General features: G+C 31.7%; 14 protein-coding genes across 22 annotated transcripts; 7 read left to right on the forward strand and 7 right to left on the reverse strand.

Moving 5' to 3' along the window:
- The first annotated feature begins 13,993 nt into the window (after positions 1–13,993).
- LOC131846116 (protein O-mannosyl-transferase Tmtc3) lies at positions 13,994–171,279 on the forward strand. The gene is made up of 12 exons (XM_059195342.1): positions 13,994–14,675; positions 144,600–144,736; positions 156,531–156,612; positions 162,390–162,489; positions 164,497–164,612; positions 166,125–166,342; positions 167,524–167,728; positions 167,957–168,220; positions 168,368–168,853; positions 169,170–169,356; positions 169,771–170,051; positions 170,668–171,279. The coding sequence occupies exons 1-12, from the start codon at positions 14,373–14,375 to the stop codon at positions 170,959–170,961; spliced, it is 2,673 nt and encodes an 890-aa protein (XP_059051325.1). The 5' UTR covers positions 13,994–14,372; the 3' UTR covers positions 170,962–171,279.
- Positions 171,280–180,106: 8,827 nt separating this feature from the next.
- Positions 180,107–187,986, reverse strand: LOC131846108 (high mobility group protein DSP1-like). Its single transcript, XM_059195332.1, has 6 exons — positions 187,303–187,986; positions 185,073–185,588; positions 183,991–184,197; positions 182,918–183,075; positions 181,545–181,719; positions 180,107–180,738 (listed from the first exon to the last, which is right to left on the reverse strand). Exons 1-6 carry the CDS (start codon positions 187,609–187,611, stop codon positions 180,619–180,621), a joined length of 1,485 nt encoding a protein of 494 aa, XP_059051315.1. The 5' UTR covers positions 187,612–187,986; the 3' UTR covers positions 180,107–180,618.
- A 4,939-nt stretch (positions 187,987–192,925) lies between these two features.
- On the forward strand, positions 192,926–194,108 carry LOC131846099 (histone deacetylase complex subunit SAP30 homolog). The gene is made up of 3 exons (XM_059195320.1): positions 192,926–193,580; positions 193,669–193,887; positions 193,980–194,108. The coding sequence occupies exons 1-3, from the start codon at positions 193,386–193,388 to the stop codon at positions 194,106–194,108; spliced, it is 543 nt and encodes a 180-aa protein (XP_059051303.1). The 5' UTR covers positions 192,926–193,385.
- Positions 194,109–194,126: 18 nt separating this feature from the next.
- On the reverse strand, positions 194,127–199,812 carry LOC131846098 (exosome complex component RRP45). The gene is made up of 7 exons (XM_059195319.1): positions 199,657–199,812; positions 199,486–199,580; positions 199,066–199,288; positions 198,256–198,476; positions 197,094–197,345; positions 195,473–195,672; positions 194,127–194,808 (listed from the first exon to the last, which is right to left on the reverse strand). Exons 1-7 carry the CDS (start codon positions 199,720–199,722, stop codon positions 194,714–194,716), a joined length of 1,152 nt encoding a protein of 383 aa, XP_059051302.1. The 5' UTR covers positions 199,723–199,812; the 3' UTR covers positions 194,127–194,713.
- Positions 199,813–202,929: 3,117 nt separating this feature from the next.
- Positions 202,930–214,493, forward strand: LOC131846143 (glutamate receptor ionotropic, delta-1). The gene is made up of 9 exons (XM_059195377.1): positions 202,930–203,094; positions 203,694–203,773; positions 204,105–204,293; positions 204,781–204,944; positions 205,033–205,202; positions 207,803–207,996; positions 209,208–209,500; positions 210,009–210,192; positions 210,627–214,493. Exons 1-9 carry the CDS (start codon positions 203,013–203,015, stop codon positions 210,912–210,914), a joined length of 1,644 nt encoding a protein of 547 aa, XP_059051360.1. The 5' UTR covers positions 202,930–203,012; the 3' UTR covers positions 210,915–214,493.
- Positions 214,494–216,199: 1,706 nt separating this feature from the next.
- Positions 216,200–243,720, reverse strand: LOC131846144 (proton-coupled zinc antiporter SLC30A1). 2 transcript variants are annotated; one of them, XM_059195378.1, is made up of 9 exons: positions 243,303–243,720; positions 241,775–241,956; positions 240,007–240,229; positions 238,362–238,616; positions 230,034–230,209; positions 228,992–229,104; positions 223,314–223,437; positions 222,649–222,744; positions 216,200–217,452 (listed from the first exon to the last, which is right to left on the reverse strand). In XM_059195378.1, the coding sequence occupies exons 2-9, from the start codon at positions 241,949–241,951 to the stop codon at positions 217,294–217,296; spliced, it is 1,323 nt and encodes a 440-aa protein (XP_059051361.1). In that variant the 5' UTR covers positions 241,952–241,956; positions 243,303–243,720; the 3' UTR covers positions 216,200–217,293. The 2 variants fall into 2 exon arrangements, with proteins under 2 accessions (XP_059051361.1, XP_059051362.1); XM_059195379.1 differs by lacking the exon at positions 216,200–217,452 and adding an exon at positions 220,026–220,439.
- Positions 243,721–245,243: 1,523 nt separating this feature from the next.
- On the forward strand, positions 245,244–247,210 carry LOC131846136 (mitochondrial inner membrane protease subunit 1). Its single transcript, XM_059195364.1, has 2 exons — positions 245,244–245,574; positions 246,813–247,210. The coding sequence occupies exons 1-2, from the start codon at positions 245,470–245,472 to the stop codon at positions 247,167–247,169; spliced, it is 462 nt and encodes a 153-aa protein (XP_059051347.1). The 5' UTR covers positions 245,244–245,469; the 3' UTR covers positions 247,170–247,210.
- A 47-nt stretch (positions 247,211–247,257) lies between these two features.
- LOC131846125 (lysosomal acid glucosylceramidase-like) lies at positions 247,258–259,403 on the reverse strand. Its single transcript, XM_059195352.1, has 12 exons — positions 259,328–259,403; positions 258,076–258,206; positions 257,600–257,792; positions 256,571–256,712; positions 255,873–256,029; positions 255,129–255,298; positions 254,385–254,508; positions 253,735–253,848; positions 252,392–252,536; positions 251,418–251,497; positions 248,235–248,515; positions 247,258–247,483 (listed from the first exon to the last, which is right to left on the reverse strand). The coding sequence occupies exons 1-12, from the start codon at positions 259,401–259,403 to the stop codon at positions 247,258–247,260; spliced, it is 1,839 nt and encodes a 612-aa protein (XP_059051335.1).
- A 4,144-nt stretch (positions 259,404–263,547) lies between these two features.
- LOC131846100 (protein scalloped) lies at positions 263,548–346,057 on the reverse strand. Of its 3 annotated transcripts, XM_059195321.1 has the most exons (12): positions 345,699–346,057; positions 329,123–329,199; positions 285,773–285,903; positions 283,634–283,763; positions 272,531–272,661; positions 272,190–272,288; positions 270,683–270,723; positions 269,794–269,974; positions 268,783–268,854; positions 267,682–267,848; positions 266,657–266,891; positions 263,548–265,373 (listed from the first exon to the last, which is right to left on the reverse strand). In XM_059195321.1, exons 2-12 carry the CDS (start codon positions 329,154–329,156, stop codon positions 265,260–265,262), a joined length of 1,335 nt encoding a protein of 444 aa, XP_059051304.1. In that variant the 5' UTR covers positions 329,157–329,199; positions 345,699–346,057; the 3' UTR covers positions 263,548–265,259. The 3 variants fall into 3 exon arrangements, with proteins under 3 accessions (XP_059051304.1, XP_059051305.1, XP_059051307.1); XM_059195322.1 differs by lacking the exon at positions 329,123–329,199; XM_059195324.1 differs by lacking the exon at positions 272,190–272,288 and having other exon boundaries at positions 345,699–346,051.
- A 7,834-nt stretch (positions 346,058–353,891) lies between these two features.
- LOC131846113 (post-GPI attachment to proteins factor 2-like) lies at positions 353,892–359,400 on the reverse strand. Its single transcript, XM_059195339.1, has 6 exons — positions 359,278–359,400; positions 358,490–358,621; positions 357,876–358,037; positions 356,741–356,846; positions 356,217–356,423; positions 353,892–354,047 (listed from the first exon to the last, which is right to left on the reverse strand). Exons 1-6 carry the CDS (start codon positions 359,389–359,391, stop codon positions 353,917–353,919), a joined length of 852 nt encoding a protein of 283 aa, XP_059051322.1. The 5' UTR covers positions 359,392–359,400; the 3' UTR covers positions 353,892–353,916.
- Positions 359,401–361,542: 2,142 nt separating this feature from the next.
- On the forward strand, positions 361,543–379,408 carry LOC131846114 (tetratricopeptide repeat protein 17). The gene is made up of 19 exons (XM_059195340.1): positions 361,543–361,650; positions 361,843–362,217; positions 363,108–363,334; positions 364,033–364,320; positions 366,760–366,869; positions 367,299–367,616; positions 368,151–368,235; positions 368,736–368,894; positions 369,381–369,506; positions 370,026–370,167; positions 370,811–371,035; positions 371,675–371,852; positions 372,669–372,785; positions 374,130–374,336; positions 374,845–374,962; positions 375,947–376,163; positions 376,671–376,828; positions 377,750–377,855; positions 378,159–379,408. Exons 1-19 carry the CDS (start codon positions 361,549–361,551, stop codon positions 378,309–378,311), a joined length of 3,411 nt encoding a protein of 1,136 aa, XP_059051323.1. The 5' UTR covers positions 361,543–361,548; the 3' UTR covers positions 378,312–379,408.
- A 37,829-nt stretch (positions 379,409–417,237) lies between these two features.
- Positions 417,238–431,997, forward strand: LOC131846141 (troponin I). Of its 4 annotated transcripts, none has more exons than XM_059195372.1 (8): positions 417,238–417,328; positions 419,436–419,474; positions 422,366–422,494; positions 422,748–422,871; positions 423,580–423,680; positions 426,917–426,960; positions 429,006–429,147; positions 431,662–431,997. In XM_059195372.1, the coding sequence occupies exons 2-8, from the start codon at positions 419,460–419,462 to the stop codon at positions 431,728–431,730; spliced, it is 624 nt and encodes a 207-aa protein (XP_059051355.1). In that variant the 5' UTR covers positions 417,238–417,328; positions 419,436–419,459; the 3' UTR covers positions 431,731–431,997. The 4 variants fall into 4 exon arrangements, with proteins under 4 accessions (XP_059051355.1, XP_059051354.1, XP_059051353.1 ...); XM_059195371.1 differs by lacking the exon at positions 423,580–423,680 and adding an exon at positions 424,153–424,253; XM_059195370.1 differs by lacking the exon at positions 423,580–423,680 and adding an exon at positions 423,081–423,181 and having other exon boundaries at positions 417,240–417,328.
- Positions 431,998–433,773: 1,776 nt separating this feature from the next.
- Positions 433,774–438,834, forward strand: LOC131846142 (uncharacterized protein DDB_G0285291-like). 3 transcript variants are annotated; one of them, XM_059195374.1, is made up of 7 exons: positions 433,774–434,847; positions 435,191–435,281; positions 436,193–436,490; positions 437,093–437,167; positions 437,310–437,357; positions 438,029–438,112; positions 438,646–438,834. In XM_059195374.1, the coding sequence occupies exons 3-7, from the start codon at positions 436,209–436,211 to the stop codon at positions 438,766–438,768; spliced, it is 612 nt and encodes a 203-aa protein (XP_059051357.1). In that variant the 5' UTR covers positions 433,774–434,847; positions 435,191–435,281; positions 436,193–436,208; the 3' UTR covers positions 438,769–438,834. The 3 variants fall into 3 exon arrangements, with proteins under 3 accessions (XP_059051357.1, XP_059051356.1, XP_059051358.1); XM_059195373.1 differs by lacking the exons at positions 433,774–434,847; positions 435,191–435,281 and having other exon boundaries at positions 435,988–436,490; XM_059195375.1 differs by lacking the exons at positions 433,774–434,847; positions 435,191–435,281 and having other exon boundaries at positions 435,988–436,490; positions 437,313–437,357.
- Positions 438,835–549,219: 110,385 nt separating this feature from the next.
- On the reverse strand, positions 549,220–550,329 carry LOC131846127 (craniofacial development protein 2-like). The gene has a single exon (XM_059195353.1). The coding sequence runs from the start codon at positions 550,327–550,329 to the stop codon at positions 549,220–549,222; it is 1,110 nt and encodes a 369-aa protein (XP_059051336.1).
- Between the last annotated feature and the right edge of the window lie 26,387 nt (positions 550,330–576,716).

The following is a 576,716-nucleotide window of genomic DNA, read 5'->3' on the forward strand; positions in this document are numbered from 1 at the left end:
CTAAATTTCCAGATACTGTATTTTTCACCATTAAAAGGTTTTATATTTCTTCTATTCTTCATGTTTTCCATTATAAAAAAATATTGAAAAAGAGGGTAAATTAATTTTTAACGGAACGGAACTATTTCTAGTAATAAATTAATTTAATCACGTTATCTGGGCCCATAACCTATAGGAAATAGGGCTTTTTAATTGAGACAACTGAACACTATAATCACTTCTATATTTATCTTTTATTTTAATACTAGGAAGCCAATATGCGTCCGCTCTTTACAGTGTACAAAACAAGAGTGAGGGACCGTCTTACAGTGGTTATAAAGAAAACTAGGTCAACCTCAATATAAATATATATGTAGGTAGATATAATTCTATTTAGTCACTCAATCAGTTGAGATGTTAATTTTTGCATTTTAATACAATTAAATCAACAATTATTGTATACATCTTTGTGTTTAAATAACACCACGGTAGAAGTACATTAATTAGGTAAATGCTTATAAAAATACAACATAAACAATAGAGAAACCGGAGTACGGACACAAAGAAATCATAAACAATGGAATCTTTGCATTTGACAGGTCAACATGGCTATCAATAAGCGTCGTACACATTAGCGGTCCCTTTGTCAATTAATAGTTGTGTCCAATACAGCGCCATCCTTCTCTGGCAGTCACGCCTCGTTGGCACACATTTACAACAAAATTATTACTTTACTCTACAGCACTCAACAGAATATAAATAAATGAAAATATTGACAAAAATATAATTTTAGATTCGAATGAAACTTTCATTATCACATTATTTTCATTTCAGAAAACCTCGCCTGAACCTGAAACTATATGCAGTGAATTATAATAATCAAAACAAATACTCGACATTGTTTTTTTTTTTGAAAATATGAAAATATTGCTGACTGGCCTATGTCCAGCAGTGGACATCTTTCGGGCTGCGATGATGATTACTGACAGTTTCCAAGTACTCCATTACCACAACGAAAAAATAGCAAAATAGTCACTTTATCTGCGACAGTAATGTGTAAACTTGTCTTTTTATAACAACAATATTTTGAAGTAACCTTCGCTTATAAAGATGAATGAACTACAGACGAATATCACGTTATCATGCTCCACCCGTAATACCAGTCATTCTAGAAGGCTAACATTATAGTAACTATAAACTTTTGACTTAGGCCAGGACAGAGTCATCTGACAAATAATTTTAAAAACTAAAATTTGCATAAATACATTCACATTTTTGTAACGCTCTTCCCGGCAGCACAAAATTCAAATCGAGTGGATTCAAACTTATCTGTATTCTTTTGGTTTAAACAATGTCTCACGTACGTATTTTCAGTTCTATGTAAAATATCGTTGTCTTGTCTAGAAAGTTGAAAATAGATCTTAGTACTCAACAGATATTCACTAAACTTTTGCTCGGATTCCCACCCTTATGTACTACGTGTTTATTGTACAATTCTCTTGCTTCTTATTATTTTGTTTCTCACATGTTTTAGTTATCTTTTGTTCTTTTTAGTTACATTAGAGTGTATTTGTTGAAAAAGAACTTCGTGTAAAATAATCATCACCTACGTAGCATATTCACTTAGATGACGATTGGTTTAAAAAAAAAGAAACATTATCACGTTTCTTTTTGTGTAATTCTATTGTATATAAAATAATCTAATAACATTGTAAATTTCAATGTGGTTTTAAATAAATATGAGTAATATTTAGAATCAGAATATTGATATGTTACTTACTAAATTACTTAAATACTCATTGAACATTAAGAAATTTAATAACAATTTCTATGTAATAGGTAGCTGTTATGAAATTCAATTTCCTAGTTAATAATTGTGTTGCTTTACATCTAGAAGCTTTGAAGTCCCTGGAGTCATAGCAATTTCCGCATAATTATCGTTTCTCACTGTTTCCTAATACGGCATCGCTTTAATATAAGAATTCTGGAGGATGCCAGGACTGACTGGTATCACATGTTGCTCGGCGATCTGTCTCCACGAGCAGGATATACACCGTCTGCCCGTGATTGATGAACGGTATATTAAATAAACCGCCCGATATTACATTTCAAACATATCGTTTTCTATTACATTGAAGATTGATTGATGCGCATATATGAAGCACGACGCCCGCGAAACTTTGATCCGTCGAGTACGTATCACTAGTGGATTTAAGGCATACAAATTGCGTTCCGTACACAGAATCCTCTTCCGTCATTAATCAACGCTTTTAAAAACACATTACGCGATTTGAATGATGTACCCACTAAAAGATATATTGCTACGCCGCGAGAAGGTCGAAATACGTGTAACAAACCCCCAACTAATGGAAACTTCTGATATGTAAGGTCATGTCCTCCCGCAGTGAAGCCAGAAAACAAAGAAATATTTCACTCGTGTAATGGATTGAAGTGAGCTTCAAACTTTTCACATTCAGCAAGTTTTCGAACAAATTTATCTCTAGAGGAGCGAGCGCAAATACATCAAACTTGAAGCAATTTCAGACACTTGTTTCATGTGAACGTTTACAAGTCGCAGAAATTAATCCCATTGTTGTAGTTGATGCGAAGTTGTGACACTTGTATATAAAATTGTCAAGTCACCCGAAACATTCGGGCGTATAAGAAGTAACTCCTATCAGTCTAATGTTTAAAGTACAAAGTTGCGATATTTTTGTGAGAGTACGATGGCTCTAAAGTTCTAATTTTTTTTTTGTAAGAACGTCAAATTGCAATGTTAATGTTAGAAATACAAAAGTGAGTTTGTTTAAATAATTGTTAAGGAAAATGACACAAACTGCTTTTTTCTACTGCTAAAAGGAGAGATTCTTATTTCGACGTTATTTTCTGTGAAATTCGACGAAATCTTAACGAAATTTATTTGTGAGTGAACGAGTTTTATTTGTGAGCATGTTTAGTTTCATAAAAAATTATTATTATTTATATTATTATATATAATATTATTATTATGATTGGCATATTGCCAACAAAATTACATATTCTTTAAATAGCATGAAATGTATTCATACAGAAGAGAAACTAAAGGGTTGTAATGAAAGCAACAATTCATCAAATTTACAGTACTACGCAAATTGCAATCATACATGAATGCCCATTCTTATCAAATTCTTTCTTATTACTGTATAATTATTTTTTTGTAAGGATTTTCTACAAAAGTACATTTGTTATTTTCTTTGCATATAAAGAAAATATAAATCTATAGAATAACGCATTTCAACAGCTGTAATAGGCTTCGTTCAACATTTGACATATATCTCTAAAAGAGAATTATTATATAAAGTACATTAATTTCAGTAGTAATATTGCTCATATCTATTTGTATCTGCCATTTGTTGCAGACAGTTTGACATATTTTTTTTGTATCTAAATAAATTAATAAATTTATGATGATGATGATACTCAAGACTTTATCTACTTTAACGAGATAAAAAAGAAAGAAAATACGTTTATTTGACACATCAAATATGTAACAAAAAGAATTTTAAATTACAATTTGGATCATATGTAATGCTCAGCATCTCTGATAATCTGCGTATACATATAATATATATATATATATATATATATATATATATATATATATATATATATATATATATAATATACATACATTCATATAGTAAATCTAGGCGCGTAACGGTGAGCAATTTAATATATACAGCTACGACATATTACTAACCATATATAATTATCAACCACTAGTACGCACACATCTTTATGACGTTAATTAAAATGCGTTTCGTCGTTTAACCGAAAAAATGTAACAAACGGATATTCAGATACACTTTTACATTTATTACATTGAGTATGATATTTTTGTATACCACAGTGGTGGCAATAAAGTACACAGACTATCTGATGGTAAATGACTACTGTTGTCTATGAACCCCTGAAACAGCAGGGGTGTCACGTCCGCATTGCCCACACCTATGAAACCTTAGCGTATACATAAACCATAGTGGTAACACTCAACACTCAACACTCAACACTCCTTTTAAACACTTAACACTATTATGCAATAATTCTATTTTCTCTTTTGTTTTTCATATTTATTTTATTATATGAATTGATAATAATTTCCTATATATTTTATGCCTATATGTTATACCTATTTCTTGTTTTATTATAGTTTTTTTTTTTAATATTATAATATTTATGATAATGTAATAGGGCTGATTACAAGCTGTGGTCTTGTTACATGCGTCCTCGCGTATGTCTCTGGACAGTGCCTGAATATCAGTGATTTGCTGCTTGTATGCTGCAAACAATACACTGAGGTGCTGCCTTTTTACGTATGGGCTATGCACACACACTACGTTACTCATACCGTTTTTTGTTATCTGTATTGCATTTTATTTTATCTGTATAATTGTTGTGTATTGTATTTTGTTTGACTTCACTAATATAATGTGTATAACTGATTTTATTTTTGTTCTTATTATTACAGTGCCTTTTGTGTGTGTGTGTGCCTTTAACGTGAATAAAATTTTTATCTATCTATCTATACCTGTTGACAATCGATCGCCGCGAACTCATTTCATATTTATAAATTTATATAATTTTAGAACACTTCTTTTTCTGTGTATAATTCATTATTTTACGGTGCATATTGCCTGCAACGGCGAATATTTGCAGGTAATATAAAATATTATTGAAATCTACATAGTTATTTTCACTATATAGAGATATTGTTATCTACCGATTCTTTACAATACCTTTTGAATACTTGGATATGAAGCCATTATTGACGACGACTTTGGTAGCTTAGCGGTTTAACACTTTACACTGCTTTACTTCCGATGGTCCCGGGTTCGTTTCCTCTCACGGTACATTTAATACACAAAAATTATAATTACTTATTCACCAATTAGAATCATATAGGATAATTAAGGTACAAAAAAAAATTAAATAAAATGGATATAGCTTTATGTGCCGCAAAGATAAATAACACAACCAAATAATATATAATAACGCAACCGACTTTAGCATTAAGCTACAATCAAACCTACAACGCTGATATTATGTTAGCCCTATACTTTATAAGACACGTTTGTATTGGTCTGAGTATTTTATTTCTATAATATATATATATATTTACAACGAAAAATTATCTAAGTATTTGTATCAGGTGTTTAGTATCATAAAACAAGCTCTGTTTAGTTTAGGACTAGATAAATTAGTGCTGTGTAAATTGTCCAGGATTATTATTATTACTATTGGTTTAAAAAAATAACACTAATAGAGGCATCGTTCTGTTTTACTGAGTAAACGGTCATGTATCAAAAGTTTCCATAATAAAGTTATTCGAGGAGCTAAACTAGTATAGTTGATCCGGACGTGTCGCGGTCCCACGTTCGCTAATGATAAAGTTTTGATTTATCGCCCCGTTACAGGATCACGCGGTCACAATTACTCTAATGCTTTTAATCTAATTAAATATTCGCCTAAACAACTTCTGTAAGATAATGGCTGGATAATATGATTTTACTTTCGTTTCAACTGCTAAATGAGTTTATTTTCTTAGCTGAGAGCAATTTATCTGAGTTGAGTATAGAGTAATACACCGCATAATTAATCATGGTTATATTTCACAACGAAGAATAAAATAAACAACGATATATTTTATATAAACTAAGTACGAGCGACAACGATATATTTTATATAAACTAAGTACGAGCGAAAAGAGTCATAATGTATGCTTTTCTTTATGATTATAATTAGTTTTGTAATTTATTTTAGAGAAGAAAATAAAAACTATAAAAAATACTATGCTACTGTTTGCGTATTCGTTACCATCGCTATTATCTTACTAATATTATAAACGCGAAAGTTTGTGAGTTTACATGGATGGAGGGATAATTGTTGTATTGGTCTTTCACACAAAAACTACTGAATAGATTTAATGAAACTTTTTATACCTAATATAACTTATAGAGTACAATAACTCATAGGCTATAAATTGACGCAAGTGAAACCGCGGGCACAGCTAGTATATCATAAGATATACAATATACCAGAAAAGAGTAGTCAATATTCTTCATTTCATATGTCGTACTAATATTTTACTATATTTTATACTAATACTAGCTACCCACCCTGGCTTTGCACGGGTGTAACGTGTATTCTACATATAAACCTTCCTCTTGAATCACTCTATTAAACTCTATTAAAAAAACCGCTTCAAAATCCGTTGCGTAGTTTTAAACATTTAAGTATACATAGGGACAGATAGACAGCGACAGCGACTTTGTTTTATACTATGTAATGATTATAAACGCGAAAGTTTAATTTGGTATACTGAAAAGTCACCTTGTTCACAAGTGAATTCACCATCATGGGCTGACTGACCTGACATAATCTTCGTGATATCATACTCCACTGGTACCCCGCCAGCGTATACCGTTACCGAAGGCGGGTGTACCATACCATTATCATCCATAAAAAAAATGTAGTACCTAATTTATTCATAACACTATAAAAATGCTGTAACACAAAATTATACAATTCTTTAAAAGAAATGCCAGTTAGCAGGATTCAGAACAAAAAAGCACTACCAAATCTCGAATAATTAAAAATATTTATAACCGCTAATTGCTACATGTATAACAATTAAAGATGCAATTTATACTTGAAGTTAAGTACATAAGACCCGCTAATTGTGCCTTGCAAATACATCACTAATAATACCTAGTTTTGCACCAACTGAGTCCCCGGTTGCACGCGCAAATTGCTCTAACACTAAAGTATTTGAACCAGTCTAAGTTGACTTCTGAATTCATATACTAAGCCACCCCATCACCTTTAGTACAGACATACACGGAGGGTGGGGAAGATCAAACTAAATTAGTCCGTTATTTGCTTATCGACCCAGGAAGTTCACAACGCTTTGGTAAATTTTCCACAATTTCATTTTAGTTGTGTGAAGTAGAAATAAAGATTAAAAGAAAATGTTCACATAAGTCTAATACCTTCATTCTGCTTGGTTATTTATGTGAGCCAACTCACCTGAATACTTACTGCAGGCGGTGGCGATATTAGACATTTAAATTACAAGTTAGAAATGAGCGAGATTTTATTTTTTGTTACTTAAAAATACTAATTATTTAATTTAATTAAAATTTAGAGTTCTTTTATAATTCAAAGACATTCGTAGTTGGGGCGGGTCACGAGTGAAAATTATATATAAGATACTATATGAAAACATTTACTATCTTTAGGTTTTTGGCTTATATTTGGTGAAAAGTATAATTTTTTTATGGTTTGCATATTGGATTCAAAGAAAATAATCGTTATAGGTTTAAATATATTTTTTTATTTAATTATTGAGATATTAGATAAGAGTATCTAATTTATATAACATAACATAACTTTACTTGAAAGCATTATTAAATAATACACTTAATAAAAAATAAAGAATGGACAATATTTTCAAATTAACAATATTGTTTCAAACAATGCCTCATATATAACATTCTACACAATAAACTAGTAACTACAAAACGTAAAATTTTCCTGTCAATACCACATGTAAGTAAGGCCGATCAAAACTAATTCCAAGTTTAGACAGCAAACTCAAAGTTTGCTCCGCGTAGCAACTTCAACTTCAACTATAACGTAACTTACTACAAAGCATCGCTCGTTCATTCAAAAATTACTATAGTTGTCCTGCTTATTTGTAGGAATACTTTTTCCATAATTATTTCCAGGAGACATGACTCCATAGCCGCAAAATGTATACGTCCTTGTACATATATTACATTGTTTGAATTGATCTGGTTGTGATATATGTACTTATATTATTCACGAGAAACGATATTTTTATATTTCTTATATATATCACATATACTTAAAATACTTACGAATATACAAGTATTTTTTGTTTACATAAAAAACCTTTTGACCAATCGTAATAAATTTTTTCTTTACACCCACGGGAGTAGATAAACCATATCGACACGACAAAGAAATATCAAAATCCGAAATAGAGGCGAATATATTGTCACTTTACAATAGTATAAAAGAAAATAGGTTCTCATAACCTACTAATATTACATTGTGAATAGTTCACACATAGGAAAAATATGGAACCAGGAAATATATACACCCTATCAGAGTATTTTTTTTTAAATCACAGTATTATACAGTCCCAATTTAAACAAAAAAGGACCACCTGAGAGCCATGCACAGAACGTGAGGGTTTGTTTATTTGGCCCGTCCACCCATCTCCCTATCAATCACTGAAGACCCCAGTTTTTCAGGGCTATCGCTCCCGTAGGATGTTCATAGGTGACGTCCCTTGATAGAGTGCTTCATGAATAATCGTGCTTCAACGTTGAAATTGCCTTATGAACGTATAACATATCGTCACGACTATTATCCCAGAAGGGGTAATTAGAGGCATTGTCAACTTTCAATGTTGTGGTAAATACAACACTTAACATGCCCACATTTCGCACCGTACATTTTGAATACATAACGACAGGAAGCCACTTCCGGATTCATTTGTGATTTGATACAATGTTTCCTTCAATGCAGAGTCAGTCAGAAATAAAAATTGACTTGATTGATTTGAACTCACGACCTTTTGGACGTAATTCAGAGTAGTAAATCACTACGCTACACAACTATATAACTTATATAAATAAGTATGTTTATGTGTATATAAGTTATATATATTACATATTATAGATACTGGTGACAAAGCAACGTTAACTTGTATTACTGATAAATAAAAAACCTGGCATAATGATATTTTAATATAACATGTTATATTAAAATATCGATCCACTTAAACCGCCGATAGTTTTGTAATTATATAATATCATAATAAACGTACCATTTTTACTACAAATGCCTAATTTATATAGGTTCTTTAATGTTATTTTAGGTATTCTGAATGTAATATATTTATACCTTCACCAGTTTCATCGCGAAAAATGTGCAACTTTCATTGGCAATCGTTGATGAAAGTGAATCACGAATGCATTTCTTCTAAAAAATAAAAAATATTTTGATGTTAAGTAGGCTTAAAATAATATATTCTAATAAAGCAACTCAATAAGTAATTTGAATATATTATATTATGCTTCAACGTTCACAATTTAGATTATAGACTGGAAAACATCTCTCAGCGGATTAAAGGCACTACTGTTATTAATAATAATGACCCAGGATAATTTACACAACGCTATTTAGTCCCAAACTAAGCAGATTTTGTATTATATTATATTTTTTGTATATAGGTATATAATATATTCTACATAAAGTTAACCCGACCAATGCAAAAAATCGTACTACTCTACTACTAATGAACAAAAATACCTGCCAGACATCGAACTGCCAACGGTCAATGCCTCAAATAATACATTAAACAACAAAGATTCTACAATACTACGTTGGTAAATGAGTACCTTTTACTATATATACTGTGATAATTTTCATACGTTTTGTTTCACCAGAATTTTGCTTAAAATGTACCTGCATAAGACTTGCTTCATTTCCACAAAAATTGTATATAGCCAATAATTATGTTTAATAATCTTTGTAAAATACAGACAGCTACCCTTAGCATAGGAATATACCGGATTACACATTTGTAAATACAGTATATAGCCAAATGAACTTATTTCAGTGCGACCCCGCCGGAAGCGTTGTGACATTAACAAAACATTACCCTTTTAGTACATACTACAAAAGTTCATCTCTTTTAAAAGGGACCGAAATTAATTGCCCACCTTTTGGGATGTCCAACCTTTAATTTACCTCAAATTATGTAATAGAATCGGAAGAGTTATGGTTTTTTGTTATATTATATGTTTGTCGTATAGGACTCTACTTGTTTTATACTTGTAATCATGAACAGAAAGGTCCAGATATAGAAAGTACAAATAGAATATTTTTATTCATTTATTTAGGTCAACAAACAGTTACATATTGTACATGTGGCTGAAGGCTATTTTGTAATAATTTTAGCGGATGTGACACCCACTACGTTAACCATTACTAATATAATTCTATTATGCTGCCTAAGGTTATAGAAATCCTGTACTACTTACTAACTACTACTACTATTAAAACTAATTTGGAATTTAATTACAGAGGATATAGGTATTCCACCTACGCCAGATCAGGCTAAACCTAGTACGCGATTTTTTTCTACCCAGTAGCACATATACCATAATATTACATACCAGTAGCACAGATAATATAATATTACATACCAGTAGTAAATAGAGGTCCATTGCAAAATGACTTGTAGACTAGACATAATAGGCATAAAATCGCCAACCGATAAAGTTTAAATCTTAAAATTGACATATATTCATACTTCAGATGTAGAATATAGTATAACTGCAACCAACCTCAAATGTATGAAAATGTACGAAATAGCAGTACTAGGTAAGTCTACCATTACCAACCCGTTAAAATTGTAAGAATGATACGTAATTTTTAGAAAAGGTTCAAACACATTTAACTTTTTTATCGCAGGTTGCTTACATTATAACATACATCGCTGTAATTTTTTTCTTTAATTTAGAATGTAAATTTAATTATAAATTATAAGTAAATTATCTAATTATCTGGTAATTATTGATGATTATTATAGATCTGATTATAATACTATGGATTTAAGTAATTATTGTATATTTGTTTATATTTGTATACTTGTTATAAGTTTAGCATACAAGTAATTTACTATGTAATATACAGCCCTATGTAATATAAAGCTGTCCTGTTTTTTAGCACACAGTAACATAATTTTAATATCAAATCTTTGTTCTTTGTTGTTTTAATAATAAAAAAAAGAATATATAGAAGTATAAAATCGCAACAAACTAGGTACTACAAAAGACTGCACCCAAGTGACGTTATATTTGCACTATTATACGCCCTTAATTCATCCCCCCGTCACAGTGTGCGACATATATAAACATTGTTCGACATTGTACTAATATTTACGACATCACTGTTTACATACGTAACATCGTACCTTGTGAGGGGCTCTTGTATTTCAACTATACATGCACTAACTTGCATACAACTTAGCTAACTGAAATAATTGAAGCCTACGGCGAAATAATAAAATTGACTTAAAATTTAATTAAATGTTAACATAAATTAAAAATGTAATTACATTTAAAATTCTGAATAATGTGAAATCCAAATAGTTTGTTTAGTTCATTTCATTAATTCGTAGTAACGTAATTTGATTATTTTACAATCTACTAAATTTGATATTGGAGAATGGAGAAAGATTTGATTGTTTATTGATTTGTTAGATTGTATTGACGGCCTCGGTAGTCTAGCGGTACAGTATTATTTCCGATGGTCGAGGGTTCGATTCCTTGCACGGTGCAAACAGTATTTATGAGTATGATTGTTTGTATCGGTGAGGGTGTTCCATTTATTTATTCTTTATTGAACAATAACACTTGTTCAAAAGGCGAGCTTAATGCCATTAATATAGTATGGCATTCCCGCCCAGCTAACCTTAAGGTATACAGATAGCGCAGACTTATAGGTAAACAGAAAGCGTTAGAGTAATAACGAGAACTGTCTTTTCTATGTATATTGTGTATGTATTTATAAAAAAATGTGTTTAATATTATATATTATAAATAAGTATTTATGCCAGTTGTCAAAAATACAACACAAGCTGCTTAGTTTGGGACTAGATGGCGCTCTATGAGTTGTCCAAGTTAATTATTATTATTACATGCATTGTCATGCTACGATTTGAATAGTACCATCAAACACTGATGGTACTACTCAAAACGTTTTCAGATACGGAGAAGTGCCTTAAGATATTGAAATAGAGAATCCAAAGATCAAAGACCGAGGTAATAGTCAAATATATTGAACTAGTATCCGCTTGAGTCAGCGAGGTCGTCGGCACAACTTGCCCGAATACCAAAATTCATAAATCCGAAATCAAAAACATGCAAATGATATGTCCTAAAATTTAAATATAGGTTTTTTAACTTTAATATGGCGTTTAATATTTTTTATTTTATACTTATACTCTATTATATACCTTGAACATGACGTGTAAAGACATACAATGATATGTTATTGTATGTATTGTAATTATATTTTATTATAAACTAAAATAGTACAACTGCAACAAAATTTTCAGAAATTTATAGACGCAAATGTATTTATTTAACAACTCCGTTACATATTTTAACCATATTTTCTATCATATAGGAATTACATCACTGATTTTCTATTTATTATTAGTTTAGTTATATATGTTTAATTTTTGCTTCTTATAATTAGAAATGCTATCCAGGTGACTATTCTATACTACTATATTACTTGATTCGTAAAGTTAGTTACAGATCACTACTTAATTTAAGCAACTTATAAGTTGTTTTAATTATTTAATTATAAGTTATATAGTTACATATATACCTTACAAGAATATACATGAAGTATTCAAAAAAACATTCCTACATATACCTTAGCCTCAATTGTTTTGGTACATTTAATAAAAACTTTTCTTGAACATTTAAAAACTTGGTTAAATTAAAAAAATATATAATTCAGGCCTTTGCCTTTCAAAAGAACTCCATATCCGTAAAAGACTTATCCTCAAGAATCTTTTTATCGAATAAAGGAAATAATTAACACGATTGAGCGAAACTCTTGAACTAACTGACCATAAAGGACCAGGAAGGACCGTTCAAATTGTTACAATGATTGAAAGAATCATCCAATTCCATGAAGATATGTATTTTCCGCAATTTGATTTAAGATTGCAGGTTGAATTGGGAACCTGTTTATAATTAAATATTAATGTTTCTCACTCGCTGATCTAGTAATTTAGTATAGCGTTTTTCTTCCGATGGTCGCGGGTTCGATTTCTTACAGCACGGTACAAACATTTTTATTCATGAGTTTGTATTGGTATATATATAAAAAAATAATTAAGTATATCTATCATTTATCTAGTACATCACACAAGCTTTACTTAGCTTGGGAATAATAGAGGCTGCTGTGCGAATTGTCCATAAAACTGTTACTGTATAATTTATTTATTATTTATAAATATTAAATTAAAAATATAAGTTAAAGAATAATGACCACAGATAATACAATGACAAAAACCGGTGAATCGTTATTAAATCAAAATTACTTAAATCATTGTTAAAAGACTGAATATGAAACAATATTTATACTACCAAACGTATTATTTATTATTTTTAAATAGAGAAGTCCCAATAATAGATTAATGTTGAAATTTACCAGTTCAGTGACGCGAAAATATTATATAAGAACCTTCTTATTCAAAAAGAGCGACTACATGACTGCGTATATCAAGTTCCAATGAACCAAAAAAAACTTATAACACTCGATATTTACGAAAAAAGTAAAGTGATAAGGGCGCCGTATTCGGTATCCCAGACGGTTTGACGACGCCGTCTCAGTCTTGCCTGAACCCGACCAAATATCGTCATCAACATGCTCCGACCTCTCCTACCCTTCATTCCCCTCTCATCCCGTAACCCCGGGCATGCGCCTTTACACACGGGGTAATCAAATTGCGATAATATGCCCCTGCACTCAGATCATCTGCTATTGAAATATTTATCGAGTGTCCGTTAACACTTTTTTATTTTAAAAATAGAACTTAGAATGTTCATTAAATTAAAGTGCGTATAACATAAATATAATTTAAAATTAATTACATACTTATTCTAACTCAAATTCATCACTACAAAATCTTTATACTACTTTGTTGTGTTTTACTATATTATACTTATAAAAACTTTTTTATTCAGAAATCTTTAATGAAAGTTAGTGGAGATAATAATTCATTTAATACACCCTCAGTGACAAAATATTTTGCCGCCAGCTAACCTCACAATACACGCATGCGCCATCTCAAAACGACCCGCAGTAAAACGACTGGTCACGTGACTTGACGCGGCATTCGCTCGTCGAACTTCGGCAGTCGTCGGCGAATCAGCCCAAACACCGGGTGTGTCCGCGCGTGTCGTATTATTATAATCACATAAATGTCAAATGATATGATTTCGAAAAAAAATAGTGACATGTGACCCGTTGTAACATGAACATTTGTGGCAAAGTTACATTTTTAGTGTGCCGTAGTGTTATTCCTCAATATTAACGGTTTTTGCTGACTGATTTTGTAAAGCAAATTTATAGTCCTGGTTCTCGTGGTCGTGTTTTTGCTAGCTGCTCATAAAACATTCCAGGTGACTTGGGACAGTATTCTGCGTCATTGACAACGCTGCTTATTAGAAGCAAAAAGATTAAACCAGTGTTGTGTTTCTAATAAATAAGTTAGAATGTTGTTGTGATTCACGATGGACCGCGTGAGTGGCGTGTGTAGGTTTGGAGGAGTAGTATCGGCGGTTAGAACGAGAACCGGCCGGAGCAGACGACGGTTAGGCACCCAAAGTCATATGGCAGAAGATATTCCAGAACCACCACGGCGAGGACTCGGAGCTGTACTGATCCTTGCCTGCATCATAGTATACCATAACTGCCTGTATTGTGGTTTCGTTTTTGACGACATCAGTGCTATAAAGGAGAATAGAGACTTACGTCCACAAACGCCTATATCTAATATCTTCCTCAACGACTTCTGGGGAACTCCTATTCATAAGGTGAGCTTGATGCATTTACATTATCGATATTATTATTCATATAAATCACAAGGTTTTTATCCCGATGTCGTAATTCGATGTAATTACAAAACTCTTTTTGAATTAGCTGTTCTTAGAATGCCTTACGTCTATTTAGCTGTCACAGATTATTAACACTTAATGGTAAAAATTGCAGAAATATTTTAAAGAGAATCTCTAAATACGTTTCGGAACTAATTTCATAATCCGCAACATTTAATTAAAAATTATGCAAATCTGCGCAAAATCCTCGAAGCAATTCGGGTTATGTACGAAGTGTATACATACGTAATTAATGAATAAAAGCATTGTCTATGAATTCTTGGTTTTATCAGTATTATTAATTTGTAAATATTATAAGGAATATGATTAATGTAAATATATATATCGTATGTGGTTAAAATTTTTAGTACACAGCGAAAATTACAATGTACTTTCTTACCTTAGCCTATTATTCCCTAAAGTAAAAAAGATCATAAAGATTGTCGATGATAATGTAATCAATGTGACATTGAATAATCAAACAAAATTGACCAGTATGTATTCATGACCAATTCGAATTAGTTTTGATTCAAATTATGTAATTAATTCTACATTAGAAAGACGCGACGCGACTGTATCTTTTTTTTACAGAAAATGTAATTACATGATGTATATTACCAAAGATCAAATTTTTGTTACATCAATTATGAAATTACGTACCTTATAATTTCAAATTCATATGAATGCATCTAAATAAAATGGTGTTCGTATTTTTTAAATCCGCAATAATAAGTAAAACTGTACACCATATAAGGTATACTTATTCTACAGATTTAATAAGAATAACATAATTACTTGGCAGTATATTATAATCCCACTTTGGTTTTTAATATAAAAGCTTGCCAATTATTCATGAATATAAACATAATATAATTTAAGTATATTTATTATATAAATAAATAATCTAGCCAACACAATAAATAATGCAGTTTTAACTTTTTTTTAACGTTCAATCCGGCTAAGATAAGAGGCCGAACAGAAAAAATTGGTTGAAAATGGTTTTAGTATATCTGTTTAACAACATAATTAAGTAGGTATGTAATTAAAATTAAAACGATACTTACTTAATATACAAACGAAAATGTATCAAATTAACTACTTATAATATAGTAATAATACTCTTACTGAAAAAAATTACCATTTCTCTGTAAGATTTATGGTAGGAAGTTGTTAGAACAGAGAATGAAATTATATATGTATCTTGGATAGGGTTTTATTAAAGAGAGGATAGCTAATAGAAAGAGGAGTGAATGGTAAAAACAACGAAGGCATTATCGGGAAACTATTCGGCAGTGAAGGTATAAGCTGAGCTCATAGCCATAGTTGTGGTACGTTGCTATGGAAGCTACTGGATAATAAACTATCAGAAGTATAATAAAGTTTCTACAGAATTGACCCCATTTACTTATAACAAAGTATTGAAGAGCAAGTTGGTTTAAAACATGTAATAACATATTATTTTTTTATGAATAAAAATAATTATTTGTGTATCGAAATTTATCGTTGAATGGATCATTAAAGATAATATTTTTAATATCTATTATTGGACATCCTAGTTTTTATAGAAAAATCTTTATAATACTGTAACAACCCTTAAAAAAATAAGCATCGCCCTAATCAGCTTCTTGATTTATGGTCACAGCTTACAATTAAAATGTAACATATAGTATCCGGCAGCTATGTTTTAATATTATAAACGCGAAAGTTTGTGAATATGGATGGATAGATGGATGTATGTCACTTTGTCACGCAAAAATTACTGAACGGATTTTGATGAAACTTTACAGTAATATAGCTTATACATCAGAATAACAGATAAGCTATAAATTTCGTGCGGGTGAAACCACTGGCACATCTATTATGAAATAGAGCAGATAAAACTACAGGACCGCATTAAGTAATACGAATTTAATATATTCTGCATATAATGAGATCAATTAAAATGAGGAAATCATTATCATCAGAATACTTTTACAACTCTGCTATAATCAGAAATAAAATTATCAGCATTCTTCCAATAAAATTGAAAAGTAAAGTGTCATGGGAATAAAATACATTATGTTTCGGGTAAAAAAATCTCATTTCCATTATCTGTCAAGCATGTTTTACAGTGGAGATTAAGTATTTTACAATGTTTCGTCGAGCTTTGTCAAACCAAATTATTTACAAAGTCAAGTTATTTTTTTCGTATAGAATAATGAGGATCGAAATATTGATAGATGTTTATTCAAAGATGAAGTATAGAAGATAATTGATCCTAATTTATGTTATAATATGTATGTCTATGAATAAAAAGTAAATGACTTAATAATATATTCAAAAACATTAAAAAAATAAAGTTCAAGTTCGTGCAGTAAAATATGGAATTCTTTTGCAAAATTTACAAAATTTTATGCTATTCAATTACTTATGATGAATATATATGTATATTGTCGTAATTAAGCAATTTAATTATAATTTTATATTCAAAAGGACAGGAAATTAATTTTATGTTTGACATCATCCTTAAATTGAACTTAATTTTCTTAATGTAATTAATCTCTCATTGAGTTTAATTAGATACTATATCTTAATAGAATTCTTTAAAAATAACCAATGTCTCGTATTCTGCTTTGTATGTACGTCATTTGAATATGGCCGATATGAAAAACTGTGTAATAAGACATTTTTGTTCCTACGTCAGAATGAAAACATCATTAATAAACCTAATTAATCTAAGAGACTGCGATAAGCTTTGGCAAACCAGGGTTTACTCAAATATGGCCTGAAAAATGTGGGCGTCGACTGCAGATTCAAGTTTTAGTTTAACCAGATATCACGGTTCCTTGATATATGTATTAGGGCGACAGAGGTTGGCTTATGTAGCTCGTATACTACCGGGACGTAGATCAGAGGATTATTTGTCTGGTGTTTGTTACCCATAGTAGTTAGATCCGATCTGTCAGACATTGGAAGTCTTTCTCAGTCACCTTTTCAGAACACGCAAGTGTAAAATTATTCATTCTCTTAGAAATATCTATAAGAGTAACCACTGGACGCGGTAACCGAGATGCTTTATAACGCCACCTAAAGAAGGAGCAACATCCGTGAAATTTTGGCCGATAAAAGTCCGTTACTGTACAAAGATTTCTTTACTCGTGATAGATTATAAGAGTGTTAATTTCTAGACGAGGATTACATTTGTAACCATATATTTATCTATAAACCATTCTGTTAAATATAAAATATAATATACATAAATTGCTTAATATATAGAAACCAATATTTTGCTTTCGAACACTGGCTATTGCCAGTGTTAAATAAATACTACACAATTCGATTATAAGCGCTTTAGTGGTAGAATGTGTAGGGTATGTAGTCGCAAAATACTGCGACACATTACCTCTGTGCGGGTGTCATAAATCAACCATTTACGTGTAGGTAGCTGGGAAATTTATGGATGTAATCATCATGAATGTTTCAACCGTGTGTGCATTACCTCGATTTACTACTTTATCCAATAATATTTTTGACTGTAAAATGGCGTTCTATGTATTTTCATTTTCATATGTGATATTCACACATTCACCACTGTCAATAGCAAAATTAACCAAATTATGCTGTATTACATGTTATATTGTATTGAATTGGCTAATTTAGCCTAAGCAACAAGAATATTTAAGTAATTTGTAAAATTAAAATTTTGTTTCAGAAGAAATATTCTAGAATTTCATTGATTCATTCATCAAATTTAATCTTTAAATCGATTATAATGGTTATCAATATCAGGAATCCCTAAATACTATGACTGTGACATTCATCTTAACTTGCCTTCCGTCAACCGTGCTAAAATTTAATAAAGAACTTTTTTAATTTAATTTAATATAATTGTTTTTCATAATTTATTAAGTCTCCAAGTCATACACTATACTGTAGATTCCTATAATAAAATTGAGCAAACTGTGCCCTAATATAAGCAAAGTTATAATTGTGGCTTGTAGGAATATTGTATCCCTACAACTTATTATCGGTTTATCTACATGATTTAATTAATCCTCTTGAAAAACTATATGAGGATTCTGCATATTTTAATTTAACAAATCTTTATTTAAATTTACAGAAAAATACAAAGACATGTACATTGAGACCGTCAATGTGATAAATATTTATGTCTTCATCCTTCTCAGCAGTACAATGAGGACGCATTCAGACATGGGTATTGTAACAGAAAGAATCATCAAAATAATCGCTTCTTCTTTCTTTATTCAAGTGTATTCCATCTAAGGCATTGAATTGAGTGCGAGACTCTTGGGTGGCTCACGAATTACAAATGACTGTTACTTAGGTCTAGTTACATATACATAACATAAATTTTCAGCCTTAAATTTTTCAGTCGACTATACCTTTGCTTGTATGTTTGATAATTTTTACCATGACAATAATGTCGTAATTCCTGTTTGTGAAAGACATAAATAAAATGCTGTTATAAAAAGTTTTTGTTACAACACAACAACACAGGTCGCTGATAATCGATATCTGATAGAATTTTAGAACCGTTAAAGTATTTTTGATGTTATCCATTAAAAACATAAAATAAAAAGAATCTTTCGTTCATAAAGCAAGTACCTATAGTAAGCATGTTTCGATACATTCGAAAAAGGTTGCCGAGTTCAAGTAAAATAAAATAAATCGATTAAAATTTTAATCCTCTTTCATTGATACAGAATCTTTACCAAATGAATTAATCAGTTACAGAGTACCTGACGGCGACGTGATCACATTCAATAGAGAGAGATTTAAGAATAGCTTTAGACAGATTCATTTTATATGTACCTACAAACGTATTATTCCTATTTATTATGCGCTACCACCACTCTCGCATAGTAGATAAACAATTTATTATTATTTAAAGTATTGCAATGACGACTGATCATGAATCTCGATCTAAAAAGTATAAAAGCTTCAGACATAGTCATCATAATACTTTTTGTTTTCGAAATTTAATTTATTGAAATAAAAATGAAGGAATAATTATTTTAAAAACATTTCTTACGAGAAAAGTTAATTTACATGTTCTTAAAAAAAGTGACAATGGATTGTGGACGTAAGTTATATACGACGGTTTAGAAATGTATTTTTAAGTCCATTATGCAATCGTGCTCTTTTACATTTCAGATAATATTACCACAGAATCTTAACAACTCAAGCATATTGTATTCTTCATTTGATGATATCCGTCGCGAATTTTCCTGGATGTAAACAAAAAGGTTGATCCTGTAGAAAAGAATTTATTGGATTAATATACAAAAGTTCATATAGAAAATGTGTTTTTATTCCAGTATAACTCAATATCGTAGAAGCTTTTCATATAAGATATCGTAGATATTCAAGTTAATCTTGTTTTTACTCTTTATACCTATTTATCTTCTCAATATCCTGAATAAAGTATCTTACTGAAGTATTTATTATACGACTTATACTCTAATCGCAACTTTTTTTTTATATATTCGTTCTATTTTCTGCCGATATTGGGATAGGTAATTTTTGTAATTGAACATTTATGAAAATAAAGAACTTATTTCTGCATGTGATGTGTGTCTGCGTAAGGTAAAAGCACTAATGCCCGACACTGAACTAAAAGATGACACTTTCGAAAAAAATCGTTTCTATTAAGAAAACTAATCTTTTAAGTAACACCACTACTGATATTAAAGATACCTAGGGTCATTTATGATACGTGGTCAAAAGCTTGCATACATTGTCAAGCAAATTTCAAAACGGCGATAGTTGACAACAAACAATATGATCAGGCTGATAATAAGTGCGTAATTCTTAGCGTTTTTCTTAAGGCGACTGACTTTTAATAGGTATGATTTTGTCTTATATATATATGATTATTGGCTATTGTTGGTTTCGATATTATAAATGTATGAAATTATTGATCTATTAGAACTATTTCCTTGTTATTTTGGCATGTTTTTGAATTTCAAGTGGTGTTTACTATTAGTACCACAAATCAAACAAAACCTAAAAGATGACATGTGTGTCTTCTACTAGGGTTACATCGAACTGATTTTGTTAGCTTATTTTAATGCAAATTTAGCCTTTACGTTTTAAAACTAATGTTTATATCCGAGTTTCGTTTATTTTACACTAGTCTAACTATAAGTAGACAGTGTCAACTATTAGAGTATACTAGGTGTCAACTATTAGGTTGCCATTAATTTCAAATTAAAGTTCGAGTATGATGCCTCCAGTAAAGGGTCTGATGTTTCGATACTCCGAAGATAATATGGAAGCAGCTATATAAGAATGCAGGCGGGACGTTCCGACAGCTACTGCGGAGAAGAAAATCGGAGTCCCCGAGTAACTTTGATAAACAAAGTCAAGGGAAAGACCTATTACACGTAAAATGGGAAGAAGGTGTTACGTGACCGAAGCCGTAAAAAAAATACTCGTAACATGGGCAAAAGCCATGGTCAAACAAGGGTTCCCAATACGAAAAGATAACTTACAAGATAGTGTTAAGAAAATAGTTCAAGACCTTAAGATAGTAAGATAGAATCCAAGAACGGTAGACCAAGGAAGAGATGGTACAATAGTTGTTTAAAGCGTCACCCTGACCTTATAACAAGGTAAATTTGAAAGCCTCCAGAGCGTCTGTAATGATATCACAAATAAAAAATTGGTTTCAAGAAATTGTCACTTACCTAAACAGTAATAATCATACAGATATTCTTAATGCACCTGAGTTTATAACATGGACGAGACTACTTTCTTCGTGAACCCCAAAGGAATAAGGTCCTAGTATCAATAGTTTAGGTTTCGAATAGTTTAAAGTACTTAATATCATCATCAGCATCATCCCAGCCTGGAAGACGTCCACTCTGGGAAAAGGCCTCCCCCAAAACGCCAAAAACTAATTACTTTTGACAAGCAATATGGCTAAATATTGATTTTCTGACAATTATATTTTTATGTTATTTGATTTGATTATATTTTGTTGCTAATTTAATAATTTTAAAGCACAGGCTGTGCTCGGTATTCATTTTAAAGTATTTTTATTGATTTGTTTTGATGAAACACATAATATTAGAGTGATCTTATATATGTCTACTATTAGTGCCAATTGATGTCTATTTTTGGTGGATTTGATTTTTGATGGTGTCATCTTTTAGTGTCTACGACAAACCTAAGAAGAATATTATTCTTAGTTAAAAATATGTCAGTTTTAAAATACTTGAAAAAGTTAATTTGTAAAAGATGCTCTAACAGTAAAAAAAATTGCAACTGTAGTTTTTTGATAAATACATCTACATTTTTGAGAATGAAGTTTGGTTTGTCCTTAATGTGTCTAGCATTAGTGCTTTTACCTTAATATATTATTTATTAAAATATGTAGATACAATCGTGTCAAGATTTTTCACAATGAATAAAATATTGTAATGCTGTGATGCCACGTTTGACTATATACTTACCATATTCTAGTAAATTTTAGAATTAGTACAGTTTATATTACTTCTTTAATTCCTGCATTTACTTGTAGTCTATATATATATTTATTTATGTGTATGGCACATAGTTCATGTACCTACTACTGCGATCACATTTTATACACCAATTCCTATTTTTGTGAGGGATAACCAAGACATGTTTCTTTACCTCAATTGTGTTTCCTAATTCCATTGGCAGCCGGGATATTTTTGAATCTTATCCAAATTGACATACTGATATAAATTCTAATTTATGTTCATGTTTCCTTAAATTCTTATACTTAACTAATACAACAACAAATGTCTGAAAGAAAATTGATTTAGGTACCTGTTCGTGTACTTGTATTATGTAGTAGATATAAGTAACATACTTATATATATATTATAAAAATCTGGTGACACGATGTTTATTATACTCTCTCAAAACAACTTGACTGATGAATGACATTATTGGTAAAAATTTGGTAGCTGTGAAAATATGTCTTAGCGTTTCTTTTATTATTAGGGTGTGCCTATCCAGTATTTTTTAATACGATTCATTTACGTGTCAAAACATATGCCGGGTCAGCTAGTAAGTAAAAACGGACAAGTAATCTTAGTTGAGTTAGTCGTTATTCAGTTTTCTTAAATCTTAAGTCAAGTAATAAATTTGCATTATAATTAATATTTGAGACGTGCTGCGTTAGAAATTCTGTTAAGACTCGAAAACAATTCTGTCATTAGAATGGTAAACAATCAAATCTTGAAAATTGGAAGTTCCACTCGCTGCGTAAACAGACTATTTCGGGCAAAGTTTGCCTGTAAGAGTTTACCGATTGTTTCCCCAATACTCAGTTGCCGTGTGATTATTCAAATAACATCCCTGTTGGAGCACAATCTTGCAGATTAAGAAAACAGACGAGGGTCACTCTGTATTTTGGGGTACGGTTATTAATATATTGTTTGTGTATTTATTAAGTCATGCAACTAGGCCCCTAAGATATTTTAAGTTGTAAACGGAATGAACGGACCCATGTCCGTGAACAAAAAAGTGTTATGAAAAGATATTTGTTACGTTAACTATTTAATATAAAAAAAACATATTTTATTTGCATATTTGGATTTCTTTAAATATTGAAAGTGACACTTAGTTTCATAGACAAGTTTTACTATCTACACTATTTCTCAAAAGTTTTTTTTTATATACCACATTGGTGGCAAACATTCATACCGTCCATCTGATGGTAAACAGTCAATGCCGCTTCTGCCCGATGATGCCATTAGATCGATCTCGATAGAGTTTATTACTCCCGTGTGGCTCTACTAATATTTTTTTGTGTATCTAAATCTTAATTATTCATAATTAATCCAAAACGTGAAACATTACCTAATTGCGAAAAACACAATGTTACTTTAATAAAATCCGACGAATTTAGAAAATTTAAATCCATCCCCGCGCCGCATACTCAGTGGATGGGGTCGACAGGGTTACTAAGTATTTAAGTAAGAGCTTAACGCCATTTCACACGTCAGCTTAACTGAATGCTATATTCAGAGTGCAAACAGGCAAACAGGATACAAGCGTTGCGTATTTACTGCCATCAACAAATTAAACAAACAGACTGCAACATTATTCATCTATATATAATATATTAAACCATATTTTTAATTCCAATGAAGATTTATTATATACTGCCGTAGGTACACGCGATTTCATCCGGTCATAGTATTTTTTTGGCTTTATAAAATAAACACCATGTTCGTTCTAGTTGTTTAATTATAAAAACGTAACAAGTATGGATGAACCGGTGATGTCGTTGATTTTAAAATACTTAGTTTAGTGCAAATTTTCTATTCATTAAGTATTCGGCTATAATACATTCGTGAAAAATGTTGTTCTTAATATTTTAATTTTAATTATGTTCTACGTGAAATCTTTATTTTTGTGTTATTGTATCAACATTTAAAGAGGATGATGGAAGATTGTATAATGTAGCAAATGTTCTACCGACGAGAGCGTGCTTTTGAGTTATGAATGAATGAATATTATAATGTTATAGTAAGAATCTTGATAAAATATCCTAATCCTGTAAAATTCTTCTATTTTGACTATCTGCCCGTAATTGTAAACACAGTTATTAAATTTAATTCATCAAAGAAGTATGATGAATATTCGAATATTTTTTATTACAAAATGTACTGTATTTATGAGTATTTGTGTACCACTTGCATCTTTTGTTATATCTTGTGTCTTTAAACAATCTATATAGAATGCTGATATTTGAAGTAGTAACTATTTTCTTTTATAAACAAAGACTAAAACTTTCTTCCTCATAATATTTTGTAATTTAATAAGAATTCATTAATTAATTCCATAAACTTAAAAGTTTAGGAACTAAACCGTTGTGTATTGAACTAGACAAGAAATTTTTAATAAATTCCACTTCGAACAAATTAAAAGCGTTTCCAACAGCACTAAAAGCACGAGATATTAATCATTCCATCCCAGCTTAAGCTAAAGCATAGGTAGGTAGTTAGCCCAGAGTTTGCCTCTGGTTTGCAAAATGCGCGTTGGCTAGCGCTCGCCCGTTTGCCTTTCGCATCGATCAATGTCAGAGGAACAAGTTTTTATTTGGGTTCCCTTGAAGCCTCTCCTGTTTTCGTTTACAAGTTTTCATCTAGTGTCATTTCAGTATTGACTGTCTTATAATTTGTATTAATATACATACATATTGGATGTCCTACTAATGTTATAAACGTGAAAATTTGTGACTGTGGGTGGATTGATGGTTGCTGCTATTTTACGCAAAATTCACTGAATGGATTTTAATGAAACTATATTAATATAATTTATACATCAGTACCGTACGCTTGATTGCCATAGTCGTGGTCCATCATGAGAGAAACATTTAGGTAGCCTATTACTACACTTTCCAAGCTTAAGCAATACAGGGTTAGAATAATCTAATTATTATTAGTAAGACATTATGCCATATTATGAAAACAAAACCGTCATACAAGCACAGTTACTTGGCGGTACGAACTCAATTGGAATGGATGTATCCATCCAGGCAACTTTGTACGAAGTCATCCTCATTGTTTTGTTACAAAAACGACGCTTGGCGCCTTCTCAATTACTCAATATGCATTAATTTACGCCCGCACGTTTTCGTCGTCTGAATATAGAGCTTAAACAATATTACCACTGAAAGAAGTTGCGTATAATTTAAAGGAAACTTATAATTATTTTTAATTACATTCAGCCAAAATTGCTGATATGTTGTATTAAAATGTAAACTGTGAATAACCTATACTTTTATTTAAGCGAAATGTATAAATTTATAAAGAGTAGTAGTAGGTGTGATAGCCAGTAGGTATTATTTTTAGTGGAAAGTAAAAACCTATTTACAATGCTATTACAGTTAAACTTTTATAAAAAGAATATTATTTATTTTGTAATGGATAAACTTAATATACAATATATTATTTTCCTTAACGTAGTAAAGACTGGAATATCATAAGTAACATTAAAAAACACAATAACTGCATCAGCCCGAAGCCAGGCTCAGTCACTTGTCTTATATAAGAAACTAAACATATTTCCAAGCTTTGATTGATAGGACAGTAAAGTGAGAGATACATGTAATCGTTACGTTCAACACCTGGCAACTGAATTTAGATCTCGAATGAAAAGAATAAATTATTCACTAGCGTAGAATAATACATTTCATATTGCTTATGCATGAAAAATCAGGGTTCGTCAGAGCGAATCGGTTGATGCGAGCATTTTGTCATTCGATTATTTTATTCGGTTGACGGCGATTTATGAGGGCACGCGTCGTGTTACTGTGATCTCCGGGTTTTTGTTATTTCGACGCGTCTGATTTTCATGTCCGTGTCAGTTGTTTATTAATTGCCGACTCTGCTGTATATTTTTGAGGTTTCCACTCGGTCGGGTATTTCAGTCAAAGTCATGGCAGTGCAATAATTTTTTACACGCGTCACTGACAGTTACAGCTGTCGGTGTCACGCCAATGAAATGTAACGAGTTGGAAACTGTTGACAAGTTTTTGATTGGAACTTCACTCGCAGTGCCATTGTTTAATTGTTTTTCGATAACAGAAGATTCATTCTCGAACTGTACTAATAATAGAAAAATGTATTCAATACCTAAGTGTCTAGTATTGAATTTGTATTACGACTTACACAGGCATGACTGTGTCTACCTAATAATTTTAATATGAAATATTACTAATGGATATAGTAACACTAGTACCTAATTGATAGATTAGACAGCGTGGAGGGGGAGGGGAAGGGAGGTTATGTTATGTGGAGTTTTATTTGTGGTACGGAAGCGGGTGCAGTTCCACACTTATTCATGAGATAAAATCTCAGTTTTATATAATATCCTTACCTTATTAACCTTACTATACCACCTGCTCTACCATCGGCGCGTAGATAATATTATAAAAATATTTGACACGTTAAAAAAAGGTCACCATAAGATGTTATGTAAAGAGCTTTTTAACAATCAATTCCCAAGCGATTTAAACGAAACAAATTTAATAATTCTAATTGAACTGTTCTAGAAACTATTATTATATAAATGGCTTACAAATATTATTTCGCTGGTAATGTACGTAACTGTACATGTCAACATTGAAACGAATACCGTCAAATAAATAATACAACGAGTAAATATACATAACAAAGAGTTTGGTCATTGCGTGACCGGACACTTATGTGAACTTCTAATTTCTGCGGCCTTTTGAATTTCATTTGTACACGGGTTATTTACGAGATCGTGGACTTAGTTACATGGTACGATGAAGCGGTTAAAAGTGTTTATGTAATAAAATAACGGTAATAATTTACTAAATGTATACTTTAATATTTTTAGGATTCCGTATACAATATACAAGATCCCCATAAGTTACGCTTGTTATTTAACAATTTATATGGTATCGTTGCACACGAAATTAACAGTATATGTATAGTATAGTCAATCTTACAGACTGTAGAGTTTTAAAAATGAATGAACAATGTAATTAAGCACAGCTAGTACTAAAATTGATATTTATATATAGATATAAGTATATCAGTATGTATAAAAATACTCTATATGGTATCTTTGTAGTAAGAGAAAAATAAAATTTATAATTTACTCACCGCGGCTTCTCATGGGTGTACATGTATTATACATACACCTTCCTCTTGAATCACTCTATCTATTGTAAAAAATTGCATTAAAATTCGCCACGTAGTTTAAAAAATTAAGCGGGCAGACAGCGGAAACAACTTCATTTTAGTTTAGTTTTTATTTTTATTGTTAAAGGCACACACACAAGGCACTGCCTTATGTGTGTGCCTTGTGTACGTACATTTTTTTTATCTATCTATCGTTTTATACTATGTAAAGATACGTACCGTATTGTAATATACTAATATTGAGTTTAGCATCATAATATTTTTGGCTATCTCTTGATGAACACCCATTAGTCTATATGTAATTTATACGATATGATCTATGTTGTACGGGAATGTGATGTACATATTACTCAATATCACGCGAACATTTGCTCTTTGTGTATGTTTATGTACCGTTAACTAACAGGCCGTATCATAAAATTTTATTTTGTTTTTCAAATCGAAACAAAACAGCCTGTGAAAGTATACGTATATTAATAAAGAATAACAGAATGTCATAAATTTCATAGAAAAATGTATTCAATACCTAAGTGTCTAGTATTGAATTTGTATTACGACTTACACAGGCATGACTGTGTCTACCTAATAATTTTAATATGAAATATTACTAATGGATATAGTAACACTAGTACCTAATTGATAGTAATTAGACAGCGTGGAGGGGGGAGGGGGAAGGGAGGTTATGTTATGTGGAGTTTTATTTGTGGTACGGAAGCGGGTGCAGTTCCACACTTATTCATGAGATAAAATCTCAGTTTTATATAATATCCTTACCTTATTAACCTTACTATACCACCTGCTCTACCATCGGCGCGTAGATAATATTATAAAGATATTTGACACGTTAAAAAAAAGTCATCATAAGATGTTATGTAAAGAGCTTTTTAACAATCAATTCCCAAGCGATTTAAACGAAACAAATTTAATAATTCTAATTGAACTGTTCTAGAAACTATTATTATATAAATGGCTTACAAATATTATTTCGCTGGTAATGTACGTAACTGTACATGTCAACATTGAAACGAATACCGTCAAATAAATAATACAACGAGTAAATATACATAACAAAGAGTTTGGTCATTGCGTGACCGGACACTTATGTGAACTTCTAATTTCTGCGGCCTTTTCAAGAATTTCATTTGTACACGGGTTATTTACGAGATCGCGTGGACTTAGTTACATGGTACGATGAAGCGGTTAAAAGTGTTTATGTAATAAAATAACGGTAATAATTTACTAAATGTATACTTTAATATTTTTAGGATTCCGTATACAATATACAAGATCCCCATAAGTTACGCTTGTTATTTAACAATTTATATGGTATCGTTGCACACGAAATTAACAGTATATGTATAGTATAGTCAATCTTACAGACTGTAGAGTTTTAAAAATGAATGAACAATGTAATTAAGCACAGCTAGTACTAAAATTGATATTTATATATAGATATAAGTATATCAGTATGTATAAAAATACTCTATATGGTATCTTTGTAGTAAGAGAAAAATAAAATTTATAATTTACTCACCGCGGCTTCTCATGGGTGTACATGTATTATACATACACCTTCCTCTTGAATCACTCTATCTATTGTTAAAAATTGCATTAAAATTCGTCACGTAGTTTAAAAAATTAAGCGGGCAGACAGCGGAAACAACTTCATTTTAGTTTAGTTTTTATTTTTATTGTTAAAGGCACACACACAAGGCACTGCCTTATGTGTGTGCCTTGTGTACGTACATTTTTTTTATCTATCTATCGTTTTATACTATGTAAAGATACGTACCGTATTGTAATATACTAATATTGAGTTTAGCATCATAATATTTACTCCGTGGCTATCTCTTGATGAACACCCATTAGTCTATATGTAATTTATACGATATGATCTATGTTGTACGGGAATGTGATGTACATATTACTCAATATCACGCGAACATTTGCTCTTTGTGTATGTTTATGTACCGTTAATTAACAGGCCGTATCATAAAATTTTATTTTGTTTTTCAAATCGAAACAAAACAGCCTGTGAAAGTATACGTATATTAATAAAGAATAACAGAATGTCATAAATTAATTAAATTTTGTTTGGTCATCAAAGTAACACTCGTTTTTAATTAAAATTTAAACATCTTTCGTTAGGTACGTAAGCAGATATTAATCAGGATTCAATCAAGATTTAAAGTAGATTTATATCTGTGTTCAGAAAAATATATATATTTTACTTTAACCCCGTTAATATAATACGGACATCTTGGAAGTCTAATTTTTAGAACGTTATTTATATTAATAGTAATAGGACTAAAAATATTTTCTGAAACAATTATTTACCTGAATAGTTATACATTTAAAGAATATTTAACGTACATAGGTAACCAAAAAATATTAAAGCGGCACTTCGAATACTATCTCTAGTTTTAGTAATCTATCTAAGAAGGCTTTATTCTCAGAATCTTTTATTCTAAGAAACACCATAAATGTCCATCAACCAACCAACAATTTCTATGTTTAAGGAGAATCGTCCTGACACACTTCTTTCAACACATCCCATAAAAGGACAGAGCTATAGACTTTTATTTTTGTAATATAGTAAGTATTAGATTAGATTTCCAGAAATTTCCACGAGAATACGTTCACGTGGACAAGGACGAGATAAATTTGATACATGTGAACAAGTTCTCAGTTGTCTTCTCATCGTCAAAGTCATCTATCTACTTTCTAGTAACATGTGCAGTTTACTACCCTAATGAAAATCTATGGCAAATTGTAGAAATGTATCTACACCGCCCCCAGTCATTTAGTGTTTCCTCCAGATGGGGTCCGTTTTTTAACAGTACTTACAAACTGGGGGAGGTCCCCTATTTTAGACCCCATGTATGCGTAAATAGCAATTTCGTCCAGTAATTTGTAGTGTGCATTAGGCGTTTTATCTGAGCCGGTATTCCGGTATGAAACGGGAGGAGTCGCTTGTCTCCTCTCGGTACAAACAAACGGAGACATAAATCAACGTCAACTAGCAAGTTATCGCGTCTGGGAGCCGGCTCCGGACATGGGCGCGAGATCCCCTAATGTGTTTGTTCCGCAGAAAAAGTACCTACAACTTCCATTTTTAAGTTATATACAGACAACACTAATCATACTATAATTATTTACTCCATTCTTATTCAATTAATTACAGTTACAAAGAGTACAAAATTTAAAGAATGATCAAGAATTTGGTTAAAGATAGAATACTTAAATAAAAGTCTTCATATTATAGTTTAAACTACTACTACCATTGTAATATCATAAATGTGAAAATATGTCTGTACGTCTACCTCTGTCTAAATTTACCTTTCCATGAATAATGGCGGAACAGACAGTTATACCTGAAGATTGTATCAGGAGGACGGTCATTTTTATCTAAAAAAACTACATTTTTTAAGATGCGGGTAATAGAAAGTGAACTATTCTTTATTATATTTTGTAAAGTATACCTATCAGATTTTCTTTTTTTCAATAAATTAAATAATGCCTATCTATATACCACAGTATTTGAAACACCTATTACGTCACAAATATTACTTTTACCTATTATTTTGCCATATACCGTATACCTTATACATCCTGCCCTTGACAGAGTGTACCGAAGCGGTAAACGTGACGTCACAAATTGACACCCATAACACTGCGTTTTTACACGAAATGGAAATTTCATGTTTAAAATATAAAATTATATTTTATTATACTATTAAACGTTACTTTTACACAAATGTATCATTGTTTACTTTAATATTCCTGTATGTGCATCATAACATATTTTTTCTAAATTATACATTGGTTAAGGTAAACTTATAATGTAATATCGTCTCCACTATTTCAAGTACTGGTTGATTATTCTTGATTTCGAATCGAGAATAATCCTTATTATAGAATATCGTTTTATGTAAAAAAAAATATAGTAAATTTATCCGAACTCATCAACAAAATATGTAACTTATTGAATATGTAACATATCGAATAATACTGATGATATTAAAAAAATGTTGATAATGATTGACTTGACTGCTGTATGCAATCCCGTGGCAATGCAAAATAAAATTTACTTACCAATGAATATTTGAATAAAATATTATAATCTATTTTCATGAGCTCTGGCTGTTAATTATGTCAAGAAATGTCATCCAAATCTCAAATATCGTGTTACTGAATTCCGTTGACAATGCTCAGTTTCAATGGAAACAGAAAATTTTACGCAAAAAGACATATTAACGTTCTGTCTTTTGCCTTTTTCATATTTTTTTAATGTAATTGTATTCCAAATTTTGATGGAATAATTACGATTAAGTAGTTTTCTAATCTAAAATAATAATTTTAAGACAAAAGGTTTAATTTTTGCTTTTAATATAGAACTTCTTTTAAATTTACTACAATACTATTTAGTACTTTGCCAATTTTAAAAGACCTTACAGGAAACTACATTTGTATCTAAAAACTTATTTTAAATCAATTACCTCTAGCCGGGCTAGATCAGTTAAATAACCGTCTTTCTATAACCAGTCTCCAAATTTATTTATTATTTTATTTATTTCCCTATCACTTAATAACATTTATAGTTTTATATTCTAACAATAATAATAATTACATAATTAAACTATGACGTCAATTTTTATAGCATTATTTTATATTTGTGTCTGTACTTTCATTTATATTCTAATCTCGCTGTAACCGTAATTTGTTTGCCTTCTTTTCTTACCACTGGGATATAAAATCAAAATGATAATTATGGTACAAGAACTAAAGAGTATATGCCTACAGACCGAAACTCGACCGATAAGGTCTATATTAGTCAGGTTACTAAATATACCCAATGTTATGTTCACAGTAGATAGTTAAATAAGTACTTTATACAACATGAATCTTAGCACACAGCTTAAATATAAGTAAACACATTTACTTATGTGTAAATGTTTTTATATAGAATAGGAGATAAACGAGCTTGCGGCTCACCTGCTGGTAAATGATTACCGCCGCCCATGAGCACCCGCAACACCAGGGGAATTGGAAGTGCGTTACCGGCCTTTTAAGTAGAAACAAGCTCTTTTTTTAAGGTTTCAATATCGTATCGGTTCGGAAATGCCTTTGCTGGAAAGTAATTCCACAATGTGCTTGTGAGTAGCACAAAGTTGCTAGAAAACCGCACGGTGGAGGATCGCTGTTCATCCAGATGATCAGGATGGTATTTTTGTTTCTGGCGGATGGTACGATGGTGAAATTCGGCAGCTGGTAATAATCTGAACATCGTTATTTATGTTTTCGTGGAACCTATGATGAAACGCCATTGAGAATGCCCAACTGAGAACTAAGATGGCCAAATATAGATATCGTAGTCAATCCGTATCATAGTTTTATTCAACGTTACCATCTGTAGTTATCGTAAGCTGAATCCTATAATGTATAATAACATTCTAGTTACCACTCATATTTCATGTTCTAACACCTTTGTTATTCCCAGTACAATAAAATATATATACAACTTGCTACTTTCCATCAATGCCACTGATTCATATACTGTATTTTCCAATATCATATTTGAACAATGTTCAATCAAATCGTATTGTTTGTGCCCTGCCATAGTGTTTATTGTTTTACTCACATCGATTCCACGAAATTTTGTTTATAGCAACCCGTTTTGTTTGCGATTTAATGTAGCTACCTTTGGCAAATAATATATTGAATTGAAAACAGACTATACTTACGATGATATCGTGTTTCTCTACTGTAAAAGTTGACAACAAATGAAACTTCTGTATTATAATACGATAGAACGATTCCTAATAATGTTTTATACATATGTATATAAAGAAATATAAAGAATAAATATATACCATTATATAGAAAATACTTACCTTGCATTCCTTTATACTTTGTTTTTAAACTCGCTTTTTAACATTAATTACTCCGTCTTAATGGTTAAAAAACATGGTGGATTGTGTAACATAAGACTGTGAGTGACAATTTTAGATAATAATTTAAGTTGTATAGTGAAAAAGGAACGACAAATAAACATTAAATGTCATTTCTTTGTTTTACAGGCAATGTTTGTTGAGTTACGATAATTTGTTTGTATCTAAATGTGAAAGTTTGAATAAAAATATATACTCAGTTTTACATAATAATACAGTGCGAGGCATGGTTTGATTTGTCGAGAACCATAATAATACATAAATTAATTGTATTATATACATATAATAAGCCGTATTACTATACAGACATAATATACAGAATCAATCGTAATATACAAACAACTTTTTTTATATATATTAAGACTGATTCTGTTATGTAATCGAAATCGCAAACAATTTGATAACCCGTCTGTATAATCTGATGATTATGAGCGGTAACCGATCTATAAATAGCTTTGCAGGCTTCGTGTTATAATGTGACACATCTATGATGTGAGAGTCATTAGAGGACTAAGATGTTATTCCTTCTACCCTGTAATTTCACAGCCTAATCGCGCCCTAAAACCGTAACCCAACTAACAAAGCAAGCTGAAATAGGCTCAGGTACTTACCTAGACCACTTTTTACAAAGTTAGTTTTTGGTTGATAGTCTCACGAATATATTAAACTTCATTCGAAACTGATCTAAATAGCAGACATAACTGAACTCAAGACTACGAAAAGAAACGCGTCTCCGTCAGCATATTGGCGCTTTGAAAGTACTAAAGTATTCAATTACAAGTTGTCTAAGAAAAGATATTCTCCAAGATATTATTTTATCTTTCGATATCGTTCTGTTTAACTTTAACATTAAGTATAGTAATAACTTCATAAAACTGCCGTAACTTAAAAGATAACTGGTGTGGACGATGTGAATTTTTTACCAATAAATCTTGGTTAAGTTACTTCTTTTTAAAGTCTTTTAAGTTTCACGTATGTGAGTAATGTTCTGTGCTTCGTTTTAGCCGCTGATGTAAAAAGAGCCGTAATATAAGTCTGACGTATTTATATTGAGTCTGTAGATGTATTTATACATGTATATTATAGTCTATTTTTAAACGATTCTTTTTGTTCAATAATTGTTAAACAAATTTTAACTTTAATACAGGAAAGTTCAACAGTCCTAAAACTATTGTATTTAATTTGGTTAACTAACACTTAAAGTTATACTAAATTAAAAGCATATAATACATGTGGTTACTTAAATTTTCCGAATTTAAGTAATCACATGCAATGAGGGATCGTAAATGCCATTAAGCCGATATAAATAATTATAATTGACTTTATTGTTGTTCTAATTTTAATCTAATGCACGATTTTGGGAATAATTTTAAAAGCAAATAACAGCCGAAGGACACAACTGACCTCTCTAAAAAAATCCAAATTTATCAGCATCACGATCCGGTCGTTAAGCACAAAAACATTGCCCGTCCAACGCTCTAGCTATTAATAAACAGGGTACGCCATTAAAGCACAGACGGGGTAAATCTCCTAGCTGTTGGCGCCGAATCACAATAATATAGGCTGAAACGGGGCGCATTGCCAAGCAAGTTTCACCCCACCACCACTCTCCCTAATATGCAAGAGGCTCCGCACTGATACTCTATTACTTTTTAGCTTTGATTAATTAAGGCGGTTCATAGTTTGCAAAATGATTTTTTTTAAGCATTTCAATAAGATCTATTTCATTATATTGCATCGCATTGTGAACGTATGAAAGATATACTTAACCAAAAGCTAAGGTTAGTTAGTATTCATGAAAGTGGGTCACTTGCAGCGGTCTCGAAATGTGGAAATATTGTTTGATATTTTAGTATACTAAATTAATCTAGTGACCGTGCACTTATTATAACCATTTACGGGTTTTAAATATGATAGGCGAAAGAACATTGGCAAAGTGCTTAAACACATAACCAGAACTGTGGTCTTCTATAGGTACCTATCATTAATACTCTTAATTGAAATGTTGAAAATAATGAATACTATGCCTTAACTTCCGTGCATTTGTTAGAACTTTGCTTTAAGATCTAGTAATCTGTATGAGTTTTCATATTGTTTATTTATACCATAGAAATACGTACAATGTGCAAAAATTAATATTCTTTTATTGTTACAGGTAATATTCGTTTGGCAAACACCTACTACAATTGTACGTGAGTGAGCAAACATTTTGTTCGAAATTATTACAAATATAATATTGTGTCCAAGAACAGTGCTACTTATCACGTACGGTCGTCGGTCCGTCTTCAAATATTATATTTGAAAAGTTTCTGCAAAAATATTCTTTAGTATGTAGAAGTTAAAGTGGGTCGAGCGTCGCATTGTGTCACTGTCTCAAAATTGAGTTACAATACCGTGAAAGGGGAAACTTTAGTCCTTTCTAGGGGCACGTTCGAAAATTGCACATTTGGCGTGGACTGAGCGGATCGACCTCTTGCGGCATCAGTCATTGTCAACAAACTTTGTCGCCTCGAGAGTACTGCGCGCGAAATCGGCCAAATGTGTTTGTTGCGGTTCCAGAACTCGTTGCTTCCCCCACACAAACGTAAATCACGTTTTGTACGTCTTATGCACTTCTTGTTACAACGTTACTTCTAAGTCGTCCAACAGTTTCTGACGATACCCAATAAATTTCCTTATTTCGAATTTTAAACACGTCTTTTAAAACTCGAAGCTGTGAAAAACGAGGTAAATTTACTCCCGCCTTTTCATTTAAATAGGTGTATTGTTCTTTGAAGCAAAAGAATCAACTTGGTCTGTGAATACAGTATATTTATTACAGCTTGAATACTTTAGTGGCGAACCCAAGGTTACAATCAAGGCAGTTGTTTTTATCAAAATACTTAATTTTACTCGAATTTGAAAAATTTAAACACAAATAAAAGAAATAAACAAATTTATATTCGTCTCTATTATAAAATGTTTTGAAGGAAGCATTGTATTACATATTTAATGGGGTAACACCGGTTTTCTATGAGAGTACGTACAGGCACTGGATTATTATATTATGAGAAACACGACAAGAAATTCAATTTATAGAACTACAAATCAATACATACAGAGTCAATTTAGAAAAGTTAGTCCCCTTAATTGACATGAAAGTGACAGGAACAGCATTATGAACTCTACAGATAATATTATAATGGTACCCGGATAAGTTTTCTCCCCGAGGACTGAGGTGTTATGCCTTTTGTATCGGTATCGTGAAATAACAAAGGGCGTGATTATCCCCAATGAAAGGGTAAGAAAGTCACATGAGATGTGACGTGGATGGCATAATCTACGACTGAACTTCCGATCAACCTTCGTTGAATACAAAGGCGTCTAATTACTTCTTGTCAATATGAGGACTTCTTACAATATCTTCGGAAAACTGTCCTTAGATATATAGGCGTTTTCCATCACTTCCCTCGTCAAGTTTATTTATGTTTACGAGTATCTTACCTATTAATGAGTATGTACTCATGACTTTGAGTTTACTAGAAATACTACAAGTATTTATAAATAGACCATAATATATCGACTTTACAATGTTGTGTTGTTATTGATAATGAACCTACTTAGTCCATGCGGTTTTAAATAGACTATAAGCTGAATTATATATGTGACAAAGTTCAATTAATGACAATTGCTGGAAATAGAACAAAAACATGGATTAATGCGTTGTCTAGTGAACGATTACGCTAAAGATCGCCATCTAAATCTGAACGCTGCCGCAAGAATCCGTGTCACGTTCTAATCCCTATGACAGAGTGGCGGCGAACTGGGTTACTAGCTACAGCCACCTTTATTGATAGCAGACGCAGGGGTGGATTGTAAGATTTTACGTTGCAGGCACGGATTTTACACCTATAAAATATAAACGACAAGTACACCTATACAATAATAGATGGTATCAAAATATTACTATACAAAGAACTACTTCACATTTACACCTTCAAAACTCTCAAGAACTCTGTCTTTAAATTATAATTTTTAGGTGACTGAAATAGCAAACAAATTGATAATGGAATCACAGCTTATATCCCGTGATATATTTTGTTTATTCGACCCAGTGATTGGATTGATAAAAAAAATTTGGATCGTAAAGTGTTTTTCATGTAACGTGATGATACAATGACTGTAGTGTGCAGAAATGAGTATCGAGCAAGTTTCAATAGGTTTCAACAAACAATGACTTGTGAGGGTATATGAATATGTCTACTCACAGCTGAATAAAATGAATAACGATTTCTTTGGTAATTCTGAACTATAGACATAGAAATTCTTTACGTGCGCTAGAAACCGCCCAAAATAGGATCTCAAATTTGTAGTCCTCGACAATTCTAGTCTCTCGACAGCGAGATATATATCTCTACAACATCGACTGTTATTATTTTCGTAATTTACATACATATCGAGTTTGTGTCGCCCGAAAATGCTTCAAAGAACCCTATTCTACCCTACATACGCTGCTGTGATACTCTTGAGACTTTCTTTAAAAGAAAAACGGAGACTAACGATTGCAATTATTCATATCTGATTCATGTATTCAGTGTCTTCTTTATAGGAAATGTAAATATTTTTATTTTAGCGTATAAATTAATTTTTAAACACACGAGAATAACAACGTTATAAATTAATAATTTGTCCATGTTATCTAAAGAAAGATATAAGTTTCGATTAAACTTTACAAAAGTTTACATAATATTATATGTTTTTTTTATATTTTTTGTGATAATACCGACAAAAGTAATAGACACTGCATACAAATATAACGTACATGAAGAAAGGTAAAGTACTTAATTATGGCATAGGATATTATAGAAAATGTATTATTGGCCTCTTTACCCATGGTGGTATCAACAAGCATATTATATCCGATTGATGTATAAGAGGAGGTGCTGCATATAAACATCATACCCAATATGCGAGAAAATAGATAAATATTATTATTATTTAGATATATACACACAGGTATATAATCTATATTTACAAGTGAGTTATGGTAAGGTATTAGAAATACATTACAATTGATTGGGACTGTGACGTCAATAGCTGTGTCGTCTCTAGATAAAGAATTAATGCTCTTTGTTAATGATATACTGGGGCAACATTTACAATATATAATGTATTATAACACAAATATGTCGTTTGATTAAATATAGTCAACTTGAAGACCGTATTGATTTATGCATTGTTTTGTACTACTATGGTGGCAAACAAGCATACGGCCTATCTGATGGTTAATGGTTACCGTAGCCTGGACGCCCGAAATACCAGGGGTGTCATGTGCGCGTTGCCGAACCTCAAGAAACCTTAATTTACCCTTTTTGAAAAAACCCATGCTGTAGTCTCATGATAAAACCTCAGCAGGTCGTTCATTCCACAATTTAAGTTTACGCGGGAAGAAGCTCCTCTGAACCGCACTGTCCGAGACGTTAAGTTAGGTTCAAGAGTAAAGGAAATAAACTAATAAATAATAGATTATAAATTTGACAAGAATAATATTACAATCATCCTTTTTTATGTATTAAATCTAATCGGCCATATACTTACTATACTGAAGAAATAGAATTGTTAGTAATGTGGACTGATAACATTGCTTGCAATGTACAATGTCAAGTTGACCTCCACGCTATCCTTCTGAAAACTCGTGATAAATTCCTGGCGAATTTGCCATAATGAACTAACTAAACTGACCTCATGCTCATCCTTACCTCTACTGCTGCCCAGTCAGCCTACATGCTCATAATATCATTGCCCCATAACACTCTTCAGAGGTACCCACGCAGAAGACTGTAGTCTATCTCAAAAAACTGTAGTGTGTGAAACGGTTTTAATTTGGGAATGGCAGTGCAGTTCCCCAATTAGATCTCCTATATTTACTTTATGTGATGAAGCTCATGCTTATTTCGCTATAATTACACAATACAATATTAATGACTAGTGAAATACAATGACAGTGTAATGAAGTTAAATTGGCTTAATTTTGTTGGAAACATCAATTAGTGAGAGGGTGGGTAAATGGTAATTTACGTCAAGCCCGAATCGGGGTTGCGTGCGAGCCGCTTAGATTAACGGTCAATACTATGAATTTTAAATGAATATGCAGATATATCGCAAAATAGTTAATATACTCATTTAATTTTAAAAGTTAAGGATAAAGAACTGTATGAAAATATAAGTAAATTCTGAAAATTTTAATAAAAAAAAATATTTACCAATGAATAACAGTTTAACAAACTGTTATTCATTGGTAAATATTTTTTTGTCAAGTACACTAAGTTAGGAAGAGGTCTAACAATTTGTAACCACTGTAATTGTTCTACTAGGTACATAAACTTTATTAACATTAGATCAGAAAAAAAATTACGTAAAAAGAAACAACGTAACTTTAGTAATAATTAACAAATAGATTTTGTTCACACTTCAATATCAATCATTCAGGCAAATTGCAACATTTGTAAACACAAGCTGTTGCTGAGTCTACATTTAGGTTTAGTTACGAATACATTCTTAAATAAATCACTTCTTTCTTTTTCAGATTCCGTTTAAAATATCAATAAATATTTGATTTTTATAGAAATTCAATGATTATCTTTTTATTTAACTGTTTCCTGCACCTTGTCTGATTTTTTTATTGAGATAAATATAATCTTTGGTGTTCGTCGTGTAATCTTAATTCCAAATTTCATTAAGAACCGTCCAGCTGTTTAATTGCGTAACAAGCGAATAAAGAGACAGATGTTTATATATTAGTATTGAACTAAGAATTATTGATATAATATTGTTATTTTAGATACCTTATTTAGACCTGTTTGATCCATCTCAAACAGGTGTAAATAAATAACTGATACTGATAAAAATAACTGATAGAATTTTTTTTTGCAAGTACATACCATACATATATAATATACCTTCATAGAAAACACCAATGTAAATGATCAAATTCATGAATACATATGTTTGACCGAAGAAAAAGCGAGGAATCGAACTTGCAACCATCGGAAGTAAGGCGGTGTGCTAAACTGCTAGACCACCGTCAGTCTGACCTAAGCTGTTCAATTACATATGTAATTATTGTAGATATTCATTTGAACGTAAATAATGTTGTTTTCTTAGCAGACATAAATATTTTAGTTCTTTCTATTGCGTACTTTCTGATTGTATTGTTTTTGTACTACGTACTCGAAATTACAAACAGCTGTCGGTTCACTATATGAAAAATGGAAAGGGCCTGGATTGGAAACTAACTTTCTTTATATCAATCTTTATTTTTCGGTTCGATAGCTCGCGTAACTTTTATAAAGTAATAATAATAGAGAGATCAGTCACTTTATATCGATTAGTATTTTCTATTTCTCGTTGGTTTTTTAATCGTCGTCGAGTGGCGGCCACGGACTGGAAGACGCAGCGTGGGAAGGCCTCCAGCAAGGTAGACCAACAATCTAGTCAAGATCGCTGGAAGGCGATGGATGCGAGCAGCGCAGGACCGATCGTCGTGGAAATCTTTAGGGGAGGCCTTTGTCCAGCAGTGGACGTCTTCCGGGCTGAGATGATCATATGTATATATAGACTCTATCAGAGATCTAGAATTGTAATTTTTTTAAAATACACCGTTACAAAAAATAAATAGGTTGAGTTCTAGAGTTTGTACCTGTATAATTTTTGTAAACCGATGGCTAAAAGATATACAAAATAGATAAAACAAATACAAAATTTTAAGTTAAAATTTACACAATATTAGTGTAAACCTCACCATATATAATCCGTTTTTGATATTAGGACGCACAAACTCACAGACTATAATTCTAAAAATAGATTGTTTTATGCTATTGCATTGATAAAGTCGCCCAATTATAGTTTTTTTCCATTTAACATACGTCATTAATAATATAATAATAAGTATAGATATAAATCTATATTCAAAATATCGTATAGATATAGTCGCATTTTATTGTATGAATATATTAGCTACCATTACTCTCATTATTAATTTCAATGTAATACATTAGGTATCCATACCTACCTATAGTATGTGTATTTTAAGAATATGGAATCTGTATTTTTTTTAGGTTTATTTATAGTCGAGTATATTTTTTTCACATAATTAAGACTCATATACGCTATAATTCGCCAATTTTGTCTAGCACTTTGTTCCGAATACTAGGACACTTTGGACGAAGCTAAAGACACTTCACTCTATTCTCGATAAACTTTCAATCAAAGTAGATACATATTGTCGTCAATACAGGACATCGGCATGACGTCACTAAACGTAGACTGTCATTAATAACCATGTACTTTCGACAAAGGCTGAAAACGAAGTATTCTCCTTCGAATTTCTTCGCAATTAGCCGTACAAGAATAGAACTTTATATTTTTGCTGCCTCGAAATATCATAAATCAAGCAAAAAAAAACTCGTCCTTATTAGACAAACATTGTGAATCAATCAGGTCATGTTCTTTTATTACATGAAAATATTGGAGAAAATACATTTATTAAGAAATAGATCAAATGTATGTAATACAGAAGGTATGTAGTCAAGATGTGAAACTAGAAACACCACAGAAAAGAAAAGAACGTGGCTCTTAAATTATGTATGAATAAATGTAGGTATAAAGATTAAAGTAAACATTCAAACATGTCGTTAGCAATAATTAATTTACATTGATATTAACAATTTTTGCATAAATCAATACTCAGATGACATGTGAATGTATTTGTTACATCGAAAGCCTACAAAATTCAATTACTTCGCTTAATAACGGAGCAGCTTAATGCTACCGCAACATGCAAATAACATTAAAATATAGGTGGGAAGCTAATTAAAGTCGTAAACTTTAATTGTTATTCATAAAGTCATAATGGAAAATGTAGCTAAATGCCTGAAAACTTCCACTGAGTGACGGAGTGTCCAATTTTATCTGAATCGAGCACATTAATTGGTTTGAAGGGCACTCTCCCTACCCTTACATCTGACGATTACTTAGTCATCGTTTGACATTCTCCTAACGAAGTAGTACAGCAATTGCTTCTTAATAAAGTCCCAGGTTCTGTTTAGGTCAGGATAATTTAACTTTGTAAATGGACTTGTGGAATTCATTTAGAAAAAAAAAAGATTTTATGTGTATCTGCTGTATATTGTATTTTTCTGAGTTTATTGTGAGTGAATTAAGTAAGTGCCGCTTTCCATAGACATTCAATTATTTTGAACAATTTAAATTTAACTTTTATAGTACTCAAATAGAATAATATATGTTGAAAAACAAATTGAAAAGGAAAATTTCCGAATAATTTCGAAGAATTCTAAATAATACTTAATATTATTTTCTTCTTAAACCTATTAACCTCATAAACAAAAATTACGTACTTATATAATAATTACCAATTAATTTACATTGTTTTTACCTTGGTAACAACATAAATCACCATTAACTTATAATTGCTTTTCAAAGGAACTTGAAACAAATAATGAAAACACTTGAACGATTGTACTACAAGAAAAAAATACAGTCTATCGTTTTTAATTGCCTGTATATTCCTCCTATAGGATAAATAGTTAAAATAATTTTATTCTCATATTTTCTCTCCAACTACATTTTGAAATGGAAGCTTTGTCGGATCTATTAAAAAAAATATGGCTCATGCTATTTTTTTTTACGATAGACTTGTGAATCTCTCTATGTCAAGAGTATACATCGCTGCTACTGCATTAGGAAAATAATAAGCTGAAGATGAAATCAGGTATATGTATATAGCCCATTGTCGCGTACCAAGCAGTAACAAAACGCAATACAAAGGGAGCGTTCTGATTGGATCTCTCAATTTAAATGTCGTAACGTACAGACTTAAAATATCAACCGACCGATCTAACGTACTTTTGTTCACTCCACCAAAATTGTAATTTATCACAGTATTTACCCATTAAATTGAAGACTATAAACAAATCTATCATTTTCTACAACCCGTAATCTGCTGCCAACATCACCTACCATCTGAGCATTGAGCCGCATCATCACGTATCATCGCGAATTCATGGAGACACATAGATTTTGACTGGACACTTATACTTATTATGTAAACGGTTTCAAACTTGTAATGAGCTCGATTCGTAACATATTTTACAAAATAACATCTACAATATCATTCACAGGTTCAAAGTTTTCATGATATGATAACAAAATGCATGATGTTACAAAATTATTATCATATAAATAACGAGATCCACTTTATTTCGATTTATGAAACTCAATCCAACTTCATGTAAATATGAAGTACGTATTCCTACAGCGACAGAGCAGATTTAAAATCTGAGTGTATTGTTCTACAATATAATCTATATTACTACTAAAGTCGTCTGCTATTACCTCAGTCTAATATATTTCAGCCGCAAAGCAACTTGATTAGTAAGCCGTGTTTCAGATGTAGGGTACGATTTGGCAGTGAAATTACTGGATAAGAGGCGTAGTCTCTGGAATGATAACGCGTGAGTGGTATCAGGGATGCACAATGCACATAATAAGGGATTGACCATAGTACTAATCTTGTATTATATACTCGTAGTCAATAGTTACAACGATCATGTAGGCCGTCAGCTTGTTTACCTATACAACTAGATAAAAAAAATCAAATTATTTCAGTAAACAATCTTAAACGAGTATAAATTAAGTAGCTCAACCAAATCAAGTATTAACGCCTGTAGACGTTCCGACAAATCGAAGGTCTCGATAGCATGGGCTCCAATTACTGTAACCTCACCCTTCAGTTGTTGACCTACATACAGTTTGTTTCCTCAGCCAGTACTCTTGAGATCAGGAAACTCATCTCGCTAATACTCCAATCGAAACCTAATCAATACCCAAATACGGTCGCTATTCCTTCAAATGTGAAATAAAAATCGACTAATAATTCAGGCACCTTTTATAACACGTGTACCAACCTATCAATTTGTTTAATAAATGAACAACTTTAGAAAATGAACACTTTGTCATGAGAAGTTTATGAATTTCTTATTATAAAATTTTATTGTATAGTATTAACAACAGTATCCGCAGTGAATCACGAATATAATAAAAATCATAATAAAAAAGTTTCTTTATTTCATTCCGCAAATATTTCCGTATCTTATTTTTCTATAAATAATAATTTTGTTAGTTAATTTGCCGAATTTGTATTTATATTCTTTTGAAAAAAAAATGCTTTCAATCTAATACAAGTTTTGAAATAAAAAAAGCTGTTAACAATCGGCATAAAACTGTTCAAAATTGACAAAAATATATATATATATTAGCACGGCGTGTCAATCTGTTAATGTCACATATCGGATGAATGGGTTCCTAGTTCTAGCCCGTTTAAACACTGTAAAGCCAGAAACGAATATTTAAAAAACTGCACTTTTATTGTATTAGTAAAATTGATATCAGTGTAGTCCGGCATTTTAATGTTCACTCAGCATAGTTAGTTTTTTTTACGTACAGAAGAATTTGGAAAATTTTTCAAATGTTACTATATTATTTTGTTTAAAAAACAATAGATTCATCCAAGGATACTGAGGGGCCAGTTACGGAACCAAGTTTCAACAAAATATTATTTCCCGATGAACAGTATTAAAATCTGACCCTGGAACTGTGTGCCAATATTTCCTTGAAAATAGATGGAGACCAAAATTACGTTAGTGTAATGATGCATAATTATGAAAATACAAATATTGTTTAGATAACCATGGTATAATAAAAATCATATAATAGTTTATATAACTAACTTGAAGGTCTGAAAAAGCTAATTACCTCATACCTGCTACATAACTTAATCAAGAACCCACCCCAGTTCAGTCATTTGATGGCAATAGCTGCAATATACCATTATAAAATATGAAATGCTTTTTTATTACACCCATTCTAATTCTGAAAGCACTTTTTACGATCTGACGTACTATTATTTCATTGATAAAGTAAGAATTACGTTGAAAAATAAAGGCGAATGGTCAACGCGTGTCGATAGCAAATAAAAACTCTTTTTACACATAAACGCTTTGTGGTAGTGTTGTTAAATTTTTTGAGCTTAAATCTGATGGTGATTTGTTTATATACAAAACCAATAGTATTAAATAATAACAAGTAGGTTACATATATATTTGCAAGGAAAATCCATTATAAATAAAATGTCTATTTTATACAAATTATAGCTTGACTAAGAACGTTAGTCAATTAGTACATGGAATGACTCTAAACTCAATTGAATTTATAAAGACTAAATTTTAAAATTTCCTTCTTTTAAAATTTCATTTAATATTCTGTATTAAAGCTAGTTTTGTAGTAAGTACAAAACATATATTTATGTTATATAATAATATTGGATGTGAATATAACACAATATATATATATATTAAATAGCAATAGTTAAAACCTTACCTAATCTTTTAACAATAAAAGAACATATAAAATCTTTACTTCAATATTTTAACATAATCTATATGATAATGGAATTCAATACAGTAAGACTTTCAACATCCATTACGCTTGCTGTCTTCAGTAAATCCTATTATTTGTATGCGAAAGTAATCCCTGTAAAATGGATAATAAGCGGGTACAAAAATGTTCCATTAAAGATATTAAAGTTGACAGACCACCTCAGCCCGCTCCTCAAAACTAATTTGAAAATATTTTTCGTCCTCTTCAGGGGGCAGGTGGGGCGAAATGGAATCACCATTAGAGGTCGGCTGAAGGCACTTCAGCGTTTTATCGGAAATAGACTTAACGGTGACTTTTCGGGCCTCAAATTGACATGAATATTTATGAGACGCCCCACTTTTTCCACCTCACAGACAATACTGACTTGCTATGACGAAGTTTCGATGGCGGCGTCTCTCATCAAGTTAATCGTTTTCACCCAATAATCAAGTAATTTAATTCGTTTTGTGTATTATTAAACAAGTCAAATTGCTGTAAAATCTGCTTTGCGACGAAATAAAAACGCCACTAGAAAAATCGTGTCTAGCAGGACTGACCAATGAAATAAATTATTCTTGCTTTTTAGATACACTTGCGGTGGTTGAAAATAGGAAAGGAATATTTCAATTCTCGTGTATATTGAGCGTATTTCTGGTTTAGATTATTGTTTTAACGGAAAAAATAGAAAAAAATATCTGAAATAGTGGTTCAATATAACTAATTAAGAATATTTGTATTAAAACTTTAGTGAAGGTTCATTAATATAAAATTTGAATTTATTAGATATAATCCTATTATTGTTTTCTTTGTTTTCGTAGAATGTTTTTACTTAAAATATTATTTTATTGAACTAAATAAACAGTAATTGTTTCATTATTTTAATAGAGTTCTAAATATCATGTGAAACATTTCCACTGCAATAATTATATAAGAAATTGGCATAATTTCCGCTTTTTAAATAATTTACTACAATAACAATACGAAAACGCAATAAAAAGGCAGGCAGAGGAGGGAGCAGCAGGGAGGAGTTTATGTAATAATTCTATATTCAAAATTTTGTAGAATATAAAACTTTTCATATACAAAATTTAATTTAATAAAACTTCAGGAGCCGCTAATGCACATTTTCTTATTTGGCCCAAGCGAGTGTTCGCTCGGGCATTATTTACCATTAAAAGTGTCAGGGCGTATGTGGGAAATACTCACTTCATATATTATGGCATACATTAATTTCTGTGAATAATTTAATGCTTCCCAAGTTGTTAACGCGCTTCGAGCACGAAACGTAAAATAACTAAATTTTTTCAAGCACGCGTATATTTTTATGAGCTTTTATAATATACATGTATGTATAGGTACTGTTTGAGTTTTAGCAGTGACATATCACAAACCAGTCGATGTTTGTTTTTTTATTTTAATTGCAGATATATGAAATTGCTTATAATTGTAAGATTAAGGAATAAGATCACATAGCTGAACTATTAAACTTTCCATATCCAATGAAGAATTTTTAATAACATTATAATAATGTTTATCACAAGTAACTTCTATAAATCTTTGTAAAACTTAAAGGTTGACTGTGTAATAAGCGGCAGATCAGTGATTATTACAATATTATAGAATTCATTCATCGGAATAAATATCAAGCATAATAGATGAGCGATCGACACATGCTTCTGAACTTTTTAACGTGCCAGTTACAGTTTATCCGCCTAATAATAAAAATATTATAGAAAAGACATGACTCATCATGGACTACCTCAGCCGACCTTACCTAAAGATATTGTAACAATATCACTCGACCTAAGATACGATAACACTAAAATTTAGACATTAAATGCTATCATCATCCTAATACAATATAGCTAAAACTGCAGTCGCGATACTGCGAATCAAATCGCAATGCTCATAGCTATAGTTAAAGGTTCATTCGTTATTATAATACGACTAAGGTTTTATATTGCTACTGTAATAAATAACTACAAAGCACTATTATTATTCTTTGATATTACAGCGAATAGTAAAGTTAGCCTTCGATATATCTACTAGAAAGGAATTCCGCGGCTTCTCCCACGCTGAAACCGTTATTAGGTTCTAAAACTCTTGTAATTAATGTTTAACAGAAATAACCGTTGTTCCACCTATTGCAAAATTTGCAAATTGTTATACAGATTTCAGATACTCATAAGAGTTTTATTCGTGTAGTTGTAGTACTTCTAGTATGTCATTTATGATTTATATTATTGACGTGTGTCACGAATTTTGAGGAAATCGGAGGAGAATGGAACGCGTTTTCCTATAAATATTATTCTTTACAAAAACATTCATTTTATAACATCTCTGCATATATCCGATTTCACATTCTATATCTATAACCATTTCAATAGACTTCAGCATGTTGAGCAATATGGCCATCTATTTATTTGGATGTGATTTCATTATTATTTTTTTTTTTGGGTATAACAACAGCATATATTTTAATAATTTACAATTACAATTTAACCAATCTTAGGCAATTATAGTAATCCACGATATAATTAGAGATACATTGCACTGAATATAAAAAAAAACTTTATTATATTACAAGTAAGTAGGTACATAAACAGAATGAACATGAACAGACCGAACATATACAACTAACACCGGCGCTCTGTGCCTCACTTCATGCGATAAGATGGGCAGCGTTCCGGTAAGTAGCAGTATAGCGGGATTGCTATATTTATATTATACGTAATTATTAATACACGTATTGAGTATGATAGAAAGAAATATGATATATATACCCATACATAAATATGCAAGTATATTATACAAATATATATATATATGACATATAAGTACATATATTAATTATTTTAAATACTATTGTTTTTACTATTGACCATTATTACTACTATTAAACTTTACTATTCTCGTATTTGTTATACTGATTGTCAGATTTTAATGAATAATTATTAATGGTGCTACCTCTAAACTTACGGTGTATGGTAAATGTGCATTCGTGGATCTTCGTGTTCGTGGAATATAGTAAACTATGATCTCACATGATGGTAAGTGGCAAGTGGCTTATAAAATAGAGTAACACCATGCTTTTCAAGGGACAAGGACACACATGGAGGTCCATCATACACACGGTTCATTGCTAGTTATACCAGAGGCTTATTGGTTACCTTAGATACTAATAATCCCTTGGTAGCCGATTTGTGTTTCTGTAGAACAAAATCATCACACCATTTCAACTTACCTGTGGATATTCAAGAAGTTAGATAAACATACACATTTTGACATTAATATTAGCATTTATATATCACGGTATCGTTCTCACTATGAATATATGAGCAAGATACAATTCCCTTTATTGTTTGCCCCACGCAGTTCCGTTCAGTTGTGTTGTCAGTGGTATGTAACCCTTGTTTATTATGTAAATGTTTTGTCACCGTCTTGCTGTCAGCTCGCATCATAGCAGCTGAACTGTTTGCTGAGGCTAATTTATTTCCATATCGAGTCAATGTCTTTATGTTTGTGTTAGTAAAATATTTACTGCAAAAATATACATAATAGTAATTCTATTCGCTCTCATATATTATGTTATCCCTGAAGAGCAAAGCCGGTAGTAAACCTGGGCTTTTGTTGACAATTCTATAAATCGTAAATTAAAAATACATATCGTGATTTATATTGATTTTCTTTTATGTACTTATTAACAAGTTGTTTTTTTGACTGAAAACCCCTGTAATTAGCAACTCCTGGTAATCTGTATTAATCTAACAAATCTCTATCTGTTTATTTTCTTCACTACTTAATTTCTGAACACATATTAATAAAATTTGACGTGACACATCACGAAGATGGAGATAGTTTTTTATCATTAATTAATAAAAAAACAGACCATGTCAGTGTAACAGCTAGTATGGAATAAGAAACGATCCCAATTCAAATCGTTCATTGACTCCATCTTAAGGATGTTGTTCTATGTAGTGGGATTACCATATTAATACATAACATTTACCAAAAGAGCAACAATATTTACCAGCCTTGCCTTTATAAGTAATTTGTTAACATGATACATATCATATATCCGAAATTAATAAAGATGATGAATAATACAGTTGCACCATGATTTCCGTTTGATATTAAAACAAAAATTATGTTTATTAAGTGATAGTAATTACAATAGTAAATTAACAAGGGTTGCTTACACGCGTAAACATTGAAGATCTTTGTAAACATGTACGCTCAGAGAGCAAACATCAACGTTGGCAAATATAAATATGTTTACAAAAACAAATTGCTTCACTTCAACGGAATCACTTTTTGTTGAGTCAATAATTATATTTTAACATTAATTTAAGACATTACTACGCATTTATTACAATTGTGTTGTTATTTGTTGTCTACTGGTACGTGTTAATCTTTTTGTGCTTCGTAAATGAAATTTTCACAATATAGCGCATTATCACGACAAAGCATTCTCGGAAAGTTATACTTTTCTCAATGAACAAACTGGAATCGAGATAATAAACTGAACAAAGGAACTTTGCTGCATTTCGCCCCGACCTCCTCGCAGTGAGGTTATTGACATTACGGTCTTATAAGCTTATGTAAATACACGCTGTAAGCAGCTGAATGAGAGCGCAAATAAAATCATATCATGAGAAGAGAGAAGGCGGACTGGGTAATCAGTTGAATTCATGAAATTAAAGTAGCGCTACGCAGAATTAGATGTAGGCAGCGTGGAGGCGAGATGTACAGAAAAAACGCGAGATGCAATTTGATAAATGACTTCATTCAGTATCTTACTAGAGTGCTTGTTAAAATAGATGGAGGGAGTAGTGAAAACAGTAATTTATTTAATGTTTGTTCCACATGCAGGTCGACTAAATAAATTAGGGGACTGACTTACGTGATGAAACTTTCGATTTCAATAAGAGTTATTACGTCCATGCAATGCCATAGATATCAGGTTATATATGTAAAATGTACTGTCGGGTTCCGACGACAGAAATAGATTAAAACTATTTTGCATTTATTGTCACAGATTTTCTAATGATTAATATATTATGTTTTGCTTGTATGATTTAAGAATCATAATGCATTCTATTTTATCAACATTGGTTACATAAATCCGATAACGAATTATTTACTTGCCTCTTGCGACTATTTTAGATAAAAAGAGCAAAAGCGAATTTTACATTTTGCGAAAAAGAAAACACTTGACACTTCCGTCTACTTCATTCAAAGGTATGACTAAAGCGAAATGTTTTTGTTTGAAAACTCTAACACGATAATGCAAGTCAGGCATCAAACAAGAGCATTGAATTATGTTTACCGAGACGAATAAATAACAGCTCTGTGTTCGTCTGTAAAGGATGTGGAAGGAAATCTATCACGAACACAGAACATTATTCAAACATTGTCAGTTTTCGTGGGCTGAGTGCAACTCAGTCGCTTTCAGTGCTGCTACCGACCGCAATACTTACTATAAATACGTTTTATTTCTTTTGTTAGATTTATTCACTCAGCATAATAGTGCTTTGTATGAACTTTAAGTTCATACAAAGTTTCAGTTGTATAGTACTTATACTAACTTAATTCTACGGCGCTGCTACCCACGTGGAGTTTAAACTCTCGTTACTCGCTAATAATGTAGTTATCTACAGATGAAATATTTTTTCGATCCGTCAAATATGATTTTTTTATTTAATCCATTATAAAGAAACATAATTTTTACCCCTTTTTTGTCGTATTAAGTATAAATAGATAAATAGACTTGTAAAATATAAATTTATTTTGCTAACAATGCTATTGCGAACACCTATACGATATTGAAACCTTCAAGAAAAGAGCTTATTCCTTTTTAAAAGGCCGACAACGTTCTTGCATTTACCCTGGTGTTGCTCATGGGCGGCGGTAATCACTTACCATCAGGTGAGCCGCATGCTCGTTTGTCCCGTCTTATAAAAAAAAAACCTTTAAAATCATGACTCGATAAGAGGGCCAATTACTTTCCTTCGTACAATAAAAAAAAATGGGCAAACCATTTTTGTTATTTATGAACGGTTACTTAAATAGAAGTATTGCCTCGTATTTAAACATTAATGCAATAGGATTCTTATTAAATTATCAACTAAATATTTTTTTTATATTGAAAAGTACTGAAAAATATTCTAAAACTTCATAATCTAACTGTGGATTACATGTAATAATTTAATGGTTTTCTTCTTAATCAAACAAGTGATTAGAAATAATTAAATTGTATTAAAAAATAACATCAATTGTGTATCATGTTTTGTTTATTTCTAGTGAGTTTTATAGGTATACATTATCATCTACGAATAACTCTTATTGCTTATATACCGTTCAGATTTTGAATTCTTACAAAATCTGAACGGTATTATTCTGAAATCAGTCAGTTTGTACATTATAATATGTATGTATTGCTTTTATTCACAAAATTACGGCGTAGCGACCCGATCTTTAGCCGCGTATGATGATGATTTGACATATGCCAACCCTAAACGTCAGAGATAAGATCGAATTTAACGCTAGTTATCCCGAAACAACGTTCCTTTGATTAGAAACATTGTTGTATAACATGCTTAAACATGTGTACATAAATTACATTATTGGATGGTATTTGCTTTGGATCATGGGTATTAATTTGGAAACTCCTTACAATATAGCTACTGCTATTATATCTTTTTTAATTATATGTTACTAAATTAAATTTTATATTCGCAATTCCGGATACTTGAAAGCATTTCTAATTCTATTTATAAACATAATTATATAAATAACCTTTAAGTCATACAACGCATTTAAGTATCAACTTAGGAAGAGCTTGTACTATTACAACTAATATCATATCTCAAAATATTTTTATAGACAATACTGTATCTATATAGAATATCTTCTTAGTAACAAAGACATATAGTAATGATAATATGTACATTTGTAACGTACTGGAAGAGAACATAAGAAAAATGCAATGTGCTGAATCGCATAGATATTTTTGGTTACAATAAAGGATTTGATATTTTTTTAAATCAATCATTATTATCAATACTAATATTATAAATGCGAAAGTGTCTGTCTGTTAATTTTCTAGATAGATTCAAACGCTTGCTGGCTTGCAGCTTGTCCACCATTCTTTTCAAAAATATTGTATGCATGACGCTACTCTTTATATATTATTTCTATTTTTTTACTACTATTTAATATAGAAAAATATATAGGTCATTGTCATTCTTGTTCTGTTAACTTTTGTACATAAAATTATATTATTTCTTCCTAAAACCGTTTTTCCATAATTATATTTACCAGCCTATTATACATATATTATACAGTCCTTCGCTTATTGTATTACATATTTTGATATCTGTTTTTATAAGTCACTTTTGACCACTTCTTTGCGAGCCCTCTTGAGGAACTACAATTGTTGAGATTTTTAATAATAGTTATTGTGTTCCCGGTCCAGTCACATTGCTCCTTTATAAACTATAAACTAAAAGATATAGTTTTAAACTAAACAACTATATAAAAAAAAGCTTTGACACCAACACATGTATATACGTAATATTGATTAACTGACGAAAATGCCTTGACCTACTTCCACAGGCCGCTCTCCATTCGGGAATCTCTGTAAAGGCTCACCCGAACAAAAGTTAAGCTTGCAACTTAAAAACCGCAACTTCTTTGACTTAAAGTTAGAAAGGGTCGCCATGCATTGAATATGTCCTAAGTTGAAGATGCGCGGATAATCTATTTTTTATACACAAAATAGTTGTATTTCGTGGAATACAGAATGTTACTCGGAAATAAATGTGATAAGTTAAATCTGGTGGCATATTGAGTAAATTAGATGATTTATGATTCGTCCTAGACAACTGATAAATCTTACTAATATTATAAATGCGAAAGTTTGTGAGTATGGATGGATAAATTGATGGATCGATGTTTGTTACTCTTTCACTCAAACATTAATTAATAGATTTTGATAAAACTTTATAGTAATATAGCTTATACACCAGAATGACACATAGGCTATAGATAAACGGCGGGAACAGCTATACTAGCTAATAGCAAATAATCTTAAAAAAATTTTTACATATTAAATCACTCACACCGATTGAATCTAAAACAAAACGTAAACGACCTTGAATTTCCAAATTATCCTTCTCCCATTTAAAAACGTGGAAACAATCTTGGCTAGGTACAAACATTTGTTAAGATGTAAATTTATTCGAGGAACAAAGAACGGAGAGCGCCAACAAAAACACAGGGTAACCGTAGAGATATGTGTCCCTGTCAGATTAATTTCAACCACCGGAATAATTTCGCAACATTTGTCTAACCTTTTTGTACGAAGATGAGACGGGAATATGACAGGCACAACCTCGTCTTACGTCGTAATAGAGCTCATATTTAACGTCAATGAAAAATTTATCTACGGGGCCTTAACATGTAGTTCATTATGCAAGTCATTACACCGTAAACAGAATTAACAAGAAAACCAATTTACTCCTAAGAATTGAATACAAGGTAGCAGCTTACCGAATCTAAAGTGACAGTAGTATTTCTAGTGTATATAGATTGTAAGCAAATGCATTTCACGAAAAAAAAACTATTTATTTTATATCACTTAGTACATTCTCCACAATGATAGACATACTGCTTCAATGCAATAACAATAGATAAAACTACATTATCCACGCAAAGGAAGCAAGCAGTAAATACCTTTTGATACCAATAATAGAAAAATTTGGATGCCAAAAAATGGTTCAGTCTACTTAATCAAGCATGCATTAGATTTCCAATTATTATAGATTAGTTTGACGTTTGTGTGTGTGTGACTAGGCCTTCGGGTGAGCTATAAAAAACTATCACCGCGTCAAAGTCATAAATATGTCCAAAATAAAATATATGGCTTTACCAACTTCCATTCCGAACTACGTGAGACAAACATCTAGAGGCATAAACCAAAACTTTTACAGGCAATCCTAATTTGAGAGTTAGGCAATCGATGTGAGCGTCTTGCACTATTTATTACTTACTTATTATGGTAGAGGCAATCTCACTTACTCCGGAGAGAAAAAGCATAAATCTGTACAAACTTGTTATATTACTGTCATATTAGATTTTACCCGTAACTTAATCTGCATTAGTATAGTATGCTTTGAATAGTCAGAAATGTAGGGTTGAATGAAACACCTCATCAACGTTAGTTATTATTATGGTGGATATGAAACTAGATTAACACCAACCGTTTTCGTACATGGCAATAATAAATAAAATATAATAATATCCATGGACAATTGACACAGTGCCATCAATGTAGACCCAAGATAAGCAGAGCTTTATGGGTATACTTTTTTTTGTAAAAACATACATAACATACATTGAGAACACCCAGATCGATACAAACAATCATAATCATGAATACAAAGGTGGGTACCCTGCGTGGAATTGAACCCACGACCATCAGAAATAAAGCGGTGTGGCTAACCCGCTAATCCACCGAGGCCGTCAAAGTAATAAAAAGTACCTTTAATATAAAATAAAAAAATCCTTTTACGAAATGTTTTTGGCCCTCGATTTTAGATCGATCTAGCGGTTTAGCACAACTAAACCGCTAGACTACCGAACCGTCGATGAAAAATGATTTTAACTATTGCCAGTGAACAATAATAGACATATATGAAACAATAATACCATTATTATCATATCAACAGAATTTGAAGACAGAGCTGAATCTTACTACATTTAAGAAATATATCAACAGTTTTGACACACCCGTACAAAACTTGTGTAGATTTTGTTCAAGGTTCCACAGTAACTTAAGAGCTACCTTCACCTTTGTTAGGAGTTTAACAAACTTCGAGAAGGTGTGGTCATTAAGCCGTAACATGTCACTTGGAGATGCTATGAGTAAAGCCCCGTTGGGAGTACATTCAAGCTAATAACTTTGTACTTATTCTGTTACGTCGTACACTTTTAAAGATTTATAATGTTTATGAATTTGAATTAGTAAATGAAATAGTGGTTTTAAGTATCTACATAGTTTTTTTAATTAACGTTTGAAAATAAAGCAATGCAGTATTTGAGAATGAGTTAATACTGAGATAAAATGAGAATATTATTATGTCTGTGTTTGTTTATTACTATTATTTGAAAAAGAATGTTTCATCCCCTAATTCATGTTAATAAATGAATTATACATTATCTACGTTTTACGCCAACCAATATGTACATATTATAAATATACTCGTATTTCAATTTACTTCACTTGTGTGATTAATAGTTTATATCCAACCTTTACTTTGTGTTTAATATTTGAAATGGTACTGCCTATCTCACTTTTGTAACTTAATGATAGTTAAGACTGAAACAGCAAGCAGCGGCAATTGTGTTTCGATACTTAGATAAAATATTATGTCCGATTCATTTAAACAAACAATATCGTATATAGACTTAAATATACATACAACTAAATAAGGTGACTTATCCTCGTATTTGGAGGGAGTTCGAAGTTCCATTTGCAATGTTTTGCCTTTTGTTTCGTATGTGAACACCCGCTTTGTCTAACCTCGGATCGTAGCATGCAAATGTTTACCTAGACGACACGCTTTGCTTTCACGTCTCTATATAATTTTCTGACTTTACAACTAAGACGTTTCGGAACGAGATTTCCAATTTTAATGATTTTCTTCTATTTTTACAGGTAATGTTTCGGTGAACTGAATTTTATATACACCACGTCACGTAAGTAGATCTGTCATTTCATGAAAATATTATATGTAGATATATGATACTTATATGTTAAAAATTGTGATAGCTTGTGGGTGTTTGATATTCACAAGGACCCCAATATATATTATTACATTATATTTACGTTTGATTCTGATACACTTGAACGGTGTTGCCATTACAAATCTCTTCTAACTCAATTATTGATTACTCTATATATGGCTTCCTATTATCGTTTCAGCTTGTTGTACTATTGATAACATATATATATATATATATATATATATATATAGATAAATCGTAAACTTACCACCATATGTCAGGTACTACAGTTTATAGTTTTGTTACAATTCATAACTAGCCAAACTTAAAACGCATTCAGCCAGAAATATAACACTACTCATTAATTGAATAAAAAACGCTAGTGTGGTGACTTTTAAATACTACTCAAATTTTCAGATGCTTATTATTAGAATAAAGGGAACGATAGTAACGATAACCTGTGATCAACTGTTGCTAATCGATCTAAGCCACGGCCTAAGTGGTCAATAAACAAACATTGAAATTCATGAGGGTCGTCTACGCCTTAAATAAAAGCGAGGCATAAACACGTCAACTTGATAAATGGTACGTAAGCAAATTTCACATAAATCTTGCTAATAAAGCATCTTCCACGTTATTAGCTAAATATATCGCTTAACTTCGTTGTACCAAAACAAAACTATGAACTGGTTTACTGGCAGAGCAGTATTGTGTATTGATTAATTTAGTGAAATACAATTATTAACGTTATGACTAAACTATTTCATGATGTCATTCGTGATTTTATTAACAATTTCTTCTGTTATAATATCACTAGCTACATGCCTTAGCTTTCCACGGGTGTACATGTATTATACATATAAACCATTCTCTTTAGATAGAGTGACTATCTACTGTGAAAAAAAAATTTACTCGAACTGACCATAACACTCCATTTTATATTGCTGAATGTAACAGTGGTATACTCCGATTTAATATTGATATAACATTAATAAATCCTTATTATTTATCAACCAATAAACAGAAGTATGGATCAGAGTGGCCAGTTTAAGTTAAATATCAATTAGTCAACTATAAAACCACTAACTTCGTTTTATACTATTAAAAGATAAAACACGATAACATTTATCAAATAGTTTCAAATTGAAACTGTGTTAAGTTACAATTAAATACAAACAAACAGATACGACATAGTCACTTTGCTTTATACGAATTAAAGATAATAAATTGCGATTCTCAACTTCTCGACGTGGATGGAATTCCATGACAAGCTCTTAACCATATGTACCTACCTACCATTATGATAATAACACCCAGAAACTTTTACTAAGTTTTTATACATATAAAAATTATTCTACCTTCTTACTGTTTGCTATCCGTCGTTTATTTCAATGTTATCTCAATTCCCTATTCGAGACAATTTCTCCAATACCCAGAGTCAATTTCTCAGCTATAAGAAATCGAACAAACTAAAATAAATGGCGCATAGTTGGAACCTCTCAGGGAGATGGAATTCCGGGTCGCCGTATACCCTTCGCTCTCCGATATGATCAAATATCCCAGTTCCTTATAGTGCATACCATGATTAGGGTTGTCAACAGTTTCTATTACTCTATCTAGAATTTTTCAATAAGTATCAGCATTATATTACATATGCTATATATTACGTATTGAGTCTAGCGGTTCAGCACACCGCTTTGTTTCCAATATTTGTGAGTTCGATTACTCGCACGGCGCTGGATAATTATTCGAATTAAATTGAAACAAAATCAAACTGTTTCGAATACTGGCTCACTCCCATTGTCTTCACGTCAAATTACATTAATATCCGCTTAGCCGTTTAGACGTGAAAAGGTGTCAAACAGAAACACTTTTGAATTTTTAATATGAATATTTGACTTTTTATGATATTACATACTGTATTTATGAGTAGCCGTTTATAACTTTTAGCTCATAAACTTGATGTCGATTCCCTTGCCTTTAGAGGTTAGTTTGTTAATTCTTAAAACTGCTACCACTAGTTAATATACCTATACATTATATGTACTACTACAAGTGTATAACTGTAACATATTGCAAAAAAATATTGTACAGTGTATAAAATTAGATACTAAAATAAATAATATTAATTAAGATCTCCCGATATTTCGACGCTATCACAAACGTGCTGGTCAGGGGTCGAGTCGAACCTAACAAATAACATTTAAATTATTTGTCAAGGATAATTCAGAAGTTTGTTTTACCAAAAACAAGGTGACAACCCTAGCCATGATGACAATTCACAAAGACTTTATCGAAAGATACCAACCTCTGAAAGCTTATTTTTGCGGATAAAATAACAATATAGTATAGATGACCTATTTTTGTGTATTCAGGTGACCGGGGCAGAACATCTAAACTCAAAGACGGGTTCCGTAATTTGTTTTCACATTTCAACAATTTCCTGTGTTTGTCGTGGAAGTAGAAAAGCGTTGAGGTTATGTAATTCTTATACGACGGGATATTTACCCGGCAGATCTCTCTCTGTATAAATTAGATAATATCTTGCTGCGAGGCATCGGTGTCAACTCCTTTTTTCTCTCTATTTCCAAGTCCTTTTAAAAGAACGAGAAATCTAACAGATATGTTTTTTCAATACATCTTCATTGTTACATCATATTTCATTTTTTATTTTAAGTCTAATGTTAATTAGTAATATTTAAGAATCAGTATTTGGATTAGAATCATAAGTTTCACTCTATTGCCCTTAAGTTCTATTCTATAAAAAAAATACTAAAATTATTATCAAACTACTCATTTTTGTCAAGAGGTATAGATCTCTTAACGAAAATGAGCAATTTCGTTAATTAAAACTAATATTTTTTTATATTTAGAAATTAGTATTTTGACTATAGAATCAAAAGTTTCACTCTAGTGTTTAAAAATCTATACTGTAAAAAAAATACAATTATATTATTAACAAATTACTCATTTTCGTCAAGAGGATATATATATATATATATATATATATATATATATATATATATATGGATATATATAGATCTCATAACGAAAATGAGAAGTTTCGTTAATCTAAACAAATTACCAGGAGGTAAAGATTGCTATATTTTTATTTTTTAATTCATATTACTATATATGTATATATTATTAGTTACCTACAGACCTGTACACTACTTATTCTATACAGGCGGACATTTGAGCTATAAAATAATTAAACATAAACCATTTTACAAACCTACATAGTAGCGTATATTTCTATATAAATAAATAGGTAATACAATATATAAATTGCATCAACGATACTATTTCAGAAATACCGATAAATGTTATTGAATCCTTTTTCCTAATAACAATGGTAGTGAGTATAAATTTCTAAGTAAATAAACATTTAATCTATTTTGTAATTTGATCAAAACAAGTTAGTTAGTCTTGCTTACTTGGTTTCTAGTAGAGTATTCTATTTCTAACACAATACCATCACAGTCGTGGAAAAACAAATCTGGAACCAAAATAACATATAGTTAGAAGTGTAACCGTACCCGATAAGTGAGTAGGCGACGTACCCACCATCATTGTAGATGGATTTTAATAAAGCCGGGTTTCCATACGCTGCTTGTAAGTTTGATGAAAAACATTTATTAAATTACTAGAAATTTAACTACACATATGATATTCCATGCAATTTTAATCTCATGGAGCGTTTAGGGGGATTTATACGAATCTTAACAGAATTTGCTTTTATACTTATACAAAGTAAATTTGAGTTATACAGTATAATCGTATTGAAAACGTACTAGACTGCTAATGCTACAGCGTACTATATACTAACGTGAGCCCTATTGAACTCAGTAGTTATAAATTTTATCGTGATTTGTGCGATTTTATTGGACCCGTAGTGTTGATTACAATGTACACCGTGACAATGTTCGCGTCTGTCCTCCGCATTATTTATATAACCGTGTGCAAGTGTAATGTAACTTGTATTAAGTGATACATATTTTGATATCAAGTTCATAACTGCTTACTCGTATTCATCAAAAATGTCAACATAAATATGTATAAGTCACTCTAGCATGTTTAAATTTTTTGTACTCTGTTTATATACAACTTGTATTTTATGTGTAAGACACTTGTTACGGGTACAAACCCATTTTATTTTCAGTGGATGATAATGGAATGGTGCACACGCCTGCGATAACGGTTTACGCTGGCGGGGCACCAGTGGAGGATGATAGGATGAGCATGAAGTCAGATCAATTAGCCCATCGTGACAAATTCACCGGGAATTTCTCACGATGGTTTCTAGGGGAAACCACGTGGAGGTCAAACTGACATGGTACATTGCTAGCAATGGGAGCATTAGTCCACATTACTAACAATCCCCTTTCCCCGGTACAAACCTGTTTTCATTTTTTGTATTCTGTTTATATTAAACTTGTATTTTACATGTAAGACTTGCATAGTGGAAACGCAGCTTAAAACACGTCACAACAACCATGACAAAGTGAGACGCGGTGAATGTCGTGCCCTATCGACACCAGCCTTCCTTTTTGTCTCCTTATGATTGATGCCCCCAGCTTCTGTTGTCGTTCTCAAATGACAGTATTCTATATTCCCCACTAAGGCGTTGTTTCATGAAATATTGCAGCAATACAAAAATACTCGCATCGCGACTTTATTGATTAACGATATCATATAATATATAGCATTGTAAGTATATTTTATATTTATTAATACTAATTTGCATAAGAACTTGGAAAAATGAGTTTCAATATATAGTACAATGGCAGACTTAGAAATCCTTTAAAATTGTTAACCTTTAAGAAGCTGAGATTACATAAGTATGTATATAAGTATATATAATTATATGTACATAATATATAATTATACAAACATATCTAGTGATATTTGATATATTGCTTCTTAATATCATCTTAGGTGGCATTTAAATATATGGTCAACTTAATAAGCGGTATAAATATAATTATTTATTGATAACTACAGTATTACTATATTTATATACGATACTTATAGTGTTTTTTTATTTAGTTGGGATGCCAAATAAGCTGATGGCCAATCTGTTTGTAAGTAATAACCGTTGCCTATACACATGGACATTAAGTGATGCCTGTACGTTGTTATTCCGAAGGACTGAAATCTTGTGGCCCCAAACTAATTCATATGACTTACGTCCACCTTCTTAGTTACGGCTTAAAAAACTGGCTAAAAAAAAATAAGATGGTGTAACTAAGAGTTTTTTACCCCACGCAGAAGACTTTTTACCAAGCCTACGATAATCAAATTATTAATAATAATAATTTAATTTTAGGATAATTTGTTAACATTGTAGAAAGAAAATGAAACAAAAAAGCTGACCGAATACTCAGAAAAAATTTAATCCAATTATTTCTTTCTAGATATTTAATGGAGTTTAACCAACGTACCTCGTCTACGGTTTTATGTGATCTGATTATATTGAGTCTAGTCGAGAATATTTATTAAAATAGAAATAGCTATAGTTATTTTTAAACTTTCGTGTCTAATATACATTATTTATATTATTAACCGGATTTTAACATGAATAATTTTATGGTACATAAAGGTTTTAACATGAAAAAATTACCTCTCTCTACGTTTCGACTAGGTCGCACCAGACGTGGTCAGGAACTGACTGGAGTATCAGCGATCTTAATACAGATAGGTGCCGACTGTGTTTTCTTCTACTGTCTAGCTACAATATAAGTAATATCAATCATTTATAAAAATGGATGTACCCCAGGGTTCTATACTTGGCCCATTTCTTTTTCTTGTTTACATAAACGACTTACCATACCAGTTTCAAAACATACTTGACATAGTATTGTTTGCTGATGACACATCACTTATTTTCAAAGTGAAAAGAAATACAAAGGATTTTAATAATATAAATATTGCTCTTGAGGATGTTCTAAACTGGTTTACATCAAATAATCTAGCACTTAATTCAATGAAAACAAAATGTGTTAAATTCTCTTTACCAAATGTAAAACAAGTAACGACAACTGTTAGTCTGAATCATCATGTTTTGGACTTTGTTGATGAGACTTCGTTTCTTGGTATTGTAATAGATAATAAATTGCAGTGGGGACCATATATATTCACACTAGCCAAAACACTAAGCTCGGCTGCTTTTGCTATCAGAAAAATTAGACAGTTGACTGATACTGCAACAGCGAAACTAGTGTATTTTAGTTACTTCCATAGTATAATGTCGTATGGTATTATATTGTGGGGAAGAGCGGCTGATGTAGAATCAATTTTTGTATTACAAAAAAGAGCAATTCGTTCAATATATAATTTACTGTGTCGCGAATCTCTTAGAGAACGCTTTAAAGAAACAGGTATCCTTACTGTTCCCTCTCAATATATATATATGAAAATATTATGTACGTACGCAAAAACTTAAATTTATTTCCAAAAAATAGTCTTACACACGGTTTTAATACAAGGAATAAAAATAAATTAAATATGCCTACTTATCGTCTCAAAAAAGTAAGTACATCTTTCATGGGACATTGTATACGTTTTTATAATAAATTGCCAGATAGTGTTTTAAATTTATTTGAAGGCAAATTTGAGATACATGTAAAAAAAACACTGCTCTAAAGCTTATTATAAAATAAACGACTACTTAAATGACTACAATGTGTGGACTTAATTACAATTTTAACTTTTGTTATGAGGTATATAATTTTTCCCATTGACATGGATAATGTAATAACATTAAAGAAACTTATTATAAATTTTGTAATGACATATTGTAAATCAAATAATGTCAATTTAATATTGTAATGGGTGAAAACTGTGATCGGTACAGCCTATGCTGTAAATAATATAATTGACGTAGTGGAGTAACCTGAAACAGTCATGCTCGCTATAAAGTTCAAACTTGTGGCGGCGTGGTGGGCTGATGGTGATTAAATTTTTTGTTCTTTGCGATAGCATATGCTGGTGGTCACTCTATTCTCCCAAATTTGAATTTTAATGACTGTGTATTATTATAAACATGTTCCACTATTATTTGAAAAAAATACGAGCTGAGGTTCTTGTCAGTTCTTCTCATCTCGATATCATTCCGAACTGACGGTAGATTTGACATATCATAGGAGTCTGTAATAGACCTACATGAATAAAGATATTTTAAATTTGAATATAAATAGCTACTAAAGATTGATACCAGAAACTATTAATAGATATAATAAATGAGACTAGATTATGTCACATTTGTGGACATGTATAGAAATGTTCGCTACATCGCGTGATATGAAAAGAATAATTATGAACACGTATCACGAAATACAATAACTGTCAAAATGTCATGTCTTGAAAGGGAAAGGCGATACCAGTACTTGGATAATGATGGCCGTAGCCTCTCAATACCAGCTTTTGTTTCAGTTTGATTGATGTCTGTTTAGCTTGGATTTTTACCCTCGTCGATAGAAGCTTGATGCGATGTTTATCCAGATGTGCTCACTTAGATAACTGAAAATATTGGATATATATTTACACGCGGTTTTACTTGTGCGATCCAAATTTATAATAATAATAAAATACTCTTTATTGTGCATAAAGATAAAGATATTTATATAAAAATATGGTAACAAAAGCCGGCCTTATCGCTCAAAGCGATCTCTTACGGACAACCTGTGAGATAGAAGTTTTGAGTAAGGGAAAGGTACGTAGCGCACTATAAAAATAGAGTGAGATAATATATGAATACTAAATACATATACATACAAATATTAATAATACATAAATAAAATACACATGCACATACATAAATAAATACACTTATAACAAAACTTTACAGAAAGATTTTTAGTTGGAGAGAAAATGAGATCTGACTACATTTTGAGAATAGAATGGGATTAAGCAGATTTATGTAGTTGGATCGAATCGAAAATTTTTACTCAATGTAAGTTATTTGCTTACAACTATACCGATCAAATAACCTACACTGTGTAATTAATATTTACACAATTTTGGACATTTTTTATTGTTTATGATTAACATTATGAAAATTTATATTATATATATTTCGAAAAGTAGTTGAATATACGTTTTATTAATTATTATGGTACAAATAACTGTTTTTTTATGATAGAGTCGTTAATGGTAAAGGCTATCTATGGTGATGACATTCCATCATTAATTGGAACATCCTCGAGTTGTTAATATACTTAATCGGGTCATAAATCATTTTATTCAATTCATAACCCGAATAATATTAAATTTAGATATTTACCTATCATAGCGTTTCTACTAGTATATAACTAATACATACTTTAAGCCAATTCTAACTAGCACTATAAATGCCTTAAACCAATTTGAGAATAGTAGTATTATTAAATTGGATTAAAGCACTTTGTAGTACGAGGTTTCATTTTGTTAAAACAAAGTTATGGTTAAATGGCACTGATACGCATATTCCCATAACACTGTATCTAGTTTTACTCGGAATCTTGGAGCACAGCATGCATTTTTATCCTCTCAACATTGTGACACTATCCTCTGAGAGTCACTATCTTTAAAGTGTCGTAAAAGGAAACCGCAAATAGGTACTTTAAAAGCAACCAATATTCAAAAATACCTTCGCATGACTTTCTCGCGGGATTTCGTAATGGGATATAGAGCCGTGAGTCTATAAATAAATAAAAACGGAAAGTCTTGGGGTAAAACCGACGTTTACCGCAAGAAATATTGATATAGAAAAAATATATAGTACGGTTCCTGTATTTATGGCGTTCAGATGTCTATAAATCTCTTGAAAATATACAGTTTTAGGGGCTCAAATAATTTTATTTATAATTCGGGAGTAAAGGAAAACCATTAATAATATTAAATATTTTCTATCTATTTATGGTGTACTTTTTTATCAGGTTCCATGTATTTTTTTATTTCTCATCTATACTTATAAAATAATTTGCTCCAAGTTTGTCTATCTAGTCACAGTCAAAACAGACCACATAGGTGAAATTTGAAACATTATTTTATAAGATAAGCTTTAGAGAAAGCATTTTGAAGTTCGTTTAGTTTAGCTGTTATTTTTATACCCACACATTATATATCCAGCTCCGATTATGTTAAGAAATGTATTATTCCGCATAGAAATTCTCAGAAACAAACTTCTGTAGTTTGCGTGATAAGCATTAACTTGTGCAGTAATATAAGTATTATGCACCGAGTTGTCGCAATAAAGGTCGTTAATAGGCAAACTTTTCCGCATTGGCGAACTGCGAAACTAGTTGGTAAATGGTAAACTCATTCTATTCCCAATTGATTACTTCTACCTACTACGTAATATTTTGGGAAAAAATCGATGCGACGCGCATACCATAAATTTCGCGTAGAACAGTTGATTATTATTTTTTCTTATTTACTTAAGGTTGGAAATTTCAAATACTTAAACAATTTCATTTCAATGTAGATACCTAGTTATTTTTTCACATTTATACTTAGAGCAGGACAATTTAGCAAAATGTTTTATATACCTAATTAATAAAAAACAACAACATTATTTTCAGTATTACAGTAATAGAGTTTTTCTCAAAGTAATTGTGAATTAAAATTATTAATTGACAATTATATTTCTCAAAATAATTGTCAGTTAATTGTTAAATTACCTTATTTATATAATAATAATAGTATCACAGCACAATCTCACAGTCCCGTCTAATTCCAAGCTTAACCGAGCGTGTGTAATGTGTACTAGATAACTGATATAATTACACTTTTTTTTATAAATACAATATACATAAAAAATAGGAAAATCGATACAAACAATCGTACTCATAAATAAAAATGTTGTTACATTGATATTCGCTGTCGGATATATTAAGTGATCTATTTATATTTGTTATGTACTTTAAATTAAAATTTTATCCGAAACTCATTATAAGTTTCAGGGTATAATGCATATTTGTGTAAAGATTATAATCACTTAAGTGACATACATATACACACATATGGAAACAATATATATATATACATATTCATAAAAGAAACGCAGTACGTACTATATTATATACATTAACTATATGTATTATTATGTTTTGTTCACTATATTTACTTGGGATATCAGCGTAGTCATAATTCTCTCTATAAAGTTTTGCTTTTTAAATGCCGACTAAATGGTTTCACCATTTTATTTCTAAAAGGGTTGCTTATTTTCAATTTGTCACATGATGGCTTTGAATTATAAAGGCTTGACATTTCACAGCAATTCCAGAACGGGATTATTATTAACAGATCCATTTTAAGTGCGATATTGTTTAGATGAATATTTTATGAATTTCATTAATATGATATAATATAACAATTATAAGATTAAAGATTTAATAGAAGTACTATTAAATATTTATTAAAAAAAAACTTAAAATAATCACTATACGGCCTCAGTGGTCCATGTTTCACACGACGCTTTAATTCGATGGTCGTGGGTTCCTCCTCGCACAGTACAAACAAAAAAATTGTATTCATGAGTATATTTGTCTGTATTGGTGGTTGTTTCCTTAGTACATATTTAGAAGAAATGTATCAGGATGTAGTAGGGTGAAAATTAAATGATTACATGAATGTAGGATTTTCTTTGATGAATTTTTAAGAAAAAATATTAAATATATCTATTGTCTAGTAAAATCTTTTGTTAGTTTGGCACGAGATATTACTATGCGATATGCCGGAGATATTTATTATAATTTCTGCACTTATGTTGAAAATCTGTAGACTCTAGTTCAATTGAATAGTCTTATGGATGATAAAGGAATGGTGCACCAGTCTGTGCTAATGGTTTACGCTAGAGGCACGCATCAGTGGAGGATGATAAGATGAGCAGGAGGTCAGGTCAGTTAGCACATCGTGGTAAATTTACTATGAATTTATCACTATGGTTTCCAGGGGTAACCACGTGGACGTCAACCTGACATGGTACATTGCTAGCTATGGCGTTATTAGTCCATATTACTAACAATCCCCTTCCCCCCATTGAATACAGTCAGACACATCTACATAGAACGAACATCCTTAACAAACTCGACAAAATATATTCAAATCCGATAGTGTCACGTGTCACATCATACTAAGGCAAATACTCTAAAACTGAATAACGTTTGCAACATATAATGTTTGCGAAACCGCTATTTTGCATACGCAAATCAGATAGGTATTTTGTTTTGAATTAGCCCGTTGTATTCTGCGGCGTCGGTTAGTTAACATAAGCAGGTCGACGACCCACGGAATATTCACTCATCACAAAGTGAATATTAGATGAATAGAACTTTAGGTAGTTACTGATAAGGTACAAAATACATTTGTGATTATGATGCACTTATTATGAAATCATGCAAAAAATATTCTAATCAACTTCGGAATTCAACTGTAACTATATGAAATACCTACATATAATATATAAATCTGCCAAGATGAACTAACTTTAATTCATACTCATGAGATTCTACTTGTACCCCGTCAGTGTATACTAGAAGCTCAGTCAACAATTATTTTCTTAAATCCTATTTCATTTAATAAAGTGTAATGTTACATTGCAGTAATTGACACTTCTTAAGACATGTAATGATTTGTTTAAGTCAATTAAAAACGAAATAAATCAATGCGTGGCCTCAAAATAAACTGCTCGTACTTTAAATTATCCCAAGGAAAACCATTATCAGCCTATCGTACTGTACCTAAAGTACTGTATGTCTGACGTGAAGAAGAAAACGCGGGTATTTTGAGCCCGAAAGATTTATATAACATATACATAAGAAAGAAAAGTTAGTAATGAAACACCTTTTTGTTCCGGAGTTAACGGTACGATTCATGAAAACTGTATCTATATATGTTTGATTCACGCCAAATAAACAATATATGTTGCGAAAGGTCATATGAGTATTTAAAAGTTCATTTCAAAAATATATAACTATAATATATTTTTTGGATGATAGCAGAATATAAAATATAAATCCATTAAGTAATTATACATTAGTATCAGACGGATGGTATTTATTTATATAAATTTATAAACCAAAACGTGCTTGACATTTTTTTTTATATAAATACCTTAATTTCTAACCATTGTATTCATTCTCATGGTATATGACCTCGGCACGAGATCCAACAAATTATTCCTTATTTCAGTACATACAAATGGGTTGAAAACATTTATGTAAATGTTTGGACATATCCTCTTCCCCCAACAGATTTCATGAAAGGCAATTTCACTCACAATAATTCAACTGTGGCGTTCATTGGATTCGTCTATTTTTGTTGCGGACTGTTTTCCATTTTGTTTTCTATTTTTTTCATTAGCCATAAACTGTAGGCACGGTATCGTATGATATAATCAACTATTTTCATACTCAACTTTTAAACCTTTCATGTAAAGTGATCACTTGACCATTCTACATCCGAAATCTTATAAATCTTATCGCGACTTTCTCAGATTATAATTTTTATAGATATATAAATATTAATAATCTGTATAGTAGTTTATATATATATATCTTAATAAGCGAGTATTAAATATTGTTAATTGTTTTGTACACTACTACATAACTTAGTTAAAAGAGCAATTTTTATTTTTTTATATTAAATTTCGACACCCATTGTGCTCTTATGGAGCTTGAACAAAGTATATCAATATATTTTATTTAAGCTTTGTAATAACTATTTGTGACAAAATAAGGAGACAACAATTAGGTTTCTCCATAGTCCATAGACTAAATTTTTAATGAAGACGTAGCTTGAAGAATTGTACACACTTAGTATTATATTATATGTATTATACAATGTATGTATGTAACAGAGATAAAAAATTATAAGCTGTGTTATGAAATATAGCACTCATAATATCTTGCTCGTTAAATACTAACAAGATCAAATGTTACTCATAGACGTTATTGTTTCAAAGTTTATTTTTCTATCTACAAGTTGCAACAAAGCGAGTGCAGCTGCAGCTTGCTTTCTAATTAGATTAGAGAAATTCTGTACTATGCACCCCAGACGACAATAAGGTACTGCCCCCATTAAACTTTGCTAACAGAAGCTGCCAACAAGAAAACACAGACTCTCGTAAGCTTTTTTAATTCAATTTTCTTTTCCCCGCCGACTGCTGTAAACTTTCGACGATGCCTTCTTTCGTTTCCGTGACATACTTACGTATGTAAAAGACGTATAATTAGAGAATACCCTGGAGGTATCGTCGGGAAATTACCTGAGTTTTTTCTCAGTATTGCGTCTGTTTACTTGATATATGTAGGTAATTATTAGACTTTTTCCTTATTGCATCTTTCACTTTTCCAGTTACGAAAATATTCTCATGGTTTATATTGTGATCGTTTGAAAATATAAAGGCACACATAAAATGTATTATTTTTCGATATGTATATTCTTACATTGTACAATATTTTAAACATAAATATGTAATTGTCGCTGGTTTTTATGTGTATAAGTATGTCTGTCTGTATGTTAGTTAACTTTACACGATTAACGAGTGAATGTATCTAAATTAAATTTGGCAATAAATTAGATTAGGTCGTAGAATGTCATATATTTCAAATGACATGACAATGACAAATTTTTTAAAGTATTGAAATAATAAAAAACACAATATACTGTACTTGAAGGTACTGTACTTAGTTTTCTCACCGTTAATTAAAAAAAAACAAAGTATATGACTAACTGATCCATCAACTCTTAGCTACGTCTAGTGCAGCTAGAAACTTGAAGATTTTTAATATAACTTCCTTTTATTATTCAGGCATCCACTAAGAAAGGATTTCCTCGGAAACAACAGATAACCCGGTTTCCCGCAAAGCAATACCGTCATATACATACCGTGATATATGTACAGTTACTCAATATTATTATAGGTATAGCCCATCTTAGGTTTGTATTATATGTTATCTGCATGTGTATAGTGTATTTTTTTATGATAATGGAATGGTGCACACGTCTGCGCTAACGATTTACGCTGGCGGGGTACCAGTGGAAGATGATAAGATGAGCATGATGTCAGGTCAGTTAGCCCATCGTGAAAAATTCATCAAGAATTAATAACGATTGTTTCCAGGGAGAATCGCGTGAAGGTCAACCTGACATGGTACATTGATCGTCAGTCCACATTATTAACAACCATTTCCCCTGTAAAATCTAATTTGAATTTCGTTTTTGAGGATCATGTTATCCAGGCGATGCAGTTTTTGCTAACGAACTGCTACTAATATGGATCTAGTTATGCTTTGAATCAACCTCATTACTTCTATCATGCTCTTAGTACATATCGTAACAAAGTCCTTGTTATTACTACTATATGTTTTTCCTTTGTGCACGTATATATTTATGGAACTGTATTTTGTATGTGAGGAACATTAAAAAAACATACATTCATTCATTTGTGCTACATGCTAGGAACTTCACATATACATTACCTTTTTTATAACGCTGACCGTATACTTGTTTTCCATAATAGATGTATTAACTTAATGTAACATTAAATCGTTGATGTATGTATAACTATATTTCAACACAGTATTCCTATTCCCCTCTTTCAACCAGATCATCTTAGGCTCCCAGTACATACGAGCCATATAATAGGGGGTATAGTAGTATTTATAAGAGCCATACGACTCTTAGAAATACTACTATACCCCCATGCCCCATACTATTTGTAAATGCGCCAATCGAACCCGATAATGACTCCAGGCTTATTGTTACTATAACATCTAACTTATATTTCTACAAAATTTTATAATAGTTTAATTCGATATTATCTACGCACAGCTACAGCGGTATGCAGGTGCAGCGCGCATCAGCTACCTCGGCGGCGGACAATGCCACTTTTCGTCCAAACGGCACCAATACTTACCGGCTTACTTGATTTCACTTTTTAAATTTAATTAATATCTATTGTCATTAACAGTTAAATAACTGTACATCATATATTACAGTCCAATAGTTTCGTTAGAGTTATTAGTTTTACTAGAGCGAGCAGGGACGAGAGCAAAGTATGTTATAGCAATGTATGATCGCAAATGTTTTACTTTGACTTTATATTATAATATTGTATTTATTAAACAAATGTGATATTATAACAAACTTAGACATTAACAAAATAGTTTCCCACAGATCACTTTACATGTATAGAAAGTTAATTTAGTGAAAGCATTCAAATAATAATAGTAACGTAACTACTGGCGATATAAATTGTTATTAATTATTTATTACTTAATGTGTTACCTGTAATATTACTTTATGAATGGAATGGCCATTAAATTTCAGCTGTATATGTCCATATTTTTATACTCAATGCGTGTCAGAGCTTTGAAATTTTGACGGCTCGTTAGTATCTATGGAAATCAGAAATGCGGTTGTTCGCTATTCGCTTAATATAATATTTTACTACATTATTTTGTTACACGTCACGTCAGGTTTTGTGCAGACATTTGAACATCCTTAACGTCTAGTGTATCGTGTATATTTAAGAAAAAAATTACACGAAAAATATTAAATTTGAAAAGGAGCCAAGTTTCGTATAAAATACGGTTCGTCGGTTCCGCTGACTTTCGCCGATAACAGAATTGAGTTCTAAATGAGGTCAAGTTCAATGGAACTTCCTTTAGTGAATATATGTTAATATTTGCAGCACCATCTAAAAGAGTTTTAGCTTATTGTCAACGTAGAACACAAAATGCCTGAAATTTTATATTGGAAACTGTATTACAGTTTGCTGCTTTTCTTCTTAATGTCTTTGTTAAAACCAAATGATAATATTATTTAGTCTTCACCAAGTAGATCTATTGTTTTTTAATGATATAGAATATAATTTTATTGACTTGTTTTGACACACCAATAATGGCAATATATACAACATATTACACATATTACAAAACAGAGTCAATGTGAATCACAACTCAGTAAAATGCTGGACACAGAGTTTCCAGCGCTGATTTTCATTTGGGCCCACAAATTAATTTGTGAACGTTCGTACCTACTGTGGGCCCAAATGAAAATCAGCGCTGGAATATATATAAAACAGATATTATACAAATATAAAATAATAATTATATGTAAGAAAAAATAGAACTACATGCATCAGATAATAATATAAGTAATTAATTAGAATATATAAATCAACGCATACAAAATTCCATGCACTTTAATGTGCATCATGTAATTTGCCACTTTTTACATTATAACTTTATCAAGATACCATTCACTTACTCCCGAAGTCACTTTGCCACGTAAGTAAAGTAACTTTTACATCGAAAGCAGTAAGCTTTATTGACCGCGTCATATTGATTAATTAACGTGCCCAGCAGGGGAGCCAACTGTACAGGAATCTTCGTATAAGTATAAAATATCTAGCATTCAGTATGAGGACATTTTCAACTCTGTACAAGTTGTAGATACATACGGAAATCGGTGAAAGTACGATAATGTACGAGGCTCTAAAAATAAATTGTACAAATATACTAGATTTTAACATATTTTTACGAGACTATATGTTTTAAGGTTGGCAACCCTAGCGCTGTGGGAAGTAAAGTCTTCTTGATGCTTTGGTCCATTTTGCCTCTAACTAGGGTACTCGTTAAAACTGCTTTAAAGGAGAGCTTAGTACATTCTAGTGTACTACTACTTATTTTTCAAGAATTAAAAAACATTTCTACAAAATAGTGATACATTAGTGTTTCAGTTAATTACATAATAAATAATAAAAACCGAACGTGTGTCGCTTCTAAATAATTCAATTTTATTTGGTCTATTTTACTATTGAAAGAATATTAGTCGGGAAATTTAAAGAATTATAAGATATATAGTTAATATGAGTACTAAAATGTAACAATAAAGAACTAATAATTACAGTCCTCGTAAACACAACAAAGAATGAAAGCGTATAGGAACTAAAAAAGTTTGGCAACTTCACTCGAGTTGACGGACGAAGTTAGTTGTTCCTTAACTAATGATTTAGTAATGTACAATATAATATATAGTTATATGATTACGTTTATATCTGAATATGATCTGTTAACACTATTGTTATGAATAATTAAGACAAGACAACTTAGCTAAACTTAGCGAATTGATTTTAGAAAATTGTAATTACAAAACATTTTTGCACCGAGGTAAAAATATTTTTATTACTATATGACATAACTGAAATATTACTACCCCTATTTCTCAGTAGAATTCACCATGAAATGATTTCCACCAACTAGCAATATGGTAGTTACCATCAAAATTAATCAAGAATGTTGATCATGCGAGTTACGTGCCTATAATATAATCATTACTTTACTAGTTTACTTACTATAATGAGTCCATAAAGTTTATGTCCACATATAAGGCCGTTATACAAATAAATTTATATGGAAAGTGTTATGGCGAATCCCCCTGACACGTGGTTATGAAATACGTAATTAATTCTCCTTGGGCTTTCATTGAAGTAAAAATAATTAATACTGTAATACTTTATATAATTATATCTCTATTTAAAACAAATATATTATATGATATGATTAGTCACTAAAATATTTGCGACTATACTTTTCTTTCCACTCGTCTTGTCATACTCGACTCCCATCTCCTTTCTTTACAGGTAGATATAATATACTTATATATACAACTAATTTCTAAATTGATTTATTTTATTAAATTTTTAACATATTGTTTTTATTAATTATTTGCATTTTTATCATCTAGCCTAATAAAGAATATATTCTGCATTTTGAATACATCTTGTGGCAAAGATTCAAATATATTAACATACACATACACCTGAATAACAAGACCTTTCCGCTGCAATCGAGTAAAAAGGTCATATCTATACAATTAATCATTTCTCTCACAAATCAAGATAAACCCGTGGCACATTGTTTTTATCGTCGGTGCTGAATTAAATCCCTACGAGGCAAATAGATTGCAAAGACGGTCGTCGGCCGGGAATCATAAAATTGGTGGACAAGTTTTATTACTTCTCTCTAACTTCAGCCCATTCTTTTTACACGATATTTTAGACAATTATAATTTATCTTTTACAATCCCACTGAGCTACAATATTCTGAATACACATTGTTTATTCATATGTAAATGTAAACTTTAGATATTATCTTCCTTCAATTAAACACTATAATAATAAAATACATATAATAGAAATCATTGAGTGTTCAATATTGTTATAACTTAAATAACATGCCCTATGGTAGGAAAACTAAGATATCATGTCTACCTGTCTAGGTAGATATGATATCTTAGTTTTCCTGATAGCCAACGAATGTGAGGCGCTACAGGCGTTATATGTGGTGCTGTTCATGTAAATAGACAGCAGTTGCCACTTGCCATCAGGTGGCTCACAATCTTGTTTGCCACTTCAGGTACATTAAAAAAATAACTTGTTGGTTTCTACAAGCCCGCCATCTTTTCTGCATGAAATGTACGACTGTTAAAGACCCCTATTAGATTTTATATCACCATCATCGTCGCCATTACGTAACTCCTTCGAAAGAGCGTACCTTCATTAAGTTTAGTGTTGTGCTCGTGCCCTTTATTCATTAAACGTCGGGACGCCACATTAGGTAGAAAAATGTTGCGTACTTAAGGTGGCCATTTGTTCGTAATAGACAAGAGAGTATATTAATAACATGGGATACAGTAATGTCAATGACTAAAGTACTTTAGACTTAAGAGAATATGGTATCACCGTAGTATAATATAACGTTCCCTAAATGAAGAGTACCAAATTCATTCTTCATAGAGTATGTAGATATTATTAATAACATTGAACCAGTAATAGTAGTTCCTATTACGTACGATATTTCTATTTGTTTACCTAGTTGTACTTTGACGTCAAAAATAATTATTTGACGACAAGATTTAAATGTAAAATATTCAGTACTTAAACACCTTAATATATTTAAGTCAAGTACAGGCAGTTCTCATACTTACGGTATGTTAAGTTCTCGAAATACGCGACGTAAATCGAAACGACGTAAGTCTGGACACATTTTTTCATATGTTTACATTTAAAACTCTATAGTTAGGATCCACACGGACTCAAAATCCCGTTTTTATAACAAAGGATATACTTTATTAACAAAAGTAAGTTCAACAACGTAAATAGAAACGATGTAAGTCAAGGCCTGTCTGCATATTTGCTGAAAGAGCTTTCGCCGATACACTAAACACAATAACAGAGATAATGTAACTACTTCCTCTAAAATTTAAGGTCTAAATTATTTAACAACATTGTCATTACACAATGTTCAATAAAACAGAAACTACCTACCGAAAAAGCGCAGCTTAAGAAATATAACATCAAATATCAGTCAGTAGTAAACAGTACTAAATATTTGTCAGGATATTATTTACGTCAAAAGCAATGTATTTATAAGTAAAAATATTTGTGTCTACGTTATTTACGTTTAACATGTTTTATATTTTTTCGTTGGCGGTAAAAAACGGCTATCAATTATTCAGTTTATATAGATAGGCTTAACGTCAAAAAACCTATTACTTTATAGTTCTCGTAGTTTCTAGCACTTTACTCCATATATTACTTTATTTCATTAAAAATATATACAGTAATAAACTTGGCTTGGTTCCTTCGTTATATATACGAATATGTATGATTTCCAAAATAGAACTGATTACCTCATACTGAGATTAAGTGATGCCATACCCATATTTTTGGGACGTCATTAAAGTGGTATAATTTATATTTTATATAGATTTCATTTACTTTTCTTGCTAAAGAAGGGCCTAGTTGTTAACAGATCAAGATAAAACTTGACACATAAATCTTTAAGACAAAATCTAGGTTGAGTTGATGGGTCAGACCAGATAGGTACTTGCGTTATAGTAGATATATGAAATAAATTCTGGATTAAGTGAATTTGTATTATGAAATTGTTATTTCATCAAGACGAAAAGAAGAATCTAAGTTTTGGGGGTATATAAATATATAAAGTAACACCCTTAAAATGATTTTATTCTGTAGTATTATGTATATAGATTAAAGTCCTCCACTAATTTGGTAGTAAAAGTCCAATTATATTTTTGTAATGGTAGTGAATGCGTGTGTTTTACAGTATTATAGTATGTTACAGCAGATGCGGCTTTGGTAACACATGTTCAATTTCCCGAAAGCAACACATCCCATTGTATGAAAATTTAATGTTAATCCACATACTACAATGTCTCCATTTAACGATAAAATGTACATAGCTTCAATATGCAAAAACAAAACGGGCTCATTCGACTGTTTGAATAGCGTGCTGCAATCAAACACTCAACACTGTGACATTTTCCAGTAGATTTTTATAGCAAGTTCGTAACAAAAACAACTTCGACGGAAGCGTGCAGAAGTGACACTTGAGCCTTGGGAGGAAATTACTTAAACCGAAGTACGGTGTCGACAAATAACTGCTTTTTGTGAGAGATACGCTGCTAGAGAATCTTGACAAAACGTCAATGTTAGTGTTTGTAGACAGTAACTCGCCCTTTAACGCTAGTCGCGTAGCTATTTAGAATTTCATGGTTCTTTAATCCTGTAAGTGGAAATTGTGTAAGACGATTGCGGTGTGAACTTTACACCCGTACAGCTTATGAGTAGCGTACAAGGGCCTATGAGTGCGGTACTGAATACTGCATAAGATTATCTGAAGACATACACACATATGAATATTTTACAACACAATCCTTAACCGTACCCGTTAGTAGTCCAAAATAATTAATATAAAACTTTTCCTTCCTTCAAATACAATATAATGAATTTAGTAAAATATAGTTACTATTAAACATAGAGGTATTAGATTTCCTTAAGTTTGCACATGTGTAGATTTAAAAAAAAAAGCGCGTTGGCTTTTTTATTTAAATCTACATTGCAATATTGTACCTACTTATAGTGTTTGTTCACTTAAATGCACCTAATTTTAGAGCAATTGCAAATTGCAATATGTAAGTTACAATATAATGCAAATTAAGGCGGAACCAGTTGCGCTAGCATCATTGTCGCTTGGAAAGATATAACAACAGACATAATTTCATTAAACACCAGAAACACTGCTAATTTCATTTCGAATAGTTTGGTTTCCTCCAACTTTTCATTATAAAGAGAACTAAGAAACGCGACTTTACAAATTGACCGTAACTTCCCCGCAGTAATAATATTAAACTGCTGGACTTTCAGCAGTATGCTCAACAGAAGTTTAACACTAAAATGTTTTAATTTGTGGCTGCTGTGGTTTGCTCTCCTCGCCAAACAATAAAGGATCGTTTAAGAATAAATTTATCTTTTACTTTTATGAATTTATGAGACTACTGCTGATCATCATATACGGAGGTAATATGATGTCTTCTAGTTCTCCTATTTTATTCTATGCAAAAGATGCTACCATTTATTATATCTTCAAATGTGTTGAAATCTGGTAAGAATTTTGAATACCTATGTAATTTTAGCTAATCTTCCTATTATCTACTGTTACTCATCAATGGTTTCAGGTCGAACCCACAATACAAATATTTGTATTTATAGAAATTGTACTGTTTGTATATATCTGAGTTGTGTATATCTGAATATAACTATACTTTTTTATAACTTCTCTTTATATATAAAAAGAGAATCTACAAATCTAGAAAGAATCAAATGCCATTCATACTGCTTCTGTCCTAAAACATAAGTCTTGCTTATTCCACATTCAGAACTCGTATATAACAGACACTCCGGTTTCGGCTAAAATGTATTTCTGTATACCTATCAATGTCAAGATCTTATTATTACAAGACTACATAGATATTAAATAATACTGGCTGTGCCTGCGGTTTAAAATGTAAACCCGAGTGAAATCCTATCCTATGTATTATTCCGATGTATAAGCTCTATTAGTGTAAAGTATCGTTAAAATTCATTCAGTAATTCCTTTCATAAATCCACATTTATAATAATAGTAAGATATCCATAGTTATTTATTTGTGGAATAAAATAATCTTAATAACAAAAGCTTCATTTCTCTATAATCGATTAAAGTTTCACTCGTGTGTATGTATTGTCTTCTATCATTTATAGCGATAGGTATAGATAGATATTTAGTAAGTTAACAGCGAAGGTAGGCAATTTTAATCTCGAGGTGCCAAAGAAACTTAAGCGCAATTCCTCTGTGGTATCAGTTAATTTAAAGTTGGATACTTCTCAGCTGTAATTGAATTTCCATTACTTTGTTGAAACACGCCCGGTATCCTTGGTCTCGATTTTCTTGAAAAAATACTGACTATAGTAAAACTTGTAAAACTTTAGACAAGTAATGACACTTGTTGATATATGTATACGTGTATTTTGTTCATTACATACTTGGTAAAAATATGATAACTTACAAAATTTAGGTTTGTTCTCAGTTCTTCTGATTTTTAGCATTCTGATCAATGTTTCACTCAGTGTATTTTTAATAATTGACATAATTACGAATACTTCCCATATTTAAAAGTATAATAAAATAAATGATTATTATCTATTTGGATTATATAATATCATATAGTCTTTACATAGTTACAAATATATAATTATTTTCCATATAGCTGTATAGCTTGAGTAAATCACAACCTCTAGACTTTAAACATATTCAGTAGTGTAACCCAAGACCCTTTGGGACTAAACTTGAGAACGGATAACGCTACTCCGAGCTATCCGGAGCGAATATGCGTTAATCGCAAACTACCCTCCCTACATAGAACCCTGTTCTCGCGAACGGAATAACAAATCTGTGGAATTGAATATTACCTACAGATGTTGAATATTTATTGCGAATTTCTGGACACTGTTTATGATACAATTACTTTTTAACGCCATTTTTATGCAGGTCACGTCAAATACACGATGTTGCTATTAAGTTACTCGAATTCTGAAGTTGAGAAGGATTAGGAGTACAATTTCCAAATGAATGTATCTTGTTTTTGAGTTATGTAGCTCATTGTTACAAATATATCACCTAATACGAGAGACAGCACGTAGCTTTATAACATTACAAAATAAAGGCATAAAAATTTTGCCCTCAGGTTTAGCAACACATTTAATTATACCACGGGAGTACAATGTATTTTATAACGCCCGTGATGCTGTAGTTACATATATATATATATATATATGCTACTTATATATATATATATATATATATATATATATATATATATATATATGCTATCTATACAAAACTTTGAACAATAACACAGAAAGATACTACATTTTATAGCTTTAAATTTAGCTTGATATAAAGTTGACTTTTGCATCGAAATTCAACAGCCAAAAATGCGAGGTGTCTACCTCTTACTCACGCTTCGTTTGTCGCTCTCGTGAGAGAGGTCCAAGTGGTATTTGCTTTTGCGCGACGCCTGCTCTTTACGGGCCACTATTCATTTGGCGCACATTACGTTCTCTTACAGTTACTAACTGAAATGGTTTCTCGCTAATCTTTCTAAATCCAACTTATATGGACACTCCTTCCGCTGCTATAAGATTATCAATTTTTCAGTTACTGTTATTATATTTTATTTTACTATTACCGATCACGAATACAAACATTAGCGATAACTGACTGAATAAACCGAGTTATCGATGTAGACTTTGAATAAAGAAATCTGCGTGGGCTCCTGTCTTTGTAAGCTGTGTTTAAGTTGAAGTGTGAAATATGACAGAAGGCGTCATTGTTGACATGATGTCCGTAGTGCTGTTCATGTATATAAGTGTCGGTTTCCACTTAACTTCACATGGGTCAAATCAATTCAATTCATAGAGTACTATACAATAATAATAATCTTTCTTTAAATAAACTCCATTGAAACAGCTATAATAGTTATTTCTTTAACTCAACCGCCACCTTAAAGACACAACTTTACATGTTTTAGATTAAATGTGAACTATACATCACAATAAAATGATTTCATCTGTACCAAGATAAACAAAATAATAAAAATAATTTACGATCCATCACTTTACTGGATCAAATATTACTACGGCGACTTCTGCTTCACTCTCAAATAAACCGCAGCTCGTTCAAAGCCCGCCGTGTCGGTTAATTGACCTGAGCAATGTTTGCATTGGCGCGGTGCCTGTTGTATGTTTGCGAACTACTGGCCGCCTGTCTCACATTACCTACCCATATGCTAAGGATATTACAGCTCGCTTAAACACTGATAACAGTCCAACAGTCCCAAATTGACCTAAGCACTAGAACACATTTCTCAAATGTCCTTACGTAAAACATGATGCAATATGGGGTATTTATGCTATTATTAGACTCATATGGTAATAAAACTAATAAATATGTAAATTCAATTTAACGAGTAGATAAATTATTTTATTTTATTTACTTAGTACTACTAGTTTATTACTATTTGATACTTGAAACCAATTAAATATGATTTTCATGCTATGGAAGAACCAGATAGATAAATTGTTTATTTGACTGTTCACATACAATTACAGTTCTATAAATGTGGAAACTAAAAAGGTCGTAAACTGAGTATGAAGGATAGTTCAGAGAACAAAACACAGATTTTTTGTTTCAACCCATATCAGTAAGCCAACTCATATAAACAGGCACCAATACCGATATCAATATTGTAGTTGCTTGTAATTTTGATTGCATTAAGTATATTAACTGTATATGTTATATATGTATACAATGTATTTGTGTTGGTGTAAACCTTATTAATGACCTATTAAATGCTCTATTTATATAAGCAGACAAGTTGAAATGACCATTTATTACCAAATGAAAACTACCAAAATACAAAACGCAATGTAAAATAATCACATACATAGCTAAAAAACCTGATATATACAAAACATAATCAAATTAGCTCCTCTCCCTCGTACACAATGAAACCCGCACGTTTCCATTAACAAATAACCCCTAAAGAAAATGTATGTAATAATTCAACCAACCTAAACAGGTAAAAAGCAAATTTCCACAAAGACGCTAATGCGAGTTACACCACGACGTGTTAGAAAATGTAGATAAAACATTAATATGTATGAGAACCCAAAGCTTCGCTTAGATTTCAGACGGCTCTCAATGAATAAAGAACGCTAGGTGCCCTAGTTAAGCATTGCGTGACTTATATTTGATGTTATCAGTTCTACGGGCAGCCCCTTCAGCTTGTTATCAGTAGCACGGCTTTAAGTCAGGAAATAAAACATTGGTGGTGGCTATAATTACTGATTGTGATTAAAGAAAGATGGACGAGGCGTTGAAATCGTAACGACAACACTGGATCGGATGACCTGCCGAATAGAACATACACACACACACACACGCGCACACACACACACACACACACACACACACACACACACACACACACACACACACACACACACAGAACACAGTACATAGTCTGTGCCATATCAACTTCTCTGTCATAATATATCAACGAAAAGAAAACAACCAATTCCAAATTCAAAACAGCATAATACAATCAAAAAACCTGTTCTAACACTAAAAAACCATACGAGTGCATATCTTACTCAATTCATGTTTTAAATTGGTGTGCAGAATGCATCGAAACGTACGTAACTGCTCGTAGGTATATTCAGAGTAAGTGACACGGAAGGACCAGAATGCAGTAAAACCTTGTTTTCATCTCATGAAAACAAGCAAACAGCTTAAGCATGTCCAGCGCGAGCATTCGTCGTACTGGGAATAGGGCTAAATGAGCCCTAACGTCCATTTTGACGGTAAATTGAATCCGAATAGCAGAGAATCTCGTTTAAAGCCCCGGTAAATAGCGACTTGTAAATAGGTAGGGACGTGGAAAACATTTACGGACTCAATCCACCCTTTTGCCTTTTCTGCAAATTAAATGAGAATGTACCTACTTAGCTTGCGACACGGGTTGCGCTCAGTTTGTGCGCACTCAGCTCTCCCGAAAGTATCTCGAAACTGCTAAATAATTACTGAAGCCGTCGATGAAATTAAAAATAGCATTTTGCTACCTCATCGCGACGAGACTGATTATATTAAAGAGGATATTTAGTTCCATTTATAGATATATTAAATCTGGTAGATCACGAACATTATTACGGTGTTCCAAATAATTCGTGGTGTTAACTACATCAAATGCTTATTATAAATCCAAGATAATCCAACAGTATACTTCATTCATCTAAATTGTAAATTTTCATAACGTAATAGCGAAATAAAGCAATTCACAGTTAATGCATGCGAGTTAACACACACGCAAAATGACAACCTAATATTATATAGCACCTAACATTATTCCTTTGGGAAAGTTTGGGACTCTGTCGTGATTTACATAGTCAGACATAACAAGCTTAATTTCAAATGCAAATAATTATTGCATAAATGGTTTACATCGACTATTCATTTCACTCTGGTCATTATTACTCGATATATTTTCGCATAGTATTTGCGAGTATTGTATAAAGTAAGTGAAAATTAGTAATTATTTCTTTAAATCTTAGAACAAAACTTGCTTGTATTTAATCTTGCTTGTATTAAAGAAAATAATTTTCATTCTGTATTATGATATAAACCTTGGATATACTCTAAAAACATTAATGTTATAATTTCTTGGAATACCTAAATATTAAGAAAAGAAATTGAGTTTAATGGGATATTAGAATTTTGTTCCCAATGCTTAAAAAGAATGTTGTGATAAAAAAATAATTTGATATTTTTTATACAAATTTCTTTGTTATACTTCTTCATATTATTGCTTTTATAGACTTGTTTAATTTATTACACACAAACGGCTAAGTAGTAAGTCAGTCATTCAATGAGTAAGATTATCATGCAGATGATTTCGTGCGTAAAAATTAATAAAATACAAGTATGAGACTTTGAGAAGATGTTATATGTTTGTTACTCAATCATTAAAGATGTGATTATAGAATCATTTGTTTCGTTATTTTACCTGGATAATGAAGTACAAGTAGAAGGTATATCATAAAGAAATTGATAACATAATGCAGGAACTTTAATAAAGTAAAGTATCGAATACATAAATATTAGAAGCATTTAAAGTCGACTTTCCATTATTCAAAGTTTAAATAGTTTTCGATTCCATTGTAAAACACTAAATTTCACCTCCTAGCTCTTTGTAACTGTTGCCACCGATGCAATAAATTTTATGCATCCAATCCCGTGTCAACTTAAACTCGATTCGGTGCATTTGGGAGTAGGACTTTAGACTTCGCTGCCTCTCAATGGATAAATAGAATTATTTCCAAAGGAAATAGCAAGGAGGGCTTATCTTTGATGCATGGTTGATATAGCAATGGGTTCAATTAAATTTTGCTCGAAATACGCTCTTTATAGTTCAGTGACTGAGACGAGATCCGTGTTTATTAACAATCCGTCCAAAATGGTAGTGACTATAAATATTTGTTTGTTTACTTGTAGACAATGAGTAGATAGTATATATATATAATGTAATAATCTAATAATCCCCATTACTGCTCCCCTCACCCTCCTATTTAACGGATATTGGACTCTAGTGTCTAATATTTATGATGCATTTTTGATAATATTGTTTTTGTTTCTATACTATTACAATTCAATTAAACTAAAATTTGTCAATGAGACATTTCAATTTACCATCATAGACTATTTAATTATTCAAGTGCTATTGTTGGTAAAAGCTTTTTGAGAATTTCGCCCACTGTAGATAAGCAGAAACCCAAATTTACTGTCGAGTGGGCATGTCAATGTCAACCATTCGTCCCTCGAATATCCATGGATTCCCTGTTGATTGCAAATTAGGTTAAAATGTGCTAATCAAACCCGGCCGCTTTGTAAAATGCTAATTAACCTAATGTTGATTAGTAGATACATGTGGACGTCAAAAATATTTGTTGCGGTCAAAATATTTATTTGGGGTTTTTTTTTTATTTGTCCAAACGTGTTAAAATATTTATTCAAATATTCTACTTTATAGTTTCCATTTTATATTAAGTTTACAGAATGTATTATTGAGAACGGATTCAATGAGACTAAAACAATTCTCTAACTTTTTAACAATTCTAACTCAAAAACTCAATTGCAAATCAAAGCGTTAATAACTGTTACAACTATATTAGAATACAAACAAAACTATTCGCGAAAACTCTTTGTTTGTGTTGATTTCAACTCAATGGATAAACGTTAATGGTACGTGAACTATTTGTATTAAATGCTAAGTAAATGTGCATTGATATGAATTGGAATACAATATTTATGAAATTGAATGCTGCATTGTAAAGTTTTGAACATATTCTCTTTATATTTCAGTAGAGCTGAAATAGTGCAGATGTGCAAGTCATTTCGTACAAATGCTGCACAATATCTCGACTCCATTGACAGGAATTCAACCTGAAGCACATAAAGGGCATCGGCGACAAAAGATTCTGTATTCGACGAAGAAACGAACTCAAAACCGGAGAAATTAAATTTTGTATCTGTGAAGTTTTGCACTGGCAAGCCAGGTGCGCTCATATTGTAGTGCCACACAATGCCTTCCGATAGGTACTCCCCGCTTATATTTTATCCGGATAACAATGACCAGCAGTTTACTTTATCCTTTCTCATACTAGCTGAAAACCTTATTGAATAAATTATTTATTAATCTCTTCTTAAAAAATGTCAGAGAATATTCGTCAGGTTCATAAATTCCCATGATATCTATAAGATTGTCTGATGGAAATTTCAGTAAATATATTGTTTTAAAAGTTTGTCATTGATATTCGTAATTGTACATCCATACAATAACAATAATAATATCCCTGAACAATTCACACAGCGCCATCTAGTTTCAAGCAGCAGAGCTTGTGTTATTGGTACTAGATAACTGATATAATACTGAGATTTTTTTTGTAAATACCTACATAATATACTAAGAAAACACGTAAACCACAAATACAAACAATTATACTGCTAAATACAAATCTTTGTACCGAGCGAGGAATCGAAGCCTATCTAAACCGCTAGAACATCGGGTCCGTATTAATAGGATGTTTACTATTATAATATTATTTATGAGCTCCCGATATTTCGACTATGTCACAAACGCCTTGGTCACGGGCCGTAATAGAACAGCTTCCATCTGATATTATCATATAAATACCGTTTATACAATGTAAATACTTATATTCCCTAAACATTATAAATCAAACTACATGCTTAACTTGATCAGTCATCACCCATATAAGTACAAACTTCTCAACAAGTGCTAAAAGTGCTAAAAGTGAAATATTGCAGACGATAGTAGATAATGGGAAAATAATATTATAACGGTAAATATCCTGTATACGTAATGTGCAAATTATTTGTACTAACAAATAATCTAAATTGCTATATTATTTTTAAAACTGATATTATTTTTTGCAATAATATTTTTATAACAATGTATAAGAATGACGAAACTGAAGGCAGGGCATAGGTATAGCTCGTATTAACTGATGGCCGTTGGAGCAGTAAAGTCCTGAAGTGGCGAAGGGGACCGGAAGACGCAACACCTCCAGCAAGGTGGATTTATTTATTAATTACAAATTTACGGAATGTAAGGAATAATTACTGTGATTTCTTAATTATTAGCTACAAACTTGATTTTAAAATACTATTTATTTATACACATTATTGTGTTATCTAATAGTGAAGTAGGTATTAAATGCACGTGACCCCAAGGACCAGAAAGGGACAGATCATTGTTACTCATCACACATTAAGCTGGAATACTCCGAGGGGGACTTTACGATGCCCGAGATACAATTCATAAATTTCTTAGAGGGGTCATGGTTCCGTGTTCTTAAGGAAAAATGTTGACCTGTGTATTAAAAGGGTCCCTACATTCACGACGAGTCCTCTTATAATTTAATGAAGTAATTGTGGTAAAGGGAATTATTATAGTATTGCGTTAAGGTTTTGTATACATTTGATAAAATGTACCATTGTGAAGACGGGGCGGGTCGTTAGTTTACAATATTTTAGTACAAACAAATATCACATACATCGAAATTATGGACTGTCACAATCCTCCAACAAATATTTATTATGACCCAAATTAAACGACACGAGAAACCTTTCTGTGCTCTCATTAATAACCTCTAATTTACGATGTTTAAACAAAGAAGCGACGCAGGCCCCAGAGTGAGGCCCAAACGTCGTTATCCGTTCGTCACTTGAAACAAAGGATCTCTCATCAGATTGCAAATTAAATTAGAACATCCTCCCAAACCTGTTTACACTGGCTCTTAAATGTGCAAGTTTTAAAGGGATGCTTAATTCATGAATCTTTGGCGAGTTTGACCATTCAATTTACATTTTACAAAGTGTAGCCGGACAGTGCACTCATTTGCATTTTGAGCTCGCATATGACATACACGCATAAAAACGAAGAAATTTTGCGCAGCTTTTAAAATTATACCATGTCCCTTGCTTAATATTTGGTTATTTTATTGTAAATATTAGGACCAACTTAACCAACTCTCTTCTATTAGATCAGTCCTGACTGTTGACTATATGTTTGGTTGTAAATAGGGTTCAAATATTTTTTTTTGGATAAGGTATACGTTTAACACATTAGTAACAATAAAGTTAATAGTTAATATTAGAAAAAATGGTTATACGCATATATTATTAAAATTTAAGTAAGTCAGTGCTTTTTATAATACATGTAAAACTTTATAAAATATTTAGTGAAAATTTTATAATAATAAAAAATATGGAAATTTTTGATGCGTGAATATTATTTATTGTCTTTAAAAGTACGACCTTCAATTAAACTCTACCTTAATTTAATTTATATTATTAATGAACCTTATCAGCATTACATTTAGTTAAAAAAGTCCTATTAATCTTATATATTATGGATTACTTAAAATAATTAAAATTTTATAGAATCATTTTAACAAAGGCTGTATATTAAAATAATAAAGCCGTTAGAGAGAAACCGATAAAAATTCCGTTATTTATGTATCCACGAGATCCATTGGTGTTTACCAAGCGCATCCTAGACCCCTCGTAAATCGTTTAAAGGTTGGCCATTCTCCATCCTGAAGATGAATGCCCTTGTCAGACTGATATATTTACTGTCCGCCACATCTCCCTGCCCACTCTTTAACATGTATCTGCAGTTGCTTTAACAAATAGGCTTCATGAATAATGAACTGTATGCGGCGAGGAATCCGCAAGCCCTATAAAACGTTAAGATTCTTAGCCAAGAATAAAAGTGTAGAGCATATGTAGATTGTAGGACATCTAAAAGAAAACAGAACGCACAAGATTACCACACCAAGTAAATGTGTTAATTCATTATTACATTTATATTCATATACTTGAATACATGAATCCTATAATTTGTTCATATTGTCAGTCATAAAATTTTATAATTGAAAACACATAATTTCGAAAAGACTTCGTCGTCAATCGTCTCTCATTTTGAAATTGAATACTATAGTTAGAATGTTAATAATATATCACTAATGTCGCTGAGAGAATTAACCACTTACAATCGATCATGTGCATACGAGTATATTCAACCACTATACTTGCTTTGTGAGATGTTTCGGTTGTAGGGTGAGAAATGGCATTGAAATTACAGGAAAAGAAACACATACACGACATTTTATTCCTCTGGATTAACAACACGTGAGTGGTATCACAGGCGTCATACGATAACGTGATCTCCGTAGCACTGTTCATGAATAGCTCACTTCCCATTGCAATTACTTAAAAAACTCACTCAATACATTTCTTCATGATGCTTCGATCACTACTGTCTTAGGGAGTCACCACTGTGACGCAACTACTTAGAGAAATTCTTAAAATTTCACATTGCGCCACTTGTATTATAATATTTTGTTGATTAAATTAAAGTTTTATTATTATTGATACTTTCAGTGAAATTTGTTTTCGATATATTCCAAGAAATTCTGGTTAACAAAATATCGTTAGCCAAATATATGAAAGGAAATATCCCCAGTGATTTATCCACGCCCGACCGTAGTCGCTGAACCTTGAAACCTGGAATTTTCGGGCGTGTTCTTATGATAGGAGAATGTAATAAGAAAATAATATGTGTTAGGGCTTCAATTTATAGGAAAACATATTTTTAGAAATAATTATTTAAGTAAACAGATGAAAATGTAAAGATTTATAATAATAATAACCCTGGACAATCCATGCTTTATGGCTACAAGGCAACTGATTTTTTTTGTAAATACAAATACAAAATACTCAAAACAAACAATCATACATATGAATACAATTGTTTGCACTGTGTGAGCAATCGAAACCGCGGCCATCAGAAGTGAAGAGGTGTGCCAAACCGCTAGACTACCGAAGCTGTCAAATAGTTCACATCACAATTTAAGTGTATATCCAGTTGCTCCTGCCCATTGATGAGAGTAGTACTCCTTATACGAACGAACTTATAGCTTATACATATATTAAGTGCCAAGTCTATTAAAACAGCGAATACAAAAATAAATAAGAATTCTAAGTGATACTGACTATGTATTGAAGATACCCGCGTACATGTAACATACGTAAAGAGCGGTAAGGCATATTACCCCATTTTTCATCTAAATTGTGTGACTTTTGCCCGTTCATGCGTGTAATGTAGCGCAGTTTATCGTCAGTAATCCCAGCATAACAGCCTCTCTTCGCCGTTTGGTAAGCGTTTCATAAGAATTGCCTCACTAGTACTGCTGCCAACCCTAGTTTACTGGAACATTCCTGTTATACGTGAGTGCTGAAAATGCAAGCCCCCACAGTTATCTTCGGCTATTGTACAACTTATTTTAATGGAATATTTTAAAAAAGGTTTTCATTGTTACTATATGACTTTTTTTTAATTATTCTTTGCACATTTTGACCGATTCAACTTCATATGCCACGCTGTATTGGCTTGATTGGAATTTAGGTCTTTTTTAGAGCTATATGTAAGTCCGCCTTTGTAAACATTATTTCTTATTAATATATGTATGTAAGTATTGTATTTCAAATTGCAGTAAAGTATATAAAATAGACATATTTTATTATTATGCTATATTTTCAATGTGAAAACATTGCTAGCTGCTTTAATTTCTCGCGTTTAGCAAACTATATATTTATTTATGTAAATATGTACAACACCATTAAAATTTTACTGCTAATGATAATTGTGGTCAAATTATGATTTATAAAAATAGAGTAATCCAATCAGAATAGACCATAGGTAATTTAACTCCAAACCTTATGTTATCCAATGTAGAACTCGTAACTATATGTAAGTAACAAAACTAGGGTAGTTTAGACGAGTTCGAAATTTAGAGTGGCTGATACAGTTGAAGCGTAGTTACGATCTCCAGGAATCACGTACGACATCTGGGAATTGACCCTGACACCTCTGAAGCCGCGCTATTCGTGACTGTTTTCGTTACGGCAGTGTGTGGTGTCATTCTAAAAAACAATGACAAATGGTATAAAAAGTTATTTAAATTAACAATAATAATTAAAATACTGGTCTTTGTGAGTTAGAAAAGAAATCAATCTTTGGAGCGAAAATCAGTACCCCCGATATGTAATCAAGTTACGTACATTTGATTTAAGTACTACTAACGATTCTAATTCATTTGTTATTCAACTAACATATTGTTCGAGTTCCATATTCTAAATTATAACATATTTAAATATTGTAGTATAAAAACAATAACAAATCCGGTCAATATACGTATATGATCAATACAGCAATAAATCCATTCGATAACAGAAGAATAATTTAAATACGTTCCGATTTAACGAAGATAACACACAAAATTTAATTAAAAATCCTTTTGGCAGTTGGATGATAAATTTAGGTCTTGTTTAAAATATTTGGTAAATAAGTCGGATAATCTTTTTTATTTCTCAGATGAATGGCGTACTTGATTGAAATGAATGGAGTCTCTTGTAATATTCTATTATTGGAGGGAGTATTTCTTTTAAGATCAGCTACATAACCACAGTAATTGCCAGAGTCTACTTCGAAACCAATCCACCTGGATAAATAAATATTACACTCCATAATAAAATGTCAAAATTCTTGGAGCTCTTATAAACTCAAAATGACTACGCTATTTATAAATTATGTCACACGTTGAGGCGGAGAAAGGGGCGATAAAATGTCACATTATGTGACTTGGAGGAGCCCTAAACTTTATAACGCCTTTCAAAATCTAGTAATTTAAAACTTCATCTGTATCACTATAAAGTTTAAATTAATTAAATACTATTCAGTGTAAAATTTGACAATATAGGACGTTCGCACTAGGGAGAAGAGTATCACAAATATGACTAGGATGGGGGTAGGGGTAAAAAATTATGAAATACATGTGACGTTAATATTAATGACCCCTAATGTACCTGGCGCTGGGTAATATGTAAATTTGTGCTAAGCAGTTCTCATTGCCTTTAATAGACTTAACAAGTTACTTAGTAATTACATTGTTTTCATGTAAAAATGCTATAAAACCAATTCGGCTGTAAACTAGGCTTTAAATTGGAACCACTTCATTTGCTCGTTGCAGCAGATTGTTATGGGCTGCTCGTAAAATCTAATAAGTAATGGTCCAGTCAGTCACTGGCATTGCAAAATGTTAACGTATATATCAAAATATATACGTTAACATTTTGAAGACTTTATTAAAGCATGTATTATAGTTTTAAAACTTGAATTGTAGTCATATTTTATCATCATCATCTGCTTCTTCATTATCCCGTTTGGGATAGACTTAATATGGTTTTCTTTTCTATTACCTCATATAAAAAATTGCATTTTATATGGATTTGTGACGTAAATATTTGACCTTTAATAGTTTACATACATACTACATGTGTCAATTTTAATCAACCACTCATAGTTGCCATTTCCTAGTACTAAAATATCATACCTCTGTTGCTGTGAAAATACACTCAGTAGTGGGAGGTATTATGCCAACATTGGAGGCTATTTAATTGACTAAACCTTGCTGTTTCAAAACTGAATGTAAATTGAACTTTTATTAGTTCCAAGCCTAATGGATTCCTTTGCCTTTTTATTATTCGATAAACACGACAAGCTCACGGTTCATTTGAGGAATCCCTTTGAAGTGGCAACTCGACACAGATCGACTTGATGCTTTTGCCACGAAGAAATAACAACAGTGGTCTGAAAGACCTGTTGACGGAATAAGCTCTTGTACTATTATTATTTTCTCTTACGTTTCCTTGTGAAACGTTACCCTACTTAAGTAATATTTCTTTTCCTTTGAATTAATATTACAGTAATTTTTTTTATTCGTTGGAACTCTTGCTTTTTAATTTTCATAAAAATTTCATCGTGAATCGTCATTATATTTCCTGCCAGTTTATAACTTCCATACCTCAGAAGAACACTTGAGAATTCAAAAAAAATCTGTAGCATTGATTAATCTGCAATGAAAGTTGCTTATGTAATTGAAAATGTTATTAATATCATAAATTGGGAAATTATTTTGTTTGATTGGTGCCAAATCATAATGACTTAACCATCACCAATTCTTATCCGGGCTATGATTATAGTTATTAAAGGTAGACTTTGTAAAATATCGTCTACGTGAATAGCGCAAACATCTATTTTAGTCCACATACAACTTACATTTACATTGTGTTTTGGTTGTAACATTTAATTAGGCAGTGAAATTGTAGTGTTGGGAAGCAAGACATCTTAGTCTTTTGGAATGGCAACGCGCAAGTGGTATTAGACCGTAGTGCTGTTCACGTACATAGGAGACGGTTCCATCTTACCATCAGGTGGGGCGTGCTTATTCGCTATTCCAATTACATAAAAAAAATCACGCGGATGAAGTATCCGACAGGTAATACGATAGATATTAATATGAAATCGTATTGACGCGGACAAAGTCGTTGGTAGTGATTAGTCTAATGAACACGCGAAAAATAGCATGGACAATTAAATCTCAGAAAGAAATTGTGCTTACTTGGCGTTCTTGTCTACTTTAATTAACATTATGTCACCGTCAAGGGCCGGTTTACACAATGTCCTTATTTAAAAAACCCTTTTCACTCAGATGATCTTTTCATATTTTATTTTGATGATTCATTGTTGATGATATTATAGCTTATGTCTCTATTTAAAATAATGAATACGCCTACAAAAACGAAAATGTTCTTTTGAAGCAATTATCAATTTGTATGTATTTAAAATTATGTACAACGCAACAAGTAATTTCAATTCGGTTGCTACTCTTTGATGTATAACAACGTTAACAAATACAAATGTGAGTAAATCGTGTAGTAGCACTAGCTACTACGAATTTGCATGGAATTTAATACATATGTGAACCATAATATCCTAAATCTTAATTCACGCAGTAAGTAAGAAACCTAGTTACAGCTACAATTTATTTTTATTTCAAACCTTTCTACCGTCGAATATGTAAATATAACATATCAGATAGAAATGTTTCGTTCATATTTACTTAGTCCAAACGTGCTCTCGTATCGAACGCAAAGGAAAATTATAATTCGAAAACTCTTTACCTTCATGAAAAAAATGGAAAAGAAACATCAAATAACGGCACAAGGCAGATAATATTTGTGTTTTTTAATCTTTGAACTTCGTACTTATGTAAAATAAGCTATCAGAAAAAACATCCGTTTTGATATCTATGACGTTCAAAGGAATTCTAAATTCTCAAGGAAGGAATACCACTTCGTTATTTTTATTTCAATATAAAAGCATTTTTACTTTGTTTATGTAAGAAAATATATACAACCAGCATTGGGTTCTTTTCTATGTCTTTGCGAATTTATTAAAACTCATAATACGTTATTGATAAAGAAGAGTACAGAACGGTTCTTGTGTCCTAACTCGACCCTTGTCACATATCCATCCAACTTAATTTCAACGCCGAAGCCAAAGCGTCCGAGGGCTGAAGGAAACTGACTTATTTTATTCGCAATGGAAAATCCCCTTACAATCCCTTTTCACAGTGCACTATCACGTTATATAACTGTCTGGACATGAATAGCGATTAAGGTACACGTAGAATTAATGCTCGTACCAATTTGTATTCTATGCGTATGTAACTTAGGTTAATTTTTCAATAAATTAAACTATTGTACAACATGAAGTCCGTAATAGTTCATTTATTTATAATTTTGTTACAATTTAATATATTAATATAAGGAATAAGTTTACATTATATGTATACATTGTACACATGTATTACATGTATACATTACATAACGTATCCACCAACCAGTAGAACTGTGGGTGTAGTCCAGAAAATAATTCAGATTTCATTCAATTCGATTTTTTCGATCATTTTGATTCGAAAGGAACGTATCAATTCCATATTTACTGATCAGTGCAGGAATTGACTGACATTGTTATCTACAATATCTGTTCTAATCTTGATTACATTTTATAAGAACAGTATTAAAATGAAATTGATATAGATCGTAAGCTCCAAAGTAGACCTACTAATGAGTCATGTCCCTTCTTTATGTGTAACTAGCGACTCGTCCCGGCTTCGATGAAGCACAGATAACACGCATGTATTATATAAGTAAATCTTCCTCTCAAATCATTCTATATATTGCTGAAAACTGCATTGAATTCCGTTGTGTAATTTAAAAGATATAAGCGAATAGACAGCGGCGACAATTCTGTTCTATACTATGTAAAGATGTATGTAAACAGATGAAGAGATAAATTGATAAAGTCTATTACTCAATTAGAGTAATTGACCCTACCGGACGTGTCATTTGTAGACATAAATTGTGTAAACTCGTCTTTATCACCCGGTTCTTTTAAATTTGAATACATTGATTTAATATGACACTGTCGATTTTGCTTAATAATCTCAAGAAATGGTAACATCAATTTTTATCGTGAAATCTAATAACGAGCGCCGTTTCCGAGTGTTCCCACCCCCAAGGTCGTATTACTGGCAATAGATTTAATAACTGTCATCTTTACGATCTTATAGGCACTCGATTTTTAGTGTTCCGTACCGAAATGGTAGAAACGATTTGTTAGAAATTGATGCAATAATATTAAATAACACCGTATTCAGGCCACATAACAACCAACTTTAATCACTATTATTAAGAACATTTTTAAAATTACTGGTCACTGGAAATGCACCAGCTTTTAAATTAAAGAAAAATATAATCAGTTCATTTAGAATAAAGTTCTAAGATAACACACGAAAATATATTAGCCGAATTAGGAATATACTTCCTTTTTTTTATAACAAATAGACAATGTGTCTAAATTCTATTTCTAGAATCTAAAGCCTTGTTTAGAAACGGGGTGTGGTTATTATTGTGCTATTTAATAGCAAACTTTTCATATTTTCACAAAGTATTACGGGCTATTTATGTGACTAGAATGTCTATGTGACTAGCCAACTGAAACTGATATAAACCACATATATTAATAAATTCCCTTCATTTACAGGAAAAACTTACGAAAACCTAATAGTGGATTTCCACTTTACTGAAACGTAATTGTTTCCATTGGCCCTTTGGTAATAATAATAAATTCTAATTAGTAGAGAAACTTGTATTACAGCTACGGGACCCTCACCTACGCGTCCTACTCCCACATACCCACTTTTTTATATCAAGTAACATCTGCCAACCCTCATTTCCTTTAGCCTGCAACATTGTGGGAGGAATTTAGTCGAATGACGGTGTAATAAATTCGCTCGTTCATATGATCCATAAAGCTAGCCTGACGCACAGGACCCTCGGGACGCCAAATATAACGTAATAAAAACATTATGATGAGAATTAACTGGCTATTTGCATAGTATATTAGATAATCTTTGCCCTAAATATCTTTGAACTACAACTCTCGTTTAAGGGAAGATGGTTACATATTCATAAGTGCGAACAGGTGTTACCTTATTATATACGATTCTTGTTTCTCAGTTTAATATACTTGGTAGATTGAACTCCTTAGAAGCCTCAGCATTAATTATTAATTCAAGTAACGGTTCTACTTTACGTTTTTGCCTTGTTTTTGTTATTTTAGGCTCGTTATAGAAGTGGCAGGCTTTTGTTTTAAGGGATATCATATTCAATGTTATTTTGTATGGATTCAAAGTTTGATCAAACTAGCAATAGGTTGAGTTAGTAACTGTATAATTAAATACCTAATTAAAATCTTAATGAAAGACGATGTAATAAAAATAACCTATATATAAATACACAGTATATACAGTATGTATACAGATATAGTATATATATAACTTTAGAAACAGTCTGATGTAATAAGTACACAGGCCAAATTGTCATTAATAAATATAAAAAAATAACATATATTAATGCAAAATAAAACAAATATTCAGTTAAAAATTATCGGTCGAGCTATGCTGTATGCAACATTATTATTAAGTAGTATTATTAAAAGGCAGTATTATTATTATCAAGTAGTAATATTAAAAGGCAGTTTATTCAATCAATCAAATGTATAATAGCGCTCACAAATAATTATAACATTTTAGCTTTCACTCATTTGAGTGAAAGCTAAAATATGACAATCAATATCAACAAATTTGTACAATAATAATTATAATGCAACATTTGAAACTAAAATAGCCATACTAACAAGAGAAAAGAAGCAAAATTATTAACAAACACAGGGTAAACCCTAGTGGCTAACGACATTTCGGCATTAAAAGACTAAAAAACTTACCCCGTTGGCAAGCGCACGTTATTGCGACTGTAATTGGTTTCCATCAGGTGAAATTTGTTTTTCCTCATATCACATAAGAGCAGAGAAAACATTTCCTCTACCTATTTGACTCAAGTACTCCATAAATTTTGTTTATCAAAGTCCAATCGATTGAAGTACATATTTCTGCTTCTATCAAGAATTCTTTTTATAATATTTTTTAATGTAATTTATATATTTTTATTTATATGATATTTGCGAAATCTAGGTCCGACATCAGTTATAAGTTTGAGCACTATATGATTAGTAATCGTTTCAAATATTATAAATGCGAAAGTGTCTTTGTGTCTGTTACTTTTCACAACTAAAACCTACGAGTATCTCGAAAAATCAACCGAATTAATAAAACCAACTGAAAAAAGATTTTCAGTTTAATACTTGTATTTTTTAAGTTTATATTGTGTGAACCGAGTCAATAAAATTATATTCTATTTAAAAATAACGAGGGATAGTGATAATAAATTGTGACGTGAATGAGACGCCTAAAGAATGTAAAAATTTTTTTTTTATTTGATTTCAAACAGCTGGTATAATTTCAAATTAATACATTCTTCTAACGAGTGTATGTAAAAGATATTGAATTTGAATAGCTGGTGTAAGTTCCGGTTAATATGTAGATTTTTCTACCAAGTGTATATGTTATAACAACTGATCGCTCCTGCGTGGTGGTCTGACAGATAACACCCCTAGGTATTAAGTTCGCCATAATGGACTTTATGTATAATATGCATTACCATAACAACGCATTAACTTCCCACTGTATGGCATGGGATTCTCCCCATAGTAGGATTGTCGTACTAATACAATGCTGGCAAAAATATGTATAGATATTTTTTATTTTTGTTTCTCTAATACTCTTATGATGTACAGAAAAGATGTGATACACACTTTGAAATTTTGCCTCACATTATAACATCTATTATCTATGAATGAGGTCGCTACTTCGACTCTATCTCATTCAAATGGGGATCGAAATCACGACGGCCTTAACCGAGGATTGAACCTCTAGCGGTGCCCTCAGACTAAAGTGTTTCAGCCGGGTTGATTAGGTCTTCCCGCTCCATGTGTTCTTCCACGGGTTTAAATTACTCAGCACTCTCGTTCATTTCGTTCGGTAAAGTTGTAAAGGCCAGATATAACTAACAACAGCAGCAAAATACTTCGAAAAATATATTACGATAAACCTGAGTACATCAGTGAAATCAGCTTATAATGTTCGGTTATACTATTTTTGATATTACCGTACACAAATGCACAGATAAATATTCTAAAAACATTTTTTAAGCGTACTATTATGTCTTATACAAGTTATTACTTAAAAATATATGATGTGCCTGTACATCATATATTTTTAAGTAATAACAGCTCGTTTACTATGTTATATGCAATCTGTACAAAAATCAAAAGCCAATATCGATTCCTAGTCCACGATGACAGATTAGTAACTAAAAGCTTTTACTAGTTACGAAATATCGGTTTTCTCAATAACAAATTGTTGGGGTTTGTTTCTGGTGGTTGCAGGGTGGGGGGTAGACGGCCGGCAATTTATTTTTCGGTCGCGATCCAATTATTTTTGGCCACGTTAGTGAGGCATAAATCTATAAAGGGGCGCTACACGCACCTGTAATAGTTTGAACTTGACTAATTCGATAGATGAGATTTATTGATACAACTAGCTATTTATTACCCGTGACTTCGTCTGTTTTAATTACAAATTATTTTTGGTGATATAAAATAACCTAATCATAGGTACTAAACAAAAAGATAAGACCGCTTTTTGTTTAGCACTTTTATATAAAGTTCTCTTTTTTGTATATGTTTTTCTATGCACAATAAAGAATTATTATTATTACAATCTGTTGCACATATTTTATTAAGATCCGTTCGGTCAAACACACATACATACACACTTTCGCATTTATTATACTGCTATGCACTAAACTGGTACTTTTAGTATATATTGATATATTTACCATTTTTTCCTTTGACTATATGCTTAACTTATATCTTCGTGGTTTTATGATAATACGGGTAGAATTAATTTTGCTTATTGTATTAAGACCAACTATTTAATATTTAAATAATTAATGTAATATCCAGCCATTAAATGTCTATTTAGCTTATCTGTTGTTTTTGAAAAATATTGTAATATCCGTCCTCATGATACAATCTCTCTTCTTAACAAATTAATATTAATTTAGACGTTAAAACGTAACAAATGGACTGACACATATTCACATTAACAAAATAAGTTTAGATACCAGATTTTAAAATCATACAAATTTTGCCAAGTTTTATCGCAAAATTTGGATAACCTTAACAAGAGTTCACTTCCCTTTTCTATAAAAAAAATATATAATTAAAATACAATCTAATTGAAAACTTCATCCTTTTTGATGTAGGTTGTAAATGACCACGCGCTACGTCATGAAACTCTGTGTGAAAATACTTTAAAAGTAATTAAATCTGTTATGAAGGTTTACTAAAAGAGATTACTCGTAAAATTACCCTCAAAATGAGCCATCTGATCTCGCTATTTTTAATATTTATGAGTATTAATATTTTTATGGCGCAATCATGTTACGGCGTGGTCTGTAGTTCATACTAAGTATATATAATGTTAAGGGTCCAATGAAGGAGCCTTCTCGTGTTCAATGACCTACTATTAAGGGTCCAATAAAGCGTCCTTCTCGTTTTCGTTGACTTATTTCACTCATAACTTACTATACTATTCTAACAATTAAGTTAAAGATTATATTAAAGGAAATCTGTTATTAATAAAAATCTTTTTTGTTACAGGTAACCTTCATTAACTCAACCCTGCAGCGTTATATCAAGATGTCCGAAAAAAACAATACAATCTTAACTTTCCTTAAGAAACTATTCTTATAATAAGGTACATATAATAATAGGTATAAATAAATACGTCATTTATTAATATTCTACAGAACCCTAGAAGGGTTCTGTAGAACAATATATTTTTCTCGCTTTTAACCTATTTGTTAATATAATTTTCTATGAAAATTTCATCATATTATCTCCACCCGTTCTTAACACACGGACCGACACCCAAACAGTTAATGCCTCTAGTTTTTACGATTTTATTATAATTGCATAAGGATAATGGTAATAATAATAATAACACAGGGCAATACCTACATACAGAGGCATGCTACGCAAAGCTTGTGTTATGGGTACTAGACAACTGACAGAAATACTTAAATACTTGTTTTTTAAATGCATACACAATAGATATACATAGAAAACATGCCTACAACAGACTTATAGAAGCAATAATACTTATAAATATTCGTTTGCAACCTGTCAGGAATCGAACTCGCGACTATCGGAAGTAAAGCGACGTGCCAAAACCGCTAGATCACAAATACCGTCGAAATACCGAAAATAAATGTAACGATAAAAAATATAATAAATAGGATCTGCGCAGAAATTAATTTCAAATTAAATTTGTTATTTAGATTTCATTTTTTAATTTACCTCTCCACGAATAAAGGGCTTCAGTCTCCTCCGTAATTATCTATCCTTTGCCTTGAGGAACCATTCTTAATTTCTTATACAGCCATTTTAAATTTACTAGAAACTCTTTAAATCGGTCTGTGTTATAGATATCTGTATTTCTCTTACCACATCAAGAAAAATTATCTGAACTAAATATAAGTAAGGTTAATTAACGAAATATTGTGGTTGAATAATTTTCTAGTATAAAAATTTGTGTTTTTTATCGAAATAGGTATAACATTAAAGTAGTAGAGGTTTTTGTTTAAGATGATACTTGCGTCCGAAGTCTCATACATGCATGCAGTCACTTATATTCAATTTTAATTTTTTTCAATAGCCTTTTCTATATGGTTATTATAGTTATTTTATGATATTTCATTAGATGCTAGATTTAGTAACGAACGACGCGTGTTAAAACAAAGGTCAAACGTCAACACTTTCATGATAAAAGGCACCGGTGCAAAAATTAATTATTTGCCCCAACGCTTAGGTAAATTTTATCCATTTAACTTAATTACGGAGTAGGTAATGGAGTTTATAGCTCCATTATTAATCTCGCGACGTGCCCGCTTCTTGGCTCTCCGGAATGGATGCTTTAAGCCTTCGATGGACCGATTATGAGCTTTCATTTTGTAACTATTGCGGAAAATTCGCACATTCGCGTCTGTAAGAGATTGCTTTAAGGCTTTCTTTTGTTTATTACATTTATGTAAAGTTATTTTTTACATATGGAGTTAAATTATTATTACTTAAATATACAGTCTCTTGGAGTTTTCAATATTATATTAGTAAATGTATAATCCTGATAACATAGTTATATTGTAAGGTCTCCTGTGAAAGTCTAAATATAGTAAGTTATTGTATTTTATTATATAGTAAATACGATCCAGCTCAGTATTACACCGATGGGTGTAATGCTGAGCTGGACGGTACGGATACAAATATTAATACAAAAAACTTAACGTTTATAAGCGACCAAAATATCCTGCATTAATAAATTATATTTGATAATGATTTTAATATTAGTATTAATTTAAGTATAAAACAGCAGACGAGAAAAGAAGTATTTATTTGCCAAAACAAAAATATGATGCATGAAGTTTCAATTCTAAATTCAAATTCTCTAATTTAAAAAATATGATTGCGAGTATATACCAACTAGCGTTTAACAATTTATAATTTGTCAAAATATAAAAAATTCATGTGTATAAATATTAGTACATATGTGTCAAAATAATTAACGAAAATATGATGCATGAAGAAGTTTTAATACCAAATTAAAAATCTATAATTAAAAAATATTATCGCGAGTTTATTCCAATTAGTGTTTAACATTTTTAACTTCATTTACATATCACAAATGTTAAGAATTTAGATGTATCATATACACAATAGGGCACATATGTAATAATAGGTACTAAGTAAAATAAACAACGATATATTTGTTTCTGAGCATTATTAGACATGCTCGAATTTAGAAACCTAATTACGAATGTAAGCCGTTTCACTTATTGATTAAACCTAATGAGCTATTAACGAAGATCCGTATATTCAGAATTAAATTCGTATAATATAGCTAATTACGTACAATATTAGAAGGCAATGTGGGGTTAATTGTGCATGAACGCCTAAGGGAGTTACCGATGACTCTCCGTTTGCCAATTCAACTCGCCACTCATTTATTACGCCGTGTTAGGTTTCATTGCATTTCTAATACAACATTTGGGTATTTTATTTATCGAAGTGTATTTTTTATATGATCGCACTTATCTATATATCAGATTGTCAATTATATAAGAAATGAAAGTATAGTGGTCATAACTAGACCGATTTATATACATACCAATATAAAATATATATAGATAGAGCGAATACTTTCAGATTGATGTTTGACTTCAGGCTGAAAGACCACGAGCAAGTATCAACTGTTATCTATAAATTATTTAAACGGTACATAATATGAGAATATTACCGAAGACAAAGGCTGTATGGGCTGAGCCTTTTTGCTTTTCTTAATTAAAAGACAGCTGCTTAACGATTGAAATAGGTAGAAAGAGGTGCACAAGCAGATAACTTGCTTTAAAGTCTATCCCACCGATGTTATTAACATTATATATACCCTATTATGTATAATAGCATAAACAATGAAGGAATATATCAAATTGTAATTTACTTTCCTCACAATATCCTCTCTCTCTCTCCCTCTTTTTCTTTATAATATAGATAAATAATATATATTCAGTTAAACAAGCAGAGTATCCAGATATAATAAAACCCCCAATAAATATAATTAGGGTGTAACGAGGTTTAACGTTGTAAATCTGAGGCGATAGAGGCCCGTCGATATAACTCGAGTCGAGACGCGGTCAATAAACACCGTTAATCCTACTTGCCGTCTTATAAAGCCAGTGATTACCTATTTATTACGAAAAATTTAAGGACATTATAAAAAAGAATAAATTCTTGATTTTATTTTATTACTACCTAGTAATTTTAGACTTTCTGACCATATAAATTTTTTGTTTGTAATTCGATGGGAATATAAAGAAAACTTTTTAAGTGTGGTATACCACATACATTAGAAGAAACATCAGTTAAACAATTCCTGAGCGATGAGCGCGGCGCAGACACACAAACAAAATCTGTAACAATAATTGTTTTTCTTATATATGTATCTTTCAGTTACATTTTGGAATATATATAGACTTCCCAATAACATATCTTTGCCACTGGAAATAGTGATGTATGCACTGACATGTCTGCATTTTACTGCATACTTTTAAAACTGAAATGTCAATGTGATTCTAGGATCAACTTTCTGATTAATATTATATTTAATTCTGATATTTTTAACTGTGTGTATAGAATGTGTATGTGGGTGTATACAAATATTTTTTTACTACAATCGGAATTCTAAGTATTCACAAAGCTATAAATATTTTGTATTTAATATTACATAAAAATGAGTTTTTTTTTTGTAATATTTAATTATAACATATAAAATGTTAACGGTACAATATTGGTCGAAACTGTTAAACAAGTTATACTCAGAGCATATTACTGAGTTACAGAAACCGACATCCACAAAGGAACTGCAGTAACTAATACAAATTGAAAGAATGTTACCATTATTTCAAACTGTATTTCAATGTACTTACTGCTTGCATAGTGTAACCTATAATGTATAATGGGCACCTCTGACACTAAAGTATGCGTTCTCTATGTGAACGTGTGTTCTCTATGTGTGTCAGATTTTTGTGACTTGCCACAAGGATCCTCGTGGCACACAAAATAATTCTTAATTGACGTTGTCACAGAATGCGAATGTCGTATTGCCGGCGATAACATTATCTGCGAGTCGACGCAACGTCACAAATTGAACCGTATAATATCGTCGACTTTGAAACGCAAACGTAGTGCGTTATGGTTATTGTTACTGTTACGACTTAGGTACATAAAATTTTACTATTAAAATCTACCAAAACCTACCAAATGTTTTATGTAACGGCTAGTATTAAAGCATTTAGGCAGCGAATGGTAATATTAGCGTGCTGTAACGTGCCAGGTAATGAAATGAGTATTTGAAAGCTTATATGTAATATAAATACGTATGCTACAATACTATATGATTATATTTATTATACGAGTAAGCATGTATTTTAATTTAACTCTTTTTTTTATTATTATTATAGGAATTAAATAGTTGGTACTTCTTACCTGCAAAATCATAACCAATGGTTGAATTTTAGTCACCATAGAATTCAATAAAAGAGATAGACGATAATAGCCAGATTTAGTCAATGTTACGGGTTTTTTTTGGAGTTTCCGCAAAAATCCTGTAAGTCAATTCATTCTTTTGGAAGTACACACATAAATACGTAATGTATGCATCCCTTATATTTGGTAATCTTAATAAAGTGATGAATATATGAGATTTATTGTCTCTCCAAGATCTGTAACGACCTCTGCGTTGTTTCTAAAAATAATCCTGAAGAAATGCGAATAAATAGGTAATTAGTTTCGTAATAGGATGGCGACCAGGATTAATGGCGCCCCTTGACCGCAGAAAAGTATGGGCGAGTCGGAACGAGGTCAAACTTTATGGGTCTCGCCCACTGAAATAGTTGTACGTAACACGAAATACCTACCAATGGGGGAATGAGAATAAATCGTCAGTATTTATTTGCTTAATAAGAAAGATTAATGAACGGTCTGTAATGCTTTTTCTAGAGAGACATGTTAGTCAGACAATAATTTGTTACATAGAAAGATCTATATTTATGCTATATAAATCCTCTGTGCTAGGCAGCAATAGCTAATAGCCTTCTTTTATATTTTCATTTACTCTACTTTGTATCGAGTATCATGCAGCCCTATTCGCAAAGCATTATCTTTTTGGCAAAGATGATATTTTTCTTGTGTTAGAGATTACACAAGCACTTCTTTTTTTATTATTAAATCTATATACAACAATACATGTACATACTACATATCACGTATTACATTCATATTACATATCACGGTAGAAATATCCTAATTTGGGCAAATTATAATAAATAATAATTTTTATGTTAACACATCTATATCTATCTAATCTAACGACGTTGGATTTTCATTCACGTTTTTTTTATATTAAAAAAAACTACAATGAAAATCCTACTTCTCTACCATTGGCATTCTTATAATATGCTTTACTCTCGTCGATTATAGAAGACAATTGTGGCTTAGAGGACCCAATGGCAGATATTTGGAGACATATTACAATTAATAGGACCCCCAGAGGATTCATGAAGACGTAAGGGTATTCTGTAATGTCTAATGGTTATAGTTCTGAAGTCTTATGTCGACGGCCTCGGTGTTCTAGCGGTTTAGCACATCGCCTTAATTTTCAATGGTCTGGGTTCGATTTTCTATTCATGTGATTGTATTGGTCTGGATACTTCCTACGTTTTAGTACTCATAACACAAGCTCTGCTTAGCTTGGGACTAGTCGGCCCAGTATGGATTATCTATTGTTATTATTATTATATGTATATATTTATTACATACAATGTTTAATATATGCCGGGTATAAGAATAAGTTTATACCTCTATACATTAAAATTATTTTATGAATTTACGAGTACTTATATAAATAACTAATTGTGCCCGCGGTTTCACCCGCGTTAAATTACATTGTAAGTAAATAAATTACTTTGTATATTTATTTAAATAAAAAACCTGTTTATAATATATTTCCGTATATATTGCTACTGTAACTGATGACTTCGTTTTGATACCGAAACCTTATCATTATAACCTGCCTGAATAAAAATACAAATTCATTAACAAAAACATTTATTAAATATTCACAGTATTTCATAAATATTCTGCCTGAAAGTCGAATAATTTCTCACGCTAAGTAAATGAATAAGAGCAGTACTAATAAATCAGAAGTAATGTCTTACTGAACATAAATATTAAGTTAAGAGATATAATAGAGAGAGAGATTTTGGCCGAGGTCGGAGCTTTTTCGGCATTTCCCGTGACAGTTGAGGCGGGGGATGCTGCAACATTTATGAGCCCGCCGTGCACCTTTCGGTCTTTTTTCAAGCCTACTTTTTCCTTTTACAAAACGTACCGCAGCAGGCGACGAAATCGCATTTCTGGCCAGCCGGCATTTTGCACGTTTCGATATGTCGACGAGATAAAAAAAATACAAAATTTCACGCGAATACCAACAAAAACTTTCGTTTTGTTGCCGGTCAGTATATTGCATTTGGTTTAATTTCGATTGTACGCATTTGGCAACTGATATGGCAATTCTTGGAATAGCGGTAGAGACTAGATATAATTTGCTAAACAAAAATGTTTTGTAATATTCGCAAAACTTCCTTCCTAGAGTGTATACTAATAAATATAAAATAGGGAAAGTATTTTACGGAATAATTAGATATTAACGGCGGCATTGCTTACGTTCAATGATAGCAAACGAAAGTACCTGATACCGTGATTTAATTTTTACATACATACATTTTAAATATTAGTAATGAACCGTAAAATGTAACATAATGTACTTATTATTACATACATAGTATTAGTATATTACTGTATTCGTTTACTACACGTGCAATTTAATTATTAGTTGTGTCTTTTATTTACTATATACCGGAAATAAACTATATTCTGTCTACACATCTATTTTATGTTTTATCGTGTCTGTGGTCAGTCTAGTGTATTTTTGCCCAAATCTTATTTGACATAGGCTCATCGTCACGGAACAACAAGTTACTTGGGTCTTTCTTACTCCGTGCAATGTAGCATGGTGCAGATGACAGGTCACTGAAACGTAATTTACGAAGGTCCAGTACATTCGTTACAACAATTAATTACGATAATATATCATTATTAGAAGACAACAAAGCTAAGTTAGTACAATGACAGAAAATGTTATTTTTACGTGACTGGAATGGCAAATAAGCAGATTGCCTATGTTATGCGATAACCGTTCTATGTATATGACCATAAACAACATAGTCAGAGTCTTATAAAAAATAAGTATATTTAAACTAAACTTTATTACTACGATAAAGTAACAAGAAAATAAATAGAAAAAATATATACACCATACAGCTATAAAATACATTTTTGCAGTTCAAAATATAAATACAAACTTAATTATGAAATATGATTTAGGTATATACCTGAAAAATCCCAAGTATAATAATTCTTTCTGTTTCCATTTACGAACAAAATTACACAGAAGAAAGTACGGAAATAGGATATCTGTTTAATTATTCAATCCGTTAACAGGCGGCCGACGTTCAAATTGAAAATTCTATTTAAAAAGGTTGTACAAATTGAAAAGCTTAGTTGAAAAGTTGGTGAATCAGCTATAAAAATTAGAGCTTCCTCATTTCTATTTCATGAAATAGGAGAAAGGTTGTGCTAACTTTTCCTTTTAAATGTAATAACTTTGTTCTTTACCATCCCCTGTTGATCGCTGTAGGTGGTGTTTTGTTAAAGTATTGCATTAACGCGATAATTTTATTAATTAAATAGAACCGAGTAAAGATTTATAAACAGATTCTCGAGCGTTTCGTGGGCGTATATAAAATCAATAGAGTACTATGGAGGAGTTACGAACGTATATTCTTCCTATTGAAGATGAAATTACGAAAGAAATCAAATAAAAAAAATATAAATGATATTCTTAAATAATTTAGAATAATTACAGTTTTCATTACAGAAAAGTAAATAAAATTGAATTTACTCGAAGATATAATTTTGATCACTGATCACTTCACACTAAATATACTTATATCTTTGATTACAAAAATTATATAAATAATGTAATATCTTAATCTGTTGTAGTATATAATTAAATTACTATTTTATATCAGTGAGAGGTGATGAGAGATGTTTATATCCCTATACGACAGATATTGTGCAATACATAAATAACTTACTAGAAATACAGTATGAGTCTTTTCCAGTTAGATATATTAATATTTCAAAAGTAACTCGATTCAGTAAGATAATACAATTCCGTGTGTAAGTATTTTAGACAGACTCGAGATGCTGAGTAAATTGGTAGTAAATTACTAAGAAACGTCGCATTCTGAATTGCAATTTATTTACTAAGATGCTACGTTGCTACGTGGGGATTTAGATTAGATTTTAAGAAAATCTGATAAACGTAGTCCAAAGTTGGATTTTGTTAATGTTACAAATAGTTTTTCATTCCCGTGCTACAGTTTTTCTATTTGTTTTCGTATTAGCATATAGCTGTTTTAAAGAATAAATGTATTATACATAGACTATGGACAGCAGCATTAGGCTGCATTTTAAATTAGTGACCAGGTTCTAAACTTAAACTAAAAACTTGACTAGATTTATTTTTGTTGAATAAGGACAGATAGAAAGAGTTATATATATGTATATATATATATATATACCTCTCCTTATTATTATGATTATTTAATTAATAGTAAGTAAAATGCTAATAAAGTACATAAAACTTTGAAGGTAAAGAATATCATCTAGGAATAAAATTATTGGTAATATAACATTAGGCTATTTGTTACATCGTATAGATGGAGGTAAAGTAAAATAATGGGTATCCGGGATAGTCCTTTTTCGGGCTCGAGGATCGAAAACTTGAAACTATCCGCTACTTTTATCTATTCTTCTTTCTGATTAATTTCGTTGTGAGATTTATAAGACAGGTTTCGCTCTCTCCTGGGATTGGTCTAGTCTCACGGCATTGTGTGTCAGTGATCTTCAAATGGTTATCTCAGGCATCCTGACTTTTGAATACCAGTAGAGTTACTGTATTATACTGATTGTTGTCTTGAACTAAACTTATTCATTACCTATGTAAATGATCGTAAAAATAATGAATTAGGCGATAATAATAAAAATAAGTTAAGTCTTTAACTGACCTTGAACCGACAACAAGTTCGAGTGTACTATTTTACTTTTGTATTTGACTTTTCAAATATTTGGTTTTATATTTGACTTAACAATCTAGATGTCTACAATTACCAAATTCGAAAAACCGACGATGTTTACTATTTAGCATCAGGTTAACCGTTGTATTTCAATGTATCATTATTGTGCGCAGAACCTGCGTCGTCAATTTCCACTGGTCCCTATCAGCCGTCATGTCAATGCTTACTCTCCTTTTATGCATAATATCTTTCAGAGAGTGCTAAATTCCACCCGGACGAAGTCGCAGGTACAGCTAGTTTATACATATATGTAGTCTAAATGTAGTGTCTGTATATAAAGTCTATATAAGAAAAACTATTCGAAACATAATGGTTTTTTAGGATTGGTTTTTTATTTGTTTGTTAGTCTATGAGTTTTTCACGCTAAGCTCAGAAATAGTTTAATCTACACAGTAATTACCCCTCCGATCGATCGCCCGACCAAATCTAACGGTAATCGAAATTAGGACGACCTGTGCCGAGTTTCGAACCTTTAGCGGTGCCCGCAGACTAAAGTCGTAGCAGTAGAGGCTGGCCTTCAGTGGTTCCATAAGTCCTTCCGCGGATTTAGAGTGCCATTTGCACTCGCCCCCTATCGTCCGGTGAAGCTGTAAAGACCAGCTGTGGTCAACAAACAGCATTTGAGTAGTCCGAAATAAAAAAAAGTAATGTATTGTGGTAAGCTTCACATAGCATAATTTGTTCAAAAAGTTCTATATGTATAATACGAGAAATAATAAAAATGTAGTTCACTACCATTGAGGTGTTATATTAATACCTTATATATTAAAGCAATGTCTAAATCAACACTGGTGTACACGTATTTTGTAACGAATATGTAAATTCCTCGTAACGGAACAACATCGGCAGATACTTGTTATGCATCCTGTGATTGCTTGTCTCCCCGGTGTTTACCCACTCCGCTTCTGTCACTCCTCCTTAGAATGTAGATCAAAATATTTACAGAGTGGGGATATTCGCATTATGATAAGATTCACGAGTGTATCACAGCGCCCGCCTCCCTTTTGGGAGGTTATATATATTTTTAAAGCGGCATAATTACTTAAATTACCGTCTAGTTATTCTAATAATATTAGCATTTTATTTCATAAACTTTGTAATTTAAATTGATGTCAGGGTGTTTCTTTGTGGACTTAACTGAAAATCCTTATTCGGAGCATCCTTTGTCATACCCAGAAACATTATAGGTAAGTAATTGTATACGGTGAACGACAAAAAACAAAATCTTTAAGCTACAAAAAGCTTATGAAATTTTAATATATACATTGTGACAAATAAGTAAAGCAGTCAAGTTAAAGCAGTAACAGACTAAAAATTGTGTCAAGACGGATATAACCTATCCTATTGCAATTGTAATGATAAATTATTACTTTACTTTTGGCACATCAAAAATCAAGCGAAGTGTAATTGTCATACTGAGCATTTAAGTAGACGTGAAATAAGTAATATAAATGTGTAATGTACATTGTCAAACCGACAATAAGTAGATGATAGATCTTATTGTTATTTGAATTTACCTGGTCTGGTACAAATTATAAAAGTATATAAAGTAGTTCTCTTATGATAGGTAATAACTGGTAATAACTATCACTTATGTCAGCACAGCACAACAAGATACCTTATATAACCACTAAGTAAATAACTTTTACCCAAATATCCGCCTTATTCAAATTTCGAGCTACCGAAATTATTACGCAGTTCATTGTAAACTCACTTTTGTTTAATTAGTATCAATTAAGTACGCCTTCAAGATTCTTAATCTCAATAAACGGTAACTTTACAAGTGGAAAACGAAAAAACGGCGACAATAAATTCAAATCTAAACAATAACAGACGGACCTTTTGTTAACTTCATTACGTATGCCTCCATTTCCACCTGTTCCAATTTAACGCACAATAAAAGTGTGGGAATCCGTTGTTTTCAAATATGAGAGATGCGACATCGCATTGTGCATTGGGCATTGTGAGTGCGGCGACGGCCATGCCATCCTTTCATCTGAACACAATGGATATCTTATCTCCACCAACTTTTATACCACTACCTTGATTTAATCGCAATTTAAACGAATTCGCATTATTTCTATTATTTTTTTTAACAATCGTGAACATAAGGCATTTTTTTAATATATATTTAACGTTATACCCGCAATCGCATTCACCTCACTGGGAAAAAATACTCTTTAATACATCTTTATATATTTCTGTTTATTTTTTGTTGTTTTTGGTGTAGTACAATAAAAAACGTACGTCATGTACCTATCGTGAGAATCTTCAATAGTAACATAAGTAGTAATTAGTATTTTACTAGTTTATGTTTCTGAGTCATGAGTGTTTAAATCTATTCTATCTGTATTTTTGTATAATGTGTGTACACGTAATATTATAAACGTGGAAGTATGTGAGTGTGAATGGATGGATGGTTGTTTGATACTCTTACACTCAAAAACTACTCCATGGATTTTAATGAAATTTTACAATAATATAGCTTATACATCAGAATACACAACATATTGAATAACACATAGCCTATACATTTCATGCTGATGAAACAACAGATAAACAAAACATCTCTAAAAATATTATATTATAAAAATCATAAAACTCAATCCACAACGTCTCATAAGATCTCAGAAATAAAGTATGGCCTAACATTAAAATTACGAGTAGTTAATTAAGAGCGAAACACGGATGGTTAAGCCAAGCCACGGGCGTTTTTTTGTCTTCCTACTTTTTACGCCGCAACTTGAGCCTTTCAAATTTCAGACATATTTTAGAAATTTATTTTTTCTTGTATAACACTACTTCATAAAAATCTTTTGATCTTTCTTATGATTTTTGCGCAGCAAACTCTGTTATATCAAACAATCTTATTTATTAAAATTAATTGTCGTCATGTTCTGTTGCTCGTAAAGATAATTATCTACGTTTATTTATATATAACATTTCCTCGGGTACTTATATTTCTTTTCATTTTTTAATACGATTTAAACATTTTATATTTTTCTCTAATTGCTTACTTATCAACGTTTATAGAAATCATACTGATTGTTCCATTTATTTATCTTTACTATGGCATAAATATATATTATGTACGCAGTCCCTTACCTTCAAATGGTTTCCTATAATACATAATGCATAACCTGTGAATATGCATCTGAAATAACCTATGTTTCAAACGGTTGTTGTATTTTAAATGGGTTTACTAAATGCAAATATTATGTATTAATTCTTTATATTATTAGTTTCGTAACTAATTGTATGAAATCTTACAATATATATTTGAACACTTATATATTTGTTCTTATTGCTTCATAGTTATATATATCTATATTAATAACTCATCAAAACTTTGCACTAATATTATGACTTCCGCAATTGTCAAACCCATAACTAATTAAGAAGGGCGGAGATGAGATGGCAGCTGCTTCTTATAACTCCCCCAAACTCCCACTCGCCATTCACTGTTCACAAATGACTTAAGACGACCTCAAGAAATCGACGTTACGATAGGGGTGTCTCCACTTTGCACCAACAATGAGGGCACCGAACTTTAGATCGGTGAAGTTCATTGCACTTTTATTTTTCCTGAACAATGGCTGAGTCGTCGTTTACAAGATTTACGTCGAATCCTTTAAGCCTTAACAAACTTGCTGAATATTTGTTAATCCGTAAAGACGACGAGGGAATAGGAATTGTGGGAATTTATTACAATTGAACTATTGAACCGTTATTTCTTCGTCAGAGTGTTTTGAAATTATTTGAGTTCGCGGTTAGGTGATATCTACGGCTCAAAAGCGTGTAAGCTATTTTTCGTAATATAACCTTATATTTCGCCCTGGCATCTTTCGATCATTAAACTGTACATAAAATAATAACGAACTATACACGTAAACCTTCCTTAAAATAAGTTTATTGATAAACGATACTGCACGAAAATCCGTTGTAGTATTTGAGTTTATCGCGAACATGCAGACAGTCGTGATAAAAGACTTTGTTTTGTAAATTGTGTAGATATATATAATAATCAAAATTCGAATTGTTGTCATTCTGTAAGCAAAAATGAACATGGAATTTAAACACATCAGTATTAGTGCAAACGGAAACTATATTAATTGATCGAACTATGAAGTTTGGTAACGAAAGTAAATAATACACCGGATTTCAAAAAGAATCATCAAAATCCTATACATAAAAAAAAAAAAATTATAGGAGAACATATTTTTTAGCAATTCGAAATGGCTTTCAATATTACTATTTGGAAATTTGTTGGATAGAGTAGTTGTTATTTTCAAGGTCTGGTACTCCTATTCAACGTAAAGATGAATCCACTGAAGGATCTTTTATTAAACATATTGCAATTCATCTTTTGAGTAGAAGCCAACCTCCCTTTTTTTCGACGGCGATATGAACCCCGATTAAATACTTCTTTCCAACATGCAAATGAAAATATTATCGAATACTTTTCATTTTTACTACCTTCTCGAAGCCTTAAGCGGGATTAAGAAACTCAACGCAAACGAAAAACGAAGCAATTACCGATTCGTGCTGAGAGCAAACTTTGTTTTACTTGAACGGAATTAATATTCATTAAAAAATCTTTCTCGGCATCATTCTGTTGAAAGTTCGTAATCAGCCCATGTCAGGGAGGCTGGCTGGGCCGGCACGTGGCGGACGAGACCCGCGGAAGTCGCTACCTAGGGTTGTCCAATTTACCATAATGTCCCTCAATTATTTTCCTATATTTCTATATCCAGACATACATGCATCAGTCTACAATTTCTATAATACATACAGTAATTTAGATACACATGTGCGTATCAACCCACATCAGTAAAAATGTGTAGCTTTTTCATACTTTTTGTAATAAATAGCTTCTATCTCTGTATCGATTTAATCGTTATTTCGGTGCTTTAAGAAAATGAAATTAAATATTAGATTATAAAGTATTTTAAAGACCCGATACTTTTTAGGCATATGTTACAGTCTTTTTTTGGTTGTGGTATGCGTTTTTATTTGTCATTATCTACATATACCAAGGTAGATTAGTTAAACATCGTCTGTATGTGTGCTACAGCCTAATCTATTTTAGCCAAGAAGTAGCTAGCTTTGTAAGATGTGTTTCGGTTGAAGGGTAAGGCAAATGACTGCGTAAAAAGCATAACATTTTAGTCCTCCTACGCAGGCACCGCATGATAATGTAATTTCCGTAGTTCATGTATAGGCGACGGTTACCACTTACCATCAAGTGTGCCGTCAGCTTGTTTTCCATTACAATTACATAAAAAAATATCTATGACAACCCTAGCTATAAGTAAGGGGGTCGTGTCAGCGAATTTGAGACTTTACTGACTGAAAATGGATTTTTCCTGCTGTTGTAATTCGAACAATCCGCTAGCAACTTACACATTTTCATCCCCTTACTCCTTTTGTGACCCTCAATTTCTGTTGCTATATTTTAGTATTATACGAGTTTAATCTGTGGAAGTTTGAGGCACTATATTCATTAGATAGACTGAACGTCAGCGTTGCGTATACTCATACCTAACAGTAAAGGTAACGACAAACCACTGGTGGTCATCAGCTATAGTTCTTAACGGGTTAAACACATGTATATTTTGCTAAGTAATATTCAACTCGCCCACATTTTGTGCACTTGAATCTTATTAATATTATAAAAGCGAAACTTTGTAAGTATGGATGGATAGATGGATAGATGGAAGTTTCTTACTTTTTTACCCAAAAACTACTGAACGGATTTTGATAAAACTTTACAATAATATAGTTTATATGTCAAAATAACACAAATTTCATGCGGATGAAACCGCGGGCACAGCTCGTACAATATAATATTGCGTGAGTTTACTGCCGTTTCACAGCTTAATTGGTTAGGTATAGAGTAGGTTCCAAACGGAGGTTCCCTATTAGAAATCTCTAATAGGAAGGGTAAAATATTTTTTTGCACATATTTGTACTTACACTCATTTTTGATTGTGACCATTCTTCTTGATAGGGAGCAATGTCTATTACCAGTTTTCTCCCTATATAATATTAAGTAATAAAATGTAACTACCATTTCTACATTACGTTTACATAATATATAACGTTTAATGTTCGTAGATATGTATGCAATGGCGAGGTCATATTTGCTACATACCATATTATCCCTAAAATTCCCTTCTGTCCTTATATCGCCAACAAAAATGTAGTTTAATTACAAGAGCAATTCGCAAAATAAATTTGGAGAATAATTTCATTTAATATTTCAACGAACTAAAGCCAAATGTTTAAGGGTTCGTAATTTGAAACTTTTGCTACGGGTACGGTCATTTGTCGGAAAATTCCGGAACATATCCCCGGACCCCATGTTCTGTCCGGATTATTTCTCTCCGTCGCCCAATCCCGACGTGGATTACGACCGTATAGCTACAGAGATTTTAAAAAACCCTTTTAAAATGTCGCGTATCTGATGTATAATGGGATTGAAATAAGATTGCATAATGAAGCCGGTCCGAGTATTTATGGAATATGCCGTGTTATTTTGGATTGACAGAATCCAGATTTATATAAATAAAATCAGGTAACCATAATGTTTACTCGTCTGGCAAATTTACGTGTGATGGCTTTTTTAAAGATCGAAACTGATTAAAAACAATAATATTAAGATTACAAAATGCACCAACAAGTTCTTCTCTATTGTGGCCGAGCTGGGCAATAGGGATAGTGACAAAATATTACGCCTTGCATAAGTGGCCGATGTACCTTATAATAATTATATGCAGACAAAATTCTTGGCTTGACTTCAACATTAGATAATAGAATATTGCACCAGGAATTGAGTAATACTTAATAGGCATATACAATCAATCAACAATACATACAATCTGGCAGTGGAATCACTAATTCCCTTTACAAGCTGTCCCAGTCTCTCGCAATATATGTGCGACAGATGCCATTTACCATCAGTTAATTTCATACCTTTCATCTTGTTAAATCTGTAATCTCTTGGTTATTCTTTTTCCAGAGGTTGTCTAGAAATATTGCATTGCTGATGAGACCACCAATTTGTTCTTAGTTTATTTTGTACTCTTTTAATTTTATTCATGTGTTTTCAATGTTATTGCAATAAAGTGTTATTAATAAATACAATAAAGATAATCACGAAATAAAATGGCAAACATACTAACAGAATATTTCCTTAAATGCCATTTCATTACATCTAAATTTACATTAAAACTAAACTCTTTGTAATGTAATTGTTAAGTTACCACCATCATTTTCATAAGCAACAATAACAAGAACATCACAGAATATGCCAAGAATCCTACAAAACTATGTCCATAGATGAATATTGATTAAATCTACAGACCATATTGTAATTTGTATAACTAGGAACAACCCTCTCATATTATTATTTCAATATCGTATTATACATTATTATGTAGAAAATATATGTGCTTTATATGATGCCATCTGTTATTAATGTGTACATACATACTAATATGGTTCTTCCGCGATTTTTTGCAGAGCATGAAAAATTGTCGGGTCGGAACCCCAAAATAACTTTTTATATTATAGGTACGGCAAGGGTTGAAACATCGACGGTCGGATTCGCAAACAGTACATAAAGATCCGGCAATCTCACGGTTTTTCTGAATTAAGCCGTGAAGGGACATTGGGACCCTTCCCTCGTGAATTTACCTACTTCCGTGACGGGACGGTCTACGGTCGCAACACCCGCCGCATTATTAAGTGATTCTGTTGAAACAAATCCACCCGAATTACTTTAAAAATTCTCTTGAAATATTTACGAATATTTGGCTGTTGGTTGTAAACGCTTTTTAAGTTAACGGTTTAAAGAACTGTCTATTTAGTATTATACTTGTTATACCACGTATAACATAGTCTATCATTTTTCAGATCTAAATAGTACCTATGTACAGCCTAAATAAATTGTACCAATTCTCTTACAAATGTAAAAAGTATTTGTTGACTATGCCACAGATTAAATAAACTTAGTAGAATAATCTGTTGTACTACGTTATATCTATAATTCTATACACAGTATGCAATATAGGTGAACAACACTACAGTCATCATGTTATCATGATGAGTGTAGTGTTGTTCACATTGTTCAGTTGTGACATCAGTTTGTTTGCCATTGTTTCCTATGTATAAAAAATAAATACGTATAAAAGGCAGATACCAATCGCTATGTTACAGAGTAAATAATTTTACTGAGTTGTATTTATTATAGAGATATAAATGCTAACATAAATAGCTTTTGTTCCTGTAAAACACTTTATCTGAAAACAGATTTTAGTTAAAATTCCTACAAAGGTCGTTGCAAGAAATTAATTAACGGCGGTGAATTCCGAAACCAGTATCAAACTGTCAATACCTAGAACGGGCTGAAAATTACTTCCGTTTATTCTCAGAAAATGTTCTAAATATAGTAACGGACCAGAATTCGAAAAAGAAACCTATCCTTTGTTATTTCACAACCTTGTTTACTGAAGCGGTCATGAATTTCTACGTTGTTAGTAATAGTATCATCTGTGTGCTACTAATTGTTCAAAGAAAACTAATTGAAAAACTATTCTATATAATATTCTACTACTATATTAAAAAACAATTTGTATATTTTGTATTTGAATAACCAAGCTCAAAACATACTTTTTAAATTTTAGGATAGCTATTTCTGCACTCAAATATTAGACTTTTTTTTCATTGATTTTAATATAGTTTTCTCCTATCATCCCGTAAAATCCAGTTTTATTTTCATTCCAATAAATACACCACCATAATGAGCTTATGGCTATCAGTAATACCATGTTTACGACGTGCTGTGCTGTGCAGCTGTGCAGCTGTACCATTATATTTTCTTCTAAATCATTGATGTATATATTTGAGTGCTAAAAGCACCGATATAATCTATGGCCAACATTTTAAAACGTGAAGCAGAAACAATTATGTAAACTTCTATATTGTATTAAACACAAACAAATCTAGATCTAGCTGTTCATAAAGCATGCATGCCAAGTTACGCAAAGTACGATTGGAAACTCTCCAAGTGTGCAGAGCCATTGTCTGACTAAGTCTTACTGCGAAAAAAACTTACTATGCAGTAAATTCGACTATTTACATATATAGAATATATTCCCTATACATAGAGAGACTGGGTGAATGGAATTGTTTGTAATGTGGACTTATTACTCCATTGTTAGCAATACACCATGTCATTTTTATATAATTCCATCGTACTTGGCCTATTTAACCTACTCTAAAGATTATTAAACAGTGCGTTTTTATATAGATTCTGTTACATTATTAACTTGGATAAGGTTTGTGAATTTCCTTGGAAATTTAGATCAGTTGCATTCTTATTATATATACAGATATTAATATATTTGTGACAAAATATTGGGAATTTATTTATCTATATATTTTAAATAACTTCAGGAAAATATCTAATTTCAGTAACATCCTATAAACATCGCACACGCAGCTGTAATATTTAAAGACGACTCGTGTCGGAAAACTGACAATGTCATTAAAAATATTTCGGTAGGACGTTATGATTAATGGAAAATAATATGGCGGCGTAAAAATCTGAAAAACCGTGGTCCTAAAAAAAGTCTGCATAGAAAGAGTTATAAAAATAGAGTCAGCAATTAATGTGAGAAGATGTAGGCATACATGTATAGAAAATCTGTACTTTATTGCTTTTCCTATATATGATAAGTTTTCTCAATTTTTTTTTTCAAAGTACAGGCAATAATAGTATAGTAATTATCTGTACTTTATCAGGAATTATTATGATATTTTGTTAATACTACATTAAACTCTTTATAATATAAAAGTATATTAATACTTATACTATAGTTTTATAAATGGCTGTCTGTCAGTATGTCTATTTTTTTCGGTTTCATGACTGAAAGGTTCTTAATAAAATTTGACGCGGGGATAGATTGTATTACGAGGAGGATTACATAATTATGGTGACTTTTTTTTAGAATAAAAAACAAACGAATTCGCATGAAACAACTAGTAATATATATATTGAAAAAGCACAGTTGCTAAATATCAAGCCATACCTATATAAGTACCAATAACAAACACCCTGCACATTGTACAATTGGAAGCAATCCAACGGGGCACAGGCTCAGGCATGTTAGATTAAGTCGAGCAATGGAAAAACATGGTAGCAAATCGGAAAATTCCACCAAGATTTATAACATCACTGTATTTATATTTTTACGGTAGAAAATTAATTTTATTATGTCAACGTGATATATTGTTCTTTTTAAAAAGAAGAATTAAATATATGATGTAATAAAATATAGAATCTTTCAAAAACTTAATAAACAGTAACAACTACTACCGTCATTTCGTACAATGTATTGCTATAAAACATTACAAATTATACATATGCGAATAAACGTCGGAAAAGTTGTGAGCTGGAAACGAAAGTGACTTAATTTATTGTCCAAAAAAGGGAGCAAAAGCTTGGGCCTTAAATCTACCAACAATCCCGGACACAGGAAAAACTTTTTGTTCAGGATAAACGGGCAATTCTGTCGTAACGCTATTTTAAAACACCACTGATAGTAGCTATGAAACGAGTATTAAAAGAACACAACTCTGAATTGCCAAGCCGTTGCCTGAAGGCACTTGTTCAAGAAACTTACTGGAAGGGCCTGTATCAGTCTCCTTGCCTTAAGGCGATTTGCCTCGTTTAAACAGCCATACAACTCATCTTCGAACAAGACAAGTGGATACTAAACAAGTGTGTTTCATGAAAATGTCTACTATACATTGATATTATTTCGCACGTATGATAAGATTTATCGATTGATCTGGAACAATTTTGGAATTATCAGATTAATGCCTTTGAAATTGACATTTTATCGATATTTTTATTTACATTTCAGTTCGAGTATTTTTGTGTCTTCTAAAAATATCTTTCTTTCCGTAATTTTTTACAATATTTTAATAGTTATTCTGCTATTCACGGTGAAGACCAATCCAACAAATTGTTGTTATCTGAATTGATTGACAATTAAAATTATTAGGTTCAGCGTTCTTTAGTTACAAATAATACATTATTTGTGACTAACTCGACTTTATTTTATAAATAAAAAAAATTTATAGATACTTTTTTTACTATTTGATCCGTAACTTCGTTGTCGTCACATAAGACAGAGGAAGCTCTCAAAAATAATATTTTTTTTCGGTTTCTACAACATTATTCACTGCTGTTTCCCTCCTATTGGTTGTGGTGTGATGTTTTATAGCCTCCTCGATAAATGAGCTATCCAAAACTAAAATGATACTGTTTGAGCTAGTAGTTCTTGAGATTAGCGTTCTGTCCTACTACTACTCTTTACTATAATGTTTAGAAAAATAATAACAGTAATTCACTATTACACATTGGATAAATACCTACATCCAATAATGGAACCGTTCTCCAGTTGTAACCTGATATTAGTTAATCGGTTTCATGTTACATTGGCGGATGTCCGAGAGACACGTCAATTATCAAGAAGGGTTTAAAAACTCATAACCTGCATTTTATTAGGTGCTAATTTCAAATAGTACAATTACGTCTTAGTTTTCTGGAAAGGCGTGGTATCACGCACTTTATTCACATGATAACGAGAAGTCCGTGGTGCTATTCATGTATATAGTCGACGGTTACCACTACTACCACCTTTTTAGTTACATAAAAAGAGCATCTGCTGTTAATTTTATTTTACATATTGCCTTTATTTAAGCAACGTATGTATATTATGAAATTAGAGCAACAACAATTACTTCCGCATTTTGAAGTATTCTGATGTTGTTTTTAATTAATATAATATAATTATAATAATAATATAGTATAAATTTATTGGTAGTTATCATCTCATTCATACATTCATTATCTGAAAGTAGTAGTAGTAAATATTTTGTGGCATATATCACACTCGCCTGTCTAATAGTCTAGCAATTTGACTCGCCCGGTAATATAGTTTGAACAAAACTCGAGCATCGTTTCTTGCTTTCAAATGCGTATCCCCGATAAAGTTGTCCACGGATGCTTGTGTCGCCTCGAGGGAGACATTACTCCAGTTAAGTACCCCGACACTCACAACATAGTTAGTCGTAGCGAATGTCAAATCGCGCATACTATTATGAGCTATACAACATTTGGTAAAGGGCGAATATTGCATGTAATCTTGACGACAAACTTATCTCCGCCGATGTTGTATGCACCCTTGTGGTATATTTGCTTCACAAATCTGTATAATGATTTCTGTAAGTTTGTTCCGTTTTTTTTATTAAATCTTAGAATATGTTCTCTGCTAATGATGGTAGAAATAAAAGTCATTGCATTATAGTATTTTACCATGGTAGAAAGCCACCTAGTAACTTGTTTTGTGAAATGCGTTTCAGTTGAAGTGTGGGATAATACGACAGAGAGTAATATTCCGGAATGTGGAAGCATGACATCCTAATCAGCCGGAATGGCAACGTATGTTAGTATCAATGGTGTCACATGACAACGGGATATCTGTGGTACTGTTTATGTATGCGACGCTCACCGTCAGATGAGGCGTCAGCTTGTTCGCCATTCACTTACAAAAAATTATAACAGAAGAGCACTTTGCACACTTCTTCAGCATGAAATCGGTGACAGGATAATGATCCTAATGGACATGAAATTATGGTCTATGTTCACGTTGCAATTCACTCAATTAAAAAACTTGTAACTAAATCTAATAGTACATTAATTATCTGGTATACTACTTACCTCTTTCTAATATTAAAATATTCCGTTGTTATACAAAAGATATATTTTCTCATTATTAGTATTCGCTTGTATTATGTTGTTTTCATATAATGATACTCATAATTTGGATACACATATATAACTAGCGACCTGTCCCGGCTTCACACAGATGCGTACAAATCTTTGAATTCAAAGATTTTATTCTCCAAAGGTTCTATACTATAACACGCATGTGCTATACATATAAACCTTCCATTTAAATCACTCTAGTTATTGTTGAAAATTGCATTAAAATCCGTTACGTAATTTAAAAGATATGCGAACAGACACCGGCGGCGACTTTGTTTTATATTATGTAAAAATTTAAATAATGAAAACACATATACAATTTATAATTACCATTACATATTATGTATGCTCTTCACATCGTTTATGAATATTACAAATATGACAATAAATTGCACCGAAAACATTATTTAACAACGTAGACTTTGATAAATGGGATTTTTCCAACCAAGCAACGCTTCGCATCTCTTAACCAAATGCTTAATGGCTTTGTCGTACACGGGGATATCGGAAATACGTAACACTCTTGCATCACAACAAATATATATATATATATGAATATAAATATATGGATCGTTCTCTCACTTCTTAATCCAAAGCCGACATGCAAATTATATATCTTTTGTGTCACGAAATCGAAGTTTGATTGCGAGAATCACAGTAAAAAACTATAAAATCCAACAATATAGGTACTTTCATAGGTGCACAAAGAATAAAGAATTGGTATACACATAGGGTTATGTACGCACATATGCTATATATAAGGAAAATTGGAATTTTTATATGTTAGTTTATTCAATCCATACTTAATGAGAGTTCGCATTAGTAATATTTTCATTCGATTATTGAAACTTAATTGCTCACCCTCTCAATATTCGCAATTCAGATTTTCGAGCTTCCATAATTCATACTTGAATATTCAACCCTAAGTAACGATCAGGTGTTTGTTCTTGACAGCTCCAGCTATTGGCTATTTTCTAGTGATAGGGCAGCTGCAACGTCGCCAAATTGAAAAAATAAGTCTAACGCTATAATTTTAAATTATTTTTATAAAATATATGTGAAAGTACTAATATTTTTTAAAAGTAATTACTGAATAGCGTCATTTTTATACTCCAGCGAATTAATATAATAATTCAACGATATTATATTAGTTACTTAAACTGTACCTACTAAGAAATATATCCGTTCCATTTTGTATTGTGTTCACGTATGCCATTAACTTTATTTATTCATTTCAGAAAATGCCAAGTTCTATCGATTCAGAATTCCATTAAACTTCGAATACTTTTGGGTCGTTACCTTTGAGAGTACTGACCGATAGAGACTTTTGACATAGCAATAAAGACTTTATTAGAATTACTTCAACTCTTAATGAAATTGACATTACATAAAATAAATTATCATTATATATATAACTCCTTACAGCAAAGGCAGAGAACGACGTAATTTATGCATACATTAATGTTATAATATAAGTTGAAAAAAAAAACATGTCCCAAATGCTCAATTGTTTATCATTGTATATTAATATATCTTTAGATACATTATAAGTATTAGTGAGTTTCGGTCGTAAATAATATTATAACCAATAATACCTTCTACAAGAGACATCACTTGCGTTATGAAATATTCGGTATCATCATCATTACTCCCTGGATGCTCTTCACAATTGTAAGTTCGCAGCTATACAGAGCAAGGCAGTAATCTGCTAGACTATATTTTCGATTTTGACCTTTAGACATTATCTTCTCTCACTCATTAATTTATTATACTTATAAGGTAGGCAACTTAAATTCTGAAACGATTTTTATTAATGTGTGGAAGATTATTTTTAGAAAGTCAACATAGGAAGTTAGCAGTCCCATTTTCAATAATAATAATCTTTTTTATAATTTAATCTGTCAATTTGTGTACATAGTTATTTCTGTTTATGGAAATATAAATTATTGTCTTGCACTTAGATTTCTTTCTTCAGTCTCTATATATTTGTTTTTTTTTATGACCTGTTTACATTGCATATTTTTGATTATTTTCTTATTTTGACATTTGAATATGTATGACAAATTGTATTGCGATGGTCAGTTGTCTACTACTCATAACACAAGTCTGCTCACTGTGGGACTACATAGATGACGCTGTGTAAATTATCCAGGGTTATTTATTTATTTATTGCCATTTATCTATTTTATGACCAGATATAACAACGCTCATATCAGTTCGCAAATTCAAAACTTATTCCAATAAAACGTGATTGCGCATTCGCTTAGAGCAATAAAACAATAATTTTGAGACAATGATCAGGGGCGACCGACTTGTTACCGTAACTCTATTGCGATAGATATAGAAACACCCCAAGCTTATACTCTAACTGTTAACAGCGACTTCGCCTGCACAAACTTTCATCCCTTTTTCACCCCTTATTGTTTCTTGTGAAAATAAGCAGAGCCTGTATACGTCTTCGTAATACAGTTTATCTAAGTCGTGATAAGATAACAAACAAACACACATCTAGCATTGATATAGCATCTCCATATTTTACATATCTATTAAACTAAGATGTACCTATTTACTTTTTTGCAATAGTAACAGCCAATACCCATGATTAATTCAAATTCCCCCATCCTATGTGGCTATGTCACTAAAAATTCTCATTTTAAACTGAATAAAATGTAATATTTTCAGTTACGTACAAACAGTTTAACAGTTGCAATTGCTAACCGTATTAACTTCTGCTAACTATTAGCGTCTGCAACACTCAAATGTTTCGAATAAAATCGCAATACCATAAATTTTATTATTTAAATCCATTGCAATTGAGAATTGATGATAATATAGTTTGGACGTCATTAACATAAACGCGACAGTGTTTATTGTAAGGGGATTGAACCTACTACCATTAATTAGTAAGGCAGCATGTGTAACCGATTTACCACTAAAGTCCTATACAATAGATACTTGCTTTATTCATTTCCGAGAGTACCAACAACGTAGCTACATAAAATTGTTCTTGCAACGTAACTGAAATCGGCCAAAGAAAGGAAAACAGGAAAAAATAATATAAGTCGGGATGTACCAGCATTATATGAAGGTTTAGAGGTTAGAAGATGAATGGCCCAATATTTCATCTATAGCTGTATATTCAGCAAAAGAAGGAAATCACGAGTGAATTGAGAATATTAATCTCATTCTTTCTCTAAACCGTAATCTTCACGGCCTAGTGATACTTTATTTTTTACGAACATAAAGTTCAAAGAGTAAATTTTGAATGATTATCCTATCTGTACAATGACTGCAATGTCTAAAAACCTATGGTTCGACCGTATCTGTTTGTTTATTCGCGGTAATTTCAAAAACTACTGCACGGATATTCATGCGATTTTTATTCTTCGATAGATTAATTCCAAAGGAAGGCTTAAGAGTACAATTCATTATGATTTGTGTGAATTCATAAATCAATATCGATGCATACCCGAGTCAAGTTACTAGTGTATTATAAGAAATTATTCTATAAATGATACCTACCGAAGCTGAAATGTCACGCATTTATCAAAACTCCGACAGTATGTAAGCTGTCATACCTCTTTTGTAGACAGATTTCCATCTGAAAACAAAGTTTGATACAAATGCTTGGAAATTAATTGAAAATTTTAATTAACTGGCGATGACTTATATATGTGAGTGAGTGTGAATTTAATAACGATACATTTTCTATGAATCTTTGTTGAAACTTAATAATGATTGATGAATGGGTCGAATTCAATTTCCTCCATTTCTTCCACGTTTATCACTCTAAACTTAGCTTTTAAATATTTACACAAAAAAACAATAAGTAGCATAATTTTTACACTAGCTTCAGAGTGAAGTTTATCATAATGTGTTAATGAATACCAAAATCAAACTGGTTAAGCCGATTCTGAGATTAAAGAAACAAACGCACAGACAGAAAACTATCAGCAGTATATATCGAATAGGTACTCGATGCCATTTTTCAGCGTTCCATGTATTAAACATCAAAATCGGTCTAGCATTTACCCAACAAACCATACAAACAGACAAAGTTGCCTTGACATTTACAGCATTCATAAGACGTATACATCGCGCTATCTTAGAACATTTATAAAGTTATTACCCTAATGGTATCTAAATGTCAGATTAAATGGAAAAGGTCGGTACTGAAGGGAATTCACGATATGATCGACTTCTCACACGTACGTATTTATCGATTGTAGTCATAATAACGTTTAGAGGGGCGATATCTCGATAGGACCAATAATCGGAAATTCAGCTCTCGTAGCCGCCGCACTATCGCCTTTGTTAATGGTTTTACGAGCCCATTCTTACTTTATCGCTAAAGACTTGGGCTTGAGTGAAAGCGAATCGCCTCATTTTGTATCTAAACAAATTATTTATTACTATAGCTTTAACCTACGACCTGAGTTGAATCAAGATTTTGGGATGTTCTTGATGGTAAATATATAATAATAGTTTGTAACATAACTCACCCGTGACATAAACGATCCTTTTTTTTTAATAGATGAACATAGACTGGCGAGTCAGCTTGCGTTAGTCATAACGCTGGTTGGGCACTAGTGGGATGAAGTCATATCGGTTAGCCCATCGTAGCAAATTCACATTGAATGAACCATGACAGTTTCCAGGGAAAATGCGTAAAGGTCATAATATAGCTAGCAAAGAGACCAATATTCCCCATTACTAATACAAACTAATAAATCAATTGACGTAGATAAAAGTACTATGTTCTTATAATACGTACATACACTTCTATTTTCTTAGCTGATTGTTACCTTTTTTTCACAGTTGTTTATAATATACAAAACAACCAGGATGAAATAATCAGAGTTCATAAATAATATTATCATAGTAAATATCTCATTTATATTAAATATCCTCGGTGATCTAGCACACCGCTTTACTTCCGATGGTCGCGGGTTCGATTCCTCGCATGGTTCCAACATTTGTATTCATAAGTATGATTGTTTGTTTCGGTCTGGGTGTTCTATGTACATTATGAATTTGCAAGAAAAGTATCACAAGCTCTGCTTAGCTTGGGACTAGATGGCGCTGTGTTTTTCCAAGGATATTATTATTATTATATTATGTGTACAATGTTATTATATCTTTCTAACTATAATCAAATATACTCGTAGCGAACAGATGGGCTAAGTAGTAGAATAATAAATTGTAGTGCTGTAATTTGTTGTTGTATCAAAAGAATGATGTGTCATATGTGGAACATGACGTTTAGTGTACCATACAACTTATGTAGCCGTATGAAATTAAATTGATGTTAGACTAAAAGGAAAGAAAACTTGTGATACGTTACTTACGGCACGTTCTAGTTCCCTATTAATTATTTATGTTCCAACATATAAATTATTACTACTGTAATATAACAAAATGCCTCATATTTCCACAATTATTTATTCATAACAGCATATAATATTCTTAATAGAAGAAGATATCCGTAATTCGAAATTAACGAACAACCCCGCGTTACTTGAGTTTTGTTTTGCATATTTTATAAAATAACCACGCATGGAGTTTATATTATGTAAATGTAGGAATATCTTTCCTCGTTTCTGTAATATGTATATTTTCGTAAATAATAATAATAAATACCTTCAAGGCTTTTATTTGGAATAGGGTAGTCAGAAGCATTACCTACTATCGACAACACAATTCGCTCGATGTAATTGAATTCAACGTAGCGAGTCTACTTCCATGGCAAAGAATTGTCAACTATCAATGTTGTGGTAAATGCAACACTTGACATGCCTACATTTCACTTAGAATATTTTAAATCCAACATCACAATGGACAAACCTACCGCTACCTCTCGGATTATTTTTGTTTGTTATCAGTGTTTCATTTACAGGAAAGTCAGTCAAAATACAAGTAGATATAAAAAGTTTTTTGGCGTTGACCACATATGAAGTCATGACCCATCGGTTTAAGTCGGCGTGGTAACAACTAGGTCACGATACCCGCACTATTTTCTCATATACACTCATTAATATTAGCTGAATATACTTATAAATATGTCCAAGAACTTAAAAGTTAATCGGTGTCGGGGTCTTGGCCGCTTGTCGTTAGCCACGGAAAATGGCCAAGCATTTAATTTATATGCTAATAATGTAAGAAAAAGACCGCTTAATAAAAGCACGCTAGTTTATTTATAAAGTAGTTGATTTATAAAAAAAAAAAAAGACTGCGAACAACAAGAATGAGTATATAAGGAAATTAAGAGCAGATTTAAAAAAAAAAGTAGATTTTTTATTTAACTCCGCCGGTCTTAGTCTGGTAATAACTTGTATTATCAATCCTAAATAAATGCCATTTCTCACTATTTTATGTAATTCAAATGGCAAACAAACTTATGATAAACGGTAACCAGCATAACGGATATCAGATTATCATGACTCCCATAATAGTGCTCATACTTAGCCATTCCAGAGGAATATGGTGTTGTGCATCTTATAGTGTAATTTCACTGGCTAAGCTGCACCTTATAACCGAAATAAAGCTAACAAAGCAAGCTGCTTGGTGGCTGAAATAGGTGACAAAAGTATCCATGCAAACTAACTTTTTGCAGTCTATCTCTGGCAAATACTTTTATACTCTTGAATTATTAAATAACAACATATTAAAGAGACAGAATCTTCCAGAGCCAATTGAAATTACTATATATTTATTCTGAATTATAAATAATTTATTGGATTGTAAACGACATTGAGATAAGACTCCAGGTTAGAGCCGCAGGTGTTTCTTTTTCAAATTTAACCTTTATTGCCTATCCAATTTCAACTAATTAAATCTAAATATTTTTGAATTATCTATATTCATCCTGATAGTTAAGATTAGTCTGAAGAGTATTTTTTGAGAGCAATTATTTCCAGTTTCATAACCGGATTATCTATTTTAATTGTATACAAAATAATGTATGAAAGAGTAGGTAAAGAATGAGCATTAGCTTTGGCCAATTTGACATTTAAAAATACACATTGTGTATTATAACCCATTCCTGTGCACGTTCGCTGATAGCTTATACATACACACACTTATATAAATACAACTATTTATATAAGTGTGTGTATGTATAACGATATTATTTTATTTAGATTCATTTTACTTTTCGTATTTATTTCCACTCATGCCACAGCCACCTACTCTGTTTTTTCTAAATTCTCTCTTTCTAAAGATTGGCTGGAAGAGATTGCATTAGCAATAAGATCGTTTTTTGTACTTAGTTTTTATTGTATGTTTCAATTTTGTGCATAGGCATTCTATGTTGGTGCAAAAACGTGTTATAAAAATAATCGTCTTACATCATTTAATAATCTCGTCATGTTCTGAATATTCATTGCTTTATCTTGTTAACTAGTTAATCATACAGATAGGTTTAGAATCGACCCCAACGTAACTCATCCTTCGTACCTATCCCTATATTGAGAAATTTCTCGAAATATCTACCGTATTTCCTGACTACACAACCTGAATTCCAGGCTCTCGGAATAGTTTATAACGATCTTCCTGGTTGTAGATAATTTTCTATACTGTTTGATTGTATTCCATATAATAATATATTTAATTTACTACAGAATTACTTTCGTTAGTACTTTTATTAAGATCTGTATCTATATACAAATATATTTAATTTAAATAGTCGGTTATTGAACTAACATACTTAAAAACTTGAAAATTAATTAAAGAATTCTTGATAATTAATTAGAAAACTCGTTTTATGACATCGCTTTGTTTTACCCAAAAAATCTTACTATTTCAATTTTATTATTTATGAGTATGATCTTACTATTACTACTACTCTCTGGGACAAGATTCATTAAAAGAGTCCGCAGCATATTGATCTAATAGACTTCCGTTTCTACACAAAATTTCGCATTCTCAATTTTCCCAATGCTACTGCACTTTGTGGCAAGCCATAAAAAAAAAGAAGTAATATTTGAGTAGAGTAACAGGTAAAAATCTCTGATTTTTTTACTCAAATATAACGTGCTAGTATATTCTGTCAAAAATATTGCATTTATGTAACGATCTGCAACCATCTGCAGTTGAAGTAGATTTTGTGTCTTACTATAGCTAATTGCATAACCTTATTAAATTTAGCGAGGGAGTGCCCTCACAAATTTTAAAATCTATGTATATTGTTGTACCTGCCATAATTCTCTATTCATCGCACTGAAAGTGGAAAGTTAAATTTAATGTTCCTTTGGGGCAGGTCTATTTTCTGTCTGACATCTAATTTGGTAATAAGTGTACTAAACCAGCAAATGCTTTAAAATATATTTAAAGTACTCCTACTAATACATATGTATTAGTAGGAGTATTTTTTTTATATTTCACATGGTATGCCTACTAATCTGACAAACCCATCAACTTATATTACATATTTCATTATTTGTGTATAACAGAAAAATACATTATATATATAATGCACATAAATGGTTAAATAAAACATTGGCATTTTGTCTAATGACATTGCAGGTATAAGAAATCATCATTTTTCACAACATTTGCAAATGACCAAAAACATTACACGGGTACATCGTAATAGAGTGTACTTAGGGGTAGAAAAACTTGGCTGATATATTCCTCGTGGAGTTCCTTTTGTGCTATATAATGTGTTGTCGTAATAGTGAGTACCTAAATAAACAATGTTGACTGAAACAAACAGACCTTTTCTAATAAATTTCGCCCTGTTATTAAGTAGGCCGTTACTTGAATGAATTAGCTAGAGTCCAAAGCAGCAGAGGTCAGCAAAAACTCAATGACAGTATAGATTGGACGAGTTTTTACTGAACGTAAATTAGTCTTTTAAACTAGATATATTAATTATAGCAGAGTTCTGTGAAGAAAATAAAATTAAAAGTATTGAATACTACCAGTTCAGTACCCATAATACAAAGTCTGCTTACTTTCGGATTAGATGGCACTGTGTGAATTGTCCTAGATTATTATTATTTACTTCATGTCACGCTTTTGAAGCTGGTGATTAGTACCGAGGACGGGCCATGCCAAGTCTCTCGTTACCTTATTTTGCGTGTGGTTATTTTTATTTTATTCGACACTTAGGAAGAGACAGACTATTGCTCATGTATCTAAGGCAACAGTCTTCTATAGTGAAATGTGCATGTATTTTTATATAATTTCTTCTACATCTTTATGCAGTGTTGTAGGGAGAGTTATTTATATTATTATTATAATTAAATGTAACCTATAAATTGTCCAGTCTTCAGTATAGTTTGTCACTTTCGTCAATTCAGTGCAACTTGATGGTAGTCTAAAATGTCATCCCTTGTCTAAAGCAACTGTGACTTTTGTCCACATGACACACTTTATCCGTCGTCATTCCTATAGGAATATTTATTTTACCACATGTCACGCACCTAAGGGGATGAACTTGACCCGTGAACTTGATAAGAGGGTTACATTGTCACATAAGATCGATAGTTAGACAAATTATTTATTTGCTTCACGAACACATCCAACAACTGTATATATACAATCGATTATGAATAAATAGATTTGATTACCAGGCTTACGTAACTAGGAAAAAAATATAATAATTTTGTGTAACAAATGTTTTTCAGCGAGGCATATTTTGTAAGTTATTGTTATATACAAATATATCTATGTAGATATACATCTGTAATAAATATAAAGTATAATACAGTATAATGATATTTCACGGTTTTTACTATCTATTTATAGTATTTAAGACAATTTCAATTAAAACAAAATATATGCTGTGTAAAAATAAACAATCTTTTCTTTTTTAAAAGTATCACAGCTTCGGAATGACACATATAGGATACGGTATTAGTTCAATTCTCATAATGGCGGTGCCAACTCTTATAAAACATAGTGTTAATTGCTCTGTGATAATGACCAATTAAATGTGACTTGTGTTGGTAAATATTTTGATACAGTGACAGTTTACTTTTTTATCTATTCAATTGGAAAATGTTGTCGTAGAGCCATTAATTAGGCTAATAAGTGCTAGTGGCTGACGAAACTGGCACATACGTAATAATACACTTTGCTAGTCCTGCTTCACTAATATTATTGTTCTTAGTGCCAATTCTATTTTACGGCAACCACAATAACAAAAGTCTCTTCTACTTCGATATAATTGCTTTTTACTTACAAATATACAGAAGGAAGTAATAAGTAAGTACAAATATAGACAAGGAAGCACAAATTAATTAATGACTGCGCAAGATACGAGGAAAACTCGCGATACAAAAATGAGAAAAAAATACTCTATAATTTTAATTACACTTTTTCAAAGGAACGCTGGTGTATCTGCGAAAATTTTACTGCAATATTTTGAATGTATCTCAGTATTTTTCTCTGCGCAGCTTCTTAGTAGCCATTGGTTAAGTACAAATAAGTCTTCACGTAGTATCATACAGTGAAGCAGTATATAATCGTTTTATAATTTCTCATGAAGCAATAGCCATCGTATTGCTTTTGATTTGAATCATTATTATCAATATCTTACATGATAATTATATAGGTAGACACATTACAATATCGATCAATGTTACAATTCATACCAGCTATAACCCACAACTTTACAAACATGAAACAAAGTAAATTATATTCTACGCATCGATTTGGAATAAGTCAGATGTACCATCTGTGTAATTTTATCAAAGTCCGCACAGATGCTTAGACATGAGTAAGTACAAATGACAATATAGAGATTACAACAGTGAGTAGATTAATACAATTGTAATAAATAGTACCTAATATAATTGTTTAAATAATAACTATGCGGAACTTTATAATAAGAACACCGTATCTAACAAAAACTACGAATAGAGTAACAATTTCTTGTTTTTACGGCTTTCCAAATACATTAAACGTTAACGGTTGAAAGTTTCTTGGATTCCATGAAATGAAATATCGTTAAAAAGTGTTCGGAATGGTTACTTTTCGCTGAAACCTTGAAATAGAAGGTATAAGGTTGTGAACTTGTTAAGTTAGAACTGTAAATAGACAGAAGCAATTTATGTAGCTAGAATGGCTAACAAGACAACTGGAAACGGTAACTGTCTCTTTATACGTAGTCGCTACCAACATACTCTCCAGATTCATGAAGGAAGTGTACTGGTCGAAGGGAGTGCCAGTGTAGTGACCACAAAAACAATATTATTATTTTATATATATGTTAGTCCGTAAAGTATAGTTAACATAAGCCAATGTTGTTATATAAATAATATTATATTGCTGAACCAAATACATAAATATAAAAACAATTAATATATATATACATTGAAAACCAGCACGTACCTCACTTTATAATGTAATGCGTTTTCTAAGGACTACAATACCAATCTCTATATCAAGTCATTTCATTGTTTTGCCTTTTAACCGAAACATCTCTTACAAAGCTTGCTTATCTGCTGAAATAGGGGAAACAGAGGTTCCCACGCAAACGACTTCGTACAAAGTTGTCTGCATGTGGTTGATGAAAAATATTGTCCCATTAAGATTATATTTGTTCAACGTGCTTTTCCAGCAATATTATCTTATTTAAATAAACAAACATCGAAAATCGTTAAACGTCGTAACATCGACTATGTCGTCATACTAAGAGTGAAACACAGAAAATAAGAAAGTTACAAGTTTATGTACCTAAAATACTCTGCCACCTTCAACCGTTCATACAGCTTTGTAGTTCAAACGAGCTAACCGACCCGAATCTTAACGTTTCAACCGTGGAGACACATTTGTTCCGGGTCCTCATTTTTAATTCAAGCCACGATTTCAAATGACATTGTGGACTGCTTCACTTTATTATTTTTTTATTCATAATTATATTTATATCGAAAAGAAATTATATAATACCGGCAGAGAAAAATGTCTTACTTTTTAGTAAACTAGCTGTTCCCGCGACTTCGTCTGCGTAGAATTTAACTTTATTTTTCTAAAATAAAAGTAGCCTAAGTTTTTGGCAGGTAGCTGATGAAATAAGGAGTTTATTACATCAGCTACCTGCCAAAAAAAGTCCCGTCAAATTCGGTCCAGCCATTTTAGAGATTAGCCGGAACAAACAGAAAGACAGACAAATAAAAATTATAAAAAATGTTATTTTAGTGTATGTCCCGTATTTATATTCATATGCATCTAGTAAAAAACTGTTATTTAAATATTACAAACAGATACTCCAATATGTATAGATTAGCTCCATTCAGCTTATGACTATTGTGACCTAGTCGAAATCTTTATTTATCATAAAATTATTCCTATTGAAACCCGTTAAACTATATTAATAATGTGCATTAAATGCAAAGGGTTAAAAATAAGTATTATGTATTCATTATATTTTTGTGTAATGTAAATGGCAAAATAATTTTGTTATCCACCTACTTTCAACAGCTAACCTGAAGTCAATGTTATAGATATACAACGGAAACAACACCATCGATGATCCCTCCCTCAAGTCATCCGTTTCTGAGGATTAAGATGTTTTATGCTTTCGTATCCTACACTATGATCTTCTATTCCACATAATACAGCTTGAAAAGCAAGCTGTTTAACCGTACGACGTAAAGGTAGGTGAGACAGTGAAACCCAGGACTTTATCAAAGTCTACCTCGATAATAGTATATTTAAATAACCCTTAATGGGTCGGCATTTCGATCTATTATACGCATGTTATCGTACTCCAATTATAATAATACCGTTTGGTTAACAATAAATGAACTGTATTACAAAGCAATAAACACCAAAGTTCGTGAAAACTATTCAGCAAGTTTAATTGCTGATTAAATAAAGCTAGAGCACACGGTAACGAAAACTCGATCCATTTGTGCAACAGAGCTGAATGGCCGAGATACGATATTGATTGTATGTTAAATACCGTTCTGCTAATAATAAATCTCGAATTAAATATTTGTTCATTCAAATCATTTTATGGAGCAATCGAAATACGATACATAGAATTGATCTACCAAATAATAATGTCGATGATATTATTGTGAGTTTCAATATTTTCTATTCTATTATATAATATTATGTTATGTATAGTTCTATTTAATCCTTTAGCTACATAATAATTAAGTATTATAGGCATATCATATATTTATGCCGGCATGGTAATCTAGCGGTTTAACACACCGCTTTACACCCAATGGTCACGGGTTCAATTCCTAGCATGGTGCATTCCAGAGTGTGATTGTTTTTATCATCTAGGTGCTTTCTATATGTATATCATGTATGTATTTACAAAAAAAAACTTAATATTTACATCATGTGTTGTGATCATCATGACGTCGAAAGCTGAGAATGAAATCAGTCACTTTTGGTCTAACAAAAATGACAAAAAAAGCATTCGATACGCCTAATAACAAATAGTTATTATAATGTACTGACAATACCAGGCATGTCCTTCATATGTTGTCAACTCTTGTGACATTAAGTTTCAGAGACAGAGTACCCAACAGTGTATGGTTCTTCAACTATGTAATAGCTGTCTACTTAGAGACAGAAATAAGTGAAACGGTAAGGTCAGTGGTAGGTTACGAGTGGTATTCGGAGACAAGACAACCCCGGCGTATATAAATATATTTATCCTTCATATCGAATTGACAAACACAAGTTCGTCATCATGTTTTCCCGTTTTTTACAACAATTTTCAGTGCAGCTCGGCTACTATTGGGCGCAGCATAATATAGTCTATTAGATTCCTGAATAAATTGGCTTTGAAACACTAAAAGAATTTTCAAAGTTGGTTTAGTAACGACCAGACTGTAATTCCAAATAGAAGAAATAAAAATAGGAAAGAAAATAGATAAATATCAATATAAATAGAGCAGTAGTATATATTGAAGAAACTGTGTTACAAATAACCTCCAATTCGATACCGGATTCCACAAACATCCTTTTACCAAACTTCTCCGTTTATTTGTTACTCAAACACATCTCCGACGCTTTGATTGCTAGTGAAATTTATCGTGAAACTAATTGCTGATCAATACAACCTGAAATGTGCACAACACTAATGAATCTTTTTTTAAGACACAATAAAAATGTAGGGTTTAAAAATGATAATAATATAAAAAGTCAATCAGTTTTGATTCATTTAATGTACTCGTATATTGTTCGTTCTAAATTCAAAAAAGTTAAAAGGTTTGAGAATTTCCAAACCGATGCTAAATATATCGTAGAGGCAATCATAATCCACGTCAACAACAGATATGTTCTCGATAGGTTTTCCATTTGCATACAAGTATTTCTATAGGTATCCATTCTATGTATATTTAGAAGCATACACGACCACAGACTGCTACGCGAATATAACAATGGAAACCTTCTACGCCGAATATAAAAGGAAACAGTCGCCGAAAAATATCACATCTGTCGCAAACTGTCAGCGCCTGTCTTCTCCACCCGCATTCATTGTCACTGTATTTCTGCTCTCTATAAGAATAGATCTACCTGTCTACTAAATATCACAACATAAAATACATAAAGAAAAAAAATATTTTTATATAATTTTTGTAATCGCGATAAAAGCTTGTACGTTCATAATAAACATAACAGGAACGTAAACCGTCTATGGAGTAAACATAAATTGAATTCATTTAGATCATCCATCAAAGTCTACTTATGAATGTAGATTATTTTTTCTTTAAAAAAAAGCACTCATCGCTTTACAACATATTATAATGTCTTTCCTAATTTCACCATCGCAGACTATGACAAATTGTTACCTACTTTAAAAAATTGCGTAGCTTTGCTATATGTACCTATAATACTCTACTCTTATATTGTAAAACATAGAATGAATAATCACGATCCGTGGGCGAGACGCCGTCGGCTACGAATTTTCCTTTTCTTTCTATTCATTATAGTCTTCATGTGAATGTATAATAAGCTACACAATAAGGTCTTATTGGTAAGTTTTATCTCAGAGTCTGCAGGATACCAAATAATATATATCTTTATTGTAACATAGCTGTTCTCGTAGGTTATTAGGGTAGGTACTGACTTTGTTTCATAGTCAATATTATAGTGTATTCACGTGTTGAATTTGCTTTGACATATAATGTATGTTCGATATGTGTATGTTTTATATATATTGCAGAGGTGTATACCTACTTATTGTAAGAAATCTAGATAGAAATATAATTTTACCAATAGATTAAGAGATTAATCTTTCTTAGAATGAAACTACATTTACAAAATAATAAAAAATATAGCGTGGCCTGCCTAAATTTATTTATTATTATTTTATGGGCCTCATATTCTATGGAGTACAAAATATACAAATATATAATCATTTAGATGGAATGTTTGTATAATACTTGTGTTATCTGCACAAAATGAAAAAAGTTTCCGTCGCGACCTATGTTGGGCGCCACATTTCATCAACTGCTCGACTTTGTAGGGTCACATTGAGTTTTATTTACTCTTAGTTCTTGTTTCTGTATGCTTCCACTATTTGTGGTGCTATTGAAGAATAAATGTGGGACAAAATACATAAATTTTATTTCATTATATTCTATTTATAACTGAGCGAAATATGATGTGATAATTTTTAAATTAAAATATATGCATAAAAAACTCTTTAAGATCCATGTTTTTACCACGTACGTGGTAATTAACTTGTTTATTTACCTATGAATTTTACTTATATATCATGCCTATATTGTACCACACACCGAGTAATAGTTTAGTTGTCAAAATACAAAATATATTACAAGACAATACAATTATTCTGTAATATCTCAATTCATGTCTATATTAGTCTATCTTAGACTTAGAACACTAATTTTATATTTATGTTACCATATACATATATTTTTGTCATTCTGTCAAATTGTTATATATATACATATATTATAAATATTATTATAATACTGTAAAAAACTAACACAACGCATGATATTATTCGCTTAAAAGATATACATGAAACCTAATTGTATATTGCAGTATGTGTTGCGCAATTTCAACAATTTTAAATAAAAATAACAATATTATCATTCTTCCAATGTATATGTGAATATTTAGAAAAGTGATTGCAGAATATCTTATATAAGATATTTTGCAATCACAGTATAACTATATAGACATACTATATAATATATTCTACAACTTTTCTAGCACAGGATTATATCATCAACAGTAATTGTAACATTGCTTTTATATGTCTTTGTCTAGTTTACGATACCAACAAAACCTTACACATACATATTTATTCGATATCACCCGTCCGTCACTCACAGCTATATAGACATACTATATAATATATTCTACAACTTTTCTGACCTCATTGCTTTTATATGTCTTTGTCTAGTTTAGTTACACATACATATTTCTTCTCTCTATATATTAACCTCCTTTTTCTGTCTCTCTATATATTAATCCACTTTATTATATTCGGTCAGAATTCTCTTGACAAAACATCGGCCTATTGGAAAGAGTCCAGTAGTTAAGTAATCGAAAAAATATCCACATACGGGGTAGGTATTTATGTACCTATATATTGGTAATTGGATGTGTGACAGAACATGGGTTGAGCCATAAACTTATTTCTTATTAACTTCTTTAGTAAGATTCGTCTGCGTGGTAACCTCAGTGTATTTGAGCCACCAAACAGCTTTGTAAACAATGTTTCAATTGTAGGCTGAATAAGAAAGTATATTAATACATTAGGAGCATAGAATCTCAGTCCTCTAGAATAACAATGCATGAGCAGTTAATAGTGCTGTTCATGTACGTTTCTATAAAGGTTACCACTTACTATCAGATGTGCCTTCAGCTTTTATGCCATTCCAATTACAGAAAAAAAACTTCCGAGAGAATTCCTTGTTGTCGCAAAGAGGAGTAAATATTTTAAGTTCTAGTCTTTATATCATGTTAAAACGTAAATTGCGCTTCATTTCCTAATAACTAGAATACAAAATTAGTTCAATGGTTAATTTGTATTTTTTTAATATTATATAATCAGAGAAATTATCTTTGTTTTATAATACCTAGAACACAAAGTTCTTCAGTAATTTACTGCTATAAAAGAACGATGTCATTTTGTTCTAGGTACTGTCTACCTAGAAAAAAATGACATCGTTCTATATGTGAACCTAACAGTTAACAGTAAATGATGTATACTATTTTTATTTCAATAAAACATTCAATTAGTGTTTCTAACATGTTTAGTATTTATAATACAAGCTTATTTCGAGACTAGGAATTCCTGTGTCATAAATTCAGGCTTGCGTTTAATAACTCCAATTTAAAACGTACGATTATTTCTAAACTGAGTCCTATATAGAAGACATTATGGTAGGTAATAATATTACATCCAGTAGCGAGTCTAATCTAATTTTCTAAATAGACAAACTTTATAGGTGAAGGAACGTTGTATAAGCCATTGGCGTTTCCTCGTGTTATCAATAAAGGAATCCAATTTTCGTGGAGTCAGTTTCGGAGACAGTGGAAGAAAACTGACACAACATTACGTGACCGAACCTTACCACTCTTCAGATTATAATGGTATTATGTTGGGATCGGTATTTTCGGATTGGACAGAGTAATAAACATAGAATACTGTACCTATGTAGTATTACAACATCCGCCTTTTATTATTTACCGAATGAGCAGTAGATTTTAAAATATGTGACTATTATGTACTACTACATATATATACTTAAAATTATTTTATATTAATTATTATATTTACATTTATTATTTATTATAAAGGAGCGTTAATAATAAGGCATACGATTCCTCATTATATTTTCCTCATAAGTAACTACTTACTAAACTCAAACAGATTGCTAATATTTTATTATTGCATAAACAATAGAATTTCAAAACGCTTTAAAAACAAATACATGTATCCCTAATTCCCTACACTATTAATGTTTTGCTGTATAATATGTATACTAGTTTTGTTGTACTCACTTGTCCTATATGAAATAGATTAAACTGTGTTATTCTATAATCTATAATAAATAGGTTTCTTTTGGAAGTTATTAATCTCTCTTCAACTATTTCATAGCTTGTACTATTCGAATATCATGTCTAATAAAAACACCCAACCTAACAAATCAGTAACTGATATTTGTATTGACCGGGGATCGAACCAGTATGCATAGGTACGGAACTAAACTGTTATGACCCTTTATATAATAACAATAATTTATTTTTCATCCAATATTTACATTTTGCATTGTTCCCTGGTACCTAAATTAAGTATTTTCGGTACCAATTCCGAGTTAATATAATGAAATAATATTCAAAATGTTTTCTATATCTTGTAACTATGACTCTTAATATAATAATAATTTCTTTTTCATCCAATATTTACATTTTCCATTGTTCACTGATACCTAAACTACGTAGAAATCTGTATTTTAGATACCAGTTACGAGTTAAAATAATGAAATATACACAAAATGTTTTCTATCTCTTAAAAACACACTATTATAAATTATTTAATATGCATTATTCATCATAATATTAGCTTGTAATCTCTTGACGTGAATTAGAAACGATTAACATAGCAAAAAGGTAAGAGAATTAAATTCTTCATTCTTGTGTGTACACTAAGTAATTGCTACAATATTACTCAAGCTTACCTTAATCTCGGCGTTATATCCACATCTAAATTGCTTTTCTCTCTTGTATAATGGCACAGCAACTTTGGCCCAGGGATTACTCAAAAGCGACCTTTCGCTCTAGCCATTTTTTCTCACGCCCTTGGGCACTGAGTTTGTAGTACACACTTTTTCCCTTCGCCGAGATAAAGGGAAATCAGTAAAGGGTACTTCGTTTACAATGTGCCGCTCTCATCAAAGCTGTTTCACGCGTTTTCCTGGATGAGGGAAAAATTATAAAAAAAAATTAATAGAAAATCAACCTCGGAACGTTAGATTTGTATTTCTTTGTTGCAAGTATTTCGGATGAAAGCGAATTTTATAGTAAAATTCATATTACTTGTATAATTTTATATTCGAACTGAATTAAACCTGCAATTGGTTGTAATTATTACTTAAAAATCCATGCTCTATCATCATTCATCATCATTTGAGCCATTATTGTCAACTGCGAAATATGGACGGATCAGATTTAATTAAAAATGATATCTGAATATCAATTATGAATTTGGAATACGTGAAAAATATTCTGGTATATAAACGAAAAACTCCATCACTTTAAAAAATGTCTGATATTGAATATAATTTTATATAATATTCTTTAAAAAGTCGACTAATTTAGTGGGTTTTATTGGTCATAAAACCCTTGAACGTACGAATTCTGTAATAATTGGTTCTATTTCTTGTTACGTTCTATGTCATGTTTTATATCCACAACTAGAATATAATAGAAAATACTTTATTCCAATAAATTTAAATTTAAGCACTTTTGTATACCATACACAAAAATCTTAGAACACAATTCCAATGTTTTTATTCCACAGAAACACATGTATTTAATCTATTGATACTCCACGCCGGTGCTAATACAGCATTTCTATAATTCGCCCGCTGCCGATCCTTTCCGTGTTATTACACGGCGACAGCTCTAGACATTAATCTCCTGAACAAATATAAGAAGCTGTTACCATCTGGCAGGCTGTCGTTGGAGCAAATTCGGTAAAATAATGTCTATCCGAGAATGTTTGCATTACATAGGAGTACACTTAAACCGCCGCCAGCTAATTGACGAAATTCTCTGAACATCAACGGCATTGCTTCATTTGAATACACGTACAATATCAACCGACATTGTTTTTAATACAATATATGAGGTACGAGTTCATAATCAAATGTTGGCGGCTTCTTATACTGAGTAATTGTGATTCACTTAGCGAGAATGTAACGACCATATTACATTATTAAACTGATGAGAGTATATCTACATAATACAAGATAAAATGATAAATTTATATTAATACTGTAGATCTTTATGAAATATAAGTTTTTAAATGAACCATCTGTATTTATATATATGTTATAATAACGGCATGTTAAATGGGTGTCGACAATATTACATTATATATAATTTTGTATGTTAATGTACAAACGAAATTTTTTCAGTAAATGATAATAACAACTAAAATCTGGAATGAGTGGTAAAGAAAAGATTTAAAAAATTTAGCTAACCATATCATGTATGAATATAAGATTTAATTAAGTAATACATAATATCGATCATGGACATAAAGTATAATGTATGAAAATCTTCTCATATTCGTATTTCGGTTACTTTCCCCAGGGAAAGTTATTTAGTTTATATTCATAAAACATAATACTATGACTATTTTCAGAGTCAAGTACCTATTTCCACGATCCTTACGTTGAACGTTATGTATACTAATATTTAGTCGTAAATAAAATACAACTCTAAAAAACTTTAAACTTTATTCTGTAGAATAAAATAATATCCATTTTCTTAACCTAATCTGTATTCTTTGTTAAAAACTATATTTCATAAAGTAACAAATTCGAACACGCAACGGTCATTTGTATTTATTACACTTATTAATTTCAAAATAGATTATTGTTACAATAGCATTCTATTTTCAAAATTAAAAGTTGTAACAATTTATACGAAAATGCCAAAATAGGAAAGCGTGGAGCATTTCAACTTGACGTATGACCACGACGGCGAGCCTGACACGATCCTGCTTCCGCGCCGTGCCGCCATGTCGCCCTCTATTATTTATCATAACCCATCAATTTGTTTCGGTGTGACTGATGAATGCGGCCCACAATGCAGAAGGGGGTTGCGTCATTTTGAATTGTACACCGTATTACATTTTAGTGTGTTACGCTCCCTTCCTTTCCAATGATTTATTTAATTATATAAACCATTACGCAATTTTGGAGAAACAATAATCACTGATAATTGCTCTGTGTATTATTCGTTCAAATTTAATTTTTCCTCAGCTTTAAGCAACTTCCTTTCCAGTTTTTTTTTCTTTTAAATAAAAATTTAAAAAAATTAACGAATAGGGTAGTCTTAGTGCTTTCTGAGTTTGTTAGGAGAACTTTTGTGAGTAATTTTATATTTTATGTAAAGATCTCTATTTTCCACTCGACAAAAATTATATAAAATATTTTCATACATAGAAAATATTATCTAAACTGTAGCAGACAAAAATGTAGATAATAAAATAAATATAATTCTGGTAATAGGATATCCGAGAATCGCGGTCCTCATTAAATTAGAACCACATGAAGTATTTCACTACTGGCACACAGACCTGCCTCAGTCAGCCGTTAAACTTGTACCCGATGGCCATGCCACCTGAATTCCATATTACACATTCCTCAGGTAAGTACGTAGACCGGCTGGATTAATTGCGTCTCGCTTCAGCAACGTAAAAGGGAAATGAAACAGTTTAGACGTATTAAAAGAAAATGGTTTCAGTTCATTTCATTAATTCTCCTTGGTACAGGTAAAAGAGTTACATGATTAAATTATACCTACAATAATAGAAGTTGAATATAATAATAAATTATATATAACTAACATTTTAGAAGTTTGTACAATGGATTTATTGTCCTTTTACAATTCCGAAATCGTTTCCACAATATTAAACGTAGCTGAAATTTATGATTGTTTTTATAGGTCCTAATAATAATTAGGACCTTTGAAAATTAGCAATACCTTAGATTTAATTTATTAAAATCTTAGTCATATTCAATTATATTTAAAATACAATGTAATCCTATATATAGATCAATTTTGATTTTCTTTATTAAAATAAAATATACTCAAAATAGCTTAACCTAATATCTTTATAATAAAGCTATTCTGTGATATTATTAAAAGCTTACGATTATGGAAACAAACTTTTAAAATATCGGGAAGATTTCTATAAAGTGGAACAAAATCATAATATCTAAAATCTAATTTTTTTTATGAAATTAAAATATATTTTTTAAATTTTTAATTTATGAGTATTCGTAAAGTACCTACTTTAAATTTACAAACTTTCGAAAATCCGCTCTAAAATATTTGCCTTAAAGACTAATTTCAAAATTTTTTTAGTCAGAAATTTTAACTGTGCGATATAGCTACAGAACCCCGAACGTTATAAACACGTCGTATACAACGATCTATAGGATTTCGGAAGTTGCGACAACTGATATTTATTAGCACCCCCATATTGTTATGTTTGATAAATGCGCTCCCATTACGGCACTAGCTACCCACCTGACATGGAATTTCATTTAAAGAAGCGCCCAGCTATATTGCCGTTCCACTTGCTAATTTTGCTCGCCTATGAATCATGTTTATGACACACAAACATTTTTGTTCGTAACTCGTGTCGTAAAAGCGCTTTTTTGGGATAAGCACGTGTAGTATATCGTGGTATTATTACGTGTAATTAATTGTAATTTTGTTCACAGTATATAAACGTGATAATATTATTTGTAATGGGAATAATAAATTGTAAACAACCATGAAATAAGTTTTTTTTATTTAAATTACAACACTGTTGTAATGTTGTCATTGTAGTAAAAATTCTATGTAACTACAAATAAACACGTATATTTATTTTAGGCAATCAGCATGGCTTAGTGGTTGAACCCTACTTATAAACCGCAAAGGTTGTAAGGTTAATTCTGGCCGACACCAAAAAACTTTATCTTTCAATTTATTATATCGTAGTCGTCGTAGTGATAGAAACACCAATACGAAACAATATAAATAAAAGTGACGGTGATAGGTTCGTCCCTGCTCAAAATATACTCAGCGAAATAGGGGCATATTAAGTTTTAACTTCACTACTAACGACATCAACTGTAGATAAAGCCTCTAACTATCCCATCTAGGGTTATAGCCGTGAAGGTATATAGGGAAATTAAGAACATCGGGACTTAATAAGGGAATAACAATCCATAATTGTCAATTGCTCGTAGAAATTTAATTTTAATGCCTACCTACAAACGTATATTTCTAACAATATGTAATTATTTTATTCTATTCCTGGCTACATGATAATGTGACTTGTACTTTATACTCCATTACTTCATATATAACTAGTTGTTTACTGTGACTTTGTCTATTTTTGTTTCAGATATTAGATAGTTGTTATATTAAGGCTATCTTATATCTGAAACTGAAGCAGATTGAATTACCTGTGTCTGTCCTCGTAATTCAGTCTATTTTATAGTCTATCTTGACGATAAAACAGACAGACAAACTTTAATATTAGTATGGATAACTATAAATGTTATATATATAAATTAAAATATAAATAACTGTATTAATCGTTATCTATAGTAATCGTTTACCATCGGGTAAGCCCTATGCTGCCTTCCCTACTTATTAGTATGAAACTAATATTGTATTTTTATTTACAGGAGCAGTCACACAAGTCGTACCGGCCGTTGACAGTACTCACCTTCAGGTGGAACTATGCTGTCCATGGTCTCCAGCCTGCTGGCTACCATCTTGTCAACCTTCTACTACATGCCCTCGTCTCTCTTCTATACTATAGGTGAATATACCAATAATAATAATAATTTTAAACAATTCACACATCCCCATCTTGTCCCAAGGTAAGCTGAACTTGTGTTATCGGTACTGTACAACTGAAGAAAATATTTTGTTTTTTGTATATTCTATGTATATTATGTATTTAATGTAATACACAGAAAACACCCATTTACAAAACCATCATACTCATGAATAAAAATATTTACATCGTTCGAGGTATCGAACAAATGACCATCCGAAGTGAGGCGGAGTGTTAAACCGCTAGAAAACCGAGGCAGTAAATTTTGTATCTATTATGATTTTAATGCCATAAACGACTTTAATCTATACGTATTATAAAACAAAGTGTCCTTATTGCGTTTCTCTATATGTACCTTCGTGATAATGTCAAAAACTACAGAACGGATTTTGTACGGTTTTTCATCTGTCAATAAAGTTATTCCGGAGGAAAATTTAGGTGTTTAATTCTTTAAGATCTATACAAGATCTTTAAGTTATTTAAATTTCAAACCGAATATTTCTGGTCTCATACATTTTAATGGTAGCGAAATTTAAGAAAATAATATTAATCTATTAAGTGATGTACCATTACTTACATAAAATAACACATAACTCAGTATTTTTTTTTTATTATTTACAAAGCACCAATAAGTAAATTTTAAAATATTTAAATTTTAATAAAAACAAACAAAAAGAAACTATTAATAATATTCTTGGCTAGAATATAAATATCGTTTAAACAAAACAATAAGTTGTAGATTGCATGTCCGAACTGACGCGGTAACAATCTCTATTGTTTCTTCACACCTCGGCACATGCAACGTAATGCTTAAGAGAGGGTAAATACAAGGGGAAATATGGGTAAAATAATAAATTTACAATACAGTTACACACAATTCTCGAATACAATCATGAGCTATACAAATTGTAGACATGTCACAATTTTGTTGTTACTGACAACTCTATGCGACGGCCTCTACCGGTTTAGCACACCGCTTTACTTCCGATGGGTTCGATTCCTCTCACGGTGCAAAAATTTGTATTCATAAGTATGATTGTTGGTATCGGTCCGGGAGTTTCTATGTATACTATGTAGGTGTTTTAAAAAAAAGCATTATTTATATCTATAATTTTATAAAAGTACAGGCGTAAGTTTAGCGTTAGATACCTTTAACAGTAGTGTAAGCTAATATTAATGTAAATGAAAGTTAGTCAGAAGTCACTTAGTAGAGCAGCTGTGTCGTAAAACCTTAATTGTTAATTGAATACAGAAACTTTTAATTGTTAGGACTCAATAATAATCCAGTAATTTCAGTCGTAGTCCGTTTAATTATTCAGTACAATATGCCCCGATTTGCTTACTCACTTAACCATTTATATTTTCTATATTTCTATTTACTGTATTTACTATTTATTACTATATATAATAAAAAGCGTCTCCAAATTACATCTAAACAACCTTTACATATACTTTAAAAAAATTAGCCGGTAATAAGAAATGAATGATTATGATTGACAAAACTAAAACAGCACCTACATACGTACGTACGTATTTTTTAATAGGATACATACTTTTTATATTTAACTTTACCACCTATACCACTGTACTTCTTACAATTAAAAAAATCTACATAATCGTCAGCTTACATACCCAGCATGGTTAAAAACTCAGTATCCAATTGGTTAGTTCATGTTAGATGACAGATTCAGACAATTTTGGGTTAACTACAAGGTTATTTTTTAAGTCTATTTCCAATATTCCAGGTCACCCCCAACTTAATGACAATATTTCTAGTTCTTCTTTTGACTGTCTTTATGTCAATATAAGAATAAAAATAAATTTATTACAACATACACCACAAGACAACAAATACGACGCTCATTCTTATTAATGAAAATGAAAAAATGTTTATTTCTTTAAAAACAATTCAGTTATAATTAATATTATAAACGTGGAAATTTGTGAGTGTGGATGAATAGATAGATAGATGAATGTTTGTTACTCTCACGCAAAAAAATACTGAATGAATTTTAATGAAACTTCACAAGAATTACGTATAGATCAAAATAACACGTAGGCTATAAATTTCCGGAACATCGCTTGCACAACTAGTAGTAAATAAATAATGAGATTAGCAGTAAATCAAAGGCCAAATTGTTACCTGACCTTCATAAACAGCACCACCTCATCAAATAATGAGGTGGTGCTGTTTATGTGTAGGTAACGTTTGTCTACGGCCTCACTTGGGCCATAAGCTTGTTTGGTAGTCCAGTTACATATAAAAATATTTTTACACAATACATTACTTCACAACACTGGCCGTCGAAATCGACGCAAACATATATGAATTTACTATGTATTTTCAAGATTTAAGCCAGGTCTAGTAGTGTTTTGTCGAATCAAAATAGATCTCATGTACAATAGTGGCTTTCCACACCAGTTCCACAATTCAAATATTTATCCGGAATCTGGAGCAAGAAAAAATAACACTAAGAGCTTCTGAGACTCCCTTAATCCAAGTGTATTGTTATTGATGTTTTCATGAGATGACAATTTTGGTATAGGAATTTTATTTTATATTTACAGTGGTGCAAAACAGTTTACTAAAATATTATATAGACGCTGTGTATTCTATGAGCAATGAATATTAACATTCCAGCTTTATTTAACAAAATACAATCGAAAAGGTCTATATTTTTTGTAAATGTGATTATGAGACTGAGAGATGAGTTATTTAGAAGAGGATCTTGTATTATGCTAATTGTTCAGACAAGGAATTATTTATTTTTGAAATATTGGACATGCACACTACTTAAATGCTATATAATATTTAGGGCTTGAAACTGACTACATAAATTATAACCTAAAAAAATGTACCAGTTGAGTTTATTGCCAGTTCTTCTCAACAATAGCTAGCCGGATAAACATATATTCATTCTTCTTTTTTTTTTAATTAATTGTCTAAAATATAACAAAAAGTCACGAACATATCACGCCAACGCTAAAACCAAAGACGTTTGGAAGAGTCAAAGTTAATTAGGTATTGTAGACCGAACTCTCAGGGTCTAAGTTGTTTATCCGGTTTTCCCGAACAGTTGTTGGGATCTAAAAATAACCATATCTTGATCAGCTAATTACATTTAAGACATTCTCCATCTCTACATTTAAATAACATACATAATATAAAACAATATACAGAAGAGTAAACAATAGAACTACTAGCAAAAACATATCCAAAATTAAATCTGTTAAAATACTAATAATTTCTGTTGGACCTATACCGCCACATTGTAAATTTATTCAAGTAAGCTCCAAAGTTATATATTAAGTGTTTATTTAAACTGATATTAAATTACCATGAAGCTGTTATAGACGTTTCTTTCAACAAATATATAACAACAATTCTAAAGATATTGTATAAAATCTACAGGACTCAATCAGAGACTATATATTTATTATTCAAATATATAGTCTATATTTTATATCCTGTTATCCTTAATGGGGTAGTCAAAGGCACTGAGCAATATCAACATCGTTGAACATAACATTTGACAATCCACATATGTATATTTGAATCCAACATTTGTAAAATCGATTACCATTTCTCGATATCTAATACCTGTCTAAATTGTATTATTTTATACTTGACAGACAACGGAAGATCTGTAGAAATACCGTTAACCTGCCCAATTTTTACTTAGCACAAATAAATTTTAAACACTAAAGAGGGTGGTGGATTTCAAATCCAAAATCCACCAGTTTTAGCGGTGAAACCACAAAGGTGGCAACACTGCTTTAAACGTGCAGCGGAGATGGCAGCAAACTGCTCGAGTTAAGCCAGTTTTAATCAGACATCGTCCCCGATCCTCTTAGTTACTGCTAATTACAAATACTTGCTGTGTCCACCACGAACTTATCCCGGCTTATGTTCAATATCCAATTTACCAGTTTAATCCCGTTATCGATTTTCGAGCTCTCATTATAGTTGAGAACGATACTTCCAAAATATAGTTTAGATAAGCGGTTGGATAGTGTTTAGAAAGTTAATTTGTAATTTATTTGTCATGGTACAACATTGTTAGTTCGGTAATATATAGGTAAAAAAAATGTCAACCCGTATCTCAAATTGTGTTGGTTTGGAGACGATATGATATTTCCAGAACCATATGTAATGAAATTCTATAATCCTGCTATTATTATAAACGCAAAACTTTATGAATATGGATGAATAGCTGGATGGATGTTTGTTACTCTTTCACGCTAAAACTACTGAACGGATTTTGTTGAAACATTACAGTAATATAGCTTATATGTACATCAGAATACCACAGACTATAAATTTCATAGGGGAGAACCGTGAGCACAGCTAGTTTATTATAAACGCCGAAGTTTTGTGAGTGTGGGTGGATGGATGAATGTTTGTTACTATTTCAACAAAAAGTAGATACCGAATGGATTTTAATGAAACCTGACTATAATATAGCTTATACATCAGAATAACTTATACGTTATAAATTTAACGTGGGTGAAACTACGGGTACAACTAGATAATTTATAATTTTAGTTACTTTATTTCAAATCATCTGTACTATAACAGTCACCTTTAAAGCTTTTTGGATTTTAACTACATAGTTTTTGTTTTATTTCATACTAGTGGCCAGAGCCAGCTTCGCACGGTTATTTCAACCAATTTAAAGAAAATCCATTTAGTAGTTTTTGAGATTTTGACGAACATACAGACAGACGCGGATAAAGATTTTGTCTTATAATATATATAGATTATTATGATATAAACAATCATCGACCAACAGATATCGTGGACGAACTGAACTCGTAACTATGAAAACTGCCAACTTGTTTATACCACTTAAAAGTTCTAATATGCTTAGTGCCGCGCACTCCAATCACATTAGTGTATGAAACGAAAGTTTTAGGCCCCTCGTATTATTTGCAACTCGAAAATTTTCAACCAACTGCGAACTTATAATGGAATTACTTTTGAATTCATGAGTGGCTGCGGCCCGTGCATGCAAAAACTCTTATTTACAAAATAACGTATGACAAAAATGGTGCCTCATTTTCTTTAGCGGGAACCTAATAAGGTTGTTATCGTTTATAGCGATTTCGCCGGGAATATACGACAAGTTGGTCGATTCGAATCTGCTCAGAGCCAGAATATGCTCATGTATGTAGATCACGCACCGCTTATCTTCCGACATTATTACCAGCCAAATTTAAGCAGTCAAAAGGTGAGCCAACTTATTAAGTAGCTCGTGCCTGGATATGTCACTTATGTTTCTTATAAATATAATTAGATGGCAATAGTATATCTTATTTTTTCATTACATACCGTTATTAATGCTAATATTATAAAGATAAATTATTTGACTTAATTTTTGTATTGATTATAAATTCAAAAATATTTTAATGAATTGTTTTTGTATGAATGAATATGAAATCCGATTGCGCGGCTTATAGAAGGATAAAGTCACGTCAGTCATGTAGAGCTGCTTGGAGGTATACCAAACATGGCTATATATAGCTGGAAATGGTGCTACTATTCTACAATACCCCGACCCCCCTTCACAGATAGGTACATTCAGTCAGTGAGTAAAATAGGATGTATTTATAGAATGTACGCGAACTCATCGCGGAATAATAATGACAATAAACCTAGAGAATTCACACAAAGCCAAGAACGAAGCTAAACCACCTTGTGTTATTGTTGTGTTCGTAGGACTAACCAATTGATAGAAATACTTGATAAACATTTTAAAAAATACATGCGTACATAGAATAAAGACATCATCATCTGCTTCTTTCTTATCACATTTATTTTGGGTCGGCGTAATGTGTTTTTCATTACATAGAATAGAGTATACAGCTAGTATATTTTGTCATATGAATGAAATTATTATTCAAGTAATATTAATTTTACTAACAGAACAGTAGAGAAGTGCCACTGTACTTCATTCACTGTTGGTCTATTACAGAGTAACAATATGCCACGTATTAGGCGTCTGACTGCCTCTGGATGTACGCCAAATTGAAATTTAAGCAACGAGGCAACACCGATTGTTGTGCGGTTTAGGAATCAACATTATAACGACAACTGCATTGTCTTACAGCATTTTCTAGAAACGTGTGCTATTCTACGTATTATGTTTTAAACCGATTAATTATTATAAAAACACTATATAGATAAATAGACGTATTTGATAATTTTACCTTTACGCTAATGCATTCTACATCATTATTTTTCTAGTATTCTTATTGTAGTTATAAATGTTGTACTTAATAGGTATATGAGTCGTATTATGTATAAGTGTAAGCTTTTTTTCTGTTATTTAACAAGCCTTCTTATTTTGCTTCAAAAAATATGAAAAAGGAAATCATCTGTCATTGATCAATTATTTTTTTCTCTTATTTAATTACTACCAATGATAACAATTCTGAGGTACTTATCCAAAACGATACAAGTATTTTATATTCATATATTTTATACGAACTTAGTAAGAAGCTGTTAATTTGAAGTTACATACATTTATATAAAATACACATAATTTATTTCACATTTTGTTAGAAGTTGTAAGTCCAAATGCTCCTTGAACAATGTTGAAATACCAATTATGTTTCATGATCCCAAAATCCATTACAAATGTCAAGAAGTAAGAGATCCTTCAGACGATCTTCACCCCATCAAAAATACACAACGAAGTAGAATCATTTCAAACTTTAATAGAACGTAAATAAAATAATGAAACCTCACAAACAAACCTCGTCGAAAAGTTACCCAGACTATTGTAAAGCCTGCTGAATCCATGCAAGTACCATTGAAACTCTAGTTTTAAATAACAATTATAATTCTGCAAGTTTTATGAGATATGATATTACTCTGCGATAAAATTAAATCTCAAGGTGGAGAGACAAGACAATTAATACCTGGGATGGGAATTCATAATGCAATGAAACAGAATGAAGCGGCAGGCTACTACTGGCAACTGGGAACTTTTTACCGCACAGTTAAATTAGTTTTTCATAGCTAGTACAGCAGCCAATGTTATAACTCCGTCCTTAATTACAGCGGCCCTTTGTCTTATCTTCGCATGTGAGTAATTAATTACATTTGGTAATTAATTTACTCATAATGGCGGAGTATCGTTGTTGCGAAATAATTAAGCCATTTGTTAATTAAAACTCCCAAGTTATGACGTAATAGGCTAGCTCACTAAATTATTGCTGTAAGTTCATTTTGAAAGCAATAATTTTATTTCAATTCTAATATACTTTCGTGTTTCATCGATTTTCGTGCTGCTGTGATTGTTATATTAATTTGCTTAAATAAGATAAGGGGTTTGATATCGTTTGTAGCAATTAAGGATACAAAGTGGTCTTAGTTGGTTCATGTGTGGGTACTTGCATAATTATAAAATTATGTCTTAGACGAATGTGATAGTATTATTATACTATTTATAATTTTCTCAATCTTAGAATTTATAATAATTGCATTAATGTTTTAGTATAAAGTTTATATTTCCAGAGCCAGAAGAAAAGAAAAAAAAACTTTATGTTTAAATAATGAAACAGAAAAAGTGTATAGTAAAGCAAGCATTCAATAGTTAATTTTGCCATGTAAAGTTTTCGAATTTTGAAAACAAAACCTTTTCACTGATACCAAAAATCCGTAAGATAGATATAATAATTTGAAATTGAATACACCTTTTGTAAAGTCTGACGAAAACGATGGTAAGCATGTGCTAACGCCGAAGTATGTATCTACACTAAACAATCACTGAGTGCAACAGCAAACAAGAGTGTGAAATGTTCCGAACAGTTTACGGTTAGTTACGTTCAACTTACAGCACAACTTTGACTTGCTTTTATACAACCTTTTAGCATGTGAACACATCGCAAATAAAGCCTCCTGTCTAGCTTTGAGAGCAACAAATCATTAAGGCTCAACTTACGCAGTACCTATACTTCATTTATATCTACTGACTTGACTTTTTGTGTTCCGGTTTGAAGAGTGATATTTTTTATGTCATTGGAATGGATTGCAATTCTAATGGCAATTGGTAACCAACGAATGTATTACAAATCTCCGAATCATGGATATGACAAAATACATTACACATACCGGAACACAGCAAAGCGAGTGCTGATAACAGAATTCTGAGGTGTACATAGTTCCATTGTTTGATGGTGATGATGATGTTTTTACCCGCGACCATCGGAACTGAAGAGTGCGCTAAATAACCACTAAACTACCGAGGCCATCGATCCATTTTGTTGTAAATTGAAAACAGTTTTTCGACATGAAAATACGGAAATAACAATTCACAGAAAAATTTAATTTGAAATAACTGAAATAAAATTAAATCGAAAATAAAAAAGGAGCGCGTCAGGTCGCGACCGCAGAATGATGTATTAGCTTGTATCTAGTATTTTGTCCATGATTTTTTTAAAAACATTAATGTATTTATAACATCTTCATATCAAAATATACATATATATCATTACCTACTAAGAAACGTATATAAATATTTTTATTGTTTATTTTAATATAATTTTTTTCAAGTAATTTCTTTAAGATTTACAAATTGTTTGAAAATTTAATATCCATATTACTTATCATTTCATACCATAACTATGAACGCTAAACTTCATTGCTACAAAAGTTGAACTCCATTATATATCCCCATAAAAAATCATTCATATTTAACAAACCCCATTTCACAAAACAAGGACCGGAAATACGATTGTACCTACATCCAAATTAATACATTTGATTTAGAGATTCAAGTCGGTAACGTGGGTGGCTAAAAATATGTTTTCAATTATGAAGTGACAGAACCAGAGGGAGTATAGGAAGGAGTTGTAAACAGGTTGACGCTTTAAAAACCGATACACCCTTTGTGAATTTAATCATGTACGTAGATAAAAGCGTTATTAAACAGGATCTAGTGAGATTGGAAAGAGTTTCTCGTTACGACGCCGACGTATTGTGTTTGGCGACAGTATTTTCGCCATCATCTCTCATGATAGGAATAGTGAAGAAACAATTAAGTATATATAGCTAAATGAAGATGTGTTCTATGGGATACAGTTACCTAGATAAATCAGTATAATAATTGCATTTAATAATGGCAAGTAAGAAATATTCAATATTGTGTACTAAGCCGTACACTGCCGTGTCTAATGTACTGTTGTCATTTAGTATATAAGATCAATATTTTTATGTACATTTTGTCAGTCTTTTATCATCTGTAATATACATCGTCTCAACCGACAACATGGTATTATTACCTCGCAGAATATTCTATGGTTGTTTGCCGAATTCAACATCGTGTTATGGACGCCAAAAGTTGTTAACAGTTAACGAATCCAGTCGACACCAAAGACTATGCTTTAAATGTCTGACTGATGATGATCAATAAAACAAATAGTAAACTATCTATACATTATCCGATGTTGGACCATCTCGGTGGTCTAGCGGTTTATGATGGTTGCGGGTCCGATTCCTAACACGGTGCAAACATTTGTATTCATGAGTATGATTGTTTGTATCGGTCTAGGTGTTTTCTATGTACGTTATGTATCTATTTACAAAAAAAAATATCTAAATTGTAAATTTTCTAGTACCCATGACACAAGCTCTGCTTACCGTGGGACTAGATGGCGCTATGTTAATTGTTCAGGGTTATTCATTTATTTATTATTATCATCGAGGTAGACACACTGTCTGCTCCATTACATTTAAATACAAACAAAATATGAACGGTACCTTTAGAACGGCTACAATTTATTGTACCTGTCTTTGCCTACAAATCGTAAGTATATATTATTATGACAGCGGGAGGAGTTGTAATAAGTCTTTTACATCCCTTAGAATACGAACACATTGCATATGTGTCTCACACCACAATTATCAAAACATTTCATACAAAATATGTAAACGTGAAATACATATTTACTGGCAGTAATGCAATTGCTTTTGTCATATATATTCATGGACACTGAAAGGTCATTGGGCAGCTATACCCACGGCCTACAGAAAAAAATAGAGTAAAATTTATATAAACATCTCTAGTTTACGAATATATATATGTCGCATTAATGCAGACAAAGGGATTCAGACCAAAATATGAAAAAGAAAAATAATATATTAAGGTTTATTATAATAAGTTTTCGGACATTTTTATTGATTTCATAAACAATAATAATAAAATATAGGAAAATAAATAACTACAGCATTTTTACGTTTTATTCGATATAATCAAGTTTACGAATATATGTATATTTGACGGCCTCGGTGGTCTAGCGGTTTAACACACCGCCTTACTTCCGATGGTCGCGGGTTTAATGCCTCGCCGGCACAAAAGTTTATTGCATGTTTCGGATATTAATATTGGTTGTTTTGTTTATTGATTGAAATTATTTTATCTAAACATTCTATACATGCTCACTGAATAACGATTTAATATTTTCTTCTAATTTTTAAGCTCATGATTAATAAAAACTACATAAAATAAATACTTAACAATTTCACAAAATTTTATTTTTGTAGAAATACTTTTGGGTCAGATTTTGCCCAATTTCAAAAACCTTTATATATCATTGATATTTCAAACATAATATTAATGTTCATACAATGTTCACTATAAATTCAAACACCTGAGCTCTTTAGATTATTACATCCACGTTCAAATAAGACTAAAATAACAAAAGTATACTTATTTACCTGAAAATGAAACTTTAGTTCTCAGTAACCAGAAGAATAAAATACTAACCTATTAAATATAGCAGGCGATAAATAACTAATAATATACCGTAATTGCATCCCGAATTCCTACAGAAGCTCGTTAAGTCAGCGAACAAACTACCTAACGTTTTTTTGCTAACTTCTCAAGAGATTTCGCCAATTCCGCAAAAAGTCGCTAACGAGTGCCTTAATTCCGCCAGAAGTTAGCCGTTGGGGCACCTTCGTGGCGTCAGTCTCAATTAAATGTTGTTCCGACAGCTATCCACCACTAGGTGGCGCTGCTAGAAACTTCTCCAGTTATTGTCACCGATAGCATTGGTAGCAAAGTAACGTAATGTTTAACCATTGGCTAAATTAATTGAAGATAGTGAAGGCGAAGTTCCACAACAAAAATAACCGTTCCGTACACTGGAATAGGTAAGTTACACAAAGTAACACCAACATTTTAAAATATATATATATATATATCTACGCCCTGGCTATGTAGATGGTATGAGATAAATTAAGCATATTAACAGAAATTATGTAGTAACCAAATAAATTTAAAAATTATATTCAAATGTACTAAGATATTTCTATTCCTTCCTACTAATTTTATAAATATGTAAAACGTTTATATATGTTAGTTAGTAGTAGTTATATAATTATAATATATAACAATCGATGATAATTATGGAATATTTCACTTTAAATTACGCGAGTCACGCCGCGGTATGCAGTATTATTTAGATGTTGCTTGTAAAAAGAATCATCAAAATAGACAAATAATAGTTTACCGTATACCCAAAAATGGAGTAAAAATGAGAAACTTCTCTTAAATAATGCCGGTCGAAAATTTATTCTCAATATAAATTGATATTATAATGTACGTGTTATATTAATATGGTATTTACATTGTGTTTCATTAATATCCCTGATATTATTGTTGGTGATAAATGAGAGCATTATACTATCAGGGTTGTAAGCCTGCGGAGTTGTAAGCCCACGTGGCACATAGTCATTTAGTGGAGTGACCCAGTTATTTTGTTGCAGGGTGTGCGCAATGTTTCTGCCAGAGTTCGCAAGTTTCGTCGCCGCCATCTTGTTCGCTGTACATCCCATACACACAGAAGCGGTAAGTGAACTTATTACAGTTTAATGATGAAACAACCCAACATTTCTACTGAGATTATGACCTTCAAATCTCTTACCAAAAGTTTTGGAGAAATGTCCTTTTAACCACTTAGGTGTGTACGAAATGTTTTATCAGTTAAATCTCCCTAGTCACAACTTATTTCAAAGTTATCTATCTTCAAGAGTAATCTCTGCGGCGTATTTAGTATTTTAGAAACTATTAGGAAACAGTTACCAACAATAAGACTGTAAATAAGTAAACTTGTTCTGGTTTGTTATAGTACGAGTACATATACAACAACAAACTACAATACAATTTGTGCTATGTTATTACAAGTTCAAATTATATTGTACTTTGCTGTCTACCAAGTTTTTATAAAAAATAATACGCCCACATGTCTTCTGTACAACAACTTATTAGTCGTTCTAGGATGTAAGTATATCTTATATATAATATATAATAATATTATTAAATATATATTTAATAGCTTTATATAATGTTTACTATGTAACTATAATATCTTATCTTACCAATTGCCAAAATGGACCTGATTTAAAATTACATTTCATGTAAATGTACGTTATAAATGTAGCAATAGAATAAGAATACATTTTTATTTTCTCCACTGAAATTTTTAAAGGTTTCATGAATGGCCTGCCATTTCTGCAAAGCATTTAAAATTTCAGTTAATATCTGTCCACAAAATTAATCGGCTAAATAGAATTACCGCCGACAGATATTTTTATCTTTCTGTTATATTAACTTTGCCTACCTTCAATTTATCGGGAAAAATTCGACCAGCTATATTTGGAAACGTTCCGTTTATTGATGTTCATTAAGAACTTTTGCATTCAAAATCGTATATTGGTTTCACCATTTTTTATTATTTTTATTGAAAAGCATTAATATGTAAAGTAAAATAGTCAGTAAAGTGTAATTACAAGCAAGATATCATCAGAGGTAAGAATATAGATACATTAAGGAATGACATGGTAAAACTAGAAGCATATAATATGAACTCAATGACAAAATACTGACGCTAATTTTCCATTATGTGTACAGCAGGTTATTTGACAAAAGTAGAAAAAATGTATAATTCGTAAAAAATATTATTTCTCAAATATATAAAGCAGACCATACTATTTGTGCTATGTTATTACAAGTTCAAATTTTATTGTACTTTGCTGTCTACGAGGTTTTTAAAAAAAAATATTTTTCAAATATATATAATTCGTAAAACCAATCAGAATATAATGACCAATCAGAATTTAATGAGCAGTCAAGTATTTGACATTATATAACAATATCTCGTATATGGATGATATAATGAATATTGTATAATACTCAATATTTTTGTAGAAATAACCATGGATATCGATAAAACATTTTAATTAGAAAATAGTTAATTTAATTATGTACATTCTACCATTAATGTGTTCCTAGCTTAACTAACATTTTCATACAGAAATAACATACTTATGTTATTATGTTATGCCAATGTAGCAATAATAAGCAAAGGCTTAACCTTTGCTTTATCGACTTGCATCCATAATCAAGGAGATCATTTTGAGCAAGATGTCTAACTATTATATTTTATCATTTTCCAAAGGCAGGTACAAAAATGCCTTAAACTAAACAATAGAAAACTTATTTAGACAAATGCAACTTTACCTCGACTTCAAGTAATACTTACCTTTTTCTTTATTTCCCGTTTTTGCTATTATTATTAATACCAATTTAGATAGCTGATTATATCATTAGCCTCTTAATATTATTTTTGACTAGACTTACTAAATTCCTCATAAATTTAAATTACAATTGTAATTTTTTTATAGTTGTATTAAATAAATACCAAAAAACTTGATTTACCTTACTAAAAACAAAAAACCTTTAAAATTCAAATATCTCGAAAGCTATTGATTTGATAGCATTTATCACGTCCAGGCAGGAAGTTACCAGTAACCCTGTATAATGAACGCGAAGTGCTTATGTTCTTAATAATTTTATATATAAAGTCAGGGGTGCTAAGCTTTAAATATTTAGCCTCGTAGGAAGATATAAAATCTTGCATATTAGCTTAATTTGGCACATTATTGTATTTTAGTACTTGTAAATCTCGGACTAACTTGTATGAGGATGAAAATGGCGTCGTACCAAAGGCCTTCTACTAGGATCCTCGTATAGTTGGCATCCCTGTACAGAATGTTTACAACTGCATGTAGTGACTGCAACTCTTTCTACAGCATTTTATATAGCATCGTATAAATCCAACTGTAACAGGCCACTCTGTCACCGTTTAACAGCACAATTCCTTTCTACGAAAAGTGCTTCTGCAACGGTGTCTCGAAAAGCGATACTAAAATTGAATCGGTTTGTTCACGTCCATTGGCCGGGAAATGAAGCAAGTGTTTCCTAATATAAAGCAAATATTTAACCTTGTGCTTCATGTTTGTATTGATAGCAAACCAACCAAAGCTGATCTAAACACTTTATATTTTGTCGTGTTATGTAATTTCCATTCAAACTCAAATTGTGTTTAGGTTTCTATATTATACAATAAGGATCAATGTAACACTGTATTGTACAATAAATAAATAGATAAATAGATTTATATAGAATCGCTTTTCCCTTTAATTTCGGGATAAAATTGAAAAAAGTTTACATTTACTAAAAATTCTCTCCCTCTCTCTGCTCTTCAATTGTAGGTATATTGATTGAATTTTATAACAAAATTGAAATTGGAATATTCGTTGTAAAATATTGTACGTGCATTCAAAAATACTTTTAGTTACTCTGTCTCTGTCTGACTACTAGTGACTCTGTCTGGCATATTTTGTTTTTTTAATTTCTGCCAGTAATATTCACATATATACCGTAGAGTAAAAGAGCATTGATATAAACTATATATACAAATTGCCCATTACAGAAAGTACTTCGACCGTCGAAGTGTGAAACAAAGTAATTTGATACAAAAATATTTTGGTAGAAAAACGAAATTAGTAAACAAAATGTACTAAACAAATTGTATTTCCTTCAAAATATATGTATGTGTTAATATTAGAATTCTGATCTAATTTATAAAATGTATTCAAATTACACATATCCAAAAGCATAAAATCGGAGTTATTGAGGCCATTTTATTTCCCCAGTAAATATATCCAAGTAATTCCACCTCGGGACTAACGTTTCATAAAGATATCCGTCGCAGTAGCCACTCGGTTTTATCGCATTGCACACAAGTACCAACGACATTGCAGCTTTACGTCCAGTCAGCTGTAAATTTGATGATCTTTAAAGTTCACCGTTTATGACCGTTTTCCAATTAGAAACAGTCGCTTCAACAAGGCCGTATTTTATATAGCGCATTATGTTCGTAATATCTTCAGTTCGGAAAACGATACACAACAAAATAACGTTTTATTATATATTTGTGTGCAATTAAAAGTATCAGAGAGAAGGACTTTATCTTCGACATTTCTCGAAGTTTGAATCCTACTTCGATCTCTTTGCTATCTTCAGCAATTTTCCATAACATTGGACTTTATTCTTTTCAAGTTTTAAGCTGTTAGTGTATTACAAAGATCGTTATTTTACTTGTTTATATTGTTTTGTTGTAGTTGCGTGGTAACGCAATATATTGTTTTTAAAATAATATCCCTTAATCATCATCAATGTGACAGTAAAACGAAAAAAATACTCCTGAGTTTTTGTGATATCTAGATGATTTTAATTAAGATTATTTCTATTCTAATTTCTATAAAATTCTAATGAATGAAAGGTTAGGCTGTTCGAAGTCGACTTTATACCAAGTCCTCTACGTGGGTACTTCATTCTCATCTATTTTATCCACCAAGCAGCTTGCTTTGTATGTCGATAAAGAGTAAGAATAGGCAGTGACATTACAAAATATGAGACATGGTATGTTAGGCTTCTGTAATGGTAACGGTTACTACTTTAAAAAAAGGCAGAACCAATTATGGCGGTATTATATCCTAGCGTCTTCCTAACAAAACCGTAGCTACGAAACATGTAGGTAAGAATATTATAATAGGAAAACAGAGGTTTTCTTTTCCAATTTCAAAAGTTGAACTATTTTATTCTCTGACTACTGTAATCAGACTAAGTGAATATATTCTGTAGAAATACAGTTTATAATGGTTCTCAAGGCGAAGGCACGTTGGTCTTACTAATGCCGCCTATATTGTACTATGTTTATTGGCTTGTTATGTCGCACGGTCGGCGCCGCTCTTACTCGCGTTGTCTACGATTTTACCGCTGTTTCAAATCCATTTATTTTTTAAAACCATTTCGAAAAGAAGGTTCTTTATATTGGAATATAAACAATATTGTTTGTCTATATTTTGTCTATGGTTCGTTATAGTTTTTTAAATTTCGAATACCTTTTGATACTATCTTACATAGTTACAATAGTACCGGAGCCAAAAGAAGAGAAAAGACATAGTTACAATAGTTCATGTTATAATAGTATTAAATAGTAGAAAGGGTATCTTCTGTTTAATTTTTATTATATCACTTTATTTTTATTCATTATTACGTAATGTTCTAGGTGAAGCTGTAAAGACTAGCTAAGGCCAACATCATTAGAATAGTTAAAACACGAAGTTATACCTACGCCTATTGTGATATTCAGTATTGTTTCTAAATTAAAGTGCATTTCTTCCTAAATTATAATAAGTATATTTTAGTATAGTATCAAACTTGGTAATTCATCTGAAATAAATACTAAAGATCTTGTAATTTCATATAGCTGTGACCTAATGACAAAAATTTTGAAAAATTGTACCTAAATTATATTACTCTTTTCCCATAAATTTTCCTGAAATGCACTGACATTTAAAGTTTAGAACTCATGAATATTGAGATCAGAGTACATGTACTCAACACCTAATATTAATAGTGAAATAATATACGTATTAAAATAATCATTTATCATTAGTATTAAATATAAAAGATCAATAAAGAGATAAATTCATATTATTATTAATGTTTTTATCGAAATTAAGAAATAATAATGGAGTTTCAATTGTAGAACACTGGGATGCTTGTCCTAAAATAAATTTCAAGTTAACCTTATTAAATTCCTAGTTAGACCCACGTCATGTTATTCCAACAAACTTTCAAAACTATAAAATTCCTAACTTCCGTTCTGGTGGTGGTTTATCGAAAACTAATGTTCACGGGGAAATATTTATATAGGGTATATAATCACACCACATCGACCCATGAACATCCCACAGTAGTGTTCAACCTACAAGAGGAGGATAATATGTTATCTATTGTTACTAAACAGGCCAAACAGCTTGATATAGTGATTTTTTCTAATTTTACAACTATTACGACATTCTTATGGAATAGAATTATGAGAACTGATACTATACGAAAACATATTAAGTGTTCTTAGTGACTTTTATTTCGGTATACTATTTTGCTATTAAAATATAAAAATCAAAAAAATTAAAAAAATATACCAAATATACTAAAGACTATTCTATTATTATATGTATTTATTATACTTATAGCTATAAATATAGGTATATTATTATATAAATATAATAGGTGTATATTTATATACCTAATATTTAATACCTACCATTACTAATACAAAAGTGAATTTGATTTCAATTAAATATCTTTTGTATTTTATACTTCTATTCAGAGTTATAAATAGAAAGAGTTTACGAATCAGAAACTATAGCAATGATATTCACTTTCCTCAAATACCAAAATGTTGTTCTATGATTATTTCTTATTTACAGGTCACTGGAGTGGTGGGCAGAGCAGAAATGCTGTCTTCACTATTCTTTCTGGGAGCCCTTCTGTGTTACGCACGGGCAGCAAATAGGAGAAGATATACAGGTATGTATGTGAGATTGTATGAAGCGATAATACATGAAATGGACAACGAACGAAAAGTAAGTACAGGTAGAATCCGGCCCGAGAGCGAGCAAGAATAAGGTAGAAAACAAAAGCCATGTGGAATAAGGTTCACCTTATTAAAAATAAAGAGAATTGCAGTAGAAAATAAAAATTAAGTACCATATGTATAAAAAAAGAATAAAAATGCTACAATTTAACATATATTACATATACAAGTTACCAAAAACAATTTCCAATAAAAAACACTGGAGTTAACGAGTTCGTTACATTGTCAAACAGCAACAAGTAAACCTTCTTGAAAATTGCTTGTTGAATGTTATGTACAACGACTTTGTTGACTATAATATACAATGTGGAACGAAACCGTGACATTGTTAGCTTTTAAATAACAATGTTGATCATATCCTAAATCCTATACGTTACAAGTACGATCGTTTTCCAGTTCGTCTAGCAAGAAATTTTTATCTTGTAATTCTAAAGGCAAACAAGCTGACGATCTGCCTGAGAGAAACCTAGTATATACTACTAATACAGGTGTAATACCTAGTTTAGCTTATCAGGGTTCTCATTTTGTTTTACTCATTTTTCTACTATTTGATTACCTACAACCAACTTCGCTGTTATGTATTGCTCCTTATTAAATGTAATTTTTCGGTATTTCAAATAAAGCATTATTATTACGAACAGAGCCACGTCATGTCATAAGGATATGTCCTGACATACATTGATATTCTTGAAAACGACGATTTCATAACCCCGTGCTCTGTAATTTTTTACTGCTATATCTTATTACTTAAAGACAACGTTAAAGGATTTGCTTGACAGCAGATATAATGTGAGGCACATTATATCTGCCAGTACAGTTGTCAGCCTGCCGATTTTTCTAGAACTTCAAGTAATCCAAGAGGTACAACTATCTTGAAATAATGAGGATTAAACAGGAATTATGTCAAGGCGAAGTTAGATACTTTAAACTTCCGCCCCTTCAACAACCTTGTTAGTATAAAATAAATCATCTTCTAGTTCACGCTAGCTATGAAATCGATAATTTACTGGGCACTTAATATTATTACCAGGATATTTTAATAACGTTTTAGTAAATATGTGTAACCAATAGCTTAAAGGAATTTAATAAAAACATATCTTGTAAGTTTAATATTTGCTTAGTATTTTTTTATGTCTAGTGTAGGATGAAAGTTTCGAATTCCTATTCAGCGCAAAATTAGGGGTGTTCTGTTCCTGAATAAATAAACTGACCGACTAAAACCTTGTTATAAGTTTATTAAGTAAATATGAGAATTAGAAAAAATAGTGTTAGATAATATTATTAGTAGATACATATGTATACATACATGATAAGTACATACATGATTGTAGAAGTCTTAGTCTTGTCTTTATTTTTAGAGCGCTACTGGCATCTACTCGAATACATAAAATAATAAATATATAGAATGTTAGAAATTGAATTTTAACCGTATTGTATTTTTTCTTAGAACACTAATTGTAACAGGTCTTATGTATTTGTATAGTAATGAAGTAGTTTATCTGAGGCCAGTGATATACCATGAAGTCTATAACAGAAATTATGTGTATATTTACTGCAATATTACGATACTTACATCATCGGAAACTTAGAAACTAGACAACTGCCTCAAGTGAAAGATTCTGTTTCAGTTCAATCAAAGACTAAAAGCCGATACTTGGAATTGACTTCGATTTTCAATGTTCCAACCGATACTATATTTATACCTAGATTTGGTTAAACACTACACTTCTATTTACATCCCCTCAGTTTAAATACAAATACCCAATCCAAGATTCCAGTTTATTTTACATTTTGTTACAAACATAGTACCGTTTGTTTAATGTAAGCTACATATGTTCAACTTACGTGTCTGGAATATACGAAATTACAACATAAATTTCCTATATGAAATAGCGAATTTTAAAGAAAGACATTCAACCTTAGTGCTACATTTGTTACAGATTGGCGTTATGTAGCAGCGTGCACGGCATGTGTTGGTATTGCCATGCTTTGTAAAGAGCAGGGCATCACCGTCACTGGTGTCTGTGTAGTATATGAGCTCTTCGTGGCCCAAAAAGTGAGTTTTTTTACTAGTAATATATTGTAATATTTTCGGTGTATATATCTAATATTACTCTTTATACATTGTACTAGCTGCTACCCACGACTTCGACGGCGTAGAAGTTTTTTTTATTAAAATAAATTAAATTTATAAAACAAAAGTAATCAAGTGACTCCTTATAACTTATAACATTAGCTATCTGCGAGTTGAAGTCCCGTCAAAATCAGTCCAACCGATTCAAAATTATTAGCACGTACAATAGACAGACAGGCAGATAAAAAAAAAATATGTAGGTACTTACGTACGCACTTTCATATGCTTTTAGTAAAAGCGGTAAATGTGAAGTTTCAAATAGACACTTTCCAATTGATTAATTATATATACATTTAGATTATTTATTTGTACAATCGTCTTTCTATTTTGTTATCGTATATATTGGGAATACTTCAGGTTCAATAAAAATCCTGATCTCTTCAGATATTAACTATATTTAAACTGGCATTTGGCATGTTTATCTCACTATATAGGTTACAGATCCAACGAATATAGAACAGCATTTGTGTCTATTTCAATAGTTCACCTTATAGCATGACATAATATTTTTTAAGTTTGTCCTGCATATACTGCGGATCAATAGGTTCGGTCATGAAAAATAATGTGTATACTTAATAAGTAGCTCTAGTTCGGTCCCAGCCCCAATCAACTCACAACAAAAGGTCAGAGTAGAAATAATCCGTATTCCCTATGCTCTCTCGCGTGATGCTTACATATTCTTTTTATTCTTTAAGTATTACGTTTTACTCGTGCCGGCTTATATCAGCAGATGGGTCGCCAACTAAGAGCAACTTTTTTATATTATGTTGTAACTTTCATTTCAGTTTTATTTACACACGCTAGAGTCGTATCTCGTGCGACTTGCTCAAATAATAGTAACATTATCCATTCGAGAACGGAGTTCAATACTCGACATTCCTGCGACCCAGTTTCAGAGCTTTGTAAATGGAAATTACTTTTTGTGAGGCTGGCTGCCTCTGCGTTGCCTTTTGGTTGTCTTTCCTCCTTCTACCAAGTTTACTGTGTTTTTGTTGTAAGATAATATAAAAATATAATTTCCGTTTCATAGTTTGCTAGGGTTTCGATGGGTGAGCACAAGTTTTTGCTCATCATGTAAATTGATCCAAAAACAAAATTCATCCAAATAATATCTATTTAGTTCAAAATATGTAAGATACCGGACGTTAGTTTGCTCAATTTTATAAATTATTTTTGACAGAGCTACTGTCTCGGCACTAGAAGCTATATACCGCTAACTAATAAAATCATCTATTGATTCCTAATCCAGTAGTAATATAATGTAATTGGGGCTCTGATTTCCACATTAAGCCTCTCTTTTGAGCCGTTGTGCATGTAGATCAGAGACTACTAAAGTAGCCATATAGCTTCTTCCAGACGGGCAGAAGGTTCCTACTATGTTAACAGAAAGGATTGAAGCTGATATTATTCTTAACCGAAATTCTATATCCCTAGCGTCGTAATTCGGGTGGTGGAAGCCGATGGTCATGGCTAGAGGCCTGGGGCAAAGGGTCCGGTTGGGGCTGCGCCTGTGGCGAGGCGGCACGACGCGTAACCACAGTATGCTGTGCAACCCTGGCGCTGCTTGCGGCTAGACTACATGTCATGGGTGCACAGCTGCCTGTCTTTACGAGATTTGACAATCCTGCTGGAGCTGCACCACCACCAGCTAGGTATGAAACAGTTAATAATTATTCGTACTTATATGACATTCAAAATGCAAAAAATAGCCCATATTGTTCAAAGATAAAATGCAAAGACAGATTCACGCGTGTCGTAAGCAATGTAGGAGGACCTTACAATTCAGATATACTTACTGAGAACCATTAGTCGGTTCCTTTACTATATCCAATGAAAAATATTTTTTACGAATAGCGCAAATAACAATACTGTTAAATGTCCAAAATCATTGTCAGTAGAGGAATAACCATTTGATATTTCAGTTTATTATATTCCGCACTTGGTATTTCTGGGATTTTCGAAGCTATACGTTTATAATAAAGACGAATTTATTATTTTCTCCTATCTATAACAATACAATGCACACTTTGCTCACGGTACAGATAAGTAAGACAATAGTATTTATACAAGCGACTCACAAAATTCTACCACAATTGCAGTAAATGTTTGCGTACTTAATTTGGTTGCTATCATCGAACGAGATGACGAGATGATCTCTGCCTTTATTACTTAGTAAGTAATAGGGGTTCGAGATAATGGCTGGCTTTGACAAGCAGTTTAGTGTATAAAACGGCACAGCAAAGCCTGGGCACATTAATTTTACGAGCATCGTCGCCCGCCGCTCATTGTTTAAGGGTGGATTTTCTTCCCTCAGTAGTTCCATCCTCGATTTAAACGAACGCCTAAATTTACGTAAAACCCGACCCAGAGGCTGAAGGTCGAAGGCTCCCTTTCTTTGACGACAGAAATTAATTGGCCTATAGCCAGTTCCCTCCAAGCTATTGACAAATAGTGTCCTATCGATTTATCTGTCGTGGTCTTTTGAAATATACTTTTGGGTTGACAATATTTGATACTTTTAAATTGAATATTTATATATATATAAACTATACCAGAAATAGATGATTATTGCTTAAATGTATTTTAATAGATAGTGATAAAGTCAACCGACTTACTTTATTAAAACGTTTATCGATCAAAATATTTTTGATTCAATTTAATCTAAATGTAATTTTATGTTTAAATTAGCATTAGCAGCTCAGCGTTATTGTAAATCAATTACGTAACTTAGATATTAAAATGTCTAAGTTAGTATGACGTCAATAAAAACTCAGTTCAATTTTATTAGCAGATTATGCACTTTTATTCAAAATATCTGTATTGCAATTTTCAGGCACTTAACTTTCGCGTACCTGCCAGCCTTAAATGCCTGGTTACTGGCATTACCTGAAGCTTTATGTTGTGATTGGACTATGGGCACTGTCGCACTACTGCGGTCGTGGAAGGATCCACGAAATTTGGCGACTCTTGCGTTGGCCACCACGTTAATAGCTGCTGCTGTACACGCTTTGAGGACTCGTTCTTCTGCTTTGTCTATGGTATGGTTTATGATGAAGATTATTATTTTATTGTCTGATTGAATTAATGCTGTTAACTGTATAATTTGTCTGGAATTTTGTGAAAATGTTTTCATATTTGGGTATTAGTTAGTCAATCACTTGATTTGAACAAAACTTGCTATCCAGATGGACTATATCTTAGATTATACTATTATAGACCTATCATCTAAATCTAACTTTTCATTAACAAACTAAAAACTTTTTCAGGGTCTGGCATTACTGGTCCTACCATTCCTGCCAGCTTCGAACCTATTCTTCCCTGTTGGTTTCGTGGTTGCTGAGCGGGTACTTTATATGCCTTCGATGGGATGGTGTCTACTGGTCGCCCATGGATGGCGATTGTTAGCAAAACGCCGAGCCAAACTTGCCGCTGCTGCACTTATATTTCTGTTTTTAGCGTTCAGTGCCAAGACATATGTGAGGAATTGGGATTGGAAGACTGAATATTCAATTTTTGCATCAGGACTGAAAGTAAGTTTTATAAAGTAATAACTTTTACGGCCACAGACAAAACTTAAAAAATACTAATTATTGGTCTTTCTTTTTATAAATAAAATTAAAATCTTGTACAAAGTCTGAATTTAAAACAACCATTATTCAACTATCGATAATTTTCAGGTCAATCGTAACAATGCGAAATTATACAATAACGTAGGACATGCCTTAGAGGCTGAAGGAAAGTACGCCGACGCGTTAGAATTCTTTAACACTGCGGTCAGTGTGCAACCTGACGACGTAGGAGCCCACATCAACGTTGGCAGAACTTACAACCATCTCGGACGATATCAAGAGGCCGAAGATGCCTATGTAAAAGCCAAATCGTTATTACCAAAAGCAAAGCCTGGAGAATCATACCAGGCGAGGATAGCACCCAATCATCTAAACGTTTTCCTAAATCTCGCCAATTTAATATCTAAAAATGCTACGCGTTTGGAAGAAGCTGATATGTTATATAGACAAGCAATCAGCATGCGAGCAGATTATACTCAAGCATATATAAATAGGGGAGATATTCTAATAAAATTAAATAGGACAAAAGAAGCTCAGGAAGTATACGAAAGAGCCTTGTTATATGATAGTGGGAACCCGGACATTTATTATAATGTAAGTTCTATTTTTTTCTTATTGTTGTTTTGTTTATTAAAAGTATATAATTTTACTATTATCTAATAAGCTAAATAGATGATTTCACAATATTTATAACAAAAACATTACCTCTAAATATTTTACTAAGGAAGTAATTATATAAATTAGTCTTATTAACCATATTTAAACCATGACCATGACCAATAAAACTAGTCAACTTTAAAAATACAATTTATTAAGAACATTTTTTTTATGCCTAAATAAAATAATCTAAGTGTTTAGCTGCTCTCATTAACGTATGTTTTAATAATGAATAATGTGATTTCATGTCTAGCTGGGAGTTGTTCTCCTAGAGCAAGGAAAAGCCTCACAAGCACTGGCTTACTTGGACAAGGCTTTGGAACTGGAACCAGAGCATGAACAGGCTCTGCTAAACTCTGCAATACTTCTGCAAGAACTTGGAGCCGCAGACTTAAGGCATATCGCCAGGCAGCGTCTCCTCAAACTACTTGATAAAGATGGTAAGTGACATTAAAATAAACATAATGGACTTATGTTTATTTTAATTTATATTACACCGGCTACCCACAATATCACAGGAATGACTTTCTTAACTATAATTATAATTTAATTTTAATAACTTTAATTTCGAATCTGACCTCCTCTAACCACCAACACCAACCTCAAATCTTTTAATATCCTTTATTTCTATTCTAATATCACCCATAACAAGCTCTGTTTACGTGGGTCTAGATGGCACTGTGTTTATTGGAATATTTATATTTTATTATTATATATAAAATAATCATGTATTCACTACTGTGTTTTGTATCCAATTCGCTTGTTGCGAATTTGGCTCCACTTTCTTGGCCACACAGATTTGCACATAGATAGTTCAAAATAGAACAGTCTAAGTGTAGTATTATCATCCTCAGCAACAAACGAGCGCGTGCACTTCAACCTGGGAATGGTGTGCATGGACGAGGGGGAGGCGGAGTGCGCAGAGCGGTGGTTCCGCGCTGCAGTCCACCTGAAGCCAGACTTCCGCTCGGCGCTGTTTAACTTGGCGTTGTTGCTGGCTGACACGCGCCGGCCGCTCGAGGCTGCGCCCTTCTTAAAGCAGCTCGTACGACACCACCCTGACCATGTGAAAGCACTCGTGCTATTAGGAGATATATATATCAATTCCGTAAAAGATCTTGATGCGGCTGAGAGCGTGAGTACTTTTTAAAGTCTTTTAGAACAATGTTTTAGGACAGTTAATTAAAACTATCAATGTAAAATATATTTCAAGCCTAACTTCAAATAGGCTATATATTGTAGATTTACTAAATTTAGCGTCACGAGAAGTCGTGACGCTAAATTTAGTAAGAATTTCAAATAATAGTCTCTATTTCTCCTGTCAAACTACTTGTTGGCGTCTATATTTGAAGGAAGATGATATATGGTATTCTTTCATAATTTAAGACCCGCACTGTTGTCGATGGAGCTCTTAACATTTTCCACGATATTCCATCAATTTCGTTAGTTATTAAAAGACACGCCTCCAACTGTTTCTTTAAATTAAAATCTATTCTAATGAAAATGAACACAATATAAATCCATTGTGTGAACTGTCTTTAGAACAACTCTAAATTGGTTATATAAAGTAAAAAATGCAGTTCATGTTTAGAGGCAATCATTTAAGTAAAGACCATTTCTATTGACTGTGTTTATCTGGCACTACCCTATTGACCTTATTATATTCTAAATCACGTCATGTATACCAGTATATGTCAATCACTATTAAAATTTAAGTTAGCAGTACTGACATGGTATCTTGTCATTTCCAGTGTTACCGCCGGATCCTAGAATTAGAGCCGGACAACGTGCAAGCTCTCCACAACTTGTGTGTGGTCGCGGTGGAGCGCGGCAAGTTAGCCATCGCCGAGGAATGCCTCACGCGGGCCTCAGCCCTCGCTCCTCACGAGCACTACATCCAGAGGCACCTCGCAGTCGTTAAAGCGCGGAGGGCTGCGGCCACATCTACAGTCGCCCCCACATCAACAGCCACTACGGAAGTGAAAGCGAGATGGAATTACATCCCCCAACAGCCACCCGACCCCCACGAAATTGACCCCTCATAGCGTATTACCGAATGAAGCCTGTAAATAATGTTTATACTCAATGTTTTATTTTACTTATAGATGCGTTGTATACCTATAAAGTGTAGTTCTAAATCACTTCGAACTCAAACTCTCACAGTAAAAAAATATACAAATTCAAATTCTGTACAAAAGGTTACTGAAATTAATTTGTATACCCATAATATGTATTTCATAGAGAAAGTATTCATGATTTAAAGAATACTAAATATTCAAAAAACGAATACTATTTGAATAAGTTAATAATATTTGAAACTGTTTCATTATTATCCTTAAAAACATTGTGATATTTTCTCAAAATTAAAGTCCCACATCAAGCATTAATTATGTAACTATGTACGTGATTTTCAAATACAATTTCCTGGTATTTATAATGTGTCTTTAGTAAAATAACATTGTGTTAGTTATCTCGTCGAACACCAAGATTTTTCGGCCAATACATAGGTTCTCGGTTTTAAAGGCATTCATTTGTTAAATCAGGGTACTCTTCTATGTATTTGTTTCCACTCTGACGTAGGCTAGTCTTAATTGACTCTTTCTATATTTGTATTTTATGAGTAAAGATAGACTTGGTACTGTCGAATATTTGTTTTTATAATACTACTGAACCATAAATGAAATTCATATATAGGAAACATCGATTTCATATAGAGGGAACTCGATTTTTGTTTATGGCATTTCACTAAATTGAGATACCTAATGAAATAAAAAAAAAAACAAAATTAGATATTACCTAGTCTATTAAATGTCTTAAAGATTTTTAAACCAGACGTTTTATTGGTGCGTATAAACAAGTTTAAATTAAGTTTTCAATCAATAATATAAATGTTGATATTGCAAGTAATCGAATATTGATCGTCGGTTAAGTATTTATTGCTATTAATTTAATTTGTTGTTACACTAAGAATTGTATCCTGAACCAACGGTGATATTAATTTGATGAATTCCACTTATAAGAGTCAAACTTAATAGTGATGTTAGGTTTAAATACGCAACAGAAAAACGTCTCGTTCAAAAATGACTGTTTTCATAATATTTTTATATTCTGAACTAATATTAAATTGTAAATCTGTGCGTTATTCGATAATTTATTGTGCATACCGATATTATTATTAGTAGCTATTAATTCATGGGCGTACTCAGATTAAAGTCAATAGGGGATTACTACTTGGTAACTCTAGATAGTAATTATCTTTTTACAGAATTATTTACGTTCATTTAGTTACTTAAATGTAATTGTAAGTAGTAAAGTCAGCTTCATAAATTTCTTAACTTCAAAAATATTAATTACACTATTACCAAAACCATATTGCTTTTAAAACCCAAAAGCAGTTTATTATAATGCCTTCACAAAAAGAAACTTGGTCACCCATTACACTTCACAATTAGGTGAAATACTCCAAAAAGTAGCGGATATGTAAGAATATTTTAATATATCTATGAACTGAGTACACCCATGATCAAACTGATCTCTTAGAGAAGCTTATGATTTGCATATGGCGTTACGTGATATTAGTTAATTACACCATAATTATATTTATGTATGCCATACATGTATAATAGGTATGTAGAATATGTTGGAACGAGCTTTCATCATTATTAGCCTGGTATACGGTATATGTACGGATTATATGCGTCTGTACACTGTAAATGAATATAGTTTCATATAGGAGACGTGTTATTTGCTAACTTTGTCTAGTCATGATGCAATTATTCGATAAAAATTAAGTTTGTCGTATGTATTATTTTAATTAGATAGAAATTAAAGCCGCGTATTCATTGTGGACGAGTATTTTAGATGTGCAGGATCCCAAACAAGTTAATAGACACAAGTAGCGTTGTTTATAATTATAATCAAATATCTCCAAAACACCAGTAATAAAGGTAGGTACGTTTATAGTTTTAAATTAAATTTTAAAACTAAATTCAAATAAATTTAAAATTATTACATTTGACAGTTTTAAATATTGAAATTACCTAGAAATTAATCCCATTGTCCATTGTCAGTAAAATAGTTTTACTGAGAATAAATATCGTTAACAAAGACATTCTATTAAAATCACTTTTAAAATTACCATAATTATGTTATCTTTAAATATTGTTTATCGAAACTTACTTCTGTAAAACTCGATTTTCATAAAATAATAACGATTTCGAACCTTTAGCTTTGAATAGGCATTGGGAAGTAACGTTACTGTAGCCGTATCCCATATAATCATTCACCTCCCAATAATTAACAGTTTAATTAAACAGTTGATCTTCTATATATAATTCTATAGACCCGAAATATAGGTATATATAAGTTATTAAATACTCAGTTAAATAAAGTGCACTACACTGACAATACCTACAGATATATGTGATTTAAAGCATTTACACCTTAAATTAAACTTCATATAAAACTGTCTTAATTTTTGAGATGGGACACACAAGAGTGGTAACTGCAAGCAGCAATAGCACTATCGGATATATATTAAAAATCTATAACAGCATATATACAAGCTAATTTGTCTATTCTAGTCCTAGTTATATTTTTCTTTATTGTACTATTCTATTATCAGTCCTATCTACTTACTACACCTGTGCTCTATATAATTTACCGGATCAATGAATACCCAAAATCCGCGTTCCCGTTTCTGAAACTTGTCTTTGGCGAAAGCACTTTGTCCCATGCCAAATCACAAAAAAAATTGCAGCTAATTCAAAAGTGAATTTACACTATTTGAGATTGCGGTCAAACGCGCTCAATTTATTAAAAAAAATCAGCAAAACAGTCAATATGGACGTCATGTTAAAGTTATTTGCCAAAACAGCTGAATATACTATCCAAAAAAATTGTCACACACATCTTTCGCACAAAAAAACATCTGAAACCTACCATCTACATCTACCAATTTTTGTGCTGCATATTTTAAATATCCACATTAACGTACTTATGTATAGAAATTGTAAGCTAAGCTTGTATTCCATACAATTTGATAAATTTGCCTTATGAATTTAAGTCAATATTGTTAATATTCTTTAAGTCAATATTATTACATTTTATGTGAAATACAGCATTGCGATTCGAGTAAATGTTGAATAAAGACATTTATATGCATCATCGGTTTCCACTAACAATACGGAGACATTTACGGACAGAAGCTCTTCTGTCGTTGGTATTTATTTTGTATACCTACCTACGTACATTATGCTTTCAAGAGATTATTTGTAAAAATTAAATTTCCATAGGAGTTTATGTTAACATCTATTACTTTTAATTTAAATATGTTATTAAAGTTGTGCCTATAATCTCTCTACTCGTAAAGATTGGCTAGTAAAGATCGCTAATAACATTTAGCCCGCTTTTTTGTTCCAAGTTTCAATAATATAATTAAATCCCTAAGTAAATGTTTCACCTATGGCGGAAATTAGAACTTCATTTGTTACTCCTATACATTACGCATTTCATTTTCATCTAACAAGTGTTCATGGTTCATCAATTCAAATTCAATGATATTTATCATTACCTATGATAAATTTATAATTCGTACCTACCTATAAATATGATGTTATGGTAAGCTCCCATTTTGTATGTTACGTGTGTCCGACCAGTTAGTACGATGTCTCATTAAAAACTGATTAAATAATGTTTATTTTCATAAAAGCTAATGTTATATTGTAAAAAATAAATGAAAGTGATCGACCGTTATTAGATTTAGATGTGAAAAAATGTAATGTTGTTAATGTTTTAAGATAAAAAAATAACTTTTGTAAAAACTGAATTTTTTACAATGTCTTGAAACATTCCCGGCGGTAACTCTCGATGGAGTGATGAATTTGTAAGGACCCCGAATATTATAACTATTTGTCGTCAAAACGTTTATTTTTATAAAATAAAATGATGTTTCAAATGATTTCTCACTTTGTTTAATTGCATTGAAATAGGAGTATAATCCTTATTTAAATAACCTTAAGTAGTATTAATTATTTTTTACAAGAAGAATAATAATAAAACTAGTTCCATTAGCTAAGCAGGAGCTTATTATATGTATAGGAGCATATAAGATATATAATACTATACAACTGATGGAAATTCTTTTTTTGTAAATATATATATAAACACCCAAACCAATACAAATAATCATACTCATGAATATGAAATTTTTGCATCATCCGAGGTTCGAACCCGCAACCATAGTAAGGTGGGGTACTAAACCGGCAGACCACCAAACGGCAAACTTCAACTTTACTACTACCAGAAAATAAATACTTACATACTTTTAGGATCTCATGTGAATACAAACTACCACATAAGTAATTCATATAATCAAGTAAAATAGTTTCCTACGTTATTAACAACTTATTTTGTAGTATATTATAAAAAAAAGGGCTTGTGCCTACACTTGTAATAATTGTCAACACTTGACACAACCCTTAAATTATTTTTACTGTATCAAAATTTTATCCAGTACCAACTTAAATCAATAGGTATCCTAAACGATTATAAAATCACATAAATCGGAACTGCAATGAAAAAAGACGCCATCTGTTCGAATACATCGACAACGTACAATAGTCATGGGTACCTTGAAGCATTGACCTTTTGAGTCCTTGACATTATAGAGTATAGGGCTAATGCCTCCCACACGTCGCCTTTCACCATACATGGAAAATAATATACGTATAAGTAAAAATAGCTTACCTTCTTATTCACGTTATTAATATTCTTCTTAAACAACACAGTAATGAAATTAAACAACAATTTTGTGTAAAAGATTCACTATATTGTTTTGTATAGTGAGCGATTCACAAATTCAAGACAATATCGCCCCCATTACACACCTTAAAAATATCCGTCATTCATCTCCACTAGGTATCTTTAATACAATATGGAACTAGTTATTTCAGTAGAATTGCTTAAACAATTAATCGATCACGAAATCATTTCCCCGTTTACGTGTAACATAACCGTAACAGGTAATAAGCAGGGAGAGGTATCTAGCATCACTGAAGATTGATCACTAATACAGTTATATTTAAGTACCACTATGGCTTCCACTCGATGTACATTTATATAATGTTCCACTTTCAATCAAATCACTTATAGCGTACACAATATCTTTTTTCTTTGATATTTTTTAAACAACTTGGTAAAAATAAGTTTCCAACATAAAATCTAATCAAATAAAGGAATATAATTTAACTATATACAATTTCTCGTAACATATAACAAAATCTCACACACGCGCTTCCCGCACAACTTAGCTTGCTAACTTGAAATACTATTAACTTACTTATATTCGATGGACTTACATTACATATCGTCATATTGTAACTTGTTCCTGATATTTTACTATTGCTGTCGTAAGTTCATGAAAATACAAATATAAGGCCACACCTTTTTTTGACCGAAACTAGTTTTATACAAAGGAATTGAGACATTAATTTTGTATATTAACGACCATCACAATCGTCACAATTTAAGATTAAGTAAAACTGCAAAACTTGTGTTTACCAACTGAGATTCCTTGTCCGAACAATTAAGATAATATAATAATAATACTCTTTAAAGATTATAATAGGAAAATATAATGTCACTGGTTAAAAAACCCTAATTATCCATCCCTAATGCTGACCTCATACAGTAATATCGTGCCCCTAACTTGAGAAACCTAATAAACTCGACAGGTTACATAATATAACATTAGTACCAGTAATTTTGTATATTCTCGAACCCGTTCCATGCAAACCGACTCTAGCAGATAGTAGCGAAACGGTTGACAATAAATGTCATAATCAAAACGTCAAAATATTTACGTTATCAAATCATCTATATATTTAATGGAAAATATGTTCTGCAGTTCTACTTAATATCGGTAACATCGCTAATTTATTCGTCATAGGTTCATCAGCATCTCAAGAACAATAACTCATACATTGAAGATTAAATAACACTATTTTTATTTTTTTTCACTCAGCTCACTACTCACTTTCTTCACTTAATTACCCAAAAAGTAGTGTTAACAACAGTGCTTTTCAAATCTAGGGACATAATATACTTTCATATATATAGGATCACATAGAAATACAAAATTATCGAAAACTTTACAATATAGTGTAGAACTTTTTAATGATAGTAAAGTTCCATTAACAGCAATAATACGTTAATCTCTATATGATCCTATAAATTTAACAATATAGAAATGGCCTAATACATATTGTAATAGTAAAAAAAAACACATTTATGCTCCACAATATGGCAAAAATTATTTATGTTGAGTTGTGACATTATAGTTAACAATCCAAAATATTTGCAATCGCAAAAATTTTTTATTACGGATCCAATCCACTACGAAAATTCACTCTCTAACATTCCGTAATCCGAACATTGCCGTAAAAACAGTACATAATATTGTACATAATACAAAATTTAAGACGAGCTGTTCTGTCAAAGTTCGTTTAAGAAAATATTTTTTTAGAACATCGGACATATCACATCACACAGCGCCATCTAGTCCCACACTCAGAGCTTATACTATGGGTACTAGACAACTGAGAGTTATAATACAATACTTTTTAAATACAGAACATTACATAGAAAACGCCGCATACAAACTGACATGATTATATTGTACGAGGTCCAAACCCGCAACACAACTATGTACGTGAGGTAGTGTTAAACCACTGCACCACAAAGGGTGTCATTAAATTTTACAAGACAGAACAGAGTAAAAATTAGGGATATTTTACTTAGCAATATTACGGTTAGAGGTTAAAAATGGTACTGTATTACCATTATTATATTTTATTCAGTATACATAACCTGATAAAACTACTTAATCCCCAAATAATACAATGCTTTTAAAAACTGTACCAAACAAAAGTAATAACAGACACACTTTCAAGGTCTGAAATCTACCTACAATGTAGACTTAACATAAAATAATTAACTTAACAGAATTCAATAACAGAAACAGTATTGAAAAAAAAAAAGAAATTCTTATCTAATAATATATCTAGAACGTCACGCCAAAACGTTTTGTTGTAATGATACAAATTGTCAACAATTTAAATATGGTACAATGTTGTTGAAAATAAAAGACGAACACCTACTACTTTTGGGCCCAGCGATCACCTCGTTGAAATACATATATATATGTATATATATTAATTCTAAGGTAAAATATAATATACCACAAAGATCTATAACGTAATGAACGAGAAAATTCAAAATAAATTAAAATCTGAAACTATTAACTACAAAAAGCGATACGGGCATTGAGTAATAATAAATAGATTTAAATTAAAAAACTAAGAAAATTCAGTAATACATAAATTTTGGAATACGCCGTACTCTTGAATTCTATTTTAATACAGAATTTGTACTAAAATAGAATTCGAGATCTTATTTTAAATACAAATTCTGCATTCTTAAGTCTAAAAATGTGCGTTTCAAATAATATCCATTGGAGAATAGTCATTGGGTTACGAACTTCACGCCTCAAGTTAAAATTAACGAATAACACAAAGTCACGACTGGTTTTTTTTTTTTGTTATATTATATTTTGATTACTAGATATATAGATAAATTTCCTGTGACGATTTTCCAATTATTGTATTATTAAAAATATAAATGCTAAATGCTGTGAACATCTAGGCACAAAAATGTAAGGGACAGTATCATTTTCGTTCAAAATACCATAGATTCAGATATTGCACAACGTAAGTCGTTTTCTATGTTAATGCTGCCTTGCAGTTTTCAGATATATATATACATATTTGAGTTCAACATAATTATTCCTACCTCTGAACCAATTAATTAATATATTTCTACAAAAGTTGGTCTCTTGTATAAATATGAAACTATAAAGTAACTAGTACCGAGTATTATCAACTTGGATTGCCACATATTCTTTAATTCTACATTATGGTAAGTTTTTCTTAGTTTAATGTTTACTGTAGTGTCTTTAACATTTCTGGAACATAAAAGTAATAATTTAAATATATTTAATTAATTGTAATCTCACAGGTAAAGCTAATTATCTATTGATATATTATAAATTTATTGAAACCTTTTGTGTTGATAGTAAAATATAACTTTCTTCTTACATGCACAGTCAACAATAAGTCTTAATATGTTTGTACTTGTAACACTACTAGTACTTGGTTCTACTTAAATGGTAAAATATAAAAAAATCTAAATTACATGTAGTCATATTCTGTCAATATTAGAATTAGAATTAATGAATTTAAATTTGTACTTCACAGAACCTATAATTAAGGTAGGCTGAAGATGATATTGAGGTCTGCGATACAATGGTGATTTTAATTCCAATCTTCACTTAAAAATAAATTGAATCACAGTTAAAACCAACATCGCCGTACCTTCGTTAAGTCACTTGTATAGTATACGAACGTATGTCACCGAACTTTCATCAGCTAGCAACTTCTTATCACAACTTGGCTGCATCACCTACGATTTTCTCTAACTCTCCCTTCTTCTCTTTTATATCAGCAGATATGAGCACTTTATAAGGAGTTAAAACACCGTGATGCTGACATTTATACTCTTCAATCTACTTTAATACGAGGTAATATTTACGAAATATCAATTCGAAATAAATACATGTGGCAACCGTAGAATGACTAATTACTTTATTGACAACTGTATAGAAATTGTTGTTGTATAAAAATATTCGAGTATAATATAAAAATGTAGGCATATACTTGTGGCGGGTACCGATTTGTAACATAGTTAAAAAAAACGTAACAAACACTTGAAGGAAGTTTAATCAAGAGACTAGAAGACACGAAACAGCACAAAACGGTATCTACATCTAACAACTTACCAAATAACATGATTCAGGTAACGCTCCCCCGACACATGTATTTACGAAGTCATCAATTCGCAAACTTAATTGTATACTTTTAGACCGGCGCAGACGTTGAATAATTATTGGGACAAGAGTTAAATCCACATGGAGCACTAAAAATAAAATCACGATACTTGGAGATCGCAGATGTTCAAGAATTTCCCTCTATACTCGAAAAAAAATAACAAAAGCATGGATAGAATGAACCCGAGAAACGCGGATGTTCCATATAAAATAAAACAATATGCATCAAAAATTCAATTCTGATCCAATTTTATTCATTCTTTTTTTTTTTGCGAGCCGGTGTTGTCTCACATGGTCCCATATTAATTATATCATAAATATTAAAATGATCTCTTCTTTATATTGACTTTTACTTAGTAATGTGAATGAAGTCGATTTTTTCGACAGTTTGAGTATAGTGCTAGTAGCAGATGGTTGAATACATCTTTAGAGTTAAAGTCTAATTCTCGCAATCAATGCAATCACATGGTGAATTCCAGTACATGTTAAGTAATGCACTTTCATATTCTGGTATCAAACAATGGTATTAGTTTATCCTCTGAAATTATATCCCTCGTCTGCGCAGACCTAAATATTTCCTTCCGAGATTTGCGACACTAAATCCCTCATTTACTGTACCAACTCATTTATTACAAATCGGCACCAGCACTTTTGCTAACATTGAATCCTCCTGACCCGCATTGGGGCCTGAATACATTCCAATTTCCTTGATGGTAAGGAACAATCGCAGTTTGTCCAATACAAACTCCTGGTAAGCCGACTAAGCTATGGTTTCACCGTCGTAATCGCCCTCCCCCACATATTCGCCTTCATCTTCATCTACTTCTTGGGCTTGTTGCTGTTGAGCTAGTAAGTGGCCTTTCTTATAAGCTGTCATTTCCTAGAATAGAATAATAATTAATGTCAGATATTTATTTATTTCAGTCTACTAAATACTTATGCATTAATATGTACATCGTCTGTAAAGACGAAATAATAATTAAATATATTTGTGGTCACGGAACTTACGACGGTAATCTGCTATGGTATGCGGTATTTGATATAAGATGAGACTATCCACAAAATAACTACAGAGAATTTATAGAACATTTTTTAAAATTATATGCAAATATAGTAGAATTTTCGCACAAATAGACCTACAGACAGATATAAAATGTTTACAAGTACTTCACATATCCTAAATTATGTTTTAGTTAAAATGCTAAAGTTGATAGTTATGTTACATATGCAGTGGATAGCTAAAATTGAAAAGTGCTGAAGAGCTGAACTTTTACGAGCCGAATAATCAACGAGGCCGCAATGGCCCAACTTCAACATAGTAGTTGGATAATTTTAATTGGAATATTGTTAATTACATATTAGATCTGTAAACATGCTTGTGGCAAATGTGGTTTGCGTTACGATTTCTGAGATACGTTCGTTCAAACATTGAACGGTGCCACGCCTATTTTAATTATAGTTAGTTACATATAGTGTAGCAATATATTATAAATTTAAAATGTTTTTTATGCCTCCAGGATGCGACTACCCACCCTAATTCACAATTGTTATTCATATAATATACATATTTGAATTTTATAAATAAAGTACACATAAGAAAACTTGGCTCTTAAGTGATTAATAATAAATAAACATCAAATTAAAAAATAGTTCAATTTAAATGTTGGTTAATAATAAGCAACTTACCCTATCATATCTCGCCTTGTCCTGTTCTGATAGGGCTTCGTACTTGGATTTTGTCTCTGGATCGGCGGCAGCCCACAGCCGGCCTAGTTCCTTGGCGATGTCTCCCATAGAAAACATTGGATTGCTGGCTTTCACCTTAGAACGTTCATCATTGCAGAACCAGAAGAATGCGGACCTGCAATTCAAATGAATATAATAAATTCAATAAGTGTTACTACAAAATATTTCAATACGTTGTTCAATTATATCATCTTAGGATATCTTGATTTGTCTGTGTATTTTGTATTTATATTTTGCGATATTTTACTGTATCTATTTTGACGGCATTTTAAAATAGATAGTTACCCTTCTGTGGGTATTTTATCTTTTTTGTATAAATCAGTCAATAATATCAAAAATAACTTTTTTCATGTAACACATTTTAGCCGCTTATGAACGTCAAGTTTTTTCTATTAATACTTTTTCACTACCATCCAGTTCAGTACACGGAGTAATTTAGTACCTATGTATATAGGAATATATTTTTATATCCATCTTATAGCTGTGGAATCACCATATCTCCTCGGTGGTCTAACGGTTCAGCGTACCGCCTTTATTCAAATGGTCGCGTGTTCGATTCATCGCACGGTATAAGCATTTGTATTAAAAAAATATGATTGTTATATCAGTCCAGTTGTTTTGTACGTATATTATGAATGTATTTATGAAACAAGTATTTATATCAATTCTCATAACTGAATTGTCCTGGATATTTTATTTCAATCCTATAAGTATAATTTGACATATTTATATTTTTGTCATATGGGGATCACGCTATCATCATCATCAGCCCACAGCAGTCCACTGCTGGAAATAGGCCTCTCCCAAGGCACGCCACTGGGCACGATCTTCAGCCCTTCTCTTCCAGTTTTTACCCGCAACCCTATGTATGTCGTCGCTCCACCTAGCTGTGGGGCGTCCTACACTACGTTTGCCAATTCGCGGTCTCCACTCTAGAACTAGCCTACTCCAGCGAACATCGGTTCTGCGACAGAAATGACCAGCCCACTGCCACTTCAACTTGCAAATACGAAGAGCTATGTCGATGACCCTAGTTCTCTGGCGAATTACTTCGTTACGGATTTGATCCCTCAGAGAACCTCCAAGCATAGCCCTTTCCATAGCTCGTTGAACTCGTCATCAGTGTCCACGTATGTCATAACGGGTAGGTCGCACTGGTGGCATGGCATCGCACGTGGCATCACGAGCGTCACATGATAACGTGATGTTCATGTCTATAGGCTACGGTTACCACTTACCATCAGGCGGTCGTCATCTTGATTGCCATTGCAATTATATAAAAAAATAAATGTTATTCATGACCATCAACTCACAGTGAACGCTTGGGCGCGTTAGGATCCTTCACTTGACGCTTTCTGCCGCGGACCTTTACATCTTTGGGCGGCACGTAGTTCTGCATCTCCAAATCGTACCGTCGCTTGTCCTGTTCTGCCATCTCGTGGAATCGCTGCTTCTCTTTTTCTGACATTGTCTGTGAATTGTTACATAACGTATTCATCACGCCTTTTCTAAAATTGAAGATTACATTTGACGAAAAATAAGCCTAATTTACATATGATACTATTTGTATTCTAGTGGTAATCATTTTAGAATTCCACAGTACAATAATTTCATTTAACACATAGAGGAAAACCTAAAAAGAAAAAGATGAACTGTGGCAGAAGGGAGATTTGGGACAAAGGACCTTCCTCTATCTGAAATCATTAGTTAAGCTAATATTTTGTAATTAATACAGTAGTTTCCAGAAAAGTAGTTTCGTGCCGTTTCATTTTTTTAAAGAAAACTAGTAACTTATTTCTTGCACTAATAAAATTACTCAATCTTTATTCAAATATACTTATTTTATAATACTGAATTATCATATTAACTATTCAATCCTCACATACACACACTGGTACATTTAATTGAGACGATTTCATATAGCAAATGGCAAAAATATCATAATGCTATATGATATTTTGTATTATCCTCTTTCCAAGAAAATGTAGAATTTAACAAAGTTTCTTGCTCAGTCTGACTGTGCTGAAACTATTTTCCAAATACTAAATAATATAACATTATTATATTCTATTCATCTTTACATCTATACATATCAATAAAATTGTAGTGTCTGTTTGTAACATTTAAATAATCGTTTTTTATTATATGTATATGAATATAAATACGGTACGTACACCAAAATTGATTTTTTTACAATTTTTGTCTGTCTGTCTGCTTGTTCCGGCTAATCTCTGAAATGGCTGGACCGATTTGTCGCTGAGTAGCTGATGTAATAAGAAGTAACTTAGGCTACTTTTATTTTAGAAAATTAAAGTTAAATTCCACGCGTACGAAGATGCGTGTACAGCTAGTATAATATACAACTGGTAAAACATCAAATACATACATTCCACCTTTCGGCACACTTCTTAGAGAAGGCTGCAAATATGACATTCTCCTCTGGGTGCTTCTTCTTATGCTCCTCACGACAAGTTTGTACGAAGAAAGCGTACGCAGTCATGCGCCCGCGGGGCTTGTTGTATGGCCTTGCTCGTGGCATCCTTCCTTTATTCCCAGCTGCTTGTGCTATTAACGCTTGCTGTTGTTGCAGCTCCTGACAATAATTAGGGAATATCTCTAATATACCTGCAGGTTTTAGCAACTAATCTACTTATTTTATATAATTGAAATAGCAAACAAGCTGACAACCTATCTGATGGTATGTTGATGGTCCGTCGCCTATATATATGAACAGATTCACTGACCATGGTACTGCTTATGTTGGTTTTCCAGAGGACTAAATGTGCATTAATAGCCTGTACATTAACTGCTTTTACTCATACTTCAACATAGTCAAATTAGACCTTGATGGGTCATACAGTGAGACAGGGGCACTCATCCAGAAGACTGTAGAAAGTTGACCTCGATAAAAGTATAATAAGTACTAATCAGGTTTAAATTTTAATTGTAAAAAGCATTTGCATTGCACATCTCCATATTTTATCTTATATTTTAAGGCAACTTCAAATGTTATATATGGACCATTAGAGTGTTTTTGTGAAGAAACACTGTTATTTTCATTTCTTTTGTGTAAGAAACATCTAATTGGAGACAAAATCTATACATATAAATAAAATTGGAGTGTCTGTTTGTAATATTGTAATAACCGTTTTTTACTACATGCACATGAATATAAAAATCGTACAGACACAAATTAGCTCTTTTTTAAATTTTTGTCTGTCTGGATGTCTGTCTGTTCAGGCTAATCTCTGATATGGCTGGGCCGATTTGACGGGACTTTTTTTGACAGGTAGATAATGTAATAAATAGTAACTTGGAATACTTTTATTTTAGAAACATTATTTTCTTTTAGAAAATAAAGCATAATTCCATGCGGACATAGTCGCAGGAATAGCTAGTTTAAAATAAGAATTCAATAACTTGCTCGGGTGTACTAGCACTAGCCTAACAATATAATAAAAAAGGCACCTGGAAAGTAGCTGATTGTCGTTGTAAAGCAGCTTGGATTTGTTGTTGCTGAACTGCTTGCATACGTTCATGCAGGTTCTGTTGCTGTTGCTGTAATGTCTGAGCAACTTGCTGTTGTAGAGCAGCTTGAGCCTGTACAAGTGCTTGGGCCTGAGCCTGGCTCACTTGTAGGGTCTGCTGTAAACTCTGTTGCAATGTTTGTTGCTGCTGCTGTTGCTGTTGTTGTTGTTGCTGCTGCTGTTGTAACTGATGCTGTTGTAACATCTGCTGCAATGTTTGCTGCTGACCTTGCTGCTGCTGCTGTTGAAGGGTTTGCTGCAATGTTTGACCTTGCTGCTGCAATGCTTGTTGTAAATTTTGTTGTTGTTGCAGCTGCTGTTGCAACTGATTCTGTTGTTGAATCGCCTGATTCTGCTCTTGTTGAGCCTGCTGTTGTTGTAAAGTCTGATGGTTTTGTTGTATTCCGTTGGGTTGTTGGTTTCCCTGATCAGGATCAGGGCTCGACTGATTCTGAGCCTGCAACAAAAAATATATCATCCATATTTTTCATTGTCATGCTGTAATATATGGAGACTACAGCCACACACATTTGTATATTTTTTTTAACTTCAAGTACCTATGTTTATATGAATATGAGTACAAGTATATAAAAGAAAAAGAATACAAAAATATTTATAAAGATCATTTGGAGTCACCACACTATCACCATATCACCACACCACACACTTATCACATATTAATTTATTAATAACCTACCATCAATCTAGAAAATAGTTAAGACACAGCAGTAAACTTGACTAAGTTTTTAGTTGTAATTATTTTTAAGAAATATTTCACTTAAAATTAAACCAAATGTTTCCACAATGCAGAATATTTTAATAATAAATAAATATATCATGTAATTAATAGCAATTATATGATCAGGCTTAGTTTCCCCATTTTATATATCAGCACCTAATTAATATTAAGTATATAAATAGTATTATTATTTTATCTAATTTATAACACAGTACTATAAAATCTACCTAAATATTCTTAGTTTACACATATTAAGAACAACAAGCACATGTAATTTCATTAGAATAATTTATATGTAAAGTGGAATATTACATCCGTAGGTCTACCTCCATGTTACCTTTAGAAACCATTATGCTAAATTCTTAAAAAATAAGTCTTGGCCATGACAGTTGTTGCTTTACTCACTTGTGCTTCCAGTATGGAGACAAGGGATTGTTAGTAACGGGAAATAGTTAGACCACATTGCTAGCAATGAACAGATCTTAGTTTGACACCCAGGCAGCACAAGGGGTACTCCGTGGAAACGATCATAGTTAATCCCTATAATTTTGTCATGACCTAACTTCATACTAATGCTATTATCCTCCACTGGTGCACTGCCAGCATATACTTTTAGTCCAGGTACCCGACGCACTACTCCATTATCACCCATTTAAAACGATGCAGCAAGATATATTAAAAATAAATATATTTTCCGTTAAATATTGGTTCCCCATAATAATAATTTCTATTATTTAATACATACTTGATTTACTGTAATTATTAACTGTTTATAAAAATAAATGAATTATTTCAAATCTCCAAGCGCTATGCGATAAACACATCCAAATATTAAAGTGAAATAGTTGAAATTGTATGAGAAATAACCGATTACTGATTATTTAAAATTCAAATACTGAAGTACTAAATAGAATAGTGTAACACCAATTTATCGGTGATATTAAATGAATGAAAATGAATGAGTTGAATGACTGACTTTCATATTCCAAAACTGAATTGAATTTGAAATATCTCATTGTCGGACTAATAAGTGACGACAATATTATGATTTTAGTGTAATATGCATATGTAAAGCCGTTTTAAAAAGCTTATTTTGGCGGCAGGCTAAAATGATAATCGTATTGGTGCGAAAGTCAGAGATTTTAATAAATAATTTAACAAATTATTATCCAACGAAACGAGCTTTATCATTCGCCGGTAGATTAAGGGTACATAATATTTTTATCTTTTAAATAATTACGTATATACTGTTATTGAAACTTTCTTTCGAGAATTACTTCAAACATTTAGTAATACAATACTAAATACATGAGGACATTATTTATGATATATTTTGATAACTTTTATTGTTAGCAATGAATATATAACATTAACCTTGTTTAAATTGTACTCATTTTTATACTGTACTATCTATTTTCAACAGTTTGCGTACCGTTGGAGAAGTTTGTTGAGATTCCACTGTCCCTGATGAATACCACCATGGTTGCTGAGGTGATTCTTCTCTGGTATTTGATCCAGACATAATACGGTAGTCGTAGCTTGTCGTAGAATTATCTCCACCATTGTTCGAAAAGCCACCAGTCATTTTATATGTATAAAGTTGATGTGTAGGAGCCGCAGTACTTCTAGCTACTTCTTCATTTAATTGTTGTTGGTGCTGTAATTCACCTGCGCTACCCGGCCACCACGAGGATTCGTCGCGCGCACCCCAAGCGCCCCCCGTCGCGCCTCTGTCCCCCATATTACAGTCGCCGCTTTCGGACAACCAGTTTCTTTATGCCCTCGGGCTATGTACTTCAAAATATTCTTTGTGTTTTAGCTCTTATGAAAATCATATCCCTGTTGGTGTAACTTACATGTAATCACTTGATATAATGTAGGTTTATATTTTCACCTGTATCACTGTCACTCTTTACACAAATCTTTTTTTTATAACAAAGACTCAATATGTCTAGGCGTGGTAAAACATTATCCATATGTATTATATCAAAATTATATAAACTGCACTGGGTACTGTGTGTTGTTTAATATAAAAGCTGCCGGCTGTAAGTTAGTCTCCACGCGCGTACGTTTTGTCTTCGTTTGTACTTAAAGTCAATAAAGTTGGCAACGTCGCATAGCGAGACGCTAAACAAGTGCACACAGGCGCCCTCAACGCGCAGCGGCCGATACAGAAACGATCGAACATATACGAAGAGAGACCGAAAGTACACGAAACGGCAACAAGTTCGTCCAGCAACCGGTCAATAAGACGATTAGCGCAGCTAAAGCTATCCGCCTTCGTATTGAAATTCTTTTGTTTGGAAATTATCAATAGTTATATTAAATTATATTCCAGAGGCAATTTTTTATTTACATGTCCATAAACAGATTGCTTACAAAGAAATAATATTATTATAAAATAATAATAATAATGTAGGAAGTAATAGTATAATTTGTAATTGTATATTTTACACAAATATTAATAAATAATATATACATCAAATCGTCCAAAATTGGAATGATTAAATATAATATTACTAAATATTAAAAAAACCTAATAAATTATTACATATATACAAATTTATGAAATACAATGCACAAGTTAATTAATAATTCATATTTATCGTAAAATTACTTAAATCTACTTATGTTTCAAATATCATATTCATGCTTGTACAGATTGTTGGTCTGTAGTCGGTTACCTCTAATGGCTCGATAATATTTTGTAGAAAGACTGCTTAGATGGATCATAATCTGAATTAAAGCATTGATATTTCATCAAGGGAACTCGATGTTGAATAGTGGTTATTTTCATAGAATAATGATTAATATCTATATCTCGAATCTAATAGCACTTTCTTCATAAGTTGGAAAATTTTGAAACTCTATTATCTCTTGTTCTGCCTTTTACGAGTCTACATCAGCATAGTGTGTAAGAAAATTCCAATGCCATCTAATACCATCATTCTAATGATTTAAAATATGGAACATATTGAGATATTGTTTTTCAGAGTCAGGTTATATTTGCAAAATCTTAGTTTAAGACAAAAGATAATAAATTAATTGAGTAGATTAATCAATAAGTTATGATACAGTGTAATCAAAGAAAATTAAAATTTATTATTTTTTATAAGACGCTATACATTGATCGTAGCGTTCTCAAATTGATTCTGAAGAGACTTCGGGATGTCACATTGTTTTATGATTTAACAATACTTGTAACTACATTTCTTCATTCAACGCATAAATCTTAATTAAAAGTAAATTTGTAGCTTCTGAAAAACCTTTTTTCGCTAAAATTATACTAGTACATTGGCGGTAAATATTAATAGTAATATCGTGAATTACTACGCACACATGTCTGAACCGCATGTAAATATGATATCAAGGATGTTTTCGCGGTGAATGCAGACAGTATGGAGTCAATTCAACACCATTCTAAACATGTTCATAGTGAAGTTAATAAGCTTTTGTAAGCATATCATCGCTGCTGCATTGAGATCTCTCTTGTTTTTTATTTCTTGTTGATTATTTAAATATATTTGGGTAATTATCCGTAACATTAAATAATGATTTATTATAGTTTCCTTTTTATGGAAGAAAATGGAATGGAACACCATCAATGGAGAATGATACGATGAATATGAGCTCAGGTCAGTTAGCCTGTTCACCAGGAATTTATCATGAGGTTATCCAGATACACCACGTAGAGGTCCACCTGTCATGGTACATTGCTAACAATAAGGTCAACAGTATACATTCTACTAACATTCGCCATTCCCTAGGTGCCTATTGTAAATAAGAGTTTTACACGTATATGATATAAATAATGGTTAATTACAAGTTCAGTGTCTTTATGCACTGACGATACATGTTGGCGGGGCACTAGATGATAATGATATAATAAGGTGATGGGCATAAGGTCGGGTCAATTCGCCTGACGTGAAAAAAAAAACGGATTTAAGCATGAAGATAGACGGATAAGAATTATAGATTATAGGAGCTTCCAGTGGAATATAATCTGATGTAATACATTGATAGGTCACTGGTTCCCTTTACTAATAATTACCTTGCCCCATAGGAGTCCAAGTTAATATTATCAGTAAGGTATAGGTTAACAAGATCAATTAACAAAATCATATAACTTCTTTGGATTTTTAGCGTCCATCGTTCTGCACAGAGACTAAAAATTTTAAATAGCTACGACTTTTTCCTAGATGTTTGAAAGAGATATCAGACACCAAATCGAAAGGTTAAGTAAGTAAGGTTAATAGAATACGTTGGTATTAAATACATATTTCAAATTATAATTTATCTATTTATAGCGCTGCGATGTGAAAATTTTCATACGTTAAATGCTGCTAAAAACCTCACTTATAGGTAATACAAGGTTATCGGGTAGCGAATGCTCAGGTGCACGTAACATTACGTCCAACTTCCCAGATTCTAATAGGTAGAAACTCTCATATTCAACCTTAATGTGTACAAGTGATGCCAGATGATTATTAATTTTTCCGCAATAATATAGGTACATGCATGTTTGTTTACATAAATTATTTTCAGTTCAAAGGCAAGACCAACACATACAAATTATGTTTCGTGTAATAACCGTTATTACAAGAATGTAGCTATCCAATTTCATCAAACTGGTGTTGTTTACCATATTAGCATACTTATACAGCTTATATTGCTAATATAAATACTACTATAATATTGTAATAAAATTAAATATTGTATAACAATTAGTGTTGAAGAAATTTTGTCGCAAAATGAGTTTAGGAATAGGTATTTAAATCCTGGCATTGTACATTATATAATAATAATATAAAATGCAATCGTAATTAACAAGATATACCTATATACCTACTTTTTTTTAATTTGAATTAAAGTGGTCTATTTTAAAAACACAGAGCTGTGCAATGGTGTTTCAAATATTCAACCGGAGTCTCAGAATAATTTTCCTTTTTCACTTTATTTTTTATTTTTCGACAATGATCTTATAATTAACAAAGTACCTACTATGTATACATAAATAAACGTTATTGTATTAGCCATCTGTTTTAATAAATTTAGCAACTAATAGTTTCTAAAAGATGTGTTATAAGTTGAATAGAAAAATTACATATACTTATATATTTATAACCTATATACTTATAAAATTGCGCCTGATTGCATGTTTAGCCACGTGTCCAGACTTCCAATGTAGTAATTAGTTACGAGGGAGTGCATTTCTTATGTCTTAAAATTAGTTACAATATAAGTATTATATATATTAACTATTATTTCTACTTTATATTATATTCTCTTTATACTATATTATAATCTACTTTATATTAATTACGTTCAAAGTTTATACTCCCCTGTAATTGGTATGCCCAACGTAGTATATGCATGTTAAAGCAATTTAAAAAATCGTATCAAATACAAAAAGCAAAAATAGTTTCAATTCAGTGATATAATTATTTTAATTAATTACCCAGTGTTTTAGCTGCTTAATACATCACTTATATCTACATAGTATATAGCGCAGTAATACATATTATTTTATGTGTTTAAATCTATACACTATTAAGATATATGGATTTGTAGACATTATATTATGATAAATATTATTTTTTATTCCTTAAATTCACACACACACACACACACACACACACACACACACACACACACACACACACACACACACACACACACACACACACACACACACACACACACACACACACACACACACACACACACACACACACACACACACACACACACACACACACACACACACACACACACACACACACACACACACACACACACACACACACACACACACACACACACACACACACACACACACACACACACACACACACACACACACACACACACACACACACACACACACACACACACACACACACACACACACACACACACACACACACACACACACACACACACACACACACACACACACACACACACACACACACACACACACACACACACACACACACACACACACACACACACACACACACACACACACACACACACACACACACACACACACACACACACACACACACACACACACACACACACACACACACACACACACACACACACACTATACTGGCTATTCTACAGCTTTGACCGCGTAAACACTAAAAAATAACCTTACTACTAATTCAAAATATGATCTGTCTTAGTACCGATTTTCATTTATTTCAGCAGTTTTATCTAATTGAATCACTTTTATTTAATAATTTCAATTAAACTTTCATATTTTAATTGTTTGTACGTTATTATAATATTGTTTTTACCTATAAAATCTGTATTTTTACATTAACTACAAATATCAAAACTCAAAACGTTCCAATAATATGAACTTCAATAACATCTATGTAGGTACTCACCTACACTACAGTGTCAATAGGTATAACTATAATGTCAGTACTCCAGCCATCGGCAGCCATTTGCTTACAAAATTAGAATGTAAAACTATAAATATCACTTTTAGTCCAACTCTCGCCCTCAAATGCTTAATTCAATATTATAACACTTACTGAATTTCATAAAGAATTGTATCAATAATTTTATAATAAAACTCACCGCGTACGTGTTTATTACAATGATCACACGATTTCAGCGCTTATTACGTAGGAAACTTCACGTTCATTATAATGGATAGTCTAGCAGGCGATATCGGTAACAAAAAACTGTGATTGGTTGAATTTAAAAGCCCCGCCATAACGTGACCAATCGGTATACAGGCGTCGGCTTTATTTTTTGTTTATAATATAAACATAGCTACGTTGTGACATTGCATTTACACACATTGACAGTACTATTTTGCTAGAAAAACACATACATTGTCTTTGTTGCTGAACTAAAATATGTTTTATGCGCACGACTTAAGGCCCGAGACAGCAATTTTACAGTGAATGAAAGAGTGAATGAATGTTTTTGATGATGGAACAGCACTATCGTTCGTCGTATTGAGTTTGTTTCTCTGCATACATACATACATACGTAATAGTGTATAAGTGCATTCCTATACATATACATACAAATACGTACATGCAATCAAATCAAATGGCGATCGGTCGGTTCGAACTGCGAAAGTCTCTCGTTCTATTCTTATTTATTCTACCAGTGTTTCTGTAACTTCTGTTTTCTGTACTGAGCTAGTAATTGAACTATCACAGTTTTTATTTCGTTGTTGTTTTAAGTAGCGATTGATGCATGAAATATAAAAACTGATGTTTTCAAGGTAGCAAGTTTGTGAAATAGCAATGAACATTTTAGTGCATCTGTGATTTAAAAGAATTATTGTGTTTAATACGGCACCGAAGTGTAATAATTGAATAGCCGGGTGTTTATAAGCGGTGCTTTAATTGACGTTATGTATAGAAATGGTCAGTGTTATTAAAAATCCTAACCTCAATTCCTAGTTCTTTGTGAATACGTCGAACTTTTATCGTTCGCCTGGTGCGTGGTCTACGTAGAAGTGTAATCGATTTGTTATATATGATTCAACGCGAGTATCAAATGAACAACGGGTTTAGTACAGGAGAAGAGGATTCTAGAGGTAATTTGGATCAAATATGTTGCCTTGTGGATGACAACGAGCGTTGCAGACAGTCCGCTGGCAACGCCGCTTACAGCAAGCGAATACAGAAGACTGTCACACAACGGAGGCTCAAACTAAATATTGACCCACAGGTATTTATTTCTTATTACTATCTACATTTATAAAGTATGTACTTACGATCTTTATCAAAGAGTCTCATGAAAACTATGTTTTTTGTAGGCGAGGCATACATATATCTGTGATTACCACAAGAACATGATCCAGTGTGCAAGAACAAAACAGAGGAGGCTCAAGGACTCTGAAGATGACAGTAATGAGGCAGTGATGGACTCACCTGAAGTAGACTGGTGCCAACTGCAAGTACCAACTCTAAGGCGATATAAAAGGCATTATAAGGTGCAGACAAGGCCAGGGTGGAACAAAGCTCAATTAGCTGAGGTAAATCCTGCTACTATTTTTGCTTGTTTCTAAGTTTATATTAAAGAAGACATATCTTCCTGTAAATAATATTTGTTCTTATTTTATTTCAGGCTATTCAGAAACATTTTAAGTCTCTACCTGTTGATGAGAAGGAGATTATTACTTATTTTATTTATATGGTGAAAACAAATGGAAATAAGTTGGACCAGAAAAATGGAATGAACTCAGATTCAATTTAGATTATATGCATATGACTGTTATTTATAGAACATTATAGTTTTAATATTAGCATTAGATCAACAGGTCTTCAAGTTTTCTTAATGAAATTTTCAATCTGCATTCAACAGAGGCAAAAATGTATGAATTGTGAATCATAAATATATTGAAGTATATTACTTCATGCCAAAATTGTAAATTGGACAAATGCAATGAATTTTTGGGCATGTTTTGTATCTGATATGAATCTGTTCACATTAATGAAAACAAATTGGCTATATATTACACTAATAATTAAATGCTTATTTGTAATGTGTAAATTTATTTTTAGGCAAATATTTGGTATTGCTCATGTTGGGAATTATTGAACAAGTTAGTGGTAAGACATGAATCAGCCCAACAGGAAAATAATGTAATATAGCTACAGATTTAATTTAAGACATTACAAATAAAAACTAATTTATTAATACTGTATTTAAGTTTAATATTACACTTTACACAAAATTTTGTTTCATTGACAAAATGTTACAATGTTGAGGGAAATGCAATTGTTTGTTACATTTAAGAAATTATAAAAAAGCTGTCAAATGTAATGTTATTACATTTTTTCAACAAAATTCACTAATCTTTAATTGTCTTCATCTGATTCTGATGAAACCTCAATCCATGTTGTTGCTCCTTTCTTTGCGATTATTTCTGCAGTTTGTGGTAGTGATTGTATAACTGAAACAAATATTAATAAACATAAAATGTATTTAATTCAATGGACATTTTTTCTAATGAACAAATTGTAGCCTTGTCTAATCAATATTATAATTAAAGTTCAGATATTATTATCACAATTTTTATGAAATATACATTATATGTACATAGTCAATTAATGTATTATGCTGAATTTCATAGAAAATAGGATTTTAAAACATTTTTTCTTTTATGTAATCTACGACAAAAATTACTATGTACTCTGTTTGTACTAGTAAAATAATACACGAAAATAGATGATGAAAATAGACATTTGAGAAATTACTCATCATGATGAGTAATGTCTCTAGAAATTACTCATGTAATTTCTTGAACCATGCATTAATTCGCATATAATAAATTTAGATATCTCCTAATATATTTCATCATGAATTGAAAATAATTGTCATTCAATATATCTTGACAAACCGAACTAGGTATTAATACCTTTGTTTGTTCTAGTGTTTGTGGTTAAGAACAAACAAAGAACTGCACATTCTGCTAAGAGATTCGTGTCTAGTAGTTGGATGATAATGGGTTGATATGTCATTAGTATTTGAGTGAAAGAGCAGGGTGCATATACTAGTCGATAGCGATAGGGGATAAAGTCGCGCGGTTACTATTAGTTTACACAAAATAGTAATACCGTCATATTTGCTCAGTTCTGGCTTTTCATCTTCAAGTTCTTTCATTTCTTCATCATCAAAGTCCTTCATTTCTTCATCCATACATGTTGGCATATCAGCATTATAATTCTTAAGACGAATGTTGAGGGCTTTCTGACTGAGTGATAGAATGTGGTCTGTTGTTATTATGTCACCAAAATTGATTTTGATACGTTTTTGTCTGAAATTATAAAAAAAAGAAATAAATTTCATGATGACTAATCACAAATTAATATGTCCAAATTTCATGTTATTCTAAATATAAAGGAAGAATTGTCTCTTTTTGCTAATAATGTTATTCTAAAACGTTGTATTATACACCTTTCGCTATTCCACATATTTGTTTTGGTGATAAAAAGCATCAAGGGATAATAATTATACAAATATTTTTATAAATCCCAGTCAGTCATTTATTCATAACATAACGTTAAGACCATTATTATTCCAGATGGTATAGCTAGAGGCATCAAATATCAATGTAGTGGTAAACGCAACACTTGACATGTTCACATTTCGCTGTGTATACTTTAAATCTAACATAGCTGGGGGTGAGTCTACTGTCAATTCATTCATTAATATAGGACATTTTTGCCCTTACTCACATTGTTGTATATCTCTCTTTATTTATTAATGTAATAAGTGCAATAAAGTATATATATTGTTTTGCAAAGTACGCTCAATTTTGACATTATGATTTGGTTAAAAGAACTATTTTATCCCGCGTCCACGGTGGCGGCAATAGTAGCGAGCTACCCAGATCAGCACCCTAATGTCAATTATACTACAGTATAATTGTATAATGTAAATATTGTACTGAAGATATAAGATGCGTTTTGCACGCATAATAATTGCCATCGCATGTGTCGGTTTCACAAAGCCTTGTACTCTTGTGCATTAGAAATATGACGTGGCTGTAGTAAAAAAAAATAACATTTGTAGAACACCAACGCATGAGTACCACCATGACTATGGATACCGTCGTACGATGACAACGGTACTTACATGGTCATTATATGACGTCATATACTTGGGTGCTATTGGAGTACACAGACAATGGTTGTCTTTTACCATCGTTTACCATTTACTAGGCCAAATAAACCTGTAAGCTTCTTTGCTATTCTAGTTATGTAAAGAAAATCAGTACTTGAATAGACTCTTAAAATACTTTATAGAACTAAACCAGGCTAGAATACAGTAAATGTGAATTATGAATTAATTAATTATGCACCAACTACTTTGTTAGAAGACTGCAAGTGTCGAGTTCATTATTTACGATAACATTATCAAAAGATAACAATAAAACAATAGAATAATAATTCTTATCCATCCTTGTGTAGATCACAGATAATAGTTATATGCTAATTTAAAACTACGTCATTCTATATGGTTGAGAACTCTTGAGTGGTTCTCAAACATACCTCTAGAGCCTTATTAATTTTCATTGAATTATTATTGCAAGTTGCTTGTGGGAATGTCAATCTATGAACGTCTCTCGATTCTTTATTAAAATATTTATAAAACTATTTATATAGATTTAAACATTTTATTTTAAAACTTATGGTTGGTAATCACTAATAAATGCCTCAACAAATTGATTCTTACCTCATTGTGTCGTCTTTAATTATGGATTTCTTTACAATATCAACAATTTCCTTGCACCTGTCTGCTGCACTTTTGATAGACTTGTGTACTATATTAGAGTCATATAAAGCAGCTCCAGTTAAATTCAATAAACACACTTCCCTATACTGATTCATTCCAACTACTAAAACTCCCCCACTTGCATTTTGACCTTCCTCAGTAGTGCTTGTGCATACTGATTCTTCTATAAAGCTCGGATCTGATAACAAAACACTGGAAAAGAAAACAGACAAGTTTTACAACTTACAATAATTGTAATCCAATGCCGCACAACAAGGCTGTGCACCCAAGATACTGGCAGCATTGCCTCTTTGAATAGCTGTAGCTACCTTCTAAGCAAAGTAGCTCCTAGTTCTCAGGTCACAAGTAACCTCGATGAGCCGCACTGAAATACTCATCAAACTGCATTGATAAAAATTACTTAACACATAATTGTAAATGACAGACAAAACTGTTTACACATTAATTTAAGTATAAGTAATGAGTAGTATATGTTATTAAAATTTTTAAGTTCCAACATTAATCACATAGAATCATAGGACTAATACCCTGAGATGTCTACATATTATTATTAAAAAGGTAATAATAATTTACATAACTGCAATGATATCAATTGTACTGTAATTATTTTACAAATAGTTTTATATGACATCAATTAAAACATTGTCATGTACAAAAAAGAGCAAAAAAATTTCTTGGATGAATAATGACTATGGTGGGTTCACCCAGCCTAACAGTATATGCAGGAGGTTACCATTCTGGCAAATGAACAGCAATGCACAATGATTTCTAGGAGAATTAAAGGATCATTAGTAATGGGGACTAGCCCTATTGCTATGTATAAGTTACATTGAAATGGTCAAAGAAAAGATTCAATATATTTCAATGAAATTACTTATTAACTGTCAATCCTTGTAGTGAGAAGGTTACATACCTCTTAGAGGCCATCATGATTAATTCCTGGTGAATTTACCATAATGGGCTAACTGACCTTACTTCATGCACAGCCTAGCATCTTTCATTTGTACCCTGACAGCATATACTGTTAGTGTGTAACATTCTATTGTCATCTATTAAAAAATCTCAAATCCACCTCTGTCTGCATTAAATTATGTGAACTTACTTATTTTGAAAAATAGCAAATGACAAACAAACTGGATAATGGTATAGTACTGTTGGGATTGGGTCCTTCTCAGCCAATGTGTGTATGATGACACTGTCACCAATTCTTGTTACATCGGGGCGCTTGAAATGTGCTAAAGATGTGAGTGCTGCAATACTAGCACATTCTATGAGATTGCCAGCATGATTGAGAACTTTAATGTCCACTCTTAGTGACCACACCTGTAATTTGAAATGTTTAGATTTAAATAAAAATTATTAAACTACTGGTGCATATTATTATGTTGTCAGTTGAGTGTTTAACATAACGGAGGAATAACATATTAGTCCTCCAGAATAGCACTGGGACAGGAGTATAGAGTATCACATGCCATAGTGCTGTTCCTGTATATAGGCTATGGTTATCAGTTACCACCATCACCAGTTTATGTAAGCTGTTAGCCTGCCATTTGATTCTATAATCAAATTTATAGTAAGGTGTAATGGCAGGCTAACAGCTTATAGATATATCATATATATATAGATATATCATAATATTTGTAGCTGTTTTTTTAAAAGTTATTTAGTACTCACAAATTTACAAGCTCTGCTTAGTTGTGACTGACACATACTGATGTATCAACTGTCCTGGGTTATCATTATTAACTATGAATAATCCTAATGCCACTGACAAATTTTAAGATAGTGATTTATGGAGCTTACGAACAATTTAGAATATTTTAACAAGAAAAACCAACTGAAAGTATTTTTTTTATTATATTACAAATAACTAAAACATTATTTGTGTCAAACGAATAAATGTTATATTTACCTTCTCCTCTACAACTATACACAAGGACTCCAGGTCTATACATTTAGAATCTTTATAACATTTTTCAATAAGTCTATTGAGATACACTGTGAGATCGGTTTGCCTATTAGCCTCAAACTGTGGTGCAGCCATTGGGCTTATTTCAACATTTATATACAGAATTCCTTCATTGGGGCGAATTTGTTTTGGCTGTGTTACTTCACAAGTCACTTGGGCTAGTACTCTGTAATAAAAATATTAGATAATGTAATATTGTGAGACTAAAATAATAACCACATTAATTCGAAACAATTTTATGAACGTCGCATTTTATACGTTTGGAATCTTTTATAGATAATCTTATGAATGTGCGTACTATGTAATTATTTTAGTTAAAGCGAAAAAATAACATTCGGTTCTATATTTCTAAAACACACTAACTTTGTTTCTCCGAGAGATACTATACAACTGCCATAATCCGAGCCAAATGATATTTGTAGATTTCGACATTCATTATAATTTCTTCCGTCTAAACGCTGAAATAAAGAATTACTGAAGTTAAAAACATGTATAAACATGAACAAGTTTGATCTTTAAACGAAACTAACTTACGTGACCCTCAGAAATTATTCTATGTATAAAATTTTTCTCACATCCCGATATAAATAAATCCCTCATTTTTACAGTTGTTCGTAGAAATTACAAACAAATGTTTAAAAAGTAGATATATTCTAACATAACCTAGAATAAATATTTGAAAGTCTTAGAAATGAGTATGACAGTATGTCATTTTTTTTTGTTCTATTTATCCTTTAATCGTAAGGCAAAGGGAACTGCGCCCATACAGCCATATCAGCCTGTATTTTGTTAGTTTATTTTATAGGTCCTGAATTCTTGTACAGTGCAATAGATGTTCTTGAGCTAGCAATGTACCGTGTCAGGTTGACCTACCTGTTGCGGTTCCCCTTGGAAACCATCGTGACAAATTCACCAAGAATTAACTAACCTGACTTCATGCTCATCTTATAACCCTTCACTGGTGCCCCGCCAGCGCAAACCGTTAGCCCATAAGAAAAAATAAATGTTCTTGAGTCTCTTAATAGTTCCTAAAGAGAGCACGGGACCCGCTTCTATTAAGATTAAAAAAAAACTAGTTCCATATTAATTATAAATGCAGAACATTTATAATCGACTTGTATTTTACCTTCTTATTTTATCAATTAAACAGTGTCAAATAATTTGAACTTGTTTCAAATTAGGCCAAATACTGGGACTAGCAAAATTTTAATTTTTTAAGCAGACATAAAATTGCATACTTGCAGCAGTTCTACATTACTTCGATAATTTTTTTAAGTCTACTTAGTGTACCTACTTCTATTTTTTTTCGAATAAGATTTTAATTATACAATATTTATAAAGCATCTCGATTCATGGCTTACGGTCCTATATATCCGATGGAGGGCCCATAAACAGTATATTAAAATTTCAATGTTTTAAAACTCTTCACTATAAAATAATTGTATAATGTATTTGAAGTAGATACATTTTATATATTACTAGTATATAAATAAAGATTTTTTTACACATTTCAATAATCAGTCGTTTTGTAAAACAAAGGTTTTCAAGGCGACTCTTCGTTTATTTCTGTGTTAGTTAATATATGTATTTATGCATATTTTACTATAAAGAAAATCTTTATTTTGTCTATTTTTATATTCTTGTAAATATTATTTTACGTTACTTACATGCTACAGAACCAATTAAATATAAAAGCGGTTATGGTGACCATGTTAATCTGTAAGCTAACACGATTATAAAAGTCTCTTAAAATATTCCTAAACGAGTTGATTATCTTTATGAACTTATAATAAGGCAAGGTCATCATTTTTGAATCATCAATAAGTAGTAATCAATAAATTCAACCACATAATTGTATTTTAATTATGTTTACTTTATATAATGACACTGAATATTACGACAACCTTTGTGACTTTTGACTTAAGCTTACATATTTATTATTTTATCTAACAACCCCATGCCTTCACCCCATTAACGGAATATTGACTACGTATGTTTTCATAGTCCACCATCCTATTAGCGAAAGAGTAATGTGGACTTACCTTATATGAATTAATTTACATTTCAAATACTCTTTCGACTGGTCAAGTGCAAGTGATATAAGTCTCGTAAGACTTCTTTTACTTTCACTTACTATTTCATTAGTTAACCGTTAATGTTTCATTAATAAAAAATCTGATTCTTGCAGTACAGTCGAAAACTGCTAAACGGCAAAAATGGTAAACTCTTGAACTGTCTCCATATTGACCTACTGAGACTTTAAAACAGGCACACCGATAACCGAAACTGCTTCGATGTATTGAGTTGAGTATTTGATACATATGCCGTTCTGGAGGAAAATGCTTGAAGTCCCATGTCCAGCAGTTTCTGCGGCGGAATCTCTATTATTTGAAAAATTAATATCGAGACCAGGCTCTTTATCATACGTTTCCTTAGAATTTTAAGCTTTTTGATAACATTGCAAGGAAAAATTGTTACTAATTGAAGGTATGGTAGATGGGTAGAGTAGATGGCAAACGTCCTAAAGGGCGCAGCCCCACAAATGGTCTGACTAAATCTGCTCATCGTATCTAGTAGATCACCACGTCCATGACGCCCTCCATTACGTCCCAGATGTACACTAGTGGAAGGATATAATCAGAGGGTAAATTATTCAGCAGGGCAGTCATTACACTCAAATGAGGAAAACGATGTAAAGATGAGGATTATTATCTTATTAATTATTGATTGCAATTTAATAGATTTATTCTATAATATCTCAAGACCATTCACAGCGCTATCTAGTCTCAAGCTAAACAGGGTTTTTGTGATGGGTGATACTAAATAACTGATATTAATATGTACATAGAAAACACACAGACCGATACAAACAATAGAATAGAATAGAATAGAATAGAATAGAAAATCATTTATTCAAATAAACTTACATTGAAGCACTTTTAAATAGTCATTACATTTTTTAATCTACCGCTCATTCGGAAAGCTGTCTCATCACAAGAAGAACGAGCAAGAAAGTTGCGTGTTGCTCTTTTAAATAAGCTTTTTTAAGTTAAATCACCAATTAGCACTAATTCAATTAAATACTCAAATAGAAATAAATATTGAGCCAACCATCACTGCGCTCGACCATATCTTTGGGAGTCCAATGACCCGGCCCACCACGCCGCCACAAGTCTGGACACTTTAGTAAGCATGACTACTCAAAACACTAAACCACGTCAAAGCTACTTACAATTGCCATCTGATAGTTATAGTATTCACATTTTACATAAGAATGCATGCAGCAATCAATACAAAAACCGCTACGCTTTCATATTTCTAAAATAATTAAATCAAGAAAGCAATGAGAAAAATAAATTATAACGTTGTATGCTAATATACTAATTATTTACTTGATATGTTGTCATCTATGAATTCGTCTATCCTGTAATAGGCTTTCTTACACAAAAATTGTTTAATATAAGATTTGAATCTGCCTCTCTGTCAGATTTAGTGCAGATTCTGGTAGTTTATTATAAAATTTTACGCAATTTTACGCAATAAGACTAATGATGGAACACAAATGAATACAAATATTGGAACCATGGAAATCGATCCAGCGACCATCATGCAGAAGTAAGGTGATATGCTAAATCGCTGGACCACCGAAGCCGTCTATTCTCTATTGCAGATAATTCCAGACATATCATTACTAAACTAACGTTTCAAAGTCATAGCGTGAGTGAGCGATGTAACGGACATGTCATATAGCTCATCCTCGCTGTATGGTTCGTGCTATGTCGCCGCGACAACGTGTCATTACGCAGGTGGCATCCATTATGTCTGTTATATTTAGCACAAAGTCCAAAATCTGCTGTGTTTCCGCCAACGGCCAGTAACAGCACGATGCAATGGCTACCGGAATAGACCTCATCGTCTCTACAGTATGCAACGCTACATTTTGCGAACCGATATACGACAATCCCATCTTAGGTAGGTATATTACGTTTTATTTATTTAATTGGTATTTTAAGTAAGTTGAAGGCACATCTGACTATAGGTAAGTCTGAATAGGGAAAGGGGATTGTTAGTAAGTGGACTGACCCCATTTCTAGCAACTTTCATGCGCCATTCCCCCTGGAAACCATTGTAATAAATTGGCCACGATAAGTTAACTTCACCTCATGCTCATCGACAACCCTTCTCTTCCGAATTGGAGAACTAATGTTTTCTTTAAGAGGACGGGGATTGTTAGTGATGTAGACTGATTATAATAATAGGTTGCCTGACGATGACACTGACCTGACCTGGATGGATGGACCAGTCCTTCACTGGTGCCCGGCTAGAGTAAACTGTTAGCGCACGGGTTTGTAACATTCCATTATCATCCATTAAAAAAAATGTTCTGTTTCCTTTCAACCGAAATGTAGGTTACTCGTTTGTATGAGGCATGCTTAGCGGGTAAGACAGGCGAGACCTAGATTAGACATGCAGATAACTTTGTACAAACTACTTCGGCAAATAGGTAGATTGAGTTATTCCAGACTATTGCTTATTTTTTTAATGAAATGACGTTTAATTTTTCCCTCTAGAAACAACAAAGAAGGAAACCGACTTACAGAATCTAATTAGCTATGTTAATGGAAGACATTTAAAAGTAGCAACATACGATGTAAGTATATTTGTTTATTAATATAAATACAGAGAGTAGGCATGTAACTAATAATGAAAGGGTCCTAAATTTTGCTTTATCTACTGTCAATATATAGTAAAAATATCAACTTCGACCAGCAGTGATCTTGAATCTAATTTCAATATTATAATGACTTATTTCGATGACTACGCAATATAGATGCTGCTAGAGTACAATTGGAGAGTAAGTTACAATGTGTATCGAATCGAATTTAGAATTAATTATGAATTTACGAGTAACAAAAAATTATTATCATAAACTCTTGGGATCATTTTACTTATTCTTAAATCATGATTATATTATACTTTAGGATATTCCTCTGAGCTGGACAGAAAATGGACTAAATGGCTCTCTCGTGGGTCAGGGGGTAGCGTTCGTTATCCTTGAGATATTGCGAGAAAAGTTTAATTTCACCTATGAAGTTGTGATACCAGAGAGAAATTTCGTGTTAGGTGGAGATAAGCCTGAGGATTCATTGATTGGGCTCGCTAATAGTAGCGTAAGTACAATAACCTAACATGCTATATCTAATTATAATAAGCAACTTAGGCTAAGCTAGCCTATGTGTTCATGTTTCTCTTACCCATGATAATTCAATGTACCGTCTAGTCCCAAACTAAACAACTGACAGAGATAGTTCTTTTTCCATTTATTTGTTTCACACTTTATTTTTTTTTTATACGTATATATTTGGATTTATAAATTGTTAGGTTCCCGCTGCGATTTGATATAGGGGAAGTTTTTAATAGAAGTTTTCACTGTAGGGTATAGTATATTACATTAAAGTATATAATAGATTTAATATTTAAATACAAAATTTAATAATAGAAAGTTTTCGCATGTATGTAGTGTACTCTTATATATTGTTAATCTGTTAGAAATAGTTATCAATATTTTTTTGGAAATAAATAAGCACTACATAATTAACAAAGAAAGACATTTCGTTTCTAATGTTAAGTATGTTAATTTTTGAAAATTTTCAATAGAAAGTGGATATGGTCGCCGCATTTTTACCTAAAGTACCACGTTTTCGAAGTATGGTATCATTCTCGTACGATCTCGATGAAGGCATATGGGTCATGATGCTTAAGAGGCCAAAGGAATCAGCAGCCGGCTCCGGTCTTCTGGCCCCCTTCCACAGTTATGTCTGGTAAGAGAGGTCTATCTTAGGTAATCTGTACAGTGCTTAAAACATATCTATTTTCATATATACTTTTTCTTTAACATCTCTTCATCAGGTATCTAATTCTAGTCGCAGTTTTGTCGTATGGGCCCTGTATAACTTTATTGACCAAATTACGTTCGAAATTAATGCCGTCGGGGGACAATCATATAAAATTATCACCAAGCTTTTGGTTTGTATACGGAGCTCTCATCAAACAAGGAACCAATTTAGCACCGGAGGCTAGTAAGTACCGTTTTTTTTACATAAGTACGCTCTCATGGGATCAATCCGGCCCTGGAATTGTATGAGTACTGTAAGACTCCGACAGTATCTACATACTAGATACCTACTGTCGGAGAGTAGTAGAGAGAGAGTAGAGACTGTAGATATCTCCTATCCTAGCTTTCGTATAAACTCTTTAATCCTTCTTTCTATTCTATTTTATAATATCCTAAATATTTTATTTATCGTTGGATTGCGGATGTAGGTATTCTAAATATGTACAATGCTTATGTATTCGGCTAAGGATATTGTTAGTAATGTGCACTAATAACCCCATTGTGAATTTTTCATGGTGGTTGAATTAATAAGATAAATATAAGGTCTAGTTAGACTTCACATTTATCTTATTATCTTCAAATCTTCCACTGGTGCCCCGCCTTCCCTAGTCCTTAAACCTTCCGTAGTCATCTATTTAAAAAATGTGTATTTAATATATGCTGCAATACACATAAGTATTTGTAAATATTAAAACATATTTGTATTCATACCCGTCCTATATGTAACTATGTAGATACAATTGTATAATACTTTGTAATACAAACATTGTGGTAGGTACTTCCGAATCAATCTACATTAGTGGCGAGTAATGGGCGGTTTGCTTATATCATCTATCATTTTCCGGTCACACTTTCATCGCGGCCCTAAAGGTGGAGTTAAACGAGGCTAACGAATTCCCGTTCTTCTCATAAGCACCAAACAGCACACAAGCTGATATTACACTTTATTAATATTGTCAATCAATTACAAAAGTCATTAGATATAAAGAAAAATCGTAATTCAAAAATAGAACGTTAAACATTGAACTGTTCTAAGTTTTTGATATTGGTAACCTTACTTATAAAGTAAAGTAGTTAATAAGAAATAATAAAATATCCCGAACGCAAATGATGTTCCAATAGTCCATTACCAAATATTCTTATTCCCCAAACACGATTACAAAACTACAATGTACGTATTAATATCGATATTTTCATTCACTTTTGTACTTTTAACTCTGTTAAAAGTTACTGTTACTGTTACTTTTAACTCTAATATTTCTATACTACTAGATAATATTATATAGTACTACTATACTATATCTCTACTATTAACTCTATCACTAGATTTTGTTCTAGTCCGGTCCACCATTGAGAAATAATGTAATATATATAACTCTATATTATATGATTTTAAATATAAATTTGTCAACAATCCATTTTGTTTTTGGGAAATTATCAAGAGTAAATAGGAGTAACAAGAGTTTACTTCTACGCAAGTCTAACTCCACCTTTATGTTGTATTCCTTTCCACTGCATAAATTGTCAATAATAAATCATATACACAGTTTTTATCATTGACAGGTGAATGTTAGATACTATTTAGGTACATTTTATGTAGGACGATTTGAGTAAAATATTGGAATCAATAATTACAGTGTTGATAGACATCAATGACAGAACACCCATCATTTTGTTGCATATCTGTAAAATCGTAACAGCTCACCTAATCTATTAGTGATATTACTTTTTATATTAAACATAAACACATTTCTTGTACATATTTGTTGCGGTTTCAATGATATAAGTAGATACTTTATTATTTATATTCGACCTAGATAAAAAAAATGATATTAGAATATGAACGTACCCACGTAATAATATTAATTTGCATGGATAGAAAGGGAGAGCAAGACTGAATAAAACATGGATGGATTGTGTGAATGTTGATATGTATAAAAAAAAAGTATACTCAGATCTAGAGGCCGGATCATTGGAACAGGATGACATACTGTGTCGACCAAAAATAATGATATGAAGGCAAGGCAATGATGATTAACGTAAACGTGCGAAACTTTATCGCGATGTAGGCACTTTCTACAAAAGCAATTAATGTTGAATGAAAATTAGTATCATTTTATAATAATTTTAGCTAATTGTATAACACATATTTACATCATTCAACTATTTCGATCAGAAATATTTAAGATAAAAATATTCAAACACAAAACAATGATAAAAATTTCTGTCTGGTGTTGTTAATGTAATGCAGAAATAACAATTTTTTTTGCTCCATAACACACGATGAGATTCGCTTTTCTTTTATAACACAATTTTGGCAGATATTGTAGTACAATAAAGTTTATATATGTATAAATACATATATGTTAAAAAGTAGAGTAAAATTGGGTAGAATAAAATCCATTGCTGGATTCTGTATTCTCAGTGTATTCAAACCTAACTTACTAGTAGTGGAATCAAAAGTACTACATATATTTTCTTTACACCATACACATAATATTAACCTTTGAACTAGTATATAATTACAGATTTAGAAAAGGTATCTACTTATGGCCTAACTACTACAATAATGTGTAGGTACGAACTATTTTCAGATCTGATGATAGATTAGACATAAGTGTCTGGTGTCTGTAATAGATCTACATGATTAAATATATTTTGATTTGTTTTACTCAGTAATTATTTAACTATTACCACAAAGGATTGACTAGTTTTTCATGGTCGACTGATATAATTTCTCCTACTTAGGTATAGAAGACCTATAATTAAATTCCTACTTTACAGACACAACCAGAGTTCTATTCACAACTTGGTGGCTTTTTATAATACTACTATCAGCGTTCTACACAGCGAATTTGACCGCATTTCTCACACTGTCCAAATTCACATTGGACATAGAGTATCCTAAGGATTTGTATAAGAAGAATTATCGATGGGTTGCAGCACAGGGCAGTACGGTCCAATATATTGTATCAAACGTAAGTTGAGCCATAGTTAGGGTTGTCAACTCTCCCGGATTGACCGGAAATCCGATACTTCCCGACCTTCCGGAATGCAATAATTACTCCGGTTTTTCCAAAAAAGACAGAAAACCCAATTACATTTGTTCTTTCCATTCTTGTCTGTATCGCTTTATTCGCATTCGCATATTCGGCATGATGGAACAAGGAAAAAAAAAAAGAGTATTTTTTTGGTAAAAGAAGAGTTACAAGTACTAACTTCGATTTTTCAAGTAAAAACTTTTATAATTTTGTGGTAAATAAACGACAAATATTCAATGGTCAAAACAAAATACAAAAAATTATGATTTTCTATTAATAACCCCCACCCCAATCAAATTCTAAGCATAAAATTCTCCCGGGTTGGTCCTATCGAGAGTTGGCAACCCTAGCTACAGTGTATATTAATTAATGTACAGTCTGAACGATCATCCGGCAACGTATGAGTGGTACCAGAAACGCCACATGATAACGTGATATCCATATGAACAGCAGATCATGTGCATGGGCGACATTTACCACTTATCTCAGCTGGACTATCAGTTTTATCATTTATATATATGTTCGTATACCAATTATATAAAAAAACACATATATATGTAGAATATTCTAGATGGGGTAGTCAGAAATATTGTCGATTGTTGATCTTAAGATGAACGCAACATTTGCTTATCACTTCACAAAATACCTAGGTACTTTAGCTACTCAGTCTAATTTCATTGTTATCTATGTTTCGTCCAGAGTTTTATTTAATTGTGGTTTTTACCTATTCAATTATTGTGATATTTCTACCACAGATAAGATATTACCTACTGTATCTACATATGTATATAAACATGTACCTATATACCGTGAATATATTCGTTTCAGCTAAGTTGAAACATATGAAGACATTTTTTTGTAGTTTTTGTACAAAATTGTCTGAGTAAGTACCTCTATGTCACCTATTCCAGTGGTCAAGCAGGTTGTTTTATAAGTTGTTTCGTAGAAGGGTGAGATTTGGCAGTAAGTTTGTAAAATTGGTTTGGATGCATAATACCTACCTCTCATTTACATGCCATGTGGTAAGGCAATGAGGATGACGTTATGTCCGTTGTTGTTCATGTATAGGCGATGGTTGCCACTTACCATCAGGTGGGTGGTCAGCTGGTTGACCATTCCAGTTACATAAAAAATATATTCCAATACAGCCTGATGAAGAATTATATTATCTGAGTGCAATGGTGAAGAACGGCCGTGCAGAATTCCGGCCATACAGCGACGATCAGGCGTTCCTGCCGCTGGTGAAAACCGGAGCAGTTCTAGTCAAAGACCAGCTCGGTGTTGACCATATAATGTATAAGGACTACATTCAGAAGGCTAAGGAAGGCATCGATGAAGGCGACAGGTGTACTTACGTTGTGGCGCCTAATTCATTCATGAGTATGTTGAGAGCATTCGCTTACCCAAGAAATAGCAAGTTGCAATTTCTATTTGACCGAGTGTAAGTACCTAATGAGTTGATATATTCTTTATTACACTTTGAAATACAGTAACAATTTTAATTATAAACAATGTGAGCAAAGAAAGAACAGAAAGAAAATAAAAAAAGATGGACCTTAAAGACAGTTCTCTACCGATCAATCCACAGCGTGGCATAGTTAATAATGTTGATATCTCCAAATTAAAAAATAATCATAAATATATATATACTAGATTACTACAAATAGGATTTTATACAAAGTCGCTTGCATTAAAGCCAGCTGTAAATCAGCTTCTTTCAAGTTGTATTTTGGTTCGAGAAATTACAAAAAATGTATCTATATCAAGTAGGTATGTATTTATATCAAGTGCTTAGTACCTATTACACAAGCTCTGCTTAGATTAGGACTAGATAGCGGTGTGTGAATTGTTAAATATTATTTTATGACCCACTACATCCATAGTTTTTGAATCCATATATATCAGAACTTAAATTTTTCGAATTATTCAATAATAAATTTTTCTTTCAGTCTCGTGTACCTCTCTCGAGCCGGTATAGTGAAGTACTTACAAACACGTGACTTACCAAGTACGAAGATGTGCCCACTTGACTTGCAGTCCAAAGACCGGCAACTCCGTAACAGTGATTTGCTGATGACCTACATGATCATGGTCATTGGCCTTTCTGCAGCCGCAGCCGCGTTTATAGGAGAGGTACCTAAACTTGATTATTAGATATATATTATATTTGATGACCCGTAACTTCATCTGCGTAACATTTCTTCCGTTTTTGCTTCTATTTTCATTGCTACACCGCTCTTATTAGATATAACGTGATGTTAAAATTTGTTAGAGAAATAAAAAATAACCATTTATCTTAATACTATTTATGTACATGTATATCATTATGATCCGTTCATCGATTTACTTTTGAAAAGGTAACAAACAGACATTTTCACATTTATAATATTAGATGGACATACATATCGTTTGTATAATGGACAAACAAGATGCAGGACGGGAACGCGTATGTGACATCCCTGGTATACACGTGTGCATAGGATAGGGTAACTATGTACCATCAAATAGGCCGTGCGCTTGATTGCCACCATCGAAGTATAAAAGAATGTGTTATTTATTACTTTCAGATAATAGTGAAACGGTACTTACGTATAAAGATAAGGAGACGCGGAAATCAGAAACGAAAGAAGACGAAATTTAACAAGAACCATATTGTCCACAAGTATGATGACAGTCGTCCACCACCTTACGATTCGATATTCGGCCGCCGCAATCCGAATTACAAAGTCACCGAGGAACTGCAGACGAAGATCATAAATGGCAGGGAATATCTGGTAGTGGATACAACACATGGAGGCTCCAGGCTTATACCGGTTAGGACGCCATCAGCATTCCTCTACAATCTGGAGAAGTGAATTGTCGAAAAAAAACGTGAAAAATACCTTTGCCGTGTATTTACGTTATCTGTACATACCACAGAATAGAAACTCTCGATATAAAATCAACATTATATATAATGTTGTAACTGTAAACGGTACCGAATTAAATTCGTTGTATGTATTTGTAGTGTCTACTTACATACCTCATAAGGTAAAGTATTGTACTTTCTCTTATTGTTAAAACACACGACACAGTCGATAAATTATTCTACTGATCCCTTTCAAGATTGTATATTTGAAGAAACTTTTTTGATAAGACAAAATCACCAAAGGACTCTACGCTTGTTGCTATTCTAATTACATAAAAAATATAAGGTTGACCAAAAAATAGGGTGAATAAATAATATATAGGTAGATCACTATTTTTTATTAATTCACTTTTCTTTTAGTTAAATTAACTGTGGACTCCTCATTCAATTGGAATTTACTTACCTGCTATATGTATGAATATTGAAATTAAACGTTACAATGTAAATTTAATTTTTACCTTTCCTATGGTATGTACAACAATAAAAATTGCATGTAATAATAGTATTTATGTATAACATACTTTGCTAATAAAATTTATTGTTAGATAAAGAACACAAAAGCACATTGCACAAAGGAGCAGAAAAATATATATTAGATGAAATGTTACATAAATAAAAAAATGCTTTTAAATACATATTTTTATTAATCGTGAAAATTCATTTTCACAATTCCTCTAACATTCAAATCTTGATTCACAATTTCTCTCGTTTTGAAAACAATAAACGTAATAAATTATATCAAGATATCTGCATTATACATGGTTCGACAATAGTTTATGAAATTATTCTAATTATTAATATTAAATAATTTATTTCGTAAAATGTTACAACTAATAAAATGTTGTAAAACAGGCCAACAAAAATAAAAGGAACTTGGTGGAACTTGTCTGACAATCATCTACAATCTGTACATACATACATAGAATTTTACATAGGTACATTTCTTATATTGAGCAGTGACCACTTGTCACGCAAAACCTCAGTCATAATACAAAACATACAAATGTAGTGGCAACATCTCCGCATATCGAAACATTCTTTATAAATTTATTTATGTTTTGGATTCATATAAAATTATACAACAAATTATTATCAATTTATAAACATTGTGATATATAAATCTGATCAAAATTGTAATATAAGCATGTAATTTAGAACACTACCACATATATGATGACAAGTTAATGAATAACAAAAAAACCTCGGAATTTAATAGAATAATAATGGTATATTGGTTAACATCACTTGTAATAAATACTTAAGTACTTTCTTTACACTGGCTATTAATTTAGTTGATATTTCCTTTTATATAATATATAATAATGTTATTCACTACAGGTTCCAGAACATATTAAAATAAAAACTTTAGTAATCCCCCAGGATTCGAACGTACTCTCAGATATGTGCAAAGTAATTATTTAATCAAAAACAAACATCATACAAGACGAGTATTTGTAAAATTCAAATAAAATTTTGTTTTTACGTGAACCAACCTATATACCATTATTTATGTAACTGTAATTTATTTCAGTTACGTCATGAGAAAAGCAATTACATATAAAAATGTTAAACATTTTGTCATACAATCAGGGTGGAATTTACCCACGTCTGTTAAATAAACATTACTATATCGCTAATAAGCCACTGTCATATCCCCGAGTTTAAAATCTAGATATGGAGAATTATTGACTATAGAAAATAATGAGATACAGCAAGAGGTGATCGTCACAAAGATTTCTCGCGAGGTGCAAATAATAACTGCAGATATCAAAGATAAATAAAATATTCATATTAAAATAAAATAAACAATTGAATGACATTAAAGTAGAGTAGGCTAAAGTGTTTATTTATTGATATAAATATCGCAGTAAGACAATACGGCTACCTAAATTGGGCCGGATTATACCATATAAATGTCCCCATTACAATGTCTCAGAACTATCTCTAAGTAAGTTGATATCATTTAAACTTTATAAATAACGGTAAATAATAAAAAAACTGTATTAGTAGCATGTAACACCTAAAAAAAGTACTAAAAATTTACTGAGTACTAATGATAGTGTCATACTATTAATTACGCGTTAGGGCTCATAGCCTTGGACATTTCCTATGAATAACCCGGGACTATACCTAAAGAATCCACTGAAAGTTGCTAAACCGTTCAGCTTGAGTGTAGATATTATAATCCTACGTGATTGTCTATCTAAATGTATTGCATAGTTACCCGCACAAATATTCTCTAAATGAGAATCATTCACTATAAACATGCCACTTTCCTTGGCGTTTCTCTACTTATACTACAGAATACGATCACAATTTTAAGTGTAAGAAACAGTTCATATTATTTAATAATTAATAATAAGTAAATTTAATATTTATATCCTCAACCGTCTCTAGAAATGCACATGTTTTTGGATATATTATTCATTAATTTATTGCTATTTTATGAAGAGGTATTATTGTTGTATTTTAGTTTATATGAACACATTGCGTGGATGCGCTAATATTTAAGAATATTATCGATTTATATAGCAAATATACCGCAACCCTATATGATCACAAACTCGTTACTACTCTTAAGACAATATCATGGAAGATTTAACATCAAAAGTGGAATAGTCCAAGAACTTCGGGTGCTCCCTCAACTCACAAGAATCAGTAATTTCCAAATCAAATGTAGACATTCATTGCATACAATAATTTGTGGGTTTTTTGTGAAATTGCTGATCCGAAATCCTTAGTTTATTATTCCATGAACAAAATGCATAGGTACAATAAATTAAATTCCACTACAACGCTTTCAAGTTTAGATTCATTCGAAAAGATTTATAAAATCAATTTTTTTTATTACAGAATAAAGGAATAATTTACTTATAATTATATAATTTCGAATTAAATTAATTTGCACAATATATTTTTTATATTAACTTCTAGTTCAAAGGGCGTGTTAGAAAAAAAATCATAATAAGAAGGAACGGCAGACATTGCAGAGTAACATATGGGTAGAAGAGAAAATATTTATATTTCGTCATACGAGTACAATCTCTAATACAATTTATTTCAAGTTTAAACAATTCATTTGAGTTGTCAAGCTTAATACAATTTATTTAAGTTATACATGTATGTCAATTTAGTTTATTGATAAATTAATGTGACTACCGAACACAATGAATCAGTATATATTAAATATAGACACACACGTCTTAAGGACTTAGTCCTTAACATAATTATTATCAAAGTCGTCTAAAGATTAGATTAATATAAGCTATAATATAATATAGCGTCATCCACGTGCCACATTGTAAGGTCAATGCCCTTATTTTATTACCATTGAAATTTACCGCCGTAAGCTTCAAATATTTATATAATTATTTTTAAAATAGTGCCGTCAACTTATTAATTATGAGATATAAAACATTATTACAGAATAACATACATTGTACTTTAAAAAAATATATACATAAAAAAGTATTCATAGGCAAATGAAAGTGATATAATAGTTATAAACAAATATTTAATCAGCTATATATTGTTTAGCTATAGATTTATCTACAGAGCATTAATTTGTGAATAAATAACGTTCATCTAGCGTTTTCTATTATCAAAACATATCAAACCTAATTCTAACATTATGTGCATTTTGAAAAATCGAGCAATCAAATTATGATTACTACGAAACAAACAGTCTAATACACATGCGCACAAACAAAACACATATTTATTATGAAAATACTGTAGGTATAATATTTTGAACACACCAGGTTTTGTTTGGGCGTGTTGCGAATCAGACAAATTTGTTTCGCTCGCTCTTTTCTATTCTAAGGCCGCTTTCTAATTTGTCGCTGCGTGTACTTGTTTGGTTGATCTGTATTGGTACAGACATTACTGAGTAAACCAATGCTGTACTGACAAATCAGTAAGTGACCTAATATTACCATTATAAGCAGTAATATATTTTTATATTTACTTCATTTACGACAAGCAAACCAGTGCTTTGCAGTACATCATAAATCAAGAGACAACAGTCTGTTTAATTATGAAATTAATCGACATTTCAATTGTAATTATATAAATTAAGGTAGTTAGTACAAATAGTAGAAATATAATATTCTGAGTAGTAGCATCTATCAATGAATGCAAATTAGTACTTTGCCACAGTGTCATTATTGAGAACTCCAAACATTTTTATGTACCTATTATAAACAAGTTGTTAAAGCGACAAGGTACCAAAATATTATTATTAATGGGTAACGGGCAATTTGCCATCCTACGATGGTATTTTCTATCTCTACTATGTAATATGATAAAAGTAGTAATATTATTTCAATGGTACAATAGAATTAAGGAAATTTTATTATGTAATGATTGTCGAATATCTACCAAAGTAACTATGCAACTAAAAATAAGTATAGACGCATAAACGTAGTACGTCTTTAAATGTAATCAGTCAACGGAATGAAGGATAATAATCATAAACAGTTGAAGCCTACTAGTTGTGATGGGATTATAATTATTATATTTATCACTATGTCAGAATTAAAAAAATAAAAACATATATCGATTTATTTTACAGTAGCGCCATCTCTTGACGTATTATGAACTACGAAGTACTAGTGAACATTGTCCTTTGCTTTGTATGCGTTACCATAAAAAAATGTAAAATAACTGAATGTTGATCGTGATACACAAATTTTTATACTGATTTGTAGATAAAATTATGATTCAAATCATATCGAATGCATATAATTAAATAATAATTAATTTAGATATACCAAATTGTTTACTTTGCAATTTGCAGTTCGTCCATAGCGTTCTCTAAATAATCTAATAGGGATTATCGATATTCATCGATGTTCAGGAACAAAATTAATGTTTTAACACCATTGACAAGTCTTCGACGACATCGATATACATGTATATGGAGACAAGCATTCGATAACATGGACAAATAAGCAAGAAACCTAAAAAGTCATTCGAAACGCAAAATGATTGCACAGCGATATTTGTAATTCGATATTTATCATACTATATCGATACTTATAGATCGATATTGACAGTGATGATTTTTTTAAATATCGATCGTCCCTACATCCGCTTAAGTGACGATAGTGCAACAATACAAGATGTCTTCCTTCCCCCCATCTTGTAGGGTATGCCACGCACGAAATCGTCGCATTACAAGTTTGTTACTTTATTACGCCAGTGCCAATAATTAATTACTCCATTCTGTCTTGTAGACTTAACATATTTAACGCAAATATCTTATAGTAGTCTCATAGCAATCTGTTAACAACTTTTATTTGGTTTATACCAATATACATTTTTTATTTATGCCTATATTTTTCTTGAAACTTACTTATTAAACTTAGCTGATAATAGAATGGTAGTTTAGTCAAATATTCAGTATTAAATTGGTTTCTTTCATTACAACATGTCGTATTATTATAATTGTATGATCGTTCACGTCAATTATTTTTTATTAAAATTGAACTTAATCAATTACAATAACTTCCCAATAAAATACTATAAATAATATAAATATTCTTGGCTAAAATACCATGCAAGAGAGGCTTTAAAGTACGCTAAAACTCCGATAACTGCAAACGAATCTTAAATATTTATATTTGTACCATCTCTACATAGGTATATCATTAAAGTTACATAAACATCAATTTAATCGGGATTTATTTTAAACTCTGAGAAAAAAAGTAATCGTGCAAAAATAATGTATTTTTATATATAATAAATATTTTAATTTGATTTCATAATATTTTAAGCACAAGCTTCTAAGTTAAATAAGGACTTATTAAATTCTTTGTGAGCAGTTTCAAGTTTGAAAACTAAATAATATATAAGCGTAGTTTAGATTTAGATTTTAAATATAATCGTATGATTGACGGATTTACAAATACATTATAGTGAAAGTGAGACGGTAAAGGAGATCACCCAAGGGCAGCATTGGATTTACCATTGCGTGTAACGTTACTCATCAGATATGTAAATCTGAACGCCGTTTGTACCGCTAAGTCATATTTATATTAAATATACCTATGTATATATAAGTACGCAAATAAATAAATAACACTTTATTTCACAGCCGGACTGATGTTGTAGCCACAATGGAAATCCTAGATTTCTTAGATTCCGATCCAGCGGAAAGTTGGAAGTGTAAAACAAAAGCACACTCTCACGACTTAGTTTATAATAGTCTGTGATGTCACAAAACGGTTTGCGATGATATTATCACACCTACACAGTTTAAATTGTATTTTTACAAAATTGGTCCTTCGAGCCGGACTGCGATTCTTCATTAGATCATTTTATAATTATTCTACTAACCCGCACTCTAAAGCTTCTAAATTCCACGTGACACCCCTTCCCTGGGCGTCATTACCAGGATTCGAGCATATGGATTCGGATCTTGATCCCATATTTCGTTGTCTGCAGAGATAAGGTGTGACTGTCGGGGATGGTGTATTGTGCTCCTGTAAACATAATAAAAAAATCATTTAAAAGAACGATAAAATCATGAGTAATTCTAAGCTATTAAATGGTTAGTAGTTGATTCAAGAGCGAATGAAACTAGCACATGTACATAAACCCTAAGCGAGAAATACAACACTAGAGGCACAATGAGGAACTTAGCAATATTAAAGTATACACGATATTATTGACATATTATGGTTTACAATTACAATAATACGCTATGCCTCTAAAATGAAGGTAGCTTATGACAACACATCACCGTATTACTTACAAGTCTAGTCGAATATTACTGCGCCAGTATTATACATGTTATGCTGGTTGTTTAAGAATCACAGTAGAGGTGTATAGTATGTCCTGACTGGGCTCGGCGCAGTAAGATACGGCTGCATAGGTGGTAATATGTAATTTTAATTAAAAAATAAATATATTGTATATAAAATTAATACAATTTATATACATTTATACAATTTATATAGATTAATTTATATATATATATTACATATTAATAAATGATTTCAACTTACACTATCCTATAATTTGATTATAACATAAGTAGCCCTTTACTATTGATCAGTTATAATTACTATATTTAAATGATATGCTAAAATAATTAATTGTATGTCACTATAACTGAAGCTAAGAATATAATACAGTATACACAACACAGGTAATGTAGCAGCCTCGGACTATGCATACATGTAGTTAAAGTCGCGTTTTCAAGATAGGCCCCAGTGTGTGCAGTTCTTTCGTGTGCCTAGCTAGGCGGTAGATATTGTATTAACGAACGTAGGCTGGCGCCTACTCTAGCTCAGTAGCTGGAGTAGGGGCCAGCCTACGTTCGTTCATACAATCATTATTTTTAGTTAGTATTATCTAACTTTATAAGGCTCTAGGTTTGCGGGGAGCCACCCGGGCCCTTCTAGTCCAGATCTAGTCCGACCCTGCAAGGTAACTATTAAAACATGTTTCTGTATACAATACCGACTACAAACAATACTCCGTAACCTTATGCATAATAGACGAGTGGATGCAATTGGTTTGGTCTTCAAAAGGCAATTTCAATTGCAAACAACGGCCGAAGTAATTTCCATGGCAATCATGGAGCGTGCATTGATATTGATCAGATAAATTGAATGGAACGATGAAAGTTGTTTTGACATCAAATGCGAAGTGCATCTAGCTTATAAAAAATTCAAAGGAAAGCAATAATGTGTATCAACTTTGTTTCAAGCACTACTTAAGCTCACATTCGTAGTACGTTCACTGCTTAGTAAACACATCATTTGCTTTGAGGAGAACATTTAATAGCATTTTATGAATTACATGCACTTATATTTTGAGTGGCTTCTAAAATTCATCTTGTTTATTTAATATAAATGCCACTTATAATAAAGCTAGTAAGGGTTGTCGACTTACTAGAAGACTGTTTTTTTGTGTAGTAGAAAACTGGAGAAGAGGGAAGTTTCGGACTTAAAGAAACCTTCACATCCGTATAGACAACCCACAACTATAAAGAAAACTTTTCGATATTGATTACAGCTTAATTACATTTTATCATTAAAAGAAAGAAGATAATAATAATAATACTTAAAATAAAAAAAATCTATAGGAAAGAAATTTATTTATCTCCAAATGAAATAAAAAATGTAGGTAAATTGTTTGGGAAAACGGGATAGAACCTATTAAGTATTTTGTAAAAGTCACCTTAGTAAAGTGTTAATTTGTAATTGTTACACTATTAAAATATTACATATTACTACCAAACAATAAAAAAATATAAAATATTTCAAATAAACCGTCGCGGCGTCGTATAATAAACAATGTTTATTGCAGACATTTTTCCACAATGTAAAACGCAGTATTTATTATTGTTACAAGTTAAATAATCAAGTTCAAGTTAATCGATGAACTTATATCAAGGCAAACAACTCGTAAACCGCGTTTAGTGATTAACAGTTATGTAAACACAAGGTCGCATTTTATTACACGATACAGGTGTTTAAGGAAATTAAAAAAATAATAAGGTCATCTATCGGAATGTTTTTAATCGATTTTCCTACAATAAAATAACAAGGTAAGAGTATTCGGGCTAATAATGTATAATAATAATAATAATAATAATCGGTAGGATACATATAGTTTTGGTTGTAATTAGAGTATACTTTTCGAAGTTTAATTTATAGTAAACAAGTGCAATATTCAGTGTTTAGTTAAAACATAAGATAAGCGATGTGACTAGAAAACATTAAAGTTTATAGGCTGAAAATAAATATCGCTATTTTCTGTAAAGATATAAAATAATCAAACATTACAGAGAATAAACTGCTAAATATACAAACAGATATACAACAAAATTACTAGTACTTTATTTTAATTGGTTAGAAATGTACCCTAAATTTAATACGATAATAAATAGAAGATTTTATTCATATATCTGTGTCTTTAACCCAAACAAGTTATATCATTTTTAAAAACGTCCATGTATCGTCAATTACGGAACCGGTAAATGAATTAAACTCAACTGCAAAAATAAAAATTTTACTATTTTTTTCTCTAACATTTACATAGCTAGTGTACATTAATATAGACAAACAATAAATTAATACGCATGATTTATAATCTATCCATATATAAAAACTATAGTATAATTTTAATAGGAGTTCGCAATGTAAACTAATATCACAACACAAAATAGTACAGTCTGACAAGTATCTTAATGTGACGTCATGAAATGAGGGCGCTGCTGCATTATGGTTCTTTTATAAGGTTTCTGGTCTACATTGATTTTCTGGCGTTTCACTAGGCTTCAAACTGGGAACACAGATTTATAATCTGAATACGCTCACATAGATACTTGTAACTATATGTTGTCAACAGTCATTAATCTTCAATGTTGTGGACAAAGGCAGCATTACTGGAGTGTCCACTTTCAAAAACTTCTCCTTGAAAAAGATTACCGAACCCTTATCGTTTCTAAACTGAAAAACTGCAATTGAAAATAAATAAAGCTGCTAAATGTGGCAACATAAAATATAAAAGATTGAATAAAGCCACTGATATTCAATATAGAGCAACTAAATCTAAGAAAATCAATAACAAAATAATCATGATATAGCCCTATCGTACCCAACAGCCTATAGACTGCTTGCATTTTGTTTTATTACATTTTGTCACTAGGGACATGAACTTAGTAACCAATAACGAAATAACATGTAGAAAAACTTTTGTAACTGTGTACATTGTTATGACTTTTATGTCTTAACAATGTAGTTAGTCGAGTTGAAATTATTCTACGTTAATGGATTTGTAAACAGAAATTGGAGCCATTCAATTTTCCAGCTGAAGTGATGTACCTCTCAAAATTGTCCGTGAAACCGTAAAATTCTCTAGCGGATTAGGTTTATACAATTTATTCATCCTAAGGCAGCTTATCTGTCCTTTGCCAGATGCCTGACGGGAAACAAGGATTCAAAGTAACACTTTGAGAATATGCTATTAAAACTTAAAACTTAAACTATTTATACAATATAGATAGAGAAAATCATAAAATAGATAGTTAAAAATTTATAATGTCTTAAATTATGGTGTTTTATGTTTGATAGTGTGTGGAAAATTAGAAAAAATGAATTTCTAATAAAATAAATCACCAATATTAATATCATAAGTGCTATAATTATAAGAAAAGCTCCATTTCATTGATTATTTGATGTTAAGTAAGTATTAAATATTAATAGATTGTATACCATAATAATAACCATCAATATATATAAACAAAACGGTCTACAACTCAGTGAGTGGTAGTAAGTTCACTGTTTTTGCTATTCATGGTTTTCATGACAAGAAAACAAATGGCGCACAGGTGAATATAATTCTGATATACACTTCTTACTTCACAGAGTTTTAACTAATTTACTCAGAGACGGCGAAAATTAGAATTTTCTCTATCGTTTCAGATTGTAAATCTTTAGATAATTTATTTATATATAAACCAATTAATACTTATAAAAACCTTTAGATAAGTTTTCTACTAATTGCATATAAATAATTACAATAAAATTAATTAGTAATTATACTAATGTAACACGCATTATTAATTGTATTTTTAAAAACGAACATATAATATATCACCCGAATATATGTATGCAAAATAAATCAATCTAATTAAGCATTTGCTCCAAGTTGTTAGTATTCTTAATAAGCAATTAATAAGAAAATATTAATGCAGTGGTGAGAACTTTTAAATTCCACCCATTTTTATAGGTTAGTGCTTCATCCATATTGTGCATTAAACAAATTACGCCAACCGTATACAGGTTTAATTAAATAGCGACTTTTGTAGTTACGTAATAAGGTATGACACGATTTTATCGTCAAGTATATATAACATACTAGCTTACCATGATTTCTTTTTCAGATAAAAGTTAGGCTATGCCCGTGTTAGGGATCTAAATTGTCTTTATTTAAAAGTTCATTATCCTCCGTTCAGCAGTATAGCCGAGAAAATGTAATAAACAAACCATTCGCATTTCTTATATTAGAATAGATAAGAAGAGATAAATGTATAGAATTTTAATAAGACTAAAATTTCCATAAACGTTCACCATCGTCATGGTATTGCTTTAAACATCTTTATACATCTGAATCATAAATTTCATATCTCTAATATATGGTGACGATAAAATTGTGATATATCATGCTACAGTAAATTATTATATAATAATAATAAATGTATAAAATAAATACACTTCCGAAATGACCACAAAAATATATCAAACTTGGTTCAATCTGAATAAAATCTAGATAAGAGATATGGGACAGCTTTACTTTATAATCTAAATGAGAGAAACTCATTTATAGATTGGCTCAAAATTGATATTGTCAAACATTAAGATCCGATTAGTTGTTTAGTTCATTTAGTTTTGGACAGGTACCTACTCAATGTATCACCTGTCCAGTATATTCATTTGGCTGTCAAAACATTTGCCCTTGTTACTTGCGCTACTTTTTTTAATTTAAAAGACACTGATAACACTAAATTAGTTAAAATTTAATACGTCATGGGCTGGATAATGATGTTGTGATCATAAATTCAGTTAATTTACTACGGTAACTGAAACTTACACTCCATTTTTTATTAAAACCAAAATCAAACTAATTAGTTGTGGTCATTTCGTATAGTGTGCAAAAGAACTAACCTGCTGATTTGGCCCGCAACAGGTGGCGTTGTGACACAGATCGTTAGGAGGACAGTGGAGAGCACACGGTGCTTCCGCAGACGCGCCACTGGTTATCTGCAATAATGTTACTATTATACCAAAAATATGCTCAGATATGTAAATACTCACATATGTGATACAAGTAATAGAACTTTTAGTGTTGTCCAAAGTTTGAAAAAGTATTTGCAATATACGGAATTTTATCGATTTTTGAGTGCATCGATCAAAGTTTATAGTTTAGAAATGTGCGTAGCTTATTCCTCTTAAGATAAATGCAGTACTAAGTGAGTACATGTAAGCATACATGTTACCATGTTTACCATTACCATGTTAGCATGTTTCGTATACTACATGAATATATGGAAAAGTTTCAAAAATGTGAAGCAATGTTTGAAACTAGCGTAAAAGATGTATACTAACATTTTATTTTATATATTAGCTACATCAGTGCGTCGACTAATTGAAATAATGAAAGAAATTAATAGGGGTATTCATAACATAGAAAGTGATATCTCCAATTTGAAAGGTTTTAAAATGAAAAAAGAATAAAAGCATTTTAACTCCATCAAGACTTAAATAAAATACTTTCAATAGTATTGATTTTTGGATATCATTAGGCTGAAAAATATACTGTAGGTACACACCTCGTTACCACCCAAAGGCAGTTCAATGAATTCGGGCTGTATCGTGGTGGAGTGGATCCCTTCATTGTGGAAGAACTCCTTTACCTTCTCAGCTATTTTCATATACTCAGACAAGTTTTGACACCTATAACGAATAGTATTATTTATTAGTTGAATCTAACATAATCGAGTTCAATAGAACTTGAATAGAAGGAGGATACAATACATGGTACGACTCCACGTACAACGGCCCAAAGGCGATGTTAAATGCAAAAAACAGAGACCAATTTTGGTCTCTGTTTTTTGGCTCTGTTCTAGGCCACCTTTGTTATCAGTTCAATTGAAATAAAAAAAACGGATTTTTTACTGCTATAAAAACCGCGTTATAATCCATCATCAGGCACAAAGAAAAAGTATACAATCGAATTGAGATCCTTCTCGTTTTAAAAGTCTGTTTATTTTATATATTTCCAAAACTTATATAGTGACCAATATATTTCATGACCATTATACTTGAACATCGATAGAATAGCTATATTGTTCTATTAGATTTAACTATAAAATACAAAAGCATTACATTTGAAATTTCTTTTTATATCTAGCTGACCCCGGGAACTCCGTTCCGGCTCAGAATTAAATAATATGTTGAATGTTTTTTTTTAAATTTGACAGACACGATATGAAAAAATATTTTTTTTTTATAAATTGTTTACTATTTTTGATGAAATTTCTTCATATTTTCTCACAACTTAAACCTTCCTTAGCGTTCTATAAATATTTCGAACCCAAAATTAGCCAAATCAGTTCAGCCGTTCTCGAGTTTTAGCGAGACAAATAAACGTCTTCTTATTTTTATATATAAGGAAACATTGTGTGTGTTAATTACCAAACATCAAAGCAAATTTATAGACCTACTTAATTTCCATACATGCAGACGATATATTAAATTCGATAAACACAGTACCTACAGTAAGCAATACTCCACTTACTATACGCGTGTGTATGTTAGTCTGATAATGTGATTTTACACGAGTGATTATCTCCATGAAGTAATGTATCTCAAACAAAGGTACATTTATCACACATTGTTATTTCAACATTAGCATAAGTACTCCTCATGCGTCAAAACATACAATCGAGATAAGGTACTTTGTTGCAATATCAAATAGTACCTACATGATTTAGTTGGATTACTTGGAAGAATGAGAGTTTACAATGTTATTAATAATCTTGAGATAGTATAAAACAAATTCGCCGCGGCTGTCTGTTCGCTTATATCCTTTAAATTATGCAACAAATTTTAATGCAATTTTCAGCAATAGATAGAGTGATTCAAGTATTCGTGTTATAGTATAGAAGACGAGAAATTTAAAGATTTGTAATGCAACCATGCGAAGTATAATAAGAATTATTGTTTACAATGTTAATAATAAATAAATAATGAAACCCTGGACATTTCAAATATAATTAAATTATGATTAGTGTCCTATTAGCTTAAAAATGTTTAATAGAATTTAATATCATACAGTACAACCATTTTGAAATCGGTTTTATATGTGCACTAGTAGTTACTTTGTCTCCTTTTTTTGCAATAAAAGCCTATGTCACTCTGGAATAGTGTAGCTCTATAAAAACTTATGGTTTGAATTTACTTTCATAATAACAAAATCCGATTCTTAAACAACGAAATTGAAATTGTAACTTGGTTGTTATTGTCTTCATGGAGCTGAACAAAGTCACGTCTTTCGTCTTTCTTTGTTTAGCTTTAAGGTAGCGCTGTTTTGACATTCAATATACGTGTTGCTATCTGTAAGTATCTAATATTATACTCCTTCATTGCTTATTTAATCTGTACTAATATTATAAAGAGGAATTTGTATGCATTGAATATGCTCTGAAACTAATTGAAAATTTCTTTTACCATTCCAATCCAATATTATCCCTGATGAATAGGCCATAGAATATTTTAAAAAACGTTAGGGATCCACAATGAAAACTTCGATAATGTAACCCAACATATGAAAAAATGCAAATATCGCGTAACCTCCCAAAATTATTGACAGCGAAGCAAAGTAATATACCACAGATGTTATAGAGGACATCAATGTGTACAAAAAAGTCCTTGATAACATAAGTCGTATCTATTACAGGTATGTCCCAATAACTTCCTTATATTAAAGTATGCAACAGTAACGTAGTTACAAATTTGACCATTATTATATAATTCTATCATTATTATATAATTTTAATACCCGAATGTAGCGTGGATGGAGTTAGTGTCATAGTTAATTACAATATCACTATTCAGGTTAATATATTTTTGACAGTTAATTCAGTGGTTTTATAATATCACTTTTAGTATACCAAGTTAATATAGTTTTCATTGAAACTAGTCTTGAAAACCAACGCTACTTGTCAAGGTTGGGTATATATTACACACAAACATTTTCCAATTGTTGCGCGTTCGTTATATAAATTTACCCATTGTGTTTCATGTACTTGAGTCAAATAAAGTTGCTAATACCCTTTGTTCAGTGCACACGACTAGATCCAGGTCAAGAAATTCTAAATTATGAAATAGTTACAGGTATTTCAATATTTATTATGTAAAAAATATATTGTCATAGCAATATTATTATTATAAATAAAAGAATTTATGAATAAAATGTTAGAGTTAGCTCTAAATAACTTTAGCGTTATTTATTATGTGGAGTCACAGTATTAGTCAGTACCTAGTTATTCGTGAATTATTATTGTCATTTCGCTTTTCACCGTTTTTATTATATATCCTTAGTGGATGCATTAGTATCATACTGTAATACGCACCAAGAACAAATAAATAATACATATTACAACTGAATATTTACGTATAACGATTATATATACTAAGATATCCTCAGCCTATAAAAATAAATACGTGCATGAATCTGATTAGTATTCAATTAGTACACACTAATTATTAAATCAGATGTTTTGGAACACAAGGCAAATATGATGATAAAAAGCCGTCACTCCAAAAATAGTAAGTAATACTGTAATAAAAGAACATAATCGATCCATTGGTATTTCTCTATTTCTGAACTAGTTAATATGTATTTATGACAGTAAAAAAATGTTAAGTAAAACCATCTGACACATTGGTTCGTTGACATTAGTTCTGTTTGGAACAAAGACTGGTTTACATTGGGATCGTGCCAAAACCGATTTATTTGTGAAATAAAAATTCAAAAACGCAATGATGTAAAATAAATAAAATAAGATCACGACTGCTGTATATAGCTAGCTATTATGTAATAGCTACTCATTGACTACCGTGAATAGTTTTCTACTCTGAAATAGTAAGGGATGCTTTAGTTTTCGATCGGAACGACATCTTAGCTGGTGTATGTACTGACATAAGAATTACTCAATGACAAAGAAACGAGGATACATGGACTGAGTACAATAACGTCAGAAACGTCTTGTCCGGCAGAACTCGTTCCCTTCACCTTGTTAAATGGATATCAATTATGGTTTTTCACACATAAAAAAATTGTGAGATAGCCCAAGGACGTCCAGAGTATGTATGACCCCGTCAAAAATTCGCATTACCGAAGTAATGTTATCAAGTTGATTACATATCAGCAAATAGCTAAATAATTCAATGTTCGGATTAGATTAAAAAATAGTTATATTATTTTTTATAAGAATCTGTGAGAACTGTCTGTTTACAGAGATAAATAGCATTTCTTTTTCCAACTATTCGAATCAATAGCATTAGAATAGTCGAAATTTAGGCGCAGTCTTTACAGCTTCACCGGACGTTAAGGGGTAGTGCAGAGGGCACTCTAAATCCGCGGAAGGATTTAAGGAGTAGCTGAAGGCCAAGAAGGAGAACTTATATATTTATATATATATATATATATATATACTTAAGAGCGAATATATTAATAATAAAACATAAGAGAAAGACACGGAATCAGATAGACAAGCATTTCACGACCTACCCCTTACCCTATTAGCTTTTACACAAATTAATGATGTGTTAATTCCACGTAATTTGAGCAACAATCTAATTCCATGCTGGCTGGAGAATAAACTTCAATAGTTATTAGTAAAGTTTTTCTTCTCTTGTATTGTGATTTATTCCCCTGGTAGCCTCTATATAAGAGTGAAAAGGAATGGCCACAAATTGTTTTTTACTCTGTTAACATACAGATTTGATTCGTAGTTGAACCCTTATCTTTGTAATATATGCTTTTACTGTCACGTATACCTGTAAAATAGTAACTGATAACGCAATTAATTATAGTAAGTGGCGTTCTCCATATTTATACATAAAAAAACTGATATCGCTGTCTGTACACGAAAGATATAGGTACGAGGAAATCTAATATATAATGTATACATATGTATATTTTATGTTTATATTATTAAAATCTCTTTCTTATTTATATCATTATTTTTACTTATTCCTATTTGCATGTCACCCACCATTTCCTACAATTGTACCTGTTACCCTAAGATTGCAATGAAAAAATTGTTTTCAGTAATAAGGCCAGCTTTTTGTATTTATACACATGTTTATTATAATCAATTATAAATAGTATAATTAATTATATATATCTGCTAATGCAAATACAGCATATTCTATCAATCTAATTTTATAGACTGTATCAACGTAGTAAAACCCAAAACAATTATATATTATTTTTAAAACTTTTACTCACGGGAATTCAATGAACGAGCACGCATCCTGAAGATGACTTCCGGAGGAAGCGGAACCAATTATCGCAAAGGACGAAATCATAGTAAGTTAATTAAATTCCCGTATATACATAGTAATATACAATATTAAAACAGCGACGGTTACATTTTTAGTATGTTCATCTATTTACTTCATATTAGATTTCACTTCAGTTATAGAAATAACTTCGATTTCATTTCCATTTTTTTTCTTTTTAAGTTTGACTTCTCCATTAGTATACACATTAAAATATACTTTGTGGACCAGGGTAAATATTAATAATTTCGAGTAACGAATAATTTGCAATAGATTCAATAACAACATTTGACTCTTATTTAATAAATGTGATTAGGTATGTAATAAAAACATTAATGTTTATTTGAACAAATACAAAGAAACATGCGTGTAACAGATTAAAATTATCGCTACTAAATAAATATTGAATCCTTGACATATTTTTTTAGAACAGCTAAGTTACATTATACTAAAATCTAAATAAAATAGTTAAATATACGTTATATTATTAGTTAAATATATGTTATTTAAATTGTCGAGTTCAACATCAACGAGGTCCTCAATTATTTACCTATTATTTTTTATTTTTCTCGGCAAATATGAACTAACATTAACATAATTTTTGCAATAGACATGAACGGTCAGCTGGTCGAGTCGAGACCGATAAAGACTGGCGTTGATATATAATAAAACCGAGATAATAGAATATAATTTATAAAATCTTACCACTCGTTCGGAATTCAGACTCATTACAAGAAGGACTAATAAAAAATTTGCGTGTTGCTCTTTTAAATAAATGTGGTTCTAAATAAATACACATTAACAAGGATTAGGCATGCGAATATCAACATTTTAGGTTTGGACTAGGTAGCACTGTGTGAATTGTGTACAATTATTAATTTTACAGTCAGGCGACCCCTGTAGGTTTTAAGTATTTGTTGTTTGAGATATTACGTACCTAATATGTGCACTAGCGATGATCCTGTCCCCGGCCAGTTGCCACACGTGGAACTCATGGACTGCAATCACTCCGTCCACTTTCTCCAACAAACGCCTCTGTATAGCGTCCACCTGAACAAACAGCGTGTATGAATAGTGGCTTTACGCGTTTTATCATTATGTAAATATGATTGCTTATTTAATAATACACGGGGGATGTTTTGAGTTGCTTATAAAAAAAGCACAATTCCATACTAGTAGTTGTCATCCGCGACTGCGTCTGCGTGAAGTTTAAAGGTTTTTTTTATAAAATAAATAAAATTTCTAAGGCAAAAGTAATCTAAGTTACTCCTTGAACTTACACTCGCAGAAAACTAATGCTAGTGCTAATGCTGCGAGTATAAGTAATATCGTTCTATTTAAATCGACCAGTTGTTTTAGAGATTAACAAAAACAAACAGAGAGTCAGATAAAAATACTTAAAATTATTTTCTATGGAATGGTGCTCTCTCCAGCGCCAGACAAAAGTAATTAAAATCTTTTTTTATGGAAGTATCGTATATGATTTTAATGATCTGTATTTTTTTTACGGATTATTTTGGAATGGTGCTCCCTCCTGCGCTAACGTTTCACGCTGGCAGGATACCAGTGGAGGATGATAAAATGAACAATGTACCATATCCAGTTGACCTCCACCTGGTTCCCCTTGAAACCATCGTCACACATTCCTGGTGAATATGTCACGATAGATCTGAACTGGTCTGACCTCATACTCATCTTGTAATTCTCCGCTGGTGCCTCACCAGCGTAACCCGTTAGCGTAGGCCGGTGCACTAAACCTTTATCATTAATTAAAAACACTACTGCTTATAATAGAAAGTATTAATCCCTGGAATTATATTTCAAAATTATTATTCTTCATTGTTCTCTTCACGGAAAAAGAAACAAATATATTTGTGTATAAACAAGCAACAATGGGCGGTCTTATTGCTGAAAAGCGATTTCTTCCGAAACTTTATGCGAATTTATAACATATCTATAACAAACTGAAAAAATCTTACCTGGATGTGTGTGGGGACTGTTTGTAACAAAATGAGAGAGGATTCTCTTAACAAAGGCCATACTGACGCTAGTATCAAAATGACCAATACTATACTCAGCGCTGGGTCGATATAGTACTTGTATTTCCAGTCAGTGAGCCATACTACCAATGCTGAACCCACTACTATAATTGAACCTGCAACAATGAAAAGAGATAGTTAAATTTAGATAATTTTGGTAGCAGCAATCACAACAAAAATATCGGTAGGTATGTTATCCTTTGAATTAATCCTTCTTTAAATTTGAGGGCATCTCGTAATGTAATATAAAAAAATCACGTATCACAGTGCTTGTAACAAAACTCCTTCGAAACGGCTTGACAGACTCTTATAAAATTTTATGTATATTAAACAGGTCTGAGAATTTATATTAACCTATTTTTCATACCTACGTAACCTATTTTTCATACCCCTAAGTAATAGGGGTGGTCCATCACAAAAAATGTATATATTTTATTGTTAGGTAAAATTTTTTTGCGCAACTGTTTATGATTCGACATTAACAACCAAAAATTTTCATCTATCTACCAACAACCGTAGGGGTTGTTCTTGAAAGCGATATTAGTACTATAATAATTACAAGAAATAATTTATATAACAAAACCGTTTACCGGATCAGCTTATATTCTATTACTAGCTGACCCGCGCAACTTCGTCTGCGTTTAATTTCCCCACCTTTTGCAATATTTTTCAATGCAGTTCCGCTCCTGTTTGTCGTAGCGTAATATAGCTTAAAGCCTTCCTTGACAAATGGACTATCCAACACAAAAAGAATTTTTCAATTCGAGCCAGTAGTTCCTGAGATTAGTGCGTTCAAACAAACAAACAAACTCTTCAGCTTTATAATATTAGATTATATAAAAAAAATAATAGGCGATTTGACGTAAAGTCCCATTACACACAATGCAAAACTGCTGCACTGAGTTACGGTATTGTCCTATGACTCATAAACAGATAGGGGGAAATTAAGACCGTTTTATTTTTGGCTTTCGTTTACGGAATTAAAACGAGATACGTAAGCAAATGAATCATATTTAACAATATCAGATTTTAAACATATAAGCATTATAGTTAATAATAATCATAATCTCAGGATAATTCACAGAGTGCAATCTAGAACCCAGTTTAAGCTAGCTACAGCTTGTCTTATGGGTATACAACTGATACAAATACATAATAATTTTTTTTCCCAAATACATAGAAAACACCCAGACTGATACAAGCAATAATACTCATGAATACAAATCTTTGTGCAGTGCGTGGATTCAAACCCGCGACCTTCGAAAGTAAGGCGGTGTGCTAGACCAGTAGACCAACGAGGCCGTCAAATATATGTAATACATTAGGTATTACATATATTTATATTTGTTTTATTGCCGAAAACAATGTCAGTTTTGTAATTTCCCATGTGTTAATCCCTGACCACTCCTATCCATCAACCTTCAGTGTTAAATATAGATAATTTTTAAGTGATCAATGTAACCGATCAACTCACGTGTGTGATAAGATTTTTAACGAAACTGGTACAAGGTTACTACGGTTTGCACGTTGTGACTTTGTAGTTCACAAAATTATGTCAATAACAGCTGTCTGTGACCTAATCAATGCAATTGCCAAGTACTCTAGAGAAATTAGCGTAGTCGACCTTAACATGTTACAGACCGCATGCACACCGGTGGGTCACTCCGCAACGAAAGTAAATTTACACATTGAGACCGGGAGATTACCCGTGGGCACTGTAATTATAATAATAATAATTCATACAGCGCCATCTAGTCCCAAGTTAAGCTACCTAAAGCTTGAGTTATGAGTACTAGATAACTGATAAATACATAGATATATACATATAAATATATTGGAAATACATACATATTATACATAGAAAACACCCAGACCGTTACAAACAATCATATTCATGAATACAAATGTTAGTGCCGTGCGGAATCGAACCCGTGACCATCGGAAGTAAAGCGGTGTGCTTAATAAATCTAGGGATTAAATAATGTCTACCTCAAATTATTGTACACTAAAAATATATTTAAAAAAATATATACGTAATTAACAAAAAAAGTAATGCCGGTCCCTATGTGAGAAATAAGACTATTCAATGCGTTCTGCAACGCGTTAAATACTCACTGAGTATATTTGTTTGTAGCACCTAATATTTTGAAAATATGAATCAAGCTATTGTGCCTGCAGAGGCAGGTAGGCAGGCCTGCAGAGGCAGGTATAGATAAAACATACACATAAAAGAATATATAAAATAAAGATAAGAAATAATCAATAAGAATAAGAAATCTAAATTCACTTTTTTAGAGCTATAGAAACCAAAAAACAATTTTAGAATTTTGTCTGTCTCTTTGTACATGCATCATGTAAAGACGTCGACATAGAATCGAATGCAAATTTATCAATATATTGCGAGAGGTCTAACTCATAATAACTCAAAATATAGGTTCCATTTTACTGCAGAAACATCTCATTCCCAACGAAGCAAAGAAGGATATCTTCTTTGCTTCGTTGGGTCGTCGTCGATTGCTTTTGGACATATAAAGATAGTTTGTTATTTTATTCTATTAGTTTAGTCAAATCATAACATTATTTTGAAATTCTTAAATGTATATATGAAATAAATAAATACAGCGAGGTAATGTGCAAATAGTAATGCTCGTGTGTTTATAGTATTCAAAATGATGAATCATTGAGTAGGTGAGAAAAATCAATAACTTTATCAACTCAAGTGAGATTATATATTATGTTTACATATTATAATGTCGGTAAATGCTATTTAAATATACATATTTGTATAGTACAAATAGTTTTACAATCTCTATTTAATTTCTAATAACAAGAATAATAATAAAAAAATCTAAAGATTTATGTATATACATAACTTTTGTAACTGACCTTGCATACTGTATTCACATATAGGTAGTCATCATAAACTACTACTTGTAAACAAATGAATTTGTATGAATGTAATAATTGTCGTGATCCTAAATAAAAAATAGTAATTTCACATTGTAGTATTCATTCATATTTATGTTAAGTCTACCTCGTGTTACATAATATAGAAAACAACAAAAAGGAATGTAAAAACTTACAATTACAATATTTAGAAAAATTAAACTTGTCAAGAAGTTGGCTACAATTGGATGCAACATAGAGTCAGTATAATTTCGATGTCACAACCTCAATACCTAGATATGAAATATCAAAAACTATTAAATATCGTTGTATTCGTTTATTGTAACAATTAACACAAATAACAAACAAAGTATGCACGGTCATTAACGTGTACATTCCATTACCAATAATAATACTCCAGCTTCAAATATCTTTGAAATAATGAAGGTGATAATTGTAATAACAATGTGAATACAACAATTTCGCTGTCCACAATACGCGATAACAAAGGATAATGAAGGGAAGTTGTAACAAATACATAAAAAATCGATTGGATACGACGGTGTGTCGAGTTTTAGTGAACAACAAACGCATTATGTGTGACGGCTGTCACAAGTTGCACAACACAAGGACATAGTTTTAATTTTGAACATTATTTGTATTTGATTTTAGTGATATTTTCATTAATAATGTATTTTAATGACGAACTCGGCGGTTCAGCGGTTTAACATGCCGCCTAACTTCCGATGAACGCTGGTTCGATTCCTCGCACGTAGCAAATAATTGTATTAATGAGTTTTATTTTCTGTATCAGTCTAGGAGTTTACATTATGTATTATTATTATATAAAAAAATCTATCTAAAATTTCTATCTGCTGCCTAGTACCCACAACACTTCTGCTTAGGGACTAAACAGTACTGTGAATTGTCCTTTGTCATTATTATAATAATATAAACGTATTAAAAAAAACACTAACATAAACTAGTATGTAGAAATGACAAAGTCAAAAACCAAACCGCAAATATTACAAAATTATGGCAACTTGCAACCGTCATATTAATTTCATAGTATCATCATCTAATTTAGAGATTAGATAGACCTCATAATTAAGAAGAGTCTAACAGTATCTCTATCTTAATTGAAGTACAACGAAGTGTTCAAACAACACATTGCGTTAAAACCTACTTTTTACAACAGCTAGGAAAACTAATAATATAAATACTCGTACATATCTACCGAATACTTATGTATAAGAGAAAGACATTATATCTAATGTCGCCAATACAGTAAGACATGCAAAAGCTTGGAATGGTGAACGTGTGGGTTTTTTTAATTGCATGACAAGTTAGTCTGCATCTTAAGGCGCTTTGTCCCCGATATTTGATATGGGTAACGGGGCGTCGATGACAATAGGTGTATCCTATTTTCATACTTGCCAGTGCTATACTAATGACATACGCTGGCGGGGCACCAGCCGAAGATGATACGATGAACTGCTGAGGTCTAACTAGGCACTAGGAATTAACCATGATGGTTTTCTGGTTCCATGGAGGTCAATCTGACATATACTACCAGCAAATAGTGTCACTAGTCATAACTAATAGCCCCAATGAACCTTATTAGTCTCTACCTAATTTCGTTTGTGACAATATCTTATTAATATTTTAAACGCGAACGTTTGTGACTATAGATGGATGTTTGTTACTCTTTCACGCATAAGCTACGGAACAGATTTTGATGAAACTTTACAGTATATATGCATATACGCATGAAATTTATATGGCTATAAATTTCATAAACAAGCATAAATCAAGGAGCGAAAGGGCTTTAAAAATAGAAAAATACTAATACTAATTTTACAAGTAGAAAAATACTCTAATAATCTCAAATAAAAAAATAAGCACAATTCTCTAACCAAAGATAGTAAAACAATATCAAGGACATGAGTATTGAATATAGTTTGTTACATACTAAGCTATTATTTTCACATGTAATTGGGTCACGAGAATTGATTAACACATTTCTAATGATAACGTAGACCGTTAGTTAGGTATGCTTAAATTGATCGGTAAGATAACAGGACTAATATAGAAGATATGAGTAGGTGCTAGGCACGAAAGTTGGTGTTAAATGTGCGTCACATATATTATCATCTAATCGATTCGGTATTTTATTATTAGTATAGTATTATCCAACACATACAGATTGAATTTAGAATTTTACTTTTATATACTTTTTTCATTAATCACTGAACACCAGGATCTTGGATATGAGAATTTCCTATGCGCATAGTGCTATGGCGCTAAAGATTTTTCCTAACAATAACGGGCGAGATTGTCCACATTATGGAATAACTCTGTAATTTACACAGGTTCCAGAGTGCGTGTGATTCGTGACAAAGTCCTAAAATGTATATATGCATAATAGTTTTTTTTAATTGTGCGTTTAATCGCGAAAAATAACGACTTTGATCTTTTTACAATTAAATGAAGTTTATTCTCCTGTTGATTCCGTATAAGTAACCATTTTAATAAATCATCATATGTGGTAGAGTCTGGTACAGTCTATTCTCCGATTCTCCAAGTGATTGCCATCTATGTTTCTATGTATTTAATACAAAATATCAATTTTAGGTTTGTATTATACTCAAGACTTGGTCTCGTAGTAGATACGATGTTTATTTTTCCTTCTAATTATTAGCGTGTTTTAGGTAATTAAACCTATTTCTTATTAAGATGTTTTTTATTACTTCCTTCGACCATGTCTCTTTTTCCAATGTCAATGAAACCATTATTTAATTGGTTTTTAGTTCTGAACTCATTGGCATTTCGTTTACAACAAATTGCTTATAAGGAACGTAATTTCAAGAGGTAAAAAAGGTAACTTTAATTTTCTTACAGGTTAGTCATGCTTGTGACTTCCGTATTGAAAGCAAGAGTCAATGTCGAGGTGACTTCACCGTTTGATTTGTTTTGTGACCGAGATGATTGTATTTAATAATGGTATTTAAATCATAACATAGCGATATTATACAGTGGCATTTTGTATGCAACTTATTCAAAATTATTTAGGTATACATACAATATATTCCGTATTATATGTAAACTGGGAATTCATTCATGCTTTGTAATTATAATATTCATCACTCTAACAATTATTAAGAGTGACATGCTTATAGACAAGGAAAACAGGGAATTCATCCCCAGACGCTGAAACCTAAGTAGTCTCAGAGGAGTCTCCCGCGTAATATGTGGAATTAACTACCTGTCGAGGTTTTCTCGAACATCAACAGCATGGGATTTTTCAAGAAGCGTATATTAAAGTTTCTTAAGAGTCGGCAATGCGCACGTGACACCTTGGTGGTTCTCTTACCCTTTACGTGACCTTGACACCCTAGGTGTCCATAAGCTACGGTAACCGTTTACCATCAGATGGGCCGTATACTTGTTTTCTACCTACGTAGTATAAAAAAATACAAATGGTTGCGTCTTTTTCAGGTAGAGAGTTAACCACGCGACATCAGCACGCTAAACAATAGGTTCCCAGGTTATATACAAAATCTATTCGATGTCTGATGATGGCGAAACACGTGTCGCAATGTCACCCACATTGCGACACGTGTTTAGACTCAATGACGGTCGGAATTTGATCACCAATGGAAGGAGTCGTAGAGCTTCCAGTGGTGGTGGTCAGATTTCCGCACAGAATATGTTCTCACATATCACATAATAAATTATAAATCCATTAAGTAATAAGATGGACATCCGTAAAATAACACCCAGTTCGATAAAAACTACTTACCAAAGTTATTAATAAAAAAACTGAAACGGTACGGTTATACCTACTACCTCTTAAAGATACAAATGATTTTTCCTTAGGAGCCAAAGCCTACTGCCGACGTCGACTTCGATACGTAACTTCGTACGTAACTAGTTTGACAACTATTAGAACAAACCGTTATACTACTCAATAAATCTACCTAGAGCACATAGAATAATAATATATTTAAATCGGCCGATTAGCATCTCTATTACACTTTATAATCAATACAAACAATGATGGTAATCAGTTACATTGGAACTATGTTTTAATTGCGCAAACGCAATTATTGCGTACATTCTTACATTATTGACGAATTAGTTTTTATCTAAAAATGACCATGTATTTTCAGTTATCATTGTTACGGCGTATGTAAATTTGTGTCGAATATCGACTCCACTGTAAATATGGGCACATATGAAATTCAATGGCACATGTCCATTTATCTATAATTGTACGAAAAACATATCTAGACACGCGGTAGCGTGTCAAAGCCGAGTTTCAAGTAAACTGGCAAGCAGCACCGTGTGTATATTTACACGAACCATTTGGAGCCACTTTTGACCCCCTCATAACTCAAAAACTCTTTCACACAAACCTGTCAAATTTGGTTCATATATTGAGACTTGTGAGATAAATATGTGTTTCATATACAAAATATACTGTAGCCTTCGCAAGTTCTAAACATGTTACTTGTCGGTTCCTATTTTAATATTAGTACTAACTAGCAATAGAAAGTAATAATTGGTATATGAGAACTGGCCAAGTTAGACCTTAGGCTACAGTATATTATCCTAAGTTATAAGAAGAAATGATATTATATATTGTTATAAATATATTTCAGGACAGACCATTGAACTTGGCACCCATTTAGATCTCATCTCTTTTGTCGTAGAAGTCAACAATCAAGGCATATATCATAATATTAAACTCGGCTATCATTTCACATTTATGTTTTTGATGGGATAAGCTATTAGTAGTAGTACTATAGTAATAGTTACATAAAACTATTTACGAAAAAATATACGGCAAAATAAAGCAATGTGGTAAAAATTTACAACTAAATTATAATCTACTGATGATAATTAAAATTTGTCAGTAATTTCCATGTCAACATTTGATGGCGTTGGTGGTCTAGCAGTTTAGCTTAGCACACCGTCTTATTTACGTTGGTCACGGGTTCCATTCCTTTCACAGTACAAATATTTGCATTATTGAGTATGTTTGTATTGGTTTGGGTGTCCTTAAATATAGTATGTATGTATTTAAGAAATAATTTCGATGTCAACATCGTTTGATGGCCTCTGTGGTCTAGTGGTTTGGCATACCGCTTTACTTTCGATGGTCGCGGGTGCAATTCCCCGCATAGTAGAAATATTTGTATTCATGAGTATGTTTGTATTTATTTAGGTGTTTCCTGCACCTTAGCTAAATAAACATTCTTTAATACATGTAATTTATGTATTTTTATATCAGTTGTATTGCATATAATATATATATGTATATAACTTGTATCAGCTATTTTCTGAACGATGCATAACGGAAATGATAATAGCACTTACCAAGGGCGTCAGATAGCACATGTAGAAACACTCCCTTCATGTTCATATGTCCAGGGTCAGTGGTGGTACGGCAGGGTTGTTTATTATTATTTGACGTCTTTACAGCCTTAGGTGGCACCATTTCATCAGTCTCCTCAGGATCCGTGGAGTTATGACCCAATGCCATGTCCGCGTTGCTGTTCACTATTTCCGTCAGATGTCTGACGTTTGATGGTGGCGGTACACCATGTGAGTGACCATGACTACCACCATGTTCTAGAAAGAAAATGTCACTTAATTTTATGCTATAAATGTTTCTAGTCGACAGAATGGTACGGTGGTTAAATTTGAAGTTAAACCGCTAGTATTGTTTGCTACATGCAACTGGCATACTACAACTGTCTGAGTATTTTCCTAATTTTTTTATATTTAATTAATCGGAATAGCAAAACGGGCTGACGGCCCACCTGATGGTAAATGGTATAGCCTATATACATGAACAATACTACGACATCACGTTATCATGTGACTGCCGTGATACCACTCCTGCGTTGGAATTTTGGAGGTTTAAGATGTCATGCCTTTTGTCCTGTCATAATTTCACTGTTTTAAATCACCCTTCAACCGAAACAGAACTTGAAAAAGCAAGCTGCTTGGCGGCTGAAATAGGGACCCACGCAGACGACTCAAAACACAAAGTCTAATTCAGTTACTTAAAGTGTAAATACATAATTATGCCGCTTATATTCTATAACTTAGATGATATAAAATAAGATATTGATGATACTAATAATTTTAAAGTTTAAATAACGGGGATAACCGCAATAAAATACATCAAATAGGTACTTAGTTTTAAAGCCTTAGGTTCTAGGCTAAGGTACAATATTCCATCCATTTTTACCGCGAAGTAGTAGTAAAATGTGCATGGCAAAAAATTTTGGATCACATACAAACCAAAAGCAATTTCTTCCTTATGTCGCTTTAGGATATATTGTACTACTACAAAACTATTATAGTAGTATAATGAAAATTTATGTATAGTAAATATATAAATATATTTATTTATAAACTATTATATGGCAAACTATGCTAACAAGACAATTAATAACATACATTTTCGCGTGGTTTAAACTCACATCCTATATAAATAAATAAACGGTATGGATAAAATTGAATGAAATTTGTTATTAGATCAATAAACATATGAGTGGTATAGTAAATTATTTTAGTATTTGTATATATGTATAATAAAATGAAACATCTATATTCTTTAGATCACGATTTATATAATTAGATTTATGAGTACATGATAGTTGGTCAAATATTTAATACTTTAGCAGAGCCAATTATTCAAATATGTAGTATGTACTTACTACCTACCTGGTAGTAACTGAAAACCAATGGTTTGTCTCCCAGAGCAAGTAATGTAAAAACTACCTTTTTGCATCATTATGGTTCACACATAAAGAAAGGAAAGTTTGTATGAAATTTTATATATATTGTATTTACTTCTGCTTTTTTTATTTATGTACTCTGCTCTTTTGTTATTTATAATGTGTATATGTGTGTATCTATTGACGTGAAAGTATCTATCTGTGTCTGTCCCGTCACACGAATGCCATGACCACGGCTAGACTTTACGAGAACAAAAAAACCGTCAACTCACCGTGGAAGAGGAACAGCCCCACAACATTAAGCAGCAACCCGAGTGTACCGACGGCGACCAACAATTGAGCGTCATGGATCTTCTCAATTTCAATAAATCGTTTCACAGCTTCCACTGTTATGCTGAAGCACAACGCGACTAGGAAGACGGCGTTCACGAGAGCACCAAGCACTTCGGCACGCGCCCATCCAAATGTGTTCTTTGACCATTTTTTTGGTGACATCTGGGACAATAAATAAAAAGTTAGTACAGTGCATTAGTATATATTAAATTATTAAAAGATCACTGATTAAAATTTAGTAATTATTTCCATATCACCATCAATTAAAGTCATCAGTTTTCTAGCGGTTTAGCACACACCTTACTTCCGATGGTTATGTGTTGCATACCCCACATAATCAGACGTATGCGTCCATAACCATTAAGTATTTCTATGAATTGTTTGGCGTATTATTGTAATAAATTTAAATTTATTATATGAATTAAATGAATATTTAAATAAACTGTATACTCGTAGCGGACTGTGATATGTCGATAAATATGGGATTCGAAATAGTATGTGAATTTTCTATACACCTACTACTCCAGACTTCCCTACTAAGTACTAGAGCTTCATTAGGTGCAATCGTTAACATTTCATTGAGCACCGATCTTTTCATGCTTTGTAAGCTATTATGTGTAGTTGAAATGAAAAAATGGTACATTTGCAACATGCTTTGCAACTGAAGGAAATTGTCAATCGAACATAATTTCTGTACTTCATATTATATAAATATTTAAATGACTAATAGATACAAATAGGTGTTAATTCTGTGAAGACTTTATGATGTCATATTATAACCATGAGTTGATTGGTATTTCCAACTACAATTAGGTAGGTATATATATATATATATATACCTACCTAATTGTAGTTTCTCTTTAGCTACAGCTAAAGATGAAAAATATAGCAAAGTCTAACTGTATAAAAATCTGTTACCAGATTAATCTTTTTAACAACTATTTTAAGATTAATAAGAATGGATTGATACATGTATAAATAAGGGACAGCATTTTTATAACTACCAATAGAACTTAAAAGATAAGCTACTAAAAAAACTAAAAATAGACTATTTCAGCTTAAGCTTCCTTCTAAAATACAAGTAATTTACATGTAAAATTCAAGAACTAACAAGATCTTGCCACATTTTATAGTTATATTGAGTTTCCAATATATCACCTGTATTACAACAATCATGATCATGACATAGAGCAATTAAAAATATGATTTACAAATCTTGGCACCACCCCTGAGAATTGAACAAAAATTGAATCTATGCAACAACATGCAATGCTTCTAAAAAGGAAAAGTAGTTTAAAAAACAAACACACAAAAACTATTTTATTTTAATTGAGGCTAGTTTGCATATGTGGACAAAACCAATCCTGCTTAAAATAATCGTTACACACATTAATATGAAAATTATTTTGATCCCAGTGATGAAAGCTGTATCAAAGGTAAACTGAAGTCAAGCAGATAAATAAATAAATAAATTATATGCAGACACATAATATTTGTCTACCTTCACACAATATCCTTTGTTGCTACAACAAAGGATATTGTGTAAAATCATATATTCACATTGGTACACTATTCTCTGTATCATCTAATACTTGTCTAACATTTACAGATCCTAAGTTTTGTTTAAACAAAACTACATATAAGTAAAGTCTACCTAAACATAGTTGCATATCAAAACTAACTAACTAAATAACTGGAGGTACTTACTTTAACAGATAAAAATGCAATAACCAGTGCCGCTACATCACTTAGCATGTGAAATGAGTCGGCTACAAGTGCCATTGAGTTGGTGACATAGCCCACAATGAGCTCTACAAAAAAGAAGCCTCCAGTGAGCCACAACATGGAGAGTAGCCGACATTTCTTCCCGGTAAACCTTCCCATTGTATCTGAAACCAATGATATAATTAAAATAATAACTCTTTATTTATTAAATATACAATATATAATAAAATTATAGACTGATATTTGTAAAGATAATGAAACAAAACCAGTTTGATGGTCTTTATTAGAGCAATAGTGGCCGAAAACAACAGAATTTTAATTATTTTCTGTATGTTTTTTTAAGGATCATAATGGGATGGCTCTCCCACCTGTGTTAATGGGTTATATTGGAGGGACACCAGTAATGGATGATAAGACCCCCTTTGGCTATATGTTAGGTTGCATGTATGTACATACATCACACAAAAATGACTGTTTATACAAATCAATTAGCTTTCCATCAATCTAATGCTAGCTTTAAATATTAACCATTTCACTGCAACAAAATATGTTATTTTTAAGTGAAACAAGGGTGGCTCTCAAGTACAATAGAAAAATGCAGAGAAATGCCAACGCATGTTAATACTTTAAAACTATTTTATTAAAGATGAGGCTAGCATTCTTGAGTATACTTAAAAATTTATTTAAGGCATGCAACATTTTTTTTCATTGATTTAATAAAGATAATTACAGTTATTTTTATACAATGACTCACCAAACTGCAGAATAGTTTGTTGGCAAGTGTTTGTGTGTAAAATTTTAAATAAATTTCAATGTTGTTAAAATTTCATTGTATCTTAGTATGCATACTAATATAATACATATTATAAACAATGTTATAACAGTACAAAGACCAATAAATAGTATTCATACCAATTATTATTTTGAACATTGTATATTTCTGTGGTTACACAAATAACAACTACATTAAATAGTTATTTCTTAATTATTAATTAGCTAAGTAATTGACAAATATATTATAGTAGGCACTACAGATCTCTAAAGCATAATCTATTCATACAATATTGCCATGAACAATTTCATTAATGATTTAGTAAGTAACAGGCTTTAGTCAGTGTGTTCTAGCAGACATTTTAAATACATTAAAAAGCAAACCTTAAAACTTAATAAGGAATATGTAAAAAAAACACTAAATAAGTTTTAAATTTAAGTGGTGGTAATTTAACCAAAATCCATAGAGAATTTAATTTTCAGTAATGGGTCTAATCTCATGGCTAGCAATATACCATGTTAAGCCAGTCTTGATAACTATATCATATTGATTCATGAATGAAGCATATGCATAATTTGATATAAATGACTAAGTGACTTGACATCATGTTCATCATAAGGTCGATATGCACTGGTGCCCCGCCAGCATGTACAATTATAGCAAGCACCTGCCTGCTATAGCTATATATACTGCACCATTCTACATTCATTCATTAAAACACACAAAATAAATACTTACATGTTTTAATAAAAGACTTGAAATTAAAGAGGGTAGTATTAGCAACGAACACCCATGAGGAAGAAGGTATGTCACAAAATATGCACACTCATTTCACAACAATAGGTTATTGCTCCAATACGATATCGATTCAACACTTCTCAGCTAAGCACAACATACAGCACTTCCAATAGTTAGAAAGTAAACAATTAACACAGGCACGTAATGCAAAAACAAATCCTTTCTTCTCTTGATTGTATATAGTGGTAACATAACAATTATTGGAGAAGAAAATCTAGTGAAAGTTAAAGCATTCTATATATTAAATACAAATTTTTGTTTCTTGATAAATTTTGTAAAATGGACAACAAATAAAATGTGTATTTAGTGCACTCTTATATTAAAAATTCACTGTCTGTTTTATACAATAGGACTCGTGAATCAGTGACGAAATAAATCTAAATGTATAAAAGACAATCCAATGTGAATGATCTCAAATCGAATACAAAAGATATGTCAAATTGACATTTGTAATTTTTAACTGTCACTGTCAAGTGAAGTAATTCTTAAGACTGTCAAGAAAAAAATGGCTGTATGGGCGGAGTTCCTTTACCTTTCCGTTATAGGATTAACAGAACAAAAAAAAACATTATAGAATTAATTCAACAAATAATAAATAAAATAAAGTGCGACACTAGACAGTGCAAATTAAGGTAAAATATATTATATTTTGTGGCGAATCTACGGATAGCGCGCGGCAACACCGTTACCTAGCGACGATATAGGGAGAAAAATAACAAGCCTGTTAGAGAGGACCGAATCCCTTCTTTTCTTATGTAATTTCTATTTATATTATTATTATCATTCACCGATTGTAAATAACATAAGAATGCACATATACAAGGTCACGACTGGTCTCATTCTTTCACCGCCCTGTCGCGAATCTACTATCATCGTGCGGCAACACCGTTGCCTAGTTACGATGGGGCAAGAAGAATAACAAGCTTGTCATTCGAGACCGAATCGCTTTAATGTACATATACTAATTGTAAATACTTCTATATTATAAATATGTAAATAGTCACGACTGGTTTCTCTTCACCTCCATCTTCTTGATGCTGCTTCTACATGAACACAAGAACACATAATCATAAATAATTACGGCCCCATCTTACACGCTAAAGCCCTTTTCTTGCTGCCGCCTATACCAGATGAACACTTAATATACAAATATTGCGGCCCAATCATAAATAAAAATAAAGCTAAAATTTTAAGGAAGCAAGAATAAAAAAAGAGTATAAATATTATACATAGTAGTTAATCTTCTTCTCATTTGATACATTCTTGACAGAACGATCGTGGTCATTATGTATGGGAGGCTGATGTCATCCATCGTACGACAGCTCGCCATTTATCTCCACTGCATGTCAATTTGTAACACTCGTGGAGTGCAATTGCTGTTTTGATTTGGTCGGTCCATCGCATGAGTGATCGTCCACGGGGTCTAGTACCGTCAACTACAGTAGCTAATATGTACGTAGTTATTGAAATGAATTTGTAATTAACGATTTTAAAGTTTGTCCTGTTTTCATTAATCTATGTAATGTTCTTGCTCTTGAAAAATTATTCTTTTTAACATTTCGTAGACATAATGTAATTTTCATTAAATCAGTTTACCATGGCGTCTTTAATATGTCCAATTGTTGTAGCTACTCTGCCTTCATCTTACGTGAAAGTTTATTTACTAAAACGGAGGCGAAATTAATAACTTAATCAATTAATTCTCGTAATATAGGAACCAATTTTTGCAAATAGGTGAAATGTTAATTATTTAATTAACATATTCACCATCAATAGCTTTGCATAGTGGTTATTTGCTTAGTAGCAGCTGTCTTCTTACCGTACGTCAGTGTCATGTCGTGTCACACTCTATTTGTCTTACTTACCTTCGGTTCTGTGTTACTTACGGATTGTTATATTTATTTTTATGACTTTCTATATCCCTTATATAAGAGTATTATTAATTAATTATTGTTATTAAAATCTATCTTATACCTATCATTACTGATTGAGATGATTTCGTAAAAATGAAATAGCTTGATTTATTTACTTTGTAATAGTATAACACTTAACCTATAAATTAATTGTGATTTCTTGTGAATATGAACTGAATTTAAATAAATTAAAAATGGTAACAAAAATTACTGGGAAAATATGTGGTTTTGTAGGTTATGCATTACAATGTGCTTGCATTACTCACTGTACATTTGAATATTTAGGAGATTTTGTTATGGTAAGTCATAATTATTGTTTTTTTAATAATACTTCTACTATCTAAACAACTATTTAATATGCCAATTTTGTCTCCTCTTTACTAAAATGTTACAAATGAGCTTTATCTCCCTGCCAAATATTATTTTTGTACTAAATTTCATGTCGTTTGATTGAATAATTATGGTGCCAAAATATACTTATAATAATACAAACTCACTATCACATCTTAATCTTTACATATAATAAAATAGTGACGAGGCTGAAACTGTCTGTTTATCTGTTGTTGTCTGATAATAAAAAAGGCTGAATAAATGCCCTCCAAATTAGTGAATTAATAATTTTTGTGGAAGTTTCAATACATCATTTTGTAATGTATTTTTAAAATAAATAAGAGGTATTATGTTTGTTTATTGTCCTGATTTCATTGTAATCAACAGATAACATCTACAAATGACATGATGGCAATATTTTTCTTGTGATGAGCCTGCATTCTGAATGAGTGATTGAATCATGAAAAATATGACTATTCAAAGTGCTTACATAAAACTTTATTACAAATTTGACAACTGTTAACCACATTCCAGTTGTTGAACCTCATGCTAGTGCCATAATCCTGCCCATGGTTCCAAATATTGCCATTAATGTTGTATACTGGATGATATTTTTTTCCAACATTACATAATAGGTATATAATATTTTTACAGTGTGAAATTCATTCCTGAACATTCTGAATTATTTAAATTTTAGGTTTGTTTTACTGTAATTATTTGGCTGGAGCCTATTTACTTATTTCAGTGTTATGCATATGTATTCTACACAAAATATGTATATTAATGATACCTCATTTCATAGTGTCTTACATCACTACCATTTTCGTATACCATTACTAGTCTAATATTACTTATTTGCACAGTAAAAACACTCAATAAGAAGGGGAATGGGTGATACAACAATCCTAAGAAATAAATTACACAATGGTAGAGTTACTTTAAATGAGGGACATCTTCCAGTCAACCTTTGAATGACTAAGAGGAATTGTGGAGTGTGAACACTTATAATTAAATGATAAACAACAAAAAATATAAACTTAACAAAAAATATAACCTTAATAATAAACATAATACAATAATGATTGAAATATAAAATAATTGTTTTGAATTATTCTATGGTCTCTGTTTTCTATTTTATTGCATATACAGGGCCTGGGATAAGGTCTATTAGGAAAATATATTTAAGTATCCCATTTATTTGTTTCAGTGTTCTGGGCCATCAATGGAGCCAACATTGGAGTCAAACAATATACTCTTTACAGAGCATATATCTCCCAAATTGCAGCGATTACGTCGTGGTGATATTGTTATATCCAAAAGCCCTAATAATCCAAAACAAAATATATGCAAAAGAATAACGGGACTGCCTGGAGATAAAGTCCGGGGCCACTTCCCCAAACGTAGTCAAATTGTGCCAAGAGGCCATGTGTGGTTAGAAGGTGACAATTCTAGTAATTCTGCTGATTCCAGAGTATATGGTCCTGTACCACAAGGATTGATTCGCAGCAGAGTAGTGTGTTGTGTATGGCCATTAGATAAAATAGCATCATTGACTGATTATTAAATGATCTTGTTAATATTTAATAGTTAAATGTAAATAAAATACACTAGTTAATTTTATAATAAATTTAATTTTGTTAATTAATTATTTTTTATGAAATTTTCTTCAGAATTTTCCCAGAATTTTCACTGGAATTTCCACCTGTAATTTCCTCCGAACTTTCCTCTGAACTTTTTTCTATACTGTCCTCTAAATTTCCCACTGTACCTTCCTGTCTTGGGTTAATTTCAATTGTTGTCACTGATTGCGGATCCACTATGAATTCTGCGTACCTGGTTCTACTAACATATATACGAACTTTGCGTTCTCTTCTACGCCTGAAAGAAAATAATAATAATAAATAACCCTGGACAATTAACACAGCGTTATCTAGTCCCACATAGGTCGGAAATAAAGCAGTGTGCTGAAACGCTAGATCACCGAGGCCGTCGTATAATAAAATTATGAGATGAATTTCTCATTGGGCTTGTTGATCGCAGTGATGGCTGGCTCGCCTATTATACTGGTGAATCGATGCTGCATGTAGGGACTGGTATTATCTGATAACTATAACTGATTTATTCAATTTTATTAATTATAATAATTATTTATTTACTTATGTCAGCTTTGCTATTATATATTTAAAAGAGCAACACACTTATTTTTCTTGCTCATTTTTATTGTGATGAGTCTGCGTTCAGAATGAGTGGTAGAATCAAATAAACTTACTATAAACACTTTGAATAGTCATTATTCAAAGTGCTTATATTAAGTTTATTTGAATAAAGAATATTTCTGATCCTTATCGACGGCCTCGGTAGTCTGGCGGTTTAATATATGACTTTACTTCTGATAGTCACACTTTACTTCCGCAGTCAAAGACCGTAATCTACGGGAGCAAATATACAAATATCTGTATTATTGCTCCCGAAGAAAGGGCGAATCTGCCGTTATCATAAGTGAAGGTAAACTATTGTTTTCCCCACGACGTCAACAGTATGAAATTTCTCTGGCTACCCAATCAATGATTAAAGTCTTAAAGATATTTGGGTGCCGTATCTGTATTTAGTGTTTATTTTGATAACATACCTGTTATGTACTACAACTACAATATTGCCTTCTGGCGTGAGGACAGCAACGTTTTCAATTGTACGCAAACTCCAGCGTTCCACATACAATCTCCTTGATTCTCTCGGGATGAATTTGGAGAAATGACCCATGGCGTAAAACATTGGCTGCTTTATAAATTCATCCTTATCCGGGGACACAATAATAGGAGAATCCACGTAGTTCTCCGCCCAATTTGGACCACCATTTTCATTCAAGCAAAGATTCCAATCAATCCAACCCACTACGAAGTTGTTTAGATCCTGAAATTGTATTAAATCATGTTTAATGACACTGGTGTAAGTATAACTATATTATTACAATATTTTTTTATATAGGTAATACCAGGCGAATGAAATGAATTAATAAAGATTAAAAATTATCTAGCAGTTAAGTTCGGTTTTTAAACTTTCGTGGTTAGTACATACGAGTATTATATTAATATAGCTAATTATCATAAAATTATTTGGCAGATATTATGTCTGTCTAGGTACAAACTATCCGGTCGGTCACGTAGTCCGTAGTAATCCATACTAATATTATAAATTGTAGTGTGTCTGTCTGTCAGTTTGTAAACATTTCAAGGCTATACCGCTGAACGTATCATAATGAAATCTTCATTATTGTACCCTGAGTACGGACATAGGCTATGTTTTATCTCTAAAAATAATATGAATATTATGGCTTGAGGATCTCAGTGTTATATAGATATGTATGTATTGTGTGTTAAAGAACAATGGTAATAAGTATTTTTTTCGTAAAATATAAACCAAACTGTTTATTTCATGTCGTCCACATTGTGTGTGTCGTAATTAATAGTAAGGAACATACTAAGTTTTCCTATTGGTACTCGTATAGTTAATATATTTACAAATAGCAGCGAGCGGGTACTTCCAGATGAAGTCGGAAGTAACAGTTAGTCTAAATATAAATCCATAATGGAATTTGAAAGTGTATTATCGACAAACATTGAAGTATGTACTTATAAAGTTGTAATCAGTGAATAATTATCTACAATATTTCAACTATAGGTCAATAGGACAGTTATTAATTATAAGTACAAAATAAAATAATTGTTTAATCATATCTGAGGTAATATGATAGATATAATGTATATATACGTCACGTAGTAGGTATGCACTAATAGGTATTCTGTGATATAGTCAAATAATTAATCTGATAATAATTTTCGTGCATTTGTAGTCAAATGTTTAATATTTATAGAGTCTGTTCATGTAATTTCTGATTTGATTGTGTCACATTTAATATAATATGAAAATTCACGAATGTCTAAATAAATCAAAGGATTTACAATCCATGAAATGGTTAGGTATATGAGACGTGATTGACTCGAAATTTAAATTTGAAGTGATCATCCTTACTTCCTTACTCCTTACTTAATATTATAAATGCGAAAGTAACTCTGTTTGTCTGTCTGTCTCGCTTTCACGTCAAAAGTACTGAATTGATTTAAATGAAATTTGGTACACAGATAGTCTAGATTCTGAGAAAGGACATAGGTTACTTTTTAATGCGAAAAAGGGTTGTAAGGGGTTCAAAACGGGGGATGAAAGATTGTATGGAAGAATCGTCATTTTTGACGCTAGAAGCTTGAAACTTATTTTTGAGGCTGGTGTATGAATATAAAAAAAAATGACATACAATTTTTTTATAAATTTTACCCTTATGGGGTTAAATAAATTAGGGGATGAAAGTTTTTACGTAAATTCGTTGTTTTTTAAAGCCAGAATTTTAAACTTATTTTTAGGCTGGTGATTAAATATAAATAAATACGACATTCAAAGTTTGTAATGAAATTACACTTAGCATAAAATAAAATAGGGGGTGAAAGCTTTTATATAAATTCATACTGACTGTATTATGAATTTACATAAAGTCTTTCATTCCCTATTTTATTTTATACCGTTAAGGGTAATTTTATTACAATGAATAAAAATCAATAAAATAAAACTTATACGCCTAAACTACTGAACCGATTTAAAGGAAATTTGGTACACAGTTAGTCTAGACCCTGAGAAAGGACATAGACTACTTTTGAATGCGATAAAAGGGTTATAAGGTGTTTGAAAGGGTACATGCAAGGTTGTATGTAAGAATAGTTATTTTTAAAGCTAGAAACTTGAAACTTATATTTTAGGTTTGTAAATATGAATAAATATACCAATCAAACTTTGTAAAAATTTTACCCTTACCTGCATAATAAAATAAGAATTGTTATATAAATTCATAATTTTTTAAGCTACATGACGAAACTGTTTTCATTGGCTTTTTTGGGTTAGTTTATTAAATACCACACTAATATTGTAACTGTCTATCTCGCTTACACACTAATATTATAACGCCAAACCTACTGAACCGATTTAAATGAAATTTGGAACACATAATCCTGCGAATGGATATGGGTTACTTTTTATGGGAAAAAGGGTTGTAAGGGAATTGAAAGGGTAGATGTAAGGTTGTATGGATATACGCCATTTTCAAAGCTATAAGCCTGAAACTGATGTTAATGTAGGCTGTTGATATTGTTGAGAATATAAGTAAAGAAAAATGGGTTGTAACATGGATTTTAAGAAAAGTTAAATGTTTTATATGGAAATATTGTCATTTTTAAAGCTAGAAGGTTGAAGTTTAATTTTTAGTCTATTTATTAAATATATATAACGAAAAAAGGTTATAAGGGGTTGAAAGATATATGAAGTATTGTATGGAAGCGTCGTCATTTTAAAAACTGGATTTTTTAAACTTATTTTTCAGGCTGTTGATTGAATTGTATGGAATTCTGTATCGTCACTTTTCACTTGTCACGAAGCTACAATGATGAAACTTTTTTAATTGGCTTTCTATTGGGTTAGGTATTTCAATATTGTTTTGATTATTTGGTCAAGGTCACTATTTTATGCGGACGAAGTCGCGGGTACAGCTAGTAGATTATAAATTAGATACAATTTAAATTGTAAACGGTTATAAGGGATTAAATAAGAAACCTCGCATAATGATATAAAGAAAGCAAATTAAAAAGAGCACTTACTATATGTATACCTATGTGGGAATAAAAAATTAGTACTTAGTAAGATATAAGTACTAATTGATCTTTACAAGTATGTTCAATATTTAATAGAATATTTTACAGTATGTAGTACGTACCTCAATAATACTGGATATATATCTTCTTGCACGACGCCATGATCCAATTATAACCTTCTCTCTGTTCCAGGGCATCGGACCTATTCGTACAAAATACAAATTTACAGGTATCTTCTATTCTATAGCATAGGGGATATACGAGGTTGCGGCTCACCTGATGGTAAGTTATTACAGCCGCATGAGCACCCGCAACTCCAAGGGAGTTGCTCTTTTCTTGAAGGATTCAATATTGTATAGGTTGGGAAATACCATTGCCAATGGTCCATGCGAAAGAACCGATTCATCTTAACATATATTATCGTTATACCTAATAAAGCACACAGCAAAAAAATCGTCTGTGTGGGTACCTCATTTAGTCGCTCGCTTCGCATCTTGCTTTGTAAGACGTGTTTCGATTGAAGTGTAAAATAAGACAGTGAAATTATAGGATAAGAGCCATGACAGCTTAGTCCTCCGGAATGATAATGCATTTGTTCTCTGGCATCATGATAACTTGGTGTTCCTGCTGTTCATATATATATAGACGACGCTCACCACTTACCATCCGGTTGGCTGTCATCTTGTTTGCCATTACAATTAAGTACATAAAAAAATATTCAGTTTCTTGGAGGAGATTGTTAAGTTTCATAAATTAGTCACAGCTAAGTAAGACATCTTCTTTTACAAATTAAAGCCCAATAGAGCCTAAATACGGAAAATGGTTTCGTTGACGGCCTGAGTGATCTAGCGATTTATTACACCGCTTTGCTTACGATGGTCGCGGGTTCGATTTCTCGCACGATGCAAACATTTATATTCATGAGTATGATTTTTTGTGTTGGTCTGTGTGTTTTTTATGTATGTTATGTTTGTAAGTTACTTAGTACTCATAACATAAGCTCTGCCTGCGTACCTCCTGGATAATTCACACAGCGTCATCTTGTCCCAGATGTCCAGGAATTCTCCAGGTTACTATTATAAGTTATTACTATTACCTTCACAAGCTTCAGTTGCGAGCAATATTTTGTTGGGATACCGTTCTTGCACCCTTGCGAGAACGCGGGGCGACACAAAGTTGCCGTAGTAATGTACGGCGATGCCATCAATGTAATCAATGGAACGTGGCTCCGCTATCTCCATCTGCAACATTTTTTTATACATTTATTTCAGGCTACTAATGGCCCATATTATAAACCTTATAGACTAACATACATATATAATAATAATAAACTATAAATTGTCTCTGTGGCCGCGACACTGACGACGGCAATCTGCCATGGTAGCGCCGATATACCACCCCCTTCGGCCAGTAGTCCTCCTTCATTAAGGTGGGCAGTAATTTGGTGGGGCCATAAATGCCTTGAAACTCGCGTTGTGACTCGACTTCAGCTGCGTCACCCTCAATGTCAGGTTACTCTTGGTCCATATATAGTCGACAATGTCCTGCTCCTTGGTGGCGTAGTGTAGGCCGCAGAGGTACATTGCCATGGTCGGTGTTAAAACACGCAACAGGAAGTTAGACCCTATGGGTGCGGTGCCACAGTTCCGATTGACCTTGTGCGCCTCTTCTTTTGTATCAAGATTGTGCAAAATATGTAAGCACTAGCTGTTCAGTGACTTCGTCGGCACAAACAGTCCCTTATTTCACACATTCCCAGAATATTGATTAAACTATACACAAAAACCTTTCAATGCTCTTCGTGTTCGTTATAATAGTGCCCTTAGGCCACTGTTGGGACTGCCCCGATTCTGTAGCGCGTTACTTATATTCGCACAAGAGCGCACCGACGATATCTATGCGTAAACGAATAACGTCGCTTCCAACAACGCAAGTAATTGCTTGGAAAATAGACAGTCCCGTCACTGGCAGGGACATTGCTGATACATTGAAGGGTTGTCCCACATTTATGTTTACTATCATGTGAATTATTGTGTAATAATTGTTAATAATAAAATAGACTATATTGTTATCTTAAAATACACTATTATTATTAAAAATAAGAACTTGCGGCACTCTTGATGGTAAATATTATAATTAATCCATGAACTTTAGGAAAATTGGAGATGAGATACTACAGCTTTTTAGGACGTGTAAGATTTTTTCTGATTTCAATATCGTATCGGTATGGAAAGGATAAATTGCTGGGAGATGATTCCACAAATTTGTTACAAGATATAAAAATTTAACAGTGAAGTTTTCTCTCCATTAAATATTTTGTACTGTACCATAAACATTGTTTTAATATTAGCAACCTTGCTACAATATTGGTATAATAAGCGTGCCGTGCTTGTAGTGTGATAATAATAGATTGTTATAATGATGAAAAAATAAACTTACCCCTCGTAACCAAATAGGTAGAGTGTAGCGTTGATCATCAACAGCCAATATCAATGTATTGGAGAAGTTTGAGTTTCTTATTGTAGGACCTAGATTATTTGCCACCCAGCGACCCTGTAATAAATACTTTATTATCAATCATGTTTTTCAAGTAGGGAATTTTAAAATGTTTGTACCTCGACATGTTTGCATTAATTTGATTTAGACTAAGAGAGTGAATGCCTGTTCTCTCAATACTTCTTTTATTTCTATATACCTACTATTATTAGTCTTATATGTGTGTATGTTTCTTGACTGTAAACATAAAGTCGCCGCTTAATATTACAAAACGACTTTACATAAAATAGGAAGAGGTATAGCTAGGTATACAACAACAATACAGACGCCTAAAAAACTTGTTTCTTTTTAAGGTGTAGTGAAAAGCATTTAGAATCATTGTTCTTTTTTGCTTTCTTTTTTGGTAGTGTGATTTTGAAAATTACATGATCTCTTGAGTAGACGTATCCGTGAGGAGCTTATTACGGGTGTCACAGTAAAGTACTTACGTCTTATAATATTCGTTGTCCAGAAAAGACCATAAACATGACTTTCCACTAGATGAGTCAGTTTTTTTGATATTCCATTCACAACAAATGTATCTATCTACTCACCAATTCTGAGGGTGTCCAGCCTAAAGAGTTGAAGTTTACAATGGGTACAATCCCATTTAGGGGTTCATTAGTGGTTGTAATTGCCCAGATGTTAACATGCGCTCTCGCATATGCTTCTATAAATCTGTAACAATTGTTAATGTAGTATTACTTCCTTGTAATTCCTATCTCCACATTCAATTTATTTAATAAGTAGAATCTTTTAGCTATTGCACTGTTTTGTCATCTTCATAACTTAAAGATACACTTAAACTTCACATATACTTTATGTTCAGTAGTTTTTTTATGGGAATAGGTATAAAAATTTACAATAAGATACCAAAGGATATGTTGGAATTACCCTTAAATAAATTTAAAACATCTGTTAAATTATATTTACTGAGCAAAGCCTATTACTTACAGCAAAAACGATTACTTGAATGACGAATGTACATGGCAATAGTTGTTCATGCATTGAATTTTCATTTAATGGTTAGACATAGACACCTATATAAATATACATAGTAAATAAGTTGGCTTTAAAAAAAAAGTAATTCAATTGAGTTTCTTGCCAGTTCTTCTCAATTGGTTCTTTATACTGAACTGGACGGTAGGGAAAAAATTAAAATTAGAATGTAAAAATTTGACGTTCATAAGCGGCTAAAATGTCCTAATGTACAGGTTAGCCCAAGTTCAATAAATTTTAGAACATTAGTTTAGATTAAAAAAAAATACCACACTAATGGAAACCAGTATGCTACCAACCGTAAATGATAGTCAGCGTAGGTCTGATAAAACTCAGGCTTCAGCTGTCCAAAACCGGTGATTCTTTCATTGGATTTCATCCACACTGGAGGAGACCACGTACTTGCTGTGATCTGCACTTTGTTGCCTGCTTCAGCAGCGGCAGCTTGACTTAATCGAATCATTGGGAGCTGAAATGGTTAGAAAGTACCACGAACATTACGCCATCATCATCATCACTCCATACACGCAGCAGTGCCACAACAGCGATTATCACACGATCACCAGATTCCCGTGGTACCATGTGGTGCCATTCCAAAGAACTAAGATTAAGATAAGATTAAGAGAAGAAGAAGATAAGAGAAATTACAGAGTTTCTACGAAAGCATGACGCTTTCGTAGAAACTCTGTAATTTCTCTCCCTTATGTTCACACTTCAACCGAAACTTATTTTTACTAAGTAAGTAAGCAGCTTGGCGGCTGATTTAGGTGAGATTGAGGTACCCATGAGGATGACTCTTTACAAGTCTACCAAGTTAGAATATTAGATGTAAAATGAACGGTTTTGTTGATATGTTAAGTACCAATCGAATTTTGATGATTTCTCTTTTGTACTTGGACTTCCATTTTGGGGCAATGTAAAGTTTGCATGATAGTTACTTATAGGTGGTTTATAATTGATATTTGTTATGGTATTATAGTTATAAAATTTAAGAAAAAAAAATGGTCTATTACTTTTAATTACTGTAATTTAGGTATACACACCTTATAAAATAGGTCTTCTTCAGTTAGAGAGAAGTTTGTTAGGGCTGCATCATTCCAAGGTAACTCATTGTAGGCGTAAGGATGAGTTGAGAAGTCCGACCCCCCAATAGGTACTCTGATCATGTTATATTCTATACCTCGGGGACTAAAGTATGAACTGTGAACAAAAAAAGTAAAACAAGCATTACGTGCCATTCTTATATATAAGAGATTTAACTATCATGTATGGTTGGTTATGTGCGGATAGTAATACAAGTAATTTATCAGTAATATTTATTCTGGAAAGTTGTTACATAAAATATATTGCAAAGTAACTCTATGTTACTCAAGAGCAAACAATAGGTCAGATTTTATACAAGAAACATTAGCAAACGGATAAAAGTGTATATGACTAGTGATTGTTTGTCATTAAAATAATCATCAATGTTATAATAGCATTTATTATCTAACATTCTATTTTTTGATTGTGGATTAATAACACCATTGCTACCGATATACCAGGTCAGGTAGACCTACACGCAGTCCCTCTGGAAAACATCATGATGGATTTCCAGAGAAATCGTCACAATAGGCTAACTGACTTGACTTTGACCTCGTCTGCTCATTCTTCTTGCCCTGGCAGGGTAACCTATTCCCGCGAGTCTCTGTATTTTTATCATTCATAAAAAAGTTACAATTATATTTTTTTAGCAACTTACTCGATAAATCGTCTTTGGGCTCCGTCAGACAGACTACGCCAATTAATTGCTGCGGCATCGGTTACAGATCCACCAAAACCTTCAATTACCTGTGTCTGTACATTGGTATATACTCTGAAGGCGACTCTTCTCCACAGTGGCACTAAATAGAGAAGTTTATCAGTTATTAATGTTATTAAAAGGAGGCGAAAAAAAAAGTGTATGGTTTCTTGTTCAAGTTTCGTATAAAAAACTATACTATAAAAAAACTTGAATTAATCAGTACGGAATTTACACAGAAATGTTGGTATATATAGGTCAAAATATAAAAAGTTGAGAAACATACCCGCAAAGACAAAATAATAGTTGTAAATATTTTCAATGCGCAATCTACTCTTTCATTTATTGAATACAAGTTGTGTATATACAGATGCCTTCTATCTACCTAGTAGTAACTAGTTATCATGACCCCGCTTTCATCCCATCAATTGGCATCGACTAAGTATTTCTTCTTTCACTAGTGGTCAAATCGGAATTTTTAATATACTTCTTATACAATCAATTCATTATTCCCCTGGTCGCTTCACCTTTATGTCGTCTTTTAAAGTCGTCTGAGGTCGATGAGTCGATTAGAAGACAGACAATTACAGGGGTTAGGAGCTATGACACATTAGTCCTATGGAATGACAACGCAAGAGTGTATGTGATATACCTCTTGCGTTAAGTACAAGATGACGAGATCCGTTAAGATTTATAAACGACGGTTGCTACTTCCATCAGGTGGGCCGTCTCTGGCATGCCCTTATAATTACATAAAAAACATGTTCATATCAAGAAAATCGGTTAGGTAGTTTGAAAGATACAGTAATATAACGAATTGTCTCTGTACTGTCAGTTTGTTTCTCTGTAGCTTCGAGAGCAGAGCGTATATGTAGGTACTTAGGTAATTACACTGCCATATACTTATTCTATGTATGCAAAGAAGTCTACCACTATTAAAGTATGACTGCCACCCAATTAATAGTAAATTATAATTTAGATATTTTTTACCATCGTCTTCGTCTCGTTCTTCATCTTTGGGGTCAAACTCTTCATTTTCATCATCTATGGATTCAATCTCCTCGTTTTCAATTGTTACGCTTTCTTCATCTATAGGACCAAACTTTTCGCCATCTGCATCCTCGTTTGTTCGATCCAATATAGATCGTATTGTACCGGTCCATTTTTCAAATCGTTTACCGGCCTGAAAAATTCGATATTGTATACAAATTCACAATATTATCGGTAGTACTTACAAGTTTATTTTGGTAAACTTGTTTTTGTAATTTAAAATATATTCTTATTTCCAAATAGATACAGTCTTTAATTCATATGAACTACTTATCCACATTTCCTTTCTTCATTAGAACTAAGTAGAGATAAATAATGGGTTGAGAACATACTTGAGCGAAACTAATTAAAATGTTTATAACAATACTTTGATTCTGAAATTACATATAATACCTAATAATAAATACTTTACTTACACTACTAGATGTGTAGGTGACAAATGAATTAATGTTCGGGAGTTCCCTTGTGATAGTGTCGCAGTAAGTAGCATTGCAAACGCAGACTACGGAACGACCTTCCACTTCACGGGCATTACATGGTAAATCAGCTGTAATTTACAATATAAGTGATGAATTTAGTGCGTAATTGTGCATTTGATTGTTTTATCATACACTAGCAGAAATGTGGGGTACATAATAATTGCAATAGAAATAAAATACTCTCGACAAATAATTAGTTTATTGAAAGAAATACAAGGTTAATAATAAATTATTTATAGAGAAATGTATATGTGTGTGATAATTTTATAGATGTCTGTCTCTGTCATGAAAAGAAGCAATGATGTGAAATGATTAATCTACTACTATGTATCTTTAATACACCATAGAATTCTATTGGACCACCTTCCATTACTGTTTTACTAGCGTATGACTCTATTGATTTCCTTGATATGTGCCATTGCCAGTTATAGATGCATATATTAAACCACGACGAATTCACTTTGAATTAACCACCATGGTTTTCATGGTACCGAAAGGTCAATTTTGTGTTGTTATGTATCTGTACACTAAAACATTGTAACCACGCAAACGAGTTACACGAGTCTCCGGTTGAGGGCGACTGAACTTGTTCAATTTAACTTTCCGTCCTTTTGTATATTTCAGAGACGTGTTACGATAGTTGTCGATGATCACGATCTCTCTCAGGGAATTCATCCCCATATGCTGGAACCTAAGTTGTCTCAGAATGCGGTTTCAGAGGAGTTTCATCCCGCGTACACTTAGCTTGTGGAATGAACTTCTTACCGAGGTTTTTTTGAGAGACTATAGCATGGGGTTTTTCTAGAATTAGGTTTCTTAAAGGTGACAACGCGCATGTGACATCCCAGCTGTTCCAGGCGTCCATAGGCTACCGTAACCGTAAATCAGATGGGTCGTATACTTGTTTGCGTCCATCGTGGTATAGAAAAAAAAATTTTTTTGCTTATTTAACACTCTTCTGATATTGTTACATTAGACTTAGAAATATGCCGTCTCGAAAATTAGGATCATTCCCAATTCCTTAACACATATTATCGTCCCACCCCTCCCCTTAGTTTATGAATGACCCTTAACTTTCGGTTTACAGGGTAGACTTACTATATATATTTACATGCGAGTGGGACGAAGATTGCTTCACATTTGCTCAAGCCTATATTATGAAAAGAAAGTTAGGTACATAAGTACTTACCAGATTTTCCTAGTGTAGCCAAGAAAAATATAATTGATAAAATTGTGAAAACACCTCCATTTCTTTTTGTAGCCATCTATAAAGATAGAACAAGTTAGTCAACGTTTAAATAATAAAACCTACATGGTAGAACAATTTCTTAAAATCACCGAAATTATTCACGCGTATTATATTGAGAAAGTAATATTTTCATACCTTTTTATGATTATAGGTATATTAATATTTTAGATATAAGTAGTAATAAAACTAATTCGACATAGTCTAGTCTACCTTTTCACTAAAAGACATCTCTTCCAGTCAACCCAACCAATCCAACACAGCGTGGCATAGCTATCGAGTGGGTAACATTAGTGCAACTAACAGTTAGAAAAAATTTCTAAATCAACTTTTAGAACAATCTTAGTTTTATTGCGATTTTTTGTGATATTAGTTTTGCTTTCATAATATATTATCTTTTCCTAATATTAGAATTTCTGTTTAAAAAATTAATGTTTTGAATTAAATATTTTTGACGGTCACAGTGGTCAAACAGTTTATCACACTGCTTTATTACCGATGGTTGAGGGTTCGAATCTACGGTGCAAACATTTGTATTCATGAGTATGTTTGCTTGTATGCTAGCGTAAACCTCTCTAAAACTAAATTGGTATGTTATCGGTATTTTCATTACCGGAAAGTCAGTCTGAAATATACACTGGCACACAGATTATTTTTGTGTTGCCCAAATTCTACGTCTCGACATTATTGACTCTAGCCCAACAAGGCTAGGGTCAACACTGTCAACCTATGATAATAATATACTAGAATGAGTATCAAAGAACACGACTTACCTTATTCATCGCCTTATTATTATACTAACACTGTAGAGCTGTACGATAATTGTTTATCAACATTATGGGTTAATTAATCAAGATATACAAATCTATTTAATATTATCTGTAAAGAGGAACGATAATAACATATAATTTGGTTAAACTACACGAGTATAGTGTGTTTGCTTCAATTATAGAATCTTTTTAAATTTAATTTCAATTTCTTCGTTTAAATGCTACCGGATTTAGACTGCGTATTTACAATGCGTATTGCGTGAGTGTGCAGAAAGTATTATTTCATTATAATTGAATTTATAGTCAGTAATTTATACAATTATGGCTGTTGTACGAGATGAGATAATCAGATCCATTGTCAAATGTAGACATCGAGGTGAAAGCAGGACTTGACATGTTTACATTTCATCCATTTGCCGAGGCGAGCCCACCTCAGTCTTTTGGTCTAATTTGGTTTTTATAAAAACCAGAGCATAAGGCAGAAATATAAATTGTATTTTTTGGTTTTAGTTCTATTCGAACTCACCACCTTTCGGCGTTAATTCGGTGTAGTGACCACTACGATACGATGCTAAGTTTATACGTATAATTATATTTAGTGATTGTCGGTGAATAAAGTAAAATGATATAAAAAATAATTAAATTCGTTCAATAATAATAGCAACCCGGGACAACTAACTCAACACCATGTGGTCAAGTTATACAGGTACTAGACAACTGCTAGAATACTTAAATACGTTTGTAAATACATACATAAATGTAGAAAACACCCAGGCCAATACAAACTGGCTTATTAATGAATACAAATGTTCTCAATCGACACATCTACCATCGGAAGTAAAGCGGTGTGCTAAACCGCAGGACCTCTGTTAAATTGTAACTACTATATTAAATTTGGAAGATGAAATAATCGATTGGATTTCGACTAGGTTCTTTCTAGAAAAATCCAGTCTATTGAATACCTATTACTTACTTTTGTCACGAATGTTAATTAGTGCATCGTTTAAAACCAACCATGTACACTAAGTTCATATATTGTAATAAAAAAATATCTTAGGGATTAAGGATACAAGAGTCCTATTTTTATAAAATGTATCAAAACATACACATATACATATATAAGTATATATAATGTAAGTTTGTTATCAAAAAATAACAAGTATTTAAATAAATTGTTACACTACGTTATCTTTCCTGATTGTTTCGTTTGAGTCAATCTGATTAGCGATGGTGGCATAATTAACAAATATTTTCACTTCGTGGGAGTTAAGTCCAAGTATCTTATCTCCACTCAGCATATGGATAAATAATATACACGTGATTTTAAGAAGACAATATAATTAAATTTTCATACAAATCTTTTAACATAATCTTTAAAATACTGTACAATGTCGGCTAGTTTTGCAGGCTATCATTTGTTCTAGATAAATAATATACTTATAACATTTTGTTTCAATACTAGACACCATAAAGAATAGTTATTATCAGGAAAAATTATATACTTAAAAATTACAAATGATTTCCTCCAAATCTGCCGACGTAAAACTTTATTAATTTTGATATGGCAGATTGTCGATATGAAAGACTTTAGAAGCATAATTGCTTAGAACACTAAAACTGAAAGAAATGCACTAAAACGTATAATTATATTTACAAGACCTTTTCATTATTGAATAGCGCACTTATCGGCGTTTTCAAACAATTCCATACAAACTAACGCTAGCAAAAGAGTCGAATAAAACTGAGTTAATCTCATTTGAGTACATAATATAACAATTATAGTAGAAAATCACAACAAGGCAGATCTCTTTTGCTTGTTTCATTTCTCATGACCGTCGTATAGTACATAGGGCGCCCTTACACTGGAACAGATTTAAATATAACAGATTTCTGACTCAGGAGTTTGTATTTTTTCCATCTTACATAGGTACATAGTTCTAACATCCGGCATACTTGAGTATTAAACAAAAGTCATACTCTTAACTAATACTTAAATCAGAAATCATCTCTAAAATACAAACTGGCATTCGGAAGGTCCAATATTGATGTGTAATGTAGAGAAATCATTAACGCAACAAAAATTAAGTTCAATCACTTAAGTACTACGTGATATCTTTATCTATAAATTTTCGGAACGACCATCGCCATATTTAAAAAAAAATCTTAAAGCTATTCACTTTACAATTTACCTAATATAAATCTATGAAATAAATACAAAAATCTCTTATTATTATCTAAGATAATATTTTTCTACCTCACGTCTTGAAACTAAATACTATTTAATGCACATAAACTTAACACAGTGTAAAATTAAACATGCGCGGCATCCACCTGCGCACGATGGGAGGCCCCTTAATATATTTGACTAAAAGAGAGATCAAATCATTGCCACGTAAACTTATTGTATAATCCGGCAGGCCGTTTTGAGTAATGTTCACACTCATTTGTACTTTGAAACGTGAAAGAAAGATGGCCCTGTCGTAGTGAAATTAATAGAGCTCCAATGAGATAATTGTAACAATTAAGATTCATAACTGAACCGTAAGGAAAAAAATGTTAACATAAAAAAAATTACGTTCGTAAGCGGCTAAAATGTCCTACATGAATAAATGAATTTTGATTTGATTTGATAAGACCATTTTTTTAAGTGGTTTGAGTACATATAAGCGATAAATATAACTTTGTGAGGTTATGGTAATTTCACAACTTTCGACTACAAAATCTTCGAAAATAGACCACAGGTTATAAGCCCCAAAATAAATGTAAAAAAACGGGTCTAATTATTTTCTATAAACCTTAAGTTTAGATAGCCGCTACAATGAATGCTTGCTTTATGAGGCAGGCAAAGAAGTTCAATAATTTCATGCCATTTAAATAAGCATCTTGAATCTGATGTATGTAATGAGATTCGAGTTAAAATCCGATGACGGTAAATATTTTATATACACTTTAGTATTAAATGTTAAATTTGAAACACTCTCTATCCACCCTCCACTCTTTACGTGGTAATAGAGTTTAGCCATAATATATAAAAATAGATTTTTTATTTCATATTTTAAGGTGAGTCTCAAAGAATAAGCTTCTAAATAGCTTTGAAAATATAAATAATAATTTCATAACGGAATAATTTGGTGAAACATTTTCAATATATATTTTTTTTCTATAATATTCTACAGTTAGCACCAACCGTTCATAGTGTGACGATTTATAAGCATAGATATCCTTATAAATTAAAAGAACCCGGCAGCCCAGCTAATCCTGGCTGCAAAAACTAAATGATTGCAAGGGAATGGCATGTTGAAAATAAATAGTTACAGTATATAAATTTTATAACAAACATTTGGAATTTATGTATCAATATATTAAAGAATATTTTCAATTGAAATATGTCTCTTGGTCAAACAACTTTTGTTTCTTGATTACTAGGTCTTTGGCTAGTTGTACTACTAAGACTAACCCTGTATACGAATCATAATTGTTACAAGTAGTTTGTGGTCTATTCCGAAATTTCAAATCCGAACGACACGATTAAACTTTGTATTTTTTTTGCCAAACACCAATTATTCATTTCGACTATTATTATAAAATTTAAATAATAAATTTATTATTAAATTTAAAGCAGTTAGATCGGAACAATTGAAATGTGTGTGCTGATTGACATAAAATAAATTCGTAGAATTCGGAATTGTCATTTCGTAGTAGACACTCTCATTCAAGCATAGGTGCGTGTCGAAAGGCGACGAACAAACGAGAAATAATAGGGACAGGGAGTATTGAAATCTAGGTCAAGGATACATAGCTGCCAAAGAAAGATATGGAAATGAACAAAGTTAGAACGCCTTATACGTAAAACGGATATGGTTAATTAACATATCCTTGTGACCGATTTTCCTATTTCTCTCATATGATACAACTTTATTACACACCTTAAATCTTGCAGATCATCTGAACACAATGTACACTATTTAAGTAGGTACAAATAGATACATTATTATATACAAGTACACATTGGTACACACTTGAGATACTGTTTGTGGCAAAGACCGTTTTCTGGCAAACGTATATTAAAATAAGGAAAATTCTTATATACAAAATGTATAGAAAAAGGCAAGGTTTATAAGTTGATATCAAAGTATAATAAACACAGGGATATTCTCCCCTGAAAAAGAAAATATAGATATTCTATTGAGCATTCTTAGGTGAATAAAGCGATATTTATAAAATTGTACCACGAGCATTTAACAAAACGTCCGATAAAGTTTACTAGAGACAATACTTAACAAATCTATACTTATTATACCTACGCTGATTCGGTATCCTACACTAAGTTTTAATCTTTTCACTGTTACACCTCTCTTAGTATTTCATTATATCTATATTGATAATTAAGCCAGTGAAAAGATTAAATATGCTCAAGTAATTTATGTTAATGTAACATAATTAGAGGCACTGTGTGTATTCAATTCTATACTCTTATTTGACATTATTTTACACGTTTATACCGAACTATATTCAGCATTATAATATTTATGTAAAATATTATTGTTACTCTCAATGAACGTGGTGAAAGGAAATTTTAATACGAAAACGATAGTTTTAGAAAATACGTTCGGAAATGTCTACGCGTTGGTGTGAGACTACAATAACAATTGAAGACCCGACCATCTGATTTACATTAGAGATATTCAAAATTGAGCTATACAATAAACATTTAGTTACAAAAATACTTGTAGCGTAATTTTCAGATCACATTTTGCTATTTATAATGTTCACTATTTAAATAATGAACCTACGACTTTTGATAAAGTAACGTGCCGGATGGAAATAAGAGTAGCACTTGTATCGAATCGGAAGACCTACTCGAGTAGAAATTGCGAGGTCTAAGCCTGCCCACATTGCAAACGACGACACTGCCGCTTGTGACAATTGCGTTTAGTGTGCGCAGGTACTTAGAAATCGAATGGCACGATCGCGTGAAGCGCTCGTGTGGTAATCGCTCGATCCGCTTACATCGCTCGGTTCGCTTGCTTCGCTCACTCCGCTTACTTCGCGTAGATGCAGGTGGGGGGAGCGGCGACGGCGAGCGAGCGGAGCGTGCGAGTAGTTCAGTCTTTCACGAGCCTATAGATGTGATGCTGCGCGCCGTGTTCACTGTTTGACACCTCGAATACGAACGCGGCGCAGAGTAACGTCTCTTGAGTATCTCTGTTTGATACCACCTGTGGAAAAAAGATGGAACATTTAAAAAAAAGTTTGTTATGATATCCTACTTCGCTGCGCGCCGACTTCACTAGTATAGCTATAGCACGAGCGGTCTAGCGAGAGAGTGGCTCTCATGAGAAATAAGTACATTGCCGTAACGCGTGGTATGGCCCGGCTGATTGGTCAGAATTATGAAATTTACAGCATATGATTTTAGAAATTGTTATAATTTAAATGGAATCGATCAATATGAAAAGCAATAAAATTAGAATTTGATGAGACGATACGAAATATAATATTATCTATTTTTACCAGGGGCGGATCGTGAATTTGTGGGGCCCTGGCCTAAAATTTAGGGGCATACCTAATTCTATTACTCAACTAAAAAAATACGCAGACCAAAAACAAGAGACAGGGAATTCCCCGTTCCGTTCGATAGATGCGCATTTCCATGGGTTGATTAATCTCAGGGTTGTCAATCTTATGATAGGTTTTGTTATTATTATAGGTTTTTTAATCTAAATATCGCCCATTGTTTTCAGTGGGGCCTGGGAGCCATTTATATCCACGGGGCCCTGGGCTGCAGCCCATAAAGCCCGTAGGTAGATCCACCCCCGATTGTTACTGTCATCTACTTTGATCAAACGGATGCGCTCACCGCGGGGAGCAAACAATAATATCTATATTATATTTAGAACATTTTACTAGATCAATTCAATTTGTTGATAAAACAACACAATGACTAAAGTTTGCATGCGTCACCAGGCATTGTATATGTATAAGGATATAATATTAATAAATAATTTGCTTTGATCAGAAAGGAAGTTTGTTCGTGGGTGGTCCGAAGATCCTCAGATATGGTGTGGTTTTTTTTATACTATGATGGTGGCAAACTAGCATACGGCCCATCTGAGTGTAAACGGTTATCGTAGCCTATTGACGCCTGAAAACCTAGGCAGTCACCTAGTCAAACCCGTGACAAGTAAAGCGGTGTGCTAAACCGCCAGGCCACAGAGCCCGTCTTTATTATTATTTATTGATTAATATACATACTTTTTAATTTATTTACGTAAACAAATAATGACTAAATGCTACATTTTACAAAGTATTGAAAGGAAAAATATATTTAAAAAATTGTCACCACACACCACGTTTACCACAAATTACAGTAATATTTTTTATGTTTAAACCGTAATTAAAATGAAGTATTAGTATTTTAATATAAATAGGCGCGTGAATAACTATTTTATATAATTTGAAATATCATAAAACAAATATAAATTGTTCATGATCAACCTACCTGTAGTATGGTGAAGTTTTCTAGGACACTGTTCATCATGTACTTCTCAGGTAGATGTTTGAGTTTATGTATGAAGTTGACCATGTACTCGCACATGGGTGACCGTTGTATGCGGTACACGAACCGGCCGCCCTCGTACCGCGCGTACTCCGTTTCTACCTTCTCCACTACTTGTTTACCGAACGAACACACTTTAGTACTACACGTTATGGTCATGTTTTCGTTGCTTTCGTACCTGGAAGGAAATAGGAAATTATTTATATTGAACGTCAGATATATGGAGATTTCGTATTAAACCGTCGTTATATTAAAAAGTCTAGGGTTCGATTACTTATGTTGAGTGTTACAACATATGTGAAAGTTTCGAGTTAAACCTTCTTTAGATTAAGTCTTGAGTTCGAATCTGGACGATATCAATAACTTTTTGTGTTAAGTTATACTTTTGACATACGGTATGAAAAACTGATATGAATCCAAATAAATTTTATGAGGGAATATAAAAGTAGTCTAAAGTTACCCCTTGTAATAATAGCTATCTGTGAGTGAAATTCCTGTATTTTTTTTAATTCCTTTTTGATTTAAGTATATACATATTTTCATATATATTTAGTGAAAAACTGGTAACTTTGTATTACAAACTTAGGTGTAACTACAGTATATACTTTCATATACATTCAGTTAAAATTTTTTGTTTTTTGGTATTACAAAGAGACACTTACATTTTATTTATTTGTTTTCAACAACTAATAGAAAAGGATGCCTTTAAACGGTATTGTAGTTTTTACTTTATTGTATAAACAAACATAAATATTATTTATTATTTGAGATGCAAACTACGTGATTTTTATATCAACCATGAAAACCAAGGCGGAGCTTTCATGCAGCCATGTTACTTATATAAAAATATTATAATTATACAACATAATATTGATATTTTATTTATAAGTACAACAGCTTTGGTTGTAAATATAAATGGATATTATGAAATCAAACCATATATTTAAATGAATATTAAAAACACTTACACACTAGTGACTCCGTAGAAGGCATTTGGGTCGTCTAAATTATTTGTATTTAGGTCCGCCCAAAACTTGACGAGGAAGAAGGCATTTCTGGGTCCCTTATCGTACAATTCTTTTAAGCCGCCTTTCTTCTCTGGAAATTTATCGTTTATCTGTTGCACATCTACAGACTGTCGAAAGAAAAAAAATACAGATCACTTTAGTGTTTATTTTTCATTCAAGTAATAAGACTACGTTAGATACTAGTTAACTTACTGAAATTTAAATAAAATTATAATAACCATGAGTAATTATATTATAAACAAATCGTTATCTAGTTACAAAATATCAAGAAATAATTTTAGTTCTTTTATTCACCCTTATATAATATTTTAAAGTGTGATTCCGTAGCTTTATCTAAGGTAAGTATATTTTAAATGTTAATGTTGTCAACAATAACTATTTTATATATGATGTACCTGTTGAATTACATTCGTCCTTATATAATTAATATATAAACGAGTAAAAGGTAATTCTTATTAGTTGCCATTACACGACACATTCTTTCCCGCGCGAACTGGAGCGTGCGCGATTTAGCGCGGGAAAACCAGCGCGCAATCGTGAGGGATTGCATTTAATTAATTTTTGCTCACTCTTTGTCGGGTATGATTCGTGTCATTACAATTTCTTTTAAAATATCTTTTTTATTTCACAGGTTTTATTTTTAGTCGTTTACGATTTATAAATTATCAATAACTCTATGATTACATTTTTGTTCCATAGTCGGTCATTTTCGTCCGTCATTTTGTAATGACAATTAATTATTACAAAAAGGCGCTAAAGCACGTACGTACGGTCTTTCTCGTTCCCTTTGTCTACATTTACGTGCTCATTCTTTCCTGCGTGAAAGTCTATTCGCGCGTGAAAGAGAGCTACGTGTTAAGGCAGCTATTAGATACGTTCTTAACAGAAAGGTTGTGGTAAATAGTATTGTAGTGCGGTAAGACTGATGTCATCCGCCGTACGACAGCTTGCTATTTGTCTCCGATTGCTATTCTGGTACACTCGTGGAGTGGACTAAGCTAATGGATGGATTAAAATTAAAAACAAAATAATGATTCTCACCTCTAATAAAGGATCCGCGTATGTAACTGTGCCACCTATATGTACAAATAGATGTTGTGCAGGTGTTGTAAACTGAAACAGACAAAATATTATATTTCATATTGTATCATTATTGTCATCTCGTTACATAATAGCAAGTCAACAGTAATTACAATTATATATTAACAAATAATTATGTCACTTTACAATTTTAATTATTATAAATATTTAAATAACATTCATGTTTCTGTATAAGCTAATTTATGTCCTAACAAACACTATAATTGCAGCAATTCTATTAGCTAGGGACACATTAGATAACCATGCTAGTTTCTACAGTCATATGTGCTGTTCTGAAACTTATAATTCCTGTATATTCTAAAGAAATTCATGTCAAAGTAATGACAATGATAAATAATTGTGGTAAATAATTGTAATAAATTTGCTAACGTAATACTTGAACGGTGGTCAAATAGACGTGTAAGCACATAATAGCGTAAATTAATTAAGATTGCTATAATTTGTTTATATTAATTAATTTAACTGTTATTGTTTGTACCTTTAAAACAAAACAATATAAAAGAATACCAATATATTATTTTATATATATTGGTGGCTTGAGCAGCTTCGAGCAATTTTATAATAATTTCTAGTATTTCTTCATTGTATCTATTATTACAATTTTTGTACTTCGTGTCCAACGAAATAAAAATCCATAAAGTAATTATTACTGTACAAATTTTAATTACTGTGATTTAATTTGTTAGCGCATAACGTCTAAACACCTATATCTTTTAACAGCTTATGATCGACTGATGTCGTACTCGCTAGGAAAGTAGTTTTACCTATTTTTTCATTCAAATTGGTTCAGCCGTTTACGAGGACAAATCCCGTACGCCTATATATGTATATGGTATATAATTATTCTGTACGGGTGTTATGGCAAATTCTATTTTGCCATGATTAACATAACTCGAAATATTTCTATATATATATATATATATATATATATTAAGACATGTTTGTACTCACTGCGTCTGGATCCCTGGTCTGGTGGTCAACGAAGGCAGAGAACTCCACGAGCCTTAGCTTGTGCGTTGCGATAGCTCTATCTTCCCAGGGTGGTGGTGGCGCCACGTCCGTACCGCCTGGTACCCCAACGCCGGTCACGCCTGGGACGCCTTTGTAACCAGCCGCGGGGAAAGGTTTCACGCTGCAAGTGTAAATGATCAGGTCGTGAAAAAAAGCATAGTTAGGGGATTTTTGGTAGGGGATTGTTAGTAATGTCAACAAATAATAATAATCTTCATTTTACTGCTCACAAAGAAACTTACAACGTAAACAAATTATGTTGAAACTCTCAAGTTATTCCTTGTGAGAGTCTGGAGCCTGAACTAGGTCGAAATCTGTACTACAGATGTCCTGGCTCCCTCCGGGACCTTAAAGTATTGTATATAATGTCTGAATCTAGCAATGTTTCAAGGAAACTGTCAGGTTGACATCTACACAATTTCTGCTGGATATCATCGTAATAAATTCTTGGTCAATTTGCCACGATGGGCTAACTGACCTGAACTTATGCTTATATTATCGTCCTTCACTAGTGCTTCCCCGGCTCAGTCCGTTAACGCAGGCGGGTGCACAATTCCAATGTAATCCAATAAAAAAGTATATATTACCATTAGAGGGAGACTTGATTTCTATCGGTTGCACATGACTGCTATAAAGAACCTGTCTTTATATTACAGTTGGATACTGTCTACTTAAATAAAATTATTATATGAATACAGATTATTTTCTAAAAAAAGTATTACTCTAATGGTACTAATAGGATACTATTAATACCATTAGAGTAAAAACCTACATTGCATCTGTAATTATGTGTTATGGAATAAAATATAGAATTATGATAAATACTTACTCATGAGAGGTCCCAGCTTGTAAACCGGGTTGCCAGAATTGCTGGAAAAAGAGAAAAATATCAATTAACATGTATCAATATGGGAGGGACGAGATGATGCAAAGCTTTTCTGTTGTTACATAGCTTGGTGTTAAAATCGCCAATTATACTACACACGTACAGAAGCGCACATTGTTTAGTTTTAAAATATTATTATGTAAAAAATCTAATTGCCCATGATTTTTAAAGCTTATTTACATTCTAGATAGTATCTAGTTTAAAAAGTAATATGTAGTCGTCGCGATGTGGTCGGTAAAATTGCAGTAATAGATACTGGTATAATGGTGTAGTTCGCCACCTACGGGATGAACGAGAAAAGAGTGGAAAATAGCAGGAAAGGAACTCGTAGGAGTTCATAAAGAAAGTTGGTATATGGATACATGGAAATGAAAAGCATATTGTAGTACTTGGTTATAGCACTGATGCTATAACTAAGTACTACAATTGAGTAGAGACACCAGTGTCCTCCCTAATATCTGCAGGCCTATTACAATAGACGAGTTTGTGGAACCGTTACAGGGGTTAGTCCGCTTTTATTAATTGTTTGGATACCTACGTAGTTTCGAGATACTAACCGAAAGAATATTAATAGTAAACTGTGAGATAAATATCAACAGAACAGTACTAAGATATTATGCCTAAAATCCTGTATTATCCATCTGACCCTACAAGCGTAAGCTTGCAAAGTAACCTGCTTGGTGGCTGAAATGGGTAAGACGTAGATATCTACTAAGACATTTTTTTTACAGTCTACTTCAAACCTAGTTTCGATAGCGTTTTAAATTAGAGATTTTACGGACTTTTTAAACAAACCTGAGATTTATGAATCAAATTGGGGAGTGTATATAGTAAATATATTTGAATCTGTCTAGTAATAATTTAATTTAATCACATAAGTTTAAATTCACTAGGGTATTAATTTAGCTATTACATACATTAACTTAACGTAGCCTTAAAAATTTAATTATATATGTATAAGATACTTAAACGACGAGATGATACAAATAAACATTGAGTCAAACTGTGAGTAAAGCAAATTCAATATTCTCCTATGTTATTATAGTTTAATGTCACATGCCCGAGTAGAAACAGCATTTTTAAGTATAGACAACGAATGCCGTTTATTTCTCAAACGTTGAAATAAGCCTTTCGAAATTTGGACGAATGAGAAATAAATGGATCTATGGCCAAAATTTAGTTAACGGCATCGAGAGGTAGGCATTTCCTGTATTAAAATACATAGACAAACCAAATATGTATTTAATTAGGATAATAAAGATAGCTAAAAAATGAAATGGGTTACACTTTATAGTGGTTTCCAAATCAGTTTGGAAATCAAATGAAGCTGTGCCAGAAATATATCTACATATGGTGTACCTCTTAATGTCATTAACAAGATGGCTTAGTCCAGGCTAGTTTTAGTTCATCGACAAGAAACACTAAGGCATGCTTTTCGCAGGATGACTACCGTGTGGTGATACGCGGGATGCGGCAACCCTGCCACGATCTGAGCACTAGATAGAGTGCTCATTGACTGCATGGCCTTTTCCTTCATCACACCACCGTCCTAAATATCATTTATTTATTTATTTGAAATATGCTTCAACTTTTTTTATTATTTGATTTGTGTATTGAGAATTCTTAATACCATAGTTTGGAAGCTTAATGTCACAGAACTGAAAGTTAACATATTGTATTTAACCAGTTTTGTAAATACTATAAATGTGTGTTTAGTAACGCGTCTCTGAGAAACTTTAAAGTTCTATAACATTGGACTTACGTAAGATTACGCATAAAGTATTCACTTACCACTTTCAGTTTCGCCTGAATTTCCCGCAGTTTCCGCCTCGCTAGCACCTGTATGTGAGACGAAACTTGTTTCCTCGTGCGAGTTTTTCCTGTCCTGAGCTTTATGTATCTTGCTATTAACTCGTTTCTTCCTGTAATAAATATAAACGAATTTATTAGTGAGGTATATCTAATACAAAACGAATAATATTTGCTTAGCGACATCTAAATACTAATTTTCTACTTTCTTTTTATAGGCATAAGGAACTTTTTCAGTTGTGTGTGTGCTGTGAGTGGAGTGCAAACAAGCTGGTAGTTCATATAATCGGAAGTAATTACCGCTGTTAAATAAATTAGAGATATCATAGAATTTATTGCAACGCCTGAAATGGTACAAAACCATTTCCTAAAATACATGTTCTTGTATACCCAGTTAGCACTCATGCGATGCCACTTTTGCGTGAGAAATAAGGTGTTATGCTTCTTGTATCAAAGTTTCCACTAGCGGATCTAACTCACCCTCCAAACCTAAACTCAACAATTCCAACTATGTTGCGTTACGGCTGAAATAGGTTACGTAAAGAACAGCTATTTAAGCGAATTACGCAAAACTTACTATTTTTTTCTACTCTTCAATTGGATTTGTACCATTTATATAGTTTAAAGGAAATTGTCGACAAACAGAAAAATAAGACTATTGATTTTTAGTATTGTTTTAAATATACATTTAGAACAATACTTTAGACATCTTTATGATTCCGGATACGGACCCCTTAAATTGTGTATAATTAATAAAAAGACATAAAATCATGTCCCAATTGACATAGCCCGCGAAATGCTTCGCATAGCTGATTCAGACAAGGCACAATGCAATGTGGCGCGGGCCGCAGCAAATCCCGTTATGAAACAATTTTCAAAGTATTTTGAATAGCTATTTTCAATCGTTGAAACAGCAGTCCGGCTGGAATGCGGGGAGATTCGAAGGCAGCGTCTATTGTGACTTCATTTTCATAAAGTTAACAACTTTATTTTATTATTTATATATTTGTACTTTGATAATTTCTGTATTATGTTTATTCGTTATATTTCAATTAAGTAATAAAATTAATAAATATTAATTAAGTAATAAATAGGAAAATAAGTAAATATTAACATTGGAATAAAGGAAATTATTAATGGTAGACAACATTTCCATAACTAAAAGGTACCTAATCATTACGTAGTATAAAACAAAGTCGCTCTCGATGCTTAAATCTTTAAAACTACGCGGTAAAGTTTATATGTATAATGCATGCACACCCGTGCGAAGCCGGGGCGGGAAGCGAGTAGTAAATATACATCGAGGTATAATATAAAATCTGTTAGTATTCATATTCTGAATGTAAAATATTTTTAAGTATAAATTGTATTATAGTAGTAAGTTTTATAAACCCTGTTGTCTTTAGAAATATTCCACTATTAAATACTTTGAAAACTGTAAAACTTTGTATTTTCATAAAGCTTTAATTCAAGAATCTCGAATTAAAAATGAATGTATAGAGATATTTTTAATTATAACGTATATATTTCTGAATACGAAGGTGAAATAATTTTAATATTTTCTTTTCCTGAGGCAATATTTTAATCCTACTTATTAATTATTTATATACATTATAGGTAATTTAGGATAATAATCATTAATATTAATGTAGCTGTTATCATATAAATCTTTAACATTACTTGGCTCGAAACAGCACATTATCAATATATCCATAAACATATACATAATTCGACGTGTTCGTATATTAACTAATTATTTCAGTTCCATTATTGGACCAATTTAATTTGAGTAATAGTTTATTAATTCGTGGGCAAAATGGAGGAGCTGACCAAAGTAAATTGAAATCTCATTGAATTTGGGGAATGCGGTGGCGACGGGAGCCTGGTGACTGGTGCGAATTTAATTAACCCCTACCATGCTTGTTGAGGCGTACGAGCGTGTGTCTAGTTGTTCATATGCGACCCGTTAGGGCCAATTTATATGTCCAATATCAAAGGACGTTTGATAAACCAAGATCAACTTATAACACGACTGACTTGTTTCAAATGACGGCTGTCAGATACAATGAATATAATATTCATGGATTTTAAATATGACTAGTATTTTTCGTCAGTAATATTTTTTTAAATTTTGTGATGGAAAGAAAACATTTCGTATATATAATTTGTATGGAAATATTTTAATTTAGATAGAACTAGTAGATATATGATGTAATACGGGCAATAGTTATCCGGTTAATGCACATTTGCAAATTTGTACTACGTAAATAATTCGATTTCTACCCTGCAGGTTATTTGACTGTACAATATCTGTAGCCTAATATATAGGTATAGGCTACTTGTGAATACTACATCTTTTTTATAATATCAGAGTGTGGAATAAAGTTGTGTATTCAAATAGCTTGCACACACAAAACTTAGCATCAAATTAACGATGTTGAGTGATAATTTTTTAACTAGAAAATTCTAATATAAATGTAATGTAAATGCGAAGTTAATTTTATTTAGTTGTTACCTAAGTTTGTTAAGGACTTTTCATTCCTTTTTATATTTTTTTATTAATAATATTTGTCTTTGATAACTATAAAGTAAAATTCAATGAAGTATAGTATTTGTAACATAGAAATAGACTTGAAGACTAACGAAATAATGACTGTAGCTAGTCATATTACAAAGTTACTTGTAATCTATACTAATATTATAAATATATGCTAGTGTGTATGTCTATTTGTTACTTTTTCAATAAAGTTTGATTTGAAGGTATATTGTATAACAAGGAATGACATACGGTACTTTTAATTAAAAAGACGTACAAAGTTTTGAGTAGCAGGTAGTGTTATATAAATTCATAAGACTTATATATCATCGTTAATAAGTCGAGATTATATATATAATCTCGACTTATTAAACAATTAAATAAATATTTCATAAAATGTCTATAACAAACTGGTAACATAAATCCAATATCTGTGTTAAAAGAACAATTATCAAGTTCCGAGAATTGATTCCGGTCCCCAAGATTCCACCGTGACATTTTAGTTACTGAACTAAGAGGACGTCTACAATTTTATAACTCAAGACAATATTAAATTCAAAATTAGAAGGAGTACAAGCTTGAGAAACAAACTCTTGAAGACTGTTAAGTCGAACATTCCTGAAATTGCTACGAAATTATGGCACCATCGTAAACTTTTCACGGCGGGTGTTAAGCTAAAATTAGTGAGTGTGGCCACTCTAACAAATAGCTGTTAACACAAATTAGTAAAGAGAATAAACATGCATGTTATACTTTCTAGCCGTAACATCTGAGTGACACGGCGCCCGCGAATTGAGCATTAAGAGTGCTTTCACCCGGACAGTCGTATGCATCCTTCTATAAATAGTGCAGTGCAGAGGATCAACTCGAAACATTTCTATTCCACAGTGAATAGAAAAACAAGAGATCATTATTTATTAGTTGGTTAGTTAGCTAATTTGGTCGACGGGCAGTGCCGCGACGTACGACGCTACGCTCTCGCGCACTCTCGCGGAGCTCTATCTAAGAGGCGTGCGTGCGCGCAACCACCGCTTATATGTATGAATATTAATCAATTTCTTCAATATACTTAGCATTTAGATCACTTCGCATTCACTAATTGTAAATTACGAAAGCAATAAGGCTGAAATGTACCGCGCTACTTTGTTCTATCTATAGGCATTACTATGTTTTAAGGAGTTTTTAGAAACGTAATTTATTCGACAACTGGGGAGATATTGGAGATCCATCAGAAATACATTAACGTAGTACCGGAGGCATGATCTCGCGATTGTTTTCACTCGCAGAGGGTTTGGCGCCGTTGAATATATTTTTAATAAATATAAAATAATATAAGTATATATTTCATTTCATTATAGCTTTAAAATACATTTATATGTTTAAAAAATAAATCTGCACAAAATATTACCGTACTTCCGTATAGTTCCTTACATTATTACTTTTTCAGTATAATCCGTGTAATTTAAGTAGAGCCATTGATTAAGAAGTGCTTAAATATAATTCATTATTATAAGACTATGAATAAAAAGTTGTGGAGCATAAATGGAGCAACCGAGCGATAATATTTAGGCAGGGGCGGACTCTACCATATTTAGTCAGTTGACATCGCGTGTACGTTTTTAATTTTCGAATTATAATTAACTTTTTTTCATTTTAATTTGTGTATTTAATTATATTTATTTAAATAACGCATGAATTTTTCCAATTGAAGATACATCAACATGTAGGTATCTAGGGACACAGAAAATTGCTTGTCAATGGAAATGTGACAAAGATATGTCTGATAAAGGATACATTAGAATTTGAGTGAAATATGGGAGACGTAGCTGAAATTCACGCTGACCCAAACAGAAGCTATGCGAGGAGTCGCGGAAAGGGTTGAGTTGCGACGGGTCTAAGGAGGATTTCTTGGGAGACAATCGGGAGTTATGCCTGAAGGCGGGCGGGGCGCTAAACAACGGGCGAAGGCGGCCCGCCCCTTCTTTATATTTTCTTACTGCGTTCGCCGCCTAGCAGCGCGGCCGGGCCCCTTACACGCTCGCTCGCTCACTAATTGCGCATTCTTCGCATAGTTTAGCCCTCCCGGCGAACCCCTCCGCCCACACCATCCCGGACCACGTGAAGCCGTGCGCCGACGAAACTTTCATACTCCCAGGATATTGAGCGGTTTTGAATGTCTTAACTCACGAACGCGCTAGCACCACCAGTACACGCTTTGTCGGCAAACTGTTCCCAACCGACATGTCTAGTTGGCTCAGTTTGACCAGTTCCGACAACTTACTTACGTGCAACTACGACAGTCCCGACATCGCACGAGATCAATGCACCGACCGGCGATTCCACTATAATAGGTTTCGTCCGCAGAACTTTACAGAAACTATATTCATATATCATTCCTCATACCAACACACGTTATAATAAAAATTTTCCAACTGCAACTTTATTCAAACTCATTCCTAATGAAGAAGAAATTAAAAGCAATGATAACCGATAATAAAGTTAATTCTAATGTACCTAATGTAAAGGATGTTCTACACTAGTCATATCGATACTATGTACCCGTTCATGTAAAAAATATAATAAAAAGTATTTATATTTCTATTCGATGCTATTCGATCACTTTAGGATAAAAATATAACTAGATTGTTCATATAAACCTAAGCAAATTACTATGTACTTACGTTGATATTTTATTATTCAACAATACAATGTTAAATTAATTAATTATTAATAATTTCTTCAATGCATTCATCATTCCTGCATCGATAAATACTGCTGAATTAAAACGAATAGCTTTTATATCGCAGTCACCAATAAACTTATACGACCGTATTTACATGCTCATGAATAGTAAAAATTACGTATCTGTTTAGCGATATGACTTCAGCGGGACAAATAGGTGCAAAATTGCAATATTTCGTCTTTTTGCGTTACGATGTCAATAAAGAATCAACTTTACATATTTATGAGACAAAACCACATGAGTGTAGCCCTTTTTATATTACAGTGGTGGCTCGTAACAGCCCTTTTTATATTACAGTGGTAGCCAACAGGCATATGGCCTACCTGTTATATATATTATAGAAACACCAGGCATGTAAACATGCGTGTTGTCGACCCTTAGGAAACCACAATTTACACTTGGCTAAAAACCCATGCTAAAGTCATAAGTAAAACAACATCACCGTGTAATTAATTAACTCAGAATAAAGAATCATAATAATAACGAAGGCGTAAGAAGAGAAAAATAAAAAGAGGAGGAAACTCTTCTGAAACGCATTGTCTGTGACAAATCTTCTAACACTTGAGAATGCTTTTAAAGATACAAATAAGTCGTCAACGTGGGTACCACAGTCTTACCTATCTCGTAAGCCGTGTTTCGGTGAAAGGACTGTGAAAATAGAGGATAAGAGGCATGACAGTCCTTCGGAATAGCAACGCATAACAGATGTGGTAGAAGTAGAGTTATTCACGACGGTTACCACTTACCAACAAGTGGGCCGTCATCTTGTTACTCATTACATAAAAAAAAATACTAGTGCATATTAACAGTTACAGCTTTTGTTGCACTGTTTTCCAATTGTCTAGCCATTACAATATCTTATGTCCTGCTCTTATGGTCCTCTGTAAATGAAATAAAATATAAAGGCTATAGCAACTGTAATAATATTGAACGACTAATATTATTTGTTATGCGCGTGTTGTTAACATAAGTGGAGTTCCTGCGAAATGTTTGCGTTATACGAACACTGCTATTTCGCTATTTTCCGTTGATGCCTGAGAGCTGATATACTGCAGACAACATTATTATGTTTTTCCCGCGTTTAACGTCATTCGCTTGTTTTATTCCAATAACTTAAAAGGATTCTATTAAAAATACTCCAGTTGTAAATTACTTGCAACATCGTCTAACCTATGCCGACCTCGTGATACAAACGAAACGAATTTTTATTAAATTTGATTTCCTATCAACTTTAATAAAGAAGATAATCACGGGAGTAAATTTTTTTCAAGATGAAATTAGCATGATTGGTCGAGATTGTGGATTTTACTATTTTATACCATGATGGTGACAAACAAGCATACGGTCTATCTGATGGTAATCGGTTACCATGGCCTATAGACGCCTGAAACACCAGGGGTGTCACGTGCGCGTTTCAAACCCCTACGAAATATATATAATTACACTTGCGACCCGCCCTAGTTTCACTCGGGTGCAATTACTGCAGGGATATCATTTTTTTTTAATGGAATACAGTATGTATTTTCCCACTGGTATTCTATAGGTAAAGTAATTGAGAGAATCGGTTTAGTTTTCTAACAATACAATCAACAGAATCAAATCTTACCTCTTTATATTATGTTTAGATTTCAATCACACTATCATGCAGAATGCACAATATACGCCGAATATTTGCATTTTTAAGTGGGTCTGCATTGAGATACGCATATGTCGTTGAGAGTAATTCATAAGGTAAAATGAATAAATGTACTGGTACATATTACTTGGCACAATACAGGTTAATATAAAACGTGATATTCTTATCATACAATAAACAAAACTAATATTAAGAATGGCAAACGTAATGAAACGAGAAATATGTGTGAATAAGTATAACATCGTATACATGGCACAATAATTGTGGACACGCGTCGCGTCCGGACAATATATGGGCGCATTACTCGAGAACGTGTCCTCCCGGCTTAATCTAGCTCTAAAAGTGCGTCACCCTTGTCCATCCACATTTGTTCCACATCCGCACCCTCTCCCTTCGTAATCCACATGAAAATGTCTTCTTAGCTTACGACTTTTGTCAATGTTCAAGCTCAAGTGCGGACTAAACTGTTCATTGTACTTGCCAAGATTTTTTTTTACTAGGTTTGTCACAATTTTTATAATGAAGCAATGAATTGAATAATTAAGTTTGTATTGTTCCTTTACGCAAATGTGCTAAGAGAATAACTTTCTACTAACGTTAGTCAATAAACTGATTAATGTAGTAAGATTGGTCTTTCCCAATTTTGCTATAAAATCAGAGACTGACTTGTACATGTGAATATATTTGTAACAATGGCATAACGAAATAAATAAACAATGAATTTCTAAAAGCTTAAAATTCTCATATAAAAAGATGAGCTTGGAACAAACTTTTTATAGTATATATATATATATATATATATGTAACGTAGTCGAATACATACAATAATAATATTTCAATCATAACCAAAGTTTACCTAATAAAGTAATAATGTAAATATTTATTAACTACTATGTTACAACTACCGGATTCAAACGTTTCAAAATTGAGTGATCGTCTCCGATTTAGATTAAATATAATTAAGCAACAGCGAGCTATGACGCTCTAGCAAACCCTTCGCATTCTAAGTCCAAACAGTAATTCAAGGGTCGCTTTCTGCCGCAAGATTAAAAGTAATTTAAATGTTGAATTTCTTTCCGTCTATTAAATCACTTAAGGTGGACACATAGCCTGCGGCAATTTGTTTAGCAATTCCATTTGGCACCGCGACAGGGCGGCCAGTCCTTTAATTAAAGCTGGTATTATGTTAGCTTGATGCGGAGTTAATGTGCGTCCGTCGTAATGCCTCGTCCTTTACTGATTCTACGGTGATTCTGTTTTAAAAACATATTGTCACATGCTAGATGTAAGCAGTTATACAGTATTCAACAGCCAGTTCATTCTTTATGTTGACATACATATTGAGAGACATTTAATCAGTTATAAACTCAATTAAAAAAGACATTATTTTTAATAGTCGTTTGATAATAGACATCCACATCTGATACGCAGATTAATACTTTTTATTCGATTTGTCGGCAGATTCAGGTAGTAGTTATTTAGCATATTACTAATAATAGTGATTACTTTATCACTTAGAATTTTTTAGAAAGGCAAACAATCACTAGTCACTCCATGTGACCACCGTAAGTGGTAAATTTGGTCCAGACATCACAGATCAAACTGACCGCTTTGCATGTACCCAGCCAACTCAAACAAATGTAGATAAGACAAACAATCCACAATCAGTGCATCAAACGTTCGGATAAATTATTTTTCTTGCATTGAATATGCATGTTTAGGAAATATTTAGTTAATACTGTTATTTACATTTAGCTTATTCTTTAAAATTTGTAAGTAGTTGTTACTGCACTTCTTTTGTTTGGAAATATTATTTATTATAAGTAGGTGATATTAGGCGACGTGGCAAGCAACTTTCGTATTAATTCGGCAATATAAAATTAATGTACGCACAAGTGTGTCCGGTATATATGATAACAGTATATTGCTATTCCCATTAAGAGAATGGCATTCCTAATATCTAATTCGTAAATTAAAATTAAACGTAACTAATTATGTATAATAGACTATGCATCTTAAGTTAATATAAAACTAATGGTACAATTATGGTAAATTTATTCGAACCCATTGTCATCAAATTTTAATATTTTCATAACTGAAGCTTTAACTAACAGTTAATTTACAGACAAAAGGTTTATGTTAACAGCAATCGTCACGTCCTGCTAACGAGTTTCCTTAGTTAACAGTTACGTGAAAAAATTCGCTCCCTCCTCACCCTGCCTGTACAAGCTTTCATTTAAATAATCATGTAATGAATTCGGCTTTAAATTGTACACAACGTTGTTGTAACGCTTTCAGTCGTGTTTAATTACTTTAATCATGTGTAAAGCATAATGTACATTAATACCTGATTTGAATGCTTGTTGTTTAATTTTAATCAGTATATGTTTTTTTGCTAAGTATTACTTTGAATCTTTGTATCATCTAACTTATTGTTCGTCTATAAAAACAATGCGGCTTGTTATTGTTACTAAAGTAAACATTAAGCGAACAATTTCACGGGTATTTGGTAGCTGGTTAATACAAAAAAGTATCTCTTTTCATGAAGTGTGAGCCACACCACTTGTGTTCCCCGAATCAGCGACTGGCTACGATCTCGAGATAATAATTGCCAGTTCACGTCGTTCCTTGGAATCCTATTGCGCAAACCGCTTTGTCGGCTGACATCAATACCTACTACCTTTTGTCTCGTGCCACATCCATTGTTCATTTTAGGCAGGCCGGCCTTGATATCGCTTTATAATTCAACGAAATTGACATGCAAGTAATGTGAACGTGAGTGAAACAACAAACAAGTGAGATGAAATTAAGAAATGGCTAAACGAGAGGAATCCTCTGCAATTACGATGAACGTCATCGTTAGTTATATATACTTTTGCAGTAATTTTGACAAACATTGTAAAGATTTCCTCCACTGCAAATTATTAAAAAAAAAATACTCAAAATAACTTTAGTAAGATATAAATAACTTTTTATTAATGTTAATAATCAGCTTCGTTCCCTCCATTAATATAACACTAAACTACCAACTACAACTAAAGTAATTCACCTTATATTTGGTGTTAATTCATCATGTAGTAACAAACTTTTATGTGCAGGTTTATCATGAGCCACCCCAAAGCAACTAGCCCCATCTAAAGCAACTGTCACAGAATTTGGTCCACCGAAAGTCAGGTATGTCGATAGAAACAGCAATTTAGTGGCGAAACAGTCGGATTCGAACACAACTATTTTTTGGTGTAAAAAATATTTCCGTACGATTTTACGGCACCAATTTGAGCAGCGACAAAATTTGGGAACCACATTTAGCCACCGCCCAATATGGAGTGCATACGCTGTTCTAGCGTCGCTTGTTATGGATGAAAATAAAAAAAATACCCGATGTTACAAACAAATCGATGCTGAAACGTGCATCCCACGCACATTCCGTGCATTCATATTTTTTTTTATCGCGAACATTCGGCTTGGTTAGGTAATTGGGTCAATGTTGAATGCATATTGAATAGAGAAGTCTACACCCTACTACAGCAATCTTTAAGGGTAGGTATTGTACACAATATTAATCTTCACAATATTCGACATATATTCTAGTATATCTAATAGAATACTCTGAGGCGAAGAATGGACTTTATGCCACGTGAACAGTGAAGAGTGAAGCAAGTGAATTCAATTTTAAAAACTATATTGTGTGGATGTTTCCTGTAATGTGCGGAAAGTTTAGGTTAAACGTAATGATTATATATTTTATTATATTTAAACAAACTTATTGTTAGTACAGTAGTACTAATCGTCCAATTAAACAACTTTCTAATGGAACAGGGTGTATTAAGGTTTCTTAAGGGTCGGAAACGCGCACGTGACAACCCGGTGTTTCAGGTGTCCATAGGCTACGGTAAGCGTTTACCATTAGATCGGCGTATGTTTGTTTGTCACTAACATGGTATAAAAAAAGAGCTACTATTATAAGATTTAAAATAATATTTATGTTTCGATCAATATATTCAATTCTATAGGAAAATGTCATGTGTCTCAGTAAATTTTCAGGTAGAGTTGGTTCTGACTAATCTTGTTTAGTTCGTCTGTTTTTGTTTCACTGCTACACTGTTCTATTACGTGGTATTGAGTCCATATCTCCGTCAGATTTGGACATCTATCACGCCCTGGACTCACCGTACATCTTTCCCTCGTCCGATAGAATGATTTTGCGGCGTCCACATGGTGGATATATTGCCAATGCCTCTTGGAAGCTTTGTTCGATATCCGGACTCCATACACCTTCTGCATCTGCCGCCGACAAGTCCTGTAATATATATTCAGATGTTATACACAAAGGATTGATTCATTGCAGAGGTTGTTATGATGTAGAGATAGAAATTAATTTAATTAATAAATTTAAACAATTATTTGTAAAGTTACACAAGTTTGGAAATCTTAATATACTTCTCGTTTGAAAGACAACGGGGGCCCTTTTCACCATATAAGCACTTTCTGAACACTAAATACTATAAATTACTTCAAACTTAAATTACTTCTGCTAACTTTTATCGTCATAAATTAACATTCTTATACCATTCATATTATGGCTCTGTTAATCGTGACAACGCCAGTATTTTTGTATAATAACTAAAAATTATAAGGAAATGCCTTGATATTAGAATTTGTCTTTGGGAGTTCTTTGTATCAGGTTTATTAATAAATATAATACATACTGTTATAAGGAAACTTTATAAAAATTAAGACGTAAAATAATATTATAAAATCATAATGATAATAGACGTTTGTTAAAAAATAATTGCTATAAACATTTGAACGGATAAATGATGTTTCTTGGATGGTTAAACAATGTTACTGAATTTATTTTTATTATATCCCATACAGCATTTTAAGTTAATTTTATATGTATTGTTAAAAGTAGTTTCAAAGTACATCAATATGATTACGCAATGTAAATTTATTTAACAAGATAGACAATATAAATAACTCAATGTACAATAAATTGTGTAAAGCTAGTATTTTTTCAAGGACTATAAAATCAAAATTAATTTGGTAGGCTTATCAAGTCTTTGCATTTGAACATAAAACAGATGTATTAACATTAACAAATGTATGGCTGTTCGCTTACAGTTTCAGATTGAAGGCGAAGAGTGCGTCACTATAATTAATAGACACGGTTCTATTCTCAAAAGAAAATAAAAATAACCGCCCTCGGCATGGTCCAGCGACGGACGGACGAAAACATCGTGAATCACAATTCCTCGAAATGCTTCAAGCGTGTTTCTGGTTTGGTTAAACCACTTGCAGTCAATATTTGTCCATTATTTCTTGTTATTATTACTAATTCTTGTATTGTTAGCTACTACATTCACTACCATTTATAATGGAGTGTAATTTTGGTGTAGTCATTATTATATTATGTACATAGTGATGTAAACATTGCTTGTAATACAGTAATATAAGAAGTGTAAGAGCAAGTTGATATTTTTTACACATTGGATATTAAATTGACGGTACACCTGATAGGAAGTCACAGCCGTCTCTATTTTTATAAATAGCACGAAGGACATCACATCGTCATGTAGCGATTCCTGAGAACTAAGGTGTCATGTCTATGTACCTTGTAATTTCACTGTCATATCTCGCTCTATAAACCGAAGTATACCTTACGTAGAAAGCTGCTTAGGGAAGCATCAGGCGAGAAAGAAAAGCCAACGTAGACGACTTCATACTAAGTATATATTGGTAGAAGTTGAAAGAGTCTCAGTAGAAAATACTATTAAAATTTTAGTTCACTCTGGAAACCTTTTAAGATCCCTGAATATTGATAATGCATATTAGTTTAAAGTGATGATAATAAAGATATTTCCACATTGCGTCTTCTATAATAAACGCTGGTAACAAGATTGCATATTACTTAATGGATTTATATTATTTTGTTTAATTCCGCTACCATTTGCATATGTGAGACCACATATATCCCAATACCTGAGCATCGCTACTGGAAGCATTACAAGCTTGTCTATTGGTGATCAATTTATTGGATTTCCGTAAAATAACACCTACTTTCACAAAAAAAAACTTGCTTTTCTATATAGCATAGGGGACAAACGAGCTTGCGGCTCACCTGGTAGTAAGTGATTACCGCCGCCCATGAGCACCCTCAATACCAGGGTATTGCAAGTGCGTTGCCCGTCTTTTAAGAAGAAATAAGCTCTTTTCTTAACGGTTAAATATATCATCCATTTGATTAGGATGGTATTTTAATTGCTGGAGTACGATAGTTTAGGTCAATACCAATAGATGCATATTTACCTTTTCGTCGTCACTGGCATCACCAACGTCGAGGTGCTTGGCGTCGGCGCCGCCCGAGCCGTTGGTGTCGGGCGCGCCGGCCGCCGTGCTCCACGGGGACGCAATGGTGCCGGCTGCGAGCGCGCCGCTCGCTGTAACAAACGACATATTATGACTTATTGCTTATAATTACTTATTTTTACATATACTAATACATATTACGTATTAACTTTCTACATAGACTATAAAAAGTCTTGTACTATACTATACGGATTCATAGAAAAATATTATATAGTTGACCGTGACAACTTCGTCTGCACCACACTTGACATTTATCATTATATTTCGCTCAATTTACATAAAATATTTTTAAATTATTGCCTATTCTGATGAATAAGTTATATGACTGTAAAGTTTCATCAAAATCCGTTTACATTATCTATTAGTTTATTATAATTTAAATAAATAAAGTTGTCATCACAATCTAATTATCCCCTGTTAGGCATATAGCCTATTCAATGTTTTACATTATTAATTTTGTTCTCTATAGGGTTTCCTTCAGTTACCACGCTCGACAGACGAGATGCTGACTGTAAATGTGAGATGGGCTATGAAAACCATCATAAAAATATCAAATAGCAGTGCTGTGCCCGCACCGGGAATTCAATGCTGCCGTGGAAATTATAATATCGAACTTACGCACGGTTCATACATTTTTTACAAACTAAAACATCAACGTAGTCCAATTTACATCCTCATATTTTTTAAGATGGTTGAAAATTAAGTAACAATATATTAAATGTATGTATAATAATATTATAAATTCCTTGTTGCCTTTTCACGAGTAAACAGCTGAACGGATCTAAATTAGATTTATTGTTAAGATAAGTTGCATCACGAGGACGTAGGTTATCCTTTATATAAAAAATTAGACAGTAAAGGTTAGTATTTCAACGTCTCTTTGAGAAGAAGATTCGATGTTGCTTGAAAAGCGTTTCGCACCTCCAAATCTCTGAAACCGTTGGACTGATTTTGGTGAGAGTTGAAGTCGGAGATAGCGAATGTTATAAGGGGTAAGACTATTTTTATTTTAGAATGTTTATGTACTTTGATTCCACGCGGACGAAGTGCGGGTAACAGCTAGTTATTTAATAGTTATTGTACAACGCGGTACAACAAGGTAACAGTACACAATCCGACTCTCATTGTACTGACGTCAGGCGGTTTGTTTGTTTACCATGTCGGATGCCCGCTTGTAAACTTCCAATCGCATCGTGCCTGTTACGATACATTAATACGTCAATGTAAGCAAAGCTGGGATTTCGTTCTGCAGTGAATTGTTTTCATGTTTGCTATCGTTTATATTGCGGCTGGTAACAATTTCTAGAATGGCTCTTAACCTTCTTACTCCTACAACCTACTAAAACTACTATTGTACATACAAACACTGTAAAAGAAAGACTGCATGAAGTACTAGATTTCGTTAATGTGTGAAAGTTTATATTAGATTCACATTGTATGGATATTGGAATAAATTGTATCAGACGCAACATTCTACGCAATGAAAAATATCAGGCGAAAGAAGTCGCGCATATAGCTTAGTTTGTTATAAATAGTCTTAAATTGTATTTTAAAAATTCAATCTGAGGCGAAAAATTTAAACAAACATTTTCTTATCACAAAATAAGCTTTGTTTCCCCGAGATCCGAGAGGCGAGGTCGTAGGCATTCCGGAAATTTTCATATTTACTGTTAGAAATATGCAGGTACGAAACGTTTACAATATAAATATAATATCAAAACGGAGAATTTCTTTATGAAGATCGGATCTAGAGTGGAGAGAGTAAAGTATGCAGCCACCCGTCTTCGAGACGCGACTTGCTTGCTACTTTATAAAATCCTATTTCTTCCACGCCTCGCGTTTTCAAGAAAAATATCTATATCTTCAAAGGTGTTCAAATACAAACTGGTTTCGCAATACATTGTTGGTTATAACAATTAAAAATAAGGAGAAGCCAAATAAGCTCATAAAATATACATTTAAATACTTAGCAGTTACCGATAAGAACTATAAAATGTTAGGAATTTGCCCGTTCCAAGTTCTTAAATAGCTAATGGCATTCATAACAGATAAAAAAGATAATTTAACAAAATTAAGACAGGTATATTATAACTAAAAATAGGAAACGTAATTTTCGCGCCATTTTACTTCATAATTGGTGTGAGTACGATCATTGTCTTTGATCACCGTATTCTTCTGTACCTACTTATATAGATGCAATTAATTCTTATTTGTCGCTGTCGTTACATTTTTCGCGTGCAAGCTGCTGTAGTATCGCATTCCCATTGTGTCACAATTTACATATTGTCCTATTGCACGACCGAGTTACTTTTCTTTACCTAATAGCTGTATTTGTACTCGTCTGATTAGGATCTTATGGTATGAATAGGTATTAACAGAATAAACCTGGGATTTGAGAAGATATGTTAGGTTGGTCAGTATTGTGTTATGTTCAACATATAATGGGCACTACAACCTATTTAATGATTATACATTATTGCGGTAGAAGAGGCTTGTTAGCAATTATGAGAAAAGGAGCAAAATATGTTTAACTTTACCAAATAAGTACAGACAAAAATTTACAGGGATAAAATCAAAAGAAAAAAAGGAACCAATTTTTATGCATATCTCTTAGCCGCTTCTGAAGATGAAATAACATCTTCAGAAACTCTCATTTACAATTAGTACAATTAATTATGCTACTATTAACGGATTCGAGACGAGACGAAGACTAGACATCATCGTACTGTGTGTTGTGGAATCATCAACAGTTAGTACTTTACTTATCAAACAAAATTAGTCAGTAACATAATGTGCTGTAATAGTTATATTTAGCAGGACACTAATATGAAGGATCTTCAATTAGGACAATTCAGGAGTGACTAATTCAACCACCCACAGTCAGCCGTAGGGTTGTCAGGAATCCTAGGTTTGTGTTACGCTTTGTTACAATTTGTGTTTAAAGAGCAATAAGCGTTTCTTGTTCATACTTCTTGTCTAAAATTACATTCCGTACCACACATGTATAAAAATTATTTGTATTTCATTGTTAATGTAGATTTACTTTGATAGCTATTAATATTTTTCAAAGAGCATGATTATGTTATAAAAATAATATTATTTACTTTTTAAGAAGCTTATTATTTATCGTGTAATATGGGTTACATTTCCCAAAAAAAATGAGTTACCTAATAAATATATCAGTGAGAAGCCGGGACTGTCAATACAATACAGTACAATAAAGGAATAATTTAAAAATATATACAAGAATGTAATTTAACAGGCATTACCTTTAGCAGTACTTACCAAACAGCGTATGTATCTGATAAGTATAATTATTAGATACATACGCAGTTTTATTGCTTACCAGTTTAATTATATACAAAATTGACAAATAATTTATAATCTAAATATTTCAAGCACACTGGTAGAAAAAAATCTTAATTTAAATCTGACAACCCTAATACTGGTCGGAGTTCGTAGTCCGCACAAAGGGCGCATCGCGAACGTGCAATAATTAAAATAATAAAGCATCGCGGGTGCCGCCGCTCATTGTGTTGATATGACAAGTGTCCGTAATAAGTGGGACCCTCGCTTTACAGCAGTGGGGTCGTTTTAACCAGCTATTTGCGATGGGGATTTTGAGACTTCTTGCACATTCTATTAAATGAACATATGATCCACAAAGGCATAAACATCAAAACAGTTATGCTTTAGAAGTATTATTTTTACAAAATTGGAATGGTTCTCCAATTGAAAATGGGCAATACTCCTATGTATATTATGACGTCCATGTATTTTATTGCTATTCCCAAGGAATGACTTATGCACCTTTTACATATGAACGCAATTTACAAAGCAAGCGGATTAGTAGTAGAGTTTAAACACAGATACCAAGACTATAGTCTTCCTATTTTAATACAATATTCTTTACATGTAAAAAAATATATGTATGATATGAATTTCATGTAACATAAGTAAATGTTACATGAAATTCATAAAAATATACAGACTCGTACAATTTTATTGTGTCGATTATATCACATTAATATTATAAGCTGAAAATAGAACTAGCGTAAGCTTCTCCAGAACGGTTATAACATCGCATTGGAGTGGGTGGTACAAAAGGTACGTATTTATTTATAGATTTAGAACATACAGACTGTTCTGATGTTATACTAAAAGATTAAACGAGTATTGTTAATAAAGAGAAATAGACTTATAAACAGCAAATAGCAAAGTACTGAGAATATAAACGGATACCAGTTTTGTACGGAAATCTCAATTTTTAAATTATAATATAGACTATGTTAATCATTGATAAAGAAAAATCATTCATTGAATGAAATATAATAATTCGTTCTTTTTAATAATTTAAGATTACAAAAACTAAATCAAAATTTTCCCTGTTATAATGTATTTATATGTATATTTATAACATATTTTTCTGTATGTGCATTATAGTTTACTAACCTCAGATGACCAATTAAACATTCTTATTTATAAATCAGATTTATAATTTGTGAATCGGAAAGAAAGAAATAAATTCTTTATAGAATAAAGTAGGTACCTATCTGTTAATCAGCAGTTCGCAAGATATTAAATTTTATTACCCCTATTATAGGGCTAATCTCCCCAACATCTATTAAAATCTTTTTCAGTAAACATTATTAATCGATATCGAGTCAAATAAGCCAAATCTGAATAACAATTTTAAACATATTAGTTTAATACAAAAAAATATTGATTATAATATTATATATAAATATTATCTGACTTAGGTTACCCCTAAACGCCGTTCAACATAAAATATAATAATGAATAATCTTTTAGTCAACCACAGTTAAAAATCTTATATTTCAACACGTAAAGCAACAGGTAAACTTCTGTCCATTTTTCTTTAGTGAATTTAGTAGTTTATTTGAATAAAGATTCTTTCTACTGTATTAGTATACGAATAATGCATATACTAGACATAAACCGGTATAAATTCAAAATTGGCATTTATGACGTAAATTTCATAAATGCAAATTAATACATTCACGTTATTATACTTTATATGCATTGTTTGTTATAGCAGTTTGCTCGTCGGTGTCAATGACAATTGTGTGCCAGATGAAATAATATGTATAATTACCTACTTGCATTACTGATCAATTATTGACTATAGACTTCTATATGTATTCTTATATTATGGCTGCGTGAATTAAGGCTTACTTTGATGACGGTTTCGGTGGTCTATAGTTTTAGCACAACGCCTTACTTCCGATGGTCGCGAGTTCGATTTCTCGCACGGCACAAACATTTGTATTGAGTGTAATGTATATGTTAATGCCCTTACTATATCTTTCACGGTACAGCACTTCGCAAGACAAAGTTAATATAAGTATTAATCGTATGATTGACGTTTTTCTGAAGTTACATACTTGTTTTATGGAATACAATGTTTGTTCGTTAATGACGTTCGTTTTAGTGATTTGTATATACTACGTAGAGTTTAGTCGCATAATTATACGTAGCAACAAACACTGTTCATTGTTCCATCAGATGGACTGTCAGCCTATTCTCGAGTGTTAACCTAGCAACTATTGAATGAGAGAATTCAAAATAGTTTGAAGCTACACGTATGCATTCGTTTTATCAGGGGACGAGGAAAGCGGTTAAGCAGCTATGTATTGTGCTAATAGAAAAAAAACTTGATTTGTTTTGTGTGCTAATAAATAAATAAATAAAACTTAAAATCAAGTTTTATTTATTTTTGTTTCTAAAGATTATTACACTTTAGTAAACACTTCAAATGTTAGATGAAGTATCTAGTAAGATACCTGTGGAAAAAGAACCTTAAAAGTACCACATGTACAGTAAGAAAAATTGTCTGTAATTATAAGGGGGGCAGAATTGAAATTCTTTTTTCGTATTATTTACAAAAATAATAAACTAAGGAGACGGCACTTAGAAAAGTAAATCAATGTTTATGATTATCGTACTAACAGCATTACTGAGTTAAGGTTCAAATATATGGAAATTTCAATAATGCGACTATGATATTATTACATATCAGCGCAAATAACTATATACCATATTAAAAACTTTTTAATTACATTTCTTACTTCTATAGGGAACTCCCTCGTGGCTAATATTCTACATAACTAATACGATTTTTGGAAATGTCGTGTGAATAGCTGTAATGTGTTTTGTCGTATATTAAAGTGCGGCATACAATCGCACGCTATTCCTGTTACAAGAATGCATTTTTTAACATCAACAATGGAATAATTCCTGTAATTTAATGCTACACCGCACGTCCGTATCGCGTGTCCCCTATGAACATTATGAAAGCAATGGTTTACGGAAAATCTCCATAGCATTTTAATTGTTTTATAGTAATTTCTGAGTATACACAATAACGTAAAATGGTACGCAAACTGCCGCTAAGAGAATCAAATTTGTATTCTGGTGGCATCATAGTAAGCAGTATAAAGAAAAAATAACGCAGTATTTTTACTATTTTGCAGTATTTATATTTTTTGTAATATTTCTTAAGAAAGGTGGTGTGCTAAATCGTTAATCCGCCGTCACTGTTTCACCAACGGAGACCTACTCTATCTCAAAGTAATATTGTATTATTTTTTCCCAGATACTCGTAATCTTATTGGGGCAGGGCAGGGCGGGAGTTACTAAGCAGGCCTATTTATACATTCTTTATTCTCTAGTACTACCAATTAATGAAAGGTTTCTTTAGTTTAGGGACAAAAAGTCAATGCGAAGATAGTATTTATACTAAATATTAATTGAAATAAAAATCAGGGTCGTGACAGCTCACCAAGCGGGCAAATAGAGAAATAATTTCCATATCAGTCAATAGGCAGGGGCTGGGGTGGGCCCTGGGGTCCGGCCGGCCACCTGTACGGGCGGCCGGCGAGGGTTGCGTACCAAAGTATGTTAATTAATTTTCGACCGTCCGTTGTTACACGTAGCTCAAATCGGCCCACGGTGCGGTTTTCGTACATTTTGTTTCAAAAGGTCAGTTATACGTTCATTTTGATTTAACATCGTTGGTAAAAGCATATTTCATTTACATGGTATTGGTAATAATTCTAGTAAATTTTTGGAAACGATAGGTTCGTTGACAACCTCACACCTCAACAACAAGAATGCATCGTGATTTAATCGTAACTCCATTGTAATTCTAGTTACTCTAATTGGAGCAGTAACTTATAATTTTCTAACTTTATTTTCCTTTAATTTTCAATTTAAGTGAGGAAATTTGAATATTTAATTCAAATTTTAGAAATATTAATTTTCATCCACAGCAATAGACAAATAGATTAAATAAAAACCTAATTTTGTGACTATTGTTAATGTCCTAACCTTTTACATTTTTTTATATATATAATTGTTTCTTAGCAATGGTTATTGACGGTTTCTGGATAATAAGTAGCCCACTTACTACATAAGTATATTAAAAATGTATACACCTACATAAGTAATTCCTTTCCTAGTATCTGAAACAACACATACTATAGGAAACTGACTATGTAAAGATACTTTATAAGGACCACTTTAAACTTGAAAAGGGGTTATTATTTTTGATGGTCTCATTGATAAGAGTAGCACCCTACTTAATGGTATCCATTAGTAGATATACTTATATTTTTTTTAAACTATATATTCTATTAAAATACACATGTTATATTAATTTAATCAATTTCTTACAGCAGTCTTTATTAATTCCGTACTATAAAATTGTTTTATATATTTAATATCAACACATGTAATACCTACAGATTTAAACAAAGGGATGTTTACCTGATAGATAATAGTAGTACCTATACACCTACTAGAAACAACTATTACAATTCTATGTAATGTAATAATGGTAAACATCTATAGACACAACTTATCAAATCAATAATAAGCCTGCACGACCTCTTTGACTTGAATTTCGTCGCCCCCGTTCTATTAATTATTCAATAGTCAACCCGCCTCTCGCTATTCGCTATAGAAAATAGGGCAGTGGGCCTTTATTAATACTTCATTGGGATGTAAGCAGGGAAATTATTAAATGGAGATATTGAATAGGTAGTAATGTGCGCGTGCGGTCGCAGTATGCTCATAAAGGTGTTTATTTGATGGTGTGAATGTTTACAAATTGTGATGTACTCTATACGTGCGGATAGTGGCCACGTGGCTCTTTGTACGCACGTTCAATCCAGTTACGCTGCAGAGTGCAGGCTGGTACGGCATTGTCATGAGGATCCGATGAGTCTGCCGTGTTGGTAGCACGCAGGGTTGTCGTACTAATCGTGTGAATTTATTTATTTACATAACTTTAATGGACTAGTACAAAAAGTAACAGCACATTTGATGGATTTAACACCATGCGGTATTATCTACCAGTCAATCATAGGTAGTGCTAATTACTTGTGTAAATTCTAATTTTGTCGTGTTCTATTTATATACAATTTTACCTACCTGCTTATATATTATAATATATAATAATATATGCTTATATGATTATAATTTTGTAGTGTTCCATTTATATGCAATTTTGTATAAACAGGTAGGTAAAAATATATGTACCGACAAGGTACATATATTTTTACCTACTAGACGACAAGGACTAACTAGCCATGAACAATTATATAACGTAGGAGACGATGATATAGGATAATTTAGAATAATAAATTTATATACAGTATTTTGTGGTACAAATACATTAATTCTGTAAGTGTTGAAGTCATTGAGAAAATAGTCAGTTACTGTATGTTTACCAGCCCCGAGTAAAAAGGAAACAAATTATTGTTTTGTTATTTCTTTTTATATTAATTTTATTCATCTATTTATCAAACATAGCCTACTCTATCTTACAAGTGAATGTATGTGGTGGAATATATAGTTGTACTAGTGCAACAATATACCATATTGTTGCACTAGTACAACTAAATATTAATTGATTAGAGACTTTGTCGTACCAAACAGTATAAAATTAAAAATAAATATAAACAAAAAAATGTAGAGTTGGTAACCCTAAGATTACGTCAGGCCGCACATTGTTACTTGTCAGCAATATTATAATAATTATGCTAAGTAATCGTGAATGACTATTAGTCACTTGTTTATTGAGTATAAAAATAACCAAAATCAAGGATAAAATTTGAAATTAATTTCTTCTAAGTTTTCAATAGTTTGACAATCCTCTACTGTGAAGAGTACAAATAAAATTCTAAGAAATACGATCACCTTTGTACTGATAGAAGGCTGGCGCCAATATTTTCTCAAATTTAAAACAAATGAAGTAAGCGTCAACGAAGATAATCATGAGAGCTCACCGGTGACTCATACTGTATAGCTGATGCCAACTCGTATTGTTGCCAAGTGTAAGGACGTATCTACTTCTACCTGCCAAAGGAATATCAACTTTAAACTTATAATGGAACAGAAGTGTTAAACAAACATAGACTTAGTGAATCACAGTGATCATTCCGTCAGCTGCGAAATAAGACTCGGATTGCAGAGCACTTGTGGCATATGTCCACGATCGTCTTACAGTCTGAGAAAAAACAAAAACATTCGCGTATCTATAGCATTATAACGCCATCAAGTCTCGTGTGATAACCGTGTAATATGTACTTATTTGTTACATCAATGAATAATAAGTAATTTAAAAAGGTTTATGTTAGACATTTTGAATTTTATTGAAAGTTTCTCACTTGGCTATTGTACAATAGGATAATGATTTACCTTACAAGATATGAAGGCTTAATACTATTTATAATCTACTAACACTTTGGTGAGGAAACTTGTTTTAGGGTTCTATTTCGAGCTTTTCTTTTTTTATTGTATTTTCCATTATACACACTCGACTCGACTTCCTAGAGATAAAAACAGTTGTAGCTGCACTTACTATCACAATATACGAATAAAATTTAGAGATAGAATATGGATAAGACATGAACTGAACCGTTAATCTAGAAATTTTACTTCAATAACAGTAAATTTCACAGAATTCCATTCTGAAAATTAGTGGTTAAATAGATTAATTATCTAAATCTAGTTAAGTCTAAGCTAAGTTAAGTCTAATATAGAATACTTAACAACATATTTAAGTATTCTATAACAGATGTTAAACTCTCACAAATATGAGTACAAAACGGTATAATATTAAATTTATTGACCTTATACCAAAGTTATCGGCGTAAAGTCCCGCAATGGCCTTTTTGGGTGTCTCCAATAAAGGCGCAATATTACTCAAACGTGATATAAGGCATGGTAACAAAGAGATACTTATGAAATTAAGGCGATAAATCAGTGTGCTAAAGCGGGCTATGAATGAACGCGGGAACACCGGCTTATATGTAAATATCGTAGTGTATTCGCGATGCGACGTCCGAACGACGCGACGCCGACGGCGACGGTGACTCTCGCTTGGTCTTACAATTAGATATACACGTTGATAAACAAAAAACGATCAAATGTTGTTATGTTAACATAGTTTTCAAAGGCTTATCGGTATTATTTTTTATGCTACGCGACTCTGCAAAATAATCAAAATATACGTTTTGTTTTTTTTTTAATTTAGAATAATGATAGTTTTAACACGCATATAGAATGATAGAGACAGAAAACAGTCTGCCCATGCTCCTGTCATTTAAAAAGTCACGCAAACCTGTGCCTGCGTGTATACCACGTTATTCGAAAAGACTTAATTGTGTTACCCTACTATTAATCGATGTTACAAAGGAATAATGTTCGCAAATATCATTGTGAGTAGAAACTTCATTACATATTGTTAGAATGTGTAAACAGTAGTAAATTTACAGATATAATTAATAGGAAAATGATTGGATACTTATACTACAAAGAGATGTTAATTATATCGAAAAGTAGCTAATTACTTGTCTTGACAAAAGAGAAGCTGTGCTCTTGAATACTTTTCGCTTTAATCAGTCGTGGGTAAGATCCAGAGTTCTATCTGGATCGGTACTTAATTAATTTTTTAGTGAATATGAATGTGATTATAGTATGCGCCTGCGCCAACGGTATAAGCTGGCAAGGTGCCCAGTGGCAGACGAAGGGATGAGTATGTAATCATGTTACGTTTACATCGGGAATTAACCATCACGATTTATAGGACAAACCATGTGTATGAAGACCAGATAGAGTAGGTCCATTGTTAACAGTCTGTCCACTAGATACTTAAACTAACAATTATTTCCTTCCTACTCCTAGTTAGTACTATGTATTTAGAAAGAATTTATAATACTAATACATTGAATTAAATTTAATTAATATACAAATGGCCAATGATACAATACGTTTCGCAAAACAGGTGCAGAGATTAGATTCGTATGGCGTAAAGAAGAGGCGAGGCGCCAGCGCGGAACATACGGCCGACAGATAAGAACTCCCGGGCGGCCGTGTGCTGCACTGGATGCATTCACCGTGAAATATATCTTTAACTAGTTCATTGCACAAACGCATACATCAAAACAGTCCGATGTTACATCTTAGAACTTAGATAAGGAGTAACTGGTAGGTTAGAATTCTGCAATTTTTTATTTTGAAAGATATCGATAAACATTCTGAATTTGAAAAGAAATAGCTTTAAATCGTTTATTAAACGGAACCTGTTCCAAATTTCGATATTCTAATAAACTATATTATGTACGTATATCATGCATGACTATAAGTATAAACAAAATATAAATAATAATAAATATATAAAGTCTATCTCAATACTTTATTACCTCTTCTGTATCAAAATCGAAGATGTTTGCTCAAGTTACTTTAATTTTCTTGCAATCCCGACTACTAATGCTTAATTTATCTGTCAGTGTTGTAAAGCAATTAATTGCGACAATAGCCGTTGATTGCATTTAAAAGGTCACTGAACAGTTAGAAATTTATCTTCATTATGAGAAGACTGAGAGAGGGTAATTGTACTTGGTAGGAATCCTATTATATTTGCCTATTAATTAAATCCTAATCGATCAAGTATCCTACATTAGATCCTCAATATATTAAGGAATTATTTGACCCGTGCAACTTCGTCACATTTATCCCGTTTTTGCAAAATTTTTCATTGCAGCTCAGCTTTTATTCATCGTAGGGTGATTTTAAATAGTCTATATATAGCGTTCCTAATTGAGTGGGATATCCCACACTAATTTTCAATATGATATTAGTAGTGTTTACAACAATCATCTAATAAACTTTTATATTAGTACAGATAGTTAATCAGTAATATTGTTTGCTATAAATTTCGATTATTCAACACCGAGAAGGGCCATTTTAGCCCCAAGTACGTGTACGTGAACGAATGACACGGGAATTCTAGTTATTCATAGAATTCACAATCGGGTAGTCACGAGTCACGATATACAAGGATATGACGTAACCGATACGTTAGCCGGCGGCTACACTACGCCGGCTATGTAGGTCCGGTGCATCCAGAGTCTTACGCTTCGAAATACATGCAATGCACCTATATACATAGCAACGTTAGTACTACGAATAATACAAATAGCATTTCGAATAATAAACTGAATGTTCTATGATATATGTATCTATTCTAGATAATACAGTATACAGTTACTAAGTAACAGTCGCAAGCTTATTATGTGTGCTAGACAACTGATAGACATACTTAGATACCTGCTCTTCTTAATAAATATATAATAAGCAATAATACTCATAAATACAAATAATGCTATTCTGTACATGTGTCTTTTAATCAAAGGAGTCCATATCACCATGGTACTCTAAGTCAAAAAACCGCGAATGAGAGGTACGGATTAGTTGGCAAATAACACGTATCCGAAGACTAATACAACACCAGTAGGCCCTATCCTGATTTCTGTCACTTTTATAGTTTCAATGTAATTTTATTTTATAATTAAAAATTCCTTAACATATTGATTACAATAGTATCAAGGATATGCAGTATAATAATGAAATATTCATATTTTCAATGCGCTATATAGACAAAAGTAAAATATGATATCTATAAAACAGGTGAGTTATTTGTAAGTGCTGGAATTCCAAAAACTCGTGCCATTCAGTTTATAATATTTGAGCTTTATTATTCTCGTGTCGTACAGACTTCAAACGTGACCTGAACTCTTTCCTATTGTGGTTCAATATCACACGACTACGTCAAAAACAATGAATTCATGACCAACTTCCAATACAGTGCGTGAGTTTGGAACGTCCGCTGTCAGAATATTGAGTAAGAGTTAAATGTAAATATTTTAAAAGCTTTGTAGTGAATGGAATATTGTGAGTTTTTAATGTAATACAGTAAAATCTAATTTGCTGTAGTGCTTCATTCAGAACACTGTAGACTTATTAGTGCATTTAATGAAGGGAATCTGAGAGCTTTAGTGAGATCAAGGTGCGCTGATAATCGAATTAATTCGAACTGCATTGAAGCCTGCAATGTTACCGACAGTGGGTTTAACTAAGTTTATGAGTATGCTAGGTACGCTCTTAAGCGTGCAACAAGTTTGTTTGGAACGTCTTGAGTGCTTTGAAGTCGTTTAAGGCATATAGAGCCGTTCGAGTATTCAATAACTTCATGCGCTTCATTTAACCAAACTAGCATTACGCAACGCTAACAGGCTGAATTGGAAACAGTGCAATTAGAGACAAGTTTAGATTCAAATATGATGTACCAAATATTGAGATTCTTCTCATATAGCCCTGATTAGAACATTTGGAAAAGATTCATAACACCATAGAGGATTCACGTTGACCATTAGACGATATATTACAAAATATCAAATAAAAAGTACCCGTAATTGCGTGGTTTCTAGAGTAAACAAATAAAGTATCAATCGGATTATATCGCATTCTTTTGCACCCTACCCTAATATGAGCCGTAATGTATGTATGACATTAAGGAGAAGTTACGTATAATTGTTTGTTTTATGAGTGAATTGTAAAGGGTCATAAAGTAATGGTGCATAGTGCAATTAGCTAACGGTCAGGGTATATATACTAAGGCGCAGACGCAGCTGCCAGTGGCCCGAGACAATTATTACTGACAATTCGCGAAGTTCATTGACCACTGAGACGATGCAAGACTCAATTCAGATGCCGTTTTATTCTAGAAAAATGTATATACGTATAAAAACAATAGTATAATTCTTTCTATGTGTAATAAATTTTTGGAAGATTCTAAATATTAAACATTATTTATTTTACTGTAATAATAATGTCTTTCGTTTGCTACTCTATGACTAGACGATGACTACATTGTGTATCATATCTTTATTTACAAACTACATAGGTATAGAGAAAAGTGTAGATTCTAATTTTAAAGGCATTAACATCATAGACTACCTATCTGAAAACTCTTATAGAAGGACACATTTAGGCTACATTTGTACATTATTTATGGTACGCAAATTATGCCATTACCAAATTGACATTATGGATTACTCTTTACTATTTCTAGTTATAATATTCATAAGAGTAATCCATTTGTCTAACTGTCTGTTTGTTACTTTTTCACTATTCGTTATAAGCCATTTAGATGTCTGATCGGATCTTAATGAAATTTGACATAAAAATAAATGGTATCACGTGGACTGAGATAAGAAATTTTTCTCTCAAAAAATGTAGAGGAAGTAGCGTGTAACAGTAGTTAACAACTAGTCAGATAAATCATGTTATCTTGACGAATATTATAAACAAGAAAGTGTACTAAATATATACCTACGATTGATATGTAACGGTTAAACCGATTGTCCTGAAAGTTGGTATAATTTTACGAAGTAATAGTCCAAAGGACTGTCCTGTTATTTTCCTCCAAGAAATTAATATATTTCAATAAAATCGCAGGAAAACAACTGGTAACTTATGGTACAATTATCTTTTGTACTTGAATTGTAAGTATTATGTAGGTAACTGATGTCAATAATTAACAAACCATAACGTAACTAATACAGGAAATCAATAAAAAATAGCATGTTTGCGGCCATATTTGGTCAGCATTGTCATTCGCTTGCGATTCTCACAGTAATTATCTTGCTCAGTAAAGCTGTGCAGTAATATTTCTTGACGGTATCAGGTATAATTGGATCGCAATGCGAGTGTCTATGCGGAAGAATGGTACCAACATCTCTAGTTACATTCTTATTCCAAGAACACCATGGGAATATTATACAAAGTACTTAGGGGCCATCCACAAATTACGTCACACTTTAAGGGTGGAGGTGTTGATACAGTGTGACATTCTGTGACAAAGACGTGGAACGAGTCCTAATTTTCGTGACCTCACATTTAAAAATGCAATATATGTATATATCAAAGAAATTTTAGCTATTACCTAAAATAGTACTAATTCCAAAATTTGTAGCGTCACACTAAGGATGGGAAGGAGTAAAAAAATCACGAAATTGTGACGAAATATATGCATGGCCCCTTATTTGTAAGAGTAGTCCCGTACCTACGTAAATATATTGGTGATTAGGATCACTTAAATACGACGTGATAATTATCATCTGTATATTAAAATATAATGAGGTATAATATAATATAATGAGAATATGGAATCGTAACTGTTCTGAGAAGGTGGTTAATCAGATATGTAGATCGTACAGATAACTGTTACAGGTACTATTCATAATTTGTTTCATGAGTAAACAAAAAGAATAAGTGATATGAACATTTTGAATCATGCTATTCAGAAATTTAATTTCGAGATATCACTATTTAACTTAAATATAGACAGTTTAAGCAAGCTTTTTTGAGCCAGATTAAAAAAAAGAAAATGGTAAAATCATTGTTTTTTTTTAATTAATAATCCCCAAAGTAAAAAAAAAAGAAATAACTATCAAAATATCAAAAATCAATCAGATTTTTTATTGACAAAATTTTTTTTAAAAATTGTGGGCTTTAATGATGTTTAGTGCTAAATGATATATATACATGTTCTGATTCTTACATATTATGTATTTCCAAAAGTCTTTTAGATTGGCAATAGTAATCCTTTTTTAAAACACTTGCTGTCATCCAAAATTACCACATGGTGTGAAAATGTAGTATAGAAAGTCGGATCGGATTGCAATATTATGATACCTTATCATCGATGACCAAATTATGGTGTTGGAAGATGACTATCCTGTTCGGATTTATTTAGCGAGCCGCAACGTGTACTTTGCTAGCTAGCTATTATTATCGTCATAAAAAGTCAACATATTAAAAGTTTGAAGTATTATCTGCAATATTATTACATCGAAGCATTATTAATCAAATAATAAGTAAAGATTATGCATCATTACAATTTTTGACAATAGGTAGAGTCCTGATCCACATTGGAATCATCATGACATATAATAGAAATTCAGAAAATCAAGTACGGAAATATACTAATATCTAGATATCATTTCCGAAAATAATAAAACTTTTTATAAGCCATAAACTTGTACAATAAAATACGTGAGCCAGCCGCTTTTCGCTACAACTGTGCGTGTACGCAATAAACGTACACAAAATATTTCATTCATATATCAGCACGAAGAGCACGCTGAGTGAAAAATGAAACAAAACGTGGCGTGGTCGTATTTAGTATGCATTTGGAAAGGAGTCGAGAGCAATAAGTTTGAAGTCGCGATTTGCATAGATTGTGGCTCGGTGTGTTGTGCCGGCGGCGCGGGCGGCCGTGTTCGGTGATTTACTTTGTGTGGGCGGTAGTGAACCGATAACACCTGCACAATGATACCAACTCAAATTCAACTACGACTGTACGCAGTGATGCCAGTTTGAGAGTCAACCCGCAAATTTGATTGCGGGATTTTGTGGCGATGGTAGTAAATTTGTATTGTAACAACTGCTAGGAACTAGATGGCGCTGTGTGAATTCTCCTAGGTTATTATTATTATAAAATCACTAATCAGCGAGTTTTGTAAATTGAGTAGGTATATCATTAACGTATTATTAAAGCTATACTAGGCTTTCAGCAAAGGCTGTGTCGTTATATAAATTACACTCATTTACTGTAAGAATGTCGCCGTGTGTAAAATGTTGGCGGCGTCGATTAGCTGAATTCCTATTCTTACAATAGAACATTGGAATACTAAAACTACACCTTTGCGGCGTAGGTACTTACCTGTATACTAATAGGATGGCAAGTTGGTTAGTTGTACATGTATAGCTTTTAGTATTTCCTACTTTTTAGTAATTCTAAATAAAGAAAAGGTGTACCTATTCTACGTCATATTAAAATGTCATAGAGAATGAAGAACGAATTATGTTTTTTAATATTACATAATAAACTAATATGGAATGGCGTTCCCGATTACAAAGCTTATTTGAGTATAACTCTTTCTTTGTAAATAATTGCATTATAGACATACAAAAATACACAGACAGTTATACAACTGACAACGATATGTATTCAATATGTATGTGTATTATGAGGATCGTACCTGCAACCAACGTATGAGTGATAGTGATGTAGGTCTTCAATATGAGTTAGGTAGTCATATTGACGACCTTAATTTGAATTGAATGAATTGATTCGTTATATAATAGAAGATTCAATGCGAGAAGATAGTTAATTTATGTTGCATATGCAAACGAAAATTATCCTGTCTACACTATGATAAACATATCCTTAAAATATGAAATGACTATGTCTTTCTCTTAGAATATTCTGACAATATAAGAATCTAAGTATTTATAATTTAGATTTGCGCGGATTTGTATTACTCAATAACTTAGAAGGTGTAATTAGAAAACGAGCGGCTACAGCAACGCGGCACGATCATTGCAGATGTTTACAACCTGCGGTTTACGTAGAAACTATATAATAATCTTCATAACTATAAATACACTTCACAGATATATTCGTTTGTCATCAATATTTCCAAAAACGGAGAGTCTGTTAGAAATTTGTAAACGACAAGCTTTTGGTGTAATAATAAGTATAAAGTAAGTAATACCACAAAAAAATTCGTATTAATACCATATATTTTTACAATTAGGCCAAAAATGTAAATGACTATAATTAAATATTTAAGTTCATTAAAATACATGTTTGTCACTTTCATTGTTAAAACAGCAAACAGTAAGTATGTATGTATATTCATATTATATATATATATATATGGAGTTTCATGTGTATATATACACATGAAAATCCTTATCGTATATTTGTATTTAATTAATAACACTATTATGTCTTGAACCACTGAAAGCAAAAGGTTGCGGTTTTTCATATTGCATAATATAATATTGTATTGAGGAAGGTTATGTGCGTTAAACATTGACCTTTCATATTGTATCCACATCAAGGGTAAGGGAAAACACGAAAGAAATAAATGAAAGCTTTTGTGTCAATGTTTCTTTACAGGACTATTATCCACATTAAAAGCTGAGATATTAAAAACTAAAAGTTCCAAAAGTAAAAAGAAATATATAAATATCCAGCAATTACATTATGTAAAGCTGCTTTAACATATATTTTGGTATATAATTATGTAAGAATTATGACATTAAAAAAAGGTTGCTAGAATATAATAGTATAAAGAATGATTATTTTGTAGGTACATAGCAGCTACAAATATTTAATATGTTCAAGATTTGTGACAATTGTGTTTTTTTTTAATAAATAAATTGTTCACTTCAAAATTCAAAATACACCATACACTAAAAATATCATATATAATTTTCAATATAACGTATATTGTTACAGTTAAATATATTTACCAAATTCTCTTTTAGTGAATTGATGACCCGTCAACAACATTCAAGAACTCTTAATGTTTACGACTTTACAAGTACGTCATTCATTATGTTTGATTACGGCACGAGCGAGGTGATAAGCAAAAACCGATAGTATTTACGATGACACTATTAGAAGTTAGGGAAAAGGTTGAGTGCCACTGATTTATGCAGTTACTAGTGTTGCGACATTTACCACAATCGTTTACTATGCGGGTCATTATAAGGCGCAGTTGCATTTGTTACCTATTGTTTCCAAATAACTCGCATTTCATACGCAATTCTAGTTACACAGATGATATTTATGATAGCCAGATGTCAAAATAATCTATACACTTCAATTGTTGATAAATTAATGTGTATCTATAGTTTAAAATATTATTATTAATACTGAATAAATAATTATGTTTCTTATGAATCGGCAGTCATAAAATAATGAAATACGGAATCATTTGATTAATGAAAATTAAAAGTATTTATTGAATGAATCTGTTAACTGTATATGACTTACTTGTATGTACAAATATAAAAGTGTATGTACTACTAGAATTATGAACTAAGTATTTAATACTAGTAGTTAACACTTGGTCCACATCGTAGCGGCTTGTCTGCCAACGAGCGGCAAAACAGCACCGTAGTTAACAAGTAATTATTAAATATTAGCAATTATATATATTACCAACACATATACATGTAAATAATATGTTGGTGATCGAGTTTTATTTTAATTACGAGTGCCATTTCCGACTTCGTGATTGATTCATTTTAATCAATCACAAGATGCAAACGAACGTGAATCAAAGTGTTCACAAGTATTATAAATGAGAAAGTCTCTCTGTTTGTTTGTGACCTTTTCACGACAGAAAGATATTAATGTGCATGAGATGCATTAATATGACGCATGTAATATGATGCATATAATAAGACGCATTTTTCCTAAAAAACTATACGAAGTCGCGTTTAAAGCAAGCTTCTTAATAAACTATGTATATTGTTAAATTCCGAACATGATTTATAATATTTTATACAGGCCAAAAACCTCGGTTAACGCACATTGCATAAAACAATAGTTTAACCTTCCCAAATAAGTATTATTGTTTACTTAATGACTAATACGTCATGATGACTCAGAAGTATATTTTCCTATGAGTGTGTCATGTAAATATCAATGAAATTATATTATTAATTGTTATGTATATATTTAGAGTTATAATCCATTAATAGGTTCTTCAAATGTATCTAACCACGAATATGTAAATTGAACCAAAATTATCTGTATCATGTCATGATTTGTACATTATTACATAACATATTAAATAATACAAGTAACACACAGTTTTTTGTTTAGTAACCATTATTTTAGTATAACTAAAATAAGTTACTAGACACAGTTATACTAAACCATATCCATACTATAAGTGCCTAAGTGCGTCTGAATATTCGTTAATTTTTCACTGATTCATTAATTTTTGAACTTAGGCTAGTTAGTTAGTAGGCTATATTGCTATCTTTCTATTTCATAAGGGAGGAGATAACATTTATAGATTGAGATACAAATGTGCTTGTTAATTATGCTTCCACGCATTAACAGATTAACTAAACATCGTGAAATTTAGCACGTAAATAGCATATTGATTCTGAAGAACATGGGCTACATTTTACCTTAGTTAATTATTAAAAAGGTATACGAAAGATGCCGCGGGTAGAAGTTAATCATTATATAATTGCGAGTTATGTATAGGTCCTTCGGAAATGTTGTTGAGCCAAAACATTGTACGGAGCACGAACCTCGAACTAACTGTAAAGGCGACTTCGGTCATGGGCAGTGTGCCAGCGGCAACGGTCACTCAGCGCTTCCGCAGCGCCGTCCGGTTACCCGGTTGTTATTAATTAGCAAAGAAAAAATGCATATCTCTTTTAAATATGTTTGCAGAACTTCTGCAAACTGGCTTAATAATATTTCATACATCAACCACCTGAAAATATCGTGGTAAATTTCTGGTGAATTCGTCACGACCATTGACCTGATTTCATCCAGTACATATCATTAGCATTAGCGGAAAGATCATTTCATCGTCATTTGACGGTATCGGTGGTTTAGCGGTATAGCACACCGTCTTTTGACTGTCGCGGGTTTGATTCATCCCGAGATATAATCATTTATATAAAAACCCAAACTAATAAGTCTTTATATGCATATTATGTATGTATTTATCTGATGTATTGTTTCAAATTATATACTTCGTACACATCATTATCATTGGATTGCTAGGAGACTATGCAGAGAAAAAGATTTCAATATTCCATAACAACCGTTTCAAATCAAGACGGAATCATTATGGGCTCTACCTGGGGTAATTTCAGAAATAATCATCAACATTGGTGCATTGGTTGTATAATTAGCGTTTTAAAAGCGCACTATGCACAAATGCAAAATGAAACTAGACTCGAATTGACAACTTCCTCGTTTTTAAAACACTATATTCTCAAAAATACAGCCATATGTATTTATAACATTTGTCTGACTACTTTATTTGGGAGTATAGTCATGATGACATTTATCTACTTCTTGTTAGTATTTAATCATATAGTAATATAATATTCTAATGTATTTTTTCTAAACTAAAATATTCCGTCCATAAAATCATAATTAAACGACCTTCAAACTTCACTAAAATCTGTGCTACATATTCTACTCAACGATGTATAAACTGTACACCTATTATCCAGTTGACGTGACTTGTTTGCACATAATTAAGTTATATTACTTTAAATCATGACTACTATTATTTTTTCTTCGTAAAATACGTGTTGGTTTATTTAAATATATTTAGCTATGCATAGTACGCTACGTGTTGACATGGGATACAGGTTCGACCCTAGTCCCGAGTTATTGTAAAACGCTTATGTCATTTAAATAACAAAGCATGCATCGGGAAAGACAGAAAGAAAAAAATCATAAACAATGAATTATTAAAATAAACAATGCAACGTTACTTTTATGCGTGATAGAAAATATATTGATTTAATGTGGAAAGTATTTATTTGCTTATTTGTATAAGCCAGTGTAGGTTGAAATCACATTCACACGGTCATGTGATCGATATTGATGTTTCGCATTATAGATTAGAAATAACAGCTTAGTTACATATAGGGTTGTCAAAAATACTACGTATTTAATATATATTGGTTACATATAACTAAAAAACTAAGCATTGGTAGATACTTAGACACTAAACAAATTTCCATTTGCCAGTTGTGTCATTATATGAAACTGTTGTTTATCAATGAGGTAGGTGTATGTACTAACTATAATAATAGGTCAAATAATCTAGAAGCCAAAATATTGTTTCTATTTTATATATATATATATATATATATTGTATTGTGTGTATTTTATATGTATATTTAGTGTGTAGGCATTGTAACTGGAAATAGTTTCGTTTGATATATTTTATTGTTGACAACCCTAGAAAAATAGGTTTGACAATCTTAAAAAAACAAGAAATTACTTCTTTTATTATTTTTTCGTGTTATTTTCGTACGTATATTTTGTTATCATTAATGAAAACCTGTTTCTCTTGATATTTCTTGGCAACCCTAGCTACAGTTTAAAACGCGATGCGGAAATTGAACGTGCAACTACGTGAACCTTTATCGAGCAATTGTTTTATTCACGGTATAAGTTAGTTATCGAGTAGTAAGCCGAGCGTTTGCTATTCTAGAAATAGATGCGAATGAGTTAACATGCACACAGTATTGACCTCCGATTAAACAAAATAAAGAAGAAAGTGAAATTATGGTCATATTAACACTAATTGATCTGTAAAGTGTCTTCATTGGCATTTTTAAATAGCATCTCAGGGAAAATTAATAAACTGACGAATTATGAATATTCTAAGGTGATATCTGTTGCTGTTGCTATAGAGGAGTGTTACTTATAAACTAGGTATCTGCCCCGGCTTTGCATGGCTGTATACATTTAAACCTACCTCTTCAATCACTCTATCTATTGCTAAAAATTACATTAAAATCCGTTGCGTAGTTTAAAAAATCTAAGCGAACAGAGAGCGACAGCGCTATCATTTTATATTATGTGAGCAAGTTAATAATTTCATAGTTCTATAATATTCATGACGATATAATTTGGTCATACTAATTACAGTGTAGTGAGTTTTAATCAAATATTTATTAATTGATTATTATTAAATCCACCGGAGCTCGGTAACATTGACAAAATACGTTTAAGCATGCACATGTAGGCTGTGCATATATTACGGGACATGACGCAAGTACAAAGGGTGCGGGCGTCGCCGTAGCGGTTGTCGGACGAGAAGTTTTTATCGGGCGGCCCGTCGGCGTTGAATAGAAATAAGCCCTGAATAATTCATGACTCCCCGCGCCATCGCTCACTAAACTGATTTGTAGCAAGTTGCTTGATGCCTTGCCTAAGTCTCCACAGGTGGTTTTCATAAGAAAAAAAAAAAACAAGCAATTTATATTATACAGATATTTATCCCGTAAAAAATATCTTGGTATAGAAACTAAGGTTATATTTATGCAGGGATTTATTGTAGTTCGATTAAAAATATATTTAGGGTAGGTTAGGAAATTATTATTATCCACATTAGGCATTTCTTTTAAATTAAACTTTGACGTTTAGGAATAAATATTTACCATGTGTAGTCATTTTTTAATAACTGATTGTGTGCGTAGGTGTCTTTGTATATAAGATAGGCAATCAATTATGAAATAAACTAAAACAGAAATATGTATATGTTCATTACATGGTAATATTTAGTAGTTCTTTATTATGATAGGATGTAACTAAATAAAGAAATTATAATGTAACTAAATATTTTTATACTTCCATTACAATATAATTTTAAAGTATACAAAGTAACATACGATATTTATGTACTCGAAACAGTACGTATAAATATCGGCTTAGTAAATTCAATATTACATATGATATACTTAGTGCGTCACTCATTAGAGTAGGTACCAGGAAATTTAACATGTTCTCTTCAGTATTATATATATTTAGGTGACTTACCGTCGCTGACATGTATGTAAGTAAATATACATTAATTATAAAAGCAACAAAGTAAAATATGAATCACATCGCTATCAGGAGTTGAGTAAAGACTAATAATTTTATAAGATACTAGCTGATCCATACAACTTTGTGTCATATAAGAAGATAGAAAGAATATAGAGAAGGAGAAAAGAAGAATATTGAAGGCATTCAATTTTCCCTGCTTTTACAACATTATCCGTTAATGCACGGCTCCTATTGATGGTAGCAATAATGTTACATAGTTTTTCTCAACATATGTTCTATGTAACATACTAAAAGATTTTTTCTATTTCACTTAGAAGTACCTGAGTCTGGTTCATCCAAATAAGCTTTATAATATTAGTATAATGACTGCAGTCTGTAGTAACTATGTAGTTATTATAATCCATATGTTTAGATAGAAACAACTTAATAAGCTCTAAAGGAGTTAAGCTTCGTACAAGTTATAAGGTTGTGAAATCTTAACCAACGATACCGTCCCAGTTTCACTTCCTCTACATTATATACAATATTTTATAAATAAGAGAGCTTTCAGACTCTCGCTGGGTGGTGCTATAATAATTCTGTTAACTTACAAAGATAATATACTAACATATTTGTGTCTGTTATTATCTGATGTTATTACGGATTGTCTAAATTCACTATCAATATTTCATACTAGTTCGTACTGGCAACGTAGTCTGTTTCTTCAACGTATTTCAAAAATTGAGGAGGTACTTTATTTCAAAGCTGATTCTTCTAATGTGATTTGACCAGTATTGCTTCAGTTATTCTTAAAAACGCGATTAATTCGTTTTTTCCATGGCATGAATACAATCATCCATTCATGGATGATCATCATCCATCCATTAATTAAATGGCAGATCCAAAGAAATTATTAAAAATGGCTGAATATATCAATGTGTTTAAGCCACACGAATAGAAGTAAGAATTACTATATTTTTGTGTTTTGTATAATATGTATTTTTATCATGAAGATAAGCGTTATGGTCGTGAGTTGCATGATGGTGATGACTTAGATCTAGCTCTATTATAAAACTTTCATAGCGTGATTGTCACAGTTACAAATTATACAACAAGTACTTACTATTACAAAATGTCACGAATTATAGTGTATTCGTTCCACCGTCGAGGCATTTAGATATTAAGCAATAATTTCAGATTAAGTTTAATAAAAATTTTAATGTGTATTGTTAATACTGAATCGACAGGTTAGTAAACAATATTGACTAAACTAATCGATTCAGGATTGGGAACAGAAGTAGCTGCATTTCATTTTTCACTGCATTCAATTGTATTATACACTTGTTATCTTTTAACGACTAAACAGATGTATAGAGTTTAATTTTTACTTCAATAATACAGAACAAAGTCGGCTATCTTTTATATAAAAAAATGTCAGATACATCGTGGGTAACGGCTATTAATAAATATATAAGTGATCTAAATTTAGACTAAAGATTAGATAATTAAATTAAAGGTCGTTATATATGTATATACAGACGTATCATTTAATTACGATTAATTTCGGAGTAGTAGTTTATTCGGAAAGTAGACTTAAAATTAGATTAGTGAATTCCTTCTCCCAAAATTTCACAAAGGATAATAGCACAATAAGGACGCAGTCTTATCGTTAAAAGCGATCTCTATCGTGCAACCTTTGGATGGTGAAGTGGAATCTGATAGTCCACACTAGTCTTTTTACTGTTTTCCAACAGAACTCAAAAATGTGTAGGTTCTCGTTCCGACTACAACCTTTAGTGATTCTTTAGACTTTGTTATACTTGAACCGATTTTTATAATTCTTTCTTATTTGATAGCTACTGCCTCTGACATGGCCACAGATAAATTTGTCATAAAATCAAGATCTGAGCAGCAGTTTACGAGTTATCCTTACTAATGCTATTGAAGTCGGTTTTTCGCGCCGTATTAAGTATATGCAGGATGCATCAACTACAATTGCAGCATCAAATAATTTTATTATGCAAATAATATTTGACAGGTCCTTATTCAGATGATTCTACTTTTAGATTTTCTATATTACTTATATCAAGTTTAAAAACTACGGAGTCTTTAAAACAGGCGTTTATAGATACTTCTTGGTGGCAAGCCGGGAAACTAACGGTATTTATCGAACGGAATTGAACGGATTTGTGGCTAAAGTCTGGTTTACTCGTTGAGATGGGTCTCATGAACACTATACTGGCTATTTATATTTATACATAAACACAATACGGAAATACAAATGTGAATTGATATGTGTGTAAAATGCACGTATTTTATAGACATGAAAAACTGTTTAACTAAGATGGTCAAATACCATCTATTAATTTTTAGCGCTAATAACCTACATTTACGTAAGTAGCCAAAGATAAATATTTATATATTTATCGTACTCCATTATCATGATTCGATTTTATTAAAAATAATTTAGATTTAGGGTCAACTTATTGCTTAAGTTATTTAAACAATCATTGGATTCATATTTTCAATGTGATTAGAAGACATATTCTAATCACTCTCACGTTGGCGAGGATATTTTTCGAAAGTATAGACAGCCACATAGCTTACGAAATAATTCTTTTTTTTTACTACTACTAATTAATTATACAATCCCAGTATTGTACAGTAATATTTACATTACTGTACAATACAGGGAAATTAACTAATATTAACAAAGTTTAACTCATTTGATCGGTCACTACATTATTATTTTGTATTTGTTCTAATTATTTTCGTTTTACGTACAACTTTTCTCGATCGTGGATATTGTAAATAGAAAGAGTAATTGCATTGCAAATCAATTTTTAGAACATAATATCTCTGTCTGGTGTCATAAAGTCAAATTCTCATTTTAGCAAATATGTAGGCCTCTTAATTCCTTACGTAGATCTATGAAGATAAAGTAAGATAAAAATGTCTAATAAGAACCCAGGTCTTGCTGTGAGTTGATCGATTAGTTAGGATACTAATTCTATTTATATGTATATCCATATGTAGATGTAAACCCACTTTCGCGGTGTTCTCAGTAAAGTTGTAGTTTGTGATGCATCGATGTCTCCGTATAACGGAATATTGACTCGCCGACCATAATACGGACATAGCAAAACTTTTTACGGTTACGATCTAACTTTTATTATACGCATAGCTTCATTGCAAGCTATTAAAATATTTAATTATAAGCGTTTAAATGTTTATCATTTTCTAATATGAGATCATGTTGCAACGAGACGTAAAAAAAATTGAGTTTGGACAGTATTTTGATATAAGAAACTTATTATCTGTACATAAGTTTCTCTTTAAACAAATTTCGTGAGTTGTAATAGTGTTATATTTAATTACTTCAATAATAATGATTTTCTACAAAATTATTGTAAACAATTACATTTCGCATACATTCGAAGATTAGCATTAATAAGGTGTCGAAATGCACGCAAGGCACACATGTAATCATTAAAAATTACATAATTTACTTATGAAGGGTAATGCACTCAGTGCATTTGTAGACCACATCACTACAAAATAAACAATTTAGACGTTCCTATTTATTACTTAATCCCATTAAGATTATTTATATTTATGTGAGATAATATTATGAGACTTAACATAAATAAACAATATATTTACATTTGCATAAAGGTCTCTTCAGTTGGAAGTGAATGGATCAATTACAATGCCACGGTGAGAAAGCTCGCTCGTGTGCGCCGGCGCAGCCACAATGCGCAAGTTTACGACATCGCAATATGCGTTGTCAGCTACAACTGTATCGATCTGCAAAAGGTCATCATGCGAAAAGGTGAAAATAAAACACCGTTCAACATGTTCTTGAAATCATAAAGATACAAAATTATAAAGTTTTGAATGTATTTAAGTAATTTTATCAGTTGTCTAGTTGCTATAATAGAAGCTCTGCATGGCTTAGAACAAGAAGGCGCTCTCTGAATTGTCCAAAAAATAAGAAAGACAGTTTACTACAAATAATGTATATCATGTCGAATCTCTATAAATATACTTTAAAATAAGGACGATTAAAAATTTCTTCTAACAAGATGTACAAAATATATATCCCAAACAAATGCAACAATCCAAAGATAAAATTAAATTAATTCTTTGAAGTTCTTTGCACAGCAGGTAAGGCGAAGGATCCATATTTAATTTTGTCAGCAGCGTCTGTAGAAGGGGACGTTGAAGGAGTGAAAGGTAAATATCACTTTACGAGGTGTAACAATGAAGTCTTAATGAACGACTGTTACAGTTTCTATGACTGTTGACAGTCGCACAATTTACATGAAGTACAATCAGGTCTAGGTTAAAAAGTAAGTCCGGTAGCACTGCTATGACTTTTTTGTTTGTAATGTATGTGGTAATAAACAGATTTTTTATTTTCAGAAATACAGTCAACTTATTGCTTATTTCAAAATGTTTTGGTTGAAAGGTATAAGGTAGTAAAATTAAAGGATAAGAGGCCTGACATCTTAGTTCATGCACTGCTAATATGACGGGTTATAATGGGTATCAAATAATAACGTGATTCACGTAGTATTATTCATATAGGCGACCTACATCTATTTCAGATACAACACTAAGTAAAAGTTTTCCTATACAATATTGGTCAAAAGAAAACGAAATCCAGACACGTATTAACTTAGATTAATAAAATTGTAGCCGTGGAGCAAAAAATTACATACAGTAAGACATAGAAGGTAAAAGGAAAAGTTATCTAGTGTGAATAGATAGAGAAGCGAATACAATAAGCTCTGCCCACGCGCGATGAATCATGCGCCCGCGCCGCCCGTTGCCGCAACATATACAACAAGAACAGCAAAAACATTACCTACTTTTGAATAAGTCCCCTTTCTCTTTCTACACCTTCGAGCGTGCACTCGGCGCCATCGTTACACTAATAAATAAATACAAATGAACCAGGTCTCCAACACTATATTGTCCTTTAGTTGCTGGAAGTATAAAGAATTTATTCGTAACCAAATATTTTTTTAGAACCTGTATTATCCTTGCAAATATATAATACCAACAGCATAGTATAAATTACATCAATTCTATTAGATTAGTCTATACTTGTAGTATTATTAAGGAAAAACTGTATTAATAGATTGATTTATTTATTGTGGATTATTTACGAATATGAATTCTGTTTTAAACTGTAGTTCAAGACAAGTATTTGCTTGTTTAGTTCTGAAACTATATAATTACGTGAAATTGTAAATACGGGCAGAGATCAGCAAAGCTTAATATTTAGTAAGCAAATTATTTTCGTAGATTCACGTAAATTCATATATTTGATAATAAAATTGACTTTACAATAACAACCATCGAAAAATATAAGACGAGTATACACGATGCACTAAGACAAAAAAGATAACATAAAAGTGCATGTAATCAGGTGTCATTAATTCAAACAAAGCATTTTTATGTTAATCTAACAGTAGAGTTACTGAATTGTTAATGTTGGCTCTGAATTTAGACTCACTATACGTTTGTTAACGACAAGGTAAAAATAGAATATAAAGGAATGGATTACATTTACTGTTTCAATTAAAGACACTTGTGAATGCTACATGCTTAAGGGAACATGCCAAATAGCATATAAACATTTAAAGAGCTGTAAATTTTTGTCTCAATCTTGATGGCACGATGACAAATAAAACGTGCTTTCACCTGGGAGAGGCGTTTTAAATAAAGTTCACAAACACAAAATAAGAAACATAACTGTAAGAAGGAGTAAATTTTATTTATCGGAACATATAACTACATACATCTGTATCCATAATACAGATAGACGCTTACATATTGTACACATATTTGTCAATATTTAATCAAAACAACTTCTCGGTTTGTATTATCTAATGTAAGTACGTAATTGTATCAGATAATTATAAATTATGTGCGGTTAATATTATTACATTCAGCCAGCATTTTGAGCAAATACACGTACATTCAAAGAAACCTTCGAGCGTGCTACTTTCGAAATGTACTTCTAAAAGCAATCGATTTCATTATAAGAAATCTATTTGTTTATTACTTTGGACATTAATATATTGTCGTATTAAACGACCAGTCATTGCAGTCAAAGCGTGACGAAGTCGAGCGAGTGGCCATGAAGTGCGTAGAACGGCCGGCCTGTGTGATACGTATGAACGGTGAGTCATGGAGTGAGATGCAATATACACGAACACAGGTTTAAGACAAAGATACGAGACGTAAGAAACCGGTTTGAAATTTCGAGTTTCGATCCGATATGCTCCTGTCTGTGCCAAGTCAACTTCGCTTGAGTAGACCCGCTCTTATCTGCCGCTGTGCTCGATAATCCGGGAAGTTGTGCATCATCATCTTTTGTTTTTTATTTAAATCTGTTAGCTTTTAGTTTATGATTATTTGGTTGTCCATTTTACTTTTTCTCATAAACTTCAATCACTCCCAGATTACGATTATAATCACAAAGGAATTGTTTAAATTTTGCAAAATAATATTTATCTTATCAGGTAAAGGTTACCTACTGAACATTTTCTTTATCAAAACGTGGTTTGTTATGCTGTGATGATGTCACCATTACTTTGGTTCCCTTATCTCGGCTACGATAAAATATAACTTAGGTATATTCTATTACTCTTTTCTACAGGTATTTTATATTTATATTAATAATATTTTATGTTTTGTAGATAAGTAAATATCGAAGCATGAATGGATAATGCATCTATGTATGTCACTAGATTTGTGGTCATTACATTATTTATTTTTATTTAGTCACTCAATCGACTGTTTTGGTAGTCTGTACTCACATATTTTGGCTTCAAAATGTAAGCTAATATTTGTTTAAAAGAGCAACAGGCAAGTTTCTTGCTGGTATTAATGTACTGAGACAGTTTTACGAATGAACCGCTCAGAATAAAATATAGATTTTTTTTTCTATTCTATATTGAATGTGTAAGCAATGGTATCATTGTAAACGTTGGCAACGGACACGTGTTTCGCGTGTTGATATTACTAAGCGGTACAGAGATTGCTGAAGAAAGTCTCAACACGATTACAGGAATTTTCCGACTCGGTGGAAATCATCGCATCTCGTTGAATCATTAGATGTTTTTGCGTCCGTGTTTGCCGCGGTGAAAACGCACGCGTGTACATACATGTTGATAAAATTAAACATCGGATTCGTGGATTCATTACTCTTAAAAAAATATTAGTAATTTGAAATACATAGTAGTGCATATACGTACAATACTTTCATCCATTATGTTTTTGATTTTATAAGAGATATATTACACTGATAAGTCTAACTAGTGACCAATTATTATAAACATTCGACAGAATATTTTTTACAAAGTAGTTCTATTTGTATCTGTTTACTTAATAAACGAATTTGAGTTTTATTACTATTACGTAAAGCACAGTTGTGATAGTCAATAATAACGTCAAAGTTGTTTTTAAATTATTAGCCCAGCCACGCCCTTGTCATCGGATAGTATAAAGTCAAAATAACTTTACGACGTTCAATCGTGCGGTCTTTCTTCAATTTCGTGATTTTCCACAATTAAATATTATAATGCGAAATTGTGTCTTTTTCTCGACTAAACACTGAATTTCCATTAAATTTGATTTGAATAATGTAGATTATTTTAAGAACACGGATATAGGTTATTTTTAATGTAAAAAAATAATCTGGAAGGAGGAAAATACGGAGTAAAAATTTGCGGGGACGAAGCCGCGAGTAATGGCTAGTCCATTATAAAATAATATCTAAAAATTATAATACCATCAAAACAAACTATCATTGCGATTATTATTTATCTTCTAATATATTATAGAGGATAAACGATAACCACAATAATGATTTTGACACGTATTTCCTACCGATTACAAAACATAAAATATGGTTCTTGAGATTTTAGACTTTCAACGTTTAATACATATATTTTAATAAAATTGGTAAGTACATTAAGAAGTAAATAATCAATAAAAATGATTTAATTTTATTAATTACGTAAAAAAATAAGAATGAAACGTTATTAACAGAGTTCAAAATATTGATCAGTATTTACTGAAAAATGTAACGGACAAACTAGTTGTACTTGTAACTAAATAGGTTGGCCATAATTTTAATTTAAAAAAAGTTATTTATTTATTACTAACGTTTGGTTATGAAAAAATTTCAAATTAAAATATTGTTAATTCATATAATGTAACATATAAACACTTCGTACGTATTTACAAAACTATCAATTGAAACGATAAAAGCTGGAAGAAAACTAGCTCGGGGCGTGTATAAGACCGTACAAGGTATAATTTTATTATGGTTAAGGCTACTGTAGCGTTGTCGGACAACCGGTTCCGCCGCTTTGTTCACAATTCGGCGCCAATCCTACCCTCAACACCAGAGGCAGAGCGTTCTAATAATAGTAACAGGCTTCTCAATGATCATCTTATTGCTTTCTCTTCTTATCGGTTATACTGTAATTAATTCTTATCGAACAGAAACAAATCGTTTCACGCTTGGCACTTTCTTGAGTCGTGGGCGTGTGACTAATATTAAATGCGTATATTTTTTTATTTAATTGGAATTGTAAACATTATAATATGTCATTATGTTTACAATTCCAATTAAATAAAAAAACCAGCCTACGTAATAGTAAGTGGTAACCGTCACCTATATTAACATTAGAACTTCGGACATCACGTTATTATATGAGATCTGGATCGTCCATGTTTTGTCATTTCGAAGGAATAATATGTCATGCCTTTTATCTTGTAATTTCAGTGCCTTATATCACCTTGAAACGAAACACACTGCTTGGCGACTGCAATAGGCGAATGTGATGTACCCACGCAGACGACTTTTTATAAATTTACCACGGTAACATTTTTTTTACTTAATAATTATTATCGGACAGTATCAAATTGTTACACGCTTGGCACTTTCTTGAGGCGTGCGTGTATGACTAATGTTAAACGTGTATGTTTTATATAGTTGATAAGGCATCATAAGTAAATACGACCTTGATGGTTTGGTTTGTTTAGAAGTATATTTTAGCAGTCAATGCAAATTAAATATTTAATAATTCTGAAGATAAGATGTGTGATTCATATAGAAATTATATTTTGGATGAAGACACAGGTAATATAATAAAAAAAATTGTGCCTATATCTAAAAATATTCTCTACTATTTATTTTATTAAATATAATCATCAAAATTAAGAGTAGAAGATTAAAAATGTGCAATATAGTATTGATTATTGATTTATTTTTTTAAGCTTGATAGATCAAGATATATATGAATGTCGTAGTTTCTAATATTATTGCTACAATTTCTTATCACGCCAATATGTGTTGGTGGACACAGGAAACTGCTATTTGCTAGATAGCTAGAATATACGCCTACATAATCTGTAAATCATTTCTTGTTTATTACCTGTAGCCGGTGCCAAGAGAATTTAACATCCCTAGTTGCTCTATAAATTTGTCGAGCTTCCAAAAAGAAATATTTTTTTAATGTGATAAAAATTTATTTAATTTGACAATAAAACAGCACCATCCTTTAATCAATTTAATAAATACTTTATTAGATAAATTATTTTATGGGAAATAAAATAAACTCTGTTAGAATTAGGTTATAGTATTTAAGCATAGTAATTATACTTCATATGTAGAAAGACCTAAATATAGTACATCACCAATTATATTGAATAATTAAACAATCAATGCCCATGTTGAAGTACTTTCTAACAAACTTCAACAAATGTATTAGTACATTTACCATTTATAATTTACTTACGAGTATATTCACAATATTAGTTTATATGTACTTTGAGTAAGCTGCTCGAAGTAATAGATTAAATATGAGTTAATCTTCTTGCAGTTTAAGAGCAAATAATTATAATAATAATAATATTTTTCATTTATTTCTCCTCACACATGCATATTAAAGGTGTTATAATATTTTATTTATTTACACATATACGTGTACTTAGTTTGTTAATGCGTACATGAAATGATTATCCAATCGTTGGCACTCGTCAATGCATCTTCTCACAGATGCCGAAATTATCACGTGTATTGGTGCCAATAGATGTCTAATTGATGGCCGGCTGGCGGGCGTTATCCATACGTAAAACTGAGTAGGCGGATTGACACCGCCATATTCGTGAGCAAAACGAATCTGCTAATCGTAATAAAGCGAAAGTGCCTAAGAGTGTGAGCCTCGAGCATTGACTTCCTGTGAGGCTCAGATTGCACGAAATCGTCCACTACTGAAAATTATCGGGTAGCGTGCGGGAAATTGGCGTGCACCTAAAAGAAGTTAGATGGGTAATTGCTAAAATTTAGTGCTGGAGGCTGCACACCTGCGGCTTTAGACTGCATTCATTCATGGTAGCGGCCAAATAAAGCGGCGAGCTCGAGAACAATCCAGCTCAGATAATAACAGTTGGAGTTGGCTTTTCTTAGAAACATTGCGGCGTGGAGGCTTTGGCGGAGGGAGTGTAGTTGTCTCGCTCGCTCGCTGTGTGGGTGAGAGAGAGCGCGTGGGCGGGGCGAGCTGTTATGTCACGGCGCGGGTCGGTGGAGGCGTCCGAAGCGAACTGCATTCAATGCATCCGGCGACTTCCCGACTCTTCATTATTATCATTTGTCAAGAGTTCAGTGAGATAAACATCGACTTGGTAGGTCACCACATGTGATGCTTCATAGATCAGGCACATTTAATTTTATATACAGAGATTCTTTTTGTTCTTCTTGTTGTAATAGCAATTAATGTAATGCTCTTAGATGCAGATGGTATTTATAAAGTAGCGAACACAGATGGCACACCAAATTTGAAATTCTTAATATTAGTTTGAGCGTCTAGAGCTTTATAAATATCGTGTTAATCATTTAAATAGTTAATTTTACTCTTTGTTCTGGTTATTCAATTCAATATCCCGATGATATTGCATTTTATAACCAGATTTGACAATATTCTGTAAAACGTAACAATTGTGCACGTATTTACAACTAATATATTTTTTACTTTATTAATACTATACTATAATGGTCGGTACAGTAAAGGCATTGGTCACAGCGGGATTCAAATAGAAGATGACCCAATAAGGCTGAAGAATGAGCGGCCATTGGCTACCACTTTATAATGTAAACAATTGCAAATTGCCTCTTCGATAGAAATATAAGTAAAAGCTTACAGAAATAAACCACATTCAATAGAAATTGCACGATTTAGCCACACATGGTACTGTGGACTCGATTTTATTGCCCAACGATGGTGAGGCGACGTTTATAAATCAAGCTTTTATGGTTATTCCTGGCGATAAAGACGACGTCTAGCGTTGACGGCGCGTGTGCTGTACACCTCGGGGCGCTTGGTGTTCGTGTGTGGACTGTGGGGCTGCAGAGTTTTGCATACGACACGCCCAGGGCAACCGCGAAATAATAAACAATAGCGTCGATAGTTGTGAGGTCGTGATATCGAAGACCCCTCGAGACAAAATCGAGGTATTAATAATTTGTAGAATATTTCACTTCTGCTATATGCTAAACTGTTTTCGATTAGAGTTAATATGCCTAAGATTATTAGTGTGTAAGTCGCAGGCAATTTTTTTTATGTCGTCAAGAGAGCTTTTGTTTGCAAAAATAGTTAGTTAGATTAGTATATTTAACCTACTTCAAAGAAAGAGAACCTCGGTGTTTTATACGTACATTACGATATGGCACATAATCTAGCATTGATTTTGGTTATTCATCATAACAGATATATGCTGCAAATTGAGTAGAAATATAAAAGAGTAAAAAACAGAAATGTCAGAATATTATCAATAGATATTATAAATTATTAGTTTTATTAGTTAAACTGAATAAATTTTACTAATTGATACGGCCCACAAGCAACTTGAAATGCGATGATAATACCACTGAGTTTCAGATTGGCGTACCCTTTACCTTATTAACCAATGACATTAAGAAAATAAACGATTATCTCTATCTGATAATCTCTTAATGACCGGAAGAGATATAAAAAGAGAAAGGTGTTTTGTTTGTAATTTAATTACATCACGGGGTTATAAATTTAATATCATTACGTGTAAATTAAGATCCGAGAATATACGGTTCACCCGCCGAACGGTAATAAAAGTTGACACTAAAGTCACCGATATAGACGCTTGCTGACGCCCGCTTGAAACGCTTTGGCCTTGGAATTAGTAAAAGGACTATTAAAATTATGCTTTATGTATTAATGAATTAATTTTTTAAATGTTATCATTAGTAATTTTATACGGCTAGCAAAGTACGAAATTAAAAGACAAACGTTTATTTTTTTATAGTCTATGAGGTAATGGTCGTAAACCATATTGTTTTAATACTTCGTGTTTTTTACATTTTTATTCTTGCTAGACGACACTTTTTGCTGTATAACCACTGCTTTTGATTCGATGGTTGTAGGTTTGATCTCCATTCAATAAACATTTATATTCACAACGATGGGTAGGTATGTCTGTTTGTACGGACCTGGGTGTTTTCTTTGTGAAAATAACATTATTCATATAAGTTTTTAGGGTATCGTAACAAATGTGAGCAATCCACCAGAGTATCTAATTAACAGAATTAAATTTAGAAATAGAATTAAAATAACTCTGATAGAGTTCAAATAAAATAAATATAAGCAGTTTTAATTAATCATTTTTTTATTATATCGCCGATCGATTTGGAATGCAGATTTGGCCAAGATGAATGCCATGAATAATGGCTGGTGTTTTCAAACAAATGTTGTACAATAAAAACGAAAGCTCATGAATTGGAAAAATTATAATGGATTAAATGATTACTAGACTAACAAGAACTAGATAATGCTGGCTTTGTAGGCGTCATTTTTTTGTTGATGTTACATTATTGCTTCTGGGGCTATAGGCTCTTAATAATTTCACCCAAATTGTCCAAATTACTGGTTTAGTATAGAAGCAACAAGCCGCTAAACACACCCGTACTCACTCCTACAAAATTATATACACTTCATAAGACGCCAGACTATCGAATAATTATCTTTGTATCTAACAAAACGAGATTACTTATCGGTTTTACAATTGAGTATTATTGAAGGATTATGCTCACTGCCAAATTTAATAACGATTCTGGCCTTTTAAATTGTACAGTCGAATCGACCTGTTATATTTTAACTTATAGAAAGTATTAAGTTTTATATTTATATCGAAACTCATTGTTTATTCTCTAGGTTATTTTTCGAAACTTCTATGTTAACCGCGCGGTTATTATCAGTCATCAATTTAGCAATTTAATTGTTAGTACGTCACGTTTAAAAATTATATTCTTCCTAGTCATATTAGTCCCTTTCCATGTAACCTTTAACATGATTACTGGAATTTCGTGTTAAAAGAAATTCAGGGTTAACGTATAAATTATAATATATGCACATTACCTTTTTTGTTGATTGTGTCTATTTCATCATCAAATTTCCTTAATCTATACGAATATTAATTATTCATAACTATCATAGTACGTACTAGTGGGACGTTATCTTAATTACGAGTACAAATCGATCATTACCCATATTTTATTATACTTACATTTCCAGTACTAGCGCACGTGTAAGTACTCAAATTAGAAAGATAAATCGAGACACTTAACAGAATTGTTTCGATGTATCGAGAACGCATTAGTGGTGTATAATTGGCCAATCAATTGAGCCCCTTTCACACAACTCGATTAACAATTAAGCGAGTGAAAATGTAACTGAAACGATTGCGATTTGTTTACTTAGACGACTATTAGAACGCATAAGTCTTGATAGTGGTTCTTACAATTGCAGCTCTAATTAGAACCTTTTTTTTATTATTTTATTATTATTATTTTATTAGACAGTCTCTTAGCAGACGCGTAATTGAGCACCATCTTCAGCCATTTTATTCTAAATTTGATCCCAATCACCGTAAGTTATTATATATATTGTTCACATCTAAAAATAAATAACTTTTAGAGGACTATGTAATTCTATACTTTGCAATAATTTATTAATGTCAGCCATCATTAAAGTACTTTTTTGGACGTAATTAATAACACATGTATCTTTTACATACTTATATAAATCATATCTTAAAAACGTAAATGAATTTCCGAAATCACATTATTTAATAGATAGAATTAATCAATAAAATCCATATATTTTAAATTAATATTTCCAAATTATTATATCATACTGAATTTTATATAAAAGTCAATAAATCTTATATTATTAATAATAAAAATAGAAATCAGTTTGATATCTGTATCTGTAGTTTATTACTGATATCTTATTCAAAGTTTTTTAAATTATTCGTCCTTTATTACTTCATAATAAATATTTTTATGAAGTATTATTTACGATATCAGTCAAGGAATATAGTTCTATATTTATTGAGTACAATATATGAGATAATAATGAATTAAAAACTGTTTTGTGTTCCCAATTAGTGGATATCTGTATTCGTATGTGACAAAAAAATAAGTGTGCAGTTATCTTAAACAGTCAAAGTAAGAGTCTATCTGTAGCAACTGCTTTAATCAATGTAGACCAAAGGCCATAACTAGTATGCATATTATTAATGGTAACAGCTGATAATTATCGAATACAATTCACGAAATTTGATAGTTAACTAAAACATTTAAAGAAAAGTAACTAAAACATTCTGCTTGGTAGGTATAATTTTTTACTCTGTATGTTTACTGCATATAATTATAACAAATTTTAGTTATTTATAATTTCACGATGCTGATAGTGGTTTAACAGTTGCTTTGCAATAGTTGCCGGTTCGATCTCCGCTAGATCGATTATCTGGATTTAAAGTATTTATCTCAGTTGTCTATTAATCATAGTACTAACATTTATATTTTAGATAAATAAGTATTAATTCTTCTTTCACAACAAATAAAACATGTATTTGACAAAAATACTTCGAGATTCGAAGAGCGACAAGTGTTATTTTTCTTCTAGAGAATATATGTCATAACATAAGTAGATAAGACATGCGAATCCGAGGCAAAAATGTAACATGTTCATTATATCCACTTTATTACAGAATGACCTTTGATAATTGGTACCGTTTGGAAAAATTTATTCCAATAGTGGCAACTGCATCAAATTATCACATCATTAACACTCAGGTGTTCTGTCTATATTTATCACCTTGTCGCGATGTAATAGAAGTGTGAGATGAGAAAACACTACAAAATAATAATATTTTGAAGTGAATAGTCATTCATTCATTTGAACGTTAATACCAGCTGATAGTATTGTGCCTGCACGTTATATAAACGGGAAATTTACCATGTACGTACCTATGCTTGTTTGCCACTATCGTAATATAAAAAAAACTATTTTGCACGTTAAATTTCTCGGTATATATATTATAAGGGTATTGTGTCCTGAATATCATGTCATTTTTAATGTGTACGAAAAAACGACTAAGAAAGCTGACACCGTTGTCTGGACGTCGAAATTGACCCGTGATCAGGTTGCTTGTCCGTCCATATTATCGTGACTTCATAAATAACATCAGCATGGTAAATGTCTCGTTTATACAATTGTAAACAACCGCGAATAAACTTTACAACTATACAACTGATATTTTTTTGCATATGTTTTGTACCTTTATTAGGGTTATCAAACATCCAGATTTGCTGAAAGTGTTTTGTAACATGTTTTTTTTTCTTTCCAGTAGATAATACTCGATATCAATAACGCAAAGGCCACAGATTTTGAAGTGTCACTTGTGTGAATGATAATGGAATTACTTTAAATTTAGCAAGATTATTTTTTACTAGATACTATTAGTACTTCATACTAGGATTTGATAATATTAGTGTGTGGATTTATTATATAATATATACATAGATACAACATCAATTCTTAGGATATCAAAAGTATAACTACCCGTAGAATCAGATGGGCTGTATTGCTTGTTTGTCACCACTGTGCAATAAAAAAACTACTTAATACTTCGTGTGTGAAGACTATTTAACGACATTTGACTTATATTGCTTCCCACAAAAACAACTTGTTTGATTATTATATTAGGTCAAACGGTAAAAACTTGAAGACGGGAGTAAACGCTTTGAATTTAAATAGTAGTAATGAAACGCGGTTTAATTTAATGACTCTAAAATGATGTTCACTTTAATTGTAACTCGCGGCTGCTGCCGCATGAATTACTATAGATATAATTTGTATTGATTGTATGTCTTAATCCAAGAGATGGTTCATCTATAAGCCAGGCTCCATTCAAATTCGTTCCACCATTTAGTTCTGACCTCCAAATTGAGTAACAAATATCCAATCATCTTTACGAACTTTCATGTCTATAATAATATTAATAAAACACAATGCTATATAATTTGCTTTGATATATAATAGATTACCTTCGACATTATTATGATAAAAAAGTTTATTTTAAATAAACAGAAGCACAACCTGATTATACATTAATGGATGTTATTTAAATATTATTATTGTTATTTTAATATATTTTTATAAGAAGTAGGTACTTCCTGCATAAATAGGTAATACAAGTAATATCAGAGGAGATATCGTGTAATAAAAATATATCTTAAAATGTCGAATATACTTATTTGTTCTTTAGAATGTTTTAATAATTTAAGTAAATAATTTTAGTTAAATAACAAAGACAGCGAAATCACATTTAATTGTGATTCAGATAATCTATTCGAAATAAACTGCTAAGTACTTGCGTGATAATTGTTTTATCAAGAAAGTAAAATTTGTTAATGAATAAATAGAACTATAAATAAATTATACCTACTTAGATATTAGCTGAGCCCGCGAATTTGTGATATTTGGAGTAAGAATATTTTATTTGTACCAATTTATGTATTTGACGATTTATATATACGTTTTATTTTATGTATAACGTTTTTGGTTGTACCGATTAAAATAAACCTAAACCTAAAATATTAGTAAAAACCTAATTCAAATAGGGTATACCATTTATGAGATTAGCGCGTTTAAACTCACATATAAAAATTCTAAGTATCATTGTTTTAGGTTCTATTAAGTTTGATAAAGTCTACAGTAATATTTTTTCTTACTTTTCATATACAGACAGAAATTAGTTACATATTTATTATATCTATACCTACAATTGGGAACATACTAGAATACTATTGTACTTTAAATTTACATCACATATCACGGTGACGTCAACGGCGTGTGAGTTCTTTTATCAAGCGATTTCGCGGAAAACGATATGGCGATAAGTAATAACTCACCAAGATAACTGGACAGGTGTATTACACTGTCTAAATATTGCTAACATTATATTTTTGTACATTTAGAAACGATGCGACTTAGTAATTACATGTACATACTATTAAATTGTTACTAACTAGTTGCGACTTTGAATTTAGCTGATACCAAACTCTCCAGTGATAATAAATACGTTAATAATTGTAATTAATTCGAGATACAATTATAAACTCGACCTCTGTTACGTTTAATTCGAATACGAGCTGATAACGAAATTTGAGCAAACATTCACTACAATAATAGTGATTAGTTTAACAATTTCATCTGGAACTTGGAGACAGTAATATAGACAGATAGAGTGACTTACATATATAGATAAATAGTATTTAATTAAGTAAATAAGTATGAATGTTATAACATTAAAATTATAATATTCATAGTTATTTATTAAAACCATATATAAAGTAATTATTATTATGTATTTCTACTTTGGCCTACTACAGTATGTATTAGCGCAGTCTTTGCTAAATATCCTTATCTTACAGGCTTATGGGTCTGTATTTTGTAATTAGGTCTCCCATTAAAACATTTTTAATTGGGTTGGTGTCGAAATTGTTGAGCCTATAGCGCGTTTAAGCAAATGCGTATTCTTATTTCCGAATTATGCAATGAAATGATGAGTATGACAAATATGTGACATTATTAATATCTTTTATTTTTGCCCATATTGTATTTGTATACATTACGAATAGTTATCAATATCAACGAAAATTATAATAATCTTGTCAACATGTAATTTTCTATTGTATTCCTACCAACGCCAGAATTCGCTACATTGATTGTGTATGCTGTCCATGAATTATAATTCATGAATAGCATACACAATCAATTTGACATCAACATCGCATTTTTAGAGTAGGTGAAAAATAATTGTATTTCACCTACTCTTAAAACGCGAAATCACGCATTATCGTTTATCAATATAGAAGTACCTACCTTGTTTTGATGAAATTTTAACTAGTACTATTCTCGGTTCATCGCTACTAAATAATTACTAATGAAACTACTTAATCAATTTCTATTCCAATCAATATTAAATTTACTGAAAAGTAGGTATTTAGCATAGTAAAATTGTAAAGGCACTTTATATATAATTATAATTATCAAATTAAATATTTTATATAGTTAAATTATACATTCCAATAGGTAAGTCGAATGAAACGTCAAGATTGTATTGCATTTGTTATCTGCTCAACGTTGAGTTTATAGTTTTACGCAATATAACATTCATGATTATATAAGTACAAATAATTAATTGCTATTGGCATCAAACAATTACTATGTAACTAGACAAGCAACATAGTACATAGATTTATTTATTCTGCATTTTCCTGCGACAATTACATACCTAATTGCAATTATAAAAATTAATACAATCTATTGCAAATTGCTAATATTACCTATTACATACGTATATTGCCTATACTTATAGGAAAATTTATAATATCAATAGATATACAATTTATACTAAACTTTACAACTACTGGAACTGAGTTTAAAAATTATATTGTCCAAATAACTTGATAATTTATGATTTCATAAGCTGTATTTCCTAGGCCTAATGCTACGCAAAGTCTAATAACAACTACAGCACACGCAGTTTGCGTTTAGGTACATTTTATCCTTCGTAACTACTAGTTCATAAAACCTATTACATTTAGGTTAAATAAAGTCTATATTCAAATTATTTAAAAGACGACTCAATCAATCAAATTACGAAAAAGCTTTCAAGTTAGTTCAAATTATTTCTGACAAAAAACATTTACACAATCAATTTGGTACAATCGGCAGCTACCGTAAGATTTCATTGACACTACTGGTTGCTAACAACTTTATTGGTGTGAATTTCATAGCAACTCTATGTGGTTTAATTAGGGAAATATTTTTTTTAGAACAATATACCACAGAAAATTCCTTCGAATTGAAAACCTCTTACGTTTGGAAGTCAATTTAAAAAAAAGGCAACCATTTTGCCTGGAAATTTTGGAAAGCCATTTTGCAAGCCATTTTGTAAATATTCATTCTGGGCCTTTGCCCACTGGACTCTTCCAGTGATAGTAAATTTTCAACGGCATATTATTATTATCATATTACTACGATACTGTTTATTTTAGGCAATACATGAGTATTATTGATATGAATATAAATTTTTAGTACTTTCATTGTTTGCATGTTATTTCTTACCAAGGTTAGCGTAGTATCCCGCGGGGTGCATCATGAACGAACGAATCACCGTTGTAAATTTTCCATTTGTCACTTACCTAAAACGAACAAAATGTAAGGTGAAACAATGAACATATACATTGACTATACTACACCACACAACATTAGGTATTTGTGGTGACATTTTAACAGGTATTTCAAAGACTAGTTAGAACTCAGAATCAAGATTAAGATATGTTATATAATATATGTAAGCTATTACAAAAGGTTTTAATCTCTGATTATATTATTTTAATCAAACTGCGTCATCTTTTAGTGCTTCGTTGTGATAAATAGATATTTTTAATACAATTTTAATAAAACCCCCGATTGCGTTAAAGGTACATGCTGATGGACCAGTAAATAATGATAAGATTGCTGATCTGAAGTCAAGTCAATTAGGCCATCATGACAAAATCCTGAATGTATGGAAACCGACTTGATATGGTACATTGCTAGAATGAGATCACTAATACCTATTACTTAGAATCCTTTTTCACTTCCTCCTCCTCCCAGCAATAAGCATTAAATATTGGTATGCCTATCATAACGATTCTTTTGGTTGCTATTGCACCAAGAGTAAGGGACTAAGCTATAATTAGCAATGAAGACTATTGGTCCTATCAGCTTTGGTCGACTTTAAAAACCATCATGGTTGCCTTATAGCCAATTGTTCAAGATGAGATATGTAAATAACTTAACTCCTCATCCTTTATAGAATTCACTAGTCTCATCATTTTAACGTATAGGTAGGTATTATTAGCACATATTGGATTATCATTCCATTATCAATTATTTTAAAGCGCTAAGTGTTAATAAAATTATTTTTTTATACCATAGTGTCCCAGGTTTAGTTATAAAAAGAATAAGAATTTCAACATAGCTTGAAAACAAGTACAAAAGTACATATGTATATAGAATTGGCTTCTTATAATATCTACCAAGTACAGGATTATTAAAGTGGCAATAATTATATGCGTGTTAATTAATGATACGACCGACACATTAACTAAACACTATATAGGTAATAGAATTAATTAAGTTCCTAATTAACACAAATTGGAGAGAACCGCAGAATGTAATAATAATAACTATAGTTTAATACGTACGTTTGTAAATAGATCTAACACTTATTCATTGATCACTATTGCTCAATTCATTTTAGTGCTCGTTACTCACAAATTACGTACGTAATATTTATGTGTGTAAAATATTAATAACTATGTCTTCATTTATTTATAATTCTCTGTAATGATTAATTCTATTTATTAACTATGCAACTGTATATAACTAACACACAATAACTAACATTGTAATACTTTTTTTCTTATTTTGTTTTGTCTGCGTTATTACAAAGTTAAAATTTATAGTAAAATCTGTGACAAAGTGGGAAATGTGTGTCTTTATTTAAATTTAAACATTAACTGCATACTGTGCGTATCTAAATAGTATGTATTTATAGTAAATTGATAATGTTTACTACCTACTTACATACATGTCAGCTACAAGTTTAAAGTATTTTAGTAATAATTTGTATGTATTCCATAACTATATGTATCTAAATAGAGACATATTTAATTTAAAGAAAAAATCAATACTCTCCAATGGTTATACTCCACAACAATCCTACAGCAATCATGAAATTTCATCGTTGCAATTATCTCATTTGAATGTTTCAGTATGGACAGGGAGTATGCATGCAGACTGCCAACTGCCGAATATTTTCGATTCGTCTAAAATAACTGCGTTAACTCTGAACTGTAATAATAACGAGAATTGGAGAAATTTCATTTATATCTACCTATTGGTTATTAACAGTTAAGAGGTCACTATCCCACTCATTGGTCTTAAGCGACATGTTGTGTAAGTTTTTTTTTTATAAAAGGAACTCCCTATGCGCACTGAGTAGTAACAAAAAAAAGTGAATTTGCAAGCTAAAGTTTCAATAGGCTTAACGTTTTGATATAGAAACGATAACCAGTTTAAACCATTTAATAGACATACTAAAAACGATAATAAAATGTAATGAAGAAGAAAACATTCAACGGATACTGACAATATCTTTCTTGAGTTGCTATTTAAGAGGACTAAAATGATGCTGTATCACATCGTCGTCTTAAACCACTTCTATCCTATCAAAACGAATTTTTTTCAGCGTTAAAAACTTTTTTTAATTGCCGATCAGTATCAAATAATATAATACATTATTATTTGTTATTGATACTAATATATATATATATATATATTATATTACTAAAAACACCACCAATAACTTAGGTTTAGTCCAATGCAGCAGAGATATACGGCTATACCTTCGATATCGCATGAGTTGCATTACTCGCGTACATTATTTGCGTGAATCTGCATAGCATATTCGACATAGGAGCCAAAATACAGGCTTGCATATTCCGCCCAAGGCATGCGGAGGCGAGCACACGTGGCTACCACGGCTGTCTGGGCTAGGAATCTGACCAAATGCCCATCGAAGCACGATTGTTAGCTAAATAGCGACGGCTTATTTACGATCTATACACCTCGAGGAAACAATTCTGAGGTGAGAGGTCTCACGCAAGTATTTTAAGTAAAATTGTGAGCCTAACTCTAGCATTTTATTGTGGAATCAAATATCTTTGGCTTTATTTATTGTCACTTGCAGTATTGTAGGGGATTTAATAGTTTATCTTGAAATGGTTACTGTTTGGACAAAACCTACACTGAGTTAAGGCTTTTGAATTAATTGTTGAATGAAATTGCAGTGCCCTCATTAACTTTTGTTACTTAATATTTCTATTTATAAAACAAAAATCATTACAATAATTACGAAGACAAAATCAACCCAAAATGTGTGAATATTTTGTAGTTATTGTTATATCTTGCTGCCGATTAGTATATATAAATACTTTATCTATAGCTATTGAAATAACCATAAATTAAACCTTTATTTATTATGAATGTAACATATATAAACGAAATAATTTGATGAAGTTGAAAAGTTAGATGAGAAATGACAAGATTTTTTTTTATATTCATTCTATCCATTATTAATGAGCAAACATAAAATTGAAGATTTCAATTTACTAAATCATTTTACTGCAGCGAGGTTTAACCATTAAAACTGTTGTAACAATAGCTATGTCAACATACAAAACGATTTACGCCATTTATGTATAGATAATCCTCATAAATAGCAATTTGCGTCGTGACAAACGATCTGCGCTGAGTCGCTTAGTTTGGAAATCGCGTATAATGCCGCTATTGTTAATTATACAAGTCACCGCCTCGCTAAACATACGATTTATTATCAGCAAAATGGAACAACGATACATCTAGCGTGAGATTTGTGCGGCAGCCATGTCGTCGTAATGCAATGAATAGTTTAAAACACTGAAAAGATTAGACAAATGATCGTATACAGAACTCAAACGTAGAGAACGTGTTACTTTGCTCGGTAATGATTGACTTTCCAACTCATAATTTTAAGAATCTAGACTAAACGTGGAATCTTAATGAACCGCACGCTGTTTATTTACGTAGCGTGTCAGAGTCGGGTTTACAAGTTGAAAAATCGACATCTCCGGCTTCCAGCAATGCAGCAATGTCGACCGGCGATCGAATGGTGAGATAAAAGAAATCGGGCTTCACATCTGACGGCCACGCTTTTCGGTCGAGAAACACTACTGACAGCGACCTTACCGGTGTACTTACTTAACTTTATGCTTTTAACGGAAACTTATCGCGATATCAAATCTGGAGCGGCGATTAAGAAACAATAGGACATTAATAAAAAGTTGTGGTGCGAGGCATGATAATGTTCCGTCTACGGCCTGCTAGTGTGTTCAAGCCCACCGGTGGGCGTGAACGATAAAATGTACATTTTACTTCGGCGCTTAAAAATACTAACACCGGTTACAGGTGTCAAACACACCGTACACAGGGGTTGTATATCTCTAGGCAAGCACAGGACAGGGGCAAATAAAACAATGGAACAATGAAATACGCAGGACTAAAGCGCGCCTCTGCTAATGAACTGCTGCGCAGACACTAAACAGTTTTGGTATTAGAATATTTACTTTTAGTCTATTAAATTTTTATATGTATGTATTAACAATTTATGAATACAATATATATATTAATATATATTGTATACAATACAAATAGGTTAAATTATATTTAATTTTTGATTGACTAGTTATACCACCTTGGTACATAAAATTTTTATATTTATATTCACTCTACATGTTGAAAAAAAAGTGTGAGTTCTAAAGAAGATTTTTAAATACTTTATTTCTATAGCAATTTATTTATGTAGGTATAAAATAAATTTTTTTTATATCCATAATAAATATAATTTGATTTATATTTCGTTCGTTGAAATAATTTCGTTACGTTTAAAACGGTGAACAATACATGACAGAGATAAACTATAATATGCATGTATTATAAATATATATATCTGCCTCTTGAATCACTTTTATCTATTGTTGAAAACTGCACTAAAATCCATTGCGTAGATTCGCAGATCTAAGCGTACAGACAGCGACAGCAGGATCGATGACATGTTCAATCACCAAGTTGTTATGTTGTGTTAGTTATTGTTTAAAATAGAAAATAAGCAGGAAAAAATGACTGTTATCAAATCTAACTATTTGCACTATTTAATTGCAATACCTGTTACAGTTGATAATCATAATTCGAGTTCATATCCATCTCCAGCCATTCATTAAAGTAATTAGCGATTGGATAAAACGATCAGGAGTAGCTCAATATAGATCCAATTAAAATAATTTATGTGCCACAATAAAAATGTGTTACTTTTTTTTACTTTTAGTCTGAATAGTATATAAAACTAATAATTATATTGATCGTCATTTAGATATCGAGTCACGAGTCCCAAGAGGGTTTGGTCAGCGATGCGGTGCTAGATGAAAAAGCATCAGTCGAGGTCCAACGCGAGGTATGCGCGGAATGGGAGGGAGCATCCGGCGGCTGCGATTGTTACCAGTTATCACTGAATGTTTTCCACCGGGGCATTTTGTGTCGCCACAAAAAACCACATAAAGGGCGGGCGCGGCTCGTTTGAGAAGCCGCCCCTGTGGGAAAATCGTCGCCAGAAAACTGCGACGCAAATAAATTATAAACTCTCTCACGTGGAACGCGATGCGGCGAACGCTTTATACGAAACGAATAAACTGTGCTTTGTTACGAATAAAAAATGTTACACAGGTACCTACTCGTTCTTCAACGCGATTTAATTCAATCTAAACTTACGCCTTTCCCGTTCGTTGGGTTTATCGCTGAACATGATAGATACACAGATACCAATCAGTGACCTATATACTGCACCAGATAAGTAAGTCTTCGACAGATATAACACGAGATGAAGAAGCGATTTATATGTACAAATCGTCGGAACAACCGGCCTTTGTAAATGTCGCATGATATCACGACGCCGAGGAGAATCATTAGCGAAAACGGAGCGTCCCGGAATAGACTGACAGCGGGACGATTGCACCGCCCCGTGATGGATGACGGGAGCGAACCGGGTTATTACTGTCGGGCTTAATATCCACACCAGAAGAAAATTAGAGTATAATGAAAAAACTCAAATGTTCCTTCAGAAAATAATTGAGCTCTTTTTTTGGAATAACATATTAAGTTAAGTATTTTACGAATAACATTTTGTAAAAAATATCAACAGATCGTTTACCTATTATCAATTAAGTAAATAGGCGACCCTACTAAACATACGAGTAGTAGCTCTGTTGCGCGTCCATGTCACTCGTATTGAAAACTCGCAGAAAATGCATCGAGCGATAAGAAAAAATTCAGTCCGCCGAGCACATATAAGTACAGCACAGCGACGGTGACATTCCATGGGGAATGCCTAGCATATCGAGACTTAAAGTAACCATTTACCGATTGCAGATACGCCATGGTCGAACAAGTAATCTGGTCAGATCGCTTCGCTCGCATAGTTATTGCTACATATAATGTTTAACCTAAATAAGTAAGAAATATTTCTTTTCATGGTAAGTTAATGAGGTTTCAAGATATCTTCGTGATTGTTTTTAATTAAGACTAGTAGTTATATACAAGCCTATATTTGATGACGATAATGATGTTTTGATACTCGCTTAGATTATTTATATAACATCTATGTTAGCTATGTGTCCATGGACGTAACAGTTTCACTATTCATTGTGAAGTGAACTGACCGAGCAGTCATTAAAGGAGCAAAGTTCCAGTTAACGGTCTCGGCGTGGAACAACAAAAAACTGGTCCTGCCTTATGGCTACTACTTTCATCCTTGTCTCTCGTAAAACCTTCTTTAAGGAACGAGCAGGATAATTGTAAGTTTTATTATGCCACCACTAATATGAATCGAGTAATTTATGTTGCAACAGGCGTATTGGTCCGTCTGAGTCGTAACAACTGTCATCGGTGCGACATCAATCTTTTAAACTGATAATAGTCGGTAAACAGATCGATTGTGCATTGTAAATCAACATATATACAATACTTATCCGGCTTTAAAAAGGCCGTTTTATTATTTATTTATTCATTATCGTGGTTAAAACTTCTACAAAAAGCTAGTCTAATACTGTTTACTGGGTTATCTACCAGCTAACCTTTACTTACCTATAAACTAACACTGTACAGAGTTGATTGACATATAGTTATTAACATACACTAACTATAATATTAAGCAACAGTTTGGTTTAATAGCTATGTTGATCATTAACTTTACATTTGCTACATACTTTTACCATTAAAAGTGTTGTAGTATGTAAAATTCAAGAGAAAGGTCGTACCTTAATTTGAATTGTTGTTATGTTAAAGCTTAATTTTGCCTAAATTAGGGAATGTGATCCCCTCCAACCAAAACAAGCAGGACACGTTACGGGCGGCGGTACGTAAAATCAATATACACCCTGTCCTTTGCAATTTGCTACTCTGAATTGAAATTGTATTGTCATATAAATATAGTAGTAACCGCTACGTCAAACTCGACACTTGGTTATGAAATTCTACTACATTATTATATTATAAAAATTGTCGGATTATAGATTAATTTACCAATTTATGGAGTTCTTGGTGTAATTTTAATATCATTATAAAGCTTTTCAATATATTGAATAGTGAATTTCGCACCTTAATTCTTAAATAACATTTTAAACTACTTAAGTATTCTTAATCGATTCAGTAATACTTTAATTCAGAGTCAAGCGTCTTGTGATTTTTCGCAAGCAAACAGTATTTATAAAGTCGGCTCTCGTCTGTGCCGTCGACGACGCTAATGAAGCAACACAAAAACTTGTAATTGTTCCCGTCGACATCTGCCTTGCGATGTTTCCATTAAATCCAATGTTATTTGCAAGAAAACACTTTTTCCTTCTCTCCAAATGCAAAATGTCTGCCATTGGGAAGGAAATTTTATAAAACTTTCTTGCCTAATTATAACATTTACGATTGCAATAAGATATATTCTTATCTTCCTTAAAAATGAGCAACAAAATATACATTCATGCCCATAACTCACTGTATTATTTTTTTAATATCTTGGTACTTTTGACTATTACTCTTTAATCTAAAGTGATGCAGTTTCTTTTTCAATAATTAAGGTATTTTGTTATACTAATCACATTTCCTAAGAGATATATTGTAAATGTGTAAAAGATAAAAAGTATATTTTAATGACCTTTTAAATTTATATATTCTACTCTCTGTCTGCTAAATGACGTTTGTCGCGGCTTTAAAAATTACGCATACGGCTAGACCGTGAATAGAATCCCACGCATGTGACGTCTGTACATCTAATAGTATGTATTATTAACACACTTATTAATTTATTTAATTCTTTTCATATTGTTTGTTTATTCAATAGTCTTTAATATATACTAGCAGTGCCTGCGGCTACACCCGCGTTAAATTTATACTGATGAATAAGTTACATTAACGTAAAGTTTCATTAAAATCCATTCAGTAGTTTTTGCGGGAAAGAGTAACAAACATCGAACCATCCACACTCAAACTTTTGCGATTATAATATTAGTAAGGTACAGAGAAATTAGACACAAATTAAACGTACACACTACTTGTACTATACTATATATATTTTTAATATAATTTGCAAACTTAACATATTGTTTATTGCATAAGAAAGTGTATGCTTGCATATTAATTATTATTATTGTTAATATTAATAGATGATACGTATTACTTGACCTTCACTATACTTTTTAAATGTTATAAATAACTTTCAAAGGAGTTTATACCGAGGAAATGCCTAAAACGGCTTACATATGTAATGCATATAAAGTAAGCTTGTGCTACACATATTGAGTAGGCTGGTAGACACCTAAATAAATAATATATGTTGCTTACAGCATTTCCTATTACATATCTGTTGCTATTTTTATTACCGGTGAATGAAAATAAATTAGCAAAAGACAATGTTTGAATTATTTATATATAATTGTATTGTTATGTGCATCACTAGCTCTTTTACTGATATTTTTACTAAAGGTTGTCGAGATGACCACTTTTTGTAATATTTAATTTAATTTTTTTTATTGATTTATATTTTTCTATATCTGGTGCACAAATAATAAAAAAAATACTAATATTGTATATACCAAAAACTGTCAGATTGTACGGTCATCATTTATGGTATTTGATGTTAAGAGTTGTTAGGATTAAGATTTTAATTTTAAATAACTTTGCTGTTACTTATCCGTATGGGATAAGGACATGCAAGGGCTTTATAGGTATGCGGATAAGTGCATAAGCACCCAAAAGAGTCCTGTAATCAATAAATATATTTTTACTTTAACTTTAATGTATGTGGGTATAAATAAATAGTAGTAATGTATATCGCATACATGTGTATTAGTCTCTATTCATTGTCTATTGTATACAGGCTACTTCAAACTGAAATTTCAACATTTCAATAATAACAATATTAGAATAATATGACCATTATACGTAATCATAAAACAACGTTGATAGTACAAACAAATCTAAAATCAAGTCTAATATAAATAAAAGACTGTATTACATTTTGCAGACTCTAGAGCGAGTTAGTTTGTAACTCGACATGAAAGCGAAGCAGACAAGACAAAAGGTATGTTCTCACAAGCCGTCAGACAATCAAAGCGAACACGGACCCAATTGCGAAATAAAACCTACAAATAACAATTTTAATTAAATCGCCACGAGCGGCAGGAGCTAGCTCGGGAGCAATGTCGACTGTAACTGTACTTAAACAATGAACTCAAAGAGTTTCACGTCAGATCTACCTGAAATGTAATTAATCTATTGGTTTTGTTCCAGTTAAAAGAATAATTTTAAAATGCACAACTGTTGGGTCAACCGATTATTTGCTTTCAAGGTTCCGTCGTATTATGCCGTTGTATCACGTAATTTATTTATAAGTAGGGCGTAGGTAGAAATTATTTGAAAAAAAGTATAATTGTCAATAACAACTTCTACGTGTTTAATATAAAACACTGATACCTATATAATTAACTTTTTATGAATTTGAAAACATGTTTCAGACTTAGATACTAATGTATTTTTAACACGGAAATAAATTGACAACATTAAAAAAGTCACTAGATTATATTTAATCCTATGAGTAAAGAAACAACTGGTTATTCAGGTTCTAATCGATATACCTCGTCGGACAGGTACTAATAAAGGTATCAACTAAAATTTTCGTATATTATTATTCTCGAAATCAGCACGAATCATAAACGGCGAGAAAATAAAATTATAACACATAATTAAACAAACACTCCTGGTTAATGTGGTAAAAGCGAATAGCGTCGATTTCACAGAGCCATAATCCTCATTTGTCACTTCTTTGGAGAGCAAAATTGAGATAAATAAGAGGCAAGGAGTGGGTCCTTTCGCTCCGATCCCCTTTCCACACGAGAAGGTCGAATATCATGGTTTGTTGTCAGTGAATTTAAGCTTTATAGCTTCACTATTACGGTTCAATTCATTTGGACAATGATCTGTATTTCATACGAGAGTAATCCACAAATAGGAGTACGAGAATAGAGCGAGGCTACTGGACACACGTCGCAATCATATCTCCAGTCAGTGATGTAAAATTTTTCAACGGTATCGTTTAACATGACGTTAATTTTAGTCAAAATTTTAAAAAAAATTTACTTAAACCTATAAAAATATATCTAAACTGGATGTCGTTGTTACAATAAATATTAATATTTATTAAAATAAATCTATCGAGTGCAGAAATAAGAAAACATAAGAAAGTCATATTTTGGGTAGGTCTAATTTATTATGTATTAAAGGTTATCCCTATTTCAGACTCACAGCACAGCTCCTCACAGCAAATCAATTCAAATAATAAATTTAAGTATTTTACTATAAAATACTACATGTATTCTTCTTGCCATCACGTTTGTGAGGAGAAATAAATAAATAACATTTTTATTATTATTTTTACCATACGATAAAATCTCAGAACAATATTTGTAAATGACATAAATGTACAAGAGTATAGTTTCGAATGTTCATGGAATCACAGATGTGCTACAAAACAATCTTTTTTCCGGAAAGGTAATACAAGAGTATTATGGTACACAGTACAAGCACAAATTATAACGGCTGATGTCCCTGATGTGACGACGGGTGCTACTTTTTATAAGCATGTGAGCACAACAAAATTTTTACTAGACTTACCGAGATGGTTCATATTATTATAACTCAAAATCTATTTAAATTTGATTTATGTTCTACATGCTTAAGGTCAGATAATTTCAACTATTTTACTATTTATTATTACTTTGTTTATTTAAAAATATCATTTGATTGAATAATTTAACTAGGATTGTTGGTAATAATTGCCACACGATGCCTCATTATATACAATCAGAAATTGATCCTAATCAGGAAGGTCACAGGACCTGTTTTAATCAGGGGCCAGTACTCTGCGCTAAACGATCGTAGCCTCATATATTATACATACAAATAACAATATTATGGTTCTAAACGAAATAATTTTAATTCAATAGCTAGTGAAAACCTAAGAGAGGGAGATGATTTTGTTTACTTGGTTTTTGACGCTTTTTACACTTACATATAAAATGTTAAGGTAGCATATTGTTCATATCAATGTATTATTCATCACATTCATTTGTTCTAAAGATAACATAAACAAATGTACAAGTTTTCTTTTCTAAGATGAGTCAAGTACAATTGCGGTTACTAATGAACAAATACTCAACAAACCATAAACCAAACATGACCAATTTCCTAACTGAAACCTGAGAGTTTAATTGGTACTTCTCGCCACCTAATACTGAATGAATTTGATTCGTGGTTAGAAAGGTTGTTTGGGGATTAGATCGGGCCTCAGGTCAATAAGGCAGGAGCAGGTAGCGCAACCGCACGCACGGTGGTCGCTTTCCGTTATTCAATACCCTGTCTGGGCTACCCTTATTCATACAGGGAAATGGCATGAGAAATTTGTTTTAAATAATGAAGTAACGAAACAGTTTATTTTGTAATGCGTACTTAGGATATGGTACATCAACCAGCGCTAACGGCATACGATACTGATACACTATCCTTCAGTGTATCAGTATTATGGAACACAGTTACCGTTAGCGCTGAGGATGAAGCGCTGATAAGTTGAGGATGAAGTTTAATCGATGAGTCATCATGATGAATTACTAGGATATAACTACGATGGTTTCCAGATATGTACCAAGTGGCGATTAATTTGACATAATGTGACGACAAATAGCCCTCATTACTAACGCTCCCCTCTTCCCCTACATAACGTTTAAGATTTCAATTTATTAATTGAAGCTGACACACACGATAATCAGAGCGCGATAACTAAACTGCCAATTACAAAGGTAATGCGACCGTTATTAAATATTGCAAAATTATAATTGTTATATTCAATAACACGTTTTCATAAAAATAATGATGCGTTCCTCGCATATTCATTTGTACTAAATACGTTTTATATGCATAATTATAGTTAGTTCACATATCAAATTTCATTACAATATGTTCACAGCCTATAAGAGAGATTTCTTTATATAAATCTGACCTGAACTATAGAACTAAAAAGACACATCCTTTATTGAAGTTCGTTTATGATTTTGGGGGATGTTTTTATACAATTTTGCTACAGTAGAAATATCAATTCAGAGGACAAAATGCATAATAATCTTAATTGTTGTTCTTTACAAACAAATAGTATACTTTATTATATGGATACAAACAATCAAATACATTTACAGTTAATTAAGATGATTGGTCAATGACACAACACTAACAGTAGAAGAAAGAGTACCAACACAATCTGTATTTCTTTTTACTCGTATATGTGTAGCACCAGATTCTTTTTCTCGCATGAATCAATTACTCTTTGCCAATATTCTAGACTGTGCTCTGTCCCTCTCCCACACAGTTGAAACGATTAACACAATCATTACGTGAAAAAGAAAGATGTTTTTGCACCGACTGTCAAATATAAACCGTATAGAAGCGATTCTCAGTAGAAAATATTCGGGACGGAGTTTGTTCTCACCAATATATGGAACGAAATATTTTTTTAAAATTCCCTGAATATATCAATACAATAAAGGTAAGAATGCTAAAAATGTGACGACGCAAACACTTTTCGCGTTTCATACACAATTACCGTAATTTTTACTCATTTATGAATGAATTACCACTAAATTGTTATGAAATTGCTCATATACCCACATAATATGCAAATTAATGGCTAAATATTTGCATGCTCATGCATATTACAATCTTTGCTTTGCCTCTTGTTGTTCAACATCGTTGTAAATGATGCAAGTTCATATAAGTATAAGTGTGAATGGGCTCTACCATTACTGTATCCGGAGCGTGCCATCAGCTGCACTTTAATTCAGAATGTATAAGTAAACACAAATTTAGACCTAGAAATGTTCTTTGCAGCACTTTGCATATTTAGTGAGTAGAAAAATGTTTGAAAAGCGTGACGAAAATCGGCACATCTAAGATCATGTAAAAGTGTTATATATAGAATGGTTTAATCAAGGAGATTAATAACCGTCTGTGAAGAAGCAAATGGCGCTAAATTCAATTTCCCTAAGACAGAATACGTGATAAATTGTTCTGAATCGGCCATTAGATGCGACGCCGCGTGAGGGCCCGAAGCGTCAGCAGTTTACACGTCTTATTGCTTGTCGTGCAGCTCACAAGTTCTCGGCGTCGCCCGCGTCGCGGCGCGCAATAAAAACATCAACCGTATTGACCAAAATAACTCTTGGCACTCATTCGAGAGTCCGACAGATACTGTAAAGTGAAGCGCTCCATGATCTATACAGAACTCTACGAGTATATAAGTCGCACTTCGAGGTATACCGGCCAGACGGTATGAACTGATGAACTGAGGGCACCGTGCCAAAATTAACACATATATTTATTCTTTGATAATTGATATTTTATTCCATATTATTTAATACGATTTATATGAATTTGTAGCAAATATATACTACGTTACTGGCCTGCCATAGTTTCGTCTGAGAGCTCATAATTCTATTAGATTTTTGTTATACAAGCAGCATAAGATTTACGTTTCAGCTTAAATCCTCGAATTCTTATATTACAGCCTATATTCTTCTATATAGTCTATATTTAATATAATAGCTTTTTAATTTTTTTTTATAAAATCCTCTCACCTAGTAAATATAGAGTATAAATAAAGTAGGAATATTACAAATATTTAAAACTTTTCCATTTTTTCCACTGCGTGAAAGAGTACAATTAGTTACTATAATTTTAACATGAATTCATACATAGATACATTGCGAATTGGATGAGAATAAATTTTAAGGCTGTGTTGCATGCTAAACAGGACATGGAGTGTACTGGGGTTATCTTATTGTATGTCGGACTGTTAGTCATGCATATCAGTATATTTTAGCCTACAATTTTTATAAAGCACATAAACTTCTGATTTATTTTGACACAAACAGTATTATATCACACATACTAGCAGATTGAACACCAGTATCCAGTGTAATTGCATTTACATAGACGAACTTTGCAACTTGTTAGTTAAACTCTTTGGAATGAAATCTTTTAAGTATAGTATAATACAATAATCATTATATCAACATTATGGTATTGTTTACAATACAGTATTTACTTAGTTTAGAAACCTAGATACTGCACGGTTGGAAAATGGATTTACAAATAAAACTTTGCATTTAGAACAACCGTTACTAATGAGTACCTGTCTAAAAATATAAAAGTAATGGTTACTACAAGAATTTTGATTAAGAGCATTCATATCGAAGTCTCCCAAAGCCTGGATTACCTATGCATTAAAAACAATAACAATTACTTTTAATATTATTAAAAGGAAATATTTTTAATATATTTTTTGTATGTTTATTTGTTCGTAATGGATGGATATACTCAAAAATTATTTAACCAATTTTTAGTGTTATTTTTAAAAAGCGACGGGATGAGAAATCAGTTTCAAATATTTTAGAAAGATTATTTAAAAAGTGCAGTGTGTACGTAAAATTATATCTCTATGATCACGTATTAAGTTAACAGTAAAATTTTAGATTTTGACAATATATTATAAAAAATAGTATTGTATCAAAATCTAACTATTAACTATTTGAAAGTTTTCTTTCGAAATATGCATCTATGTAGATACATATTTCAAAACTTCAAATAGTACCCATATTACAATATAGGTAGTAAACACTTACAACTAAGATTGTAGTTAGATTTTGGAATTACGGTACCTACGTTGTGACAGTTCTGTTCTTAAATAACTTATAATATAATCTTACAATTCTGTTACGTGTACGTAGGTAAATTTTTTTTTGTTTTGTACATTCAGTAATGCTTCCTAAAACATTATACTTAACAAAGTAGTATTTTAATAATGCTTTTATACCTAATTAAATTATCAATCTCTCTAACTAGTCTAGAATCAAGTTCAAATACTGAACTTTTTTAATGTTTTGCTGTTTTACTTATTAATTTTTAAGCCATAGACCATATGTAAATCTATTAAAATAGTTCCATACTTTTATTTATTTATACAACATATATTCTCTAACACAAAATACGTCTATGAGTAGGATAACCGCCTGTTTTACTTCGAAAGCACTGTAAAAAAATTATCGTGTAACTTTTTTAAATTAGGGTCATTAATATTAACATTAAAATAATCCTAACACAATAAAAAAAAGCTATTGAGTTATAAAATTAGCTGATTTGGCATATTATTACTGTGACGCTAGACACAATCTATAATTTTCACTTTCTAGTCTATAGTTAATGTTAGTAGTTTGCCAGTGCCAATATGTTTACTATTAATCACTTGAGTGTTTCATTGTTTCTTCTCATTCATTTAAGTGTGTTAAATTAAACTAAATGTGATACAGATACTCCTTATGAATAATGTGAATTAGAAATATTGTAAGTAAATATAACATTCATAGTAGATATATTATGGGATTGTGAACACTAAAAGTCATGACCTAATTACGGACGGAATCCAGAGAATTATTATAAAATAGTCGATTGTGTATAAAAATTTTTTAGAAACACTTTAAATGAAGTGCTATCACGTCGTAACTTGATAGCTTTGATACCCAATCTAAATTCCATAGTTACTTTTCTTCTTTGAAAATAACTCACTGCAAATTTGGATTGGACCGCAATTTTAAGTCTCTAAATAGGTATCTTAAATAAATTCATGTTTAATTTAATAAGATAAGATATTGTTAATTAATAAATATTGTACCGTATAATTAAACAAAATGTATGATAAAGTAAATTCTTTTAAAGAATAAGAAAGTAGGCTATCACATAAGCTTAGAAAAGGTAGGTAATGTATAATGGCGCCAAAATTGATAAACTAGTTATATGAGAATCTACACACTACTACATATCTTTGATATCTAGGTAGGGTCAATTACCTTCTTAACTCCTAATAATAATACTGGAGATCAATATACTTTTGCCCCTAGATTAGTTAATTATGCTTAATATCTAGCCTTATTCTCATTCTTTAATCCTTTACTGGTGCCCTTTCCGTACATTATTAGTGCAGATGGGATCACCATTCCATGATTATTTATAATCCATGGAAAAACCTACATCAACATACAATACTAATTAAACTAATAATATCAAGTTTAAATACAAATACACAAGTATTTTACGTTTTAATATTTATTTAACTTATATAAGTCTATTAATTAATAAATTATATAATAATTTAACAAAAATAATTATTTATTAAAGTATTATAAAGTAATTTTAAAAACATAATTTTTCGAAAATCGAAAACTGTTTATAAAGGCACAGGTAATTAAAATAATGTGTTGTTATGACACCTTTTCTGTATTAATAAGTATTTCCGTTTCCCTAATTGGTTAAAATACGGTTCTCATAGCTCGTGAGATTTTTAGCAATTAGGTATGTTAAGAATTTACAAAAATATTCCAAGAATGTTATTGTTTGTTTTCAGTAAATAAATACTCACGACTGGGATAAAATTTCGAATAATAACAGTCCATGTCACTCGTTAAGAAAATCACTGCATCAATATAAATTTCACTGTCAATTTGTTTACCATTCACACGCGAATTCCATTAAAAACGTTTGACATTTCATAAAATAATCTGACAAGTGACATCACTGGGCGCAGAATACGTCAAATCGCATGCAGCCACAAACGCGACTGAAGTGTATCGCGGGCGAACGATACCATACCGCGTCTTTCGAAAATTGCGCCATCCCAGTAAGCACACTCAAGCGAATTTAACAACACAAAAGCACCTTGAGCACACTTCATTACCGACAGCCTGCATAAATGCGGCCAAATCTCAAAACTAGATAATGTTTACATCGCAAAACGCCGACAGCCGAACGACCGGAAGTCGCAGAGGGGCAAACACGACAACTATGTAAAATATTGCAGGATCGCGATCGCATTGTTGACATTCCCGAATAAAATTCACCAAAATCTCGTTTTAATTGTATGAAAATAACATAAAAAGTAATTTTTACTTACCTATTATGGTGTTTGAAGGTGAAGTAAAGGGGCGAATTTTGATTAAACTATAATTTATGAGTAAATTTAAAGAATATACTCTTATTGGTATGCGAAGAATGGCACAAAGAATCTCGACAACGCACGCGACGAATGCGCACCTCGTTTGCGCATATGCTGACACAACTTCACGGACGTTACTCCCCTTGCCCCGCACTCACCCGGTTTTGTTTGATAGTGTATGTGCAGAGAGTGGTCAAACGTGAAATTGTGAGTTCGTATACACGCACACATGCAAAGATTGTACCTGCCCTAGCTACTCCCGCTTTCCGCCATCTTTGATGTGACAGAGACCGAGCATTATTCTATTTCAACATTTACGTTTCTTAGTGCCATCTGGTATTTTATTATTAGTTCGAATATGTGACAATAGATGGCGCTTTTTCGGTTTGTTGAAATAATTGATTAATTACAGTTATGATACTCATAAAGGTTCACTTCTGTTTTGTTGATATCTTGTTAGTTAAACATTATAAATGTTTTAGGTGAACTTATTTTTACTCTAATCATGAAAATAAAGTAATTATTTTACTTTTTGTGTCTGTTTACAATTTTCATGTTAGTCTCTTTTGGTAAAAAGGCAACATATGCTGCTATTCTGCAAGTACACCTAGTTTCATCTTTGTTGATGAAAATTTTATAGCACAAAATGTTAATGAAAGAGGGAGTAGATCAATGTTTATTATCGAAATATGAAGACGTATTAATATAAGTCATTTATTACGTAAAACAAACGGATTTATTAGATCCATGCACAAAATTAAATATCTAAGTTTATTTCACAATATACCTGTATAGTATATACAGTTTCCATGGAATTTAATAAAAGCGTAGCTTTCAATCGCTCTCTATATGTTTACTCTAACTTAATTGCAGATTATGAAATTACAATTAGGTTCTTAATTATCTAAAAATATCTAAAATCAGAAGAGAAACTAAATATTATGGAAAGACCGGTTTTGAAAGTAAATACTAATTTAAAGATGAATCAAAGAGCGCTCATATAGAAAAATCTATCGGTACCTAAAATATATAAAAAAATTAATAACTAACTTGTAAATAATAAAATGAGGATGACCTATAGGTATAAAAAAGCACATAGGTACCTGGTAAGTAAATTATTTACATAAAAGATAATTTTAAAAATCATAATATAGAAAATAGCTATATATACTTACGAATATGCCATCAAGGAAAATAAATAACTATTTTTTATTCCAGGTAACTATTTATTTTTCAAATATCTATTTGTATGTAGATAGGTATATATGGTTTATGTATACATATAAATAAAATTGGAGTGTCTGTATGTAATATTGAAATAACTGTTTTTTACTTCGTGCATATGTATATAGGTAAATACGGTACATATCCATATACCATAATAACATTTTTTACAAATTTTTGTCTGTCTATCAGTTTGTTCCGGCTAATTTCTGAAATGGCTGAACCGATTTTGACGGGACTTTAGCTAATGTAATAAGGCGTAACTTAGGCTACTTTTATTTAAAAAAAAGAAAGTTAAATTCCACGCGGAAAAAGTCGCTGGTACAGCTAGTTAGAAATATTACCAGATACTTCTCGGTTTTTTAAAAGAGTGTTTATATATAAATAATAGGTATTTTATAGCGAACGGTTGTAACTACTACATAACTAGGTATTACTTTGTACTTCGATAAATTCACCAATAAGAAATGAATGAAAGTTAAGAAAATTGAGATTATTTAAAGACTATAAATATTTTTTTATTCGTAGTATATTTTAGGTAATAACCAATTATTAATCAACACAGATCGTCTAAGTTAGGCTAATTGACATTAATTTATAAAACCAGTTTCACGAATCATGCATGTTGAAATTTACAGTAACAAAATTATGAAACTGTATGAGCTCGTGTCTGTTTTTTTAATTAGTAGGTAGTATGATATTAGATTTCAATAAAAAACATGTAATAAACACAACAGTTTGCATGCATGAGCAAATTAAAAATTTACATCTGCAGTTGATAAAACTAATTTCATTAAATTATTTTCTTTTTCTTAGTTTTTGTCATAACGAATGAAATGAAATTACATTAAATTACAATTTTGAAGTCTTAAAAGTCTTGTAGATTAATTGGAGTTTTTTTAAGAACATTGGCAATGAATAAATGTAGAATATCGAAGTAATCATTGACAATAAGGTGAAGTTGTACAGACAATTATAATTCTTCATTTATTTATTGAATAAAAATGACATTCTTTCTTTTCTGTGATTACTAGTCTATCCACTAATTTTATTGATTTATAACAGAAACTTATAGCACACATTTTATATAAAAAATAAAGAAGTAAGTATACATTTTGGTCTTATAAAAAATATTAATTATTATTTGTGTATATTCAAAGAACACTCAAAGACCGCAACGGTCCAGTTAGGATTCATAATTACCGAATTCAGTGCCAAAGAATGACACGCAAATGTATCTAATGAAAATCAGGAGACACATATCAATAGATCCAATTCAACCCAATTTACAAAATTGGTGTACTTTAATTGACTTAAGACTGTAAAATTACAAACTTATTCAACATTCCTGAAGTTATAGATACATAATTTGCAATGCAAAGCTTTTTTGTCTAGTTTTTGATAATATAGGTACGCAACTCAACAATTTATTGTTGATTTCCGTGTATTTTGTAGAAAGTAGATACAGTATGTATGTTAATTCTCCAACACGATGAATGATTTGAAAGAATCATCGAAAGTTAATCGTGAAACGAATCATCCTGTCTTATCTTGTATCTGCATAAAGCATTTGTGCGATTGCAAATAGGTATACAGAATTAGAGTAACATGTTAATCTAAAAGGTAATATTAATTATAACAACTATAAAACTATATATATGTATAACTATAGTTATTTATATGTATAACACGATGACTTAAATTTTTCATGAAACAGATAGAGAGTATTAGGTATGGAACATCATGAGGTTTTTAGTCCCTAAAATTCCACTTTATCTTTCCGTTAACCCTTATCTAAAATGGCCGAGTTTCTCTAGAAGATTATTTCCACATAAAAAAAGTTAATCCAACATTTGGTATTGTTGACTGTGGATAGATAACTAGACTGTCGTCAGGCGGGATTTGCCCTTCAACCCTTCCATAAGTCCTTCTGCGTATTTGGAGTGCCCTCTGCAATAAACCATGCCGTTCGGTGAACCTGTAAAGGCCAGCTGCGACCAAAATCACTAGAATAGTTACAAAAAAATAGATTCAGTAGACATAATTGCCATCTCGTCAAGTCATTCTTCGATCCTCGACTTAATTATCCAAATAGTTAATAATTAATTAATTGTGATCAGTTTGGTTAAACTATATTGCTAAATACATAATGTCCTAAAACTCTAATATGTATATATATATATATATATATATATATATATATATATATATACACAGAAATTTAATCCCAAAAGTGTTAACAACTTTCTGTATCTTTAAATTTCTACTCTATCAGTTCTACTATAGTAAGAAAATAATAATTTATATGATTTGTGTCAACATGTTATACATATAATTTATTTAATATACAAAAATTACCAAATGACTCAGGTGTACAATAACAATTTTGTATAAAATTACAACATTTTAATAATAACAATAACAAAGTAGGTTCATAACAATAAAGTCAAATCGTGTTTTATTGTAACAAACAGAGAATGATTTCTACTTATTAATGTCTATTTATCTATTTGACTAGGTATCATTAACTTATCGCTATCGCAATTAATGAAATTACTACAAAATAGAAAAATAGGTATCTTAAAAGATAGATAGAGAATTGCGTTACAGCTTGGTATAGGTATAATTCTGAAACTAAACACTTCCTTTGTGTTAATATTTATATCATTCGTGTAAAAGAAAATTTCTAAACATTTGGTTAGAAACATGTAATAAGCAACTCTATCATTTATTAAATTTGTATTCTTTCTTTGACTTACAGCACTGTCCTTAAATTATAATTCTTACTTTTTTTTGATGAGTTCTATTAAAATGCAATCCTTGTCGAAGTATTAGGTACTACCTTGCATTAGGTATTATCTTAATTAATAATAAGAAATGTATACCTAAATATTTAGAATCTTAATAAAAAGCAACAACGTAATATAAATAAATAACAGAGCGATGTAATATTTATTTACAGCATAAACAAGTAACTATTTAAATAAACCAAGTTATAAATTATCAATTAAGGAAAGCCTACTTCATTCATTTAAGGAAGAAGCAATATCAACGCAGACAATTCCTCTAGTATGAAATCTACATTGATTTCTTTGACACATAGTCCATTATTTTAATTTTTGTTCGTCACATAACAATAACAATTGCTATTTGCGTAATTATCTACTTAATTTACGCATATGATTCAAAACATTTATCAGTCACATTGGTTTTATTAATAAGTATTTTAATTGAGGTTATGCAATGGTGCTTAATTTTATAATAAATAAACTTCGCATATATACTGTATATATATATATATCATTTTTAGGTAAGATATGTTCAAGTCAATATATATATTAATATAGAACATATATAATTTTCTCCATAAATATATTGGTCCTTTAATATAAGCAAATTAATTTATAAATCGAATTAACAGTAGGTACCTATGTATAATGTAGTAGCTAAATGTTTACGGTTATAAATAGATCTTATAATAATTAAGGCAGTAGATACCTACCTTTGCCTACATTTTAGCAGTATCTATATTTAATTTATATTATTAACTTAAAGTCCACCAAATTCCGATATATGTACGAGTAGATACATGTTTTCAATTTTATAGGTATATCTTAGGGTTGCCTCTCGATCATTAAACTCCATCGAAGTTCAGCACAAGTGCAATTTTGCTATTTTAGCATCGTCCCTCTGAGACTGATGAAATATACACAAAAACAAATACACTATCAAGACTTTTATCCTAGAGAAGGTAATCACAGGCTTTGCTAATTGTCGATGTTGAGATGAACGCATCAGTTGGCATGCTCATATTTCGCTCAGTATATTTCCAATGCAAACCAAAAATGTATTCAAGAGGTACGAGCTTCATCGGACAAATTTTTGGTTTGATATCGGTCGGTCGGTCCAGAGAAAAATATAAATTAAAACACAAAGTTTTTTTATGTCGGTCGAGTAATTCAGGGTAGCAGAACACTAGGTTTACTGAATTATACAAGTGTCACATGTCAGTCTCACTATTAAAGTTATTCCCTTAGCTCAGACCTGAGTGCACAGTAATCCATTGTCGTCTGAGTAGATATAGTAATATAAAGCTTATTATATACTACTTATGAACCATGAATAAATTTATATACCTTTACAGTATATACAGAACTTATATAAGTTTGTTCGTACATTTGACAGGTAGTCATTATTTTGATGATGATTGTCATTCCCTAGAACGAATAAAATGTAGACTACCTACATATTAAAAGCATACAAATGATTAGAAATTTATGGCTCAATGAAGACATAGGCATTTCTAAATAGGCTCATAGCTCATAATAACTATTGCTTGAACATAGAGTTGGAACGAAAATCAAACTTCTTGTTTTAGATCCTTGACATTTGTAACATACGAAGGATTAATTTAATTTAACTGATATCTGATACAGAGTATTGAACCCTCAGTTTCTGAGTATTACTTGCAATGCATTTGTTTATAAGCTTATACAATCTGTGTACGAATAGAGAAATGTATATACGTGGTTCATACAGAATATAGACCAAATTGACCACAACAAAATATTTCGATCATATATAATACTGCCTATTTTTATAAAAATGATCTAATAGTGCATATTCTAGGTTAACTCTATTTACCTCAGGTCCCCTAAGAGAGACACTGAGAGGAAGAATCGCTACAATCACTGGTAGGTGCTTTTCTTATAATATACCTTAGAGTCTAGCTCAGAAATGGTATTGTTTGTTATACAATACCATACAATATGAAGAAAAATAGCTGTTTATATGAGTATTCACAATGTTATTTTTAATATACACAAACTGAAAATGTATGTAGCAATTCTGTCCTTTTTTAGATGATTATTTCCTGTTGTTGTCTAGAGGTAATTTATGTTTGCATGTGCATGTCAATGGGATGGGATGTTCCTCCTTTTTTCTCGTGTGTATCAGTATAGTACTGCACGAAATTAACATATGCTAATAGCTTTATATACCAATTAGGTAACCCATACAGAGTTTTTACAGAAATATTGTTAGTAGATTTATTTAGAGTCTCATACTTATGTTATTAATATAGTTAATCAAGTCTTAACACTACTAAGTTATACGTTTTAATACGCGTTTGAATAGATTAATGTATTTAATAATATATATTTCGTTTCAAATTAAGTCTCCATGGGTTTTGCAGCAATTAAACTAACTTCGATTTGGATTTGGAATATAAACATCGATTTATATTCCATAAAAATATTACTAATATAATATTATATCTTCGATGCAAAATTAACGAAGTAGAATGACATAGAAAAATAGGGAATCGGTGAGATAACTACACTAAAAGATCAAAATAATTAATTTATAAGTACATTACCTACTTAAAGTGGAAATGGGGAAACTGTACGAAAAAAGTAAAAACATGAAAAATTTATAAAACTAGTCACAAGGCAGAAAAATTCAGAAGGTAAACATAATTATACGAAGACAAGATACAATTATTTTCCAGAATGGCAATGCATGAAGTATAACATAGGGATCACGGGTTGACATGATATCCGTGGTGCTTCCATGAATAAAGGCTACAATACAATTACAACTTACTACCAGATGAGTTGTCAGCGTATGAGCTGTTCAACTTACATAAAATAATTTAAGATACAGAATAGCTGGACTGAAAAAAAGGTTGCGGGTGGAAACTGGGCTTACAAATACATTTAGAGAAAAATATCGAGAGCTTGAGAAACCTATACAATTTTCAAATTTTGTGTACAATAAAAATTAAATATCTACTTATGTCGGTACATTATATTTTAAGTAAACTAATAACTATACAGTGCCAATAGAGAGGCGGAAGCTAAACGAATGCGAACACCATATTCCTCAATGTCGGTTCAGACACTAATAACTATACCTTAACGTTACTTACAAATCTATGGCAGGTACAAAGGCTTCAAAGAACTTTATTTAAGGCTAGGACATCAATGGTGAAGAGTCTATCATGTGTTTTGATACAATATAGTTTGCGCACTCTTATGTTCTGATTTTCTGAATTATCAGATATTTATATTGATTCCGAATACCTATTCATTGGCTTCTTATTTTCTTATATTCACTAATATGCACGCAATAATCCCTGCAGATCAATTGAAATAAAATAATTAAAGTTTTTAAACAACCTACACTTCCTACTGAAATACTGAAAATACAAAAATAATATTTAAAGATTGTTCATAAACAACTGCCAATTTAATCACACTAAATTATATTGCAAATTATATCGACCTATGATGGATCAAATAGCTTCATTAGTATTATTTACATGGAAGTTATAACTGTAACTCTTATAAATAAATGTTTATACCTACATTTTCAGGAAGTTTCCATGAACGTGTATGAGTCTTCAAATAGCTTAACATTGTTAGTTTGTCTTGCTATGCGTGGGACACATAACTTGTAGTTGATGCAGTGGAAGATCACGCACTACCAGCGCATGGAACGCCATGTTCGCAGTCGCCAGAATGTACTCGCATACCGAGAACCATGTGAACGCTGAAAAAATAATGATAATTCTTATATAACGTCCTCATACTGCATCCTTTCATACATGAATTTATGAAATTGTTGGAGATAACATTTGCAATAATAATATAATTAATATATCGCACGCTTACCTTAATAGTAGATCGCATTAACTAAACATTACAAATATATATAGAGAAATGTACTTTAATATTTTAATAATAATATTAATTTTCCAAAATTTTTAATTTCTTAGCTAATTCAGTATTATATTAAGCGTTCGATTTTTTGTGTCTTAACAGATATCAACGTTTTAAGAAATCTAATTTTTAGTTATTTTATCATAAGTGGAGTGCTAGGTTTGAAAAAAGTCGTCGTACCCTCTGCCGTCTGACTGGAATAGGTGAGACTGAGGTGACCACAGTATTACCTATATCACCAGCATGACCTATTTCAGTCACCAAGCAGCCTTCTTTTTGGTTCATTTTGGTTCATGGGTTGAGATAAGGCAGTGAAACAGATTTGAGGTATGCAATCTTAGTCTCCGGAATCACTTGACATCACATGATCACGCAATAACCGTGGTACTCATGTACGCGTTGGTTAACTTATAATCAGATGGACCGTAAGCTCGTTTGCCATTCCAATTACAAAAAAGTGGTCGTAATTTGAGTTACTATACTTACATACATTAGCTATATAAATGCTTGTGTAATCTTTAAATATATTCTTATTAATTAATAGAATATTAATCTTACCTGTGTTAATAGTAATCGAAATGTCGGATAATAATAAAGATGTATTGCTATTATTATATAAATGCACCCAAACTTACAAATTTTGTAGTATGGATGTCAAGGGTGCTACTGGCCCAACTTTTAACACTCTTTTAGTGTTGCCATTTAACAAAACATCACGCAATGATGAACTTGATAATAAACGTTCTACAATGAAAATGTTGTAAAAACGATGATGTGATAAATTCGAAGTTTTTTTTTTCAGAGATGTTATGGGAATAGTGCAATAGTCCCTTATGCTAACGGTATGTGTTGAAGGGGTACCAGTGAAGGATGATAAGATGAGCATGAAGTCAGATCAGTTTGCCCATCGTGGTGAATTTACCAGAAATTGTCTACAATGGTCTCTAGGGGAAACGCGTGGAGGTCGACCTGACATGGTATATTGCTAGCAATGGGTAGCCCCATTCTTAGCAATCTATCTTCATTATCCTGCATTATTAACAATCTCCTACCCCCTGATAAATATAAAGTAGCGCGGGTCTGCTACAAGTTTGCAATAATTTTGGGCTGTATAATAAATCTCGAGGTATACATATTTATATGATTTAACAACAATGCCTACAGGTACTAAACATAATTATGTCCGTATACGTATACACTGAATGTATGTAAGTTAGTCACGCGAAGTTTCCTAATCGTGTTTCAGTACCTAATTAGTTAATATTTCTGTCCTGATAATGTTTCAGATTTATGCGGATATGTCAAATAAACTTTGTTATAAATTATAGTATCTTTATAATACAAATTATGAAATTCAAGTTTATTATATATATAATTAAGTTAATTCACTAAAGCATAAGTGTAAAACATCATATTAGCTTGAAATAAATAATTACCAGTGGTCTACCACTGTACTACTGAATTCGTAGAGTCGTGTGTGTGGGTATCTGTGACACTTATTTCAGAAGCGAAGCAGCATACATTGTTTTAGGGTGTAGTTAAAGTAAAATTACGGGATAGGGATAAGAAGTATGAGATCTTATCCTGTGGAATAGGGATGCGTGAGTGGTAACATAGTTGTCCCACGATAGCGTAATGTCCGTGGTGCTGTTCATTTATAGGTATAGATGACGGGTTTTAATATCAGTTGTGAGGTTATTTCCCATTCAAATTATATAAAATACATATTATTACTTCTATCAATAACTAGCTACTTCGCAGGGGTGTACATGTATTATATATATAAACCTTATTCTTGAATCACTCTATCTCTTAAAAAAACCGCTTCAGAAACTGTTGCGTAGTTTTAAAGATTTAAGCTTACATAGGGACAGACAGCAACCGGGACTTTGTTTTATACTATGTAGTGATGATAATAAACCACGTACATGCACTGAGAGGTAATTCCTAGAAATAATAATTATTTTATTGGAAAGTTCGCAAATTAAACAGCACTTACCTAAAGGTCTACAGAGCAGTCGATGTCTGAGGAAAAATATGATAAGACCGACAGTGGCTGCTATGGCCACGTAGAATAGAATCCACACAAGTTTGTTGGTCCTCACCGGTTCTACTATGTCGCTGGCGATGCCCCCCACACGTGCCCGGCATAGCATATGCAGCAGGGCGGTTATCATGAACACTATGAAGATTTTCTCATGTACGACTGGAATATATAAAAAAAGTTATGTTATCCTTCTTAATGAATAAGAATAAAAAAATGGAGAGTAAAGAATTTTTATCTCCCTCCATGTAAACAAATAGTTACTTTTTACTAATTTACAATTTTCTAGTGATAGATCATTTGAATTGTTTACATCCTATGTGTTTGTTTATTATAACCATCGAGCAAACATTGTACCCCATAGATCTGAACTAGCTTTTGGGTATCTAGAAAAATCTAAGCTTTTAACTACAGAGGGAAATAATTTAAGTAATGTGAATTATGACAATAATATAACAGGTATGTGAAGTTATACTCACAATAATTTTCTCTGTTGGATACATAAGTCACTCCAGTCAACGCGAATAACTCTATAAAATTGAGCCAATAGCAAGCTTCACCTAATTTCGTCGCTAGTACTCGAGACTGAAAATTATTCAGGTTAAGGAATGTAATTTCTTATATATATTGTAACTATGTAAAATGTACTATGTAAATATGTAAAAACCTATTTTCAAAGCTAAGTAGAGCTTGCTTTGTAAGCTGCGTTTCAATTGAACGTTAAAATTACATGGTATGGGGGTAACTCAACGAGAATGGTAACTGCGGGTTTTATACGGTGACGTGGTGCTGTTCATATATATAAACTATGATGACCACTTACCATTAGGATGAGCCGTAAGCTTGATTGTCATTCCAGTTAAATGACAACGCTTGATGTTTTTTACTTAAATATTTTTTCGTTAATATAGTCGTTATTAATCCAATCGATTTTAATTACAAAGGGATTGATTTAGCCATTTTTATTCATGGCTAACATCAGCTGTCGATACCTATTAACAACTTTCATCATATCCAATTTGACGACCTCGGTGGTCTAGCGGTCTAGCACACCGCTTTACGTCCGATAGTCGCGTGTTCGATTCCTCGCACGGCACAAACATTTGTATTCATGAGTATGATTGTTTGTATCGGTCTGGGTGTTTTCTATGTATAATATGTATGTATTTACGAAAAAAAATTGTCTATGTACACTTGTATTGGTTATCTGGTACCCGTAACACAAGCTTTAGATAGCTTTACTTGGGTTTAGATGGCGCTGTGTGAATTGTCCTGAGAAACTTTGTACTCCTTTTCACGGAAATTGGTCGGAGGAAGGAGTATGAAATTTCACGCACACTTATAGTTTATATAGAGAAGGAATGTAGCATACTAATATATATTTTTTAAATATCCATTAAATCAGTAAAAAACATTAGATACACACACTATGCTGTATTTGACACACACGCAAATTGTTTTGTTTATTGTAAATTAAGTACTGATTCTTAAATTAATTACGGTTGAATTTCGAGCACTCCATTAGTAATATTAACTATTAGATCTTAGTAACTATGTAACTACTGTGTTATGCTGTTGATTTATATAATTAGTGAATTATCTAGAAGGTCTCACCTTTTCCTCGACGATATGAGAGGTGCGTTCTTTGTGATAGTTGTAGTATAAGGAACCTATTAACAACCTTGGTCCTAAGTGGAACGCAACACATATCCGCCACACGTACCTTTGTGGGCTTATACCCGTAATCGCACTTATTGACGGCACTACATTGTATACCTGTAAATATAATAACAAAATTATTCTAGGCTAATCAGTAGTTTAATAGAAATTATAGTGTTGTCTTTTACCCGCGACACAAAAAAACAAACTTTTTGCACAAACATTAACTCTCTGTGTTTGACTTTATTTTACCCTCTTGCAGATTATGAATATATATTTTTGAAGATAAAAGATACCATATGATTTTCCTCGAGAATACACAATAGTTCTTCATGTTAAATTGCATTTAAATCCATTAGTTACATACACAACTAATGGATTACAAACAAGTACGTAATAAACAGACAGACAGACAAATAGACACAAATATACGTACGTACATACCTTCGCATAGATTAATAGCTATGGATAAATAAACCTACTTTAGAAATAAAGGCAACTAGAAATTATATAAATATTTTTTTAGATGTTGAGAAAAAGAAAAATAATATTAGTTAATTTTAACTTACCCTACAATGTGTTTCGTGTATGTCATCTGCTTGAAATATTGACGCTGTCACGTAACAAAATATTAAAGCACCAAGTGGAAGCCAGAGGGCAGTTAAACAAATCTGTCGGAGACCACATGACCATAGCAGTCCCTGTATCAAATATTATATATTACCAAATTTTATTTCTTTAAAAAATCGATGTTAAACGTGTATCTTTTGAAGCTTAATATTTAATAATAAATTAATAAGAGTAAATATTTTATAGCATAGGTAGATTACACTGTATCTTTATAGAGGACTATCTTTTACCGTATAACGGCATTGCATGTTTTTTTTAAGTTAAAAAATCGCATATGTCCGTATGTGATATTATACAATCGCATCACATTTCATTAAGACCTTCCTGCTGTTTAGTCGTAAATAGGTAACAAATTGAATGGCATACAAACATACTTTTTCATCTATGATATTGTTACGGAATAGACAATTACAACATGTTCCGTAAAAAACGTTAAAATATAGACTATTTATATTACTGTCAGCTTCTACCCATAACTTCTTTCGTGTAACCAAGATTGATCGCGATAAATAGTATGGAGAAGTTCCATGCCAAATGGTAACTATTAAATTTAAAAATAAAAAAGATGCGATGGAATAGCATAAATATAATAATCTCACTTTTGTTTTAATAAAATCTATAATAAAAAATATCTAAATATACTTATTGATTTCAATGCTTTAATATTTTAGCTTCATTTATCTATGGACCATTATCTGCTTCTAGATGCAGGTACATATACACTCACCTTGTATTCTAATATTTTGACACTCCTATTTACATTGCACGCGACGCTTGTGCGGTTAATATCTTCACGCACAACCAAATCTGGTGGCGACTGTACTTGTGCGTCATTTACCATTTTATCACTCACGCTGCACTATCGATACAATCTTCACATTCTACAAATTTTCTCTCACCTTACGTTTATTGACAGAATCAAGCGTAAAATTATCCCAGTGGGGTCACGCGTTTCCATAAGGAATTGTCACCTATCTCTTACAATATTTTCGTAATGTATATTAGACAACAAATCAACACTGTAATAAATTCCTTTGTGCTTAATACACGGGTGGTTTTTGTTAATAAAATACAATGACAAAATGCGTGTGGATGACCTGAGGCGTGGATTGAATGAGGTTATTCGGACTTGCGCATTGAGCGCTTCAGGAGGGGTGCATTTGCGAGTAAGGTGTAACCTCGCCTTTAGAATTACGCTAATGTTTATTTTAAGGAATGACAAGTTCTATTAGTACATTAGAATTCAGTGAATGATATAAAGAGAAAATATAACTTGACGCTTCCATAATTACACATTAACTATATACAAAACTGATACAATGCCTATACATATAGTTACGGACTATAATGCACCATCCTATAAATTCTCTGTTGGCCTATCGTTGACTAATAAACAAAGCCGTACCTGGATGCTCCTTTCTACAATTAGATACAGTTCTAGTGATAAGTCTCAAAATCTATTATTCGGTACCTAAGTATACACTTAGGTACCGAATAATAATGGCACCCCCATTTTTTTTGTTAAAATAATGTAAACATATGTTTACGTTATTTTAACTGTATCAAAATTTAAAACATTAACTTAATAATTTAATCATGAGTGTAAGGGGCTTGTTGGTAACAGGGCAGTGGGGACTAATGGCACCCCCATTTTTTTTTGTGTATGATAATGGATTGGTGCACCCGCCTGCGCTAACGGTTTACGCTGGCAGGGCACCAGTGGAGAATGATACGATGAACATGAGGTCAGTTCAGTTAGCCCAACGTGACAAATTCACCAGGAATTTATCACGTTGGTTTCCAGGGGGAACTGCGTGGAGGTCGACCTAACATGGTACATTGCTAGCAATGGAAAAAATCGAGTCACGAAAATATGACCAAAACGAAGACGCAAAATGTCCGGCTATTTGAAAAGAGTTTAGTGCCCAAAATACCTATTGACGATTTATATGCAGATAGTAACGCAATACGTATAGATGTATGGAACGGTATTCCATTGTAACGATAAATATAATCAATAAAATTTATGGAAACCTGAGGAAGTTACAAAAATTATGAAACTTGTTGAAATTTATTTTAAATCCCCATCCAAGTTTTCAGCTAACCTAATAACTATCAAGAAGGTAATCGGTCCTGAGATGTCACATGATCCTTTGAGCCGGATATGAACTAGCCATATAGATTTACAGCTCGAGAAATTTAATAGAAAAATTCTAGATATTTGTGAAGTTCTGATTCAAATAAGCCAATGAGTATGTATATTCTTAAAAGTTCCAAAATTATAAATCAAATAGTTTACCTTCACATATTTTTGAACTCATATTAGCAAATAAATATAAAAATAATAATACCCGAGAATAATTTTAAGAAGATACTATAATTAACTATATATAAATACGTCTATATATATAATTTGTTTGTGTGTGTGTTTGTGAACTCGTGGTGAAATAAAATCAAGACGTACGACGTAAATGAAGTATTTACATACATTAGTACATTACTTAGTTTCAATATCTTTCGGAATGATTTTCTATCAGTGTATTATATTTTTTATCTATGTTACAGAACTAATAAATAATTTTCTATATATAGTTTTGTTTCGCCATTCTTATACCTAATCCTTCACAATCTACATAAAATAATATGCAGTGTTACATATCTTATCCAAAATATATAATAGTTACAAAATTTAGCAAGCGTTACAGAATATTAAAATAAATTTTATCATTGCTTATATTTCGCTCATTATGCACAGTGAAAACTGGATTAATTTAATTTTAGTTTTTTACAGATCACAGAGACTGACAAATTTGACATCTGACAGCCTGACATTGACGCATCTGTCACAGTTTTTTGTATTGTTTGTAAATTTCTTGTTAGTGTATAAAAAATGTGAAGCAGAAATTTGTGCATTGTAGTATTTTAAACCATTATAATGTATTTTTTTAAATGAAGCATATGTTTTTTCAGTGCTTGTTAGGCGTGTAATAGTGTAAAGATGAAGTTCATAAGGATTCTATGGGTATTCTGTTGGTGTAGTATTGAAATTCACGGGACAACGCACTGGATGGTTACTGAAAGTGGTTTGATTCAACCCAGGGTAAGATAACAGTTTCCTGTTCAATGAATGATACTGTTGCTAATAACTATGTATTAAATATAATATGAATTGAGATTTCATTACATCATTAATTAATTAATTTTTTTTAAAACAAAGACGATAATAGAGCTTTTGTATATTTTTGCTTCTGTAATTATAAACGTTGTTATTTAGATTGAAATTTATTTTAAGGTTGACTCACCATTTGAGATGGTAAATCCGCATGATTTATTAGCGTTTCTGAATCAAGACACACGCTGGGACAATATAATAAATTTGTACCAGGAACTTTTTTTGCGACAGAAACTAATTAATAAATTATGGAAGGAAGTAGAGACAGGTATTGATGTAGATACACTACTGTCCATAGATCCAAATTGTATCAAAGCTGAACCACTAGATTCTATAGATTGGTATGGAACTGTTTTGGAAGATAGTCAAACCAAATACATTGTTGAGAAAGAACTTTCACATTACTATCCTGCAAACAATAAAAACATAGATGTACCAGATTGTAAGAAAATATCTTCATTGACTTTTAGTATGTTTGCATTTGAGCATTTAGAGGTAAATATTGTTATTATGTTGATTTTACTAATTGTTTTCTATTTATTTGACCTGCGCAATACTAACACTATTTTACTTCTCAGTAATTTTCATATTTGCGCTCACTGACACAATTTATTAATAACTTATGTTTTATATAAATATATGACACATCACATATAATAACAAACTGCATTAACTGAACTTTAACCTATGGATGCCTGAAACACCCTAGGGTCCCCATATGCATTTGCACAGCTATTCATATAAATAAAATTGGAACGTCTGATTGTTATATTGAAATAACCGTTTGTTTGTAACATGCATATGAATATAAATACAGTACATACACAAAAATAACATTTTTTACAATTTTTGTCTGTTTGATCCGGGTAAGCTCTGAAGGTAAGGCTGGACCGATTTGATAGGGCTTTTTTTTTGGCAGGTAGCTCATGTAATAAGGAGTAACTTAGGCTACTTTTATTTTAGAAAAATAAAGTTAATTTTCACATGGACGGAGTCATGGGAACAGCTAGTTATTAATATAATAATAATAAACACTCATGGATTGAGCATACTAGATTTTTAATTGTTTATAGGCACATGCTTTTAGTAGTGTTATGATTATTGATGTCACATAATGAAAATTATTTGTATGTCTTGGCTATAATATTACACTATAATTTACAATCCTGACTTAGACAGAAAGGTAGGGAGTTCAAATTTGGACACCAAAGAAACTTGAGTGTCAATTTATATCCAGTGGTTGTAGTACCATGCAAATGCAAGACCACCTCTTGCAGTAGTATTGCCATATGAAGTATTGCTTTCAACTTTGTCGTCAGTTGACAATGTTGCTAACTTATTATGGTTAATAGTTTTGAAGTTATATTATTATTACCTGATTTTAGGGTATGATACACAGAGAAAATTTGTCTTCTAATGTTGCATTGTTATTACCTGAACAAATAGAAACTGTTATGACTGATGAACAGTTAGGAGACTGGGCAGCAACTACACTTCGTAAAAATAGTTCTTCCTGGCTACATTACAATGTGGCTTCATTGTATTGGAGAATAAAGGGAAAGGCTCCAAAAGCTTTAGAGTGCAGTCGTCGAGCTGTACATTATGCACCAAGGTATAATAAGCACACATATGTATCATACTTTTTATTTGCTGATTATATGAAATAAAAATTAATATTAACAATGAAATAGGCAATTTTTTTATTTAGCCATGTAATATTATAAATGCGGAAGTGTGTGTCCATCAGTGTGGTGCTTGTCTTTTGTAAATGTGAATTGAAGAATATTCTTTGCAATTAGCCATTGTATTGAAGAGCGGAGACTACTAAAGTAGCCAGCCAAACTCCTTAGAAGCGTTGGAGCATCCTGGTATCTTCACAGGCTTCACGGAGCACTCTTATCATTCTGAGGATTTGTGTGCGTTGTGTGGCCACCGAACGCACTCTAAATGTGAATGACCGTTTTTTTCAGCTTTGAAGCAGCCTCGACAAACAGTACTGTCTGTAGTACTTATTGTGTGCAAGTATTTGTTTAAGGAACAATAGTCCATTATTGTGAGGTTTTGCCTGTTTATCTTAAATTGTAGGCAACAAGTGAAACTAAACAGGCACAATTAAATGGCAGAATGGGGCTTAATGATATTTGGCGTGCATATTAGTCTTCATGAAAATTTAATTAAAGTACAGTCAGCTGATTAATTGGTAAAATGTGACAAACAGAGATATATTTGTATTTGAAATATATAATAATAATATGAATTTTAGGAAATGAGGAATATTACTTCCTTAACTTATTTGTAACTTCATTTCAGGATTTATAAAGACATAGCTCTACTCAGTCTTGGTTCGATACTCCACCTTAGTAGAAAAACAGAAGATGCTGTGACAATCCTTAGTGCGGCTGTTGAGCATGATCCATTGTGCCCCTTCAATCATTTCGTTCTCGCCAATGCTTATGCTGTCATCGGAGATTTTAAAAGTTCATTAAAACATTTGGACTTATGCCTTAAGCTGAATCCAGCATTTCATTTGGCTCGAACGCATAAATATGGTGCTCTGTGTCATGCCAAACTGGTGGAGACATTGAAAAAAGTCAAAGAGTAAGTTTCACAAAAATGTGTGTATGTATACCGGACGACTTTATTCAATACTAGATACTCGACCCGGCCTCGTACGGGTGTACCTGTATTATATATATATATGTATAAACCGTCCTTTTGAATCACTACCTTTAAAATTTAAAAACCGCTTCAAAATCCGTTGCGTAGTTTTAAAGATTTAAGCATACATAGGGAATAGACATCTACACCGACTTTGTTTTATACTATGCAATAATGATAATGTTGATGATTAGAAAATTAGACGGGGATCAGGGAATCAAAATCACGACGTTTTGAGCCAAGATTCGTATCTCTGATGGTGACCTCAGATTGAAATTGTATTCGTCACACAGGAGTTTGCCTTCAGCCACTACATAAATTCTTCCGTGGATTCTCAATGCACCCAGCACTCGCCCCCTTTTTGGCCCAGTGAAGCTGTAAAGCTGGCTACGGCCAACGGTATTAGATGTGTTAGAAAAAATGCTATATGAAGTAGCAGCACTAAACATAATTTACACTGTGTGCGCTTTAGCATGGTGCGGGTGACAGTTACTAATTTTACACTTAACAATTGCTACATTTAAGTTAATACAGTTATTAATGATTTAATATAGGTACAGCAAAAATACTAAGTGATAATTTGTAAATCGCGGCAACTTTTAAGAGTGAAATGAAACTGTCACCCGCACCATGCTACAGCGCACATGGTATAACTTCAATTACAATCACGATTAATTGATTTCGATTTTCATTGAAAATACTATATAGTTATGATACGTTACAGTATAGGGACATAGTCACAAAACGACCGCTACACAAACGCTCCCAGCATCCGTTTAACATGAGAGCATTCGGCGAACTTCAGGTCTACTCAAGGATTTAATATCAATGTCGATTCCAATCCAACCTAATTTTTTACTGTTCTTTTGAAGCATTATACACGTAAATAGCAAAATTGAACCGAATGAATAGACAACAATATAGTTTGGTTCTTTTGTTAAACGCAAAATGTGGATTAACTATCCACATTTTGCGTTTAACAAAAGAACTTTTAAACTTTCGTGTTTAATATACATTATTTAAATTATTAACGGGTGTTAAGACCCGGTTAATAATTTAAATAACAAAATGTGGAATTAGTAGGTTGCTGTAATGCAGGTGTATAAAAGTTGCTAGACTGCGGTATCCAAAGTCATCACGTCAATTTCAGTGTAGATCGGTAGGTTTAACTTTGTCTTTTAGCATTTGTGTCATCGCCTTAGGTTTAACTATGTCTTTTAGCATTTATGTCCTATATACAACGATTTGTACTTATGTAGGTATCGGCCGTACCTACACAAAGCTCCCAGCATCCGTTTGTATGAGAGCATTCGGCGAACTCAATGACAAAGGATTTAATATCAATGTTTTTGTTTTTAATTGTTCTTTTGAATATTATAAAAATATATGTTTATCAATAATAACAACAATATAGTTTGGTTCTTTTTTAAATAAAAAATTGGATTAAATATTATATAATAGAACCCTCCTCCAAATAAATAAAATAACACCTTCATGTACCCGGTTAATAATTTATAACAAATGTGGAATTTTTTTCATGCAGGTGAATTAACATAGTCATCACGTATATAAAATAGTAATTGTTTATAAATCTATGTCATTTTTTAAATGTCTTTTAATAGTTATATAGTATTATAAATATTTATTAATATAAATATGGATTTATGAAAAGGAAAATCTGTTTTTGTGGTTAATTGTCAATATTCTAAAAATATGTGTTTATCAATAATTAATTCTAAGTATTTTAAATAAAAACTTTTAATATTATATAATAGCCCTCCGCCAAATAAATAAAATAACACCTTCAGGTACCCGCCATATGCCAAATTTTTTTCACAGAATTAACATAGTCATCCGGTATATAAAATAGTATTGTTTATAAATCTATGTTTTTTTTAAATTTCAATAATAGTTTTAGTATTATAAATATTTATTAATATAAATATGGATTTATAATAGTAAAACTTTTAATCATAAGAATATTACCTACAATTAATCCATTTTGACTATTGAACTTTTTTTTCCTCTTTTTGATATAAAATATAATATAATATCGGAAAAAAGGCTACATATTGTATCAAACACTATTAAAACCTCTATTTAGCGATAATGCAGCCCATTGTTACCTCTATATTGTAATTATGATGTTTTTTTACATTTGCTATATACCAAATGTAAAAAACATCATAATTACAAAGAAAAGAAAATAACAATTACATAAATTAATGTACATATTAATTTATGTAATTGTTATTTTATTTCTGTGAGAGGAACAATAAAGAGTTTTTCATTAATTCTAACACTTGTGGTTTTATTTAGTAGGTATACATAGATGATAGATATGTTGTGACAATGATGATGATATAAATATAATTTCAGGACAATGGCAGCACTTCGAGTAGAGTTGAAAGAATTTTACGGCCGAGAATTACATTGGCTAAAGTCTCACGTTGCTTTTTTGAGGACAAGGATACATGATGAAGAGTTCGGTAAGTAAAATAACCTAAATTATTATGACTTATGACTATGACATATGCATTTGAGTTTTTCATATTTTTATTTTTGGAAAATTGACAATTTAAAATTATTTATTTCGATAACATAACAATTACTTTATTATAGTTGATGGAGCCTCCTTTTAAGCAAACAAAATGCTTGCGCAAGCAGGCTCCACTCTTCCATAGCTTATTTTATAAGGATTTAAACTATTCTAAATTATTATATGACAGAGAATATGCGCGAGTTGCAATTACAAGTAAATTGTTTGGTTAATCTTTTGAAGACAAGACTTCAACTAGGAATTTTCCCAGAAAGTGAAGTCTGATATTGCACTAACTTTTCAATGTTATAACATCTTTCGTTCAATTTTCAAATAATAACTATTTTTATTACATTATTATTTTATTATTGTATTTCAGATTATAGTAACGTTGAAAAGAACTGTGAGAAAATATCAGAGTTAACTGGCCTTAATATTAAGCAGTTGAAGAAACAGGGTGATAAAAATTATATAATGAAGTATTTCCTCGATGGTACTGACTACAAAGCACCAGAGGAAAAGGGTACATTAGCTATAGAATGGGCACATAGTTTGAAACGGTGGTTAAAACATGTCGAGAATCGTGCCAAACTGGAACCAACCTTAAAACAGAAACGATCAAAATTATCAGAAGTTAATATAAAGAAAGGAATTGGCTCTGTACTTGTGTTTTCTAATGGAGAAAATAATGCAAAAGGTATAATTTTAATTGTGCCAATAATATTATACTTAAAAAAATATATTCCGCCAAACAGCTTGCATCGTAAGCTGTGTTAAATAGTGGCTTTACACTGAGGAAAGCAGGCATGCTCATGTAGACAAAGATCACGCGCCTCACTAGCTTGTGTATTCCTGCACAATCGTACGTCCTTTTACGCCTCTTTATAATAATTATCATTGCAAAATTGCGGATATCTAACTATGGAGTAAACACATAATTCTAGAGTTATTGCATTAAGCATGCATGCATTAAGCAGTTTGTTTTGTTAGCTGGGTTTCGGTTGAAGGGCGATATTATAGGCTCAGAGGCATAGCATCTGAGTCCTCTTGAATGAATTATTACGTATTTATATCATATGATAACGTAACGTGCTGTCTGTACTGCTGTTCATGTATATAGACGACGCCTATCACTTAGCATCAGGAAGACTATCAGCTTGTTGGTCATTCTAAAGATTTAAAAATCCACTTAAAATTGTTATTTTTTTTTACTTACTAAATATATTTACAGATGCAGTCTTCAGAGAGAGGTCCATTGAACAAAAATCTTCAGGTAGTCGTTCCAAAAATTTAGAATTTAAACGAGGTCCCTTATTGTGAGTAAATAAACTATCGGTTTTTAGATAATATTAAATGCAGTGATTATTGAGATTTATTTATTTTTATTAATTTGTTACTTTTGTGATTACAATCAAACAGAATTTAATTGTGGTTGAATAATGAGTAAGAGAATTATTGTGCTATTTTCATAAAGTGATCGACGTCACAATCGTCTTAACTTTATAATCCATGCTAATATTATAAATACGGATAATGTCTGTACGTCTCTGTGTCTATCCGTCTGTCTGTTTCTTTCGAATAAACGGCTAAAATATTTTTACAGAAATTTGATATGAAAATGCTTTGTATCATGATGATGAACATAAGCTATCTATTATTAAAAAATAATGCTCTGGAAGAGAGCATTATTTTTTAATGTAATTTAATGTGTGTGAAATAAGGGATGAATGTTTGTGCAGACAAAGTCGCGGGTAACAGGTTGTCGTCAGATGTCTGATTTTGTTTAGTAGCATCATTTCACTTTTTTTAATTCCAGGTACCCACCTACATTGAAAATTGATAGGAATATAGAAGACTTCGATAGGGAACCAGACTGGCCATCAAATAAAGTATGCAAAAATACTGCTGCAAATATTCCTGATAAATTAGATGCTATTTTTCCGGTATTTTTACCATTCGAAAACAAGGGTTTAAGGTAAATAATACGCAAAGAGATTGCACGCTAATAAGTAATAATCATAAATTTAGTGACTGTATTTATGTACTCCTTGTGATAGTCCATGATGCATATGATTGTTCTATGTATACAAGTGTATGTATTATACATTTTAATGATGCGTATACGCTCATGCAACATTTTTTGATATTTAATAGAATGCTCAGAGTAAACCTCAAGTCGTCGTATAGTCGAATGTTTAGTAATTAATAATGATTTTTTTTTAAATAAATTAAAATAGTTAGGTATATATAAAGGTGTGGTATAAAATATGTTTAGGTGTAGCTATATCGTGTTTACGGTAAATCGTCGAAGCTCAAAAATCACTGCGATTTTGGTATTGTTTCGTTTTAGACTCTAATGAGATAATCGGAATCTTGATATATTTTTTTTTGTGATTTTTACATTTCTACAGTTTTTCAATTTGCATTATATAGTGATCGTAAATAATTGTAATATTTACAGCATGACAGAGTTGTTAACTGATAAAATAGGGGTGCCGGCGAACGTGGAGCACGATGTCCCGTGGCACCCTCCTATTTGCCCCCAGGACAAGGACTCTGCAGCGTTTATTGGGAAGAAATCGCAAAAGTATGTATTGTGTATGTTAATTTTTTTTTACATAAACATTTGTACTATATTACTGAAATAAGATCACATTCACAAAAGTATAAATCTATTTTGCGAATATCGATTACTGTATATATTAAGTTTATATAAAGAAAGAATGAAAATAATTTTGTGTCAACTATAACTAATTATATGAATTTGTATTACATACATACAAATTCGTATTATTAGCTATAGTTCTATGTTTTTATGTTCTTTACCCATTGGGATTTTGAGATTGGTCTTAGTATAGTTTAAACAGTGTAACTTTTGTGTGTACTGTACATGTTTTAATACTGTAAAATACATTTGTTTATTATATTAATTACTATCATATATATGTGGGTTATTGTATTTTAATCTCACGTGAAAAATAGATTCTCAGACCTACTGAATGTGCATATAAATTTCATAAAAATCCGTAGAGCCGTTTCGAGGGGTTATAATAACTAACATTGTGACACGAGAATTTTATATATAAGATGTTATTTTTAATTTAAGGCAACAGATGGTCACCGAAGTGCGAAACGCAAAATATCTAAGGCAGAAGCTCCTTGAATACGTGGGTGACGGCGATGTAGAAATTGTGAAACGCATGCAAGACGCCGAAATCGGTCAACGTATATACGCTGCCATGGATATGGTAACATAATATATTTTTTTTTACATATAAAACTTTTTATCGTTGAATTAATTTGCATACGTTCACTTAACAATAATTACTCTATGAAAAAATGTTAATAAATATAATATTTAATACTGTCTGTGTAGGTGCCAAATTGCATCCAAGCACTGAACCGATTAAACGATTAAATGATTATTACTAACTTAAAATATAATGAAATAAATGGCCTCTTAAAATGCAATAAAAAACTAAAGTACTATAATTGTCCTGATTATAGCTGTCATTAACAATGTCAGTATGGAGTATTAAACTTTTTTTTAATCAATCTCTATACATAGACAAAATATATGTAGAGAATTGGAGTATTAAGTAACAAATCATGTACACACACATGGTTTTATTATGAAATTGGTAATTGAAAACCTTACCTTTTGGTAAGTGATAATCTTCCCCTATCCTATATACATGAATAGTTCTGCGGACGTCACGTTGCTATTTTCGAAGGACTAAAATGTCACGCCTGGTATCTTGTACTTTCACTGCCTTGTGTCCCATTCTTCAACTAAAACACAACTTGGAACCTGCATGGTGGCTGGAATAAATAGACAGAGGTAGATCGAATTTTTATGAAATAATAGCGTTACCATCTCTATTTTCTTAGGAATTAGCACCAAAATGGGTTACATATACTCTGGCTTCATTATACTGGCGGGTGCGAGGCAATAATGCGAACGCTCTCAACTGCCTCCTGACAGCGAATAAAATAGTAGAACAGAAATATAAGGACATAGTGCTAGTGCCATTGGCTTCTTTATATATAGAGATGGGGTATTTTGATGATGCTCTGAATGCGGCCGAAGCGGCGTTCAAAATTAACTTATATGAGGTAAAACTATACCTAATCTATTTTATTATATTTTTCGTAATAACGTGTTAGTGAAGAAATAGTTAGATAATATTTTTTATTTGTATCTTAGTACACACATATAACCTTAATTATAACATTACATAACATGTATAACAACCCAGTAAGGGTAAACCTGCATGTGTGTGCCACAGCATACAGAACTGGCACATAGCTCAGTGTGGAATCACTCAAGAAGCAAAACATTGATTTTCAGCTATGTCCTCGAGGGTGAATAATGCACTTTTATTTTTTTAAACAAAAATAAACTAAACTACATAATATGAAATGATATCTACTACATCTATTACATACTATTACTTCATGTTCGCGTAGCATTTATTATTTTTCGGTTGTTGTGATATTACTTTTATGTAATTGTAATATCACAACAATCGAAATATCGACGAATCGAACAATCGACGTTGTCACGTGATGCCCATGATGTTATTTTTTTGATGGATTTATTTTAAAGCTGACCCATGCAATGTCGATTGCATCATATTTTTACAGTTTTTGCAAAAAATTCATTTAAGTTTATTTTTTCCCCTTCTATTGTTTGTAGCAAACAAAAAAATATAGAAAGGATGCTATTATATATTTTATCTAACTTTTCTACAGCCTGCGACCAATTTTTTACTAGCAGAGCTGAATATGCTCAAGAAACATAGGAATACGCACATGTTCCACTTAAAACAAGTAATACGCCTGGAGCCAAGTTTCATGGACGGACTCGCTCGCAATCTGCTCAATGGATGGGCATGCATACTTAAAGAAATCCATTCAGTACAGGAATTAGGTATGTATGGTCAATATTGTAACAGTCTTCAAAAAATCACTTGGTTGAGTTCTATATTTAGCTCCAAAGCAATTTATTATTAACATTATGCTAATAGTTATTTATTTTTATTTTTTATTTGAAACAGAAATTTTGTATATTTTACATTAAACAAGACCTGGAATTGTAAAATTAGCAATGCATTTTTGAATAATTTTGAGTAACCTTTGTCGCGCTATTACAATTATTGTTTATTATTATTATATTTATTTGTATAAAAGTGTGTAAATTGTTAATAATTTGTTTATAGTACATTTAATAAATTGTTTCTTTGAATAATTCTTCTAATACATGTGCAATATATCTTGGAAATTTTTTTCCCTATTTTTATGCTCATATTTTTTTATCTTCTTCATTTATTTCGTTCTCTTTGTTTCCTAAATCATTATATAACATTCAAAGGTGGATTTGTATACAAATAAAGGCGATTTCCACGAGTTTCACATATGGTTATGAATTAAGTATAGTAGTGAACATTATACAATTAACACTCCGTTTTTTTTTTGAGTTGGCAACGTTTTTTTGTAAAATGAATATATGTAATGGTTCTTAAGACAAAACCAATCAAAACCATCAAGCTTTTACACATTACACAAAAAAATGTTTTATTTTAATTAAGGCAGACGTTCATATGCGGATAAAATTTTCAAAATGAATCTACAATTGCATGTAAATATGCCGAACTGAAAAACATGTTGTACAAGTCCATACAAAAAATATTTTATTTTTATTGACGTAGTTAGTCTGGTGGTAAGAATATTTATTTTTTCTTTCCAGAACAAAAAGACGGTGATTCTTGTACGCAAGTGGAGCCAGGCATGAGTATGGTGTGTGAGAAAGGCGGCATTAATTGCCACATGACAAATGTACAGTGTATCAATAGTCAAGAGAGAGGTAGCATGATTTTATTGACAAACTAGCGACCCGACCTGGTTTCACCCGTTATTTTTATGTAAACATCCTTCTATTAATTTAGCTTGTTATGTGTTCTGTAGTGTTCTTACTTTTTATGTTTTTTTGTATAAGCATACCAAATATTTTTTTTATTTTTTATATTTTTTTCTATGTTATATTTGTAATGTTAATATTAATACCATTATTATTAATGGATTGACTATAATATATGTGAAATTAGAGTTAGACATAATATTGATTTAACGCTGATTTGAATGTTATAAAATAACATTGCAGTTGGGAACTGAAATATTGTTAAAAGCGTAATGATGAGGCTTAATTATTACTGTAGTAAAATATGTGTAATACTGCATCAGATTCCATATATTTCCTATAACAAAAGTGTAATTAACATTATAAGAGTAAGCTTGCTTAATTTCCATAAATCATTTCAATGCATAACGGGTCATACAAAAGTTATACATTAAAGAGTCGACGAAGTGTGATATGGTGAGAGGAATAATAAACTTCGTGGGGTCACATTTCAAAATATACATTTTATATAGAAATATAATTATTTCGTAACTGCTGTTACGACCCTGTCGTAAGCAATGTTGCAAGCAAAAATATTTAAAAACTCAGGATTGAAAATTCAATAAACCAGGACTATTCAGTTTAAAAACACAACGCTGTAGTAGTATTGCAATAGTTATATTAATATGTAGTAAAATTCCAGTAATTAAAATAATCAGGTTTTTAATAAAAAGCATTTGATAAAATTGTACTGTTGACAGTAATTAAGAGGCGCGCATATTTTAAAAACCCAGGACGATGCCAAATTCAGGACTTCCCAGGACACTTCAAAAACTAGGACATGTCCTGGGAAAATAGGACGGTTGGCAACTCTATGTTATGATAACCATTACTATATGTAAAATTGTAAAGTATGTGACTTTATGCTAGAGAGGGGAAATCTCACAAATGTGACCATCTATGAGTAGGAAGGAGGTAAGGCTTGTAAAAATAATGTAATTAATGTGATCTAATTTATTGATTGCCCCAAATTGGCATAATAATATTAATAGTATTGTGTAGCTGCCGTCATTAATAAGAAACATCAGTTTAAGATAATTATAGTGTTGTCGCTTTAATAATGTACCGTGAGTGATCAAACGGCAGTGAAACTCGTCTTCATAAGGTATATTCATAATGTAACAACGAAATGGTTAGGGCTTCGGGGATTCCTTTTGCCCCTGAAATCGGGGGTAACTCCAATGGGATGATGTCCTTTACTTATTACGATTATTTAATCGTACTATGGCGGCGTTCAATCCCTGTCGACAGAAAGCAGCACACTCCTTCGAATGCTTGAACTAAAAGATGACAACGTAAAACGGCCATCTGATAAAATGGACGATAGCATATTCGACGATTTCATAGACAACATGCCCCCTCAGCGAACTATGAAACGGGCGCATGAGGTAAATTATGAGACAATGATGCAAGTTGTGGGCACCGCTTTACAGGGATGCGGTCCCAGAGGTTGTAATGGTGAGTCTACAAATAATATATTATTAACCTATAGATATATTTTTAATGAATGATAATGAAATGGTGCGTCAGCTTGTGCTAACTGTATACGTTGGCAGGGCACCAGTGGAGAATGATAGTATGAGTCTGAGGCCAGGTCGGTTACAACAAACAAATACAAATTCACCAGGAAATTATCATGATGGTATCCCAGGAGGAACCCCGTGTCAACCTTACATGTTATATTGCTAGCAATGTGGTTATTAATATATATTACTAACAATCTCTTTTCCTCCTATTAACCTATTTCCATCCATTTTTTTCTATAACCTCTATTATATGGTCTCGCAAGTTAGCACACTGCCTTACTTTCTATGGTTGCTGGTTCGATTCCTGCCACGATACACACATTTATATTCATGACTATGACAGTTTGATTCATGAATAAGACGGTATGTTTAACCACTAAACCACCGAGGCCGTCATTATTAAATATATGTATTTAATGAGTTCTTATTATATTTAACAGATATACAACCAGACGATTTAGCAATGAAAGAAGAGGACTGCACACATCAGCAATTACAGCTCGGATATTGGTTGCATATTTTTTGTTTCAAGCAGTTATTTACTGATGCCAATTTGAAGTGAGTGCTGTACATGCTTTTGTAATCTATGCATTATAATCAAAATCTTACTGTTCGCAGTCTGTACATAGAATATATATTAGAAAAACTATTAATGGGAGACTTTGTTAGGGTAATATAACCCAAATCAATGATTATTATATTTTTTGGTTTTGTTTTTTGCGCTCTTATGTCAAATGATTAAACTGATATCCTTACTAATATTATAAATGTGAAAGTAACTCTGTCTGTCTGTCTCGCTTTCACGACGAAACCACTGAACCGATTTAAATGAAATTTGGTACACAGATAGTCTAGAAGTAATTAAAAAGTAGCCTATATACTTTTTAATGCGAAAATAGGGTTGAAAGGGGAGATTAAAGGTTATATGGAAGTATCGTCATGTTACGCGGATGAATAGCAGCTAATAATAGAATAATAGAAACAGCTAGTATACTGTATGAACATATATAATAAATGGAATAGTGTGATAATACTATTACACGATTTTATGGTTTACGTTTACGATTATATGCAATGGACGTGTATAATAAGATCTTCATCGTCAACGGAATATTAAACGGGTAGCTGTAAGGTCCTAGCATATAGAACAGTGTTACGATAAATTATAAAGGAGCGCAATTATTCTCGAAATTTCATTTGTTTTTTCCTTTAATTTTTCAATCAACTTCAAAACAAGTCAAAATGTTAATCGGTACTTTTTACTACGTAAACAGATTCTGATGGTTATAATTTTATTTTAAAGCTGCATGCCATGTGGTGTCATATAAATTGGATCAGCATTTCATCGCTAGGTTATGGGTGATAAATGTCTGTTTTATCATTAAATGAAATTATACGTGAAGATATACTATACACTCACGTAGACGGAGATAGACTATATCGAAAAATAATGTGTAAATAAGAGACTACATTAGGGATGACAGCCATTCTACTTATATGTATATTATTCTATATGTCAATAAAAACATAATTTTATTTCAGATTTCCAGCGGAGATTACGACTATGAACCCATCAAGTAAGAAGATTCCAGAATGCCGTCTGTTTGAGCCGTCTGAAGATTTTTACTTGGACCGCTTGAGCCGCGTGGACACAGATGGCTGGGAGCCGCTGCTCACACTCATGCACCAGTTCGCTGAGATGTTCAATTTTCACGATTTTGTCACGCTCGGCTCAAAGATTGCTAGATACGTTGACTCTGTAAGTGCAACAAACAACAGATATTACTTGTAAGTGTATTATAGAATGTGTGGTAATTTGTAGAGATGTTTAGATGTTCGTTACTCTACAACTTATGTTCGACTAAACGGATTTTGACATTTGATTTGAGTCGAATGAAATATAATATGTAATAATATATTTGAAATATAATAGTAGTTAATTGTTGTGTAATAAAATAAATCTCTGATCAGCTATAGATTATAATCTATATAGCTAAAATTATCCATCATTATGTATCCTCTTTCAGCTAATAGAAATAACGGATGACCTTGAAGATTTTAATAATCGGTCATTCAGTGGACCTTCGTGATACCACTCGTATCCTGTAATTTCACTGCCTTTTCTGATCCTAAAACGGAAACACAGCTTACGAGCAAGCTGCTTAATTGACCTCTTTATGAAGGATTAATATAATAATACTCTACATTGTACATCGTTAGTCAATAAGGAGTGGCTATACCATAAGCGATGTTCCTCTGAATTTAGAAGCCGCGGTCGTGGGCGGGAGCGGTCGCCGCGGCGTGGTGGTGCGGCGCGGCGGGCCGGGGGGCCTGCACGGCGCGCTGCCTGGCCGCCGCGCTCACGCTCGCGCCCGCGCACCGCCTCTCGCACACGCTGCGCCCGCTCGTCGCGCTCCTGCACATGTACGTACGTACGTACTACTACACGGCCATCGTGCGCGGCGCGCTGCCTGGCCGCCGCGCTCACGCTCGCGCCCGCGCACCGCCTCTCGCACACGCTGCGCCCGCTCGTCGCGCTCCTGCACATGTACGTACGTACGTACTACTACACGGCCATCGTGCGCGGCGCGCTGCCTGGCCGCCGCGCTCACGCTCGCGCCCGCGCACCGCCTCTCGCACACGCTGCGCCCGCTCGTCGCGCTCCTGCACATGTACGTACGTACTACTACACGGCCATCGTGCGCGGCGCGCTGCCTGGCCGCCGCGCTCACGCTCGCGCCCGCGCACCGCCTCTCGCACACGCTGCGCCCGCTCGTCGCGCTCCTGCACATGTATGTACGTACTACTACACGGCCATCGTGCGCGGCGCGCTGCCTGGCCGCCGCGCTCACGCTCGCGCCCGCGCACCGCCTCTCGCACACGCTGCGCCCGCTCGTCGCGCTCCTGCACATGTACGTACGTACTACTACACGGCCATCGTGCGCGGCGCGCTGCCTGGCCGCCGCGCTCACGCTCGCGCTCCTTCACTACATGTCGAGCGCGAAAGACACGTCTTAATTGTAGATTAATATATACTTATTATATAACTATCCCTATATTGAATGTATTATCCAGTGTTTTAGAATACGTGTCAGATTTTAAATTTAGTAGTTCAGATGGATTTAGAAGTCTTTATAAAAACTGCAATCAATAACATTGATTTGAAAGACGTAACATAATAATAATATGTTTACATGCCATCCCCTGGGAATATATTCGCGCCTGGGGAGCCATGACTCACTTTAGAATAACACTAATCTATTCTAAAAAACAAAACAGAGAAAAGAAAGACAGCACTCCTTAAATTATATGCACACTAATATAATATATTTTTTTATTTCACAGGCAATCAAAACAAAAAGATGCTAAGGAAATCTCTTACCTCATATTCTACATGCAGCCGAAGAGTAAAATAGAAGCATTTCTGGTAGCTGTTTCGCATACCTACCTGGTGAGTTCTTATTAAATGTCAGTTGATGGAATCTGCTTATGCAGGATTTCCTCTGCTATCCATTTTGCAATGATAATTATGTTTTTATAAAAAGACGCTAAAGCCCTTGAAGATTGAAGAACGTGGGAATGCGTGAGCTCCCGGCGAGCGCTGGTCTTTTCGTTTTTTTTGTCTACTTTTATATACAGATTCTTTTCTGCGTGAAAGTAAAATATATGTAATAAAGACAGTTAAAGTGAAAAATTGTAAAAATAGTTTAAAAGTGTGGATGTGTTCATATATCGTTATGTGGTATTAATGCAGGAGGAGTACGAGCAAGCAGTCTGGATGTACCGATACGCTTTGACGTTCGATGACAAGTTCCTGCCAGCTAAAGCATGCCTTCACGCTACCATGTGTCTCATGTTATTCGGAGAAAATTATATGGCCAAGATTAAAGACTATTTAGACAATTAGCTCAAATTTAATATTTAAAGTTCTAGCTAGGTGTTTAACTTTGTCACACTATGACAATTTTTTGTCGTCAAGATTATACGCAAACGATATTACGACTAAAAAGCAATGTATAAGCTTTTTACGTCAGTTTGTCGTGGTGCGTTGACGTTAACACAGAGTAGAGCATGCGTCTATTTTTCTGCATTAGATGCCTATGCCCGCTTCTTGTTTTGGCTATACAAAATTATAAATGTGTATATGCGACTTTAAACCTAACACTTCACTGAATATCATTTCTATCTTCTTCGTATTTAATGCATTATCTCTACAGATTACTGGTGTTATATACGCTGGAATCGGTTTCGATGTAGTCCCTGTAACATACAAAATTCATATTATAATATATCCGTACATTACATTTAAGTATTACAATACAATTACAATCTTTAATGTCTAATACATAAATAGTACATATTTAAAAACTGAATGTCTATTATCGATAACAATAATATTTAGTCTATGGATACATAATTACTAAAAATACTGTAAACATTATAAATTAAAAGTACATTACTTAAACGATTGTGATGGTACAATAATTTTGTGCTTTTAACTCAGACAATCATATATATTAATAATCTAGAGTAAACAATAATCATTAAATTAAAAAAAATACCGTTCATTCACAAATAATTTTATGCCGATATAGTACAGTTGTTAAATGCAATAGCACTTTAGCTGCATGAAATGGTTTTCAGAAAATAAAATAGTATAAGGAATAAAATACAAGTATAATACATATGTGAATCAGATATAATAATGCTTTGTTCTTTTTGTTGTGTTTAATTTGTTTTTGCTGGCAGATAATGTTTTATAATTTTATTACCGCTATAGAATTCTTATTTGGTTTTAAGTTTTAAGCCATTCTGCCTACAACGATGAACAAAAAATTTTATTATTCTATTTTGTTAATATATGGATCTAATTATCTGGACATAAAAGAATGAGATAAAACAAATGGAAGAGAAATATTTCGGGGAGGTAAAAATGATGTAGTACCCGAAAAGTCTGCGATCAAAATTATAACAAAGTATTTACGTTATTTATTATAAATAGAATCTCATACTAAGTATCACAACGTCGCCATTTCTTAACGTAGTGATTAATTGCTCAATTTTTTATATCATTTCATGTTTTTTTTTAAAAACATTTCGTTATAATTGTTCTGAAGGTAAGAACTGAAAGGAAAAGTTTAATAGGGATTGAAATGTGGCGTCATGTGAAAGTAGCGGGAACGAAGGCTGCCATTTAAATTGTCATAACTTTGTGTTAACGTTTTACTTATAATTTGGTATCTATTAAACTGGTATAAAGCCATCGAAATAATAATAATAAATTATGTATTCAGGCGTAGTATGTGCAGAGTATAATAATTTTCAATTATAGACTTATGTATATATAAATAAAAAACCATTGAAATGGATAATATTGTTGTGATTCTTATAAAGAAGCTATGATGAGTTGATTATTTTTGTTATTCATGATACTGAAATTGATTGCTATATCTTTGTTTTTACGTGCTTTTGTTGCATTTGTATCTCGATATATAGATACTTAAGACTGATGAAATATATCTGTAAGTTAATACTTATAATCCAATTTAATATTGGATATATGTACTATGAATTTATAATTATACAGATTAAAAAATGGTCGTTGTTTTTATTTATTCCTTAGTATGTATGATAAATAATAAAAAAATCTATATTTATCTCTAAGAATATATGTTATTGAAAATATAGTAGATTTAGAAGCAAATTCTTGTACGGATACAAAAATCAATTCCCCTACTACAATTATTAATCAACTTTATAATTTATCTGTCACGATTTTTAAATTCAATATGAGGTATTAATCTGATTGTATGCTGTTTGTTTAAATCTAAATATCTATATGTATCTGTTTCATTATGATGAGGTAATGGACCCCACTTTTTTTATAGCATAGGGGACAAACGATCTTGCGGCTCACAAGCAGGTGTAAATGATTACTGCGGAAAACCAGCGGAATTGCAAATAGGTACATTACGACCTTTGTAATTAATAAGTACTTATGAATATAGCTTTATTAAGCTGTATTTCAATAGAAAAATGAATCTCTATTTTTGTAAACATGTACAAATAATTTGAAAATAAGATCTAGAGTTTCTTGTCAGTTCTTAGCTCGAAAGCACTCCGAACTGATGGTAGATGTGACATATTATAAGAGTCTGTAAGACCTACATGAATAAAGATATTTCGATTTGATTTGGTTTGATAGAAGGGTTATAATTCATTGAAGGCAGAAGGAAGACATTGTAATTACAGTATAAAAAGCAAATAATATTTTCTCGTATAACATGATAACGTCATAATCCTGTTCATGTATGTATATAGGCAATGGTTATGTACAGGTAAGCCATCAGATTGTTTGCCATTTCAATTACATGAAAAAGTCTAAATTTGAAATAACTGATTGAAGTTTAGTCTTTATCTATACAATTTTATTGTACTAACTAATTGTTGTACCTAATATAAAAATATCTGCTCTTGCTCAGGCAACTGACTATGTTTCTTGACTGACAGGCTTATGTTCTCTTGTGTTTGTTATTGTGTTATAGCTATTACTATAATTCGTCTACTATTATTTATATCAAAGTAGACTTGGTCATTCATATAGGCGAGTACAGTACAACAGTCTATTATATAAAGAGATTGCATATATACATTTGAAAAAATAATTATGAAAATCCAATACGAAATATTTGAAGCAGCAGCTGATAGAGTGCTGCCGTCGCCCGCTGATGGCTTGTTGATTATGAAGCACCCACAATAACTATTGGAACACGCACAAGAGTATATCACGCTTACTAGTCCTGTGCAGTGACCAATAGTTGTTTTGGGCTTCGTTCTGTGCCATATCTTGATCTTCTGTTCTGTTTTGAAGCTGAAAGGAAAGAATCATTAATTTCGAATTTCCTAAATCAATGCTTTCATATGTATCTTCGTATGAATGTACTGATTTAGGGCTTGTGGTTGACCAGTACTACTGTCCACTGGTTAAGAAATATTTTGGAAGAGCGAAATAGATAATTAAAAAAAGCATAAATAATGTAATTACTAATTGTTTTTGATCTATTGTGTTTGTTTAGTTTTACTGTATACATATATTGTAATAGATTAATAATGTGTATAAGGCAATATTTGCGATATAAAGTTTCTGCTTACCTGAGAAATAATAAATACCCTAAAAATATGTACTGCTATTTACCGCTAGATGGTGCTACTTTACAGTCGGTGAATATTAATATCAGTATATAACAGATGGCACTCAATTTTGAGAAACTTTCTTCTTTTGTAAATATCGAGGTAAACCTTTTACTGTTTCCTTATAAAAGTTACCTAGAGCTGTGTGTTGCTTACCTTATATGTCTAGTGTTAAGTTAGTTTCATATTTTGATAGTGGAATAGGCCTAATATTTCTAATATTTATTTTTTATGTTCTCGTCTTTTCTTACATTCACTCAATATATCTCTGAATTATTACTGTGTACTAAGCCAATTTAAATAAAAAGAAATAAATTTTAAATTTATGGTGTTTTCATTGCTAATGAAAATATCATTAATTTAAAATTTCTGAAGAAGATGGACAGTGTCCATCTTTTCCTACGGGAGTACCTAGCTACATTAAATCAATTGTAATACCTATTGGGGTGTATAATAAAAGAATAGAAAATAATATTAATGCATGAAAATCAGACACTTTATTAACTGAACACAATGGTAATGCAAATAAATATAGTTTGAATAAATATCAACATTATAAAATAGGCACGAGTAGGTGCAAAACTTTGCTTGTAAATCTCAAGAATCACTAATTTTTACCGACTTCAAAATTTTTCGAATTAAGAATCTGTGTTTCTTAATTCGACTATTTTTTTGAGTGTGATTCGAAATTACGATATTTTTGCCGATTTATTGGGAATTGATTTTAATAAGAGAATAAGACTTTTCATTAAATTAAGTAGTATTATAACTTAATTTTAATAAAAAAATCTATTTATGTGTTGGCAAACCCATAGGTCTTAAGGTACCTATTAATTTGTCAGTTTACTTTTGTCAGATTTGAAGTCGGATTTGTTAAAAATATAACAAATAATTTAAAACAGGTAATTGGCCACAATTTTCTATCACCTGCTTATCCTCTAAGTAAGTACATAGTCAATGAAACTATTAAAATTGGGATCTATTCTTATATACCTACCTATTCTGCACAGTGTAGCATGGTGCAAAAAAGTCAAGTGCAGTATCGGAGCAGTGATGGTGTGAGAATTCTCGGTGAGTGAGAGGGCTCTTATTGTACTTTAGACATGAATTAAATAAACAGTAAAAAAAACCAATAGAAAACACTTAAGCATACTATCATAAAACTATATGTACACAATGTGATACATTATAAATACTTATATAACTATATTAAATGCTGTTTAAGGAAAGTAATTTCATAATTATCTTGCCTTAAATAGCTTACACTTCATTAAAAAATCAGCTAGGAATATCAGAGTGATGGGAGTAATATTGATTGGTAAAACTCTGTGACATTAGTCCTGATGTCCGATCTGAAAAGCGTCTCCATCTCTAATCTTCTATGCACAATTTCAGTAAGTTTATCTTATCTATAAATATATAACTACTTATCTATATATAGTATAAAAGTCTATTGTCACAATGCCGCAGTTTTCGCCTATTGCCTACTTCATTTATCTGTAAAACCGGCGCAACGGTTTTTGTATTATTTCGTATATATACATAATGCATGCAACACCAGTGCGAAGCTGAGGTGGTCACTAATTATATTATAAAACAAACAAACTACTTACTTAAAACAAAAAAGTTGACGATATTTAGTATATAATTTCAGTAAAGAGACGTTAATTATCAATAAAACATATAAAAAATGCTGGCATATTAAAACTGTCCATATTCAAACTGGCATGCGTCTTCATTATGGCTTGAATATATCGGTAGAGTGGTCTTCATACTCGCCGACTATGAAATGCCCGCAATAGCCGCTGTCACACGCACAAGAGTAAGCTCATACTAATCTTGTGCAGTGGCCAGCAGCTGCTTTGGACTTCATTTACGTCTTGCAGCCTTTCTTAACTCTTCCAAGGATGATTTCTTTGGGCTGTGACGCGAGAAAGCTATTCTCTATGTATACTAACATTTATTTATATAATGTAAATAAAAAAATATCATTCTAAATTTAAATAGCTGTTCATAGTTGTGAATTTCATATTATTTGTTTTATTTTATTCAGAGAATAACTCTATCGTACTGATAAAAAAAAGATAAGAAGCCATACAAAATGAATTACATCGACAACGTACCAAAAAATTAAAAAATTAACCTTAAGATAAACATGACAATAAATAATTACTAATAAAGACTAAAATAAAGTCATAAACAACAATTGTTCAATATCAATAGATGAGAACTACGAGAAATGAAGAAGAGAAAGCATATATATAGAGTTATTTCACAGGCTTTTTGAAGAGAGATATTTTAGTTGTCTTTTTTTTTAATATAAAAACTACTACAAGGAAATAACTAAGAAGTAGATACATACTTAAAAATAAAATGATACATTTACCAATAGGTATAATTAATTGTCAAAATTAAAAAATAAACTAACAAAATAAACTGTAAACATGTAATGATTAATGTAAAATAGAACAATAAAATGAAATAGTTTATAGTATTTGATAATTTTTAATACTGCTACTGAACTAAAAAAACTACTATTTATAAATAATTGGAATAGTGTGGAACATAAAATTAATAAGTTTATTTTAAATAACTTACTAGCAGACCCGGCCACGTGTTCCTATGGCTATGGTAATTGAATAAAATAATAATGCGACTATAAATTGAGATGTAAGCTATCCTATCTTTCAAGTTGGATCAAATTATATACAATGTGTAAATCAAATTTGCAATTGGTTCAGTAGTTTAGGCGTATAGGTATCTCGGACAAACAACGTGACAAGTAATTTTTATATATAAAAATTGAACATACCTAAATCTTTACTTAAGATATTCTAATTGTAATTTAGAAACTAATTATACGTATTTGAAACCAATGTGACACCACTACTTTTTCGTCTGTGAACAATAAATATTAGTAGGTATAAGGCATAAAAATTACACTGTATATATCCTGTAGTCCTTATCCTTTATCACTAATTGCACTGTATACATCTGTATATAGACAATAGAATTAGGTTTATCTGAATTTTCTAAAGCGATTTCCTTCTACAATAAATTATAGCTATGTTGATCCAAATGCCATAGGTTATTCCAATGCCATAAAAATATTTCGTTTACGTAACCGGAAAGCAAGCAGGCTGACAGTCCACCTGATGGTTAGTGGCAACAATTGCTTATATATGCTATCATGTTACGCCTGTCACGGTTATATGTTCATAATCAAAAATAATTTGTTCATGTAGAGTATTTTTGTCCTGGTTCAAAGTCAAGTTGTTTATCCTTACTAATATTATAAATGCGAAAGTAACTCTGTCTGTCTGTCTGTCTGTCTGTCTGTCTGTCTCGCTTTCACGCCAAAACTACTGAACTGATTTAAATGAAATTTGTTACCCATATAGTCTAGACGCCGAGGAAGGACATAGGCTACTTTTTAATGCGAAAAAAGGGTTGTAAGGGGTTGAAAATGGTAATGCAAGGTTATCTTTATGCGGTTGAATACACACTTATTATAATAATGGCTTAACTAAAAAATTAGATATTTTGGAAAGTCTACTTTATAATTGTGTCATTAAGTCTATTTTCAAAAATTTTTAATTTCTGAATTACACCAGTATTGTACTAGATATGCGACTTATTAACGCTCATATGTCATAAATAAACATATATGTCATTTGTATAAGCAGCGCGTTGCGCGCGCAACTGATTATTGTCAATCCGTTGTCTCCTTATGAATTTAAATGAATAAACGTTTGCTCTGCAATTTTATTTTATAAATACATAAATATAATCCTGGTATAGACTATAACTGATGACCCTGCTCTTGGACAAGAGCGTAAGAACATATTATTAATATTTTTGAAGAATATAACAACATATAATATTAAAAATGTTGTCAATACATATGAACAACATTTCCTTGGAAGAAACAACATCTACCGTTCCATCCGAGCTATTCAGGTTCGGAATACGCGTTTCTCCATTCTGGCCAGTATAGTCAGAGATATGGTTCGCGCAAGTAGAGGGATAGTTTGCAATTTAGAATATCACATCTATTATTTTGATTTAACAAAATTTTATTATGTTATTGGCCAACTGGACCACCAATTTTCAAAAGAATTTAAAGAAATGTTTAAACTGTTTATTAAATATAAATAAATATGACATTTAAATTTGTAAATATCACATTGTCACCATTCAATATATAGCAGATAAAAGTTGTTATGGAAATTCGTCATATTTGAAGCTAGAACGATGAAGCTTTTTTCTTACGCTTTTTTGGGTCAGTTTATTTAATAAATACCTTACTAATATTATGAAAGTGAAAGTGACTCTGTCTGTCTGTCTTAAAAGCCAAAACTTCTGAACTGATTTAAATGAAATTTAAAGTCTAGATCTTGAGATAGGACATAGGTTACTTTTTAATGCCAAAAAGGGTTATAAGAGACTGAAAGAGGAATTTTTTAAAAGTTTAAGCTTCAATCTTATTTTTTTGCGTATTGATTAAATATAATTAACGAAAATGGGTTGTAAGGGTCAAAAGGGGAGTTAAAATGTTGTATGCATGTATTGTCATTTTTTAAAGCTAGAAACTTGAAACACATTTTTTAGGCTGTTGAGAAAATATCAGAACCTACCGCCACAGGCCTCAGCCATAAATGGTTACAGTATAGCGACATCTTATCATTGGTACATGATGACACTAATATAAGTAGCATTAAAAAAAACAAGAAAAAGGGTTATAAGGGGTTGAAAGGGGAGATGTAATGTATGTATGGTATGTATGGAAGTATCTTCATTTTAAAGATAGTAGTTTGAAACTTAGTTTTTGGCTGTTGATTGAATTGTATGGAATTATGTATGGAAATTTCATTTTTGAAGCTAGAACGATGAAACTTTTTTATTGGGTTAGATTATTAATATATATTTTTTATTTTTTGCTCAAGGTCACTATTTTACGCGGACGAAGTCGCGGGTACAGCTAGTGTGAATATATTTTCCCTTTCGAGTTCTGTTTATAGACTGTAGTCAGTGTTGTCTATAGTCCAGGAATGGCAATTAAATTTATTTTAATTGCCATTCTTAAGGATTAGAAAGGAATTGCAACTAATGCCTGCGTACTCTGTAATTTCACGTAACCGTTCTACCGGAAACAGCTTACAAATCAAGCTTTTACTGATATAGACGAGACTGAGGTGCCGACAACTATAAAGCGCGGTACATCTACAGTATAGTACATCTCGGTAAATTTAAATAAAAGCAACATAGAACCCTGATTAATGACGAATTATGACGTAATTCAAGCATGTAGACATATCGTGTCGCATTAGTTCGGTTGGGGTAAAAAATGGTATCGGGTAGCACGGAAGCCCTGGCAAGTATAGAAACCATACTACCGGCTTATGTTAATGCACGTATATCTACATAATGATGTACTAATGCCGCTTCAAATGTCAGGACTTCATCGGATATTAAATAGTAATTTATTGATGGAAATTACTATTTAATATTGAATGGTTAGGAAAAATACTATAAAGTATTGACTTACATAAGTGGTCAAAACGTCTTGTTTGAATAATGAGTTTGAATTTATAAAAATAACTAATAAATATATTAATTCGTATAAAACCACCTATTATTAGATATGGCATTTTCTTTATTTTCTTAAAAGTTACAATAGAATATTTAGTATATACAAAAGATATCTAACTTTTATTATGTAATATTATGTATCTGTGCTTTTATTAAAAAAATCCCCTAAAAACTTTTGCACTAATATAACTTGAAATAAAAAATAGATATAAACAATTTTACATGGACAGACAAGAAGATATATTAGTTTAACTTCGGTTTAAAAATACAAGAAAATTTAGAAGAAGAATAGTGTAAAAATAGATTAATGATGCACGGAAAATTATACTTACTTGAGCCATAAAAATAAAAACGTAAACTACTTTCTAGCAATACTTGATACATTTATAACGTTTTTAATATAACCAATAAGTCTAGTCACTTCGTATACATAAAGTGTAAATATTATTTCTAAATGAACATAAAAGTAAATAAAAATACAAGTAATACGTGTTGGCACGAAGGGTACCGGCACTAGAATGAAGACAGAAAGAAGCCTTTACTTGTATTACAACCTGCGGCCATATTGTAACCACCCCTAATTTAATTGTGGTACAAACTGTAATACGAGGCGATTGTCTTACTTCTGACTAATATTATAAACGCGAAAGTTTGTGAGTACGGATGCATAGATGGATAATAATAATAATATTTTTTATTTACACCAATTTTACATAATTGGATTAATGTTTGTTTATTCATCAAAAAGTATACTAACTTTGAACGTAGCTTATATACAGAATAATATATAATCTATGATTTATTCATTTTTTGTTGTTTAATTTTCTTTTCTTGTTTTGGCCATAGATAATCCTTATATAAATCCTAATATCCTAAAATCACAATGCACTTTGAGAGTTTTAGAGTCCAAAATACATATAAATAAATAAATATATGAGCAGAGAGAGCAAATATATTAGCTTCTCAATAATATTTTACTAACCAAGTTTAATAAAATATTATACCCTCGTGGAAAATTATACAGATTCTATATTTTTTTTATATGTCACTCCCTCAAGTGTAAAAAATTACATGTCGCTTATTAATTGTACCACAACCTTATATAATCAGCAAGTTTTAGAATCAGTTGCATGTACAGTAGATATGTATGTACATATATATCTATATATTTGTCGTATGAATTTCTAGACTTTGTACAAAGTTGCCTGCGTCGGCCATTTCAGCCGCCACGCCGATTGCTTTGTAAGATGTGTTTCGATTGAAAGATGAGATAAGAGTATAATAGTCATTTTCCGAAATATTGTAGCCATGCTCCACTGGTACCCAGTCAGCGTAATAGCGTTAGCGCAGATGAGTGTATCATATTATTATCATCTATATCATATCATAGGAGGAAGATAATTGTCAGTAATGTGGACTAATGAATTCCTACCAATAAATCATATGAAGCTGACTCGCACGCGGTTCGCCCTGAAAACTATCGATATAAATGACTAGTGAATTTGTCATGATGGACTAACTGACCGTCGTGCGAGGAATCGAACCCCCGACCAACGGAAGTACGGCGGTGTACCACTGAGACGGTCAAAATTATATGGGTACTAGTTTGAAATGTGATATCCCTGACTAGTCCATCGGAAACAGTTGTGATATCCTGTCATTTTGCTGTACTGGTCATAAGTTTTTTCTTATGGAGTTTCTTTTTATGGATGATAAATAGAATGGTGCAACCGCCTGCGCTAACGGTTTACGCTGGCGGGGCACCAGTGGAGGATGATAAGATAAGCATGAGGTCAGGTCAGATGGCCCATCGTGACAAATTCACCAGGAATTGATCATGATGGTTTCCAGGAGGAACCGCGTGGAGGTCAACCTGACATGGTACATTGCTAGAATTGGAGTCATGAGTCCACATTACATTAACAATCTTCTTCCCCCTAACAGTCAGGAGTTTATCTTTCGCTTATATAAGTGCTACCAGGAGTTAGAAGTGTCCTCTGCACTCGCCTTCATTTTTTATCCAGTGAAGCTGGGCCAGGCCAGTTCAGGCCAATAGCTATAGATTAGTTAAAAGAATGGTAATATATTAATTGAACAATAGGCCTATGCGGCACCTGGCATGGCGAGGACGCCCGGAAGCCGTAGGAAGGAGGTCGGCGCCTCCCTCGTTATAGGATTACGAATACAGCGAACCACAAAGATTTAAACCTGATTACTGTGTCCATTGCCACAATTAACCAACTCCATTTATTATGCATGCCAGTATTTTACATAAAATATAATTATATATAGGTATTTACTATATTTCATCGTTTATATTCACATCACACTAAGGAAAATAAAAATATTTTTTTTAATCATTATGAAATTACCCTTCTATTAATGTTTACTTTGTAAACTGTATCATAAATCTTTCTTTCATTCTATTATTTTGTCGAATATTTTAAATACAATATTTATAAATTAGCAACATTTTGGTGAATCCCCAACGGAGTACTGTAGTTTAGAAGTATTCTTTTCATTGTTTATACCGGATATTTAATTAAATACATACGCTTTTAAATAAAAATAATAAATTTAATTCAAACAGAAAAACAAATACCACAATAAAATATATGGTTGTATACTTTATGTGATTCTAGTCAAAAATATAAAAAATAATTTATCTATTTTATTTATTTATTTACAATTCAATATAAATATAACATAATGAATAGTTTTTTTTTCATATCATAAACATTGTTTGAATTTTTTTCTCCGTTGTTTACGTAATAGTATTTACTATTACTATTGTGAATTTGCTATACTATTGGAAATTTATATTTGTATATTACTACAAATATAATAAAAAAAATATCTGGTAATAGATTAGTGAGAAGCCGAAGCCCCAGGAAGCGTGTCCGGTCACCTGACACCCGATACCGACCTGACGGCTCGCTGAGCTGTAATGGCATCTATCACAGATGTTTATCGTCTAGAATCGCCATATTAGTCTACCTATATTAGTAAATCGTTCGTGTATTTATCACCCAATTGCTTCTAAACTGCTATTATAATAGGATACAATTTTGTGTGTATGTTTAATTTACATGTAAGGAATATAACTGCACTCATATACTTTAAGACTTCTTTTTCGTGTTTGCCGTGAGGCTTAGTCGCCTTTATTTGCAAATAAATGACATACTTACTTATTTTAACCCGAAAATTTCTACGATTTATATTAAAATATAAAAAAACTTTTTGTTTATTATTCCATATATTGGCAGAAAGATATTTATTATTTTCGTAATTAAAACTCTATCTCTATCTATATAATTAGGTTTTGTTAAAAAATGGTAATTTTAGATTATTTAACTTTTCGTAACAAGTAGTTCTAAATAAGATACTTTTCTGTATGCCTTTGCAGCACTCGTTCTCTTGTATAATAGTATAGCAATAATGGTAGATAAGGATGATATGATACCAAATAAGTCATATACAAGAATATCTATTATTATTTGCTTTACTCGAACTCAAAATTATTAATTAACATTGGACATTTCGGCATCTTGTGCGCGTCATATTTTTTATCACAAACACTACCGTCCACTTTGGCTAGCTACTTTGCTTTGAGAAGAATTGGGATTAAACTCACTGCTACACTTTTTGATGTTATTTTATTTTTTTAGTCGGTTTAAATCTTTAAGTATTACGTAGTTTTAAAGTATATTATTATGTTTAATGTAGTTAAAACTAGTAGTGCCTGCGGTTTCACCGGCGTTAAATTTCAATATATAGATTTAAATAAAAAATATAGCCTATATGTTATTTTATTTTGATGCATAAGCTATATTACTATAAAGGTTCCTCAAATCCGTTCAGTAGTTTTTGCGTGAAAGTGTAACAAACATCCATACTACATACATCCGCGTTTATAATGTTATTAAAATTAAGATATAGAATCCCTTGTCTGAACAACTACCACCTTACAAAGCCGTTTGACAAATAATCATTAAATGGAACAATGATAAGTATATACAATTACATGTGTTTTTTGTATTTATTTGATTTGAAATTGCTATTTTAGATAGAATTAACTATGAACTTGTAATAGTTTGGTAGTTCCATTTGTTGCATATCTATGGTAAAGTGGCTACAGCTAACGTATACCTACAAGCTACTGTATAGTGCCGCCGGTTGGTTCCTTCAAATAACAAGGAATTATGTGATATATACATATGGTATATATTAAACTAGCGGATCGAGCAGACATCGTCTTGCCCCGAAAAGCAACCCCACCTACCGGGTTAAAATGTGTTTTTAAACTATCCACCAACCTATTGAAATATACATAAAAAATATTCAAATCAGCCGTTAGAAGAAGTCAGACTAACAACGCATGTACAGAATAATTATATACATATATAAATATGTATATTAAGATAAAAAGATTCTACTCTATATATATTTTGGTTTTTAAATATATTAAATTATTTTCCAGGACTATAATTTTGTGAGTACGATTTTTTATTATTGAGTACTTGAATATAATTACTATATACTGTTGTATTACTGTAATTGCAAGTAATTTAATTTGAATTTTTTTTACGATTTAAATATTCTAATTCAAAATTATATATATTATCTATATTCATTTATTCATGTAGGACATTTTAGCCATTTTATTTTTATTTTATTTTAATTTTTACCCTACAACTATATACTTTTCGGTATATAGATCCCATCGAGAAAAACTGGCAAGAAACTCAATTGAATTACTTTTTTTAAAAGCCAGTTTATTTACAATGTATATTTATATAGGTGTCTATGTCTAACATTACATGAAAATCCAATGCACCAACAACTATTGCCATGCACGCTCGTCTGTAAAATACAGTGACTCTACATAAATTGCATTTGACCATACTACATAATATACTGAAAGATGTTATTATAAATTGGCTGTAGATATTTTTATTTTTATAACCATGGACATTCACATAGTGCCACCTAGTCTCATGCTATGCAAAGCTTGTCTTATTGCTAAGAGACAATTGATAGAATTACTTAAATACTCTTATATTATAAATATATACATAATAAACAAAAAAACAAACGCTCATACTCTTAAATACAAATATTTGCATTGTACGAATAATCAAACCCGCGACAGTTTGAAGTTGACCAATGTTGTCAAGGTTTGTAAGAACTAAGCAATTTCGGTATATTTAATAAGAAACATAACCAAACATCCCTGCATACATATTACTGGATATTTTCGAATCTCTTTTATACCGCTTTAATCATAAAGAGTATTTTGTTTATTTTTTATTATTAAGGTTTTCTAACATTTATTTTTATTTATAATTAATAATTAGTAATTGATTAATTAATTAATTAATTAAGTTGAAAAATAGCAATAAATTGTACTATTGTTCACTTAACATTCTATTACCAATATATTTAGATACTATTAGACTACTTGGACACGAGATTTTAAATGTATTGAAAATATATCCACTATACATATGTGTATATTCATTAAATTAAAATCACGTGTCTTAATAATTAACTGTATTCATGTTTGTCTTCTAAATTATAGTTACCTAGATATTTTAATTATAGTAATAGAAATAGTAGTATGTATTATACATGAACCTTCCTTTTCTAGAGGAACTCTATCTATTAAAAAAAACTGCGATAAAATTGGTTGCGTAATTTTAAAGATTTAAACATACATAGGAACAGACAGCCACCGCCACTTTATTTTATACTATGTAATGATAGTGTATTTTATGTAAATCTATTGAATAATGATCCTCCGTAAAATATGATTAAGCACAATGATTACTCGCTTTCGTCATTTGTTTTTATTTTCCTATCGCAATGGTGCTACAATGGATAGTTTGTATTCATATTTATATTGAAATAAAAATGTAGAGCTGTATTTAGTATGAACTATATTGAGATTCCGATTATTGAAATCAGAAGTAACAATAATAATATTTAATATATAATTATGTAGACTGACTGATTAAAAAAATATAAAAATTATGTATAAGTGATTAAGTGGCAAAAATTCCATACTAATATGAACTATAAATGTGAAAATGTATTGTGTTTTTCTAAAATGATTAAGAACTTGAAGATTGGTCATAAAACAATCAAACTCCCGAGTAATATCTAATGTCTTTTATGAATAAAGTACAATTTGATTTTGGTATTTATTATTAGTATATTTAAATGGATAATGAAGAAATAAAAAAAATTTGGAGTATAAAAATAAAAAAATAGATATATTTGAAATAGAGAAATAATTTAAAAACGAGTAATTACTATAAAGGCTGGTAGTAAAATAACGTTAGTGATAAGTGCCTGAACTATTATAAAGGTGGCGACATACTGGTAGATATTACAAAAGGATCGCTGAGTAACCGCGGTATACGCCTCGAGTCGCCGTCGCACACAGCCTCTATAAATAAATCGACCTTCAGATTAAAAATAGACGCCAATCCCTCCCGCCCGAGGTCGGAAAACTAGGTCACCGCTTCTGGCATCCCTCTCGCACATACGGAAATGTCCGGGTCAGAGAGGGACCCAGAGAGAGCCTGCAACGCCCGTGACGTCGCAAAGCTCGTTCATTGAATTTTACAGGCTGAAGCGAAACGTTTAGTGGTGTTGCATTGAGTTACATCATCAGCGTTTTGTAATTTAAGCGCGAAATTAGTTTTCCAATTGGAATGATATTTCAAATTTACATCCATAACGGGTGTGTTATTTTAATTTAAGAATTATGAACGTTTACTAAATACTGCTTGAAACAATCAATATCTTATGAACGAGTCTCGAAATTTCTTATAATAAAGAAGACTGCAAAAGTATTGATTAAGTTATTTTCCGCATGTTACGATACAAAATTTAAATTGCAGTAATTTAAATTTTGTAAGACTAAATAGAGTTGAAATGATTTGCCTAACACTAGGTTTGCTGGGCGTGATGACGTCAAACGCGGGTGTGGCAGAGACCTATGACGTCACGGGAGAGCTCTGACGTCAAACCAAGGGTCTCCCGCCCCGCTACCCCGCCCCTGGCCCCTGAGCATACGAATTGCTTCTACAGTTTTATGGATATTGTTTCTTTGTGGCCTTTGCAGATCATGAAAACTTTCCTAAAAATAAACGAAAGCATATGCCTGAACAGAGTCGGGCTATTTCTTTCTATAACCACTTCTCACATTATTATATGTTTAGATATTCATGCATTATTATTGATTTAGGCGTAATAGTGATATTTGCCGAATAAGAGACAGGCAAGTAATATAAATAACGTTTAGTACCTTTATCCGATTTCCACATTCATATAGAAAACATTTAATATTTTCTAATCTAATTAATAGGTATGTATCAAGGAGATTCCTATAAGTATAGTACTTAAATAATATATTTACAAATGTATCAAAGTATATTGGTACTGCTGAATTAAATTATTGCATATACTTTTAAAATAATCGTTGGTACATTATTTTGAAAATATAATATTTTGAATCTCCTTTTTAATTGATAATATAGCTTAAGTTATCAATAAAGCTTAAGTTAAATAATTTAAAAATGATAAATCGTACGAAAGTATCATTGTTATGAAAAATGTATTTTATGTAAATTAAATCAAAATTAGCTGACACGGCAACCGTTCTATTGCCATAAAAATATTTTTGAATGGGACCACTCGTATAGATGATACGAGTATTTACAAACAAAAATATTTTTATCGGTATATAAATATAATAATAGCATAAATATTAGTATACGACCTATTCTAAGACCTACCAAATGAACACCAATATCTAATATACAAAATCTCTAGTTTGCTAGAGAATACTGCGAAATGGCTGTAGCGATTTTAATTAAATTTTGTGTGTGTATCGGATAGGCCTGAGAATCTACCAATATCTACTTTTCATAAGACTCAATGATAAAAGTGACCCAACCCTAAATATTTTGTTTGTTTTTACAATTTTTTTTAATATATTATGATTTAGCATTAAAAATACATACAACGTTCACTCTTATACCATCAACCCTTATTTTTATTAAATTTTAATTATTAGTTGTCACGGAAAACGTTGTTTTGGCATACAACGTTTTCCGGGACAACTAATAATTCCATAAAAATCTGTTAAGCCGTTTTGGAGGAATTCGATAATGAACGATTGTCGTTATTATTACGTTTTAATCGATTTTTAAATAATCATTTTAGATACATATATTATACTAGCTGTCTTGGCAAACGTTGTTTTGCCATATAAATTTATAACGGTATAAAAAAATAGGGGTTGATGATAGAAGGGTGAAAATTTAGGATTGTATGTATTTTTGTATGTTGTATCATAAAAAAATAGAAACTAAAAATTTTGTCTAAAAATAAAAAAAAAATTTAGGGGTGGACTACCCCTAACATTTAGGGGGATGAAAAATAGATGTTGGCCGATTCACAAAATTTCATGAGAATTGGTCAAGCCGTTTCGGAGGAGTATGGGAACGAAAACTGTGACACGAGAATTTTATATAAAAGATAATATATGTATTATATTATATATTCAGATACATATATTATATATATAATTTTGAAATACATACTTATTTTAAATTTATTCTATTAATTAACATATTATAACTATACTAATATTATAAATTTGACAATGTACCTGTGCGTCTGCTTGTTTGTTACGAATTAAATTGAATTATTAACCGGGTCTTAACACGAATAATTTTATGGCAAATAAAGGTATTTACCTCTCTCAAAAAAAAAAATTAATTTAAAATTAACAATTAAATTGAAATTTGGCATGAGGGTAAATCGTATCCTGAAGAAGGATTTAGGCCACTTTTATTTCAAAACATGCAGATGAAGTTACGGTATATAGTCGCTTTGTAAGTTACACTTTCAGTATAATAATTAAAAAAAAATATATATATATCTGCATTTTTTTTTCGAAGTTTGAAGATTTGATTATAAATGTATAATTTTTCAAAAATTCCTCGCTTGTGATGGTATTTTTTATAATACTGATTTAATATTAATATTAATAATCATCTTTATTAATCTTAAATAACAAACAGTTACTATTTTTGGTTATAATAAAATTAAAAGGCATAGATCGAGATAAAAAGGCAAATCACAGAGTCAGTGAGTTCACCTCCATAAAATTAAACACGAATTAAACTTAACCCAAATTATCATTGACATAAAAATAAATTAGTATTTCCTATACAATTTATTCAGGTTATTTACTTATGGGTAATATTCGGAGTTTTATGTTGCTTTTAATTAATAATTTTACCAAGATATTTTGCACAAGCTGGTTTATGTGCCTACGTGCTTACACCTTTATCTCACCTATATTAGTTGATCAACAGCTTGCATTGGAAGCTGTGTTTCAGTTTTTTATTGGCCTTTATAGCTTTACCGGACGATAGAAGGCGACTGCAGATAGCTCGAAACCCGCGGATGGTCTTATGGAGCGGTTGAAGGCCAACTCCCGCCTGACGGCGACGACGACGACGACTACGACTTTAGTCTGAGGGTACCTCTAGGGGTTCGAACCTCGGCTCAGTCCGTGGTAATTTCGATCCCGGTTTAATTGGACGGCGGGGGAGGGGGGGTCGATCGGAGAGGGCAGTGTTTTTCTGCTTTTTTAAGGCAAAGGATAGACAAGAAAAGTTTATTTTATACAAATATTATTAAGAAGCCTTTTAGTCGTATAGATAACCTTTGCATTTGTAATATATTATTAGTACAATTTTTTATTACATAGAAATTATATAACGATTGCAAACATGCTTATGGTCTACTAGATAATAAGCGGCTACTGTAGTATACAGGTTCCTGCAACATATGTACGGACGTACATCTGTGTAGCTTACGTATTTCAGGAAATTGATCGTTTGCATTTTAGCATCTGGGAGATCGTAGTCTTTTAGAAAATCGACGTTTTTAAATTTTGTACCTTTAAAGTACTTAGTACTTCAAAAGTATAACCACAGTTACATTATATAGGTCTCAATCTAGCATAAAGCATTTCATTAAATAAATGCAACAAAAAAGACTTTCATAATTTTCATCAAATTTAAAGTTAGATTTTCTTGCTTTGCTTTGCTTTCAAAGCAAATTTTGTATAAATTGTGTTTCGTAAAATTAACTATTTTTTATACTTTAGTATATATATGTATTAAATTGAATATTTGTTTTCCAGGTTCAGTTAAAAGTACATTTAAGTATAATCACATATAATATTACATTATCTGTGGTATAACTAACAAAAGAGAGTAAAATCGATAATAAGAGTTAAAATCGGACTACTCTGTCAAGTTACAGATATTATATTATAGATCTATTTATATATATGTCATAGAATATCTATTCAATGAATCATTCTTCTATTTACAGACTTTATGATGGATTAGCTGTTTAACGCGGATTTGTCCGAACCTATTGTAAACTATTCCAGTAGGAATTTTGACCTGTTTGCTTTAAATAAAAGGAAATATGATGGAGCACAAATATTTCATACAAATTTAAATTATATACTATTAATAAAAACAGAGAGATTGTCTATTGTCGATATTGGGGTGCAGATAAAACTTGCAATTTTTCTAAGTACAATATAGACTTTATTTTGACAGGAAGTGCGAGTAAGTGTACAAAGAAGTTACTTAGGACCAGTAATCTTTTAACCGACACAAAAAAAGAAGTATTACATCGTTGTACTTCTGCTATTTTGCATTACATGCTTAATGCAAAGTAGCAGAAGTACAACGATGTTTGCCTTTTTTCTAGATAAGATGGGCATTTATTTGTTGATTGTAATATAAATTCTTAGAATCTAAAATAAAACTGTAGTAATTGTTGTAATAATTGTATTAGAATTTCTCTATTTTATTTGAAGAAAACGAGACATAGAACATTTTACATAAATAATAACATTTATTAGATTCATTTTTTATGTTAGATATACTTGTACTAAAATAGACTTATTACGATCTTCTTATCTGTGACTTTTAAATATTATTTTAGCAATTTATGAGTTACTTTTAGAATTTGCAAAGAATAGTATTTCTTGTGTAACAAATAATAAAACATGAAATATATTATTCATTAAGAAAAATGTATAATCATGAAACAAAATAAAATATTACAATTTTATATAGAATATTTGTGAGAAAAAGAACGTACGTGACTTAAAGGTGAATAGAATGAATGCGGGAAGTGGCTACAAGCTGTGTGGGCGAAGTTTGCGAGGATACCCTGCGTGGGCGAGTCTACGGTGCTACGAGCAGACAGCGCGTAGGCGGAAGACGTAGCCGTTCGTAACCCGTGCTACACGTGCTCTAACTTACTACTGGAAACTACTTTATATAACAAAGCTTTTTGTTTCCAACATTCATAGCATGAAAACTCTAATTCATAGTTCTCTTGCACTCACCCACTCCGATACAGTAGTTATTACCTTCGGAAATACCAAAAAGTGCAGTGGAACTGTAACTTTTTGACCAACATACACAAGTAATATTTTTTCGCGGGCTCACGGAAGCTACGCCGTAGCGGGTACCGCCTACGCAGATCGTCCGTCGACTGGTGCCTACATCCCGCGCGACGAATTTCACTTCAGAAGTTAGGCTTGAATGGGCCTGTGTTCTGATTGGTCGAGGCGGCGTGACGTCATTACGAAAATCAGAATCATGTGGTGAGGGTGTGTGTGTGTGTGCGTGCCCCGAGCGAGTACCATGAATGGAGGCGGTCGCCGCGCCCGCGCCGCGCCTCTTGACCTGACGTCACTGAATGCCAGCCTCCATTATGCAACTGAGCTGAAATAGAGGCGAGCGATATTAATAACTTTGAAAGAGAATAAGGTATTATGGTATCGTAAACTTTTCAGAACTGATTTGGTACCTAAATCACAGTAATGAAGGGTAACGGGATTTTTAGATATTACAAGCATTAAACAACTACATATGTCTTGTGCGAACTAAATAAAAAACATGACTATTCAAAAGTGCTTAAATTAAGTTTATTTGAATAAATGATTTTCTATTCTATTCTATTCTATTCATAATTGTAGAATTTAAATATAACTTACAAAAAATTGATGTCTTATCCTTCACAAATAAGTTTATGTAATAGGTTACGACATATGTTGCAATTAATTTGACTATAATGTAATATAGAAAAGTATAATTGATGTAATGTACTAATAATTTTGTAACTTATAATACGAGTAATCTTTTGTACATAAAATTATATCTGTATCTTGTAAAATGTATTCTTGTAATTTTGAATTGTGGATTGGTGGTTTGATGTTTAATAATTTAGAATATTTAGTATCAATGAGTATTTCTAGTAGTATATACAGTATTAGTAGCTAATATAGAAAACTTTTGATCATTGAAATAAAAGTAAAAAAATAATTACTTTTATAAAAAAAATTTAACTTCTCAGTTTCCTGGGTGGGTAAGTCTAAATAAAGGAATACTAAGATGACATGAAATTGAACTTTTAAAATAATAGTCAAATTTAATAGCTTTCTAGAGTCTTATTTTATTATTATTTTTTATATATTATAAACAATTTTATATTTTATAAACAAGGTAATGAATATTAATAAATTAAATAAACTATTATTATAAGTTAGTTTTATGTCCAATTTATGTACTGTAGAATATGCAGTTCGTATGAATTGACCTTCGAACTTTGCCAATGCAGGAGGTTTCCTAAAATAGCTTGCATGCGCCAGGGTGCGTCCGGTCATTGCCCGATGTGCAGCGCTACACCCTCACCCCGCGCCTCCAGCCCCGCCCCGCTGTGACCCGGTCACAGTGCAACAAGTGGGGGTATATCGACTCTGCCCCTTTGACATTTAGAGGCGCTCTGTAGATGCTTTATCGCCTTGGAACCAAGTGTTAAGTTAATTTTAGAATATCTAATGAAAGAGATTATTACTGGCTGGTGAGACGAAAAGAAAAACTGAATGAATAAAATTTTGAATTTCGAACTTATTTTTGGGCAATTATTATGGATATGGATTAAATGTTTAAAAAATTTTTGTTTTTTGATCAAAGCTGTTAATAAAATAATTGAATACATTATTTAGTATTTCGCAACGATTGATAAATAAATATTCGACTAAATATAGACCGCGCAAAATATTACGCAAATATTAGCTTTTAACTGACCATTCATTAAACATCTAGATGTAAATTAAATTAGGTGGAAACATGACCTTTATCCATGTTGTTAATGTCAATATAAACTGTATACTGAAGCGACAAGAACTGTTTTCTCTAAACACCCTCATGGCCTTCTAATACATTCATGGATTTGTAAGGTCTAAGATGTATGATATTTGACTAGAAGGGATGGTTATTTATAAAACAAAGAATATTTGTCTTATCTACTTTTATTTTTATATTTAATACTAGCGGTTCCTGCGACTTCGTCCACGTGGAATTTATGGTTAAACTTTTTTTTTCTAAAATAAAAAAAAATCTAAGACTAAGATAGCCTAAGTTACTCCTGATTACATCAGCTACCTGCCAAAAAAGGTCCCGTCAATTTCTGTCCAGCTATTTCAGAGATTAGCCGGAACAAACAGACCAACAGCCAGACAAACAATAATGATAAAAAATGTTATTTTGGTATATGTACCGTATTCATATGCATGTAGTAAAAAACGGTTATTTCAATGTTACAAACAGACACTTTAATTTTATTTATATGTATAGATGTTATAGCTTGCAGTTTTCATATTCTCGTGGAGATGTTTAAAAAACCTGTCTTAGAGCTTTCTATATGTAAAGAAAATAGTAGACTGGAAATATATAATAATAGCAAACAATATGAGACTGTGACTATGTAATATTATGTTATCTGTGCTGTGACTTAGATCTAAATATAAATTTTTTATTTGACTTTGAAGTTCAGAGTTACTATATTCTTCTTCACCCAGCTGTTTATATGGTATAGTACAGTCCACGAAAAATTAGTTTTTAGAGAGATTAGAGATATTTTAGAGAGTAGATAGAGGTATTGCAACTTTATAGTGAACGCAAGCATTGCCATGCCCATATTTTATTCAGTATATTTAAAACCAACGTCGCAGGTGGTTAACCTACGTCTCTGGTAACAATTTTTATTTTGTTAACCATGTTTCCTTCACTGTAGAACTAATCCGAAATATAAATAGCACATCTTTTTTGCGTCTGAAATATTTGTATATCGATATTTTAGGTGTAATTCCAGATAGCAAACCTGAATCATTTTTTAAATTTTAATGGCTTTTCTAGGGTAACACAATTTCCGCGACTTGCCCCATTCACCGGCCCAAGGCGCGCGTGTGCGTCACGTCACAAGGACGCGGCCTCTATGTACTTGGCGTTACACTAAACATATCGGACCACTCTATTTGAGAACCTTATATTTTAGGGCAACCCTGTGCTATTTCTAGTTACACGCATTGTCATATTTTTATTAGTTTTCTAATGGTGACGCTATCTAGGCAATTATTATTTATAACTATGTTACATGCATGTATAGTAACTGTTGATTCTGGATATTCAATTACTGTTAGCCTTAACTTACAACTTATTATTAAGTAAGTTAGGGATTACAATTAAACACTTACTTAAAATATTACTGACTTATACCGTATACAAAAATGGATAAAAGTTAACTTTAATTATTAATTGTAAAAATGCATAATGTTTTTCGAGGTACATTCAGTAAAAAACCGTGGCTGAGTCAGTCTCATGTATTTCAGCTTGCTCTGCTTGAAGCTCGGTTTTAGTTGAAGAATAGAGATAAGGCTGTAAAACTTCAGTATATGGAAGCATCTTCTTAGTCTTCCGAAATGAGAACGCATGTTGCTACATGATAATGTAGATTCCATGGTGCTATTCATATGTATGTAGCATATGTAACGTTCTAGTTCATATACTTCTTTACCTGAAAGAAATATCAAACAGCAAAACGGATTTAAATAATATTTCCTGAAGAGCATTCCTAATGCATGCGTCTATTACCCACAATAGGCTACGATAGACTAAAATCATGAGTCATGTCATATGCTTATTTGCCATTGTTGTAATATTGGGATTAAAACGTTTGACGGTCTCGGTGGTTAAGAGTTTTAAGATGATGCTTTTCTTCCGATGGTTGCGGGTTCGATTCCTCGTACGGTACAAACATTTGTATTTAGGAGTATGATTGTTTGTATTGCTTTGGGTGATGTTGCTATGATTGATGTTGCTCTGTTGCTATGATTGTTCATATATCTATGTATATAATGTATGTATGTCTAGAATCCATTATGAAAGCTCTACTTAGCTTGGGATTGACGGCGCGGTGTGAATTGTTTTATTATCATTAACTTATATACATATATAAAATTTTCGTGTCACATTGTTAGTTACCATACTCCTCCGAAACGGCTTGGCCGATTTTCATGAAATTTTATATGCATATTCAGAAGGTCAGAGTATCGGCTACTGTCTATTCTATTATTCATACCCCTAAGTGTGAAGGGTGGTCCACCCCTAACATTTATTTTATTTTGTAGGCGATTTTTTTAAATATTTTAATAATGTGGCATTAAAAAATGATAAACTTTAAATTTTCACCCTTCTCCTATTTTTCCTTTTTTAATAGCGATATTAGTACTTAAATTTATATGATAATACAACGTTTGCCGAGACAGCTCGTTATTATTATATAGTTTATTTCAAAATCATCAGCAATATAGTATAGTACAGTAGAAGAGAGAAGAGACTGTAGAGAATAGATTCTTATATGTTAATAGGAAGCGTCTTGTCGTACATTATTTCATTTTAAATTCTAAATGTATTAAAAGCAAACGTTTACGCATAGTATAAACACACTTATTGTTGAACCATAATAAATATTTTAAGTATTATTCATTCATGTTAATCTAAACATACTAGCCGCCTACATCTTTACCTCGCGACATTTGCTTCATAAGGTCATCAGGTTCTATTTGAATATTTTATATAAATATCCTATTTATAGGTAATTATATGACTTTTGATGTGTATGAATCATTCGTTAACAGAACTTTGAAACCGATTACCGATTAACAAAGCTGAGAAAGAATGAACGAGCGCGTCACCCCGCGCGTTTCGATTCATGAATAGAGGCTTGCAACCGGGGATGACCCAGATTTTGACTCTATACCTCAACGTTTCAGATACACAACGACTTAACCGCCAGTAGCCATGCTGCAGTACTATCACTTGTATCGACGTAGATACTTGGAATGTATTGGTATGTCGGTGGAAATTGGGATATGCAGTTGTTCTACTTAAGACTGTGTTATGACGTCAGTAGGTGCGGAGGGGGATTGCAGTGAAGGAATTGGGTCAGTTTCATTCTGAAACAGGTTGAGCTGCCGGGGGTGAGCACCCGGGCCGAGGGGTGCGGGGTCGCTCGATCGCAAATTCGACTGCCTCTAATTATAAAGGTCTACCATGGTTTTTGATGGGTGTAATCGAATATAAAACATTTCCAATGGAATGAAATAGTTATTTACCAATTTATAAATATAATAACTTAAAATTTTGTTTTTAAAATTACATCAATGGGGAATAAATATGATACTGAATAAAATATATATCATGGGCGTAAATCAATTGCAAAATCCTAACAATATTATAGACTCGAAATATGCATGAAATGCATTGTTTTTGTTCCACTTTCACGCAAAAACTACTGTACAGATTTTTATGAAAGTTTACGCTTAGTATAACCCATACTAAATTAACACACGAATAGTTCTTGCAAGGTTCTATTTTACGGCCTAGGTGGTCTAATGCTTTAGCACATCGCCTTATCTAACGATCGCGAGTTCCATTTGTAGTACGGCCATGAGTTTTATAGTTTCTATTAGTCTCGGTGTACTTATGTATATTATGTATGTAATTCTAAATAAAATATATTTTAATGTCTATATCAGTTTTCTAGTGGTCACATCACAAGCTCTACTTAGCTTGGGACCAGATAGCGCCGTGTGTATTGTCCGGAGTTATTATTATTATCAGAAGATCATTTATATAAAAAAACACTCTCACAATTGGTGAATTATAAAAATTGGTGTAGAAATAGTCGGTATACTGTGGTATAGATTTCACATAGCATGTACAATAAATATACAGTCTTTATAACATCAGCGGGGCTTTAATTAAACGTGGATTTCTCATGGTTATTAAGTAAATTTGTATCGAGTATTGGGTCTAATTTTCTTTATTGCTCGGTTGTTGTTCTTTATCTTCATTAAGGCCTCATAATCACTTGTTATGTTATGACTAACTAGGTATGAAAATCAGTGGCATTATACATACTGAATTCTTACTTCATGTGTATATGAATAATGTAGTTGTGCTTGATACTGATTTATACACTTTTTAATGTTGAAAAATTTAATGATTCTGTATTGTAAAGGACTCGACCATACGTCTGATTGAGTGAAATTTGTTTCTGATTATTCGAATATAAAATAATCTGTTGGAAAGTTATACTTCGTTAAATTGATAAATTCTAAATATTCGTACACAAAAAGCATGAGACCATTTCCCATTTCAATCAACTGTTTTATTTGAATTAAATACTTCACACTGTTACATACAACATGATGTTATATATATGCCTACCTTTCCGTAAATACCATATAAAAATCCGCGTTTTAGAAGAAATAAGTGGTGCAATAGACAAATACATGTACCAACTGCCTTTTATATTTTTTAAATATAGTAAAAGAAAAGATTAACACATAATCTTATAAATACTCAAAAATATAGCACGTAACCATCTAATTAATGGTCAGTATGAAATCATATACGTATGTTAATATAATTGCAGTTAATTTAATTGCAGTAATTGCTTGAAGCATATTGATAATAATATTACGACCAACTATCAGTGCTAATCAGTTTCAGTAATTCTAGAATTACCGGCCTAGATCATTTCTCAATCATATTGCTGTTAAGTGCATCATCCCAATATAGGTGACCCGGATAGGAGCCGCGTAGCTCTGTACACGTAGCCTGGCACTATGACGTCATACCCCGCTCGTCTCACCCCTGTCGCACCCCATCATACCTGTAAAACCTCATAGAGTTATAAGCAAGCTATTACTTTATCAAATATTATAGTATATAAAGTTCAGAACTACGAATTGATAAATTTATGAAGGCATTATATATTGTGTTGTATATATTACAAATAATACAGTTTTAAAAAACTTAGTTCTTAGGGACTGTATACTAACTTAACGTGAAGAAAACGATGGTAGCTGTTGGTAAAGACGTATATTTAAAATATGACAATAATATTAAATAAACAAAAAAGCTTAAAATATATATAAAAGCTATGCTAATACTGAAAAGGTGCTTTATACACAATAGTAGACAAAATTTAATTTTTATTATATTCTGAATGTTCTGAAATGGAGTTAAAAAGCATTCCATTGTTTGATATTGTAATATTCTTCTCATACCATCAAAAATACAAAAGCACCATATTAAGAACATGTTAATGTGATAAATTTTGGGTACATCAGAAAATTAATATTATTAGATTATTTGACCACATGACTTTTTTAAGATATTATTGTCTATTCCTGTCTTTTAATCGATCGAATTACCGAGTTAGACTTTGTATTAAGTTGTCTGCCTATATACGGTATACCTTTGTCTCAACTATTTCAGCAAGTAGCTTGATTCAGTCAGATGTGTGTCAGTTAGGGGTAAGATCATGCTGTAAAATTATAGGATATAACATCGTAGTTACCCGAAGTGGTAACGAACGCGTGGTATCACGGGCGTCAGATAATAACTTGGTGCCGTCATCAGATGGGGCGTAAGCTTCTTTACTATTTCAGTTACATAAAAAGTAATCCAATAAATTTAATCTCGTTGCAAAGTTAGCCTTTGGCCTGTTACAACGACTGCTGTGACGATTTAAATCAGTGTTTCCCAACCCATTTAGTGCCATGCCCCACCTTAGCCTTTCTTACTATTACTATTATACTGACATTCTTTTAATATATAGGTATACTAAATTTCATGCATATAAATAAATACAATTATTTGTTTATTTCCGGCAACTAATATGGGTCCATATTATGAATACCTTATAGAATAACATACATATGAATTAATATTTTTAAATTAATATATTATTAGTGTCTTTGTGGTCATGGCACTGACGACGACAATCTGCCACGGTAGTATCGATACACCACACCCTTTGGCCAGTAATCCTCCTTCTCATGTTGGTAGGGACCTGGGCCACAAAATCGACTCGACTGCAGCTGCGTCAATGTCAGGTTACTCTTGGTTCGTATATAATCGACAATGTTCTGCTCCTTATGCACTCCCTCCTAATATACATAATTAACATACATAATTTGCAACATTAAAAATGTAATTGTTCACTTACATACAAGATACTTAAATTATAGGTTATAGGAAAAAATCAGATAGGAAATTGTTAATGAAACAGTAATATAAGGAAAAATTTAATTTTCGAATTGCCCCCCTTAACAATATAATTGCTCCCCCCCTGTGGAGCGTGGCCTCTACGTTGAGAAACACTGATCTAAGCTATATGTATGGGACTGTATGTGCTTGGCCCAGCGGGCTGTCATTTCTCTTATAGTGAGTCTACTATATTTATAGATAGATAAATAGAATATATTTTATTTGCATTATACATAAATAAGGGATAGCTACAATTAATTAGTAAACTATAGTTATAGTTATAAATACAACAAGGTGTTATCTGTTATTTGCTTAAATTTCGGACGAAGACAGTAGATTACGTAATTTTTAAAATTGTTTTATTTTGATTTTTGTGTATTTCAAAATATGTATATGCAATCTTCATAACTCAGCATATTATGAATATCTGAATCTAGCTTAGTTTGATGTCAAAAATCATCATCTGATTCTCCCTTATCCCATTCATTTAACGTCGGCGTAATATGTTTTTCTCTTCCATACATCCCTGTTCGCAGTTATCCCGTTATGTACTCCATATCATCTTTTACATTGTCCATCCATCTCTTTTTGGCCTTCCTCTGCTCTTACAACCATTCTCGTTTACATGTAATACTTTCGTTAATGTTAATTATTTATATAATAAGTAAAACGGTAAACAAGCGTAAAATAGAAATCAATGAGTAATCAAAACCATAGTATCTAAAGGATTATCATTGGCAAAAAAATATAAACATTAAAAAATACGATATGCCGTGCCAGCCAACAGACCATGTACAAGGATTCTTGAACACGTACTTAAAAGCTACGAGTTTACTTACAATGGCTACGAGAGCTACATACATCGCTAATATAATAAATAAATAGCATTATTCATCATAGCGCCATCTGTAGACAGATAGCAAAATATTATTACTTTTCTTTAAGAACTAGAACAAGAAAATTTTATTCTACGTCTCTCTTCCACTACAATTTACAGTAATTGTGGATATTTTACGTATCAAGTTCGTTAGATGAAATTACATTGAAAAGATAGATGGCACTCTTTCAAGTTTCCTTCCCTTGTAGATTTGCTCGACCGTTGCTTTATAAATTGTTTGCTACAGTATAGATGGCGCTGTAAGTCTGTTTAATGCAAAATTAGAACATCAAGTGAATACTATTTACGAACGCAACTAAATAATAGGTACTAAAAATAACGATGTCAGTCTCCAGTTTTATTACGCAGTGTTACTCACGGATAAGAAAATCTGTATCATGGTATAGAACAAAACTAGTAAAAGGGTTAACGTTAGGTTGAAGAATATATATTATTAGGTTTTATGGTTTTGTAGTACATTACACAACTAAAAGTTGCAGCAATAATGACCATCTGTTGAAATTAGTCTTTTAATTTTTAACTAGTAATATTACCCTAAACGAACAAATTAGTAATCCTATCTTACTAGGTGAGAAGGTAATGGAATGAGCATTAAGTCAGGGCAGTTAGAGAATCATGGTCACCAGGAATTAACCCCAATAGATCCCAGGAGGTTCCACGTGGAGTTTAATCTGTCAAGGTATACCTATTATTAGCAATGGGACCACTAATCTTCTTTACTAATTATACCTTCATTCCCCTGCTGTACTTGAGATTAGAGAGATTACCAGAGGGAGAATGTAAATATTGTATGCGTAGAACTTCAGTTTCATCTATTTCAGAGGCAGCTTGCTTCGAAAGATCGTAAGTGTGTTTTGACTGTAGGTTGCAGTGTTACAAGATAAGTGTTGTGACATCGTAGTCATCTGGAATGGCACCGTATGACTGGTATCGTAGTTATAATACCCATAATAATCTTCTAACACAAGATAATATAGTGTCCATAGTGCTGCTCACATATCTAGCCGACGGTTACCAATTGCTATTAGCTTGATCATCCGTTTGTTTGTCATTCCAATTACTTAAATTCACTGTTTCGCAGTCCAAATTAAAAACTCTCATGCTTTCCGATTACAGAAGATAAGTACAGTAGCTAAGCAACGTTGAAGTGGCATTATGTTCTTGTAGTAAAGTTTCCAGTATGAATTAACGCAGTATTTCACCCCTGGCTGAATATTGCAACGTCCTCATAGTGCATTTTGAACAGGCCATTTAATTATTATCCCTGCAAAATAAAGTGGTAAATATCTTTGTAGGTAAGGGGATTGTTAGTAAGAAAGGAGATTGGAGTAAAAAACTCAGCAATGTACCATGTCACTCTGGAAACCATCATAATAAATTCCTGGGGAACCTGTCATGATGGACTAACTGACCTGACCTTATGCTTATCTTATGTTCTTCCAATGGTGTCCCACCAGCGTAAACTGTTACAGCAGGCAGTAGCATCATTTCATTATCATCCGTTTTAAAAATACATATAGATATGTTTGTATACAATGACAATATATATATACCGCAGGCATAGCTAATATTCCATAATAATATTGCCATTATTATGGAATATTAGCTATGCCTGCGGTTTCACCCGTATGAAATTTATAGCTTAGGTATATATTAGTCTGATGTATACGCTATATTACAATAAAGTTTCATCAAAATCCGTTCAGTAGTTTTTGCGTGAAAGAGTAACTAACAGCCGTCCATACTCACAAACTTTCGCGTTTATAATATTAGATTATGTTATCTGTGATATTAGTAAGATTGTAATCAATTGAGACTAAATATTAAATACTTAACACAAAGTTACCTACTTAAAAGGTCTCGGGAAATAAGCTATATAGGAGGGTATGTTCCGAAACATGATGGAGTGGCATGTGGGCGTTGTCAACGATCCATATCCTGAAATTAATATTGCTATGTATCAATCTTTTTTAAATTCTCCGCGCATTACCCAATTTCATTTTGATAGGGCCATTCGTCATTTTGACAAATGCATAACGTCATGTTGGAAATCGCCGGGAAATCGAGCATACTTAATTTTATTACAATCCAAAGCCACATACTTTTTTTAATGGATGATAAGGGAATGGTGCATTTGTCTGCACTAATGGTTTCCGCTGGCGGTGCACCAGTGCAAGAAGATAAGATTAGCATGAGGTCAGGTCAGTTAGCTTATCGTGGCGAATTCACCAGGAAGTTGAATGGTTTCAAGAGGAAACTACGTGTTGGCCGTCTACTATTAAAGGCAGAAACAGCTCAATGTGAATCCTCTAATATGGTTAACTGCAATAATGGCTGGCTCATCCGTTACTCGTGACCGGGTGCTGCTTGTGGGGACTGATCTGTTCGGGTCACGAAAAATAGTGTAATCAGTATTAGACTATTTACTTTTGCAATAGCATATGCTGGTGGTCACTCTATTCTCTTAAATTTGTATTAAAAAATGAATCTATATTATTGTAAATATGTACAACATTTATTTGAAAAGAATACGAGCTTCTTGTTAGTTCTTCTCATCTCGAAATCAGTCCGAGCTGACGGTTAGATTTGACATATCATAATCTGTAATAGACCTACATGAATAAAGATATTTTGAATTTAATTTGAGAAGACGTTACTAGATCAATATGTGCATAAACAATAGCAGTATCTATAATATTATAACGCATAGAATCAATGTGTCTGTGAATTTCTTCGCTTTCTTCTTTTAAAGCGCTCAATGGAATTTAATAAAATTTATATTATAATCAAATAGCATCCTAGTTGTCTGTATGAATGGCGGTTCTCCAACACGCATTTTTCTTGAAACTTTACCATGCCCAACAATATTGTGGAATCACCTTTCACCTATGGTATTTCCGAACCGATGAGATATTGAATGGACAGAAAAGCACTTGCAATTCCTTTGGTATTGCGGGTGTTCATGGGCGGGGGTAATCACTTACCATCAAGCAAGCCGCAAGTAGGTTTGTTATGTATGTATGTATTTTGTATGCCATAAAAATTCAACATTTCCAGAATTTTTTCAGGAAGATTTTAAGGTTATACATCCATTTGTCCTGCCTGGGATATTTACGCCGTGTACATATGTAATACTGAGATGAGTTCATGGGTAGTTTGTTACATAGATTTGATAAGTGCAGGGTAACGCATTTTATTTAATTTATTTATAGCTTGCCTTGTGATACAATGGCAAGTTAAGCGTATTAAATATTATAAATTATTAAACTAGTTTATGTCATTGATCTAATTATATGGTGCTTATTACCATGTAGAGTAATATAAGTACACAATCTCAACACAACGTTAATTTTGATTAAAATCTGTTATATCTCTTACGTACATCTTATAAGGGTAATGTAAGAAAAATTATGACCTTACGCGAAACAACATTTTACCTGCGTGGGTAGTAGGTATACAAAATCAGCGGGGTATTCATTTACAAAATGAACTCTGTGTTTTCGCTTTCCAAATGCCTAATTATTTTGACAGAAAAGGGAAATAGTGGAATATAAAAGACAATGCACATTATAATAGCACTGGCTGGCATTATCTGCGACTTCATGTGTTTTTTTTTTAATAAAACAGTAAACCATGTCTATCGGCATTGTACAATCTATCTTCACGTCTTTAATTATAATCCTATCAGCCCTTTAGTCTTGAAAAGATAACAAACAAACAGATACACTTTCATATTTATAATATTAGCATATATTCTCTAACAACGTGTAAATATCTCTCTAGTTAACATTTTTTACTTTAACTCGTACATTGTTTTATTTTAGTTTAAATCTTCTTATATCTATGCATATACCTAATATAGAGTTACCTAGTCAAGATTAGGCATTGACACAAACAGAATTAATCTGCGCCTTAAAATAAAATAAAAATGTACAATTCTTCAGAAAGGTTTTGTTTATAAATTCACAGTTTATTTCAAAATTTTCTTAGAAGAATGTTGTTTGAACGAAGCACTTTGTTTATTGTAAATATATTAATGAGAGATAATATAAATTTAAATAATGTTATCAAGATCCTGGTTAGTTATGTAAATATCTTATGAGTCGTTACCTCGTGCCTCCCGCCTACGTATTACGTTCAACAATTGAGGGAATACTTAATTAAAACGTTAGGAACATCTATTGTTCTGAAAGTATATTGTTTTGTTTTCAAGTATTTTCTGCCATCATGGTATACGTTACGTGTTACTTAGTGACAGATACTATAGGTACTACAATTGTTAGGTACACATTAATATCTAAAATTAATTGGGTTTTGAGACGAAAAATGTTGTTCATAATACAATATTTACCTCTTGTGACATAGATATATATATATCGAATTAGGTGTTAGGTTTACGGAACTCAATTACATTACTTAATAGATTTATATTATTTTCTTTAATTCCGCTACCATTAGCATATGTGAGACCATAAATGTTCAGTGCGGAATCCTAACCGTAACCTAAAAGCGTTATGACCTTCCCTATTAGTGATTAAATTCCAACCGTTATTGGGTCTAAACTCATATTGCGACACGTGTTTAAACGAGGTATCATCAGGAAATAAATATAGTTTGGATATAATTTGGAAGCCCAGTGTTCGCCGACCAGAATACTACTAAACAAAATAATATACATATTATATATATATATAAATCCACGTTTATTTTTCGTGTTAAGATCCGATTTACTATCTTAATATGTATAATAAATACGACAGAAACTGTACCAAACGTTTATTGCATGATTTATTTCGATACTAAAATACACATATGACGTATACCTACGCTATACAAATCTACCTACGAGCCATCTATAAATAGTATAAAGCAAAGCCGTTGTCTTCGTCGTCTAGCCTATATCTCCCTTACTTTTTCTTAACCAAGCATCTGATTATGATGCAGTTTTCGCTATCTTTTGAAGGCTTTCTTTCAGAATTATATATCTATACATAAATCTTACTAATATTATAAACACTAACGTTTGTGGACATGGATGGTTGTTTCTTACTTTGAATAGATTTTGATGAATGTGTAGTGATTTTTCGTTGCACAATCTACTGGTATATTAATAAACTGCTGACATTCCGTCAGCTCGGGACCACGATAGTTCAGCTTAGTCTAATGGCTGAGAAAAGTAAATATATATATAATTATTTATCATATTATTTATCTTTGTTTAAAAATAATTACTCAGAATGTTTTAAATATATTCAAAGGATTTTAATTATTATGAAACTTTCATAATAAATGTTAGAAACATATTGAATTACATGTAAGTAACATACTCTGTAAACATAGCGTCGTCCTTAAAATAAATTTAATCTCCATCATCTCTTGTCTACATATTTGGTACACGCATCTTTGAAATGAATATAACATTTAGCAAAGCCTTTTTATATATTCCAGTTTTAATTAGGAATGAATTATTCTTAAAAGAAATAACATTTCTTATCTTTTGTAATAGTATATTTTCTTTAGTTACCTCTAGTGGGCCTCTTTTTTTCAACAATAAAATGCTTACGTTTTCTAGGGAAGCTGTTGCTATTTACCTTGATACATTAAGATGTTAATAATAAAATACAATTACTACTGCAGAATTCCTGTACATTGATAACATTGCAAAAGTGATTATCCTCTCAAATTATGTTGGTCTTACCACAGCGTTACACCATTAAGATAAAGTTGAGTTCTGTATGGTTTCATTCACTCATGGAACACAGTCACGGAGCAGCAAAATCTCAGCAATCAGAGGGAACGGCGCACGAAGCACTTTATCACTTACGCCTGTAATCATAGCCTTCCCCAAAGTTGTTCCACGTACGTGTATACCACACATATAACCACAATTTGGTAACTTCGACAGTTTATTATGTCGGGTGGTACACGATTGTGAAGCTTCCGGGGATTGTCGACGCAATCATTGTCAGATCGTCACATAAGTTTATTATCTTAGATATGTTATCTATGTTGATATAAATAAGAATTTCACCGAGGCAAACTTTGCAAAAAAAAAACGTCTGCGTGTGAACCTCAGTCTCACCTATTACAGCCGTCAAGTAGTTTGGTTTGTAAGCTATATTTTGGTTTAAGAGTGAATTAACTCAGTGAAGATATATGTATTAGAGGCATCTTAGTATTTAGGAATAGCAATGCTTGAGTAGTATCATGGGTGTCGCAATCTGTGTTTCTTTAATAATTATGCTATGTAGTATTAAGGTTTGAACGGATTAGGTGTAATTTTAAAGAAATGTCGAGAGAATTTTATATAGATCAATATTGATACTCGTTATAATTTTATTGGTGAACCGGAGAACCGGAGAACTATTTTAATACGAAGTTACCATCACAGTGTACATAATTTTATGAGAAGCTTAAAAATATTAAATATCGCCATTGTAGCTACAAAGTCGTCATTTTAAGAGTGTTTCGATAAAGCCATTATTCTATCATACTTGGTATCGGGTGGGTGCCGTAAACCCGAGCCATTTAGACAACGTAATTCAGTTGCTCCCCCCTAGAAAAAATACGCCCTCCCGAGTAAACGAGGTTTTAAAGGGTGTTTATCTTTTTCTAATGTATTTTTGAATACATTATTTAGTTTAATCACGTATATGGTGTTTGTATTGTAATCATATAAATGATGATGATCAGCAAAACATTAACTCATTGAACATCCCACTGTTGAGTATCAATGGCAATCTATTCGAGAAGAATGATAGAAAAAAATGATGTATGAAGGTTTTCATGATCGATACACTTTCATTTTTCTACGTTTTTACGAGTATTCTGTTTTCTGATCTTGTAGGTATAATGTACAACATCATATTACCTAGGGTTATAAATTAAAAAAAAAAACACAAAAATAATATTGATTACATTACGTTCTCTTTTTAAAGAGCTCACCTAACAGTTAAAAACAACTGCTCGTATAAATAGACCGATGTACGTGCAAGAGGCGAAAGTGTTTTATTTTAGCTGGAGCATCTGGTATTCCATTGTTTCTATCGATCTCAGTGAAAAACAGACAAGACGTTTATATGTTTTTGAGTAGTAGGAATGATAAACATGCGATAGGCGCTTACCTGATGGTGAGACTATGTACAACAACAGCACTATTGCATCACGATATCATGTGATCTATGATACATTGTTAATTACAGGATTACAGGATGTGCTCCGGCACTTAGATGTGATGCCTGTAATTTGATCAGAGGTAAACTGTAATACGTCGTCTCTATGGGACTCCAGTCTCACCTATTTCAGTGTCGAAGCAGTTGCCTAGTAGACTGTGTATCAGTTGTTGTGTAGGGTACGATTATGCAATGAAATTACGGGATAAGAGGTATGACGTTTTAGATCTTTGGAATGCCACATAATAATGTGACGTCCGTAGTATAATTAGTGGATGGTTATCGTTTACCATCAGGCTGGCCATTAGCTTGTTTGTCATTCAAATTACATCTCGACTAATTTCACCCTTCAACAACATGAAATAGGTGAGACAGAGGACTTTGTATAAAGTCAATCTGACTATGCAATTTAACAGAGTTTTTGTTAAAATATTATAAAATAAAATGTACATTCAGTGTGATGCTAATGACCTCATTCTTTCATGTCGTCACGCTATTTTTAAGATGGAATAGTGTTACCGTTTGATAATAAGTTACGTTACATAATATTCAACTATATGGTTTATTTAGTATAATTGATATTTTGTTATTTACTCTATTTTGAACCGGTTGGAAATGAGAGCTGTTTTGACTATAAATTACATATGCCCTACTGTACTGTTACTATATACTGATTGTAACTGTCGCCTATAAATATAGATGGGTGGATATATAGAATACTATTGATATCATACCGTACTCGCTTTGTGAATCTGAGTCTCTTAATCGAGAATCTCTTATGTGTTAAACTAGGATACGATTTAGCTCCCTGTGTATTAATTTTTATTAATTAATTTATTGTAATTAAAATTCATTACTTTAAATAAGATTTACCTGAAAATAATTTTCCAACTAACATAAAAGCTATAAAACGTTTCATTATCTCAAGCCGCAATTTAATGTCGTTTCGAACATATTGCATTAACAACTGTACTTTGTCATGCCCGGTTGTAATCAGGGAATAGTTTGGGCACATTTGTAACTGCAACTACAATTCTCCAGTTTTAATTAAAACCACACCTTACTGAGCTTGTTGCTTTGATTTAATGTTTTTTTTTCGTTATACGTTTCGTATTATTTTAAAAGATTGAATTTTAATAATAGCGCTGAGTATTCGACTAATTATTTTATGTATAATAGCTAGCTGTACGCTCCGGATTTGCACGGGAGTATATGTTTTATTCATATAAACTTTTCTCTTGAATCGCTCTATTAATAAAAATTTCATTAAAATTCATTGTGTAGTTGAAAAGATTTGATACAGATACTTCAACAATAAAGACATCTATTTAAATTATTTTTACTAAAATTTAAAATATTCTTCCTCTGTTATATAGTATTATAGTTTTTCAAATTTGAGTAATATATATGGTTGTACTTTATTCATACTTATACTATTACTAAATTGGTATAGATTCTTCATTATAGAAAGAATATGAACAACAATCAAATTACAATTTAATAATAACTAAATACATAGACGAATGTTTATTGAAATATAAAAATTCACGACTATTTAGACAGAAATAAATAGATAATCTATTAATAATGCCACTTATTTTGCGTAAATAAGCAGGTGTTACCCAAAATATATTCGGTCTTATGTATAAATATTTTGGATAAGCAGCTGTTGTAATAATTATTGGCAATTTTTTTAAAATATAAATTCAAATTCAAATTCCAAATATCTTTGTAGGTTTATTACAGAGTCTTATGATATGTCAAATCTACCGTCAGTTCGGAATGATTTCCAGATGAGAAGAACTGACAAGAAACTAAGCTCGTATTTTTTTTTAAAGGTTGTAAATATTTACAATAATACAGATTCATTTAAATTCAAATTTGGGAGAATAGAGTGACCACCAGCATATGTTATTGAAAAAAAAACAAAAAATCTAATCAGTGTTCGCAACCTGAACAGATCAATCCCCACAAGCAGCACCCGTTCACGAGTATGACGGATGAGCCAGCCATCATTGTACTCAACCATATTAGAGAGAGGACATCGACAATACTTGATGATATATATACTTATAGAAAATAATTAATGAAATTATTGTTAATTATTAAAATTCAAGTGTAGTGCACTTTTAAACATCAGAATTAAGCATTGTATCCGAAATAAATATAAATATGTAAATCAATATAGCTATATACAACAGTGTAATTATGACAACTGTTTATAAAAATCCGCGCCACATGGCGGCAGCATCCTTCGGTTAAATATTTACGACGCACCCGAGTCTGCACATCTAAACTGGAGCTTAGATCTCGTGATATTTCGGTGTCGGTGTTAAACCGACACTGCTCTAAAAATGTCTGGACTGAAACAGGGGACAGCACAAGGGGAAAGAGGGGCGCTTGCAAGAGATTGCAGGGCGCGGGTTGCGGGGTGTTGGCGCCTACGCACTGCCCGCCGCACCTTGCCGCCCGCCCAACTCCAGTCAGCAGCTGTGGCTCGTGTTGGCTGAACCATCAGATAGGGCCATCTTCTTTTTTCTTACCGTAGGTGAGTTCTGATGAGTTTTACTAATTTAAAATTTTATTATGAGTTTGATAAGTGTATTATTCGTTCAGTGAAGTGATATGTCAATATAACAAAATGGACTATTGTCAAGTAACGCCGGGAAATGTGACTAGTATCGGGACGTTAAAGTGATGTGAGATATAATAACGGGACGTTCATGAACTGGAAACCTTAAGAGTAGATATTAGTGAGGTCACAAGGATGTTTATTGTACCCACATAAAAATACTAATATTACACTATAATGACAAAATTACTTATATTAGGTATACAAAGTAGGTTTATTTTGTGCGTAGATATGACGTCATCAAAATAAGTAATAAAGAAAATTTACTTCGTAGATTTATAAAATAAAGAATTTCAATTAATAATTTACAACCTCATCTTAATCTCAAATCATTTAATAACACAGTTTAAAAATCGTCACGTGTTACCATTACCATTTTAATAAAAAATGGGTAAGGTTTTATAGGTGTGTAATTAAAAAATATGTAAATCCAATTAAATTTTGTTCAATGTTTACTAGAAACGGTTCTCAGTCTCACCAAACATGTTATACTTATTTTTTATTCGAATTTTAAAATATGAACGAAATATAATCTATATCCGTTGTATGTTGTGTACGTCTATCAGCTGTTACATCCGAAATCCGTGTAACCTAAGTCGCAACCGTGCCACCAAATTAGGATACGGTGATATGCAAGCCAACCTATTTCGATCGCGCGCGCGCCGCCCGATAACAGCCGAGAACTACCGACTTCGCCCGAATCTAATTGTGGAATTTTCATTTCCCTGCAAACTTTTATGGCACCGAAACTTTATTCCTTCGTAACGCGTAATAACTTCTGTCGTAATCTTATTTAGATTAGCAATTTGCATACGGATTTATTGAATTATCCTCTTATTTAACATTAGTCATGTATGATGGTACCTCCGGATATGCCTATACAATAGAATACAAAGTGTAAAGATTTTGTCAGTATCAAATATCTATAGTTCGCACCTAGGCGGCTGGCAATTATCCAAATAGTTTCAAGTAACAGGTTTGTTTCCATTAAGGACTGCCAAATACGTATTTTTACGTTGCTATGAAAAATGAATAGGTACATAGAGTATTCTCTATAACTTTAGTATTATTGTGTATTTTATATATTTTTTGTTGAAGAGATTGATAATATGAGAATGAGGTCAGATCAGTTAGCACATCGTGAAAAATTCACCAGTAATTTATCATGATGGTTTTCAGGACGAACCGCGTGTAGGTCAACCTGATATGGTATACTGCTAGCAATGGGGTCAGCAGTCCACATTACTAATAATCCTTTCGATATTGGTGTTATTTGTGCTTGAAAATTCTACCAATTATGGAAACAAAACACATGACTCCAAATCTTTACCAAAACTTCTGGTATGGAAATAGCAATTATTAGGGATAGGCCGATTAGTATAGTTTACTAATATTCTGACGACTTTTCTGCCACCAACAACATCTTAATGTTAATTTTCATATATTTTAAACATTTTTAATATTTCTAAGTAGCTGAAGATCGATCGATTTTGTCATACAATTTTACAGTAAGCTATCTCAAATGTTTTATCATTAGAGATAATACTTATTAACTTACTACTACTATTATAGTATTTAAATGAAAGATGAATCATATATATGGTATTAATAAAAATATACATATTATATACAAGTGCAAGTTTTTTAAATGTCATTAATTTTCTTACCTTTCATATTATTATAAAGTATATACTTAGTTTAGTAGGTACCTATATCTTAATTAAGTATGCATCGGATTTCCAGTTTGCTCTATATTGTATAAATACGTATTCTGTTGTTTTAGTTATAACTTCAGCAATTTAAATATTTAAAGTAGGTAACTGTGTGCAGTCGGTTCATTGTAGTTTCCATACGAATATATAGAATTGCTAATATCTACTAGTTTCAACAAAGTTATCAGAATCAGTGAACACTTTGGAAAGTGTTTAATCTATACTGATATTATAAAGAGGTACAGTTTGTGAGTTTGTATTTATGTTTCATTAATAATTACGATTATTAATATTTAATTAATGATTTACAGGACACAGAGACCAACACAAACAAAATGGCGGATGATGAAGTAAGGTAAGAAGCTAGCTAAAGTCACTGTTTTATTTATTATATTATTTTTATATACATACATTATTATATTCGGTGAAGCTGTAAAGGCCAGTTGCGGCCAACAGCATTATAGTAGTCCGAAAAAAGGACATAATTATATTTATCTCTGCTTTGGAGGATTGCAACAGAAGTGTCAAATTGTCTTTACGACATACATTATGTATAATATATATTCCAACTATAAATAATAAGTAAGTAATAAATCTTATTTTTTAGACAGTATAAAAATATAATACAATTTATGTATTGTTCGATGAAATGAAATGTTCGTACCTTTTATACATCTTATAACTTCTCGATATTATTAAATACAATAATAAATGTAATAATTATAATTATATAATATCTAAAATCAACTATAATAATAAGTTCAGTACATTACATTATTCGCTAAAGTTGAGCAAAACGAGGAGCAAGTGAGTAAATATTGAGTGGGTCTGTAAAATGTTTGATGAAGTCTATGGTTGCTTTTTATTAGGTAAATATTTTATTATACATTTACTTCATCTGGTATAAGTTCTGAAGTATGTGTGTGAAAGAGAGAGAAAAAAAATGAGCAAAAAAATTGGTGAATAAATGATCCATAGTGAATTAATTAGCATTTTCTCTAAAATCGACGGCGTTTGTTTTTTGCCGCATTTAAATTCAATTGGACGGTAGCATTATAAATCAGGAAAATAGACATGCATAAGTGATTAAAGTTGCCCTATGTAATGCCAATAATTTTGATTTTGGTGTCGTATTTTCCATCATGATTAATTTCATACTTAATAAATAAAGTAGATGTATGTACTAAATTGAATTTATACTGCGATAGACTTAAAAAAAATCGTCTACCTTGGGTATCTATTGTCACGTATTTCAGCCGCCTGGCAGCTTGTTTATAAGCAGTGCGTCGGTTGGAAACTGAGATATGGCAGTGAAATTACAGTGTATGAAGACATTACACCTGTTTTTGCGAAATGGCATCAGGGATGTAACGAACGTCATACGAAGAGGTGTATTTTTGTATAGTATATAGGTAACGATTGCTATATTATACAAAGTGTAATCAGACTGTTAACTATAACTATTATATTAAAATTCAAATGCAAATCGTTCATTCATTCAATGACAATTTAGCCGCTTATGAACGTCAATATTTTTGTATTATAATGTTTTCCATGCAGTCCATTTCAATATACAGATTCAATTGAGAAGAACTGGCATGAAACTCAATTGAATTTGTCATTTAGTTAGGTATATAAGTGTATATAAATATCGTTAACTAACATGGTGTTTCTGATTTGTTTTCTGTTCCATTGTATTTATTCTCTACATCGTCTCTGCTGTCCGGTCACTGCGGTCCTGGTACTGGTTGTCTGGGTGCTTCCATATCTACCACACACCAGTATTGAGTCTATCTCCTCGAGACTCAGGTAAATGTTGCAACTAACCCGCTTATGCCTGTTACACGAAACAAATACAGCATCCAAAAATATCTATTACACCACTGTAATAAAGTCTATTTTAAAAGATAGAAATAAATGTTTAAAAAAAGATGGTGCATCGACGCTTCATTTTATATAACATGAAATTTCTGTTACAGCTGTTTTTATATAAATTTTTATATATTTCACTTCTCGTCAGTTAGTAAGTTTCGATGTCCAGTTTAACTGGAGGCTTAGAGCATTTTATGTAAACGCTATATAATTTGTACACGCGCAATGTTTTTTTATGAATTATTTCACGTAATAATACGCTATTGGATCCAACAAAACAGTATTTAACATCGAATATATATAACATATGAATTCTAACACACTTTGATATGTGGCACAAGTTGTATAATGTCATTGCTTTACTTGTTTATTTAATCATACGTTTATAAAGATAAAATTTTAATCAGTATGTAAAAAACTATGATATAAATAACATGTGGGCAATGATATTATAATCAAAATTACTAGCACAATAATGCACTCGCAAAACTCACACCACAAGCTCCCAAACGCACTGATGTAACACCTAATACAAAAGCAATATGTAATTAAAGATCCATTTATATGTCTGTGTCAAATTTCAATGTTTCAGTATGTAATTTATAAAGAATACTAATATTTTTCCAAATTGCCTCTAATTCATTTTATATTGGTAACAAATTATTTAAAGTGTTAATGATTTTTACATTGCCCGAAAATTAATGTACCTACATATGTTGTCTTTCTCGTTTAATTTCATGTTATTCCGAGTCTCGTAAATAACTTAACTTTTGGAAAACAACATCTGTAACTAACTATAAAATAGCAACAATACATCAATGTCCTGTTCATGGTGGCACATGTTTAAAATTAAACGTTTATTTCCATTTACCTTTCAATTAATCTTGTATAAAAATGTCTCACGAATATGTCAACATTAATACATAATAAATTTTATGTACTTTGAAGAACGTGTGCTAATCATTGTTTTTTTGTTATTTCAGAAAAAGCGTCTCGAGGAGGTAACGTAATGACGGTCGACTACAAAACACAACGTTTTACATTCTCAAATAATTATTCTATATAAAAATGAGATAATTGTGTAGAAATATTTTATAAAATGCAGCACAATGCAAAAGTAAAAGTATCTGAATGAAAACTAGTATTATTTGTAAGCAAATTAATACATTTTGATGACATATATGTCTATATTATAAATACGTTCATGTACATAAATAATATACTTCATTTCATTAATAAAAAATAGCCCGATATTTGATTACTGATTAGCCTTTTTTTAACAAAGTAGGTTAGGTTTTATGACATATAACACACACATTAAATATTAGAAAAGTAGGCACACTGTTACCATTATTTTGACTGTCTTTAGGCGAAGAAGGCCAAACAGGCCGAAATCGACCGCAAGCGCGCTGAGGTGCGCAAGCGCATGGAGGAAGCCTCCAAGGCCAAGAAGGCGAAGAAAGGTTTCATGACACCTGAGAGAAAGAAGAAACTCAGGGTGAGTATGCAGTTTGAAATATTATATACTTTTATAGATAGAGAGTCTTAGTAATCAACACCTAAAAATTAAACAGGTGAGCTGCTTTCTAATTAATCTCAATCATTATTGAGGGGAATATTAAATATAGTGTTAGAACGGAATATAAGTACGTTTATTTATTTGTTAGGCAATAAAATCTATTTGAGTACCAATTTCGTATCGAATACAACAAAAATAGGTATTTACCGAGTTTTTATATCCTTCATAATAGTTGCTGCTGCGTAAAAAAGCCGCCGAGGAGTTGAAGAAGGAACAGGAGCGCAAAGCGGCCGAGAGAAGGCGCATCATTGAGGAGAGGTGCGGTAAAGCAAAGAATATTGACGATGCCAATGAAGGTAAATATTATTCCTCACGAAAACATTGATCTATGACCAATTTCGTAAATTTTATAATATATGTCAGTGATCTATACCATTGCCAAGATGTTGTAATTTAAGCACTCAATGATTCAGATATCGTATGTCATACACATCACACCACATCAGCTTACAGATGATTGTCATCCAATGGTGACCCATGTAATGTATGTTATATCATATTATAGATTCTCTTTCGAGGATTTCCAAAGAATACCACGACCGCATCGCTCAACTTGAAGACCAAAAGTACGATCTGGAATACATCGTTAAAAGGAAAGATATGGAGGTAGTGAGACGGGCCGCTGTGGATCGGCTCTCTTTTGGCGACTTACCAAACTTACATAACTTCACTTTCATTTAACGTTACTTGTGATATGAAAAGTGCCGTGTTGTCTCTCTTTCGACTGTTTGACATAACAGAGTATTTTAACTAGTCACTGGTGTGGCGGGCAATCAGCTTCGGCCCATTTATCTATTCTAATGCGTTTCTCTTCTTCTTCAAACCAATTTTAAGTCGTTATATTTATCTGCGAATACTTACTACCTTCTGTTTTTCCGATAAATTTCCTCTTGAGACTCACATCATAACCAACTGTACGTTGATCGACGATATCACCGGTCGACCTAGGTGCAAGTAAGAACGTGTGTGTAGTGCGGGCGAGTAACTTATGGTTGATTTTATAGCGGCTCTCACGAGCATCATAACCGGTTACCATCAGCGAATCATCAAGCTCGAAGAGGAGAAGTACGATCACGAGATGGAGGTGGCCCGAAAGGGACTCGAGGTCTGACCTGGTTTGGGCGCAACGCAAACTTTACACGCTCTTCGTTTGAGTAGTTCATGCCGTTAATGTGACTAGAAAAATAATTATTTGTTTTCGCAGCCGTATCATAATTATAAATTTGCGAAGCTGGAACCAAATATACCTACATCCTTAACCGTGTGGATAACAATTAAATTTTATATACGCTAAAATAACAAAGATCGTGGTAGCGACTCTGAAGCTGCTAATTCGATAATGTAGATACTCTCATCGAGTTTCGAGTCAATAACAACATAGGCTATGATGCAGTAATTTTCCATCTATGATCCTACCTGTACAACTGCAATCATGTAGCTTCGCTTACGCTTGTACTCCTCGAGTGGAGAGGTCCCCATCTAGAGTTCTACACTACGACATTCGTACGACTGCGGGACGGCCGCTGATTTGCTTCCGATCTCATACCATACCTTAAAGTTTAATTGTTTTTCTTTAGCGGAACTGCAGACAATATGTCAAATGTACTGGCACAGAATATACAACCTTGAGGGGGATAAATATGAGCTAGAACGAGCGATCGAAATTAGGAAAATGGAGGTAAACTACATAATTAGGAGTGGGAATGCATATGAGTTGATTCTGATTTAGTTATTACAACATGACATGATAGTTGTACGGCTCACCGCACACATGCACACGTCGCCCCCGTCGACAGACGCAGGTTACTCACACAATGCCCATGCTCATTCTGCTGGCTCAATAATCTGTCTTTCCTTTTTCTATAGCATTGCTCAAGAGAATAATACAGGAGTATTATGACCGCATGTATGTGTGTGAGGGCCAGAAATGGGATTTGGAACATGAAGTCAGGAAAAGAGATTATGAGGTATTGACCAATACTTTATAACCATTGTGAATATCACAGTCATCGATAACGTAACAACGTGCGCGTGTGTAAATTCGTGTTTATATATATATTGACAATGCTTTGTAAGTTTTCGGTTGTTTGTTGTTGAATTGTAAATAACGGCGAGGGGAGGCTCGGTAGTGTAAATGTAGAACGGGTGTGTGCGAGATGTAAGACGCGCCGCGAGTCGCTGAGACAGCGGCGACAGAAGCGGGCGCAGGCCGAACGCGGCGCGTACGGCTGCGGTGCAAAATCGATCGGCGCGTCATCCGACATGGAGCTTACACCATTAACTACACTAACTACAGTAACCGCGATCGCCATCGGCGTAACAGTAACCACACTGCACTCACTACTGATGCGGGCAGCTTTGCCACAACATGCATGCCCGCGTAACTCGCACCTGCGGCATCATTATCATCGCACTATGTCCTCTATGCTTGTCTTATTCATCATTTTCTTCAGTTCAAGGTATCTTCGATATCATTATGAGACCTATCTTCATTATTATTGTCTGCTCCTAATTATGTGTTGTTTTCATATATGTAAAGCTTTTTATGTCTGTTGCATGACTCTAAAAATGTTAACAAAATAAGCTTCCAAATCCCGATTAATATTTTCACTCCTAAAATAGTATGGCACTTTAATAAAATTAAATCGAGTGTTTAAGCAGTAATAATCGAGAGCACCGTCGCTGCATACGCCAATGTTACGCTTCATGTGTGGTGGCAAGCTTAGTGGCCTTACTGAATTTTCTCTTTTTATGATAACATAATTTAGTTTCCGTTGAAGTGTAAATGGAACGCTGGACTGGTTCCTATATTGGCACACGCAAGTGCATAGTGTAAGTGAAACTTCTTGTTCCAAATCTCCAACTTTTCATGTATGTGCCGCGTATTTCTCGCGAAATGTTTGCGTGTTCGGTTGCTGAGAGCCCCAGATACCTTTTGTAATACCCGATGTGATTAGCTGGACACCGAGTGTTTCAATAGAAAGTGCCATGCTCTGGTCGAGTTGCCCATCCCTTCCCTGTCGACTCCGAGCCCGCGGCGTCCTCGGTCGCACAGTTTATATTTGCACCCACTATTCGGGACACGGAGTGGTATATACTATGCTCACTTGCGAGTCCAAAGACACTACAAAACAATAATATATATACTTTTACATTTGCAACTCTGGATCGATTTTGCACCGTCACCCATAACACACACTTGCAACGTTCTTACTCTCTGTTCATACAATGTACGTCTTTAAAACCGTTCAATAAAAAGACGTACATATGTAATTTGGTTAAAGCACATGAATATAGCGCTCAATATATTACAACTTCGATTACTGGACTAGAGAACATGGAAACACATGATTACCGTACCACATACAATCCGATCAGCGTCGAAGAAGTATAATATTTTTGGCGCTGGTTTGTTTTGCACCATGTACAATATCCTGCACATAAATGTTATGAGTATTAAGAAAACAGGAGCTGCAGGCGACCAGCTACCAATGTCGAGGCACGGTAGATTTTGTGCACGTACTTCTAAGTAGACTATAATGAATTGTTATTAGAGAACGTATATTTATAGGCAAAGAGCACAGGTTAAAGATATATAGGCAACGAGTGGTAGGCAACGGGACTGACATTTGCGGAGTATTTTCTGTATGTATTTACATACATACTTCTGAGAATTAAACTGATCTACTGCTCGCAAATAACACCGCCTAATCTTCACCCAGCTCTATATCTTGTTCTGTGCTTTTCTCGTATTAATAATTCATCATTATATTTTAAACACTGTTACAATTCTACATTCTGCTCTACATATGTATTGTTATGCTTTATTTTACAGATCTTTTGGAGTTTGACGCTTTCAATGTTTTCTGACTTCTTTTCGTGAATTGCATGAAGTTTTTGGTATCTGGTATTTTACGTAATTTTTTACTTGACTGTACCTATATAGCAAACAGTACGTTATGGAAACATAATTTTACTATATTAGTTTTATTATCAATATAATTCATTTGTAGAAACAACATAAATATTATGTACTTTTAATTTTGGTACAGACGTGTGAAATTATTACTGTAATCACTATTACTAGAAAAAAATATTATTTAAATTTCTTTTATAATTTTCTTGAGTTTCTCCAATTGGCTAAAAAATACAATCATATAAGTAGATAATTAAAATAATTTTCAATTTTAATGTAAATATGAGTTTTCTCATTTTCACCATTTAAATTTATTTCTTATTCTTCCAATCTATGATCTAACTCTTTGAAAGCCTAAGATAAGCTAACTTATTTCATTTTACTCATAATTTACTCTCTTTTCACACAAATGTTGTATTTGACAGATCGCTGACCTGAACTCTCAAGTCAATGACCTCAGAGGCAAGTTGTAAGTATTAATTATATATTTAAATTATTATTGGCCATATTAAATATTGCATTCATTACAACTTTAACAGTTGATAATGGTACTGACTACCCTATCTGGGATAATAGTCATGAAGGTATATTAATCTGCTCCCAATAAAATTCCAATTTTATAGTAACAGGATCGTTACAATCATATACAAAACATGTTCATCATATTATAATATAAAATGTTGGTGTATGAAATTTTTTTTTATGTTTATTCGCCCACTAAAATCTCGTGCTAAGTATAATTTTTTTTTGTAAAAAATGTAACAAACCAAGTGGGCAGGATGTGACTCTGAATACAATTATATTCAGTATAATGATACGGCCGCGTCTGAGAGCCGCTGAGGACTGCGCCGCGCCGCAACACTTTACTTCCTTTGTTATACAAAGACCATGCCATTTATAATATGAATGGTTTCAAATTTTAGTCGGATGAATATATTTTCTTCCATATATATACTAGCTGTACCCTCGTCTTCGCCCGCTTGATAGATTTAGCTTATTCTGATATATAAGCTTTATTACTCTAAGGTTACGTCAAAATCCGAAAGTACTTTTTGCGAGAAATAGTAACAAATGTGGTGTGGGGTCCACCTTATCATTCAGGGGTATGAAAAATAGATGTTCGCCGATTCTCAGGATTTACCTGACCTTACCGCAAAATTTCATAAAAATCAGTTAAAAAACCGTTTCGGAAGAGTTCGGTAACAACTACCGCGATACTAGAATTTTTTGTTGTTTTTGTTGTTTTTAAAATGAATTTATGAACTCAAAATAATGTTTTATAGAATTTATGACTGCTTGTTTATCTGCGTGTTCCTGCGCGTTAATCTTAGAAATGATTTAACCAATTTTCGTACGGTTATCACTAATGTATTAATCATTACATAGAATTTGGTGCTTATTTTATATCTATCGATATAGAAATAATAACGTTATAGGTGTACAAAGCTTAACTTGAATTTGAATTTTAGATACACAGTATTTCAGTATATATTTAATAGTATTTCAATATAACAGTAATTCATTATTTATTGAGAATGTTACTGATTTTAGAGTAGTTGTGTACTTTTTTAAAGTATATTCAACGAATTAAAGTGATGTATTCTCGTTATGTGCTGAAAATATTGAAATATTCAAAAATATTCCAATTTATGCAATCCGGTTACCCGTGCATATATACATATTAAACACACAACTGCTGAAAGAAGTACCAAGGATTGACCTTCCAAATTTTTAAATAATAATATGCATAAGTTATTATTGAACAAAATAGCTTTATATTATACTTTTCCATCCTAACAACGACGCCAATTCAATTATTTAATGACTAGGTATTAGTTGAGCCATTGTGACAATAACGTTTTTAATATTATTACAAACACGTAACTATTATATCATTTCAATTTCTATATATAAATAGTTTACATTGCACTAACGTTTGTAATTCTTAGTAGGGACGATATTTTTAACGTTAACACATAAATAATGTTAAGCTCGAGTAATCTATTTCACACAGCTTTGGACATCGTGCCATTTCCTTTAATGTCTCCAATCTTACTACTCTCAAGGGAGTTAGTCCATCAGCTACATAAAACGCTCGGTATACATGTCGGGTGTACCGTATCATAATATGAAATTCGACTTGTTATCGATAATAGGAAAATACACTTAGATATATCGTAAATTAGTAAATACATTTGAATGTAACTAGAATATCGAACTGAAAATGTTGACAAATTGCTGACTGGCCACCGTCGTCTGTATATGAACAAACAACAACGCATCACAACATCATGTGAATCACATGGCAACTTTCTTGTTTGGCCTTCGTATTCAGTATGTTTACTGTCATATATCAAAGTTCAAATAGTAACACATTACAAAGCCAACTGCTTGGCGTCAGAAATAGGCGAGATATAGGCAAATAGAAAAATATCAGCTCTAGATAAATATCAATAATATGTATGTATACCAATGAATGAAATATTTACTATTGTTATTTTTTCTTTAATTTAGCGTCAAACCCACACTAAAGAAGGTGTCCAAATACGAGAACAAATTCGCCAAACTTCAAAAGAAGGCCGCCGAATTCAACTTCCGTAACCAATTGAAGGTTGTCAAAAAGAAGGAATTCACCCTCGAAGAAGAAGATAAAGAGGTAAATACACGTATATGTAATAGATTATACTAATAGACACATTATATTCAGTACTTTTTCTTTACTCCTAGATTTGAATTCAGGATAACAAAATTGGTAACTATTAAAATCTATCTAATGGATTTAACAAGTTGTCGCAAATATAAACAATTAAAAATTAAATTTATATAGCATTTGTTAAACATTGATTATGATAAACACCGGAAAGAAAATTTTCGGTGATGTCTGAAATCTTAAAATATTAAATATTAAAACATCATTGTAACAGGAATAACATTACATTTTTACGAAACTGAACAATTTAATCTTATACACATACATAATAAATTGCACTCACTATAGAACTTCTAATAATTTTCTAAACTGTAATGATACCTAACGTAAAAGTATAGTTAATTTTGTTAAATTTAGTGTTGGTTCGATTCCACCATACTGTACCTCTAATGGATTCTCTAATAACTTTACAACACTAATAATATCTAATACATAAATATACATTCCACTAGTACTATATATACAGATTAAAAACCTGAAATTACTAATTACTCATGTTCCAACAGGCCAAGAAAGCGGAGAAAGCTGATTGGGCTATCGGGAAGAAGTAGATAACATTCAACAAAAAATATATATATATAATATCTTTAAAAATTCCCGTCACCATTCATTTTGAAATGGTTTAATTTTAACGCACTATAATATTATAATAAATTATTTTCTATTTCCACCAAACACTTTTATTGTTAAGTTTTTTCAACCAACCGATAAAATAGTGAGGTGAGAAAATGTTTGGATTCGCTCCATGCTTCTCCCGTAGTTGTTTTGATCAATTTAATAACGAATCGAGGTCCCTCAGCCCCAGGCCAGCTTACGTTCCGTATTATTTATTTAAATGCCATTTTCTTCAGAATTCAGAATCCCCTGCTAAGCTTCGCTAATCCTATGTTCATGAATTTTCAGGGACTAGGATGTTATAGAAAGTGCTAATATTGTTTTTAAAATACCTTGACGCTAATGACTAACACATAAACTGTGTAACAATTATCTCCTGTTTATTATTCAACGATGAAATTTACTATATTTATTTCACTTCATAGAATATCGTATAGATATAACGGAAAGAGACAATGCGATGAACTAATAAACAATGACATAATATATAATTAATTCTATCAATCTATAAATTTAACTTTTCACATACAGAATCATCATACTATACAACTCCGATCAAAATATATTTAGCACCTGTACCTTTATTTCGTTATGACATCACAGCATAATAACATATTGTCATGCGATTATCCACAGGGTGGTGCCGGAGGAAAGGTAAATGAAATATAAATGCCATGTAAAAAGAGGTTTTATATAGAAATGATCGTACTCGCGGCATGTTAGTGCCACACTTGCACAGCTTGAAGCCATTCTTAGAATGGCATTGGCAATTGCCTGGTTTCATTATTCTGGGTGTACGACCATGCCAATTTATCTTCTATATCAATTACAATTGGCAATAAATCAGCCTTGCATACACTCTTCTAGACACTTACTGTAAATCTGCTTTTGTGTGTCACCCACTCGCCAATTAGGGCATATATTATATACACATAAGTATATAATTTGAATATGTTATAGGATGCAATACGATTCGCTTCAAGTTTTGATAGTACGGTTTTTGTAGGCACATCCCTAGTGTTTTTTATTCGCTTCGACGTGTGATCTGCTTCAAGGGTGTCAGCATCGTCATGGCGTAAATAACTTCATATTGTACTATAAAGAAATTGTACTAATCACAAAATATAATTTATCACAATCTAGACACTTCTAAAAACAACATAGTACAATATGAGATTATTTTTTTATTGGTCTCAAGTTCTACTATTTTCTTTTCAAGGAAACCAATGATACACGTCCATTATACATATATATAGATATAAATATTTTGACTAACAACTTCGTTTCTAGTCTTTCAAAATCCCGTTTTATGTTTCGATTATGATACTAAAATTTGTATACAATAGTGAATTACAAGTAAGTTTAAAAAAGTCAGGCTTCAAGTTTGAAACCTGATACTATTAAACTTCTTTTTCATTAAAGTGTTGTCTGTTTTAAAGTGAGGTTAATTTATTTCAATTACTTGGTAATTAATTTTCAGTGTGTAGTGACATTTGTTTCCTTGTTATAATGAAAATACTATACAACACCTGCGTACATGTATATACTGTCAACTGTACAGGCTTATTTCCACATTTTCTGAGTAGCTATTTTATATACAAAGTCATTGGACTATCTAGACGTGTGTCCTAATACGGCATTTTACTGAGTTGACTATTCTATGCATATATACTTCGTTATTATTATGTATGTATTGGTAAAGTATATAATTTTTTATACAACAAACAGAAGAGAACATTTTATGTACATTTACAAATGAAATAAAAATAATAACGAAGTATTACAATATTTAAAGAAAAAGATATTTAAGAGTGTGAACATAACATGTTAATTTTAATTTTACAGAAAAAACCAGACTGGTCCAAGGGCAAACCGGGAGATCAAAAGGTAAAAGAGGAAGAAGTTGAGGCATGAAGTGTTTCCCTACCATAAATTATATTAAGGCCTGCCATAAACATCCAATCTATGTGATAAACCCACCCTGTATGTGGTTAGTTTCATCGATAGGCTCCTACAATATCCACCCGTGTAAGCCATTGGCAAATTCCTTCCGTATTTCTATGTATATTTTCCAATAAGAAGAACCGTGACTACCATTTCAAATATGTGAAACAGTTTTTATAATTATTTATTTATTATATAATTTTTTTTGTAAGATAATAAAATTAATTTTCTGTATTACATTATGTGTTGTTGCGATGTCATTTTTGTGTACCTTTTTCCTATTTATTTTCAACATTCCTTTGTCCCTTACCTGTCGTTAATTTTATCAGTAGCGTTTTAGGATAAAATAAAATTGTTTTCTTTGTTATATGCCTCCTCGGCACACGCGTGTCCCTCTGTGTATCCATTTAAATATTTACCCTTTTACATTTTTGTCCAAACATATTATTGTTTTAGAATAAAATCACAATTCAATAACTGTTTTGTAATGACAGTTGATTTACATAATATTAAAATAGCGTTTTCTTTGTAATGCATGTAGGTGTATCATGTTTTATAATTTACATTTAGATTGCTAGGAAAAAACGATTCTGTATGCAGAAGAAGATACGAATTCATTTCAAGAAAGATTTGTTTTTCTTGGCATACTTAATAAGTATTTTATTTAAATATTATCTGCTTAGGATTGAACTGGAGACACATAATTATATTATTTGTCAACTTTTTTTTTTAAATCACTAATCAGTGTAATGTCTACCTGATATTTTATTTATGTAGGTAATTTCCTTATCTAACTTTAATAGTAACAATAGTAATATTAAATAAATACTTTTATATTAATTAAGTCATTTTAAAAAACCTTTTAAAATGATAATACGTTGGATTTAAGAATAACTAAAAAGTAAAAAGCTCCAGTTGTAAGAAAATTAACTACGCATTAGAAGTTTTTAGATTCGTGGAGATTGTACCTATAGCTTGAAATTGGAGTTGTCACATACTCCAATATTTAGTCACAATAGAAAATTTTCATTGCATATTGGTAGTCGCTTCGATATATAAAACATGGATTTATTATGAGAGCAATCATCTCGCTTTATACAGAGTCAAATGAAACCTGATTTATTAACCTTTTTTGGTAAGTATAAAAATGCGAAATTTCAAAATGAATTGTTCAGTAGAGATATTCCAAAAATATAATATAGCCAAAAATTATACGTATATATTAATTGAGGAATTGCTGGTATTGAATGTAGCAGAAAGACGAATTCAATGAAGTAGACAACAATTATACAGAGATAGTTTTGTAAAAGTAGATACTTTCGAAAAATATAATTATGTAGGTACATATAATAAATGAGGAACTGAATGTAGCAGGCAGACGAAATCTGTCATGAAGTAGTCAACATTTATATACATATGTAAAAATATAATATAATAAAATAAACATAATTAGGCCGAACTGTGAAGGGCACTGACTTTAATTTTGGGATAAAGAATAATACTATGAAAAGCTTTCTTCTCCTTTCCTGATAGCTTAGGTAAACAATGGTTTAATTTTTGAGGAAGAAAATTATCTGCGAGCACGCACTTACAGCATAAGATAGCATGACAGTATAAGATAGTAGATATGATTACTCGTTTCTAAATTTAGTCTGTAGAATTGTAAAATTATGCAGTATATGCAGTCCACTACTGGACATAGGCCTATCCCAAAGCATGCCACTGGGCGCTATTATCTTCTTGTCCAATCTTTACGCAACCCTATATATGTTGTCGCTCTATCTAGCTGTGGGGCGTCCTACACTACGTTTGCCAATTCGCGGTCTCCACTCTAGAACACGTCTATTTCAACGAAAATTAGGCATAATTTTACTCAGATAATCTACATAAACATCTTGTTATATGCAAAATAATGCATTTAGTGTATATATAATCTAGATTCCTCCTTCAATATTTTATTATAATATTAGAATAATCAATAATTACAACCCCTTTTCAGTTGTGTCAAAGTCAAAATCATATACAATAGTTTTTGAAGCCAGCACATAATAATTTGTTGTCACATTCCCTACCAACCATTTTGGCTAGCTACTTCAACTAAGATGAACTGGTAATTTCTTGCCAGTTGAGTTTGCTCAAATTAAATATCCTACAAAGTATGGGTAACTTTTTTCTGGTTCTATAATAGTTCTTTAGTATTCTGGGGATATGTCATCACTAGAACGGTATATGTTACTTATATAGCGACGGCATATGATTTCTTTGTATGGATGTTGATGGAATGATGCACCCACCTGTACCAAGGGTATACTCCGACGCGGCACCAGTGAAGATGTGATGAAGTCAGTGCAGTAGACCCATCGTGGCTTATCTTATTAATATTATAAATGCGAAAGATTGTAACTATGGATGGATGTTTGTTACTCTTTACGCAAAATATACTGAACGGTTTTTGATGAAATTGTTTTTGATGAAATTTTACAGTAATATAGCTTATACATTAGAATAACATATAGTTTATAAAATTCACGCACAAATAGCGTGCACAGCTAGTTCATTATAAATTAGCCACGATGGTTTCTAGGGGGACTGCATGGAGATTGACCCGTTTCACTGCCATTACTAATGATATATCTCGGGATCACATGTGTTGACCACAACATGAAGATATATATATTTAATATTTGCAAGTTGTTTTCATTATAACAACTATATAATCATTACATTAGTTGCAAAATAGATAGTTTAGCTATCAAGATTATACTACTACATTTTAATGTTGGTACTTATATAACTACATGAGCCCACCTAATAAAATACTTTATTAAAAATTTGAAATACTTTAAATACCAGGCCATAAATTTAGCAGTTTAGCTTTTATTTAACACTTTTAAAGTCTAATTTCTAAAAATTAAAATGACTGAGTCAATTCAATATTATACTAGGTGTGCAATATTATAATTAATATGAAGCTATACATATTTATATTCTAATATAGAGCATAATATGGAATACGTATAATTAGTAAAAATCACAAGATCTCACCACGTTTGAGTTATCCAGGGAACTTAATGAAAATAAAACGTGGTAAGATCATGTGATTAAATATGTATACTAGCTGTCCAGTAAACGTTGTTTTGCCATATAAATTAATAACCCTATAAAAAAATAGGTGTGGACAACCCTTATCACTTAAGGGTATGAAAAATAGATAGTAGCCGATTCTTAGACCTACTGAATATGCATATAAAATTTCATAAAAATTGGTAAAGCCGTTGCAAAGGAGTATGGTAACTAACATTGTAACACGAGAATTTTATATATAAGAATGTAGTCAAATTAAAATAGTTTATAATATGAATTATTTCGTATTAGTAAAATTTAAATTCATATTACTACATTAGTTTATATATACATTCTTTTTATGTAGCGAAATGAAGTTATTTGTTACAAACAATAGTATATTTAGTACTTATATCGATACTGTCCAATTCTCTGAGAATAACTCCTGAGATTGTTCGGTAAGTGTATTGAATTATTTTAGCTTATAACAAGTAGATTCTAAATGAATCTAATAATTCTTTGCAAACAGTTCTTGCTTACTTGGCTATCAGGAGCTTTAAATTGCTAATGCAAACTACGTTTTTACGTAACCAATTGCTGATATTCATTCATGGCATTAAACGAAATTTTGCTTTATACAAAATTAACACCATCTCTGAATGTTGCATCATATAGGAATCAAATTGATATTAACAATTCATAAATAACATCATGCTTCTCATATACGTTAATTATTAATTTTAATATGAATTATAGACGTAATCAATAATTCGCATTAAGTTGCAATATTAAATGGAACTAATTACGGGATTAATACTGTAATATAATATTCGTTCGGTCCAAAATATTTCCTTTCAATTATATATATGATAATCTTATTCATCATTCTTTTATATAAATAAATTATACTAAGTATGCGTTCTTAAACAATGTTATGAAATTTGTTTTTTTAATGATATCCCCGTATAGATTTTCTTTTAAATATCTATAACTTGTTAAAACTAAACAAAAGATACATTTATAAATTTAATTTAACATAATACAAATGCAAATATGTAACTAAAATATCAATCAAATAAAATAAAAACTTTATTTTTATGAGATTGTACTTGTATCGATGAAAAACAAAAAATATTACAGATTAAATTTTTAATATTAGTCGAACTTAAATTACTGACTCTAAGATTTACGAAATTATTTACTGTCGTATTGTGTTACTTCCATTTAACATTACATCTATAGCTGACCTCAATATTAATTTCACGAGTTTATGATCTGCTCTTACTCATTTTGGAAACATGCAAGTTCCACTAATTTGATAGTAGAAATGAGATTGAAAATATCAGCGATGTGTTTTGTAACGCTTTAGGAGGCGGGAGCGGGTGATGGCGCTCCCACAGATGAGGCTTCACCTGAAGAGGGCGCGCCTCCTGCCGAAGGAGCTCCTCCTAGTGAGGGCGCTCCTCCCGCAGAAGGAGCGCCAGTGGAAGGGGCTCCAGCCGCACCAGCAGAGGGCGCCCCAGCGGCGCCAACAGAAGGCGCTCCAGCGGCACCAGCTGAGGGCGCTCCAGCGGCACCTCCAGCAGAAGGTGCAGCACCTCCTGCCGAAGGGGCGCCACCAGTTGAGGGTGCACCGGCGGCGCCTGCAGCTGCTCCTCCCGCAGACGGTAAATTATTTTATATCGTACCTGGTGATAATCAGTGTCCATAAAACAATTTGTAATATGATTACAGTCTTGATTTGGATAGTCACATTAATTAAATCCGCTTACTTGCTTGCTATAATCACTATTATATTAAGCAAATAAACAGATTTGCTACAAATAATAAAACCAATAACAAGAAACATTAGTTTATGTACAAGCTCAGAGCGCTTTAATTCTGGACCCATTAGAAATTTAAAGTTACTGGATAAAGAAAAATAGTTTTTTATTGTGGTAATTCTATAATTTTTATAGAATTACTAGTATTCTAGGAAGAAAGATTTTGGATAAAATAAAAACTTTAAGTGATATGTTGTTTAAATAATGTTACTGATGTGGTGAACTGTCAGTACAGATTGGCGTAGTTTTGAAGTAACACCGACCGCAGGATACTTTGTTCAACTGGTTTTACTTCTTTTTTTAGTAATGTAATACTTTATAAAGTACAATAACAAGTCAAGTAAATAAGTAAAAAAATCTTTTTATGATAGGTATACTACTTTATATTATTTATTTATAAAGTAGTTATATCATACATCTCTTTCAATCTCTTTAAACGTTCACAGGTGCGCCAGCACCCGTACCAGCTGCTCCCGCGGAAGGGGATCCAGCGGCGGCACCTGCTCCTGCTGCCCCAGAAGGTAAATATCGTTTACTAGTCTTAATTATCTCACTTTTGCTTGGACTTTCGAATTGCCCAATACGACAATAATGGAAATTGCCGGATACTTTTATTTTTTCAATGCACTGATGCACTGTGCACATATTGTATTCACATTTCAGCAGCACCAGCGCCTGATGCAGCAGCGGCGCCTGCTCCTCCTGCAGAAGGTATTGTTATTTGAATTATATAACATTCCCAGTATTTTTTTATTTGTGAAGTTATTTTACTTATATGGTATTGTCATACAGATACTAAGTATTTGATAGTGATGTGTGTACAGTGGCATAACAATAAGGGAATAGAGCAGGTAAAATATCATGGGACCGAGGTCGAGAATACCTTTGGTTAATTATTGTATAATTTTCTACAAAAATTATATTTAACCAATTTAAGGAACTACAAAATGATCCGTATTTAGATTAAGTGAGTGCTCTGTCCGATGAATTTGTATCGGACCTGTACGGTACTGTATGTAATTTATATGTATAATGTATCACATGCATGTATGGTTTATGAAATTAGATAGTGATCCATTGGTCTGAGTATAAAAAAATCTGAATATAATGTCAAATTAGAAGGACATGAGTATAATATTGTTCTCCTTGTCTAGTTAGCTATTCTCTTAATTTAACAGAAGGTGATGAGTTATTTCTGATCAATCAGTAGAAAATACCCAGACCGATACAAACAATCAAACTCATGAATATAATAGTTTGTAGTAATCGTACCCTCTACTAAAGGTAGTAAGGCGGTGTGCTAAACCGCTAGACCACCGAGGCCGTATGTATTATGAGTAATAGATAAAGTGACAGAATTAAAAAAATAATATTTTTACCAGCACCAGCGTCTACACCGGCACCAGAGCCTGCGCCCGCGCCGGCAGCGGAACCCGCAGCGCCGGCAGATCCACCACCAGTTGAAGGTTTATTACTTTTCACTTCTTTTGTATAAACAGAATATTGATAATAGGATTTTTGGAAGAACTTCAAACAAGCTGCTGATCTGTCGCCTATAGAGTTAATATGCCACCAATAACCTAATAGTATTCTGTGACATGCCAATATTCCTGAGTATTATACTTTCAAACCTAGTTGTTATACAGTCAGATATCATACTTCACCGAAACAAATTTGCATGGCAAGCTGCTTGGTGACAGTATTCGTGACATATAGATCGAGCTATGGGCTATAGTAGTTCGCTGTTATTAAAACCGTTTTTTTTATATATCACCTTTTAATTATGAATAATAACATTCTCAGCATTAGTCCTTTTAATAAAAAAAATAAAATAATACTTCTAAAGAATAACATCGTACGACCACTATTTTCTTATTTTGTAAATGTTTTCGTATTTTGGAGCAAAAAAATGTTCTACTATAAAGTAAACAATAATAAGTTATTTGAAAGGACCCGCTATCAATTAATTATCTAATACAGGTTGAATCTCTTTTTACAGCATCCGCATAATCCAGGTGTACAATTTGAAAATTCATCATGCTCAAGAAATCGACATTGTTGCCGCCTCGCTCTGGACATGTGGTCAAACTTAATCATTTTGTACTATTTCTATATTAATTAGGAGATTCCACGTATTATGTAAATTTTGTATTATGATCATAAAATAAATATTTATTGCATTTTTTTATTTCGAAATTTGTGACGTCACTCCAGACAAAGCCGTCCTTTGTCTGGAGACTGAATATCTTCTCCATTTATATAGCAATAGAACATAAATAGTAGACGCTATTACTAGGATAATACCCATAGTTTCCATTGAAACTATTTCCATAAGAACATAAGCTCCCAACGAACTAATTACAAAGCATTAGAAACAGAAGTGACAATTAGCGAAAAGTTAATCACCTCGACTAAACTGCTTGTAAATTAGGCTGAGTCAGGGTCGGGACATGCCTTACGACCGCTCGACCCTAATATCTTAGCCCCTATTATTTGAATAGAATCCCGAGTAGTTACGCAAACTCTTTGAGTAAATGGCCCTTGTACGTAGCCCTTAAAACAATGGACCCGACGCTCATGAATGGACAAGTACAAGACATTTGATATATTGTTACCTACATGATGTAACCATTAATTTGAGTTAACCAAATCGAGTACAGGATAAGCAACGGAATTTTATATTTTTAGCTTACGTTAAGTCAACTTACAAGTTTACGAATACATAGTGAATGCACAGATTTCACATGTACAATAAAGTACACCGAAAAAAGAAGGTTAAAATTTCCGAGTGAAATCTCTGGAGTAGAATGGTCTTAATAATTATCTCTCATTCGCTTTATCTTCAACCCTATGACGGTAATTAATGGGCTACATTAAGTTTAATTAAAATAGGCTTTCTGTAATACTGTAATTCCAACTTTGAATATTTTTGGTTGCAAAACTTTTTATACTTGCACAGGTCTTTTTCCCTTATACGATTTAAAATTAAAGGACATAAAGAGGCAGTGTAAACATACATAATTTCTACCTATTTAATATACACTGATGAATCGATCTCTTTCTAAATCCATTTCTAAGAACAAGTTGGAACAAACATTGAGGTCGTTATTTCATTAAGAGAAAGCTTCTTCTTCTTTTTCTTCTCGAGTACATATTTGTATTTATAAATTTACTTTTCAATTTCTGTAATATTATACTTTTAATACTTACGTGAAATATCTTGATCAGATATGATCATGTGGAAGTCAGGTTTCAAATCTATCTCATGGAATCGCATGAAAGATAGACGAGTTAGCATTGAGACAGTTCTGCCTATTCAGTACGATTCCTGTCGTAAGGAAACGTAGATAACGGGAATGAATAAATAAATGCAATATTAGCATTATTGCATTTATTAAAAATTAATAAAACATTGCTTAATTTTGTTATAAATACCTAATAATGAGTATAGTCAAACGGACCTTTCATATACTGCTGAACAAATATTTGAACACGTGTTTTCCCATTTGCCTAAATTGTTTAGTGAATTCAGTTCAATGGTTTCAATCACAGACTGATAACATGTAGGTTCCTTTGAGATCTTAAGATGATATTGATCATAGATATGGAAAATTATGAGTGTATATATATATTCACACCCCAACTCCCATATAATTTTGTGACAACTATGATTTAAGATTACTTTTCTAATAAATACAAATGAAAAAGAATATCTTTTCTAAAAAATAGCAAGTTCATTGATTTGAATTTTTTTGCTTTCGATTATTTAGGTCTTAAATGCAGTAATATGAATATTTAACCAATCCGAAGTCATAAACATTTAAGACTATGTCTCTCTGAAGTATTGGCTACGCCTATTAGGTCCTTAATTTCTTATTCGCATACCTCTTAATCTGCAATGCAGTTTATTTATCTTGTTAAATTTCGCCACTGTGGACACGACTTAAGATGGACACGTGTGAACAATAGAAGACAAACCCACTAATATTAAATTTTATGAGAACACTGAGGTTATATTTTCGCTTTCGTGGCCTTTTATTTTTTTATTACAGATAGGAAATTAGATTGGGCTCTTTTTCTCCCGAATTCTAATTTTCCACTCCCTTGAGCTTGTGTTGAAGATTTCTTTTCAGTTGCGCAAAAGAAAAATCTAAGCAGCATATAAATATTTTTTTATATCCAGTTACGGGGTAAACCCTGCCTCAAGAGGTCAAATAATGTTTGTAGATAGATCGATTGTATATTAAAAAGTATATATAAAAAAAAAGAAGAAACAGATACAATATTTAAGTCTCAATATAACATTATGTCACTGCTGTCCTTACTAGGTCATTATAATGACCTGTATGAAGGACATCCAGTTACATTTCCTAAGTGAAAGTTAGATTCCCTAGATATTAAAAAATAATGCTAATAATAATACTGCTGTTGTAGGATGCTAATGTGGTACATGTTCGTGAGAATACTTGTGAGTATGTGTTTGTGTCTGGATGTGTGTGTGTGTGTGTGTATGTGTATGTGTGTATGTGTATGTGTGTATGTGTATAAAGTGTACTATAATTACAAATTTAGGGGCATAATCAGTTCCTCAGTTTGGTCATAACTTTTATTTAGCAAATATGCGCGTACGATGTTCTTGAACTGATAATTAGATAGACCATGAATGTCAATGTTTGAATTTATTCTGTTGTATAAAGTGGGAGCTAAATAATATAAGAATCTATAAGTGAAGGTCAGTTTAGGTGAGGGTATAGGACAGATGTTGTCTTTACGTCGTTTGTTGGTGCTAGTATAAGGGGATTTACGATGCTGATAGAGGGTCGTGTTTAGTACATATAATTGCCTAACAGTCAGAACATTCCAATCAAGATATAATTGAGACGTTGGGTATAGTATGTGTTTGAATGATGCAACTTTTAAAACTGCTCGTTGAGCTACTTCAAGTGGTTTGATGATAGACTTTGCAGCTCCGCCCCAGCATGTAATACCATATGAAATCAAGGATTGTGTTAGCGTGTAGTAAACTGTGCGTAAAACATGTTGGTTGGTTATATGTCTAAGTGATTTAAATATATAAATTAATTTTCTAATCCTAGCAGTTAATGAGTTGATTTGAGCCTTAAAGTTTAGTAAGTTATCCAATATGACACCCAAGTACTTGGTGTTTTCGACGGTTTTTATTCGTGGGCATGTACAGGTAGAATTTTTATGTTGCTGACAATTGTGTACTTGGATTATTATTGGATTTTTTGGTTGTAGATTAATTCTAGTGGAGAATGTAATGAAGTTAGTTTTTACAGTGTTAAGAGTTAATGAATGAGCGATAAGCCAATCGTGTGCAGTATTGAAACCTTCTTGTGACTTTAATTGTAGATCTGACCAGGACTTTGCGAAAAATGAAATAGCAGTGTCGTCAGCAAAAGAAACAATATGGCCATTAGGTATTTTAAGGTTACAGAGGTCGTTAATAAATACTAGAAACAAGGTCGGACCGAGAACACTCCCTTGAGGTACGCCATACGATATTGGAAGTTCATCACTCACATACTCATCAATTTTGACCATTTGTGTCCGTCCAGAAAGGTAGCTTTCAAATAACGACAGCTGGGTACCTCTGACTCCAATTCTGTCTAATTTAAGCAGTAGGGTCGACAAAGGCACGGTATCGAACGCCTTAGCCAAATCTAAGAATATTGTAAGAACCTTGTCCTTGTTATTGAGATGCTCGACAACGTAGCACATTAAGTCATTTATAGCGTGTGCCGTTGACTTGTTACTTCTAAAACCATACTGCTGATTAGAGATTAGGTTGTGATGTTCAAGGTACTGAATAAGACGCTTGTTTATTAATCGTTCAAGAAGTTTAGATAAAGATGTAAGAACAGCAATCGGTCTAAAGTTACTAGCAATATTCCCGTCACCTCCCTTGTGGATAGGATGTATTATGGCTTTTTTAAAACAATCAGGGAATATACCTTTCTTAAAACACGAATTAAATACATGAGATAGAATAGGTGCCAGAACTTTAGAATATCTCTTAAGTACCGATGTAGGTATTCCATCCCAACCAGTAGCAACGCTGACTTTTAAAGAGGCAATAGCGGAAAGAATTTCATTACAGTCTGTAGTCTCTAACACAAAGGAGGATAAGCTGCTTGTGGAAGAGTATGTGTGAGGACGCGAATGTTGTAGACTCAATTGGTTTGCTCCAACTTTGTCAGCGAGTTCTTTCCCTATACCAACAAAGTACCTATTTACAGCATTACACGACTGAATGGGTGTAATCGTGGAGAGTAAAGATTTATTGGAGTGTTGTTTAGTATTAGATGTGTATGTTATTCTTTTTATAGAATTCCACAACAGTTTAGGGTCTTTGCCTGCTTTATAAAGTTCTTGCCTGTCAAATTGCCTTTTTGCTTTTCTTATTATTTTAGTACAATAATTTCTGTATCTTTGATATGTGATTTTTAGTATTGTATTATCCGGCGAGTGTCTTAACTTTTTATGCATGGAGTCCCTATTCCTAATACATCTTAGTAAGCCTGGAGTAATCCATGGCTTAAGTATTCTATTCCTCTTTGAAGGTGTTTTTGTAACAGAGTTTTCAGTTACAGCCTTGGATAATACTTGTACTAATTTAGAAGCGGCTTCATTAGGATCAGGTATGGTAAGTATATGTGTAAAGTCTAATTCATTCATTGTATTGTCTAAGGAATTATAGTCAATACGTGAAAAAGTTTTAACAGGTTGTTGGTTACTTTTCTTTATATGGTGTAGACAAAGTAACGTCGAGTAATGGTCAGTGACTGCAGATTCATATATCAATACAGAAGAAAAGTGGTTAGTACGAAGCATGATATGATCTAAGCAGTTATAGCCTCTTGTTGGAAGAGTGTGAGCTGGTAGGAAGCCATGATACGCGAGATTATTCAGGGACTCATGGGCACGAGGTTCAAGAGACGATGATTTAATATCTATGTTAATATCACCAGTAATAACCACTGTGCGTAAATGTGAGATTTTGGACAATGTGTCATTAAGAGAATCCAAAAATATGTGTATATTTTCAATAGAGGGTGGGCGGTATATACATAGTATAGCAGTATCTTTTTTAAAATTTAATAGAAGGCCAGAAGCTGAATTATGAAAATCAAGTTCTTCAGATGTAAAACACATATTTGATTTAGTGTATGTGACTACTCCGTCACTTTGGTTTCGATGTTTGTTTGTATGACAGGCTGAGTAGCCATCCAATGTTGGGAGTATATGGTTATTAGAACAGGGTAACCAACATTCCGTTAGCACCAAGATATCAATATCAAACGGAATGCGTTCAAGCAGGGTTTGAAAACTTAGAAAGTTGCAATTTATGGATCTTATGTTTTGCGTAAGAATTTTTAGACATTTATTCGGTTGAGTTATATATGTTGTACTCTGTTCGGGAAGACAAGAATATGACTCAGATACAGAAAGGTGATCAACTTCCAAGTTTACGTTGTTAATATTATTAGCCATTTATACTATTTACTGTATGTTTAAATTTAGGGTAGCAAGGGTACCTGAACGGCAAAAACGTATTCATAATTATAAATATACGTGTTCATGCATAAGTAACTACAATCAATCATACACAACTGGTTGTGATTTAAGTTAAATATGGTGTACTTTACATTTTTATTGGATACAATAGGAGACATACTAGCAACATACACGATAACTGCATATTTTGAATGAAATGGTAAGTAAGAGTATTTATAAATAGAGTGAATTCGTTGAGTGTTTACAAATAACTTATTCCATATAAGTTGTGAGGATAGTAAAATGTGTTTAGTGAGTAATATTGAATAGTGTAAAAAAGAGTAGAACGTATAAGAGTAATATTTGAGTGTTGTGCGATGTGTGTGAGATGTGTAACTTAATATAATTCTTATTTCTAAGTAGGAAACTAGACGGTAACTTACAAAACCAAGCATTAAAACAAACAAGTGGTACAAAAATAGTCATGCAGTAGTGATAGTTGATAGTTGTGCAAGTTGCAATTCATTTTTAATGATAATATAAGGACTGCCATCATTCTTCCTCATTAAAATACGTCCATTCGATGTCCAGCAATAGGCATACTGTTCTGCTTTCGCAAAGGTACGCGCTGCATAAAATAATTTATTAGAATGCATAGTCAATCGTTCAGCTATGAAGATGGGTGTCCTCGGGCAATCCATACCAATATGAGTAGAATTAAGTTTCTCAGTTGAGTTTTTCCTATTAAATTCCTTTGCTTTTTGTAAAAATTCAACTTTTTTTAAGGTATTACTGAACTCGACTACTACAGTAGATGTGTTGTTTTCTTTGCGCGATGGCTGACGACATACGTCACGAATTTCAGAGGTTTGCAAATCAAACCCGATTAGCGTAGATGTCTTTTGAATCATCGTAAACAAACTATCTTTTGTTTCACGCTCCCTTTTGGGTACATTTCGTATTTCTAAGCATGTTTTCACTACGTTTCGCTCAATGGTATCTATTTTTTCCTCTATGGACAATATTTGCATAGATATAGATTGGCGTTCTTTGTCAAGTCCTGTTATTTTTGTTTCGAGAGTCGTCAATTGATCAGATATTGATATCATTGTTTTATCCATATCTTTAATTAATTTGTAATGAGTTTTTAATTCCATCATATGGTCTTCAAATTTGTCTAGACGCGAGTTTTGATCTTTTATGAATTCATCTATCATTTTTTTCATCTCTTTTTTAAAAGATGAGAATTCCTCTGACATCCTGTCCTCGTTCAGTCCGCGTCGTCTTTTGTTTCGTTGTGATATGTTTACTTTTAGGGATTCGGGTGACAGAATCTCTTTTTCACAAACTGTTTGACTATTATCGGACTCCGAACCCGTCGGTGTGTGGTGAGATCTAGTCGATGATGATTTAAACATGATGTGTAGGGTATATTTGAATTACGTGAATAGATCGCGTCGAGCAAAAGTAGATCCAGTTGACAGCGTCCGTAGGAACATTAAAGCGTGTACGTAGATAGTAATCACCTCATTCGGAAGATTACCGTAGCCGATATTGATGTTCTTATAACAATTCCTTAGAATGACGAAGCCCGTAGCACTGTCTGTAGCAAAAACTAGTTTCGTAGTACAACAAGCGTAGCACTGATCTCAAGCGAGTATAACAGAGACAGGTGATTTCAATGCTCTTCGCACACTGGTTTACAACCGGTTTACACGCCAATAGTCTGCACTAACCACTTATTGAAATATGCACTTAGTTCCATATGTGAAGAGACTAGGATTGATTAACGTTGTATATACACTTTTATTATAAAAATAATAACACGTCTAGCCACAATAACGTCTCGGACGGGAGTGTTAATATTAGCATTGTTCCATTTCCGCCCCTGTTGTGATTTGATGTCAACATTTCTGTATTTTGGAGTGGTACACCCATTGTTTGTAACTCTGAGTGCAAAATGGTAAATATAAAATATATTTGGAGCTTTTGTTTTTATACGTTATATATCTGTGGTATATACCATAGTGTTGAACTGAATTTAAAATGTTTTTTTATTATTATATTACTGAGGGTTTGATTGTGATAATTATTAACTATATTATATGAAGTTGATCGCTAAACATTAAGATTGAGAAATAATAAACATTTCAGATATTCAAGTAGATTGGACAGTAGATCAGAATGATAGTTATTTTGGGACTGTCAATCACATACAAGAATTAATCTTAAAAACTATAATACTCTGTGTTAACCATATTATTAACCCTTGTTAATACTTTGAAACTATTTAGGCGATGATATGTTACAAAAGTGTTCATATGTAGATCATTTGTGAAAATAATTTAAGTAAGTACCACATCACTTATATCTCCTGCTAAGCCTTATAGATTATACAATTTGAAAGATAAGTACTTAATGGCAATTATTGAGTGTAAGTAGTAGGCCATAAGTAGGTAAGTAGTAGGCAGTATCTAATAACTACCTGGTTACACAAAACTATTTCACTATGAACATAATCGCTTTAAAGGATGCATGATATATAATCGTTTGACATATATATTGTGTCGGATATACATCCCGCGCACAGTATAAAAATGTTATAACTTAGATACGATTATATTATTACAGTTTCATTCCTGTCATTGAAGACAGACAGCCGAGATTAGAATATAAAAATATTCCCGCAAGCGTACCTACGTCAAAGTCAAAATTAATCTAATCCGTCTAGACTACTTATGAATGTCTAATGCATGAGAAATGGGAACTATATTCTGAATCTCTGAATATACAGAAATATTATTCGTATTTCTCGGTAGCCGTCACCGTCTTATGAGAACTTAATACTAGGTACCACTGTTACTTTAAGATTAATATGTGTAAAATAGCTTGTGTATATGTGTATATATTTATTATGTATTATGTATGTGCATATATGTATACTTAGGATTTACTATATTTATTCTAGTCTGCATAATGTATATATCCAGAACATGTCCCATTATATATAATATGTACAACAGAAAAGGCACAGAAACTGGTGGTAAGTAGCCAAAATCGCCTATCACATTACATGTCTCCGTGTGTCCCCTCCGATAGATCCATCGTCCAATTTAAAAGGGGATCGAAATTACGACGGCCTATGCCTATAGCAGTGCCCTCAGACTAAGGTCGTATCCGTCAGGCTGGAGTTGGTCTTCAGCCGCTCCATAAGACTTTATGCGATACTCCAAGTGTCATCTGCACTCGCCCTCTATCGCTCGGTGAAGTTGTAAAGACCAGCTACAGACAATAGCATTAGTATTGTTCGAACAAAAAAAAATCCGTGCTATAATTTCACTGCCATATCTCACCTTCCACCCAATATACAGCTTACAAAGAAGCTTTGCATCTGAATAAAATTAATGAGGTAGGTGTACTCACTTTTTACAAACACTTAAATAAAAATAAAATATTAATAATAGTAATGGAAGCAACACTTAAAGATATACATACACACCTTCTAGTATGTATTAAACCGTTTTGGTGAACCATTTCCATACCAACGCAGGTATGTAAATGGCTTCCCAAAGCGCCTCTAACGATTATGACGAAATAGGATGAGAGGGCGATGATCATGGCCGGGATTTTTTGGGGCGAGAATTCGATTTAGCATCGTGGCATTTTCGTGCATTTATATATTCATGATTGTTTCTCGCGATTGAACTTGGGGAAACTTTTCATGACTATTCTCGTGAGAATTTATGGATAAACTCAACTAAGTGTCTTAGGGTCTTAGATTTAGCAATTTGCTTGGTAATCTTGCTAGTCTCTATCAGTCTAGTTTTTAACTCTAATTACAAGATAGACACAAGAATGGCAACGCTTGAGGTTTAATGGTCTAAAGCTGACGTATACTAATTCTCACTAGGCGGACCGTTAACTTTGCTATTCCCGTCATCGAAAAATATCATGAATGGCAACGCAGGAGGTTTACCACGTGTGCTCAATATACTTACTAATATGTATAGATGAGGTTTACCACTCCTCATTAGACAGAGCGTTAAGTTTGTTAAGACCGTTGACGCCAGTCATCGAAGGAACAAAAACTATAATATTATATGCATTTTTATAGTGTCTTCCCTTTTTTACATAACTGGATATTAAGTATCGACTGTCGTTGATACACATGAACACTGCAACGATCATCATAAAATGGTATCACGAGGTACCATAAGGTACCACGGGGGCCATTCCAGAGTACCATGGTGTGTTGCCCTGGTAATAATTAATATTCATGCTATTTAAAAAAATATCTAAAGAGAATTGTATGTATATAGTACCTATATTTGTTTCAGACTCGCGTAAATTTTAAGGGAAGTAAGATTAATCTTATGAGCGACTTTAAGACGTATTGCGTAGTAGATGAGATGCCACTGAAATCGGAATTCCGACACAGCACAAGACAGACAGTTTGCAATTTATATTAAGAGTAGTGATTACTTCACATTGACAAAAGTCGATCTTCGACGTTGATGGTATTTAGAATATATTACTGCAATTTGCAATCCGTCGTGACTTATAGTTTTTTATTAGCCTATTAGCTACCGATATTTTTTTTTATTAGAAAAAATGTACAGAAAAATATCTTACATAAACAAACGTTTTCAATATATATAAACATATTTACTTTGATATCGCATATAAAACTAGAAAGCTAGTCTGTTTTAGTTGCGAAGTCGGTACACTATTACAGTTAAAAACACTGCTTAAGAAAACAAAAAGTAAACGATGTAATCGTACTATAGATAAAATGAATTGGACAATTCAAATTTATAGTGAAAACTGTATCAAAATTCGTTAAGCGATTTAAAATAATTAAGCGGAGAAATACACGGACAACAATTGTGACTTTGTTTTATACTAGTAGAGGATAGGTAAAAATTACCTACCTATTAAAATATATTTATATATAAATGTAATAATACGATAAAAAGACAACAAAATAAATATTTGTTAAACACATTCTGCATAAATCAGAATTTTTTTTTTATTATTATAAAATTACAACAGAGCATTATCACAAAGTACTAATGAAAGCATAAGTAACGTGTCAACTTTTTAATAACTTTACTATTGCTATGTTTTCTTGTTATAGCTGTTACGTTGTTAAAATATTTGCTTTCTAGTAATGGATTCGTGAAAGTTCACTCAATGATTCCGAACTTAGAATTGTTCTAGGAAATATGTCTGTACAACAAATAGAACACGGAAGGCGCCTATAACTCGTACTGTTTACTGGTGTATGTATACGAGTATTAATAACATTACAAATGCCACCGGTTCGGAACTTTCGTGATATTAATTACCACGCTTCTATACTAACAAGTTTAACTGACAGTGTTATGTGTGAAGATAACGTTTTTCAAGAGTAACTGGTAATTTACGAGTATATGTTGTATCGTAGTGGTTTGCAAAACCAATTTAAACCTTAATGACTTTAAATACGAAAAAAATATTATATTTGTCATAATATTTTTTTCGTATTTAAAGTCATTGTTTGTTACAATCCCGTTTGTGACAATAGTCGGGAAGGTATCTTATTATTATTAACTAGATGAACCTGTACTACATGAGTACTACGGCATTGTGGTATTTTGAATAACAATAGTATATTACTTTTTTGTTTGTAAGCCGATTGTAATAAAACAATCAATAAATTTTAAGTAAAACTTACAAAACGAAAACAAACTAGCAAAATTTCTAACAATTAAATAATTGTTTTCGGTTCTATTGCGTTAATAAAATTTCAGAAATAATAATATTCTTATATATCGTCCATACATGTACAGACAGCATTTTTATTATATGTATAGATTATAAGTAGTGGCCGCGATTTCGCACAGGCTTCGAAATACACTATTAACTTTAAGACTTTCGTTTCATGACTTATGGATTTTTTTATATGGGATATGGGAGCGGAGTCGTGACGCTGATCAGTCGGTTCGTGACCACAACACAGTCGGTGTAACCTTGTTGAAACGTCGAGATAGCCGAAAGCTATTACTATCATACCCTAGCAGTAATTTGACTCCTTTGATCTCAAACGCATGCCGCCTTCATATAGTTATCAGCATGAATCTCGGACGGAACTAGCCTGCCGCTTGTAATATGATTAAAATAAAAGTATAAAGTATCTAAATTGTTAATTAATTTTAATAGCAAAATTGATAGAATATACTTTAGTTGTAAGATATAGTAAAGAAAAGACACTAACAATATATTAAAGAACACATGTATAGTTATAATAAGGCGGTCTTATTGCTGACAGCAATTTTTTCAAGGCCACCTTAGGGAATCGGCGTCAAATATCGAATAATTAGGTAATATTTTATATTTTACGATGTTGTATCTGAATCTATCTGAAGTGGAATCAAATTTAGCCGACACCAAAATGAAACAGACATAATATTATTACATTTCATACCCTGACTAAATCTCCAGTGAAGGAAACACTATGTCAAGCAAAAAAAAAATATCCGAGAAATGACGGCACATTCTTTTTTACTACGTTAGATTCAACATGCGCTAATATAAATGTTAGTAAGTCAACTGTTACGTTCACCTCAACATCGAATATTTACAATTCCCCTGCCTATCTCATTTTGAATATAGTTATGATTGTTTGTTTTATATTTGTTTTATTTTGGAGTACAAAGTAATCTATTTTCCATAGATGATTAATATGTGTACTAAACTTTATTCAAATCTATTCTGCTGTTTAAGAGTGATTAAGTAAGAAACATATATATAATATAACTAGCTGTACAACTAACTTAGTAACTTGTAACCGCAAGTTGTTCCGCGTGGAATTTAACTTTATTTTCTAAAATAAAAGATTTTTTCTATAATAAAAGTAACCTAAGTTACTCCTTATTACATCAGCTATCTGCTAATAAAATCCCGTCAAAATTGGTCCAGCCATTTCAGAGATTATCCGGAACAAACAGACAGACAAAAATAGTAAAAAATATTATTTGGTGTATGTACTATATTTATATTCATATTATAGTAAAAAACGGTTATTTCAATATTACAAACAGATACTCTGTTTTTATTTATATGTATAGATTAATACGAAATTTTGCATTTATATTATTTGTAGATGCAAATTATTAATGGGATAGGACTCGAGTCTTAATTATACTTTGTTTCTTACTGCTTTAGGATTGTAATTTTCAAATAATTACAGTGTAGATAATTAGAAAATGTATCTGTTATCAAGTAAAAGTCCATGAACTCTTTATAAACTTTTAATTAGCGACTTCTCGACTGTTGTACACGATATAATCTTGTTCTTTGCATTTTTGTTTATCTTTTTTTATGGAAATAAATTGCTTTTAGCATGAAACTAGAATATTAAATACCACTTAATTATCTTTCTTAGAAATATAAGTACCTACATTTGAGGATGTAACACGTAGGTTGTGTATAATTTAGTTTATTAAAACTAAAATGTAAGCGAGAATCCGGTCAAACTGAATATTTAAGTACAAGTTAAGGAAATAATTTGTGTACACAGCTACTTCATTACGTGAAACCTCTTTCACAGAAGAATGAATAAATAATTGATAATGGCCTTACTGTAATGGAGACAGTCGGAGAAATTGCGCTACTGGTAATAACGGCGAGATGTAATGCTTCGCTCGTAATGACAAACGTGAAGTGAAAATGGAGGGTAATATCTAAGCATTCTAATTGAATGGATGTATAAGGAAACACTTTAGTTTTAGTTCCAATTAAATACTACACCAGTGATCTCGTCCGGGTATTTATAACTTTGTGAGTGTTATATAATATATATATATATATGTATATACAGCCTCGGTGGTATAGCTGTTTAGCAACGCGCTATACTTCCAGTGGTCGCGCGTTCGATTCCTTGCACGGTGCAAGCATTTATATTCATGAGTATGATTGTTTCTATCAGTCTGGGTGTTCAAGTATATTGTGTATATATTTATAAAAAATCCATAACACATGCTCTGCTTACCTTTTATAAATAAATAACCCTGTACAATTCCAGGGTTATTTATTTATTTATTATATGTTATATAACGTATACCACTATTGAATAATGTGCATTTCAAATGGAGTACTAATTTCTCAAAGCGGTGCAGTAGTTCCAGAGTTTACTTTCCTAACAACAAAATCAGCTCTCTCATAACATAATATGATATTAGTATAAATCTGTCTACCTATAAATGTATAAATATATAAATGATATTAAACAAATTTGCTGTGTTCATCTATTCCTTTCTACGCTAACTTTTAAATCACGCATTGAATTTTGATACTGATATAATGTTTTTTTAGAAATACATTACATCAGCATCAAAATTCAATGCGATTTTTTATAAATATTGTTTCATTAATGGAATAAATTGTCGGTTATCGCCACTATTGTAAGAAAGTTGATTAGGGTTGCTTCTTTATTACACTCAGGAATCAGCAGCGCTATCTTTTTCACAGTAGTTTTTTTAAATAAATGTGGTGGCTGCAATAAGCTGGTAGGCAGAAAAGAAATTCTGAGGGGACATTTGTTGCGGAGCGTTCTGTAAGATAGGTAAGTAACCGCCGAAAAGCAATCCCTGTTAAAGAAACGTAATACTGTTTTCACTATAATTTCGAAATTTTCTTATATGCGGAAAGTATGTATGCATATTATATGTCATATATACGAACCTCGTGACATACACTGTACACCAGAGCAAAGCGTAGGAAGAGCTCTAGTTATTCAAAAAAGATCAACAATATTACATTGATTATGTAAATATTGGTGATGCTGTTCATAAGTATATATAATTAATTATTGCCACTTACCGTCTGTGAAGTAAAAGGATGGTAGTTAAATCTTCATTAATGAGGATGTTAAAATTTTATCCAGATTATACTAATTGTATACTTTACACACTGAAGTAAATGGCGAGTTGTCGGGACTTCCGAACTTGTAAGCACTCAAGTAGCAGGTGTTCAACTTTAAAGGGGTCATTAAGTAATTTGTTGGTACATTTCTCAGTGAATACAGTAAATAAAAGACAGCTTGTGGAGGTAATAAAATCTCTGCCGTAGGAGAAAATGTTCATGTATACGAATAAAGCAGTGTAGAATAGCATTAAGTGTGACTTATGTACGATATTTCATTCGGTCAAGAGTATTATTGTTACTCGCAATTTCGTCTAGTTTCTTTGGAATAAAAGATTATTGTCTACAAGATACACTCGTGATACAATCGATCTTGAAATCGAATTTAATTAAGATCCATCTTACTATTGGTTAATACCATCTTTTTGTTCAAACTGACATTTATTTTTGTTATATTTTTATGTTACTATCGGATATATGTAATATCTTATACATATACACTATTTTAACCTATTATATTTTATTTTAAAAGGAATAAATTATTGATTTTATAAATAATAACTAAAAAAATGTTGCAGTTGAGTTTCTTGCTAGTCCTTCAATAGCCGAACTACACAGTGTATTAAAAAATTATGACGTTATAAATATCCAAATGTGTAAATCATTTTGACTTTAAGTTGACATAATCTCTGTATTTTTCAAAATTACAGCACTGATTAACTTTTAATTGTGATTATAATTTGTAGCATTTATTAGAATAAATTTGAGCGTACATAAAAGAATAATGACTGGACAAGTACTTGAAAGTTACAAAGTGTTATCAATTTGGAGATTTGTAATTCTAATACGAAGTATTTATTGTCTTTGAGAATTGAATCTTTTTTGGTTTCTTTTTTATTGCATTTAAAATACTAGCATAAGTAGTATCAGAGTCAAAATTATTCATAAATCATTTGTATTGTATCAACGCACACGTACGCCGATAATTATATATATGTTATATGTCTGTTTCTTTCTTTTTACAGTAGTAAACGGCTGAAAAGGTCTGAACAAAACTTGCCGTAAATATAGATTTTGTCACAAGAATGAACTTTTATTTAAAAAACAGACAAAGTCAGCCTGTAATACTAGCTTGTTAATATAAAACATAAAATTAACAAAACTGTACATGAGCGACCGGCTGATTTATCTGCGTTATAATTATGTTTGTGGCGTTTCAGTGGAATAGTTAGAAAACTCATTAGACTAAACACGAACCGAATAACTAACGAGACACTCTTGTAATTGACGAAAGTTAGTGCTTGCTGGCGGTAGGTAAATCACCGTTAAACAAGCGATGAGGGTGTAATTTGTACGACACACTAGTAAATTACTATTATAATTAAATGTTAAAGTTTACTAATTTGATACTCAGATTTACAGACAAAACACACATTCAAAATTTTGTGGGATAAGTAATTAATTAAGGCTGCAAGCCCCAGACATCTCTTCATACAAACTAGAAAATTAAACAGTAACACTGTTTAATTTTCTAACAATAATTAAAGTCCATGAATTATTTTTTTACGATAATCTGAAATCTAAATTTACTTTAAACAAGTTTGTTTTAAAATTAAATGTACCGGAAAGACTTGATATTCTCCAAAAAAAGAACCTGTATCTTTGCTCATTCGACAGTCCCAGACAGTATAAAAAATGTGCAAAGCATTGTAATAATGAAACAATACTTTTATATGTAGTGTAACTGTAGAGTAAGCCGAATAGAGCAGAACGTAAATATATACGGCAAAATTTTAATTGAAAGTATTGTCGCTTAGGCGAGGGGAGACACAAGGCAATTTTAATTATAAATATTCCAAACGACATAAAATTAATAACAAATTGCATTTGTTCAGTGGTTTAAATATGCATAAGCAAATTGATATCTATCTATCCATGCTGTTATGGTGATAGAAACTAAATATTCGAGGGTAATAAATAAAAAAAAATCGTGTTACATTAATTATAGCCAGACTCATACTATAAAGGCCTCATTTCTCTCTGTTTCTTACCTTTAGTCGTAATAAACAGGTCAATGAATCTTTATAAAATTTACAGTAATTATAGATGATATTACGATTATGTATATAGGTTTTCTTTTAGGTCCATAAAAGCAGACGAAGTCACGATTAATATATAGTTGTAAAGTAAAAAGTATAAAGAAGATTCACATAAAATTGTAACTATATACTCATACGTTTACTGGACAAAAGCTTCCGGTAAATCGAACAATAAGACCTATGTCAGCAGACCTGAGGTGGGAGAGATTCTAGGAGCGATCGTCAACACACTATATTCGTATCACGTACACCAATTTCCGATCTCTGCTGATTTTTATTACTAATCTGAAAGTGTGTTTGTCTGTCTATTAACTTTTCATGACTAAACGACTTAATGGATGTTAGATAAATATGATGTGATGACAGATAACATGAGGACGGGCTTTGCAATTTTTTATGTGAAAAAAGCAGGCCAATTATAGAATCACAGTTGTTTTTAGTTGTGTTTATAATTCTGAAAGACTGTTTATCTGTCTGTCCATGGCTATAAGGTTGAATGGGTGTTCCATAAATATGATGTGATGACAGATGGTAATACAAGGACGGTCATAAGCTATCTATTTTTTAAAAAAAGCAATCCAAGTCGTGAATCACAGTCGTGTTTATAAATCTGAAAGTGTGTTTGTCTGTCTTTTCACGACTAAACGGTTGAATGGATGTCACTTAAATTGTGTTGACAGATGATAACACAAATACTGAAAGATTTTTGAAAAGAGCAGGTGAAAATCGCTAGTTACAGTTGTATCGAAGCATTATAAAAATTATAACAAAACTGTGATACAATAATTCAACAATTTTAGTATGTATTTGAAAATAGGTAAGCACAAAACTTGCTCCATCTTGGCGGAAAATTACATGGATGGTGTGTCAGCATCCACTGCATTATTGTCTGGACAGCTGCATTATGTGAAACATCGCTACTTCAGAGAGCAACACGTAACAACTATTTTGTAACCACTGCATTATATGAACGGATTTTATTATGAATTACAAATATCTTACTATAAAAATATGTTAAAGCTTTATATTTCTACCACATGTATAGAAAAAATCGTTATAATAAGTATAGAACTGTTAATGCCTAGGCAGCGGTGGAGTGTACTTATTATAAACTAGTTATTACACGTAAGTTCGTCCGCGTGGAATTAGACTATTTTTATTAAAATAAATATAATTTCTAAAATATAAGTCGCCTATTTGTGAAAAGTCAGAGGTAACAAATGTACCTACAGATAGGCAGACAAAAAAAGTCAAAAGGTGTAATATGAAATTAGAATTAAATTTTATTCGTTTGTATAGATAACAATACTGAACATTTGTTCTGTTGACACAAAACCGAAGACTTATATAAAAACAAAACTGTCATAAAACATTCTTGTGTCAAAAATATAAAATAGATATATATTAATTATATGGTGGTAACGGTAATCTATATACTATATCTATATGAACAGCACGGCGGACATCACATCGCTAGTTACACCCGTGACACCAATCAGGCACATTATCTACACCTCTCCATTGTTTGTGTGCATATTAATGACATTTAAATTAAAATTGACAGTATTCAAGAATACCATGCCATAACAACTTTTCGACTACCACTCTATTTTGATTGTAATTTAGTTTGATTATAAATTGTATATAACATATGGTACGTATTAAAAGTAAACTCGATTTATTTTTCTTAACAATAATAAATTTCAACAGACGTGCAATATTTTAAAAGACTGCCTGCCTCACTGTTCCTGAAAATCTCTAATGATGATATTAACTTCACCGGCGAGGTTGGTTTTGTCTTATAATAATGCCTGTCACTCACACTTGGTCGAGGGGTGCTGTTCTCGTATATTGTAAACAGAATACCGACCCCGACCGTATTGTTTTTGCTAAGTCAATAAAACGTGTGAAGATAACCCAATTCACACTAATATTAAGTACATATTTATTCATGTTTCACGGAAATGGGGTTTCGAGATGTGATTCGTCGCGACTGAATAGGTTGTAATAACGAGGAGTTACTGATTTTTCTTACGTCACCTATCGTATGTATATGATGTAATGTATATTCTATATATATAAATCTGAAGAGCTTATTTGGCTTAACCACATTTAACTCATTAATTTAGGGAAAGAGTAATTCGAATTGTTTATATTACATTAGTCATGTATAGTCTATTTATTAAGTTATGAATAGAATAGCGTTTTTATAAACACAACATACGTACATGTTCATCTATTATAATAAAAGAGTTAATACAAATAAACCCATATTCATGGCACTATTTCCCTTTAATATTATTAAGTACTCGTTATATTATTGAGTTATATAACATCATCATTGTACTTCTATACATATTCTACGGCTTCTATTGTAGAAGCGGAACATCGCACTTTTGTTTTTAAAACTGAGGATTTTAAATTGTACCCAATAGATAGCGTCCTCTAGATCTATTGGTATCCTTATAAAGTATTATAAGGATACCAATAGATCTAGAAACAAGATTACTCTCAGTAGAGAGTAATCTTGTTTTTAGTGATATTACTATACGATAATAATATCTCAAGATAATTTACACAGCTTGTAATATGGGTAGGTATTAGATAACTGATAAAAAGTCTTAGATACTTTTTTTTATAAATATATACATAATATGTATATATATATATAAAGCACCCAGACATGTTATAGTTAATATACATGCAAACAATCATATTCATGAATACAAAATATCTGTACCATGCGAAGCAACAAACCCGCGACCACGGAAATAAGGCGATATGCTAAACCGACTAGACCATCGAGGCCGTCCAGTAATATGATGAATACTGTATGTAGTCTAACGAGTAATCACTGGCACTAGTGCACTAGTGAGAAGTTATAGGCCGAGAATGAAGTCAGATTAATTAGACAATTAAGGCAAATTAATTACTAATTAACCAAAATGGATTACAGGTGGTCCGACGTCTATGTATAGAGGTTAACTTGACAGGACGAGTCATTAGTAATAGGACTACTAGTTATCATTATGTGAATAACGTTTCGATATATAACCTAACCAGGTCCTAAAGATTGAAAATAGTGACGTTTGACAGTTTATATTCACAGAAAATCCTAAATGTACGAAATGCTGAACAACATTTATTTAAACGAGCTTCACGCAAGTTTTTTATTCGTTCTTCTTGTAATGGGTCTACTTTCCGATAGAGCGGTAGAATAAAAAAAAACTGTTTGAATAAACGTGCTTATGTTAAGTTTATTTGAATTTAGATTATTCGTGTTTCTATTACTTGTGTGTGCTTATTTTAGTGTATACTCAGTTCATCCAGCAGTACAGCAGCTGTCCAGGAATCCAGCTGTCCAGTTGCAGTTACGTGCTACAGAACATTGCCGTATTTCTTCCAATCCATATGTTGCAAGGTGGTCCTTCACTACAACTGTTAACGTTCCAAACAGTTAGTTGACTTAACCATTACTTCCCATTTCTCCTAATATATGTACCTAGAATATGATGGAATTGTAAAAGTAATTTTTCAGGTCAGGATTTTTATGCTGCTTATTTTGGATATACTGGTTTTATGCAATATAAGGAAAATATGAATGTGAATTACTTCATTCATTAATAATGTCACTTTCCAAGATCTTCCATCATACTCTTTAAACCTTGATACGACATGACTCCAATTCTGTCTTTCATTAGTTATACCTTGGTCTTCCTCTCCCTCTGTTTCCTTCTATCTTTCCCTCAATAATAACTTTTATAAATTCATCGTGCCGTACCAAGTGTCCTAACATTGTTCCTCGTGAATTACTTATATATCTAATATTAAATTCTGTTTAAGTTTTTTTCAATTGCTTTTTCCATATGAAGTTATATACGAAAAATAAGATTTTAGAACCTTCCTTTTTGAAATCCATTATATTTATAATTTACGCAATAAAGCAACACATGTTATACTTTATATGGCAGTAACACACAGGTCATGTCTGGCAAATGAACCATAACTTGTTGGAAGTAGTGTAGTAATCGTTTTGCCTTGTTAGTCTGCATACTATAGTACAATCGTATGTCATTCTATTGTTACATAGCCAATATAAACTGACCTCTAAATTTGCTATTATTGTCGGTGCATCTAAGATTTTGATTTCAAATAGAGAACATCAAACGCTCACGGACATTTGGACTAGTAGTTTGGTTGATTTCGTCACAGATTTAAAGTATTCAATAGTCTATGGAATTGGTAATCGAATAAAGAATACCAATTCAAAAGTCTTATGAATTTGTTTTTTCTCTTCATTTCGTCCGGTCCGTTTGTATCCAAACTATTATAAATTGCAAGTGGAAAGTTTTTAAGTTGAAATATTTTTTTGTTATTAGAATTACAACCAAACTATCGGTTCACCTGATGGTAAGTGGTACCTAACCATCGCCTATATGCGCAGCATAATGGAGATCACATTCTCATATGAGGCTCGCGATATCACTCCACGTTGCCATTCCTAACAACTAAGACGTCATGCCTCTTATCCTGTAATTTCAATATTAAATAATAAGTTTATGACAGACGAACGGATGAAGTTTTACATTTTTATATTAAAATCACAATGTTTATTGAAATATTAATCTTATTAAACCATATTTATACATACCGTGGCAGATTGCCGTCATCAGTGCCGTGACCACACAGACAAGATCGATACATTAGTTTTAAAATATTATTTCATATGTATGTTAGTCTATAAGATATCTATTATAGTCTATTAAGTATTAGGGCCTAATTGCATGAAATATATAAATAAAATATTTGAGACTGAATACGATGCAGTAGCTCTAATAATTCATTTAACTTTACGCATAAATTACTTTGTGCATAAAAAACATTCATCTAACTAAACATTTATTCATGAACAATCTAAGGAAATTAATTAAAATTTTAATTGAATTTCAACGACGCTCTATTTCATTTAGAAAAATGAATATTTATTGATAAAATTAGAAATACTACCTGTTGTTTCAACATTATAATAATGTTAATTTTTTTTATATTAGTTGCTTGGCGGCGTAAATAGGAGAGATCCCAGTGTCCATCCAGACCACTTTTTAGAGCCTAGCTATAATAGTATATTGTAGAAAGGGTATCCCTTATAATGTACGTTCCATTCGTTTTATATCTTTTGACATCGACTGTCACTTCTATTCAAATTAACAATGACCCTTCCCACTCACTGTGTACAGTAACCCATATATTGCTACTATGACTACTATTGTATTTAACATTAATATAGTGATAATACATGCCTATACTATATTAGAATATAACAAACCAAGTTGCATAACTACTAACTTTACTTTTAAGTAAATAAATAAAACTACTTTAATAATCGATTCAAAGAGATAGACAGTAAAATTAATTTACTATAAGTTATAGAAAATTAGTTTTACTTTACTATAACTTATAGTAAATTAATTTTCACTAATTCAAACGCGTTATTGTCATTTTACACAAAATAGAAAAACCAGACTGGCTACTAGATAAGGTGTTATAAGAGTTTGGTCGTCCGTAAGGCACTGTTTTATTGATAAGGTCACCTTTTATTAGCATATTTTTATATTTGGTAAATATTTTTATGCACAAGACAGAGTATTATTATAATTATTAGATAAAGCGACAGATAGACGAAACAAAACTACCACACCTAAAATCATATAAATCACACGATACCTTAATAAATATAAAAGTATAATAAAAGATATTATCTAAGAAACAAATGAAATTGAAGGGATTTTCTTTAATTCTCACAGTAAATGGTTCCATGCGGATTAATTTGAGATACAGTCAAATGAAGCTACATGAAAATTATAAAATTATCTGTATCGTTATATACGAATATTTATAGTTACTATTTACTCTTAGTAATATTGTAGAAATATATAATATAAGTAGAAAACATAACAAAATAATGCTGTCCAAAGGAGGAGGTAAACACTTATTTATTCATAGACTTCAGAACTTTTCCCGTAATCTTGTTTGTAACTTATCCATATTTTGCTAGCTACTGTCTTTGTAAATTACTATTTAAATGACAATTTAATATATTTAATCTAATAAAGTTGGTAATTATTGTATTAGAAGACTAAAAAACTATTTTTAACCGTAGGCGATTAATTCTTCTCTTTAGAGTCCTGAATACATTCAGTTGAACAGTTTTTATTTCTTGTAGAAGCCACTGGAAAAAAAAAAGTTCGTGATTGAAATTTTAAAAAAAAGTAACTATAGTTTACGATTAGATAATTGAACACAGTATAGTTTAAAGTTAAACTTTATATATTATCTTTTATTCTTCAAATAAATATATAAATGAATACCATTATAGTATAAATATATGGTATATATTCTGTTAATAGTAATTATGTTTTATCAAAGTAAAATTTCTCGCCTATGTCTGCCGCCAGCAGCTTGCTTTGCCAGCTGTGTTCCGGTTTGAAGGATGAGTTATGGTCATGAACTTATTGGGTACGGAGGCATAATACCGTAGTCCTCACGAATGCATTGCTTGAGTTAGCACGGGCTTCAAAATATATTTTATTATACCATGTATATGTATATTCAACAGTTACATTCCATCAAATGGGAAGACTTCCTTGCTGTTACAGTCATATAAGGTATCAGCTCGCGATACTTAGTACTTATAAAGCAGACATAATAGGTTAGATTTTTATATTGTTTGGACTTTCCAAAACTTGTAGGAATATATACAAAAAAATTAAAAAATATATTTGGGGTCCAAACAAAAACAAAATACTATAAATGAATTTCTGTAGATATAACAGATAAAAGATATAGACATAAAGACATCTGAAAAAGATATAACGTCTTATTCAGATGTCTTTGTTCACGCATTCCTGATATGAAACGTTAACACCGCCGTGGAATGAATGGCCTTTAAATAACTGAATAACATGCCGCCTACATGATTATTCCAAATGACTTTAATCAATAAAATCTTCAGTACATTTTGAAACTAGTTGCATGCAATATATTTCACTCTGTCAATTTCATCAGTAGATTCTATTACACGCATAGTCGACATCTAGTTTTATAGACAATGCATTATTTTCATGATTTTGTATGTTCAAATCATGTAATTATCACATAAACACAAATTTCATTGCTGTATATAAACAATTGCAATGAAATGGCCGTCTCAAATTGGAACACATTAACACAAAAATTTGTGGTTTTGTCCGCTCTAACTACTCTAATAATAATTTGTAACGGTCTACATGTAATTACTTATATCTACTGTGGTGTGGATAGTCTAGCAAATCGCTTTACTTTCGATGGACGCGGGTTCGATTCTTTATACATTACAAACATTTGTATTCCTGAGTTTAATTGTTTCTATTAGGGTTTTCTATAAATATTATGTATTTATTTACAAAACAAAGTGTTTAATTATTTGTAGCAGTCGTTTAGTACCCATATTACAAGCTCTACTTAGCTCTAGCTAAATTCATTTAAATTCAGGTGCTTGCATTAATAATAGTAGTAAGTCAGCATAAAATACACAGCGCTATATAGTTTTGGGACTATGTGAATGACTGTGTCAATTATGAAAATGAAGCATGTTACTAACATACATAAATAATTTAGAATAATTCACAATCAACAATTTCCAGAATTAACCGTATTAACCGAACTATTGTTTCTACAAAACTACATAACTTTGATATTACAAAAAATATCACTAATCTTTACGAACACAAGTTTTGCAAGACTAGATATAAATCCTCTAAATTTCATTCATATTATGGATTTAGGAACTCCGAATCGAAATTTAATAAGAGTCAACGATAGCATCTAATTTAAGAACAAAAATTTACAATATGAACATGTAGTTGCAACATCTATTTTTATTCGTATCCATGTTCCACACATATAAAATAATGTGTCAGAGAAACGATATAGTATACAGCACTATAAATTACGTGATATATTCCCATTGCTTTATATGTACGTATAGTACAAAAAAGCTAAGCACTCCAATTTCTATTGTAAGTTGACCTCTAGTAAGTTATCTTCGTAGTACACTCAGCTTTATAAAGATATAAGAGGATACGATATTCAATGAGTTCTAAAAAAGTTTTAATTATAATAAGATACTTCCAAATGGAGTTTTTAAGTCGACTTTATTTATATGTATATGTACTCTTTTTTTAATTTCTGGAGCTGATTCCCGTATTAGTTTCGTACTAACCTCGTTGCGATAATAGTTTGTTTTATATGAAATGTTATCAATGTTTTGAGTTATCAAAGTATTAAAGAAACAGGAATTCATTATAATTCGTCATATTAAATGTCACCGAGTACCTTCTACAAAATATTACAAAATTATTTTTCAATATTTCTCAAGGTTAAATATTTCCCAAGTTATGACGTGATGAAAAGACATAGGTATTCCTTTCTCTAGATATTATATAGACAAAAAAATTATTATAATGTTGCAAAAAAAAAAAGTCTTTAGATAATAAATATGCATCATGAAATTATAGATAATTATAGAATAATTTTAGATAATAAATACAAATTTATGATACTAGATTAATATGAAGCCGAGTGTACTGCGAGGGCTCAACTAGCGGTAGGTCAAGTAACGTTGGCGGATAACTTATCTTTATTTCGATTGTTGCGACAAGAGCCTCCCACGCAGTGTCTCGGAACTTTATTTGCCCATTATAGTTTGTCGAACCCAAAATTGGAGAACCTGCCACAGGTCTGCTAGTGCTTAGTGAGCTGTCTAATTCTTTCTTTTATTTTAGTAGCCGACGCGGCAAACTTCGTATCGACATAGACCGTTTGGCTTTTTTGTGATCGATGTATACGACTGTCGCCTAACAATATGCGCTGACGGTGCACCAGTGGAGGTTAATAATTGAAATCAGTTATCTCAGTTGAGAATAAGGCAGAAAAAACCAAATTTCCAATGGAAGGAAGTCCACAAGATGACTTGGTAGTAGACTTGATATGACCATAATTTGGTTGCTTGATCCACATTGCTAGCAATAAAAACTGGAGACCCATTTGCTAGCAAGAGTGTGTCTGCCGGGTAGAAATATGTTTTTTAGTATTGTGGAGAGAAGAGCTCATTGCTGGCAATGTACCATATCAGGTTGACCTCCACGCGGCTCTGCCTGAAACCATCATGATAAATTCCTAGTGAATTTGTCACGATAGGCTAACTACAGGTCAGTTATCCAGTTTATCTTATGCTCATCCTATCATCCTCCACTGGTACCCCACCAGCATAAACCATTAGCGCAGGAGCAAAAAGCAGAAGCACCATTCGATTATAAAAATCTACCATCCATCCACCATCCATTAAAAAAAAGTATATTCCCCTTCCCACCGTGTATATTGTAATAATGTTAGGTATCAATGATGGTGTTGTGTTTTATTAATCAAATAATTTTTCCTACTTATTACTACTAATGCCTAAAATTCTTCTCGAGCTTAGGACGAAATAGAATAAGTAGTCAAAGAAATCAGTTAATTTATTTTTAGTATAATCATAAAAAAATATAAGTTTGACACTAATAGTAAAGAATCATTACAAAAATATACTTTCAAGACTGTTATGCCAGATTGAATATTCGAAGACATTATCAACTATCTACATTTTGCTACATATTTATTCGAATCCAACGTTTCCAAGAAGAGATTTCATTTTCAGTTTTCCTAGTATCGATCAGAAACTAACTCTGAGTTAGGTAAGATATCAAGTTTGATGCAAAGTTAGGAAAGATTTAAACTCCCACTAGTAATGTAAACGAGAAAACTTTTAAAGATGTTTGATTGTTGAGTTATCGAATATTTGCGCAATAATAAATAGATAGCTCAACGTATCTAAGAAACAAGGGCGCAATAAATGTTGATGAAATTCTTAAGTGTCTTGAAATTGCTTCATTACTGTTTTTAAAATTGTGCTATAACCCGGCCCAAGTCTGGAAACAAAACAAATTTAATGAAAATTCAATTGACTTGAGAGTTTTAAAGTATTGTTTTAGAATCTTTTCCGTGTATTTAATATTATTTTCACATATACATATCAATTTATATTACCAGTAGATAAAAACGAAATAAAAAAGGTATACTTATTCATATAAATCCTTACAAGACGGCAATAATAAGTAATTTAAATCTTGTTTCTTTATTTGAGTAAAAGTTCAATATGATCAAAAATTATGAGTTATATAAATTTACGTATGGTATATGGTAATATATGTATATTAAAAAAAATGTCACAAGGTGAGAGACAGTGTCGATTTTCTTATAATTAATTTAGTACTAAAGATTTTCTATCAACAAGTTTATTCAGAAATTAGAGATAAGATCATCTCAAATAAGAGTAGATAGAATATTGTTGATGACGTGATTAAATGAAATCATAAATGTGGCGCTGCTACTACTTATGACAAAGTTTTTGTTTAGAATATTTGTCAACATCGAATCGATAATTCAGATTCAATATCACCAATCTATAATATATATATATCCATATTCCAGCCTTAGACACGAAACTAGACCACTTTACATTAATTTCAGGATATTTTAAAAATAAAATTTATGTCTATCAATGAAATTAATAGTGTATTATTTCTTGTATTTATTTTTATTTTGTGTCCTTGACTCTGTACGTGACTGGATTATATTATTTGTTGTCGCTTTTCGCGCCCCATACTGAAACATTGTAAAGCATTCCGCACACATCGCAAATATTTTTCTTGCCCGGATTACCATTTGTCAACAATCGCCTGGCCGAGTTATGGACGAATAAGGAAAACGTTTTCATTTGAATACTATGGTTCAAAGGGGATGATAAATCGTAATTTTACGGTTCTTAAGTTCGATTTTTTAATCGTAGAAATCTACATTCCATCTGACAATTAATATTATATTTTTTATTCCTTACTACTATACAACTAATCATATAAAAGTGAAAGTTTGATTGTTTATTGTCTCTTAATGATGTCGTGTGTACACACATGCTTGTTGTTCTTAATACACCTACTGATAAAACTTTCTAATAATCCTGTTTTAATTTTATAATTTATAAATAATGCCTAGCTTGTTTGAATTCGAATTTCTGAACTAAATGATCATGAACCTGAACGGCCAGTTCCAATAGCACCCGATGTATTCCGCGTTGACAGGAGATTCATCTACCGAGATAAGTTGCATAATAAAAACAGTGAAGATTAACAACATTTATTCGCTTTCCAATTCTGGTCTTACATCAACTTGTTCTATTTAAAACAGTATGCAGCGAGCTTTGAATGTTAGTCTGACAAGATGATGTTGAAAATTTTAATCAGTGGCTTGCGCAGTAGTAGCGGCGATGTAGTGGAATATCCAAGTCAGTATAGCGGCAACTCCGTTCGAGTTTCCACGTGTCTCTCGAATCACTTAGTGGCTATGCCATTTGTAGCGATGTTTTCGCGCCGATCAGTTAGGATTGTTTATGTTCAATGATTTCTTTAATGTGTTTCAGTTGACATTATACATCGATTGTATATGAGATAACAAGGAGTTTGTGTGAAGTGTGTTCAGTGGATTTCCTATTTAAATTTTGCGAGTTTCTGACATTGAGGGATTAATACAAACATATGAACGTTTCAAAATAAATATTTAATAATTACGGTGAGTATTACTAGACACTGTAGGAATTTTGTAATTAAGATGATCGTTTTAGTACAGCGTGGGTTAATTTAAAACAGATGTTGGATGCGGCAGCTATTCAAAGGCAGCAATTCATTAAAAGACGATTAAGATAAAGTAAAATGCTTAAAAAGCCATAAAGCTTTCGATCTTTCCTACTGCATCTTTATTAGGAATATAAAATTGTGGACGGAAGCAACGTTTAGTGGCAAGGGAGTGAAGCTTTAAAAACCTTTTTATTATCATGAATGAACTGAACCACCCATCTCTGGATTTCAGCAAAAATAAATATTACAATAATTTCAAATGCATTAGAGTGAAAAGCAATGGAAGAAAAGAAAACATTATTTAAAAAAAAAACATTATACAACTAATACTCACTATACTATATCTACGTAGTATTAAATGTCATCACCTCATTAGTGTTATTCACATAATTTGCAACAGATATCCAGGCCTGAGCACTGTAGTACTTTGTCATAGTAATAATATCGACAACGCTAAACATTTTAAGTACCTCTACCAATTAAGTATGATTATGACAGAATACAAATTTAACAATAGATGTTTCTTCTAATTTCTATTAATTTAAGAGTCAGAGGCATCGTCGGCTGTCGACATTGTGGTAAAAATAAGCCTGGACATTCCCAATTTCGTGAAGAAGTTTTGAATTAAACGTGGCAGAAATGAACTTTACAATTACAATTCTACTTTGATAGACGTGTTTTCCATCACTGAAGTGTTAGTAAACAATATTAATTATCGCATAAATGTGTGGTATTAGCTAACATCATGCTTATGACCCTTGGATTTTTATAAGCCAGATAAACTATTAATAATAATATTTTAAATAAAAAGAAATTTAACGACATATTGTATTAAAATAATTATGACATCAATTTCAATATTAGCATACCTCTACGGTGTGTTTCTTACATGTCCTTTTATTATATAGAAAGATCAAGGCTGGACTAAAAAAAATAAATTATTATTATTATTATCGTTATGCATCATTTTCACAGCTCTTGCTGGTTTTTTACTGTTATTATTATTATAAACAATACCATGATGCTCTCAAAGTACCAATTACTCTCTTAAAAAGCCTACTACCAACTAGCTGAACAACAGTCATAATCCTTAAATTAGAATTCTCCGTAGCCATTCTTCGAAACAGACAAAATGTAGAAGGCGGATGCAATGCAAAACACAGTGTAGTCACAATGGTGGGATTTCCTAACTTCCTGTAAAACAGACTTAAATGAAATTCCATGTCTGTGTCTACATGTGCTCTGTTTAAACACTGATTCATCGTATTATCTGAACATCATATCGCAGACGAATTTGATATATATTATTTTCAACCAACTTAAAAGAAAGTGGTTGTCAGTTCCTCTATACGTATTTTTTATGTGTGTTAGAGTTTTTTCTAAGTAAATAGATTGTATAATACATTGTAACTCTTTCTTTATTTGAAAACTGATGCTTCTCGTGATAATAAACTTCATTGAGACCTGGCCAGTTTATGAGTTCTCCTTAATAATACGATTAAAGACGGATATTTCTTAGCCAGTAGGCTAAGAAATTAGAGTGTTATATTTATTTATAGAATTCAACACCATACATAATATAAAAACATAAAATGATATACTTTAACACTATCTACTAAATGGTACTGTTACACAAAATATATGTTATATGTATATATATATATATATTTGTATACTTTTGTGTAGACTCTACCAATAATTTAATCTGGAATTGTATGCGTATGTAGCGAGCGGAGGCTCATTTTGTTAATTTATTTCATTATAACACTATTAACACTGAAATGCAATTGAATATTAATATCTAAAGATAAAATAGTGATATATTTGAACAATATTGGATTGGATATTATTATAATATTATACTGTTTTAAATAAATTATTATAATTATTACATACACCAAATCAAATTCCAACTGTATTTATATACATAGCAATCATTGAATCGTCATAGAATTTTGGCTGATACTAAATAACCTTCATAGACTTGCCAAAGCTACGTCATAACAATATTATTCCTCTTAGTAATTGGTCAATTCCTAAGACATTTTCGCCGCAACAAGCGAAACTGAATGATGATAATAAATAATACGACATTTATTGACAGTAAAAGAACTAATAAAAAAACTTAGTTGAATCAATAGTTCCGGTTTATTACTATCAATGTTAAGTAGGTCTTACTACTATCACAGATAACATAAATTACATACTACTATTAAATAAATAAATAAAGATTTATATTATCTGTTTATTTTTTAACTAGCTATACCCGAGACTTGTTTTGAGATAAAAGAGTATATTTGTCTTCATTCTATCGCAATGTTAAATTTTATTAAAAACTGTTCAGTCGTTAACTGTCACTAGCCAACCGCCCCGGGATTTGTGGTAGAACATTATACTACACATCTAAATCTTATTTAGGAATTACTCTCTCGATAGATGAAATTCGCATGAAATTTCAATTAGTAGTTTAGTAGACAGCGATGTACAGACAGATGCCATGGAAGACTTTATTTTATTTTTACAACAGAAATGGAAAGAAAATATATATTGATTACCTACATGAGAAGAAACAAAATACGCAGCTAATATCGTGTTTGTAATACCAATGACTAATAACATCCGCGCATATACGAAGTTACGAAAGAAAAACATAGACAAGAGTGCATGTGGTGTGCATTAATATGGTTCCGTAGCTGACACAGTCTCGTCTTTCGATCGAAATTATTTTGAATCGCAATTTTTACATTCTATCCTAATTGTACATCTTTTTTGTAGTTTTTTAATAAGTACCTAATATGTAACTTTGTTACTACCACAGATACGATGTCTGTATTTTGAGTAGAGATTTTTATGATCAAATTTATACAGATTTCTTGGCACACACAATTTCAGATCCTTCAAATTTTTTTTGTGTAATAAGTAGGTTTCTTCTTCATTCACAAGTTCTAATTTATATATTAAGACATAAAAAAGTAACAGATAAACATACAAGCATGTTATCGTATTTATAATATTGATATAGACTATACTGGATAATATATAAATAATATGATATATAGAGCATGGCATAGCATTTTATTATTTAATTTACATATAAAATAAATTGCATGCACTTTAATATTCCTTTTAATTGTTACCACAAATTGTTGTATTTTCAAGATCAGTCATTTTTCTTTCTATATATCAACTACACTATTATTATTAATATATGCTATTAAATCTATCATTATTGATATCTCTTCAACCGTCTGACCCAAACAGGTAAAAGTTTTTTATTTCGTCATGGAACCCAAAAAAACGGTCTTTCTTCTTGATGAATTTAACGATACAGAAAAAAAAAGTATCAAACCGGAGTTTGTTTTTACTAAACAATCAGTTAGAATATTGTAGTTTCAACCTTGTGGTCACGGACGGTGTACATATTGTGGCACTGTGACGAAGTGACTCACGTGAGTCTGTAAATGGTAATCCAATGCTTCACTGATTAGAAGACTGTCTGGCAATGCTAATTTGTTACAAACGATTTTAAACTACCGTCCGATATACGCGGAAACGAAATAATTTCAGATGTTTTTTTCGCATTATGACTAAAATCCTTGATAGGTATACCCAATGGCGCCCTTAGGGGCTTGCTCTTGCAGGGGCCTTGTGTAACATCCAAAGCAAATTTTAAACAATCAATGAGTATCAAGTTGCAATATCGTCGCGATTTAGGCATTTAATTGCAGTTAAACAAAATTACCAACACTAAAGTATACAAATAAAAACTATTTAAATAAAATTGAAACAGCGGTTTCTATATATTCTAATATAATTATATATAAATAAATTCTATATAAATATCTATTTTGAAGGTTTATTTGATTAATTACTAAAAAAATACAATCTTGATGTAAATCCCTGGATTCGAATCCTCATCCATACGTATCGAATAGCATTGGAAAGAACTAAATCGCATCATATACTTTTCACATATTATAAAGGGCCTCGCAAAACCCGAAGCCTCGCTATGGGTAAGGCCGCCACTGTATAATAAATCTTCATGACTGTAATCATAGATGGGGTAATCAGAATCAATTACAACTGCCGACGATAAAGTTAACATGACATCTACTTCCGTCTCTAAGATTAGATTTGTTATCGGTGTTGCCATCACTGCTATGTCGCCCTCTTAAATCGATACATAGCAAAAAAACGCAAGTTACTGTTTTAAGTAGTAGGTGTAATATACAGCAACGTAGATAAACGTAGATAAATATCTACCTTTATAATAAAAAATATGTTATAACTGTTTTATAAAATAGCACATAATATGTTTTTTATTCACAAGGATGCGGCATACGGTTTACAGTAAATTATAAATTAATGTCCGTTTACCATAACCACGGCAAACCATTAACGTTCCACACCATGGGCATGGGTCTCTCCACATAAGAGGAGGAATTAACGTTTATTATACCATAGGGTAACTTTGTTTAAACCATCTGAGGTACCCAAAATTCTATCTAACCCATTTCTTCCCTCAGTATCTAGGTCTTCAAAATTTATTTTATATTGTTTTTCATTCTGTGTATCATAGAAATGGCAACGTAAAAAGGTATAATAGTCAACATAATGTATTCTGTGGTTTTTAGTTAGTATAGTTTTCAGAATTTACTTACCGGTCCAGTCACATAAGTAATACAATTGATGTACCTATTATCATGCTGCCCAGGTGGTTTAGTATAGTGTTAACTATGAATTTTCCTTCTCTTCCTACAATGTATATACATATATGTATATATAGGTATGGTTTGTTTTCTTAGTCACCTTTTATAAAATCCTTAAAAGCCGCTACGTCACGTTTCTTGTTACAAAGCTGTAGTGTATAAACATGACTAATTAACGTCAGTATGTTCTCGTTCACTACAGTATTCCCAACGATATTTGACAACGTAGTTCGTGTTGTGTTAATATTAGATACACTCTGTTTATCAGTTAAATTAGACAAACAAACGGCAAACAATTAGCACATACTTACGTTAAAATTACTATATAATACAATATGGTTATTTATTTTTAGTTAGACACATATTCTTGTTTAATAACTTGACTAGGTTGCCAATAGCAAATAGTAGTTTGTTCTATTTCTGTTTTCCACTTAATTCTTAACAAAGTCTGTATGATCTTAATTACATTCATAGCAATAACAAAGTGCATGCTACTTGGATAATTCACTAATCATCTAGTCCTAAGCTAAGTAGAGCTTGTCTTATCGGTACTAAACAACATATATTTACTTAGATATTTTTTGTAAATACATACATAATGAATTTACAAAAAAATATCAAAGAAAACACCCAGTCAATTATAACCATAAATCCAAATGTTTGTAGTGTGTGAGAAATCGCACCCGCGACCATCGGAAGTGAAGCCGTGTGCTAAACCGTTAGACCACCTAGGCCACCAATATAAAGAAAGAAAGTGATTTTGTTACAATGAAAGTAAACCACGAAGCTACTGCAATGATTTGAGAAATACTTTCACTCTTTGTTACATTATTTCTAAGTGACTTAGATAGGTATTTAGGTATATATTATTTTAATGTGAATACGTACAAAGCTCACAATATTATGAGAACTCTGGCAAAATCGAGAAGGATCGTTAATATTAAATAATCGTTTATTACTTAATTAATTTACTCGAGCAATACAATATACGAGCAATACCTATAGCATAATTTTACCACAATATCGACTAAGAAATTTATTTATTAATTTTTATTTATTAACATTTCTAAATACATACATAATGTATATATAGAAAATGTCCACATCAGTACTAACAATCATACTTACGAATACAATTATTTGTATTATACGAGGAATCGAATGCGAGACCATCATTTATAAAGTTTTGTACTAAACAGCTGGACCACCAAAGATGTAATATTATAACTGTTTAATTAAATAAAATCTTGATAAAACATATAATTCAAGATTAGATATTTAGATAAAAAATATATCAATCAAGCGCACTGGCGCTATATTCATTAAAGCTGACCAATCTCTATAAATTCCACCTACTCACAATTATGACGGATGACCCAGTCATCATTGTGTTAAACCTTATTTTGGGGTCCCTGTATATTCCCGATAAGAGTCGAACGGCTCGTGCTGACCATTTCATTAGCGTATCAGTTGCAACACCCCGCCCTCTTTGAGAATACATCAATCGAACGGCGTCGTCGGCACGGGTCCGTACTGAACCTGATCATGTGAGACCAGGTTTAGAGAGCCCAATGACCCGACCCACCAAACCACCAGCCACCTGCCTGTACATTTTATCGTGCTTGATTTACTCAAGACACTCGACCACATCACAAATACATTCCTCAAAATTACTTAAACTACGAGAAAGTCATTAGTATTCATTCATTATACAGTATAGAGGCACGCGTAGTTAATCACTCATTACACACAGAGGAGGCAAGCGGCAATCAATATATTGATTTGGTTCCTTATACCATTTAGCGATCTCCTGGCTTAGTATTAAAAATATTTAAAAAGGATAAAATATTTGCTCACTTTGTATAAATTCATAAAATAGAGTTTTTCAAAAGCAAACTTAACATGCAAAAATGTATGTACAATAAGAGTATACTTTATAAGAAGTAGAAAATTATAGACTTTATTGCCTAGAATAGGTTTACATTTTATTTACGAACTATCAGCAATTTGTCTAAACTACTTAGTTTCACGCTTGAATACGCTATTAACAATTATAATCGTTTAATGCTAATGCATTTTATAAATCTAAATACATACAAAACTATTGGTTTATATTTAAAATCAAATTCATCTTTAAATCTACTTCTGTTAAAATAAGTTAAATTTGTTTCTAGATATAGTCGTTCTCACAATTTTTCAGAATACTCCGCTGTAGAGTTCACGAACGGTGGCTAACTGCTGAATTACAATTAGACATAAATGTAATTCAGGCGGACAACAAGCACAATAAATATCTTCCACGCCAGTTACAACGTCCGAAGTTAATCAGAGATAAAATCGGACAATGGTTGATAAAAGAATGAGAAACTATGTATATATACGGAGCGGCTATTGTTGTGCCAAATTTATTTAGGGACAGATAATCTAATAGTCTGCACATTTCTTATTTATAAATATTATCCTAAGTACTTTAATATAACTACAATTAGGACATTACCTACTAGATATATTCAAAGCTTCTTAATAATAATAGTCTACTGATCGGATTGTACCGAATATATAAAAAGATTCTGATAGGTAAATATTAATAAAAAAGATATTAATAATTAAAACTGTGTATTTAAATGGATAATAAAACTGATTAATGATAAATGAGTACGAGTGTAGTTGGTGACTGAATGTGAACGGATTTTTGGTAAAATATGAAATGTAAAATGAAATATTAACATTGCGAAATAATTTACAATGACCTCGTACGTTTATAATTTATTCAAATATTAATTACTTTAATCTAAAGAAAGCGGTCTTCAATAGTGATAATATTATGGCACTAACTCGAACTAAATTTGTACAGAATTAGCAAAATAGCATTAGTCCCTAATCTACTCTATGATACCTAACGAGACATCCAATAATAGGTACATTCTGAAACATATCGATTCAGATTCAGTTTCTTTTTTTATACACTGTGCAATAACAAAATTTATTTAATACAGAATAAAACTCTTTAGATTTTACAATTTATAATATAGAACTTAGTGACAGAAAACAGAGACTGTATGCATATAATGACAACACAATAACTAGGTGCATTATATTACATACATACAATATGTATGTAGTAATGCGAGTAATGAATATACATCATTTAATAAATCAATCACCCACGCATTGACGTGACATATTTATAAATTATATTTTAATAGGTATAGAACAGATGTCGATTGATCAATCAATCTGTTGTTACGCATTCTAATAATCGATTGCTTAACACAAAAAATTCCTGCATAAATTTTATACAGACTCAGTGCGGTTATAAGTTATTAATTATTAAGTTCTAACTAGTGTCATAATTATTCTCTTTAATTTAGATCTCTACAGACCTGTTCTATATTATTTTCGTAATTCATACACTGTCATCGAATATGCGAAAAGTAACATAATCGTGAAGATTTGAAGGGAAAACTTAAATTTAAAATCTTTATTTAAAATGAAAATTCTTAATTTTTATAAAATAAAAGTGAATAAAATCTGTTCAAATGTTTATCTAAATAGTAATATTGTATTAATTTACTTTAACTTTTATTAGAAGTATTTTTAGATATTCTGCATTTCAGATTTTAAACTCAACTAGCTACCTAACATGACTTCGCACGGGTTTACATGTTTTATATATATAAACCTTCATCCTGATTCTCTCTATCTGTTAATAAAAACTGGACGAAAATCCGTTGCGTATTTTAAAAAATGTTAAGCAAACAGGCCACGGAAACGACTCCATGTTATACTATGTAAAGATACAGCAGAATTACATATTCTACAGTAGCAAACATTTTGTTTACTATTTATTAGTACAGACATCACTTACAAAGCAATTTTAATAAAAATCTGTGAGGTTTGATTTTATCAAAAATAAATCGAATTAAGTGCGATTGGTAAAAAAAAATACCTTTCTATCATTAAAATCATGTAGGTATGGTTTATTACATTCATGCAAATATTATAAATGCAAAAGTGTGACTGTCTGTCTCTCTGTCTGTTACCTTTTTACGACTAAACAGCTATGCGGATCTTAATGAAACTTACCACAAGTATTACAAGAATAGATATAGGCTATTTTTTACTTGAAAACTAGTCTGGGGTGAAGGATGTATAGGAGATAAAAGTTTCTGCAGACGAAGTTGCGAGTAATAGCTAGGTTGTTATATATTTCTTTCATGTATATTTTATTTCACGCTAGACTTATGCTCTATTTAGGATACAACTGTATCCAATGTTAGGTACCTACCCAAGAGAGACGCCCGCTGTTTCATGTGTGCGACAAGGTAATAAAACAGAATTAGTACCAAGTCTGGACGTCTCACGTATTCTTCAGAAGTGGACCTACATCTTGGTAATGTTATGTTGATTTTATGAGAACTTAATGTCTTTCTATTTGTCCACAATTCTCTTAGTATGTCAGAATAGAATGTTATACAAATGGAAACGGCTCATATTGCAGTGAATGAATTAACTAAGTTTAGTATTAACGGTGTTTGAATATTTAATTCATCGTCGCGATCTAAATAACTTTATACGGGTCATTTTTTATATAATTAGAATGTCATGTAAATTGACGGTCCACCTAATGGTAAATGGTAACCATATCATGTAACGTCTGTGATACCAACTCTGAATACTAGCAATCTAGCGGGAATGATCTTACCGTAACACGGATTTTACTAGCACGGGAGGGTGTAGATACGGTAGTGTTATAGATGCTATATATAAAGAGAATATTTGAACACGCATTCAGGAGTAATAAGACATGATGCATCCATATCCTGTAATTTCACTGCTTTATCTCATCTTAAAACCGAAGCACAGCTTAGTAAGTAAGCTGGTCAGCGGGTGCAGTACATAGTGGTGATAGATGAAATTACAGGATAAGAGACATGACGTCTTAGTCCTTTGAATAGCTAACACATGATTAGTATCACGCGTGGGACATGGAGCATGATATCCGTATTGCTGTACATATTGTGATATTCTAATTAGTTAGAGGTTTCCACGCAGACGAATCATTACGAATAAATATATAAAATATATTCAAGACAATCAACAACAGTACAGCTGCTCTATTAGTTCCTACTAACATGCATTATCATAGCTGATATGCTGCATTATGTTAATATAATGGTATAATTTATAACAAATTTACATATTATATGTAAATTAAAAAAAAGTGGGGACTAATATTCCATAAGGTTTATAAAGTATGTTGTATTATTTTTTTAAAATTATACTATTGTTCATGCATTCATATTAACATAATAAATTGCGAAAACGTGTATGTCTGTGTGTTACATTTACACAACGCCTGAACGTATATTAATGAAAATTGATATGAAGATAAATGTTATTTCCAGAACGAATATAGAATCTTTTATTAAAAAAAAAATGTCGAGATGGGGATGAAACACGGCGTGAAATTTTTATTTATTTATTAAGAAGTTTGGTGCTAGAGGGACCTGTAGCACTGCGGCCTGTATGGAACTAATGTCCCATTTTAAGAGTTTGCTGCATAGGCCCGTCACGGACAAGAATTGAAGAATCTTCTTAGGAGCGGCGGTTTTTATCTCCTCAGTATAGAGTGTGTTAGAGATATTTCGTTTATGCATAAGTGGCCCACATAGGATGTGTAGTGTAGTTTCCTCTTCCATTTGGCAAAACCTGTCATTTCATCTTTGGACGAAAGTTTGCGCAGATTAAGTCGCGGATTACAGCTACTTGCTATTAAATTATATGTAGTTTCTATATATAGATATACTCGAGTAACTATTGTGATTTCATTTTAGGAAATAGTCTACACAGCCTCGGTCGTCTAGCAAGGGTTTTAGCACATTGCATTATTTCCGATGGCTTTGATTTCTTGCACGGTGCAAATATTTGTATTCATAGGTTAGGTATTTTCTATAAAATTATAATCAGTGTATATTTACAAAAATATATATAATAACTATCCGATATTGATGCATTATTTTAATACGAGATGTGTTTTTAACTATGTATTTCAATTTTAGGGTTATCAAAATTCTCTTACTTTTACGAGATATTTTTCAGGACAGAGATACTTTTTTTTCATTTTCTTATATAGCAAGCAAGTTTTAATAATTTAAGAATATATATAAAATCATCATCTGCAAACAATCATCTGCCTGTTGTTTACTCCCTACCAAATAAATCCAAGTGAATATCAGAATATAGTATCCAGTCAATTTATTCTTATGATATTATATTTATTTGTTTGGTGGCCAATTTACTGAGACTATTACAACCGAAACTTATCTAATAAATTATATTCATAGGTCAATGAATATATAATGTGAGCTTGTATGTACAGTAGCCATGTAGGTACCGAGTGTTGCTTTTAAGGTTCAGTGAGTGGGTGACTTGTTTTAGTGGTCTCAAAATGTTCCATCCAACCTAAATATAAACAACTCACTGATGAATTCGAAACTCTCTCGCTTTCCGGAGTATAATCGTACTCTTACCAAAACATAATATAAGGTTTTATATCCAGTTTGCTTTCTTTACCGTGTTGAAACATTCTTATAGTACCCTAATCTAAACAAAATAGAGGAGGATAAATAAAAAATCGATACCCACATTGTGTAAATTAAAGTCTTACAGAAAACGATCATAATGAAATTGATTGATAATAGATTATATCACAAGTACGGGTTTCTCTAAATTTAGCGTAATAAATTTATTTCTATGTGAAAAGGATTTTAGAACAGGGAAAATCGCTTATGAAGACTAGTGACTAATCTACTAATGTACTTTTGATTTACATTGAAATTTAATACTAAAAAATATATCTTTCAAAACTAAGGTGTTTTTTGATAATTAATTAAATACTTATTTTCCCTTAAGTATATTTATTTTAAAATTATAATAATGTTAGACCTATTCTTGTGTTTATAAATGCATTTACAAAATCGTGGCATAACATTCAAATTAGATCTTAAGCGTAGCTGCTCTTAAATCCGGTACTGGTTAACAAGTCATGGTTTTTAGTAGCGAAGAAAGCCTAACGGAATGGATTTATCTTTGCTTACGCGCGAACAACTCAAATATCTTGAAGAGTGATTTAGGTCTTAATGTTCCAACACGATGAGATACTTAAGTTCTTACTTTCTGTTTACTAGTGATTTATTTAATATTTTCTTCATGAAATGTAACTATTGGGATTTGGAATTTTGGGTTGTAGTCAGATCAATTCAACCAAAATATCTTTATTCAAGTAAGCCTATTACAGATTCTTATAATATGTCAAATCTACCGTCAGTACGAAGTACTTTCATGCTAAAAAGAACTGACAAGAAACTCGGCTCTAATTTATTTTTAAATGAGCTTGTATATGTTTAGATAACGCAATCAATTCAAATTAGTGAGAATACAGTTACCACCAGCAAGTGCTATTGTAATATGTTATATTAGTACTACTTGTCTACATTGTAGTATTGTACATAGTATTCCTTACCTAGTAAAGAATCTGATGACAATGAGGTCCTTCAATGAGTTCATTTTTCTTGATAAATAAAAGTGATGTCAACTTACTATTGCTACTATTTGGAAGATAAGAGATGACATCTTTTAAATAGTATAAATAATCTGTTAATAATTTTTTAACAATGGTTGTCACGTCATATAATTATTCATAGTTGCTAATCTACTACCTACTACCTCAGAGAAGTGTTTAAATTCATAAGTAAAAGCAAATATAAAAATGTAACCTACAAAAAATAGAGACAAATTATTGATAAAATTATTATTTTAATTCATAAATTTTTTTTTAATTGCTTCATAAGATGTGTTTCTAAGATGTATTTCGATTGATTATTGAGATAAGACAGTGAAATTACAGGATAAGAAACAATGACGTCCTTTTTCTTTGGAATGGGACCCATGAAGTGGTATCGCGGGAGTCACGTGAAAAGTCGTGTCCACGCTGCTGATCATGTAGGCGACGGTTATCACTTACCATCAAGTAAGCCGTTAACTTATTTGCCATTGCATACCATAAATAAAATTTGTAATCTAAGATTATAAAATTAAAATATTTCAAGAAAAAGCTATACTATAGCAATAATTCCGTTGAGGCAAAATCAGAGCGGGTTCCTAGTAAGAATAAATAAATCCGTTTCACAGTAGTAGCGCATCCAGATTAGAATAGAAACTATTCATTTTAGTTCTCACAGTGCTGTCACGCAAGATGCTGGCAACACAATAACGGTGCAGTCAGGGTTGTCACAAGCCAACCCTATCGCCTGAGGCTGCCACCAATACCATAGAATTTCAAACACGTCCTGGAAGAGATTCCTTTATCAGCTAAATGCACCGTGTAATGCATGTAATAAGTATAGTTTGGGAGGTAGAAACATAATGAAAATTGATAGATCAGGTTTTAAAGGAAATTAATATAAAGATAGAGATTATAGGATATAAAATACAGCGTGTAACAGGAAAACAACATGTTCTGTAATTAGTAGGTATAATTAGATTAGATATATAGACTATTTCTTATATAAGATATCAATATATCTTATATAAGTATACACTATTTTTTTTATTGAGGCATTGAGCTATTGTCAGTTGATTTGAACCTGTAGCATTGCGACCTGCATAGATCTATTGTGCTCGTCCTTATTTAAAGGAGCAATCCCTGATGGATTTAGGTAGCAAACCTAAATCCATCAGGGACAAGAAGGATGAGAAATATTCTTAGAAGCGATGGTTTCTATCTGCTCAGGATAGAGTGTAGGTATATCCAAAGATCGTGATCATCTAGTAGTTAAGACCCTACGTTCCGAATACAGTAAAAGATGACCGAATTACTAACTGATGAAAAGTGAGTTCACTTTTCATCAGTTAGTAATTCGGTCGTTATGCTATCTGTGTCGTTATACATACAGATAAGAAATAAACAAACGGCGACACTGACATCACAAAATACACAGTGGAGCTCGTGATACACTTGTAACTTGCTCTTCCTGAGGACTAAGGTTTTACGCCTCTGTACCACAGAAACCTATTTAATAAAAAGTAACAAATAAGTTTTTACAAGCCATTTCTGGTCATCGTCGCTTTATATCATGGTACGTAGTCTGCACGCTGTCTCCGCTGTATTGTTTGAATGTGAAAATGAAACGTGAATCTTCTTTGACCAACTGGCACTGAGTAACTCGCACGCGCGATTGTTTTGTGCCCGTTTGTTTTGATGTTGCTGCAAAGTCAAATGATATTGAAATATTTTATTATCAAGGAACCATACTTATTTGGTTCCTTGATAATAATCAAATGATACCGAAATAAGAAACAACTTCTATATTGTATAACATCCGAATGTTCGTTATTTAAGATTTTTCCACAAAAAGAAATCAACCTAACTTGACGATAATACATAATATAGGATTAGTAATACAGTCGCTGAATTCAATAGCGTAACATATAAACACAAAATTACTATAAAATTGAGTATTTGACTGATTTCGAAGGTTGAATGAAAATGTTACTAAATCGAAATTTTTTAAACCACAGTTTCGCTTTCCGACATCTTAATGATCTCGAAAACATCTTTCCATCAACAGCCACGGTCGTCGGACAGTTTAGAGGCAGTCCTGCTAAAATAATAATTTAAACGAATAAAATAAAAATGTATGTGACGAACTCCATGCTATATTTTATAACTTTATTTTCTGCAACTGTGTTTCTTTTGACATATTTCTTTTTATTCACTTCCTTCTTACATATATTATAATAAGTACATAGCTGTTGTAAAATTATTCTTTTGTTTCAATACTTAAAACAACTCTCAGATACCTCTCATTCATCACTCATCTTCTGTAGTCAACAATGTGTTAATCATATTGTCTCCAGCTATATTCCAGAATTTTCCGCTTAACTCTACATATAAAGCATGTAACTTATTTAATAAATGTTTGTTGTTTTGTTTGAATTAGAGGACTTTAATGGTACATTTACATATATATTGTACATGTGTATATCGCTGTAATTGTAAATTTATGCAAATAAACTCGACATACAGTATAGTGTACATAATCCTCATGAAATATTAAGTGTAAGTTGTATTTAATTCTAGAAATGTACTGATTAGGCGAATTCGACTTTTTTTTTATCAAAAAGGTAATATGATATCTTATTCGTCTTAAAATATATAATAAGTATTTTGTCACTGTATAATTTTTCTGTAAAAACTCTGTACCTATACAATTTCATTCGATACACCAGGTAAATTTGTAAAAAGGGTACACATGTGTACTCAGTCACACCAATTCTAGCAGCCAAGCAACTTACTCTACTTAGGTAGTAGGGTGAGATTATGAAGTGAATTTATAGGATAAGAAGCATGACATCTTATTCCTCCGGAATTGGAACGCATTAAATGGTATCACGGGGGTCACGTGATAATCTGATATCCAAAGTATCCTGTTTATGTAAGGTTTTATTATGCTATGTGTATATTATTTCATCGAACAAGGTTAGCGTACATACATCTTGTTAAAGATATATACGTCTTTGAACACTGTAATTACATGTTATATTTTATAAAGGACGTTAAACATACATAAAACAATCTTTATTGCTTCTTGGTATATGGTCGAAGTTGCTTATTAGCATTTATTACTACTCACTGATTGAAGCTTTTAATAACATGTCGTCATTCTCAATTAAACCTAAGTAATGTATTTCTGCATTAGAAATGTAGATATCCACCGGCAATTAATCGATTTGTAGAATTAACTTCCTGTTGTGTTTTATTTTTCTCAATTTTTCAAAATTGTACCTGCTAAAGTTTCTTAAGGGCCAACATTTTATGTATTTTACACTCCTGGTGTTATTAGTTACATTAACTGTTTTTTTTAAGAATGATGTACTCATCTGCCCTAACGGTATAAGCCTGCTGGGCGTCAGTTGAAGATGATAAGGATTACCTTATTACTATCCTTACTTACTTATTAAAGTAAGTAAGGATACGGTCTGACTAGTTATCTCATTGTGACATGTTCACCAAGAATTAACAGCGATTGTTTTTAGGGGAACCACGTTAAGATGGACATGACATGATGGTTTAATAGCAATGGTAGTCTTCATTACTAACAATCTCCTTCCTTACCTACGACACATTAGCCGAATATCGTCAAACTACGCTAGTCGATTTCATTTATTTTACAAATGAGTGTAAGATTACTTTTAATAATTTTTGCAAGTTATGTTTCAATAGAAACATGAACCCTTTTTAAATGGAATTATGTATTTCATATATAGTACCTATTGACTTACGGCATCACTGAAAATAGGCTTTAGAAGCTTTTATACGTTACCCGTCTCTCGGGATCAAGATCGCCATTTGGCTCTGACAGTTTTGCCTTAAATCTTAACGTTATGTGATAAGACCCAACGCAACCTTGTAATATTGGAAAATTATGATTTATAGGTTTTGTAGATACTGAAATAGTACAACACCTTTTAGAGAAGTTGGTAAATAAAATAAGGTGTTCTATAAAAGATTTCTCCTTAAAGTCGTCCAAGGAAACGATTACGTATACCTTCTCTGTCTGATAAAATTTGAGACGAACAATGTATAAAAGGAATAGTAGTATGGTCAGAGACTACCGTAGATATGATCGTTATATACACATTTCATTATAGTATCAGCTGCCGCAAAATAGGAATATGATAACATTGTTTACATTTACATTTGCCATTGCTATTGGAAGTAGATTACACGTAATTACGCATACGTCGTGTTTATTGCATCGTAAACAGCATACGAACGTACAGATAATCGCAACCTTGAAATCATTTGCTACCAGTTGCCTTACAAGTCTTTGACCAAATAGTTTGTATACGTTCTAGGCATTACAATATTTAGTTTTACATATACATATTATATTAAGTAAGTATATAAGAATCTATATAAATACATAGGAATTAAGAGTCAAGTGATAATTATTATTAACAAGTTTTATCGATAAATCAATTACGGTACAGTTCTTTTGTTCAATATTACTCCTACTATGATAGAGCTATGACATGACTATATTATGTATATACATAATATAGACATCTATCCTAATAAATAAATATTTAAATTTAAATTGTCTGGAGCTCGATTACCAAAATAATGGTTTCTTGTAGATTGCATTCAAAATTTTTCGTCATTTAAAAGATAATAAATTATAGTAAAAAAATCGTTATATAATCAATTAAGCGTTACCTTGTAATAATATTACTTATTTGTTGCTATTATTTCAATAAAGATTAAAAGACGGTAAGATGAATGGAGCTATTGTTTTCATATTTCCACCCGTGATCCTCGGAGGAAATAGTTTGGTTTCATGAATATTAATTTTACTGATGGATTGTTATGTTATAACTTTTACACTTGTTATATTATTTCTGAGCCTGCGCAGAAATAACACTCGCACATATTTTAGCTTTATAACAAAACACCTATATGAAGTTGAATATTTCAATATAATTCTACAGTCAGTAAGTTAGCGACTTCTCTATTACCGGGTATGATCATGTGGAAGCTATTCGATATAATGTACTCATGTAGAGTTTAAAACTTCTTAATGTATTTATATTATTTTGTTTAGTTCTCCTACAATTGCTTGTATAATATAACACAACAATTACAATTCATTGTAGCGGAATTAAACAAAATATTATAAATCTACTATGTATTAGATATACATAGTAGATCTAATCTAGTCAAACGGACTTCCCCAAAGTAATAACTAATTCGATAAAATACAGAGTTTAGAAGTCTTAGAATAATTAATATTAATGACAGGCGCCTTAACGACATTATTGATAAAAACAATTAATAAAAAATGGCAGTTGCGTTGTATATTAGTCTCCTTCCCTGTGTATAAGTGACTGGATGCTATTTCCATTACCTGTTTTCTTATTTCATTTCAATTTAATATGTCAAGTTAATTAGACACACACAACACACAGCTCTTTGTTATTTTCGTACCGCACGGATTGAGCGTTCATAGCGAAATCCTTCACCTATTTACATTAAGTTCTAAGAAAGAGGTTTCTAGTTTTGTTTTGTACTTCTTATCCTCTTAATTTCTTAAGCTGAAAAAATAAATTTATTTCTTACAAGTCTATTCTAAAACGGTTTTCTGGTTATTTTTAAGTCAAAGTATTGTTCACGTCAGTATCATTTCCATCATCAAGTGCCAACCTTCGCCACCATGTAGGTACACATGTACAGTACACGTATATCACAGCGTTCTGTGACCTCAATAGCACTACGCTCACGTTGCCATTCCGAAGAACAAAGGTATCATACCACTGCACAAAACTTTTTTTTAATGCAACTTCATTGAAAAAAGAAAGAGTTAAATACATATGGGCGAATGTACAATTATAATAAACGTAGATCCATTACTCTGCACTTCTTTCATTCTCCAACAAAATGCAATCAACGCTAATCAGAACAAATGAGCATAGCACGAATAAATGAATTACACTAAATCTTACAGATTGTAAATATGATGAATATTTACAAAATATACAGATTAAGTCCTGGGTAACAACCGTCGCATAAAAATAATGTTAATTTGCTTATTGCTTCTTGTATATATTGTAAGATTGACTGACAATAATTAACGAATAATAATTCGATTTTTGAAGAATAATCCCAGTGAAATAGAAAAACATGTCATTGTTCCGATCCTTTATATAAAACAAAATTATATCGACGATTAGCACCTGACAAAAGTTATTGCTTTTTATTGGAATATTAATTATTTTTAATGTAAATGTTTGTGCACATATTAGGATAAACGAATAATCACTGTTTTAATAAATATTTATATATTATTAGGTCTACAGTACACTGATTAAATATAAAATAGAAGCGTCTTATCTTACTTTATGTCAGAGTAATACCACGAGATACAGATAGTCATTGTAAAGCCTTCCCGTATAACTTTATGATGTAATTAAATAAATACTACCATATGTATAATAGTCTTGTGGTTTTATACCACATAATACGAAAGCATTAATTTTATGTTTCTTTTGATCCATCCAGCATTCCATAGCATATTTAAAAAATATTCATAGTAATTAAATATAATGTATTTATCTTTAAAAATATGTACTTCGTCACTTCCTGTCAAATATAGACACTCATATGACTGAGTATATTTATTTTTAAGTTTAGTAGCTCATTGAGTTCGACACAAGTATGCCTAAAATAACGTAATCATAAGTACATTTACACGTAAAGATAGTAATAACGGATGTTTTGTGTATTTTTGGTTACATCTGGCGTTGGCACTGGCACGTGGTTTACTCAAAATAAAAATAACTCGTAGGTAATGTGGCGCATGGCGTCTTGGACAGTTGAGTGTCAGGTGTCCGTTCTCCAACCATATCCAATGTCCTCCTATTTGTACAAATAAAAAAGGACGCGAGTTTTTTAAATCTTATATTTGGTTAAAACGTAAAAACATTTATTATCATTATATTAATACGTGAAGCAAAAACTTCGTACGAAATTGGCGCGGACGGAGGAGTATGAATTTACGCACTTATACATAAGTATAAGTATAAACTATAAAGTTTATATAGATAAGGTTTGCAAAATATTTTATTTAATTATTAAAAATACATCACAATAATAAAAAATATTACGCACACCACCATGTATTTGACACTCAAACTCATATGTATTTTTTTGCCTAATTGTTATTGCTGGTACAAAGATTTTATTGAACTTTTATTATGATCCACCGACCCGACCACTAGGCAACCACTAATATATTTAAACAGGCTCTTTCCGTTTTACACACAACCTCTATGTTACACATTCAGATTTAGCAAATTATGCTTCTTCTAAAATTATCTTTGCATAGGGTAATGTAATTTCTATTCAATACTTCAATTTACATATACCTTCCATATCTACATACCTAGATATATAAATTAAGTGAAAATGTCTATTTTTATTTTCGCTCCATATAGGAAATAATTATGCGCATTCATGTAAATAAGCATAAAATTAATGTGTCTCAAATATAATAAGCGAATTAATATGGTATCACTAACAGAAATTATTTACAATATTATTGATTTAATTATTTACAACTTGCACCTTACTTCTAGTATAAAAATATTAATGAATAAACATTACATGAAGAACTTTACGAAAAAAAATAATCGTTAATGAATGCATTAACGATTAAATTTCATTCATCAGACTTTATAAGCGAGAGGGTAAATTACAAAGTAGATGCCAATAACATGACAACATAGTTTCTGGTTGGTCCTTGACAAGCTTTGCTCAAGAAACCAAATTTGGATTAAGTTTACCACCTTCATTCATAATGTATTGAGGCAAAACGGACCGACGTCCCGGGGAACTCCAACTTTGCTGTTTGTTTTGGAAACATCAACGAAATATATCTAAACTCCAATAAAATGATAAATATTGAATTGAATTAAGCTTTGTGAATTATATATATAATTCTTGCAGGGACTTGGTCTGCTCGGATTGTTAGAACTGTTTTATTTACTTATTCATTATACTATATGTACCTATGTATATTTTACTATCAAATTGTACTCTCATGAATTACTGCTATTTGGTAGTTGGTATTTACAAAAAAGCTTAAAACAGTTTAATGGATGAAGTGGCGAGTTTCATGATTTCTTCTAATCTAAATCTGTATTTTGAATGAGCTGTATAATAAAAAGTATTTATTTATGTATTTACAGCTCATTCGAATATTCAGGAATGCTTATTAAGTTCTTCGAATAAAGACTACGAATATTTTACAAAACTTAGTATCAGATGGTACGATTCTGCTTTGGTATTATTATTATTGATAGCTGCTTTGGTTGTTGTTGTTGTTTGGTATAAGTATTTTATTATTGATATCTGCTTCTCTTATTCTGATTTTTGCCTATTCTTTCATTTTATACATTACAAATATGTAAATATAGATACCTAAAAGAAATGACACTCCTAACAAACTCTTTTATCATTTCCATTGCTTTGACATCTTTATTTCAATTAAAATAAAACCACTAACAATTTTTATCCTTTTTTTTATATCTCAGGACAATTCACACAGCGCTATCTAGTCTCGAGCTAAGTAAAGCTGATGTTATAGGTACTAGACAAGTGATATGAATACCTAGATATATTTTTTTGTAAATACAAAATATACATAGAAAATACCCAATATGATATAAGAAATAATACCCATGAATACAAATGTTTCTATCATGCGAGAAGTTGAACCCGCAATCATCGAAACGAAACCGAAACCACTGAGAACGAGAAGTGTGTTTAAAATGATCATAAGAACATAACAGAATTCTGTAAATGTATGGCGATTTAGAATGTTGAAATCTATTATGTCACGCACGACGTTTCACGTTTATTGCTTTTAACATCCAAGACATTAACATCCAGGAAGATATCATGTAACAACACATACATATTCAATTTATCGAGTATGGCTATCCATCTTCAGAGACCTTGGAGGAGGACACGGAGTCGGCTCTATTCGTCATCTAGCTAAACTATGTCCCGTCAATGTTTACACGTACTAAATGTTTAGAAAATACAATACACTTTCTGTTTTAGAAAATAAGGACTATAATTAACGATTTTTTTATACTATTGCTCGTTAAGAACGTAACTATCTTTTAAAGATTTTTAAATTTTTTTTTTCACGCAACAACCACTAAACGGATTTTTATGAAACGTTACAGTAATATAGCTTACACACCAGAATAACACATAGGCTATTAGGTTCATGAAGATGAAACCGTGGGCGCAGCTAGTTTTGTATACAAGCAACTCAGGCGTATGAAGTAGCGGGTAAAACCTGATTTAGTATAAATATAGAACCGATTAAAGATTGTGTTATATATATATATATATTTATATATAATATAATTTAAAAAAAAATGTCTTTATCAATATTAGGATTATTAATGTACTATAAAAATTCAGTCCAAACAAAACTATAATATTTAAATAGGTTAATAGGTCACATATGACTATATAAATAATATGGACGTCAAACGGACTTATATAATTGAATATGATAAACTTTAATTATGTTGTTTTTTTTCCTAACGAAAATAAATACACAATCACAGTATAATGTAAAATATTTATTTACACACACAATCCATTGATATCAATCAGTCAAATTGTGAACTTACTATAACACATTGCGAACTGACACTATGAACAAGTGGTCAGGGATGCTTCACAATTTGATAGTTTAACATAAGTAAATAACAAACTATCGTAAATTAGTACATTGTGTTATAAGTAAACTACAGTTCACAATTTATCGACGAACTCATAAAATCTTTCCGTAGTATAAAGTAAGTCGTAAGTCGTTTCCACTGTCTGTTCGCTTAGGTCTTTTAAACATGTTTTTAACAATAGATAGAGTGATCCAAGAGAAAATTTATATGTATAATAAATTATACATATAAATTATACATTTACACCCCTGCGAAGACGGCGCGGGTAGTTAGTATATTATAAATTAACGGTGTTCACAATCAAATGATGATATATTAACGCCCTAGTTAGGGTTAACTATGTTTTTTATAACTAATGATAAAATATTTTTCTGTCTCCACTAACAATATATACTGGAGGGTTTCCAGTGGAAAAAAACTGATCTGACTTAATTCTCAGCCTATTATCGGCTGAGAATGAAGTCAGGTCAGTTATCCTACTGCGGCCAAATCACGAGGAATTTACTGCGACGTATTCCAAGGGTGAAAGCGTGCACTTGAATAGGGCACATTATTAGAAATGAGCAAGTCCTATTACTAAAAACATATAATAACTCTTAATTAAAATTTAGTATGTAACATTGATCGATAAATATAAAAATGTATCCATATTTCCCTTGGTCACGGCATCACGCGTGAACGGCTGGACCGATTTTGATAAGTCTTTTTTTGTTGTATTTGCTAGCCATAGGAGAAGTCTATTATGAAAGAAACATGTAAAAATTTGCGTAACAAATTTTATGAATTTATTCAAATGCAATTTTGACATTCATAGATAAGACAGGACGTATGTCGGGTCAGCTACTTAAAGGTAAATTAGTCCCCTGGTGAAGATCTCTACTATGCTAAATATAAGTAGGTGAGAGTAATCAGATTACATTCCAGAATGTAATCCAGTCTAGTACTAATATAACGTATAATGAACTGTTTATTGATCGTAAACAGTGTCGATTGTGTTTATAATTATTGCTAACAGTAATTTAAGCATATTGCATATCTACCGTAACCAATAGTTATGATTAATAATTTAGTATTTATAGATAATATTTTATCAGTTTTCATCACTGTATTATGTTCTTAAGCTTACACATTATAACAAGACCCAGTTGCAGCGAAATTGAAATTTAAAAATAAGTTAATGACAATAAGTAATTATAATTATTTTTAGAAATCCTAAGTTTCATCTATTAATTAAAACACCTTAATAGTGATTGAGTAAAAGTATTATTATAATTAATTACACTTTAATTATAAAAGATAATAGAGTTTTATAAAAAGAAAGAATATATTAGTTAAAATAAAAGTAACTGAAAAAATTTATTTTGATGTCAATTCAATACTCGATAATGAATTACTTATACGCTTCGCATTTTTAAATTTTATACAGTCTTAATGAATGATGAAGAATCTTTAAGAAACAAAACTCAGCGAGACGTGCAACGTCTGTAGGTGCCCACTTAAAGTAGGTATTGTAATATCTGTTTAAAACAAAATTAAAATTAAAATAAACAACATTGATCAAATAAAGGTTCTCCTTTGTGGATTTAATGATGAAATTGCAAAAAGTATCGTCCAATCTAATTTGTTTTCACAAAGGATCAGTGAATATATTTAGAGTCCCGTGAGGCAAATTCTGCTAATTGGTCGATGTGTCTTTGTATTTTATTACCCCCTGATAATGACGTAATAATCAGGGTAGATAATGGTTGATATCAAATAACTAATTAACAGGAATAAATGAGAAATAATCACCCTAAGTATTTGTTTTACTATGATATAGCAATTTTGTGTTGTATCATATAAATATTTAATTAGAGAATAGACATATAACAGTAGTAAAAAGTACATGACTATAAATATAATAGTCCTATTGCTGCGAGCTATAATTTTAAACGGGTAAATATAGACATTTGTATTTGTTTCACTAATAATAAACATGTCACAATATTTATGGTCACAAAATACTTATATTAAAGGATAATAAGTTTAAACATTATTTATATTTTTATTTCTATTTCTGATAGTTTCAATGTAGGATGTATAGTAGTAATATAGGTAATATTAACTTTCAAAAGACATAAAATTCGAATGCATCATAATAAGAGACGAAACAGTTATGAATTTCTGCTATGAACACAATAATTCATTGTAGCTGCAAATACACAGCATCCCTATTCTCAACTAATTGTGTATAAAATATCTGACCTAAATTTATCTGTATTAGATGTTGCATAATATAGATTATAGTTAAACATTTTGTACATAAAACAATTACTTTAATTTGAAGTCTGAATTTGAGAACACAAAAATATCGATAATATTTCGTAATTACTCTATTAACATACCATTTATAATAAAGTCAAATTAAGAACTGTCTTCTTTCTGAAGTAGGTTTAAAAAATTCACGCACAAGTGATTAGCCATTTTGTTCACCCACGGCGTATAAAACATTAGTAAATTGTTACAAATTATTATAGACACAAGGAACAATTCAACACGTAAGTATTTCTTCAATGACTTCCTTTACGTTATTCAATTTTCTTTGGATACCTACTTTATCGAATCAGTGTTTGTTTCGTCGTAACGAATTTACTCTCTTTGAACTGAAATTGCTAAAGCCTTCTTTCACAATTTGCTCGACTTATACCTACTTTATTTAATTTAGTAAGCGACCTTTCTCTGGAGATATTGTATCATGTGTATTATAAACAGAGAAGCAAATATATATTAGGTATTTGTTGTCGATAACATATTTATCTGCTACATATATTGCCTTTTTTCAGCTTGGACAGCTACCATAGGATACCTATCGATACATTTATAAGTACTTTTTTATATATGTTTATATGTATGTGCCTCTGTTTGGTGTCATGTTTTTTTACGAAACTACTTACTTGCAATAGGAAATGGAACAATGAAATAAACGATTTTATACAAAATTGTAAACAATAATATTTGATAACTTATATAGCGCCATGTATACCGCAATTAATCAGAGCTTGCACTATGTTATAGATAAATGATAGGAATTTAATTTATATTTTATTTTTGCAGATTACGAATTTCTTAGTATACTATAGAATACCAATTAGATTTGAATAAAAATACTCACATTAAAATAGATTTACCTACATTATCTGTGATATAATGAAATACCATGTGACAGAGAATATAGCTAAAAAGCAATTTAATACTGTACTATAATATATATAAGACAAGGTCGGAATTATAGGTACTAATAATTCGGATATACTATTGGGAAGGAAAGCAGTGTGCTAAACTGCTGGACAACCCATCTCATCCTGAAACACACCTATAAGGCACTGAGAATAAAAAATGGAAACTAATCAAAATGAACCATAGTAAACTTACAGGTGATATTACAATATTACAATAGATGACTGATATAATTCCTGCTCATTAGAATTCGACCAAATATTGTATAATGTAGTAATATTATATTTGAAATTTTCGTATCGGCGCAGTATGCTAATTGTTTGGTGGGTAAACATTGGGAATTTGAGACACGTTCCCTTTGTGTTTTGTGTTTCGAGTTAGAACTAAATAATGGTTTCAATTGTATTTAGATTTACATTTACATTTGGACATCATCAACATCTATAGAAATCTATCATCCTGTTGAAAATTAACAATCACTATTATCGCCTGCTGTTGGGACTCTTAAGCGGAGGATTTGGCCTCTGCTGGTGTGCTCGTTGATAGCTTTATAAGACTGTATTTCGAGTTTTTCTTCTCTTGTATAGCAACACCAATTTATGCCATATTTTCTCAGTTATCTCTTATAATAATGCAGTTAGTGGTAGGCGGAATAGGAGTGGTAATACGCTGTGTTCATAAAGCGTTCCCTGTATTTATTTAAAAAATGCGGTAATAACTACAGTATAATAATAATAACAATAATAATATAATAATAATCTCAGGACAATTCACACAGCGCCATCTAAAACCAAACGTTTTTAGCTAAAGCTTGTGTTATTTCAGACAACTGATACAAATACATAGATAATTTTTATTTTCGTAAATAAATACATAATACACATAGAAAATACCCAGATTGATACAAACAATCATACTTATGCATATAAATGTTTGTTATGCTTTGAATCGAATTCTGCGACCATCGCCCAAAAAGCGGTATGCGCCCAGACCGCTAGACTACATTCAGACCTTAAAATTTTTATATCCGATTACTTTATATATAATATATGTTATATACTAAATATACATAACTCTTTAATCATAATTTAAAACTAAACGTTTTTACAAACTTGTAGGTTTTTCAATAACGATATACTTCACAACGTACCTATTACGATCGTATACAACGTAAATTGGACAAAATCACAGATACCGAAATTTGGTAACTTCAGTTAATTGTGTAACACAAGCTCCTACATTATAAAATTATAATTATCGTGTTGTAAAATTATCTTTGAATAAATTCTCGATAATTGGGTAATTCACACCAAAAACATTTTTAATAACTCCGATTACAAAATTTAATATATATAATATATTTATATACAAACATACAAACTTCTTTAATGATCATTTCTAAACTTATAAGCAATTTAAAAAGCCGAATAAAAACCAAATAATTCGACTATTTGAATTATATTCGAGTTCGTTAATTACAAACAAGAATAAAATAAATGTTTAGGATTCGTGAGACTAAAAATACTATCGTACAGTAAATTGTATGTGAAATAAATGAAGACAAATTATAATACCGCATAACTTTTCTAGTGTCATTAAGCTACTGGAAATATGAAATTTGTAATAAAAATAATACTAAAAAAATATTTTAAGTGACGTTGTATCCATAATATTAAATAGAATATAATAATATATTGTGCCATTCAAGTATAATATGTTATATTTTTATGAACAATTAAATTAAAAACAATTAAATGAATTATTAATTAATTTTATGAACAATTAAAAACGTATCCTAGAAAAATATTAAACCATAAACAGCAGCCTCAAGCATTATGTTCTTATAATGAACATGAAAATTCAAGACAGATCCTACTTATCGGTGGTAACCGCCATTGTCACCTATTATTTGGACAGTCAGCTCATGGGCTATTCCAATTACATAAAAAGGATATACTCTCATTAACAGCTTATATCCTATTGAAAATAGACTAGATTTCATTATCTGTCACAGAATATTGAAGTCAATATATTTGGAAGCCCGGTGCAGACAACTATAACTAAGGGAACGCAGAATTGCCTGTCATCTATCACATCCAGCCTTCGACTCGGTTTGAGAAAACTTATATTTAAGCTAAAATATAAATACAAATGCTCGAATGAAGTAGTGAAATTAAAACTGGAGGATTTATACACATTATACATTTCTACATATATATACATTTCCAGTAATTATGGAAACGTGAATGATTATAAAGGTGCAAAAGAAAACACATTTGACAAATTTCTTACTTGGGTCATCATAATATCAGCTAGACATAACCAAACAAGAGCTATTGTTTTTAAATCCATAAAAATTTAAGCTTAGAACTTTAATTTTAGCTAAAAACTAGGAGCAGTGGTTTTCATCTCCTCAAGATACTGCGTACTTAGTCAATATAACCACAGATAATATAATATTACATAATTATGATGAGTTTTTCGGAGATTGTCTTAAAAGCATAAAACTCGTATTTTTTTCTGGATTACTTAAGTGAATAAGTATGTTTAGCTGCCTGATATATTATATTGCAATTATATAATTTTTTTTTTTAATAGTAACAACGAAATATGTAAACAAATCTAGAAAACCAGCACTATAAGGTAACATAAACTATAAGGTCCTAGGTTAAAGATTTAAAGTGAAATACTTGAGGACTGTAAATTTATATAATTTAAATCCTAAAGCAAAAAGAAAGTTCGTGCCTTTCTTTATGGAGATTTAAAGTCTTTCTTGATGGTAGGATGTGAAGGTGTGCATAAACGCTATGTATAATTACATCAAAGATTATTTATATACATATATACTGGAAAATAGCTATGAGATTTCGGAAAATATATATAGATAAATTAAATATACATCGTCGCAACAACTTGAGCATTGTGCCTCTCCTAAAAGCCTAGAAAGGAGTTTGAAACTTTATATCTAAGTTCTAATTGTAACTTGAAAAATAAAAGTTCCCTTGTAAATTATAAGACGCAATTTTTGAAGCGTTTTCGGAAAATCATCTCTCAGGGGTACTATTATCAAAAGTATTCTGATTAATTACTAACGGCTTTGGTGGTCTAGTGGACTTTACTTCTGTTAGACGTTGGTTCGATTCACACAAAACTCAGATATTTGTATTAACAAATTTGATTGTTTGTATTCTGAGATGTATTATACAGTGTATGTATGTATGTATATATTGTACAGAGATGTATATAGGAGTAATTACAAAAAAATATTTAAGTAGTAAACTCTCCTGTGCTTAGTGACTTGAGCATTTTTTTATTCATTATTTTCTGTTTGCTCGCAACTATATAAATATGAATATTAATATATTTGTTATGTTTTCAAGATTAAACCATACACGATCATTCTATTTAATTACAACATATAGGTATAATTTGGCAGAGAAATAGCACAGGCGGGTATAAATTACAGAGCGTTATTCAAAACTTTACGCAAATTATAATATAGACTAATTAAAACCAGATGGCAACAACTAGTAGAAACGCACGGTTTTATCTGAATATACGTTGATGAACGCAATTTTTAAATAGAAATGGAATATTCATTAAGTGCCAGCTGTCGTAATGCAAATATTTCTGCGTCATGCGTTTAAACAGATGAGTTTACAAATATTAAAATATTTTTCTTCTATATAGAAAATTAAAGCGAAAATATAAGTAGGTATTTAGAAAATCATGTTTGTGTCAAATTTACATGATAAAGAATGTCATAAGGCCCGCCTGTTGTATAAATTTAATACTCAATAAAAAATAAATGATAGTAAGTACAAAAAGTGGAAATAGAATTATATTTATGTACAAAATTGATCAAATAATCGTGCAGTTCATATGTAAATATCAAAAAAATATTAAAATTTATACTTTCCTTGATGTGATGAGGTTAGTTTCGATAATACTAATATCGATTTGTTTTTTATTTTTTTTTTATAAAACCCTGTTTTTGTTATACTAACCCTGTTTGTGTTTGTGCAATGTTAGGTACTGGTTAATAAATAATAGCTATTATACTATATATGCGGTGGAAAGGCAATTGTTAATAATCAGATCGACCTCCACGCGGTTCCCCCTGGAAACCATCGTGATACATTCCCGGTGAATTTGTCGCGTTGGGCTAAATCTGACTTCATGCTCTGGTGCCCCGCCAGCGTAAACCGATAGCGCAGGCGGGTGCACCATTCCATTATCGTCCTTTAAAAAAAAATAATCAGGAATCTTTGTAAAGCACCTTAAGTAATATACCATATCCGGATGACCTACTGTGCCCCCTCCTGCCCCGCCTCTCAGTAAACTATCGTGTTTAGTTTCTGGTGAATTTGTAAATTTGTCAGTGACTGACCTAACCTCATGCTCATCTTGTCTGCTTATACCGTTAGCGCAAGCGCGTTCAACATTTCATTATCATCCATTAATAAATAAATATATATTGTGTTTTTCATTCCCATGATAATACATGAGGCGACTAGATACTATCCTTAAAATGTTTAGTTATAATTTCATTTTTGGGAAGTAACGCTTTCAGTAACAGTTAGATTTTATAATATGATACATAGGTATGCATATACATACATATATTGCATATGGATGCATATATTAAAATTCTTTTTTTATATTATTTATACACTTCAACATAAAAATGTAAAATAACATCAGAGTTATTTAAAACAGCAACAAACAAGTTTCTTCGATCTTCTTGTGATGAAACAGCTATCCGAATGAGCGGTATATTAAAAAAATGTGACTAATCCCAAGTGCTTCAATGTAAGTTTATTTGAATAAATGATTTTCTATTCTATTCTTTTATAATTTTCTATAATGGTACTGACCGTCGTCTTTGCTATATTTTTCACTCAAGTTAATAAAGAAGGTCTTAAAATTAATGTGTAATTTATGAACTCGGCTTTTCATAAGCGTAAAATATTACCAGTTTAAATCATCGCATTTAATTTCGCTCTACAGACAGAAATTATTGATATTGATGATAATTCTTAATTAAATAGCTATATTAATATCAGCTAATTATTCGCAAGCTGTTGTGGAGTATAACGTTATATTTTATACTCCAAGCAATATTTCACGCGGTTTATCCCTTGTAATTTCCAAAAACCCTTTTCAGTGAATGCTTACGGAAGAGGAAAACATTCCTGAAATAAGTTTCTAGACTAAGCGGTTACGGTACCTTTGACCTGCTGATAATTATTTCAGTACGAATTTTATAGATTTACATTCGGTAAAAGCCTTTTACAACTAAATTGCATACTTGAGTTTCGTTTACAAAACTAAATCAAGTTTATTATAAATAATACAAATATAAAATTCTTGTCAAATTGTTTAATTATTTTTATACTATAAAAATTTATAATGAATGTTTTGAATTATAAACTTTCTATTAGCGTAACAAATATTTTTTCATATAATTATGAGGTTCAATAATGTAGAGTCTATATCCAAATCAAATCAAAAATCATTTATTTATAAATTTTAGCCGCTTATGATCGTCAAAGTTTTTTCCCTAACATCCAGTTCAGTATACTAAATTAGAACTGGTAAGAAACTCAACTGAATTTATATTTTTTTAAAAGCCACTATGTAATATTCACATTGTGTACTTATCTAGCTGTCTGTAGGCGACACGTAAATATCTATATATTCTAAAATATTTAATATGTGATATACTATATTTCAAATTTAAATAAACGCGCGTTATGGCGATCGTAGGTGCACAGATAACATATGGTAGGTGCGAGGGAGCGCGACTGCAGCGCCTCTCGCGTTTTTTCATCGTACTACACTGTTGCCGCGCTTCTTCTTGCAACGGCTCGCGCGCACCTCCGCAACGCAATAAGCGAAAATTAACCTGTCTATTGATATTTTCTTCTACATCCTCAACATTGTCTATGTCTAACATTTAGTGATTGATGTCTAAAATTATATTTTGTATCCTCAGTATGTATCTCAATGAGGTGCATAATGAATTAAATTGTGATTATATCTTTTCATAATAATTTCAATGTACTCAGTGGTGTAACAATATATGAAGAGAAAAGAAACAAAAGACTATCGTACTCTTACTACTCTTCAGGGTACAGATATAATATAATAATATAATAATTAATTGTATAATTTTCCAATAGAAAACCTATTTGAAAATTATGAAATTAATTATTAAAGAGGTTTTAATAATGATTCTAGTTGGAGTTTTCAACATATTCTGTTCCCTAACGTCACGGACAAAAATTGAACCCTATTCCAGGAAACGTGCGTTCATATTACTACCAAATATTAACATGGCGTGTTTTAAAGTATACTATATACGTATACGCTTATTCTCATTGGATCCTGTTAAATGTTAATGAGCCGCAGAAAAAGAAATAATATCTAAACAAAAATGAGGTCCTTGACCTCAATAAACTTCTTTTTTAATTTTTGACTCCAAAGAAGATTATATAAATAAATGTATACGCAATATACAACACAAAGAATGATACAGAGTTTTTGTAATACTTACTCCAGTTAGGTCGTGCCCTCTGCTATAGTGCAAGCTAGTCGCTTGAAATATGTTTATTTACCACAATATTATTCGTGTTAAAACCCATTTAATAATATTAATAAAGAAATTTTGTGATCAAGACTATTTTTTTAACACATTATGAAAAATGATAGCTTTGATATTCATTTTATACAGCTCAAGAGTAGAAAATCAGACTTAATAATAGGTAATATTCGATATTACGATGCCCAGCAAATAAATCTAAAAGCGAAATTTGACTTGCCAAGGTCTACTAATTTATGGATTACTTGAAAGCGATCTTGCTACCCTATTTCCAAAAACCTATGAAATATTATGTATTAAACGTAATAAATCTTAGACATTGGACAGAGAAATCGCTGCGTGTTTAGTTCAGTTTTCGTTTAGTGAAGTATAACTAGATCTTTCTAAAAGGGTAATAAAGAAAAATTACAGCGAACTTGTGCAGAATGAACAAATATAATAATTCTAAGTACTTTTGTAGTACGCTCGTTTATTTAGTTATTTTTTTATAAATGTCTACATCAATTAATTAATTTCATGTCATTACTATAATTGCATGGAAGTTAACGTAATAGGAAATAATTAAAATGAGTAAAAGTTATTTTATATTACTTTAATTCAATAGATTTATTAATTTCCATTACCTTGCCTGTCATACAAGGATATATAATGAGTATACTGTAGTTAAATTATTTTACCATGTGTAATTTTTTTCAATTGATTTGTGCTTATCTTAATAAGTTTCTGTGGTGATGAAGGAGAAGCTGTAAATTTTGAATATATAATGTACACAATATCTAATAAGAATTGTATGCCAATTCTGACGAAGAAAAACTCGAGATCTGCAAAAATGTACAGAGACAATGTGAGCTCATCGGTTTAACTCTTGGGAAATCTGCAATCCTGATTTCACCTGAATGATAAAAATACGTAAATTCAAATTTCATTTCTTTGAATATGGCGTTATGAGAAAGAAATGGAAAAAGTATTTAAAAATTCTTTACGACATTTGAATATTATGTGGAATTTAAAAGTTACTCGTATTATAAGGTTGGTTTATATTTGTTTGGTACGCAAACAAAATAAACTAAACGATTCAAAAACTACATTTAGTTACCAATTTCTTTATATAATGTAAGTGTAATAAAGTAACAGTAGAAATAACATCTTTTTTATTGTTATTAAAAATGTGTAAAAAGTTTTCAATATTTATATATTGAAAGTAATCAATAAAAGTTTTTTCTTATAGTAATTAAAAGAATGTCTCATAAGTATTTTTCTTCGCTGGAAACACTTGTGCATGAGAAAGACAACTAACATACGCGATAAAAACTAAACTAATTATACATGTACTAACCTGTACTCATCTGAACTGTATAATAATTGTTTTTTGTATAATGATAAAGAACTAAAGGGTAATATATGAGGGTCGGTTATCCATTTCTTAATGTAAAACTTTAAAAAAGTCTATTGATAGGTCTAATATTTCAGAAAACAGTCCACAATAGATTATAAATGATTCATATATGGTTATTGGAAAAGTTCAAACAACACACACAAAAAAGGAACTTATCAACAATTCATACATTTTTTTACGAAAAGTAATGGATATTAAATAGGAAAACCTTATAAATGGCAAAAACATTGGTGAAAGGAGAATCTTATTCAATATGACATAAGATAAAAAAACCCTTTTTCTATATTATGGTTGCTAATATATATTAATGAAAAGTAGAAATGTACCTACTGAATTATTTAAACGCTGTTTTCTGAAGCAGAAAAAAATGGAAAGTTGTTAGTTACACTTTACAGCGAAATCAAGTAAGACAAGAGCGTATATGGCTAACAAATACTTTCTCGTTTATATACCGGATCGCCCATTTCCCTTTCGTCTGAGCCATAGTCTAGAAAATTACTCGTATATTTCAAGCGATAGACACGAGTCATCTAGTTTATGTTCGAGCTTGTCCTGTGACGCCTATCCGGTCTCCGGTCGTGAACTACTCTACTCTTAGCTCTAAAACCCCCACAGCGACAATGCAATCTTCTTCATGAATAAACGTATAAGAATAAAAGAAAAAACATTATATTTGTCTGTGACGATGGTATTTCCATACTAATATTATGAAAAGATAGGATTGATTTTTTGATGTTGTATCTTTTCTTTCGTAAACATAAATAAAGAGGTACTTCAATCAAAACAAAATATATTTATTGAGTTCTGGCTAATAAGAACCCTTATTACTTATTATAAATACCTCATAAACTATTCTGCTTACAAAATAATAATAGCCTTAAATTTACAATCTTTCTTACAATATAGTTAGATACATAATTAATGTAACTATTGTAACGAAATTATATAAGTATAAATTATCTCTGTGGTCGCGGCATTAACGATGGGAGCGCTGATATACCACCTCCTTCGGCCAGTAATACCTTCATGATGGTGGGCAGCATGGACCCGGGCCATAAATACTTTGAAACTCGTTGTATACATTACAGTTAGTATTAATTTGGAGAAAAGTTTAACTTTTTAGTAAATACCCAAATGGAATAGCATATTAGCAGGCGGATGACATTATGATATACAGCAACTGTAACACGGAAGGCACATTATCACATGACGTTGGTGATATCACTCAAGATAGCTGAAAAGCGTTGGATGCGAGCTGCGCAGAACCGATCGTCGTAGAGTTTTTGGGGGGGGGGGGCTTGTTCAGCAGTGGACGTCTTCTGGGCTGAAATGATAATGATGACGATTTTATCTGTCAATCGACACATAATTGAACCACAGATAAGATAATATTACATAGTTTAACTATCTGCTTGGCAGCTGAAATTGGTGCGGCAGAGTTACCCACGCCGACAATGTTTTGCAAAGTCTACTTCGTTGCTACCGACATAGTCATAAAGAGTTCGTTTGATATATTGTACAGACAAAATTCAATGTAGGAAGCTAGAGATTATGTTCATGAGATGCAACTACGTCATAGCAACGTAATCGGAATACCATTTTACCGGGAACTTTATTCCAGGCACGCCAGCAGACATCGTTTGTAAATTGTCGAATGCAGTTCTTATTCAAAGTATTTCAATAAAATGTAGCTCTTTCTATCAGCTTTCGGTGTTCGCATTGTTGCATTCCTTTTTCTTTCGCGTGCCTGCAACATTCAAAGAGATTGTTAACGTTTTACGAATTGAGTTTTATAAATCTACTATTTCAGATAGTCTCCGCCCTGATTGTGTAAAACCTACTTTTCAATCCAAAATCAGTTGAGCACACCGACAAAAAGAAACTAAAAGAAAGTTTTTATTTCACTAGACTGTGACTAGATTCTTTTTTTATTTAAATTGAATAACTAACTTGCTAACACCTATCTGATGGTAAATGCTATCGCCTATATAGGTATATACAAGCTTTTCATGATGACGCGACCGTAATGGTGATCATGCTACATCATGGACGTCACGTCATCATGAAAAGCCTGTATAACTCTTCATATATTTTATTTATTTTCTGCTATTCTGGAGGATTTCTGTCATGTCTCCGCATCCTGTATTTCACAGCTTATGAAATAAACTGCTTGGCAACTAAAATAGACGACAGATCCCCACGCATATGCAGGCTTCTATATTGGACATATTTTGCAAACAATATTATATTATCTTTTCTACGATTCATTATTTTAACAACAAGCTAATAATATATTTTTCTCTTTAGGTCTGTATACTAAAAGGACTTTAATAGATATGATATATTAAAAATAATTAGCTATGAAATCTTTTTAAGTATTTATTTCTTTTATAAACCGTTATTTCAATTTAAAATATTTCCAATTATGTTGAATAATAAATATAAATATATCCTTATTGTGTTCATTATACAATTTATTAATAACTAGCTTTTGACCGCGGCTTCGCTCGCTTTAATTTTATAAGTGGAATTTATCAAAATCCTTTCTTAGAGGATGCCTACGTCATAGTAGCTTTATCCATGCAAAGTCTCAGCCCAATCAGCTTAAAATTAACAAAGTTCCATACAAACTTTCACCCCCTATTTTATCGCTTTGGGGGTAGAATTAATCAAAATCCTTTCTTAGCGGATGCCTACGTCATAACATCTACCTGCATGCCAAATTTTAGCCCGATCCGTCCAGTGGTTTGGGCTGTGCGTTGATAGATCACTATGTCAGTCACCTTTGAGTTATATATATTTAGATAAGGAAGTAGTTTATGAGTTCGGATGTTAGGGGTAATCTCCGGTACTAGTAATCCGATTTTGAAAATTCTATTAGTTTTAGGTAGCCATTTATCCAGAAAAGCTGTTGGCTGTATTGTTATACATGCTACCACCTATAGGACTACTGAGCTGCAATGAAAAATGTTGCAAAACGGAGAAAATATATCACAGACGAAGTTGCTCTGTTTAACCAGTAGTGTATAAACTAGTTGTACCATTACCAGTTCTTATAAATATAGTAAACAAAGGGGACTCATGTAATGTCCCCTTTCTTTCCACCAAAATGCAAATATGTTTTACGACATGCATTATACTAAGAAAGGTCGTCATGACATTCATAATCATTTATGTATAGTTTGATATAAATATATCTATGGTATTATACACATGTATACGTACATAAAATTATATGACGTTAATTTTGTGTAAACTGGCTGTAAGGGAGGTATAATCCAAAAATTTCATTTAATCTTATATATAAATTAAGTATGTATATTGTATATCTTATAATAGTGTTTGCAAACACAAATAGCCATCAAATATTTCTTAAAACTAAAATCCATCGTTTTGAAAATGGAATGTCGAACAGAGAGTGGCGTTGCGTATTGTCATGTTTCATTTGAAAAATTAATGCCAATAAAGACACCAGTCCATCAATAATGTCTTATGGACTTTCTTTATTGTGTGACGCTGTATTTAATTTTTTTTTATTATTACAATTACAACTTTTAATTTTCCTTCAGTACATAATGTTCCTATAAAAAAACATTTTCATTAAAACTAAATTGTTAAAGTAATTTTACAGTAAGCGCCTAAGGAAGAATATTCCCGAAAATTACCGGACGGTATCTAGTTCAATAATCATGAAGTTGAACAGAGCAACAGTTTGAGGAAGGTAACGTCTGGAAACCATTATTTAAAAGAAGTTTCTCGAAAACCACTTTAGAAGTTCCTAACTTTTTGAATACATTCGAATTTTAAATGGATGTTTAAGATCATCAGAAAAAAAAGTTGGCTGTTAAATCCAGGTATCAGATCGGCAATTAAAAAATTTATATACGTTCAAAAATATATTTTTTAACATTCGTGGCTATTGCTGACGTACTGGTGACATTTTATGTTTTGTAAAGATTTTTGTAATATTTTGTATTTAGAACATTTTATAATATCCCAATAAATTTATTGACAAAACAATAGTAGAAATTAGGTATTTGAATATGGTCGTTATGGTCATTCTTATTACCTTGATGTGGTGGTACTGCTCATGTATGTTTATAGGAGACGGCTACCACTTTCATTGGAGAAGTAAGCTCGCGGAACATTACACAGAATGAACGGAAAATTTCACAGTTGCAATTACGAAACGTACAACTCAGCTTGTAATTGCAACTCTCAAATGGTTTATAGAAAATCACAAACCCAACGATTTTGAATTTTTTTATTCTACGACGTTGGAAATCAAGCATACGGCTTATCTGATGGTAAACGATTACTATAGACAATAGACGCCTGAAACACCAGGGGTGTCACTTGCCGGGCTTTACTAAACTCTAATATTCTTTTCTTGAAAACCCCATACTGTAGTCTCTCGAGAAAACCTCGGCAGGTAGTTCATTCCACAATCAAAGTGTACACGGCAAGCTTTTCTGTTCTGTTATAATTAAGAATTGTTTCTAACAGCGTTACTAATAAGCCCTCGAATTTTGTATAACATAATAGAAAATGGGACGCAGCTGTTACAATGTTCATATTCAAATACAAATATAATATTTCAAATATCGTATATCACTTATCGAATTGTTTTATATCCCATCATAAACTGTGTCAGCATCAATTCACACCATGATGTTTATATTTTCCATTTATCCTAATTAACCCGACTAGCCATTGCGTTACGTCCGGGTTCATTCCTCTTTTTACCGACTTCATAAATAAAAACTTTATATATTTGATCGCATACTAATATCTATGTATATAAGTATGATGAGTAATATTATATATTTGTATGATACTGGATATATCTTCTTTTTCTGTCCATATTGAAGTTTTTTAATCGACTTCGATAGATCGATTATAAACGACTTTGATTATTATATTGTCCAATCTAACAGTCGCGTTCAATTTTTATTAGTTTACTAGTGTTTTAGTTGCAAGTAATTTTAATAGCTTACTTACACTATAAAAAATTATTGCCTATGTGGTCTAGCAGTATAGCACACCGCCTTATTTCCAATGGTCGCGGATTCAATTCCGCACACGGTGCAAATATAAATAGTCTGTATAGCTCTGGAAGTTTTCTACGTATATATTATGTATGTATTTAATTAATTCTATAAGTTGTTTATATCATAACCCAAATCTGCTTAGTCTGGGCCTAGACTGCGCGTAAAGTTTTCCTGAATATTATTAACTATAGATTTTTAGGTCATTATTATTTTATTGTCTGTAAATATTGTAATCGTATCTACTAAAACTAAATTAGAACTAGGTATTATATGCTCTGTATACCGTTACTTCAACAGCTGTGGTGGAGAAGATAAACCAATTATTAACGGATCATTGGCTAACCGCTGTTTAATTGGTCGCCTGTTCCACTTGATTTTGATCTTGCTAAACCATTTGTGGTAATAATATCTAAGATTGGAAACTATTTGGAAGTATTTAGTTCTTGCAGTAAAATTAAAGAGGGCTCTATTTTTAGTTAGTTACATATTGTAATATATACATATTCATATAGTAAAAATGTATGTAATGCCTATTTATACTACTCTTACTATTTTACTATTAAAACTAAATTCGAATAAAATTGTTATTATTTGAAATCCGATATGATTTCGAATTTATTCAATTCTTTTAGAGGATAATTAAAAAGTTACTACTATAAACAATCCTTTAATCTTCCTAAAATAAATACATTTGTACAATACAAAGATTTTATTTGTAAAAATATTTCCTTAAACCTTTCTTTTAAAACTCGATTGTATGTAATATGTTTTCATATTATATATAGGTAATATTTTCTAATATAACTTAACTTATCATACTCGCACTTCGTATATCATATTGTGGCTTTCAATATGATTCTATGAAGCCTTTCAGAAGGGAACGGATCATAATAGCCAAATATCTAACATGTTCATAAAAATCTAATATCCGGTTCATTTCGTTGCCAAAATGTAAAGAAATACAAAAGCCGGCCAAGCACGCCTTAAACACGTATCGACATAGGGTTTCGTAGTATGCATTATGTGGTAAGAAACGGGGTTTTTTTCTTAACAGCAAAATAGACTTTGTGGCTTTGAATCACAGTCTATTATAGCAACATGTATAGAATTGAGTTTATATAGTTAAAGATAGGTGGTTTGAATGTTAGCAAAATAGATTCGATGATAGTATAGTAGGCATAAATTTACTTATGAAATAGGTAGATATAGCTGAGTTTATCATCATATATAATTAGATCTAAAATGAGTAGTAGAATGCAGTAGTGAGGAGCAGGTTTAGATCTCCGGGACCTGCCAGCTACAATTTATCACCAAAGTATATACACATATATGTATTTCTTGATTAGAACTCACAATACAATATTACTGCATACTCTAACACCTATAATACTTTCTATTTTTACATCGACACTTCTACGAAATAAATTTGATGTTCCTCAAGGTATTCGTAACATACGCTACGTTAGCAATAAGATTTGCTGCTTCGCTCCACAGATTTTTAGCTTAGATCTTATTGAAATTCTTCGAGCACAGCACTATTTTATATTGATACTTATTATGAACTTAAAAAATTGAAATATTTATTTTAACTCTTTTTTCAGTTTCTTCGTAGATGTTTTAAGCACTACGGTTATATCAAATAATAAAAAAGTAACCATTCAGAATCTGAAGAAAGGGATTGTTACTAATGAAACCCTATTATTAGTGATCTAATTTAGAAATAGGTTCTAACAACTAGGCTTCCACTCAGTTCCTCTGGTTAATTTCTATTGAATTTGCCACGGTCTGCCTTTATACTCATTATATCATCCTCCACAGGTGCTCCGCCAGCAAATACCTTTAACAAACCCGGATGTACCATACCATTATCATACACAAAAGCATCCCCTAAAGGACTCACAATCTATCGAAAAGAAGAGAGTCAGTCTAAAACTATTATTGGTATCTACTACAGGTACCTAGGACGACTCCTTAACAAATAATATCAAATATATCCAGAGCTAAATAGCTGTTAATGTCATCGTAACCATAGAAGTAAATAACATAAGTACGTTTTACGCTAGTTCGTGTACTTGTCAAACAGGCACAGACTGCCGTGAGTCGCCGGAACGTAATTTAATTATAAAGGTACGCTATCTATCTATCTATCTATCTAAGTAAATAAAGGTCGTCCGTTATATAAAAACAATAAATCTTGATTTTCTACTTTACTATTAGGTACATATATGTATTTAGCCTATAAACTACTGGATACATATAAAGTTCAAAAGAAAATATTCTGTAACATATAATGCAATGTGATAATTGTAAATTTACTAAATCAATCGCCATTGTTAATTTAATTAATCCTACAAGACTATGTCAAATATAAATTTAATCGTAAATCAATTACTTTTACAATAAAATATACAATTTACCATTGAATTATTATTACATTAGTATCACATACCTAGTTAATAACAATTTAATACAGGATTATTAATAAATTTATACAATTCTTAAAAATACATATATATTTTAGTTTCACATAGATCTAAGAAGATGTATTTAGACACTGTTGTATTACAATTCACTGGTGTTATTATAATGATTTTAAATTAATAATGCTAAAAATCAACATCATTAATCAAAACAAAAATGTGTTTACATATCTATAAGAAAAGATAATACTGTGAGGCATCAAGAGGTAATTTTTGGGAGCGGATCACATCCGAACCGATACGCCCGGCGATTTATGCGCCCGACTTCCTGATACTTTATAGTCTGCATCAATGACTGTCTCATGTGTTACATATTGGTTCTTCCACGCTGACATTCAACCTTTATGTAGGTCGCCAGTTAAATTTTCCCATTTTTTCACCCCGGCGCCACGGTACTATTCCCTAATGGCCTACTCCTATAACTTATCATTTATGTTCTCAGAAGTTGTAATAAAAGAAGCATCATATCCAGTTACTTTGGAGATAGCAGACTCATGGGAGATAAGTGACAACGACCCTCGTTATAGTATAACAAGTACAAACAATGTCAACAGATGCGAGTGACAATTTTAAAGGTCCCTATAGCATAATATGAATACATGTCCAACAAGTATGTTGTCACAAAACTAACACTTTCTCCTCATCACTTTCTTGAATACGACTTGAATAAGTCCTTGCTGAACTTGAAATATTTGCGTAATTTCTTTTTCAATCTACGAGTATTTATTCGAAAAACTCTTACTTATGTGTTGAATACCTTCATCGTAAGTTATTCCATAGACAAGTAAGAGTTACAAACATTGATATTTAGCTCAAAAGATTTTATGAAGCATTAATGACTTTTGTATTGGAAATATGAATAATATTTAAGTTTTCTATTAATTAAACATTAATTGCTTAAATAATTTATTCATTTTTTATTTGGCAACAATAATAATAAAAAATTGCCAAAAGAAAAAAAAATAACTTATAATAAGTAGCTAAATTAGTATCTAAAACGTCTTTTTTCTTAAAAGACATGAAAAATAGAAACTGTATTTGTATGACTTGGTCGTAACATTTTTCCCCCGAGCGATGTATATTGTATCTCTCGCTGCGCTCAGAATTCTACTCTAAATTTCTTCGCATCGCTTTAAATTCAAAATAGTGTCCTTCTTTTATATATTTTACTTCCGTATAATACAATGTACTGTTTCTACTCTTGTTAACCTTGTTACATCCGAGGCTGGAATCGACTTTAATCCCGTTCCATAAACTGTATGAAGCCAGTAAGTATCAGTTCTAACCGTAACATCGCTTATTACAGTAACTGTGATAAAACCAAATTCTCAAAACTATTTGCATAGGGCCTGACCGTAAATTTTTATTAGATTCCAGTTGGGTACTTTCATTACGAAGTTTGTGAGCAAACAAGCCAGTTTTATAAAGGTATAGGATAGTAGCAAATATATTGAAGTGTTTACAGCGGCAGACGCGCTTATCGTCCGCGGTCGGTAGCCGGTCCGGGCCCAAGTTTGCTTTGCATAAAATGAAAATCCTCGTTTTATCTTGAGAAGCATGCATTGCACTCTTTGTACATAGATATAAGTTTTTATAATCGCGAAACTTTAGAGTTCCGGTCTCTTGGCCTCTGCACCGTACCTTTGCATAACATACATAGATTGTTGAACGTAGCCATAACGGCATTCTGTATTTCATCCCTTCTTGTTTGAACTTCGAAGTATTTACTTTATAGAAAGGTTCAGAGATTTCTTTATAATTTTTATATATAGACTGATGATGCAAAAGTTTTTGGTTTCTTTTTAGTCTAGTTATTTCTTATAAACATTTCATTAAGTGAGATGTTATCAATTCGACTTAATGTTTCGTTTACGTACAAATAATGGACATGATATATTTTCTTGTCAATAAAAAATATATAATAGTGTTCATATTTTTATCGAAAACTCCGGCTTTTTTCCGAGTATTAGTAGAGGCAAATTGTAACACACAGTATTCTTACATTACTCATATAGTTAATCTTATTAAAAAATAAATTCTCATATTAACTTCATCACTATAACAGTTGATTTTTCATATACCTATATATAAATTTATGATTTATATATAGGTATTATTTATTTTCTCTTATTGTCAGATATTTCAGAATTTGTATACACAGTAATCATATAGGTAGGTACTGTTCCACCATTCTTGATATTGTTTAATTTACATTTTTATATAACCATTTAATATCTGGCTCGCGCGTTGTTTCATTCAAATTCAAATTGAGTGAGGGTAATATAAGACAAATTGCTTTCTTATTACTGTTCCTTAGTAAAAGCTATAAATAGGAGTTATAGAGTTGCTGGGGTATGTACGTAAATCGTTTATGGAAGCCGTTTGGACCCCCTATTTATAGTACAGTGCAACGGACCAAATCTCTGACATAAATAGCCAACCAGTAATTTGGTCTAAAGCGGGATTAACGTAATTATTATTTACGTAGCGCAAATCAAGTAACTTTACTTCAACAGGGTAAAGGACTCATTTTGCGTCGTAACTTGGCACAAAACTGTACAATATTCTACGAAGCCGTGCTTAAGTTAATTATGCGAATCAATTGGCACAGAGTAAGTTACGCTAGTCTATTTAAGTGCTAGGGTTAACTCTACGAAATACTTTACCTTTTATCCAGTAATTGGTTTTGGGGATCCCTTATAGAGATGAATTATTAAACTGATGTTCTAAATGTGGTTTTCGCTGGAATTCATCATCGTCGTTTGTATTTTTAGCAAAGATAGAATTAAAAATATTTCAGTCATTTTACTTAATTACGTTTTCTTAGTAGTGCTGTAAAAAAAGTAAATTTGATTTCTATTTAACTCTATTGAATATTCCTAATAATATACTAACGTTAAAATTTTTAATGTATTCATTATTGGTGATTTTATTTTCTATTTCTGCAAAAAAATATCAATCTACCTTTTCGCAAGAAATTAATTATTTAACAAGATAAATTTACCCGTATCTATAATGTCATTTAACTATAAAGCCATGAATAATCGTCATTAAACAATCACATCCATTAATGATCTAAAATACAGCAATTATGAATGCTTTCTGCATTATCTTGTCGAATCAAATAAATAGGAGATATTCAAATGACAACTAAGGAGATTAAGTTACATATATTGGAAGAAGTTTTCAGTTTATGTTTCTAATATTACCTGTATAACATATATATCCTACAGAGTAAAATAATTTCAAATTGTAGAAAAAAATATTGCTTCACCGTTCGGCACCCGATTTCTTCTGTAACTTTCATTCTCTGTGATCTTTCAAAAAGTGTTTTCTCATTGAAAACAAAAACGTAGCTAACATATGAAAATTATATAAAAATGGCATATTTTTCTCTGTAAATAGTTCAATAGTCAGGTCACTTTTATCTAAAGACCTAGATAAAGCAATCCAATGCAACGTGCTATCCATCTCTTTCTAATTGTATTATACGCTATCAAAATCGTATCGATCTCTAGATTTATTTACTAATTTGCCCTGCTCTCAGAGGTCTCAATCAAACGTTGCATTCGTCTTAATTGTATGTATTATTTGACATTGTATATGCGTTACTTATCTAAAGACGGTATTTTTATTTCTTTTTGTACAAAAAATAATATGTAATATTTTATTTTTTACTGTATCAAAAAAAAAGCAACATTTATGATATTAATGTTGTTTTTTGTGTGTAACATAACATAGAATGTAATAGTACTGTTCATATTGTATACTAGATATATTCCTATATGCAAAGTAAGTAATATGTTAATAAGTATGTTATTAGTTCTTAAGTAATTAATAATTACTTAATATATGTTGTACTTGCATATATCTATTTATACACATATATATATGTACGTAGTATCTAACTTCAGTCGCGTCATTACAGTATACCGTACTAATTTCATTATACTTTCAAGGGTATGAGAGGTATAGATAAGTACTCATACCTACATCGTGGTGTAGTACATTTTCGTATAGAATTAACTAATATTTGTTAACGACTCGCGTTCATTAGACATGTATTTAATTATATACCATATACATATATGTAATTAATACATTGTGATTACTTATTAGTTTCTGTATGTTATTAAACTAGGTTTGAGAGTGTAGACTAGTTTACTACGTCAACTTAATCAAGGCCGAGAGTTCGAATCTAGCCTACGCCAGACAACCTTAGGTGTCGATATGCTTTTATAACTTGCTCTCATGCGATGTAAACACGAATAACAAACCAAAAGGGTAATTCCCGCCTATGTTGGATTCATTTATACCCAACAAAATTTCATGTGATATCAAATATTGCGTCCACAATAAAGCCGGTACATGACGATGCCTCTGACTACTCTATCTGGGATAACAGTAGTCAAGATATATTTTTAATTAACTTATAATTAATTGATATTCAGTTGTAGTATAAGCGTGTGTTCTGTACACGACACACCTTTAACTATATTATTTATCTTCCTATTGTCTATTATTTGATACAGAATAATGTTGTACATTCTCATTATTTTTATTTTTCCTTTATCTGTCTTTCTTTGATACACATTAATATACCATTTCTTCTTAAGAAACCGTCATTCCATAATTACATTTACCGGCTTATACAAACATAGTCCCTTCGCTTACAACTTTACTATAACAATATCATATACTAGATGTGCCCGCGGTTTTACCCGCGTTAAATTACAATAAAAATATATCCTATATGTTATTTTGATACATAAGCTATATTACTTTAAACTTTCATCAAAATCCGTTCAGTAGTTTTTGTGTAAGAGAGTAACAAACATATTTACAAACTTTCGCGTTTATAATATGGTTAAGATTAAGATAGGTATATATAATAATATAATTTTTCCTTAAAGTCAGCCTTACCCTTCTGTTATACGAGTACATAGATATATTGTAAGTAAAATTATCGTGAAGAAATCGCTTGCCGACAAGACAAATATTTGTATATTTAATATTTGTACTTATTTGCCGTACAAAATTATGATAAATATTTATTCAAGGAGATAGCTTGAAAGATTATTCGTTCAGCTTGAATATCTAAGATAAAACATTCCAATATCTATTACAGTAAAGTAATATCAGCTCAGAATTCGAAAAAGATTCATAATATGAAATCTAACTTCACTTGAGATACGGAATTCGAATATGAATTTCATTTCTCAAGTGCAACTGCGTTTTCAATTAGGCTGATGTAAATTTTTAACTTATGTCGTATACTTGTCCAGTAGGTGTAATTTCCTACCTCAATTAATGAATCAGGAATATATATATGTATAAATACTGAGTTCAATCTTTAACATAATTATTTTTTTTATTTACTAATATTTTTGTTCGCAGCAAATGTTAGTATTTTTATTTTTCTTTGTATAGCAACACTTTTATCTTATGTTTTTTGCCAAGATAACAATCGCTAAAAGTATTGTCGTTAACTAATTTGTTTTAATCGAGAAGTATTTATCATTTTATTATATTTTATGTACTATTAAATCAATCATTTACAAGCTTTGACTTTAAATTTAGCAATAAAATAATATAGAACATATTTTCGATCCCATCTTTAGTGAGGAAACTCTATGAATGCATAGTTCGGTATTTCATTTCAATTCACCCCAACAACCCTCCTTCCTTTATAAATTTTCGCTTGTGTTCGTGTCTGATAAACAGAAAATCCTATATCTTACTTTTTACGTCACATTAAGAAATAAAACTTCTGAATCAAGCGCGTGCCAGACTCCACTTCGCATAAATCCAGAGATTTACATAAAAAATAAGTACATTAACTTGTTTATTTAATACGCTGAATCAACGAATCTCTATGTGCATAAGACCGGGCACCTATTCAGTGAAAATTTTATGTACTTTTCGTCTACATCTATTTTGTATTCTTATCATTCACAAAATGTTTTTAGCCTTTGTGCGGTAAAGGTATGAATTTTTATCTTCCTACTCCTATAAATGATTCTTATGACATGATAATAGTAGTCTAAATTCTTTTATGAAGGATCATAGTAATAGTGAAATTAAAGAACCTTAAAAATAAATAAAAAGTAAATTATCTTCAGTGATATATTCCAACCTACGAAAGCTTATTGGTCAAGATATGTATTAAGTGGCATAGGATAATTACAAATTATTACTAATATGTAAAGTTACATCGTTAACCTTTCCAAAATATATAAACAAACATATAAACAATGATGAAAAATCAAGTATAAAAGATACATTATCAAAATATACCTTAAAAAAGAACAATGGACACACTGCCAGCTATATTAGGTCACGTAACTTGTGACGATAATAGGACGTTGTTTAGATACTTAATAATGCACTAATAACTGGTTTTGTGTTAAATTTACTACATGTCTACTAAACAGATGGACAATGCCCTACACGTTTATTAATGTAGGATATTTTATCCTCCAGCAGCTGAGGCTAAACCTATTACATCCGTATCACTTAATCATCATACTAATTTCATAATTTATACGAATATCGCAAATGCGCTTACATTATAGAATAATATTGTAATATAACTATTTTCTAATGCCTTACGTCGAGTAGACTTAATGTGCCCATATTCCTGATAATTTAGAGGTTTTCTTACAACATTATTTTTGGCTTCTTATATATAAATTAATATTGACACATAAAACTTTTCACTACTAGTACCATCATAATAAGAGGAGTAATGTATTATGTTTATTACTATAAGAAATATAAATTGAAAGCAATATAATCAAGATAACTGCTTAAGGAAAAGGGATATAATTTATTTAATGGAACATAAGAAAATTATGATAAATAGTTAACATCAAGCAAGAATAAGATATGATGACTTAATGTAGAAAATAATTAGAATACTTTAATAATAAGCTGACTTTTTATATTCTTGTCCGCAAAATAGAGAAAGGATTAAGGTCAAATAAGTCAAAGGATATATATGTTCATATAACTCCATATAACGAAAATAAGTACTACGTGTAATAGTTTTATACGTATATGAACCAGGACCGTAAACTTTTGTAACTTTTGTCCCCATTACGTTGAAATCAAACCCGCTACCCTGAAGTTATTTTATCTAGATTCTGAAGTGTAATATACTGCGGCATATGGCGATAATTCCCTGAGTTCAAGTGTTCATTCATAGTGCTCGGCAATGGAGTGTGCCAACCGCCACTTAAGTGTCGTGTTGCCCGGAAGCGATATAATTCATTTTTATAGCGACCCAATATAACTACTTTTACGTCTTAACATACATATAATCTCTAACTGTCGATATGGATTAGGTAGCATAAAATAATTGCAGCCAAACACGAACGTCATTGGTATACCTATCTACTAGTATTGTACAATAATATCATTACATGAGGCCTCTTATGAGTTCAGTACCTCTGAGTTTTTTGCAAGCATTACTCGCGAAAGTAAATTTGTCGTAGTCATAATACACACATAATTTATATATTATGTACGGAGTACGATAAATTGATATGATAATTTTGTATATAAAATAACAATACGTTATTTATTAGATAGATTCTATTTTAAATATTAATCAGAAGTAAAATTATTATATAATTTAAAACCGATTAATATTTTGAGCACAATTTTAAGATTTTACTTTTTTTAAGCTTTAATATATCATATCATATCATATGCCTGATTAAAAATATAGTTTCTGGCTCAAGTATATATAAACATATTACTACATATCTGTGTTGAACTTTGCATTCGTGTCACGAATATTATATAAATATATTCTTGGCCTTGATTTATTTAATCAATCCTATAATAACAACAGTCTTGCTGAAATAAGTACTTGGACCCTTACCGAATATTTCAATACCCCGTTGTAAGTCAGATAAAAGTGGAAGAAAGGGTTCATAGAAGGTCAAGTTATGGTAGTAATTCAAAAGAGCTAAACATAAATTTATGGGTATTGCTATTCATAGCATGTAATGGTTGCGGGAATATAATTCATGTATGATTGAAAAGTTCCTTTTGATAATTAGAATAGCAAACAATCTGACGGCTCACCTGGTGGTAAGTGGTAATCGCCGTCTATATACATGAACAGTAAGTTATCATGTGATGCCCGTAATACCACTTATGAGTTGTTACTCTGGAGCACTAACTAAGTCTTATGTACTGTAACTACCTTATCTCATACAAAACAAAAATAACAAAACTTTAGTATTACATTGTTAAGAGCGTCCAGCTTTAATTGGGATTAATAATAAAATATTATTTAATATCTAATAGTAAATTCAGAGTTTCAATAAAGAAATAAATATGATATTATCTGTTTCTTTTACAGGATTGGACATTTTTTCGGACTGCAGTCTAGTGTTCAAAACAGGTAAGTGAATTTCATTTCAATTTCATCTCTCACCACCGTTGGAATTTTTAGAATACCATTAGTAGAGAAAATTCTCTACGTCATAAATTCATTGTATCTTTTTTTTTGTAAGTCTAGTTGTTTAAACAGTATATAGATAATACCTCCCGTATATATGATACGCCGGAGGTTTAACCTACATTCAGCTAAAGTTTAATAAGACTATGCTGGGGATACGTGACCTGTGACAGTACATACGATCATTCAGGCTGAGAGTACAGTACAATGGTGGCAGGTCGGTCACTTAGTTGTTCAAGTACTTAATGGAAGGGAAGACGTATACTTGAGTGACGATAGTGGCAAAGTCCTTTTCTATGTCTAGTATACTTACATTCTTGGACTGTTACAGACATAGTAATATATATGTACATTTTACAATTAATATAGAGAACTAATAAAATAGACAGCTATAAACGAAAAGTAAGGAATAAAGTATTAACTGTCCTGTTACTTTATATTTTTTTATAAAACTTTACCTACATTATTACCTATTTCTTTACAAAACAAAAAATCATATTAAAAAAACTAAACGAAAATTTTATCCCAACAGTAATTAAATATACAAAAATATTAACTATTGTGCTTATAAAATGAATATATACAAATTTTTAAACGAATTTATATCAAAATATAGTATAGAGAGTCTTGTAGTATTTCTAAACCACTCTGAAACTTCATAGAACATAGTATATCATATAAAATACTACATTTAATTATTAACTTTATATGTATGCATACTTGTACCCGTTCTTCCGTCTTGTACTACATTCTCGCCCTTTCCCCATATATTTGTATAACGTAATATAATATTTGCAAACTGTGACACTTATACTTCCTGTATAAGGATCAATTTTCATTGCAAAAATGTCAGTCAAGGACCGAGCCATCATTACGAGGCTTAAAATTCCAATTACCTTAAAGCTGAAAGATAAAACTTAAAATAAGTGAAAATAAATTGTCAAAATTTTCTTCATGTTAATCATTTCTTACGACAATCTTTAGAATAACAATAGTCCCAAAGTATTCTTATAGCTTTCTTGTTATTATTTCCTTCTTTCTTTCTTGTTATTGACAATAGCATAAATATAAAAAGTAAATAATTATTCAATGACAAAATTATATCAAACTTCCATCTGCGACAGATCCAACCTTTCTATTACATCACAAACAACATTAGTGCTGGCCAAATAAAAGTTTTCACAAACATATCCACAGTGGCTACGTCACATTAGGAAAGATTTATAGGACTTCTTGCTATACTCGTTGAAAAGTGGACGGAGCAAAAAGTCACGATACGGGACTTATATTGGGAACATCCACCTTCCATTTCTGATGCCTATGTATTCATGACTAAATGAAAAAAGGTCAGTACGTGACTACGAAAATTACGTCTGTATCTTCTCAGATATATAACGTTTGCCAACTGGTTGTACGTTCTTTTTTCTTTTTACTTACTATAAAAATATTCATTGTAATCAATTCGTAGATGCGATTATTTACTATCTTACAAAATATAGACTTTTCCCTTTAAATAATTAGTAATATTAATGAACCTTGCTGATAATTGAATAGATGTCCTACGGTGTAACAAATCAGAGCCCATGCATCCATACTCACAAACTTTTAGACAAAGCGATTTTAATATTAGTAAGAAATAGAAACAGAAACAGGCTCAGAAACTGTTACAATATTATCTTATCTGTGCTATTACTGAATATTTAAATAATGTAAATTGTTATTTTAGCAACATTTTTTGTTGTATAAAAAATTAGCTCAATCACAAGTATGCATAAACAAGACTAAAATTTTTTCGGACTTCCGCATACTTCAAACGTACCTGTAGATTTTCGGATTGCTACAAACGAAATCTCGTTGAACATAATAATGAATTACAGGATAACAGTTACACGAACTTTTCCATCCATACTAATATTATAAATGCGAAAGCGTAACTGTATGTCTATATGTGTGTTATTATACTTTTTCCGAACAAACGCCAGATCAGATCAATATTTCGACATGAAGATATATTGCATTATGAGGACGGACGTATGCTATCTGTTATCTCAGAAAACAAATGCAGCGCGGAAAACATCGGTCAACAATATTTATAGTTTTTCACTATAAACAAAATCTTATACACATTAAATTCAACTCTCATCACATCTCAACTATTAATAAAATAGAGAATAACTATAAGGTTGTAGCGAAGAGTTTAGATATTGATATGATGTGTCAATTTTAGTAAATTCCTCTCAAAGACACATTAGCAAATAAATGTAAAACCTTTCATTTACCATTAAAATTAAAATTAAATAACAATATAAATTTAATATATATACATAATATAGAATTAAAAAATCTCCCGTGCCTGCCGTGGTAACCAATAATTTAGTCAACACTATATACCTGAACTTGCAAATAATAGTATGTAATATAGCGGATATATATAATAATAATGTAAATATAGCGGATATACTGTTGGTGGCTCAAAGTAATCAAAATAAAAAACATATATTTTCTTATTCTATTATTAATACAGATATTATTAAATTCTCATCTATAAAAAAAAGAAGATACAAAATTCCAAAAAAATAAACACGTAGCGAATACAGTGACAATAGTTTATCGCGAGGTTAAGTTCGCAGTTGTTTGGATGCTGATAACCCAGTTTCGTTTCCAGTCGGCCGGGTTACGAGCCGCGCGACTACGCGACCACACGACGCGCCGCGCGACAGCCGCGGTACGCATAAAACGTGACTTTTTAAAAGATAAACACATCACACACACATTGTACGTGTTATGGTGTAACAACAAACAACATTGTATTTGAAGCAATTTTTAGTAATTATTATCGAGTTGAAAAGATTTTATGTAGTTTACATAATGAGGGTGCTTTAAGCTGAAAATACTTAACCTACTAAATACTTAAATATTAAATAGGATATCCCAAAAGCTTTTTTTTTTTTTTTTTTTTTTCTCTTTTCTTATCTGCAATCAGTCCCGGAACTATGAGCAGATTTTTTGGGTGTGGGATCTAAGAATGGAGTGTCCACCCCAGCGGGCGAATCTACTCCTTAAGCATGCTGCAAACATTACACAATGTCGCTTCTTTTTAGTCGCTTGGGGTAAAGTATTTGTAGTAATTGAGCAGCCAGTTGATTCGGGTGGTCACATAGTCGCTTTTTATATTTTTCTTTACAATTGAGGATCTCCTCCTTTACTGTCAGTACGCCAAGTTCCTTGTGAATTTCGTTGTTGGTGATGTACCAAGGGACACCCGATATTGTTCTCAGTATAATATTTTGGGCCCTTTGAATGATGTTAACATTTGACTTTGACGCACTTCCCCAAAGTTGTAAGCCGTATGTCCATACAGGTTTTAGAATGGACTTATATATCAGTAGTTTATTGTCAATAGACAGTTTTGTATTTCGACCCATAAGCCAGTAAAGGTTTTTAAAGCGAATCATTAAGCATTCTCTCTTGGTTTTAATATGTTCCCTCCAATTCAAACGGCGGTCAAGGTGTACTCCAAGATACTTAACATTGTCCTTATGTGGTAGAGCATAATCTCCCAATCTTACTGGTGGACAATTTCCACGTTTTAGAGTAAAGGTGACTTGGACAGATTTTGTAATGCTGGTCTTGACTTTCCATCTTTGCAACCACCTATAGATGTGATCCAGGCCATTCTGGAGAATGGTTGAAGCCATGTCAGGTGTTTTATTACTAGCTAGCAATGCAGTATCATCCGCAAAGGTGGCTATAGTGACACCTTTCACTTCCGGAATGTCCGCTGTATATATGAGGTATAACATAGGACCGAGAATTGACCCCTGTGGCACTCCAGCTTTGATCTCATAGAATGATGATGTTTCTCCAGATTCCCTTACCTGAAAGAGTCTTTGTAGCAGGTAAGATCGTAGTAGGAGGTAATAACTGTGTGACAGGTTATTCCTGATTTTATATAGTAGTCCCTCATGCCATACCCGATCGAACGCTTGCTGTATGTCAAGAAAAGCAGCCGAACAGTATTCTTTGTTTTCGAGAGTCATTCGAATTCTATCACAGACCCTGTGAACCTGTTCCACAGTTGAGTGTTGATGCCGGAAACCGAACTGGTGATCAGGAATAATTTTTTTTTGTGCAAGTTGAGAATGGATTCTTCGCAGAAGTATCTTCTCAAAAAGCTTGGACAAGATTGGAAGGAGGCTAATGGGTCTATAGGATGAGGCTTCCTGAGAAGGTTTTCCAGGTTTGTGTATCATGGTGATGGTTGAGACCTTCCATAGCTCTGGAAAGTGCTGAACTCTTATAATACCATTAAACAGAATGGTTAGGAAAACTACAGCTTTTCTTGGCAATTGGCATAGCACTTCTTTGGTGAGAAGATCAAAACCAGGAGCCTTTTTATCTTTAAGAGACTTTATGGTCCTCCAAAGCTCTCGTACTGTTACAGGCTTTGGTGGGAGGTCTAATTGTAGATCTTGGTTTAGGACTGAATTCACATTGTTCTCAAATCCCTCATTAGGTACGTGATTCGGGATGAATACCTCAGATAGGTGTTTGGCAAAAATATTGGCCTTTTCTCTACTTGTTCTAGCCCAGATATTGTTTTCTGTTCTTATGGGAGGCTTGGTTTGTTGTGGTCTTTTAAATGATTTCGTATATTTCCATAATGAGTAATCTGTAGAAACAGTAGGCGTCAGTGCCTCTAATTTTCGCTGTAATGTGTAGTTTTTGTGCTCCTGTATCATTGTTCTTAGTTCCACAATAGCTCTATTTAAAATAGTTTTATCTTCAGCACATCTGCTTCGATGCCACGTACGACGTAAACGACGTTTCTCGAGAATTTTATTTTTTATTTCGAGTGGCCAGTTTGTAAATGCTTCCTGGTATTTTAGATGTGGGGTACTTCTCCAGCAAGCTTCCTGGATCATAGTTGTTATATATTTAGTAGCTTCTTCGATTTCGTTGATAGTCTTTAATGAGATATTCAGCATTAAGTTTTTCTCTATATGTTCTCTGAATGAGTCCCAGTCTGTATTTTTATTACTGATGATTTCTGGTCTTTCCCGAACTATTATGTTAACACTAACAGTTAAGATAACAGGGCTGTGATCAGATGAACTGTCCAGCCATGTCTCCGCTTTAAAGTAATGCTGAGACATTCCTTTAATCATAAAAAATCCAGCAAGTCCGGCATTTTGTGAGGATCAGATGGCCAGTATGTTGGTTCCCCGGTAGAGATGGATGTCAAGTTATTTTTTTCTGCACTTGATTTAAGTTGTCTACCTCTTGTGGTAGTTAATCGAGAGCCCCAGTATGTGTGTTTTGCATTATAATCACCTCCTGCAATAAATCTTCCTCCAAGAGTGCTGTAGAATTGGGAGAAGCTCTCCTCATCTATTTTATGTCTGGGTGGGCAGTATATAGAAGAGATGTTAAAGAAGCCATGTTTGTCTTCCACTGCTACTGTAGTTGCCTGAATATGTTCAGTTTCGTAATTTGCCATTACATGGTGTTTAATAGTTTCTCGGATTACAATTGCAGTTCCACCATGAGAGGTACCATCTGGGTGGTTAGTCAAGTAAGTGCAGTAGCCTTTAAATTTTACATTGCTAAAGTTTGTGCAGTGAGTCTCAGTGATCAGAATTATGTCAAGCTTGTATTCGTTCAGCAGTATAGCTACGTCGTGTTGGTTTGGAGTCAATCCATTGATGTTCCAGGTTGCTAATCGAAAGACAGTCACTTTGTGAGTTTTTCGACAAGTTTGGCTATGAGCCCCATAAGGGTAGTCATTTGTTGTAAGATTATTTCAAATCGCTCGGCTTGTTTTACGAGTAATTGCTGTATAGTATCATTTATGTGTTTTGGAGGAGAGGATTTAAAAGATTCAGTTATATGTTGGATATCAGTCTTCAATGTATCTGCATAAGTTCGTTTAGTATAGTCAACATTAGCTTGTGGTAGTTTGTGGTCATCTTTGTGGTCAGTTGTGGCTTTTTGTTTCACTCCTTCACTTACTTGTCTTCTTAATGTTTTTCTAGCAAGGATTTCCTTATATACTTCACAACCCTTGTAATTTGCAGGATGTGGTCCTTGGCAGAGAGCACATAGTGCGGGTGTATTTCGATCCTTTTTGGTACATTCGGAAGTTTTGTGTTGTTGTCCACATTTTACGCATCTGAATGGCCTCATACAATAATTTTTTGTGTGACCATATTGTTGGCATCTCTGACATTGTGTCATCGACCTTCTTTTTTTTGGATCCTCAATTATAACAGATTGGTGGTAAATGTGTTTTATTTCTTTGGCAGCCTTATTTTGTGGTCCAGGTTTGAGATTTACGAAGAAGGTTGAAGTTGGTTTCTTATCAGGTCCATATCTGGAATTAATTATTTCACCGATAACAGTATTTCCACTGAGTTCTACAGCTTCTTTGATTTCGGTATGTGGGGTGGTGTGATGTAGGTTCTTTATTACAATCCTGCAACATCTTTCTTCCTTTCTATTGAATGTATGTCCTATTAGACCCTTTTCTCTTACTATCTTTATTAGTTTTTTATATGTTTCAACATCTTTACTACTGATTCGTAACTGATTTTTGTTTATAATTTTAAATGTGAATTGACTTCTATCAGCAGTAGTTTCAAGTAGCTCTGTCAATTTTTGTATATCATCTATACCATATAACATTATAGGTGGAGGTGAATTCTGCTTTTTTAGTACTTGTCTATCATTATTTTCAGTTTCACTTAAGGGTAATGTACTGAATCGATTAGAAATTTTGATACTATCAGGAGATGGGCTACGTGTTTTTTTTCTTTTCGGATTTCTAGTTTGTGGAACCCTTTGCCATGGTGGCGGATAAGTTTGTGTTCGTTCGTTTGCGATATAAATTTCGCAAGATTCTAATTGCAGTTCCTTATTTTGGTATGGTTCTTTATCTTGACAAGTTCTTGGTACACTTTCCTTTTGTATATTTCCCATGGAGGCACTTCTTGGCCTGGTATTGAACATGCTGGGATGAAATGCTTGCTGAACCAGAACGGACTGTTTGGAGTTTTTTTTTTTGTTCTCCTCATTATCACTAAGTAGGATTGTGCCCCCCCCAGAATACGTGGGGCAGCCTGAGTCAGACTCAGGGAGGGATTCTCCAGCTTTGCTAGTACCCTCCTGGGGTAGTTTCTTTTTCAATACTACTTCCATGATTGTTTCGTCTCTACTCTCTAATCCACTACTTTTTGAGGGTATTTAGTTCCTCAGGGCTTGTGTAAGCCAAATACAGGTTATTCACCGCCGCCTGCTGTTCGGCGTTGTTGCTCTTTTAGCACCACCCGGGGGACACGTGTAGGGTGGGTCTAGGAAAAGATGGTAAATCCTACGGACGCGAGCAACGCTAATCCCCCTAGTTTCGTTTCCAGTCGGCCGGGTTACGAGCCGCGCGACTACGCGACCACACGACGCGCCGCGCGACAGCCGCGATACGCATAAAACGTGACTTTTTAAAAGATAAACACGTCACACACACATTGTACGTGTTATGGTGTAACAACAAACAACATTGTATTTGAAGCAATTTTTAGTAATTATTACCGAGTTGAAAAGATTTTATGTAGTTTACATAATGAGGGTGCTTTAAGCTGAAAATATTTAACCTACTAAATACTTAAATATTAAATAGGATATCCCAAAAGCTGATGATAAATCTATACATGACAGGAGATAGAAGTCATCACAAAAATAAAAAAAATACAATGTGCTTATGAGAAAACCAACATCATGTGATGATCATTTCAACCTTGCTACACATTGTAACTTTTGCTCGGTGTTATTTCTGTAATATTGTGCTGAGCAATGCACCTAACACATGCAGCCTTAAATTAAAAGTCATCTGTCTTAGTTTATTCCTCCTTGATGATTTAAGCGAATTAATGACCGACTTTTGTATAAACTTTTAGTGTCCTTAGTTGTTACCATTTTTTATATAAGTACTCGTCTTATATTAGAATGGTGCGCGCCTGCCCTAATGGTATGCGCTGATGGGGTGGGTACTAGTGGAGAATGATAGTATAAACATGAAGGAAGGCCAGTTAACTTAGTGATTTCACCAAGAATTAACCACTATGGTTTTCAGGTATCAAAAAACAATGCAGTCAGTGTTTTCGTTTGATTACATTCAGTAGATGGTAATTTGCAAATTCACGAGTACGTGAACTAGTAGTAGGAACAGTAACCTCATAACACTAAATATAAAAATTATCCTACGTATTATTTTTAAGTTCCAGTATTTATATGAAATTTAAAAATAAATTGCACATAAATTAACGAAACTAATAAAAGAGCAATCAATTTCATGGACAAGCGGAGCGGAGAAAGTAGCGGCACGTTTGGCAACAATCCAAAATATGTCATGAAAAAATATTTGTTGAATTCATCACGTTAATACGTCTACCCACAACATGAGTTGGCACACAATTGGTTTGACCGATATGTCAGATTGCTATCATTCATGCATTCTCTTCCCACATTCAAAGTTTGTGTACAATCAACAACGCAAATTCAGTACTTGTGTACATGTACTATACATGGTGCTACAAAATTTTCTGTATTCCTTGCTTAGTAATAATTTTTATGTACTAGTAGTCACCCAGTGGTCGAAATTCGACTGTAATGAAGAGTACAAATGTATCTTTGAACAAGCAATAATAAATAAATAAACAAAAGACTTAAACTTACCACGGGATGGGTCCCGTGATATACCACTCATCCAACATGATTACGGACATCCCGTTATCACACCCATATGATAACGGGATATCCGTAATCATATTCGTGTAACTATAGTATATAGGCAACGGTTGCCACTTACCATCAGTTTGCCATTCGTATCACTCTATCTTAATTTGTATCGATTAACGCTTCTGTAAACGGAAATGAAAAAGGGCACGTATTCTATGCATTGTTCATTAAAACGGAATTCGTTTTTAGGGAGACGAGCAGATCAGAAAGATTACTATTTATTATATATTAAATGTATTTAATTATTATAAAATTAGAGACCTAAATATATAATATCTACTCCTAATTATAATAATGTAATTAAATACTACATATTTATTTAGTGTTTTTAAATACGTTCTGGTAAGCATACATTTAATTATTATGCTAATGCAGATGTTTTATACTGATAACGCTAATGAGCCAGCCCTACAGAACCCCTGGGATACGGATAATCATGGAACCCAATCTTTTAGACACGGGATATCGAATTAGGTAGGGTGTAAATTCAAATAAATTGTTGCGTAGTATTATTACAATGCTTTATTAGAAAAATTACTCAAAAATACGCTTAAGGCTCGAGTCCATATTACATTTTATTACATACTATAGTTATTGATACATTTTATTACTATTTATAATTTATTATTATTTTATAAAGAAATAAATATTATAAACAACTTAACAGCTTGTTACCAACAGACTACTTCTTTAGGAATCTAGAATTGGTTATAAACAGTAGTTTGCGCCTTACCTATTTCAATGGCCAACCAACTTGATTCATAAGCTCCGTTTAAATTAAAAGGTGCAATTAGGTAGCCAAATTACAGGACAAGAGGCTTGATATCTTAGTCAACTGGAATTAACATCACATGTGAATCACGGGTATCACGTGATATAACGTGTCGTTCTTAGTGTTATTAGGCGAAGGTCACCGCGTATCATAATCAGCTTTATTGCTATTCTAATTACATAAAAAACAATTTACAATAAAAAATTCTTCTTTTTAGGCCACCAGCATCAACAGCATTAGAGTAGTCAAAAAAACATAAAATTATACAACTTAATCAAGTTTTTTTTTGTGTAGCATAAGTTTTATGATGAGCTGGAATATATTCCAAATTAAATGAATATCAAAAAAATGTAATTTAACTGCCTTTTTTAATCCAGCTAACTAGCCATTGATTAGCTGGAGATCCAGATAGAGTGTTCAAGTGGAAACAACGAAAATGGGCGCGTAATTAAAATAAAGAGTCGAAAATGTCCTTCTAATGGAATCGTTAAAGATGTCGTTAATGGCTTGAAGAAAAATATGGTTACAGATAGGGGATCAATGTTTCCAGATTTCAGGTATTCATTTTCGTTTTCATTATTTTTTTCAGGTTTTAGTTTTCACTAATATCACAGATAACATAATATTATATGTTCTGACAAATAACAGGAGTTCTATAAAACCTGTTTTTAAACTAGTTAAACACTAGTTTCATCTCTATTTATGTTCTATTCTATTTGTGTCTCTATTCTAATTTCTGTCTGTGGTTGGCTTGTTTGTTTGACATTGATTTAATTAAGGTAAAGATTCAATTCATAAGTATTGTTATTATATATATATATTGCTTGTTCATTGGCTACGATTTCAAACTAATCCTAATGAAATTTGGCATCTACTGCATTTGACATCATATTTCTATATTCGTTAATAAGTCAAGAACTACCTAAGTACTGTGTTCAACTCAATCATCATGAAATTTAAAATACAAGTCTGGTATGGTAGAATATACATGACTTTTTATCTCCATCAATGAGATGTGAATGTAAATAAGTAGTTTAATTTAACTGCTCCTTACTCATAGTTATAACATAATAATATTGGGAGAAAAGAGGACAAAAGTAACATGGGCTGATGATACCATTGCTAGCATTATACCACAATTTGTACAAAGTCTGCTTTATCTATCTCATCTATTTCAGCAGCGAAGCAACTTACTTTTCAAACTTGTTGTTTCAAAGGACGAGATTTAGCATTGAAATTATAGTGTACATTAAGAAGACACACGAAAAGGGTATGTCTTATATGATAATTTGACGTTGTATTTGTAGTACATTTTTAAAAGCCGAAATATATAATATTGGACTAAAATAGTAGTAGTGTGGCTTACCATCACTCTTTAACTGCTTTTTGTATTTACCCATAGTTGATATGTATTGGGTAAATGCTAGAATGCCTTATGACCTTAAGCTCGCAAATTATACACTCAGGAATAGAAATAAGTATATGTACCGTGAGTGGAATCAAACCCGCGACCATCGGAAAGTAACACAGTATGCTAAATCGCTATACCACCAAAATAATTTAATATGAACTCTAAATACTAATTGAACGGCCATTTTCAGATTCACAGATTCACCAATTCTAAAAACTGGATATAACAAAAACTACCTGAATCAGCTGGATAATCAATTTTCTGACGAATTGAGGGAGATATTTCATTTTTTACGTAGTAAGAGAAACTTAATTTAAGCAGAAAAGTTAGTCATAATTTTTAATTAGATTTTTAATATAAAGCTAGGTAAAATTTCTGTATTTTAGTATACCTTCAAAGACTCTTACACGTTACAACGTAATAAAGGGAAATTAATATGTCTCTTTAACCGAGATAGACTTTGTAAAATATCTACGTAGGTCGGTCGGTCTCACCAAATTCAGCCGGCGCGGCGAGTAGCTTGCTTTGTAAACGTGTTTCGGTTAAAGGTTTATGGTAAAATTCAAGCTACAGAGCATAGACATAGCATAGATTGCACGCAATTATTAATCAATAATAAAATAGCTTAATATTGACTAACTAAAGATTATATCGAACAAACAAAATTAATAATAATAACAAACACTAAAGAACAATTAAATTAATTTTGACATCACTTATAATAATAGTATGAATATTCTTGCGATCAATAGTGGATAAGACAATAAATTGGAAGTTGCATATTGATCACATATGCAAAAACTCAATTCAAGTCATATACTCTATATAAACATAGCATTTGTATAGAGTTAAAATATATTATATATGACATAATCTTTTGTTTTTCAAAATACGAAGTTGCTATTAGAAATTATTAATACTAGTTCAAGAACAATCTTCCGACTTGAATAATAGTAATGACAGGGCTATGTTTTATAAAAATAAATTGCCAAGACAACAAAAATAGGACATACGAAGTGCCATTACTCGTTGAGAAATTTTATCTAAATTACCTCCAATGTGGTGCGTCGCGTCGCCAATGTAAATGAGCTTTTATTTTCATATTGAAAACTTCGTATGATTTATTACTGTTAAACACATTTGCAAACAACTGAATACATAGACATATTGTCGTTTTATTTTATTAAACTGTAATTGTTTAATAAATTATATTCATTTTTGTTACTTGTTGCTATTTCGTGCTTTATGTAGACAAAACTACTATGATGTAAAATTTTATATTTAACAACAATTTTAATTTACTTAAGTCACTTAATTTAAATACGTCGATACGTTATAATATATTTAAATTTCGAATTATTATTTTTATTAAAAATAATTGCATGAAATCAATTTAAATTCAGGTTTAAATTTCCAATAATCCTTATTATCGTAAATTGCTCTTTTCTGAAATAAATTTACAATTTACGGTAATAAGGATTATAGGACATATTATTACTGCTCAAATTCGTTCCCGTTCATTTAATAATGTTCAAAATTGTAACCTACGTATAGATATAGTTATTATGTAGCAAATATGTTAATATTCCATAAGTAAAAAGCTTTTTAACTATGTTTTATCTATAAGACATAAATTATTATACTACGCCCATATTTTAAATATGTTAGAGATATACATTATTTAAATATGACGTTAGTTATTAAAGACTATAACTGATTGTCTACTATAATTATTTTTGTCATTTTCCTTGCTTAGCTTGAAGAAGTTACAAATTTTTTTTGTTGCTTTAAAAACAATCTAATATAAAGTCGTAAACTGGACAGACTTGTTAAATTTTAATATCAAACTAAATAGTCCAACCCACCTAGCTGCAAGCCACCGTATAAATTTAAGAAATGAACATGCGGGGAGCTATTTTCTTATATAATAGGCGGAGTTAACCCCAAGTTAAAAAGTCCCTAAAAAGTTTGATGAAGTTGGTAAAAAATTATACGTAGTCCTTACAAACTCGTGTACTTTCTTGTCCCTACAAAAATATCCGTATAATAATCCGTGAACCGAAGGGATAATCCTGAGAATATTTTAATTTATTTGCGGGACTTTAACTCAAAACAAAACAAATTTTAAAAATTAACCTTTACGAGGTCCTTTAACATTAACATATAAAAAAATATATTATTAAATTAGATAAAAATATAGTAATACAGAAATTTATAAAAACAAACAATACGTTATAGTTGGCAGTACTTAGTTAAAAAATGCATGATTCAAATACACAATAAATTCTACATTCCTCCTTGACATTAGATGCATTCTAAAAAATGTATTGAAATGAAAAAAAAACATTTTCTATTATGTACCAATTCTATAGTATATGTAATTATTTACAAAGCAAAATACATGCATATATAGTATAAGGTAATAATGAGAAAATCGGTGAAACTAAAATCCTCCTTCTTTTTGATGTTGGCTATTATTAATTCCAGAACCAATCGTAGATCAAAAGCCGCAAATGGCGCAGTTGATTTATACTCGTAGTATTTGTTCACGCAACACATTGACTCGCCATGTAATGGAACTTGATTTCCGATCTTTTGAGTGTGTCCTAAAATATTATGAAACATGACAAACCCATGTTGGCTTTGGGATACTGCTTTTTGTACAATACTGAGATTAATAGGGTTCCGTGAAAATACTTGGCTTATGGGAATAGAAGAGCTATCCCTATAAGTCAAATATATTTAACAATTGATGTAATGTTGATAAAGGTTGATTTCGTAGAATTAGTTTCAATATATAAATAAATATTTATAGATAGAAGTTAAAAATAAAACTATTCATAACAAGTAGATAATATTACATTTTCATAATGAAATAAACATAGGATATAAATGACCACGATAAACAACAAAATAAATGAATAATACAAAACAACAACTGCATATTATTATATACTTCTGCTTACGACTATCTAAACCACTAGATCAAATAGTTCAGAGTCGGCACTTCGTCACCAAGCACACGTCGTAATTTCAATCCCTATTTGAATGTGACAGGAATGGATCGGTCTTTCTATCGATTAGTATTTTTTTTGTTGCAATGATGTACTTAATTCTTTGAAATTTTAAAAAACCTTTAATGTTAGAAGCTCACTTCCATAAGTAAACCTATGTTTCAAATTTAAGCATACTAATAATTATTTTTATATAATAATTTATATATAAACGTTATACATTATGAAGAATAATTACACCGAAATAATAATTCTATAAGAAATGTTATATAAATCAATAAATTCAATACTCCACAAACTATATAGTTTCATTAGACACGGAACCATAAAAATAAGCAGTTTCACATCCTGGGTCGACGTCAACTTTTTGCCACCGGAAATTAAGGTTCCTTAGAATAGATTGCTCAAAGCGATAACAAGAAGAGTGAGATTGAGTGAGCTACCAAATTTACGTAAACAAAACACCGCCCTATTGTCGTATATGTGAACAAAAAGATAATTTCGCTACGTCAGAATATTACATTGGACCACGTATTGTTAGATCATTGATTTAGCATTTTCAATAGGTTGCTTGTAGAGGGTGCGACTGTATTTTTTGTTAAAAGTTACATAGCTAAAACTGACTGGGTTTTAATTATACTTTTTGTAGCTTACTCTAATCTAAATACATATCAATTTCGTTGTATAATAAAATGAATTCGCTTCCGTTGTAATAATATTTAATTTTTATTTAATAATTTATACACCAAAAGTATTTTATTTTTTAAAAGTTTATAATTTGTGAACTGTGTAAAGATATTAGCCAATTATTGATAATGCGACTAAAATCAGCAGATATGAAGTCAACTAATGGAGAAACAAATGTATTAAAAAATTAATTAGACAAAGTGTTTTATAATGGTGACCTCTTTGATTGTTTATTGATATAAAGTATAACAAAAAACAATCAAAGATATATTTTTTTATTTTAGCAGTAATTCTTATATAAATTGTATAATATTTTGTTTAAGAACCACAAGTCAAAAACTAAACTTTCCACTAGCAATAGAACAAAAACTTTTGATAGTAAAGAAATAAGGTCTAATTCACAATTTTGTTTGGCGTTCGAAAACATAGCAGCTAACTAAAATCAAAGGGAAAGTCGAAATACGATCAGCTAGTGGAGAATAAAATACATTGGAAATGTCTGCAACACAAAAGAATTCAGAACGGATAATGCCGCTGTAGGTAGAGTAAACTTTCTTTGTGTTTTTGTATAATAGCACGCCTTTAGGCTACCCTGAGCAGAAATCCCACCACCATCGCATTAGTTTATAAACAATGTAAGTACAAACTCATACAAACATACCCATTGTTTACGTTGCACATTAAAGAAATGGTTTAAAATTACAGCAAATTACTCATTTTGAAAAATATAAATTCGTCACGTATGTTTTATAACCAAACTTGTAAATCAAAACCAGCTAATAGACCACCTGATGGGAAACGATAACCGTCCTCTATGTAGTGTATAATACATTGCTAAATTATTAATTAAATCTTTGTTATAAGAATGTATAAAAAGTAATCTTTGCACTCAAATAATTGCATACAAGCTTTAAGCAAAGATGAAGAGATAGATGAATGCAAAGAACAGAATAGCTTATTCTATTAACCAACACCTGTTAAAGAGTATAACGGATGAATCGTGATTTCACTTAATCATATTACAGGTTCAAGATTGTATCAATTACAGGCTTAGCTAAAATGCTAAAATTGACTTATGAAACTTTAACAAGTTATAGTTTAACATGTCTATTATACGTCCAAATTTGTGGTGGGTTTTTTTTTTATTCTTTATTCATTTTGGGACTTTTGTCCATTTTTGATATGTCAATCCCATCGTAATATTTAATATAAACAAAAAATATATATTTAGTCAACTAGCCAAAAAAAATTTTTTTTAACTGTTAATAGACTCACAGTGATGCAACATTATATATATATAGGCCGATTAAGCTGACAGGGCACAAGAGAAAGCATGAGGAGGAAGTCAGGTGGCAAATCAAATCAGGAATGGACCACAATAGTTTCTAGAGGACACTGCTTGGAGGTCAATAGGCTGAGTACTTACTTACATGGATATTAATGGAATAACTAATCCCCGTGACTAACAATCCTCTCTCTCCTCCACTCTAGTATATTTGATGGTTGTGAATGGCACAATACCCATGTATAACAATATTTGAATTGACTGAATTTATTCAACAAAGCCTTTACGTGAAGATTAATAATACCTGTTTTATTTGTAAAAGGGTCTTTAGAGAAAAACGGAGAGCACAATAGAACTATAAATCTATTCAAGTGACACAACAGTAAGGCGATGGAGCTAAGAAAAGGCTTTTATGAGAGAAACATCGCTTTTGTGTAACATTTCTAACATATCTATTATTATATCATATATTTCTTTATGAAATACCCAATTGTTTATTTTCTAGTAGTGTTGCAAATGCGGTCAATTTATTTTTATTAACCAAACATCCAATAAGAGGAACTCCTCTTTTCTGATATTTAGTTTGAAGACAAACTTTTTCGGTGTCATTGTAGCTTTTAAACGACTGTACCGATTATGATACAGTTTGATCTTGATATATGATATTATGTGGCCTAAAAGTAGTAATAAACTACTGTACCATGTAAATAAGCCACTATCACTTGTTAAAGTAATATCATGCAATACTCCTTGGCAAATAATAATTTCTACAAATAAATTATATTACAGAAAAATAAAAAGACTATTTTGGTATTTGATTTTATATTCACAACTTATAGAAATTTCAATAACAGTAGAAGTAGTTTTCCGATTTATCGAAAGCAATTCATCTATTAAACCATACCTATTTGTACATTATAATTAAAAACCAAACTATTTAGCCCTAGGGAAACATACGTAGATCATTTTCGGGAACGTCCGAACAGAATACGAGAGTAAACAATACCTTTGTTGGGAGCAATATGAATCGTCGAGTGTTCAAAGAATAATTGCCTCTTTTGTTCCGCTTTCGACCGACGCTATTCATCAATACATGGACGAACTCCAATCTCTGCTAGCTTTGTTTTAATTTATCGCCGAATAATAATCTGTATAAACAATAGGCAATACTCAGTTGAAATAATGACATAATGAAATTGGAAACGGACAGTGTTGCCAGTATATCGAGTTTCAATATTATTAAAATACGACGTGAAATATATTTTATTTTGCCACATGTTAAATAGTGTTCATTCACTAAGATTTATTATTTCATATTTTTTTTAGTATCATTACCTTGTTCGTATTATGCAAATAGTTAATGTAAAAGATCAATGTTATATCACAGGTTAATTTTTTTATACTCCTAAAATCGTATTCCATTTGAAAATTATTTCACCATCTCATTCTCATACTTCATTCTTCTTATCAAAAATCATAATTGTTTTATATTAGATGGACATGTCTCATTATAAAAATCACTCAAACGAATCTCTCGGCTAGTACGTATTGTGTTATGTTATATCATTTTATTAATGTTCATCATTTGCAGTTTACCCGTAACCATAGAGATTGCAATTGTACAAATATCGGAAACGCAACAATACTAATAAAACGTGGTAAGATCTCGTTATTTTTTATATTACTTGTATAGTGTATTAGTATACCTAGAAATAGTATTACTATGAAATATTAGATATGTATTCAATATTATAAGGTGAACCCGTACATGCTCACTATTCGATAATACTAATTTTAATTTAATAAGTCATCCATTCGAATTACCATAAAGTATACGATACACGAGCTTTTCAGGATAATAGAATTCTCATTTTGTAAAAAATGACCTTACCCAAGTATTATATATAATTCCATTATGTATTATATTATAGTATAATCAATTTAATAATATAATTTAATAATCAAATTAATAATAATCTCTATCCCCGGATATTAAATTCCAGCCTTGTTACCTTAATTACTTATACACTACAATACTTATTTACTACAGAATACATACTGTTAAGTTTACAGCGTCTCAGAAAAACGCGGAATCCCCAGGACAGGAATTGTATACACTAACGGGTGCTAGATTCCGCTTATTTTATGGGGCTATAGGGTAACCAATCTTTAGAAATATTGATAATACTAACAGTTAGTTAAAAATTATGATTTTATTTCACAAAATAACGAACTGCCAATTTTAGTATGATGCTATAAATCATTACATAGTATAAAATAAAGTCGCTGTCGCTGTCTGTCCCTATATTTGCTTAAATCTTTAAAACTACACAACGGAAATTGAAGCGGTTTTTTTTAAATAAATAAAATTATTCTAAAGGAAGGTTTATATATAATAAATGTACACACGTACGAAGCCGTGGTGAGTAGCTAGTATGATATAAAATGGAAGAGACTAAGTTTGATGCGATACCGTTACTGTCTGCATGGTTAACCCCTGGGTCTCACCTATTTCTATCGCAAAGCAATTTGCTTTGTAAGCTGTGATTTGGTCAAAAGTTTAATTACAGGATACGGTGGCATGACCTTATAATCCTTTAATTATGAATATAAGATAATAATACAGAAGAGGAATCGCATGTGACGTATTGTGGTGCTGTACCTGTACCTAATAGGTGACGGTAGTCCCTTGCCACCATAGAAGCTGCAACTGATTGCTATGCCAGTTATTAAAAATTACATGGTAGGGGTAACTTTGGCTTACTTGTCCTAACTGCAATATATGAGTAAATTATTAAAAACTGCATGCATAAGCAATAACAAAAGCATAGGCTTTGGCTTTTTTAAAATTAAAATCTCTTCAACTAGCATCCTTACAAATGTGCAATTTATTGTCATATATTACTCTAATACCCATCCCCTTGTATTCGTTTTGAGCAGCATGAACGCTAGGAACGATATATCCAACCTGCAGACGGGACGTCTGGTAGCCCTATTTCCGCCCCTAACAAGATTCCCGGCGATCGTTACGCCAATTTATTACACCCTTAGAAGGGATTTATACTTTTTTGTGGTAGTTTCGCGCACTAACGTCTGTCTGTAGCATGCGCGGACGGGATGTAACACGTTATGAATGAGGCTACACTAGTTAGAGCAAAAAATGGACACGGTTGAAACTTTTTACTGTCATCACTCATGGGATGTAAATTTTCTTATATTTCAACATCACAACTGATTATTGTCCGCTGCTGAACATCTTCTATACATTTGCAGCGTAGCCACCAGGATCCATCAAGTCGTTGCAACCTTTTCTTTGGCCATCTTTTCTCTATGTGTCCACCTCAGAATCAGCATGTATAGGCGCACAAAGAAGTAAGGCTGTAAAAATTTATTTCTATAGTTGCACAAGTATAATATTATTTACGTTTGTATGAATTTATTATAGTTTATATTTACATCTCTTTAAAATGTAGCTCCTGACCCTTTTTTCACAATCCGGGAATCGGTCATGCTTGACCCTCCATGTTTTTATATTACAACGTCAAGGTTGTCAGATATAGACCCTCTTAGGAAGAAAATGACTGAGCCCTCACAGGGGTTCAAACCCGTGTTATGTTACTGTCTTTGTTCTGCTTATTGTTATGTAAAGCTAGTATTTATAACGTCTTCATGCTAATATATCATCACACCGGTATATACAATTATACAAATAGATCCGTCATATTAGTGAACGAGTGCTGCTTTGTACTAATAATTAATGAGAAAATAATCCCAAGTTGTTCACTTTACCAAACGCAAAGTTTTTAAATTAGTAGTTTTTTGTAACAATAGGGAAGAACTACATACAAAAGTTTTAAAGTAATTTACCCAGGGAGGGCGGTGATGTCATTCTGGATAAGGAGTCTCTTGTCTAAAGCTGGGTCCCTGGACTAAATAAAGATAAGTTTCTCATATAATTCTCAAACAGTTCATTGCTATAATGCTGAATTCTGTCATACGTCTGTTCCTGAAGTTATTGAAAATCCTGAAAATTTTTTAAATTACAAATGTATGATTTTTAAACGAAACAATTGTAACCTTTAATGTTAACAAATATAATTATATACAAAATCATTTTTTGATATTATGTTTATTTTTATAATAATATAAAACACCGAAATGGCTCTACTCAGCTCTATGGCATATTCTGAATAAGAAACAGAAAGACCGACATTTAAAATAATAATATCATTATATATTATATTCATTCAATCATTATCTAATTGTACTAAAATACAGTTAGTGGTTAATTTATACCTATAACCACTATTATATAAACATAAACAGCGAGCTTTAAGTTTAGTAAAGTTCACGAAACTAAAGGATCTATTTTAACAATTGGGAAATTTGTTTTAGGTAACTGTTTGCTTTGAGGTTTGAACTCCCTTGATGAATAAAGTTCGCTAAAGTTATCCGATAGGACTGATATACCGAATGCGAGACGCATCCCTAAATTGACTCAAATCGTTCTTCATGACTGTCGATTTGATAGTATTTATAGATATGATATCTGAATATGGAATGGTATACGCTGGCGGTGTACCTGATGGAAGATGGTGCTCATAATGCATGAAAAGTATATATATATATAGGTCAGATGAAAATATAAACTTGTAACTCGATTGTTAATGTTCATTGAGGTCCCAACAGATTTTTATATTCTTATAAACTGTTTTTTTTAAGGAAAACTTATTTGTGTGGTATACAGGAAGTCGGCGTTGTGCCACGTCAGACTAGCGAAGCATGTAGAACCACGGATGTAGGACCGGCAGCGTATTCTGTGCGTTTTGTAGAATGAACCGAAAAAAACCTATCAACTTAGAATTTCTACTACGCTTTATTTTATAATTTAAGTTTAACACAATTCGTCTGTTTTTTTAGTTAGTCTATGTTCTCGTGATACAGTCTATCTTTACACCAACAGTGAAATGTTATGAATTTGTAGGATCTACGAAAATCGGGCAAAATACGACGTCATTCCATTACCTAATGTGCATACTACAACCTAATCAAGCTGCTTGGAGGCTAAAATAGGTAAGACTGAGGTACCCACTCGGTCAACTTTTGAGTCTACGTCTGGTTACCTTGCTACACTATTATATGTACTGTAAGTATTAATTGCAGTAACGACAAAGAAAACAATACTAGTCTACTTATATATTTTTTCTTTCACAATATAAATACACAGCGGACTATATAAAGAATTATGCTATGAGCTTTATTGCAAGAATCCATAATAAGAAAACAAACTATGATAATTTACCCGTGACATATGACATATCGCCATCCAGTCTCAAACTGAACAAAATTCTTACATTCTGGTTACTAGATAACTTTTTTATTTTTTGTGAATATATAGATATTATTAAACAAAACACTTATGAATCTAACCGATAATATGAAAACGTTTGAATCGCGACTGTCATATGTTGAGTAGTATGTTATCCCATCAAAAACATAAATGTGAAATAACATAACATATAACTTATACGGCTACATTACAAAGTATTTATCAATAAAAAATCTTAGGATAATATATGTGATGGTTCTCATATACCAAAAAAAACTAGGAACCGACAAGTAACATGTTTAGAACTTGCGACGGCTACAGTATATTTCGTATATGAAGTTTAACATTGAATGGATTACTACTCAATTAAAAACACGTTTATTATGAGTTTTGACATTCACTAATTGACAATAAATAATATAGATAAATCAGCCCCACACGCCGCGCACCGGGCTTCTATCAGAAATCCACTGAATAAATTGTTCGTAAGCTGTGGGTATTACAATCGAATAAATTTGATCAAGTAACTTGAGAAGCCTCCTATTTCCTTCTAATTGATTTATTGCTTGTTATCGTCGATATAGAGTATCATGGTTATCACTAATAAAACAATCGACGTAATTGAGGTGCATCATACTCTACTACTGTTGTAATAAGAATTATTTTATTGAGCATTTAATTTATTACGAAAAAGGTAAATAGATTTAATTTGAAATAAACTAGAGAATTACTTTTCAACTACCTGATAATTATAAACATAATTGTTTCAAGATTTCCGTTAGTACTGGTATTTACAAAAATCAGTGAACAATCATATAGTTAACAGTAAAACACGTTTTACTTTATATAAACTTTATCGAATTACTGAACGCAAAATTTGTCATTAATATTTTATTAATTGAATATTCGTATTTGTTGAGTGGAGATTGGAATTGACGAACCTCCACACCACGTTTGTAAACAGAATTCTCGCTCGAGCGGTAATATCAATATTGAAATGTGAAAATTGTTAATTCACGGTGTGTAACCGTACAAAAAGACTTCCAGCCCATAAACTTTTTTATAAATAAAACGTTGGCACGCACGTAATCCCAGGCTTTCCTCTGAGGAATTATTCGGAAAGTGGAGTATTATTCAAGTGGATAAAAGAGGTCCCCTACCATGTTATGGCGTTTCCAACGGAACGGAGTAAATATCAATACATTTTTATATGAATATGTTTGTAGTAAATATTTATCGTCAAATACCTTTTGTGAAAATTGAGAATATGAATGGTTTTATAATTCAGGCTATACGATACTACGGCAAGCTCCGTAAACTAACTATCGACTCAAATGAGTAACTATGAAAAATAACTGAATGCAACACGAACTAGTTCCATCTTAATAAAATTGGCTACAAAGGTCTTACGAGAGTAATTTCAATAAAAACATAATCAATGAAAACGTTTTGAAATGTAAAATTAATGTTGATACACAATATCATACAACCACAAAACAATTTGCTAATCCATGTTTACTGACCAAAACTAATGTTTCTACGTGTTGCGAACGATAACCATAAATTATTATCATTCGCAACACGTCAATCTATATACACAGGTATGTATATATGTGTGCACGAGTAGTATTATCTCGCTTGTTTGCATTATTCGATTTATTTTAATAGTGAATTTATTTTTCTATTACTATTTACTGTTCATGCAAATCTCTTTTGAATACGAAAGTTAATATAAAAACTATTAATATTATTTCTTACGAGAATTTTACGGTCTCGGTGGTCTAGTAGCACACTACTTTATCCAATGGTCGCTGGTTCGATTCCTCGCACGGTAAAAACATGTATTCATAAGTATGATTTGTGTGATGTCAGTATTTTTATCAGTTATGTATTGTAGTCACCATAACACAAGCTCGGCTTACCTTAGGGCTAGATGGCGCTATGTGAATTGTTCAGCGATATTATTTCTATAATTTACGTTTATAATTCCATTGTAATTCTAATAAAACAACCTCTGAAATGATAATTAAATTGCCGGGTACGGAAGCATAACATCGTAGCTTTAAAAATGTTGTATAATAACATATTTTGTAATATCCGTATATAATAAAATGTAAAACCTCAATTTTAACCTTAACGAACTGTTACAGCTGACTTTGCCTATTTTTTTACAGAAACGGGCTTATATTCGTTCTCGTAATATGATCTATATATCGTATCATGTACAGCTAGTATGATATAAAGAAAAGACTAGAAGTTATCTATAAATTATATTACCACCTTTTACTCTTCTTCAAATACACAACAGAACATATAAGATTTAACTAATAAAAATATTATATAGTTCTGTATACTGTATAATAAAAAATCATAGAGTGTATATTAAAATACATATATAAAAGGTAATGTATATAACAGGGCTTGTATCTTCGAAACAGCCGCTCTGTATATATACTTCGCGAGATAATTTCAATGATAAAGTGCGATCATATTTTATAGTAGGGATCCTCATTATATCGGAATATTGCGAAAAGTTAACTTACATGGTTTCTTTTATTTCAATAAATACTAAATACATTACAATTTCTCTTACTTAGACTCTTTAGACTTACTTAATTGGTATCCTGTATCAAGGTACCACAGTATTGCCACGCCTAATCTTCTAATATAATAAAAAGTAATTATGAATATTTTTTCTAAGCTAATACTCTGCTGTTACGATCTTGTTTCATTTGTCATACAATTTACCTACAACTTATATCATTATATAAGGAATAATATTTTTGTTATGTAACTGTATTTATATTTAATCTATTACGTATATATTTATAAAAAATAATAACTACCCGACTTTATTTTGGACTAAAAGGTGCTGCATGATATATCCTGATCAATAGAAATAAATAACTTATTGCTAAGATAATACATATATAAAATTGATAGAAAAGGATACTAGATAACCCTATGAATATCCTTTTCTATCAATTTCACATAGTCAATCTAGTATTTATTGCAAGATTTTTAATAATAAAAAAAACATTTCACTAAAACGTGAAACGAGCCACATTTTTTGGCAAAGATACGCAAACTTCGTTCCACACTCAACACACGCGTCTCACATTTTTTTAGAGACTCGATCAGCTTAAAATTTCAGTTTAGATTTCAGAATTTTGCTCATCTGATATGTATTAATATGGGAAACAGAAATTATTCCTCTTTTTACGAAAATTACACTGACTGAAGAAAATGAAATTTGGCACAGTTAAAGTATATATGGAGGAGTGCAGAAAGGTAGCATATTTTTAAAGAAAAGTACGTAATAGAAGAAGAATAAACATTAGGTACTTACACTACGATACTTTTGACAAGCCCACATATATACAATACACCTTTTTTTATTCAAGTCAATCTAATAGTATGCAACTAAATAACAGCAACTTTTCTTAAACTGTGTACCTATACTATAAAAATCAAGATATTTTAATTAACTTAAGATTATATATATTTGAGGCTACATCTACCATATTATTATGATTATAATTCGTGCAAAATGATACGTCTTTACATACCAATATTAATTTTATGAATGGAATCAAAAACAATAATCATTACATAGTATAAAACAAAATCGCTGTCGCTGTCTGTCCGTCCCTATGTATGCTTTAACTTTTAAACGGATTTTGAAGCGTTTTTTTTAATAGATGGAGTGATTCAAGAGGAAGGTTTATATACATATTGAAGCGGAGGTATCAAATGTGTCTGATGAGTGAGAGGTGCTGAGGGTTTTAATAAGGAAAATACGGAGATTAAATAAAATGCGACTAGTATGACAGCGATATATAATAGAAAGTAAACAATAAAGAATATGTCGAAGAATATTATTATAAAATTTAAAAATAGTATAAAAACCTATCAAGGAATTCGCTACACATATATAATACATGTAGCAAGAAATAATTAAATATAAGTAACATAACAAAATTATGTTAAGATAGAAATACATGAGTATATAAATTTGGTATTTAACAATAAAATCTTAATTAAAAATATTCAAACTTAAATTTAGAATTTAGAAGAATTTTGATAGAATTTTGACCACTAGACTAACGTCAGTATATTATGTATATATCTGAAGTTAGGTAATGGGTCCTTATTGTTATTTAAGTGTCGTAGTAGGGTCGAAACATGTATCTTAGGTCGATACAGATGTCGCTTATGAACGAAGATGAATGTACCTACAAATAATGGATCCGTAATGTTATTGGAAAAGGAATCACCCGTTTGTTCATGTCAACCTTCTACGTGGGTTCTGCGTACAAAATAGAAAATGAATGTTGCTTTTGTCTGGGACCATTGTGATAAATTAATCTCAGGTTTGGCCTCACGAGTCCTCAACCAGCTACGATATATGTACTTATTTTATTTACACATAAATAAGGTGCACTCCTTTGCGCTAACGGTATACGATGCGCTCCGGGGCACTAATGAAGGACGTTAGAATAAGGAAAAGTCAGGTCATTCAGGCTATCGTGATCAATTTTAGGAATTAACCAGGATGGTTTATTTAAAAATTATTCCATAATAATAATGTCGCAATTATACTAGTTTTAGGATTTCTACTGTTCTTATGAAAATGAAACCTAAAATTAACTGTATTAAAAACTTGTTCTAGAAATATATAGTTTCATACAAAAATTGTTTTCTTCTAAGTAACGCGGGCTCACTAAAACACCCTTCTTAGTGTCATTTCACCGCACTAATGATTCATTAGCTGTCATGACGGGAAAGTAACAAGCAAGAAACACTGCTTATTCGACTGAGGTTTTAACACAGACTATAATAATATACACGATTTGATACAGTGAGCAAATAATCACTATGACAGTTTTGATCAACAACACAGTCAATTAAATTACTTTAATTACTTATTGTTTATTGTACTTATTACTATTAATGTATACTTACACTCTATTACATGTATACTACAAATTCCAAAATATAAAGAAAACAGTAAAGGCATCGGACGTATTGGAGCTTATCACGGGTAATAAAACGTCGAGTGATTTCGCTAGCATCGTTATAAAGTTCAGATTTATGATAAAATAAATTGCTGACCATAAATTTAAACTTCCTTCCATTAAAAAATTAATACCGAGGTCACAGACAATAAAAACAATAGCACGCACATGCGTTTAGTTTCGTTTTACGCTCAACTCAAAATGAAATATCCAAATCCGCCAAAAATGTCGATAGAATTTACTATATTACATAATTTTAATTACACGCTTATCCAATGTACTAATTGATGGAATGCTCCTTGCATGTTTTCGAAATTCTACACACAATTTCTATATTAGATTATATTTTTTTCAATTGATCATATCATTTATATATATAATAATACACAATAGTCTCCATAATAAAATAATATTATGATATAATAAGTAATAAATAATTTATTTACAGTCTGCTTTGTAACTAAATTAACTTTTGCCTATAATGTACCATTTTTCCGGTTTAGTATCAGTGATTAAGATACAAATATTAATTTGTCTTAATCACTGATACCAATATACTCTACGATCAACCAATCCAAAATACAGATGCTTCCCATTTCAATTATATTATTTATGATTTCTGATGTAAATTTTGATAATAATTTTTAATAGACGCCGTTTATTTTTTAAATTAATATGTTTATTAGTCCCATACTAAAATAAAATACGGTAACAACCGTACTTTAATTTAGTTTGGGAATATTGTTTTGCAAAATTATACATTTGTCGTAATATTTAATTTGTGATCAATACTTGTAAGCATTCATCATACAATACACGTGTCCCAAATCATCCAGGTAAGATTGCCACGCCCGGCAAATGTATAGGATTTTCTTTATGGCGAGGGGTCATGTTTTGTGCAGAATATTACGAGCGAGCGCTCTGTACCCGCTCAGAGACTGGCGCGATTGCTTTCAATTTGTATCCGCTCACAAGACCTGTGGCATACACAACTTATCATACTGTCTTGAGAATGTGAACACATATTCTTTAACTCTTTGGACTAGTACCGAAAATTAGGTCCATTATCTTAATTTTATTTGCTTTGTGTATTACTTTTTTATGTGAAACATCTAAAGTGGCGGTTTAGACGTGGCAACATTTAATACGGAATATACGGAGTACGGTAGGAGAGAAGAACTTATTAGTAGGCTCCACGCTATCTCCCCTGGAAACTACCTTAGATAATTCCTGAAGAAATTTCCACGTCCTCATTCATGCTCATCTTATATCAGTACACCTTGAACGCTTATGACAGCACAAGCGACATTCATCCAATAAAAAAAATACGATATGGTGACACGTTGTCATACACAAGACTGCGAATCTCTCTACAAACTGTGTTTATTTATTAACAATCTTTACGTAACAAAATAATTTCGTTGTTGTTTCGACATCTGCCAATCATTCCCAAGTGTTGCTATATTTTCTATTTCTAAATACAATTTTATGTCTGTCTGAGGCATGAAATTGCTATTTATCACGTTGTTTTGTTTTATCATTTCGGCAGTACAGGTAAAGAGATAAGACGATTTTCACACATCACAACACAGCGCCATTGTGGTAGGTTTATGCTGCGGTTTTGGAATAGCGTCGCGTATACTTACCATCGTACCGTAGAGTTATTTAGGGCTGTACCAACAATGTTGAAATATATATATGAAGAGGGTTTGGTATACGTGGCTCGTAATATTTAATGTTTGGGTGACATACTCTTTAAATATATTAAACTTTATAAACACACCATATCTCTTAACTTATTAGGATGACAACAATAACGACCTGAACACCTATGGCATGGCATGGCACGAATGGCAATCCTCCACCGTGTTTTAAACTTCTTGCCACGCACAAGTACATTGTGGATACAAATCCCACCAGTGGTATATCCGAACCGACACGAATTCTTTGATAATTTGAATGTAAACCTTAAAAAACGTTTTATTTCAACATAAAAGTCCAGCTAAATTACCTGCAATTTCCTAGGTGTTGTGGACCACGGTAATAATTTACCCTGAGGTGTGCCCGCAAACTCGTTTACTCCCTCGTAGACTGTATAAAAACTTTATAATTATTTTTATATACATCCAGGAATTCCAATATATTATTAAGTCGCAATAATGACTGTTGATCTTCATGCCATTTAAAAAATTAAAATATGTAAATTGTTATTACATACTTGACATTTCATATATTTATACATACTTAATCTCCAACACTAATTATACAATTCATTCTGTAAGCAATGTATAATTATAACATTTTTATACAATAAAGATATCTTAAAAGCTGTTTATTATATTTATATCCTTTATTATCCTTTGATTGAAACGATGTCTTATCTTTAATTAACAGTCCCGAAGCTATTTTGATACTCCATTAGATTGAAAGCCTTAGCTTGTTTAATAAAGATTTATGTTTTCAATGATAACAATTGTATTATTACGAACATAAATGAACGTTTTTTACCAAATAACTTAAAAAAGGAGGTTACTAATTTCATTTTATTTTTATGAGTATGTTGTTTACGACACATAACAGTTCAATGAGTTTACTCTTTATAATCTCCAATTTTGTAAATGTAAAAATCATGTGACTTTTATTTTGTAAATGAATAAAAAAAATTGTTAAAATAGGGTTATGTTTATGTATCTCTATTTTAATAATTCTATTATTAAAATAATATATAGATTCAGTTGAAAATATAAATTGACTTTAGTGAAAAGAATTCTACCTAACATTGTATAATTGTATAATTAATCAAATTATTTAATAAAAGCTTGAACGTGCCTTAAATACTTTTAATCCATTTGGCTTCAATTCTATTAGTGGTGGCATTTCATTTTGTGAATTAGATTTACTAAAATCTCCATAATTTTTTTCTCGTGGAATGAGATTATCAGCTATTCAAGATCAGTCATCGAGATTTGCTAAATTGAAATTGAGTAAAGTGTTATTAGAATAATGTTCTAATATTTTATAGGATTTACTTAGCCGTCAGCGAGTGTCATAGCTCAGGGTGAAAAAACACGGAAACACTTTCAAGGGATCTGTTAGCTTTAGCCAATACTTTTATGATTTCAAAATCATAAAAACGAAAAGAAAAAAGGATTTCATTTCTGGACGGCTTTCAGAATTTCGTGATATGTACATAGGCACTTACTGGCTCGACTAAAAATAAAAATTATAATGAAATCTTCAAATTCAATTTGTTTTATCTTGTATTTTCCTATTACTATTCAAATCTAAGTATTAATATTAATAAATTATTGTAAAATTATCTAAAACTATTTTCGATACTGTTATAAATACTTTGGGAGATATAGTTTATCAGAATTAATTATAGATTTTCTAATTTATAAACCCGTACTTATACTATTTACTCGTATGGTCTTAAAAAACAAATTAATCCGAGCGAGGGTAAACTGATCCAACGATTTGTTTAGTTTCTATCCCCTGTTATTTATTTAGTTAAAATATAAGTATGCACTGTAAAATATAGGTGTCACCATATATATCATTAATAAAAACGAAGAGAGATATGACAATCTGACTGCTGACTGCTGTTTCGAATTATAATAGAATTTATATTTTTGTTACTATGTACGGTAACTTAATGAACATCTATGTTTTCGTATAGGTTCTCATTCTGAATAAGACTTCTAATTAATTTGTAATGAATCTCGCGCAAAACGTAAACATAGTTCATTAAATTCCATAAGTACATAGTTATAAATATGTTAGTGTAAAAATAAACAAGAGTAAGAAAGATATGTATAAGAAAGATTTTTCTTAGTATTAGGACAGATTATATAGTACATAGTATTAGCTAACAATATTATAAATCAATTCGAAAAAGTCGTTCTTTTTTTCTGTAGTAGGCAGATAAAAAATAAGACACGAACAAATGACTGTCTAATTAATAACAAAACACAAGAATATCCAACACAATATTATTGCAAATTATGAAGGATTCCCGCCATCGAGCCACAGTAAGTGAGGAGTAATTCCTGGGTAATTATTATGAGGTCCATCCGCAATTAATCTTCTTTCCAGACGTAATGAATCGCCGGTCTCCGAACGTCACCTACTTGTAATTAATAACATTTTCGTTAATGAATGAACGATAACGTGTTTCTTTGTCACCATCTTCATGACACTCTCCCTTGTGTATATTCGTTTTAACTGAAAATATGAGAATGTATTTCTATTGTATCTTTTATATTTATAGTTTTAAACCTTATATGTCTTATGTATTTATCTCTTTACCATATATGTATGGAGTTAGGTGCACAGCGAAAATGAAATCTATACTTGTATCGTATTATATTTATTTATATATTTATATAAATAATTATTATTTCAAGATTACAGTAAACCATTTAATAAAAGACTATGTAAGCAAAAGTGGATTTAAACCTAAAATATCTCTTCCAGTCAATTCAACACAGTATCATCTATATTACCTAATAATTGGAAAATAAATAGTGCATGTTATATTCAATGAACACAATATAAAAAACTTGCGTTATTATAAAACGGTCGGATCTCAGTTCCTCATAATCTATAAGACGGTAGAAACTGTAACTATAATTATATCTTTTTGCTTCCTATCGTCACATGGATTAGTTAATTCTGTTTCATTGTGATAATCAGATTTATTCATTCAAATTAATGTTAGTAATATGTAAATCAGTTCACTAATTTCAGTTCATTTACCGCCTACCGTTAGAGTGCCCGAATCGTTAACGATATTTATCAAAGTCTTCTATTCTCTTTCAGCATATATTTGTCCACTGCTGGACGTATGCCTCTTGCATAATTTTCCACTTCAGTCTGTCTGTGGCGTGTCTTGTCCAGGTCGGTCCTGCCGTCTTCCTGATATCATCGGACCATCTGGCAGTTGGTCTGCCTACGCTTCTGCTTCCCATCCTAGGTCGCCACATTAAGGATCTGTATGTCCATCTGTTGTCTTTGCTTCGGCATACATGACCAGCCTAACGCCACTTTAGCTGCGCGATTCTTTGGATGATGTCGGTAACTCCAGTGCGCCTTCTGATCTCAGTATTCCGCAGTCTGTCTCGTAGGGAGATACCGAGCATAGATCGCTCCATTGCTCTTTGGGTGACTTGTAGCTTGTTGACCCTTTCGGCGGTTAGAGTCCACGTTTCGCAAGCGTATGTTATCACTGGGAGAACGCATTGGTTATATAGCTTTGTTTTTAAAGTTTGCGGGATCTTGGATTTAAAAACATCTCTTAGTTTCCCAAAAGCGCCCCATCCTAGCTGAATTCGCCTATCTAACTCTGCATCCAAGGACTCTGTATCTAGTCGGACTTTCTGGCCTAGATAGATGTATTCTTCCACGTGTTCTAAGGTGGTTCCCTGAATTGAAACCGATATCGTGTTTGAGGGACCCATCCACTTAGTCTTTTGCAGATTCATCTTTAGGCCTACTCGACCAGATACTTCACTTAGGCTACCGAGCATTTTAGCTAAGTCTTCTGGGTTTTCTGCCAACAGCACAATATCGTCGGCGAAACGGAGGTGGTTTAGGTATTGACCGTCGATGTTTAGGCCCATACCTGTCCAATCCAGTAACTTGAAAAGGTCTTCCAGTGCGTTAGTGAAGAGTTTGGGCAAAATCACGTCTTGTCTCACGCCTCTCTTTAATTCGACCTTGGCTTCGTGATCTTTTAATCGCACAGTCATGGTTGCTGATTTATATAGATTTTTCAGCAATGTGACATATCTGTAGTCTATTTGACAACGCTGAAGGGAGTCGAACACTGCCCAATGTTCCACAGAGTCAAACGCCTTCTCATAATCCACAAAAGCAAGGTAGAGTGGTCGGTTATATTCTCTTGTTTTCTGTATCACTTGCCTAACTGTGAATATATGATCCATCGTATTGTAGCCACTTCTGAAGCCCGCCTGCTCTATAGGTTGGTGGTCGTCTAGCTTCCTTGTCATTCTCGAAGTAAGAATTCGAGAGAATACTGTATATACCTGGCTAAGAAGTGCTATTGGACGGTAGTTCTTCAGGTTTGTTTTAACTCCTTTCTTGTGAAATAGGACGACTATACAGTTATTCCATGCCTTAGGCAGTATGCCCGTGAAGAGAACCTCGTTGAAGAGCATGCGTAGTTCCTGCAATATGGGTTTACCACCAGCTTTCAACAGTTCTGTAGTTATACCGTCTTCTCCTGGTGCCTTGTACTGCTTCAGCTTCCTCAAGGCCTGCCGTATTTCCCGCATACTGATGTCTGGGATCTCTTCCGTATAGTGTTTTACTAGAGGAGCCCTTCCAACAGCATCAGTATCAGACCTTTCTGGCTTGCTGGCATGCGACGTGTACAGCTTCTTGTAGAAATCGGTGATTGTATCTGCCATGGCTTTTCCTTGGACTATCTCTCCTTTGTCATTCTCCAATTCTGTGAGCATGCTGCTACCGGTGGTGATAGCTCTGTTAAATATCTTAGGTCCACGGTGTTTCTCGATTATGCTGGATCCTCTCAGTATTTCGCTTCCTTATATCTCTCCTTACTGCTTTTGATATTTTCTTGTTTAGTTCACGGTGTTCAAGGGTGTTGTATTTGTCGGAGCTAAGAGTTCTGCGTATATCCAGCATTTGCTCGGTTTCAGGTGATAACTGGTTTTTGCTGCGTGTTTTCCGTATGAATACTTCGCTAGCTATGTTGGAGATAGTATTCATAATTGTATTTGTCATCTAAGGACTGCTCAAAGCAGTCTATCAAAGGTCTCTTCAGACCTTGGGCTAGTTTTTGCTTGTATTCTTTATTCACGCCCTGAGGTATGTGAAGGTTTGCCAGCGGATTTCTTAGAAGCTTCTTTCTTTCTAAGCGTGTATCAATCCTGATGGTACTTCTGACAAGCCGGTGATCGCTCATCTTCAGCTTTTTAATTACTGTAACGTCCGTGACTATCTGTTTATTATCCGTGCAGATATAGTCATATTCGCTCTTTGTCTTCCCATCAGGACTGGCCCAAGTCCATTTTCGCTTCGCATTTTTCACGAAAAACGTATTCATGGCGTAGAGTCGTCTTTCTTCTAAGAAGTTGGCAAAGGCTTGGCCACGTCTGTTCCTCGTTCCATAGCCGAATGGCCCTACGCTAACTTCTCCTATTGTTCTACATCCCAGTCTCGCATTAAAGTCTCCCATAATAATGTTGAACTGAGTTCTCGGGCCTTGTGATAGGGCTTTATCTACGTCTTCGTAAAATAATTCACTTTCTACATCCGAGTGTCCTGATGTTGGAGCATAGCCTTGTACAATTCTCAGTGAATATCTCTTGTTGATAGACAAGACGATGTAGGCGACACGTGGTGATATGCTGCGCATCTCTGTGACGTGTCCAACAATTCTTCTGTGTATCAGAAATCCCACGCTTCCAATTGCTGAGTTACTGTCTCCTGTATAGAACAACACATTACCGGATTGTAGTTTCAGTTTGTCCTCTCCCTTCCGTTTCACTTCTGATAATCCTAGAATGTCCCAATTCACTTGTTCCAAGTCTTTTTCCAGTTCTTCCAATTTCGCTTGCAGTCTCAGAGTCCGGGTGTTAAACGTTGCTATATTCATTTGGGTGTGGCAGCTCTGTCTCTTCCAGAGATTCTTCGCACCCCTTGTTGCACCGGAACCGTAGCTGCTGCCGTAGCCAGGAATAGTACAACCGCTGGGGACTAGGGGCCATTTCTTTGTGGTCATCATGATTATACAAGGTTTGTTAGCCGTAATTACACCGCGCTGGCAAGGCGTCTTGGTGTATGCGTCCATTTTGAGGTCATTTAACTCCTCAAGGCTGCTGCTCTCCAATTCGGGTTAGTTTACCGCCGCCCGTGGCTCGGCGTTGACGGAATTACGGTAGTGTCACCGTCTCTCTACCTACCCTCCTTCTTTCACATCCGGGCTTGGGACCGGCAAGGGCGAAGTCTTCTATTGCAACTACCAATTAAATCTTAAATATGTTTTTTTATTTGCGCAGATAACTTTGCAATAGGTATGAACTGCAGCTATCACATTTAATAAGTTAATAGGTGTGTCTTTGATAATCTAATGTGAATTGTTCCGGTTTGTTCCCTTTATTCGGTCAATAAAAACGCTATAAGGTTTTTTGCAATTTTTATTGTTCGTTTTCCTTTTAATTACTTACTTTATCTACAATTATAATAAATCAGTGCTAAACCTCTGAAAGTAACTCAATACTCAATTGTATACACTGACAAAAATCTCTAGCACAGTTTGCTTTGAAACTAGTTGGACCGCGCGAAATGGATAAAACCTTCTTTGAAAGCTACAGTTCTAATGTAAGAAATGACGCTGTAAGCTTTCTATTGAATAGCTCCGCAGAACAAAGCCAATCGTAAGTCTAGGTAATAGAGAGTATACTTATATTGAAAAGCCGGAGCCATTCAATAGTCTGGTTCTAATTTGCCTAACTACACAGAATTACGGACTAATACTTGTAGGTAATTTCATTACGTATTTATTATGCTATAGATTCCAAACGATCAAATACAAGCAAATAATCTGTATGTAATTATGTCAACAATCTAGAGATTGAATCCTAGAGGATGAATTGACTGAATAAGTTTAAATATTTTCATGACCCATTCAAGTCCCATTCAAGACACATGTTCATAAAGATTCAAAATATTTTCAGATATATGGAGATTATATAGTGAATATTTTAGTTGTATTCTAGATAGATTTTAATTGGATGTATTAAAAGAGAGCAAATATAAATAAAAAATATTAAAATTTGGTACATAAAACCATGCCAATATATCCTGCTCTTGAGAAACATCTTCTAAAAACACATTAAATAAGATTACTTAATTTTATTGTCTACTAGTTATTCGCCCCGGCTCCGCTCGGGTGTACATGTATTATTATATAACCTACTTTTAATATATAATATATATACATATAAACCTTCCATATTATCCCTTCCATATTAATATACAAACTTCCTCTTGAATCACTCTAACCATTAAAATAAACCTCTTCAAAATCCCTCGCGTAGTTTTAAAGATTTAAGCATACATACGGACGGACAGACAGCGACAACGACTTTGTTTTATACTATATAATAATGACTAACATTTGGAGATATATTCAATATATTTTCCTATGAAGTGAATAGATTATTCTCGTACAAATCCTCATCTATTATACATATTATGCGTTTTAGTCGGTATAGAACACTTAATAGGATTAGATTCAACAGAGATTCAGCATAGATGTTGATAACGTATCCTGCAATACGAAGCATTAGAACATCGCGAATGCAATACTGGATATATCTGCATTAGAATTTCAAGCTCAGAATTTGTACAAACATCGTCACTGTACACAAACTTCAACGGGTACCAATAGTCAATATAAGCTCCGCTCGAGCTTTAAGAAGCTTCATTTTTCGTTCAAAATTCGACTGTATGTTATGTGTAAGTTACGCTGTATTTTCAGAAATGAAGCAACTTTGATGAATATTTTTATAATCTTACATATTCGTTTTTTACTATCTATATAAAGTAGACCTTTGGGAAACCGATTTCGATGCAATAATATTGGACATACTTTAAATAAAAATAACTGTGTTTAATAATGTCGGTAGTTATTGCTTATTTTAGTACTCCCTGTTACCTGACAATGAAGATAAAAGAAGATAAAACCTAACCTTGTTTCCCTACACAAAAACGCGATTTTTTTTTAAGATTTATAATGTGTGTCTTCAGCTATATTTATTTGTGGAGCAAAGACAAGCGGTTTCACCGGCCCTGATTTTAAACAGTTTGACTTAATCTGTATTTGTTCTAATATAGTTGTACCTTTCCTGAAAATTTGTATTATTACAGATAGTAATAATCCTCTTTATTCGATTAGCAGTTTTAGAAAAAATGGATATTGTAAATAGTAATCTGCGTCTAAAGACAAGACCTCAGACACCTATTTCAACCTCGTTGTAAACTGTGTATCGGTTAAAGGATGATAAAACTGATAAAGCATTAATTTGAATAATTACAGGATGATAATTATTTGCCATTTCAATTACATAAAATAATATTTATTTATTTATTCTTTATTGCACTATTTTAAATAAATGTACGATTGGCGTACATAATACCATATGACATTCTCTACCAGCCAACCATTGGGTAAAAATCGTAGCATTTATAATTTTATTTATAAAGGCAAAAAACTATAAATAGGATAATTGAAATGAAAATACTTGCAGAGTTCTTAAATATATTAAACGTAATCTAAATACAAATAAGATATAGTAAATTCGCTTACATACTCCCATCTTGTAAGTAAATATGGCTCAACCTATCTGTAAGTAAATATCTATTTCGAAGTGAAATTTATCCAGTAAGTGGGTAATCTAAAATTCTTCCTTTCATCTAAATTATACGCTATATAACAATGTTGTGTCTTGAAATCGCACGAGGAATTTGACTATGAAAGCATCTTGATAATCTGAAATAGATGTAACACATTTTCGCGAAATCGTATTACATCTTACATAATCTTATCTTCCTAATGAAAAGTAGCATATACTGACTACAATAATAATATTTATCTATATATGAATTTTCATATATATATATGAAATGCTGAATTTCATAGACCTTTTTTTATATTAATTGTGATTTATATAATAATGGAACTAACCAAAATAGTACTTATTATTTTAGGAAATTAATTAGTTATATAACACAATAGTATAAAAAAAATATGAACACACATATAGACGTATATGAAAATATAAAAACATAACATATTATGAATATTTATGATTTATTGATAGATAATATGAATAAGGATGGAAAGAATTAACTGTAAAGATAAAGTAAGAAATGAAGAAGTATTAAACAGAGTGAATGTAAAGAGGCAGATATTGATACTACCTATGGCAAAATAGACCAGGAAAAATATTAGGACACTTGATACGGAAAGAAAGGAAAGAGAAGTAGAGAAAGACCAAGGCCAAACCAGCTATATCAAGCAATTCAAAGACTGAATTGGAGTGATGAGAGTATGAACGTTTAAAGAGAATGATGAAAGATCATGGAAATTGGGAAGAGTCCACCGACAAGAGCGTCGCTCTTAAATTATGAATATACAACAATAATTAAATATTAAAACGGCACGCCCATACATTTAGCTTTAATAAAATATTGCTTATAGTATATAATACTACTATTTGGACTACCTAAGTACTTACTATTATACCAACTGTATATGTAAGAAAGGCTATAAGTAATTATTCATCGTCATTAAGATTAAATGTGTTATTTCTCTATACTCTGATAATTAAATATTAATAGCATTATTCCCGACATAATACAGATTACAATTAAACATCAGTGGAGTAGACAAGACAAAGCTGCTTTTGAATCCCATTAATCCCGACCTTAACAAATAACGAATTTTATGAAAAATGAATAAAACTTTTTACATTTTTTTGATGAATTACATTTCTTATAGGCGATAGATGTCAAGTACAATGACGCTGTATAAAGTAATTACTAAATGATTTTCATTTCTTTTCGGCTGCAGCTGTTTTAATCGGTACTGGCTAAGGGACTTAAAATCAAACAAGTATACATTTTTAGAGTTTATCTATTAAAATAAATAAAAAAACTAAATAATTCTTCTTTATAATTTTAGTAGAGATATCCTCATGAATGTAAAACAGGTAACCCTTTCCACAGAGTTATTAAATAATTAGCTGCTTATGGCAACAATCCCTTTTGCACGCGTTTTTTTACATCCATGTTAATTTTATCAGATTTTGTATACATAAAAGATTATCCTTAATTTCACGGCAAAACTGGCACGTGTCTACACGCACAGGTCGTTTACTGAAAATTAAATAAACTCTTTACTCTTAGCAAATGTTATTACCGGCCAACGCACCCTTTCAAAATAAACAACGGCCATAAAGAAGGGTTTCGTCGAAACTTTCTTGCGGGCGAATCGATCTCGTAATAAAAATAAAGTTGATGTCTACAACATTATTTTGTGGAATTTACTTTATGATGTCGCTATTATATGCCATTATGGCGAAAAGTAACATAGAAATGCTTAAATAACTTTTGTAACGTATACTGCAGAACCGGTTGTAACATTATATAATAGGAATTGATTGAACTGAGTTGTTCAACAAACTAATTCAGAAGAGCACTTCCAAAGACGAACTACGCGAACTATGTATAATAGTTCACAGATCATCCGAATTTTAGATCGCTGGTTCGTATGCTACAATGTAAAATATTAAAAAAAAAATTATAACACATTTTTGCGGGAAATAATACTTCTAAGCCTAAAGGTTGGATTACGTACTGCCTGTCTCTGACTCGAGTCGCGAGCGAACGAACTCAAACTAGTTCATAAGAGTCTCCCAAACTAAATTTAACGATAGCAGTCGTGAATTATAAAATATAAAAGTTATATAAATGGTACAAGACTAAAATTGTTTGTTTCTAAAACAAGGAGTTAATTAACTAATAGAAACAAGCATTCTTGTTAAGTTCTGATTTTGTAATCGCAATATATAAGGATATGTGTGAATGTTAACTAATTGTTGTTACTAATTTACTGATAAAATGCCAACGTACAAATATGTGTAGGTATTAGTATTGTGAAAAGTAGTTTAGTAGTTTAGTCCATTGATAAAATATTAAAAAAATGGAGATTTTATTTGCTTTTTCTTGCAGCGTCTCCATTACTGGGAATAATTCTATTTTCAATTACAGTGGATATAGTATAAGTATTTGTGGTCCCAAACTAAAACTAACCTGACAAAATTAATACTATCAATGTTCGTTCAATCTTCACAAATTTATCTCAAAACTTTTCCAGGTATAATATATATTACAAATGTCGCCCTTTCTGCAGACTATTTCGATATAAAATACCACTTTTAGAGTAATTACTAAATAGATAAAACCGAAAATTCAAACGCAAATTGTTGTAGAATTTGCCATTAAAATTGTCTAACATATTCCTCGCATGACGTAGAATTCCAGTTATAAAAAGCTTTATAAATTTGTCACGTGAACAAAAGAAAACGAGGTTCCGTGAGAAAAAACCCCGTAGTTTCCTTCTTGTAGTTTAATGATGTTATAAAGTTACAACTGCCAGTTGCTAGTAATTTACAACTAAAAGCTTCGTTAAAATTTTAATAAGTACGTGCCTTTAATCTGGAGTCTAGCTTCAGGATGGAAACAAGTCTATGTAATGAAAATAATAAATATATATAAATCTCCTTTGCTACATGAACGAATGCTAAATGAACTAAATACTATAAATGAGAAAGTATATCTGTTGTTACTTTTTCACGATTGAACAGCTGAAGGGATTTGAATGAAACTTGACAAGATAGATTGTATTATGAGGTTGGATATAGGTTATCGTTTACTTAAAAAAAGTATACGTAGTCGTGGTTAAAATTTAGTTACTTATAACCAGTGATCCTTACAGAATGTCTACAAAAACTCTAGTTTAAACAATATATTTCTTTTTAATTAATATAACTCTCATAGAAATATTTTTTATTTATATTTTATAATATTTTCATATATTTTCTTTTATTGTGGTTTTATGTTGGTATTACTTTATTATCAAGTAATTTTACTATCAGATTGCTGTGTTTCCATTTCAGTGATATTAAAGTACGTGTTAGATAGTGAACTTACTAAGTACGATAGAAAAACAAATTTTACTGACTGAAATTTATGTATCCTGAAAAGTCCATTTATGCTATTTCCATTTTCTATCAAATGAGCTGTCAACTTATGTTATATTCAAAACTTAGCATAAAAATGTGCTGAATGAATTCATATGTTTGCATTATATTCGTTAAATCAGCATCGCAAAGCCTCTTAATTAAGTCATGTTTGATGCTACGCGAACGTGCTTACTGTACTCAACACTTACGTTAATGTTCTAATTAATAAAATTACGTTATGTAGATACGAGATTCTGTCACTGTAATCATGTCATATTGGAGTTGCTGACTGTACTGAGGCAAAGTAATTTAATCAACGTGTTCGTGTTTGTTATTATTTAATAATATGTAAATGCTACTGGAATACTTTTAAATAAACGTTTATGAGCCTTCGTTATACTATAACATATAAACTATATATATTTATATATAATACGTGATGCAAAAAATTGCACCTCTTTTTACAAATATTTACGCAGACAAAGGAGTATGCAATTTCGCACAGTTACTTCCCACAGTTTATATAGAGAACGAGTGTATGATACTAATGTATTTTAAATTATACTAATATTTTATTTAAATATGTACATTAAATCAATAAAAAGAAATTGCACACACTATTACGTATTTGACACACACACATATATATACTCTTTTGTTTATTGCTAAAGTCTTTGATCAAATTGCGAATAGAATTGTTTGTTTTTAATATTATTAATTGTCAGTAGTCTTTCAGAATGTTAAATTAATTATGATCGAATTTCAATCACTGGATGACCACTAGTTATATCAAAGACGTCTACAATCTAGTCTTTTTATCCAAATATCTTCACATATTATAAACAGTATTGAAAAAATAGTTATTATTAGAATAAAATAAAATAATTATTAGAATAAAATAAATAATTTAATAAAAACGGGTTGATGTAGGTTGTTGGTCTCATTGTTATTTTATTAATAGTCCGCTGTTTCTGGAAAAATCTTAATTTATTTATTTCATAATTACCGTAATACACAGCTATTACACACATACACACATCAATTAATATGTAATTTAATAAATTCATGCCTGCCTAAATAGAAAAATAAACTTAAAAATAACTGTACGATTATATTACTCGCGTTAAAGAAGGTTACAAATAACGCTGTTATAAAAGTGTGGCGAGAACAAAAAAATATTCCAATACTAAAAAAGTACATAAACCCAACTTCTTATATATTCGGGACATTGTTGTAAAGTTCCAGTTCTGAAATAATATTGTTTGTACTTTCGTTGCGAGCCGCAACACGTACGGCTATTACATGAATGTTAATGAGGCTTTCAGTGTACATTACTTGAACTGTAAACAGAAAATATTCTACAGGCGTGCGATGCAAAAGTAATTTGGAATACGCGAACTTTAGATTTCGAAATATAAGTAATTGTTTCATACTGTCAACTGAAATCAATAAGGAGATTCTACATAGACAATACTTTAGCATATATATATATATATATATATATATATACACCACTCCCCACTTTGTGGTATAACATTAAGAAACATATGGACCAGGACAACCTTAGTACTCAGACAACTCAGAATAGAGTTCTCTGGTGCAAATGTGTAAATCTGTAGGGAGACCTGTCCTCAAATAAACTAGGAACATAGATTAGACAGTGAACAACATATTGGTAAATATGTGCTCTTATAGTCAAAGTAAAACTCTTTTTGTGCATTTAAAAACTAATTACAAAAAGATCACTGCATAAATGTGATTAACAAAAGGCGGACTTATCTTCTATAGTATTGCTTATCATTATAATATTATATATACACCGACTTCTTTCAGACAACTTTATAATCGTTAAGACTCAGTACTTCGTAGTAGGTACGTACTTCTAGTCTATATTTATATAAAAACATATCTCTTTTTTACTAAAGTACTAGGTTGGAAATATTAGTTTACGCATTCAGTCTGGCTTTATTTACAATAATAAGTAAAAATTACGAAATATAATCTGATATATATATGTATACACTTAGATTTTTTTTGTGAATACACACTTAATATACATAGGTAAAATTATATTTATAAAGTGCAAACTGTCTAGCAAGTTCTTTGAGCTGTCTTTATTATCCTGTCTCTATACAACAAATTACCCTTGTGCATGCTTTAGCGTACTATACGTATAATTACATGAGCGAGTTAACTACGACAATTAGTGGTAGTTACTCTAATTACATTAGACAGAAAAGAATTGCTACCATTTTTCTAGAAATATTCATACAACTTAAAAGTATCTTTTTACTTTAACACTAGCGGCCCACTTCAGGTCCGCACGAGTGTATAGTGTTATGGTAATATTTAACGTGAAGATAGAAAGATTTTACGACATAAGTTATATTTTACTTAAAGAAAAGCGGACATTACTATCTATCTTCGCGTAAAAATCCATCAATATTCGTTCAGCCATTTATTCGTGAGAAAATTATGTAGATATAAATAGACACATATTCAAGTTTATAGTATTAGTATGGATTCTCCTGAAACAAATAGTTGGATGTACCTACGTATAAATTTTATAATAATAACACAATTCACATAGCGCCATATAGTCCCAAAGTAAGCAAAGGTTGTGTTATTTTATCGTAAATAGATTTTTTGTAAATACATACATAATATACATAGAAAACACTCAAATACAAACAATCATATTCGTAATACAAATGTCTGTATCGAGCCCGCAATCAACGGAACTATGGAGGTGAGCTAAACCGCTAGATCATAGAGGGCGTAATTTTGAATTTTCATTTGGCACCCCAATATAGTAGAAATAAATATTTAACATTGGATTAAACATGTTACACTGAAATCAGCACAACTAATCCTACGTAATTAATGTTGGAAAATGGCGGACAGCTCCAATTTACGGCTGCCCCCACCACTCCACGATAATTTTACTGTCTCTTAGAATTAACTCGAACAACTTGCTTTCATACGGGTAACATTTAAGACCTATTTATGGTATTGAAGAAGACATAAAAGACGTATCATTTTATAGATAGATGCTTAATAAAGTCATGTATTTATTTTAATAGCTGTTCTTTGAGAGATGTGATTGTCAGTAATAAGGATTAGTGACTCCATTGCCGCCATTTTACAATATCAGGTTGATACCATTGTGATTAATTACTGTTGAATTCGCCAAGATAGACTAACTAATCTGACTTTTATAATAGTGGGTTTAGTTTAATCCACATTACTAACAATCCCAATTCGATTGTTAGTAATGTGGATTAATAACCCCATTGCTATCAATGTACCATGAGACGTTGATCACCACGCGGTTCCATCCTGCACATTCTACCTTAGAAACCATTATGTTAAATTCCTGATGAATTTTCCATGATGAGCTAATGACTTGAGCTCATACTCACCTTATCATCCTTCACACATGCCCCGCCAGCATATATACCGTTAACGCAGGCGAATGCGCCATTGCATTATCAATCCTTAAAAAAACTGACTTACCATCATACTATAGTATATGGTGTATACTCTACTGGTGCCCTGCAAACCTATACCATTAGCGCATACGTGCATTATACCATATTCATAAAAAGAACCTTTTTTTACATGACCATAGACAAGTATATCCCTGTATATACTTGATTGTTCATATAAGTACAAACAACAAAGTATAAATAAGCGGAGATCTTACTTCGCAGAAAGCATTAATGCAGTGTAATGTTTAATTTTACTTCAAGTACTAGTAGGGTTGCCATGTATTTAGAATTTTCAGAATGGTATTATGTAACACAGCATAAAATCCACAATATTCCATTATCTTGATTTGTACCACACATAATTTATTATTGTATGTGTTATTATTGTATGTGTTTTTTATGTACCTATAATGTAGTATGTGTACGTATAAATAAAAGTATGTACCTTTAGTGTGTGGTTTTACCGTACAAAGACGTCTGCGTGGGTGCCTCTGACATATTTTTCAATCAGCTGTATTTTAAGCTATGTTTTGGTTGAAGGGTGAGATATGGTAAAATTATAGAGTACGGAGGAATAATATCTTAATCCTCTCGAATGGCAACTTGCGAGAAATAGAAGGGTCATGATACGATGATGTGATGTCCATAGCGCTCTTCATGTGTATAAGTGACGGCTAACACTTGAGCCCTAAAAACCTATTCTATTCTGCCAGTTACATAAAAAATAAAAAATAAAAATACAAATGTAATTAGTATTTTATAGAAACTACATAATACATTTTACTATTGTTCAGAAACACAAGCGGTGAAGGTGAGTGTTGACGTACGTCGGCATGGAACCGCTAAGACATACGTCCCGGAAACTGTCTTAAATTCCCTCTCTACCACACGATGAAACCGGCTCCCGCACGGAGAGTCCTCTCCATCCATGGAATGCTAAAAAGTTCGTTTCACATATATCTTTAAAGATTTAACAAATGTCTAAATATTAAAATACGTTTTTTTCTAGGGACTTCCATCATCTAACTAGAACGTACCTATTTATTTTATTAAAAATCTTTATGTCGAAATTATTAAATTCACTTTCATTAAGAAACTTTAATAGGATGTTCTTCTATTCTAAAGTCCCCAGAATAATTAGTAAAGCTAAACATTACAACATCCAAACATCTAAAGCAAATGTCATGCATGATAATATTTAAAATTATAAAAAAAAATACCTACATCAAATCTAAATTGCGATCTTGCAGAAATGTTGTGGAAAAGTGGATTTTCATCTGACAGTTCTAATCAGTACGGAAGAATCCTCCTTACTTTCCTCGTACTCATCGTTTATGTATTCATATTTTATCTTGCCTTTAATAAACATGCGTATGTAATAAGAAATGACAGGTCTGTATACGGTGTAGGCATATATTTATATACTTCTTACCTACTTAAAGTCGAGAGACCGTGCATTAAGAAGACAATGTTTATTTGCTCTTCCTTTCCACAAAATGTTCTAGCGAGTACGTATATGCTTTTCGTATACTCGTTTTGGGTAACACTTTTAATATAATTTTACATTATAATTAATAACAGTTTCATTATATTTATTATTATTTATATAAATATAATAATGTAACAAATTTTTTAATCAAGTAACAACGAATTTAATATGTTAATTTAAAAAATCGTGCTATTTGGAGTTTGTGATGACACAATATCAAAATAAACGTAAAATAGAAGAATATTGTTTAGAAAAACGAGAAGTAATGCTGTTACTAACAAGTAACACCTGTTTTTATATTACCATAAGTATATTAATAGAAATATAATAATTCGGTTTGTATTTAAAGAATTTTAACATTGATTCTTCAATATAGAACAGAGATAAGACTTACTATCTCTTTACTCTATCGTTGACTACTTAGAAATTTGTGGATTAAATTGGTAAATGGTATAAAGTTTGAATTTATTTTAGTTGAATGCCAAACTTAATCTTCCTTTTTAATTAATTAAACAAGAATTTTTAAGTTAGTATTCCTTAACAAATTATTCTGGCCGTTATCCGAGTGGGAACCACTCGACAAAATTTCAGTTTACCAAAGACTCGAGGGTTCCGCAACGCTTCACTAATTAAGTTTCGCTTTTTCAATTTACTTAGAACTGGGATGTTCTTTATTGTACGAAGTAGGCGGTTACTTCGGCAATACTCAAATGATGATTTCCATTTTGCATTTACAAAACTACCCAATTTTCCGAGTTGATTGCTATGGGATTAATGTGCTTATTTTCATGTCCTTTTTAACCCTCTGCGTCATATTACTCGTATTGAAATATATTTTATTGACAACCTACTATGGAATATGGAATATTGAACAAAATTAAGGTTATAATAGGGACAGAAAAATTGAAATTATTATTTTCTAAAAATGTTATAGGGATCGCCTGTTTCTTTTTTATATATTGAACAAAATTAAGGCATGATATATATTAGCATATATTACTCTGGAATAATGCATTTGTCAAAAATTTCAGTCCCTGTTCCTGTTCCTGATTTTATTAAGAGAAAACTATTCTCTTACTGAAATCTGATTATTAGGCAAAGTTGTACTCCACTATAGCAATTTAATTATTATTAGCAAAAGGAGCCAGATCATTTGTTAATAACACAAAATTTAGAGCTTTCTCTGGGGCACGATTTCTACTAGCATGGTAATATAATTTTATTGTCTGTCCTCTTATTTTATTACTTGACTAGAATTCTACGGTTTCGTCCAGTCATTCTTTGCTGTCCCCGTGGGAATTTGTCAAAACCCTTCTCATAAAAGTAGGCTGTGTTACCTAGGAAGATAAGAGGAACTTTCTAGACTAAGTAGTATTGATTTATGCTACGTACTTGCTTTATATATTTAAATAAGGCATTGTGAAGTATACAATTAAGGATGGACATAAGGACATAATTCTGTACCGTACAGTATTATTTTATTTAATACATATAATATTTAATATTATTTTTAGACAACAGTTTACAGAAATCAGACTTATAATTGTTATATAAGTCTGATTTCTGTAAACAATCGTCATTCTTTAATCTAATTAAAAATTAATGTTTATTATATTTAAAAATATGCATATAATAAAACGTTAATTGGCATGCAAATAAGGAATATATTGTGAAACATAACAAAAGAAGTGTATTCAAAATGAAAAACTTTTTTTAAGGCATTAAAATTAAAAAGTTGAAAGCAGTAAAACAAGTAATAAACGGCCTCATCACTTTAGTAAGTGGTATATTTCTTGTACCGCATTTTATTCTCACATATTTATGTGAAAACTTTATTATGAAATAACTTTTTTATTGCATTTTGTAAAATTTACAATTCACGAATGACAATTCACCTCATAGAATCTCTTTTTAACAACTCAATAATATACGATAAATAAATAAATTGTTATAGAATAAAAATTCCATAAAAAGAACAATATCATAACCACTCTAATTTGTAACATTAGTAAAATTGTGGCGGACCATTGTAAATTTGAGAAAGTGCCGAAGCCAACATTCGAGATACTTTCAAAGTTTAACCATTCTTTATATAACACTAGCTACTCGCCCCGGTTTCGCCCGGGTGTACATGTGTTATACTTATAAACCTTCTCCTTGAATCACTCTATTTATAAACACTCTGTTTATCTATTTAAAAAAAACAGCTTCATAATCCGTTGCGTAGTTTTAAAGATTTATGCATACATAGGGACGGACAGACAGCGACAGTGACTTCGTCTTATACTATGTAATATTACGTTTTGTGCAGTAGCGGTATTATAATATATAATATAGATATTTAGTATTACGTATGACTTAAGATTATTAATTTAAACATTAAACACCATATAATACCATGTTATTAATGCTAGTAATCTACACTGAATACCTCCTAATCTTCGTATACTTCGAGAGATTACGTTGTATGTCATACCTGGCATTTCAAAGTCTTGCTAATTTGTTAAATCTTATGAAATAACCTAATATTTACTCATTATCATACTTTAGATACCTCAAATATTTTATTGTATTAATTTTATAAACTAGTACTAAAATTATTATTATATATGTAGTAATGACAATCTCAGGACATTTCACACAGCGCCATCTAAACCCAAATAAAGCTAGCTAAATCTCGTATTATGGGCATTAGATAACTGATACAAGTACATAGAGATATATTTTTTGTAAATACGTACATATCATCAATAGAAAAAAACCACACAAATACAAACGATCAATAAATACAAATGTTTGTGCCGTGCGAGGAATTGAACCCGCGACCATCGAAAGTAAGGCGATGTACTAAACCCCTAGACAATATTCACATTATATTGTAAATATTCGAAGTCACAATCTGAACATGCAGACGTCAGTAAATTTCAAGAAGATGATAACCTAATTTTAATAACAACGCGACTACGTTCCTCACAAAATACAAACATATACGTTTATGAATATATCTGTTTGTGTTTTGTTTGTAAGTAGGAATAATAATGTACACCTCGTATTTGACAAAACGACCCAATTATTCCTGATAACTTTGTTAAGGATACGTTTGTTGTTTGTAAAAACAAACAGCGGCGTATTGATTCGGACCTTATGTCCCCAGGCTGCTGTTAGAACAACGTTCGTCAAGAATTCCGAATAATTACTGCAGTTACAACTTAGATGCCTCGTGCGAAGGATTTGCGAGTAATTCAACGTCGTTTTTCAGAGCGAGACTGGTTTTGAGTTAACAAACTGATTGGAATCTTTCTTAATTAAGGTTTTGCTGTTACTTCTTTATCAAGGAGCTTTAATACACTTATGCTGAAATAATTTCTTATTTAGATGCTTCCCTCCATAACGTAGTTATAAATTATTATTTAAAATATTATAAGAATTGACAAATCGTTAAATGTCTCACATGCTTCCGTGGTATCTGTGGTGGTACATGAACCACTATATATGCCAAGTTTGCTAATTACCATCAGATGGTCTGTCTGAATGTTTGCCAATACAATTATATAAAATAAATACAAAGAAAATCCTATATTAAAATTTTTATATGGTCAAATGTGAAAATGTAAATAACACGCAATGTAATAATTGTTAAAAAAACATTTATGCTATTTGCGTTTGGAAACTTTGTACTATGAATACTGTATAGGTATTTACGTGGTTTCACCGTGTATCTTAATATTGTAAGATATGACGCCTTTGTGTCTCATCTTATTCCTAATTATGTTCATCGTTTGTTTCTGTGATCATGTTTCCTCGCCTCATTGCGCTTCAGAGCTTTTGTAGCGTATCGAGACGCAAGCTGGGTCGACGAAGCGGATCAGTCAGTAACCAGCCAGATGTTATGTCAGAAATTCATTCATTTAAACCTGTTCTTTTTTTGAAATCAGAAGATTTAATAAAATAATTATTTTGTAGAAATAGAAATAAATATAATCTTGTAATATTAATAGTGTAATAATATTTTCTTGATTCTTAAATTTTGTACAAATACGCTTAGTGCAAATAACAAAGTTGACAAGTAAATAAATAGTTACTTGATTGACAATATTAATCAGTCATCGTTATCAGAGGACACCAGTCCCTGCAAGGAGCACCCGTTCACGAGTATAACGATATATATAAAAAATACAGACATCACTGCACTCAAGCATATTTTAGTGAGCCTATATGAGCTGTATAATATTAACAGAAAAATCCAGTGAAATTAAGAACGTCCAAATTTAAAAGTAAAAACGGTCTGAATTTCAGTGTATTTCTTACTTGTAACAGTACTCACGTAATATCTCTGCTGCTTCATAATTACTTTTGAACGTGCTTACCTCTCTATTGGTTCCTAATAGGATTCTTTTAAATAATTTGTTAAATTATTGAGAATTAATATTTAGATTTAGAGAGACAACAATACATTTTCTGTTTATTCTACATAAAAACGAAATTGTAAAAAATATTTTTTACGGGACTGTGAGAGCATTATAACTTTAATAGAACTACTCTATAGAATATATACAATTGTTCATGTTCTCGGGATGACTTTAAGCCGTTGGTTGGAAACCGGCTATTATCATAATCTTGTGATGACAGTTGTTAAAACAATCTACCCAGATACGGAGCCTGAAACACCCCGAGGTGAGAATGACCGTCGGCTAAGTAGCAAGAACGTTGCCCTATCCAAACTCTATTATGTCTGGACATTGAAACTTGTCTCGTTCTAAACTTGCCTAATTGTTTTACTATTACACGGTCTATTATATGTACTAATATATCTAAATGAGTATATCCATAAAATGCGTCTGAAATAGGCATGTAATCATAAGATACAGATCTATTAGGGTCCAGACTCTTACATTTATATATATATAAATGTACATTTATACAATAACATTTATTATATTATATTATATATATATATATATATTGATTTCAAACATTCATTTATACCAACTTAACTATTGACGCGAAAACGTGTCTATTTGTGTGTTAGTTTGTTACCTATTCACAGGTACACGGCTGAGCGAATGTTTATGAAAATTTTCTTGATATAATATGTATAATATATGTAGCATCAAGAGAAGGGATATGTTATTGATTGAAAAAATACAAACATTTTCGCGATTATGGTGACAGACACGTACAGTCAAATTATATGTATTTCACGATAATTATTATAATGATACGATTAATCAGGTGACAGTTTTAGACAATTTTATTTCTTACTAACTGTACTGTGAATTTACTTTATTTTTCTAAAAGAAAAGATCTTTTCTAAAACAAAAGTAGTCTAAGTTACTCCTTATTACATCAGCTAAAAAAGTCGCGTCATCAAATCAGTCCAGCCATTTCAGAGATTAACCGGACAAACAAACAGACAGACAGACAATAACAAAATTGTAAAAAAAATATTTTGGTGTACGTAGTAAAAAACGATTATTTCAATATTACAAACAGAGATTCGAATTTTATTTATATGTATAATAATATTGAGACAACATTTAATTAAATTAGTACAAATTGAGAGCTTTTCTATCAAATTCTTGTAGTTAGTCACATCGTATAAACAAGCATTAAAACAAATGCACGTCTCAAATACAGTGGTATTTAAATACAAAGTCGTGCTGTTTGTGGTAAACAAAGCAATCTTCAGTGGTTGAACTTCGCGTACTTTTAACTAGGGCTGCTAATAAAAGTTCTTTATTGACGTACGTAAGTAAGTAGGTTACGTCTCTAGTCTATCTTAATTTTTTACAAGATTTAAGTTAAATAAATTGGATTACTTCACACATACGCTGTGTATACATAGTGTATATAAATTTTTAAGTATCGTTTAACATGACATGATCATTAAATGAATGGTTGTAATTTTTCTTATAACGATCATAGGACACCAAAAGATATTCTATAGTTACCTTTTAAGTGCGTTGAGCAAAGTCACTAAACGATTACTTAAATGATAAACTAGAACGCCAATTTCATGAACGGGTTTTTCAATGTATTGATAATAAAATATACTTAAGGACTGTAATACATATTCTCAAATAATTCGATGAATTTCAGCACCATATTTTCTTGACCTTTCACGTTACAACTAATATATTCAATATAAAGAATATGATAAATTATATATTGTGTGCACTATTAATAAAATCTTGTATTTTGTTTATCTGTACGAAACCGGGCTGAGTTTAATGTTTAAAACTATTGTACCGACACTGTAGTGCATTAATATTTATACTGACACCCCTATCGACGGACGACAACGGAATTTCAGTAAGTAAGTTCTTATGTAGTGGCGACAACACGTAAGTACCAGAGACACAAGTAACTTTCCAAACTCAATTAACTTTATGTATCGCCGACTTCGTGTTCGGAATGTCTAGCGCGAATTGTCGTGTTCATTATTCGAAAGGGATTAGTTAAATAGGATTTAATGATTCACTCTTAATCCGCTTACAAACTGAGAACTTGACGACAACTACGAGAATATTTTTTTCGGAGTAGTTTATTGAGATATAATGTGCTTGAGAGGATACAACACTTTGAACTGTCTGTGGCGAATCTACGGCAGCGCGCGGCAACACCGTTGCCTAGCTACAATATTAAAAAACTTATAACAAGCCTGTCATTCGAAACCGAATCTTTGTAATATATTTCTGTAATTGTAAATATATTTCTCATGTAGGTACATATCTACCGTATACAATATACATACGTAAAAGAGATCTCTTCATTTTCTTTCCCTTTCCGGCTGCTACAGACGAACACATAAAAATTAATAGTGGGCCCTCAAAGCTGCTAAATGTCATTCGTATATATGGTGATATCGCTATACTTCTTCCAATAAGAAATTACACATACTAAATAGTAATCTCAAATTTAATTAGCTCAAATAAATTATAGAAAATTGAGACATTGTACAAATAATTAAAATAATGCAAGCAAATGCTTAACTACGTTTATAACTTACCACATTTTCGATCGCGTACCGCTTGCAATATTTGTACACTGTGTCATTATATTTCATTATGTTGCTTATGTTATATATATTACAATTAATATAAATATATTATTAGCACATCCTAATAAATGTACGCGTATTTAATTCCCCGAAAAATATCGGCTGTATTAATATTCGTTCAAATTATTGAGATTGAAATATGCTGTAAATAATAAAGAAAACCTTTACAATAGCAACTTGCAAATACGTAAAAGAAAAAAGAGCGCATTTCGACAAGAACAATGCCTCAAATAGCATAATATTAAATAACGTAAAGGAAACTTCAGCAAAAAAAAAGCTTTTTAAAGCCGTTGTCTAAAATAATAATATAAGTAAAATTTAACAGTATACATAAATTTGTATGCAAACGATATTATAAAGGATATCCTTTCTAATAACACTTACGTATATATTTGTAATGGAACTGAAATAATACAACCTGCGGCAAATATACCGTAACGCTCAAAAGGATGGTCCTCTTTTACTCAATGCCTAATATTCTTTCATTCTTAAGACATAAAGTCGAAATTACTTTGTACTCATTCACCACGATTTATTTATACTGCAGTTATAGCCCTTTTGTAAATATTTTATTTGGGCATAACAGCAAATCGAGTCCCCGAAGACGTCAAATCGAGACCGTAACAAGTTGGTTCAAACAAATCTATGGAAATTGAATATTATTTGATTACGAAATTTTTTCGCAATTCAAACATTTTAGGCTCAAAAATTACATAAATAATAAATAATAAAATACAACTTAGTCTCTCTTTCTCGTTTTTAATTGTTTTCTTGTCTATTAATTTATTGATGTACAGTTTATGGCATCTCAACTATTTCTGCCACCATACAGTGCATTGTCATATGCAGTAAATTTACGTGCTCTGGGAGAATGCCTACATTCAGGAATGTCGACGCTCGTTGTGCTTTTGTTTCCAGAAGCTAGGCCATCAAATTATTTGTCATTTAGGTTGCTTAAAAAATTGCCATACGCCCTATGCTCTTTTAGAGCAACTTATAAAGTTGAGTACTAAATCTCTAGCCTCTGTTCTTACATATAAGTCTTCCAGAATTCCGGTCATGGTTATGTTTCGGTACCGGATATACTTTAATAACTTGTATTTTGACCTTTTTATATAACGTCAATACACAAGGCATTTGTTATCTCAGGGCAACCATAAAAACCGTTTTAGATGTTTATTTGTAACTTAAATTCAGAAACCAAATAACAAACGCACAAAAGTAACTACAAGGCAATGAAATTTTATTTGATTACACTGACCTCGATATAGTATCGTTAAAATACAGACAGGAAGATCAAGTAACAGTGGTTAGTTGCTACGTTTGTAGCTCATTCCGCCAATGCAAGAAGGCAATAGAATGCTTTTCCTTCATTTTTATCTACATAATATAAACCACAGTATAAGTAATTCTATTCCGTAGAATAAATTTAAATAGTCTGGCCGTCGAGAATTTTAACATAATTGCCTCTGTATTTCAAATAAGACTTGGTTACTCTGTGATAAAACTAACCGCTTAGTTCTTTATTGCTTAACATAGATAATCCACAGATACACAATTAGTATTATGTGTTGTAAAATGAATAATTTATGATTTCGTTTCACGGAGGAACTAAGTATTATAGTGTACTTTAACTAAGTTATTTCTTTGATTTATGTCAGTCGTGACAAAATTAACAGATTCATTACGAATACAGTGCTTAATTATGTCATGTAAATATAAAACATTTGTATATCTACATGACATTTTATTCTTCTTTAAATACGAAATAAATCTTCTAAGAAATATTAAAATTATTTCGCATAAGTGTGTATATAAATATATATTCGCTTCAGATATGCAGTAAGTAGTATCTACCTATCGGAAGTGTTAGGACCATAATTCACACAGTTTTTTTTATGGATAATAATGGAATTGTGCTCCCGCTTACGCTGGTGGGGCATCAGTGGATGATGATAAGATAAGCCACGATGGGCTACGTGACAAATTCACCAATAATTTATCACGATGGTTTCCAGGGGAACCGCGTAGAGGTCAACCTGACTTGGTACTTTGCTAGGCATAAGACAATCAATCCATATTACTAACAATTCCCTTTCCCCCCCTAATTCACACAGTAGAAATATGTTAAGTGAAGACGATCAAATAAAATATAGATGCACTGTATGAAAGATGATATGCATAAAAGGAGAGTAAGCTTAGATTTGACGACGGACAACGACCGTTGGAAGAAGATGACATACTACGCCGACCACAAATAATGGGATAAAGGCAAGGTTATGATGATTATATGTAGTAGTATTTATCCTTACTTATAACATCGCGCTTGAAATTTTGTAATTCATATATTTAACAAAAAATTTCTCTGAATGAATACTTTTGAAACATTTTATTAGAAATAGATTCTGTTAATTACAAAAATGATGTAACCAAGCAAAAATTGATTTTGTATATCACAAAAGCTTCCTTATCTGTGAAAGATAGATACACATGAGTAATCTTGTAAGGATTCTATTTATCTTTTGTGTACGGTGCGGAACCCCAAAAAAGTGTTTGTATTAATATACAATGTTCGAAGTTTCTATTTGAACTACTTTTCCCCACGTCTTTATTTCCCGAATCACAAATTCACAAAGCATTACTGATTTCAATTACAGACCACCGACGAATTCTATTTCATGAAAAGGTGAGGGATTTTTGGAATATCATAATGAATATTTGAATAATTCATGCACTTATACTTTGGTGAGCAATTGGATAATTTAAGACTGGTAATTTAAATAATTTATTGATTTGGCTTCTAATGATTAACGGACCACGTTTTAACCAAAATGTCATATCGGAAACACATATACATAATATTGCAATTAAAAAAAAACTGTTATACTAATTCAAGTAGAGTGTTTTTTATCTAAACTAACATTTTGGAAAAGAGCACAGATTTATGTAATTTTTTGTTTGTAATTTTATAAATTGAAAACATTAGAAATAATTTCACTTATAAAGCTATGTTATGAGCGTGTAGCTTGGAATGTATTTTGTTTCAAATGCAGTATGTGAAGCCAGCGTAATAATTAAGTAAATAATTCAAACGACTCGACGGATTTGAATGAATATTTGTACACAGATAGATCTGGTTTAATAAACACGATACTTATTAATCCAATTTATGATACAAACAAATATTTAAACAGTCCTTTAATCAGAATTATCTACTATTTGTGTACAACAAAGTTAGTAATGAGTCACACGGCTGACCGGATGGTAAACAGTCACCACAGCACACCGTTACTTGCAATGGCAGCGGTAATTTAACTAGCTTTCCTCTCTGACCAGCGTGTAATAGGTACTCCAAAACCGGCTAATTGGTCGCCTTTTACGAGCGACGTAACAAAATGGGTAAATATTTTGCAGTGGCTCCCAAATGTTACTGTCTGCAATAAGTACTACCGGTTTATAAATAAATAGCACTTTTTTTTAGACATATATTTTGTTATTTTATATCTTATTTCTATACTGTTTGTATTTCGTAGCGTTATCGGGATTGTTTACAAAAAATGTCCTGAGTATGAACCGGTTATGACTTAACTGTGTAAATTTTAATAGTAGTAGAGGAAGTAATGCATAATATGATTTTTTCTTATTATTTGGAAATCATTGCTTGTATTTATGTACAAGCACATTTGCTTGTACATACATACAAGCCATAATGACTCCCAGAAACATTATATGTTAACAAGTGTAAGGACACTGTGAGTACAGTCTGACGCCATTTTTGTTGGACAATCTAGTGACGGTACCTAGTTGAACAAATTGCTGGCACCTATCGACATTGACGATACAGTTATTCCAGTCCGCTCGTAACCACGGCTAGTGCAACCTAGTGAAAACAGCAAGAGAGATAAATACCTTATTTAATGTAAAAAATCTTATTTTTTTTTTAGAACTTCGAATCGTAATACGTAGTTAACATGTTCACTATTGTGATCCTAAGCTCCGAATCAATAATTTGTTATCTTCTATATACTACATGTAATATAATACCCATCCTATAAATAAGTGTATAATCCATAATATTAGTGAATAATCTACAATAGTAATAAAGATAGTCTCTCAAGGTTTATTGCCAATAGAAAATAAATAAATAAATCTTATACGATAGAAGAAAATGGACGAATATATATAACATCACAACAAAATAGAATACCGGCGGCTCAACTCTACCACTATACCGAATAATTTGTAAGATCATACATATTTGATAGTCCCACACCGCACCTGTCATTTCCATATGCAATTCCACTCGTGCAAACAGGGGTTGTTGATTTTCTATGTGTTTTTACGTGAAGAAACATGTTGATACATGGTTCTTACTTAGCTTACTTATATTATGCTAAGTAAGAACCAATTATGTAATCATCGTAACAATATCAATTGTTTCATTGTTTCAAGATGTAGTTGACAAATAGCAATAAATAAGTTGTCCTTATTTACTGCTACAGTACGATCCTTTTGGTTACTATATATACATACAAATACAATAAAAAAACTAAATATAATTAAATGTTTTTTTATGAAAATATAATGTCTCTACATAAAATGCACATCTATTAATTATATATATTTACGGCTCCGGTAGTCCGGTTTAGCACACCGCTTCAATTCCAACTGTCGTGGGTTCGATTCCTTGCACAGTACCAACATTTGTATTTATGATTATGATAGTTTGTATCGGTCTGGGTATTTTCTATATATATTATGTATGTATTTACAAAAAAAACGAAAAAGTATCTTGTATTTATATCAGTTGTCTAGGACCCATCATACATCCTCTGCTTAGCTTGGAACTACATAGATGGCACTATGTGAATTGTCCTTGGTTATCATTATTATATTTAGAACAATTAATATTTAATTTGCAAATAGTTAAGGCAAGTAGCTAAGGCAGGGTCGAAACGCTTAACAGAAACTTTAAAAATTAGAATTTCGGTAAAACATACTATTCATTACTTATTTATATATATAATACTTGTACACCCGTGCGAAGCTGGGGCGATTAGCTAGTTTGTATATAACACACATAATGTCTGTGTATATATATATATATATGTGTCTAGCACACACATCAATAAATACACAAGTGTAATACTGTGATACACACCCAATACTTTCCCTTACCAATAAATATCACCGGATATTTTATTTACGTTTTGCAATGATCATGGCATAATGGAGAGAGCTTCAATCATTATTGGGATGGTAAGAAAGAAGGGATAATGTGGATGTGATAATGTAGGTTGTCCATTCGTGCGCAGCTTTTAGGATCTATTCACGTTTCAATCCGTTCCGCTTCAGAGACATGAATTTAAAGTTGTTAAATAATTCATCTACAAATAGGACTAAACCATTTAGGTATTTATATTGAAAGAATATTAAATATAAATTAAATTCAAGTATACAAGAATAGATTACTTATAATGGTATATCAATTTGTACCTAAATATTAAATTATAAAACAACTAACTACCCACCCCGGCTTCGCACGAGAGTGCTGTCCACTGTAAAATCCTACCTCTTGAATCATCTATCTATTAAAAAAACCTATTCAAAATCCGTCGCTTAGTTTTAAAGATTTAAACATACATAGAGACGGACAGACGGCGACAGCGACTTTGTTTTATACTATGTAAAGATGATTACATATATTAGATGATCATAAAGCATCATGTTTAAAGTACAAATTGTTAATAAGATTTTCCTGAATATAACAGTAATTCCTAAAAATATATAAAATATACAATTTGTACCCAGCTTTTTTCAAAATAATCTGTACAATTTCTCTATTGGATGGCTGTAATCGTATTGAATTCAGTATTGAGATACTTTGCAAGGTCTGAATTACAATCTGCTGGAAAACGGACCACAGATTAAAGGCTTTACCTCTGAAACTTATTAAATATGCCTATGTGCGTAGCATTTTGGAATACGCAATCCAGGTATGGTCACCGCAATATTCAGTGTATAAAAACCGTATAGAGCGAATACAGAGGATATTTGTAAATCATCTCAATTATCGGCTTCGTGTGTATTTTAAATTCTTAGAAGATTAATATCTCATTAAACTTACGTGGTCGTTTTTGCGAGGAGCTGGTATATTCTCGCCGTGCCTCAAACTATGCAACTAACTCACCTCGCTAGAATTCCTCGTGTATACAATAACGAATTTCATGACGTGGACTTGTTTTTTCACACAAAAGGCACATTTAAAAAGCACATTGTTAAATATATAAACAGTTACGAAGCGATAGTCTAGTATTTTTCTATAATGGACAAATTACCGGCATCAGTGTGTAGTATATATTATATGGAGATGTATAGCTTCCACACTCATTCATTACATTTTTTTTTTTTATGTTTTCATTTCTTTGATTTCCTATTTTGTTATTTTGTTTTAGCGCAAGCCAATACTACATACATACTTTGTGTTAATTAAGTGAAACCTATAGTAGCTTTAATTTTACAACATAAGTTAATGTAAATGAAATTGTAACGCTGTTGGTTTCTAATAAATAAAAAAAAAAAAATATTTTATTACAAATTCCAGGATTTGTTGCACAGTTGTCACGCGTATTTTAAATTCTTGTTAATATCTCATTAAACTTACATTTATATTCTTTACTAGCTACACCTGCAACTTCGTCCGCGTGGAATTTAACTTAATTTTTCTAAAATAAAAGTAGCCTAAGTTACCATTATTACATCAGCTACCAGCCAATAAAAAAGTTCCGTCAAAATCGGCCCAGCCATTTCAGAGATTAGCCGGAATAGACAGACAGACAGTCAGACAAAAATTTTAAAAAATGTTATTTAATGTGTGCACCCTATTTATATTCATATGCATGTAGTAATATACTGTTGAAATAACATTACAAACAGATACACCAATTTTATTTCTATAAAATTACGTGTCACGTTGTTTGTCCGCAACTTCTAAACTACTGAACCGATTGAAAATTTGATTTGCACATTATATGTAATTTTATGCAACTTGAAAGATAGAACAGCTTGCAACTAAATTTATAGTCGCAATATTATTTTATTCAAGAACCAACAACAATTAGCCACTACAACGCATCTGCTATCTGATCATCTGCAGCGGGTCTGCTAGTACTATATATTTTATACGGAAGAATCATTATGAACTTTTATTATCTAAGATATGAAAAACTCTTGTCAGAGTGTTTTTCATCAAACCTCCGAAATGGCATGACCGATTTTTATTATTTTTTTGCGTACATTTGGTAGGTCGCAGGCTATTTTTTCTTGTTCTAGATGATCAGAGTGGCGCAATTCAGAAAGGTTATGTGACTAAAATATTTTTTCATGGATATAATGCAAAACTATAATTACCGAGTAGTACCTAGTTCTACGTGAAATTTTATTAAACACTTATATCATTGTCGTGGGAGTTATGCCGAAATTAATCTATTTATAATCACAAGTAAAACTGAGTTACTTAAATAATATTTAAATTCAATCAAACCTATAATAATACAATCTTGGTTATATTAACGAAATTAATAAATATAGGATTGCTCTTACAAGTTCGTAGAAATCTAATTCAATTACATAATTGTAGAATAACATTTCAAATAAATTGTATTATTGTATTCTAGGAATTATAAACTCCTTTTATAACTACTGATAGGCTACCATTCCGTTAAATACGGTTTGCGAATCTAATTTACTTCTTCTCCATTAACTTTATTAAGTTTTGTTAGGAATAAAAGAGGATAATTAAATATATATGAATATTAAATTGGATATTTCTGTATTAAATAGGACTTCGTATTTGGAAACTAAATATCTGCAGGCAATTATATACTTGTGTATAAAGATTATTATTATTAATTTGTACTCCTTACTCTAAAGTATTATTTATGCTAATAATAAAAACCTAAGATCATTGACACAGCGCCATCTAGTCTGTAACTGAACAGAACTATTACTATGGGTACTAAACATTTGATAGAAATACTTAATTGTTTAATTAGAAATAATTAATTTTTAATACGAAGTTTTTACATGTGTAAATTATTGGATTTTGATCATTGATCATCTAAGCTCCTATATTTAATTCTAGAAATAATACATACAAGATATAGAAATCGTTAAATTTTGTAATAATATAATGACAACTGTAGCTAGAAATTTCCCGAGAAAGTACTAACCTATACTAATATCCCAAACAAGTTTCGAATTACTTTCCAATGTTATGTATATGATTGAAAAGGGTAATTCTATTAAATAATTAGTCAATAGAATAAACATTATAAGTATTCTATTCTTGTATAGAACAAACAGTTTAGTTGATATTTTACATTTCGA

Source organism: Achroia grisella, unplaced genomic scaffold, assembly GCF_030625045.1.
Source record: "Achroia grisella isolate CSIRO2021 unplaced genomic scaffold, CSIRO_AGI_Agris_v1 utg501, whole genome shotgun sequence".
In the NCBI taxonomy this organism is placed as follows: Eukaryota; Metazoa; Arthropoda; class Insecta; order Lepidoptera; family Pyralidae; genus Achroia; species Achroia grisella.

Bases quoted from the DNA above. Each gene is read 5' to 3' on its own strand.
- LOC131846116 (XM_059195342.1), top strand. From the start codon at position 14,373: ATGGACCGCGTGAGTGGCGTGTGTAGGTTTGGAGGAGTAGTATCGGCG. The intron at 162,490-164,496 runs GTATGTATGTGA...CATTTGTTACAG, and splicing joins AAATAGGAGAAGATATACAG to ATTGGCGTTATGTAGCAGCG. The intron at 170,052-170,667 runs GTGAGTACTTTT...TGTCATTTCCAG, and splicing joins ATCTTGATGCGGCTGAGAGC to TGTTACCGCCGGATCCTAGA.
- LOC131846108 (XM_059195332.1), bottom strand. From the start codon at position 187,611: ATGGGGGACAGAGGCGCGACGGGGGGCGCTTGGGGTGCGCGCGACGAA. The intron at 185,589-187,302 runs GTACGCAAACTG...TTTTTGTTGCAG, and splicing joins CTCAACAAACTTCTCCAACG to GCTCAGAATCAGTCGAGCCC. The intron at 180,739-181,544 runs GTAAGTTGCTTA...ATTCTATTCTAG, and splicing joins ACAAGGCGAGATATGATAGG to GAAATGACAGCTTATAAGAA.
- LOC131846099 (XM_059195320.1), top strand. From the start codon at position 193,386: ATGATTCAACGCGAGTATCAAATGAACAACGGGTTTAGTACAGGAGAA. The intron at 193,581-193,668 runs GTATTTATTTCT...TGTTTTTTGTAG, and splicing joins AACTAAATATTGACCCACAG to GCGAGGCATACATATATCTG. The intron at 193,888-193,979 runs GTAAATCCTGCT...ATTTTATTTCAG, and splicing joins ACAAAGCTCAATTAGCTGAG to GCTATTCAGAAACATTTTAA.
- LOC131846098 (XM_059195319.1), bottom strand. From the start codon at position 199,722: ATGAGGGATTTATTTATATCGGGATGTGAGAAAAATTTTATACATAGA. The intron at 199,289-199,485 runs GTTAGTGTGTTT...TTTTTATTACAG, and splicing joins GTATCTCTCGGAGAAACAAA to AGTACTAGCCCAAGTGACTT. The intron at 194,809-195,472 runs GTATTACTATTT...TATTTGTTTCAG, and splicing joins AGAACTGAGCAAATATGACG to TTATACAATCACTACCACAA.
- LOC131846143 (XM_059195377.1), top strand. From the start codon at position 203,013: ATGGCTACCGGAATAGACCTCATCGTCTCTACAGTATGCAACGCTACA. The intron at 203,774-204,104 runs GTAAGTATATTT...ATTATACTTTAG, and splicing joins TAAAAGTAGCAACATACGAT to GATATTCCTCTGAGCTGGAC. The intron at 205,203-207,802 runs GTAAGTACCGTT...CCTACTTTACAG, and splicing joins CAATTTAGCACCGGAGGCTA to ACACAACCAGAGTTCTATTC.
- LOC131846144 (XM_059195378.1), bottom strand. From the start codon at position 241,951: ATGGGAAGGTTTACCGGGAAGAAATGTCGGCTACTCTCCATGTTGTGG. The intron at 238,617-240,006 runs GTGAGTTGACGG...TTTTCTTTCTAG, and splicing joins GGGGCTGTTCCTCTTCCACG to AACATGGTGGTAGTCATGGT. The intron at 229,105-230,033 runs GTAAGATTTTTT...CTGTTTGTTCAG, and splicing joins CAGTCCCCACACACATCCAG to GTGGACGCTATACAGAGGCG.
- LOC131846136 (XM_059195364.1), top strand. From the start codon at position 245,470: ATGGTAACAAAAATTACTGGGAAAATATGTGGTTTTGTAGGTTATGCA. The intron at 245,575-246,812 runs GTAAGTCATAAT...TATTTGTTTCAG, and splicing joins ATTTAGGAGATTTTGTTATG to TGTTCTGGGCCATCAATGGA.
- LOC131846125 (XM_059195352.1), bottom strand. From the start codon at position 259,403: ATGGCTACAAAAAGAAATGGAGGTGTTTTCACAATTTTATCAATTATA. The intron at 256,713-257,599 runs GTAAAAAATATC...TTCTCTATTTAG, and splicing joins AGAACGAGACGAAGACGATG to TGCCACTGTGGAGAAGAGTC. The intron at 247,484-248,234 runs GTATGTTATCAA...ATTTTCTTTCAG, and splicing joins GTAGTTGTAGTACATAACAG to GCGTAGAAGAGAACGCAAAG.
- LOC131846100 (XM_059195322.1), bottom strand. From the start codon at position 345,732: ATGGACTGTTATTATTCGAAATTTTATCCCAGTC. The intron at 272,662-283,633 runs GTGAGTCCAGGG...TATTTATTACAG, and splicing joins GGACGAGGGAAAGATGTACG to GAAGAAACGAGTTAATAGCA. The intron at 270,724-272,189 runs GTAGTCATCCTG...CTCTTTTTCCAG, and splicing joins ATCCCGCGTATCACCACACG to CAATTCTGGCAACCCGGTTT.
- LOC131846113 (XM_059195339.1), bottom strand. From the start codon at position 359,391: ATGGTAAATGACGCACAAGTACAGTCGCCACCAGATTTGGTTGTGCGT. The intron at 356,847-357,875 runs GTGAGACCTTCT...AATAATTTTCAG, and splicing joins CTCATATCGTCGAGGAAAAG to TCTCGAGTACTAGCGACGAA. The intron at 354,048-356,216 runs GTAAGTGCTGTT...TTATTTTTTCAG, and splicing joins ACTGCTCTGTAGACCTTTAG to CGTTCACATGGTTCTCGGTA.
- LOC131846114 (XM_059195340.1), top strand. From the start codon at position 361,549: ATGAAGTTCATAAGGATTCTATGGGTATTCTGTTGGTGTAGTATTGAA. The intron at 371,853-372,668 runs GTATGTATGGTC...TTTTCTTTCCAG, and splicing joins CCATTCAGTACAGGAATTAG to AACAAAAAGACGGTGATTCT. The intron at 376,829-377,749 runs GTACGTACGTAC...TTTATTTCACAG, and splicing joins CTCGTCGCGCTCCTGCACAT to GCAATCAAAACAAAAAGATG.
- LOC131846141 (XM_059195372.1), top strand. The intron at 423,681-426,916 runs GTCTGACCTGGT...TGTATTTGACAG, and splicing joins TGGCCCGAAAGGGACTCGAG to ATCGCTGACCTGAACTCTCA. The intron at 426,961-429,005 runs GTAAGTATTAAT...TCTTTAATTTAG, and splicing joins AATGACCTCAGAGGCAAGTT to CGTCAAACCCACACTAAAGA.
- LOC131846142 (XM_059195374.1), top strand. From the start codon at position 436,209: ATGGCGCTCCCACAGATGAGGCTTCACCTGAAGAGGGCGCGCCTCCTG. The intron at 436,491-437,092 runs GTAAATTATTTT...AAACGTTCACAG, and splicing joins AGCTGCTCCTCCCGCAGACG to GTGCGCCAGCACCCGTACCA. The intron at 438,113-438,645 runs GTTTATTACTTT...CTCTTTTTACAG, and splicing joins AGATCCACCACCAGTTGAAG to CATCCGCATAATCCAGGTGT.
- LOC131846127 (XM_059195353.1), bottom strand. From the start codon at position 550,329: ATGGACGCATACACCAAGACGCCTTGCCAGCGCGGTGTAATTACGGCT.